Below are 576716 nucleotides of genomic sequence, written 5' to 3' on the forward strand. Positions count from 1 at the left end.
AAGCTCACCGTAAGCTTACCGTACGCGTACCCCGCGATTTTTTTTTAAATTAATAAATGTTTTTTTTGTACTTTTCTGTCCTTCTTTGACCCCCTTTCAAATGTTAGGGGGTCTGGAACTCTCCTCCTTGCCCCCTTTTCTAGTTATCACCCTTTTTTTTCTGTGTGAAACACACAAAATGGCGGCCGCCGCTTCCTGGTTTCGACCGATTCGAATGTTTACTAAGATCTGACAGCCAATCAGAATCGCGCTCGCGCACGTCACCGTACGCGTACGGTAAGCTTACCGTAAGCGCACGGTAAGCGCACCGTAAGCTGCCACAGATATATATATTGATTTAAATGCTATTTTCTCAGGAACTACTGAACAGATTTACACCAGACCTACAAAAGGCACTTCCTTGACCTGAGAACTACCTCTCTGCCAAATTTCAAGTAACTCTGTTCAGCCGTTCGGGCTGTAGCTGTGTCTAAAGGTCCTATGGAAAAATGCATGGGAAAAATGCGTTTTGGGACCCCCTTTTATCTCAGCCCCCGCTTGACGAATCCCCCCGAGACTTTCAGGGTAGGAGCGGAGCGTAGCGCCCCACCTATTTTGAAAAATTTGCGAGGATTCGTCAACCGGCGCCAAAGTTATTCAAAATAGAATGTTGCGGTTTTCCTATGGAAACAGGGTCCTAACTATAACTACCTACTGGCGACCGCCAGTAGGTAATATATATATATATATATATATATATATATATATATATATATATATATATATATATATATATATATATATATATATATATATATATCTCAGCCGCTATATGTGCAGGTAGCAGGGTGGAGCGGTGGGGCAAGGTAAGGGAGGATTACGAGGGGTAATGCCGGGGGGAAATTAATTAATTATTGAATTTTCCCTTGACATGGCCCCTCGAAATCCCTCCTTACGCATATCACTGAAAAAACCATAGGTTTTACAGAAAGTTATAGTTAGCAAGACATTTCACTCATACAAAACTGGTGAAATTCCCCCGTTATAGTTAATTCAGCTAACTATAACTAGTGCCCCCACAATGCACTGCTGATGATGTCACATATTACATCACTCATGACATAGTCAGTGACATCACTGATGACATCACTGATGACATCTCAAATGACATCACTGATGACATCATCCATGTGATAAATTGATACAACTTCTCACACCCTAATATAACCTTTGATACACCCACTCTAAATTACAGACATTCTCAAACCCATAAGCACTCCAACAGCAATAACTACATACACACTCACTGATTCTTAGGTTTACACACACATCCACTCACTCACCCGTAGAGTCACTCATACTTATGGTCACTCAGTACAGGACTATCATATGTACTCATACACCTATATAAACACTCACACACCACCACTTACCATAGAGGTACTCACACACCTAGTCAGTCATGCAAATAATTAATCACACTGCCATTTACTCACCTATACAGTTATACACACACCAGCTAAATCACTCATACAAATACTAGCACATTCTTACGCTCTTATACAATCACTGATACAAGCACACAGTCATCCATATATCCACTCTCAGAATCACACACTCTCACTTATAGCCATTTATATACTCCAACACACATATATACTGCCTTTCACATATGTAGTTACTCACACATGTACCACTGAGATATACATTCACTAACTAACACACCCATACACACACTCACCCAACCAGACAGTCATCACAGATGCACTCTTGAAACCATGCACCCAGTGAATCACCCACTCACACATCTATGCACAGAGTCACACACACACCCCACCCACATAAACACTCAGGCACCCATACAGATACTCAGACAACCAATCAATAACACATATAGACACTCTTGTAGCTATTCACAAACCCATATAGCCGGTTACACACCAACAGACAGACGGATACAGACATTCACTGTTTGTATGCGTTGAAGACAGCATATGTGCAGGACTGTATGGGTGGATTAGTGTGTGTATGGGTGTGATAATGAGTGAATGACTGTCTCAATAGTGTCTTTATGAGTAACTACACATGTTTTAAACTAGTATATGTGACTATTGGTGTATATAAGTGAGTATATGTGAGAGTGAGTAATTGGAAGAGTTACTGTATGAATAAGTATGTGTTTCTATAAGTGATTGTTTAAAAGACTAAGTATGTGTAAGTTTCTGTAGGCGTAAGTGTGGTGGTGTGTGTATAACTGTATATGCAAGTAAATGGATGTTTGATTCTTTATTAGCATAAGTGACTATGTTTGTGAGTAACTCCATGGATGAGTGGTGGTGTGTAACAGGATGTATAAGTGTATGAGTACTTATGATGAGTGAGTACATGTATGAGTGACTGTATAGGACAGTTGATGAATGAGTGGATGTGTATGTGGATTTTAGAATTACTGAATAGGTTGTTGTAACTGGTATTGGTATGTCCATTGTTTTGAAAATTTTAGTTTCAATTTTTGAATGTGTGTATCAAAGGTTATATTAGGGTGAGAGGAGGTCTTCTACTCTATCACAATGATTATGTCATCAGTGATGTCATGAGTGATGTCATTTGAGATGTCATCAGTGATGTCATGAGTGATGTCACTGACAATGTCATGAGTGATGTAATATGTGACGTCATCAGCAGTGCATTGCAGGCGCGCAAGTTATAGTTAACTGAACTAACTATAACGGGGGAATTTCAATGGTTTTGTACGAGTGAAATGTCCAGCTAACTATAACGCCCCTGAAACCTATGGTTTTTTCAGTGAATTTCTAAGGTTTTTTAAATGCTAAATCCTAACTATAACGTACCTGAAACCTATGGTTTTTTCAGTGAATTTCAAAGGTCTTTTAAATGCTAATTTCTAACTATGCCTACAGAGATAGGACATGTGAAGAAAGAAGAAAAAACGCACAGAAAGAAAAAAAAAATGCAGAAAGAAGCAACAGAAGTCCTCAAAGAAGAAGAAAAGTGCAGGAAGAAGAAAAACATGCAGAAAGAACAAACAGAAGAGCAGAAAGAAGCCTTGTTGCAAAATCATCCTGTACCCTCAACTTTTTCAGACGGATACTGGTGGTAACTGAGTCTGACTAACCAGTCCTAGAGACAGTGCTATGTTAAAAGACACTTAGAATACAGTGAAAACACCTACATACACTAGGGAACACTATGCATCGGGGTCCCCCCTGTGATTAGCATGACCTCCTCTGTAAGCCCCTAGTATATAATAGGGCTGGGGAATTAAAACTACCTCTTAAAAAGCGCCACAGGGCATGTTTGCACACATCACCTCAGGCCCCATCCCCTCGCTTCACCACTGTGCAAACATGCTCTGTGGCCGTTTTAAGTTGGGAGATTAAGTCCCCTTGAATCCTGAGGGTCCCTAGGGTCCAACTAGCCCACTAGGTACCTCCAGTAAGCGCCACATAGCTGTGTTGCAGAGAAGTGTAAAAAGGGGCACGACCTAGTCCGCCTCTCTGCAATGCAGCGCAGTGGCGCTTACTGGAAGCGCCTGGTGGGCTAGTAGGCCTACAGGGACCCTCAGGACTGAAGGTGAATTATTTCCCCAACTTAAAACATGCCACAGGGCGTGTTTGCACACGTCACCTCAGGCCCCGTCCCCCTCCTTCACCACTGTAAACGCACCCTGTGGCCGTTCTAAGTTGAGAATTAAGTCCCGTTGAATCCTAAGGGTCCCTAGGGTCAAACTAGCCCACTAGGTACCTCCAGTAAGTGCCACAGAGCTGCGTTGCAGAGAGGTGTAAAAAGGGGTGTGGCCTCAGAACACCTGTCTGCAACACAGCTCCCTGGCGCATACTGGAGATACCTGTTGGGCTAGTTGTCCCTCAGGACCCTCAGTATTGAAGGCAAATTAATACCCCAACTTACAACTCGCCAGGGGGTGTGTTTGCACAATGGTGAAGGAAGGGGGTGTGGCCTGAGGTGACATGTCTGCAAACACGCCCTGTGGCACGTTTTAAGTTGGAGAATTCATTCCTCCTCAATCCTGAGGCACCAGAGAGCTGCGTTGCAGAGTGGTGTTCAGAGGCCATACCCCTTTTTACAACACTCTGAAACGCAGCTCCGTGGCGCTTACTGGTCTTACCTGGTGGGCTAGTTGGCCCCCAGGGACCCTCAGGATTGAAGAGGAATTAATTCCTCAACTTAAAACGCGCCACAAGGCGTGTTTGCACACACGTCACCTCAGGCAACGCCCCTCCCTTCACCACTGTGCAAATGCGCCCGTGGCACGTTTTAAGTTGGGGGGTTAACTCCCCTTGAATCCGGAGGGTCCCTGAGGTGCAACTAGCCCACCAGCTACCTCCATTAAGCGCCACAGAGCTGTGTTGCAGAGAGGTGTAAAAAGGGGTGTGGCCTCAGAACACCTCTCTGCAACGCAGCCCCCTGGCACATACTGGAGGTTCCTGGTGGGCTAGTTGGCCCCCAGGGACCCTCAGTATTCAAGGGGAATTCATTCCCCATCTGCAAACACACCAGGTAATTTATTAGCCCTGGAGACCCCATCCCCCAGGGCCTGCCCCCTAATTAAAAAAAAAAAATACCCTGGGGCATGGCCTTTTTTTTATTCTTTAGGAGGGGGATGCGTTGCACCCCTCCTCAGGCCACTTATGGCCCGGGGACCCCAACCCCGGGGCCGGCCTTTGTTATTTATTTATTTTTTTAAATACAATTTTGGGGAGGGGGCACCCCGGGCCACTGCAGGAGCCGGCCCTGGGGGGTGGCGGTCCCCAGGGCCATGACAAGGCTCCAGGAGGGGGGCCGCATGGCCCCCCTCTGACAATTTACAAAGCCCCAGGGGGTGGTGGTCCCCGGGGCTGGGGGGTCCATCACAGACCCCCACATTTTAATATTTAGAGCCCCGGGGAGGTGGCTTGAGCCTCCCACACAGGTTATTGTTTTTTTTTTTAAAAGAGCTGGTCCCCGGAGCTGTGGGGGGCAGTGTGCCCCTCCACAATAACAATTAAGTAGAGCCCCAGGGGGTAGCGGTCCCAGGGGCTTGGGGGGGCCTTAGAGGCCCCCCAACATTAAACTAAGATGCCCCGGGAGTGGCGGTCCCCGGGGCTGCGGGGGGCAGTGTGCCCCCCCTCAATCACAATTAAGCAGAGCCCTGGGGGTGGTGGTCCCCAGGGCCTGGGGGCCCCTCTGGGCTTCCAATTACATAAAAATATTGCCCCTGGACTTAGCCCCCCGGGGGCTAAATAGTATCGAAGCTCTGGAGCACGCAATTCATTTTTTTTTTTTCGCGGCTGGATCCGTGGATCCTCCGCGGATGTTACCATTTTATTAAAAAAATAATAATAATTTTTGGGCCTGGGGGTCCTTGTGGGACTCCCTAAGCAGGCCTAGGGGGTCAGGGTGTTTCTACCCAGCGCCCTTTTTGCGTTTTGCGCACTTGTATGACTGATTTCTTGTGCCTCGGTTCTACTGAGGCACAAGATGGCTGCCAACACTTCCTGGTTTGGAGTGTTGACAGCCAATTAGCATACAGCTCGTGATCGGGAGGGTGCGCGGATCCTCCGCGGCCATAGATATATATGTGTTTTTATTTTTTATTTTCTCAGCAACTACTGAACGGATTTACACCATTTAACATAAAGGGTTCTTTCTGAACCAAGAACTACCTCTTTGCCAAATTTGGTGTAAATCCGTTCAGCAGTTTGGTCTGTAGCCTTGTCTAAAGTTTGCTATGGAAAATTGCATGGGGAAAACACGTTTTGGGACACCCTTTTTTCTCCCCTGCTTGCCGAATCACCCCGAAACTTTCAGGATAGGAGCGGATCAGAGCGCCCCTCGAGTGTTTAAAATTTCGCGAAGATTCATAAACCGGCACCAAAGTTATTGGAAATAGAATGTTGTGAATTTCCTACGGAAAATAGGTCCTAACTATAACTATCTACTGGTGACCGCCAGTAGATTTTATATATATATATGTATATATATATATAGGGGCTAAAACATTATAAATTGCAGCATTGTAATTGTGGTGTGTCGATACCTAGGCTACACCTTCGAAAAAGGTCAAAGTGTGGCCGAAACGCGTCAGGATTGCCTGGAGACATATTATCAAATAAAAGAATTTACTTTCACCACTGGAGTGCGGCTCGTTTCTTTCCGTAAGGAGAGAGTTGGAGGATGTTTTTGCAGCTTGGTTCTGCCGCGAGCGACGCACCACCAGCAAGTGCGCCATGGCTGCCCGAAACTGAACCGGTTGTTCTGCTCGTGAGAACGAATAGGGTTCAGCAGTGCGCCGCCGAGGACTGGCCTCGGCATGGTACTCCAGCAACCTCGAGAATAGGATTGCAAGAGAGCAGTGGTGAGTGAAAATGGGATATTTGAATATGGACACAATAAACAAAGAAGAAACAAAGAATGTACGTGCATCACCCACTGGAGGGTTTGAAAAAACGTTGTCACACACTACAAGTCCCAGCATGCTGTTCAAATGCTCCATTGGGGCGGTCACTAGGGGCTAAAACATTATAAATTGCAGCATTGTAATTGTGGTGTGTCGATGCCAAGGCTACACCTTCGAAAAAGGTCAAAGTGTGACCGAAACGCGTCAGGATTGCCTGGAGACATATTATCAAATAAAAGAATTTACTTTCACCACTGGAGTGCGGCTCGTTTCTTTCCATAAGGAGAGAGTTGGCGGATATATATATATATATATATATATATATATATATATATATATATATATTCACTGAAAAAACCATAGGTTTCACACATGTTATAGTTAGCTGGACATTTCACTCATAAAAAACCAATGAAATTCCCCCGTTATAGTTAGTTCAGCTAACTATATCTCGCGCGCCCGCAATCCACTGCTGATGACATCACATATTACATCACTCATGACATGGTCAGTGACATCACTCATGACATCACTCATGACATCTCAAATGACATCACTCATGACATCACTGATGACATCATCCATTGAGTATGTGTTTCTGAACAATTTTAATAAGTTTAATATATAGAGGGAAAGGCCTGTTGAAGAATGAGTGGGTGTACAAGTGTGTAAATGGATGATTTTCTGTGGTGCGTAACTAACTCTATAAGTGAGTCATTAAATGTATCTTACTGCAGACTAGTGACTAAACTGTGTAAATGTCTGTATGTTTCTGTATGTTGGTGTATAAGTGGCTATATGGTTTTGTGAATACCTATATGAGTGTCTATATGAGTTATTGATTGCTTGTCTCAGTATCTGTATGGGTTCCTGAGTGTTTGTGTGGGTAGGGTGTGTGTGACTCTATGCATAGATGTGTGAGTGGGTGATTCTATGGGTGCATGGTTTTAAGAGTGCATCTGTGATGGACTGTATGGTTGAGTGAGTGTATGTATGGGTGTGTTAGGGATTGAATGGTTATCTCAGTGGTACATTTGTGACTAACTACATATGTGAAAGGCAGTATATCTGCGTGTAAGAGTATATAAGTGGGTAGATGTGAGAGTGTGTGATTGTGAGAGTGACTGTACTGATGAGTGTGTGCTTGTATCAATGATTCTATAAGAGCGTAAGATGTGGTACTATTTTTATGATTAAGTGAACTTGAGTGTGTATAACCGCATAGGTGAGTAAATGGGAGTGTAATTATTTGCATGACTGACTAGGTGTGAGAGTATCTCTATGGATGATTGGTGGTGTGTGAGTGTCTATATAGGTGTATAAATGCATATGATAGTCTTGTATGGAGTGACTGTAAGTATGAGTGACTGTACAGGTGAATGAGTGGAGGTGTATGTAGACCTAACAGTTAATAAGTGGGTCTGTAGTTATTGGTATTGGAGTATGTATGGTTTTGAGAATGGAACTCTGAAATTTTGAGTCGGTGTATCAAAGGTTATATTAGGGTGTGTGAAGATGTGGTAATTTATCACATGGATGACGTCATCAGTGATGTCATGAGTGATGTCATTTGAGATGTCATCAGTGATGTCATGAGTGATGTCACTGACCATGTCATGAGTGATGTAATATGTGACGTCATCAGCAGGGGATTGCAGGCGCACGAGTTATAGTTAGCTGAACGGGGGAATTTCATTGGTTTTTTACGAGTGAAATGTCCAGCTAACTATAACATGTGTGAAACCTATGGTTTTTTCAGTGAATTTGCAAGGTTTTTTAAATGCTAATTCCTACCTATAACGTGTGTGAAACCTATGGTTTTTTCAGTGAATTTGCAAGGTTTTTTAAATGCTAATTCCTAACTCTAACGTGTGTGAAACCTATAGTTTTTCAGTGAATTTGCAAGGTTTTTTAAATGCTAATTCCTAACTATAACGTGTGTGAAACCTATAGTTTTTTTAGTGAATTTCAAATGTTTTTTAAATGCTAATTCCTAACTATAACGTGTGTGAAACCTATGGTTTTTTAAGTGAATTTGCAAGGTTTTTTACATGTTAATTTATGAATGTATTATTATATTTTTAAAATATTTATTTTACAATAAGCTACCTATATATATAGTCATAGATTAACTTTATCCTGTAATATGGAATGGCTCAGTTTTTTTTTTAATTTGGATAGAGTTGAACAGCATAGTTAATATCTTCTATAAACTTATAAACACTTTGAAAAAATTATTATTTTTTCTTTAAGGGTTTTCGACCGTGCGCGCACGGTGCACGCACGGTGAACGCATGCGTACGTGCTCCGTGTGCGCATGCGTACATGCTCCACGTGCGCATGCGTACATCGTGCGTGCTCCGTACGCGCGTGCTCCGTACGCGCATGCGTGCGTGCTCCGTGTGCATACGCGCATGCACGCGTGCTCTGTACGCGCATGCGTCTGTGCTCCGTGCGCGTACGCGCATGCGCACGTGCTCCGTACGCGCATGCGTGCGTGCTCTGTGCGCGTACGCGCATGCGTGCGTGCTCCGTGCGCGCACGGTGCTCGCACGGCAAGTCATGTGATTTAGAAACAACACTTTTCATTGGTTTATAGAAGTTTCAGGTCATGTGATTAAGAAACAACACTTTTCATTGGTTTATAGTAGTTTCAGTTCCAGAAACTTCCAACACCACACCCACTCCCCTCATTATTACTTCTGATTCCCTGGGAGAAGGAGCTGAGCAGCTTTTCCAGTACTCCAGTACTTGAGAATGGCAGAGCAGCAGTCATCTTCTGGGAGTGAGCAGGAGACCCTTATGAGACAGAGACAGAGAAAACAGAAAGACTCTTTTATATGGCAATTTTTTACATTTCCACAGGGGCAGAAGAAGGTGAATGCTCCAAAAGTCACCTGCACTCTTTGTGATAGTGTCTTATCAAGAGGAGATCCTAAAAAGAAATACTCTTTTAGTATCTTCACTATGATCAGGCACGTTAGAGATGTACATCCTGTGGCTTATGCTCGAGCTGCTAGAGAAAACTCTCCAGCAGCTCAGCTGAGCACATCTGCAGCAGCTCAGCCGAGCACATCATCGGCAGCTCAGCCGAGCACTTCATCTGCGGCGGCAGCTTCACCTGCTTCTGTTCCTCTGGATATACACCCTCTGTTTAAGAGGGTGCATATACGGTGCAATGCGTGCAATGCTCTTCTCTCTTATGGGGATACCAGCATTCCCCTAATAGAGAGCAAGATACAGCAGCACACGTGCGACACCCTATAATTTTTGCCATTTTTCTGTTTCTCTGTCCCTCTATTAACACAACGGCTCTTTTTAGAGCCACCTAACATCTAAACACTTAAATTTGATTTTAAATTCTATTTTTTTTATTTTTTTTCTGCCGTGCGCGCACCGGGCGTGCTCCTCGCGATTTTTTAAAAAAAATTAAATGTTTTTTTCACACTTCATGGTCCTTCAGGGACCCCCTGACAAAAGCTAGGGGTCAGGAACTCTGTACTCTCCCCCCTTTTCATGTTCTCCACCTTTCTTTTTCACTGTCACACACAAAATGGCGGACAACACTTCCTGATTTCGACCGATTCGAATGTTGACTGACATGTAACCACCAATCAGATTTACGCTCGCGCACGGCACGGTGCGCGCACGGTGCGCGGCTATAGATATTTATGTACTTTTAACTGCAATTTTCTCAGGGACTACTGAACAGATTGACACCATATATGCAAAAGGCACATGCCTGACCTGAGGACTACCTCTTTGCCAAATTTCAAGTAATTCTGTTCAGCCGTTCGGGCTGTACCTTCGACTAAAGGTCCTATGGGAAAATGCATGGGGAAAACGTGTTTTGGGACCCCCCTTTTTTCTCAGCCCCCACTTGACGAATCACCCCGAGACTTCCAGGGTAGGAGTTGAGCGGAGCGCCCCATTAGTTTTGAAAATTTTGCGAGGATCCCTCAACCGGCGCCAGAGTTATGGTCTGGTGTAAATCTGTTCAGTATTTCCTGAGAAAATAGCATTTAAAAGCATATATATATCTATAAGCGCGCACCATGCGCGTACGATAAAACTTACCGTACGCGCACGCTGCCGTGCGCGAGTGCGATTCTGATTGGTTGTTAGATCTTAGTAAACATTCGAATCGGTCGAAACCAGGAAGTGTCGGCTGCCATTTTGTCTCTCGCAGTCTGAAGGGGTGAAAAACAAAGGTGGAGAACGTGAAAAGGGGGCAGGGCGGACAGTTCCTGACCCCCTAGCCTTTGTCAGGGGGTCCCAGAAGGACTCCCAAGGGCCAAAATTTCCTTTAATTTTTTTGCGAAAAATCGCGGAGTACGCGTAGCGTGCGCGTATGGTAGAAACGGAAACATTCCGCGAACTGCGTAACGTGGGCGCGCGGTGCGCGAAGCGGTACGCGAAGCGCGCCCGCAACGCGCGCACAATGCGCGAAGCGCACCGTGCGCGTATGGTACGCGAAGTGCACCGTGCGCGTACGGTACGCGCACGGTGAAAAACCTTAAAAAAAAAAATTACAAAATACATAACTTAGCATTTAAAAAACCGTACAAATTCACTGAAAAAAGCATAGGTTTCACACACGTTATAGTTAGGAATTAGCATTTTAAAAACCTTGCAAATTCACTTAAAAAACCATAGGTTTCACACATGTTATAGTTAGCTGGACATTTCACTCGTGAAAAACCATTGAAATTCCCCCGTTATAGTTAGTGCAGGCAAATATAACTCACGCGACCGCAATCATCTGCTGATGACGTCAGATATTACATCACTGATGACATATGTGTCTTTCTGAAAAAAAAATATTTGTAATATATGTATAGCTAAAGATTAATGGAAGAAGACATGGGTAAATAAGTGTCTAAATACAGTGATGTAATATCTGACGTCATCAGCAGAGGATAGCGGTCGTGTGAGTTATAGTTGCCTGCACTAACTATAACGGGGGAATTTCAATGGTTTTTCACGAGTGAAATGTCCAGCTAACTATAACATGTGTGAAACCTATGGTTTTTTAAGTGAATATATATATATATATATATCCCAAAGCAAAGCACATTCGCCTTACCCGACCCTTCAGCGATAGCGTTTCACGGCAGGGTGGCGAACCCATAATTATTCATCCCACTGCTGTTTTCTCCGTTGCCATGAACACAAATCGTTTGAAAAGCGGTTGTTTATTTTCCTCTCAGCAGCTATATATATATATTTACACACACATATATATATTTTTTTTCATATTCCCTCCCCTGCCTGTGGGTGCTGGGCTGGGCCGGGCTCTGCAGCCCTGATTCTCACCTCATTAACTCCGGCTGTGCTGCTTGAATGAGGCGAGGCAGCACACCAGGAGAGTTTAAACAAATGAACTTCTGTCCGGGCTTCTAAGGGGGGGGGGGGGGGGTTGAAATGTGAACATGCACAACACTGTGATTAATGTGCAGGTTCATCCGACCCTCCCTTAAAAACCGGGACATTTTGTGTTTTAAGGGAAAATGTCAGGACGCCGGGACAGTCCGGTCAAATCCGGGACGCCTGGTCACCCTATTTATTGCTAGCACATTAAAAGGGAAAGCAAAGGCACGCTAGAGCGCGGAAGTCCTATCGGTTTCATTTCCACGGCTGAAGACATACGGGGTACTTACTGGGAGGTACCGCTGCAGCAAGGACCTACTCATCTCCTATTCAAGACGTCGCAGCGAGCTGCAAATGTGAGGAGTGCGTGACCCCTACTAGACCACCGACCTACCACAGGAAACCTCAAACTCCGGTGAGCCTATATGTCTTTTTATCTTCTCTGTGAGCATAGTATGCTCGTATGTATGTTGAGTTTCACACAGTTTCTGTTGAGGTTAACAGTAGAGGGATTAAATATTCGCGTTTTTGCGCAAATCACTCTCTTCGCCTCCTCTTGAGATTTTTTAAAAGGACACTAGCTTCTCTGCCGCCTGCGCACTTTCGCAGCATTGTCGCGATATACCCCTGGTCTTTGCGCGTCCAGGAACTGAAAACCTGAGAACCGAGAAACAGTGTTGTGTAATATATGGAATCCATCCAGAACCGTGCATCCACGATCCTAAGGGAATTCGGTTAAAATTAAGCACTCGAGATACCAGATCTTACACATCACCGACAAAGAGTATTTTATAAGTAGGTGACATGCAGCCCTTAAGACTAGAAAACAAGTGTCAGTTTCAGGAGTTTACAGGATAACGTAGGGATACGGCGTATCTCACTTTAAAGTTGTTGATGGTTGAATTTGCTTGACTGCTGGTCCAACTTATGTTATACTTCTTAATCATAATGTGGATTGCTATGCAGTATTAAGTTACTAAATAACATGTGGGTTTATTTACAAGCCCCCTTGCACTGCCGGGAAAAAGTGACATACCGGCGGCGCAAGGGGCTTGTAAATAAGCACAGTGGTTGCATAAACTAGCTATGAGACTGCAGGTCCGGTGGTTTCTACGTCTCATTAGTAACTTGAAATGGCTTTGAACGTTTGTAATTCACAAGAACATGGCACTTGTTAAAGTCTTAGGGGCAGATTTTCTAACATTTCACACTTCGCAGTGCAGCAAGGGAACTTGCTGCGCTGCACAACAAGTAGACATCAGAAATATACAATGGCACGAGGAGATCGAGGGAAATTGGGGAGATATTTACTAAGATATCACACAGCGCAGCAAGCTGACTTGCTGCGCTGCACTGAGTGATAGGGAAAGGGCAGAATTTAACAATATACAGCACAATCCTGTCTTTTCCCAGCGCTGCAGCACAACGTGCTGCCTAGCACCAAGGCAAGGTGCAAGGGTCCCTGTGTTATAAATAGGATTGCTTTTGTGCAGGAAATGATACTTTCCTGTACAAAACTATCCTGAGAGGCATTTTCCTCTTTCTAGGAGTGCTGCAGAAAGCAGCACTCATAGAAAGAGGAAATGACAAGTAGAAATACAGCTATTTCTCCAAATTACGCCTACCCTGGGAAGGCGCAGCTTTCTGATGCATTTCCAGGACTTCCAGTATTGGTTAATCTGGGAATGCTTCAGAATCTGTGGGTGGATGCGCGGGAACACCCACGTTCCACCAATGGAATGGGTTCCAAGGGCAGAGTAACGCAACGCAGCGATTTGCGCTGCGTTGTGTTACTCCAAATTTATCAAGCCACTCAGGGCCATGAAAGGTGGCCTTGTATGGCTTAATAAATCCCACTTAGGTTTTGTGTTGCCCTTGCATCCCCTTGCATGGCGCAAGGGCATCACAAAACCTACATAATTGTGCCCCAAAGTGCACACCATACGCCCTCGAAAAGGTAACACATCTAAACCCAATATACACGGGGCACGAAAGGCAAATACGGAAGACATTTGTATTCCGTATTTAGCATCCCTAGGTTGAAAGACCAGATCCAGTTTTTCTGGATGTGGAAGGTGCTTGCAGGAAAAGTGGGAGCTGATAGTTCCTTCACAATAGTAAAGATTGCCCTTATAATATTAGATGCTCCATCAAACCTATTGTACTATTATGCATTAGAGTTTGCCCAGAGTTCTTTGTAGCACTTTAAAATATTTGTCATGCTGCTCATGTAATGTCGGGTCAGACCTGGCATGCCAGAAACATTCTAACAAATGTAAGTGCTGCTCGATTCAACCAACAGGTCAGTCTCAGTGGAACACGTGCTTAAATATAAAACTTTATCTAGTGAAGGTGTGATCAAGTAACAGACATGATCTTGTCTCCCAGAGGAACACTTGTGAGGTAGGGACCTAACTAGGTTTCCTAAATCAGTTTTGGTTCAGTTCACTAACAGAACCTTTTTGAGATGGGTCTCAGTTCCACTCTGGAAGGTACAGTGATTGACTCGGTAATGATGACAGAGTCAGTGCTGATTAGCCGATAGACAGTGATTGAATTGATAATATCCTGGAGAGTGAATACCAGGTCAAACATGCAGCCTGCCCGCTGAGTGTCCTGGGGACCAATGGCAGTCGTCAAAGGATTTCAAAACGACTAAGCAAGTTGAGAGCTGTGGTTCCAGGGGGGTCATTGGCCCCAAAAATTAAATCCCCAGCAATAATGCCTATACTTGAAGAGAGAGGAGTGGAGCAAAGATCTCAAATGGGGTTACAAAACTAATGTTTTACTCAATGGAATAGTAAACCATCAACAAAGTAGGAGCCTGATGTTTCAAAGGGTTTTACATATGCTGAGTCTAGGGGGATATATATAACTACATAAGAGCTTTAAGAATAGTAGTGGGTGATATACTTTGTTTATCAAAATTTTCACTTAAAGTTCTCTGAGAATAAGGGAAATTTGGCATTGAATCCATATCACTAGCAAGTACTTGAATACCTAGCTATTTTCATGATGTGTTTTTTTGGAAGCTCTGATAGTCCAGAGGGAAAACATTACAATAGAAGGAGCCAAATGCTTCCTTAGACATGTGCCAGTAATCCTGAGGATATCTAAGCCTTCCCCCAGTAATGAGTAATAGACTCCACATGCATGTGTAGCTAAGGAGAATGTGTTGACCAGCAAGACTTCACAGCATTGGGTGGATTCACTTTGGATGGATGAATGCTGGAGGCAGAACTGGGAGACAATATTGCATCACAAGAGTGGCGGAGAAGCTGAGTCAAACAGACAGCATTCAGTTAGGTTCACAGAGCCCAGACAGGCTGTAGATACGCAGCGGTGGCCATCGCCTAGTCAAAAAAGGAGAATGAACAGGAGTGAGGAATCAACTGGATGGATGGAAGATCCAGCTATTCAAGGTAACAGGAAGAAACGGAAGCCCCTGAAGAGAATAGGATGGGAGAAAATGAACAAAGAAAATAGAATGCCAAAGATCCAATGTAAACAAAGTCAAGGTAAAATAAAAAGACTAAAAGGTGGGAGAGGTGAGAAGATCCTAGGAGAGAGAGTTTGTAGTAAGAGAACCAGCAGTAAGAAAATGCACAGTGATCAGAAGGAAGGTACTGTGAGACGCCCTTGGGTGTCAGAAAGTATAGTGTATGTCATCCTCTAAAGCAAGCAGAACTTTGTTAAAGAAAGAACAAGACAATCATCTACAGCTGCTCTTTGGCTCCTTCTTCAATATATACATGAGGCCGAAGGACTCTTCATGGACGGCACTCCTTGTTCAACCTTCATTTTCCAAACTGACATTGAAAGGATTAGCCTTCTGAAGTTAGCTTTATTATTTTTGTAACCCCCTTCCTTAAATCCTTCAGAATACAAATTCTTTCTATAAGATGTTTATGATATCTTTGTCCCTATTCTAGGATGAAATCACTATCCAGGCCTGGCATTATTTTATACCTGCTGTCTTCCTATTACCTACTTGGTCACCAAAGTATACTTGATGCCTGGTTTTGTGCTTCCATTTGTTGTCACAAGATCAGTGTGTCCTATGTGTAGCCAGCATGAAACCAGCCCATTCCATGTGTCTTCTCCAATCTCTGCCATTCTCCCTATCTTGCCCCTTTCTTCTGTTGTACCTGCCATCCCTGCAGTAAGTACCTAATGTCTCCCATGTTCCTTGACAATGACTGCTGTGCTCCCCATTGACCTTGTTGCCATGATATTCCTGGCCAACAGAACGTATCCTGGCAGCTGGGGACTTCTAGTCCCAGGATTCTCGGGGCAGGCAGAGGCCCTCCATTTTCACCACACCTGCTGCACATTTGATTGGTGCTATATAGCACAAGTGACTCTTCTCGCCACGTGGACCGCGTCCGGGCAAAGGCTAGGCCAAGGGTGGGCTTGTCCTGCGCCCACCATCGCCTGGAGTAGGCTGAGCTGGGCTACCCCTCTTTGGTCTTCTATAAAATAGGGGTGGATTCCTTCTTTCTGAAACCTGTTTCCGGCTTTTTATTGTGGCATTTATTTTGATTCCATAAATGGGGAAGCGAAAGGTGACTGAGGCTCCAATTAAGCCTGCTAATTCCACTGCCAGAAATACATTAGATGGCTTCTTACAGAGAGCAGTTGATGTTATCAACATGGAGATTGAGTTGGCTGAACGCCGTAAATCGCTTTCTTCACCGCCCTTAGTCCCGTCCACCAACCTGGGGTCTACAAATGATGTTTCTGCTATTGATTTGAGCCCCGACGCGACTATTCAACCTGGAGAAGCAGGGACAAAAGACTCCTCACTTAAAGCCCTGGAACATGCCCAGAATGAGCTGTTGCAAGAAGGGAAACCTCAAGACCATCAACGAGGAGTAAACTCTAGGCGTAAAGCGGGCAAAAGAAAGAGATCTGAAGGTCGGGAAAACTTAAAGAGGCCGTGTCTATCAATCTCTTCCATTTTGGTAGGGGAAGGAACTGAAGACAGAGATAAATATTTGGGTATAGAGGATGCCATATGCATTAAAGTCCTATAGCTATTAATCAACAACCTCGACCCCTTATTGGTCCGTCTGGGGAAGATTGAGCATGAAATATCTAAAATGATCTCACTCTGCACAGCTGCCAGTAGCAGTACCAGCTGTGATCTCACCTGTAGAGGCTGTGAAGGCTAACTCTCAGGCCCCCTCTTCAGTGCACCCAGCCCACCGAGTTTGGCAGAAGCAACCATTGAGAAAAGTCTCAAGACCATAGGATAGACCACAGGAAAATGCAGTAGAGGGAGTGGGAGAGAGAAACGTTTGGATATTGAACAGAGGTCTTGCATTTATAGAAAACTCTTTGTCCCAGCTTCCACTGGAGTGAACTCCCTATGTGGTGGTTTTGAAGAATGTACCACTTTTAAGCCTTTGACAAAATATGACCACTTTGCTCTGAATAATAAAGTAATCTATTGGCTATGGAAAAGCACTTGGTGATTGATTGATTTTTCAAGTGAATATCTAATGGTCTGAAGATCTACCTGGGTAGGCCCTGGAACAAAGGAAGTAAGCGGGGACTAAGTAATTGTTAATTTTAATTCACCCAACAAAGTCAGCTCCCCTGTTAAATTTATTCTATAATTGGCACTAAGCGCCTGGTGCTATTCAGGTATCACCATTAGGATATTTTTATAGGTGCTTTTTTGAAGATCTGGCAAAGGCAAGGAGTTCCACCTGAAGGCAATGAATTCATTATACAGCATGGAGGTTCACCACTCTTTTGAAGCCCTCACATCATTAAAGGATTTGGATTGACTTTCTAACACTGGAGCCAAGAAGTACAGGGCCCTGGTAATATGGTCCCCATGGGGAGGATTAGCCATTTTGTTCTCAGTAAAATTAATTGGCCTATCTACCAGAATAATCTATTTTAGGCCTAATTTCCTGCTGCTTTGATTGCAGATTCCTTATTGTTTTGATGTAGTCTTGGTTAATCTGAATCCTTCTGAAGCCCTCACATCATTAGAGGATTTGGATTGACTTTCTACTAATTGGAGCCAAGAAGTACAGGCCCCTGGTAGTATGGTCCCAATGGGGCAGGACGGACAGGTTGGGCCCTCAGAGAGTTCAGAGTGGAAAGGGTCAGGCAGAGAGGGCGAGAATTTTGTCTTGAAACATTGCTGGTGTTCATTCCAAACTTTTAAATCCAGATTGGCTCGCCGTAATGAACAATGCAGATATTGTACTAATGCAAGAGACTAGGGCGCTTGAGAACTTTAGAATAAATGGTTTCTATACTTTGTGCAGAGCTGCCACTCCCTCTTGTGTGGGTAGAGCCAAGGGAGGATTAGCTATTTTGTTCTCAGTAAAATTAATTGGCCTATCTACCAGAATTATCTATTTTAGGCCTAATTTCCCGCTGCTATGATTGCAGATTCCTTATTGTTTTGATGTTGTCCTGGCTAATCTGTACAACAACATTTTTGACTCAAAAGTGACCACTTTAATTGATGTCTTGGAGAGTGACTTAGTGAGTTTTCTAAATAGCTATAATAAGAAGACACTAATAGTATGGGTGGGGGATTCCAACAAGATGCTGTGCGGGAAAAGGGATCCCTCTTCCTGTGGTATGGAAATAATGGATGGGGAGGAGCTTACACATTTCCAGCACACCCCTCTGAAGAGGTCCTGAAAAGATTGATGATTATTGGATCCCTGGTATTCGCTAAAGAATACAAGGCACCGGGTGCCCCGTTACACCCCACACATAATGGTGAACTAAAGGGCAGTGAGATTGATTTTCCTATGGTGTCCCAGAATTGAACTAAACTAATATCAGATTACAGTGTATCTGCTTCCTGTATTAGTGACCGCAACCCTCATACTGTATAGTTGGATCTTCACTTGTTAGGGGTCGAGGGGCAGCAGGAGAGTCTGACTCCCTTTCATATGCGCAATAAGAGCGTTAGGACAAAATGGGAGAGGATAGGAAGGTCTTTCTGTGCAAGCTTGTGGGTGAGAACAGATAAACTATATCAGTGCTTACCCTAGAGGAGGAGCCACCTAAGAACATCTCCAATGCTTTCAAGATTATATGTACCACTGTGGACAAGGGGGCCTAAGGCAGAACAAATCCCCTAAAAATCTGTCACCTATAGGCTAGTATAATCGTGCCTGTACTTCAGCCCATAAGAAGTTGAAAATAACCCTTTCCACCAAACTGAGCTCCAAAGGTGATGTACTGAGTTAGAAGAAATTATAAATCCACCTTGGAGGCTAGGAGATCAGATATAAGGGTTGAAGTATGGGAGGAGTTGGAAAGAGCCTCCATCTCAAAGGACTCTGCGCGGTTCTGGAAGGTCGTTAATCAGCCTTTTTTCTCGGGGTATGAGAAGCCCTCACTGTACACTGTTATTCCAGTGGATGTATGGGTGGATCACTATAATCGTATTTTTAATCCAGGTATTACGGAAAATATTTTAGATGGGTAGCTTACGGTAACTTGGAGCTGCACTCTAACCTCAGTGATTCCATTTTAGTTAAGTACGTAATTGCTGCCCTTAACCAGAGACTCTTGGGGAAAGCTCCTGGACCCGATGGAGTCCCTTTAGATCTTTTTAAGGATAACATTGCACTTTAGGCACCGATTTTAGGTAATGTTTTTAAAGCTTTTATTAGAGAGGAGCTTATTTGGTCATGGAAGGAGGCTGTAGTTGTCCTTATTTTTAAGAAAGGGGATTGACACTCACCGTTCTGTTACTACTTACTTTCCATTCTTGAAATCTCCTTTAAAATACTAGGTAGAAATATAGCAGCTAAACTGGAGAGGCTGGTTGGAGGAAATCCAGGCTCTGTCTAATGTCCAGTTTGCCCTGCGTGGGCACAGTTGAGCAATGCCTGAACCTCCAGTTGGTCAAAGGCAAGTATGTCAATTCGAGGAGAGGTTCCATTCATCTATCGTTTATGGGCATCTCCTCTGCCTTTGACATGTCAACAGATCCAAGCTTTGGGGCATTTTGGCAAAGATGGGAATAGATCAGGCTATACTTGGTTTGCTGCAGAGAATGCACTGGGATTGTTTGATTTGGGTAAGGTATGGAACTGAGGGCGAACTCTCAGCTGCAATTAGCTCTCCTTTGGTGGTCAGGCAGGGGTGCGTGATGGCTCCTTTACTGTTTCTCATATACATTAATAATTTAGAGGTGTGTTTGAGTAAAGCAGGGAAAGATATGCCCAAGGTGAAGTCCAGAGCCCTCCGGATTTAATTGTATGCTGATGATGCGGTCTTTATCTCCAGAACCGCAAATGGATTACAATGCTCTTTAGATGCTTTTTATAGTTTTATTTGTTATGGGAGGGGGAGAGGGGCTTGATCTTAAATCTAATCACAGCAAATCTTTTGCTATGAGCGTTGGACCAAACAATATTAAAACCACAACATTTTATTTGGGAGGGTCAGAAATTTGTATGGGCAAAACTTTTAACTACCTAGGCATTTCTCTGGATCGTAATGTAAACTGGCAAAGCCTTTTTAATAGCAGAGCAACTCAATGCCATAGAGCTGTAGTGTAGGTCTTTACTTTTGCATGTCAGCTAGGGCTCAAGCCGGTGAGTGAAATGATCAGTATCTACAAAAGTAAGTGTACCGCTGTAGCAAACTATGGTGCAGGTGTTTGGGGGCACAAGGTGGCAGGTCCACTGCAGAGGGTGGAGAATACATGTTTACGAAGGCTTCTGGCAGTCCCTTAATCTACTCTCATTTATGTGTCATTCTGAGGTGGTTTTGTCCTCCATGGAGGACAAGATTAAGCTGGACTCCCTGCTACTTTGGATTAGAATCTGGGGTAAATTGGGAGTTTGAGTTTGAGTTTGAGTTTAAAATTACTTGTAGAGCGCACGTCTACCAGCGGTTTCTTGGCGCTATAGTTAACAAGGTCCTGGGCTAGAAGACTGGGGAAGCTGCTGGCGTATTATTCAAAGGACTTCATGAACAGGAAGGTCTTGAGGTGTTTACGGAATTGCGGGTACAGGGTGATAGAGTGAAGTTCAAGGGGAAAGGAGTTCCAGAGGGTCGGGGCAAGGGTGGCAAATTTTGAACCTCCCCACTTCTTTCTCCGGTAGCGTGGGATGGAGAGGAGGGACTGGGAGGACGAGCGTAGTTCCCTGGTGGGAACGTATGGAATGATCTCGGAAGAGATGAACGCCGGTGTCAGGCCAAGTCGGGCCAAGAAGGTGATGGAAGCGAGCTTGAATTGGACCCTAGCTCGCACCGGGAGCCAATGTAAAGATTTCAGAAGAGGGGTAGAGTGGTGAAATTTAGGGAGTTTGAAGGCCAGGCGGGCCGCCTGGTTTTGTATCTGCTGTAGGCGTCGCAGGCTATATGCGGGGATGCCGGCATATAGGGCGTTGCCGTAATCCAGGCGGGACACCACCATGGCCAGGATGATGAGCTTAAGGGCGGGGAAAGTGAAGAAACGGGACACCCTGCGTATAGTGCGCAGTGAAAGGAAAGAAGAAGATACCACAGAGCTAACCTGGGAGTGAAGGGTGAGTTGAGAATTGATTTTTATGCCTAGTGTTTTGACAGAGGAAGAGGGTACAGGAAAGGGGCCAAGGGAGGGGGGCCAGAAAAGAGGAGACCAGGGGCTGGATGAACCACCCGTCAATACCAGCTCGGTCTTGTCGGGATTGAGTTTGAGGTGATTGTGGTTCATCCAGTCCCTGATATGGAGCATGACAGATTGAAAGTTTAGAACAGAAGAGGGGGAAGAGGATAGATTGAAAACAAGCTGGAGGTCATCCGCATAATTGAATACGGCGACCTCCATCTGTTGGAGGGAAAAGATAAGAGGGGCGACATACAGATTGAACAAAAGGGGGGAAAGGGAAGAGCCTTGGGGAACCCCGCACTGAACTTTCCGGACGTCCGCTGTGAAGTCACCCAGGCGGACAGCCTGGGTGCGGTCCCTCAGGAAGGAGGAGAGCCAGACCAGAGCGGTCCCCCCGATCCCAGCCGCCTTGACACGGGATAGCAAGATGGTGTGATCCACCGTATCAAAGGCGGCTGAGAGATCGAGGAGCACTAGGGCCTGGCGCTGATTGGTATCCATACCCTCCCTGAGGTTGTCCAGGACCGAGTTGACAACGGACTCCGTGGAGTGTGCGGGGCGGAAGCCAGCCTGGCGGGGGGCAAGAGCTCCATGCATCTCCACAAAGGAGCTCAGAGCGCAGGTGACATGGCGCTCGAGCACCTTAGCCAAAAATGGCAAGAGGGAGATGGGGCGGAAATTGGCAGGGACAGAAGGGTCTGCCCCGGTTTTTTTCAGAATAGGCACAATAACCGCGGACTTCAAGGGGTTTGGAACTACACCTTGAGCAAGAGAGCTGTTGAGGAGATGAAGGGGGGGGTCTGGGCAGGTAACAAATATATGGCGGAGAATGTGGGCAGGACAGGGGTCAAGCGGAGAACCAGATTTGACCAGGGGAACTAGGGAGGTCAGAGATTCCCTAGTGATGGGGGGAAGGGTGGTGAGTTCACCCTTGGGAGGGGGACATTGGGGGTCAACAAAGGAGGGAGAAGGGGGAGGGATGTTGGCCTTAATGGTAGCGATTTTATGAATAAAGTAGTTATTGAGGGAGTGGCAGAGTTCTTCGGACGGGGCAGGCTTAAGAGTGGTTCTGTCCGAGAACGCCAGGTTGTGGACGATCGTGAATATCTCCTTAGACTGGTTTTCCGCGGCTAGGATTTTGGAGGAGAAATATGATGTTTTGGCCTCCAAGATGTCTTTTTAGGTCTCGCCTGAGACAGCGCTTTAGCGCTGCTCTGGCGAGACTTATAGTAAGCCAGTTTTGGAAGTGCAAACAGTGGCTTTTCAGGCCTCCAAATACAGTGCATGTGCCCCAGGCGCGCGCACCATTTGGCAGCCTGAAAAGCACTGCCTGATCACTTGCTTTGATGTCCTCAGTAAGCCTTGCAGACACTGAGGACATCAAAGTGCACACCATTTGCCACCCCCTTGTTTTTTCCTTTGATCCCTATCTTTCCCTTCCTCAATCTCACCCTCTCCCTGCCTTTTACAACTGCGGCCCGCCCCCACTCCCCCCTCCCACTCCCTCCTCGTTTAATGTCACTGTCATTGTCATTGTATTTTGGAGTGAATTCACAGTTTGAGTCCGCTCACACTACGGTGGTCCAGCACATTAGATAGAGGCGAGCAGTTCTGGGCTGCCGGTAAATTGCTTTTGGCTCTAACTAACCAAAACCTTTAAAGTAAACATTTTGTTCCTGACTAGATTTCACATGCTTTACTTAATCTTGCATTACCTATGTGTTTGTTTTTTCAAGGATTTTGTTACTTATTTTTCACGCACCTATCACTCTTGTCTCCCCTCCCTTATAACCTATTTCCAGGTTCTCCAGCGCCACAACGTCATATAAATGGCAATAGCGCTATGCAAATATAATCACTCCTATGCAAATGAACAGACTAAAGTAAAAAAACATTAGATTTCAATGCTAAAAACTCTAACTTTCACAAATGCGAGACTGCTGCACGCTGCACACTGCTGCACGCCGCACACTGCTGCACGCCGCACACTGCTGCACGCCGCGCGCTGCTGCACGCCACACACTGCTGCACGCCACACACTGCTGCATGCCGCACACTGCTGCATGCCGCTGCACGCCGCACGCCGCTGCACACCACACACCGCTGCACGCCACACACTGCTGCACGCCACACACTGCTGCACGCCTCACACTGCTGCACGCCGCACACTGCTGCACGCCGCACACTGCTGCATGCCGCTGCACGCTGCACCACTGCTGCATGCCGCACACTGCTGCACGCCACACACTGCTGCACGCCACACACTGCTGCATGCCGCTGCACGCCGCACACTGCTGCACGCCGCACACTGCTGCACGCCACACACTGCTGCACATCACACACTGCTGCACGCCACACACTGCTGAACGGCGCACACTGCTGCACGCCACACACTGCTGCACGCCACACACTGCTGCATGCCGCACACTGCTGCACGCCGCTGCACGCCACACACTGCTGCACGCCACACACTGCTGCACGCCACACACTGCTGCACACCTCACACTGCTGCACGCCTCACACTGCTGCACGCCGCACACTGTTGCACGCCGCACACTGCTGCATGCCGCTGCACGCCGCACACTGCTGCACGCCGTACACTGCTGCACGCCGCACACTGCTGCACGCCACACACTGCTTCATGCCACACACTGCTGCACGCCGCACACTGCTGCACGCCACACACTACTGCACGCCACACACTGCTGCATGCCACACACTGCTGCACGCTGCTGCACGCCACACACTGCTGCACACCACACACTGCTGCACGCCACACACTGCTGCACGCCTCACACTGCTGCACGCCGCACACTGCTGCACGCCGCACACTGCTGCATGCCGCTGCACGCCGCACACTGCTGCACGCCGCACACTGCTGCATGCCGCACACTGCTGCACGCCACACACTGCTGCACACCACACACTGCTGCATGCTGCTGCACGCCGCACACTGCTGCACGCCGCACACTGCTGCACGCCACACACTGCTGCACACCACACACTGCTGCACGCCACACACTGCTGCACGCCTCACACTGCTGCACGCCGCACACTGCTGCACGCCGCACACTGCTGCATGCCGCTGCACGCCGCACACTGCTGCACGCCGCACACTGCTGCATGCCGCACACTGCTGCACGCCACACACTGCTGCACACCACACACTGCTGCATGCTGCTGCACGCCGCACACTGCTGCACGCCGCACACTGCTGCACGCCACACACTGCTGCACACCACACACTGCTGCACGCCACACACTGCTGAACGGCGCACAATGCTACATGAAACACTGCTGCACGCCACACACTGCTGCACTCCACACACTGCTGCACGCTGCACACTGCTGCACGCCGCACACTACCGCACGCCGCACAATGCTGCGCACACTGCTGCATTACACACTGCTGCACGCCGCACACTGCTGCATGCCGCACACTGCTACACGAAACACTGCTGCACGCCGCACACTGCTGCACGCCGCACACTGCTGCACGCCACACACTGCTGCATGCCGCTGCACACCACACACTGCTGCACGCCACACACTGCTGCACGCCACACACTGCTGCACGCCACACACTGCTGCATGCCGCACACTGCTGCACGCCACACACTGCTGCATGCCTCACACTGCTACACGAAACACTGCTGCATGCCACACACTGCTGCACGCCGCACACTGCTGCACGCCACACACTGCTGCATGCCGCTGCACGCCGCACACTGCTGCACACCGCACACTGCTGCACACCGCACACTGCTGCACACCGCACACTGCTGCACTCTGCACAATGCTGCACGCCGCACAATGCTGCACACCGCACAATGCTGCACGCCGCACAATGCTGCACGCCACACAATGCCGCACACTGCTGCACGCCACACACTGCTGCACACTGCTGCATTACTCACTGCTGCATGCTGCACGACACTGCTGCACGCAGCACACTGCTGCATGCCGTACACTGCTGCATGCCGCACACCGCTGCAAGCCGCTGCACGCCACACGCTGCTGCACTCCACACGCTGCTGCACGTCACACGCTGCTGCACGCCACACGCTGCTGCACGCCGCACACTGCTGCACGCCGCACACTGCTGCACTCCACACACTGCTTTTATGCGAGTTTATGCTACTGACATTGTAAATGACAATGCCTTTTATTTGTTTTAAAACCAAAGCATAAATAAAAGGCATTGTAATTTTACAATGCCAATAGCTCAAACTCTTATAAATGCGAGACCTATTGCATTGCAAATGCTTGTTTATACTGGGTAAGGATGGTGGTATACTCCAGTTTTAGAGTGGGGCAATAGTTTCTCCTCCATGCCCGCTCCGCACGGCGTACTTTTAGTTTGGTGGCCTTAAGCTCTTCATTGAACCACCGATTGGCGTCCTTCTCACGCTTGGAGGAGATGCGCTTGAGCGGGGCGACGGAATCGCGGCCAAAGGAGAGCCACTGGTCTATGGCCTTAACCTGGGAGAGAGTGGAAAGGCTCTGCAGGGAAGGGAGGGAGGAGGTAAGAAGGGAGGAGAGATTTTCCGGATTGACTCGGCCCCATGATCGGACCCAGGTGTTTTTAGGGCGGGGGGGCTTAGCTGGGGGGTGAATAGGAAGGGAGAATGAAATCAGGTGGTGGTCAGACCAGGAGCAGGGCGAGATGGAGAGAGATTCCACAGGGCAGTTCAGGGACCAGATCTGGTCAAGCGTATGACCTTTGATGTGGGTGGGGGAGTGAACATAGGATGTGAAGTTGAGGGATTGGAGGGTATCGGAAAATTCCTTAGAGGATGGACATTCAGCAGGGTCAGAGGGCCAGAAATTGAAGTCGCCAAGAAGCAGAATGGAGGAATTGTTGACTGTAATAGTGGCCAAAACATCCAAGAAGTCAGGGAGAAACTGTAGAGGGGTTTGAGGAGGACGGTAAGTGAGAAAACAGGTCAGAGGGGGAGAGGTGGAAGTGGTGCGAATCACCAGAAATTCGGTGGTCGCGATATCAGGCAGGGATAGAATTTGAAAGGGAAGATCGGCACGTGCGATGACCGCTACACCACCCCCTGCTCTGCCAGTAGGGCGGTCAGCCCTAAGGGCATAGTAAGTGGCCGGTAAGGTGGATAATAGGGCGGGGAGGGAGTCATCGCAGAACCAGGTCTCCGTTAGGAAAAGAAGATCCGGGGCATGAAGATCCAGCAGGACCGAAAGTTCATGCGCATGGGCGACTGCAGACCGGGTGTTGAGATAAAACACCGTGAGGGCTTTAGGGGTTGCAGGAGGAACAATGCTACAAGGCGAGAGAGAGGGGCCGACTGTAGGAAGGGGGATGTGAGGGGGAGCGGCGGGGGAGAGACCAAGGGAGGAAATGCGAGAACAAGTAGAGACTGTGATAGGCCAGGGTCCCTGGAGACTGCGAAGTTGGTCCGGGGTATAGGTGGTAAGCGGGGCAGAGTGGCGTGCCCCTCGCCCCGGACAGTCGCGGACGGGCGCAGACGGGCTTGCCTTAGGCCCGCCTTTGGCGCGCAAACGGCGCGCCCGCTGCGCACGTCCGCTGCGCGTTCTGGGGATGCACATTTAAATAGTAGACCGTTGGGGCGGGAAGGGGGCGTGGCCAAGAAGTGGGCGTGGCCAGCGGCGATGGGAGCCGGTAGAGGGTGTCACGTGACAGCGCTAGGTCCGCTGCACGTCGCCCTAAAGTGCTAGAGTGCAAAAGTTTGAAATACACAGTTTTAAAACACAAGTTTAAAAGCAAATGCAGCAACTCCCGGCTTTTCGCCTCAGGAGACAGGAACCAGGTGAGCGCTCGTGGTTCAGCGCTATAAGTAGGGCGGGAAGGGGGCGTGGCCAAGAAGTGGGCATGGCCAGCGGCGATGGGAGCCGGTAGAGGGTGTCACGTGACAGCGCTAGGTCCGCTGCACGTCGCGCTAAAGTGCTAGAGTGCAAAAGTTTGAAATACACAGTTTTAAAACACAAGTTTAAAAGCAAATGCAGCAACTCCCGGCTTTTCGCCTCAGGAGACAGGAACCAGGTGAGCGCTCGTGGTTCAGCGCTATAAGTAGGGCGGGAAGGGGGCGTGGCCAAGAAGTGGGCGTGGCCAGCGGCGATGGGAGCCGGTAGAGGGTGTCACGTGACAGCGCTAGGTCCGCTGCACGTCGCCCTAAAGTGCTAGAGTGCAAAAGATTGAAATACACAGTTTTAAAACACAAGTTTAAAAGCAAATGCAGCAACTCCCGGCTTTTCGCCTCAGGAGACAGGAACCAGGTGAGCGCTCGTGGTTCAGCACTATAAGTAGGGCGGGAAGGGGGCGTGGGCAAGAAGTGGGCGTGGCCAGCGGCGATGGGAGCCGGTAGAGGGTGTCACGTGACAGCGCTAGGTCCGCTGCACGTCGCCCAAAGTGCTAGAGTGCAAAAGTTTGAAATACACAGTTTTAAAACACAGGTTTAAAAGCAAATGCAGCAACTCCCGGCTTTCCGCCTCAGGAGACAGGAACCAGGTGAGCGCTCGTGGTTCAGCGCTATAAGTAGGGCGGGAAGGGGGCGTGGCTAAGAAGTGGGCGTGGCCAGCGGCGATGGGAGCCGGTAGAGGGTGTCACGTGACAGCGCTAGGTCCGCTGCACTTCGCCCTAAAGTGCTAGAGTGCAAAAGTTTGAAATACACAGTTTTAAAACACAAGTTTAAAAGCAAATGCAGCAACTCCCGGCTTTTCGCCTCAGGAGACAGGAACCAGGTGAGCGCTCGTGGTTCAGCGCTATAAGTAGGGCGGGAAGGGGGCGTGACCAAGAAGTGGGCGTGGCCAGCGGCGATGGGGGCCGGTAGAGGGTGTCACGTGACAGCGCTAGGTCCGCTGCACGTCGCCCAAAGTGCTAGAGTGCAAAAGTTTGAAATACACAGTTTTAAAACACAGGTTTAAAAGCAAATGCAGCAACTCCCGGCTTTCTGCCTCAGGAGACAGGAACCAGGAGCCTCACATTTAAAAGATTTAATTAAAGATTGTTTTTCCCAGGATTATGCTTTGGCGATCCCGTGGATCAAGTATATTAAAGAGGGCTTTTGAGAATTAGGTCTCCCAGAGCTATTTTTTTAATCTGTCAATTATTAAGTGAAATGTAATGGCTCAGGTGAAAGAGGTATTCAGAGAAAGGAAGGGTACCCTTCATCAGGCAAATTTTGACAGACTTGGTAATAGTACCAATTACAATCTGATGAAAACATCGCTGGGATGTGAATGCCAGCTAAAATAAATTTTTAGGTTTTATTTTAATTTTTATTTGAACTTATCACACTTACTTGTGTCCTTTCCCAGGAATGTCGATTGGAACACAATATTCACAAAGGTAAACTTAGACCAAAAGTTTAAGTTTAGACTTGAAGTCTAACTTTAGACCTAAAGTCTAACTTTACTACTAGTGAAGTTAGACTTTTGGTCTAAGTTTAGACCAAAAGTCTAACATAGACTAAAAGTCTAACTTTACTACTACTAAAGTTAGACTTTTGGTCTAAATTAGACTTTTGGTCCAAACTTTGACCAAAAGTCTAACTTTACTAGTAGTAAAATTAGACTTTAGGTCTAAACTTAAACTTCAGGTCTAAATTAAGACTTTTGGTCTAAGTTTACCTTTGTGAATCAGGCCTTAAATTCCCATCCCTGGAAGTGCTGTTTGACTGCAATATTATGTTTGTCCAAGAATAGATCCCACCAGGAGGCGTTTATTTTATTGCAAAAACTGTGTAATTTGGAATATTATATTGCAGTCATTAACTTTGTTTGTTGTGTGATGAGGATTAGAAATAGATGTGGGACATTGTAATTAATAATGTCCAACAAATTCGGCTTCTTTTGTATTGGGCTGTGACTCATTTTAAGGCTTTGTTTTTAATCTGTTTTTAAGCTTGTTATTCTCAATTGTGAACTATTTTAATCTGTGCTTTAATGGCTTTCACTAGCCGAATAAAGGTTATTTGACCATGGCCCTGCCAGCTCTCTTCGACTCCCCCTTTTCCAGTATTGTTCCTGTATATCCCCAGTGATCTATGTACTCTGTACAGTAATTTTGTTTTTGCATTCCCTATCCTGCTTCGGACCAGTGTACCCCACTCAAGATACCCTAGCCTATTACACGGTTCACACACCTGTGAACATGACTTGTTTCCTCCAGCCCCTCGTCTGCTCTTAACCCATTTCCTAATCCGAGTCATTGTCTTTCTATCATACACCAGTGCTCTCCGTCCTACACCTAGCGAGTCTTGCGTATCAGCTCTTTACACCGCCCTTCCATGATAATTGTGCTGATCATGTAGTATTAACTTTGATGAAGTGATGCAAAATTTAAGCGAGATTTATCAAGCCATGCTAGCCCATCCTGTGTGGCTCTGCATAGCTTGATAAATCTAGAGTGACACAAAGCAGTGCAAATCACTGCCTTGCGTTACTCTGTCCCAGGAAGGCGTTCCATGGATGGAGCGTGGTTTTCCCACACATACACCTATGGATTTTGGCGCATTCCCAGATTTACCATCAGTGGTAGACCTGGGAATGCATCAAAATGTTACGCCTCCCTAAGTGAGGCATAACGAGGAGAAATATCTTTATTTCTCCTTGTTTTTCCCTCTTTCTACGTGTGCTGCATTCTTTAGGATTCATAAAAAGAGGAAAATGCCTCTCAGGATTTTTTAGTGCTGGAAGGTGTCCCTTCTTGCACAAACAAAATCCTGTCTAAAATGCAGGCATCTTTGCACTATTACGCAAGGATGCCTGCATTTACTCTAGGCAGCCAGAAGTGCACCAGTGCTAGGAAAGAACAAGAATATGCAGTTTTATGGTAAATACAGCGCATTCCTCTCCTTTACCGTTCACGCAGCGCAGCACTCCAAGGTGGTTTGCTGCTTTGCGCTGTGTGAAAGTGTGATGAATCTGGGCAGAGGTTTATTCATAGAATCAAGATCTGCTGAAATTAACACCTGCAGGTTGAATTTCGTGCTGTAGAAGATACGCGGGTACAGTGGATTTACAACAGGGCTAAGTTTAGGGATGATGCCAGAAAGGGGTGTATCAGGAGTAGTCAAGCAAAATGCATGAATCACCTACCAGGTTGTAGGTTTGTTATTCACAAACAGCTTATTTGGCTTTCTCATGCCCGAAATACAGGTGTAAAGCTGCTCCTGAAATAGGCTGGGCAAGAAAAGAGAGTGGGGGAGAGCCTTATCAACAAAGCTTTCCTAATAAGAATAAAAGGCAAATGCATATTGCCTTTAAATATACTCATTACAATTAACCCTTAGAACAATGCTCAGAAGTAAAATTTGATGCAGGAAAAGTTACTTTTTTAAAAATAGATTTCCATATGTACCTTTGGGGGTTTTGGGAATCTATTATGTGTGCATGAATCATGCACTAAGTAAACATGGATAACACTGGAGACCACCATGCATGGCCACTGTGTTGTTATTAGACAGGACAAGGGTACATTGGTGAATGTGCTATGACTGCAGTGCAGCTTGGAGGGTTAGTGTCCCTCATGTGCAGCACACTGTGGTGTCTTGGTGTCTCTAACGTGCTTGTTGTATGAATGTTATGCTATTAATGAAAGCAGCGTCACTTTTTATATCGAATTACAGAACATCTCACTCTTTTGCAAGAGTTTGCTTCCGTATTGAATATCCCTCGTACATGCTTTATGCTTTATGAGCTAAAACCCAATCAGCCAGGCTTAAGAAATGCCCCCAAGCAGTCACAAAAGTCGAGTGAGTGGCATACCTTTGCCCCTTTCTTGGTTTGCTGAATGGCTGCACTTTTAACCTCGTTCACTCAGGCGGACAACTCTTATCATTGATTGTATGTACTGTAAGCTTACTGTGGGGATTTCCAGCTGGTTTATCGTTTCGAACAGATGCTGGTAAACAGGAAATGTATTTCTGAACTCTGAGGCCAGCCACACATAATCATGTGCTTCGACTGTTTGTTTATCTCCTAGTTCACCAGCGTTCATGCGTGTGAGTACATGATTTAAAAACAAAAATGTATTAGTTATATAAGACACATGCAATTAATTGTTACAAATGTTAAATTACAGTTTGAGAATGAAATTATTGTGCTAATTAAAAGTGTGTATCTGATATTATTACACGATTTGAATTGAATGTATTTTTTTGTAAGTTTTATTTTTTTAGATAATTTTATTTTACTTTTTTACTTTAAGTGATACATTTCTGATATGTTTATTATCTTATAGTTTGTATTCATTTAAATATACTTTTTCATTTTTTCCCCTTTAATTTTGATTCGATTTTGAATAGTAAATGTGATCCCCCAAGGCCAATATTTTCTATAATGTTATTTATTTGGGGATAGGAATACTTCATTGCTCCTCCCCCCAAGTATAAAATATTTTACCCAATATTGATTAGTTTGGAGTGGGAATAAATAATCTACCCCCTTCCCTCAGAGCCCAACACTGTGCCCAATGTTGTTTAGTTTGAAGTAGGAATAGTAAATATAACTGACTCAGTCAGAGTTTAGCACTTTCCCTAAAGTTTTTTATTTCTAGTGGGAATAGTAAATCTGACCGCGCAGATTTCAACACTTTCCCTATGCTGTTTCTTTGGGAGTGGAAATATTAAATCTGACCCCCGCAGAGTCCAACGCTTTTCCACGGTGTTGTATGGTTTGAAGTGGGGATAGTAAATCAGACCCCTCCAGAGTCCAGCTCCCTGTTGTTGCTTAGTTTGGAGTATGAGCAATAGTACATTTTACCCATTCAGAATCAAATGTGTTCCCCAGTGTTTCTTAGCTTGGGGTGGGAATAGTAACAAGCATTTACAATGCAATGGTCTCGGCAATATTATAGGTAGAGCTATTGGTATTGCTCATTATTTTTTTTATCATTTTTGTCTCCCTAAATAAATGGCATTGTCATTTCTATTGGCATTAGTTTTTTTTTGCATATGTCATACCTCTGCACTATCCGCAAAGCCTATTGGAGAAGGGCTGGAAATAGCTATACAGATTAACAGCACAATATACCCCAGGCGAAACCTTAATTCAACGAATTCCAACCCGATGGAACATCGGTCATTCAAGCCATGAAATACAGAAGCAGATCACTGTGAGTACAAGGCATGGGGCTGTAGAAGATGATCAGCCCCTCCCTGAGCTCTGAACCCCATCTCTTGGCCTTTCAGAAACGCCTTTAAAAACTGACCATTTCGGCCGCTTTCTATACTGGCCTGTCAGATTAAGAGCGGCTGAGACTGCAGAACATCTGCTACAGCAACCTACCTTACTTATTAGACGTTCTTCCACACTAGCAGGCTTTTTCAAACTGAACATGGCTCCTTTTTCCCTTACTCTCCGAATTAACCGAAAGGTTACACATATAACACATTTCTAAGCTCTAAAATAAATACATTAGATAAATATATTAATGCAGGCGCGCAACACCCATTGGACTCAAAGGGCTTCAGCCCCCCCCGTGTGCGGCAGCCCGGGATGAGACACCTTCCCGGGCAAAAAAGCAGACGCACCCGAGCACTTCACAGGTCTTTAAAAGACCATTTGCATGTTATTGAGGCCTTGCTGTTGTTTCACCCCTTCTAAGAGCCCCTGCAGCTCCACTCTGCCAATTGCTTAAAGTTTACCCCCCCCCCCGAAATTTTTGCTCAGCCCCCCCCGAAATTTGGCTCTAGTTGCGCCTCTGTATTAATGGATACATAAATAAATCAGAGATGCTCTTTCATTGGGGTTCATACCCCATTCATTTCACACCAGAATTTCTCAAATGCGCAAATCTAGGATTTGAACTTTAGTGCAGGATAATCTCCCAATGTTAGGAAATGAGATAATATGGTCATTTTCCAAGTTCCAATTGTACTAAGTCATGCTGGGTCTTGTCTCAGTTTTTAGTAAAAAGCGCAACAACGTCATCTGCTCCGGGACAAGTCACTCAGAATGTGGCGCAAAAAGCTTCAGATTTCGCGCTGCACTGTTAAGTGGACTGGATAGATCAGAGCGCGCCAAGGCCTAACATGCTGAACACATGTACATGAATTTCATTTTAATGCCCTTCTTATGTGAGATAGCCAGGCTTTATCTCGCGCTCTCCTCGGTGCGCAGAGACCGCCATACATCCAGGGAGGCTCCGGCTGCCGTGTCAGAGGGCTTCCACTCGCAGCTCTCCCTCGTGATGAACGAGGCTGTTCATCTAAACAAATGAGCACTTCAGAGGGCTCCCCCCTTACAGAGCTGTTAATCCCGGGAGCCTGTGTTATCGCCGCAGTGCTCGAGGGCTGAGCCTGAGCAGCTTCTCTGCACCGCCTGGTGCTTACCCGCCGCTCTGGCGCGAGCTGAACATAACAACCGCGTCACATCTCACAGAACCATTTCCTTATTTCTTTTGCTCATTTTGTTGCGCGGTGTGACATGCCGCAAGGGTTACACACGACTAGGGGTTGCCATCTTTCGCGGGTGACGGTGCCCACATTTGGATTTTGGGCAAAGGTGTGTGTATATGCAACCCCTTTGAAAATAACGCCATGTATTGTTTCCCGCACACCCAAGTTATTCTATTACTCTCACATAATTTCAGGGCTTTGCTTCCATAAAATCTGCAAAGCTACTTTTAAAACTTTGAAATCTTTCTGAAGTGTCAAAGTTTAACAAGATATGTGCCGAACACGGGAGCCGAGAGCAGGGGGAGACGACGCCATTAAAACCACTGCCTTTCTCCGAGGCGAAGCAGAAATGCCTCGGAGAAACGCAGTGGCGTTTTCAGATTCGGGGGCGTGTTTCTTTTTCTCTCCTCTTGCCATTGGCTGGAGGAGAGAAAAACACGCCTAAAAAGGGCGTTGCTAAAAAGTAGAAAGAACAGCAAGAACACGCCTCCGAATCTGAAAAAGACGGAGCCTATTTAGAGGGCCGGCTCTCTCCTCCAACGGCTGGCCTCCGTTTAGGAAGCCAGCCAATGGAGGAGAAGCTAAAAGAGAGGCGGGCTAAATAGCCACTCTAGAAAACATTAAATCTCCGACTTCCGGTTCTGCCTTCGGCAGACCGGTAGTCCTCGACCTAAAAATGGCCTGCCAGTATCCACTGCTTTCCCCAATGTTGCTTAGTTTTTAGTGGGAATAATAAATTTGACTCCACCATGCCCTGTGTCCAACTCTTTCACCAATGTTGTTTAGTCTGGAGTGGGAATAGTAAATGTGACCCCTTACCTTTACCCAATATTGCTTAGTTTAGAGAAGGAATATAAAATATGAGCCACACAGAGTCCAGCGCTTTCCCAGGTGTTGCTTAGTTTGGAGTGGGGAATATGAAATCTGTCCCCCTCCGAGTGCAACTCTTTTCCCTGGGCTGCTTCGTTTGGGGGTGGAATAGTATAACTGATCCCTCCAGAGTCCAACTTTACCACTGTTACTTAGTTTGATGATGATGATAAAAACTTATATAGCACTCGATTGCCCGGAGGCGTTTTTTCACTGTATTTGAAAAAGGATGAGAACCAAATTAAAAGCTGAAACAAACAAAGATACGGTTGAGCAGAACCAAGCTAGGTGTTAAAGAACCACTTTTTAGCATTTTTCTAAATGCTAATAATGAAATAACAGATTTTAGTTTCACTGAAGAGCCTCCTCAGGAGACGCAATTAAAAGGCGGGACGATCAAATTGTTGGCAGAGCTGGAATGAAGAGCTCTGTTGGAAGAATGGCACTTGAAATTTTCCTGCAAACAGGCAGGGCCGGATCCTTGCAGGGCCTTGAATGCAATGCATAGTGCCTTAAAGGTGATGCGTTACTTAACAGGAAGCCTAGAGTAATTTATTAAGAGCCAAAGCAGCAGATTGAAATCTAGGAATATCAAACAGCATCTGAGTTACCTAATTTTGCAGTTTATTCAACAAGATTTTTTGCAGATTCTGATAGAGGCCATTGCAGTAATCTAATCTGGCCAAGACCAGCACGGTGACAAGTGTTTTCAGTAAGTCGGAAGGCACAAGATGATCAAACTTCTTTATGCTCTGGGGCATATGAAAGGAAGAGGAAATTATTGCGTTCAGTTGACTTTTAAAGGTAAGTTCTCATCCATTATGACACCAAGATTTTTTACCTTCTTTGCGGGAGTGAGCAGAGCTCCAAGATCTTGTGGCCACCAGGAGGGGGACCAGAAAGAAACATTTTTCCATAATAGAAGAACTTCTGTCTTTGAGGAGTTCAACTTCAATGAGTTGTCATTTATCCAGTTGCTGACTGCAGACATGCAGTTCAGGAAAACCTCACCGTGTTGTGATTGTTGTGATTGTTGTTAGAAAGTGAAACAACAATCTGGGTGTCATCGGTGTAAGACACCAACAAAAACCCAGACTGTGTCTGTTGAAGAGAGCTTAGTACAGTGGCTAACACACGCTAGCTCACCTAGCAGGATTGATTCCGATTCAAAACCTTAGTGGTTTGATTATGTTGATCAGCGCTTCTACAATCCCAGCCAACCCCAGGCAATCTCAGTCCTGATCAGACCCTCTTATCCTTTCAAGTGTTAAAACGTCTTTGACACACTAATTAGAGAGACAGAGCTTTTCATAAACTGTGATACAATGATTGATTCCCTGTATCCTAAAATGTACTGAATAGAAAATGCTGTCTCTTTAATGAATCAACCAATACACCATAAATATGTATATCTTACTTCACCTTTTCCTTTTTTATTTCGGTTTTGGTTTGATTTCAAGGAAGATGGGAGATGGGCCAATAGTAATTAGGATCTGTAGAATTAAGATACACTTTTTAAGTAAAGGGAGAATTGAAGCTGATTTCCAGGGTTTAGAGAAAGAGCCTGAGCTAAACATAAGATTAAAGATTGTGGTCATGAAAATGGTGACCGTGGCTGGTGCCATTTGAACAACTGCTGGTGGGCAGGAATCGAGAGGAGAATCTGATTTGGTGGTAAGAATGTCCTTCTTTACCTGATCTATAGTGAGATGAGCAAATTCCTCCAAGGGCGGTTTCATCTGAACCATGGGTGTAGTGCTTTTACGAAGAAGACTTGTGGAATTACTTGTGGAGAACTTGTTAAATAAGTCCTCAACTTTCTTAAGAAAGAAGTTAGCGAGAGAGTTACAGAAAAACTGACTACATCCTGCCGACTTACTAGTGGGTGTAGAACCGAGCTTAGTAACAGTCTGAAAAAGTTATTTCGTGAAGTTTTTGGGCGATTCAATTTGCTTGGTGTAATAAATTGATTTTTCTTTCAAGGACTGGTTCTTATACTCTGCGATACTACATTTCTTTTTCTAGGAATTTGTTGTCCTTTCTCCATATCCATTCATGCCTGCGACAGCCTTGTTTAAGGGGTCTAAGGTTCTCATCAAACCAGGGTGTTGATGGTTCACTTCTATTACAGGTCCTAGTTTTAGGGGGGGCAAGAATATTGACTGCGGATTTTAGCCACGCAGAGTAATTCAAAGACAGCTGATCTAAGTCACTGGTAATAGCTGGCAGTGAAGCTTTTAGTAGAGAATTAAATTCAGAGTCCTGAATTTTGTGCCATGAATGAGAAATATATGTGTTACAAGAGGATTTAGTGGTGGAAGGGGTCTTTGGAAAGAATCATAATTTTGTAAATTACGGACCTGTGATCCGTCCATTTTAATGGAAGGGTGGACGAACTAGTGATACAGCGATTGTTGGTGAAAATCCCGTTAAGGATGTGCCCGGCAAGATGTGTAGTATAACCCTCTATCTGAGAGAGGCCAAGACATGACAATGTATCTACTAAAGATTCTGTGTCTTTATCTAGAAGATTCTCTAAATGAAACTTGAAATCTTGAAGCACTGTGGATCAGTTTTAAGGAAGACTAATTCCAGAAGAGAAGTGATCGCTAGGGTAAAGGGACCTCTGGGTCCAGGTTGGCGGCAGACTAGAAACCCATTGAAGGGCTAGGTTTTAGTTAGTTCTATGTTAAAAATGAGTGCCTTGCATTTATTAGATTAATCTGGTGAGAGAATAGCGGACATAGTCTCTCCATATATGATGGCTAGTCCTCCACCATTTTTGCGTACTCTATCTAATCTATAGATGGCATATCCAGAAGGTACAGCCACCACCATGCCCGGGCCGGTTGCGGTGTCTTTCCAGGTTTCTGTGATGAAGGCTAAGTCGAACTGAAGTGAATCTAGGAAATCTGAAAACTCAAAATGATATTTGACCAAGGACCCAGAGATGTTTTAAGGCATGGGCAAAGTTGGCACTGGCCCAGGGCCTCAGCCTTTCAGGGGGCCCCCTGATAGATCTGGCTCTCATCTCCACGCAGTGTGGCACTGATGACCTTAAATAATTTGCGAACATACATCATTTTAAATACCATTTTCCTTTCATTTGTTTTTAATACAAGTAACGTGTGGGAGTCTATTACAGACATTTTTAGGTCTCGCCTAGCGACGCAGCGCATGCGTTGCTCGCTTGCGAGATCTATTGCCGTCAATTTCTCTTCCGAAGCGGAGGTGGAAGCTCCACCTATGCTTCTAATTGGCGCAGGTCAAAAATGTGTCATTTTCATTGAGAGGGAGGCATGTTTTGTTGCCTCCCTGTCTCCTGCTTGCCGTGCCTGCCCAGACAGGCGATATGCACGCGTGGGGCTTGCGCCGTTTCAGCACAGCGCACGCATGGAGCGTTTTTGCTTTCCCTCCCTCCCCCCGTTGGCTCCAGATCATCTCTGAAGCTCCCGGGGACCCTGCACGGCGTCAGCAGTCTCGGAGTCGGCTCACCGTTCTTTGATTCTGGGCAAGTCACTAATCCCCATCTCTTCCACCTTGTTTATCCTTTTCCCACAGTTGCGCTCTTCATTTTTTATGGGCTTCCCAAGGCGGAGGGCAAAGTTATCCGCGCCGTTACTTTATTTGGAGCTTATGCTGCCGCGCCTTTTATTTCTCTGGTGTGGCTTGTTTCGGACTGTGAAACTAGGCAATGTCACAATCACTGTGTCGCTATTCCTCAACCTCATGCCTCGCTGTACAAACACCACTCAGTGCTATGACCCTGCTAAAGTAACATTGTTCAGTTACTGGCCATTTAAAGGACTGGGCCAGGAAGTAGCTGGGGATAACATAAGAGGGATACTACCAACACTGTAGCAGGCTCAGACTCCTTTTGCTACCCTCAACAGATAAAGAAGAAAGCTATAAATTCTAATCAAACCCGAAGCCTTCAACCGTCCATCTACCAGTCCAGCCTCACTAGGCGTCTTGCCTGTAGGAATGTTAGCGACCCTAAAGTGTCCAGAGGAGAAGAAGCAAGTCTATGAGCTGCCCCCGCCCGCTACCACGTCCTCAGGAGCTCGTGGTATTGGGTTACGTCCTCCTTTATTATCGGCTCCCATTGGAAGAGAGGGTTTATCTGTCTGCAGAGCTCATACAGCGGATTGGCTCGTTTCTGCAGCCTTGGCGATGGGCAGTGTAAAAAACACTGTACCCTGAAAGCAAAATGCGCATTGAGGCGGCTGTAGCTTTTTTTCAGTATAGCTAGATCTATCTTTGTCGACTGCAAAAAGATACTTAGCTAAAGGTGACTTACGATAGATCGCTGATTATGTTATCCATATTTAAACACAGTCGCTTAACTAACAACATTACTAACGGATAGTTTCTTATGAACTGACTTGCTCTGCTCATAGTTGTTTATGGTAGCCGAGTCAACTGAGGCCTACATTGTAAGATGGCCGCTACGTTAACCACGGTTGAGTCGTGAACGCCCCTAAGCTAGTCCGTCTTTTATATCATTAGGGCCTTCAACCACTAGTCAACTTCAACTTTCGTGTACGTCAGACACACGCTGTAAGGTTGGGCTGTCGCTTGGTAATGCGTGTAAACGGAAGGTACAGAAATCCAAATGGGAACGAAAGGCAGGTGAGGGTGCGCATTCTTTGGTGGAAGAAGGAAGAGTGATTTGTGTCACTAGATGATATGAAATTGATGATATCTACAAGGGCACTGTGACAACAATGTTAGCTTCGGTGTCCGGTGACAGGTTTTCAAATGACAGACAGGATTTGCATCTTGTAGAGCTATTAAGATATACTCTCTCTACTAATATCATGGCGCCTGGTCTTGCCTTTCATTAGAAGCAATCCAGACTAAAGTTTTTTAGTCTTAATGGTACACCTACAATAGCGACCCTGTAGTTCTGTTTGCTTCGACAAAGGTCTGATCAAGAACCATGGTCTTCACTCCTGGCCCCCAAACTCTGGAGTAGGAGAGTAGCCATCATTAAACAACAGAGTCCTCTCATCCTAAGCTCTTAGCTGAAAGTAGGGGGTCAACAAAAAACAGAGTATGAAACAAAAATAATAAATCTCTACTGAAGCTGACTTTCCAACGTGGAATTGGAGGAGTTATTTTGCCTGCTCTGCACCTCTACTCACCTGTAAGAAAATGTTCCAAAAATGTGGTTCACATTATGTGTTCTACAACACAATCTTCAAAAGTGTTGGCCACTAACCATAGGCTCCACAGGCAGTTCTTAAAGGGCGTACCTTAAATATTCCAATACTTCTTCTGTGGAGGGCTAGTGAAGTCTGACGAGTATGGAGGCCACCCCTAAAACTGGTTAAAACAAGCATTTGCAATGCAATAGGTTTCGCATTTACTCGAGTTTAAGCTATTGGCATTGTAAATGAATGCCTTTTGTTGGACTTGGCCCTTCTGGCAAGTTCGCCCCTAGAACTTTTTGCAGTATCCTAGCCCTTTTCCTGTGTGGTACTAGTGGTTTTAGGCCTCTAGGCGCTTTCACACTGTGTCCCAGTGGAAAGCGCGTGCACTCTGGGTTACATTGAGTGAGACTGACCTGTCCTCCCATAGGAATGCATGGGGGAATGTATGTGTCCCTGGTAGTTCCTGATGCGTGGGGAGTGCAGGTGCGAGTTTGGTATGTACGTGTGATAAAATGCTGCGCGATGATGTGTGCGGCGTGCATGTATCTAGTGTGGAAGTGCCACTTCTAGAAGTGGGCACTTCTGTGTGCAGTGTGAAATGAGTGCCTTGTCTGGCGATTGGCTGCCTGAGGTCATGTGACGGGCTAGGGAATCCCCAGAGTCAGGAGGAGTCACCCAGCAGTGAATGGGGAGATCAGCAGCTAGATGGGTGGGAGGAGTACACCTAGGACCTGAATAGGGCTGGGCTTTCCCCACACAATGCTGGCTCCGCCCCCTGTGGTGCGACTGATGACCCTGGCCTATTCTATGAATAGGGAGAGGGGCTGAGCAAAACAAAGTGCTCAGGAACCAGTTGTATCTGGTTCGCCCCTTCCCTGCACCTTTGAGAACAAAGGATTATGTGTATAAAAAGGGGCTGTGTCCCCTTACAAAATGTTCTGCTTTTGGATCCTGACAGGAAGGGGCTTGCTGCTGGTGGGGCCCAGGAGGGACCGCCATGGGGGCTGCCTCCCTGCTGGAGGGCCCTGTGAGCTGGCCCCTGGGCCCTGCATTGCCCCTGGATACTTCATGACTATTGGGACTCCTTTGTGCTTTTCTGGCTAAAGGCCAGGACTTTGCCAACGCTTCTTGCACCTTAGGAGCGCCACATTCGAATCATGGCCCCAGAAGAGAGCGAGGAGCTGACAGCGTGCAGCGCGCCGCTGCCGGGAACCGAGGGAATTCCGATGTGGGGATTCCCCCCGTGGTGCCTGCATTTATCGTTGTTACGCGGGTGCCCACCCTGCCTATTTCGCTAGTTGTGGGCGGGGCCGCGGGACGGAAGCGGAAGTGCCGCCATCTCCAGTGGAGGAATTCCCGGAGCCTCGCAGGCTCCATCTACCAAGTCCCGGTCCCGAGATGGGGGACCGGGTGAAGCGTGGTGGCGAGGCGTCATTCAAGGAAGGCGGGAGCCCACCCCGCCGCCGTAGAGACTGGAGGTAAAGTCCCAGGTCCCAGGAGGGGGCCCGGGTGAAGACTGCAGCGCGGGGCTCCCAGGAGTGAGGGAAACCCCGCGCCGCGAGAGGGGTACCGTCCGACCTTCGCCCCAGCCGGTGAGTGACAAGGGCTGGGGGGAAGAGGGGACCTAGGCACCCGTACCGGTGCCTACTGCCTGAGCGGCCCCACATGGCAGTGGGCCGCTCCAACGGTTGGGGCAGTATTTGTTTCTAGAGCGCTACTGCGCTCCAGCTTCGGGGGCATTTCCTTGGTGTTCGGTGCGAGGCACCGAGTCAGAGCGGCCCCGTGTGTGCAGTGGGCCGCTCCAACGCTTGGGCTCGATTGTTTCTGAGCCTGCGTGGCTCCAACGAAGGGCACATATTTGTTTAGAGCCCAGTGAGGCTCCAACGAGGCGGGCATCCTTTATTTAGAGTCCAGAGGGGACTCACGCCGGCCAATATTGTTATTTCAGAGCCCTGAGTGGCTCCAGCACGTGTGCCAGTTTGTTCTCTGAGCCTAGATGGCTCCAACGGTTGGCGCATATAACTTTCAGGAGCCAGTGTGCTCCAGGGGACATGGTGGGTGTAGAGCCTAGGTGGCTCCAACATTCTTGGATACTATTAGCCTTCCACAGCTGCGCAGCACTTAGTGCCAGCTGCAGCGTTTAGGCCCTGTTCTTGTCCCCAGCTGCCCAGCAAGTAGTGGGCAGCTGCTACGTTTAGGTGCGACCTGGACTCTAATGTGACTTCGGTGCTAGGAAATGTACTGTGTGTAGTATGTTTTGCGCACCCTGTGTTACTGCTTATGGTGTTAGGAAATGTACTGGGTATAGTATGTTTTGCGCACCCTGTGTTATACCTCCAGATGTGGTCTTATGATTAGGAGGTTGTTCTACCTGTTTAGGTTGATGTTAGGGAGATTGTACTTCCCTGTGCGATATACGCCCCTAGTATAGTTATACTTAGGTGGGTAGGTCTAATGCGTTAGACCAATGAGAAACTGCATAATGGTTTTATGCCCCTGTGATGGATGCAGGATAGGTTTTATACCTGATGCTAGTGTGATGACGCTGAGGTCATTATTGCGCCAGTAGTTACTGGTTGTGTTCTACAGTGCTAATTTGTGTTATGTTCTACATGTACACTCGGTGATTTGTGCTAATTCTGACAGTGGCCCATGTGGCCCTGTCCCGTGTAAATAGTCCCTTGTAAAATTCTGCCCAGTGTCAGTTGGCACAGTGTAAATTGTGTGATTATTATCTAATGTGTTTTGGTATAATACAAAGGCTATTTTTATATAATACCTTGTGTGGAGTTTCTTTTGTGGTGGGCCTTGGGCGTTGTTGCTGGGTGCGCGCGCAAACGCTTTACACATTGCCTCCGGGATAAGCCTGACTGCTCGTGCCAAGCTACCAAGGGGGTGAGCAGGGGTTATCTTTAGCGTGTAACTCCCCAGCCCTGACTAGAGTGGTGGTGCCTGACTTTGGCGCTAGCCTCAGCCAACCAGAAATCCCATTTCTAACACCTTTTATTTATGTTGTTAAGACAAAAAGTAAAATACATTGTTATTTGTAATGTCAATGGCTGAAACTCGCGTAAATGTGTGACCTATTGCATTGCAAATGCTTGTTTAGAGAAATGTTGCGTTTATGTTTTTCAACACCATGCAACATCTATAAAAAAAAAGTTCCTTTTAGATCAAAACAGGACCTAACATATGTTAAATGGCAGTGGATCGTAGAGATTATGTGAAATAATATTAGTGAGCTGCTTCTATATCACAATAATAAAAACACACACCACTATCCCTGAATATTAGATGGAAACTCATTTAGAATTTGGACCAGTCCGCCTGTCTAGTGTCAGAAACCTTGTAAAAGAGGTTATGAGAAAGCTGAAATTGGACCATAAATGTAAAGCTGTTCTGAACAGGGGCCCCCAAAATGTGTTTGGCCCAGGGCCCCCCAAATCCTTAAAATGTCCATGCAAGGACCTAGCGTTATTCAGGACGGTGGAGATGTTTAAGCCTTTGGGAGACATGACATTACCCAAAGTGTTCTTAGTTTGAAATATGAATAGTAAATCTGACCCCCACACTTTTCCTAATGTTGTTCGGTTTGAAGCAGGAATTGCAAATCTTACCCCTCTAGATTACAGCATTTCCCATTGTTGCTTTTGGGCAGTTTACAATGATTTTGGGTCTGGCAATGAGAGTACAGGGGGTATTTTGATCCAGAACTAATATTCAAAATGATTATAACTAATTTTTGTTGCTCCAGAGAATGGGAAACCCCTTACCCATTGAATTACATTGAAAAACAACGATTTCTCAAGTAGCCTTTCCATGAATGCAACATGAATTTGAACAAGACATAGAGATATCAAACTGTGTCTGGAAACTCATATGTTTGTGAAAAGAAAAATCGATATATATTGGAATTGAATCAATCTACTCATTATTCTGCCTGTTGCTTGGGAATCTTTCAAAAATGATTTTGGGTCTGGTTTGCATCACTTTTGTTGTGCAGCATCATTTTTGGTAGTTACTAAACCATACAAAGCCGCTTTGCGTATTTTTTTTTTCAGTTTAAAGAGGATTTTATTGAAGAACGAAAAAGTTGCAGTACAGTAATAATATACATTTGTGGGAAAAAATACATTGTAAAACATTTCAGAAAAATAAAAAGGAGTAGAAAGAAAAAGAGAGAGAAGAAAAGAAGGAAAGAGAAAGGGGTATCATCATAAACATATTACAACAATATAGTAAATAACTGGCAGAATAAAGAAAAAATATGACTTCATAATACAAGAATTAATACTCAAAAGGAGATAGAACAAATTGGCAAACTTCATACATTAATACTATCAGAATTATTAATAATAATAACAAGAAGATCAAGGAGGTTTAGGCACTTCCTCCCTGCAAGGATTATGTAAGGGAAGGGGTTGGGCAGACAAATTCAGAAAGGAGATAATGGGTAACCATAATAAGTCCCTTTTAATCGCAAGGGAAATAGGCTGGACATAAGCTCTATCTAGTCTATGGTTATAGCAAATCCCATACCACCATGCTTGATAAGAAATAAGGGAGGTATCCTTCCAAGCTTTCGTGATTTGTTGAAATGCCACAGCAAGAAGGAGATCAACAATAGAGGTATCAGCATTGGAGGAGGACCACATTTGTGAAAGACTACCAAGAAAAATATGAGAAAGAGAAAAGGGGAAACTGGTGGAAAAAATGGAATTAATTTGTTGCCATACTTTGCTCCAAAAAAGGTGAACAGCAGGACAAGTAAACAACATGTGTTTAAGATCAGCCACTAAAGCCGAACAGGACCAACAGATAGACGGGATAGAAGAATCAATGTGGTGTAGTTTGTATGGGGTGATTAGAAGTCTATTGTATATAAAAAATAGAGTTTGAGTTGTATTTGCCGCTCTAGACGATTTCCTTATTTTGATCCAAATGTTATCCCAGGTAGTAAGCGAAAAACAGTCATCTAAATCTGATTCCCAAGCACATTCCACAGCAGATTTCACTCGATGAGCAGACGAATCTCGCAATTTGTTGTAAATTTGAGAAGCAGATGGAGAGGAATGCAAAAATGGTAAGGAAATGAGAGAAGAATTATATTGAATGGAAGTACCCGTAAGAGCATCAAAAGTAGCTTGAGCCGCCGTTCTTAATAGAATATATTTGGGATAAGAAGAGAGGGGAAGAGAGAAACGATCTTGAAGAACAGAAAAGGGGATAAAAGAACCATCATGAAAGAGTTGATGAGTCCATTTAAGACCTAGAGATAACCAGTCATTCCAAAAAATAGATCTATTTTTAATTTTGATAAAAGAGTTATACCAAATAGGAGATTGTAAAAAACGAGCACGGTCATCCAGGTTGTGCAAAATAATAGGTTGAAAGGTCTTACGAACATGTTGAAGAATGGGAAGAGAAAATTTCTTTGGAGCTTGCGACAATGAAACAAACTCTTCAAACGCAAAGGGATGAAAAAAGGAAGTTTCAACCTCTACCCACAAAGGACAAGAAGAGGGGTCAGGAGTATGATCAGAAAGAAAGAGGCAGAATGAGTGAGAAAGAAGGAAGTATGATATGAGGAAAAGTCAGGAAAATTAACACCACCTAAATGTTTAGGAGATTTAAGTCTAGAAAAAGACATTCTGGCAGTTTTGTTTTGCCATAAAAATTTAGATAATAAATATTCTTGTAATAAAATTTAGGAATGTGAACTGGAAAATTCGACAAGAGAAATAAGACTAACGGTACCAACATCATCTTGATAGAATCTAATCTACCCCACCAAGATAAGAATAAGGGATGCCATTGTTTCGTAGAGGCAGTAAGAGCTAATAGTAAATTTTTAAGGTTCAAAGCCACAGTATCCTTAATAGAAGGTGTAAACCAAAGACCAAGATATTTGATTTTGTTTGGGCTCCAGTTGAAGGAAGAAGTTAAGAAATCGTCATGAAAACAGAATTTATTGAGAGGAAGGATTTCACACTTGTCTACATTAAGCTTATAGCCAGACACTGATGCATAGTTCGAAACCTCTAATAAAAATGCTGGGAGAGACGTATGAGGATTCGAGAGAAATAACAAAATATCATCTGCGTATGCAGAGATCTTTAACTGTGTAGAACCATAAGGGAAACCAGAAATATCAGCGTTCATACGAATCTTAGTTAAGAAGGGTTCTAATGCTAATATAAATAGGAGCGGAGAAAGCGGACAACCCTGCCGAACACCACAAAGAAGAGGAAAGGAGGAAGAGACAAGGCCATTGGCCAAAATAAAGGACCTAGGAGAAGAATAGAGCATTGAGACATATGAAAGAAACTTAGGGCCAAAACCAAACCAAGAAAGGGAAGAAAAAATAAATTGCCAGTTGACTCTATCAAAAGCTTTCTCAGCGTCCAGTGCAATAGCTGCCAATGACGTCTTATGAGAATGAGATTTACTTAAGACATTAAAGAAAAGACGGGTATTGTCAGATAGGTGACGTCCTTTGATAAAACCACACTGTTCTTTGGCGATTAATTGTGGAAGAATTTTTTCTAAACGAAGTGCAAGGATCTTAGCAAAAATTTTGTAATCTAAATTAATTAAAGAAATGGGCCTATAGTTCTTACAGAAGGTGTGATCTTTACCATCCTTGGGGAGAAGACAAATAAGGGCCTCCTGAAAGGTACCTTCAGATTTTTGAGATGTTATAAAGGATGAGAATAATTGATGAATTCTTGGAAGAAGTAAAGAGGAGAAATGGGAATAAAATTCTATAGTAAACCCATCGGGGCCAGGGGCCTTACCCCTCTTTAGAACTTGGATAGCCTCCAGAATATCTTTATGCGTGATATCAGCCTCTAAAGGGGAGAAATCAACCTCTGAAGAGGAAGGTGGAGCAATGGAGGATAAATATCGAGTAATTTCAGACAAGACAGGAGAGGATTCAGGAGTATATAAACGTTGATAAAAATCCGTAAATTCAGCTAAAATATCCTCGTCTTTATGAACCACAACATTAGAGGAGGTAACAATGGATTCAATTTTAGTACGCTCCTTCTTAACTTTGAGGTATCTAGCTAAAAGATTACCGGCTTTATTTTGTGCGGTGTAATATTTAGCACTAGACTTAAGTAAAAATAAATTGGCAGAGTCAGTAGAAATTTTATTAAAGGAAAGCTTAGCCTTAATAAGATCATCTAGGTCAGATTGTTTCTTAGAGAGGTAAAAGGAGTGTTCTAATTTTTTAATTTGTGCGTTAAGCAAATGAGTAGATTGAGAGGCTTTACGACGCTTACGGGTAACAAATGTAATAATGAAGTCTCTAGAAGCGGCTTTAAATGTATCCCAAATAAGGGAAGGGGTTAGCTGAGGCGAGTCATTGTCTTCAAAAAATGAAGAGGCAAAATCCATAAAAGCTGGTGTAAACTGTGGGTCCAATAAAAGAGAGTTATTAAACCTCCATCTCCTAGTGCCTTTCACGGGGGGGAGTAAATCCAGACTTAAAGAGACTGGAGCGTGATCAGAAATTAAGATAGAACCTATGTCTGAGTGAGTAATAAGTTGAGTGAGGGCTTTGGAAATGAAAATATAATCTAATCGGGACTGGGAAGAGTGAGGAGGTGAGTAAAAAGTGTATTCTCTAAGGGTAGGGTGGCAAAGCCTCCAAGAATCAACAAGGGCTCTTTGGGAAATAGTGGAGGTAAACAAAGAGTGCATGTGAGAGGGGAAGAACCTAGAATCAGATCTTCTGTCCAAAAAGGGGTCTATAACCATATTACAATCACCCCCCAAAATCAGATAATCATCAGTGACTTGCATGAGCAGGGAAAGAATATGGAGCCAAAAGACTTTATCCGGAACAGTGGGAGCATAAATATTAATAATAGTCAGAGGAATTTTATTAATCAACAGAGAAACTGCTACCCACCTACCATCTGCATCATTATCCTGATTGACAAGATGAACATCTAACCTCTTATGGCATAAAATAGCAACACCATTGCGCTTCCCAGACCCAGGAGAGGCAAAAACATGACCAACCCAATTACGACGTAACTTAGGAATTTCAGTATCTTTAACATGAATTTCTTGTAATAAAACAATATCCCCTTTTAAATTTGCTACATGAGACAAAACTCTTTGGCGTTTAATAGGTGAACCAAGACCTTTAACATTCCAAGATAAAATATTCAAAGACATTTACAGATAAGGAAGAAAATGCAAATAAAAGGAAAACAGAAAAGCATAAGTAGAGAAAAACTGGATAGTAATCCTTACATTAGTAAGAGAAGGAGAAACAGAGCATTGCAGGGAGAAGAAATCATACCAAGTACAAGAAAGAAAAGAAGATACATAATTTAGTAAATACAACCGAAGAACCGCCATAAACACATTGCATTGAAAAGGCAAGAAAATCAAAGAATACAAAGAGAAAACGAGATTGAAACACGGGAAGAAAATAGGAATAAACAGGTGAAAAAGAGAGGTGAAAAATAGATTGAAGTAAATGGTTAAAAAGAAAGAGATAAAGAAAAAGAAAAGAACAGGAAGTAAGAGTAAAAAGAAAAAGAGTGAAACAACGGTAGCAAAAGAAGATATAAGAAGCAAAAGAAGAAAATAGAATAAAGAGAAGAGAACAACAAAGCAAAATCAACCAATTCCATAATCATAAGAACACAATGGCAAAAGACATACCACAAGAAAACAAGAAAGGATGAGGGTGTTGGAACCACATCAGGGAAATGGAACGCCGAACGGGAAACCGCAGGGCAATAACGACAGGGAGGACGTCATCCAGGAAAACTGAAGAGGATAACATACAGGGGCCCAAATATCCAAAACTAAAGGGAAAAAGACAAAATACAAATGTTAACAATGTAGAACATTAGAACCAAATACAGTAAAACAGCAAACATTCTACATGAGGAAAACAAAACAGTTACAATCTGGAAACATCCATAGAATCATGACGACAAGTATTCAAAAATTGTTGGAGAACAGCCGGGTCTTCATAAGATATAGTCTTGTTGTTATATGTCACTTTAAAAAGGCATGGATGAAAAAGGCCATATCTAGCATTAAGACTTCGAAGAGCAGGTCTCATTTCCAGGAACCTTTTCCGACGATCTGCAGTCACTTTGGCATAGTCCTGAGTAAAAAATAGGTTGGAGCCATGCCAAGAAATCTTTCCTTTTTGTTTGGCAGCTTGGAGTACCTTGAGCAGGTCAGTATATTCCAGAAAATATAAGATAGTACCTCTAGGTCTCGCTGAGGAGGAGGAAGAAGCAGACATCCGGCCCAAACGATGAGCGCGTTGAATGTTCAAAGGAGGAGATTCAGGAAGACCAAGAAGAAAAGGTAAGAATGACTGGAAAAATGAGATTGGATTAGAACCTTCAAGACCTTCAACCAAACCATAAATACGCAGGTTATTGCGCCTGTTGCGGTTTTCCAATTGTTCGACTTGTTGCTTAAGACGATCAATTTCTGTATGCAAAATGGGGACTTGATGTATGGTATCCTCAGACGCGTCAACTCTTTGTTCAAGGGCCACAACTCTCTGGACGGTGTGAGACCAGTTGTCTTCAAGGCTTTGTAAGCGCAAATTAGTTTCCTCCATATAAGGCTTCAGAGCACGAATTTCATCAAGGAGAAGCTCCAAAGAGACTGAAGAGGGTGTATTAGTAGGAGAAGGAGGATTAATTTTTACCCGTTTGCCAGAAGGCGAAGCTGCTGGTAGTTTGGAGAGTTGTTTGGGACGAGTATCCACCGAGGAGGAGGCCTTAGGGTCAGAGGATTCCGGGGGAGCTTCATCCATATTATCTCGTAGGACATTAAAAGGGTTGTTATCAGCCAGTGGCGGGGAGATAACTTGGTGAGCCCCACTACGAGCACCACTACGAGCACCACACGGCATTGCCATGAAGAGAAAGAAGACAAAGTCCCTTTTGGTGATGGTAGAGAAGGTCACAAGGAAAGACGGTTCGGAAAGCAATACTTGTCAAAGTTAGAGGAATTCCGCAAAAAAGCGTTGATGAAAAGAAAAAATAAAAATGAAGAAAAAAGAGTCTGCAGGAGGTACTCCAATAACTGTCACAAAGAAGACCAGGAAATTACAACGCAAATGAGGAAAAACCTTTGTTCATGTGTTATAGTAGAAATCCTGTAGCGAATGGCACTGATAAAAAGGCAACGAATGCATCAGAAAAATATCGTCACAGAAAACAAAATGGCGGCCGCTGTTCTGACTGACCGCATTTTCCGATATAAAATCACCTTAACGGCATGGAAACTCTCCGCTAATCCTCACAGCGATAGCTGAGGTATTCCGACGAAAGAAATGCCGGTTTCCGCGGTCCAATACAGGGGAAAAGAAGCCTGGAGACTCCCCGCTGCCTACGTTGCCGCGGAGCTCCCGAAAGCAGCGGCCATCACCAACGGCTCCGAAGCCACGCCCCCCGCTTTGCGTATTTTAATAAATACAAAGTAACGTATGGAAGCACATTGCCTTACTTTGCGTTGGGTAGTCATTGCATGGGTGGAGCTTGGGCGTTCCCATGCATCCAGCAATGTATTTTGTGAACCTGGGTTTGTACAAAAATAGAGCGCCTACCAAACAGAGGCGTAACAAGGAGAAATAACATTATTTCTCCTCGTTACTTCCTCTTTACATGTGTGTTGCATTCTGCAGCACACAAAGTAAGAGGAATATGCCTCTAAGGATTGTTTTTTTGCAGGACGGTGTCCCTTTCTGCATCACGACAATCCTAACCACAATGCAGGCACTTTTGTACCAAGGTGCAAGGGTGCCTGCATTGGTTTAGGCAGCCTCAAGTGCGCCAGCACAGGGATAGAGCTGAAAAGCGCCAGAGATATGGAACTTTTCAGCTCTTTCCCATTCACATAACGCAGCGTAACAACTGCATGAATTCTAAGTAAATCTCCCCCTTTGTTTAGACTGAAAATAGTAAATCGGACAGATCCAGAACCCAATTCTTTCCCCATTGGTACCTAGTTTGGAATGAGAATAGTAAATGTGACCCCCATCAATGCGAGTCCACCACTTTCCCAATATTGTTTAGATTCAAGTGGCCATAGCAAATTTGTCGCCCCACTCCCTCAGAGTCCAACACATTCCCCAATGTTGTTCAGTGGGAATAGTAAATCTAACCGCCCCAAATATATGTTAATTTCTTGCAAAGTTATATTTATGTTTGTCATTTTTGTAGATATGTATATCAATATTTTATATTTTTAGAAATTAAAAAATAAGTGTATATATAAAGATATTTTATTTGGATTTTTAGATAAAAAGGTGTTTCAAAAACAATTACTTTTTTTATAAATTGATCTATGTTTTGTAAATTAAATATGTTCAATATAAACAGTTCTTTTCTTTTTTGATTATTTTGTATTTAAAATAGGTATTTTTTAAAGAATTTTCACAAAAAGAGCTCATTTTAATTATATAAGGATATAGGATGATATTTTGGGATCAATATTTTTCTTATTTTAATTATAAATATAGGTTTACTTTTAGTAGTCAATATTTTGACTTTGATTTTGTGAAGATGATATTTGCAGGAATCATCAGGGTCAAATCTCAATTTATGACTACCACTATGTAAAGCAAACATCATTCTATTTTAGGACTGGTCCGGCAAAGTTAGTTTTTGGAGATATCTGAGTGTCAAAGCTCTTGAAATCAATGCGTCATAAAGAATAATACCCAGAGAAGGGCGTAAAGTCAGCCTACTTAGGCCTTTGCGTGCTTGAATTTTTAGTTCTGGTCAGCCCACAGGCCAGCATACAGAGAGTAGGGGATAGGTCATCTTCCTTCAACCATATGCCTTCTCAAAAATGTCATTCACATTTTGGATCAAACCATAGGGTAACCATTCCATCTTTTAAGTGTCAGGCTTTTTTGAGTGGCAGCATTTTGCCTTTATTGCATGCACATACAGATGGGGTGTGCATTGAGAGACAAAGGAGTCTCCAGGGAGCATGGTGTTTATGTCTGGTGCACCAGTTATATGGCCGCAGAGCACATCAGGGCCCCTGCAAATAGAAACAATGGGCCTGATTAACAAAGGTAAACTTAGACATCTATGCAAGTTTGCACTTTTTCAGTATTCACAAAACTGCATTTTAATAGTAAGTTTACGAGTGCGGAGGCCTACCTTTTTATGTGCGGAGTTCTCCACCCCAACTGCAGAGTCTCTCCACTCATAAACTTACTATAAAAAGCAGTTTTGTGAATACTGAAAAGGCACAAGCTTACACAAATGTGTAAATTTGCCTTTGTAAATCAGGCCCATAAAGAACTGTGGCTATAGCAGAATGAGTTTGGATGAAGCGCACCTAGTACCATGGCTTATTACATGCACTCCTCATACATAGGGCCCCAAATTCAATCCATGGTTATTCTAAGACCCTCATTACAGGTGGAAAGATAATTTCCAATATGAGCAGTAGCTTCGGTTGCAGCACATATGAATGACTTTCAAAATGTATTTAATCGAAATTGTGGTGTGGTAAGCACCATAATTCGCATGGTATGCCTTATTTCATGGGTAGAACTTATGAAAGATCTTGTCGTAGTTTATTGATAAGATAATTATTGACTCTAAAACTGGGCCACATGAGGGCTTATATGTTTCCCTAAAATAAGTTCGTGTTTGTTTAGTCATGGTTATAAATTCAGCAATTTGTTAATTTTGAACAGAAAACTTCACAGGATAAACGTTTCATTTTTTTAATGTTGTGGGGCATTTCTCACTGTCAAGCATGAGGTGTTAAGTGGTTTCCAAGTTGGAACTTTATACATTGTCGTTTCAAGCAGGATGACTGTGCATTTGTATATTTTTCCAATCTTCGTGCACACAAAAATCCCAAAAGGCAATTTCCTCTTATTACTTGTGATGTGGGATTCATCACTCATAGAAAGAGGAAGTAATGTGGAGAAATAAAAATATTTATAGTCGTTATAACATCCTCAGGAGGTGCACCATTTTTTGGCAATCCCAGGTTTGCTGATTTTAGGGCCCCATGCATCAAACTGAAAACTGGTCGCAAACAGGCAGATTCTCAGAATCTGCCCCTTTGCGACCGGTATTTTTGCATTTGGGATGCATCATCCCAAATACAAAAATCGCAAATTGCAATTGCATTTAAGGACTCGCAAATTGCGATTCCTTAAATGCAATGCTAGAAGCAATTTTAAATAGCGATTTCGTTATTAAGGGTTACATGTTACACACACAGTGTGCAACATGGGTGCACATTACAATTTCAGGGGTGCAACAGGGTGTCCTTTTGACACCCTTGCACCCTTCAAATTGCATGCGCAAATTGCGAGTACCTAATGGGTACTCACAAATTACGCATGCAATTCCCATTCATTCCTATGGGTCTGTAGGCCCATAGAAATGAATGAAAAGCCATTCCTTAATTGCGACTTGCAGTTTGCGAGTCGCAATTAAGGAATTTGTAGGAATCACTTTCTTTAAGCGATTCCTACATGCATATGTTTTTGCAATTCCTTATTAGCGAATCCATATTGTTCGCTGATAAGGAATTGCAAATGTCATTTTTGATGCATGTGCCTGTAAGTAAATATGGGATTGCTTCATATTCTATGGGTGGATGCATGGGAAAGCCCATGCTCCATCCATGGGACTCCTACCATTACAAAATGTAATGCAATGCAGTGCAAACCATTTAATTAAATTTCTTACCAAAGTTGCGCATGGCGAATTAAATTGCCCCATGCGTGGCTTAGTAAATATCACTTAAGGGCTTGTGTGTAATGTTGTTTACATTTGACATTTTGTGAATCTATGCCTGATAGTTTGTTGGAAAGCTTACAAAAATACAGTAAGTGTATTAGGAAATCTAGAGAAAGACTCCAGAGAGTATTGAATCAGGCATCTGGAATATGTCTTCAGTCTTAGAAACTGTGACCATATGAAACCAGCCTTAAAATCACTAACCCAGGCTGAACTGGCCTTACCGAGTATCAGGCGTTTCTCCATGAGGCTGGAAAGAGGGGGGGGGGCTGTTTTTTTTGCTGGAGGTCGTTCTTTTTACTGGGGACTGGGTTTGCAGCAGTGCTGCAAGTTTGGCCCACAGTAACAAAATAAGAAGGCCTGCCTAATTCACTCAGCACTCGGATTTCGTATACAGCCTGCCTGCATTTTTAAATATGTTATAGATTTAAAACCACCCACTGCACAGTTCCTTGGATATCTGCAGTTTTCAGGCAGCAATAAAAGTGTCAAGATATCTCTGGTGATTAATCTTCCTGCTGGAGAGTGATCAGAGTTTTGTCTAGTGGCAGTTTTGGCTCATCTAAGGTAGCACAGAAGGTTAATATGCTTGCTGCAAAGAATGTGTACCACACAGATCACAGAAATGTAATTTATGTGCATAGCTCAGTTGGTTACTGCTTTTGTCACAAAGATTCTTTTGTTACTGTGCAGTTTATAAGTTGCAGTAGTAATCTACCAGACTGAACTGTTAGCTGCCATAAAAGAGCTGCATGCAAACTGCATGCTACCGGTCACAAAGTTGAATTTTTTCTCACTCTTTCATCATCCTAATGTTGCTAAAACAGGATTTATTTGGGTAGAAATAAATTCTTATTAGTAAAGCCAATCCTAACCACTGTGTTAAGCTTTGAATCTTGACTTTCTTCTTCTCCAGACCAAACACTACCAGTATGGATGGCATGTGAATCCAACAACTCATAGTCCCCTTTGTCTTATGTAACATTTTCTGCACACTGATATATACACACGTATTATTCATTGTCTCCATGTGTGTGTGATGTAAAGTGCTCCGATACCCTACACTGGTATGAGGGGCACAATAAAAAAAATGAAATGCATGGGATCGAGGAGTTCTAAAGAGATGAGGGGCACTGTCGGAGGGATATTGTGAGAGAATTATTGAAGAGCCCCAACAAAGATTGTTGTATCCTGGTGCACTGTAAGGTCACCATTTACTATGCTGTAAAAGCTAATACAATTAAATATATAATGAACAATGTGTAGTAGAATGCACTAGTTTTGCCATTTCTTCCCAAATTTTCTTTTGGGGGAGAATCCCACAAAAACCCCTTGTAGCAGTCAGGCTTGCTTACTGCGCTCACTATGGAATGTACAGGGGCTGGTCTGACAAAATTTGCCAGGGCTGCTTTGGGTTTCCAGGCAGACCCTGCTACTGACTCCCGGTGGAGTTACAAATTATGTTCAAAATCCCATGTACTACATACAAGGCAGACTAGTCAAACGCCAGGGGTACTTACAAAAACTGTGACTCCCATTGCAACCCCGTTGGAGATCTTTAATCAGCCTACCATTTGTAGCCTGGCTCTTGCAGTTGACTGCAAATTCGACCATACCTGCTTTTCACAGGGCAAAATCATCCTTTCAAATACTAATACGTCACTACTATTTAGGCCTTTTGCCTGTTAGGCAGTTTGCATGGTATTTAAAAGTAAGACATGTGAAAGTGTAATGTTATAGATCTCACTACACAAGAAGGACAAAACCCTGTTCCTAAGCTATGGAACATTCTAGGGGTGAATAGGGAAGAAAAGAGAAGGAAAGAAAAATACCTACTGGAAAATCCAAAAGATTTTTTTGAATGCCCTCAACTTTTGAGTAGTGGCATGCTTCATCATATGGCCGCTGACACACCCTGGAGCAGAACAACACTCAGGGTAGAGCGCTTTTCTTTTTTTTTTAATAACACATTTTATTGATTTTATTTTAAGACTTTACAATAGGCCAATGTGACATGAAGCAATATAGCTTACCGAAGAATTATCAAGGTACATATATTGTTAATTTAACTTCAAAACACACACCCTTGCAGGTCCAATAACAAAGAAAACATTATCGATGTCCAATACTAACATTGGAGGAGTGTGGCTCAATGGTTAGAGTTTCAGACCCTGAAGCAGAGTTCTGGCCAGGGACTAGGGTTCGATTCCCGCCTCGGCGGGGCTCGGGCTCAATTTCCTCGGACCTGTCTATTCTCGCCTCGGTGCCTATTCTAATCACGGGCCCCACGCTGCAACTCTGGGCAATAGCTTGCTTACCCGCCCCCCCCCCCCGGCCCCAACAGCGCTAAGGATGCCTGCCTTCACCCTGGGGGTGCCCAGGAGTGGACACTTCACAGGGAAAGCCAGGAGGGGTTCCACAGCGGTATGAGTATCAGTGCCAGGAAACCGTAAAAAGGCGACACTGCAAGGTGGACATCTGGTGACAGTGCGCTCTATAAGTACCTTGACATTTACATTTATATTTAACTGAGCATGAGGAGTAATTACATGCAATGCAGTTGTATCTATAGCGGAAATTACATAGCTACCATTACTACTTGAAAGTTTTGATCTCGGCATCTAATAGACTCATGGAACCTTCATGTATTTGCAGGGGAATGTTCATATAAGAGGCCCACCTAGCCCATATTTTAGTATGTTTCTGTGGACATCCACGGGCGATAAAAACTTGGAGCTCCAACTCCACAATGAAGTCCAATCCTGTCTTCCAGTGTGAGATCCAGGGGGGGGGGGTGTTCAGCCCTCCACAGCCTGGCTATATCTCCCTTAGCGACTGTTAGACCTAGGAACAGTAAGTGTCATTTGTATTGGTTACCCCGATCCCTTCTGTACTATGTAAGAGTGTTAATTTTGGTGACCTCAGTATATCCCAGGCCAGTAGCTCTGCCAAGCAAGCGAGAACCCCTCTCCAGAACCGGTCTAGGACCAAGTAGGACCAGGTTGTATGTAAAAATTTGCCTTCGTCTGACTGACATCGGAGACATACTGGGGAGGCAATCAACCCCGCAGTCCACAGTCTGTTTCGGGTGTAGTACGCTCAGTGGAGGTATTTAAATTGAATGAGGCGAAGTTAAGAGGATATCGCGGCCTCACATGGTGAGCGTAGGGCGTTGGCCCAGTTGTCCTCTTCCAGAAGTCCAATATCGGTGTCCCATGCAACCCTGAGAGCATCTAAGGTAGTTGGGCTATTGGTGACTAGGGTTTGATATATCTTGGATATCTTATGTTCCTCGAGATCCCCCATGAAGAGTTTGCCTTTGAAGGGCTGAATTCTGGGAGTGTAGTCAAGTTTTTAATGTATGTATGGAGAGCGTGTCGCAGCTGCAGGCACTGATAGAATTGGGTATGGGGCATATGAAATTCTTTTTGGAGGTCTCCAAATGATTTAAAGACCGTGCCTTTCATCACATCCCATAATGTTGAGACACCAATGCGATCCCAGCCACCTTAGCCCTGCAGATCAGCTACTTGCAGAAGTAGGCGATTCTGTCATCAAGGGGTCCCTTGTGTTAGACGTCCCCACCATCTGATTCTACGCAGGGTTTGTCACCATATTAGGATTACCACGCGTGTCACTGGGGGAAGATCTTTGGGGTGAGTCTTGTTGTATAGGAGCCACAGGGTCGTTTCTGGAGCCGTACCACCAGTCATTCAGCACCTGTAAGTGTGCTGCGGCCTGATAAGCTTGTATGTCAGCAGCAGCAATGCTCCCACAGTAAGTTGACTATGTACATGTACACAGGGCTACTCTCGCAGCATTCCCACCCCCAGAGGGAGTGTCCCAATAGTGCGTAATTTGGCAAAACCATACCCTAGGGACGGGATATGGATGGGATTGTAAGTGCTACAATTATTTGGGTAGGGAGACCATCTTAAATATAGCCGAGGGTCCATATAGGGATAAGGGGAGTATAGACCGATTTTTAATCTCATCTTGAACCTTTTCTATTGTTTCTTCTAAGTTGCGTTTCCAGGATAGGCTTTGGATGTCCGAAACATAGACTTCCAGATATGTGAGCCCCTGAGATGCTAAAGTGAGTCCCTCGGCCTAGCGACCTTTCCACAATGACCCCCACAGCGGCCAAAGCAGCGAATTAGAGGGGTTTATATATAGACCGGAGGTCTCACCAAAGTTTCGCATCATCTGTAGTATTCTGAGGCTTGATCTATGGGGGTGTGCCTGCATTGAACACAATACAATCAGAAATTCTGGGTCAATTCAAACCCTGGGTATAGAGCATCTATACGTACCCAGGCCGCAAGGGGTTATATGGCAAGGGCGAAGAGAATGAAGGAGCGGGGGCATGCTTGTCTGGTACCCCGTTGTATGGGAAAATGTGGAGATGTGGCCCCGGCCACCCGGACTGAGGCAGTTTGAGCGATGTACAATAGTTGAATCATAGAAATAAATTGGGGCCCAGGTTCAGGTTTTTTAGTAGTATAAACGTAGGTCCAACTGACTGAATCAAAATCCGTGTCCATATCAACGAGTAGAAGGGCTGCTGGCCTGTCCAATCTCTCCACTGACTCTATGGCATTATGCGCTCTGCGTATATTATGTTGGGTCGCACAGTGGAGCATAAAGCCTGCCTGGTCAGGGTGAATCAGGGCTTGGAGATGAGAAAGTAATTTGTTTACCAGTATCTTGGCAAGAATCTTAGCTTCAATGTTAAGGAGAGCTATTGGCCGGTACGATGTGCATAATTCGTGTGGGCGCCCTGGTTTGAGAAAGACCACAATCTCAGCGTGTCACCAATTGGGGGGGGGGGGGGTAGCCACTTATTTTCGAGGGCCTCTTTGAGGGTTGCAAGGTACTGGGGTCGCAATGTTGTTGTGTGCAGTTTAAAGAATTCGCCTGGGAACCCATTGGGGTCACACGATTTGCCAGGTGCTATACCTGAGACAGCAGAAAAGAGCTCCTCGAGACCGGAGCCCCAAGCGAGTTGTGTGCAGTGGTAGTGAGGGTCTTAGGTAGCAGATCACAGAAAAGTTATCAATCTGCGCTTCAGATATGGTTTTGTGATTGGTATAAAGTGTTTGGTAGTAGTCGGCGAAGAACCGGGCAACCTACTCTGGGGTAATGATCAATTCCCCTGTATGTGACTTAAGGGTCGGGCGGTGTATCAGTTTGAGAAAGTATTGGCAAAGTCAATGTAACAATTTCCCTGATTTGTCCCCCCATTGGTAGATCCTGCTTTGCGTAGCCCGCCAGATGTGTTTGGCTTCGTCAAGTTGAATGCTGTGATATCTCTTCTGCAGTGTGGCTCACTGACGGCGAGCCCCATGTCATCTCTATTGAGTGCTTGTAATTCTGTTTGTATTATCAGTGCTTCTAACTGTATCAGTTCCTGCTTTTTTCCCGTTTAGCAGCAGAACAATAACTGATGTGAAAGCCACGGATAGTGGGTTTCATAGCTTCCCACAAGGTGGTGGCAGATTCTACCGTGCCCTTGTTCATAATGAAGTAGTCTGTTGGGGCTTTGTGTATATGAGAACGGTAGGCCGCATTGCGTAAATGCCAAGCCATCATTCACCAATGAAACTGCATCTGCTAGGGGGCCCAGTGTCAATCGCAGCTGGACTGGGGAGTGGTCCAAGAGACCTCTGAGTAGATTATCTGCCTTGATCAGGCGCTATGAAGATATAATCAAGTCTCGAAAAAGACCCATGTACTGTTGAAAAGTACGTGTAGCTCGCCTCTGTGGGGTGGAGCCTCCTTCAAGTGTTGGGCCATCCCAACACCTCAACCAGTGACCCCACGTGGGACTCTCTATGTGTAAGCAGTGTAGTAGTTGGGTGGCATCTATCAAGTCTGAATTTTATGACGTCGCTCCAATCCCCCCCCGTCAGTGCTAAGCCATCTGGAAAGGACCCCCAATTATCAATTTTGCATTCAGTAAATGTCCAGCTGAGCGGGGGAGGGGCATATACACTACCCAGCACTATGGGATCCCCCCAACTGTGCTGTGGATGTAAATATATCTACTCTGCGTATCAGCCCAAGTGTGGATGTGTGTGAATGGTAGTCTATGGTGTATTAGGATGGCTACCCCTCTAGATCCCCTCGTAAAGCCCGTGTGGTATATGTGGATGAATCCAAAGCGAGCCAGGCATGGGGTTTTAGTCCCCAGCAAATGTGTTTCTTGAAGTAACAGAATGTCAGTCCATAGCTGTTTTCCATATCTGAAGACTGCTCCCTACTTCACCTTATCGAGTAGGCCAGATAACTACAGATATTTCCCCAGCTGTGGAAATTTTAGGTGGATGTGTATTCATGTTATGCCGAGACATGGGTTACACTATGTGTATAGAAAGAACTAGCTGCAATGTTTCATAGAGGGGACCTTGGGACAACTAGAACTATTAACATTAATAACCAAACACCCCCACCCACCCCAATACCCCTAGGAACACAGAAGTATCTGTCGCGGAATGTGAACAGTCTTCACCCCAACGGGGGGTACAGGCTGAAACAGACCAATGAATCCCCGTAGATCCCATCACTACGGAATGTCTCTGGGATCTATAATGTCAGGTTCTGTAGAGTAGCCCAATCCTGTACCGATGTGCAGTATTATGCTGTTGAGGTGTTTCTTCAGCCCACCTACAAGTAGGCCCTGGAGTCCAGAGGGTTCTGCCACTTAAAGCGCAGCATTATTTATCTTGTTTGTTGACCTGTTTGTCGCACCGTGCTCCATAGCGCCAAGAGGAGTGATGACGTCTTTATTCAGGGGGGATATTGTATTTGTTTTCGCGTGAGTCGCTGGTTGAAGAGTCTATCTCGTGGTGTAGACGTATGTGGTTAACCGGATGTCGTTCCTTGATCCATTGAAAGGCATCTTCGGGCATGTCAAAGAAAAGGGTGCTGTTTTTATAGCTGACACGAAGTCGGGAAGAGCAACATGTATGAAATCTGTAGCTCCCTGAGACGAGTCTTCGCAGCCATGAAGGATTGCCTCTGCTGCTGCACCATTCTAATGTAATCAGGAAATATCATTATTGGTTGGGAGTCGTAAGTGAGGGATTTTTAGGCTCTAGCCTGTCTCAAATTGGCATCCCGTCGTGATAGTTCAGGGTCCGTGTGATCACGGGTCTGGGACGGGCCCTCATAGGGGGCCTCATCGCAAGTGCATGATAGACACACTCCAGTATGAAACAGGGTTACAGACATCCAGGATCTGAGCCATTGTTCAAGGAAGGCGCACATGTCCGGGCCCTCGCATCCGTCAGGGAATCCCACAGAGCGTAGATTATTACGTCTGGCTCTCTCTTCAGCTTCTTCCACCCGAGTGGCCAAGCCCTTGGAGAGAGATTCGAGGGTGGCTATCTTTCCTTTCAAGATGGTGATGTCGTCTTCTACTTCCGAAACTCTGGTCTCGGCCTGCGTAATGTGTTCAACAGCGTTCCGCAAATCCTGGCGTAACAACATTACGTCCGCCCCGACTGCTCCGGTTTTAGCAGCCAGCATGTCGCACGATTGGGCATTCGCAGCTAGAATCGTGGCGGTGTCCGTCGCTGCCACGGCTGTGTCGTCCGGAGCAGTGGGGCTAGTGCCGCTGCACGTAAATTTGTCTATGGTGTTTTGTTTTGCTGAAGCGTAAGTTGGATGGCCCTTGGACATAGCAAAGTCAATAGGGCTGTAGACTGAGGCCCTGAGAAGTATTTAAGTAATCCAGTACTGGATGGCGTACGGGTACTCAGAGCCCTTCAGGATGGGTAAGTAACTGTACACCGGCACCCAAGAGTTCTGGCACAGCAGAGGATCACACACACCATCAAGCCACACCAGGACCGAGCCTGGCCACTTCTGCTGATGCATCAATCCCCCAACCACTAAAGGGCACGACCCCCGTCCACCTCGTATGGCTGGGTCACACCGAAGGGCAAGCAGGCATACGTTGAAGGAAAGCTCAGTGACGTAGGTACACTTTGGTGGCAGTTCTCTGTGGAGCACTGCGCCTCCGTGGTCTAGGGCCGCTGGCCAATCACTCGGTGCATGTCGGAGTAGGTAAGGTGGCGGCCCATTCTATGATGTCACCCTGGGCCATCCAGATCTGTGGCAGGAACCTTAACATAGCTCAGGCCACTGTTCGTAGCAAGCCCGCCCTGGCCTCCCGGGCTCCCCCAGGGCCAATCTCTAGGCAATGCAGACAGCAAACTCGTGACAGCCAGCTGGCAGCGGGGACACTGCCGGCCAAAGGCCCTTCAAGGACAGGTCAGCTGTAGGCCTGTTGGCGTCCACGCTCCGGCTGATGCTGCATGTAGACAATATCCCGGTGTAAGTAATGTGACAGCTCGGAGCACACCCAGCACGGATCACTCCCAGGCATTCCCCAGTCCGTTCCCAGGGTAATGCAGGCCGTGGCTGACCCCTGGGTTTGTCAAGGTTACGTTCGGGGCCGGAATCGATGAGCACAGGCACCCCTCCTCACCTCGTGGCCGTTGGCCAGTCCATAGCCCCACTCCTGCTGGCCCCGCAGGCAAGTATCCTCCAGGGGGGGTCCCACAGGTCACTTCCGATCTCCCACCGACGCCAGACGCTTGGAGGCCCGCCAGATGAAGCGCACCTCCTCAGGGACACACTTGAGCGTCCCAGGCTGCCCGCAGCTCCAAACGCATAGCCGGCACCGGCAGTACCCCCACAGCAAATTCAGAGCCTCGGTGGTCGGGTCATCAACCAGCTCAGAGCCACCAGGCACGGATCCAGCGCGGCTCCCACGAGGCACCGCAATGACAGGATTAGCTGCCGAGTGGTCCTTCCGAGGCTGGGCAGGCCTCGGGCCGCAGCTCGGTCGTATATCGCAGGCCCCTTCCACTTCAATTCGGCAAACCATGGACGAAAACGCTCCCAATCAACCCTTGTGATGCACCCCCGGGGGTTTCAGCAGCTCAGGTGTTGATCAGCTGGGCAAATTGGTATCGCAAATCGACAGGATGATGCAGGATAATGTAGGGCTACGGGAGCCAGGCAAATGCGCGTCCGCCATGTTGGACCACTTCACGCTTGTTTTTTTAATATAAGAAAGAAAAGAGTGTTTTCATATGAGCGATCCGTATTGCAGAAAGATTAGTGATTACAACTGTCTAAGTGAGTGCCTATATATTTATTTATTGTTGGCCCCCCTTGACCGGGTACAAATTAGAAGGCGGGTATATAGGAGGAGTTACATCTCGATTACCCCATCTGCCTGTACCGACATGTTTCAGCCACCTACTAACGCCCTACTGAGTCACTTGCCTTCCTCAAGATACTGCTCCCTTGTTATAATCCTAATCGCGCTGGGTTTAGTTTCACAAATGACAAGGATAGATATATGGTTTTAATACAAAGAAACAAAAAACATATTAATTTCTTCCCTTGTTTTCTTTGCTTATACTTCCCTCAATAACAATAATGCCCTTCATCATTTACGTCTATATACATATTCATAGTGAGAGAGCTCTAATCTATTAAAATCTCACACCCAACACCCTGTGGAAAGTGAGACACTTATTAAAATTGAACCATCTGCATTCGCCCTCTACAAGTAAGATAACTTTTCTTACCCGAGTCTCATTATAGCTTCTACAAACATAGGACCAGAGTGGGAACACTGCCCAATAATCACACTCTGTATACGAAAGCAATGCAAACAGAGCAACTGTTTGTGTTATTATTGTACATTTATAGCAAAATATTTCTTTGTTACATTATTTACTAAACGTGTTTGGTCACGACTAAGACCCAATTGCTCCATGAATGCAAGCATTAGAAGCAAAGGGAAAGCATGAAGCCTTGCATGTGAATGGAAAAAGAAATGAAAAGATATTGGATGAAAGAAAAGGAATACAATTGTTGAAAATGGATTACTTATGAACAATGCTGTGCGACTGGTAAAGGGGCACAAATGCGCTCCTCACCTAATAGATTTACATTTTCGTGCTATTGGGGTAGGGCACGTGCCAAGTCTACACTTGTGTGTTAAAAAATGATTTGCGCGTAGAGCAACAATGAAACAAATGAAGTACAATGGAGTGCATTCTATCAGCTACTTGGATACAGCCCTGTGTGTCATGCCAACCATACACTGCATAAGATATAGGTAGGTCACTCCTACTGCAGGCCTTTAGCCCTAAGGCAGGGTACACCATATCATATGTGTGGGCGTATCAGAATGAGTAGATATGCCCTTACAATGTCCCGTCCATTCTGTGATGTTGTGAAGTGAACAGGGAAGCCATAAAGAGTATATGGGCTGGATAGTTGTCAACATGAGTTTCCCAGCTCCATAATGGCTTCACTGATTTCTAAGGTGTTTTGTACCAACAATCTTGTCTTAATAAACCCTCACTGATGCCAGTGTTGGATTTAATAATACATTTCACATAGCAGACCCTTTTAGAGGGCCCTCTGAATCCTAACCGAACACTAGTGGGGCCTTGGGATGGTTTTCACCAGCCTGCCACCACCAGACCTGTTTCTGACCTCATGGGGTGAGAGCCAGCGCTCTCAGACGAAAGAAACAATACCTGCTCTGGGTGGGGGTGTCTCACACTTCCTCCAGGACAGGATGGCCTTCCCGGACGGGAAGCTTCAAAGGCAATGCCGTCTTTAAAATCCTACCCAGGAACCCCCAGATAGTGGGGGAAGCCAAGCCCTTTTTCCTTCCCCACTTTTGGTAGGAGGAAAGTAGGGAAAATTAGTTCAATGAGGAGGATGATCCCCTCTCAGCCTGCACCACCCCTAGGGTTGGACAGGCGAGGTGAACCCCTCTCCTGATTTTTGCCATCTTGAGATGGTGGGAAAACCTCCAAGCAGGGCTAGGGTAGTGCCGCTTCTCACATGAAGTGGTCACTAGAGGGTGTAGACACCCTAAAGGTAGATAGCCCATTGGCTTTTACCTTACTTGTCTCCCCTTGTACCGCCCCTAAATTCATTATTTAGATGGCTCCCCAAGACCTGAACCTCAGATTCATTGGACCAAAGAAGACCAGGACAAAAGAAGTCCTGCTACGTGAGAACAGAAGTCCTGCTGCAGAAAGAAAAGGCTCCAAACCATGCCAGCTGCAAGAAAGTCTCAACAATCACTGCTGCTGTGTCGCCCTGAAATGTGCAAGGGCACCAAGAACCCCGGAGCACCTCCAGCCTTTGAGAAATCACAGTGAAGCATCCTTGTTGTGAAGGTATCACACCTCTGCACACCACAGGCACTGATCCCTTGAAGCCCAGTTTGTCGACTTGCTGCTCTCCTACAACCTCGACACAGAACCAAAGCAAGAAGAAGTACAGCAGCTCCACATGGTCAGAACTGCCTCTCCACCAAGTTTGGAGGCACCAGGACCTACCCAAGCCGCAGCGTATCAATACCCGGGGTACTGGAACCCAATGGCAAAAACCAAGAAGTTGAGTCCACATCAGACTCCCAAAGCAACAGAAGCAAGCACCGGTCGAGGGAAGTCTAGACACCTGGCACCTACTTCCTGAGTGGCCCAAGTGGGCAGAGATTGCCTCTCCAAGTTGCCTGCTCCTGACCATGAGGACACCAAAGACGCCTGGCTGACCTGCTCGCTCTGCACCCAGCCCCACCGGCCCCAGCACCGACCAATCAGCTCTACTCCCATAGTCCCCAGGCCCTTGTGACCTGCTCCCTCCAAAAAGACCCACCGGACTTATATTTTTTTTTTACATTCTTTTTTATTGAGTTTTATATAACATACAAATAAATCAAAGAGCAGCATACAGAGACTTTAGTATGGCATTTCTTGATACAGCATGTTAATGTTGGGGGCCCCAAGCAACCACGTCAGGAAAGTAAGTTAAACAAGGGCAACCTGCACATTTAACCATTTCAATTTGACTAGGCATAGAGTGTGGAACCTCAACTCCTCCCCACAGTCTTGCTATATTTCACTTAGCCATTACAAGGCCCAATGAGAGCCCCATTCTGGCATATTTCGGTGGTGGCTTCTCTCCCCAAATATGTAAAATGCATTTCTTTGCGGTGGTCGGGGTTCTCCAGTCAAAGCTCCTAGTATTTTCTGCAGGTCACTCCAGAAAGTCTGAATTTTTGGGCATGACCATAGCATGTGACAAAAGGTTCCCTCAATTCCGCAGCCCCTCAGACTTCAGCTAGGATTCTGTCCTCAAGTGGGGAGTATTCTGGCAAGGGGGTTCTCCCCAGGGATATGTGCTCTGAGGACATGTCGTAGCTGGAGGTATCTGAAAGCCTTGGTGTCAGCCAGTTCATATTGGACCTGCAACTCTTTCCAAGTGAGTATATTACCATCCCTCCAAACAACTACCAGTGCAGAAATTCCTATTAAGTCCCATGTTTTAAACCCTCGCAGGTCACATAATTGTGACAGTGCGTCACTATGCCATAGTGGGGTCATGTCAGTCAGCTTCCCCTTCCGTCACAGAAAGGACGTGGCGGTGTACCATATCTGGGCTATTGTATATGTTTGGGGAAGTAGGTTTTTGCCTTTTGGTGAACTGTAGAGGATGAATTGAAATCCCCCGAGTGCCATCGAAAGCCGCTCCAACCTATAGCTCTGGTCGTCCCAGCGGGTAAACACCCAATCATTCACTATCGCTAGATGCGCCGCCCAGTAATGCTTTCTTATATCTGGAAGGCCAATGCCTCCATCATATACCCTGCATACTAACTTGGTTAGAGCAATTCTCGGCGGGCCGCGTTCCATAGCAGAGAGCGTATAAGGGAGTCGATTGACTGTAAGAAACTATTCGGCACTAGATGGGGGGTATTCTGCAAAGTCTAGAGCATTCGGGGTAATGTCATCATTTTAAACATTGCCGCTCGCCCCACCGTACTTATCTTCAAGTCCATCTGTGCAGTGCATTTTCAAGAGGCCTCCTTTGCCTTTGCGCGCCACTTTCCAAGACGCTCAGCACTCTGCTTCCCCGATCCGGGACTCTCCTGCACTTTTCCTGCTGGAACTTTGGACCTGCTCCTGACATCGACCTACAACTAGAAGGTGAACTTTGTGAAAGCATTGCCTGATTTCATATGCAATTTTCTATTTCTTCTCATTGATTCCAATGGTGCATAATTGCGCACATATGTGATACATTTTCCGAACTCTTTAAAAATCGTAACTCAAAAAGTACTTACCTTAGAACTGTGTTTTTGGTCTCAATTTATAAAAATTGGTCTCAGATTTATTCTTGAATGTGTGTCTAATTTATTGCCTCTGTCTGTGACAACAAGTGCCTAGCACTACCCTCTGATAAGCCTAAATGCTTGCCCTCACCACCACAAAAAGAGCATTAGAATTATCTACTTTTACCTCTGCACACCTATTGGGTAATCACTGGACTCTCTGCACAGGGTACTTCATTTTAGTACACTATATAGAGTGCGAGTTAATGATAAGTTGACATACAACCCCGTCTTTATGAAACAGCAGAGAACAGAGAAGTCCTCATTCATGCCCTTGAAGTGATCAGGGCTGGACTGGCCGTAGCGGGCACTGGGCAATCCCCAGTGCGCCACATAGGTGGGGGCCGGTTTTGGGCCCCTGGGGGCCGTTTTTGTTACATAGCTGCAAAATCAGCCCTGTAACAAAATCGTCCGAATACCGGCCCTGGCAAAGAGCTCGGCGGCACCCCCAACCCCCCGGGGGGAGCGGCCAAGCACTTTGCCAGGGCCGGTTGTGTTTCCCAGTCCGGCCCTGGAAGTGATCCTTCATGAAATCTTTAGTTATCCTATTACTCTTCTTGTATTCCTGCATCCTCAGGTGAGTCCACAACCAGGTTCTCTCCTTTCTTCTTTTTCATCTTAGTGGCCTCCTTCTTTTGACTAATCTGATATATCTACTTCTAGCATAGCCACAGGATTTGGCAGAAGCCGAAGAACACAAGGTCTCCCAAAGCAGAATGCCATTCGCTCAGAGTTTTATTCTCCAGGCACCAAAAGGATAAACCTTCAGCCACCCACTCTGGCTAGAAACACCTTTTCCATTCAGACAACTGTGTGATTGCCTCAGCACACACATGGCCTGTAACACAATAGTGCTTTTTTGTCTCAATTGCTGCTGGTCGCAAATGCTTAGAAGGACCGACAGCTCATGAAGTCTCACAACAGGATGAAGTGGACTCTCATCTCCCTTCTTCCCAGTGACAGTACTTAAGGTGGAGTCCTGGCCACATGGTCACTCGCCCCTTGACCTTAGCACTTACCTTCTCTTACCTCATGGATGTAGTATTTGGTCCACAAGTGAAATATCTCTATAGTTTCTACATTTATGCCACATTTATTGTGCACATAATAGCTTCATTTTCTTGCCTTTTCAAATATCTTTTCCTTTCCTCTTTTTCTTTCACTCTCCCTTTGTATTCAAAACTCTAAAAGGGTAAAGGTGTGTAGTAACGTACTGAATAACACCCCTGAAGGTATCAGATTAGTTGACAGCTCTTTAGCGGATTCTTCAATAAAAACCCCTCATCCAGCTGTCCCAGTTGGTTTCAGTTCACCTCCAGACTGAGGGTCTGATTTAGATCTTGGCGGTTGGGTTGATCCATCAGAAACGTGATGGATAGCCCGTCCGCCATATTGCAAGTTCCACAGGATATAATGCACCTGTAATACGGCGGATGGAAACTCCGTCACGTTTGTGACGGAGTATCCCACTCTGAATGATTCACCTGCAGCATTACTACCTCATCAGTCTCCCTCACCACTTTAATTACATGAGGAGCTTTAGAAACCCCACAGAATCCTCCAAGCAGTTTTTACATTCTAGACATTCCCATCCCTCACCAATATTGCCAACTTCCGCTTCCTACACATTGACCTAGAAAAGGAAGTCAAACCCACCCCAATTCCTACTTTTTGGGTTCTGCAGTGCTGACTCTACAAGCAAGTCAACACGTAAGTGAGGTGAGGCCATGCGATAGCAAACCCATTAGAGCTTCTGCGTATTTGTCATGTACAATTCAGTCTCTTCTTAAGGACTATCAGGGTCTGCCGGAGCTGATGGAATAGGGGGCAGATATTACTCCAATGTTTGCAATCATGGAAAAACAGATCAGGATGTTACCTGATATCTCTTATGATACCTTAAATGCAGCAGCAGCGGTGCTTGCGTTCCAAGCCAGAAGGCACGTCTGGTTAAGGAACTGGAAGGGGAATGCAGCACAAAAAGCACTGTTGATGACGATCCCCGTCTTAGGCGAGATATTGTTTGGTGCTCCCTTGGGAGAGATGGTTAAAAAGTCAGCGGAAGACAATAAGCTTTTAGACACAGCAAGACCATCCAGGGGTAGGATTTTTGTGGGGAAAGAGCTTTTGAGCAGTCAGTACCTGCAAGGAGCAACCATCTCTTTCTAGGAGGGGACATGGCCAGGGTGTTCCTTACAAAGACAAATCCCAGCTTCACCAGTCAGATGGAGGTGCACAACAGCAAGCTAAGTCCTGACTACCTTTGCAACACCGACAGGCAGATTCCTGTTGGAGGGGCACTTGACAATGTTTCTGAAAAAATGGAAGTTTTCAGTATCAGACCAGTGGGTATTGAGAGTTATGGAGGAGGGATACACCATTACGTTCAACTCTATACCCCTAGACTATTTTAGAGTAATATACAGGAAGCATGCAGGATTTTGCAGATTCATAGGTTCTTTATCAAGCAGGCAGTCCAGTGTAGTTCCCACCTAGGACCTGGTGTTCATTGGGGGTCACTTCGACATGATCAAGGGACAGGTCTTCTTAACCATGGAAAGGAGAAGACTGTCAAGAAAAAGATCTGGAATTTCCTGGGACAGGAAGCTCGGACAATTTCCCTAAGGTTGAGATTGCAGGGTTTAATGGCAGCAATTATCAATGTTCTCCCTTGGGCATAATTGCACATGTATCCTCTGATCAACCATCTTTTGCAAATTGGTCTCCATGTTCTCAGAAATACAGTCTCTCTTCAGGTGTCAACTCAGATCAGGGGTTCCTTGGAATGGTGGTTGATTGACTACATTCTCTCCAGGAGGATGCCCTTTCATGTGGCTCTGACTCGAGTAGCTATCATGGATGCCAGCAAATGGGGCGGGGGCAGCCTTGAATACTTAGTCTATCCAGGGGAAATGGGAGCATCTTCAGGCAGGTTGTTCCTCGAATTACATGGAGCTCAGAGTGGTACATATAGCTTTCCAGGAGTTAGCTCCCTTCCTCACGCATCATCATGTCCAAGTCCAAACAGACAACAAGATGGTAATGGGGTATTTGACCCATAAAGGGGATTGCAGGGTTCAGTCCCTGTGGCTCCTGACTAAGAAGATTGTTGCATGTGCAGAAACCAATCTGAATCCCTGAAGGCAGTTTATCTCCTGGGGAGAGAGATATGGTCTGTCAACATTCTGAGCAGACTTTTTCCTCTGATAAGTGCTATCTCATTGAGGAGGGAAATATTCCAGCAGTTGTAGAGGAGGTCTGAGTGTCCGACAGTGGATCTGTTTGCCTTCTTCCACGTTTCTACATTATTCCTTGCGTGGAGGATGGGTGCAATGTCGATCAGGTTGCCAAGGGATCTTCTCTATTAGTTTCCTGCAATTTCTTTGATTTCCAGGGTTCCAGACAAGATCAGGGATGACAAGGCATGGGTGCTCTTGAAAGTGCCAGGCAGGGTAAGATGCCCATGGTATTCTCTTTTGATGAATTTTGCAGTTCAATCACATTAGGAGATCCCAGTGCCCACCTATCCGCTGGTAGGGCCACCAATCCATTCAGGGATGTTGCAAAGGGTTCACCTTCAGGCCTGGCTTTTCTGTAGGCTAGGGGTTGTTCGGAGGGAGTAGTCGAGTTAATCCAGGAATCTCAGCAACCTGCAACCCTGAGATCTTATTCTAGACATTGCAATTCTTTCTCACGCTGAGGTAGGGAGAAAGGGCCAGACTGGATCAGTTGAACCATTAAGGATGTTGAATTTTTTATCGCATCGTTTCACATTGGGTTTGGCTCCCTCTACTTTAAGTTCACACATGAATCATTTAGATCACTTAATTTCCAGATGAAGAGTTTTGTCCTTCAGAGGCCTAGAGTGGTATGTCCGGCCCGTGCTTGGGACATTCCTTTAGTGTTGCATACTCTACAAGCTCCTTCTTTTGAGCCGTTAGCTGAGGTGGAACTTAAGTTCCTAACTTTGAAAGTATTTTTTCTAGTGGCTATGGTGTCAGCATGAAGGATAAGGGTGTTGGGTACTTGGCTCAGGACCCTACTTTTTCTGAAGGTATTACCAGACAAGATTATTTAGAGATCTGATCCTAAGTTTTTACCTAGGGTCTCATCCTTAGCAAACAGATCTAGTGAAGTGGCGCTTATGGCGTTCTACTTAGATCCTCAGACAGAGGAGGAAAAATCTTTACATTTTTTGGATGTCAAGTGAGCTGTGTTGTATTTGGAGAGGACAGAACAGTTTCAAATGGCAGACAGTTTGTTTGTGGCATTCGGGTCAGTAAGAGGTGGCCTTAAACCTTTCAACTCCATTTTGAGTAGATGGGTTAAGCAGGCTATTCTTCTTGCTTATGCTTCTCAAGGAGCAGAAGCGGAAAATGTGATCCAGGGTAGGTTGACGAGGAATATTCTGACTCCTGGGCATCCTCAAAGGGGTATCTATTCAGGGCATCTGTAATGCAGCTACACTGGCCTCCCCACACGTTTATGGATCATTATAGAATGGTGTTAGGGGGTACGGCATGAACAGATTTTGCTTCAGCCATTTTGGATGCAAGCACTAGTTGTTAATATGTGATTCCAACATATTGTTTGTGATTTTGTCACATTGTATTTTAATTACACATTTGTGTGGAATGTGCATGTTGGACTTGGCCCTTTTTCCCTGAATTTTTTCGTTTTTTTATGCATGTTAGATCAAATAACCAGTGTTTAGGTGCAGGTGTTCCCTTCTCCCAAGATGGCTGCCACAGGCCCCTGCTACTGCGGAGTGGTCTTCATTAGTAGCACCCTAGCTGCCAGGAGCTGGCTGGGACCCCACAACAATGTTGCGACACCAGCCCGCCTTTTTGTCCCATAGGTAGAATGCGGAAGCTCCTGGAATGTGCTGGAACCTTCTAGAACCTTCTAGAAGGGAGGTGTGGTTTTTACTTTTGCCGCCTTGGTTAGAGGTCACCTGACCTAGGGATACTTAACAGAGGGAGGGAACTTTTTCTAGTCAGTTGGCCAGTGGGGTAAAGCAGAGCTGGAGAATCCACGCAGGAGTTTTAGGCGGTAGGGCCTAGCCAGGGACTTATGCCTCTGAGAGTGACAGGATTTAGGTGCTGCCTCTTAAGTGAGTGAGGGGTCCTGTAAAGCCCACTGATCTTGCCCAGCAGTAGGAGGACCCAGGGAACCTCTGCCCAGCCTGACTAGGAAGGACCTAGTCGCCAACTCAATCCCTACCCCCCAGGAACAGAACCCCTCAAGGGCGCCGGAAATATCTGCGCCATCAGGACTTCAGGTCACCCCTGAATGCTGAAACTGAATGCTGAGACCTTGTGTCACGACTGCATGCTGAACCTGAATGCTGACACTAAATTCTGAAACCTCATGTCACGACTGCATGCTGAACCTGAATGCGGAGACTTCATGTCAAATCTGAACACTGAAACTTTACGCTAAAGCTGATTGCGGAACGGCTGGGGATCAACCAGGTACCAGCGCTGAGACCCCTGCGCTCCCTGACCTGGCCTGGGATCCCCTGCATCCATCCCCGTTGAGCGCGGAGCTCTCCCGCTTAATTTGCCCCCTCCTTGGTGTGCGGGGACCAGAGCGCGCTCACCGCTGCGGCCCGGAAGCCTGAAGTGTGCATCATCACCCCAGCGTGGCCTGCGGAGAAGCCCGGGGCCCTGTCGCTGCCGTGGCAGTTGCGTGCAGAGGTGTGTAAGGCCGTGGCCTGCCCCGTCGCGGAAGGATCCACTGCGGAGTCCGGAGCTGGGTCGGACGCCTCCAGACGTCGAGATCAAGGTAAGCCGGGAGGCTTGGGACGGACCCGGTGCGCCCCCTACAGGCCTGGAGCGGCACCGCACCCTGACACCCGGATTCCCCCTCCGAGGGAGTTCCCCCGTTCATTACGAGTAATGCTATGTTCGCAGGCTTTGCTCCGAAGTGTTCAATGCTTAATTATTACGAGTAACGCTGTGTTGGTAGGCTTTGCTCTGAAGTGTTCAATGCTCAATTATTACGAGTAACGCTGTGTTGGTAGGCTTTGCTCTGAAGTGTTCGATGCTCAATTATTACGAGTAACGCTACGTTCGCAGGCTCTGCTCACAAGGATTCACGGTGCAATTATTGCGAGTAGCGCGGTAACCGCCCACTGAGGCGCTAAGGGTACCAGAGGGGCGGGGAGCCCACGAAGTCGGCCCTGAGCCCCCCACTAGACCCCAGGTGTGGCGCTACGATTCCCAGTCCGTACAACGGATGTTAAGCTATACGAGTGTGGCCTAGGGCCTCGGAGGGTATTGCTGGTGAATAAAGCACTGAGGTCATCAGGTACTGCCTACAGCACCGTGATGTATGATTGGTGCAACAGTTACTAACCGATGTAGTGAACTGCATTTACCTCTAGTGAATTGCCTTTACATGTAATGAACTGCATTTACATCTAATGAATTGCCTTTACATGTAATGAACTGCATTTACATCTAATGAATTGCATTTACGTATAATGAACTGTCTTTATGCCCATCTGCTTAGATAAACTTGAGTTGTTTGCATAAACCCTACAGTGTGGCGTCCCTTATTGTGTGCGTTCCCTGCTTCAGAGGATGTGTGTGTTGTATGGTCGCTTTACACAAAAGCCTTTGGGTGCCCAGCCGCTCGAGTCACGTTACCCCCTTAGGGCTTGGTGACCCCAGGTCTTACAGTGCAGAACAAATTCTGGTGTGCATTCGCTGTCTCATGAAGCCCATAGCGGCTTTGGTATCAGCTCATCGTGTAATTATGGTGGTGAGGAAGTCTGGAGAGGAGGTAATGCCCTGGTTACTTACCGGTAATCTTCACAACTCTGAGTCCAAGTCTTACTTGCCACAGTTAATTTCCCATCCTCTCTTTCCTTTTCCTATGTCAGCTTCATGTCTTTTTGAGGCTTGGGTAGGCACAGGAAGTGGGGTGGATTCAACCTCCTTTTGTAGGTCAATGCATAGGAAGAGGAAGCCGTCCAAATTGGGGAAGGATGGGAATGTTTAGAATGTGAAATTGGCTTGTAGGGTTCTGTGGGGGAGCTGAGGCTCTTCGTGTGATTAACTGTGGCAAGGAAGACTTTGACTTGGAGTAATGAAAATTACCGGTAAGTAACCAGGGTATTCCAAGCCACAGGTCTAGCATTCTGAAACAGTTGTTCCATTCTGATTCCATACTTATGTATCTTGCCATGAGAGAACACTGTCTGCCAAATTGATGGCCCATCTGCTCAGTAGCACAGGTGCTGTGTCACGGGCCCTTGTGCAAGGAAGTAAATGGGCGCCCTGGCAGCTGTTTGAATTATAAAATCCAGCATAAATGAGTGTTCTGTGGGCCATTCCATTCTGGCCACTGGTCCCCAGTGCCACTGCACCTGCTGCACCAGTGGAAGCTATGCCTCTGCACCCACTCTATAGTCGGGCAAATCATCATGTTACAAACAGCAGTGCCCTGCTGGGGAAACCTTTCCACGACAGCCCAGCAGAGTTGGGTCCCTCGGTGTAGGCGCAACTGATCCCCACCCTATTTAGAGCGGACAGTCTGATCTTTTGTTTTTTTAGGTTGGGATTGCCAAGGAAACTCTGGCAGTCTCTAACACCAAAAAAATAATAAAAATGTCCCCCACTCTCTGGGAGTACACAAAACCCCTGTCTATGGAACAGTATATTTGAAAATAAAAACAAAAAAGTTTGCTCAGCGGATGCCTGAAACATGGTGGCCACTAGGCAAACCGTCATTGCCTTCAGGGAAGCCACAGAGGAGGCTGTTCCTCCGATGGCTCAGAGATCTCCGCAGGGCCGGAGCTATTCTCTAGATATGACGGGCAATAGTTCAGCCAGGATGGTGGAGGTCAGGGCTTTAAGTGGGCCGGGTCCTGCAGTTTTTAGGTCTCGCCTGACCCAACGCATGCGCTGGTCTGGCGAGACTTATTGAGAGGGCTCCAAAAAGTGCTACCAGGCCAGCCTAGAGCTACAGTGCATGTGCATGGGCTTGCGCATCGCGCTTTACCGCAATTACTTTCACTTTAGCGGCCGCTTTGATGTTTGATCGTGATCGCAATCACTTTCACTTTCGCGGCCGCTTGGCAAGGCCAATAGGTCTCACTTTTGGGACCTTATAAGTATTTAGTTATGCAACTGTTGCATAGCTAAACACTTATAAGGTCCCAAAGGCGAGACCTATTGGCTATGCCAATGCTTGTTAAAAGCAGGTGCCGAGACGGGCCCTTACCGGGCTCTCCATTTTTACCTTCAGGGTGGGGGGGGGGAACAACTTAACTCTGCAATAGTACAAAGCGTCATTGCTTTTGCTCTAACTTCAAAGAGACTCATTTTTATACAGCGCAAACATGAACACCAGTTGAATTACACAAGGACATATTCATGTCATGAATCACAGGATGTTTAGCCGACGTGACTCTCGAACCTGCTTTCTCAACTCGAAAGTCGGCGGCTGTACCCTTAGGCGACAACCTCGCCCACAAGAATGGAAGCATTTTCAATATTATATACAACAAAGTCATAGTTGTTGCTCATTTATCTTAAGCAATGGACAACCATTGACAAAGCCAATAGTTCTGGCTTGTTGTAGGTGTAATGTTACTTGTTGTGTTATATATCTGGATGCAATGACAGAAGCGACACAATACCAGGGGTGCAGCACACTATGCTAAACACAGATTTTTAGCTTAAGCTTTCTTAAGCCTCGCCCTTAATTACATCGGCCACGACCCTATGGGAGACCCCCCAGTAGTTTTTCACCCCCCTTTAAAGCCCTGTTGGAGGTACTTACCTCTACCACACTGACAGGCACAGACCGGCAGCCATAGGCTAAATTAGGCCATTATTCTCCATTGAAGCAGTTTGAAGTTTACCCCAAGGGTACGGGAGCTTTTACTTTTGCACTTTGAGTGCCCGCGTGGCTCAGGATTTCAGTCTCCCTTATTTCAATGAAGATATAACAGGAGCAACAGAGATGAGCGCCTTGGTATGGCAAGGCTGCCAAAGTCATTAGAGCAAAGAGAGCCAACCGCCTCCCGGCTAAGAGTAGAAGAACCCCGCAATCACTCCGGTGACACTGCACCTGATGCACTATGGATAATTACGCCCGTGGGCGATCTGGGAATACATGGTTGGAGGCTGGGATGTATGTTGCCTATTTTAGAGCCGCCACGGGTTCCAAAAAGGTTCAAGGAGAACGCTGATGAGATATATTCATGTTAAAGGAAACTGCACACCGTTAACTTGTCAAACGTCGGTGCGTTGTTTTTTTTCTGCTGACATCCTGTCCTTTACTATAAATATTTGACGCTGCTGTTTTTGCGTTGCTTCTCTGGCTGAAGGTTCTCTCTCACAAGCTTGTCTTTATTCTGGCGAGGCCGCATATATACTTTCCTATTTCGCTTTCACTTTCGACTCCTCTGAAGTTTGTGGAACGCTGCGTCTGCTGCTCCGTGGTGTCGGACTCTGAGGTAGTTTATAGGTCAGTTTTATATTGTTATCGGGATATGATGAGTGCGAGGAAGTGTCCTACATGTGGGGATAGATTTGTTTCAGTCAACATTACGGTGCCCCTTCGCTCTGACCCGTGTCCGTAAAATCACTCTGACGTAAGCAGCTCTGTCTCCTTCACGATCTATTTTCTTCTTTTCATGTTCTTACACAGTCATAGCGCTTGCGGCTGTTTACATTTCCTTTCTCCTAAAGCACCGCCCTCCATGAATTGCGATCAATGATATCCAGCAGCATTTAGTTTCACTTTCGTTTACTAAAAAGAATGTCGCAATACAGCAAAAAAATCAACCAAGCTTGATTTTCTCGGCAAGGAGCCCTGTTTGACGTTCTCGGGCTGAGTTCACCATTCCTGGTACGTCTACATAATGAATTTATGTTATATATTTGTGTTTTTTTTTTCTACAGAAATACTTTGGATTGTTTAGAGGTGACGCATTTAGGCGTAATTATGAACACGAAACCGAAGTGGTCATAGTGCAACTTTACAGTTTTATAAAGCAATGCGACTTAATCACAAACGACACTTCCACGTTCTAGACACTGGTTAACTCACGGGATCTCTGCCTTTTCACGGCTGCCTGCCAAATAGTAAAGATTCCCTTCTGTTTAATTGACTGCCAGTCAAACTGGTGTCTGTGTTATTTTCTCCTCTCGTACATAACTATAAATAAATAGATTAGAAACTTTATTCATTACGCGGCGGCCAGATAGATAGCCACCACCCCAAGTAAAAGTGATATTTTTCTATTTGACTCCCAACTGCTGTTTGACTGGCTGCCAATGGACTAGTGAAATATGTTTGATTTTTTACAGTCTGCTGGCCAAATACATTTTCAGCTCTGCTATTTACACTGCAGTCAATTAATAGAACAGAAATTTTACCCTAGGTCCAGCTAAATGAGTCATATCTATATATATATACAGTAAACTTGTTACACTTAGTTACAGACATTTCAATGTAAAAATATGAGTGCAGGTACTCACCAAAGGAGCAGTGGACAGGGGTGGAGTTTAGGGCCGGCAAAGGGCAGGGCAAGCTGCGCGGTTCTGTTTTTTACCTAAGCCATGTATGCAAAAATATGCATCCATTGTAAGAAGGTTTATACTATCTCTTCATAAGTTATTACACTAATAACCATTTACATAGTATTTACTAATACATGCTTGATATTAACCAAGGTAACCCCTCTTTTGCAATCATGGAATAATAAAATGTTGAGTAAAAAACTGCGTTTCTAAACGTTTGCCTTGTAGTTTACATGCATTTCCTTGATGCAGGATCATAAGTCACTAAGCAATATAACAGGGATTTTAACTTGTGACCGGCAGGTAACACAATGATCTCTGCAACAAAAACAGTAACCAACTGAGCTATCTGAATAAAAAACAAATCTGTGAACTGCATGTTTCAAGCTGGGCTTTACAGCAGGCACATTGACCCTCTATGCACTTTTATGTTGAGTCTAACCTTTGATTAGAATACACACAGATATTTCCAGCAAGTGCATTAACCACCAGAGTTATTAGAGGAACTTACTGGATACACAAAGATCTCTGTACTAGGTGATATTTTGAAATGTAGCCTGTTGTGATCAGTTAAGCAAGGCAGAATAAAGTTATTATCACATTTGTCTTGTTGTCGATTTCTTTGGGTCAGAGTTTAAAAAAATAAATAAGTTCCGACTTTGCTTTTTGAGAATGCGCCCACTTTCTGCTGCCAACCCTTGGCCCTTGCTGGATTAACACAACTAGTGTTGGCCTCGTGAGTAGCCATTGTGAAAATACATTTATCTAGAAGTGGGCGAGCCTCTTAAAGGTCTGGCTCAGCTCTGGCTCACCTCAAAGTTCTCTTGGAACCTCGAGCCCAAAATGAGCCGAGCATTCACGTGACTCCTGCCTGCTACGCTCACTGTACACTTACGCACAAAGTTAAAAACAAAGGATTCATATTTGACCCAAAATGGAGAGACAAATAGATACCTATTTAGTGTCTAATATGTACAAAGTGAAACATAAAATCTTGAGATTAATCCCGGATTCCCCATTTCACCAAGCTCTGTGATGTTAGCCAAACATTTTGGTTGACCAATCCCTCTTTTTAGGTCTCGCCTGGCGTAGGCTGCGCGCATGCGTAGTCTTGCTGGCAAGATTTAATGATATGGGGATTTTTTAGTAAAGGGCAGTAAGCCCCGCCCCTCTTTTCCATTGGCTTGCGTCACCGTTTATGCTAAACGGTGGCCAGCCATTGGAAAGAACACTGTGTGATGTACTCTTTTGTCTCTTTCTGCCGTCCCACTTGGACTGACTGCCCTGACTTACTGCTGGCGTAAAAGGTTTCTTATCTGAACTCAAGCCGTAGTGGCATGTGAGAGTTGCAAATACAGCTGGGCAGGCCTCTGTTGCAATAAAAAATAAAGCGCTGCGCCCGTTTAAGAAATGTGCACACACGCTTTTTCTGCACTTACAAAGTCCAAGCGAGTACATCAGTGCCATGGTGGGTGGAGAGGGGAGATCACTGGGAGTGGAGGAGGGCGGTGGTCATTGTGAAAGTGAAGGCACAGGATGGATCACATGATGTTTTAGTGGCAGGAGTTGGGGGGCGTTTGAAGTGTGGAGAGGTGCCCATATGAGCATGCAAGCCACAAATGCAAATCCTAACCATAGTAATATTGTTGGCCCTGCGTTTAAAAATCAGGAGGGAGGAGGCAGCTGCAACCGAAGAGAAGGAGAGAACGGGGAGGAGGAGGAGGAGTTAGCTGCAGCCCGGGAGAGGGAGCAAGCGTGGCTGCTTTCAGTTCCTAAGCGTAAAGAAGCAAAAAGGAGAAACAAGCATTGGCATAGCCAATAGGTCTCGCTTTTGGGACCTTATAAGTATTTAGTTATGCAGCACAATCTTGGTGCAACAACAACTGTTGCATGGCAAAACACTTATAAGGTCCCAAAGGCGAGACCTATTGGCTATGCCAATGCTTGTTCTTCATTACCTCTCAATAAATCTATAATGTGACTTATTAATGTCAAACCTATCGCATTTTAAATAAATATGCTTTTTTTCAATTTGGAATAGACTTTAACCTATTTTGCGTGTTGTTTTTATATGATTTATATTGCAGATGTTTACAGGGTCCGGTTCGTGCAAGGGCTCTTATAGCCAAGCCAGAGCCTTGGCTCTGCTCTCCCTGTTAATTTGTTGGCGGCCCCACCTCTACATTTGTCTTCTGTATGGTAAAGCAGCTGCATCATTTGTTCACAAAGCTGGCATTTTGCTAAAGAAATTCACAAAATTATCACAGAACAGCGCAAACTTTCTCTAGGAAAGAGTTGTGGCGCAGCGGCCAGGGCAACTGACTCCGGAACCTGGCGGCAGATCAGCCCAGCACCATCTGACTCTGGGCAATAGCTTGCTTAATCTTCCCGACGGCCCCCAGTGCCTTGACACCTTCGGGTAATTGTTCGCACTTTACAAATACTAGACATTTTACATTTACAAAGAGATAGTGATGGACTGTTAACACCCACATTCCCTACAAGCTGGAAAAGGAAAGTCTAAATACATTTTACCTCTTTCACACACACTCACCCTAGCACACTTTAAACACCCATTTCATACTCTCTGAATCACAGTTAGTTTCACACAAACACACAAGTACCACTTTTCATTCTCACAGTCACACCCACACTTGCAAACTCTCACACTGATTGCTTTTACTTTCTAGTTCTGACACGTTCTCTTATAAACACACTGCTGGACAGTGGAGGCTCTCAAGAAATTATAACAGGTACAGCACTAAGTGCCTGATTTAGATCGTGGCGGATGGGTTACTCTGTCACAACAGTGACGGATATTCCCTCCCCTGTAATATAAATCCTATTATGTCCCATGGGATTTATATTTCGATGGATGGGATATCCGTCACCGTTGTGACAGAGTAATGCATCCGCCAAGCTCTAGATCAGGCCCTAAGTCTAGGGTCATATTTTGTGCGATGTGCGCATTCACATTTCAAAACATTCTCAGAGACTGCCACAGGTGTGTTTCATTGGATCAGAGATACTTAGGAGGTGATTTGGCTGCTGCAAATCACCTAAAAAGTTCATTGTTCTATAACAAATGTTTATCAATAAATGGCATGCTAAGGAATTAATAGTAGGGCTCCAGTTTTTAAAAATCTGGAGCGCATTGATTTAAGTCTAGATTCCTGCATAATATTTTCACTTCATGCATCAGCAGGGCCTCTAGTGGGGAGGAGGCATGCTCTCCCAGCGTTGATCTTATCCCTTATCTAAACAGATGCGAGAGATAGAAGAATTTAGTGACAGCCTAGATAAATGCATTGAGCCTACACCAAAAGCAGTGCCCTGAAAGGATTCCATATTCAACATCAAAATGCCAAAAAATGTTTATCGTTGATATTTGTTTTATGCATGATGTGTGTGGACTCCCACAAAATATATGAGTAGGGGCTTGATAGTTGCAAGTGTCACCATGCTATGTGACAGTTTCTGTCTGTTCCTGATTGTTACAATACATTCTTTGCTTGCTGGATTTTTTAAAATCTCTTACTTAAAATACGAAAAAGAAACTACAACTCACAAAATGCAAAGGTTTCCCAGCTAAAATCCAGAACTGTATAAAAGTGTCACACCTTCCATTAAGCGTCCTGTCACAATTGGTTTAGGTCTGGTTTTCCATCTGAAGCAAGAAGGTGCCACTTGTAAAACGTAAAAAAAAAACCCATTTATTTTGCCTTTTATGTTGTTTTTTGTTTGAGTTTAATCAGAGAAATTGGTGGACAGGCCAGAGATTTTCTTTCACGAAAATACCTTTAATTGAAATTGCTGATGAGCGAAGATGTTCAGGCATTTAAAAACAATGGGCATGCTAAAAAGCTGTATTGTCCTGAACAATGCGTCCCACACCTGTGCCCATTAGGTTTTATGATCACCTTTCTGCCCCCTGTAAAAGATAAAGGAAACACTCTGCAGCCATGCTCCTCCCCTCATGACTTCTAGAGGGGCACAGATAGATCACTGTGTTCTAACGTAGATGAACTGCTGTTCTGGCGCTTTTGTTCAGCTCAGCCCAGTTTGAAAGGCACTCTTAGGGGCCTATTAGGATGGCGGTCGGACAATCTCCCCGACCGCCATGGTAGCGGGAAAAGACCGCCCGCAAGGACCGCGGCATTACCGCTGGTCCAATTAGGATGCTACGCAGTCGAAATCTGACCACGGCGGTCGGATTCTGGCGATTAACATTGCGGTGGTTGCTGCTGCCAGCAGCACCGCCGCGGCGTGAAAAGGAGCATGTCATGCATGTCACTGCACTGCCTGCCACCTGGTACAGGGACATGTAAGGGGGTACCATGGATACCCCGAGTGCACCCACACACACCCCCAGCACATTGGGGGCCAGCAATGGGCCCCCGGAGACATTCTCCGCATGCCTTTCCATGGCGGTTCCACCACCGAGGAAAGGCTGGCTACCGCCGGCATCATAATCATGCCGGCGGAGCCTGTCCCTGCACCGGCATCATTGTAGCGGTCCAGTTCTGCCCGCTAGGCATGCGTGCAGACTGGTACCGGCGGAAAAGTGGCGGGCAGAAATTCTCACCGCCGCGGTCGTCACCGCCATGCTAATGAGACCGGCGGTTTTCAGGGTTGCGATCGTGGGCGGATGTCCTAATAGACCCCTTAGCCTTTAACCCGTGCAGGACGCGTGACAGGTGCTGCCAAGGAAGGAGTTCACAAGCGCAGCACAAATTGCGTCAAACCCAGGCACCTATGAGTACCGATACTCTGCTTGTCTGGGGAGAAGCATTGGTACTCAAGGGGAGAAAAAAAAGTGCTTGTACTAAGTACCGGTGAGATCTGGCCCATTTAAAGCACTGGTTACAGAGTCTTTGGGCTTCATTTAGAGATTGCTGGGTGGCCAGCTGTCCGTCTTGGGGACCAAGGTTATAACCTGTGCCACCCTGGGTAATTACCCCCCACCTACTTAGACATCTCCACCAGATTGGTGGAGATCGCTACCTCAGCTTGCGCTTCCGCCAAGACAGTTACTCTGAAGGCAATGTAAGTTTGGTGAGCAACCTCCATTTTTCATATGGCGGCTCAACATACTTTTATTTTTCAAAACAAACTCCCATTCCTTTTTAGAGAACAAAAACTAATGGCCCTGATACCCTGAGAGTTTTTTCCCAGTGTGTCAGGGTCATTTTTCCTATTTTTCTGTTCAGGACTGCCAGACGTTTCACTGTGTTCCAGAATAGAAAAAAAAGTTGCTCAGGACATCCACCCTAAACAGGGCAGATAGCCTAATGTACTAATACTGATGGCCCCAAGTCTGTTGGGTCGTCGGTGTAAGGCCAGCTAGGGCACCACAGTGGAGCCAGGGAATGCACCACAGGCAGAATCATGACAGTTCACTTGACCTTAAACAGAGTGGGCACACCGTCAGTTTAGTGGATAGGGCACTCCTGCCTGCCAAACTCTAAAGGAGTCCCCTTTGTGTGAGGGCAGGAGAGGTAAGAGAAAACCTGCCTTCATGATTCTCCCCATAAATAATCTCAGTGGAAGATGAGATATGTCTTTGTATTGTTCACATCCTGACAAGATGATTTGTTTGTCGCAAATGCCTGCAAAACTTTTTGTGTGTTTGTGTGCATATGTGTATGTATATATGTGTGATTGTGCGGTCAGATTAGCTTGTAGTTTGTTTGTATCAGGAACCCCATATTGGGACATTGATTGTTACTCACTCCCCACACGTGATCGTCACAAGTGGTATAAGTGAACTGAGGATTACGGATGACACAACTACTTTGGATGAGGTTGATTGTAATTGGGGATACACATCTTATATGCAGGTCACAGCATGACAGGTGATGTAAGGAGGTGTTTTGCTTGGGATTGATGGAGCACTATTTTTGTAAATAAAATCTGCTCAAAGAAATCCACCATGTGTGCGTATTATACTAATGTGTGAGAAAAACGAAAATACTAAACGTGCAATTATTAGAAAGTACGACAGGAGAATGTGCAAAATGTGCACACCCTTGACGGCTGAAATAATACAAGTAGCGAAACTAATATAAATAAAAATGATCGATAATTGATGATGAGAGAGAATTTTTGTCCTGTCTGTCAAATTAAAATGTTTTTGTGTTTCCTGTACTGCAGGAACAACTTCAAACATGAAAGAGAGTTTTATTCTTTGTGAAAGTTATGTAGGCCTTAGAAATGATTTTTCTCTCCTTTTTGCTAAAATAATGTAGGCTTCAGCAAATGTTTGTTAGGGGGTGTGCTACTGTGCTCCTCTCCTTGTAAAATGTTTCAAGTACTTCCTTAGAGTGCAGAAACACTGTATAATTCTTCCTGTCTAGCAAGGGTTATAGGAGACTCTGAATGAAACTGTTGCAAGATTTCTGTACAAATCAAACTGTAGATTTTCCTCTTCCTCTCTAGGAAGTTATACAATTTTGAGACAAAAGATGTTTAGAGAAATTTGTAAGGTCACTGTCAGGAGATTTGTCTCCCTCTAGTCACCATCCAATAGTGAGGCTTGCAGAGGTTTAGAAGAGAAACATTATAGCAGAAACAAAGTAACAACACTACTATAAAATGAACGTTGAGAAAATGTTCGGGGGGGCTCGTTCACAAGATTGGTGACCTGTCCTCCTAAATTCGTGGTATGCTGTATGCTGTGCTGATTTACTGTTCACTCTGGCTGTTGAAACCTGAAACCTTCCCAAAAAGACTTTGCACATCATCTGCTGGTGATGTTGCCTATGCTACACTCTAAGGGCCATGGAGTTAGCTTTTCTTTCTGATTGCATGCTGCGCATTAGTATTTTCCTTTTCGGGATTTTCATATCTGAACTGTGATATCACCGATGTTATCTCCCTCTCCTGCCTTTATAACTGAGTTGTTTGACAGGTTCGAATAGTTAATTTTGTAATGTTTGTGGTGATTTAATCTGTAAAACATGGAACTAAATGATGATTTACAGTTTGTACTTGTGATTGACCATTCATAATACTGGAAATAACAAAGAGAACATTTTAATAAGAATAGTGTCTGTCTTTATTTCAGGAGTTCTGATTTATTTTGGTTGGATATAGATGATTAGCTGTTTCTTCATTACAGGTCCTCATGAGGGAATAGCTCTCCAGTTTTCATTACTTAGGGCCACATGCATCAAAGTCAGGATTTGCGAATCCTAAATAGTGAATTTTAAGAAATCGCTATTTAGGACACGCAAATCCCTATGCATTTAGGAATTGCAAAAAAATTGCAATTCCTACATATTCTTAATTGTGACTCGCAAATTGCGAATTGCAATTAAGGAATAGCTACCCATTCATTCCTATGGGCCTATAGGCCCATAGGAATGAATGGGAATTGCATGTGCACTTTGCGAGTACCAAATTGGTACTCGTAAATGGCGCATGCAATTTCAAGGGTGCCAAAAGGACACCCTGTTGCACCCCTGAAATTGCCATGTTACCACATGTTGCGTACATACATGCCCCAAAGGCATGTGTGTGTCTGTAACATGAAACTTTGAAAAATGCACTTTAGTGCTTTTTTCAAAGTTTTTGCAAATTACCATCAAGTTCAAATTGATGGTAATTTGCGATCCCTAATCGCTAATTCACAATGTGAAATTGCATCATGCATTGCATTTAGGAAATTGCAATTTGCGATTCCCTTAATGCATTCGCAATTTAAGTAATCGCTAATTTTGCGATTACTTAAATTGCAATTTTGCATTTGGGTTGATGCATCCCAAATGCAAAAATACCGGTCGCAAAGGGGAAGATTCTGTGAATCTGCCCGTTTGCGATCGGTATTTTTGTTGATGCATGTGCCCCTTAGTCCATTTTAGCTCTCCCAAAGATCCATCTGGGGACCTTTGATATTGTTATGAAGAGAAATAATGACTTATGGGCCCGTCATTAGAGTTACGTTTCCACTAGTGTTGTTAAGGTTGGTGTAGGACATATGATAGTAATAAACCCCATAGTTTTCCACAATATCTTCCAGTACTTTGGAACTTGCATCCTTTGTAGTTAATGGAGTATTATGGACATAGGGTGAGTAGAAAATTAACTTCAACTTAGTATGGAAGGCAACTTAAAGCTGTAGCAGGTACATGGACTAAGTTGTTCTCCTTCCTTGATACAAGTGCATTAGGTAGATGACAATTGCTCTAAGGAGACTATTAACGGGTCAAAACATCGACAATGCTCCCTCTGGATGTTATTTTTAATGAGACATATGGAAAGAGATTGTTTAGGTTTGCATACTTTTCTCCAGGACAGTGAATAATTGAACAACTGGAGTCTTTTACAGTGTCCTGTGTTTGTTTGTGTGTGTGTGTGTATATATATATATATATATATATATATTTATTTTTTTTGTTTTTGTTTTTTTGTCACTATTGAGCACTGCATCATTGCCACTATTATCACATTGTATCCTATTTTCATATAAAGGCAAAAGCGAGATTGGCGAAAAAAGTATGCCTTGTCCTTCTTTGCTAAAATTAATTTATTCTTTGGTCTAAACATTTTGGGCCATTTGTAGGTAGCAACACATTTACCGATTCATAAATACCGAATTTTACAGATTCGGTATTTATGAATCGGTAAATGTGATGTAGGTAATGATTCGGTAAATTTTACCGAATCGGAAAAATTCGGTAAATATGAATCGGTATTTACCGATTCGGTAATGGGGCATACCTTCCCATTGATTCCTATGGGCCTGGAGGCCCATAGGAATCAATGGGAAGCCAGTCACCATTACCGATTCGGTAAATACCGATTCGGTAATGGGGGGAGCATATACAAGGGTGGCAGGGTGTCACATTGACACCCTGTTGCACCCCTGATTCTTGCATGTGTGCACATGTGGCGCACATACATGCCCTAAGGGCATGTATGTCTGCCACATGGCACTCTTACATCTGCAAAATATTGCGTTTTGCAAGGTATTCGTTATTTATCACCAACCTGTATTTGGTGGTAAATAACGAATTCTTAATTCTAATTTGCACTCTTTAGAGTGCTCCCTACATTCAGGATTCGGTATTTACCGATTCGGTATTTTACCGATTCGGTATTTTACCGATTCGGTAATTTACCAAATCCTGAATTATGCCTCCTACATCCCAAATAGCTAAATACCGGTCGGTAACGGGATATTTACCGAATTTCGGCCGTTACCGACCGGTATTTAGCTACCTACATGAGGCCCTTTGACTTTTCACTTAATGTTGAGTGTATGAACAAGGTATGGATAATATCTCAGAATCACACACAGATATCCCACAGGACTTCTGTTACATTATACTAGGCCCATTAGCAGTATTTAATTTACCGACCCCAGTATATGGTATACCACATTACGAGGGACATATAAGTAAAAGAAATATGTCAATCAGGTGCAATGCAATTTTACCTTGTTTTAGGTTTGATCACAAGCACTTTAGCTCTGGTTAGCAGTGGGAAAGTGTGCAGAGTCCTAAGGCCAACAAAAGCAAATTAAGCAAAACAGAAGGGGAGAAGGCAGCATGCTTGAGGGAAAATTACCCTAAGGCTAACAGGTCCAACACACCACACCTCTATTTCTAACTTACCTCTCTCTACCTCACCCCTTGATGTACCTCATCTCTTTCTCTATATTACCTTCTCCCCATTTCTAGCTCTCTCTACCTCACACTAAAACCATATGTAACACTTTTTGTCTACCTACCTCTTCCTCTTTCAGTCTGCATATCTCTTTCTTTTTTTGGTGACCTCATCTTTCTCTTTTTTTTTACTCTTTCTTCACCTCACCTATCTGTCAACTTCAGCTCTTTGGTTTCCCTCTACTTCACCTCCCCCGCTATATTGTTCCACTTACCTCTAAGGCCTTTCACTATCTCTCGTGTTTCTCTCTTACACAGCAGATCAGGCGGTTACTGTCTAGCAAGAGAAGTGAAAAAATGGGAATACAATTGGAGTAGCAAGGCGGGGCAAGAGGTATAAGGAGAAAATTATCAAATTTCACCCAGTGGGATAGTGAAAATCCTCACATCAGTGCTTTTATTTTCACTTTTGCAGCAAGAATTAAAGTTGTGAAGAGGAATTTATTTGTGATAGTTCATTTCCAGCAATCAAAGGCTCAATTCCAAGTGCTATGCACCTGTGTCTTATTTTCATGTTATGTAATAGTATACTAAATATGCACCAAGCCATCCCTATTGTGTCTTTCCTATTATGGGAGGGACAGGCTGGTTGGTGTGGTACCGTGTCATTTTCAGGACATCATATGACATAAATATTTTGCCCGTTGAAGCTAATAGAAAATACACACCCAAAGCAATGGATGATATTGTATTCGGGAGATATATGCATCTCAGATGATATTTCTGTATATGATATCCTGACATACATCCAACTGGTTAGTCAATAATATTTCACTAAAAGTGTATGGTAGTGTATATTTTTGTGGTCCCCCATTCTGTATATGATATGTCAATTTGAAACTTTGTTTTTGTATTATATATGAAACATATGTTTTGTTAATGTTTTTAATTCATGTTTTATTCTGAAATGTTTTTAGTATACAAAAAATAAATTAGATATATATTTTTCACTAAAAGTGTTTTTGTAGCAAGACAAAAAAGTAATCTATATCCATGTACAAAATGAAATAGTTTCTACAATACTTCATCAAGCTTTCTTTTGATACTGTTTGGCTAACAGACTCTAGGCAGGCGCTGCTTTCTGTACTTTTTTCTGCTCCCTTTTCTGAAAATTTGATATATAATTCAATATTGTGTGGCATCATGGCGACTTGAATTAGTTGTTTCAAACTAGGGGTCCTGAGATATGTCTTGCTGGGCCCCAAACGTCGGTAAGATGACACTGTTTTCAAGTTTGCACTTGGATAACTTTTATAGAAATCCTGTAAAAATTCTTATTCATTAGACTACATTCACAGGCACAACCAAGAAAACAAACTAAGGAAGGCATACAGCAAGCTCACATTTGTATGCATGCATATGATGCCAATGTATATTTTGTGTTTGTGACTACTATTAACTGATCATAATCTGGTTCTTTTAGAGCAAAACACAAAAGGCCTAGGTCCCGTAGAATTTAACTCTACATTCACTGGTAGAGGTTCTAACTCCATTATCGATTATGTTTTTTTTGCTGCTTATTTTAGGTATCATTTCTATGCAGCATCATTTATAAGATATGTTGATGCATGCTAGTATTTCCCAAAAATATTAAAAATGGAAAATCGGCGTGACCAGTTTCAACAAGATTATGCAAAATATGTACATAAACAAGCTTTGGCAAAGTCAGTGGATCTGAAATTGGTGCTTAGCCGTTTGGTTTTGTCAATACGTGTCTTGTTTTGGCATGGTTTTTGTAAAACCTTATTGGCATGGGAGCTGCTGGGCCCTCACCGTTATAGCAAGCATTGGCAAAAAGCAAAAAATATTTTTGGTCTCAAAAAGCACACGTTGCCACATTTGTTCCTGGCACTGAACACAACTACTTTATGTGCCAATATGCTCCTTTTGAAAGAGCAGTATGCTGTCACTCATAGTGAAGCCAGCCAATAGATATAGAGAGAGAGAATTTTACAAAACACAAAAGGTCTTGATTAAAACCGGACCTAATTTGGGACTCGATTATTAAAGAAATCTCAAAAGTGCACCCATGGTATATGTCCTTGCCTTAGTGCAGATTTACGGTTTCGTAAACTCACAAGAATTTTCAGAAGTAGGTCAAGAAATCGTAGTCCTAGAAAATATATGTGAACTGCATTTCAACACGAGCAAACATGCATGTGTAGATTTGCTCAGGCAAAATCTGTTCAGCGTTTGCAAGTTTACTTTCCCTCCAGCCACTTTTTTCCAAACCCTGGAAGAAGCTTTACGTGTGCCATTGTCGGGAGTAAATTTCCAGCCTTTCTCACTATGGTAAAAAATTAGAGAACTGGGGAAAACATCTAAAAATATGCAAGTTAGTAGGTTTGCCCCCGACTCAAAAGGGCTTTCCAATCCTGGAACTATTGCGTATCACTACCTTCAGCCCCAATATGAGGATCTGTAGAAAAGTGACAAAATAAGTAAATTGCTAGTTTCAAACCCTTCTATGGTATAAGCGCTGGCATAATCAGAGAGACTATGTCAGAGCTCTTCAAAAATGAGATTGCTGCCATAATCTGTCACTACTATCTACATGGCATGAAATGAACTAGTGGATTTTGTTACAGGGCAAGTAGATTTTTTAAGCAACCTGCCCCATGTACAAGTAGATATTTTAATAATTTCCACATCCCTGAAAGTAGGTCCCAAGGCTCAAGATAACAAGCCCGAAGATCAGGGATGCAGATTGAAATGGAAGATTGTTCCAGAGACCCTCCAAGACAATCTTTATACTGTATTTGGTCAGGACATTCACAACTGTGTAGAGGATGGATACTGCCCAACCCAAGGTATTAATATCTGCCTTTAATAGGGTTTGCCACAAGTTAATTTGTATGGGAGGTAAAACCAAGGTGCCTACTAACAGTTGGTTTGAGCATAATTGTTCTTTGACTCATCAAAGCTTACTTTTAGCTCTAAAGAAATAGCTTTGAAGTTACTGTGTGTAGGAAGAACTATAAGACGGCAATAACTAACCAGAAAAACATCATAATAAGGGAAACCTGGAATCAACTTCTCTGGGTTAATATTTTAAAATGCAGCGCCAGATTCTGGGAGATAGGAAATTGCCCTTAATTTACAGGAGTTGCTAATAGAGCATTGGAGTGCCACGTACCCCTTGATGCCTAGGTGCTGCTTTTTGGGGGAATTTATGGCCTAGTTACTGCTGAAGTTCTGACGCTTGACATGGATGATTCTTATGGTAAATTTAACATAGAATTCTTTGAGGATGAGCTAAGTAAGCCTATTGTTTACATGTAAAAAAAATAAGGCCCATATGGTGTACCTGTCGATTTTTACCAAGCAGACCCTATGAAATGGGCAAAAATCTTAACTAGTGTGTTGAATGCAATAAGTAAAGTGGATATCCCTCTGTCATGGTCCAGGTCGATAATAATTTTTGTGTTTAAACAAGCATTGAAAATGCAATAGGTCTCGCCTTTTATTAAGTTAAAGCCATTTGCTTTGCTATACAATACCATTAGCAAAGCAAATGGTTTTAACTTAATCAAAGGCGAGACCTATTACATTTTCAATGCTTGTTTTCCAATGAGATATTTAAACAGCAGAGGCATGGTCAGCAGATTAAAGTTTCTATCAAACTTTGAGCAAGTAAACAATTGTGCGTGTTCAAGGAGCGAGGACCAGATTTAACGCTGGAAGACCGGGCGAGGATTGGAGGACTGGAGTAGGTGTCTTATTGTTTATGTGGCTGTAATGTGGCAGCAGCCTGGGGCCGGATAGATAGATCAAGTGTCTGTCTGTCTCTGCACTTTCGTGTCAATGCACCGTATTCTGTTGGAGTAATTCGTGATAGACGCATTCTAGGAGTATTTTTTTCTTTTTTTAACAGTACCGTTTGTGGTATATGTGTTTCTGATTTCTAGCAGGGGGCATTGATATTATGTGGATTTGCCGCATAAATCCAGTCGCCATTGTTGCAAGAAAAGGCACATTATATAGCATAAGGCGGCACATTGTGTCACTATAATCTCGCGTTGTTGTCTTTGTAACAACCAGTAGTATTGTCTGGGCAGAAGTTTCAGCTCATTGCTATACATTTGGCTCATAATTTTTCCAATCGGCTACTAAAAGGTGACCAGTTAACCTTTGAAGTGGCATCTTGAGTTTCAGTAACTTTTAAATTGATTGAGCTAGAAATTATGTCTGTCGAAATTGATAATTGTACGGCAGAATGTGGCAAATCTATAATTATGCAGAAAACGCCACATTTTCATTACCGCATAATCACTACAACCCTGATAATTGCTGCTAGTAGCAAATGGAGTAGGTTTTGCTATGCAGCAAAGTTGTGCCTGTTTTCCTAAACGGTTAAATGCCCCGTCTCCTTTTAGTAAATGTGCAATTAATGTGTAGCGCCCAATGTCGGCATTTTGCAATATATAAGCGCTAAGGGCCCGATTCACAGAATGAACTTAAGACTAAATCCTAAACTTACTACTTTGTGGTATTCACAGAATGCACTTACTACTTTTGGTATTCACAGACTGCACTTACTACTTTTGGTATTCACAGAATGGATTTAGGACTACTAACTTTATGTCCGCACTCGGGCCGGAAATTCCGGTCCGGAGGCGGAGCTTCTGGCCCGGAGGTGGAGATTTCGGCCATGGCTAAATCTCCGCCACCGGCCGGAATCCCCACCTCCGGGCCGGAAACTCCCCCTCCGGCCCGGAAGCCCCGCCTCCGGGACGGAAGCCCCGCCTCCGGGACGGAATTTCCGGCCCGAGTGCGGACGTAAAGTTAGTAGTCGTAAATCCATTCTGTGAATACCAAAAGTAGTAAGTGAAGTCTGTGAATACCAAAAGTAGTAAGTGCATTCTGTAAATACCACAAAGTAGTAAGTTTAGGATTTAGTCTTAAATTCATTCTGTGAATCGGGCCCTAACAGTTTTGCCAGATAAAGGAACTAGGTGCATAAAATAAATTGATTTGCCCAGGATTATATAATATATTCTGTGGGGGGAGGTGGGGATTATGACGGTGCTCTTTCAGTCCCATCTAATATGTTAATATTGTTTGTATTTATATTTTTTTTATGTGCGACTTTACCTGTCTGGGTTTCGGGATGCTGATTCTGTGTAGTGCTCAATTGATTTGCCGCTTCTAAGCACTGTGGTTAACAGGTGTTATTACTACCCAGTGTCTTAATACTCAGTATGCCGACCTTTGAAGACTGAAAGGGTTTGACCCCGAGAGCTGTAACACCAGCTGTCACCAGTGAACCCTTAAGAGGCGGTAACAGATGGGAAGCTTCACCGCAAAGGGCATCCGCTTTTAAGTAATTTAGCCGTCAGATCACACGCTTGGGAACTAGCAGTCCTTTGGGGGGCAGCACTTTTACTTTCTTTTGGTCTCTTGGGGCACTGCACATCAATCTAATGTGAACCCACGACAGGCTGAAAAATAGGACCTGAAACGGTGACACACTGTATTTGAGCACACCTTTTTGTTGCACTTCACAGCGGCCGGGGCTAGTGAATGGGCAAATGGCAGATGTATGAGGAGACGGGGAGGAGGGGGGATGGGGAGCAGCAAGGGGCGAGGGCAGATTGTGGTACTAGGCCCGAAGAAAGAACAAGGAGAGTAGCCTAACGAGATGGTGAGGGCATGGCACCAACGAAGCTCTGAAGTAGATACATATTTAATTTAAGGGACAGAGGAGGTACATTTTTGGTGTCCCCAAAATCGATTCTGCAGGCCACCCATGTCATTCAGCATCTCGCCCCCGCCACAAAAAAACATATTTTCCTCCGCACTCTGACGCCGCATACAGTGCTAATGAAAGAAATTTAATAATGAAACAGGATCCAAAGGGAGATAAAATCTCGCTGTACAAGCGTTCCGTTAAAATAGTCCCGTCAACGGGAAAGGCTATATTCGGGGTTTATTTCTCGTGTAACGTTGCAAAAAACCATTTAGGCTCCAAACCCACCTCAGCTTAGAAGAGCTAGCGACAGACACATTGTTGGCAAGAAAAAACAAGCTGCCGGCGTTGGGAAAAATATAGTGCAGAGCAGATAATGAGTGTGTAACGCCGCAGTGAGAGATCCAATCCTGGTGGGCGGGGCTTAAAGGAGACAAGGCGGCAACAAGGAGGGACTAAGAAGCCTCCTTTTCAATCGTGAGCCTGCGTTTTGCATGCAGGTATAGGCCAGCGAATGAGGAAGATGGGCGGGGCATCAACTCCACCTCCGAGAGCTTTGGAATCTGTATTGAGTCCAAGAAGCTCTCGTGTAACGAGAGCAGCGCATGCGTGCTGCTTTCGCCAGCCGAGACCTAAAAAGAAGCAGACCCTCACAGAGGCTCAGCCAACTAAATTAAGCCCCTCAGAGAGGGCAACCCCAGACCGGCCACTTGAGAAAGAAGAAATGCTAATAGCTAGATCTAAGTTGCGATCCTCCAGGGTGCCGGGTCCCGATGGCCTTACACCAGCTTTCTATAAATGCTTCGGTCCCACCTTGTTGCCGCTCCTCCTCAGGGTATATACTGAGATTCTCAAGTATGGTAGGGTCACGCCTTCCATGAAAGACTCCATTATTGCTCAGATTCTTAAACCCAATATAAATCCCATGGACTGCAGGTCCTATCAACCCATTTCCCTTCTTAATACTGATGCCAACATCCTCATTAAGATTGCTTCCTTGAGGCTACAGCCCCTGCTGAAAAATCTGGTACACCTGAATCAATCAGATTTCATTCCCTCACACCAAGCAAGTGATAATACCAAAAAGGCCCTCGACCTCTTTGATATTGGCTCCACGGGTACTAAACATTTGGTCATGGTTACATTGGATGCTGAGAAAGCATTCGACCACGTTGACTGGGCCTTTGTGGCTGACGTATTGAGTGCATTGGGGGAGGGGGTTGTCCTGCATTCATGTCCTGGCTCCTAGAGGGTTATCAGGCCCCCGTGTTAGAATCTGCATCAATGGTTCTTTCTCCAACTGGGTGCACATTAAATGAGGCACACATCAGGGCTGCCCCCTCTCCTTTTTGCCTTCACTTTGGAACTATTGGTGCAAGATATTCAAAGTAAACTCCAGATTAAAAGAATCCAGTTCGGCCAACAGGACCTTAAAATGACTATGTTTGCTGACAATGTCTTTCTTTCTATGACTGTTCCTGTGTCCTCTATCGCCTGGGTGATGCAAGAACTACAACATTATCAAGAAGCCTCAGGGTTCAAGATTAATGTTTCCAAATCTGAGATTCTGAATATATCAACCCCTCAGTCAGTAGTACAGCTGGCACAGGCACTTACCTCCCTCCAATGGATGACAACCCATATTGAGTACTTGGGCTTGGCGTTGGCACCTACTTTGGCTACAACTAGAGCCCTAAACCTATAACATCTTAAACAGAGAATCCGCTGCAAACTTAATAGGTGGAAGCATAGATCTCTCTCTCTTCTTGGAAAGATTGCTGCATGCTGCTGACTGGACCCCGATATGGTTGACAATGATTCCTAAGAAGTCCCCTTCACAGTTGAAATGGTGTGGACATCTCTCGCATGGACCTGGGGGAAGGGGGTAGGGTAGAAGGATTGCGGGTTGGAGGGGAGTGTTTTTAGGGCTTTTCTTGGTGTTCATACTTGTGATTGTTAAGTCTACTGATGATGCTTGACTGATGTTTGAACACAATGTTGAAAGGTAATACAAATGTATTAAAACTCAGAGAAATGACCCGTGATGCTATAGGCCCATTTCACTTATTGAGTTCGTGGTCTAGGTTATGGGGCATGTCTTCCTCACTAGGTTAACCAATTGGCTGGATGAAAATAATGTTTTGTCTAATCTCCAGTATGGGTTTAGGGCTGGAAGAAGTCCCTTAGACCAGTGTCTGAACTTGCAGATGAACATAGGGAAATACACAACAGCTAAAGGAGGCTTGTTACACCTAGCCTTCATAGATCTCACGTCAGTCTTTGACAGAGTCAATAGGAGCAAACTATGGTCAATCCTCCTAAATGTGGGTTTTGACAAAGATACAGTGTATTTTCTGCATGAATTACATAAGGATTTGTCTGCAGTTATTAGATACAAACAGTCAGGAAGCTCCAACTGGCCTTTCAATGTCCAACAGGGTGTAAGACAGGGATGTACATTGGTCCCACTTTTGTTTACGTTATATATGAATAATTTGGGATCAACATTATCCACTGCCTGTACAGACAGCTGACGAGCAGGATCGCATCTTGTTCCCACTTTATTATACGCTGACGATGCCGTGTTATAACAAGATTTGCTGTTGGATTACAGCATCTTCTAAAGTCTTTTGTCAACTTCTTGAAAGGTCTGGCTTTGAGCATTAACTATAATAAATCCCACACAATGGTTATGGGTTCAGGAGACAAGAGAGTAAATATATTTTGGAGAGAGGTGAGATCACCAAAGTAAAGGCCTTTCCGTACCTCGTAGTCTTGTTCGATGAAAAGGGCTCATGGGCCCCTTTGCTGAGAGCAAAACGCAATGCAATGGCTAGAGTGGCTACCTCGTTGTTTGAGTTTGCTGCTCATTTAGGAGCGCAGCCCATTAAGACTATGATTAAAATGTACCAATCCATATGCATCACTCTGGCTACTTATGGTAGTGATATCTAGGGCTATAAAGAGCCCTCAAATTACAAGTAGTCAAAAACAAGTTCCTGAGGGGTTTATTATCAGTACCCCAATCCACTGGCTCTTTTATACTCCATGATGAATTAGGGATGGGATGTATCTCAGATCTCCTAACATTACAAATTTTACTTAGATCGATTTCAATATGATTAAAACCAGAGCTTGTTTTGAGCAAGGCCATGCTGAAGGATTGTATGGAACTTGCGAGAGCTGGCAGCATTTCTTGGTTCAGTTATATTAAATTGGCATTCACGGAACTGGGACATCCTGGTTTATATTGGGCTCCTGAAAGGATTGTCTGTGAGGACCTTGAGTGGGTCAAGAAACATTTCATATCTGTAGCCCAAGAGAGAGGAGCCTTATCATGCACTGGTCGCAAACCCTCAGCATTGCTTCCTTTTAACAGGATTTAGATTTAACCTATTGCATGGTTTCTTGGCAGAGGCATTGGGCAGAAATAAAGTTGAAGATTTAGGCCATGTAGCTGTGCTTCCTTTTCAGACCAAGATACCATGCATTTTGTAATGTTTTGTGACTATTTCAGCTCTCTCTATCATCTGTATAGTTTTTCCTTAACTGACAGGGAGACAATTTACACAAGTCAGACCTGCTTTCTTTTTTTTCCAGATTTTGCATAATGTACTTGTATGTTTCAATGTGGCAAATTGTTTATTAGGGTCAGTGAGACTTAGAAAGAAACAAGGATTACATTGACTTTGATATGAGGGATCATGTACTGCCTTAGATGCTAGTTTTATGTTCTGTAAAAGGGAAGAATTTTTTAATTATTATCTGATTATGTTTAAGAGTGGGGTGTACTTATTATGCATTTATGTAGGTTTTATTTCGCCTCAACCTGATCCTACTAATGGCCAAGTATACCAAGGTAAAGCAGGAGAAATTGTACCTGGCTTTCATGGACTTTTCAGCAGCATTTGACTGTGTAGCCCACTACCACCTCTGGGAAATAATGGCAGAAATGGGTTTTGACGATGCTATAACCACCTTTATTAGGCAGCTTTATTCTTCTGCATCAGCATTTGTGCGCTATGGAAATCAGGGTGAGTGCTCCAGGTCATTCCCAATCTTGAGGGCAGTGTGCCAGGGGTGTGTTCTTGCCCCATTCCTTTTTTCCATCTATACGAATGGGGTAGAAACACCCCTGTTGAGCTCCACCCCAGACGTCCCATTGATTAGGAACATGTGCACCCTAATTCTGTTATACGTAGACGATGCTGTCCTGATTGCCCGTACTGGCCGAGCCCTACAATAACTATTGTGTACATATGTAAACTATATGAACAGTTTAGGCTTAAAAACAAATGAGATGAAGTCTCCTGTCTTAATAACTGGACGTGGCGAGAGGAGGGTCTCACATTTCTACATGGAAGGTCGTGAACTAGCCCACACAGAAACTTTCTCGTATCGCTAGATAACCTTTGAGAGACAACTTTCTAGGTCCAATATGATCAAAGCCAGGGGACTAGCACTAGAGAAAACTATAATAGCACTCAATTCCTTTACAAAGAACTTGGTGCGAAGCCCCTTGAGATGATCAAAAAGGTTTACTCTGCCAAGTCAATATCAGTGGCAACCTACGGAGCAGGAATCTGGGGATATACTGACACCCATTCTCTCCAGACTATTGAAAATTCCTTCTGGAAGAGACTCATTGGCCTCCCAGTTAGCTGTGCCAATTTTCTATGTCATGTTGAGTTAGATGTACCGTACATAGACGACACAATTAGGCTGCCATCCATATTGTTGAACTTCAGTAAACCTTACACAGAGACTAATAGAAGATTGTCTCATGCTGGAACATGCCCTAAGAAACCCATGGTTATTATACATTAAAAACAGTCTTACCTCCCTTGGTTTGGGTTGATTATTTACATCTCCTTTAAATAGTACTACAGTACCAAAAAAAGAAATGCATTTTTTTTTCAACCAAAGGGCTTTGGAGCGCTCTAAACTAAATTCTTCAAAGGCATCTGTAGAATTTTTTATCTAGAGTGCCCTATCAAACAAGATGGCGCCCCGAGATATCAGTCCCTTATAACTAATTGGCACCATCGATTTATTTTGGTACGATTTCATCTTAACCTTATTCCTTCTATGTTTTCCTATCCGGCTGGCATTTGTTCCTTAGTTGACCTGCCGCCTTGTCCATGTGATGGCTCTTCCCCCAAATCAAATCTACATATTATATTCTTTTGTAAATTTTATAAAGCGCACCGCAAAAGATTTATCTGGCCGCTAATGCGTAAATATTATTTTACTCAATGTCGTCCAGCTTTGTATTTTTTACAATCACTACCCAATAAATTAGTATGTTATACTGTGGCTTTATATCTACTTCTCTCATGGAAGACTAGGCGGCCGGACTACTCTGTTTCATGAATTACAAAATATATATTTTAATCCTGTTTTTAAATTCAATGTCTGTCATCAAATTACTGTTACTATTTCTTATTATGAAAGCTGTATTATTCTCTTTTTAACTGTATATTGTGCATTTTTGTACTTTTATGATCTTAAAAACTTTTAAAGTATCGAATAAAGTGATTTGATTGATTGATTGATTGATTGACTTTGATATGAGGGATCATGTACTGCCTGAGATGCTAGTTTTATGTTCTGTAAAAGGGAAGAGTTTTTAAATTATTATCTATTCGATCCGATTATGTTCAAGAGTGGAGTGTTCTTATTATGCTTTTATGTAGGTTTTATCTATGCCAGTTTGATAATAAAATATTGCTATGGTTGTTTTAAAATGTTTATTGAGTGCATCTTTTATGGTTTTAATTAACCAAATAAAGATTATTTGATGATGATGATGATGTTTGTGACTTTGTTTCAGATTCTGCTTTGAGAATGTCTCTACTCATTTTCATGATTGTAATGGGTAACTTATTCCATCCACAGACAGGTAAGGCAATGCTATTATATGCCTATCAGTCTTTGAAACTGGACGTGTGCTATGTAGATAGAGTTTGAAAGTAAATCACAGTATATTAAGAACCAGCAGGATTACTGTCATCCAGCTTGTTTTGCCACCTTTGAATGCATCATAGATAATATTGAGAAATATCAACACACAATTCTTTTATTTGATGGTGTGACTATAGAAAACACACATCAGAAGGGTTCTGCAACTGTCACAAAATATTGTCTTTAATCCACACAGAGATCTTCATTGGAAAAGCAGGGCCCTCACCCACATTCGGTGGTGGGAACACCTTGGTAATTACCAGCAGGGTCAGACATTTGGAGTAAGTGTGATAACAGAGCACGGCTCAGCAATTTCCCCTTTTTACCTGGAGCATTGATCTCCAGAGTTCAGTGATGTAATAGTAAGTATCATACATATTTTATGAAGTTTGTTTGTTTCACAATAATTTGTGGGCTAATGGACAATCACCAACGGTCACATAGAGGACAGAAGACTCAATGGCTTTTTACCTCCTTGTGTGTGGTTTTGGCATTTGAGTAACCAGCAACTGTAGGTTCTGAATAGGCCGCTGACCTTGTTAGGAATATTTAGGATGGCCAAAACATGTTGACCATATAAGGGATGACAGGGGCACTAATTTCCCCAATTTCATCCCCCTATTTAAAAATTAATACATTAGGATAGGAAGTTTTAACCTTTTTTCTTCACATCTTTGACATGGAGCATGTACTCCACTCTTAAAACACTTCTGAAAAACAAAAAACCCTCGATCCCACACTTTCTGTGGTAGAGCCCGCCTTGAACTCATTTGGGTCTAGGGTATGGGAAACCCGAGGAAGAAGAATGCCACATCTTGATGTGGGTGAGGGCTCTATTATTTCTAGAGAGATCTCGGTGTGAATCAACAAAAATATTTTGAGACAGTTGCGGAACCCTTTTGATGTGTGTTTACCTATGATGATAGAATAAGGGTTTAGCATTCATTATCCCTCGCTCTTTTTTTGTAAGATAGTGAATATAGAAAAAAACATTCAATGTTTAGATGTTCAATATTAGAAATATTATGTGCAAGTCCATGGCATATGTACAAACACAGTATTAGCTTAACCTAAACCAGGGATGTTCACTGTAGGGGCTGCTGGACCAGATTATAAGCACAACCACAGGCTATGCAAATGAGTTCCATTCAGATTCATTTTATGTAAATTTTTCATATGTGGATATCTAAAATAGTTGTATGTAATTTCATATAAAAACGATTTCATGGAATACCATTATTGAGAAACCATTTCATCTACACTATTTAATGGAAATATTCAGAATGAATGGCATTTACCTTTTCATGAGATTACTGTTTTACTGACAGACTAAGTTATACCTAACTGGTTGAAGCTATTTACTGAAATTCTGAGAGGTACCTCCCCTTTACCAGATTCATGGAGCGAGGCTGTCATTTCACTAATCTTGAAGCCCGGGAAGGATCCAACTCAGTGCCATTCTTATCGGCCCATATCATTATTGAACTGGGACTACAAGATCTTCGCTGGGGTACTAAATGCGTGACTTTGTAAGATCGTGGGGCCGATAATTCACAAAGACCAAAAGGGTTTCCTTCCGGGAAGGCAGATGAAGAAACTGGTTTATACTTTAATTGGCTCAATAGACCTGGCAACGGCGCATGGTGCTCCACTCTCAATCATCACCTTAGACACAGCAAAAGCCTTCAACCGAGTTAACGGGCACTATCTGAATAGAGTATTGAAGGCTTTTGGTTTCGATGAGACCTTCAGAGAGGTCGTTAATAACATCTAAAAAGCCCCTCTGGGCCCATATTCTGGTTAATGGCAACCTCACAGCACCTGTATTAATAGAACGTGGCACAAGACAAGGGTGCCCTCTGTCACCTATTCTCTTTGATTTATACATTGAGATTTTGGCCCAATGTTTAAGGCAGAGTAAAAAGATCTATCCTTTTGTTGTCAATGACTTTACAAAGAAGCTAGCTCTGTATGCCGACAATTTGATTATATTATCATCCAACGTCAATCAAACCTTACCAGAATTATTCACTGAAGTACAGGACTTTAGGAAACTGTTTGGGTATGAGGTTAATAAATGACAAGACTGAAGTTATGGCTTGAAACATGACAGTTCAGGGGGTAAAGATATCTAAGGAGATAAGATATCTTGGTGTAACCATAACTCAGGAGCTTAGAGAATCCCTAAAACAAACCTGGTTAGAGTCTCTAAGGAGGTGGATGAATTACTGAAAAGATTGCAGAATCTCCCCTTACGCACTTAGGGCGGATTAATCTGATTAAAATGTGCGTCCTCCCCAAGTATGCATGCCTATTTAATTTTATTCCGTTGGCATTTGATAAAGGCCTTTTATTTAAAATCCAGGGAAGGATTTCTGCTTTTATATGGGCGGGCAAGGGGATCAGGCTGTCCTGGAAGAAACTGAGACATAAACTTTCACACAGCGGCCTGGGCCTACCTGATCCCCAGTTGTACTGTTGGGCATACCAATTAAAGAACTGCAGGATGTTACTTCTAAGGCCAGACAGCACTCTGATTGACAGCATGTTTAAGGCTATGTTGATGGACAGCTCCGAGGAGGTTTTTATGTACAAATTTGGCATCCCCAAATACTTTTAAAAAGTCCGGCTGAAGGTCTTATATGCGGCAGCCAAGCTTTGCTTTGACTGCAGTTCTTGCTTGGGTTTATCCTACTACAGTGAAAAGGCCCCTGTGTGGGACTCCCTGGGAACACCAGAGTGCTTCTTGGATGCTTTAGTTCAGCCATTAAAAGATGCAGGTGTTGCACGCTGGATGGATATAGTAGACGGAGATAAATGTTTATCATGGGATACCTGGCAAAATGTAATCAGTGGTGCATTATCCAGATTCAAATATTATCAAATTTCAATGTGGTGCAAGAACCAACAGTGGCACCCCCCAGAGGACAACTTAATGGAGGACGATTTGCAAGATCAAAATCCGAAAAAGAAGAAGTAGCACTTTGGTACAGTTATCTCCTTGCTGCAGCAGACAGAAAGTTGGAACATCCTTCCTTGGTCTGGGAGAAATACTTGCCGAATGAGGAGCTGAAAAACTTATGGCAAGTATCTTTAGACATGCTTTACCCGTTGATCAAATCTGCTGCACTAAGGAGAAATCACTTTTTCACACTCCACAGGATATACTGGTCCCCACTTAAACTCTCCAAAATAAGGGGCGGTGGAGAAGCAAAATGTGCAAAATGTGGTGCCCAGAAGGATGACATCCACATGTTCACCACATGTTCACCATCTGTCCCCTGTTAAAGGAGTTCTGGGGCAAAGTGGGTAAGACCTTGTCAGACGTCCTGGGTAAAGGCGTGGAGGTAAGCCCCTCTGTAATTTTATTTGGTATTGTCTTGTTGCCTGATGGGGTGGAAGGCCTTTCGAGGTTGCAGAATAAACTAGTGTTTTATTTGAACCTCTTGGCAAGAAGGGAGATCTGTACGAACTGGCGCCAGGCGACACCTCCTATATGGAGAGGTTGGTGGAATTCAGTAAGATATTTCAGGGATTCAGATCAAAAGGTTAATGTCTATAGGGAAATAACTGAGCTTGGGCTATTCTGGAAGCTCTTGTATCCTGAATAGTGAGGACTGGTTGGAATAATGCGTCCAATGTTTATACCTCTCGGTCAGCTCATGATGTGTTGTGCGGGTTGGCTCTCGTAAGAACATCAGCTGAGACTGGACCTTCAAGTTAGGAGCAGTAGGGACGGACTAGACTGAGAGGTTGCTTAGTCTATGGAGGTTATATGAGGACTATAATAAAAAAAAAAAGACGTTCAATATTAGAACTATTATGTGCAAGTTCATAGCATAGGTACAAACACAGTATTAGCTTAACCTAAGCCAGGGATGTTTACTGTAGGTGCTGCAGGACCATATTATAAGAACAACCACAGGCTATGCAAATTAGTTCCATTTAGATTTATTTTAGGTAAATTTGTCATATGTGGATATCTAGAATGGTTGTATGTAATTTCATAGAAAAATGATTTCATGGAATACCATTGTTGAGAAACCATTTAATCTACACTATTTAATGGAAATATTCAGAATGAATGGCATTTACCTTTTCATGGAAACCAATTCATAAAATTCTTTTCGGTCAAAATTTTCTTTTGAATGCTTATTTTTTTAAGTGTAAATGGTTTTAGGTCTTACTTTCAGAAATAGTTTTGTCAGTGAATTAATTTCAGTGCTTTCCTTCAGTAGACTTAATTTCAAATTTATATCTTTTACGTTTTTAAATATTTACTTTGGATGCTTCTAATTCACTGAGCACTCACTACCCGTAAATTCTATCCATCGCAGTCCCCCTCATATCACCTAAACACCATCAATCCATGCCTCCAATACCTCCCACCACACCTAAACTACACACACCCCGGAAGCGTAAAAACCTTTTTTACCTCAAACCGCCACTGTCCCTGAACCATAAAATCCCTCACTACCCCTAACTCCACCCATTCCTGAACCCTAAAAATCTTTTTCTAAGCCTAAACCCCACCCATCTCATACCCCTTAAAACATCTCAGCACACCCTATACTACCCATCTTCGAACCCTAAAACCCTTTCTACATCTAAACTCCACCCATTTCTGAAAGTTTACAAACCCTCACCACCCTAAATTCCACCCCATTGTGAACCCTAAAAACACTTTACCACCACAGTTGCTACTCATAATTGAACCTTATAAATCCTCACCAGCCATAAGCTCTACTCATCCATGAACTCTAAAACCCATCTACACCCTCACTGAAGCCTAAAGACACCTCACACACCTAAACCACCATGCATCTGTGAACCCTAAAAACCCCTCACCACCCCTACACTCCACCCATCTCTGTGTCCTAAAAAAACCTTTCAGTCCCGGAACTCCAATTATTCCTGACCCCTAGACCACCCCCTCTCACCCTTAACATTACCCATTGCTGAACCCACAGTAGTCCTAAACCCCACCCAAGTTTCATGTAATTTTGGATTTCCTTCAGTAGACTTAATTTCAAATTTATATCTTTTACGTTTTTAAATATTTACTTTGGATGCTTCTAATTCACTGAGCACTCACTACCCGTAAATTCTATCCATCGCAGTCCCCCTCATATCACCTAAACACCATCAATCCATGCCTCCAATACCTCCCACCACACCTAAACTACACACAACCCGGAAGCGTAAAAACCTTTTTTACCTCAAACCGCCACTGTCCCTGAACCATAAAATCCCTCACTACCCCTAACTCCACCCATTCCTGAACCCTAAAAATCTTTTTCTAAGCCTAAACCCCACCCATCTCATACCCCTTAAAACATCTCAGCACACCCTATACTACCCATCTTCGAACCCTAAAACCCTTTCTACATCTAAACTCCACCCATTTCTGAAAGTTTACAAACCCTCACCACCCTAAATTCCACCCCATTGTGAACCCTAAAAACACTTTACCACCACAGTTGCTACTCATAATTGAACCTTATAAATCCTCACCAGCCATAAGCTCTACTCATCCATGAACTCTAAAACCCATCTACACCCTCACTGAAGCCTAAAGACACCTCACACACCTAAACCACCATGCATCTGTGAACCCTAAAAACCCCTCACCACCCCTACACTCCACCCATCTCTGTGTCCTAAAAAAACCTTTCAGTCCCGGAACTGCAATTATTCCTGACGCCTAGACCACCCCCTCTCACCCTTAACATTACCCATTGCTGAACCCACAGTAGTCCTAAACCCCACCCAAGTTTCATGTAATTTTGGATTTGTCCTTAAAATTACCTTTACTTTAAAATGTTTACTTAAATTGTCGATTTTTTTGTATTTGCTTAAAATTGTCTTTCCTTAAAATTGGTGTCCATGATGTGGTTTCCTCCAATGGAGTTTCTCAGTTTTTGTTCTCCATTAATTCACACACATTAGTCTAGAAACTCTAGCATGGATCCTCCAACCTAAATCGTTGTTAGCTACCCCTTTATAAACCCTTCAGACTCTCAGTATTTATGGCGTTAGTGTTGATGATGCTAAATTGTACCCCTGACTTCCTCCTAATAAGGAGGGGGAAAAACATTTCATACCACGATGACAATAGTATACCAGAAAATACCAGGGACTCCAACTTTAGGTTAGTCAGTTTATTATAAGGCCAAAAATAATGAGATGTTCACACTTCGTAAGATTAACGTATAAAGATATAAGAAAATCAATACAGAGCCGATTCTATGAATATAAGTAATTTGGCATAACAAAAAGAAAATGGTGAATTCAAGGATCAGGATGCAACTCAAAACTGACACAGAGTCTAGGTCCGTTTTCATCAGAAATAAAAACAAATCTGTCCCTAAACTGTACTAAGAAGAGATATCATATAGTACCCTTCCATCTATTCCCAAAGGTGTCAGCACATGTTGACTTCCTAAGAAGTACTCACGTCGAATGGGTTAGGGTGCTTAAGGCTAGGAGCGAGTTCTAAGATGCTCCTTTCTCTCCGAAAGCTAGCAGAAGTCTGGGGTCTCTGTCCCTGCACATCATATAATAAAGAATTTGATTCTTAGTTTCATCCTGGTAATATTTTCCATTGCAACTTTTTCTAAATGGGGAGGTTCACGCCTTTTAATTAAGACGGCTTTGTTCGGTGCGGACCTTGCTTCCCAGAACAGCCAGACACGAAAGATACCCTCCCTTCTCGCTTCCAACTGTCTTCAAAGCATTCCTTGTATCTTCTCCAATCTGAAAATAACGAGTTGGCATTCCGATACCTGCATTAGGATGAAAACACTGCTATTTCTTGAAAACAACATGCATTTCATTATTTAATTCTCGAGAGGCCAAAGAGGTGCAAACAAGTACAGTCTTGGGCCTAGGAAATCGGGCAATTTAAACAAAAAAACGAATACATTATATGGTTATAAGTTGTCATGCTTTTTGTATACGCAGGCATGATGATACATACATGATCATATTATAACATGGTACTACAGTAAATGTGTAAATGAGTCTATTGAATACATGTTCATGATCACAAAACACTGCAAACTATATATGAATATCTAGGTGCGTGACAATTACGACTATAATGTACCTTTACAAAATAGAGTGCTAAAAAGCGCTCTATCAGTTCCCCCCTATTATGACTAGTGTCATAATACCATACTATATTCTTTCAGAATGTCCTCCTTGTAGAAAAGAACGACCTAAACAGAAGATGTGGCTTGCTGTCCGTGTCTAAATCTCTCTAACCCTTTAAGATGCTGGTAATGACTGTCCTGCAGTCTTTCCATTTGCTTTTCTCGTTTCTTCAAGACACTTTCTTGATGTCTGGCTCTTTTCCATTTGCATGCTTTGATGACTCCCAACAATATAAATATGTAAATGACAGTTATGATAATGGGTTTCAAGATATAACCCATAATTCCCTGTCCCAAACTACCAAACCAACTGCCAATTTGTCCGACACCCTTGCCAATGTGATCCCAGAGTCCCTCAGCAGCTAAATTACACAATTCTTTGTGGATATCTGAAATATTAGCAGTATATTTTCTTATATCCCGACTATTGTCTGGAATATAAGTGCAGCACTGTTGGACTCTCAAAAGTCTACAGACTCCTACAGCCTTTGCTAGTAGGATGTCTAAAGCAAGACGATTTTGAAGAACCATAGCCCTAATCGAGACCATCTCACCATCTACCAATAACAGAATTTGTGCCGTATTCATGGAGAGTTTATCTACTATCATTGCCAGCTTTCTAATTTTGACATCATTCAAAACCACACCTAAACTAGGTATCATGGCTCCAAACACATCACCAATGATTTCTCCAGAACTAACCCCACGTTTTCTCCTATGAGAGATTTTTCCTTCCAAGGGCCACAAATCATCCACCTGAAATATCTTGGGAAATACGATGGCTAAGTAACATGTCCCGTACCAATTCTTGGGCAGTTTCACATAAGCATTCTTACCACACACAAAATAAACATTAGGCACTATGGTCAATTTAGCTAATAGTGCTTTTCTTATGGACTCTTCAATCAGAAAAATGTGTTCACAATCACTTTCACCCACGAATATCTTGTCGTAATATGTGAACGGATGTCTAATGCACAGCTTTCCCTTTTGCTGAAAGTCTAAAGCCTTTGCCTTGTAATTCTTCCTTGGTCCATGGCAATACCTTATGCTTCGGATCTGGACAAAACAAAGTTTGCCTATGTTGATCTTCTATCTGATCTACAAATTTCTTTTCAATGTCAGTTAGCATGCAGGTTAAATTGTGTCTGTGTGCATAGGACGTATCTAGAGTGATGGTAGGCACGAAGTACTTAGACATACGCTCTACTTCCTTGTAATAATCATAATTGTTCATATATTTTAAGACTGACACTTCAGAGAGTACCACATCATAATTCGAGAAATAATATTCAAAATGGGCTTTGCTGTAAAACATACTTAATAATACACTACATGTAATGCCATAAGTCACAGGTAAGTGATGGTATCGTATGCCTTCCTCTACTGAAGCTGGTAATTGCATGCATACATAGCAGTCTTTCGCTTCCATCGTGTCCACGTACTCGTACAACAAACGTGCATATGCATTCAGCGTGAAATCGCCCTTTGACCGATTTACATGCAATCTACGACTAGTTTCCTTGATCATTTCCTTATCTTTCATAGATAGACCATCTTCTATATCAACATTTGAACCAGGTGGGGTAAGGGTAGGTTGTTCCCCATTCTTTTCATCATTGGGAGATCCACTCAAAGATGTGACAATCACCACAATTATGACAAGTAGTACTGCTGTTATTAGAGTTCCAATAATACATTTTTGTTTTCGATTAGATGTTACGGATGTCATGTTCCACTTTCGTCTTGAACACACCAAAGAAACGTTGAGTGTCTCTGTTTTCTTTTTTTTTTTTACTTTTAATTTCATATTACAATGCCCTTATTGATTTCTCACTTGATTTTTGCCAAAATGTAGTTCATCAATACTAAGCCTATTGTAGAGAAGCAGTCAGCCCTAATCCTGAATTCCTCTCTCTATGAAAAGGACCCTAATTTTAAATCTTCTTTCACTGGGGGCTAGGTTATCTTCTTTCTAATGCCTAATGAGTTCTTTGATCAGATTACAGTTCAGGCTTCATCTCTAATGAGGTTAGAGCCAAGTATTTGGAGAACCATTTGCAGGATTTCAGCACAAATTTCTCCCAATTCCAAGGCAGTAATGTGGAAATATGGATTTTTCTGATCAGTTATGTCCCCTATCTTGGACCCCAACGGTTTCATGTATGAATCACAAGTACATGTATGTTCCCTCCAGTTCCAGTTATGAAGACGCAAACACATGTGCGTCCACCGTCAACATGTCCTCTGTCAGATCCGCCATGAATAGGCCGGATATTCCATTCCTAAGTATGAAAGGCCACCGGCTTTATATGGTTCACTTATGCCATTTTACAGTCCAGGCAAGTAGGCCCTGATTCTGTCATCAAACTCTTCTTGCCTTCTGCCTCTGAAAGCTCCAGTCTGAGCCTGCATCTGTGACCATGAACTTTGTCTCATTCTCTGCGCGGCTCACGAAGCCTGACATCAGCCTATTCTCTGCCAAGAACTGTATTTCACCTTCGAATTATCTGCTTCCCCCTCAGCCGATGCATTCCTGCCTAGTAGTTTAAGTAAACATTCTTCCAGTTACCAAGCAAAAGGCCCGGCTTCTCTGTCCTCATGCAAGTAATTCATAGTCCTGTTACCATGGAATATTTCTACCCCCTCGCATTTAGTGTAGACACTTAGACGCTTGTACACGCACACACAGGCAGTATAGAATAGATTCTGTCCGAGAGTCCTTCTTTTGTGGATAACATAGTTCTTTAAACATAGGATATTAGATATGATTTGGGATTAGGTTGACATAACCCCAGACTTTTGTCTCCACATGTAGAGCTAAATGTCAAGTCCCTTTCTCCCTCTAGTTGCACGTCTATCACACGTCATGCGACTGCGCACGCATCTCTGCCAAATATTTCTGCTGACATTGCAGGATTCTCCAGGTATCCACCCACACATGACAAATTACCCATTATCATCAAGTGGACGCCCACATGGACGCCCACCTTCACGCCTACTTACACGCCCACATGCTCTTATCTCATTCTCTCTTGCTCTTTTGCTTACGTACAATTGAGAAATGTATATATACTGTACTCTGTGAATAATGTTTTGAGAATATTGAGAATACTTTTGAGCCCCTTTCCAGATCCAATTTTGGTGATGGAAATATTCTCCCTTTGACTCGAGTTATTGGAATAAATCCCTTTATGAATCTGATACCACAGACTCAGCTTCTTGCTTTATGCATGATCTTATTTATATACTTAAAAGTCTGAGAGCGTAATATTTTATTTACCACATAATGGCGCCCGAACAGTTTAATCTCTTTCCCCACACGCTGGAGATGAAGGTCCAGTTTTGCCCCCTTCCATAGCCGTGATGGACTTCAAGCGCGCACGTCGCGGGTCTTCCCGCCAACTCCCTCAGGCCAACGAAGGGGACAGACTGCGACCAGGCATCCATACGAGGCGGTGAGGAACGCAGATTGTCCTACCCAGAGCCCACCTGCGAGAGAGCTGTGTCCGAGGTATACAGAGGCCCACCAGATTCCGAAGTCCCAAGTCCCGAAGTTTCAAGTCGAGTCCGAAGCTTCAAGTCGAGTCCAGTCCGGTAGTCCGGTCCAGTTCAAGTTCAAGTTCCGTTCCGAGGCCTTCTGTTCCGAGCTACCCGGTGAGTACCATTACCGGGGAGGCGTTTCTGACGTGCACATAGGTTGTGCCGGTCAAGACGGGTTTGGGTACACAAATCCGGTCTGCACTGTTTCAGCAGTGTATCTGTACTGTTTAGCAGTATATCTAGTATGTCAAGTATGCCAAGTAACTAGTTTCCTAATGGCCATCATTATTGTTCGTTGTTTGTTAAAATGTTAAATGTTAAATGTTAAATGTTTTAAATACGTCCTGCATATTGTGGTGTGAATGAATGTTCATTATCGTGTTTATTGTATTAAGTTTGTTCAAGATCAAGTATCAGATCAGTTCTCAATATGCCGCTCTTTTCGAAATTAAGACAGATCACAACTAGAAAAGGGGTACTCGAAGAAGCTGTTCCCATTCCACCTAGGGACACTCCAGGGTACTTTATGTATCATAAGCATGGCCTAGATGCCGTATTATTTCTTGATTTATGGGTGAACTACACCAGGGATTTACCAGAAAGTCAGAGGTGGCCCGCTGTTGGGACATGGGATGCAGATTGCATCATGAGAGTGGAAGAAGAATTATGGAAAAAGATAGCCAGACAGTAACAGACAGATGCCATTGAATTATGGCGAAAAGAATCGTATAGACGTACGGAAAAAGCACGTAGACAGGAAGAGAAGAGTAAGGAGAATTCAAATAAAGTTCGAGAAAATGTGTTAGTTGAGGAAGGTATCCGAGTAAAAGCAGAACAAGTAGATGGACAACGAAACACTCTTATGAAAGAGAAAATGTAGACCAGCTTGGAAGGATGCCATTGAGTTTTGGCGCAAGGAGTCACGTAGTAGGTCAGAGTAAGTGTTTCACGAAGCAGAGAGGAGTAGACTGGAGTCTGGAAAAGCCAAGGAACAGATGTTACAGGAGTAATTGGAGTAGGTATAGTAGCCCGAAGGTTCTTGAACCACCCACCAATTGAACAGCGCATAGCTGGTGTTTACATGGTCCAACATTTGACTACGTTGTCAATAGGAAATTGAGAGGGGTGTAGCTAGAGAAGGAGCAACACCTGTGATTTGATGACACCCCTAATGTACAAAGTGCTAACGAAAAAGTAATTTTTGAAAAGTTTAGCTTGAAAAAAAAAAAAAAAAAGAATTGTGGGTATTTCGAATTTGCAAATTGTTCAAGAATACAGGTTTGTGTTCTTGGTGGTCCAGTGAGCCAATGTGCTGGGTCAAGTCGGTGAGATTATGACCCCCTGAGTGCAAATTGTATGTAAAAATAATTTTTCAATTGAGCGAATTATTGCAGTTTTTATGGAATTGAGTAGTCTTTTTGTCTTTGACAGCTTCAGAGTGAGGAGAAGGTGGGGGCTGTGTAGAGCAGTATGTGATACAGAAATCGGAGACAGATTCTGACCTTGTAGCCAGTGTAGGTGGGGGCCGGTGAGAGGAGCAGAACAGAGGCACTGCTTAGACAGCTTCTCTGACATCGCATCTGTGTAATGCCTGCAGCCGGAACAACGAAAAAAAGTTGGCTGGCAGCCCAGGCTCAGGCCGCGCTGAGGGGCTATTTTTAACTTCTCTGATACGACAGGGCAGCTGAGAAATGTAAGTCGAGAAAGATTCCCTTGGTCTATTCTGTGCTAAACAAGTGCCCCGAGGAAATGTCTATGGAGAAGATTTGTTTTATTTTTTAGCAAATGTTATATTGCTTCTGGCCAGAAAGTAAAATGTTGCTCTTGCTTGGAATTTTAAGGGCTATGTGCCTATATAAAAACGATTTTCAAATTCAGACATTTTTGAATTGTGGCCACAAGCTGCCACCAGTTGCATTGGATAAATGATCCAGTGGTTAAAAGTCTGTGAGGAGAGATGAGAGGTGCGTCTTCGTCTGGGACATTAGGGTACATTGTGTTGACGAAGATGCATAGCTCATTTTTATAAAAGATAACAAACAAGTTCGTGTGTTCTTCGTTTTTGATTATTATTGCTGATTCTGTTTTTATAAAAGAAAACAAACAGGTTCGTGTGTTCTTCGTTTTTGATTATTCTTGCTGATTCTGTGTGTCAGACTTGACACGGTGATTTCAGATGGGGGTGTATAGGGCAGGTAAATGAATTATTGATTATAAGCCTGACAAATTAAGCAGGCCAGAATGTTCGCCTCTGAGCTGTAGGTACTGTAATTGCGCATCGCTGCTCATTTATATATGTTAGTGCAACTGTCTATGCTTTCTGTGCTTGGTATACTGATGGCTTGGCATATGTATTTTATATATGTTTTGTTTTTGTGTTGTATTGGCCAGTCTGTTTAGCGTTTAATACCAAGTTCTCCTGTGCAAGTACAGAGATAGTCGTGACGACGGCGATCTTTGCACAGCGCTTGGCTGGAACTTGTTCACAATTACTAAATTTCACAGACGTGATATTACCTTTATCATGCTGTCAAAATAGCAGACAACACGTTATCAGTGTATGTCTAATTGGTGTTGGAGATGAATGAAATAAAAGGAAAAATTATGCAAGACTAAAATATTTTTCACATGACTGCCTTTCTCTTATAGACAGGCAGCCTCGGTCATATGTTTCCAGATTGGACATTGAGGAACAATTATGATCTGTACACTCGCATCTTAACTCTTGAAAGGCCTATTTTAAATAAGGACTGCCACCACAGAGTGACAAATGAGGCTCGGTATTTAGGGTAATGAGAAAATATCTGACAGGATTTCCTTTTTAAAGTTTGCTTTAGTAAGCTCATTCTTGTAAGTGGTGGCCCCAAAAGTTGACTTGTTTTTAAATTAGGCTATTTATTGTATAGGTGGAAATTATTGCAAAATGACTGATTTCTTTAGCAGATAAATTATTAATTATCAACATTAACAACTGTTCTTAAACTTGGTTTTCCGAATATTTAGGTAATTTAGCATTCCTATTAGGGCCTACTAGCATTAATATTGACTTCAGGTTGGTGTAGGTTCATGTAATAGGGACATTTGCATATGAGATGTCATTTGGCCAGCTTATGAGCTAACACAATGAGGTTTGTACATTAATTTGAAGGATTTCTCGCCGTTTCAAATACGCTGTGTATCTCCTATAATTTTGCTTACGCCCAGTAGCTACACACAGGGATTAATAGTGTTGACAAGACACAGGGTTTGATAGTGTTTGACAGCAGTGAAATCTGTTTCAGATTTCCTCCTGTCAAAAAGGGGGGGAAGGAGGAGAATATTGGCTTTCTGCTGGCCCCTGAGGAGGTTCGCTTCCCGCTAGCCCCTTAAGAAATTAAGCCCCTTAGAAATTAGCCCCCTTAGAAATTAAGCCAAGGAAATAGATATGGTGTTTTCCCCTTTTTCTCATGTTTTATTGTGATCTTTCAGGGGAATTAGTCCAAGCCCCTAATACAGCTTCTACTAAAGTCCTCCCTTGGACACAAGAACACACTGTGGCATTTGAAGAATTAAAGAGAGCTTTATGTCAAGCACCAGTTTTAGCAAACCCTGATTACAACAAATCGTTTATGTTTTTGTGACAGAGCGGGATGGAACAGCACTATCTGTCCTAACACAAGATCATGCAGGAAAACACGAGCCCTGTGCTTATTTTTCTAGTACATTAGACCCAGTAGCACAGGCATTGCCTGCGTGCCTAAAATCAGTTGCAGCAACGGCCTTAGCCATAAGACAAAGTGACTTGATAGTGCTGGGCCACCCTCTGACAGTACAAGTACCACACGCAGTAGAGGTTCTCTTGAACCGGACACAAACACAACACCTGACTGTAGCTAGACTGACAGGCTATGAGCCAACGTTATTTCAACCACACATAGAGATCAGACGATGCAACATACTGAATCCTGCTACCCTTTTGCCCTCCAGTACAGAAAGCGTTTCACCACACGACTGTGTTGAAGTAATACATACCGTGACTAAACCAAGACAAGACTTGACAGACGTTGCACTCCCAGACCCCGACCTAACACTATAAGTTGACGGCTCATGCATGAGGACAGGGGCGGGAGAATTAGTGGCAGCATATGCAGTGACTACTGATACTGTAATAATAGAGACTAAAAGAATAGACATATTGTCAGCACAAGCAGCAGAGCTCATCGCCCTGACACAAGCGTGCATAAGAGCTAAGCACCTGAGAGTAAACATTTACACCGATTCTCTGGCGAGAAAGAGGTTTCTTGACCTCTCATGGGGCCAAGATACAGCATGGCCCCCATATTCAAGCCCTACTGGAAGCAATACATTTACCAACAGCCATAGCTATCCTAAAATGTAAAGCACATACTAGAGCCACAGATACCATTTCCCAAGGCAATGATCTGGCAGACCGAACAGCTAAACAGACAGCTCAGACCCCACTAGACATGACAAAGTTACAGGTTCAATAAGTGTCCAAAGCCATGACAGTTAGGGATCCTTCCAAGGATGTACAAGACATACAGACACATGCTACTGTAGACGAATTAAAGAAATGGTCGGAACAAGGAGGGGTACTGACTGATCAGGGTTGGATGAATAAGGGCAAATCCACATGGTTTCTTCCTGATACCATGGTACAAGTGATTATAAATACCGCACATAGTCCCACACACTTAGGAGAGAAAGCAATGATAGATAGCTTACAGAATATATGGTTCAACAAGCACCTGCGTGCAGCAGCGAAACAAAAGGTCAGAACATGTATGATCTGTTGCCAATTCAATGCAGGTAAAGGCATTCCGATGGAACAAGGTGGATTCCATCCACCTGACCACCCTTTTGAAGTGCTCCAAATGGATTATATCCAAATAAACAGATGTAGAGGTTACAAATATGTCCTGGTACTAATGAAGCAGGTGTCCCTTCTGTTAGGGTATACCTGGAAATTCCATTGTGTGCGACATCCTGAAGCAGCAGGCCTTGTAGAAAGACATAATCAGACATTAAAAATTTGCGCAGACAAAGGTATAGACTGGATGGTAGCCCTGCCGGTTGCCCTCTTTTACATGCGAATTGTAGCTCATTCTAGAACAGGCTTATCTCCCTATGAAGTGGTCTTTGGTAGACCACCAAATATGTGGGGCACTCCAATGCCTAAAAGATAATAACATGCTGACAGATTACCTGGCTTCCTTGATGTCTGCACTACTCTCTTGTTGTTCGCAGGTTGCTGCCGCCTTCCCTGACAACACCCAGGTCAAAGAATACTCCATCGCTCCTGGATGGAAGGCGCCAAAGTCAGTGCTCTGGACCACGGGGACGGCCGTTAAAGTCAAAGTGCACCTTCACCACTCTTTTACAAAGGAAAAAGACTTTGAACTTGAATTTTGGATTTTGAACACCATTTTCTAGAGGAGACTCCCCAGCAGTTTCCACAAAGCTAAACTTAGATCTAAAAAAAGTCAGAACCCGTTTGATCAATTAAGTCCACTAGGTGGTGAAGCGGTTGAACATGTATTCTGGCTTGCATAAGATCTTGGACTATAATATTAAAAACAAAGAGCAAGATGTGCATCACGATAATATGTATCAGCTTAATACTACATGCTATTTTTCCTCCTATTGCCTCACTCTTATACTCCTCCACTAATGATACCATAAAGCACACATTTAGTGATCTGCCATCCTATGAGCTATCATATCGACTTGCCTTACGCAACAATACCTCTATTCAGATGCTGCACCATTCACATCAGACTAGCAATACTACAGACTGCTGGGTCTGTGGCCGACTCCCCCCCTATCAGAACTATAAGGGAGTTTTGCCCCTCTTTCTCTATCCGTTCACACACAATGGCTCCTGTGGAGCATGGTTTAGTTTGATTAATTCCCTAGATTCGAATTCCGCAGTTTATCAAGACAACTGGGTATGGGGAAACCTGAACTTAGTTTTGCTTAAAGTCTGCTACCCTAACAAGGAGGGACTTCCCAAAAGAACAGGACCTGATCTAGAACATGAAGTATATGGATTAGGTAATTTTACACTTAACCTCATGATCCTGAACGTTGAATCTGAAGCTACACCAATCTTGCCCAACATGTCCGTATTCCCAGTAAAAGGGGAATTATGTATAAGAAAGAATGGCTCCATACACATGGGCCATAGTAAATGCACCACTGTAATAAAATTCAGTGATCAAGGCAAGTCTACATTTAGAGCTTCTCGTCATTCCTACTTTATATGTGGCCAGACCGCATATATACGCCTACCTCTAGATTGGGATGGTACCTGTTACATAGCATTCCTCCTACCACCTGTTTTCCTAGCTCCTCCTGATTATCATAGAAATACTGATTTAGTACACAATAGACAGCAGAGAGATCTCCCAATTGTCGATTACACTGAAACAGCATGGGAAAAATACACAGATTTCAATAAAGGTTTCTTTCCCTATATAGGTACAGTTACCAATAGTAAGCTGATACGTAGATTAACCAGAGCCCTTGAAGCAGTAGTGAACGAAATTATTTCCGCCTTAGGCAATTTAACAGAAGAGCAGTCTGCTATGCGGATTGTTGTGCTTCAAAATAGTCTTGTCCTTGACGTTATCCTGGCCGATAGGGGCGGAGCTTGTAGGGTCATCAAATCAAGCTGTTGCATTTTTCATACCAGAAAATTCGCCATCTGTATATAAAGCCATAACTCGCCTTCATAAGATTGTAAGCCAGATACACCAGAATCCAGGCACCTGGACTTGGTCCGGTTGGTTTTGGAGTGTATTATCTACCTTTGGATGGAAGGTCCTATCTTTCCTAGGTATTGGCCTTCTCATACTATTCAGTTGCTGTCTATGTCTACAATGTGGACCAGCGATCTGTGGTCTGTGTGCCACATCGTGTATTCCACCACCAAGATTTCATTCGTCACGGAAGAAGAAAGAAGAACAAATGATGTTATATGAACAGATCAATGGATTGATGAAGATTGATATCTCTTAACGGGCAAGTAGGGGACAAGGAGGGAATGTGGAAATATGGATTTTTCTGATCAGTTATGTCCCCTATCTTGGACCCCAACGGTTTCATGTATGAATCACAAGTACATGTATGTTCCCTCCAGTTCCAGTTATGAAGACGCAAACACATGTGCGTCCACCGTCAACATGTCCTCTGTCAGATCCGCCATGAATAGGCCGGATATTCCATTCCTAAGTATGAAAGGCCACCGGCTTTATATGGTTCACTTATGCCATTTTACAGTCCAGGCAAGTAGGCCCTGATTCTGTCATCAAACTCTTCTTGCCTTCTGCCTCTGAAAGCTCCAGTCTGAGCCTGCATCTGTGACCATGAACTTTGTCTCATTCTCTGCGCGGCTCACGAAGCCTGACATCAGCCTATTCTCTGCCAAGAACTGTATTTCACCTTCGAATTATCTGATTCCCCCTCAGCCGATGCATTCCTGCCTAGTAGTTTAAGTAAACATTCTTCCAGTTACCAAGCAAAAGGCCCGGCTTCTCTGTCCTCATGCAAGTAATTCATAGTCCTGTTACCATGGAATATTTCTACCCCCTCGCATTTAGTGTAGACACTTAGACGCTTGTACACGCACACACAGGCAGTATAGAATAGATTCTGTCCGAGAGTCCTTCTTTTGTGGATAACATAGTTCTTTAAACATAGGATATTAGATATGATTTGGGATTAGGTTGACATAACCCCAGACTTTTGTCTCCACATGTAGAGCTAAATGTCAAGTCCCTTTCTCCCTCTAGTTGCACGTCTATCACACGTCATGCGACTGCGCACGCATCTCTGCCAAATATTTCTGCTGACATTGCAGGATTCTCCAGGTATCCACCCACACATGACAAATTACCCATTATCATCAAGTGGACGCCCACATGGACGCCCACCTTCACGCCTACTTACACGCCCACATGCTCTTATCTCATTCTCTCTTGCTCTTTTGCTTACGTACAATTGAGAAATGTATATATACTGTACTCTGTGAATAATGTTTTGAGAATATTGAGAATACTTTTGAGCCCCTTTCCAGATCCAATTTTGGTGATGGAAATATTCTCCCTTTGACTCGAGTTATTGGAATAAATCCCTTTATGAATCTGATACCACAGACTCAGCCTCTTGCTTTATGCATGATCTTATTTATATACTTAAAAGTCTGAGAGCGTAATATTTTATTTACCACAGTAAGCTGTCGACCAAAAGAAGGGAAAACAACTTGATTAAGGATCAAGAACCGCAGTCCACTCAACCTGGGTGGATTCGGAACTTGCAGTGTCAGGGTTCCAAATGCTTTAACTCCCGGGTCTAATAGCTGAATATCAATCGAGAGGGTGTCCCCCCCGTAGCTCACTGTTCCAGTTCCCAGTGTCCCGGAATTCCTCGGTCTCTGCATCTGCAACCAGGAGACGTGTATTTCTGAGACGGTGTTCTTTTTCTTCTTGAGCGTCTTAGATCATCCGGATTATCTTCTTGTTCACTTTGTTCGGATTCAGACGTTTCAGGAATTGGAGCAAGATTTTTCTCAGATGCAAGTCTTATGTTCAGCCTTTCTTTTCTTGCTGGCCACTTTTCTGATCTGGCACTTGCTCTCTGCTCTTCCTCTTTGTCTGTTCCTTCTACGCCAGGCCGTATACTCTGGTCTGGTTCACAGGATACTTCCACAATGTCATCAATCTTAGACTCTGTATTCTGCTCCTCTGCAGGCAGTTCTCTTTCTTCCTGCTCTGGTTCTTCTTGTACGTCTTCAGATTCAGTAGTTCTTTGGACCACTTGGGAAATGGGTGATTCTTCTACAGGCTCCGGAACTTTGCGGGTATGAGAAGCATGTATCCAATGTGGCAGTCCTCCGCACTTCACCGCTGTATTCATGACCAATATCACCTGCTATGGTCCTCTCCAGCGGGCATCCAGACAGCTCTTACGCAGGTGCTAGCGTACAAGAACCCAGTCTCCGGGTTTCAAATCATGCAGCAGGTCTCTCGAGGTGGATGCAGTTGCAGCCTCAACCGGGGGGGACACAGAATTAACCACATCAGCCAGTCCTCTACAATAGTCCAACACCATATCATGAGTGATATTTATCAAGGCTATGGCTAGACCAGATGCTTCCGGTCTGTAGCTGCAATGCAATCTCTGGTCTATATTTAAAGCAGCACACAACAGTTTAATGAGTTCACTATGGAAGTGAGTTCCTCTATCTGTTTCCACTGAGGTTGGAAATCCGTATCTCAGAATAAGCTCTCGCAACAGCAGCTTTGCCACAGTGAGACTATCACATCGTCGATTTGGATATGCCTCAACCCAACATGAAAAGATACACACCACCACCAATACGTATCTCAACCTAAGGCATCTTGGCATCTCAATAACATCCAATTGTATTCTGTTAAAGGGACCTCCTGATCACCCAATGTGACTCATTGTAACCACAGTTCTTTTTCCTGCATTCATTTGCTGACATGTAACACATCTATGACACACTTCTTCAGCAATCACATGAAAGCGTGGATTAAACCATGTCTGCCTGAACAATCGCACCATAGCATCTCGTCCCAGATTAACTGCTCCATGAATCTGCCTTGCCATTGGGCTCAACAAACAATTCGGAAGTATTGCTTTATTATCAGTTGACACCCAAATGCCATCATCTCTCTTTTCACAGCCTGCTCTGACTCATGAAGCAGCCTCTTCCTCTGAGACTTCATCTTGTAACCGTTTTACCTCATCCCATGTATCAGGTACAGCTAACATCATGCTGAGCTCGGTCTCTTCTGTGCTTTCTCCTGTATATTGCCCATTAAAAACACATGCATGTATAGCACAAAAATGAGCTACTTCATCAGCATAGTTATTGCCCTTCATAACAAAATCTTCTCCCCTTCCGTGAGCAGCACATTTTACAACTGCTATGGCCTTGGGCTTTTGCAAAGTGTCCAATAGTTGGCGCACATATTCACCATTTCTTATCAGAGACCCTGAGAATGTCAAAAATCCCCTTTGAGACCACAGCTGTCCAAACTCATGAACTACACCAAACCCGTATTGGCTGTCCGTATAGATCGTCACTCGGACTCCATGTGAAAAAGTACAGGCACGTATCAATGCAATGATTTCTGCTACCTGGGCAAAGGATACTTTATTGAAACAGGCAGCTTCTACTACTCCGGTGATGGTACATACAGCAAACGCTGCTCTTAGGTACCCTTCATTGTCTCTTAAACATGAAGCATCAACAAAAAGGATCAAATCAGAGTCAGGTAACGGTTCATCGACAATGTCAGGTCTGGGTTTGGTAGATAGTTCAGTGACATCCAGACAGTCATGTTCTTCACAATTGTCATCTCCATCTTCTTGGGGAACAGGCAACAATGTGGCGGGGTTTAAAGTAGTGCAACGTCTCAAAATAAGATTTCCAGATGCTAAAATAACTTGCTCATAACTTAGTTAACCTGTTGTTCGTGAGGTGTTGCGTTTTCGTTCTAGTCACCAACAATTCAACAGAATGGGGTACATACACGATTAGTGGATGACCCATTACGATGCTCTCGCATCTTTCAATGCTGACACCAGTTGCAGCAACGGATTTCAGACATCCGGGCAACGCAGAAGCTCCTGGATCTAATGTAGCTGAAAAATAGGCCACTGGTATACGGACACCCCCATGTGTCTGTACAAGGACTGCTAATGCACATCCCTCCTTCTCACAGCAGAAAAGCGAAAACACTTTATTATAGTCTGGCATTCCAAGAGCTGGAGCATGACATATGCTTTCTCGCAACTCATGGAAGGCTCTCAAGCACTCTTCATCCCCTGGTACCGGATCACTGATGTCTTGACATGTCAATCTTAACAGAGGCTTTGCTTGTAAGGAAAAGTTTGGGATCCACTGTCGACAATAGCCGACCATACCCAAAAACATACGGACTTCTTTTTGTGTTTTCGGAGTTCCCATTTGCAAGATCGCCTCTATGCGATCTGGGGACACTCTTCGCTTTCCTTTCTCAATGCGATGTCCCAAATAATGAACTTCAGGTAGACAGTATTGTAATTTGTTTGGGGACACCTTGTGTCCATTCTCTGCCAAATGGTTTAACAAAGCCACTGTATCAATCCTGCATGCATCCTCATTTTCTGAGGCGACCAAAAGGTCGTCTATATATTGAACCAGAACTGAATTCTGGGGCATCACCAGTCCTTCAAGATTCTTTTTCAGGCACTGGCTAAAGATGGAGGGGCTTTCTGTATACCCTTGTGGGATTCTACACCATGTTAAGACATGGTCGCCCATCCGAAATGCAAATAAATACAGGCTATCCTCGTGTAACGGTATAGAAAAGAATGCCTGACACAAATCTATGACAGTAAACCATTCCGCTTCACATGGTATTTGAAAGAGAATCACGGCTGGATTCAGTACCACAGGACACCAGGGAATCACAATTTCATTAATCCTGCGCACATCTTGACCTATCCTATACTTGCTGCTAGGCTTTTGTAATCCCATAATCAGTGAATTACAGGGGCTTCCTCGTATCTCCTTCAGAATGCCTTGTGCAATCATTGATTCAATTGCAGGAGTTATCCCAGCTACTGTCTCTGCAGACAGTTTGTATTGCGAGGTTCTTGGAAAGTCAGCATTCGGTCGCACCTGTATTTTCACAGGTTCTACACCTCGGATTAACCCTATCTCTTCACCTGTGAAATCCCATGCCTGCGGGTCAACTGAGTCTCTCAAATCATGTGGCAATTCGGCCTTTGTAGGAACCACAAACAGTTCTGCCCACATGCTCATATTAGCCATTTTGAAATCAGCATCATCATCATAGGTCTGCAACTCCACACCTCTCGGAGTGCATGAGATATTACAATTTAATTGCACAACAAATCACGGCCCAAGATACAGACCGGACTTGTATTGCATATCACAAACATGTGCTTATCCTTGAACGGCCCTATCCTGACAGGTAATGCATTCGTCAATGGGTTGGTAATTCTCTGATTGCTGACGCCTACTACTTGTATCGATTGTCCAGAATGTGATAGATTGGGGACCACATCTGTTCTGACTGTGGAACACGCAGCTCCAGTATCTAATAAAAAGGTAACAGGAAATCCGTTCACATCTGCATCTACAAACGGCCCACTCTGATCTACCTCCAATATTGTATCGAGAGGGCATTCTTCCTGCACCCCCCTCTGATACTCTAGAGGGCCCTGCGATTGATCGTATCTATCTTGTATTTCAAAATACGGCATCTGTTGATATGTCTGATTGTACGTGGGTAGTCTGGGAGGCTGTGGCACCTGTACTTGTGGCTCGCAACCTCCGTACATGGACCTAGGTCTAGTCACTGTCTGTAGAGCCTCGCTCATGTGTCCCTCTCCCTCATATGGAATCTAATTAGCAGGATTCAAGCGACACTCGCGCTTCCAATGTCCCGTCTTGTGACAATAATGGCAGGCAGTCACCTTTTTCTGTTGTGCCAACCACTCACTTGTACTCATTTCTGTACCTTTTCCTCGTACCTGACCTGGTTGGGTTGGCATTTGCTGACCCATACCTCGGCCACTTCCTCTGCTTCGACCTATACCTCCTCCAACCCTCTGCATATAGTCAGCACTTCTTAACTGTGCCAACATCATCTGGTCTTTCAATTTCTTTTGTGCTGATTCTACTTGATCACTACAATATTTGGCATACCGCAGTGTTTCGTCCATCGACTTATTCTGCCAACATATCAGGTGGTGCTGTATCATCAGACTAATATCGGATTTCAAACCCAACACACACTTAGAGACAAACTGTCCCATATCCTTCTGATCAATAGTATCCAATCCACTATGCTGTTTGAAAGCCAATAACAATCGTTCATAATAATCATGCACTGATTCCTTAGGCTCTTGAGTCGTACGATCGATTTTAAGCCAATCCACAATCTGCGGCGCTACCTTAGACTGCAACCAAGTGATTACTTGCTCATATTTCCTCATGATGTCAGGCGAAGGACCATGCGTTACAGAGTCTCTAGGTGGTTCTGCTGTTGGCCACTCAGTAGCAATTTTGCATGCAGCCCACAAATCTGCTGGGACCACTATATCAAATAGAGTGTTCAAATCGATCCACAACACCTTCGAAATCTTGGCAAACCGGTCTATCTACTTATACCATTCTGCAGGCTTTTCTCTCAGCCGAGGAAAATCATTCGTAATAGCAGCCAAATTACCTCTACTCCATGACACGTGTACATATCCTTCATTCTGCACTTCTCTCAAGGGGAAATTTCCAGTAGCTTCTGTCCCTGCCCCTGAGGTGAGAAGGTACCTATTCTGGTCTTAGCGCTTTTCTTTATGGCCCACCTCTCTTCCCATCTCTCTAATGCTTTCCAAGCACGCATGCCTATTACTAGTTCTCTAATCTGAGCTTTCAACCCAACAGCTCGCTTTTCCTCCAACTCCTTATCTGTGTAACTTAATCTGCAAGAACCCTGCATCATCTTGGTCTTTGTCAAATCAACATCATACTTTCGTGCTAACTGCCATAGGGCATCACAAGCCCTTTTCTTGTAATATCCTTGGCTACAAACAACAATTAATTCGGGTCATATGTCTCAATTCGTTCCAACGGCAAATTCCCTTCTACCACTTCATCTATTTCCACCTTCAATCGAACTACATCCAACATTGGCACTTTTATTGCACTCTGCAACATTTTCTATATTCTTTCCTTTCTACATCTTCTCTGTCACAACTCTGTGTTCTCCTCGATATGGGTCCTTCTACCCTCTTTGCTGCTCAACGATCTTCTCTATCCCAGCTCCTACTCCTCCAATGATTACCAGCACACTCACCTTGGGACCCACACAGTATCCTGGAAGGCTCTGCTGTCATTCTTTCCTCTCTTGGCAACATTTACTCTCTCACTGGTTGTACCTACATTTGGAGGTCTGACCTAGAATTTGCCAAGATTCCTGTTGGTCTCCTCTCTGACCCACACTCCATTTGTGATGGATCTGCAGTAGCAGGTAATGGAGTACTATAAGCCACTGGTACCTGTCCTAAGCCTGCTCCCGTTTGTGTAAGACTTCCCCCAGATATTGTCTCTTCCCTGTCACCAGTGTATTGCTGACTGCCATTCTGTCTCTCATCAAGAGTATATATGGGGACTACTGGTCCAATGGTAACTGGCACTGACAAGGCATCTGGTAACTGTGTATTCCCTGCAGATTGGTCTAGTTTGTAATTGGGTATCTCATTCCCCCCGATCCTCCAGGGATCCGTACCATGGCTATTTGTCTCTTAACTCCAGTTGGCTGTTCTTCCAATCCCACCTGCCCTGCTCCCATTGTCCCCTCTAATGGTTGCGACCTCTCTGTCTCTGTCTTGGAGTCACAAGGTGGAGTTCGTTCTGCCAAGAGCCTATCCAGGAAACTATCATCTGTATCACCATCCTCATCTTTCTTACTTTGTCCCTCTGATTCTCCTGCTAACATTCGAAAGGGATACAAGCACTCTCCTTCTATTGTGTCTACTCTCCATCGTTTCAGCTGTGCATCCCATCTGGCATCTTGGTATGCCTTCATTGCTCCCTCATTTGTCCCTGTGATATTTCTTGTTTCTTTGCTAATGCAGCTCTCATCCAAGCACCTAAAGCCTCAAATTGTGTGGGTCGAGGTGGAGGTTTAAGGGCAGCCATCACTCCCCTCAACTGGTACAAAACCTCCATACGAAATGACCCATAACGAGGGAAATCTAATTCCCCTTCCTTCTCTGTGATTTTAAGCCAATTCTGAAGCCAAACAATTGTTTGCAAACCCACATTTGTTGCCATATAATGTGCAGGGGTATCCTCCAGTGGAGCTTCCTCTCCAACTTGAGTCACCACCCCTCTGTCACCTCTGCACAAACCTCTCACCACCCGAAAACAACGCATTATGACAATCAATCGATTTGCAACTCACAATCCAATAGTCGATTACAAACGCAAAGCAACCAATCCCAGCGCGGCGTTACACCAACCGACCAATCTCAGCGCGGTGCACCCTGACGTCACTACTCACTCCTTGCAGGGGCTCACCCGCCTGTACAATTTAGCTTCGTACATTCGCTCACACATTCACTTCTACAAGTAACTGTATAACCCAAAGTTATTAACCAAGTGACCGGTCCTACCAAAGTCACAATAACTTACAGTTACAATAACAAGTAATTGTCTGTCCGCTAAAAGATCAATAGAACAATCACACAAGAACACGCATCTGCTATGACCTCCGGCCTGCGTTGGTCACTTACTCATTGCGATCCACCCCCGTACCTGAGGTGTCTCACAACAAGTGATTCCTGCACTCAGACAAAGTTCCCCAACACGAGTGAGCAGTCGACAGCGCTTCACGACTCCCAAAATTTACGCAGAAAATTACATTACAATACTATCCTGGCATCTTGGACTTTTCATAAGCCCGTTCACCAAATTCTCTGATCCGCAGGTGTTCGAACCAGTGCTAATAACCACAATCACTCTACATGCATCCCAACTCCGCAAAACATCAGGCAAATAAAACACACTGCAATCTAACACTCTTCACAAAACCTTCCATACTCACGCCGCCCTTCCAGTTTCCCCGCACCGTCAACGTCCGCCAGGTTCCGCCACTCTTCGCAGATGTTCAGTCTGCTGCATCCAGACCTCGATTCCTCCTACACTGCCCTATATTTCTCCCTTCCCCTCACTATTTAGGGGTAAACCATCGTCTGCTACTATTTGATGGCCCTTAATTGCACCCCTGACTTTTTTATTCTCCATTAATTCACACACATTAGTCTAGAAACTCTAGCATGGATCCTCCCACCTGAATCGTTGTTAGCTACCCCTTTATAAACCCTTCAGACTCTCAGTATTTATGGCGTTAGTGTTGATGATGCTAAATTGCACCCCTGACTTCCTCCTAACAATTAGCGTTCTGGATCTTTCTTTACCTACAAAACAGTGGTGGAGGGGAAAACATTTCATACCACGATGACAATAGTATACCTGAAAATACCACGGACTCCAACTTTAGGTTTGTCAGTTTATTATAAGGCCAAAAATAATAAGATGTACACACATCGTAAGATTAACATATAAAGATATAAGAAAATCAATACAGAGCCGATTCTACGAATATAAGTAATTCGGCATAACAAAAAGAAAATGGTGAATTCAAGGATCAGCATGCAACTCAAAACTGACACAGAGTCTAGGTCCCTTTTCATCAGAAATAAAACAAACCTGTCCCTACACTGTACTAAGAAGAGATATCCTCTAGTACCCTTCGATCTATTCCCAAAGGTGTCAGCACGTGTTGACTTCTTAGGACGTACTCACTTCAAATGGGTTAGGGTGCTTAAGGCTAGGAGCGAGTTCTAAGATGCTCCTTTCTCTCCGAAAGCTAGTAGAAGTCTGGGGTCCCTGTCCCTGCACATCATATTATAAAGAATTCGATTCTTATTTTCATCCTGGTAAAATTTTCCATTGCAACTTTTTCTAAATGGGGAGGTTCACGCCTTTTAATTAAGACGGCTTTGTTCGGTGCGGTGACCTTGTTTGTTTGTTTGAAAGTTTTATATAGTGCGGACAAGACTCTTGCGAGTATCAGAGCGCTTTACAAGCAGGAAGGAGGCAAAGTACAATATACATAGACAACAGACAGTTAGACAAAATCACAATGAATAGATATAGAGTTCAAGTGAATTTAGCCATGAGGATAGCTTTCACTTCTGTTTTGAAGGAAGAGGTGGAGGGGTTCATTCTTGTTTCACTGGGCAAAGCGTTCCATATCTTCGGAGCCATACCTGAGAAGGTACGGTTATAGGTTTTTTTCATGGCAAAACGTTGAGGTTGAAGGAGAAGAGTTTTGGCACTCCTAGAGGCTCTGTTACCCGCAGAGAGAACTAGTTTATGTGCAAGGTATTGTGGAGTTTTGTGGTTGAGGGCCTTGTGTGTCATGCAGGCAATTTTTAGGTGAATTCTGGCTTCAAATGGAAGCCAGTCGATGGCTCTCAAGTCAGGTGAGATGTGAGCGTTTCTTTTAGAGCCTGTGATGAGTCTCGCAGCTGCATTGATCGTGGCTCTTAATGGTGCTGTTGAGGATCTTGGAAGGCCGCATAGCGTAACTGCTCCATACTCTACTCAGGGGGTTTCTAGGGCTTGAACTGCTTGTTTGAAATCATGTGCAGGCAGAAAGGGTTTCAGTTTTCTCAGGGTCTTTAGTTGGAAGTTCGCTCCCTTAGTTGCGGAGCTAATGTGTTTCTGCATCTTTAAGCTGCTGTCTAGCGTTATTCCCAGAGATTTCGCTGAGTCGACTATGTGCGTGTGTCCATTTAGGGCTGTTAGGTGTTTCATCCAGTCCCGGATAGTGTGGGTTTTATTGGGGGGGGGGCGATTAACAGGAATTCCGTTTTGAGAGAGTTAAGTTTCAGATGGTTTTCTGCCAGCCATGTTTGGGTTTTTTGAAGTGTGGTGTTGAGCGATTTGATGTCCTCTAGTGAGTGTATCTTGATGTATATTTGTGTGTCGTCTGCGTACATGTGGAAGTGAATCTTGGTGAGGCGTAGAAGATCTGTGAGAGGTTCCATGAAGAGGTTGAATAAGGTGGGTGAGAGAGAGGAGCCTTGAGGTACTCCTAATGTGACTGGCATAGGATTGGATAGGGATTGGTTGATGCTGAATCTTTGGGATCTGTTTTGGAGGAAGGATGTGAACCAGTTCAGAACCTTTCCAGAGATACCCATTCTGTGTTTTAAGAGGTCAAGTAGGTTGTCGTGTTTGACAGTATCAAAAGCTGATGACAGGTCGAGTAGGATTAGAAGACAGGCTTCATTCTGGTCTAGGATTTTAATCGCGTCGTCTACAACATGAGCCATGGCTGATTCGGTGCTGTGACCTGCTCTGAAGCCAGATTGAAATTGGTTCAGCAAGTTGTATCGATCGATGTGACTGTTAAGTTGTACGTTAACACATTTTTACAGGAGTTTGGCTAACATAGGTATATTAGATATGGGACGGTAGTTGTTGGGGTCCGAGGGGTCCGCCGTGGTTTTCTTAAGGATAGGTGAGACCTGACCGATTTTCAGGATGTCAGGGATGGAGCCTTGAAGGAGGGAAGTGTTAATGATCTTAGTCCAACTGGGTAGTAGGAGAGGGATGAAGTCTTTAAGGTAGTTCGCAGGGAGCGGGTCCGTGAAGTGATTGGAGGGCTTCAGAGTGTTGAGTGTTTTTAATATGGAGTCTTCAGAGTAAGTGTCAAAATGGAGCCAGTTTGCATTGTTTTTGAGTTTAAATAATGGGCGGATATTAGTTAAATCACCATCCAGGGGGGTTGAGGGGCTCTTAGTCAGGTCCGATAAGGATTTCAGATCCTTGAGTAAGTCTGATTTGATGGATTCTGTCTTGGCTGTGAAGAAGGAGGCAAACTCCTCACAATTGGGTGGGGAGAGTGGGCTGGTGTTGAGGGCATTAGGTAGGCTTTTAGTTTGTGATTTGATAAGGTCGAATAGCTTTTTGGGGCGGTTCTTGGCCAGGTCTAATTGAGATCTGAAGAAATCGGTTTTTGATTTTTTGATCTTTCTAAAATAGGCGTTTCTGGCTGTTCTCAGAGTTTGGAGGAGGTCCGTTGAGGGATTATCTCTCCATCGGCGTTCAATTAATCTGAGCGAGCGTCTGTCGTCATTTAGCCTCCCATCGTACCATGGTTTGGAATCTTTAGACGATGTTCTTTTCAATTGTAATGGGGCCATTTTGTCAAGCAGGGTGTTCATGGAGTGAAAGTAGTGATTTGTCAGTCCTTGGACATCATTCATGTCTTCCGGGGGACGGAGGGGGTTTGCGTTATCTAAGGATGAGAGGTCAGATCCGATGTTTTTCAAGTTTCTTTTCCAAATCTTAGTTCTTAGTGGTTGTGTCGAGAGTCGTTTAAAAGATTCAAGGATTTGGAAAGTAATGATATGATGGTCAGACCAGTCGCATGGGAGTATCGAGTCTAGCTGAGTGGAATCAGCTTTGGAGATAATTAGGTCGAGCATTGCTCCTTTGTCGTGTGTAGGGCTGTTGCAGATTTGAGTGAGATTGAGGTCTGTGAGGAAGGCTTTGAGACTGTTAACCGCAGGGTCGTTCTGGTCGTCCCAATGAAGGTTAAAGTCCCCTAAGAAAATTTGTTTAACCGGTTGACTGTCATTAGAGGCTAAGATGTCCATGAAGTGTTCTATGAAATTGAGGTTATCTCCCGGAGGATGCGGAGGATGGTAGAAGGTGTGGAGAAAACAGATTTGTTTGTTGTTGTTGGCGATGTTTAAGCATAGGTATTCACAGGATGGTGTAGCCGGGGCAAAGGAGTTGGTCACAGTTAGGTTGGTCTGGTGCAGGGGTCTCCAACCTTTTGTGTAGTGAGAGCTACTTCTGTCCAGTGAAAATCGTCGTGAGCTACTAAACCCCAAGCAACTCGCGCATTTTTCTGAGAGACCTCCCACGCCCAGTTTTATTGACATTAAGCCTAATTTCTTCAGAGCCCATACTGTCGTTTGAACATAATACTTTAGAATTCCCTCTCAGAGGATTGTTTTTGTGCAAGAAGGTGCCCCTTCCTGCGCAAAAACAATTCCATCTGCAACGCAGGCACCCTTGCACCACAGCACGCGGTGCCTGTGTTGGCACTAGGCAGCAGTTTGTGTGCCAGTGCAGGGAAAGGAATGCGTCATATAATGTTAAATACAGCGCATTCCTGCCCTTTACCTTAGCGCAGCAAGGTGGCTTGCTGCCCTATGTGAAAGTTTGCTAAATATGATCCCCAGAATAAGGTACAATAGCGCTAAACAGCATCATGAGAACTGTCACAGGACTCATGACGATATGCATGCAGGATCTCGCCATTCACTCTTTAGTGTTGTGTTTCCAGGCCACAATGTACATACAAGCATCAGTCTCCTCCCACACATGCACAGCCAGCATAAACTGTCCACTCTCCCCAGGACTGGACTGGACTGGACATAGCTTGTCTTAAAAAGAATCACCATATAGACTACTACTACTACATCCACTCCTGCTGGGCAACTGCATAAAAACACGTTTGAATAAAACAAAGGATTTTGTGGATATTTCTGTGCTGCACTTTGGTTTGTTCACTGTAAGTCAAACACCCAGCAGAATATAAAACGGACATTTGTGGGTTACAACTGTTGATCTCAGTAAGGCATGGAGCTAATAATGATACCTGGTTGTGTGAACTAGTCTTCAGGGCAGTGATACTATTGTTATGGAATTCTTTCCCAATGGGCTGTGTGGACAAAAGGAACAAAATCTTCCCAAACTGGGGAGCCCCACCTGAGAATTCGACCCCCCCTACTCACCCCTCCCACCTAAGAGTGCACTGACTGCCCGAGGCTGTCCTGATGGCTTAGCTTAGCAAGCCTTAGTGGCCTGGTCAAGTACTCACACATAGCAACACCCCCTCTGCGCTGTAATTGGCAGGCCTTGTTTGTTACATGGATGCTGTCTGAAGATGGCAGAGACACATTTCCATTTTAAATATTAACTTTACTATCTCATCTGCACAGAAAATAGGAATTGTAATTAAGACTAGCTGCACATTTGCTTGCGGCACATTCTGTCAATGAACCTGCCACATTTAAATGTAAAAACTTAAATGTGAATGCCTGTTTCTTAGCTTTTCACTTCTTTTCCTTTCTGTTTTTGTTACCAGCATGTTTCAGTACTCGATTTCACCATTTATGTTTGCACCCAACTCATCGATACTTTACTGTTCTCAAAAGATGTCACGCCGAGTTGGCCATACCATCCTTCAAACCAGTAACTAAAAGACAAGCCCTTCCTGACAATTCTCGTCCTCTGATGTTCCCAATCGGTAGGTAGCCCATTTGTTGCAAAGAGAGCCGAGCTGACCCAGCCACCACCTCCCTGTCAGTGTGTGGTCCATGTCACTCCCGAGCCGCGCTCCTTTATGAGCTCTCAATTCAAACACTTGACTTGATGGACCTCTCTGCTCTGCACTAATCTGAATTCACCCCGCATCTGAGAGGAAAGGGCAGGCAAACTGTGTTAGTCGATCCGTCCCTAAATAGAGTTTGTACTTCAGAGTTCCCAAAGCTGACTGTGAGGTGTCACCCCTACCCCCTACCCACACACGCTCCCTCACCGATAACTTGTAATTCACTTAAATTTTTTGGGGTGTTAATTGTAACCCAGCACTAAATTTTACTCCAAGTCGGTATATATTATTAGCCGTTTTATCGAACCTAGCAACACCATTTATATCTCCTGGCCTAACATGTCAGTTTGAAAGCAATCACTTCTACAATATGCATTCTAAATCAGGCCTTTACAGGTTCAAGCCGAGTAAAGTTTATTAGCTTGACGCATTTCTACCAATGCCGTCTTTGTCAAAAGATATAACCATGATTGGAGTAAGGGTGACTTAATAAGCCCCACATCATCATAAGAGAAAATATACTACATACGTTTACTAAATGCATGGTGTACTTCAGGCAAAATACCGTACTTTCTTTATGAGCACAATACTAGTATATAAACATGGTGAAATAAAAAGAAAATTAAACCTACCGAAAGGTTACAATTAGATGTGGGTGAACAACGGACTTAACACCCAGCATGAGAGATACCGAAGGAAGTACTTCATTACGGCACCCAGCCACAAAGTCACACCCAATCGGATAATAGCGCATGCTTCATTTCATTAGGCCGTTGACTAAATCACACAAAGTGGCAGATAGCCATCTCATCACAAAAACCACCATTAGGTGCAGTCTGCTATAACATACCAAGTGGAAATCGGTAATGTGCACATCATTAGCCAGTGCTTCTGACTACTTGGCACCAGCATGCTCGCAGAATAAACACGTATCATTTCAATATACATTATGGGAAGTACCATCGCCCAGTGGCAATGAAGTGAAGTGCGAGAATAATATGTACCTACAGTTGACAAGTGGCACAGAAAAACAAACATATAGTGACATAAATTCACCTTTAGCTGTTAAAGGTGCACCACAGGTTTTTTTTTCTTTCATCCTGTTGCAAGTTTACAGCCAGGCTCACGAGATAACGATAACCGGAATAGTGGGCTAAATAACTACTGTCCCCAGGGCGATAGAGGGTAGGGGAAGCCGGAGGAAGTGGCAGTATGAGAAGTGGAAAGCGTGGAGAATGGGGCCATCACAGATTAACCGCTTTTTGTGAAAAAATGGCAGCAGCTGCAAATTCGAACGTGTTGTGCTTTTTTGCGTGCAGTCGACTGTAATTATAATTAAAGACTTCAGAATTGTTCTGGGTGTGCTCCCACGCCTGCTTACCTGCTGCTCTGGTGAAGGTAAGGTTGCAGGCTGTAGTGCTGAAAAGGGCAGATGGCGCGGGTCCCGGCAGTTCATTACGGCTTGCGCGACCGGCAAACAGCTGCTCTGCCCTGCCTCGCCTAATGCAGCTCCGCACTAGCACCCTCGGCACTCGTGACTCTCACAATGAGCGCGGTGCCCATGAGGAAAAGGCAGGGGGCGCATAGACGCCTGGTCACGAGGTACAAGAAGGTGCTGATCTGTTTAGAAAGGAGAGGCACGTCATCCTCTTCGGCCCGGCCTGCCCCGCCCCAGCTAAGCTTAAAGCCAATCTGAGCAGCTGGTTTGGGTGAGGGCAGGCAACAGAGCTTGCAAGCAGTCTAAAAAGCCCAAATAACACTAACGGGCTACTAAATTCAGCCGCAAGCATCACGAGCTACTCAAGGGGTCTCTTCGAGCTACCGGTAGCTCGCGATCGACCGGTTGGAGACCCCTGGTCTGGTGTATGCAGGCTATCCCACCGCCTGGCCTCTCAGTTCTGTCGAGTCTGGAGATATCATAGTTAGGAGGTAACAATATGTCCAGTATAGGAGTAGAAGTATCCTTTAGCCATGTTTCTATTAAGATCAAAATGTCAGGTTCGTTCGTGATGAGTAAGTCGGCAATATCAGCTGCGTGTCTGGAGGCGGACCTGCAGTTGAGGAGTATGCATCTTAGATGTGGCTGGATGCTTACAGTGGTAGGTTCAACTGTGATGGGGATTCTAGTGAGGTTATTTTCAGCAATGCCTCTGTAGTTGAGTCTCGGGGCTCTGTGTGTGTTGATCGGGATGGCATGAATTCGGGAGTCGGATTGCGGGCTCACTGGAGGTCCCCTGTCGGGAGAGGGGTGAGCTGTATCGTAGGATTGGAGGAGGGCCATTATGTCTAAGTCAGATAGGGGGTTTAACCCTCTGACCGGGCGGGATGAGGCGTTAGGGAGTGGGATTGTGCTCCAGCGTGGAGATCCATGTGTTAGGGAGTTTGCATGGGGATGTTGGTTGTGGTAGAGGGTCTTAGGGTGTGGGGACGGGCTGTATTTTTGTTTAGTACAAGTGGATTTAGGTTGGTGAAGGATAAGGTTTTGAAGGGCTCCTAAGTCTGATTTGATTTGCTGAAGGGTTGATAGTATCAGGTCAAGTCTCGTATCAGGCAGGATGGAATCGTTAATGGATGGGTGGACCAAGGGAGTGACTTGTGGGGTAGTTTCATTAGATATGGTTGTGTCAGGAACCGTGGGGGTAAGTGAATTGTTTGTGAGTCTCGGGGAGGAGCTGTAAGAGGAAGTAGAGCAGGGGGGGTGAGATAAGGAGGGCTCGGTGATAGGTTCAGGTGGTGAAGGGGGTGAGGGGGGGAGGTCATCCTAGGGTTTAAGTGGGTGGTAATGGGGCTGGTAAGTTGTTGAGAGGCGCCGGGAGAGGAGGGGAGGGGGGTGGGTGCAATAAGGGGGGTGGTGGGAGAGGGTAGTGAGGTGTCAGTGCTGGGGTCCGAAAGGGTAGTGTTGGGGTTGTTGCAATGAGGGGAGGTGTTGGGGGTAGTGGAGAGGGGGCAGGGGGGGTGTGAAGGTGCAGGGTGAGGTGGGATGGGGAGTGAATTGGCGATGTTAAGAAGTGGTGTGGCGGTGAGGTGGTAAGTGTCGTTAGGTGGGTTGTCTTCGGGGTCTGATGATGAAGTTGTGGAGGGAAGGGTCATCTGGGAGTACTGATTAATATCATACGAAGGATGAGAGTTGTCTGGGACCAGGTGAGTTGCGGGGGGGGGGGAGGGCCAGAGTGACTCTGTCCTTAATGAGCGGAAATATATGATCGATCAGATTAAGGTTGTGGTTGGAGGATTGGATCAGGATGATACCATTATGATATATAGTGACTGTGGCAGCAGCGTTAAAGAATGAAGAGGGAAGGATAGAGAGGGTGATGCCGTGAGCTGTTTTCTTAGAGTTAGATACCTTAAAAAGGGCGCTAAAGGCTTTCCTCCATTGAGCTCTCCTTTTCGTGTAGAATATGATATCGTTCTTAATGAGCCCTGTGTTCATACAGTAATCGGGGTCAGAGATGGGGATTTCAGGGTGGGATTTTAATAGGTTGTGTTTTAAGCCTTTGGCTGCTTTTTTTGAGAGGTTAGGAGGGTAGGTGATGGAGTGGGTGCATTTCCCGGTGCGTTCCATCGTGAGTGTCCTAAAGGGGGAATATTCGGGGGCTAGACGTGTGATAGATCTAATGGTGTCCCTAGGTGAGGGAAGTTGTCTTAACGTATGGCGGTACCGGGGCTGAGAGAGAGCAGCGCTAAGCGCGATGAAGGAATAGGGGTTAGTGTAGAAGAGGAATGGATGAGAGGTTAGAGCGGAGAGGTTATGATGGGCCGAGGCTAGTGAGGAACTAGAGATGTAGTCCTTTGTTATAGATCAGGCTAATGATTCTCATGGTGGCGGATCTTATTTAGTGTTGAATTAGTGAAGTCCAAGATGACAAAGTGGTTAGCTGTCTAGAGCAGAGCAAGAGATGAAGTCCTTTTTCTATTGCACCTCATTAGTCTCTGGGAGAAGTCCTTTATCTGTTTTGGTTATGTGGTCCATTATCTGTTTCCATTGTCAGTGGGAGCATCCGAGTAGTCCTATTTCGCTGTCCAAAAGATTGTAGGGGATCTATGGGAAAGCCTGAGTAGACCAGTTTCTCTGACCATTGTCTGTTTCCATTACCAGTGGGAGAATCCGTGAAGTCCGTGAAGTCCTATTTCACTGTCCATAAGATTATAGGGGATCTATGGGGAAACCTTAGTAGTCCTGTTTCTCTGTCCGTGGGCCTGAAATGGCAAGATAGTCCTTTTTCAGTGGTGACTGATTGAGGGCAGAGGAGGAGTGAGTAAACAGAAAAAGGAAGTGACCGGTGTTTGGAGTAAGTCCATTGACCGACTGATTTATGATCTCGGCCATTTCAGAAAGAAGAAGCCCTAGTCGTAGCCATCTTAAAAAGTAAAAAGATGAACATGAAAATGCATCGCAAAAGATAAAGAAAAAAAGATAAATGTCACATAGGTATCTTTACCTTGGCACGATGTCTCCGCTGAGGTCGTTAAATTCGTTTTGGCTTAGTCAGATTAATCTGCTGGCTTCATCCAGGTCGCGTTTGTAGGAGGATGTGTTGTGGTCGCGATGAATAATAAACCAGATCTTTACCGTTGAGTCTTCCGATAACCATCGGAGCAAACCCGGAACACTGCACACTATCGGCATTGTTTTGGGCTGTTTTGTGAAGCTCCTGAGGGGGAGGGGCTGATACTCGGATTCTCCCTGAAGCCTTTAGGACTCCTAAATGCCTTCTGTGAATACCGAAAGCCTTAAAATTAGGATTTTTCTCAGTTTAGGAGTCCTAAGGTTAGGACTCCTAACTTTACAACTACTAAACTGAGAAAAATCCTAATTTTAAGGCTTTCGGTATTCACAGAAGGCATTTAGGAGTCCTAAAGTTAGCAGTCCTAAATTTAGGACTACTAAATTGAGAAAAATCCTAATTTTAAGACTTTCGGTATTCACAGAAGGCATTTAGGAGTCCTAAAGTTAGGAGTCCTAACTATACTACTACTAAACTGAGAAAAATCCTAATTTTAAGACTTTCGGTATTCACAGAAGGCATTTAGGAGTCCTAAAGTTAGGACTCCTAACTTCTGTGAATACCGAAATGAGTAAGTGCCTTCTGTGAATACCAAAATGAGTAAATGCCTTCTGTGAATACCAAAATGGTAGTAAGTTTAGGATTTTGTCTTAAGTTAGTTCTGTGAATCGGGCCCGTAATTACTGTGCAATGGTTGGAAAAAGTAAGTTGTCTACTCAGCCCATTTTCTGGCAATTTAGAGTGTCACAAAAAAAGTCGGTATGTACCATTAATAGATTAATGGATCTCTGATGAAGTTATTGATTGCAGTGTCCAGTATAATTGTTGAGTTCTGAAAGTATGGCTAGTTTTTCAGTTTGTAAAGTGTTCTGGTATCAATTCCTAATATGTCTGTGGTATAGAAAAAACACCAAGGTATTCTGCAGATTTCATCATGTTAGGGGAACACTAGACAATTCTTCCTACCAGGTTAACATGGATTAATACTGCATATCACATATGTTTCCAGGATAACCACAACTGAAGGGTTTATATGAAAATATCAAGTTAAAAAATGTCAACATTGACAGAGAGTTTTGAAAGGAGAGCAGTCTCTCCTTACACCCTAATATGTGCACCCATTAATCAAAAGAAGGGTCTCAGTGAAGAGGTGAGTCCCTCCCACATACTAATATTTCCCTACAATTATGTTGCGATCCAGCGACTCTCGAGGGAGCAGCATGCAAGCTTCAGAGAGTGAAGCGTGCCACATGAGGGTTGTGCTATCCCGTAAGCGTCTCGCGAGAAGTAGAAAAAAAGGGGCAGGTTATATTAAGGTCAACCAGTAGTTAGCATTGTCATTACATGGTTGAAGAAATGCTGTGATGTGATTAGGTGCACAAACATAGATAGCTCAGATTATGCTTGGTAGTTTGGAGGTGAAGAAAGTGTCTTTCACGTGTGCTCAGCAGATATGATTTCATTTGGAACTGAAAGAGACTGGTGTCTTCAGCTGCATTTAATAAACAGCTCCAAGTTCAGGTAAATAATAATATATTTATGAACTTTCTTGAGAAGTGTCAGTAAGTGCCTTACCATTGACAGATGTATTCTACTCCATGTTTAATGAGTGAAAAGTTGTTTGTAGAGGTGTAGATTTCTCATATAGTATTTTATAAGTATACATTAGAATGTAGAGATATGTAGAGATATGTTAGCAGGGATTGAATGTTGTGTACACATATGGAGTGTTCACTGTATATAGTTGTAAGTAAAGAACGCACGTTGTAAGTAAAGCACGCACTGTTTTCCCAATTGTAAACCAAATATCTGTAGTGTGTTAATAGAAGATGTGGTGCTTTCCTAAACTCTACTACACTTATCTTTTACTCTTACCAGAGGATTCAGTGGACAGATTGCTGTTTCTAAAGTGAAACACCCTGCTAACTGTTAGCAAAAGTGTGTTAAGAGAACTATATTACTCTGTAAATCTTTATGGAATCAGCTTTTACCTTGTATAGAGGTGTTAATAGTTCAACTTTATGTTATGCATTCAACTGCTTTGTTAGTTTGAACTGTGTCTAATATGTTTTCCATGATCTTGATGAGTTCTTCTGGCCACATATTTTAACCATAGCAGGTATGAATTATAAAACTCCTGGTAAACGTGCTGTATTGAGTTTGCAAATATTTGTAGGTAGCTCAATCATAGTTTTGATGGCATGCCTTAATTTATGTGTGAAAAAAACACACACAACACACAATTTAAAGTAATGAATAGCAAATTAGTGGTACACATGATAAAAATAAGTGATTGTGGGTGTAAAATGTAAAATGTTTAGAGAATATAGTGATGAATCACTGTTCTCATTTATTGACCAATATGTAACTTTTAATGTTTTGGGTATGTTGTCTTTTTGTAGGAGGAATACAGAAAACAGATACTGTGAATTAGAGAACTACCATGTGCCAAAATATATGGAGGAGAAAAACAAAACTGGTTAACTTTTGAGAAAACAGGAAATAACTCTGTGGAGAGTCAGGGTCAAGACCGATTTGCATATGGCTGGGTTCAAACTGGATTGGCATGGGAAGCAAAAAAACGATGGATTTAGGCCCAAATCTCAGTACTGGGTTGAATGTTAGACATTGTTTAACATTCTGTCCATCAATTGTTCTCTTTGCATTTGTCCCCCTGAATGGGACGGGTATGCCCAGACAACGGTCCCGCGCTCTCCATGCCACTAGAATCAAGCTTGCCTAGCTGATGAGGGGCGAAACCCCAAAACCGGTCCCAGGTAGCTTGTTTCCGGCCCAGGGAGGAACTGACCCAGCAGTTTAGAGGGGGGGGGACTGATTTGCATATGGCTGCGTTTAAAATGGGATGGCATGGGAAGCAAAAAAATGATGGATGTAGGCCCAGATCTCTGTACTGGGGTGAATGTTTGACATTGTTCAACATTTTGTCCATCAATTGGGGAGAGGATGTAGCCTAATGGCTAGGGCAGTCGATCTCTAATCTGGGGAACTGGGTTCGAGTCTCTGCAGGGTCGCTCAACATACTGTGATTCTGGGAAAATCACTTAATCTCTCTGCGCCTACAAAAAATGAATGTGACCTTGTGTTACACAACTGGTGCTCATGTAAAGCGCTCTCATACCTGATACCCTCTGGTTAAGTTCGCGCTATATAAAACTAAGAAAAGGATAATAATTATTCGTTTCGTATTTGTAAGTACCTGACCAGGCATAGTGTGTCCAGGTTGAAAGATGTGGAAGCACCTGAAGAGCTCTCCAATTCAGCTGCATGCGGTAACTCTGCTAAAGCTAGCCTTTGTGGATGCATAGACCTTAAGGGGCATGTTTTTGGGAATGGTGACGCAGGGCAGTGCAGCAAGTTACCTTGCTGTGCTGCACTGCACCACAGTGAACGGGTAGGAATGCCCTGTATCTATCCAATACAGTGCATCCCTGTCCTTTCCCCCTGCGCTGTAGATGTTTCTGCAGCCTGGCGCTAACCCTGGCACCCTTGCACCATGGTTGCCTGTGTTGTCGGCAGGATTGTTTTTGTGCAGGAAGGGGCATCTTCTGCACAAAAACAATCCATAGAGTCATTTTTCTATTTGCATGTGTGCCACAGAAGGCAGCACACATAGAGAAATACACATATTTCTCTTTGTTACACCTCCCCTGGGGAGGTGTAGGATTTTGACGCATTCCCAGGTTTACAAGTCATTGTTAATAAGGGAAGGTGTCAAAAACCATGGGAGTTGCACACCCACGGCACTACCCATAGAATGACTTGCGCAGAGTAAAGCAAAGCAGTAAGTTACAGTGCGCTGCATTACTCTAAATTTGTGAAGCCATTCAAAGCCACCAAAGTCACTTTGCGTTGCTTCATAAATATGGCTTGGGGCTTTGCGTCATACATGTAACACTTTGCATGGAGCAAACATTATGCTAGGCCCTCGTAAATATGCCCCTTTGTGCCTCCACATGCCTGTAGTACTCATTCTTTACTGTTTGTGTCTACTCCCCCAGCTGAAGTCCTTCTTGCAACGTTTGCATGTCACAAACTTTTCTGAGACTTTTTTTTCCACCTGGCCTCTTATCAAAAAGCTGCCGTATAAAAGATTGTTTGAAAGGCTGAGGTTACTGGGGTGCTGCAACTGTGTCTGCCTGTTCATAGCAATCTGATGAGGACATTTTTCTATGGCAAAACAAAAAACATTTGCTAAAGGGATAGAGAGCAAGCCAAGAAGGTCTACCCACACCAAAGACCAATAAAGAAATGAAGCAAAAAGGATGGAGCCTTCCTGTTGCTGACTCTGAAGAAAACATTATAAATGAGTGAAGTTGTATTTTTTGTTTGTTTTACATTTGTTGATCTAGTTTGTTAATATAGTTTTGTAATGTAGTTAATTATTGTATTGTAATAAAAAAGTTTAAAGTTACTACTGTTTTTTGTGCTTAAAACTTATTATAGATTTGAATACTATTACGGTATTGCTATGTAGACTAAAACTTGCAGTTCCATCTGCATGTATATACAGTACTATGGACATGTTTTATGCTACCGTGACTTGTTAACGAAGAAGCCAATCACTTGAATACCGAACTAAGGTGATTTTTCATGAAAGAGTGAGGTCTCATTAGCTAGATCAGTCCTTGACCACTCTGTAGTGAAGAGACCTCTCATAAAAGACAGAGGTTATGGCACAGAGGCCAGTGCATCCTCATACTCTATTACACACTGTTATCAGCTGGTGGAGATGTGATAATGGAGAGTGCAGTGATTTTGCACATGTTCCTATATATAGATGCTTGTGGCTATGGAGACAATTTTCAGAGGAGAAGTCTGTCCCTGTGCACACCTTACCACGCCTACCTGTTCCTATGGGGAAAGGTCTGAGGGAGAGGTAAGTGTGTCCCCACATTCAACTATCCACACAAGTCAAACAGGACACAGTTCTCAGCAGATATGTTTTTTATTTCAATGTGACATTCTATGGTCCTGAGAATATTGATTAAGTGGCGCAATATCTCTGTGACTTTACTTGCTAGGCGATATCTCTGGATGTCTTCACTGGGTGGGAGGAACCAATGTCAGAGCTTGAGATTAAGTTGACAATTAAAATATTTAACAGCAACAAGCCCACCTGGGCCATATAGATTCCTTGTGTCATTTTGTAAAGCCTTTCAGGATCTTTTAGCTGAACCTTGGGTGCTTACATTTGTATTTGATTTGAATCAGTATTTATACAGAGCAAAACGGCTACTTTCTCAGAAGTATCCCAGTGCTTGAGGGATCAAAAATCCTTCAATATGTACAAGCCAGGTACCATCTGACTTGAAAAAATAAACTGAATATCCGCTAATAGGAGAAAAGATCGGTCTTTAATTGTTTCCTGAACATCAGCAAATTCAGCTGCAGCCCAATAAATAAAAGGAGAGTAGCAATCAGGCCGTCATATTTGGATCTTAGGGACCGATTACGATGGCGGGCGGACTTGAGTCCGCTCGTCATCGTAGCAGAAATTGGGACCGGCTGCCTCTAAGGCGGTGGTCCCGCACCCCTTATTACAATGTGACCGACACCATGGCGGTTGCATCCAGCAACTAAACATTGCGGCGGGTGCTTCTGGTTGCAGCACCCACCGCACTGCTAAATGGCCATGTTGTGCATTTCCCTGCACAACGTGGCAGGCACCACGCGGTGCCTGCCAACTTGTGCATGGAAATGTCGGGGGGTACCATGGGTACCCCCCAGTGAACAACTACCTCCCCCAACCCAAGGGGGGCCAGCAACGGGCCCCTGAAACCAATCCCCGCCAGCCTTTCCATTGTGGTTCCACCCCCATGGAAAGGCTGGCTGAAGCCCACATTGTGATTTGGCGGACGGTGCCTGCTAGGCACTGCCACCATTTTACACAATGTCGACCGTCCGCCAGGCAATCGGGTTGATTGCCTGTGGTGGAAGAGTGGCGGGCGGTCTTCCCACAGTCGCTGGCTGATTTCCCCTGCCATCCTGATTTGGCGGGGGGAAATCGGCGTCTGATGGCGGTGGGCCCGCCAGCGCACGGCTGGCGGTGGCGGGACTTCCACCATCATAATCGGCCCCTTAATTCTCTGGCTGGAGTATAGAGAGAGAAGTTGGCCATCATAGATGGATATAGACCAAAAGCAAAGATAGTTTAGTAGCACAAACAAAGCACTTTAAATACACATCTCATTTTTTGTGTATAGGAAGCCAGTGCAGTCCGTCGAAATGCATGGAAATTAGAGTATTTCTCCTTAGGCCTAAAATCAGCTGGACAGCCGCAACCTGAGGAAGTTGTAGACTTCCATTGAAAAATGGATGTCTGTAAATATCCCTGCACCGTGTGGCGGGCACCATGCAGAGCCTGCCACATGGTGCAGGGAAGTTTAGGACCCCATAGCGGAGAGCCAGGGTGGAAGGGGGCTCCACTAGGGTCCCCAAAGTCTCTTTCCAATGGCGTTTCCATGTCTGAAAGGCCGACATGGAAAGGCTTTGGGAAAGTGCCATCATAATCCCGACATTGGAGCCGAGGCTGGCTGCGCTGTCATAATGGGCTTATGATGCCTTCCGACGCTCCGACAGGCTTAAAGAATCCCTCCGCGAGTTTCCCTCTGACCGCCAGCATCATAATACGGCGGCTGGTGGGAAACCATCGATGTGGGGAGTAAAGCCTCGGACAAGCTGTCAGATGGCTTTCCGTCTGACATAGAAATTGGGCCCATAGCTGTTTAAAATATCGTTCTTTCATTATTGTTATGTATTTTAGTATGTATTTTAAATATGTATGATGTAATTTTTTAGTTTAATTATTGTTCATGTTTTTTAGCGGTTGTGGGTTTATAGAGGTATAGGGTGGTGAGAAATTTAATTATAATAAATAATGTGTTTTTTATTTCAATCTTATTTATTTAAATGATATTTGATTATGTTAATTGTGCTATTAATTTTTTGAATGTACATGTTATGTGCATGTTGTTTGGTTGTAAGGTTAAAGTGTGGGAAGTAATTTATTTTTAATTAAGTAATAATTAGCTCTTTAAAATTAAATAATCAATTGATAATTATGTTAATTGTGTAATTATTTTTTTTAGTTGTGTGTTGTGAGTTTTATATGAGTAACGGGTTGCAAGCAATTTATTTTTAATTAATTAATAATTAGTTGTTAATTAACATGAATTAATTAATTGGTAATTATGTTAATTGTTCAATTTTGTTTAGGTGTGTGTTGTGGCGTTTATAGGGGTAGAAGGTGGGTATTAAATATATTTTAATTAATTAATTATTAGTTGTTAAATATTATCAATTATTTAATTGACAATTAATAATTTTAAATGTGTAAATAATTTTTTTTTTAATTTTAATTTTAGATGCATTTTGAGGGGCTTATAGGGGTAAAGGGTGAGAAGTTAATTATTTTTAATGAATTAATATTAAGGGCCTGATTTGGATGTCGGTCAGAAGGCCTCCGACTGACATCTAAGGTTTAAAGGCCTACCCACCTGGTTAATCCGACTGGGTTCCGACAGGCTCAAGGAGCCTGTCGGCCAGTCGGAAGGGCCTCATAATCCCTAATGGATGGCGTTTCCGCCGTCGGGATTATGATGGCATTTTCCGACAGCAGTTCCCATGTCGGCCTTTCTGACATGGAACTGCTGTCCGAAAGTGCCTTTGGTGGGGGCCCTTCCCCCCTGGCCCTCTGGTTGTGGTCCTGGGGGGCACCTAGGGCCCCCCTTCTCATCCCTGCACCGTGAGGCAAGCACCTCAATGGGAGCTTGTGCTACAGGCGGTTTCGGCATGCTGCGCAAGCTCCCATTGAAAAATGAAAGTTTTGACTGCACTATGGGCCCGATTACAATGACGATGGGACCTCCACTTTCTGGCCTTCGGTGGTGGTCCAACTGCCATGCGACCCTGAAGGTCCGCCTGCTGCATTACGATGGCAGGTGGGCTGTCCGAGAGACTGACCGCCACTGATCCGACGGGCTCAAGGAGCCTGTCGACCGTTGGATACAGCCCTAAAACAATTAATCAGATCTGATTGTCTTTAGGCTCTATCCAAGATCCAGATGAGTCCACCACCTTCATTGGCTGTCTATATGATTTTTCACCAGTCCTGAAGAAGACCCTCTGTGTTGGTTTTACAATAACACATACATCCCGGGTCAAAACATCGATGCGCTGCCACTTCACGTCTTGAGTCACTCCCCCTATCTAAACCATTGTGAAACCAATATAGGGTGGTAGTTGAACTACACTGAATCTAAAAGGATGGAATAACATGAATTCTGTTTGGTTTTTCATCTTGTTGTGAAATGTGAATTGTGTTGCATATGTCTGTCATTATTTATTTCGCATGTTTTGTTTGACAAAAAAAGTTTCTTCAATATTTTTTGTTGTGAACTTGATTGCATAATAGCCATATGTAAGATAATATATATTTATATAATATATAAATGTTGTATTAAGTATACCGTGTGGTGTTCATTTGACATTGGTCAGGAACTGGAACCGAACGACCTCTTGTCATCGGGGTTCAGTCGCAATTCTATACTTAACAATGAAAGCATGCATTCTGAACGGAATGCATACCTGCATCGTTAAGTACAGAGGTGCAGTTCATCCCTGCTCCCCGTAGCAGGCACCCCAAGGTGCCTGCTACCGGGTGCAGGGATCAACAGGGGGGACCATCGGTGCCCCCTAGGCCGCCATCCGACGGCCTTGCACCCATGGGGTACCTGCTGGGGGCTCCCAAAGATAGTTTCCACTGCCTATGTGTGTCGGAAAGGCCAACAAGAAAAGGCAGTAGGAAATATTGAACTCCCGCGGCCGGTAAGAGCTGGCTGGGGGAGTACTGGAGGGTTTCTGGATGGCGTAGGAAGACATCTGGAAAACCGAGCCGGATTTCTTTCCGACCGAGCCCATCGGAATGGCTCGGTCGGGAAGGAATCCGAACGGGCAGGTCCGATGTAGTTAGGAGGGCTCCGACTGAGGGTCGGAGCCATTCCTAACCGCATCGGAATCGGGCCCTAAATATTAATTATTATCATTATAAGTAAGCAATTGTGAAACCCAACAGAACCTACTATATCCATTACATATCCCTGCACCATGTGTCTGCCACATAGTGCAGGGATATGTGCAATGTGTTTATTTTGGACTGCGGCGTGTGCCACAGCCCGCAGCACAAGCCGCAATACAAAATATACAGATTGCGACCGCCTTGAAGGCCCTAGCATCCTAATTCTGATGGTGGGACCGCCGACAGCTAGTTGGGCTGTCCCGTTCTCAACAGGATGCCGGTCGGCCGCTCGTCCGACCGCCATCATAAGCAAGTCTTCTCAACATTGTAATGAGGGCCTTAGTTTTTAATAATTAATATTTGTTTAATTGATAACTAATTATGTTAATTGTGCAATTACATCCTTTTTCATTTTAGTTGTCGGTTGTGGGTTTTGTAGTGGGATGAAGTTTGAAGTCAATCAACTTTAAGTAATTAATATTTTTTTTGATTAATAATAATTAATAATTTGACAATTAATTATGTTAATTGTGTAAATAATTTGCTGTTGAATTATATGATTGTGTTGTGTGTTTTGTGGGTGTATATTGTGGGAAGTACATTAACTATAATTCATTAATAATTAATGATAATTATTTTGTTGATACATATTTAATTAATAGTGTATATAATTGTTTTTAAAGTTAAGTTTTAGGTGCCGGTTGTGAGTTTTATGGGGTTATACGGTGGGAAGAAACTAAATAAAATGTATGTAATAAATATGTTTTTGTTAATAATTTCTAAATAAAAATGTTTATTTGTAAGTAAATTATTTTTGTATTTTATTTATAATAACATTTGTTGGTATTTGTGATATGTATTTAACATGGTAATATTTTTATTATTTTTAATATTAAATAGATCTGTATTTTTTATTCAACATATTTATATTTTTCTTTATTTACTTTTAGTTTTTTAAATAATTATATTTTCTTCAAGAAATTTTGTTTTCTTTTTAATGTTGCACTGACTGTAGTGAGAGTAGTAAATGTTACCTCTCCGCAATCCAACACTTTCCCTAATGTTGTACTGATTGTAGTGGGAATAGTACATTTTATCCCTCCGCTATCCAACACTTTCCCTGCTGTTGTACTAACAGGAGTGGGAATAGTAAATTTTACCCCTCTGCTATCCAACACTTCCCCTATTGTTATACTGACTGGAGTGGGAATAGTACATTTTACTCCTCTGCATTCCATCAGTTTCCCTACTGTTTTACTGGCTGGAATGGTTATAGTAAATATTAACTATCCTTAATCAAACACTTTCATTACTGTTGAACTTACTGGAGGGAGATTTGTACATTTTACCCAGTTTTATTATTTTTGCAATGTGTGAAGTGGCAGAAGAAAGATTTGAATATTTTTATTATAATAGTTTGCATAGTTTTGTATAAATTGTAGCGGGAATAGTATGTGTATTACATTTTATATTTTATCATTTATTTTATATTGTTATAATCTATATTATTATGTTTTTGTTTATTTAAAATGTGTTAGATTTTTAATTATGACTGTTTTAATGTGTAAAATATTTTTTCAAAATTTTAAGAATCCATCCAATACCTACATTGTTTTCAAAAATAAACACTCCAGGAAAACCAAAAATCAAGGAAAGAGTAAAAAATAACTTTGGATAAAAACATAGTTTAGAACCCATCCAGGTTAAAAATAAAGTGAAGCGTCCCAAAATAAAAACCTGCAAAAGAAAAGCAATGTAAACACACCCAAATCAAACACTTACAATGCTAGTACAAATCAAAGCACATAAAAAACAATCTCAAACACATAGAACACAGATGTAAAATACAATTACACATTACATTTCACTAAAAGGCCTTCTGCAATACTGCAAACTAATTGACATATACTACACTAAAATAAAAATACACTAACATACTTTCCAATTACAAAGAATAGTCTAACTAAGTCTAAACACCTCTCCACACCATTAAACCATTAGAAAACATTTTTTAAATAGTCTGAAAGGAACTGGAGACTAGAAACAGAAAATCATTAAAAAGGAAACTAGAAATTTATACTATACATGACACTAGCTTTTTTATTCTTAAAATTTATCGATATCACATTCATTTATTATTCCCAATTTAAAAAAATTGGGGAAAATGTTATGATTTGCTGAAAGTCAAATGTACTACTCCCACTGCAAACTTAACCACAATTAGGAATGTGTTGCACTTCAGTCTGGTCAGATATACTATTTCCACTCTGGGGAAAGTACTGGACTTTGGAGGCGGGTGGGGTAAATTTGCAATTCCCTCTACAAACTTAACTACATTGGGCTAAGTATTGGACTTTGAGAGCGTCTTATTTACTATTCCCACACCGACATTGGAGAAAGTGTTGCCCTTTGTGGGGATAAGATTTACAGTTCCCCGTCCACAGTTAACGACATTGAGGAAATGTTTACTTTTGGGGGGGTTCTTATTTACTTCTCTTACTGCCAGCTTATTACATTGGGGAAAATGTTGGTCTTTGAGTGGTTTAAATTTGCTAATCCAACTCCAAACGTAACTACATTGAAGAAAGTGTGGACTGTAAGGGGTTCAATTTTACTATTCCTACACAAAATGTAACCACGTTGAGGAAAGTATTGCACTGTGTGGGGTTTAGATTTACTGTTTCCCCTCCAAGATTAACCACAACGAGGAAAGTGATGGACTTAGAGGGTGGAGAGGTGTGTTACATAGATGGTACTATTTCCATTCCAAACTTAACCACATTGGGGAAAGTGTTGAACTCTGTGTGTTTCAGATTCACTATTCCCACTCCAAACATAACCAGACTAGGGAAAGGGTTGGAGAGGGAATGTCAAATGTTCTATTTATAATGTACGCTACACTAAAAAGAATACATTACAGAAATCACACAACTCTGTGTCGGTGGCAGTCTCACATCATCATAATCAGGCCCTAAATCTAAAAAAAAGAAGAATGAAATCAAATAAAGGATAATTAATTATAAAAATGTTGAAAAAGCAAAAAGATCTGAAACCTAACAAGCCTAAAAAAAATAACAAATTAAATTATTTTAAAAACAAATACAATATATCAAAACAAAAAATATACAAAATACACTTTGAAAAATGATGTCATATAACTTCATAGCACACAATTATATATTTAACAACATTTAAAATATTTAAAAAACTGTAAACTAAGCTGAGATATTCTGACCCATCATATTTTTGACATCACGATATTTAATATTTATTACAGGAAACAGTGGTCCCTGAAACCAAACGATAGAGCAAAAAGTGAATATAGTCAAAATTGAAACTATATTTTAGCCAGTGTCCAGCCGGGCATGGCAACTTTAATAAGTAGAAATTCTTGATAGTGAACAGGGAAATGTAAGTAGAATTCGGTGGGACACAAGCCTGTATCCTCTGACTTACATACCGAGTAAACAGAAAATGACAAAACACATTCAGGCAATTACAGTGAGGCATTCCTAATAAGGGCAATTTAACTAATTTAGTCCTGATGATGATCCTGTATCTTTCCCATAAGGATCGAAACGCCGTCGACTCTGTTGCCCACCCTACACCATAAATATTGCTGTATGTAATATAGTGTGAAGGTGGCAGTCTGAATATCAGATGTTTCGCTATTCATTATCTGTCACAGAAACATCACTGTAATTGCCTGAATGTGTTTTGTCATTTTCTGTTTACTCGGTATGTAAGTCAGAGGATACAGGCTTGTGTCCCACCGAATTCTACTTACATTTCCCTGTTCACTATCAAGAATTTCTACTTATTAAAGTTGCCATGCCCGGCTGGACACTGGCTAAAATATAGTTTCAATTTTGACTATATTCACTTTTTGCTCTATCGTTTGGTTTCAGGGACCACTGTTTCCTGTAATACGTATCTACCCAAGGTCCCTGTCTATTTCCTTTGGGTGCCCTTGTTCCTCCTTTGAGATATCACGATATTTAAGACACAATATTTGTGCCTCATAATATTTTTTCCGTAATATTTTTTGGGTACACCGTTTTCCCACATAGTATATATACATATATGTTGATAAGAAATATGCTATCATTATGAAAGACGGCTATACGTTTTACAGCCCACAGTAAAAGTGTGTGCAACATATTTTAGAAACACAGAGGGCCTCTGTACAACTATTGTTATGGGCCGAATCAGGACTACAGGATTCAAGGTAACCCTGTCTTTACAACTCCTGATATGGCCAAATCAAGATTACAGGATCTGTAGTAACTCTCCATATCAGGAGGATTTTACCTCAAGAATTCAGTTTTTGAAAGCATTCGAGATCGTTGGATCAAATATCAGGTAAAACATGTAATCAGTGTGGGAACACTGATTTACACATTAGTCCACGAAATCCAAAAAGCTGGAGTATTTCCACCCTTACCCACTGATACCGAGTCAAGTTTTGGCCACCTTAAAATGGAGCCCATGGAAGTTATCTTAGCATTTTATACGTTTAAGTGCATATCATTTGACTTCCTCTACACCTGCCAAGGCTATTCATGGTATGCTTGATTTGATCTTTGCTCTGTTTTAGTATGCAGGATGCTGTATTCCCATCCAGCGTGTTCCTAATGTGATTTAATGTAACGATTTTCTGCTCATTTGAACTACATCTATCTTCCATGACAGTGCTTCTCCAACACGAGGACCTTCTTGTAGTCTGATATATGATATACTGGAAAGCTCGGCCTTTGCTCTCTTGATGTAGACATACTCTTGTCCCACACATTCTTGAAGCTTCTAATATTTCAGAGCTAAGCCATAGTTTGTGGTTTAATTAGCAGCGTACTTGTGAAAGCTCAACCAAACTTGAACATTCTAAATACAATCAGGGCATTTTGTTAGCTGAACACCCAGGTAGAATAAATTTGAATTGGATGAGCTGGTAGTTGTTTCAGTATTTTCCAAATGAAGTACCTGATTTTCACGATCAGAACCTCCTTGTATTCAGTACCTTTGCTGCTCTAACTATCCTTGGATTTGAAAAGTAAAAAGTGAGTCGATATGTGGGAATAGAGGAACATCTCAAATACCCTTATTATGAAGGGGTTGGTGTTTACTTCACCTGGTAAGTGCCATTATCCTGGAGTGAAATATATACCAAGTGTGGTAATTAACTCTTATTATGAGTTTTCAGCTTGAAAATGAGGCATAGCATGCATTATTCTTATTTTACCATATAGAGTTCCTTGTTGTTCCATTTTTCCAAGCAGTTTGACCTGATAAATATTGTCAGGTTTTACCTGCCAAAGTTTGTCGGGGGTTATTGTGATGTTGCCATGTTTAATTATGACCCCTGAGAAAACTTTAGTTTGTACAGAGATCGAAATTCTTCTTCAAACTCAGAATCAGAGCAAAAGTGGTTGTATTTACCATCACGTCATGGTTTTGAAAGTTTTGCGTTTTTAATTGTTAACATTGTTAGATAGTAATGCCGTCATTCCATTTACTTTTTTGTGTCTTAAAATGTAGCAAAATACTTGAGTACTAAAAACCAGCTATTAGTAGAATTCAATATTTCACATCTTCTTTTCAGCATTGTTCTCTGTGGAAGTGCCCCAGTCGTCGTTCATTGTTCGAGTTGGAGGTGAGGTGGCTTTGAAATGTCACTTCCCGTTTAATGGCACTTTGAGGGTTGAAGAATTAATGATCATCTGGCTTCATAGTGCACCCTCACAGACAGACCAAAGGGAAGTGATTGCTTTTCACAGAGGGAAGATAGATCTTTCCATTCAAGATGGCCGCTACAGGGGAAGAGCTACATTGCTAAATGAGACACTGTACAAAGGTCAGGCTGTACTTCGGATCACTGATGTAAAGCTCTCTGACAGTGGCATTTACAGGTGCATCATCGGTTATGGAGGAGCTGATTACAAGCACATTCAGCTCACAGTAGGAGGTAAGTGGCATGGACAGAAAATATTAACTTATGCAATGCAGACTTTCTTAGAATGTGAACTCATTTATTTCATTCCTCAAATGATTCGACCTTTGAAACTTTTTTCCCCAACTGTTACGGCCTAACCGTGAGAAGAGAGAAGAATGCATATTGCATTAAATTTCATTTGTTTAAGGCACCAAGGAAATCTAGCCACCCTAGAGCTTGAGGACATTCAAAAATCTTGCAGGTATAACATCAAACCTGCAGCTAAGTTGATCAGTGTGATGAGAACTTGGAGACACACAAAAGATTTTTTTCCAGACAGATATACACATTTTACCATAAATCTACCAGCAGTTTTTTGCTATAGCCAAGAGCACTGCTGCACATTTAAAATACATCATAGGAAGAACTCAACAGATCAGACGGATGACCTATGATGTAAAAGTCACACAAGAACTTGTAACAAAGCAGTTGGGCAAGCAAAGAAAATAATTTACCAGGCGACTAAATCAACCTAATAAACTGTTCGAGATCTGCCACAAAGTGACCAATCGCAACATAATCAAGAATATTACAAATACCCTTAGCTGTTATCACGTTGGATGCCGCCAAGGCCTTCGACAGGGTGAATTGGACATTCCTGTCGGGGGTCTTGGCGAAGTTCAATATTGGCGAGGGTTTCCGTGGAGCGGTCGGTTTGCTGTATCGGAATCCAACAGCTTCTGTATTAGTCAATGGTGAATTGTCAGATCCCTTTAATATCACTCGGGGTACCAGGCAGGGCTGCCCACTCTCCCCTCTCCTATTTGATTTTTACATCGAGCCCTTTGCCCAACGATTGAGGGATGATGTTAATATCAAGCCCTTTATCTATGGGGGATGGGAGAGGAAGGTAGCCCTGTATGCGGATGACATTCTCATTTTTTCTTCTGACTTGAGTACAGCATTACCTGCGATCATTGCACAGGCCAATGATTATGGTGAGATGTCAGGATACCAGATTAATGCATCCAAAACAGAGATGATGATATGGAACGAGGCTGAGCCAGTGGTAGGGGTCCAGCCCAATTGTTCCATGCGGTATCTCGGACTTACCATCGTTAGAGATATAGACAAAATTGTACCGCTGAATCTAGACATAGTGACAAGAGATTGTAGAAAGCTTATGAGGTCGTGGTCTTCGCTCTCCCTTTCCATCTTGGGTAGAGCTAATTTGGTAAAGATGTTTATTTTACCTAAAATTTCTTTTCTGTTCAACAGTATTCCATTGTATTTTGAACCTTCTATTTTACAAAAACTGCAAGGTTATATTAGTTCGTTTATCTGGAACGAGCATACACCTCGGATAGCTTGGAAAAAGATTAGACGCCGCAGAGAAAAGGGGGGATTAGCAGCACCTGATTTACAGTTATATGCTTGGGCTTTCCAACTTTCCCATGCCAGGATGCTGCTTAAGATGCCAACAAATGTGGGTATAGGAAGCATGTTTGCTGCATTATTGAGAGGAGGGGGAGTAGACCAGAATGGTTTTTGTTTAAATTTGGGGATCCCAAGTTTTTTAAAAAGATTAAGTTGAAGATTTTGTTAGGTTTCATAAGAACATGGGTCAAAATAAGAGGTGCAATAAAGGTGGGTTATTTCTCAGGCAGGTCACCATTATGGAACTCTCCCGGTTCCCCGGTGTGGCTTCTTGACAGCTTGGCAGTACCTCTGAGAGAGGCGGGTCTGGAAATTTGGGGAGATCTTTTCTTTGATGGAGTTTTGCTATCTTGGGACCACATACTAGCTAGAGTGGGGTTAGGTCTCTCTAAATTTAAATATCTACAGATAGCAAGTTGGGCCCGTATGCAGAGCTCTGTCAGAGGTAGGTTCGAAATAGGTGGTGAGAGTAGTATGGTGACCTTGTTGATGGATAGACCCCCTGCACCTAAAGAGATTTCGTTTTGGTACAACTTGTTACTAGATGAAGTCGACGGGGAGTTTGCCTTACCTGAGACATTATGGAGTTCCTCTTTCCCAGGGGAAGACCTTGAGAACATCTGGTATTCCTCTTGTAAAATCTTATGGGATACGGTGAAGCCAGCATGGTTATGTAGGAACCACCTTTTTACTTTACACAGGGCTTATTATTCTCCACAGCGGCTATCTAAATTTTCTAATGAATCCACTGTGGCATGCCCTAAATGCGGATTGTTAGCAGCCTCGGATCTACATATGTTTTATGAATGCCCACTGGTGTTACCTTTTTGGGATGCTATTAGCACACTGTTGACAACATCTGTGGGACATCAAATTTCAATTAATGCACTGTTCGTAATTTTTGGAACATCACTGGAAGTTCAAGGTTCGGTTAAAAAGCTTTTGTTTTATTGTATCCTACTTGCCAGAAGAGAGATATGTAGGAAATGGAAGGATCCACTGCCCCCCACCTTGCTGGACTGGCGCTTATCAGTATTACGTACATCAAAAATAGATCTAGTAAGATCGGGTAACCCCGAAAAACGAGACTTTTGGCACCTCCTGAATTGGGCCTAAGTATGTGCTTGGGGTTTTTTTTTTTTTTTTTTTTTTTTTTTTTCCCCCCACATTGTCCGATGATTAACGCTGCTTGGTCGGCTCTCCCTCCTATACATGGATATACCCAGATATGGCTACTTAATAGCAGCAACATTGCCCCTATATGGATTAACATTTCGCGGTGTTTACTCTGGAGAGTTTATGAACAACACTGAGTGCTATCCTAGTATGTGAGAGCACTACCAGTTTATCTGTGACAGTGTATCGTATCTTTTTTTCTCTCCTAGAGTTTCTATGCGACTCTCCAAGGGCAAAATGAGGACAAAAAAAAAAAAAGAAAAAAAAAAAAAAAAAGAATATTACAAATACCAAGCCTAAATATGTAGCAACCTTCTAACTTTTTTTTTAGAGCTTGGCTGGGAAAATACAGCTGGGCCTAATCGCTGATAGGAATTATTCAATTTCATCCTGGTAACAACACCTGTAATGAAAGTGATATAACTGGTTTCCTGCCAAAACCATAATTAAAAGAAGAAGCCAAACAATTGGACATAATTCCCAAATACGGAGAGTGACATCACTGCTTTTTACAGCATATATCCTGAGCCAGGGGTGTGCAAAATTATTACACAAAATGCCTGCAAAATTACACTTGCAGGGCAAATTGTGGTTTACTATTATGTTATATGATTTTTTTAAAGCAAGCACACACCTCTCATAAAAAACGTCTTGCAAGAAACAGGCAAGAGAATGTTTGGGATGATATTTCAGCATACATGTTCTGTGCAAACAAGTTTTGTGCCATCAATGAATTACCACCAAAACAATTTTTAATGGAAGAATCCGTAAAAGTAGACCTCATTACCCAGCATTCATTTCTATAGAAAGTGACATCACTTGAGTTCCCTGCATCCATATCTACAGGAAATGAGATCTCTGGTTCCCATCTGAAAATTAGTTCCTCCTCCCCTACTCCAGTCAAATAGTCAGGGTGTACCACTTTCTAGACATCTGTATCTAAGGGCAGACACTGACCTTATCATCAATTGTTTGGGTCTGTTAGCGCAAGAAGAGCTTTGGGACAAAACCCTTCCTGCACTGCAACCTCAGGAAGCACCTATAAGGTAAGATGTGCCTAGCCCAGCACCCTTCACTGCAAATCCTCACAATCACACCCAGATCATACTGTCATTCACCATATCCTCAGAGTACATAGACCCAACTTCATACACATCCCACTAAGCACTGCCCACCCTCAAAATACCAACTCATGCTCTTAACTCACACTCTGCATTGTGCTCCACACAAAACAGACCTCATAACGTATCACAACCTTGATGCACACTTCATCAGAGAAATATGGCTCATCCTAACACCCTCTGACATCCTGGACAATCATTGCTCCCCTGAGTTTACAACATGCATCTTGAAGACCACATACATAATTAGGGCAAAACAGAGCCGTCGTCCATAAATTCTGGTCCAACACTTAAGTGTATGGAGCTCATCACATGCCACTTCCCACTCTCTGCAACTCAGTCTACCACCTTAACAGATCTCCCAAGGAGAACAATGACTTTAAATATGAATTCTCAGCCCACTTCACCACCTTATCCATCCAACAAACGCAGAGCACATTCCACTATCATTACAACCTCGAGACAGCTCATGTATGAAAAACCACTAGAGAAACCTTTACCAATCTCGTACGCATACGCAACACGGTACATCATGCCACTCATTCAGCACATTTCAAATGCCAAATTCTCAATCTTGTTTACTCAACCATTCAAGGCAAAAATCCCAAACGTCTGGGTTTGACAGATCACTGTGCCATGTCTATCACCCAACTCAGCGTCCAGTCAGCACTGTGATGTTAACCCAAAAGAGAGCAACACACCTTCAGATTCATCAAAGACTTCTCCTTTGACAACTTAAAGGTTGAACTCCTCTCGCTTCCTGAACCTCCAGGCTTCTACAACCTAATATCGCCAACAAATATATTGTAATACTAAATATTTTGTCAAAAGAATATCGGGGACACAAGTATTAACTTCACATATTTTCTATGTAGAGTACAAAAATATTGACTACAGAAATATAAAAGACCAACATATTTTCATTGAGTAGATATTGTTGGACCTGGCCATCTTCACAGGGTCACCCATAAACCTTTTTCCTTCACCCCTCCTGTTTTCTGAATGGGTTTTTGTTGTCATTAAGGCTGTGTGAACTTTACCACTTCTAACCAGTACTAAAGTGCCATGTGCTTTCTCTCTGAAACATGGTGCAATTGGTCTACACCTGATTGGCAAATTTGGGTGCCGATTCCGATCCTGGAAAAATTTTCCCCGTACGACTCGTATCCGGTCTTTTTACCGTACGAATCGTACAAGTGCCGTACAAACTGCCAAGTACGATTCGCATGGGAAAAACTCCATACGAATCACATTGGGAATAATTCCCCACACGTCCTCGGGTCGGAAAATGTGTCCGACACGTCCCCGGACGATTTACCGTACAAATGTGAAAAGTGAAGTCTGACCGCGCAAGTACGATCCATCCCGTGCGTCCGATGTTACAACTGTATGGAAAAAACACCATCCGCACCGAACTCCCATAGCAACCATGGAGACATGCGCCCACATACGTGCCGAACACCCCCCCACCCCCCGTATGTACGCGCCGAACCACCCCCCAGCCCCCGTATGTATGCGCCGAACCCCCACCCGTGCATGTACACCCCCGTACGTACGGACCGTACACCCACCCGTGTATATACACCCGTGTACATACGGCCCGTACCCCCACCCGTGTATGTATGGAGCGTACCCCCACCCCAACAGTGCATGTACGGACCGTACCCTCACCCGCGTATGTACACCAGTGTATGTACGGACCGTACCCCCACCCACGTATGTATGGAGCATACCCCCACCCCACCAGTGTATGTACGGACCGTACCCCCACCCGTGTATGTACACCAGTGTATGTACGGACCGTACCCCCACCCGCGTATGTATGGAGCGTACCCCCACCCCAACAGTGTATGTACGGACCGTACCCTCACCCGCGTATGTATGGAGCGTACCCCCACCCCACCAGTGTATGTACGGACCGTACCCCCACCCGTGTATGTACACCAGTGTATGTACGGACCGTACCCCCACCCGCGTATGTATGGAGCGTACCCCCACCCCACCAGTGTATGTACGGACCGTACCCCCACCCGTGTATGTACACCAGTGTATGTACGGACCGTACCCCCACCCGCGTATGTATGGAGCGTACCCCCACCCCAACAGTGTATGTACGGACCGTACCCTCACCCGCGTATGTATGGAGCGTACCCCCACCCCAACAGTGTATGTACGGACCGTACCCCCACCCGTGTATGTACACCAGTGTATGTACGGACCGTACCCCCACCTGCGTATGTATGGAGCGTACCCCCACCCCAACAGTGTATGTACGGACCGTACCCCCACCCGTGTATGTACACCAGTGTATGTACGGACCGTACCCCCACCCGCGTATGTATGGAGCGTACCCCCACCCCAACAGTGTATGTACGGACCGTACACCCACCCGTGTATTTACGGAGCGAACACACACCCCACCAGTCTAAGTACAGAGTGCACCCCAGGCCCCAACACCAGCACCCTCACCCAACATCGCGCATGTACAAGTCGTACCAAGCCAGAGACAAGGACAGCACTGTACAACAAAATGGCTGATGTACGCACCGTACAGACGCTAAAAACACACGTACACAACCAGGACAAAGCAAAACAACACAAGAAGACTCCATTCGAATCGCACAAAGCCACAAAACATGTCCAACAAGCACAAATACAACCTATTCACTGACCTGCAACTGCCAAACTCCCAAACAGAGGCCCAAAACACAACCACTCCTTATAACACACCCACCCAAAGTTCAAACACAGCCGCACCCACCAATGGACCAATAAAAAGGCCCAACACACACAAACCATGATCCTTTGCAACAGACCCACTGCTGCCAGACCACACAGAGAACCAACTGCACCATACTACAACCTCCACTACACCTTACACCTGCACACCTTCACACAACCACCTTCACAAACACCCCCTCATCACATTCACACACACACCTGCACAACCACACCCACACACCCACAACCATCCACACCCACAACCATCCACATCCCTCACCATGCCCACTAACAAGAATCCAAAGTTCACTAGCCGAGAGTTGGAGGTCCTTGTCGACGAAATCATCAGAGTCGAGCCACACCTCTTTGGAACATTGGTCAGACAGACCAGCATTTCCGCAAAAACAGCCATGTGGCAGACGATTGTCGGTGCTGTGAATGCTGTTGCGTCCACCAGAAGGACAAGGCATGAATGCCAAGCCAGGTGGTACGATCTGCGGAGGACGGTCCGCCGCAAAATGACTGACGACCACAACTAGGCCAACATCACTGGAGGAGGGCCGCCCCGCAGACCGGTACACTACCATCCCTGGGAGGAGAAGGTGATGGCCATGCTGCCGCTGGTGGGAGTGGAGGGAGTAGAAGGACTCCGAGAGCCTGGTGAGTACACAAACAACTCAACTCACATGGGGGGAACGTCATCCACAACCAAACTCACAATCATGCACGCAACCACCCCAAAGCTATCGCATGACTCAACCCCACTCCATAAACACGCACATGCCACTAGCGCCACCATGCCCCATGCCCCCAGCTAGACAATGCCAAGTCACAGGCCACAAAAAACACCAACACAAGACACGGTAACCCGGATGGCGGGAGTGTGGGCCTCAAAAATCACATAGTGCAACTCAGAAGCAGACAACAATGCCCTCAGCCCATATGGTCTAGGTCACAGCCAGACAAACAGTGTGTCCCCACACAAGAAAGACTTGCCTGCAAATGGCGGACGCCTTGCATGAAGACATGGGGGTGAAGGCACTTTTTGCACATGACTGCAGCTAATGAACAGCCAACACTGTGAAAGAGTGGCAGCACACACCACCACAGCAGAAGTGCAGACACAGACTCTACACCCAATGGGTGCCTGGAGATCAGAAACAAACTCACATGAACAAGCCAAGGGCCATTCAAAGATCTGCAAACAGTGTGTGCCTAGGAAGCTGGGCTGAGGTGACAGAGGGTGACACACAGAGGGAGGGAGAGGGGGAGAGAGAGGGAGGGAGACACAGGGAGACGGACAGAGGGAGGAGGCTGACACAGGGAGGGAGGGAGAGGGGGACAGAGAGGGAGTGAGAAAGGGAGACACAGGGAGATCAATTAAGCCTTGGGTGGTGTGGGAATGTCTGCTCGTCAGCAGGTGGACTGCGTGCATGTAGACAAGGGTGGCCAGTGCTTGAATCCCCCTCTCTTCTCCATGGCAAAACACTGGGCCATGTGTCAACCTGTGCACGAGCACAACGCCAGCTACCTGCATTATATAAGTGTGTGGAACAACTCCATTTGCCCACGTACAGTGCAACACGGAAGGCGCCAATGCATGGCTCGCCACACCTGCACACTCCACTGCTGACTGCAGTCACAATTGACGCAGCAAGTAAGACTGTGTCACACATAGGTAAAGTCTCAAAAGCTGTGGCCAAGGGACATACCCATGCACAAGTGAACAAAAATAACATTGTCTCTCTCACACACAGGTCAACGTCGTGGATCACCCCCCAACACTGGGGGGGAAGACTCACAGGACCTGTCTCTGCGGGATGACGATCCCACCGGCAGCGACGACTCTCACCACTCTGTGGACAACCCCGATCAACCTGGCCCCTCTGGTGTCCAACCACCTGCAGCACCTGCGTCAGGTACAACTGGGCCAACCACCACCCCCACTCCTGGTACATCCCAGGAGACACCCAGGATCCCTGCCCCACCACCACAACGCAGCCAGGCTGACCAGGAGGGACACGGTGTACCGGGCACCCAGGAGGAGGCAGGCGACAACGCAAATGCCACCCCTCAGGGGTCCCGGAGACCCGATGTGCCCACAAGGGCAGGCCAGGCGCAAGTGGGCAGGGGTGGTGGGAGTGGAGGACGGCGGAGGCGCGAGCCTGACCAGTTGGCTGCGGAACCGGTATATTCCCATGTAAGAAACATCCTGGACACATACCGGCAGGACACCACGGGCATGAGCCAGGTTGTGTCCACCCTCAACGAGATGAAGGGGACCCTCGAGGAGATCAAGACCCAGCAGGCCCAGCAATATGCGGAGCAACATGCCTGTCAACAGCGACACCAAGGGCGGATGGAGGACAGACAGGCTGAGCTCGTGACGGTGCTCACGGAAATTAACCGTTCACTCCGTCGGATAGCCGTCAACATGGGCAACCCTCCCTGTGCCACCAGGCGAAGAACATCACCACCCACAGGGAGGGATCAGGAGGAGCAGGATACATCCGACGGAGCATCCCAAGCATCGTCACGGCCTGCTTCTGAGGGTTCCCGCAGGAGGGCGGGTCGTCCACGGAAAAGACCGTGATGGTCGGCGCAACAGCACCATCTCCCAGGACACCTGGCCTGGCACCTGGCCCACTGGCCCAACAGCAGCACATCAGCAAATGACATTCTCTGCCACATGGACTTGCTGGTCACTGTCTGACCAATGTTGACAAAGACTGTGGCATGGACTCTGATGATTTCCAATGGCAAGGATACCAACTCCCCCAGTGAACTTTGGATTCCACACACCCGGAAAGCCCCTCTTGTCATCCCCCCCCAACACGTACCCCAACACAAATAAAAACTTACACAATCAAGAGATGATGCCTACATTTTGCATTATTACGTTACATGTGTCTTGTAAAGTCTAACCATGCCTGAGTTCTCATGTGACTTCAACCATCCATGCCCTGGGGCCTGAGTCTGGCACAGGACACACATGGGTCACAATGTATTAGGCAAGACAGACATGGAGCACCATACACACCCGTGATGGGCCCAACCAGCTGAGGGGGTGGCCGCACAACCGTGCCGACAGACATATTGAGTACAGCTACAGTCATGCGCAGAGGTCAGGGATCATGTGGAGTGTCCTGGGGGACACCCAGGTATGTGTAGACAGGTGGCAGAACCATGTCCTGCAAGCTTGAGTCAGGTGGATGCAGAGAATGGTGGTCTGGCCAACGTTGGATGCATGGGGATGGCACATGTCACAATACCCACACAGTCATGGACATCATGCACAATACAGAGTCTAATCCCAGACAAACAGCTTGCATCTTGCTACTCTACATATAGACACATAGCCACTATCACTGAGAACCATGCCAGACATGCCGTATGCACCGTGGCAACACACCAGCATTGACTGAGAAGAGGCACCTTGGAGGCATAGGGACACCTTTATTAGTCATGTATTCCGGAATGCAGAGGCAACTCGGAGTACACATACACAGGTCATGTGGAGTAACATGTGGGTCCAACACTGGCACCCCCCTTCTGCACCACAAATGCTTGATATCCATGGAACTGGCACACAAGTGTCGGGTAACAGCTAAACACCCCCTGCTGCTCACGGAGAGGCTGCCATACACCATTGATCCTCTGATGTGGAAGTCCCTCACCATGTCAAGCCAATGCAAACCGTATGTGTCTGAGGGCAGTGTTACGCACATTCCACTATCCCATCACAGATGACTGTCAACAAGTCTGACCATCTATTCAGGTGAATCCAGCTACATGTCATGTGTCATGGTGATGTGACATGTCTGCAGAGGACCAAACATCGACAGGGGCAGTGTGCACACATCGTAAACAACTGCCACACCCAACACACCCCTGATGCATCCCTTACCCTAAGGAGACTTCCAAACTTGTCCGTGCGTGTAACGCTGAGTCAGCACACGATGACGTGTCCTTGAGGAATAGCAGTGCCACAACAATGCAACCAGCAGACGGCATGTGCAAGTACCTGGGGATGAGAGACACACAAGAAGTCAGCCACAAAAAGCTCATCCACTTGCATGTGCATGTACTCGACACATATAAGGATGACAACATGCTAGGTCACAATTATGACTGTGGAAATACACTCATCACTGGCACCATCACTCGAGTGACACATCCACACACACCTCTGACTCACGTGGCATACATGCAGATGGACACACACATTGCAACACATGCCACACAAGGACCAATGCGTGCACACTCAGACACTGGTACTCACCACTAAGCAAAGAACTCGCGTATCAGCCGACCCGGATGTCCTCTTGCGGCTCCACATCATCCACATCACTAGCCCCATTGCCAAGCCCTTCGTCCTTCACGGGTGGATGGTCCTGATCATCTTGATCCAGGATGAGTGGCACAGCTTTCTCAACTGCCGTGTTGTGCAGCATGCAGCAGACCATGAAGATTTTGCAGACCTTCAACGGGGCATATGGGAGGGCGCCGCCGGTCTTGTGTAGGCACCTGAATCGGCTCTTCAGGAGGCCAAATGTCCTCTCTATCACTCGCCTTGTCCGGCCATGGGCGGTGTTGTAGCGGAGCTGGGCCGGCGTGCTGGGGTTGCGGAGAGGTGTGATCAGCCATGGCATGTTGGGATAGCCAGCGTCCCCTACATGGAAACCACATGGACATAAGTAGGACAGGAGAAGCAGTCCGGCAGGAAGTCTACGCAAAATACTGGACAGACAGAGTGTACCCACCAACAACACATTCTCGTTCGTTGCGCAGCTGCGTCATCATTTCAGGCACCCTGCTACGCCTCATGATGTAGGCATCGTGTGCTGATCCTGGAAAGCGAGCACAGACATGTGAAATCACCATGTTGGACAGACACACCACAAGGGCATTGATGGAGTGGTAGTGCTTGCGATTCCTGTACGCTACCTCCTGTGCCTGTGGTGGTACCAAAGCCACATGTGTCCCATCTATGGACCCAATGACATGGGGCATCCCTCCCAGGGCATAGAATCCACGCTTGACACCTGTCAACTGTTCAGGAGTTGGGAAATGGATGAACTCATCCAGGTGAAGCAACATGGCCTCTAAAAAATCATGCAGCACACGGCTGAACATGGTCTGGGACATGCCACCAGCATGAGCTATGGTATATTGAAAGGTACCCGTGGCAAAAAAATGTAGGGCTGCCATTACCTTCAGCTTGGGTGTCAGTGCCGTAGGATACCTGTGCAGCGGTTGCAGGTGTGGTGCCAGCCTTGCCGTCAACTCCTCAATCAACGGTTGGGGGAAGCGGTAGCATTCTCCTGCATGTCAGCCAAGTCCGGAATTGGTCGGGGAAGAGGCGGCGCTCTGCAGTAATTTGGAAGTGACAAGGAAGAGTGAGTGCACTACAACAACAATTCATATGTACTGAGCACATGTTAATCTGTCAATACACATATGCTACATACGGAGTCAGGTATGTGCTACATGCCCTGGACACGTATGGCTGCCAGGTGACACTCCTACCAAGACCCAGCTACACACGGGGATTGTGAACCTCCACATCCCATGGCATGGGACTAGCCGTGTCCCAGTGTAAGTGAACAGCCAGACGCAATACAGAAGTCACATACATCAACATATCAGCAGATGTAGGATGTTGATTGCAGAGACAGGTAGCGGAACACTAGAGCCACAGGTCACATGACATAACACTAGGACAGCCCACACACCTTGCCATGAAGGTGTACATGTCATGACTGATCACACATACATTGAGAGTATGCAGACAGGTCCTTGTTACACTACTCCATGTCCCATGCATACATACACACCTTACATCCGATAGCACATGTGGCCTGGTGTGCATAACAGTGTGCCATGGCCATCTACACACAGACACATGTTGGTTGCAGCAACTGCAGATGCATTTGAGGGAACACCAACATCAAGCTAATGGGAACACACCACACATACATGACATAGTCACATCGTGCAACGTGGGTAGTCACATGTCAGGTGTGGTAACCACTGTAGCGGGCATCAGGGGACACTTGCGTGTGTTGTTGACTGTGCCATGCCAGTGATGCTCATCTCAAGTGTTCTGTACGAAATGCACATATGTCAAAGGAGTGAAGGGCATGTCTGGCACATAGTGCACCATCACACATAACATCTGTACACATCTCACCATACATCTATTGCCTTCACAACTCAGGAGTAATGTGCCACATCACAGCCTTTCACACCTGTGCCCCACACATGTAGTACTGCACAGACAATGCCTTGATGTCCATACATGGACAAGTATGTCAGCTCTATTCCTTTCTGTGTGCTGCCTGTCACCACTGTTATGTGTGAAAGGCACCGTACATTCGCTCTGAGCGTACAGGCGTGTGTACGGTCCGTATCACGATGGGTACGCATACGTGAGCACACCCATAGTGATAGTGAGCGTACAGGCATGTGAACGGTCCGTATCACGATGGGTACGCATACGCGAGCACACCCATAGTGATAGTGAGCGTACAGGCGTGTGTACGGTCCGTATCACGATGGGTACGCATACGCGAGCACACCCATAGTGATAGTGAGCGTACAGGCGTGTGTACGGTCCGTATCACGATGGGTACGCATACGCGAGCACACCCATAGTGATAGTGAGCGTACAGGCATGTGTACGGTCCGTATCACTATGGGTACGCATACGCGAGCACACCCATAGTGATAGTGAGCGTACAGGCGTGTGTACGGTCCGTATCACGATGGGTACGCATACGCGAGCACACCCATAGTGATAGTGAGCGTACAGGCGTGTGTACCGTCCATATCACTATGGGTACGCATACGCGAGCACACCCATAGTGATAGTGAGCGTACAGGCGTGTGTACGGTCCGTATCACTATGGGTACGCATACGCGAGCACACCCATAGTGATAGTGAGCGTACAGGCGTGTGTACGGTCCGTATCACTATGGGTTTGCTTGCGTATGCGTACCCATAGTGATACGAACCGTACACACGCCTGTACGGACCGTAGCTATGCATTTGGGGTGCCCAAGTCCCCGGAACGCACCGTACCTGTGTGTGAATCTCCAAATTACATAGGGGACACATGAGGGACAAGTATGAAGCCAGAGATGCATGCTGGTTGCCATGGAGACCGAGTTTAAACTTTGAATTTGCTGAATGAGGTGGCCTGCAAAAGTCGGTTTGGAATAATCTACTTTGTTGCAAAGTTGTTGTTGAAATTACATCATGCTGAATTCTAAAAAAATCTAACCCCCTCACAGGGGTAGGTTTAAATGGATTGGAGGAAACATAGGATGCAAATGTGAGTGACCAATCACTCTGTACTTCTGTGCATGAAACAGGCCAGCAAGGCAGATATAAGGCAGCCAGGTCCCATGAGAGAGCACTTGCCTGCACATCTTTTGATTCTACAACACTGCTGCTGCTCGTGATTCCCTGGCACCATGTCAAGGTCTGTGGAGAGGGCCCAGCCTTTCACCCTGGAGGAGAATCTGGCATTGCTGGATGTGATTCTCCCACAGTACCCCATGCTGTATGGGCGACCAGGGTTTCAGGTGAGTGCAGAGTCCACTAGCACAGACTGTGTCCCTTTTTTGTGACTGGGACTTCTGGCATTGTGTCCAGGTGTGACACACATGCATTGTACTGTAGAGTGGGTCCCAGGGGGGGAATGCCTGATGTCTCTCAGCCAGAGCATGCTGTGGTGCATGTCTGCCGTCCTCACTTGCATTGTGTTTACTGTGACAATCACTGCATGGTGCATGCCACATTCTGCCTGTCTAATCCTCCTGGGAATGTTGCTTCTACAGTCCTCATGTGATTCTGTGGTCACCCCAGTGTGACAGGTGACTGTACCCACAGATGTGTGTTAGTTCAGTGTACCTGTGCTGAGAGTGTCCACATGATGTGTTCGTACCCTGGACATCGGTGTGTGTGTAAGTCCCCTGTCATGTGGGTGGGTGCATATGTGGAGTGTAGCACCCCAGCTGCATGAGGGATGGATATACCCTGCTCATCTGATGCGAGCAGGGAGCAGTGCTGTGTGTCTGACGTGCAGAGCCAGCCCCACACCTGTGAGCCCCCCCAGTCTAGTGGCACATGTGCAGAGTGAGGTTTGTAGCTGCATTTGGCAATGGCAGGTGAATGTCCTGTGCCTGCGTGTGTCTGTGTACTCTGCTGAGGTAGCGTCAGTGGCCTGTGGCATGTGACTGCTTTGAGGTGCTGCACATAATCCTGGTGTACCTTCTGATGCACAGTGTGAGTCTGTATCATTTATTGTGTCGTACCCCTCATGCCACCTGTGTACTTTGCTCGGACTTCTGTGGGCTTCTGTGGGCGAGTTGAACTGGAGAAGTTGACTTGGTGTGTAACGAAAGTATAGAAACACCGATGTAAGCGGCTGCTCCTTATGTTTCTATGAAATACGAGACAGGAGAACGAGACTTAGAGTTAGAATAAGGAAATACATGGTGCAACTTTTGTCCTGATGATGGTCTCGAGGAATTATCTGATGGATAAGGAGACCGAAACGTCGACGCTCTGACACTGTTTTGATATAAGGAAAAGCCATTGAATGTTTATACACATCATTATCTAAACAAATGGTTTGTGTTATATGACCAACTGTGGATGGTACATATCTCAGAAGAAAAGTGTCAATAACTACTGCTGAGGTTCTTCATTTAGACAGTAGTTTGTGTTGCCATTGTTCAAATTTGTTTTGTAGATTGCGCACGCTTGTGCATGAAATCAAAGATATGCTCTAGAAAAGATTAATTTCAGATAAAAAATAATACAAAAGAATAAACTATGTCTTCTTTGTATTTTGTTGTACATATCTGAGTTTTTTGATAAATCAAGTTCACCACGGTGACTGTTTAAATAATTAATAGCATTAAAAAATCCTCAAGGATTATTATTGTGTTTACACGTTATACCCAATTCCTTGGGGTTGAATGGGTTGCCCTATTGTGTAGTATTGCTTTGAGGTGCTGCACATAATCCTGGTGTACCTTCTGATGCTCAGTGTGAGTCTGGATCATTTATTGTGTCGTACCCCTCATGCCACCTGTGTACTTTCAATGGCACGTGGTGCATTTGCCCTTACACAGAGAAAAATGTCCCTATGACAAAGGTGCAATGCTTTGGCTGCATACTATGCCTTGTTGAAACCAGCAAAATTGTTCTAATGTGTGTCTCTGTGACATGTGGCAGGTGTATTGATGTAGTCTCACTTTTTCAACCCCACAGGTAGGCGCCTCTGCCAAGGAGCAGATCTGGAGGGACGCCGTCAGTGCCGTGAGGAGGACGGAGGGTCGCAAGCGGTGCCTGGCCCAGGTGAGAAAACGCTAGCAGGATATCCGGTGCTGGACACGGAGGATCGCACGGGTCCTGCTGGGGGACTCACCTGTGGGCCCTAAGAACCATGGGTGTCGCCGTCTGACCCACATCCACAAGCGTGTGCTGGCGGTGGTCTTTCCAGACATGGACAGGCGCTTACAGGAGAAGCAGCAGCAGGAAGGGGGTAGGTACATGTGTGTTTGTTGTGTGTCACCAGCATTTGTAAGTGCGCAGTTGCATGGATACACTGCAAGTATTTAAATGTGCGGTGCATGTCATGTCACCCACAGTATAGCGGTGCTGTCCTTCCTCCCTTCCCCTCCTTGCCATGTGTTCCCTGGTCTGTGTAGTCACTCTTTCACAAGGTCATCTGGGCTGGCAGTTTATCCACGTGACCAATGCTTGCAGCATCATGTGTGGGGGTGGTGTGTAACAGGTTTTGGGACCTTGCCTGTGCCCTGTCCAGTTCAATACTTGTGGGGTCCATGTCAATTGGCACTGATGCTGAGTCCAGACATAGGAGTATGTCTCTGAAGTGTAATGCCTCACAGCAAGCATGTCCTACGTTGTGGCCTGTGACATGATGTGCATGAGCGTGCGATACGCAGAGTGCAGGGATGGTGGCCTGTGTTGCAGTCATTACCATTCAGGACCATGGAATATTGTGGCCACTACTGTCCCCTGGGGCATATTTTGCTAGGTATCATGTGTGTCATCACAATATGTGGACACTCTCAGTGTCTACAGCATAGGATGTGCTCTGTGCCATTGTCCCCTGGCACCATGTATATTTACGTAACGTGTTCTACCAGTGTCCACTGTACAGCCTGACCTAATTTTCCTCGTTCATACTCACGGTGGCCAGTGCCTGTGTGTCTTGTTACAATTATCTGATGATGGCCATTTGTAAATGAGATTGTTGTACAGGCGCACATGGGGTATTTTGGGTCCAATATGGGTTTCTGGCAGCCCATGTGTATTTCTCCCAGACTAAGAGATGCAAGTGCTTCCTGTGTCTCATCAAATTGTCTCATGTAGGGGGTGGTTGGTGCGGGCAAGGCCTACATGTCGACTCCTGAAATCTCATTGCTCGGTCTGGCCAGTGTGTGATGTTTGTCTGGACATACACTCAAGGTGCAGTGTCCCAATCATGTTGGGCATGTCTTTAAGTATTACCTTTGCAGCATGTGCCTCAAGTTCATGGAGATTGTCCCTGCACATCCCTAGTTACGGCAACGCTGTGTGGTGCAGATGCAGTGCTGGATTGTCCCCAGAGCCTGGCTCCTCTGTCCAAATCCATATCATGTCATTTGCAAATGTGTCATGCTCTCCATAGTTTCTTAGTGGCATGGTGGGTGAACCAACTGTGTGTTGCAGGGCCTATATATGTACCTTGTATTGTAGATGTTACTCATCTTTCATTTCAGGCTATGCACTGTAACCTATGTAGATTTGACTCATGTGACATATGTATACAGGTGTCTGATTAATTCCTGTTTATTCACCTTGCCCACAGCATCGTCGGGACACACGGATGGAGACACCGGCACGGACCGTGCGGAGGGACCGGGCACCAGTGCCAGCAGTGACATCTTAGCTGGCACATCGAGTGGAACTGAGGCCGAGGGGAGTGAGCCGGAGGACCTGTCCACTGCCACCACAGAATATGAAGCTGACGGATCCGAGGCTGAGCTCTCCGATGGGGCGGAGGCTGCTCCAACAGCTGACAGCAGCACAACATCTCTCCCCGCCCCCTCCATTGCCATCACTGGCCTCCCACTTGCTCGTGTCCCTTCCTGGCGTGCTAGGTCACCACGTGTCTCCTTCCTGCCAGGCACCGCACCCCCTGCCCCTGCCTCCACTGCTGCCGCCAATGCCGAGTCTGTGGACATCCTGCGGCAGTTGCAGGTTGGTCAGGCTGCGATGCTTAATGTCCTCCATGGCCACAGCCAAGTGCTCAACAACATGGAGGCATACTTTGAGGGCATTTCAGCATCGCAGGCTGACCAACGCAACTTGCTGCGGTCTATTGACTCGACATTGACTGCAGCAGTGGGTCTCCTGCAGCACTTCATCCCACCCCCTACCCATGCCCCATCCACACTTCCCACTCCCATGCCTGTCCCACGTACACCCAGACGTCAGCATGCACACACCCCACCAGACACAGGCACCACACCAGCAGGGAAGGCAAAGCGCACACCTCCTGGCACGCACACACAGGGTGAAGTGGGCACACCCACTGGGTCGGGGGGGAAACGGAAGACACGCATCCAGAGTGGGAGTCCACATTCCTCACGACCACCACCCTCCAAATCCACTCCCCTCAGCTCTCCTGGCCAAGAGTCGGACACAGGGTCAGTCCTGCCCAGTCTGTCCATCAGCCCCAGTGTGGCACCACCCCGCAAGCGGTGGAGGCAGGACACCGGCAGGGGAGTTGAGTCCCCCCCCTGTCCACACCCCCCCCAGAAGCTCTGCGACCCATCCCTCCAACCCCCCCCCCTCCTTGGGGCCTGTGGTTCCTTCGGGTGCAGGGGAGATGCTGGGCGACCTGGCAGTAGTGTGCAGCGCCGTGCTCGAATCCACTTTTGGCGCTGCCCCACCCCCTGTGTTGGAGTCGTCCGCCCCTGCACCCACAACACCTCCCCTTGCCCCTCCTGTCCCTGCGGTGCCTGGTCCTTCTCCCCAACATGATGCCCCCCCCTGTGGAAGACAAAGGAGTCTGACTTTGCAGGCAAGCTAGGGGACACACGTACCACTGTGTCCCCCATCCAGATTGGAGTCATGGACTGCCCTATGGGCCTTGTATATATTGACATTTATGATGATTATTACTTACATCCTGCTGAATAAAGCAATTTGTTTTTTTCTTGGAACACTGCTGTTTATCTGGTATTGCTGTTGGTGGACCTGCTCCATGATTTTGGGTGGTGATAATGTGTTGGGTGTGTGGGAAATGTAGTCTTGTGCTGGTCATAGGGTGAACCCTGGTATCTGTGTGCCATCACAAGCTGTTGGCTAAATTACTTTGTTCATGTAAGCAGTTACTGCATGGTGACATCGTCCCAAGGTGTGTTCCTTCCTCTGTGTAACCTGACATCTTCCCTGCAGGGTGTTTCCACTATGTGGTGCTGAGCTGTGTCTACATCAGCTGGGGGTGTGACGGTCTCCTTCAATTTTGCACATGCATGCTGAGCGATGTCTCCACCTGCATCATTCGTGGCATCCTTGGTGGTCACTGTACTTGTGTATGTAGACTGTTGACATGACTTCATGTGGACATGTTCTCTTTTAGGCGCTATGCATGTGTGTACTCCCAGCCTCGCACACATGTGGTACATGTACTGCAGGATCTTTGTGCATTTGTGGGCATTGTATCTGTGGCTACTCCATCCTTTGCGTTCCATGGGCACTGCTGGGAGGACTCTGCACCCACCCCTCCTGTGTCTGGGCACTGCTGGGAGGACTCTGCACCCACCCCTCCTGTGTCTGGGCACTGCTGGGAGGACTCTGCACACACCCCTCCTGTGTCTGGGCACTGCTGGGAGGACTCTACACCCACCCCTCCTGCGTCTGGGCACTGCTTGGAGGACTCTGCACCCACCCCTCCTGTGTCTGGGCACTGCTGGGAGGACTCTGCACCCACCCTTCCTGTGTCTGGGCACTGCTGGGAGTGATAGGCACCCACCCCTCCTGTGTCTGGGCACTGCTGGGAGGACTCTGCACCCACCCCTCCTGTGTCTGGGCACTGCTGGGAGAACTCTGCACCCACCCCTCCTGTGTCTAGGCACTGCTGGGAGTGATAGGCACCCACCCCTCCTGTGTCTGGGCACTGCTGGGAGGACTCTACACCCACCCCTCCTGTGTCTGGGCACTGCTGGGAGGACTCTGCACCCACCCCTCCTGTGTCTGGGCACTGCTGGGAGGACTCTGCACCCACCCCTCCTGTGTCTGGGCACTGCTGGGAGGACTCTGCACCCACCCCTCCTGCGTCTGGGCACTGCTGGGAGTGATAGGCACCCACCTCTCCTGTGTCTGGGCACTGCTGGGAGGACTCTACACCCACCCCTCCTGCGTCTGGGCACTGCTGGGAGGACTCTACACCCACCCCTCCTGTGTCTGGGCACTGCTGGGAGGACTCTGCACCCACCCCTCCTGTGTCTGGGCACTGCTGGGAGGACTCTGCACACACCCCACCTGTGTCTGGGCACTGCTGGGAGGACTCTACACCCACCCCTCCTGCGTCTGGGCACTGCTGGGAGGACTCTGCACCCACCCCTCCTGTGTCTGGGCACTGCTGGGAGGACTCTGCACCCACCCCTCCTGTGTCTGGGCACTGCTGGGAGTGATAAGCACCCACTCCTCCTGTGTCTGGGCACTGCTGGGAGGACTCTGCACCCACCCCTCCCATGTCTGGGCACTGCTGGGAGGACTCTGCACCCACCCCTCCTGTGTCTGGGCACTGCTGGGAGTGATAGGCACCCACCCCTCCTGTGTCTGGGCACTGCTGGGAGGACTCTGCACCCACCCCTCCTGTGTCTGGGCACTGCTGGGAGGACTCTACACCCACCCCTCCTGTGTCTGGGCACTGCTGGGAGGACTCTGCACCCACCCCTCCTGTGTCTGGGCACTGCTGGGAGGACTCTGCACCCACCCCTCCTGCGTCTGGGCACTGCTGGGAGTGATAGGCACCCACCCCTCCTGTGTCTGGGCACTGCTGGGAGGACTCTACACCCACCCCTCCTGCGTCTGGGCACTGCTGGGAGGACTCTGCACCCACCCCTCCTGTGTCTGGGCACTGCTGGTTGGACTCTGCACACACCCCTCCTGCGTCTGGGCACTGCTGGGAGTGATAGGCACCCACCCCTCCTGTGTCTGGGCACTGCTGGGAGGACTCTGCACCCACCCCTCCTGCGTCTGAGCACTGCTGGGAGTGATAGGCACCCACCCCTCCTGTGTCTGGGCACTGCTGGGAGGACTCTACACCCACCCCTCCTGCGTCTGGGCACTGCTGGGAGGACTCTACACCCACCCCTCCTGTGTCTGGGCACTGCTGGGAGGACTTTGCACCCACCCCTCCTGTGTCTGGGCACTGCTGGGAGGACTCTGCACCCACCCCTCCTGTGTCTGGGCACTGCTGGGAGGACTCTGCACCCACCCCTCCTGTGTCTGGGCACTGCTGGGAGGACTCTACACCCACCCCTCCTGCGTCTGGGCACTGCTGGGAGGACTCTGCACCCACCCCTCCTGTGTCTGGGCACTGCTGGGAGTGATAGGCACCCACCCCTCCTGTGTCTGGGCACTGCTGGGAGGACTCTGCACCCACCCCTCCTGCGTCTGGGCATGTACGCTCCATACATACACTGTTGGGGTAGGGGTACGCTCCATACATACGCGGGTGGGGGTACGGTCCGTACATACACTGTTGGGGTGGGGGTACGCTCCATAGTTACGCGGGTGGGGGTATGCTCCATACATACGCGGGTGGGGGTACGGTCCATACATACACTGTTGGGGTGGGGGTACGCTCCATACATACGTGGGTGGGGGTACACTCCATACATACGCGGGTGTGGGTATGGTCCGTACATACACTGTTGGGGTGGGGGTACGCTCCATAGATACGCGGGTGGGGGTACGCTCCATACATACGCGGGTGGGGGTACGGTCCGTACATACGCTGTTGGGGTGGGGGTACGCTCCATACATACGCGGGTGGGGGTTCGCTCCATACATACGCGGGTGGGGGTACGGTCCATACACACACTGTTGGGGTGGGGGTACGCTCCATACATACGCGGGTGGGGGTACGCTCCATACATACGCGGGTGGGGGTACGGTCCGTACATACACTTTTGGGGTGGGGGTATGCTCCATACATACGCAGGTGGGGGTACGGTCCGTACATACACTGTTGGGGTGGGGGTACGCTCCATACATACGCGGGTGGGGGTACGGTCCGTACATACACTGTTGGGGTGGGGATACGCTCCATACATACGCGGGTGAGGGTACGGCCCGTACATACACTGTTGGGGTGGGGGTACGCTCAATACATACGCGGGTGAGGGTACGGTCCGTACATACACTTTTGGGGTGGGGGTACGCTCCATACATACGCGGGTGAGGGTACGGTCCGTACATACACTGTTGGGGTGGGGGTACGCTCCATTCATATGCGGGTGAGGGTACGGTCCGTACATACACTGTTGGGGTGGGGGTACGCTCCATACATACGCGGGTGAGGGTACGGTCCGTACATTCACTGTTGGGGTGGGGGTACACTCCATACATACGCGGGTGGGGGTACGGTCCATACATACACTGTTAGGATGGGGGTACGCTCCATACATACGCGGGTGGGGGTACGGTCCATACATACACTGTTGGGGTGGGGGTACGCTCCATACATACGCGGGTGGGGGTACGGTCCATACATACACTGTTGGGGTGGGGGTACGCTCCATACATATGCGGGTGGGGTACGCTCCATACATACGCGGGTGGGGGTACGGTCCGTACATACACTTGGGGTGGGGGTACGCTCCATACATACGCGGGTGGGGGTACGCTCCATACATATGTGGGTGTGGGTACGGTCCGTACATACACTGTTGGGGTGGGGGTACGCTCTGTACATACGCGGGTGGGGGTACGCTCCATACATACACGGGTGGGGGTACGGTCCGTACATACACTGTTGGGGTGGGGGTACGCTCCATACATACGCGGTTGGGGGTACGCTCCATACATACGCGGGTGGGGGTACGGTCCATACATACACTGTTGGGGTGGGGGTATGCTCCATACATACGCGGGTGGGGGTACGCTCCATACATACGCGGGTGGGGGTACGGTCCGTACATACGCTGTTGGGGTGGGGGTACGCTCCATACATACGCGGGTGGGGGTTCGCTCCATACATACGCGGGTGGGGGTACGGTCCATACACACACTGTTGGGGTGGGGGTACGCTCCATACATACGCGGGTGGGGGTACGCTCCATACATACGCGGGTGGGGGTACGGTCCGTACATACACTTTTGGGGTGGGGGTATGCTCCATACATACGCAGGTGGGGGTACGGTCCGTACATACACTGTTGGGGTGGGGGTACGCTCCATACATACGCGGGTGGGGGTACGGTCCGTACATACACTGTTGGGGTGGGGATACGCTCCATACATACGCGGGTGAGGGTACGGCCCGTACATACACTGTTGGGGTGGGGGTATGCTCCATACATACGCGGGTGAGGGTACGGTCCGTACATACACTTTTGGGGTGGGGGTACGCTCCATACATACGCGGGTGAGGGTACGGTCCGTACATACACTGTTGGGGTGGGGGTACGCTCCATTCATACGCGGGTGAGGGTACGGTCCGTACATACACTGTTGGGGTGGGGGTACGCTCCATACATACGCGGGTGAGGGTACGGTCCGTACATTCACTGTTGGGGTGGGGGTACGCTCCATACATACGCGGGTGGGGGTACGGTCCATACATACACTGTTAGGATGGGGGTACGCTCCATACATACGCGGGTGGGGGTACGGTCCATACATACACTGTTGGGGTGGGGGTACGCTCCATACATATGCGGGTGGGGTACGCTCCATACATACGCGGGTGGGGGTACGGTCCGTACATACACTTGGGGTGGGGGTACGCTCCATACATACGCGGGTGGGGGTACGCTCCATACATATGTGGGTGTGGGTACGGTCCGTACATACACTGTTGGGGTGGGGGTACGCTCTGTACATACGCGGGTGGGGGTACGCTCCATACATACACGGGTGGGGGTACGGTCCGTACATACACTGTTGGGGTGGGGGTACGCTCCATACATACGCGGTTGGGGGTACGCTCCATACATACGCGGGTGGGGGTACGGTCCATACATACACTGTTGGGGTGGGGGTATGCTCCATACATACGCGGGTGGGGGTACGCTCCATACATACGCGGGTGCGGTACGGTCCGTACATACACTGTTGGGGTGGGGGTACGCTCCATACATACGCGGGTGGGGGTACAGTCCGTACATAAACTGTTGGGGTGGGGGTACGCTCCATACATACGCGGGTGGGGGTACGGTCCGTACATACACTGTTGGGGTGGGGGTACGCTCCATACATACGTGGTTGGGGGTACGCTCCATACATACGCGGGTGGGGGTACGGTCCATACATACACTGTTGGGGTGGGGGTACGCTCCATACATACGCGGGTGGGGGTACGCTCCCTACATACGCGGGTGGGGTACGGTCCGTACATACACTGTTGGGGTGGGGGTACGCTCCATACATACGCGGGTGGGGGTACGGTCCGTACATAAACTGTTGGGGTGGGGGTACGCTCCATACATACGCGGGTGGGGGTACGGTCCGTACATACACTGTTGGGGTGGGGGTACGCTCCATACATACGCGGGTGAGGGTACGGCCCATACATACACTGTTGGGGTGGGGGTACGCTCCATACATACGCGGGTGAGGGTACGGTCCGTACATACACTGTTGGGGTGGGGGTACGCTCCATACATACGCGGGTGAGGGTACAGTCCGTACATACACTGTTGGGGTGGGGGTACGCTCCATACATACACGGGTGAGGGTACGGTCCGTACATACACTGTTGGGGTGGGGGTACGCTCCATACATACGCGGGTGAGGGTACGGTCCGTACATTCACTGTTGGGGTGGGGGTACGCTCCATACATACGCGGGTGGGGGTACGGTCCGTACATACACTGTTGGGGTGGGGGTACGCTCCATACATACGCGGGTGGGGGTACGGTCCATACATACACTGTTGGGGTGGGGGTATGCTCCATACATACGTGGGTGGGGGTACGCTCCATACATACGCGGGTGGGGGTACGGTCCGTACATACACTGTTGGGGTGGGGGTACGCTCCATACATACGCGGGTGGGGGTACGCTCCATACATACGCGGGTGGGGCTACGGTCCGTACATACACTGTTGGGGTGGGGGTACGCTCCATACATACGCGGGTGGGGGTACGCTCCATACATACGCGGGTGGGGGTACGGTCCGGACATACACTGTTGGGGTGGGGGTACGCTCCATACGTACGCGGGTGAGGGTACGGTCCATACGTACCCGTGCCCACGCTGTGGAATGCTTGTGCGGCCCGTACCCAGGCCTTAGGCACATGGGTACAGGCCGTACCGCCATTGTTGGGGTGACGTGGGTGTGGGCGTGGTATGACTCGTACCCACGCTCTTAAGGCGTGGGTACGGTACGTACCTGTATTGTTGAGTTGCCGGTTCGCCTCGTCGCCCACTTCCGTTGTGGCGGACGCTGGCGTTGCTGGACACGCCCCCACCCCCTCGAAGTGACCAGGGCCTGGAGGTCAGGTATGTCCAGGGCATGTGTGCTGTGTGACTTGGGTGGGGGTTTTGTGTCCTGCCCCTGCCCCCCCCACCCCCCTTTGCCCCTGGGTGTTGTTCTGACCTTCTGCGGCGTCTGCGTCGGTACCTGTAGAGGAGGTCGACTGCTATGAGGGCCGGGATGACATGTAGGTTCGGGTCCATGTCTGTCCGTCGCGTACAGGTGCTCCTTGTGCGCGTCGTCCTGATTTCCCGGCAGTTTTTGGCTGCTGGAAAATATTCTCCGCGCGGGATGACGTCGGTGCGAATCGTACTTCCTGGTTCGTGGAACGCAGGCTGCATACGTCCCGACGTCACGTCGGCGCTTTTCCGGATCTCATTTGTAGGTTTATTTTCCTCGGTTGGTGTTTTGTACGAATCGTACGGAAATAGTGTTTCCGTGCGAATCGTTCTAGCATTTTTGTAAAGTTTTGCAACCGGGTACGAGTCGGACGGAGAAAACCCTCCGTCCGACGGTTCGTACCCGGTTTCTCCAGGATCAGAATCGGCACCTTGATGTACTTGTAAGTCCCTAATATATGGTATTGCATGCACCTAGGGCCTGTAAATTAAATGCTACTAGTGACCCACTGAATTGATTGTGCCAACCACTAAAGTAGCACTTTAAATCTTGTGTCAGTCCTGCCATTGCAGCATGTAGTGTAGTTTTAAACTGCAATTTTGATCAGGCTAAATAAACCTTTCGCCACAGCTAAAATGTGCTTTTTAATACATATAGGGCATCCCGTGGTAGTCTGTAAGAGTCTATAGGGCAGGGTGCATTGTACTTAGGTTACCTTATTACATTTAGTAAGTGCTTTCTTTTGATTGGGAGCAGGTAAAAATATGTTTGACTCAAATGAATTGCAATTTAACATCCTCTTCGATGGTAAAGTCAGATTTTAAGTCACAGTTCTGAACTTGGCACTTTTGAGAATGTTTCTTTTCTTGCTCTAACCATTTTGTACTTGCTGCCAGTGTTCTAAGTGGAATGATTGTAATGGGTTTGTGTATTCCGGCCAGACAGTGATACAAAGGTGACTGGGTGTAGGCAGGATGGGTCATCTTGCCAGGATTGCTGGGGGCTGAGCGTTTCCTTGCCCCACTTACATTTCAAAGTGGCTCGCCTCCAGCACTCAGAGGGGAATCTGACCCTAGTCTTTTCTCACTGCAGACTTCTCAGAGCCTTTAAAGGTAAAGGGAAGAATTTCCAGTAATATATATGGAATCCCCCTACTTGAAAGGTTTGCAAAAGGTATAAATAATGGACACTCAGAAGACCTCTTCAGTACACTCCTGGACTTTCCTGCACTTGTCCCATACTGGAGTGAGTCCTAACCCCCCCCCCCCCAAGTGATGCTCCCCCCAGGTCCTGGACCCTTGGTTGTGGTGTTGGTGGTACTTCTCTGCAGCAACAAATTCTGTTTAGCTGGACCTCTTGGCGAAGGTATCCGGTCTCGTGGGGCCCTCATCAGCTACAGCCTGCAGCGTCGTCCCTCTGGAGATTTTTGGCTTCCAAAAAAAAGTGTATTAAGTCTTGAGGTAGAAATCTTCACCGCTACTTTGTCTAGCGGCTCCCGCTGACAATGCCTCCTCCTCAGCCACCGCCTGCTTCCTCACCCCAGTAAACTCTACTTTCTCAGGAACTTCTCTTAAAAATGTCTTCTAAGTTAGAAAGTAACCAAAGACTGGTCCCAAACCACCCTTCGTATCTGACCTGCGCTCCATTGTGGTTGGCCTTAAATTCTGTCTTTAATCCCGTCTTGTGCGACCATATACCTGCGGTTGGTGATTTGATCTTTTAGGCCCTATTTTGCTCTAGACATTTTAACAATTCATAACTCCGGTTCTACTGATTGGACCTAATTTGATTTGGTGTCATTAGGATTTTTCCTGTGTTGTGTTTTCAGTCTAATACATAATGCTTCTAAGTTAAGCCTGACTGGTTAATTTAGTGACTTTTTTGGTTCACCCAGACAAGGATTGTGGGTGTTGCGTGAGTGGAGCTCCCCCTCACCAAACCTAAAGCCCAATTTCTTACATTGGTGTTTAGTGGTGGGATCCAGTATATAAAATATTTTTTCTTCTACATTCTCCTTAGTTTTTGATTTGGCTATTATCTTTCTTTCCTTTTCCCAAATATACGTTGTGCCTTTTTTTTTCTAAATTCAAGTTTCTCCTCATCCTTTTTGCTACAATAGAGTTGGATTTGAGCATGGTTGAAAGCCACAACAAGATGGAGCTGCAGAGGCCCTTGCTCAAGGGGCCGCTCCCCCCTCCCTGGTGTCTAGTGGGTGGATCCCTGCTTGGGGATTCTCCCCTTTCCAACGAACCCTCTCCCGTCTTTCTACGTGCTCAGGGGGCTGAGATAGCCCCCTGAGCACGTCCAAAGTGAAACCTGAAATGAGCCTCTTGGCTCATTTCAGTTTCACTTTCACTGTAATGACATCGGCGCGACGTGCTCGCCTATCGTCATTACAGTGAAAGGGGGGGGGGGGGGGGGGCTCGGGTACTGGGGAAGCTCTTCCCCAGCTCCCGAGGCTATTTTTGCAGAAAGAGAATCCCTCTGGTTCCCGCACCAGAGGGATTCCCTAGGGTATGCCTCATGATGAGCTGGACTCGTCATGGGCACAGCGCGACTGTGCTCCATGACGAGTCCAGCTTCCTTTTTTCAGGACAAACTTTTACATAAATACAATATACAAAATCTCAATCAGCTTTCTATCCACAGACACCATACTCTCACTTCATCATCTATTTTCACATCCAATCATCTGCATGCAAACCCATTTATAACCCATACTACATTCCAACCATCCAACACTGACCCTTACTGGTTGACCAACCCTATTTAATGTTTTTGAAAACCAGAGGAAACTGCCAAACAACCGCATAAATTCTACACCAGTCTTTCTAGTGCACTAAAGTACAACATTTACAAGAATTACAAAGTGACACAATATTTACAGTGCACAAAAGCCAAATTATTACTAAAGGTTTGTTTAGCAAACAACCCAAGGTCGACGCGTTTCGAACCGTTTTCTTTTGAGGGTTCACTTCAGGACCAAAATGGCTGAAAAACAAACAGAGATACCATCTCTTACTTTCTGATCCAAAAACCGAACTGTACTTTTTGTTATTACATGATTGCAACCCAGCGTATATCAGCTTACCTTTACTTATTATAGAACGGCCTACTGTTCTCAGTATCTTTAAGGGCAAGTGGTCTATAAAAAAAATTAAACCAAAATGTCAACAGATGTCCCAACCGAAATAGAACAGTGTGGCTGTTGTCAGTCAAATGTCAGAATGAACTTACAAGCAATATGGTGTCCAAATCTTATAGCTGTATGTAATCTATGTCTTTGGCACGCAGGAGCTGCTGAGCGATAAAAACCAAACATCAAATTTACACCAAACTTTTATCTCTCCGTGAGTTTCATCGTTATTTTAGAACTACATACCTATTAATGTTCCAACAAGGTGGCGTTGCCTGCTTTTCAATGGTGGCTGGCTCCTCTCTAATGATTCTTTTTTTCTGTTAGAAATAAAAACTACGCGTGAGTGTTGGGCCAAGTTTTAATCCAAAAGGGATGTCTTATCTAATTTATTGGAATGTACCTTAGGGCCAAGGCAACAAGGTTTTATTGATTCATTTTTATGGTTTGTCTAAATAATAACTAATTGAGTATCCGTATTGGCATAGTTTGTTGGTTTGGTGATAAGGGCTCAGCGTTACTGATTGGAGCCTAAAGACCAACTGTTGTTTTTTTGCACATCTTAAGACGGCGGTCAGACTGCAGCAGCAGATGCCGGTCAGACTGCACCTGACGCCTGTTGGTTGCGATCCGACCTACATCCTAATGAGGCCCTGTATGTTCAACTTTTTTTTAAGCATACAATAAAATGTAAAAAGAAATATGATCAATAATATTGCTAAATAAATATACAATAACATACATTTGAAACTAAAATAACTTTTAACATTAAATCAAAAAGTATATGTTTAAATATAAAAAAAATACAATAATAAATAGTTGGAGGATTCAAATCCACAATTCATACTGTAACTAAGCAACAGTAGAAAATGTGTTGAACTTTGAAGTTATAAGGTTTATTATTCCCACTCCAATCTGAGATACAGTAGAGAAAGTGTTGAATTTTGGAGAGGTCATCTACTATTCCCGCTCAGACATAAGTAACAGTAGGAAATGCGTTGACGTTGGCGGGGTCAGATTTACTATTCCCACTTCAACCCAAGCAACTCTAGAGAAACTGTTGAAGTTTGGAGAGGTCAGGTTTATTATTCCCACAGCAACGTATGCAACAGTAGGGAAAGTGTTAAACTTTGCAAGGCTGTGATTTACTATTCACACTCCTAAGTTAAAACACAAAACTTAATATAAAAGATAAACTATATTTCAACAAATATATTAACGACATATATTACGTTTAAGATATCATTAGATAAATAATAAAACATTGAATTACAATATAAAAAATTACGCTTATAAATAAATAAAATAATATTAAGAAGTATAAAAATAACATTCCCCACCCTGCTGCCCTAAAAACCCAACACCCACTAAAACAAATAAAACGAATGCTAGAAAAATGAATAGTGCACATCAATTAAAAAAAAAAAAAAATTCTCTAAAATAATTTTATAGAACTACTAAAACATAGGGCAATTAATGAATATGACAGGTATTTAAGACAAGTACATATATTACATAATCAATAATCTAATAAATTAATATTTACAACAACAAATTACCATTTTGTAAATCATGTAACTATTTATACATAAAATAATAACTAAAGTCAAATTTATAAATTAGGTTGATAAAATAAGCTATTTTTGAACAGTTATGAAATATATATATTTTAAAAGTTAATCCCTACTCCCCTACATATTTCCAAAGAAAAAATAAGATAAACTATACTAAATATAAAATAATTTTCCTTAATAGTAACCCATAACACAAAAGGTAATAAAGCATAACAAATATTTAAAGAACAATATTATAAAGAACTATTTAAAGAATAATATCAAACAGTTAAAAACAATATTCTTATCTAACATATTCTGTCCCTCAATATTCCTGACGTCACAATATTTTTGGCACAATATTTGTATCCAGTATTATTAAGGTTGTGCAACAACCTCTACATCTGTCATCAACACATGTCAGTTTTATTTTTGTGAGGGCCATGCTGAGTTCCCCAGGGTTACATCATGTCCCATCATGTTCTATCTCTAGCTGAAGCTCTTTGGGACTCTACTCAAAGATAGCAGGATCAAAAATCACCAGTATGCCGACAACACACAAATCTACCTTAAAGTCTCCTCCACTCCCGACATCAAGACCTCAAACAATACTTGCGCCTTACCCACATCCAGTTGTTCAACGCATGCCTGAAACAAACAGCAATTATCAGCGCAGTTTCACCCAGGGCACTATGAGACCTGCTCCTATTTAGAAAAGAGCCTAAAGATGAATATCTTTATAGACAATTACACCTGGATGTAGTAACGGTCCACTTTGACTCTAGGAAAAACAGCCACCTGTCAATTCACATACTGACTCTAGCTTTGCCGTTGACCCTAAACAATGCTCCTCTGCCTTTCTGGTAGGTTTGTACTACATAAATACCACAAACATATTGATATGCTCTCATAACGTTTTTCTTAACAGTACGCACAGATCAAGTCATTTACATATTGAAACAGATAAAATCATCCAACAACCCTGTTCGTCATCCATTTCCTCTCAACTTACCAGTCACGTTTGGTGGCGCTTGGGACTTTTCTGAATAGTATTTAAATATTGACTAGTATTTCAGGAGAAAAGATATACAGTTGTTAAGATCCATCCTGCCATACCACACCTAGCAGGTCATATTGGGTTCTTTACTAGATCATCCAAACCAGTTTCCATGGAGAATCCCATTCATCATCACTGCCACTGCACGCTTCAATGTTTGCATTCAAACTTTAACTGAACTAATTTTGCGATATCAACCGCATTTCCAAATGTCTGTGTATGATACAAGTTAAACAACATGATATGTTGTCTGTCTCTTTACATGTCCAAAATCAAGATCTTAATCCGTCAGGAGGCAACCAACAAAATAATCTTGGTGTCTTGGCCTTAGGAATTCTGACAAGTGACCTCAGTTCAAGAGCGTGGAAAAACTGAGATTTGGTTCATTTCTTTTGATCAGCATTTCCCAGCTGTTACAGAAAAGACCATCTTCTAACTCATGATGTTGAGAAGTGTCCTGCCTCTTTGTCAGATAATTACACATATAGACTGGGGTTACCCAATAGCTCAAGGGAATGAGGTAGATAATAACAAGAATGAGTGGCCTTAGGGCCAGGTTCGATCAAAAATATCTCAGGGGAGCATAACCGATTTAGTAATGCTTATTATCTTGTAACATGGTCTATACAGTCATAAAAGGCAGGCACCAAAGCGCTCACCTGCCTCTGATCTAACATACACCAATATTTATCAAAACAAATATGCAAGACCAAACAAAGAACAAACTACAACAGGCCTTAACAGTGTTCCTCATAGTACAGCCCAGAGAGGAACAAAGGTTGTTGCCTTTCATAAAACTGCCCCTTCATGAAAAAGGTTGACGTTTCGGTCTTAATATGACAGTTCTCCAGAATCATCATCAGGACAAAACATGGCGTAGCTCCCAATAAACTGTGAAAAGTGCTGCTTTCAAACATGTAGATGCATTCCGAAATTTATCAAGCAATGGTAGGGGCCATAAACCTTGAAAGTGCATCTACTTCAAACCACTGCTGCTCATCACAGGGCAATATCGTAGTATACAGTTTCAGAACAAATCTCTTCCAAACAGTGTTGACAATCTTCTCTATAACTCACAGTTACTCTTTTAGGTGTGCAAAAACAGATCACAATTCGATTCACCCCACTATCCTCAGGATAAGTTCATAGTGGATACTTAACAGAGGAAACTCGGCCAGAAATTTTTTTCAACCTCTTCTATTCTTCACAAATATATTTTTAGATGCAGTCTGATTCACATTAAAGTATGCATCCAAAAAGAATTAAATCTGTTGCAAACTAAATCCTATGGATCAAAAAAGTGTGATAAATTGAAATAATTCAGCCCCACATCTTCTAGAGAAACACCTGATGAATGCTCAGGTCGATGAATACACAATACACACCCATGAATCAGCAGCATGAGAGACACTTTCTTTTTCTTTGTGTTCTTCGTCAAGTAAACCATCAGATTTAGCTTACCAGAGCTCTCTGTATGGGTTGAACCTAGTGCAGTTAATAGGATTACCGACTAGTGGTATCTAGGAACTTTGAAAAATCTATAATAAAGCAGTGTGACTTTGCTGGATCTTTAGTTAGCACCTATATTACCGCAGCCCTAAAAGAGCTTCACTGTCTTCCAGTGAAACAAATAATTAATATGTACATGCATTGGCTGTAATGGTGCAGAAAAACTACATAAGCTTATTACCCATTACATCCCTGGATAGGTTCCTAGATCGGGCAGTGCTAAGCAAGTGGTATATATCAAACTTTAACCACAAGCAAGAAGGAAATGTGCATGGAACATGGCCAGGCATTTGGAGGAAACGTGGATTAGGACAGGGTAAATCTTGGCCAAGACTGGAAACATAATGAAAGTAACTGGGGTGGAGATGCCAATTACAGTTGGTATCACCAGTCCCAGTACCTCCACCTCCAGTTACTGTGTAATTTGTAATGTCATTTTGAGACATAACATTTCATTTTTTGTTTTGCCAATTTATGAAGAACCCCAGCTACAGGAAAAGAGTATAAGGTAAAGGCAGATGATCCTCTGAACTAACTGATTTTTAATAACAATACTGAGGTAAATATTCGCACACTCGTTTGAGCCCTTAAAGCGAAAATAGATTACTTCAGCAGGTTTGTTAATCCAGAAGGAGCAAAGAGAAACCAAAGAAGAGGAAGATAAAATTGCTGTAACTTGTCATCCTAAAGAAATTGACGGTTTGTCTGGTAGGATTAATAGATTGGTACTGTGACATAAACATTCTGTCCAATTATCCAGAAGAAGAATGCCCCCAAGAGATCACTGAAGTTCATCTTGAGATAACAATATGTTTTTTCCTATTCTGCTCAAGAAAGATTGTTGCCAGTAAAATGAATGTTGTTTTGCATTGCTGAGGGAAAATATCATAACTTTCTGTGTGAAAAAGTATTTTATGTTTTTCTTTGAATTGTAAACGATTTCTGTACAGAACTCGCAAACTGTGTTGAGAACTAGGGGTGGGTGGAATTTGAGTAGTCGCGCTATGCAAAGCTCAGCGAAACGGTAAAAAAGCTCAGCGAGCACACAAAAAATCCGCTAACACGCGGAATTGCTTGTTACGCCCGTTCGCAATGCTTTTTTCCTGTTCGCGAACGCTGTGTACGTGCTCGGAGAGAAATATCTCGCGAACACGCATTTTGAAAGTGCGAACAAGCAAAAAATTCCACAAAGCCGCGGATCGCGGAATTTTGGGCAATTCCGCATGCTGTGCAGAACGCAAAATTTCCCAGATTCCACAAATTTCGCGAGAGGTACAGAATTTACCACCCAGGTCTATTGAGAACCCATGTATAGCACGTCAAACTCCCCCATTTGTGAATGAACAATGTAATGTTCCGATTGTTAGTGAGGAAAAGTAGATCACTTTTCCTGGTACTTTTACCACCCTCACCATGACGTACTTATTCCCTGGCCCATGAAGTGAAATAAGTATAAGTATTTTGTTTTATTATTTCTGGACTGGAAAATATTATTGCTGGACTGTTGGAGCAGATATAGCCCACTTTGTGGCCTTAGCAAAAATTGTCACTGGGGACACTTTTCTTAGGATTATTGGGTTTTGCCAATGAATGTGAAATCTGTCACATGCTTTCCAACCTCTTTAATGTAGTGATCCACAAACAAAATCTTTAGGAGCAAGAATCACTTCTGGAGTAGTCAATTACCCTAACTATGGGCTACTCCTAAATGGCAGAAACTCGTGCTGATCAAGTAAAAGAGCTACATTTGCATTATGCAAGAAGAAAAATTCTGACCATTCCATTTGTCAAAACTGCTGTATCATGAGAAAAAAGGTTTTTGCTAAGGGACCAACCACATCAAGAGGAATGCCTAGGGTGATTAATAAATATTTATGAAAGCAATTACCAATTTGGAACTGGAGCTAGGGTCAATACTGTCTCTCGAGCATGAGGTGTAAAAGGTCTGCAGATTAGAGTTTGTATTAAACCTGTTTGTTCAGAGGACTGTACATATGTTTACTATACTCCCAACATATTTAGCAAGGGCTACGAATCCCCCAGAATGAGGGTATTACTCAGTAGACAGCTCAAATAAGGGTAGAAAGTCCCCATCCATTACTTCAGCACCTGTAAATACATACCTGGTCGACTGTATTTGTTGATTGTTTTTGCCTACAACGAGGGTTTGCCCTGCTCTGGCTAGTGCTTGTGCTGTGGAGGAACCAATGTGTTTTACAATACTTTTCAGACACAATGAAACCACCTTGGATAGTGAACAAGATGCCGAAATGTCTAGTAACAATTTTTCCACACACTTACCTTGACTTGACTGTTCTTGGTTGAGAGGCCTTTAGGCCCCCCTTAGTTTCCTTATGCCACACTTTTAATGGCGGGCTCACCGTCATGAAAAATGTGGTGTTGTGGAAACTTGTAATATCCTTGGCGGTGCCACATCTGCACCGCCAGCATGGGTGTACAGAATCTGAGAACTTAACCCATGGCTTGTGCCCAGATGGCATGTGTATGATGCTGTGGTGCTCATTCTGCTAGCTTAATGCCTTTTCTCTCACAAGATCGTAGGCCTGGGATTGGCAGTATCATCTATATGCACAAGGGGCAAGGAAGATCATGAGTTGTTGACCAATAAAGTTATTCAATGGAAACGCTACATAGGGAAAAGCCCGTCAGTTAGTCGCCAGGACATTGTTGTGGTGAAATGTTGTACTCTAACAGAGGGTGATCTAGACTATGTTAAGATAAGGCTGGTCTCCCATGAATCAGCAGATAATATAGCTTTGGAGGTGAGCTTTACATGTCCCTTGACAAAAAAGATCTGTCTAAAGCTCAATAGATCCCAGATTGCGAGTGGAGCTGACCAGAGTAATCTTTAGTACAAGGGCCTAGGACCAACCGAGGTTAGACTGTCACCATCCACTGCTAATCCATCTATCATGCCTACTCCTTCTAGGATGCAATCCGAAGTGTGGAATTTAGTTTCAGTGAACATTGGTGGCTTAAAATCCAAAATGGCTGATCCGGACTGGGGGGGTTTTCATTGACTAATTTTCTATTTGATACCTGGTGTACAGAGCCTATATACAGATCAGGGTTCACAACCCTCTATTGTCCAGCTACATCACAGAGCAGATGTTGGCCTGCTGGAGGGCTAATTACTTGGGTAAAGAATATGTTAGCCTGCACAATTAGGAGGCTTAAGTTAAATACCTTGGACATCTTGGGGTTGTCCCTTGATAGAGGAGGGTCCTCTCTTCATATCTATAATGTATATAATAGGACAAGTGGGCTGAATAGACCATCCAGTACTCTTACCATCCTTGAGGAGGCTATTGATGCTTCGTCACCTGGTGACCCGGTGGTCTCTGCAGGTGATTTTAATTTAATCTTTGAACTGTTTGCCCCCTCGTTACTCAATATAACAGAAGAGGAAGATGTAGCTTGGAACATTCCCCAGCTATATCTGAAAACAGTTAAAAGGTGGTCAACGGTAGCCAGTGAGTTGCTGAGTTTATCCTTGCGCTTGGGATTAAGAGCATGTAATGGCAGGTGCATGTTGGACCTCAGTGGTGCCCACACTTTCAAGAGGCTCAGTCAAATGAGCAGTATTGATTACATATTCTTACCCCTACAAATGTGGTCCACCCTGGTGGACATGATGCTTGTCGATCTTCACAATAGTCACCATAATGCACTTAAGCTAACTAATAATAGACCCAGGACCAAGGATCATTTCCAAGCTATTTCTAAGCTTCTGGAAAACTAGGCCTTTCACACAAAAGGCAGGCACTAAAGTGGGCACTTGTCTCAAAGGGATATAAATGCATTGCCAAAGATTTATGGGCTGATCGCTAATACTCTAGATGTGGTGAAACCCAGTGGGGCCTCAGATCTAGATCCTGTGTCTGTGCTTAGTTTTCATGAAGAATTGTTCAATAGACGTCAGATATTTATTGATGATGGTAACAAGGCAAGTAAATCAACCCTACAGTGCTCATGGTTTAGCGGCTATTCCAGACTGGCTAGGGCTAATCAAATTAGGTTGATTAAAGTTAGAAATAAAATTGAATTATCCTGGGCCAGAAAGAATTATAAAAACATTGTGGGGTATTGGATAATCTGGTGGAAGCAGCCTGGGTAGGTGACAACAAGCCGTTCTGCGGTATAGTGGCTCAAGATAGTCGACATGCTGTCTCTCGTATCTACTAACGCTTGCAACCAGAGCTGTGGGTAGAACATTTGAAGAGGGTATATGCAGCTGAGTGTGCTACAGCACCCAAATCTATAACATTAGGGTTTGCATCACCCAATATAATAGATATTCTGATGGCTTTTTCGCTTGAGATATTCTTGAGGCATTCAAGGCGATACTTCCACATAAAGCATCTGGCCCTGATTGTGTCCCTAGAGACTTGTGTGCATCAGAACCCCTTGCTAGGGGGCCCTACTTTTACCTATTATTCCGATCAGTTTTGAAAGTTGGTCCATTACCCATATCTTGTCGGGAAGCCGAGACTGCCCCGATATTTAAAAAGCGCAGTATAGATGATCATAGTAACTTTAGACCAGTCACCTTAATTGATGCTTCACAGAAATTATTTTGCTGTTTCATATTGGGGAATCTGACTGAGTGGGCTCATGTGAACTGTATACTGTCAGATCTACAGGCGCGCATTAGGAAAAACATAATTACAGTAGACCAAATACTCTGTTTTTGTATTATTTATATGAAAACAGTAATGCTGGATCTCGCCACTTTTATGTGGCTTTTGTTGATTTGAGATCAGCATTCGACTGAATTCCCAGGGAAAAACTCTCTGAAGTATTGAAGCAGATGAGGGTCCCTGATAATCTCCTGGCAGTTTTAGTAGTATTACATGGCTCTAATTGCACACATGTAAGATATAGAAATTAAGGTGAGCTAGCTGACCCGTTTAGGATCGAGACAGGCGCCTGTCCGTAGTGAGGTCTTGTCACCGACCCTGTTCATGCTGTATAATAATGACTTAGTAAAAGCATTAGGTTTCCCTGGCAATGATGCCCCAAAATTGGTCTCTTTTAAAATTTCTAAAACTCTTGAGTGGTCTGCAGGCCATAGCAGACATTTTTGTTGCGACAGGGGATTGAAACTAAACTGTAATAAGACTAAGTATATGGTTTTCATCCCCTATAAAGTGGTGACGGCGAACATTTTGGTGCAGGCGCTCCTCTGGAACAGGTTCAGGAGTTTGTATGCTTGGGGGTCCGTTTGACGAATAAACTCAATTGGACAGCGCAAATTAGTACGAGTACCTTGAAGCTCCAGCAGGAGGCTGGTGCTGTGATTAAAATGCAAAAGAAAACGCAGGCTAGTCCATTAGCACCTGCATTCTAGATTTAGAAAGTAAAAGTTAAAAGTGCAGCTATGTATGGGTCAATGATATAGGGTCATGTGAAGGCTGATGAACTGGCCACAGTAGCTTATTAAATCTCCCACAGAGCGCTCCTCGTCTCCCTCAATTACTAGACATTGGTATCCATCCAATCAATTATAGTTTCATGCTCAGACCTATGTTGTATTAGCACAGGATGTGGTCCATAGAGGAGCTGGAATCGTATATACTTCCCCTAAAGGCACTTCTCAGGTCCAATGGTCATGAGAGAATTTCTTGGCTTGCCTTTATCAAAGCTATGTCTGATGAGATTGACTTGCCGTGTCTTTGAGAAACTCCAGATAAAGATAATTTAGTTCCACGTTCATTAGTCAAAGAGCGCTTTAAGGAATTTCTTTGTGTGCGGGAACTGAAGAGAGTCAAGTCAGGCAGTCTGACAGACACCTTTCTAGATTACAAAATATTCCCTAATTTTGAATCGATTCTTGATGTAATCCCTGGGTGCCTAACAAAGGAACTTTACCTAAAATGGAGGTATAATAGATGGAGGTTTTAATAGCTTTTGAATAAAATGGGGTGAGAAGAACAGTAGTTCTTGCAAGTGCTCTTCGTGTAAACTAGAAAAGGAAACTGCACCATATTGCATTTTTTTTTTGCAACGCCTATGCACACCAATGTGGAAAAAGGGCAAAAACCAGGGTGCAGGCTTATTGGCTTTAGCCAATATTCAATTGAGAGTAAAGTTTTATGCTCGCACACTAGAGAAGTGGTTGTTGCTGCGTTGGCTAATGCAGCATGGCTCATTCGCAACTGCGGGAGACACCTACTCAATGAGCGCAGGGCTCTTGCTATCATGTCATGATTGTGTTCTTGACTACTCTAGCATTGCAATCCTGCAACCCGAAAGAATTAAAATCCAATGTAAACGGGGCAGGTGGCCAGAGGTGCCTTGGGGTTTAGATACCTTTTTGTTGTACTTTTCTGTCTTGGAAATGTTATTTTCAATAATGATCGTTTTTATTACTAGGTCTACTGTGCATTTGCACTTAATAATGTTCAAGTATTGATATCATAGTGTAAATTGTCTTATTGTATTTTTAATCACTATGTAATATTTTAGCTATGGCTGGTAATTGTATGGATTCTTTTTATTGTGGCTTTATGTATTTATATCCGAAACAAACTAATTGATTGCAAAATAAAAAAAATTGAATTGAACAACTTATTTCTAACAATATTGCATTTATTAACAAATTCAAATTCTTCATCTCTGTTCAATCAACCAGTTCTGCTGTGTTTGTCACAAACTAATTCCATGCATTTACCTCTTTTTTTAACTTTTCCAAACATACACCACCTTCTCTCTATATGTGACCTTTGAGGCTTCTCATCGAGTACCATGCGTGGTGTCTACACTTTTAATGCTGTTGAAAGAAATACTGCATTGAATTAACACATTCCCCTGGGCTTGTATTATTTTGCAACACTTATATTGGCTTAAATGTTCAAACCAATTAGGGTCTTTATCCAATGCACACTACACTTGCAAATAAAAAGCAAAATGAACTTTATTATATTGGAAAAGTTCAAGACTTCTCTTCCCCCGATCCCCAAAACTGCTAAAGAGATTAGTCTACAAAATATCTCAAGGAATTCATTCCCACAACTGATAGTGCATGCCTCATCGAGGTCCAGCTCCCTCCCACTTCATGCATACCAAAAAACACATCTACTGTCATGCACACTTACCACACTTTACTCTCTAAGCCCAGTCTTTCTTTTTGACAGTTTTTAGTCTATTGCTTTTTTTCTCTCTGATCCTGTGTGATCTTGAATAGGACCTCTTTTTCCACCTTCAATTACAGGTTCTTCCCTCTATTTTCTGACAAGCACAACTTAACAGCCTATCATTTAACATTAATGGGTAGTGGGGAGTGAGGATTAAAAAAGCTGGAAAACAGCTACCGCCAACCTACGTTACTCCTAATATGAATTTTAACACACTCGTCCTACTTCTCCAAAGTGAAATATTGGTATACTGATTTGTTTAGCCTTCTCTTCTCTTTTGTAGTCGGAAGATTTGTATTTCAGGTTCAAATTGCTTACTGCAAAATATATGTGTTTCTATTGGATCTCCAAATGTTCACAATAGATTTTCCAAGTATGACACTTGGATTGCGCATGCAATGTCTATTTCATGTGAATCCCAGTCATGTTTGCAGCCTTTTAGATCTAAGTTTAACCAATACATTGGTCATAGTCATAGAGGACACAATTGTGGACCAGTGCTTGAACTCCAATAAAAACATGCAAAATGGTACACTTTGGGGTGGTGCAATGATTCCAAACATAGTGGGGTCTTGGGTGGGCATGGACCCACTGGCACCTCTGGCGTGACATGGACTTTCTCAAACTTGGCAGATGTGGTGAGGGCTCCCTAAACAAGAGGCAAACACTTGGTGCTGGACACACCTTGGAAGAGATGTGTACCCAAGGAACTAATTGTGAACTGAGCGTTAAGAGTCATCTTTTACTAGAAGAGGAGTGATCAGCTGTCTAAATGTCAGTATCATTTTTTTAAGCAAAGTATTTATCCTTCTGGTGAGCCCACCTTCAGAAAGTGATTTTGAACCCTCAGAAATCTAGGCACCATTAATAAATAAACATCAAATATTATGAGTAAGGAACACCACAAAAAGTCCATGAACTCTAGTCTTCTGTCTTCTAAATTTCTTTATTTATCACAAACATGGTTTCTTCAATTGATGATGATTTAACAATTCTCAAAATATTGGTCTTCCAAATACATTTCACAAAGCTTTATCAACCTCTTAGCCCTTGTTCAGCCAACGCGTTTCGTCCTACCCTTAGGACTTCCTCAGGGCTGTAAAGAGTACAAAAGAAACAGAAAAACAAGTTTTTACAAAATAATATGAACAATACAAAAACCAAAAAAGATTTTTCTTTTTCAAATACATGAATTCACTCTATTCTCACTTGATTTTACTATATCACAACAATGTTTGTTGAACCCATAATTTATATTGCCTTAGGCAACACCTATTGACTATACATCTTCTACTTCCTAATTCACTTGAAGCTTTTCAACCTCAAACTATTTTTAATATCAAACCTCAGATTTACTGATTCAGAGTTCAAGAGGATGCACATATGCCAATTTTACAGACAATTCTTAGTCCCTATGAGTCCAGAAATTATTACCCCCAGCTTTTTCTTGTTGCATCCACGTTTCTTCAACTATTGGATCCATCTTCCCACCAGTGTTATCTATATACAAGTTAGACAGCAAAATGTGTATGTTGAACTTCTCTCTCTCCATGACTTCCCCATGCAACCATAGCCTTAGGTGATCTATACTCACCAAAAACTATCATGGATATCGATACGATATGTGAAAAACAGTCCTTGTCTCAGAAATTATAACCAATCTATAGAAAACAAAAATATCAATCATTCTCCACCTATTTTTAACTTTTTAAATATATATATATATATTTTTTTTTTTTAAAAACAGAAGATAGTCATCATGAATTAAGAAAAACGTACCTTTCTCAACGTAAGTTAAATGCCTCTAATAAAAGGCAAAATTCATCCAAAATGCCAACAACTTCCGAATATAATCGTGGCTAAAATAATAAAAAAACGCCACATATTAGGCTTTCATATAATGCCATATAATATCCTCTAACGTCTGCCCAATATCTCTTATGACAACAATAACGTCCTTTCACGCAACTCACCAAGAGCGTTATATCTCAAAGACCTTCTCTTCTGCCCGGGGCTCAATAAATCCCGAAGTACTGTCTTAAAAAGCCTCCATTAACCAATCAACGCTAGTGTTGGAAAACGATTTTTAACCAATGGAATTACTCCATTCTAAACCCTGGTTATCATAAATCAGTTCCCTTTCTTGTCCGTTCACCACCATTGACCAAACAACGCTAGTGTTGAAAAGCGATTTTTAACCAATGGAATCACTCCATTCTAAACCCTAATTAGCATACATCAGTTCCCCCTCTGGTCTGTCAACCGAATACTGCATAACATTGCATATCCCTGAATAAAAAGCTAATATGCTAGATCGCTCCAATCCAATTAGAAAAATTCTAACTCTAATGTTTATTCTTTGCTGATTGTTCTAATCAGAACTATTACCCTTTTTCCAATCAAGTTCGGTTGAGCCCTCCTCAAGGATCGAACTCACCACCCTGCCAATTCATTATATCATCATCCTTTATATTACGCTATAAAGGATCCTCTCTTAAAACCCAAGCAAACGTGTCAAAGAATCCTCAACCAAAATCCTTGCCTATACAAAATACAATTCTACAACTTTTCGAAAAATCTTATTTAATCTCCGAAAAGTCCTCCGAAAAAAGGAGGGGTTTTTTATGGTTCTTAATTATTAAACCAGTTTTCCTGGATGATTCCAGATTAAAAATTCTATTCTGCGTCCTCAAGACTTAAACTCACTACCTTCACCCTAGATCTTGTTTCTGTTCTCACTGTTCCTATTTAGCTATCAACTTTCCTAGATCAATCCACAAATATAAGCATCTCATTTACTATCCTATGCGCAATTCAACCATGCCACCTTCTTCCAACCAAAATTCCAGCAATTCAACTTTTACTCATAAAAACGGGTTTTTACTCCCTCAAATTAAAAAATAATGTAGCTCATGATCACTATTCAAACCCGAGCTTACTGCTCTGCACCGGCTGATCCATCTCACCACCTTCTGTCATAAATATAGCTCTATGTCGCCTCCCCTTGAACTCTGTGTGATTCTTTGCAACCCATGAAACCTGAAAGACAACTTTTCATTATGCTCTAAAAACATGTGTTGATAAATCGGGGATTTCATGTCCTTGTTTACAATCAACCTCCTATGTTCCTGTATACGTAATTTAAGTACACGCTTAGTGCTCCCAATGTATATCTTTGAGCAGTTGCATACTATAACATACACAACCGCTATACTATAGCAATTAATAAACTCATTTATACGCCATGATCTCACTGTATTGTACAGAGAGGGAACTGATTTATGCTAATTAGGGTTTAGAATGGAGTGATTCCATTGGTTAAAAATCGCTTTTCAACACTAGCGTTGTTTGGTCAATGGTGGTGAACGGACCAGAGAGGGAACTGATTTATGATAACCAGGGTTTAGAATGGAGTGATTCCATTGGTTAAAAATCGTTTTCCAACACCAGCGTTGATTGGTTAATGGATGCTTTTTAAGACAGTACTTCGGGCATAAACTGCAACAACGGGATTTATTGAGCCCCGGGCAGAAGAGAAGGTCTTTGAGATATAACGCTCTTGGTGAGTTGCGTGAAAGGACGTTATTGTTGTCATAAGAGATATTGGGCAGACGTTAGAGGATATTATATGGCATTATATGAAAGCCTAATATGTGGCGTTTTTTTATTATTTTAGCCACGATTATATTCGGAAGTTGTTGGCATTTTGGATGAATTTTGCCTTTTATTAGAGGAATTTAACTTACGTTGAGAAAGGTACGTTGTTCTTAATTCATGATGACTGTCCTGTGTTTAAAAAATTTTTTTTTACAAATTTAAAAAGTTACAAATAGGTGGAGAATGATTGATATTTTTGTTTTCTATAGATTGGTTATAATTTCTGAGACAAGGACTGTTTTTCACATATCGTATCGATATCCATGATAGTTTTTGGTGAGTATAGATCACCTAGGGCTATGGTTGCATGGGGAAGTCGTGAAGAGAGAGAAGTTCAACATACAACGTTTGCTGTCTAACTTGTATATAGATAACACTGGTGGGAAGATGGATCCAATAGTTGAAGAAACGTGGATGCAACAAGAAAAAGCTGGGGGTAATAATTTCTAGACTCATAGGGACTAAGAATTGTCTGTAAAATTGGCATATGTGCGTCCTCTTGAACTCTGAATCAGTATATCTGAGGTTTGATATTAAAAATTGTTTGAGGTTGAAAAGCTTCAAGTGAATTAGGAAGTAGAAGATGTATAGTCAATAGGTGTTGCCTAGTGCAATATAAATTATGGGTTCAACAAACGTTGTTGTGATATAGTAAAATCAAGTGAGAATAGAGTGAATTCATGTATTTGAAAAAGAAAAATCTTTTTTGGTTTTTTTATTGTACATATTATTTTGTAAAAACGTGTTTTTCTGTTTCTTTTGTACTCTTTACTACCCTGAGGAAGTCCTAAGGGTAGGACGAAACGCGTTGGCTGAACAAGGGCTAAGAGGTTGATAAAGCTTTGTGAAATATATTTGGAAGACCAATATTTTGTGAATTATTGAATCATCATCAATTGAAGAAACTACGTTTGTGATAAATAAAGAAATTTAGAAGACAGAAGACTAGAGTTCATGGACTTTTTGTGGTGTTCCTTCCTCACAATATTTGATGTTTATGGACTTCATGGTTGTATGACAGTGAACCATTGGAAGTCGAGCAGCTAAGAAATTTTTGTTGGGGAATTCACGACTCAGTGCGCACTGCAGAAACCCTTCACTGTCATTGGTTATAGATTACCATTAATAAATAGCTTTTGTGTATACACTGATTCCTTTTCCCAAATAAAAGGTAAGCACCAAGCGCTTGAGCAGCAGTGCCAATAATTTGAAAGTGGTTCATTCTGAACCCAGATGCTAATGCAAGAATTTACAGCAGCAATAGAGTTGTATTTTCCCAGACCCAAAAACTGATAGAGTGCTTTATTAGAGGAGTAGCCTGTTTGACAGACAGTGTAGTAAAGTTCAGACTAACTGCCACACATAATAGGACAATAGTGCAGACATCATGTTACATTAGGTATATTAAAAGAAACATGTGAGCATCTCAGAAGAGTCAATGGTGTTGGGTTGCATAAATATTGAATAACGCAGGGGTAAAGTGTAGAAGTGCAATTGGCCTAGTAGAGATGGATATCAGAAAAGTTGTTTCCTCAAGCTCTGCAGCACAAAAAGAGCAGAAAGAGCAGAAATGATTAACAGCCAGAGAAAATATGGAACTTTTGTCGAATATCTAGGCCTAAACTAGTAGAGGAAATGGGGATACTAGATATGGGTGCTAATCTATTTGGCTATTACTTTTCATGTATATAGCCAAGATCAGGCTCTCAGGCTGTACTATTTATTAAAAAGTTTCACATATTAGTTGCAAATTGCTATACAGTTCTAATGATCAAGCAAGCTGTTATTATGGCGCCTGGATCCATAACTATCTGCTCTGCACCCATACACAGAAAAAGCAGGAAGACTTCACAACCTGAAAAATTGAGAGAGCAGCTACATATATTCATTTTTGTGCACTTTGAGGGGATATTAGAAGTGTCCACTCAAATGCAAAAAGTAGTGAGACGTAAGATCTCACTCCCACAGTAGTACATCCCACCTTAATAGGTAGGGTGCTACTCTCCACTGCCAGATGCTGTAAGGGGCCTGCGGTTTCCAAAGGGAAGAAAACAAGAGTATTTAAATGAAGGGGGAAGGACTTAAATAATATCATGGGGGAGTTCTAAATGTGATATCGGCCGTTGGGAAGAAACCACATCCATTTTGCACAAAGTAACCCATCCCCATGGTAAAACGAAAGTTGCTTTTGGGTCTCTCATCAAAGTATCTCTGCTGAAGCACTATAAGCCCCCAGTATGGGTCCAGAAAGAATAATAAAGAGGGTTAAAGGATACATGCTTAATTCTCGTAGAATACTAGAGAAAAGAAACCTTTGATTAACCAAATCACGTTTACTAGCAGCACCTACTCTATCCTCAAACCCAAGACTGAGGGCCAGCCACAAGACTTTCATTCAGCTTATCAGGGATAATGTCCCCTGATTTCTTAGGTATCACCGGCTTTGTGGTCCAAGGAATTTAGAAAGGCCATGGCACTTCCACTTGCGGAAACCAGCATGTTTTGTCTTCCATCATCATCTTTAGATTAGCCAAAAACAGACACTTGTCTGAGACTCCCTGTTTTACCACTTCCGTCCTGAATTTTTGCATCCATTATCTTCTCGATGCATAAGAGGAGCTAATGCCAGGAATAGTCAATGTAAGATGTCTCTGGTGATACAAACTCTTTTTTAGGACTGCTACACTTAACAGAGTTATCCTTGGATCTGTGTCACCAAAGATTATGCCTGCCTTCCATGCTCCCCTCTTTGCATTCATTGTAGGATTCCTGCCCACCTTCCCATCTGTCAGTTGAGTGAGACCTAATTTTACTGAAATGTTTTTATCTCCATCGCCATATCACCTTCCTCTTCCTCAGGTGGCCACCCCAAGACCCTACTTGTATTAGAGAAATACAGATTTTCTAGTCACTCTGTCTCGTTCTCCATGAGGGAGATAGAGGCCTGAACACAGACTGGAATGTAGTAGTTTTCATTGTATCTCCTTGCCACAACTTGATTGCCAATTCCGGCTTCTGCTTCAGATGAGACCACTTTCTACTATGCATCTCGCAGGTGGGCCTCAATCTTGTTGACTTTAAACCAGTGTGTCTTCATTCTTCTATATGTTATGTTCAACTTCTCGTGAATTTCCCTATGGACATATTTAGGAGTTTATCTCATTTGAATTGCTCTGACTGATCCTCCTCTTCTAAGACAACTCACCCAGACACTGAAGTGGAATTACGTCTAAAGAAGCGTTGCAGGAGTGGTATTAGTTATCATTTTAGAGACTGTCCTTTTAGGGCCAGTTTGTGAGTCTTGTTCGCTTATCCTCATAAAGTGCAGGGACAGTCTCTGCATGTGGATGTCACGTATCAATGTGCAGACGCCCTGGGATCTGCTGCTGAGTCACCACATACTGTAAAATGAAGGCTGTTGCTCAAATGTGAATTAACCTTGATAAAACAAAGACAAGAGGCTATTGGCAAAACAGGAACAGTGGTTCAATCATACACTTCGGCCGAGAGAACAGTTTTTGAGTCTGACTGTCTCAAAGTACAATAGATCTGAGCGCCATTATTTACATTTCTTGGAGCACCATAAAACAACTCCTAGATCCTTTTTAGGAAGATGAAAGTGGGCCTAGTCATGGATGATAATAAATGCAGGTGGGTCTTGACCTTGCATGGACACAATGAGGGCCAGTCGGTAACATCTCAGGATGTCTGACATGGGGAGCGTGTGATCACTGCATATGCTGTGTGTGCCGTGTCCTGATTGGCTGAGTATTCCTAACTTCATGTGGCATCTACTTGTTTCCGGGCACCAGCAGAGGCCGGTGCACCATCTAGTCTCTCTAGAGAAAGGAGAGGGGAACAGGCACATAGATTCCAAGTTTTCAGACTGCTCATGTGTGACATTTCCATGACTTCAGTGTGTGTATGAGTGACATTCCATAGCCAAATGTGTAACATGTCAAGTGACAAATTAACCCAAATAAATCTTCTAAAACAGACAAACATCATACATCTGATAGAGACTTCTAGCCGCAGATTCCTTACATTAGAATTATCCCCAGGCGTCAGACTAAACCCAAAAATTTGTCATGAAAAATACCCCTGCGTGCTGGTAGGTGGCGTCATTCGCCTTAATGTGGCAGCGTCCGTGTTGGAAATTATGTTCACGGTGGCTATATAGGTGCCACTCAGATATGCTGTCATCAGTTTTTTTCTTTCCGCGTTAGCCAGTGCAGATCTGGGAAGAGTACCCCATAGTCACTTTTTGACTAGATTTTTTCAATGTTTTGTCAAAGTAGTTTTTGAGGTTTAACTCTTGGTGTGGCAGAGATGTCTTCAAAGAAGGCCAGCTTCAAGTCCTCCTGTGTGTTTCACCGACAGATGTCGGTGGCAGACCCGCACCTGGTATGCCTCTGGTGCCTCGAGCTGAACTATGACCCGAAGGTCTGCCCGACTGCCTTGCCATGCACCTAAAGGTTTTGAGGGAGCCATACCTCAAGCTTATGGTGGCTTGACCTGCGATGCCACAACGATCGAGGTCCCGGTCAAGAGGAAGGTCCCGGGAGAGTTCGCAGAGCCTGAGGTCGTTGTCACGCTTCATGTCGTTGAGCCATTCAGGTAAGTCGAAGTCCCACAAGAAGGAAAAGAATTCGAAGAGTGCTTCGACATCAGCTCAGCAGATGAGACAAGTGAGCATCACCACTCAAGACCTGGCTCTGCGGTTTAGCTAGCACCTGAGTCAGCCCGCGCCTTACTTTCCGGGAGTCGTAGAGACCCCCGCCCATTTGAAAGAATTTTTATGAGGCCATGCACCTCATATTTGGGTGGCCCATTCCCTTAGCACCCTGCGGGTTTGGGAGGGGCCCCTCTGGTGCAGGTCGAGCCTCAGGGATCCACAAATGGATCTGGATCAGCACCGGTCATGCCACTTCAACCTTCCTGATGCCGAGGCCGATGCTCCCTGCCCACTTTCGGCTCCATCCCCATCCTCATCCCTGACTCCGACAACGAGCCAGAGAGGCATCGTCCGACGCTGGCTCCAACGCAGACTAGATCCCTGGCTTCCAGACCCTATTCTTATCAGCTAGCACTCGAGGAGAAATGGGAGGGGTCACTGGACCCTGAGAAATACCAGCCTTGTGAAGAGCAAATGGACTGGTGTGAGGATCTGGGTAAAGCCAGTTTACTGGATACTTCTCCAGATACTGGCATGTTCTCTCCTCCTACCATGGCTACAGATGAGGGAGCTTCCTTCGCAAGGGTGGTGCGGAGGGCAGCTGATGTCCTGGACCTTAGCTTGCCCCCATTGGCATTCAAAACTAATGTCTTGACTGAAGTGCTTCAGCTGAGAGTGTCCCTATCAGAACCGCTTTTTCTTTTCAGTGAGACACTTACTGACATCCTGCTTGGGACTTGGTCCAAGCGCTACACAGGGGCTCCTGTGGAAAGGAAGATCACCCGCCACACCGGCACTCTCCAGGGCACTCAAATTTCCTCACCCATCATCCTACCCCTGAGAGCTTGGTGGTCCAACCCTCAACATTCAATGTAAATCCTGACGCATTCCCTAACCCACTCCCGAACTGGAGACTGGATGGTGGTGTTGGACTTGCAGGACTCATACTTCCACATTCCCCTCCTGCCTGCCCACAGGCATTACCTGCAGTTCACAGTGGGCAACAAGAATTTTCAGTTCGCTGTGCTCCCGTTTGGCCTCACCTTCGCCCCTTGAGTGTTCACCAAGGCGATGGCGATTGTTGCAGCTCTTCTGCGAAGATCAGGGGTGCCAGTCTTCCCCTATCTTAACGACTGGCTGTTGAAGGTAGGCTCACCCCAGGCTGTTGTCTCCCACCTCCAGACTACGGTGGACCTCCTGCATTCGCTGGGGTTCACTATCAATGTGCCGAAGTCACACCTGACTCCCTCTCAGCTGCTCCCTTTCATCGTAGCTGTTCTAGACACAGTGCAGTTTCGGGTCTATCCTCCAATATATTTGGGCTATGATACCATTGTTTCAGCCTCTATCCTGGATTTTGGTGAGACTGACTCTGAGGCTGCTGGGCCTCATGGCCTCCTGCATTCTACTTGTGACATATGCCAGTTGGCATTTGCGGGCTTTACAGTGGGACCTGAAGTTCAGTGGGTGCAGCATCAGAGGAATCTACAACATGGTGCAGATCTTGAAGGAAACTGCAAAGAACATGCAGTGGTGGCTTACGAACCATGAATGGGTCAGCTGCAGACCACTTTCCCTTCCCCAACCAGATCTGTCAGTAGTAACAGATGCATTACTCCTGGAATGAGGCAGCCATCTGGGACAGGTGGAGATCAGAGGACTCTGGTCTCCAAGCAAGCCGATTGGCATTGAAAGCCTCTTTACCCTCCTTCCAGGGAAGGCTAGTGCAAGTGTTCACAGACAACACCACTGCCATGTGGTACTGCAACAAGCAGGGCGGAGTGGTGTTGTGGACCCTTTGTCTAGAGGCCCTGTGTCTCTGAACAGGGCTGGAACGACAGGGCATATCCCTGGTGGTTCACCATCTGGCAGGATCTCTGAATGCCCGGCAGAAGAACTCAGACGAAAATGCCTAGTGGATCACAAATGGCGTCTCCATCTGGAGGTTGTGCAAAGTCTCTTTCAGCAGTGGGGAGAGCCTTCGTTAGATCTTTTTGCCACTGATGAGATTTCTGCATGCTGGTGTTTCCAAGGCGGCTCTTGCTCGGAGATGCTTTTTGTCTCGAGTGGAACTCAGGTCTCCTGTATGCCTTTCCACCCATACCACTCCTGCCCAGAGTTCTCAAGAAGATCAGGAATGACTGAGCCCAAGTCATCCTTGTGGCTCCAGATTAGGCATGGAGAGTCTGGTATCATGAGCTGTTGAGCCTGGACATGGGTCCTCCAATCAGGCTGCCCCTTCAGGAGGATCTTCTGTCACAGCAGCAGGGGAGGGTACTCCACCCAAACCTGTCAACACTCCACCTTCTTGCATAGAGATTCAGTGGCAAACGTTGACAGCTTTCGACCTTGCGCCCGAAGTCTGTAACATTATTTTGGCAGCCAAGTGTCCCTCTGCCAAGACGGTTTATGCCTGCCATGTGGCAACATTTGATTTGTGGCATGATGTACAGAAAGAAACATTGATCCCCCTTCTGCCCCCCTTTCTCAGGTTCTTCTGTTCATTTTTTCCCTTGCCAAGCAATCTCTGCTTTTCTTCGGTTGCCTGACTAACCTTCCCTTTTCCAATCCCCTATTGTGCATAGGTTTTTGAAAGGTTTGCAACATATGTTTCCTCCCACTTCTTTCGTTATGCCCCAGTGGGACCTCAATCACATCCTCCCTTTGAGGCTCTGCACATTTGTCCACTCAGTATCCTTACCATCGAGACGGCCTTTCTTGTGGTAATAAAATCTACCTGGAGGGTCAGTGGGCTTCAGACCTTGTCATCCAAGCCTCCTTATCTTAACATCTACATAAACTAGTGCTTCGTATGAGAGCTTCCTTTCTTCCAAAAGTGATCACTCCATTTCATGTCGGTAAACCATCACTCTGCCTACTTTTTACGCTTCACTGCATCCCTCCAAGGAAGAGGAGCGACTTCATCGTCTGAACTCAAAAAGTACGTTGTTGCTCTGCCTTGACTGTGCACAAGAGTTCCGGGTGGATGACCAACTCTTCGTGGGGTATGTCAGAGTGAAGAAAGGACAGGTGGTGCAGGAGAGGACCATCTCACGATGGATCACTCTCTGCATCAAAATCTGTGACGTATTGGCTAAGAAGCATCCTCTCGGGTTTGGTTGCTCATTCCACCAGAGTTAAAGCTGCATCCACTGTGTTAGCTTGTGGAGTCCATGTCCTGGACATCTTTCTGGCAGCAACGTGGGTTTCCCTGCACACGTTCATTAAACACTACTGTCTGGACAGTCAGGTCCTTAAGGATGTGTGATTTGCCCGTTCAGTCCTGCAGGCTACAAGACTCCTTCAAATGAATAAGTTACTTACCTTCAGTAAAACCTTATCTAGTAGAGTCTCTATCTAGTCTCAGATTCCTTACCAACCCACCAATCCTCCCTGCTCTGCGAACAGATTTCTAGGGTAGGACTTTCTCCTTTAAGGGTCCTTGTTCAGTGTACTTTGTGGCTCCGCTCCTCTGGCGTTGAAAATTGCAAATATAATAAGACGTCAACGCACCTGGGTGGCGCCATTTATGCACACCATACTTCATTTCCGGCACCGATGATGCCACGTCGAGCTGAATGACACCACCACCTACCAGTGCACAGGGCTGCTGCTCATGAAAAATGTCCAGATCCAGTCTGGCGCCTGGGGATAATTTTAAGGTAAGGAATCTGCGGCTAGAAACAGTGTCTACCAGATAAGGCATTACAGAATGTAAGTGATATAGGCTGTACAAAAAATATTCTCATGTTTTATTTAATTGAATATAATTTTGCTCAATCTATAAAAAAAATCTAGGCCACTTACAGAGTGCATGAGAAGTCTTCTTCCCACATATTAGACTTTTATGACTGCTAGAGGACGAATTTGACAAAGGATCTTAGGCTTGTAGCAGCCAGCCAGGCGGCAGAGCACAAGTTTCTCATATGCATAAAGGCAAAAGGAGTCAGAAATGTTTATAGCTTTCCTGCAGGCAGCGTAGTGTAGCAATAAAGTGAGGAGGGAGAAGCTGTGCCAAAATCCCAACCCAGAATTAACGTGTCATGACAACGTGTCAGTATATCCATGACACCCTCTCCTTTCCTCAACCTGGGAGGCTCTGCTGTGTACCCAGCAGCTGCAGGATTGTAGCTGACATGGGACTTACACCTTAGTGCTGAGAAAGCCTCAAGCAATTCCAAGTGGCAGAGAGGAGCTGTAAATGCGTGACCAATGCATTTTAATACAGTGATATGGCAACCAGACTTGAAATGAGTTAGTGTCACTTGTGATGCGTGGCACTTGGCAGGGCTGGGCAAGGGAAACTATGACAAATCTTTGCAGACTCTCCATCTCGTGTCTGCTCGTCATTTCCCTGAGACCACTGCTAGCCCAGCAGTGGGAATCTGTTGCACTGCAACATCCCCACCCCTGCTCACCCCTGGAACATTTCACTCTCCCAGTGAGTGTACCGATCGCTGCCGTTTCTCCCAGTGGCAGGTGCCATCTTGAATGTGCAGGAGTGTTACAGGGTCATGGATCTCTGGCCTGATTCTTGAAGCTCCATGCTACAATGTGCATTAGTGTGAGTTCGCTCATGTTCTAGGTGTTTGTGTACTTTCATAAGTAAGCAGCACTCCAAATTCCATCCCAGGCGTGGGTAATTCTTTTAAAGCATTAGCAATGTATTCATTGTCCAATAAAAACATGGAGAATGCATGTACTCAAATGTTTTCACAAATATCAATTCATATTGTCTGTACACGTCTTCAGATTTTCATTTCAAGAATATTTTTTTTTTCTTTATTGACTTCTTAATTATATCCTGGCTGCCCCAAAGCTAAATTCATTTTGGGATTTACAAAGCCACACAAATCCCGATGTGCTTGGCTTTGTATTAAAAAATAAAGGAAAACAACGCACCACATAGTGATACCTTGGGGGTGATTACGATGTCGGGTGGATCGCCACCGCCTGCATCGCGGTGGCGATCCGCCCTACATTTCCCTCTGCCTGCAACCCACTTCCCTCCGCCATATTAGTATGTCGGGGGGGACCCCAACAGACGGAAAGACAGATGGAAAGACCGTCCGCCGGTCGACCAGTCGACCGGGCGGAAAAGGGGCTGCATATGGTGGCGGTGTCTGCTAGACACCGCCATCCAAATTAGCATGGGCAGCGGTGCAGGGCTTTCCATGGTGGTGAAAGCCAGGCGGGTTTTGCTGTCGGGGGCCAGGGTATTGGGGGGGTGCACATGGGGGTACCTATGGTACCCCCCTACATTGTCATGGACAAGGTGGCAGGTACCGCGCGGTGCCTGTCACCTTGTGCATGAAAATGCACAACATGCATTCCCAGCATTGTGGCAATACTGGGAATAGAGAATGCCACCGGCATGCGGTGGCATCCTAATTGCTGGTGCGGGACCGCCACACCACTGGCGGCCGGTCCCAGCACCACTAGGGTGGCGGGCGGACGGAAGTCCACCCACCATCATAATCGGCCCCCTTGTGTTAATTTTCTTCAGGTAGATGTTACTTAGGTGGTGCAAGGGCATTTCCATGTATACACCCATGTAGTTTGAGGCTAACTCATATTTGTACACTTGCAAACATGGGTTTGCGACAAAATGGTACGCTCAGGAGAGAGCGGAGCTAACTGATGCTGTTCTGCTCTCTCTCTTTCACAAAATGCAGAGCAGCATCTTCGCTTGCTGCTCTGCTTTGTGTGAAATGTTAGTAAATATGCCTCCACTATACATTGTACAAAATAGTTGCTAGCCATGCGGTGTTGGTCTGCCTTCAAAATGTCACTAGTTATACTTTGATCAACAGTCTTGATTACATTTTGAATTAAATTATACAAGTGTTTTTTTCTTCATGTTTCCTAACTTGTATCTATAGCATCTTACGAAAGAATACACACACAGGCTGAGGTGGCCACTGGAGGGAAAGAACTGATTCTGACATGCAGTGCTGAAGGGTTTCCTCTTCCGGGTGTGTTTTGGCAGTGCAACAAGCTTAACATCAGTTTGCCATCAAACACAAGCAACACCTTGACTGCAGATGGCCTTTACAATGTAACAAGCACTATCAGATCAGACCTGAGCCTGGGAAAAGACTGCATCTGCCTCTTCTGGAATGGTGACCTGCAGGAAATCACCTCTGCCAAAATCTTCACTCAAGGTAAATGCAACACCTTTCTCCAGGTCTTTAAATGTCGTGTGGTTGACTTTGGTTTTGTTAAAGTGAATCTTAACACTAGCATTCAAAATAAGTTTGAGCAATGGAAAGAGTGAGTAAGAGAGTGAGGATGCTTGTTTAGAGCATCATTGCTAAACCCATCACGTAGAGGTAATTCCCTGCTCAAGAAGTATCAGGATAGTTGGCTGTGCAATTTCCTTTGGAAGACCAGGTGAGTGCTTGTGGTATATGTGCATGATCATATTGTGAAACGAAAAGTCCATATTCATGTTTACCTCTGTGCTGTCTAGCCCTGGTCTCGGCAAAGAGTTCAGGTAAATTTGCATGTAGTGGGGGGTGACTTTAACGACATAATGTTCCCGGGGCTAGATATATCGAAGACCTCCACACACTTTTTAAGACAAATTCCACTGGCTAGCTTCACACACACGCTCGGGCTTGTGGACCTCTGGCGGAAATGCCACCCAGATTGTCGCAAATACTCTTATTTCTCTGGCGTCCATAAAGTCTTCTCTAGGCTATATTACATTTTCACCCCAGCAGGAGTGGTACCCATGGTAACAAGCGCTGAATGCCAAGCTAGGGGGACTTCTGATCACTCGCCACTCTGGGTCACCTCAGGGCTGCACTCCTGTGTACCTGGAACAGAATAGTGGTTAAATGCCTAGGAATTGTGAGATCCTCAAGTGTCAAAAGAATTGAGTGTTGACAAACAGCTATATTTTGGGGAAAACAAGGAATCTTTTCAACTCAGCTGTTGTACTGTGGGAAGCGTACAAAGCGGCCCTCAAAGATACACCACAAAATATTATAGCTCATAAACGTAAGAAAAAGACACAGGACATGAAAAAAATTGAGGGCTGCCTACTGGCTCTTGAGGAGCAGATGGGGTTAGACTAGTACCCTCAGACACTCCGCAGTATTGTAATTTCTCTGGGAAGAATAACGTTTTGTGACCAAGAAGGAGGTAAGAACCCAGATCCTGGTTAGGCCCCATAGATTGTATGATGTGGGGGACAAGGCCGGTAGGCTACTGGCATGGCTGGGCCATTGAGAAATAGAGGCACGGTGGGTGCACACCATTATAGACGAAGAGAGCAATGAATACTATACCGACAAGGAGGTTGCCCAGCTATTTGCCCAGTACTATGAGATTTTCTATGAGGGAGGGCCTCTAGCTACCACTTCACAGACAGAAGCCTGTCTCGCAGAGATTCAGATGCCCACCCTCCCGCTGGAAGATGGCAATGATCTGGAAGAGGACATTACCCACGCTGAAGTGAAAGAGGCCATATTCCAACTTAAATCCTTCAATGTCTCCAGGCTCAACGGGATACCGGCCTAGTACTTTAAAAGAAACAATGGTATCCTTGAACCGCACCTTCTGTAGCATTATCAAGAGGCCCAAAAAAAAGCAATGCTATCGCGAGATTTGTGGAAAGCAAGGATGCGCATATTTTCTAGATTCAGAGAAAGCATTTGATGAAGTCCACTAGCCCTTTTTAATGCAGGCCCTATGCAAATTTGGTTTCGGTCCCAAATTCCAGTTAAGGGTCAACCTGCTCTACAAAGACCCTATAGCAGCAGTACAGGTAAACTGCGTCACGGAAAACTAATTCCCTATAGGACGAGGTACCAGTCAGGGATGCCCCTTGTCTCCCCTCCTGCTGGCCCTGGAACTTTAGGATGCTTAATTCGGACGCACTTCGACATTGGAGGATTTCAGACAGAGGATGAATTGAGTGAGGAAGAGAGAATCATGCTATACGCGTATGACATCCTTCTTCACATAACTCGCCTAAGTGAAACAATCCCAGTAATATTATGACGACTATGGTAAACATTCCATCGGAATACTCTATCAACTGGGATAAGTCAGGCCTCTATCATACAGGCCCGCTGCCAGGCCTTGGCACTCTGCCTCAGTGACGACATGTAGAAAGGGAGAGCTTCAGATATCTAGGCGGGTTTGTAACCGTAGGTAGAAAGTGAGACCTGAACCGCAACCTCCAAAGAATTATTCTGGAGTTCCAGGCTGATGTTGACCGGTGGAGGAGACTGCCTTTGACACTGCTCGGCCGAGCAGCAATGTTCAATATGATCACCCTGTCCAAATTTTTATATGTACTCCAAATAATGATTACCCAATTCCAGATGAATACTTCGTTAAGATAAATGGGGAGATCCGCAAATTGCTGTGGGATGGAGGCCACCCCAGGATTGCACTACCAACCCTGCAGAGAAGTCAATATGTTGGTGGGATTTCCCTCCCTGATGTCTTGGCATGTTACTGGGCTGGGCACTTGGTAGTCATAAGTGACTGGGGACATATACCGGGTAACCATCCCAATTATTCTCTTGAACGCACCCATTTCGATTCCAAATCATACCTGCACTATTTGTACGTGGGTTGTGGTGTCAGAAAACTCCTACCGGCGATCCAGGTTTCTATTGATACCTGGAATAAGACCCAGAGATGCTTGGGGTGGGGGACACGACATACTGGAGAGATCCCGCTGTGGTTGGGCAGGAGATTCAAAGACATAGGAAAGTTGAAAGGCTTTGGATCCTGGGACACTATTGGAATTTTACATTGGGTGACCTGCTAGAAAGAGGAGAGTTGATTCCATTTAGTACTCTCCAATGGGATTACTGCCTTGCTACCACACAATATTATAAGTACATACAGCTGTAACATGCATGGCGATCTGAGGGGCTAGATGCAATGGATATTTCTGAATATGCCATCTGGAAGGGATGTTACTCATGAGTGAAATAACGGAGAAGGTGGTCTCCTGTACCTATAGGACCATCAATAATAACATGCCCAACACTTTACAGAAACTTATAGAGAAATGGGAAAGAGACTTGGACAAACTATATGGTAAGGATTGGGAAGAGGCTAAAATGCACGCAAGAGTAGTGGCGATTAAATCGCAGCTGCAGTTAATAAAGTACAAAATACTCCATAGGGTCAATTACGACTGGGATCTGCTCTATAAATTCGGACTGACTGAGTTGCCAACTTGCCTGAGATGTGGAGAACAGGTTGGCACATTCTTCCACACAATCTGGGAATGCCCCTTTATTAGTGTCTACTGGAGTACCGTAATAAAAGAGCTGTAAAAATCCTCTCAGCGCCCCTCCAAGTGGATCCTAAGTATGTCCTCTTTGGCATTCCCACTGAAGTAGTTCTCCAGAGAGCCCGACTCCTTTTCTGTGACTTAAGTTTAGTTGTGACAAAGAGTGATCTAGCCAAGTGATGGGGTCACCCAAGCCGCCCACTATGGAGGAATGGAGAGTAGGGTTGGATCTCTATATGGCTGCAGAAAAAGTTACTTATAAGTCAAGAGGATGCCCAAAAATGTTTGCCAAGATCTGGGAAACTGGCAAAAATTTTATGTAATAGATTTGGTGAATGGTGATGATAGGCCCAACAAGAATGATTCTTGTCTTGCCACTGTAAACTCTGTACATGATTCCGCACTATGCCCACACAAGAATGATTATTGTTTCGCCAATATACTTCTGTGCATGATTATGTGTAACTCGCTACTTGTCTGGGATATATACTAGCTATACCGTACTATCTAATGTATCTCTGCTTTATTGCTGACTTGCTCTGACATCCTGTTTTGGTTTTAAAAACACAATCCACATATTATGTTTTTAAACTTAAAGAAAAAAAGAGTTCAGGTAATTTAACTTGTCATTTGTGGACATATGCATTTTAGATACGAGAGGGCCTCTGCAACTACATCTGGTAATCTGTAGTGCTGAACAGATATAGATATGTGCTGCAGTTACGGGTAACAAACGCCTTACAAATCACTTTCAATCAAAACAGTTTTTTTATGTGAAATATTTTTGTTTACTTTGTATAAACATAATTTGAAAATTAATTTCTAATAATTTTCATTGACAATTAATTGTGAATAGATAGATTATTGTAGCCTCTTGCAATAGAGGGTTAACACGCTACAGGTCTGTATCCGCTCCAATAGTGTTCACGAGGTTCTTTTCCAGTTGTAGCTCTACTGCATGTAGGGGATATTCAAATATTTTCATACTTGAATGACTGGCTAATAAATTGCCCTTCTTTTTCTAAGGCACAGGTCAATTTGGAAAGAGTCTGCAGCTGACTAGAGAGCCTCAGACTTGGGTTTAATCTTGACAAAAACAAATCTACTCCAAGCTCAGGAAAGATTGTTTATTACAACTCTGTTCAACACAGAGAATGTTCTTGTCTTCTTACCATAACCCAGAACAATTACTTAGCAAGAGAATTTTCATCTTTTGTTTCTTCAAAAAGCTCCAGCAAGACTTTGGCTCGGAGTTCAGAGTGTGATGGCAGAAACAACGACGGTAGCCCCCTGAGCACATCATTACCAGAAGCCTCTCCCCCATCAGCTGTTAGCCCATTGGTCTCCAGAATCTCTAAAAAAACAAGGGCCGAGATTTATCAAGGGGTTGCATTGCCCTTGCATCATGCAAGGTGGCACAAGGCAAAACAAGCCCTCAAGTTAGACACCTTGCGTGACTCTTCATGGCATAGTAAATCTGCAGTAACACAAGGCAGCTCAAGTCGCTGCATTGTGTCACTCTGCATAGGGAAGGCGTCAAATGGGTGGAGTGTGAGTATTTCCAACACATTCACAGATGGTCTTTTGGCACATTCCAAGATTTACTAAGACAGGTAAACCTGGGAATGCATTAAGATACTATGCCTTCCTAGGTGAGGCGTAATACTAAGAAAAATCTTTATTTCTCCTCGTTATTTCCTCTTTATATGTGTACTGCATTCTGCACCACACGTAGAAAGCGGAAAATGCCTTTTGGGATTGTTTTTGTGCAGGAAGGTGGCCCTTCCTGCACAAAAACAATCCTGGCTGTAACATAGGTACCCATGCACCATGGCACAAGGGTGCCTGCATTGGCGTTAGGCAGCACATAATGCACCAGTGTACAGAGAGAGCAGCAATATACATCATGTTAGTAAATATGATGCATTCCTGCTCTCTCCATTTGATGCCGCACAGCAAGTTGTCTTTCTGCATTGAGTTGGGCCAAAGATTGATAAATCTGGCCCAAGACATTAAATCTAGTCTTCACTCCATAGTTTGAGACCTCAGCTGGTGGTTTACCCTGGATAATCTCTAGAAAAGCGTTTCTGTACTTCTTCTAATTCCCATAGTCTAAACAATTGATGCAGGTCAGTGCAGTTGAAAGGTCCCTCTAGAGGGGCTTGAGACGAAGAGGAGGTTGTCCCGCTGGAATTCCCTCCAGTCCTCATACTAGAAAGAACTATCAGCAGTTCTGAGAGCCCTTCCGAGTTTTTCTCCCCATTTAGAATGGAAGGCAGTGGTACTTCGGATTGACAATCAAGTAAACGAGAGCTACATATACCTACAAGGGGGGAACCAGAGTAACGTCTCTAATGAATCTAGCAAAGTTAATTTGCTTTGATGTAAACTCTGAACTGATCTCCCTAAAAACTGTGTACATTCTGGGAAAGGACAACTGCAGGCACTTTGATCAGAGATTTCCCACCTTTGGTGAATCTTCAATAGTGGAAGGAGACGCTCCAACAGATTATAGAGATTTTTGGTCACCATTGGCTAAATCTGCCTACCTAGCCATTAAGTGCTCCCCTTCTTCAATTCTACTCTGGAGACGTGGAGTAAACAAGCATTGATACCATTTCAATTCCAAGACTGACAAGCCTTCTGTTTTCATTTCCTCCCTTTCCCCTCCTTTCCAGGATGCTACTGAAGATTTGGAAGAAGAACGTTACTGTGATTTTGGTTCCCCCGTATTGGCCCCAAAGGACTTGGGTCCCAACTATAATCCAGCTGTCAATATATCACTGTCTCCATCTTCCTCTCTGTCGATCTCCTCTTTATCATTCCCAGTTATCTCAGACAGCTTTAGAACGTTTATACTTCTAAGTGTGGATATTGAGAAGGCTGGGTTTCAAATCTTAGGTTTTTCGTGTAGCCATTTCTATACAACAATCCAGCATACCTTCTACCCTGTCATATATATTCAAAAGATTGGAAGAATTTTAACAGTTGATTTAAAGATACAAATTTGCTTCAACCTCTAGTGAGCCTTTTAAAATTGTGGATTTTTTGAAGGGGGGTTCAAGATGCCCATTCTTCTTCAACCGTATCACCTCAGTGGGCAGCCATTAGAGGTTTCAGAGAGCCTTGCGGTGATGTTTTCAAAGTTGACCACTTGGTGATAAGGTTACTTGAAGGTTTTAGGCGGAAGAAACCAATCCTGCAGTACTACCATTGTGGGACTTACCTATGGTCTTGAAGGGTCTTCAAAGTCTTCCTTTTGAGTGTATAAAGCCTTCAGATCGCCAATGGTTAACAATTAAAGTATTGTTTCTGGTGGTAATTACATGAGCTAGAAGGCTGGGAAAAAAGGAGCTTTACTTGCTACTTTTCCATCTATCCGTTTTTTTTCCAACTGGGTGGTTTTAAGAATGAATCCCAGGTTCAAACTCAAAGTGCAACCACAATTTAACCCGGGACAAGAGTTGTGCTTCCAGTTTTTTATGAATCAGATTGATGTTTGCCTTTGTCTTTAGATGTAATGAGAGCTTTGCTAATATATTTGGAAAGGACAAAAGTTGTAGATTTTCATAATTTCTTTTTATTTTCTAGGCGCCAGCTAACAAAGGAAAAAAAGTCCTTAACTTCAACCCTTAGTAGATGTGTGCAGCAGGCACTTTTACAAGCATATTTACCAACCAGGATAGATCTACCAGAGAGTGGCAACATTATGGACTGAAGTAAATAGTGTTTGTCTTCTGGAGATTTACAAGGCTGCTACATAGTCAAATTCTAACACCTTTGTAAGACATGTTTATTTACAATCAGGAAATGATTTGTCAATTTCAGTTTTGTTAAAGTGTATTTACTGTTAACTTGCAAACAGTGGAAGAATTTGATATATAGCTTCATATAGTAGGAACTGTGATGAGGAGGATGGGTGAAAGGATAATTAACCCATTACTTACTAGTAACCTTCATTATCCTGATCCATAGTCCTCACTGTTACAATCCTAATTCCTTACCTTCATTCCTCTCTCAATGTTTCCTTTCTCACTCAGTATGAATTGTTTATTTAGCTGGTGGCAGAAGAGGGGGAGTGGTCGTTTATGGGCGAAGGAGGAGTATTTCTATAAAAGTACAAAAGTTACTCTATGCAGAGCTTGTGAAAGAACCTGCCTCAAAGGGGTGGGGCATCCTTATATAGTAAGTAAGGACTGTGACGTTGAGAACTATGGATCGGGGTAATGGAGATTGCCGATAAGTAATAGGCTTACAACTTTCTACTCAACTCTGTATCCCCTCAACCTATCCTGCCATTATGGACAACAGTGGATAGATTGACTTCCTTTTATCATCTGGCCACACACTAGGGGCCAGATCCGAAAAGATAACTTACAGTTTTGAGTAAGATTACGATTTTGAGTATTCATAAACTGCACTTTTGAAGTAACTTACACTTTTGTAGCACCACTGGAACTACAACACTCTTTGATTAAAATTAAAGGAGGTATGGAATAACTACAAAAGTTTAAGTTACCACAAAAGTGTAAATTACAATAAAAGTTCCGTTTTTGAATACTGAAAAGTAGTGAACTTAATCTCAGGTGGAAGTTACTGCAAAAGTGTAGTTTGTGAATAGCACTTTGTTGTAAGTTGAATAGCACTTTGTTGTAAGTTGTATAGTGCTACTTTAGTACTAGAAAATGTACCACAAACTGCAGTTAGTGAATCGAGACCCAGGATTGGAATGCTTCAAATGAAGTTATTGGTATGCATTTAAACTCCTGCCAATATCCGGGATTATGTTTCATAATGTTATTCACATTGTATTCATCAAGTATAAAAGAAAGTAAGGATGCCTGTTCTCATCCACCCTGGCTTAATTCAAGAATCCGTGGTTAGCTGAAAATATATATTTTTCATGCTATTTTGTCCTTAAAATATGTATTCTAGATCTTTGGATTCTCACTGCTCATACTATCTTTCCCTTTCACCAATGAACAGTTTTAAATAATATCGAATCCATATTACAGGTTTTGCAATATGCACTTGTTTTAATTCAATAACCAAATAATCAATATAGAACGTAAATTTATTTAGTGCTGCAGAAGTAAATGTGCGCTTCAAAACGTTCAACAGTTAAATTCAGTGTGGCTTAAGTTCAAATGCCGAAACAATTGAATAGAAATTGCGTTTGAAATACATGGTCCATGTTTCCTGAAGGAAAACTTAGAAGTTACCTAACTGAGTTGAGTTGATGTTTTGAACGTAACTTTTATTTGAGGATGCTTGATGCAGGAATTGTTGGCTGATCCTGCTTGCATCAGCTTAGCACTGCAGTTGGGCTTAAAAAGCAACAACAGACTTCTACCTGAAGAGACAAAGAATCAATTATTATGAAATAGGAAAAAGCAATAAATGCCTGAAAAACTACTGAAGCAACAGGTCAGAAAACAAGCATTGGCAAAGCCAATAGCTCTGACGTTCGCCATTCACCTTTGGCTTTCTCAATGCTTGTTTTTTTGTCATTGTTTTTGGGAAACATTGTTTAGGAAACTGCTAGGCCCACATCAATCTATAATTTAAATATATTTATATATGTTAGCTGAAAACAATGTGAGGTTTCCAAACGCACACATTGTCATAGTAATCCCTTGCACTTAAGAGAAGTACTTTGGGGCCGATTACGATAGAGGGCGGACAAAGTCCGCAGGCCACCGCAACGGTTAAAGGGACCGCCCGCCATAGGTGTGGCGGTCCCGCAGTTGGCATTGGGATACGCCCGCCACACTGGTGGGTGCATCCCGCATCCTTTACATTGCGGCGGGCAGTGCTGCAAGCAGCACCCGCCTCAAGTTAAAAAATGGTGTTGTGCATTTGAATGCACAACGTGACAGGCACTGCGCGGTGCCTGCCACCTTGTGCAAGCAAATGCTGGGGGGTACCATAGGTACCCCCCATGTGCACCCCCCAACACCCTGGGGGCCCGCTACAGGTGCCCAACAGCAAAGACCGCTCGCCATTCCATGGCCGCAATGCCACCATGGAAAGGCGATTCACCGCCTAATATTGACGGCGGTGTCTTGCAGACACCCCCTCAATGTTATGGGCTTTTTCCACCCGGTCAACGAGTCGACCGGCGGAAAACCGTCGGACGGTCTTTCCTTCCGCCGCGGTCCCCCTCGCCATCGTAATGTGGTGGGGGGCGAATAGGAGGCGGGCAGTGTATTCTGGCGGGCGGATCACCACCGCCATGCGGGCGGTGGCGATCCACCTGCTATTATAATTGACCCCTAAGTGTCTGGATTTGTTTCTTGTGAAAGAACTTTGGGGCTCATTACGATGGCGTAACGATTGCCACCACCGAGCCAGCGGTGTCGATCGTTACACCATCGTAACGTGAAATAGCCCTGCCATATCACGATGGCGGTGGGTATTGCGGCGGACAGAAAGTCCATCTGTCGCTTTTCCACTGGCAGGCAATCATAACAATTGCTGGCTGGGCGGAGCAGGGCCCCAATATGGTGGCGGTGCCTAGCAGGCACCGCCAACCATATTAGGATGTGGCGTTTTGAAGGCTTTTCCATTGCCGGCCCCCGAATGGATGGGCGGTGCACTTGGGGGGTACATGTCACTGCACCAAGTGGCAGGCCCCGTGTGGTGCAGTGACATGCCAGGCATGCGATTTTGACATTGCGGCGGGTGCTGCTGTAAGCAGCACCCTCCGTAATGTCAAAATGCGGAATGCGACCGCCAGGGTGGCGGTTGCATCCTAATTTATGGTGCAGGACTGCCGCATGTCTGGTGGCCGATCCCAACACCGCCAGAATGGTGGGTGGACTCAGGTCCGCCCGCCATCCTAATAGGCCCCATAATGCTGTCACTTACAGTGAAGTTAGCCAATCACTAAACTGAGCTGACCAATTGTCCCAAGCTGATGCTGTAGTAGACGGTAAATATCGTTTACCATGCATGTGATACAACGCATGCCATTACAACTCTGTCATTACAATGACAGTGTTGTTACATCGTATACCCTTACAATGCAGGTTGTACAATGACTTGCTGTAGGGGGCAGAAGGTGTTAGATTTAAAATCCAACACCTTCCCTACTGTTGGACAGATTGGAGTTGGAATAGTAAATTACAATATTCCAAAATCCAGCGCCCCCCCACAGCAAGTCGTTGTAATGACATGCGATGTAACAACGCGGTTGTTGTAATGATTGCATTGTAATGGCATGTATTGTAAACGCATGCGATAAAACCTGGCCTATTCGTAGTAGACGGAAGGAAATGTGAATGACACAATAACAAATCAAAATATGTAGGCTGACGGAAAGCCCTTTAAAGTAAGTTATAGTGTACATATACTTTTAGTAAGATCAAAAGGTCTTGGCTTTTGTCAGACCTAATAAAAAACATGAAAGTTTCAGGTGCTAAGAAAGCTTTGGCAGAGGGCCAAGCAAGATTTGCACACCTGTCGGGATTAAGGCGAAGGAAAGAACCCTTCATACTACAATGTAGCACAGAAATGAGGCAATACTTAGAACAAAGTGCAGGGAGGAGGAAAACCTCACCCTGCGTTTGCATTGACTTCCAGACCTAAGAATATGTCTATCAAACTTACAGAAGGTAAGCAGCATGAGAGTGCTATTCACTCCAACCTCCCACTGCCCACCACATCCAACGCAGCGGTCAGGGGTGTCATCCTGCAGCTCGTCTATGAAAAATCTTCCCACTGCTGCAAACCAACCATTGGAAAGGACTGATGAGAGCCTGAAGGATATCATGCCTGGATTATTGCAACAAAATTGCATGTGGCAGGTGAAGAAGCTCAATGACAGGGTGCTTGAAGGCTACCAAAGCAGGTGGCCAGATTGTGCGTGACTCTTTGACGGGCTCACAAACTACCTGTCCAATTTGCACTATACTGGATTCCAGTTCATAGAAAGATCCTAGATCCTGGTCCACACAAATATAAATATAGTTTATGCATCCTGTATATTAATATCCAGTCTTTGTGTTCAAATTAAGGGCTCTCAAAATGTTGGACTGTTGGCAAATGGCAGATTAGTCTAACCTAACGTTATTAATCTGATTTAATCTGCTAAATGACTGCACCGCTGCTATGTAATGGCTATTTTCAGTGGCTGTCCGAGTTGACACACACTAGGTGGTGCAATTATGGAGGGTTTTTCAGAGCTTATATTACTCATGCAAATTAAACAAAAAGAAAATATAATGTTCTATAGGCCCACAAGCTATTGGATGCACAGTGCAAAAGTAACCCAGAAGCTACTTCTTGTACACCAACTGTAATATCACTCATTCTGCAGTTTAAGATTGAAGCAGATTCCAAAGCTGAAAAGAAAATTCCAACAGGTAACCTCACCTGTTACTTTCACAGGACTAGGTGAGGCACCTATAATAGGGCTGTGGATAAAGCCAGGGATCAATGCATTTGAACTTTTGGTACGTGAAAAACTTTATTGAGTTCAAAATGCCTACTACCACTGGGGATACCAGTGGGTCATTTCCATAACTCTGCATGGTAAAAACAAGTAGGCTAGCACCAGGATTAGAAAAAATGGCAATTTTATGCAGAGTCCTAAAAGTCCATAATGAAGTATTTCTCGAAGGATGTCCCCCCAGCCCTCAACACCTCCATTAGTACTTGCCCCGTGATGGCCCTCCCAGTACTCAGCCTAATAGTGCACTGTGATCTGGAAAGTGCCAGACAAAGACTTCTGGTAAGTCCCAAGTGTTCATGACACCTATAATCTTCAACTGGATACCTGAAGGGAAACTCCTACTCTCCTGCTGGATATCTCTGGAAAACTAATTTCATGAGCTCTCAGATCAGGCTTGCTTTTAGCCCTGTGGGTCCACTCCAGAGTTGAATACCTTTTATTTAGCACTCTTCAGGTCTGATTTAGATCTTAGTGGTATAACCATTGTCCTGCTCCTGCGGCAGTCTCAAGTACCTCATCGAGCTGAAGGCAGTCGGCCTGCCAAATTTAGATGTGGCATCAACAGACTGCGGTCTGCCGCATCAGCGGTCTTCTTAGTTGCCTAACAGTGCTCCGTCAGGCCGGGGGTTTGCGCCAATCCAATTTTGATGTTCCCGTTGTTCTGGCGGTGGGTACCTGACGGAGTGAGGCTATGGTGGTGTGGAGATAGGTAAGTACTACTCATCATTATCGCACTACACATATATGTTGTGAATCTGTCAATATGTCAGTGTTGGTAATGTGTAATGGCCTTTTTTTAATACATATAACATTGCACACGAACAACATACAAACACTGATGAATGTACATCCACAGATTCCAGCGACAACAGGGTGGCTTAGTGTAGTGGTCGAGTAGTAGCAGTACAGTAAGGACCTGGACGATTGGGTTCAAGATGGATTCGGAAATGGGATTCCGAAAAAGGTATGTTTTCACCTCTTTTTCTTGGTAAGTAGTCTAAACATTGAGTTTTAAATATCGATATACAGAAATATCGCGTTTAATATATCGATTGTATTAAATATCGATGTTCTGTATATCGATGTTAAAAATATAGTTTTTAAGTATTGTAAAAAATATCGAAGTATGTTATATCGATTGTAAATATATCATTTATGTAAAAATATCATTAAAGTATTATATTTGTGTTTTTTTAGAGTTTGTTTGTAGTAGTATATTATTTAAATAAAGTTTTTAAAAAATTGTATCACATTTTTTAGAAGCGGGATGTTGGGTTTATAGGGAATAAAGGTGGGGAGAGTATTAAAATAATGTTTAAGAATATAATATAATTTTGTAACATAATATTTTTAATTTAATAATAAAAATTCTAATTAAGAAAGAAATTTTTAGGAGTGGAATGTTGGGTTTGTAGGGGATAAGGGTGGGGGGTGTATTAAAACAATGTTTAGAAATATAATATAAATTGATAAATTATAAATTTTAATTTGAAATTAAAATTCCAAATTTAGAAATATATATTTTAGGAGCGGGATGTGGATTTGTAGGGGATAAGGGTGGGTAGTGTTTTAAAATAATGTTGAAAAATATAATATAAATTGATAAATTAAAAATTTTAATTTGAAATTTAAAATTCAAATTTATATACATATTTTTAGGAGTGGGATATTGGGTTTATAGGGGATAAGGGTGGGGAGTCTTTTAAAATAATGTTGAAAAATATACTATACATTTTAAAACTTATACATTTTAATTTCAAATTTAAATTTCGAATTTAGAAATATATTTTTAGGAATGGGATGTTGGGTTTATAGGGGATAATGGTGGGGAGTGTTTTAAAATAATGTTGAGAGATATAATATAAATTCATAAATTATTTTTTTTTATTTGAAATATAAAATCGAATTTATAAATATATTTTTAGAAGTGCTAAGTTGGGTTTTATAGGGGATAAAGGTGGGTTGTGTTTTAAACTAATGTAAGAAAATATAATATACAGTTAAAAAAAAAATTACTTTAATATAAAATTTACAATTTTAGAAATGTATTTTTAGGAGTGGGATGTTGGGTTAATAGGAAATAAGAGTGGGGGGTGTTTAAAAAAAATATTTTTATTTTTGTAAAAATGTAAAATATTTAAAAAAATGTATTTCTAAATTTAAATTTAATTTCAAATTTTCAATAAATGTTATTTTGAGAGTATTTTTGTGTTTATAGGGGGTAATAGTGGGGAGTGTTTAAAAATAATGTAAGTTATATTTAAAAACAATATAAATTGGCAAAAAAATATTGAAAATATAAGAAATATTTTTTATAAAATATTAGTTAGGATTGGGATGTACATTTTCTAGTTGTTGAATAAGGTGAGTGTTTTTAAAATAAATATTATCATCCAACATATGTTTACTCTCCAGCATCTTTCCTAATTTAATGGTGTTTGGAGTGGGAATAGTAAATTAATTAGGTTTAGTATCCAGCACCTACTCTAATTTAATATTGACTGGAGTGGGAATAGTAAATTAATTTAGTTTAGTGTCCAGCACCTACGCCAATTGAATGCTGACTGTAGTTGGAATATTAAATTATTTAAGTTTAGTGTCCAGCACCTACCTTAAATTAATACATACTGGAGTGGGAATAGTAAATTAATTAAGTTCAGGGTCCAGCACCTATTCCAATTTAATATTGACTGGAGTGGGATTAGTAAATTAATTAAGTTTAGTTTCCAGCACCTACCCTAATTTAATACTGACAGGAGTGGGAATAGTATTGTATTTTAAGTTTAGTGTTCAGCACCTACCCTAATTTAATATTGGTTGGAGTGGGAATAGTAAATTAATTAAGTTTAGTATCCAGCAACTACCCCAATTTAATATTGATTGAAGTGGGAATAGTAAATTAATTACGTTTAGTGTCCAGCAACTACCCCAATTTAATACTGACTGGAGTGGGAATAGTGAATTATTTAAATTTAGTGTCCAGCACCTGCTCTAATTTAATACTCACTGGAGTGGGAATAGTAAATTAATTAAGTTTAGTGTCCAACACCTACCTTAAATTAATACATATTGGAGTGGGAATAGTAAATTAATTAAGTTTAGTGTCCAGCACCTATTCAAATTTAATATTGACGGGAGTGGGAATAGTAAATTAATTAACTTTAGTGTCCAGCACCTACTCTAATTTAATACTGACTGGAGTGGGAATAGTAATTTTTTTTAAGTTGTGTCCAGCACATACTCTAATTTAATACTGACTGGAGTGGGAATAGTAAATTATTAAAGTTTTGTGTCCAGCACCTACCTCAATTTAATATTGACTGGAGTGGGAATAGTAAATTAATTAAGTTTAGTGTCCAGCAACTACCCCAATTTAATACTGACTGGTGTGTGAATAATGAAATATTTAAGTTTAGTGTCCAGCACCTACTCTAAATTAATACTGACTGGAGTGGGAATAGTAAATTAATTAACTTTAGTGTCCAGCACCTACTCTAACTAAATATTGACTGGAGTGGGAATAGTATTTTTTTTTAAGTTTAGTGTCCAGCACCTACCCTAATTTAATACTGACTGAAGTGGGAATAGTAAACTAATAAAGTCTGGCTTATGTTTTAACGCCTCAAAATATGTGGCCTATTCCTTTTATGACACTTTTAAGAGGCCCAGTCTGCTGTCCATAAAGAATAATCCATAGAAATTAAGGAATCATAATTCAATCAAGAAAGTCGCTGTTAATGCAAGATGTATGGTGTTTCTCTTCTTTATTATTCAATTCGTAAAAAACCATCAGCCAACGCGTTTCATTCTTTTTACGTAGGACTTCTTCAGGGCCCCGCCAATATGAGACAACAACCAATCCTCAGGGTTGTGTCCTGGTTACAGGAATTATCCTTGACGGAAATCATAGCATGGCGTCTGTTCAAAGCTTCCGACTAATAATCCAAGTCAAGCTTGTACAAATACTTTGGTGCAATCCAATGGCCAATTATATGAGGGTTAGATGAGGATGTGGTATGATAGCCATATACCAATAATAGACGAGTAAGTGCAGAAGGGGCGACCGCTTGGAAGGATGAATCACGTGCGGCTGCTCTCTGTTTGAAGTGCGCTAGTTAGGGTGGATAGTATCCATCACTATGCACTAGCCCCTTCTGAACTTACTCGTCTATTATTGTTCTTACTGTATGTTCCCCTTGGGACACCATAGAGGCCTGTCTTTTGGGTCTCTTCCCTCTTCCAAAGAAGGCTACTCTGCTGTGCCGTTCGCGGGACTGGCCCTGATTCTTGCTAAGAGACTAATCACACAACTCTGGAAATCCCGCAGGGCTCCATGTGAGGATAGATGGAACGAGGAGGTACTTAAATGGGCTACAGCTGAAAGGGAGGCACTACAGCTTGAGTAATACAGAGGAATGAGGAGAAAGCCAATCTTCCTAGACTGGGCTCATCTGATAGAACAGTTTAGATCTGAGATGGATGGGAAGGTCGACGATTGTTTGGATACACCACATGATTCTACATGAAGTGCTAGATTCCTAACTATACCAAGGAGCACATCTGTGTGCCTATTCCCCTTCCCCTCTTTTCCTTTTCCTTCCCCCCTCTCTCCCCCCCCTTTCTTTGTCGAGACTCCTGCCCTGGCTGGACACATTGTGGAAAAGGACAGATTAGTTCATAGCGGCCAAGTTAAGGGAATGTTTTGGGGCGGGGGCTAATGTGGGAGGGAGTTAGAAGGGTGGAACCAAAAGTTTCTTTAAAAATGTAGTGTTGACAACTGATTGGACAGAAGATCGTTTGTAAGTAAGAGTTGCCATTATCTGTTTGAAAATGTATATTTTAGCGAATGATTACTAACTGATTATGCTACTGTACTGTAACAATTACCCGACATATAAACATGATAAAAAATTGATGTGTAATAAAATACCTGCTTGCAAATTCTGATGCCTAATAAAACTTTGTGAAAAACAAAACAGTAGTCGAGGGCATGTTTGTTGTAGCATTTGGTCAGTCCGCAACCACCTTACATTCTGCCCACAAATCCTTGGGAACAACAGTGTCAAGAAAAGTATTAAAGTCTTCTCAATGCACTTTAAAAATCTTCACAATCCTGTCCACATCAGTGTACCATCCGTCAGGATTCTCCCACAACTCTGGAAATTGATTTGTGAAGGAAAAAGAATCACCACAGCTCTAGGCCACATGAACATACCCACCTCCATGCACCTATTTCGGTGGGTATTCTCCAACCTCTGATTTACTCACAGTAGCTTCCACATCTGCCTCTCCTGTATCCTCTTTTTTTTTTTGACTTCCCGCTGTGCCTACCGATCGTTATACTTCTGTTTCCTCACACTCTCTAATACAGTCCCCCAATTCTCAAACATGCATATTCATGCTTGATGATCTAATTTTCTTCAATGCATCCTCAGTCATGAATGTCCTAAAACTCTTCTTTTTTCAGATTTTTATTCATATCGACTCCAAACTCTCGCCAGCTCTTTCAGTCTTTTATGTGGTGTATGGGCATACATTGCAGACTCTCTGCTTAGTAACCTAAGCTCAGTCTCATTGTACATGTTTATGAAGTTTGTCTCAAAGTCTTACAAGGTCCTTGAATTTTGCTTTTAATCAGGGGAGTCCCTTCTGCCTGAGATTGTGATCCTGACACTGCATTGGCGGTTGCAGCGGTTGTATTTCAGGGGGAACCTCTTCTGTACAGGGTTATGGTTGTGCTCCTGAATATTGTCGTAGCTAGGGCAGATATACCAAGGTGCCGATTACGATCCGGTAAAAAAATGGCCCGTACGACTCGTATCGGGTCTTTTTACTGTACGAATCGTACAAGTGCCGTACAAACTGCCAATTACGATTCGCATGGGAAAAGGACCATACGAATCGCATTGGGAATCATTCCCCACACGTCCTCGGGTCGGAAAATGTGTCCGACACGTCCCCGGACGATTTACCGTACAAATGTGAAAAGTGAAGTCCGACCGCGGAATCACGATCCATCCCGTGCGTCCGATGTTACAACCGTATGGAAAAAACACCGTCCGCACCGAACTCCCATAGCAACCATGGAGACAAGTGTCCACATACGCGCCCAACACCCCCCCAGCCCCCGTACGTTCGAGTCGTACCCCCCCGTGTATGTACACCCGTGTCCGAGTCGTACCCCCACCCGTGCATGCACACCCGTGTACATGTCGTACCCCGTGTATGTACACCCGTGTACGTTCGAGTCATACCCCCCGTGTATGTACACCCGTGTACGTGTCGTACCCCCACCCGTGCATGTACACCCGTGTACGTGTCGTACCCCCCGTGTATGTACACCCATGTACGTTCGAGTCGTACCCCCACCCGTGTATGTACACCCGTGTACGTGTCGTACCCCCCCGTGCATGTACACCCGTGTACGTGTCATACCCCCGTGTATGTACACCTGTGTACGTGTTGTGCCCCCGTGTATGTACACCCGTGTACGAGTCGTACCCCCACCCGTGTATGTACACCCGTGTACGAGTCGTACCCCCACCCGTGCATGTACACCAGTGTATGAGTCGTACCCCCACCCGTGCATGTACACCCGTGTACGTGTCGTACCCCCCGTGTATGTACACCCGTGTACGAGTCGTACCCCCCGTGCATGTACACCCGTGTACGTTCGAGTCATGCCCCCACCCGTGTATGTACACCCGTGTACGAGTCGTACCCCCACCCGTGCATGTACACCCGTGTACGTGTCGTACCCCACGTGTATGTACACCCGTGTACGAGTCGTACCCCCTGTGCATGTACACCCATGTACGTTCGAGTCATACCCCCACCCATGTATGTACACCCGTGTACGTTCGTGTCGTACCCCCCGTGTATGTACACCCGTGTACGAGTCGTACCCCCACCCGCGTATGTACACCCGTGTACGAGTCGTACCCCCACCCGTGCATGTACACCTGTGTACGTTCGAGTCGTACCCCGACCCGTGTATGTACGACCCGTACCCTCATCCACGGACGTATGGAGCGTATCCCAGGCCCCAACACCAGCACCTTCACACAACATCGCGCATGTACGAGTCGTACCAAGCCAGACACAAGGACAGCACTGTACAACAAAATGCCCGTAGTACACACTGTACACACTCTAAAAACGCACGTACACAACCAGGACAAAGCAAAACAACACATAAATACACCATTCGAATGGCACAAAGCCACTAAACATGTCCAACAAGCTCAAAAACAACACAATCACTGACCTGCAACTGCCAAAATCCCAAACAGAGGCCAAAAACACAACCACTCCTTATAACACACCCACCCAAAGTTCAAACACAGCCACACCCCCCAATGGACCAATAAAAAGGGCCCACACACACAAACCATGAGCCTTTGCAACAGACTCACTGCTGCCAGACCCCACAGACAACCTACAGCACCATACTAGAACCTTTACCACACCTTACACTTGCACACCTTCACACACACACCTTCACAAACACCCCCACATCACATTCACACACACACCTGCACAACCACACCCACACACCCACAACCATCCACACACACCCCCCCACCATCCACACCCACACCCCTCACCATGCCCACTAACAAGAATCCAAAGTTCACTAGCCGAGAGTTGGAGGTCCTTGTCGATGAAATCCTCAGAGTTGAGCCACACCTCTTTGGAACATTGGTCAGACAGACCAGCATTTCAGAAAAAACATCCATGTGGCAGACCATCGTCGATGCTGTGAATGCTGTTGCGGACACCAGAAGGACCAGGCATGAATGCCAAGCCAGGTGGTACGATCTGCAGAGGAGGGTCCGAGCCAAAATGACGGACGAACACAACCAGGCCAACGTCACTGGAGGAGGGCCGCCCCGCAGACGCGTAGAATACCATCCCTGGGAGGAGAGGGTGATGGCCATACTGCCGGTGGTGGCAGTCGACGGATTAGAAGGACTCCGAGACCCAGGTGAGTACACAAACAACCCACCTCACATGGGGGGAACGTCATCCACAACCAAACTCACAAACAGGCACGCAACCACCCCAAGCTATCGCATGACTCAACCACACTCCATGAACACGCACATGCCACTAGCGCCACCATGCCCCATGCACCCAGCTGGACAATGTCAAGTCACAGGCCACAGAAAACACCAACACAAGACACAGTAACCCGGATGGCGGGAGTGTGGGCCCCAAAAATCACATAGTGCAACTCAGAAGCAGACAACAATGCCCTCTGCCCATATGGCCTAGGTCACAGCCAGACAAACAGTGTGTCCCCACACAGGAAAGACTCGCCAGCAAATGGCGGACGCCTTGCATCAACACATGGGGGTGACGGCACGTTCTTGCACATGATAGCAGCTAATGAACAGCCAACACTGTGAAAGAGTGGCAGCACACACCACCACAGCAGCAGTGCAGACACACACACTACACCCAATGGGTGCCTGGAGATCAGAAACAAACTCACATCAACAATCCAAGGGCCATTCAAAGATCTGCTAACAGTGTGTGCCCAGGAAGCTGGGCTGAGGTGACAGAGGGTGACACACAGAGGGAGGGAGAGGGGGACAGAGAGGGAGGGAGACACAGGGAGACGGACAGAGGGAGGAGGCTGACACACAGAGGGAGGGAGAGGGGGACAGAGAGGGAGGGAGACACAGGGAGACGGACAGAGGGAGAAGGCTGACACACGGAGGGAGGGAGAGGGGGACAGAGAGGGAGGGAGACACAGGGAGTCGGACAGAGGGAGGAGGCTGACACACGGAGGGAGGGAGAGGGGGACAGAGAGGGAGGGAGACACAGGGAGACGGACAGAGGGAGGAGGCTGACACACGGAGGGAGGGAGAGGGGGACAGAGAGGGAGGGAGACACAGGGAGTCGGACAGAGGGAGGAGGCTGACACACGGAGGGAGGGAGAGGGGGACAGAGAGGGAGGTAGACACAGGGAGTCGGACAGAGGGAGGAGGCTGACACACGGAGGGAGGGAGAGGGGGACAGAGAGGGAGGGAGACACAGGGAGTCGGACAGAGGGAGGAGGCTGACACACAGAGGGAGGGAGAGGGGGACAGAGAGGGAGCGAGAAAGGGACACACGGAGAGCAAATCAGCCTTGTGGGGTGTGGGGATGTCTGCTCCTCAGCAGGTGGACTGCGTGCATGTAGACAAGGGTGACCAGTGCCAGAACCCCCCCTCTTCTCCATGGCAACACACAGGGCCATGTCACAACCTGTGCACGAGCACAACAACAGCTACCTGCATTATATAAGTGTGTGGAACCACTCCATGTGCACACGTACAGTGCTACACGGAAGGCGCCAATGCATGGCTCGCCACACCTGCCCACTCCACTGCTGACTGCTGTCACAATTGACGCAGCAAGTAAGACTGTGCCACACATAGGTAAAGTCTCAAAAGCTGTGGCCAAGGGACATACCCATGCACAAGTGCACTGTCAGTGGAATGCAAGACATATCCAAATTCCCAGAGGAAACGTGCCAACTTTGAAAACAATGAAACATGGATGTTGCATGGAACAAAATTAACATTGTCTCTCTCACACACAGGTCAACGTTGTGGATCACACCCCAACACTGGGGGGGAAGACTCACAGGACCCGGCTCGACGGGATGACGGAGCCACCGGCAACGACGACTCTCACCACTCTGTGGACGAACCCAACCCCGACCAACCTGGCCCCTCTGGTGTCCAATGACCTGCAGCACCTGCGTCAGGTACAACTGGGCCAACCACCACCCCCACTCCTGCCACATCCCAGGAGACACCCAGGATCCCTGCCCCACCACCACAATGCAGCCAGGCTGGCCAGGAGGGACACGGTGTCCCGGGCACCCAGGAGGAGGCAGGCGACAACGCAAATGCCACCCCTCAGGGGTCCCGGAGACCCGATGTGCCCACAAGGGCAGGCCAGGTGCAAGTGGGCAGGGGTGGTGGGAGTGGAGGACGGCGGAGGCGCCAGCCTGACCAGTTGGCTGGGGAACCGGTATATTCCCATGTCCGAAACATCCTGGACACATACCGGCTGGACACCACGGGCATGGCCCAGGTTGTGTCCATCCTCGAGGGGATCAAGCCCCAGCAGGCCCAGCAACATGCGGAGCAACATGCCTGTCTACTGCAACACCAACGGAGGATGGAGGACAGACAGGCTGAGCTCGTGACGGTGTTCACGGCAATTCACAGTACACTCCGTCGGATGGCCGACAACATGGGCAACCCTCCCTGTGCCAGCAGGCGTAGAACATCACCACCCACAGGGAGGGAGGAGGAGGAGGAGGAGACATCCGACGGAGCATCCCAAACATCGTCACGGCCTGCTTCTGAGGGTCCCCGCAGGAGGGCTGGTCGTCCACGGAAAAGACCGTGAGGGTCGGCGCAACAGCACCATCTCCCAGGACACCTGGCCTGGCACCTGGCCCACTGGAGCAACAGCAGCACAGCAGCAAAAGACATTCTCTGCCACATGGACTTGCTGGTCACTGTCTGACCAATGTTGACAAAGACTGTGGCATGGACTCTGAGGATTTCAAATGGCAAGGACACCAACTCCCCTAGTGAACTTTGGATTCCACACACCCGGAAAGCCCCTCATGTCAACCCCCCCCCCACCCCAACCCAAATAAAAAGTCACACCATAAAGAGAAGATGCCTACATTTTGCATTATTACCTTACATGTGTCTTGTAAAGTCTAACTATGCCTGAGTTCTCATTTGACTTCAACCATCCACACCCTGGGGCCTGAGTCTGGCACAGGACACACATGGGTCACATTGTAGTAGGCAAGATAGACATGGAGCACCATACACACCCGTGATGGGCCCAACCAGCTGAGGGGGTGGCCGCACAACCGTGCCGACAGACAGATTGAGTACAGCGACAGCCATGCGCAGAGGTCAGGGATCATGTGGAGTGTCCTGGGGGGCACCCAGGTATGTGTGGACAGGTGGCAGAACCATGTCCTGCAAGCTTGAGTCAGGTGGATGCAGTGAATGGTGGCCTGGCCAACGTTGGATGCATGGGGATGGCACATGTCACAATACCCACACAGTCATGGACATCATGCACAATACAGAGACTAATGCCACACAAACAGCTTGCATCTTGCTACTCTACACATAGACACATAGCCACTATCACGGAAAACCATGCCAGACATGCCGGATGCACCGTGGCAACACACCAGCATTGACTGAGAAGAGGCACCTTGGAGGCATAGGGACACCTTTATTAGTCATGTATTCGGGATTGCTGAGGCAACTCGGAGTACACATGAACGGGTCATGTGGAGTAACATGTGGGTCCAACACTGGCACCCCCCTTCTGCAGCCCAAATGCGTGATAGCCATGGAACTGGCACACAAGTGTCGGCTAACAGCTAAACACCCCCTGCTGCTCACGGAGAGACTGCCATACACCATTGATCCGCTGATGTGGAAGTCCCACACCATGTCAAGCCAAGGCAAACCGTATGTGTCCGAGGGCAGTGTAACACACATTGATGCCATCATCACATTCCACAATCCCATCACTGATGACTGTCAACAAGTCTGACCATCTATTCAGGTGTACCCAGCTGCATGTAATGTGTACCATGGTGATGCGACATGTCTGCAGAGGAACCAAACATCGACAGGGGCAGTGTGCATACATCGTGAACAACTGCCACACCCAATACACCCCTGAAGCATCCCTTACCCTAAGGAGACTTCCAAACTTGTCCGTGCGTGTAACGCTGAGTCAGCACATGATGACGTGTCCATGAGGAATAGCAGTGCCACAACAATGCAACCAGCAGACGGCATTTCAAGTACCTGGGGATGAGAGACACACAAGAAGTCAGCCACAAAAAGCACAGCCACTTGCATGTGCATGTACTCGACACATGTAAGGTTGACAACATGCCAGGTCACAATTATGACTGGGGAAATACACATCACTGCCACCATCACTCCAGTGACACATCCACACACACCTCTGACTCACGTGGCATACATGCAGATGGACACACACATCGCAACACATGCCACACGGGGACCAATGCGTGCACACACAGACACTGGTACTCACCACTAAGCAAAGAAGTCCCGTATGAGCCGACTCCGGATGTCCTCTTGCGGAACCACGTCCTCCACATCACTAGCCCCATTGCCAAGCCCTTCGTCCTCCACGGGTGGATGGTCCTGATCATCTTGATCCAGGATGAGTGGCACAGCTTTCTCAACTGCCATGTTGTGCAGCATGCAGCAGACCATGAAGATTTTGCAGACCTTCGCCGGGGCATATGGGAGCACGCCACCGGTCTTGTGGAGGCACCGGAATCGGCTCTTCAGGAGGCCAAATGTCCTCTCAATCACTCCCCTTGTCCGGCCATGGGTGGTGTTGTAGCGGAGCTGGGCCGGCGTGATGGGGTTGCGGAGAGGTGTGATCAGCCATGGCATGTTGGGATAGCCAGCGTCCCCTACATGGAAAGCACATGGACATAAGTAGGACAGGAGAAGCGGTCGTGCAGGAAGTCTACGCAAAATACAGGACAGACAGACTGTACCCACCAACAACACATGCTCGTTCGTTGCGCAGCTGCGTCATCATTTCAGGCATCCTGCTATGCCTCATGATGTAGGCATCGTGTGCTGATCCTGGAAAACGAGCACAGACATGTGAAATCACCATGTTGGACAGACACACCACAAGGGCATTGATGGAGTGGTAGTGCTTGCGATTCCTGTACGCTACCTCCTGTGCCTGTGGTGGTACCAAAGCCACATGTGTCCCATCTATGGACCCAATGACATGGGGCATCCCTCCCAGGGCATAGAATCCACGCTTGACCCCAGTCAACATTTCAGGGGTTGGGAAATGGATGAAGTCATCCAGGTGAAGCAACATGGCCTCTAAGAAATCATGCAGCACACGGCAGAACATGCTCTGGGACATGCCACCAACATGAGCTATGGTATTTTGAAAGGTACCCGTGGCAAGAAAATGTAGGGCTGCCATTACCTTCAGCTTGGGTGTCAGTGCCGTAGGATACCTGTGCAGCGGTTGCAGGTGTGGTGCCAGTCTCGCCGTCAACTCCAGAATCAACGGTTGGGGGAAGCGGTAGCACCGGCTACAGTCATTCTACCGCATGGCAGCCAAGTCCGGAATTGGTCGGGGAAGAGGCGGCGCTCTGCAGTAATTTGGAAGTGAGAAGGAAGAGTGAGTGCACCACAACAACTATTGATTTGTACTGAGCACATGTTAATCTGTCAATACACATATGCTACATACGGAGTCAGGTATGTGCCACATGCCCTGGACATGTATGGCTGCCAGGTGACACTCCTACCAAGACCCAGCTACACACGGAGATTGTGAACCTCCACATGCCATGGCATGGGATTAGCTGTGTCCCAGTGTAAGTGACCAGCCAGACGCAACACAGGAGTGACATACATCCACACATCAGCAGAAGTAGGATGTCGATTGCAGAGACTGGTAGCGGAACACTAGAGCCACAGGTCACATGACAGTACACTAGGACAGCCCACACACCTTGCCATGAAGGTGTACATGTCATGACTCACCACACATTCATAGAGAGGATGCAGACATGTCCTTGTTACGCTACTCTGTGTCCCATGCATACATACGCACCTCACATCCGATACCACATGTGGCATGGTGTGCGGAACAGTGTGCCATGTCAATCTACACACAGACACATGTTGGTTGCTGCAACAGCTGATGCTTTTGAGGGAGCTCCAACATCAACCTAATGGGAACCCCCCACACATACATGACATAGTCACATCATGCACCGTGGGTAGTGACATGTCTGGTGTGGTAACCACTGTACCGGGCCTCAGGGGACACTTGCGTGTGTTGTTGACCGTGCCATGCCAGTGACGCTCATCCCAAGTGTGCAGTACGACATGCACACATGTCAAAGGAGTCAAGGGCATACCAGGCACACATTGCACCGTCACACATTACATGTGTACACATCTCAGCATACATCTGGTGCCTTCTCGACTCAGGAGTAATGTGCCACATCACAGCCTTTCACACCTGTGCCCCCCACATGTAGTACTGCCCAGACAATGCCTTGATGTCCATCCATGGACAAGTATGTCAGCCCTATTCCTTCCTGTGTGCTGCCTGTCACACTGTGATGTGTGAAAAGCACCGTACTTTCGCAAAGAGGGCCTGTGTACGTTCCCTATCACTATGGGAGTGCTGCCGTATGTGTACCCATAGTGATAGTGAGCGTACAGGCGTGTGTATGGTCCGTACCACTATGGGTGTTCTCGCGTATGCGTTCTCATGGTGGTATGGACCGTACACACGCCTGTACGCTCACTATCACTATGAGTACGCATACGCGAGAACACCCATAGTGAGACGGGCCGTACACGCGTGCGTACGCTCACTATCACTATGGGTGTTTTCGCGTATGCGTACTCATAGTGATAGTGAGCGTACAGGCGTGTGTACGGTCCGTACCACCATGAGTATGCATACGCGAGAACACCCATAGTGGTACGGACCGTACACACGCCTGTACGCTCACTATCACTATGAGTACGCATACGCGAGAACACCCATAGTGAGACGGACCGTACACACGCCTGTAAGCTCACTATCACTATGAGTACGCATACGCGAGAACACCCATAGTGAGATGGACCGTACACACGCCTGTACGCTCACTATCACTATGAGTACGCATACGAGAGAACACCCATAGTGAGACGGGCCGTACACGCGTGCATACGCTCACTATCACTATGGGTGTTCTCGCGTATGCGTACTCATAGTGATAGTGAGCGTACAGGCGTGTGTACGGTCCATACCACCATGAGTACGCATACGCGAGAACACCCATAGTGGTACGGACCGTACACACACCTGTACGCTCACTATCACTATGAGTACGCATACGCGAGAACACCCATAGTGAGATGGGCCAAACACGCGTGCGTACGCTCACTATCACTATGGGTGTTCTCGTGTATGCGTACTCATAGTGATAGTGAGCGTACAGGCGTGTGTACGGTCCGTACCACCATGAGTACGCATACGCGAGAACACCCTTAGTGGTACGGACCGTACACACACCTGTACGGGCCGTTGCTATGCATTTGGGGTGCCCTAGGGCCCCGGAACGCACCGTACCTGTGTGTGAAGCTCCAAATTACATAGGGGACACATGAGGGACAAGGATAAAGGCCTACATGCATGCTGGTTGTCATGGAGACCAAGTTTAAAGTTTGAATTTGTTCCGGAAGGTGCACAGCAGAAGTCAGTTGGAATGAATCTACTTTGTTGCAATGTGTTTGTGGAGTTGACATCATGCTGAAGAAAAAACACAATAAGAACCCACTGACTGTGCTAGGTTTGACGGGATTGGAGGAAACATAGGATGCAAATGTGAGTGACCAATCACTCTGTACTCCTGTGCATGAAACAGGCCAGCAAGGCAGATATAAGGCAGCCAGGTCCCATGAGGGAGCACTTGCCTGCACATCTTTGTATTCCACGACCCAGCTGCTGCTACTGATTCCCTGGAACCATGTCAAGGTCTGTGGAGCGGTCACAGCCTTTCACCCTGGAGGAGAACCTGGCTTTGCTGGATGTGATCCTCCCACAGTACCCCCTGCTGTATGGGCGACCAGGGTATCAGGTGAGTGCAGAGTCCACTGGCACAGACTGTGTCCCTTTTTTGTGACTGTGACTTCTGGCATTGTGTCCAGGTGTGGCACACATGCTATGTACTGTAGGGGGGGTCCCGGGGGGGGGAATGCCTGATGTCTCCCAGCCAGTGCATGCTGTGGTGCATGTCTGCCGTCCTCACTTGCATTGTGTTTACTGTGACAATCACTGCATGGTGCATGCCACATTCTGCCTGTCTTACCCTCCTGGGAATGTAGCCTCTACAGTCCTCATTTGATTATGTGGTCAGCCCAGTGTGACAGGTGACTGTACCCACAGATGTGTGTTAGTTCTGTGTACCTGTGCTGAGAGTGTCCACATGATGTGTTCGTACCCTGGACATCGGTGTGTGTGTAAGTCCCCTGTCATGTGGGTGGGTGCATATGTGGGGTGTGGAACCCGGGCTGCATGAGGGATGGATATACCCTGCCCATGTGATGTGAGCAGGGAGCAGTGCTGTGTGTCTGACGTGCAGAGCCAGCCCCACCCAGCTGGTGGCACATGTGCAGAGTGAGGTTTGTCGCAGCATTTGGCAATGGCAGGTGAATGTCCTGTGCCTGTGTGTGTCTGTGTACTCTGCTGCGGTAGCGTCAGTGGCCTGTGACATGTGACTGCTTAGAGGTGCTGCACATTATCCTGGTGTACCTTGTGATGCACAGTGTGAGCCTGGATCATTGATTGTGTCGTTGCCCTCATTCCACCTGTGTACTTTCAATGGCACGTACTGCTTTAGCCCTTCCCCAGAGGATCATGTCCCTATGACAAAGGTGCAATGCGTTGGATGCATACTATGCCTTGTTGTACACAGCACATTTGTTCTAATATGTCTCTCTGTGACATGTGCCTGGTGTATTGATGTAGTCTCACTTGTTCATCCTCACAGGTGGGCGCCTCTGCCAAGAAGCAGATATGGCTGACCGCCGTCAGTGCCGTGAGGAGTGCGGATGGTCAGAAGCGGCGCCTGTCCCAGGTGAGGAAACGCTGGCAGGATATCCGGTGCTGGACGCGGAGGATCGCACGGGTCCTGCTGGGGGACTCACCTGAGACCCATAAGAACCGGGGGCGCCGCCGTCTGACCCACATCCACAAGCGTGTGCTGGCGGTGGTATTTCCAGACTTGGAGAGGCTCTTACAGGAGAAGCAGCAGCAGGAAGGGGGTAGGTACATGTGTGTTTGTTGTGTGTCACCAGCATTTGTAAGTGCACAGTTGCATGGATTCACTGCCAGGGTTTAAAGGTGCTGTGCATATCCAGTTACCCACAGTATAGCTGTGCTCTCCTGCCTCCCTTCCCCTCCTTGCAATGTGTTCCCTGGTCTGTGTGTAGTCACTCATTCACAAGGTTATCTAGGCTGGCACTTTCTCCACGTGAACTATGCCTGTAGCATCATGTGTGGGGGTGGTGTGTAACAGGTTTTGGGACCTTGCCTGTGCCCTGTCCAGTTCAGTACATGTGGGTTCCATGTCAGTTGGCACTGATGCCGAGTCCAGACATGGGAGTTAGTCTCTCAAGTGTTATGCCTTACAGCGCGCATGTCCTATGTTGTGGCCTGTGACATGATGTGCATGAGTGTGCGATACGCATAGTGCAGGGATGGTGGCGTGTGTTGCAGTCATTCCCATTCAGGACCATGGAATTGTGTGGCCACTACTGTCCCCTGGGGCATATTTTCCTAGGTGTCATGTGTGTCATCACAAAACGTGGACACTCTCAGTGTCTACAGCATAGGTTGTGCTCTGTGCCATTGTCCCTGGCACCATGTATATTGACGTGAAATGTAGTACAAGTATCCACTGTACAGCCTGACCTGATTTCCCTTGTTCATAGTCACAGTGGCCAGTGCCTGTGTGTCTTGTTACAATCATCTGATGATGGCCATTTGTACATGATTCTTTGGACAGGCGCACCTTGGGAATTTGGCGTCCAATCTTGCATTTATGCAGCCCCTGTGTATTTCACCCAGACTAAGAGATGTAAGTGCTTCCTGTGTCTCAACAAATTGTCTCATGTAGGGGGTGGTTGGTGCGGGCAAAGCCTACATGTCAAAACCTGAAATATCCTTGCTAGGTCTGGCCAGTGTGTGATGTTTGTCTGGACATACACTCAAGGTGCAGTGAGACAGTCATGTTGGGCATGTTTTCAGTATTGCCTATGCAGCATGCGCCTCAAGTTCATGGATATGGTCCCTGCTCATCCCTATTTTCGGCAACGCTGTGTGGTGCAGATGCAGTGCTGGATTGTCCCCAGGGACTGGCTCCTATGTCAAACTCCATTTCATGTCATTTGCAATTGTGTCATGCTCTCCATGAATTTTCAGTGGCATGGTGGCTCTACCAACTGTGTGTTGCATGCCCTACATCTGTACCTTGTTTTGTAGATGTTACTGATCTTTCTTTGCAGGCTATGCACTGTAACCTATGTAGATTGGACTCATGTGACATATTTATACAGGTGTGTGATTAATTGCTGTCTCTTCACCTTGCCCACAGCATCGTCGGGGGACACGGAGGGAGACATGAGCACGGACAGAGCGGAGGGACCGAGCACCAGTGCCAGCGTTGACATCGTGGCTGGCACATTGAGTGGTACGGAGGCGGAGGAGAGTGAGGCCGAGGACCTGTCCACTGGCACGACTGAATATGAAGCTGACGGGTCCGAGGATGATCTCTACGAGTGGGCGGAGGCTGCACCACCAGCTGACAGCGGCACAACATCGCACCCCGCCCCCTCCATTGCCATCAGCCGCCTCCCACTTGCTCGTGTCCCTTCCCAGCGTGCCCGGTCACCACATGTCTCCTTCCTGCCAGGCACCGCACCCCCTGCCCCTGTCTCCACTGCTGCCGCCAATGCCGAGTCTGTGGACATCCAGCGGCAGTTGCAGATTGGTCAGGCTGCGATCCTTAATGTCCTCCATGGCCACAGCCAAGTGCTGCACAACATGGAGGCATACTTGGAGGGCATTTTTTCATCGCAGGCTGACCAACGCCAGTTGCTGAGGTCCATAGACTCGACACTGACTGCAGCAGTGGGTCTCCTGCAGCGCTACGTCCCACCCACTACCCCTGCCCCATCCACACTTCCCACTCCCATGCCTGTCCCACGTACACCCAGACGTCAGCATGCACCCACCACAACAGACACAGGCACCACACCAGCAGGGAAGGACAAGCGCACACCTCCTGGCACGCACACACAGGGTGAAGTAGGCACACCCACTGGGTCGGGGGGCAAACGTAAGTCATGCAGCCAGAGTGGGAGTCCGCATTCCACCCAATCCACTCCCTCCAAATCCCCTCCCCTCAGCTCTCCTGGCCACATATCCAGCAAGGAATCCTTCATGGCCGCTCTGTCCCTGAGCCCCACTGTGACACCACCCCGCAAGCGGTCAAGGGAGTCCCCGGTCAGGGTGGTTGAGTCCCCCCCCCTGTCCACACCCTCCCTCTGTGGCGCTGCGACCCATCCATCCGCCCCCCCCCTCCTTGGGGCCTGTGGTTCCTTCGGGTGCAGGGGAGACGCTGGAGGACCTTGCAAAGGTGTGCAGCGCCATCCTGGCCTCCACCTTTGGCCCAGACCCACCCCCTGTGGTGGAGTCCTCCATCCCTGCACCCACGACGCCTACCCTTCGCCCTCATGTCCCTGCGGTGCCTGGTCCTTCCCCCCCACATGATGCCCTCCCCGCTCTGGAAGACGATGGAGTCTGACTGTGCAGGCAAGCTAGGGGACACGCGTCCCACTGTGTCCCCCACCTGGATTGGAACTTTGGTTAGCCCTATGGGCATAGTACTTTTTGAACTTTGAAGTGAAAAACATATGTTTTGGATGCTGATTAAAGCAATTTATTTTTCCTTTGTACACTACTGTCTGTCTGGTATTGCTGTTGGTCGACCTGCCCCATTATTTTGGGTGGTGATTATGTGTTGGGTGTGTGGGAATTGTCATCTTGTGCTGGTCATAGTGTGGATCCTGGTATCTGTGTGCCATCACAAGCTGTTGGCTACATAACTTTGTTCATGTAAGCAGTTACTGCATGGTGACATCGTCCCAAGGTGTGTTCCTTCCTCTGTGTAACCTGACTTCTTCCCTGCAGGGTCTTTCCAATATGTGGGGCTGAGCTGTGTCTACATTGGCTGGGTGTGTGATGGACTCGTTAGACTTGGCCCATGCATGCTGAGCGATGTCTCCACCTGCATCATTCGTGGCGTCCTTGGTGGTCACTGTACTTGTGTATGTAGACTGTTGCCATGACTTCATGTGTACATGTATTCTTGTAGGCGCTATGCATATGTATACTTCCAGCCTCGCACACATGTGGTACATGTACTGCAGGATCTTTGTGCACCTGACTGACATTTGTGGGCATTGGATCTGTGGGTACTCCACCCTTTTCTTTGCAGGGACACTGCTGGGAGTGTTAGGCACCCACCCCTCCTGTGTCTGGGCACTGCTGGGAGGACTCTGCACACACATGTCCTGTCTCTGGGCACTGCTGGGAGGACTCTGCACCCACCCCTCCTGTCTCTGGGCACGGCTGGGAGGACTCTGCACACACCCCTCCTGTGTCTGGGCACTGCTGGGAGGACTCTGCACACACCCCTCCTGTGTCTGGGCACTGCTGGGAGGACTCTGCACCCACCCCTCCTGTCTCTGGGCACTGCTGGGAGGACTCTGCACACACCCCTCCTGTCTCTGGGCACTGCTGGGAGGACTCTGCACCCACCCCTCCTGTCTCTGGGCACTGCAGTGAGTGTTAGGCACCCACCCCTCCTGTGTCTGGGCACTGCTGGGGGACTCTGCACCCACCCCTCCTGTCTCTGGGCACTGCTGGGAGTGTTAGGCACCCACCCCTCCTGCATCTGGGCACTGCTGGGAGGACTCTGCACACACCCCTCCTATTTCAGGATATGTACGCTTAGAACGTTCGCTCCATGCATACGCGGGTGAGGGTACGGGTCGTACTTACACTGTTGTGGTGGGGGGTACACTCCATGCATACGCGGGTGGGGTTACGGTCCGTACGTACACTGTTGGCATGGGGGGTACGCTCCATACGTCCGCGGGTGAGGGTACGGGTCGTACTTACACTGCTGGGGTGGGGGGTACACTCCATACGTATGCGGGTGGGGTACGGGTCGTACTTACACTGTTGGGGTGGGGGTACGCTCCATACGTACGCGGGCGAGGGTACGGGTCGTACTTACACTGTTGGGGTGGGGGGTACACTCCATACGTACGCGGGTGAGGGTACGGGTCTTACTTACACTGTTGGGGTGGGGGGTACGCTCCATGCGTACGCGGGTGAGGGTACGGGTCGTACTTACACTGTTGGGGTGGGGGGTACGCTCCATACGTACGCGGGTAGGGGTCGTACTTACACTGTTGGGGTGGGGGGTACGCTCCATATGTAGGCCGGTGAGGGTACGGGTCATACTTACACTGTTGGGGTGGGGGGTACGCTCCATACGTACGCGGGTAGGGGTCGTACTTACACTGTTGGGGTGGGGGGTACGCTCCATACGTATGCCGGTGAGGGTACGGGTCGTACTTACACTGTTGGGGTGGGGGTACGCTCCATACGTACGCGGGTGAGGGTACGGGTCGTACTTACACTGTTGGGGTGGGGGTTACGCTCCATACGTACGCGGGTGAGGGTACGGGTCGTACTTACACTGTTGGGGTGGGGGGTACGCTCCATACGTACGCGGGTGAGGGTACGGGTCGTACTTACACTGTTGGGGTGGGGGGTACGCTCCATACGTACTCGGGTGAGGGTACGGGTCGTACTTACACTGTTGGGGTGGGGGGTACACTCCATACGTACGTGGGTAGGGGCCGTACTTACACTGTTGGGGTGGGGGGTACGCTCCATACGTACGCCGGTGAGGGTACGGGTCGTACTTACACTGTTGGGGTGGGGGTACGCTCCATACGTACGCCGGTGAGGGTACGGGTCGCACTTACACTGTTGGGGTGGGGGGTACGCTCCATACGTACGCGTGTTAGGGTACGGGTCGTACTTACACTGTTGGGGTGGGGGTACGCTCCATACGTACGCGGGTGAGGGTACGGGTCGTACTTACACTGTTGGGGTGGGGGGTACGCTCCATACGTACGCGGGTGAGGGTACGGGTCGTACTTACACTGTTGGGGTGGGGGGTACGCTCCATACGTACGCGGGTGAGGGTACGGGTCGTACTTACACTGTTGGCATGGGGGGTACGCTCCATACGTACGCGGGTGGGGGTACGGGTCGTACTTACACTGTTGGGGTGGGGGGTACGCTCCATACGTACGCGGGTGAGGGTACGGGTCGTACTTACACTGTTGGGGTGGGGGGTATGCTCCATACGTACGCGGGTGAGGGTACGGGTCGTACTTACACTGTTGGGGTGGGGGGTACGCTCCATACGTACGCGGGTGAGGGTACGGGTCGTACTTACACTGTTGGCATGGGGGGTACGCTCCATACGTACGTGGGTGGGGGTACGGGTCGTACTGACACTGTTGGGGTGGGGGTACGCTCCATGCATACGGGGGTGGGGGTACGGTCTGTACATATCCATACCCACGCTGTGGAATGCTTGTGCGGGCCGTACCCAGGCCTTTGCCACGTGGGTACAGCCGTCCCGCCATTGTTGGGATGACGTAGGTGTGGGCGGGGTACGACTCGTACCCACGCTCTTAAGGCGTGGGTACGGGACGTACCTGTATTGTTGTGTTGCCGGTTCGCGTTGTCAAGCACTTCCGTTGTGGCGGACGCTGGCTTTGCTGGACACGCCCCCACCCCCTCGTAGTGACCATGGCCTGAGGGTCAGGTATGTCCAGGGCATGTGTGCTGTGTGACTTTGGTGGGGGTTTTGTGGCCTGCCCCTGGTCCTGCCACCCCACCCCCCCTTTCCCCCTCCCTTTGTTGTTCTGACCTTCTGCGGCGTCTGCGTCCAAACCTGTAGAGGAGGTCGACTGCTATGAGGGCCGGGATGACACGTAGGTTCGGGTCCATGTCTGTCCGTCGCGTACAGGTACTCCTTGTTCGCGTCGTCCTGATTTCCCGGCAGTTTTTGGCAGCCGGAAAATATTCACCGTGCGGGATGACGTCGGTGCGAATCGTGATTCCTGGTTCGTGAATGGCAGGCTGCGTGCGTCCCGACGTCACGTCGGCGCTTTCCCGGATCGCATTTGTACGTTTATTTTCGTCGGTCGGGGATTTGTACGATTCGTACGGAAATGGTGTTTCCGTGCGAATCGTAATTCCATGTTTGTATATTTTGACGACCGGGTACGCGTCGGACGGAGAATATGCTCCGTCCGACGGTTCGTACCCGGATTTTACCGGATCGTGATCGGCACCCAAGTGTTATCACAACAGCAGACGCACTAGGGGCAGTAATGACGACAGATGTACTAACAATATCTAATCATGGATCTGAAGTGACTAAAGGCAAACCTCCCTCTGATGAACTCTGCTCAGCAGGAACACTCAAACCAACTCCAAGGTCTGCTCTTTCTCCTGTGACTACTTGGGTTAGAGGATGCACTACAGGCAGGGAGACAACATTATGTGAAGGTGGTTGAGAATTTAGCATATCATCCAAAAACTCATCACCCGAATCACTGCCAAACTCTGGCTCTCTTTTGTCATCTCCACCTCTCTCTCATGACTTCTTCACTTCTATCCCTCCTTTTACTGTCAGAGGGTACATATATGTATGCCCTCAATCACTTAGCCACCCTTCCTGTTTCGCGTTCCATTCTGACTTTATCCAACTATGGACTTTATTTCTCATTTGGGTTTTATTTTTCTCCTTCTGATGCGCAGCATTTTCTCATTTGTTCAGTGCTTCAAACTGTACATCACTCGTCTCGAATTCTCAATTTTTCTCACATTGAATGTGTCATGTGAAGGAAATTGCAGCTGCTCATCTTTCTCTGTAATCTTCTTACATTGTGTGATCCAGACACAAGGGTGTAATTCTACCTTAGTGGCCATATCATATGCAGGTGTGCCCTCCGAAGGAGCCTGCTCACCCTCACAGAAAAGTACACTCACATCATTACTCAACATAGCTCTTATTCTCTTGAAGAATTTCATCTTCATTACTTATGCAAAATGGCACAGAAGTTGTAAATCTCAAAGTGAAATGCTGATCTGTGTACAGTAAATCCCAATGTAGTACTCAGTAAGACAAAGGCCCTTAGCAGCACGACTCCACAGAACTAACCATTCATAGTGTGGCACCAGATGGTGCAACAACCAATCCCAGCATGGCACACATTCTGAACAAGCAATGTCAGCAGAATAGATAATGACATAGCTCGCAGCACCACAGAGCGACTGTCACTTGCCTCTGATCAGCTTTGCATAAGCAAAAATAAAAATAAAACAACTCTTGTCCTATTACCTAAAGATAAATAGAATCAGCAATCACTCTAGGGGAAACAAGAAATGGTGCCCTCCTGGCTCTACCAAACGCACAAGCCAGTTCTTGGCCTGCTGGAACCCACTCTGACTAGAGCGGTCTACTCTTGTGCATGAAGGATCAACCAGACACCAATCTAAGTTAGCACAGTCTCACAACAAATGTCCCTATTTTGGTGCAGCCATGGCCCCTCACAGTCCAACATCTCAACCTCAACTGATAAGTCAAATACCACTTAAATATTTCTCTTTACCGGGATCTTGGATTGCAATGATTACAATGACCAAACTTCAGCTCTGAGCAATAAGCAAGTTAATCTCAATAAGCGCACTTCAATATTCAAATTCAACACAACATTTTGTCACCACAACTCAAAGGATGACAAATCATCAAAAACCACAATACTTTGACTCTCAACAACTCACAATCAAAACTACATAACCCTACTTATATTCACGCTCCTTGGATACTGCAGCCGCTTTCAGTTTTGCCTGAATGACGTCAATACTCCAAAGGGGACCATGGAAGATCAGAAATGTAGATTGAAATGCGGTCAGATGTTGGATACTAGATTGAATTTAAATTATCCAAGCCTCATTGGAAACCATCCTGTGCTACCAGATTTGTGTTAGTGTGTGTCTTGTGAAAGTTTCAGGGTTCATAAGAGATATCAGAAGAATCAAAGGTCACAACTGAGGTTGGTCAGCAAATGAATACATTCAATGAATGTTAATCACATTAGGCTCCACAAGGAAGACAAAGAATGATTAAGTCATCACACCATAAAGGTTTATTAAAGCTTAAAGGTTTACAGAAAACAAAAATCAAATTAGTGTACATCAATAATCAATATATGAATGCATCAATTAATATGAAGTTCAAATCCATTAAGTCATAGAAGTAAGAGGGCAACCTAGCATGGAGTCGCCTCAAAGGGAAGGGTTAAGAAAAGTCAGTTCTCTCACAGAGAGAGCACTCTAAATCTCCTACTCTGCTCTTTTCCAAGCTGCATTGAGAAACAGACTAACTCATAATCAACTCTCCGCTAACTTAAATCACACCATTATAAAATGTTCTACACCTATACACAGTTCTCATGAAACAATCCAACCAGGTTAAAGCAAGGTGAAACAATTGCATACTTATTAGCTTCTCAGGATTGTCACAATATAGCTTCCCTCAGCATCCTTTGAACTTGCATTATCTGTAACAAGATGAGATGAGGGAGCAGCCTGCACTCTGTAGGTGTCTCCATGAATATGTTACTCATTATAACATTCCATGATTATCTCAGTGATAAGAAAACATGTATTCTCCTGGGAAATAAAGCAAAGAACATTGCATTTGATAATTAGGACTTCGGTTTCACCTAGAAATAAAGGTTTTACGAGTTTCAAAGCAAGGTGAGACCAATGTTAGCCATTTTAAAATACAGTTCTTCATTAGCTGTGGTCAATCTAAATGGGAATAAAGAATAATTATTAACATTTGTGTGTTTAGACGCTAATGTTGATTTAATACAAAAACACTTAGGGGCCGATTCCGATCCTGTATATTTTTTTTCCCGTACGGCTTGTATCCGTATTTTTTTACGTACGAATCGTGCAAGTACCGTACAAACGGTGAAGTACGATTCGTATGGGAAAAATACATACGAATCGCCTCGGGAAAAGTCTACGAGACGTCCCCGGACAGTTTTACGTACGAGTCGTAAAACTGAAGTCCGAGCGCACAAGTCCGATCCGTACCGGCGTTCCGAATGCATAAGCGTATGGAAAACGTCCCATACGGAGCGAACTGTGTACGACCCCTACCCCGGGTACACTTGTGCCCGGGGTACGAGTCGTACGCCCCCCCCCACCCTAGCCCCGTATGTACGCGCCGTACCCCCAGCTCCGTATGTATGCACCGTACCCCCACCCGAGCCCCGTTTGTACGTGCCGTACCCCCAGCCCCGTATGTACGTGCTGTACCCCCACCCCAGCCCCGTATGTACGTGCCGCAACCCCACACCAGCCCCGTATGTACGCGCCGTATCCCCAGCGCTAGGCGCTGGGCGTACGGCGCGTACATACGGGGCTGGGGTGGGGGTACGGTGCGTACATACGCAGGTGGGGTACGCCTGGGGTACGGTGCGTACGTACGTGGGTGGGGTGGGGGGTACGGTCCGTGCATACGGGGGGTGGGGGGTACGGTCCGTACATATGCAATGTTGGGGTACGCACTGTACATGATGACACGTACGATGTGGGTGATGGCATGTACGTCGCGTAGCGGGCCCCCTTTTCCTCGTGCATCGCGGCGTACTTAGCTTTTCCGGCACTTCTTGGCTCCTGTAAAAATATAGCCGTGCGGAGTGCTGTGGGTACGAATCGCACTTGCTGATCTGTAAAACGCTGCCTGACTCCGTGCGGACGTCGCGTACGCGCTGTCCAGGATCAGAATTGTATGTATTTTTTAGCCGTACGGTGTTTTTTACGATTCGTACGGAAATGGTATTTCTGTACGAATCGTACTTGCTGGTTTGTACGGTGGAATTCCCGGGTACGAGTAGTACGGAGAAAACGCTCCGTACGACAATTTGTACCCGGGTTTTACATCGGAATCGGCACCTTAATATAAAATAAACTATTTCAGATAGGATGTGATTACATATGGTGGCCAGGTATACTGGGGCAAGCCAAAATGTGAAAATGGTCCTTCGTCTAAAGCACCAGAAATACTTGCACCGGTGTTGGATGTTAGCTTTGCCCTGCTAGCCATGTTCACATGGTAAATTCCCTTTACAGATGGGTAAAATGGCACATTCTCAAGTGGTATAGTTTCTAAAGGCTCCAAACAAGGCTATAAAAGTATTATGACTTTATCTTTGATAAGAGTTAAAAAGGAAGTAAAAATGCAAAAAATGAGCAATGTACTCTTTTTTATAATTATCCTAGCTTTTTGTATAGTCTTTAAACTTCTTCCCAATTATTACTGTTTTGTTGGCAAATTTTCAATACCTTTTAATAGGCCAGACATGGAATTGAACATTCGTCCTGCCGGAAATATGTACATCATGAAATTGAAATCCAACTTTCAATCTGTTGCAATTTTGCATCAAAAATTTCACCCATTTTCAATTTTTGAAAGTAGTGTCCAGCTAGATCAGCATTAGGATCAAGAGTGAAGAGGGCATAAGACTGTGCACACTTCTACATAAACCCTGTAAAGTCTACACCAGGCATAGTTGAGTAGCTGTACACTGGCACCATGTCAAGTGCCATATATGTTAAATATTAAAGTACATGTTTTATGTTGGCACAGCCACAAATTGTAACTTGAATATTTTAACAAGTTACAAGTTCAATATTTTTACATTCTCCTCTCATTCCTTTTCTTCAGCAAAACAGGACCCATTGGTGACAGGAAACCACCTTTTAGTCGCTGTTTTTCCAGTTTGTGTGCTCGTTATTTGTGTTGCATGTGCTGTGATCCTTACACGAAGGAAATTCAAGTCAAGGCTCTATCAAAGGTAAGCTTACATTTTTGGGAGTTTTTGGCTTTATCAGGGTAGTAAGATGACTCAGTGAGTTTATGCTTTCAGCTGACATTTGCTTTGATCTGCAAGTCATGATTTTCAATTCTAGAAAAGCTGACACACCCTTCCATTCTTCTGAGATCAGTAAATTGAGTATCACCATATTGGGTAATAGTAACATCTATTATTTACACTACATAGAAACCGCATAAGATGTAAAAACAGGGGTTATTATATTGTTATAATAATAAAAATGATGAAATCCTTTCTGATAATGGGATTTGCAGTCAAGCTTCTTACTTCGCCACTAGGTACGGCAGTTTTTTTTGTAAATATGATCCTGAATTGATGACCTATTGCAAGCAGCTAAAAAGTTAAGTAATCTGCTACATTTGGAGTTTTTGTTCCATACTGTGTTCCTTTCTGGACCCGTTCAGTTCATGTTACCCCACTTGTACAAATTAGTGCTAACAGAGCTATGGAGTTGTTGGCTTTTTAATCTTCAGCCATGGTACTATCTGCTCGGTACCTTAGTTCAATCTTTTGTTTTTGCTTCATTCGTTGTAGCATAAGCCATTAGTGCTTATGTGTGTGTGTGTGTGTGTGTGTGTGTGCTGTTTCTGTGGGTCCTTCGAAGTGCAGTTGAGCACAAAACCAAGATAAGGCAATGCAAACAGTATCTGTAGTGGAAGCAAAGGTAATCTGATGATGGGGCCATGGATTTGGAGCAATGGCTAGGGGACATGTCTCTGGATCATCGAAGTGCCCATGATAATGGGCATGCTCCATATATAAATCTAGAGGTAGGGGCCTCCACCCAGATCAGGGGGGAAGATGTTACATAAAGTTGAGAGCCCACAAATAGTACAAAGGCAATAGATGAGGACAACCAGGCAGGTTATCACTCCAAAGTAGATACGTTCACCATAAGAAAACACATTGGTGTACTGACAGGAAGGAATCTCTTCAGCTAAAACAAATGTAGTAGTAGTAACAGAGCCTGACACACTTAAAGCTGGGAAATAGATGAGACAATCACTATTTGCTTGAATAGAACAGACAGGCTCTGAATTGATGCTAATTTGAAGGAGAGGAGAGTATCCAATTTAGGAGAGGCTATGAAAGTGTGACACTGCTCCAAAGAAAAGTCATGGACTTCCTACAAACAACACAGCCACAGAAGTATGAGGTGGAAGCGCAGAAGGAAGGTTGACTAGTACTCAGCAAAATCAGAGACCTTTTATAATATTTGTCTAAAGAAACAAATGGGCCTTGAATTTATAGAGGCTGATAAGGGGAAATAAAATGAACTTAACTATGGAGGCAACCACTGGAATGCTTTAGGTGGCTCCACAAATAAAGATTGGTAAGGGACAAACTTAGACCCATTGACTTGGAATGCCATTCGTGTTAAACAAACATGTTCCTCACTGTGTTGGAAATAGGATACAAACTGTTCCATAAATGGTTCTTAACAAAGGTCATAAAATAGAAAATGCTCCTAGAAATCCTCAACCCGTGTTGGAAAGACTATGAAATGAGCATGCATCATCTACATATTTAGTGAACTTAAAATAAAAGGAAAACATCATATATTGTGAGGTAACAGGTGGTGTCTCTGTGTGAAATGACCCTGTATGTATGATTCTGGGTGCTTCAGAACATAAATTTAGTCTGCTGCAGTCAGCTGTTCCTAGCAGCTACCTTTTAAAAACTTTAATTGAAGGATAAGCATGCAATTAAAACTCATGTAATGAATGTATTAGAAATTTTAAATACCCATGCAAAGTAATATTTTTGCGGGGATGTGCAGTTTGTAACACTCACAAATCCCAGTTCTTGAAGATTATTATTCTCAAAGCTAGCAATGTAGTGTACAGTCAGTCTTCTTGCGGGGTGAAGCAACAACGCACCCAATGCATGGACCGCCATGGGGCAGCATATGCACTTCCCACAAGACAGATGAGTACTAGGTAGACTCACAGTAGTGGGACAGCAGACGCTAAACAGTAAGAGGAGACCCCAGTTAGGGTCTGGAGTAGAAGAAATAATATCATCTAGGCAAGCTCAAACTGCTCAGTCCCCCGGAAGCTGAGCAATGAGATTTCTAAATTTAACAACAAAAAAGACCCAAAAAGGAACCAGTAGCCATTCTCACAGTTTCAAGGACACTAGGGAGACTGTAGAGCTTTATTGATGCTTGCAAGGTGGGGGCTCTGTTTTGAGGTGACCAGACACTCAAGGTCTGAGAGACCAGAGCAGGCTGTGAATTTCTCATGGCTTTAGTGTCCATCTGGGTTGCTATTATGTCCTCCTGGGAAAGATCATAGTCAGAGCACGATATGTCTGTTTCTCATAACAAGGCTCAACAGAACAGGAAAATGTCCTGGCTGTTAGGGATGCTCATAGTACAAATACACTGATGAGGAGTAGGGTCGAGTCTCAAGGTAGCATCTAACAATGGCATCCATCTGCCTTTAAAAGATGCCAAACTAAATAAAACGCGCATCATAATTTGACTTCTGATATTTGTATGTGTTGATCAGTCTTGCCTATTTATATATGTGTGAGAAGGTGGCCTGATATATGCTGTCCACTAGTTCTAGTGGGCACCCTGTATCAGTCCAAACAACCCCTTATGGTGAATGGTTAAAGACAACTTTATATGAAAGCTATCCTAGTGGTAGCTATGGGGAGCAGCCTTCAGGCTAAGTCTTGAAGGATTGTAAAGCAGCTTGTTTTACCAGTCTATAATCTCTTGAATGATCAAATGAAAGGACAACCACACCAGGTATATATTTAAAATATATGTATTTAGGTTAACACACACCCCTCTAGTCTCTTTATGAGACTGGAGTTCGAAGTACTTTAGTTACAAGTGATCAAGCATCAGTAAAAGCACCAATACACGTTTGGGCCCTAGGGGCGTACTAAACCATATACCTAAAAAGTGGTATAAGAACCACGACTGGAATAGGCACTAGACCTATTGCCTCTAGAATCGCTGGGACCCCAAGGAACCACCCAATATAGTGACACAGGGGACCAATGGGAGCCGTATGTAGTGTGAAAAGACAACCGCGGGTTCCTATTATCTTCTTTGTGGAATGTCGCGGTTGGAAATGTAAAGATTAGGGACACTTCTACTCGAGTCTGGACCAAACCCTTTTGGACTTAAGAAGTTGTAGCACCCACGAGAGCACCGGAGTACTCGAATTACCTCACCCAGGGAAGCCGGGTGCAATGGTGTCTTTTAGTGTCGGGTCGCGTCGTCGATTCCAATGGAAACCTGCAAAGAACTGCTGCTGCCGTGAAGAGGAGAAGTGTCCAAAGAGATCCAAGCCTGGATCTAGGATGTAAGAAAACTGAAAGCAGAGGAGACAAAGTCTGGGTCTCTTGCCAGTGACCTAGGGGAGGATGGACCAATGCCCACAGATGTCGAGTGCTTCAGGTGAGTTGATGGGTGTCTCGACTCTTGTTAGACCCGGCCCTCGTAACATAGACAGACCTGACCCCTGCACCTCACACCAGCCCCGAGCCCACGGCCTAGCCGATCCTTCCCACCAGAACACACACACCCGACCCGGACTTCCCCCGTCCGTGGCCTTCCTCCTTCGGTCACCCCGGGCTCGCGTGCCCACTTCATGCACCAAGATGGCCGCCCGGCCCCAGCGCGACCCTAACCTATAGGCGCCACTCCGGCTGGAGGACATCGCGCTCCCCTTGGGATGAGAAAGGGAGGAGCAGTTTCCCTCACACCTCTGCGCTTCCCTGGGAAGGTGGGTTTCGATCGACCCGCTGGCCTCCCCGAGGGCTGGCTCCACGCCTGCTGGGTGTCTGGGGCTCCTCCCGACCCGGCCCTGAAAGGATCAAAGGACAATGGCAGGAAACCCCAACAAGCGACCCCCAGGTGACAAGACCCCTGCCTGCACAGACTCCGGACATCAAAGAGGAGTCGCCCTATAACAAGGGGTGCTCTGGGACTATCCGGCATTTTTGCCTTGGAAACACCTGAGCCCTGCTGAGTGACTCGCGGCTCCCTGAAGATTGTCAGACCTCCGAACGTGTACCTGAGCGCTGCTGAGTGACTCGCGGCTCCCTGAAGATCGTAAGACCTCCGAACTCGTGCTTGAGCCCTGCTGAGTGACTCGCGGCTCCCGGAAGATCGTAAGACCTCCGAACTTGTGCTCGAGCCCTGCTGAGTATCTCGCAGCGCCCACAGACTCTCTTGGTCCCGCCGGACCCCACGACGACAAGCGTATCCCCCAGCTCGAGGATTGTGAGCTGTGCGCCGGGTACGCTCCTGCATTTGATCCATATCCCCAAAGACTGTCCCGCTACCTCCTAACCCCTCTCCAAGACTTTGCGAGCCCGCGCTCTACTTGTATATATTTTGCCTTGCTGATCATAAAGATCCTACCACTCCGATCTGATAAAGATTTGCTCTTAAGAACTCCTTGTGTGGTGTCTCTCTGTCGTGTGGTGCCGAGTGTGCGATCCTAGATACGAGGTTCCTCCCTTGAGGAGTCTCCCGCCAGTGCCCGGCTACGATACCTCGAGGGTGGGTCTCAGGGCAGTCAGGGCCCCCTCCGGGCCCCTCTGAGGTCGCCTTCTAACATTGGTGGCAAGCGACGGGATTCGGGCCCATAATCTAGAGATCATACCGTGAACGGCTGACGCACTACTGACAAAGATGGCAGAAGGAAACGCTGTGGTTCTCATAGAAAACGACGCCAGTACCGTGTTCCAGGTGGAACAGCTGGAAGAGTACACTCATAAAGAACTAAAGCAATTCTGTAAGGAACTCAGAATCGCTACCACTGGTCTCAACACCAAAGAAGATATGCATAAGGCACTAAAAACTTGGGTGGACTCTGGAGCCTCCCGCCCAGAAGGAGAGGGGGAGCCCCACGACGAAGCTGGACCCTCCCAAGGAGAACGCAGCAACAACCAGGTGCGAGGCTTCGGACCAGACGGGGGCCTATCCCCGGAGGAACTCGCAGACAGAGAAAAAAGTCGCCATCACGAGCTCGAATTAGCCAAACTCAAAATTGAGGGCGAGTTGAAATTAGCCGAGAAAAAACTAGCAGTAGAACAGTTGCGAGTACAAGGAGAACTAGAAGAGAAGAAACTCCAACGAGAACACGAGGGAAGGAGACTTCAACTGGAACATGAACGTAGCCTGAAGGAAATAGAACTGAAAGCAAGAAGCGAAGGAACGCGGCCCTCGGGGAACCGGGAGGCGGCCGCCCCGACGGAGCAGAAGGTCCACATCCCCAAGGATGTGGTCAAAGAATATTACAAAAATGATGACATTCAGCAGTGGTTCCGGGCCTACGAGGTCGCCATGACCTCCCATCGGGTCCCGCAGAAGGATTGGGGGGCTGGGTTATGGGGACGATTCCTGAGCGAAGGGAGAGACACCCTGCTCGACCTACCCACCTCCATGCAGACCTCCTATGAACACATGAAAGCGGCCCTCCTCACAAGGTACGGCCTCACCCCGGAGATGTACCGCCAGCGGTTCCGGGACTGCAGGAAGATCCCGGGTACCACCTGGATGGAATATGTGAATTTCTTCAGCCGCGCCTTCGATGGGTGGATCAAGGGGAGCAAGGTAACCACCCTGGAAGAACTAACCGACCTTATGTTGTGGGAACACCTGGCTGCCAACTGCTTTGTGGAACTACGCCAGCATCTGCTCGACAGCAAGCTCACGGACCCAAGAAAGCTGGCTGTCGAGGCGGATCGCTGGGCCAACACCCGGGTCTCCCGGGGCCCTGTAGGAGAGTACCCCCGAGCCAGTCAGGGACCACCCCGCCAGAGAGGGGGGGAAACCAGGGAGGGCAGAGAGAGTCCCAGGCTAGTCCCCCGAAGTCCCAACCTCCACCTTTCCCGGCACCCCCACCAGCTGTATCCGGCCCCCCCCTGAGACGGGGGCACCGGGTAACCATCACTTGTTTCCGTTGCCAGAAGCCCGGGCATTACGCCAACGACCCTGAATGCCCCATGGCCCCACGCACCACCCAGACAGCACCCCCTGCTAGACAGATAGCCAATGTAGCCCTGGGGGAGGAGGTTGAGGAGGCCGAGGAGTGGGAACCCGCCGCTATGGCCCTGGTATCCTTAGGAGATAGAGAGATGGTCCCTGGGAGCCTCCTACCCTCTAACACAAAGAAATCTGGGCAGCTCGTAACGATCAATGGCCACCAAGTAGAAGCCCTCCGTGACACCGGGGCCAGCATCACCGGTGTCCTCAGCCATTTAGTCCACGAAGACCAGGTCCTTCCCAACGTATTTTGCCCTGTCATTTCAGCCGACAACACAGAAAGCCTATGTAAGGTAGCCCTGGTGCCCTTTGAGTGGGGAGGGGTGGTCGGTAAACTGAAGGTCGCAGTGAGAACCTCCCAGCCCGTCGACTGTCTCCTGGGGAACGACCTGGAAAGTTCCCCCTGGGGACAAGTTGAGCGCGAGACCCACCTAGGGATGATGGGCCTCCCTGAGTGGGTGTGCGCCACCACTCGATCCATGGCGGCTCGACTGACCCCCCTGAGGGAAGTCGACGACGCCCCGACCCCTGAAGATAGGATGGTCCCGGCCGAGGGTCCCCACATTCCCCCACCAGAAGAGTCGATCGCCAGTAACGAACCCCCGCCTTCCGACTCCACCCCAGTCACCGAGTTAGGCGATCTGCCCGAATTAGCCCAGTGGCGCCACGAGGGGGGCCCCTCCCGAGAGGAGTTCTGCCGGGAGCAGGCTACCTGTCCCTCCCTGGTCGGGCCCCAGCAACAGGCAGAGGCCCAGGCCGCAGGCGACCAGACAGGGACGGACCGGGTGTATTGGGAGAATGACCTTTTGTACAGCGAACAGAAGTCGGTGGAGCTAGGGTCCGGCCGGGTGCTGGTGGTACCCCTACGCTTCCGAAACCTCCTCCTGGGCTTGGCCCACGACGTTCCCCTCACAGGCCACTTGGGTCAGGACAAAACATACAGTCGCCTCGTGACTCACTTCTACTGGCCCAGAATGAAAGCGGATGTGGAAGCCCACTGCAAGTCCTGTCCCACTTGCCAGGCCAGTGGGAAGAGTGGAGGGAAGCGCAAGGCTCCCCTCCAACCCTTCCCTGTCATCAGTACCCCTTTTGAGCGGGTCGGGATCGACATTGTAGGTCCTCTGGATCCCCCAACTTCCCAAGGGCACCGGTTCATCCTCGTCTTGGTGGACCATGCCACCCGTTACCCCGAGGCCATCCCCCTGCGCACCGTCACGGCCCCCGTGGTAGGCCGAGCGTTGATAGGGATCTTCTCCCGCATGGGTTTTCCTCGCGAGGTCGTGAGCGATCGCGGTACCAACTTTATCTCCCGATACATGAGGTCCCTATGGCAACAGTGCGGGGTGTCCTATAAGTTCACCACCCCGTACCACCCCCAAGGAAACGGCCTGGTAGAGCGGTTTAACCGGACTCTGAAGGGGATGATCGCGGGCCTGGAAGAGCCCCTCCGGCGTAAGTGGGACATCCTGCTCCCCTGCCTCCTATTCGCATACCGAGAAGTTCCCCAGAAATCCTTGGGTTTCAGCCCTTTTGAGTTACTCTACGGGCACCCCGTCAGGGGGCCCCTCAGCCTGGTCAAGGAAGAATGGGAGGCGGCGCCCCGAGGCCCCCCCCGAGATGTGTTCCGTTACGTCCTGACCCTCCGAAACCAGACTAGGAGATTCCGGGAGATGGCAGAGGCCAACCTGGAGGCGAGTCAGGGGGAGATGAAGCGCTGGTACGACCAGAACGCCGCGCTGGTCGAGTTTCAGCCGGGCCAGCTGGTATGGGTCATGGCCCCCGTGAAACCCTGCGCTCTCCAGGATAAATGGACCGGGCCCTTCAAAGTAGTTGAGCGGAAGAGCCCGGTCACGTACTTGGTAGACGTCCAGTCACCCCGGGACCCCCTCCGGGTCCTCCACGTGAACCGCCTCAAGCCCCACTTTGTGCGGACGGAGCTGAGCCTCCTACTGGCCACTGATGACGGGTCCGAAGAAGAGTCAGATCCTCTCCCTGATCTTCTGTGCACCAAGGAGAAGGACGGCTCCGTAGAGGGAGTGAACCTCTCCCCGTCTCTCACTCCCCAGCAACGTGAGGATTGCCGCCAGCTCCTAGGGCAGTTTCCGGACCTTTTCTCCCTGGTCTCCAAGGTCACCGACTGGTGTCTCCATGATGTGGATACCGGGGACAGCCCGCCAGTGAGACACCGAGCCTACCGAGTCCCTGATCGGGTCCGGTCCTGTATCCAAGCCGAAGTCTCGAAAATGTTGACCCTAGGCGTGATCGAACCCCCAGACAGCCCCTGGGCCAGCCCCGTGGTCCTGGTCCCAAAAGCAGCTGCCCCCGGTGTCGCTCCAGAACTCCTCTTCTGCGTGGACTACCGGGGACTCAATGAAGTCACCCGAGCCGATGCCCACCCCATTCCCCGAGCCGACGAGCTCATTGACCGGCTCGGGGCTGCTCGGTTCCTCAGCACCTTCGATCTCACCTGTGGCTACTGGCAAATTGCGCTCACAGAGGGAGCCAAGGAGCGGTCCGCCTTCTCCACCCCGGATGGGCACTATCGCTTTCGAGTGATGCCCTTCGGGATGAAAAATGCCCCGGCCACCTTCCAGCGACTGGTAAATAGAGTCCTGGCCGGGCTGGAAAAATTCAGCGCTGCATATCTCGACGATATTGCAGTTTTTAGTTCCGAATGGAGTGAGCACCTCCAGCACCTCCGGAGGGTGCTAACCGCCCTACGCCAGGCGGGCCTCACCGTGAAAGCCAGCAAATGCCAGATTGGGCAAGGTTCGGTAACCTACCTGGGGCACCAGGTCGGAAGCGGGCAGGTCACCCCCCTACAGCCCAAAATCGACGCCATCCTAGCCTGGGAACTCCCCACTACCCAAACAGAGGTCCGAGCCTTTCTGGGCCTCACGGGCTACTACCGAAGATTCATCCGGAATTACGGCAGCCTGGTCGGTCCCCTCACGGGGCTCACGTCCAAGAAGCAGCCTAAGAAGGTGCAGTGGTCCCCTGCCTGCCAAGAGGCGTTCCAAGCCCTGAAAACGGCCATGTGTACGGCCCCCATCCTCCAGGCCCCCGATTACTCCAAAGAGTTTGTGGTACAAACTGATGCCTCCAAGCATGGCATCGGGGCAGTCCTCTCCCAGGTAAATGACCAGGGTCTAGACCAACCCGTGGCCTTCCTCAGCCGAAGGCTGTTGCCCCGGGAACAGAGATGGAGTACCATCGGGCGCGAGGCGTTCGCCGTAGTCTGGGCCCTCAAGAAACTACGCCCTTACCTGTTCGGCACCCACTTCAGGGTCCAAACCGACCATCGCCCCTTGCGATGGCTCATGCAGATGCGAGGAGAAAACCCCAAGCTTCTGCGGTGGTCAATCTCCCTCCAGGGGATGGATTTCACCGTGGAACATCGCCCTGGTACGGACCACGCCAACGCCGATGGCCTCTCCCGGTTCTTCCACCTCAGCGAAGAGAACCCCCAAGAAGATGGGTAGTTCTCTCCGGCTTTCAGCTGGGGGGGACGCGTGTTAGACCCGGCCCTCGTAACATAGACAGACCTGACCCCTGCACCTCACACCAGCCCCGAGCCCAAGGCCTAGCCGATCCTTCCCACCAGAACACACACACCCGACCCGGACTTCCCCCGTCCGTGGCCTTCCTCCTTCGGCCACCCCGGGCTCGCGTGCCCACTTCATGCACCAAGATGGCCGCCCGGCCCCAGCGCGACCCTAACCTATGGCGCCACTCCGGCTGGAGGACATCGCTCTCCCCTTGGGATGAGAAAGGGAGGAGCAGTTTCCCTCACACCTCTGCGCTTCCCTGGGAAGGTGGGTTTCGATCGACCCGCCGGCCTCCCCGAGGGCTGGCTCCACGCCTGCTGGGTGTCTGGGGCTCCTCCCGACCCGGCCCTGAAAGGATCAAAGGACAATGGCAGGAAACCCCCAACAAGCGACCCCCAGGTGACAAGACCCCTGCCTGCACAGACTCCGGACATCAAAGAGGAGTCGCACTATAACAAGGGGTGCTCTGGGACTATCCGGCAGATTCGCCTTGGAAACACCTGAGCCCTGCTGAGTGACTCGCGGCTCCCTGAAGATCGTCAGACCTCCGAACGTGTACCTGAGCCCTGCTGAGTGACTCGCGGCTCCCTGAAGATCGTAAGACCCCCGACTTTGTGCTTGAGCCCTGCTGAGTGACTCGCGGCTCCCTGAAGATCGTAAGACCTCCGAACTCGTGCTTGAGCCCTGCTGAGTGACTCGCGGCTCCCGGAAGATCGTCAGACCTCCGAACTTGTGCTCGAGCCCTGCTGAGTATCTCGCAGCGCCCACAGACTCTCTTGGTCCTGCCGGACCCCACGACGACAAGCGTATCCCCCAGCTCGAGGATTGTGAGCTGTGCGCCGGGTACGCTCCTGCATTTGATCCATATCCCCAAAGACTGTCCCGCTACCTCCTAACCCCTCTCCAAGACTTTGCGAGCCCGCGCTCTACTTGTATATATTTTGCCTTGCTGATCATAAAGATCCTACCACTCCGATCTGATAAAGATTTGCTTTTAAGAACTCCTCGTGTGGTGTCTCTCTGTCGTGTGGTGCCGAGTGTGCGATCCTAGATACGAGGTTCCTCCCCTGAGGAGTCTCCCGCCAGTGCCCGGCTACGATACCTCGAGGGTGGGTCTCAGGGCAGTCAGGGCCCCCTCCGGGCCCCTCTGAGGTCGCCTTCTAACAACTCTTCAGCCACGAGGTCCAGGAGGCGTCGACGAAGTCCATGAGCCGCATTCGAGCTGTCCCACGAAGTCTGACCAGTGCTGCAGTGTCGGCGACCAGGATGGACCCAACAAGCCTTGGCAACGGCAAGTCACAGGAATTCAGAGAAAGGACTGCGGTGCAGACCAGCAAGGTCTGAGGGACTCACCCAGCGAGGTTAAGTCGGGGCATATCTGGAGCACCAGGTAAGCCCAATCAGAAAAGGAGTCACCTTTGTGGGGACCTGCTAGCCAACGGGCTAGTGATCGCGAAGGAGCCTCGAGCGATCACACTTGGAGCTGGCCCACGGGTCACTCGTAGAGTGGAGGCCAACAACCTTCGGTGCAGGAGGTGCTCAAGGCTGGGGCTACTCAGAGCCCAAAGCACAACTTCGAGGAGGACCAGGAAGATAGTGTTGCTGCAAAAGTTCACGGTGTCCAGGGGTCACCGTTCCACGTCACCCACGATAGCCATGGGCCTCAGCTTTGCTGTGGACTCAGGGTAGCCTCGGGGAAGTCTGGAAATCCACCTCTGGGGATGCAGAGACTTCAGAGTCTGGCGGGAGCTTCAGAATTGCAGACCGGTCAGTTGCTTCTTTGAAGCCTGCCAAGCAGGGGAGTCACTTCTTGACCCCAAGGGAGATCTCTTCAGTCTTCTAGTCAGGATAGAACGTCGAAGGTCCAGGATGTACATTGCAGTTTCGTCCAGGGTAATCTAAAGTCCTAGGGACTGGATTCCTATACTTATACTAAGTTTAGGGGATGGACTAACTCTAAGGCCCCACCTATGGGTGGGCCAGGAAAGAGGGGTGGTAACACCCATTTCCTTTGTCCAGTTTCGCACCAGAGCAGGGGCAGGTAGCCCCTGCAACCGGTTTGAACTGGAGTATGCACAGAGACACCAAGTGTGCCCCCAGTGCAGGACTTCAAAGCACAAGAGAGTGCTCCCGCCCAGCCCCAATACACATCAGCCTGTCTGGGGAGGTGGGGACACCTCCCCTCGAAAGGAAACCTATTGTCCAGGCCTCCCCTGCCGGAGTTTTGGTCAGCAGCAGAAGGCCAGACCCGTGTCTGTGGCAGAGGCATCCATTTTGTGATGCCAGGGCTCAAGAAAGTCCTACCGGGTTTAGCCAGTGGGAACATGTCTCTCCCTCTAGAAGGGTGGAATGCTACCCCCGCCGCCAGGACTGGTGGGGGGGTTAGTGTTCCAAAGCGTTTGACACCAAACACGAAATGTTTTGATGCAGCCATTCCAAAGTTAGCATTTACCACGAGGATATAATGCACTTAAGAGTATATGGTATGGCTGTATCACAGAACAGCCATAAGGAAGTATTTCCGAAAGCTGCAGAGGGGCTCAGCTCATGCTTGGGCTCCCTCTCACATAAAACCAAGCACTCTGCCTTCAGGATTGTCAAGGCCTGCCATGGGAGTGGCTTATAGGTTTATATGTGTCTGTATAAGGTAGTGATATAGGTAGCCTATACCACGGTAAGGGGTGCAAGCACACCCTTACCCAGGCTGCAGTAGCAGACCTGTGGTGTCATTTTGGAGTGCTTCCCAATGGTGGCATAATATATGCTGCTGCCCATTGACCATTCTCTATCTGGAGATATGGTTATGGTCACATTTTTCTTATGTGATGCATACTTCAGAAAGTCTTTTGTAATGATCCTCGATATTAAGCAATTTTGTATTAGTTGCACTGAGCTAAATCAACAAGATTATCTCCTGCAGTACACCCATGTATGATACCCTATAGATGTTTACAGTACTACAGCTACAACATGTTGTATTAACATAATCATTATTGTGCCATACTTTGACAAGTGCAGTGGATATACCCAATCTTCAAGTCAACCATTTGAAGAATTTCAAGACCTTTAAACAACTAGGTAAAATTGCTGATCAGAAAGCACATTTCTGATAGGAACTTCTAGCTTCAGATTCCTTACCTGTTGAATGTTCCTTTGGTGTCAGACTTGATCCAGAAACGTGTCATTAGTGCCTCTGAGTGCAGGTAGTTGGTGCCATCATTATAGTATCCAGAACTCTTGGTATTGACCATCTGTCCTCTGATCGGGCTGCCCCTCTGGGACGATCTGCGGTTGCAGCAGCGAAGCAGGGTTCTGCACCCTGGCCTTCGCAGTCTACACCTTCATGCTTGGAGATTGAGGTGACAGCTGAATACCTTCGACCTTCCTCACAGAGGTGGTTGATGTTGTCCTTACAGCCAAGTGTCCCTCGACAAAAACTGTATATGCCCGCTGTGTGGACACATTTGTGGCATGGTGCAGTGCTCAGTAGGTTGACCCCTATCAGGCAAAGTTATCTGATTTGTTATTTTGGCCCTAGCCCTGCAAGGCTTTGCTCTGGGCACAGTTAAAGGGTACCTTCTGGTTCTTTCGTCCTTGCTGCTGCAGGAAAAAGCCTTAATATTTAAGTCTACAGTTGTACTTTTGAAAAGTGTACAACATTTGGGTTCTCCATGTCCCTTTGCAATGCCTCAGTGGGACCTTAACTTGGTCCTCACATTTATGACGTGTACTCCTTTTGAGACACTTCACAGTTGGCCATTATGGCTTCTCACCCTCAATACAGTGTTCCTCAGCTTCATAACATAATCATAGCATGAGAGTGAGCTTCAGGCTCTGTGTCAACCTACCGTACACCACCTTCTCCCCAAACAAACAGGTTTTGCAGACATTGCCATCCTTCGTACCTAAAGTTGTGATGCCATTCCATATCAGGCAAAACATCACCGTGCTGGCATTCTATGTTTGGCCTCCCCCTCTGAAGAGAAGGAGAGGTTCCATCATTTTGGACCCCAAGAGAGTTCTAATCTTTAATGTTGATCATACCAATTTAAACTGAGTGGACAATCAGTTTTTTGTGTGGTTCTCTGGAGTGAAAAAAAGCAAAGCTGTGCAGAAGAGAACCATATTCTGTTCTATTGCGCATTACATTAAGATATGCTATGTATTGAATAAAAAGCAGCCTCCTGAAGGCCTTCAAGCTCATTCTACCAGGGCCAATGTTGCTACAACTACATAGGCTGATGGAGGTCCTGTCCTGGACATTTCCCGGGTGGCTATGTGGTCGTCCCTCCATATATTCACAAATCACTATTGTCTGGACAGTCAGATTTGCTGAGAGGGACAGTTTGGCCACTCGGTCCTGCAGGACTTTGTGGTTTGAGTTCATCCTCTGTTCGACCTTCAAACAGGTACTGCTGTGATTCCTGTTCAAAAGGTGAGGAATGTGTGGGTAGAAATCTCTATCAGAAGAACAAGTACTTACCTTTGGTATTGCTCTATCTGGTAGAGACTCTATCCTGAGATTCCTCACCAACCCTTCCATCCTCCCCGTTCTGTGGTTGGATCTATCCATTAATAAGATCCCACATCTAGGAATCTGCAAAGTGGTCACATTAATTTGCTTCTTGGGGCACTGCATCTGGAGGCGCAGACACTCTCCTAACTGAAGCCAGTCTAACGTCTGCAGAATATTCAAAATGTGAGGAATCTCTGGCTAGATAGAGTCAGAAAGAGAGTAACCTGAAATAGGTATTTGTTCTTTTTATCTATGGCTCAACAGACTTTGCAAAGATTTCTGACGGACAGTCCTTGATTATAACCCATCCATTTTGCAAGTTCCAGATAAAAGGAAGCTCAAGTTGCAGCTTTTGATCTATGAAATAAGGCACAGACTCACTCACACTCTCTTCCTAGTTAGTCTCTTCTTAGTGAAAATGTCACAGAAATAGGCAATAAAGTGCCATAACACTAATATGAAATTGAAAGAATCAGTTTTTCTGGTTGGCACGGGTATGCACCCTGTCCAAGCAGGAACCACAATCCTAGTCAGGGTAAGTCAAAATAACACTTTAAATCAACCAGTGCTCGCCCTCTTGTAGCTTGGTACAGAGCAGTCGGGCTTAACTTAAGAGGCAACATGTAAAGTATTTGTACAACTCTTCAAACAGTAAAACAGTTAAAACATCACAAAAAGACTCCACACCAGTTTTAAAAAACTGCTTCTATTTTTATCAACCAAACAAGACCAATAACGACAAACATCTAATAAGTAGAAGTCAAGAGCTGATTTTTTAAAGAAAAAGTTTCTCCAGTGCTTAGAAATAGATCGCTCCAACCGGGGCTATCTGGTCATTCTTGACCGGGGCAAATCCAAAAGTTTAGGCCAACCACGATGGAGCCCGGGTCAGGTTACAGGGACCAGCCTTGGCCCGCTGAACAGTACTTTGGATGCGTTTCTGTTGTTCCCACTAATATAAGCACAAAGTCAAAGATGCTATGAGAGTCAAGATGCGATGATTATCAGGGCGATGCGTCGTCATTGAACCGCTGGGCTGTAAGCGATGCAAGCAGCACAAAGCCATAGATTGGTTCCGAGCCGCGCAAAGTCGGAGATGTGTCGGAAACAGGGGACTATGAATCACGCAGTTGGCAATGCAGTGTCTATGGTTTATGTAGCAGCAGCGATGTGGCGGTATCGAGAGAAATACACGGGTTCCGAACGGCGCAACTCCGTTGATGTGTGGATTTTATTAGTTGCAGCAACTACAATTTCCTGAATATGCCCATGTCTTCTATTTTCCTCAAGCAAGTTTCACTAAGATCTATTTTGTATTGAAAAGTAATTTTAAAGTAACACAAAGTAGCACCACGGGCTACTTTGCTCTTCTTTGCATCAAGGGATTGTACCTTGGATAGTACATGGACATTCCCATGCAACCACACATAGTTTTTGAAGCAAAACCCAGTCAACTAAAAATGGTAGGTAGGACTTTGCACCAGAAATGCATGACTCCTCAAGACAAAGATAATGTTGGAGAAACATTTTCTCAAAACATTTGCTTTTGTGCTGTACTGTACAGCACACACACAAACTTGGAAACGTTTTAAACTATGTGTAGGAAAATGTTTCAGACTGAAAGGGTAACTTTCTAGCTCAAAGGCTTTGCTAGACATCATGAAAACACCCACTGTGGTGCAAGAGTGTGTATGTGGTGCAAGGCAGCCTAAAGCACCCCAGCAGAGAGGGGGAGAACTACAATGCATTAAACATGTATAATTTGGGCCTGTGGAGTGCAAAATCTCTGGTATCTTTATCCTTCTTACTCTGAAATTGGCACTTGCTTCCCCAATGGCGTCTTCCTACTCGCTTTAATGCTGATTTTCTACATGAACTTCCTGCCGTCACAAGTCTGTATCCAGAAGAGACAGTAAAAGTTACAGATAGGACTTCAAAGATACATAAGAGAATAGGAGGACTTGCAGAGGTGGAGTCTGCAAATATATTGACTGTAACCAGTAGATTGAACCTTAAATTGTGAATACATCTTGATGGAGGTGACTAAGAAGCATAAAGCGAACAATAGAAAAAAATAGAACTTTCAATGAGAAAACGGTGAAAGATATCAAGTTGAATAACAATTGTTCAAATAACTAGACATCAACAAAGATATAGGTAGTAATAAAATGTACGAGGAATGGTAACTGTTAAGTAAGATAGGTAAAAAATTATCAAAATTATGGTTGCAGTTGGCAAAGGGAAAAGAGTGGTTAAACATATAACCAAATGCAATTGGGGTGCAAATCAGCCTTCTGCATCAAAGGGAACACATTAATCTTAAACAAAAGGAAACAGAAAACCAGTACTCACCTCAATCACTCTATATGATAAATGATCTTAAACCTTACAAAATATTGTCTTTTTTCAAAATAATTCAAACATATGCTAAAATAGGTAATTACAAGTGCAGCTATGATCATCACAAGAAACAAACCTAATAGTGAAATACAATTTGCCAGTTTTCATGGATCGCTAGCCACAATCAATATGGCAGACTTTACAAGATGAAAGAGATGTGGTTGAGTGATGTCATGTTGGAGAAGAGGAAAGTTAACCCCCCACCCTGTGCACAGCCATATTTTTTATGTTAGGGGGTACCTTGCATTTAACCCATCAGATTTTTTTTTCTAGAAAATCTATCCACACCAAATGTGCATCCTTCTTTCCAACATCCTAGGGATTCTAAAATTATAAAGGGTTTGTAGATTCCACTGGAGGGTGAACAGAGAAAATATCCAAAATGTATTAATTTTTTAGTTTTGGGGGGAAAAGTGCTGTGCAAGAAAGCATATGTTTTTCCCTAAAAATGGCATCAACAAAAGGTTTACGATGCTAGGATCATCAATTGCCCAGATTTCAGGAAAAATCACAGTTCTATCAAAAATACATTTTTCTACCACAGTTTTTGCATTTTTCTAAGAGGTAGTTCATTTTTCCTAATTTTTGTGGTGTCAACCTGCTTACAGTTTGTGGTGGAAAGAGGGTGAAACCTATGGGTTATCTAGGCAAGCTATACATTTCTTAATAGTAGACAGAATTCTGAATTCAGCAAGGGGTCATTTGTGGACACCTCTCAAGGTTTTTCCAAAGAAATTGAAAATAAAATAAAGAAATAATGAATATCAGTGGGAGAAAACAGCCATTTGTGACAAAATTAAATTTGTACCTTCTGTCCCGATGGCCGATTTACAAAAGCAATAATAATTATTACGGCTAACAGACTGTTCAGGTCGTGGAAATATATAGGGTGCAAAAGCAGTTTTAATGTTTTTCCCAATGGAAAATGGAGTACACATGCAAAGAGAAATTAAAATATTTTTCCTTGTTGCCCCTGCTGTGGGGAGGCTTAGGGTTTTGTCAAAAATCCCTGTCTATAGTTCTTTGTAGATAAGGATATGCATCAAAACCCCTCGGTGATTACATGGGAACACCCATGTACCACCCATGGAACAACCTGTGATGCAAGTAATCCAAGGCAACGCATTACACAACGGTGCATTACTTTGAGATCTGCGTTCAATAGTAAATCCCAACTCAACACTTTGGGCCCGATTCACAGAACTAACTTAAGACAAAATCCTAGACTTGCTTCCATTTGCTCATTTTGGTATTCACAGAAGGCACTTACTCATTGATGAGTAAGTGACTTCTGTGAATACCAAAATGAGTACGTGCTTTCTGTGAATACCAAAATAAGTAAGTGCCTTCTGTGAATATCAAAATGGTATTAAGTTTAATATTTTGTCTTTTAAGTTAGTTCTGTGATTCAGGCCCTTTGTATCAGGTTTACCTTCTAAAAATAATGCAACCCATGCGCAAAGTATTGGGCCTACACCAAAATCACGCACAGTGTTTTGCTAAGAACCCTTATGCTGCAAACAAGTATTCAGATACATTTGCAAACGCCGTTGAAAACTGTATGTTCTCTAGAGCATTTTTATATATGTTTCCCATTTTCCACAAAGCCTTTAGTTGCCTCTCTAGCCCAATCACCTCTGTCTCTCACTCACCCCTACCCAACTATTGGGGAAAATTGCGTTTTTAAGGTTATTGGGTGGGTAAGTGTAGAGCGTAGTAAGGGCATTTCTTGGCATTAGGGTGGGTAATGGTATTGGGTGATAAAGGTGTTTTAGGGTTTAGTAGTGGGTAAGCGTATAATCTGGTAAGGTTATTTTTAGGGTGTAGGGGTGGGTAAAGATATTAGGTGGTAAGGGTGTTTTTAGGGGTTAGAGGTGGATATGGGGATTGGATGGTAGTGATGTTTTTAGGTGTGGGTAAGAGTAATGGGTGGTAAGGGTGTTTTTAAGATTTAGGAATGGGTAAGGGGGTGGAAGGGTGTTTTAGGGCTATGGGGTGGGTATGGGTATTGGGTGGTAAGGAAGTTTTTAGGGGTGGATAAAAGTAATGGGTGGTAAGGGTGTTTTTAGAGTTTAGAGGTGGGTAAGGGTAAATGGGTGGTAAGGGTGTTTTTAGGGTATAGGGGTTAGTAAGGGTATTGAATTGTAAGGGTGTTTTTCTAGTTTAGGGGTGGGAAGGGGTATTGGGTGGTAAGGGTATATTTTGAGTTTGGGGTGGTTGAGTTTAGGGGCTATGGGTCGATAAGGGATATATATGTGTGTATATATATATATATATATATATATATATATATATATATATATATATATATATATATATATATATATAAAATACCCTTTCAGGCATAGAGTGCTGAATAAATTATGCAAAAAAGAAGTAGAGAACTCTGGGTAGTTCTCAAGTTTAGGTGGAAAGCAGCTCCTGTATAGAGCACTCTCAACACCAGCGACACTCTAGATCTGCTCACCTCAATTGTCTGCTTTCTATCAAAGTCTTTAAGCATTGGATTAGCACAGTGCTATCCACGCCGAGATAGAAATGGACAAAGTCTTCTGCTATTTCTACAGCAAAGTCTTTAAGCATAGGACTAGCAAAGTGCTGACCTTGCCGAGCTGTAAAATGACAAATGCCATTTACCACTCCAGGCACAGTATTACAGCTTTGAATTGGGAAAATACCAACCAAGCCAACCTGAAATGAGTAAAAGCAACCCCTGACACAGTGTTTCGCTGGAGTGGTAAATGGCTTTTGTCATTTTACAGCTCGGCAAGGTCAGCACTTCTCTAGTCCTATGCTTAAAGACTTTGCTGTAGAAATGGCAAAAGACTTTGTCCATTTCTATCTCGGCGTGGATAGCACTGTGCTAATCCTATGCTTAAAGACTTTGATAGAAAGCAGACATTTGTGTACATAATATGAATATGTATGCATATATGTATATGTATATGTATGCATGCATTTATATTTGTATTTATATAGATATGCAGATTATATATATGTTTATATATGTATGTATATATAGATATACACATACATATATATAAATGCATATGCATATATATGCATATATGTATGTGCATATGTGTGCGTGTAGAGAGAGGTAGAGAGAGGTAGAGGTGTAGAGGTAGAGGTGTAGAGGTAGAGAGGTAGAGGTAGAAAGGTAGAGGTAGAGAGGTAGATGTGTAGAGAGGTAGAGGTGTAGAGAGGTAGAGAGTAGTAGAGAGAGAGGTAGAGAGAGGTAGAGAGTAGAGAGTGAGTAGTAGAGAGCTGTAGAGAGTAGTAGCGAGTAGTAGAGTGAGTAGTAGAGAGTGAGTAGTAGAGAGTGAGTAGTAGAGAGCGAGTAGTAGAGAGTGAGTAGTAGAGAGTGAGTAGTAGAGAGTGGAGAGTGAGTAGTAGAGAGTGAGTAGTAGAGTGAATAGTAGAGAGTGAGTAGTAGAGAGAGAGTATTAGAGGGTAGTAGAAGGTGAGTAGTAGAGTAGTAGAGAGTGAGTAGTAGAGAGTAATGGAGAGTAGTAGAGAGCGAGTAGTAGAGAGAGTAGTAGAGAGTAGTGGCGTAGTAGAGAGTGAGTAGTAGAGAGAGAGTGGTAGAGAGTAGTAGAGAGTGAGTAGTAGAGAGTGAGTAGTAGAAAGAAAGTAGTAGAGTAGTAGAGAGTCAGTAGTAGAGAGTTGTAGAGAGTGAGTTGTAGAGAGTGAGTAGTAGAGAGTGAGTAGTACAGAGTAGTAGAGAGTGAGTAGTAGAGAGTAGTAGAGAGTGAGTAGTAGAGAGTGAGTAGTAGAGAGAGAGTAGTAAAGTAGTAGAGTAGTAGAGAGTGAGTAGTAGAGAGTTGTAGAGAGTGAGTTGTAGAGAGTGAGTTGTAGAGAGTGAGTAGTAGAGAGTGAGTAGTAGAGAGTGAGTAGTAGAGAGTGAGTGGTAGAGAGTAAGTGGTAGAGAGTAGTAGTAGAGAGTAGTAGAGAGTAGTAGAGAGTGAGTAGTAGAGAGTGAGTAGTAGAGAGAGAGAAGTAGAGAGTGAATAGTAGAGAGTAGTAGAGAGTGAGCAGTAGAGAGTAGTAGAGAGTAGGAGCGAGTGAGTTGTAGAGAGTAGTAGAGTAGTAGAGAGTGAGTAGTGGAGAGCAGTAGAGAGTGAGAAGTAGAGAGTGAGTAGTAGAGAGTAGTCAGTCAGTGTCAGTCAGTGTCAGTCAGTCAGTCAGTGCCAGCCAGTCAGTCAGTGTCAGTCAGTCAGTGTCAGTCAGTCAGTCAGTGTCAGTCAATCAGTGTCAGTCAGTGTCAGGTAGTCAGTGTCAGTCAGTGTCAGTCAATCAGTGTCAGTCAGTGTCAGTCAGTGTCAGTCAGTCAGTGCCAGTCAATCAGTGTCAGTCAGTGTCAGTCAGTGTCAGTGTCAGTCAATCAGTGTCAGTCAGTGCCAATCAGTCAGTGTCAGTCAGTCAGTGTCAGTCAGTCAGTGTCAGCTAGAGCAGCTCTGCTGACCTGGTTCTCTGGCTCTAAAGCAGCTCTGCTGACCTGGTTCCCTCCCTCTAAAGCAGCTCTGCTGACCTGGTTTCTCTGGCTCTACAGCAGGTCTGCTGATGACCTGGTTCTCTGGCTCTAGAGCTGCTCTGCTGACCTAGTTCTTAGGCTACAGAGCAGCTCTGCTGATCTGGTTCTCTGGCTCTACAACAGCTCTGCTGACCTGGTTCTCTGGCTCTAAAGCAGCTCTGCTGACCCAGTTCTATGGCTCTAAAGCAGTTCTGCTGACATGGTTCTCTGGCTCTAGAGCAGCTCTGCTGACCTGGTTCTCTCCCTCTAGAGCAGCTCTGCTGACCTGGTTCTCTCCCTCTAAAGTAGCTCTACTGACCAAGTTTCTCTGGCTCTACAGCAGCTCTGCTGACCTGGTTCTCTGGCTCTAGAGCAGCTCTGCTGGCCTGGTTCTCTGACTCTAGAGCAGCTCTGCTGACCTGGTTCTCTGGCTCTAAAGCAGCTCTGCTGACCTCGTTTTATGGCTCTAAAGCAGCTCTGCTGATCTGGTTCTCTGGCTCTAAAGCAGCTCTGCTGACCTGTTTCTCTCCTTATAAAGAGCTCTGCTGACCTGGTTCTCTGGCTCTAAAGAAGCTCTGCTGGCCTGGTTCTCTGCCACTAGAGCAGCTCTGCTGACCTGGTTCTCTGGCTCTAGAGCAGCTCTGCTGACCTGGTTCTCTGGCTCTAAAGCAGTTCTGCTGACCTGGTTTTCTCCCTCTAAAGCAGCTCTGCTGACCTGGTTCTCTGGCTCTAAAGCAGCTCTGCTGACTTGGTTCTCTCCCTCTAAAGAGCTCTGCTGACCTGGTTCTCTGGCTCTAAAGCAGCTCTGCTGGCCTGGTTCTCTGCCACTAGAGCAGCTCTGCTGACCTGGTTCTCTGGCTCTAGAGCAGCTCTGCTGACCTGGTTCTCTGGCTCTAAAGCAGTTCTGCTGACCTGGTTTTCTCCCTCTAAACCAGCTATACTGACCTGTTTTTCTGGCTCTACAGCAGCTCTGCTGACCTGGTTCTCGATCTCTAGAGCAGCTCTGCTGACCTGGGTCTCTGGGTCTAGAGCAGCTCTGCTGACCTGCTTCTTAGGCTCTAGAGCAGCTCTGCTGACCTGGTTCTCTGGCTCTACAACGGCTCTGCTGACCTGGGTTCTCTGGCTCTACAGCAGCTCTGCTGACCTGCTTCTCTGCGCTCACGATGCACGCACCCGACTTCGCAAAAATATATTTAAAAATAATACACGTTTATTATAAGTACAAATATATTATTTTTATGAATATCTTAGATAATCTCTTGCCCTAATATGTATATTAAAGACATACATATAATTTTGGAACAGAATTTTTTTTTGCGTGAGTCCCGCACCCAGTGCGCCCCAGCATGTATATGACGTCATGCGGGACCCGCCACCGTGCAAGCATCTCATACCGTAATGCGCTTGTGTTGCAAATGCACGGGAGCAGGAGTCGCAGATTGGTCGCATACCAATCGCGCATATTACGTAATATTAAATGTATATAATGTAACTGAAAAACACGCAGCCGTCGCACACCGTACGCGGATCCTTCACAACTTTTCTAAAATGGTGGCTAGAATCCGCGCACCCACTGTGATGTGTACACTTTGAGTGCGCGACTAATATATTAAATATATTAAAATAAAAAATGAAAACAAAAAAATGTATCAATATTTCAGTTTGAATGTTTTAAATACATTTTTTTTTGCAATTTGCAGAAAAATATATAATGTTATTTAATGAATAAAATATTTATAAATAAACAGTTAAAAAAAACTATAGAAAATCAGTATAAAAAATAGGTATAACTACTATCACACTTAAAAATTAGCATTTAAAAAACCTTTGAAATTTACTGATGAAAACCATAGGTTTCAGAGACGTTATAGTTAAAGATTAGCATTTAAAAAAGCTTTGAAATGCACTGAAAAAACCATAGGTTTCAGAGATGTTATAGTTAGAAATTAACTTTTAAAAAACCTAAGAAATTCACAGAAAAAAACATAGGTTTAAGGGGTGTTATAATTAGCTGGCCATTTCACTCATACAAAGCCATAGAAATAACTCCGTTAAAGTTAGTTCTGCTAACTATAACTCGCGCGCCTGCAATGCACTGCTGATGATGTCACATATTGCATCATTCATGACATGGTCAGTGACATCACTGATGACATCTGAAATGACATCACTGATGACATCACTGATGACATTTTCCACGTGACAATCTTATACACCTCATCTTACACTAGTATAACCTTTCATCACTCACTGTAAAATACAGAGTACCATATTTGAAACCATTGACACCCCAATACCAGTTACTACATACCCACTCACTGATTCCTAAGTCTACCCACACAACTCCCCATTCAACAACAGAATAATTTATACATGTAGTCACTAATTAATAGAACACTATCAAATGCACTTATTCACATATATAGACATTGACACATAAGCTGTCATCTTAGTTGGTTATGCAGTCATCCTACTCACTCATGAAAAAAATTAATCACACTTACATTTACTCACTTACACAATTATCCAGCAACACCTCATTTATTCAAACACATAGTAACTCATAGTTAATATGTTAAAAAATTACCATTACAATTATACACTCATTCATATAGTTACTCTCACAATCACTGACTCTTACACATACTTATTTTTATACACCAACTCTCACATACAATGCCTTTTATTTTTTTACTTTGTTGAAGGTGTACAACTAAAACATATATTCGCTCACCAACACACAAATAAATACACTCAGTCACCCAAACAACTGTTTCCACATGCACTCTTAAACCTATACACCTAGTCAATCAACCATTCACACATCTATGCATAGAGTTACACACACCCTATCCAACCACACACAAACTCAGTGTCCCATACAAATACTAACCCAACTAATCAATAACTAATATACACACTCGTGTAGTTAGTGACCAACTGATGCAGCATGTTATACAGAGACAGTGATGCACACATTCACATGGTTTAGTTACTAATCCATGTATTAAGTGAGACACTTTTAATTACTCACTTAAACAGACAGTCAGACAGCTACTAAATCCTCCATCCAGACAGTTATATATCCTCTCAATCTTCAATACAGATTGGTTTATATATAATACATATTTAAATTTCAAACTAAACCACATTCACTGGATGATGTCATCAGTGATGTCGTCAGTGATGTCATTTGAGATGTCATCAGTGATGTCATCAGTGATGTCACTGACCATGTCATGAATGATGCAATATGTGACATCATCAGCAGTGCATTGCGGGGGCGCGCGAGTTATAGTTAGCAGAACTAACTATAATGGAGGAATTTCTATGGTTTTGTACGAGTGAAATGGCCAGCTAACTATAACACCCCTGAAACCTATGTTTTTTTCTGTGAATTTCTAAGGTTTTTTAAATGCTAATTTCTAACTATAACGTCTCTGAAATATATATTCAGTGAATATATATATATGTTCGAGGCATGTGGGCTGCTGAATTCATATCTGTGCATAGATCGCCGCCTAGTGTTGGGTCCGGATGATTGCACGTTGTTGTCCTGGAAGAGTCTTCGAAGTATCCTGGGATAGGTGACTCCTCCCCTGGACTACAGTGCGCATGGGCATCCTCTCCATCCTCAGATTGTTTTTTTCCGCCATTGGGTTCGGATGTGCTTATCTTGACTCAAGTTAGGAAAAACTTTTTCTAGGCCAAAAGGCCTTTAGTTCGCGTCGGTACTGTTCCCGATCGGTATCGATAGTATCTTGTTAGTTTACTAACTTCCAGAACCAACTTTTTCGCTTCCTACCCGACCATCGACCAGTCATCGACGATGGAATCGAGGACACCATTCAAGCGGTGTCCGGTATGTAATGCGAAATATCCCCACATCGACGTCCATCCGGTGTGCAACAAATGCCTTTTACCGGATCACGACGAATCTACATGTATGGCCTGTGCCCGATTCCGATCCAAGAAGACTCTCCGGAATCGACGAGCAGCGAGACTCGAAGCGCAGCAAGCGGCACCGGCCCCGGCCGACATCTTCAGCGCTGAGACCGACGATGTCGAAGACGTGGAGAACCTACCCTCCAGCCCCGTTTCCGAACACGACTCCGGCTCGGAAGACGTTGAAGAAAGCCTCTTTCGCAGAGACGAAGACGACACCGAGGTAGGAGACTACAATGAGGCCTTAGGGGCCGAAGAGAGTAGCTCCGATGACGAGCAAGGCCTACCCGTACAGACTGAGGACATCCCAGTGCGCCAGTCTATGGCTCCGGTCGAGGGATCGCCTTCGGGCCTTACCCAAGACCTATCCCGCAGTTCTTCGGCCCCGCCCTCTGGCCCGGCCTCGGACATTCAGCGGCAGCCATTAATACCCAAACCGGCTGGTTTCCCTTCTTCGAAACCGAAACCGAAAGCTGTATTGGTTCAACCGAAACCGAAAGTAACGCTGGTCGGATCGAGGCCCACCACACCTTCGACGCCAGCAAAACCCATCGGCACCGAGTGCACCAAACGAGACTTCGGTGCCGAGCTTGCAACGGCCGACGTCGGCGTCGACATACGGAAGAAGACCTTCGGTGCCACCAAACCTACTCGGCTCCCGGCACCGACGCAATCGACTCCGACCCCAAAGGTCAAACTGCCTGCTGCGTCTCACACCGCTTCGACAGCACAACCAAAGGCACACTCATCGAAGACGTCGACGGCCATTACCGCCCCTCGACTCGATGACTCACCGGCGCCGAAAAAGTCCACGCCCGCTTCTACGGAACCGGTCGGCGCAAAGAAATCGATGGCGCTCCAGGTGCGGCCCGTTGCTGCGCACGGCACCAAACACAAAACAGTCCTCCAGGACACATCGGGCTCCGAGCCAATAAAAGCTCCAACAGCCTCTTCGGCACCGGCCAACATTACTTTTGGCCTGCCGCCATCCACGGCCCCGAAAATGTTCCAAATCAGGACACGGGTCACCCACACCACGATCACGCCTGCCGAATGTTCTCCTGCGGAGACGTCTCCGTCACATATCATCGACGCCGACACCGGCAGTATGCTGCTCCACAAAAGGAGAATAACTTCAGAGCCAGCTTTGGACTCCTTCCGGATCCCACTTAAAAGAAAGCTGCCAGTGGTTTCGGAACCGGTTCTTTACGAACCTCTCCATTCCCCCTACCAGGATCCACTGTCCTTCTCTCCCACACACTCCGACACAGATGTTTTGGAGGATTACATGGGTGACCACGTCCCCTACCCCGGAGAAATGGACCCTCAAGGCCAACAGGACCCTGATCAAGCTTGGGATGACCCTGTCGACTCCGGTGCACCTATAGATGCACAGGACCCGCAACTCTATGGAGCAAAAACATCTCCCACAGAGGACACTGCCGCGTTCAACGCCTTAGTTGAACGTGCTGCGGCCAATCATGGGGTGCAACTTCACTCTGGCACCGTAGAGGACGACTTTCTCATGGACACTTTCGCATCCTCAGAAAGGAACATTAAAACTCTACCTATGTTGAAGGGTGTCCTCAAACCAGCAAAGGACATCTTCAAGGAACCCACCAGGGCAAGAGTAATAAACCCCAGGATCGACAAAAAATACAGATCGGCGCCTGGGGACCCCACCTACATTAGAGGCCAGTTACCTTTGGATTCAATTGTAGTTGCGAATGCTCGCAAGAGGGCACACTCGCAAACAACAGGTGATGCTCCTCCCCCGGACAAAGAGTCCAAGGTGCTAGAGACCTCCGGCAAACGGGTTGCCGCACAGGCGGCTAACATATGGCGTATTGCCAATACTCAGGCGCTCCTCGCTCGCTACGATCGAGCACACTACGACACATTAGAACAACTACTCCAACATCTCCCTGACCAATACAAAGAAGGTGCAGAGATCCTCATCAGGGAGGGACAGCTCCTCACAAATGCATCCATTAAGTGTGCACTGGATGCCGCGGATACAGCTGCCAGAGCCATAAACACTAGCGTCATGTTGCGACGACATGCCTGGTTGCGAATCTCCGGATTCAAACCTGAGGTACAAAATAACATCCTCAACCAACCTGTCAACCCCGACTACTTATTCGGGCTGGAGGTTGACACCACCCTAGAGAAAATAAAAAAGACACGGACACTGCAAAGTCCATGGGGGCTCTACAAACGCAGTCCTTTCGGAGCGGCTCCTTTCGTCGCCCCGGAAATAGAGGAGCAGGTAGAGGACAGGGGTCACAGCAAACATACAACAAAGGCAACACACAGAGCACCTACGACAAAAACACCCGGGGTGGATATCGTGGCTCCAGCACAAAGGGCAGAGGACGCGGCTACGGCAACACCAGGTCCTCCCCCAAGAACAAGCAGTGACGCCCTCTCCCTTCCTCCCGACCACATAACACGGGGGAAGGCTACAAAGGTTCCTGTCCACGTGGAACTCCATCACCACGGACAGGTGGGTCAAAGATATTGTCAAATACGGTTACTGCCTAGAATTAACCTCAACTCCGCCCACAATACCTCCAAAAAACCGTCCTATGTCCTCAGAGCACTTAACGCTCTTACAGCAGGAGGTGCAAAGTATGCTACTAAAAGGTGCAATAGAGGTCGTACCCGTCCACGAGCAAGGTACGGGGGTGTACTCCCTGTACTTCTTAATACCAAAAAAGGACGGGTCGCTCAGACCTATATTAGACCTGAGACCCCTAAACCAGTACATTCTCTCTGAGCATTTTCACATGCTCACTTTACAGCAAGTCCTCCCGCTGCTCAAGCAGGGAGACTTCCTGGCCACACTGGACCTCAAAGATGCGTATTTCCACATACCCATTCACCCCTCACACAAAAAATACCTCAGGTTCACTGTTCAGGGGCAGCACTACCAGTTCAAAGTCCTTCCCTTCGGCGTGACAACAGCACCCAGGGTTTTCACAAAGTGCCTAGCTACTGTAGCGGCACATCTGCGGAGGCAGCACATACACGTCTACCCTTACCTGGACGACTGGCTCATTCAAGCAAAGTCAGCCCAACAATGTGCCAGCCACATATCCCGCACCATTCACCTCCTTCACAGTTTGGGGTTCTCACTAAATTACCCAAAGTCCCATCTCCAGCCCGCACACGTACAACAGTACCTAGGTGCGACCATAGACACTCTGGCGGCCACAGCTGAGCCAAATTTGGTGAGAATCAACAGCATACAGATGCTGATTTCCAAGTTCAAACCACAACACTCCCTGCCCGCGCGAGTGTTCATGCAGTTGATAGGCATGATGGCCTCCTGCATTTTCATAGTCCCGCACGCGAGACTACATATGCGCCCGCTCCAGGAGTGCTTAGCACGTCAGTGGAATCAGGCTCAAGGACAGTTGAAAGACCTAGTGTTGGTGAGCGGTCGGGCATACAACTCTCTGCATTGGTGGAATCCACAAAACCTTTGCAAGGGCCGACCGTTCCAAGAGCCTGTTCCACAAATAATACTGACAGCGGACACGTCTCTCCAGGGATGGGGAGCTCATGTACTCAGTTACACAGTGCAGGGACTATGGACAATACAACAAAAGAAGATGCACATCAACCTTCTAGAACTGATGGCAATCTTCCTAGCAATGAAAGCATTCAAAGTACACTTGTGCAACAAAGTCGTGTTGATCCGGACGGACAACATGACCGCCATGTACTACATACAAAAGCAGGGAGGAACACACTCTCCACAGTTGTCTCATCTGGCTCAGAGCATGTGGAAGTGGGCCATTCAGAGGAACATGTTCCTCATGGCAGAACACCTCCCCGGCAAGGACAACCAGATGGCGGATCTGCTCAGCAGACACAGCCACCAGATGCACGAGTGGGAGTTACACCCATCAGTACTCCAACCGTACTTCCAGCAGTGGGGTCATCCAGAGATAGACCTATTCGCCACAAGCGAAAACGCAAAATGCCAAAGCTTTGCCGCCAGGTTCCCACATCCGCAGTCACAGGGCAATGCGATATGGATGAACTGGTCCGGCAGATTTGCGTACGCTTTTCCCCCAGCACCACTAATACCGCAAGTGGCACGCAAACTCAGACAACACTCTCTGACACTCATCCTGGTTGCTCCAACGTGGGCACGCCAGCCGTGGTACACCACCTTTCTCAAACTCTCCGTGGTGCCGCATCAACGGCTGCGGGTCAAACCCGAGCATTTGACGCAGAACCATGGAGAGGTTCAGCACCCAGATCCGCAACAGCTGAACCTGGCAATCTGGCTCCTGAAGTCCTAGAGTTTGGCTACCTCAACCTGCCACCTGACTGTATGGACATCATTAAGGAGGCCAGGAGACCCACTACCAGAGCTTGCTATGCAGCCAAATGGAAGAGGTTCGTCATTTATTGCAATAATAATGACATCAACCCGCTAGACGCATCCATCCAAAACATTATTTGTTACCTATTACACCTCTACCGATGCAATCTGGCGTACACCTCTATACGTGTCCATTTGACCGCAATATCCGCCTATCTACAGACCAGGCAGCACCTCTCTCTATTCAGAGTGCCTGCCATCAAAGCATTCTTGGAAGGACTCAAACGAGTCATTCCTCCTAGCCACCCACCAGCCCCAATGTGGAACCTCAACTTGGTCCTCACATGCCTGATGGGTCCACCCTTTGAACCTCTACACTCATGCGAGATTCAATTCCTTACCTGGAAAGTAGCTTTCCTAGTAGCGATAACTTCTTTACGAAGAGTTAGTGAACTCCAGGCACTAACCGTCCAAGAGCCATTTATACAAGTTCACGCCAACAGGGTCGTACTACGTACCAACCCCAAGTTCATGCCCAAGGTGGTATCGCAGTTCCACATGAATCAGACTATTGAACTGCCGGTTTTCTTTCAAAACCCACAGACTGTCGCTGAAAGGGCACTCCATACCCTAGATGTAAAGAGGGCCCTCATGTATTATATCGACAGGACCAAACCCTTTAGGAAAACACAACAACTTTTCGTTGCCTTTGCCCCACACCACAAAGGTAACGCTATCTCCAAAGCAGGTATAGCCAGATGGATCGTTAAATGTATTCAAATTTGCTATCAAAAGGCTAAACGCACTTTAACGATTCCCCCACGAGCCCACTCAACACGTAAGTTAGGGGCCTCCATGGCTTTCCTAGGAAACATTCCTTTGCATGATATATGTAGAGCAGCCACCTGGTCCACTACACATACATTTACCAAACACTATTGTGTAGATGTACAATCGAAACAGCAGGCAGCTGTAGGACAGGCTGTTCTCAAAACTCTTTTTCAGACCGCTGCAGCTGGCACTGGTAGCCGCCGCTAATAGAGGGCACTGCTATGTATTCTATGCGCAGATATGAATTCAGCAGCCCACATGCCTCGAACTGAATATGCTACTTACCAGTATGCATCTGTTCTTGGCATGTAGGGCTGCTGACATTCATATCGCCCTCCCTCCTCCCCGGCGCCTGTAGCAGCTGCAGCTCTCAGAATTACTGTAAAGCATGGTCATCACTTTCTGTATCTACTCCATCACTGCCACAATGGCGAAAAACAATCTGAGGATGGAGAGGATGCCCATGCGCACTGTAGTCCAGGGGAGGAGTCACCTATCCCAGGATACTTCGAAGACTCTTCCAGGACAACAACGTGCAATCATCCGGACCCAACACTAGGCGGCGATCTATGCACAGATATGAATGTCAGCAGCCCTACATGCCAAGAACAGATGCATACTGGTAAGTAGCATATTCAATATATTCACTTAAAAAACCATAGGTTTCACACATGTTATAGTTAGCTGGGCATTTCACTCATGAAAAACCAATGAAATTCCCCCGTTATAGTTAGTGCAGGCAAGTATAACTCACGCGACCGCAATCCTCTGCTGATGACGTCAGATATTACATCACTGTATTTAGACACTTATTTACCCATGTCGTCTTCCATTAATTTTTAGCTATACATATATTACAAATATTTTTTTTTCAGAAAAACACATATGTCATCAGTGATGTAATATCTGACGTCATCAGCAGAGGATTGCGGTCGCGTGAGTTATAGTTGCCTGCACTAACTATAACGGGGGAATTTCATTGGTTTTTCACGAGTGAAATGCCCAGCTAACTATAACATGTGTGAAACCTATGGTTTTTTAAGTGAATTTGCAAGGTTTTTTAAATGCTAATTCCTAACTATAACGTGTGTGAAACCTATGGTTTTTTCAGTGAATTTGTACGGTTTTTTAAATGCTAAGTTATGTATTTATTTGTTTATTTTTTTTTTTAAGGTTTTTCACCGTGCGCATACCGTTCCCCACAAACGTGCAATTTGCTGTTTGCATTAAAGAAGAGAAAAATTACAAGTCTCTGATAATTTCCTGGCTGTCTGGTGCTGTCTTTCGGTGTCTGCCCTCTCGTATTGTGGAGGTGATCGAGGAGGGAAAGAGCAAGATCTGTGTATCTGAAAGAGACTGTTAGTTATAGATTCCTTACCTTAGAATTACCCCCAGGCGTCAGACTGGATCGAGGACTTTTTCTTAGCAGTAACCCTGCGCATCCGTCGTCGGCGTCTTGTTCGCCGGGATGACGCTGCAGTGTCTTTTTAGATGCCGCATCTGCATGCTGACGTCAGTTCTTTCTTTGTCGCTACCAGCCTAGTGCAGATCCGGAGAGTGCTACCCCTTTAGTCACTCTTTGACTAAGCTTTTTTTTTCCTTTTGTCGACTTATTTTTTGAGTCTTTGACTCCTGGTGCATGAGGGAAGTCCCATCGTCAGACCAGTTTCAAGCCCTGCGACGCCTGTGACAGACTGATGACTGTGATGAACCTGGACCTCATGTGCCTCTGGTGCCTGGAGCGTGCCCACGATCCGAAGTTTATGCTCCGACTGCCGGGCCATGAATCCAAAGTCTTTGCTGGAGCGGTCCTGAAAGCTCTTGGAGGTCCCGCAGTCAACTCCCCATCGCACTCCAAGTCCTCCAAGTCTTCGGGTAAGTCGAAGCACAAGAAGAAGGTGAAGAAGCACCAGCGGTCTTCGCCTTCTCCCTGTTGGTCAGCTGATGCAACGCGGGACCCGGAGCGTCGTCGTTCAAAGGCTCCATGTTAAGTGCCTACTTCTGGGACGATTCTGTGCCTCCCTCTGTTTCGGGGAGCCCAAGCGTCTTCTGCCCAGCTTTGTGCATTTTACGAAGCCCTCCACTCCACCTTTGGGCAGCCCGACTACGCCGGAGTGCCTTTGGGCCCAGGGGAGTCGGTTGGGGGTCCTAGGCCTTCGTTGCTGGCGGCTCCGCAGGACCCCCGAGGATCAAGGCCTGGATCCGGATCGACGGCGGTCGACCTTACTCGACCTTCCCCTGTGCCAATTCCGGCGGCAACACCCTCGTGATGGAACGGAGCTGAGATCGACATCAAATCCGACGTCAGAGGGTACTTTTGTTCCCCTTTTCATCCCTGGTGTTCCTTATGGGCCAGAAGGTGGTGATGAGGATTGAGAGGGGTAACCTGACCCTTTAACAGACCTGCTTGAAGAGCCGGACTGGAAAGAGGACCTGGGTGACGTCAGTGGTCTGGACACTTTCCCAGACCTTGGCATGCTTTCTCCCCCTACCGTGGTTTTGGAGGAGGGAGCATCTTAAGCTGTGTTGGTGCAAAGGGAGGCTGAGGCCCTGGGCCTGGAGCTCCCTTCAGTGGCGGTCAGGACTATCCTCATGACAGAGGTGCTTCAACCGGCGGCAACTTCCTCCGAATGCCTTTTGCCATTCAACGAAGCCCTCACTGACATCCTTCAGGGCACCTGGTCTAAGCCCAGCACAGGGGTTCCTGTGGAACAGACGATTGCCCGCCACCAGGGCCCAGCTCCAGGTGACCCAGTTTTCCTCACCCAACACCCTTCCCCCGAGAGCTTGGTCATCCAAACCTCATCCTCCAAGGGCGCATTCCCTGCTGCTCCCGCAGACAGGGAATCCAAAAAGCTGGATTATCTTGGCCTCTTGAGCTTATACTCCCATATTATCTGGGATACGGTTGCGCAGGTGCTGCCTCAGTGCCTGGAGGAGACCCGGGCCGTTGTCTCCCAGGCAGTGGTGGATGGGAAAGACGCAGCCAAATTCATGATAAAATGTGGACTGGATACCACCGACTCACTAGGCAGAACAATTGCCTTCGGCGCTATGCCAGGTTGAGGACGTGAGGCTTTACGGGGAATGTCCAGTCAACTTTGCAGGACATGCTCTTTGGAGAGCAAGGGACTCACGTCTGAGCATACCCTTCCCACTCGGGGTGACAAATGCAAAAACAACAATTGATGGACAGAATGCAGAACAATGTCATACATTCACCCCAGTTTGTTGTAACGCTTTTCGCCCTAAGTGGGATGGGTATTCCCAGACATGGGACCCATGCTCACTACGCCACTGGAGTCAAGCTATCCTGGCTGATGATGGCTGATAGCCAGAAACCGGTCTAGGATGCTTGATTCCGGTCCAGGGAAGACATGGCTTGGCAGTTCGGGCTGGACTGCTCCCATGAGGCACAGGGTCAAGACTGATTTGCATATGGCCATGTGTGAACTGTGGTGGCGTAGTGGGCAAAAGAACGATGGATTTAACCCAGATCTCTTGACTGGGGGAGAATGTCTGCATTGTCAGCATTCCGTCCATCATTTGTTTGTTGTAACGCTTTTCGCCCTAAGTGGGATGGGTATTCCCAGACGTGGGACCCATGCTCACTACGCCACTGGAGTCAAGCTATCCTGGCTGATGACGGCTGATAGCCAGAAACCGGTCTAGGATGCTTGATTCCGGTCCAGGGAAGACATGGCTTGGCAGTTCGGGCTGGACTGCTCCCATGAGGCACAGGGTCAAGACTGATTTGCATATGGCCATGGCTGAACTGGGGTGGCGTAGTGGGCAAAAGAACGATGGATTTAACCCAGATCTCTTGACTGGGGTAGAATGTCTGCATTGTCAGCATTCCGTCCATCATTTGTTTGTTGTAACGCTTTTCGCCCTAAGTGGGATGGGTATTCCCAGACGTGGGACCCATGCTCACTACGCCACTGGAGTCAAGCTATCCTGGCTGATGACGGCTGATAGCCAGAAACCGGTCTAGGATGCTTGATTCCGGTCCAGGGAAGACATGGCTTGGCAGTTCGGGCTGGACTGCTCCCATGAGGCACAGGGTCAAGACTGATTTGCATATGGCCATGTCTGAACTGGGGTGGCGTAGTGGGCAAAAGAACGATGGATTTAACCCAGATCTCTTGACTGGGGGAGAATGTCTGCATTGTCAGCATTCCGTCCATCATTTGTTTGTTGTAACGCTTTTTGCCCTAAGTGGGATGGGTATTCCCAGACGTGGGACCCATGCTCACTACGCCACTGGAGTCAAGCTATCCTGGCTGATGACGGCTGATAGCCAGAAACCGGTCTAGGATGCTTGATTCCGGTCCAGGGAAGACATGGCTTGGCAGTTCGGGCTGGACTGCTCCCATGAGGCACAGGGTCAAGACTGATTTGAATATGGCCATGTCTGAACTGGGGTGGCGTAGTGGGCAAAAGAACGATGGATTTAACCCAGATCTCTTGACTGGGGGAGAATGTCTGCATTGTCAGCATTCCGTCCATCATTTGTTTGTTGTAACGCTTTTCGCCCTAAGTGGGATGGGTATTCCCAGACGTGGGACCCATGCTCACTACGCCACTGGAGTCAAGCTATCCTGGCTGATGACGGCTGATAGCCAGAAACCGGTCTAGGATGCTTGATTCCGGTCCAGGGAAGACATGGCTTGGCAGTTCGGGCTGGACTGCTCCCATGAGGCACAGGGTCAAGACTGATTTGCATATGGCCATGTCTGAACTGGGGTGGCGTAGTGGGCAAAAGAACGATGGATTTAACCCAGATCTCTTGACTGGGGGAGAATGTCTGCATTGTCAGCATTCCGTCCATCATTTGTTTGTTGTAACGCTTTTTGCCCTAAGTGGGATGGGTATTCCCAGACGTGGGACCCATGCTCACTACGCCACTGGAGTCAAGCTATCCTGGCTGATGACGGCTGATAGCCAGAAACCGGTCTAGGATGCTTGATTCCGGTCCAGTGAAGACATGGCTTGGCAGTTCGGGCTGGACTGCTCCCATGAGGCACAGGGTTAAGACTGATTTGCATATGGCCATGTCTGAACTGGGGTGGCGTAGTGGGCAAAAGAACGATGGATTTAACCCAGATCTCTTGACTGGGGGAGAATGTCTGCATTGTCAGCATTCCGTCCATCATCTGTTTGTTGTAACGCTTTTCGCCCTAAGTGGGATGGGTATTCCCAGACGTGGGACCCATGCTCACTACGCCACTGGAGTCAAGCTATCCTGGCTGATGACGGCTGATAGCCAGAAACCGGTCTAGGATGCTTGATTCCGGTCCAGGGAAGACATGGCTTGGCAGTTCGGGCTTGACTGTTCCCATGAGGCACAGGGTCAAGACTGATTTGCATATGGCCATGTCTGAACTGGGGTGCCGTAGTGGGCAAAAGAACGATGGATTTAACCCAGATCTCTTGACTGGGGGAGAATGTCTGCATTGTCAGCATTCCGTCCATCATTTGTTTGTTGTAACGCTTTTCGCCCTAAGTGGGATGGGTATTCCCAGACGTGGGACCCATGCTCACTACGCCACTGGAGTCAAGCTATCCTGGCTGATGACGGCTGATAGCCAGAAACCGGTCTAGGATGCTTGATTCCGGTCCAGGGAAGACATGGCTTGGCAGTTCGGGCTGGACTGCTCCCATGAGGCACAGGGTCAAGACTGATTTGCATATGGCCATGTCTGAACTGGGGTGGCGTAGTGGGCAAAAGAACGATGGATTTAACCCAGATCTCTTGACTGGGGGAGAATGTCTGCATTGTCAGCATTCCGTCCATCATTTGTTTGTTGTAACGTCACCTTTTTGGCGACATAGCATACTCGGCACTGGAGAGCTTTAAGGATTCTCGAGCTACTGCCAGATCCTTGGGCCTCACTGCGTTGTCCCGTCCACCTCAGTCTCCTTTTCGCCCCTCTCGTGGCTATGGAAGGGGCACCCCACCACATCTGGCCCAGTCCAGCCACTGTTTCATGCAAGCTGCCCAGCCTCTGCGGGGCTGCGGACATGGGACCCAGCGATGCAGGTCTGGGAGCCAGAGGGCGGGCCAGTCCACCCTTCCCCCCTGCAGCGGCCTCCAAACCTTCCTAGTCTGACCTTTCAGGGCCACCAGAGGCCAGTGGGCTGCAGGATTCGCCATCACTTCCCCCACTGGCAAACATAACGTCGGACAGGGGGGTTTTGCAGATAATCTGAAGGGGCTACTCCCTTCTTTTCGAGACTACACTTCCCTCCATGCCACCTTCTTTCGATCGCATGTGAGAGGATTATTTGGCACTTCTCCGCCAGGAAGTCTCAGCTCTCTTGGCCAAGGCAGCTATCGAGAGGGTTCCTCGCCAGAAGTAGGTCGTGGTTGCTACTCCTGCTACTTTCTGGTGCCCGAGAAGGACAAAGGCCTAAGTCCTATCCTAGATCTCAGAGCCCTCAACCGCTTCCTCTGGAAGGAGAAGTTGAAAATGCTAACCTTGGCTCAGGTCCTGTCAACCCTCGACCCTGGAGACTGAATGGTGGCACTGGATTTGTAGAATGCCTATTTTCACATCCCTGTCCTGCCAGCCCACAGACGCTACCTGCGGTTCATGGTAGGCCACGAGCATTTTCAGTTGACTGTGCTCCCCTTTGGCCTTACCAGTGCCCTTTGGGTATTCACGAAAGTGATGGCGGTGGTCACAGCCCATCTGCCCAGGTTAGCGGTTCCAATCTTCCCCTATCTCAATTACTGGCTGTTGAAGTTGGGCTCACCCAGGCTGTCGTCTCCCACCTCCAGACTCTATGGAGGACATCCTGCATTCGCTGAGGTTCACTATCAATGTGCCGAAGTCACAACTGACTCCCTATCAGGTGCTCCCTTTCATCAGAGCTGTTCTGGACACAGTGCCGTTTCAGGCCAATCCTCCTGAGCAGCGAGTCTGGGATATTCTGGCTATGACACCGAAGTTTCAGCCTCTATCCCGGTTTTCGGTGAGAATGACCCTGAGGCTGCTGGGCCTCATGGCCTCCTGCATCCTGCTGGTAGATCATGCCTGTGAGAAGTTGGCCTGGCATATGCTGGTCACTAGTTATAGTGGCCACCTTGCACCAGTCCAATTCGACTCTTATGGTAGACAGGTTTAAGACAACCTTTTAAAGAAAGCTATCCTAGTGGTAGCTGTGGAGAGCAGCCTTCAGGCTAAGTCTCTGAGGAATGTAAAGCAGCTTGTTTTACCTTATAATCTCTTGAATTACCAAATGAAAAGGACACCACACAGGTATATATATCAAATATATATGTATTTATTTCTAGATACACTCTACTAATCTCTTTATGAGATTAGAACCCAGATACACATTCAAATGTCAACAGTTCTCAATAAATTAAGCACAAATATTGCTGTAGCCCTAGGGGCGTACCAGACCATATACTAAGAAAATGGTTTAACAAAGTCGACTTGCAAAATGACAAAGCCTAGGTCCTTGGGAATCGCTGGGGCTTCACTACTGCAGTGTTAGCAGGTAAGTAACAAGCCCACGGGAGACGTGTGCAGTGTCTAAACACAGCCGCGGGTTTCCTATAGGTTACAAATGAGCAAGTCGCGGTTTGTATTTTAAAGTTTTAGGGCACTTCGAAGTAGTCAACAAGCAAGCCACTTACAGGGTAAGTATTTCGAGGGCCAACACACACTTGGGCACTGGAGTGCACGAGTTACCTTACCCAGGGAAGCCGGGTGCATAGGTGTCTTTTGGTGTCGGGTCGCAATGCTGTTTTCAATGGAGACCAATGAAGACTTGCTGCTTGAGACGACTGAAGAGGTGTCCGCTGGAATCCGAAGGTGGATTGAAGATGAAGAGGACCTGAAAATTGAGGGGACAGTGTTCAAAGTCACTTGCCAGTGACCGGTGGCCAGCAGGATGGATGACCACAGATGTCGCGTCGTTTCAGGTCATCGATGGTGATTTGTCTCTTCGCTCACTAGGTCCAGGAGGGATCTATGATGACCAGCAGCTGGATTCGGAGTGTCCCACAACGTCTGCAGCGGATGACGGTGTCGGCAACTGGATTGGAGCCAACAAGCCTTGGCAACTGCAAGTCTTGTGTGGACTGAAGATAGTCGGTGATGCAGACCAGCAAGGTCTGATGGACTTACCCAGCAAGGGTAAGTGAGGGCAGGCCCGGAACAACCAGGAGAGCCCTTGAAGTTGGTTAGAAAGTCTTTGGGTGAGTCACTAGCTAACGGGCAAGTAACCGCAAAGATGCCTTCACAGGAAAAGTTTCACAGGAGCCCACGGTCACTCGGGATGGGGTAAGCCGCTGATTTTTGGAACAAGACCTACTAGGGACTTGGACTACAAATGGTCCAAAGCACAAGTTCGTAGAACGTTGTTTAGGGTTTGCACTCGAAATCAGTGCACGGTTCCCTGGTATTGCTGTTCCTCGTCACTCGTGGGGTCCAGATGCCACAGCTTCACTGGGGACTCAAAATGGCCGTCGAGATGTCAGGAAATCCACTTCAGGGGACGCAGGGACTTCGGACTCCGGCGGGAGCAGTGAAGTTTGCAACCATTGATTGAAGTTATAGGTGCCTGCCAAGCAGGGGAGTCACTCCTTGACTCCAAGGGACATTCTTCAGTCTTCCAGAGATAGTGGAACATCGAAGGGCCAGGATTCTTCTTTGTAGAGCGTCATCCGGGGTAATCTGAATTGCATTGGCAATGCTTGCTATCTTATAGTGAAGACAGGGGAGGGATTAGCTCTATGACCACTCCTCTAGGAGGGTCAGGGTAGTGGGTGGTTACACCCACTTCCCTTTGTCCAGTTTCACGCCAGAGCAGGGGCAGGTAGCCTCTGAACCGGTTTGAGCTGGCATATGCACAGAGGAGCCTACTGCTCCCCCAGTGCAGGACTTCCAAGCACTCTAAGAGTGCACCCATCCAGCTCCAATGCACTAAATCCTGTCTGGGAGGTGGTGACACCTCCCTGTGACAGGATACCTTTTGTTGGGCTTCCTCCACTGCGAGTTTTGGTCAGCAGCAGGAGGGCAGCCCGGTGTCTGTGCTGGTGGCATCCATTTTGTGATGCCAGGGCTCTAGAAGATTTCTACAGTTTAGTACAGTGGGTACATGTCATCCCCTCCGGAAGGGTGGGATCATACTCCCACACCAGTTACTGGTGTGGGGGTATGGTTCCAAGTTGTTTGACACCAAACACAACATGTTTTGATGCAGTCATTCCAAAGTTAGCATTTACCGCAAGGTTATAATGCACTTAAGTGTATATGGTTTAACCGCATCCACAAACAGCAGCAGAAAATAGACTCTGCCAGCTGCAGAGGGGTCCTGGTCATGCAGAAGCACCCCCTCACATAGTAAACCAAGCACCCTGCCCTCAGGTTTGTTAGGGCCTGCAATAGGGGTGGCTGATAGGTTTATATATGTGTGTATGGTGAGATATTGGAACCTATACCTCAGTGAGGAGTGCTAACACTACCTCACACAGGCTGCAGTAGCAGACCTGTGGTGTCAGATTGTGAATGCTTCCCAGGGGTGGCATAATACATGCTGCAGCCCCTGGTAGGCCTGTGAAGTACCAATGCCCTAGGTACCTAAGGTACCATATACTAGGGGCTCATAAGGTACCACAGAATCCAATCACTAGTGCATCTAATATGCACACCAATCATTTAAGGGAGTAAGCAGATATGCAGGGGTCCTGGATGGCAGGATCCCAGCCAGACTAGTCAAAAACCATTCAAACACCAGGAAAAAAAGTGGGGGCAACCATATAGTCAGATTCCACCTTCCTACAATGTCATATGGCATATGCGGGCTCTGGAGTGGGACCTGAAGTTCCAGTGGGCGCAGCATCAGGGGAATCTTTCCGACTATGTCCAGATCTCAGAGAGAACTGCTCAACAACTGCAGTGGTGGCTAACAAACCAAGCTTGGGTCAGAGGCAGATCCCTCTCCCTTCTCCAACCAGATGTCACAGTGGTGAGTAGTGACGTACTCCTGGGATGGGGCAGCCATCTGGAAAAGGTGGAGATCAGAGGTGTCTGGTCTCCGGCGTAGTCTGGAGCTCTGGATGATCAGCCTGGCACTGAAGGCATTCCTTCCTTCTCTAAAGGGGAAGGTGGTGCAGGGGTTCATGGACAACACCACCACCATGTGGTACTGCAACAAACAGGGCGGGGTGGGGTCGTGAACCTTATGTCAAGAGGCTCTTCATCTCTGGACATGGCTGGAACATCAGGGCATGACCCTGGTGGTTCAACACCTGGCAGGTTCTCTGAATGCCAGGGTGGATGAACTCAGCTGCCAGTGCCTGGTAGATCACGAATGGCGACTTCACTCGGAGGTGGTGCAAGTTCTCTTTCGGCGGTGGATCTGTTCACCACCGAAGAGAACATGCAATGTCAGAAATTCTGCACATTGGAGTTTCCAAGGCGGCACTTGCTCGGCGACGCTTTTCTTTGCAAGTGGAACTGCGGCCTCCTGTATGCCTTTCCACCTGTACCACTTCTGCCCAGAGTGATGAAAAAGATCAAGCGCGACCGGGTCCAAGTTATCCTTGTGACTCCGGACTGGGCACGAAGAGTCTGGTACCCAGAGCTCCTGAATATTGCCATCGATCCTCCACCGAGACTGCCTTTTTGGGTGGATCTTCTGTTGCAGCAGCAGGGGAGGGTTCTTCACCCGAACCTGTCCAGCCTCTTCCGCCTTGCGTGGAGCTTGAGCGGCGACAGTTGACAGCTTTTGACCTTCCACCCGAAGTCTGTAATGTCATCTTGCCATCCAGGCGTCCCTCCCCTAAAACGGTATACAGCTGTCGAGGGAATACATTTGTGGCATGGTGCACAGCAAAGGCTGTGGATCCCCTTTCTGCCTGTTTTCTGGAGGTTCTTTTGTATATACTTACTTTGAACCAGCAGGGCTCTGCTTTGGGCACTCTTAAAGGCTATCTTGCGGCTATCTGTGCTTTCCTTCGGCTACCAGATGAGTCATCTTTGTTCAAGTCCCCTATTGTAAATAAATTCTTTGAGGGCATTACTCATCACTTTTCTCCATCTCCTTTCGTAATGCCCCAGTGGGACTTGAACCTTGTCTTAACTTATTTTATGTGCACTCCCTTTGAGGCCCTTCACAACTGTCCTTTCAGGCTCCTCACTCTGAAGACAGCTTTCCTTGTTGCCGTCACCTCTGCTCGCAGGGTGAGTGAGCTTCAAGCTCTTTCTTCTAATCCCCCTTTCTCCTCTGTACATCTGGACAAAGTGGTGCTTAGGACGAGACCATTGCTCCTTCCAAAAGTGGTTACGCCTTTTCACATTGGAGAGACCATTACTTTGCCCACCTTTTTCTCACCTCCACACCCTTCGAAGGAGGAGGAGAGACTCCACCAGCTGTTCTTCTACCTTGACCACACAAAAGATTTCAACTCTTCGATGGCTATGTAGGTGCTAGAAAAGGTTGGGCTGTTCAAAAGCGTAGCATCTCTAGATGGGTTGTCCTTTGTATTTAAATCTGTTACGTCTTGGCGAAAGAGGAACCTCCAGTGGGGCCCCAAGCTCATTCCACCAGAGCTACGGCTGCCACCACTGCTCTTGCACGTGGAGATCCTCTCCTTGACATCTGTCAGGCTGCCACATTGGCATCCTTGTACACGTTCACCAGACATTACTGCATGGACAGCCAAGTCCGGAGGGACGGCTATTATGCCCGATTTGTCCTCCACGACTTTCTGGTGTGAACTCGGTTCACAAATCCTCCTCCAGGGTTGGTATTGCAGGGGTATCTATTCTAAGGTAAAGAATCTATAACTAACTGTCTCTTTCAGATGAACAATTTCCTTACCTTCGGTAACAATGTAACTGTAAGAGACATAGGTTAGTTATAGATTCCTTGTCGCCCCACCCATCCTCCCCGCTCTGCGAACTGATTCTAGGGAAGACGTCTAGGGAATGGGACTCCCTTGCAGGGCCCTAGTGTTAGCACACCCGTGGCCAGTGTTGTGCATGGCTCTGCGCTTTTGACGTGAAAAGTCGTATATAACAATGTCTTCAGGGAATTGCAGTTCCTACAGCACTGCAATTAGTAATTGGTCATGTGATCTGGGGCAGGTCGCACTCCGATGAATAGGAGTGGAGCAGGCACTACATAGGAGTGGAGCAGTATCCTGATGTTAAGAGGCATCTGACGAAGGCTACACAAGCTGAAATGCATCTGCTGTTTCAGCGCTTGTTATCTCCGAGGTATCAGAATCCTCCGGCCCGCCCCTAGTGCTCGCTAAGCCAGCGGCTGCTGCCAGGTGCAGCTCGTGATTACACTTGGAGCCATCTTCATTGTATTGTGGTTCACAGCCCGGCGGACACTTGCAAAAGGGGTTTGGACGTTAAAGGGGGCCTAAGGAAGCCTTTTGGACTATAATCTATTTCCGGCGCTTTTTAAATTGGCCACTCTGCACCTTTGTGATTTGCCTGCTTCCTCCCACGCAGTACTCACCTGGAAACAATGTCTTCTGGGAATTGCAGTTCCTACAGCACTACAGCACTGCAATTAGTAATAGTCCGAGCTACAGCCCGAACGGCTGAACAGAATTACTTGAAATTTGGCAGAGAGGTAGCCGTCAGCTCAGGGATGTGCCTTTTGAAGGTCTCGTGTAAATCTGTTCAGTATTTCCTGAGAAAATAGCATTTAAATCAATATATATATCTATAGGCGCGCTCCGAGCGCGTACCGTAAGCTTACCGTACGCGCACGCCGCCGTGCGCGAGCGCGATTCTGATTGGCTGTTAGTTCTTAGTAAACATTCGAATCGGTCGAAACCAGGAAGTGTCGGCCGCCATTTTGTCTCTCGCAGTCTGAGGGGGTGAAAAACAAAGGTGGAGAACGTGAAAAGGGGGCAGGGTGGACAGTTCCTGACCCCCTAGCCTTTGTCAGGGGGTCCCAGAAGGACCCCCAAGGGCAAAAATTAATTGTAATTTTTTTTCGAAAAATCGCCGAATGCGCGTAGCGTACGCGCACGGCGTAAACGGAGAAATTCCGCAAGATAAATTCCGGGAACTTCGCGTAACTATTACGCGTACCGTACGCGCACGGCACAAAACATTTTTCAAAAAGGAAAGCTTAAGAAAAAATAAAAAAAATTGTGAGGTAAGGTTGGCTCTTCAAAGAGCCGTTGGGTTAATACAGGGATAGAGGAAAGAAAGAATGGGAATATTATGAGCGTCTACAAACGTGCTGGTCTATCTTATTGTTAATAAGGGAAACACTGGTCTCCCCAAAAACAATAAGACCACAACACGTTGTACACCTCATTGAAACCCTCCGAAATCGAGGGTTAATGTCCAGAGGAGCAGAAGAAGGTGATGCTCCCACCTCAGTGGAAGGGCTCAGCTGAGCTGCCGATGATGTACTCGGCTGAGCTTCTGAGGTTGGGCTCCGGTGACTTACTGAAGAGTTTTCTTCAGTATATCGAGCAAAGGTCCTGGGATGTTTATCCCTAAGGTGTCTCATCATAGAGTGATTTCCAAGGGAATACTTCTTCCTTGGATCTCCTCTAGATAAAACACGGTCACAAAGTGTGTAAGTGACCAATGGAGCATTGACCTTTTTCTGCCCCTCTGGAAAAGTAAAATACTCCCACACAAAAGAACCCTTTTGTTTCCTCCTTCTCTGTCTGATGATGGTGCTGCTAGGCTCACTCTCAGAAGAGGTCTGCTGCTCTGCCATTGTATCTCAATGTCAATTCAGCTCCTTCTCCTAGGGGATCTCAAGCAGTAATGAGGGGAATGGGTGTGGTGTGGGAAGTTTCTGGAACTGAAAGTAGTTTCAACCAATGAAAAGTGTTCTTTGTGGATCACATGACCTACCGTGCGCGCTCCGTAAGCTTACGGTACGCGCTCGTAAACAAGTACGCATGCGCAAACGTGACGCTTACGGAGCACTTACGGAGCGCGTACGTAAGACGCACTCGCGCATGCGCATTACACGCCCCTGCGTAACTGCGACGTTGCTTCCGCGCAACGCGCATGCGTGTACGCGTACGTCATGTACGTATCACGTAAGCGCACTGTACTTATGACGTACGGAGCGCGTAGCGTCAGCTTACCGTACGCGCACGGCAAAAAATGCATAAAAAAATAATACAAGTTTCAAGAGTTGTAGAAGATAATAACTGTGATGTACAACTGTATGTAAACATTAATTTTTTAAAAATTAACCATTCCATAATGCAGGATATAGTACATATATTATTTTATACATAGGTTGGATATTATTTTTTACCAAAAATCTCCCAAAAAAATTTGCATTTAAAAAAACGTACAAATTCACTGAAAAAAACATAGGTTTCACACACGTTATAGTTAGGAATTAGCTTTAAAAAACCTTGCAAATTCACTGAAAAAACCATAGGTTTCAGACATGTTATAGTTAGCTGGACATTTCACTCGTAAAAAACCAATGAAATTCCCCCGTTATAGTTAGTGCAGGCAACTATAACTCACGCGACCGCAATCCTCTGCTGATGATGTCAAATATTACATCACTGATGACATATGTGTCTTTATGAAAAATAAATATTTGTAATATATGTATAGCTAAAGATTAATGGAAGAAGAAGACATGGGTAAATAAGTGTCTAAATACAGTGATGTAATATTTGACATCATCAGCAGAAATTGCGGTCGCGTGAGTTATAGTTGCCTGCACTAACTATAACGGAGGAATTTCATTGGTTTTTTACGAGTGAAATGTCCAGCTAACTATAACATGTGTGAAACCTATGGTTTTTTCAGTGAATATATATATATCTATATATATTACCTACTGGCGGTCGCCAGTAGGTAGTTATAGTTAGGACCACGTTTCCATAGGAAATCCGCAACATTCTATTTTGAATAACTTTGGCGCCGGTCGACGAATCCTCGCGAATTTTTCAAAATAGGTGGGGCGCTACGCTCCGCTCCTACCCTGAAAGTCTCGGGGGGATTCGTCAAGCGGGGGCTGAGATAAAAGGGGGGTCCCAAAACGCGTTTTTCCCATTCATTTTTCCATAGGACCTTTAGACAGGGCTACAGCCCGAACGGCTGAACAGAATTTAATGAAATTTGGCAGAGAGGTAGTCCCCAGGTCAAGGAAGTGCCTTTTGTAGGTTTGGTGTAAATCTGTTCAGTAGATTCTGAGAAAATAGCCTTTAAATCAATATATATATCTGTGGCAGCTTACGGTGCGCTTACCGTGCGCTTACCGTAAGCTTACCGTACGCGTACGGTGGCGTGCGCAAGCGCGATTCTGATTGGCTCTTAGATCTTAGTAAACATTCGAATCGGTCGAAACCAGGAAGCGGCGGCCGCCAATTTCTCTCTCGCTTCCTGAGTTGGGCAGCAAAAACGAACCCAAAAAATGTGTAAAGAGGCAGTTTCATGAGATCCTAACCACCCAGCATTGATACAGGGGTCCCCAAACCACCCCCAAGCCCAAAAAAAAAAATTTTTTTTTTTTCGGAAAATCGCCGATTACGCTTACCGTACGCGTACGGTAAAAATTAAAAAAAAAAAAAAAATTATCCACATTCTCCCCACCCCGTGTGCAAATGGTGCCCGAAGGGCACCATTTGCGCATGGCATAAAACAATTAAGAAGTTAACAAAGAATACATTTCACAAAGATGCGCAAAATATGTCCCCCATGTGCGCACGGTGCGCGAAGCGCATCGTGCGTACATGGCCCATCCCGCTTAACGTGGGCACGCGGTGCGCGCAGCGCACCACGTGACCACTGTGCGTGCACGGCACTAACTGCGTAAAGTGGGCGCGCGGTGCGCGAAGCGCACCGCGTGCTCACTGTGCGCGCACGGTGCGCGAAGCACGGAACGAACTGCGTTAACTGGGCGCGCACGCCACGAATGGCGTAAAGTAACTTAGCATTTAAAAAACCTTGCAAATTCACTGAAAAAACCATAGGTTTCACACATGTTATAGTTAGCTGGACATTTTACTGATAAAAAACCAATGAAATTCCCCCGTTATAGTTACTGCAGGCAACTATAACTCACGCAACCGCAATCTTCTGCTGATGACATATGTGTCTTTATGAAAAAAAAATATTTGTAATATATGTAAAGCTAAAATTTAATGGAAGAAGACATGGGCAAATAAGTGTCTAAATACAGTATTAGCATCAGCAGAGGATTGCGGTCGCGTGAGTTATAGTTGCCTGCAGTAACTATAACGGGGGAATTTCATTGGTTTTTTATCAGTAAAATGTCCAGCTAACTATAACATGTGTGAAACCTATGGTTTTTTCAGTGAATATATATATATATATATATATATATATATATATATATCCAAACCAAAGCTTCCTCCCATTGAAGAAAAAGCGCGATACAGCTCCGGGGTAAAATGACAAAGGCTTTATTTTCAAAGGCGCGTAATGCTCATAGTCCCTGAAACTCTCAGGCAGACGCGTTTCAAGCCTCCAATGGCTCTCTTCAGTGCCGGTTTCACGAACTCTGTGCTCTGTAAGGGGGTCCAACAAGATGCAGCTGTGAAATAGACCGCTCCCTCTGTGATGTCGTCACTCCTCCTCCAATAGAAGGTGTGCTAGCCCCTTGAGCTTTCACCTTGCTGAGCAGATGCATGCTGGTAAGTATAGTTCACATGGAGTGTCTGTGTAGTAACAGCGTTTCTCCTAGCAACAAGTGATGCCCCAACGAAATTGGTTGTGTTCCACACGTCAGCTTCAGATGCCCAGCGGTATGAGACAAAGTCTATTGCCAGCCCCTTATCAGGCGAAACGTTTCGCCTACTCTCTCCCCTTGCCGCTTGTCAAACCATGTGGCCATCTGGGCAGCTGGGGGGGCGCCGTGTTGATGCAGTCCATGCAAAATATCCACAACGTGCTGGTCTCTTCACGGTGCTCCAGAACGAGAGGGTGTATCGCTAGTCAGCGACCTGCTTGCTGACTCTAACATCCAAACCAAAGCTTCCTCCCATTGAAGAAAAAGCGCGATATAGCTCCGGGGTAAAATGACAAAGGATATAGATATATATATATATATATATATATATATATATATATATATATATATATATATATATATATATATATATATATATATATATATATATATATATATAAAAATATTCTACTGGCGGCCGCCAGTAGGTAGTAAGGGTTAGAACCTAGTTTTCCATAGGAAAAGCGTTTTTAATTTGCCAATAACTTTGTCGCCGTTTGACGAATCTTTGCGAAATTTTCAAAAGTAATGGGGCGCTCCAGTCAGCTCCCATCTTGAAAGTTTCGGGGTGATTCATCAAGTGGGGCCAAGAAAAAAGGGCCATGTTAATTTCCACAGGATCTTTAGACACGGCTATAGCCCGAACTGCTGGACGGAATTACACCAAATTTGGCAAAAAGGTAGCTTTTGGTCTAGAAAGCACTTTTTTGTTTAAATGGTGTAAATCCATTCAGTAGTTGCTGAGATATTCAAAAAAGAAAAATATTCATATCTGAGCACCAAGGAGGGTTCGCAAACCCTCCCGGGCACGAGCTTCACTCTGATTGGCTGCCAACACTCCAAACCAGGAAGTGTTGGCAGCCATCTTGTGACTCGGTAACAAGTCACAAGAAAACAGTTAAAAAAAGCATAAAAAACAAAAAAAGGGGACAGGGTAGAAACACCCTGACCCTTAGGCCTGCTCAGGGGGTCCCATATGGACCCCCAGGACCCAAAAAAGCATTAAATAAAAAATCGGCAGAATTTGCGCTGGGTGCACGAATCCTGCTTAGAAATCTTTAAAAAAAAGAAGTTCGGACTCACATGCTTCATTTTATTGAGCCCCCGGGTGGGCCAAAATTAAATAGTGGAGGCCCGCGCGGGCCCGCGCAGCCCCAGTGACTGCCACCTCCCCAGGGTTCTTTAATTCTTTAAATTCCACCACACGACAAGGACAGCCCCCTCACTCCCCTCTTTTCCTACGATATATTAAGGACAGGCATGTTTCACGAGCAGCGCCTTCCACCTCTGGAAGGCTCAGAAACTGGATATCAGAGGTGGCGGGCACTGCCAGGCACTTTATGAACTGTTGGAACTAAAGGACTCGGCACTGCAGGGACGGTTGAATGGGGTAGATCCTGGCACTGCCACCCGGCTAAGGGGCGGAACCACCTGCTACTCCAGGAATGCAGCTTTTCTTTGTAGCGTGTTCATTATCATTGCGAACATCTGTCCTGGCCTGCACCTACGCCACGGCGGCTTGACTTTGCCAGCCTCAGCGTGGAGTGCTACATGCCCATCTGCACCCCTTCAAGACCAAGAGCATCATGTCGCGCAGCCGCACCAAGAAGCTGATTACGGTGATCTGGTTGGCTTCTCTGCTGCTGGCGCTGCCCATGGTCTTCAACATGGGGCAGGTCTACCACTCCGAGAACGAGGACCCGGACTGCCTCATCTGCACCCAGATAGTGGAGGTCTCCAACTTCAAGATCGTCCTCCAGGTGAGAGTGTGACATCACCCCGCAGGAGATGACATCAGAGGAGAGGCGCCATGTTGGGTCAAAGTCAGGTCTAGCTGGAGGGTCTGGGGTCACAGGGATACCCTCCAGCCAAGGCAAAGGTTGAGGACTGAGGGCAGAGGGGAGCCAGGCCTGCTGGGGCAAGGTCAGGTGCAGAGAGCTATTGCCAACCCCGGTTTGGGCTCAAAAGAGTCAGCCAATCACAGGGAGTCAGGGTCAGAGGGAAAGACCTGGGAATGCCAGGGTGAGGGTTTCAGGGCCTGGGTTGCAATGCCCGATAAGGGAGTCAGTGTGACGTCCAGAACACAGGATCGGAGTCTGTCGACATGTCAGTGTCTGGAATGCCAAGGTTTGGGTGGGGGCGGTTAGTGCAGCGTCAGGAATGTCCCAGGATGAGAGGGTGTAGGAGAGTAGGATCTGCTTCACATGGGTACCCCCACTTTTTGCTGGTGTTTCACTGTTTTTCGACCTTAGTCTGGCTGTGGCCCTGCTAATCAGGACTCCAGCCTAGCTGCTTCCTCTCTAAAATGGTTTCCATGTACATTAGGTACATCTCTAATTGGATTCTGGAGTGCCTTATCAGTCCCTACTATATGGTATACTATATACCCAGGGCATAGGTACCTCAGAGTTCTACCAGGGACTGAGGCATGTATTATGCCACCCCTGGGAAGCACTCCAAAATGACACCACAGGTCTGCTACTCCAGCCTGGGTAAGGTGGTGCATGCACCCCTTACTGTGGTATTGGCTACCTATATCACTATCATTGCACACAAATATAAAACCGATAAGTCACTCCTATGGCAAGCCTTGACAATCCTGAAGGCAGAGTGCTTGGTTTTTATGTGAGAGGGTGCCCCTGCCGGAGCAGAGCCCCTCTGCAGCATTTCGAATACCTCCTCTGATGCTGTTTGTAGTGCAGCCTGACCATATACTCTTAAGTGCATTATAACCTCGCGGTAAATGCTAACTTTGGACTGGCTGCACGGAAACATGTCGTGTTTGGTGTCAAACACTTTGGAATACTACACCCCCGCCAGTTCTGGCGGCGGGGGTAGCATTCCACCCTTCTAGAGGGAGAGACATGTACACACTGGTCTAACCGGTAAAGACTTTCTAGAGCCCTGGCATCACAAAATGGATGCCACTGCCACAGACACGGGTCTGGCCTCCTGCTGTTGACCAAAACTCTGGCAGGGGAGGGCTGGACAATAGGTTTCCTGTCCCAGGGAGGTGTAACCACCTCCCCAGACAGGCAGATGTGTATTGGGGCTGGGTGGGAGCACTCTCTGGTGCTTTGAAGTCCCGCGCTGGGGCACACTTGGTTTCCCTGTACATAGTCCAGTTCAACCCGGTTGCAGAGGCTACCTGCCCCTGCTCTGGTGCAAAACTGGACAAAGGAAATGGGTGTAACCACCCCTCTTTCCAAACCCTCCCATAGGTGGGTCCCTAGAGTATGTCCAACCCCCAATCTTAGTATAAGTATGGGAACCCAGTCCTTGAGACTTTGGATTACCTTGGACGAAACTCTGCAACATATATCCTGGACCTTCGACTTTCTATTTCGACTAGAAGACTGAAAAAATCTCCCTTGGGGTCCAGGAGTGACTCCCCTGCTTGGCAGGCACCAAAGAAGCAACTGTCCGGTCTGCAACTCTGAAGCTCCCGTAGGACGCCGAAGTCTTTGCATCACCAGAGGTGGATTTCCAGACTTCTCCGAGGCTACCCTGAGTCCACAGCAAAGCTGAGGCCTGTGGCTATTTTGGGTGATGTGGAACCGTGACCCCTGGACACCGTGATCTTTTGCCGGTACATCATCTTCCTGGTCTTCCTCGAAGTTGTGCTTTGGTCTCTGAGTAGCCCAAGCCTTGGGCACTTACTGCACTGAAGATCTCTGGCCTCCACTCTACGAGTGACCCGTGGGCCAGTTTCCAGTGCGACCACTCGAGGCTCCTTCGTGATTGCTAGCCCATTGGCTAGTGGGTCCCCACAAAGGCAACTCCTTTTCTGCTTGGGATTTCCTGGTTGCTCCAGACATGCCCTGACTTACCCTTGCTGGGTGAGTCCCCCAGACCTTGCTGGTCTGCACCCACGTCTTTCTTCTATTTCCACTTGACTTGCAATTGCCAAGGCTTGTTGGGTCCATTCTGGTCGCGGACACTGCAGCACTCGACAGACTTCGTGGGGCAGCTTGAATCCAGCTCCTGGTTGTCATCGACACCTCCTGGACCTCGTGGCTGAAGAGTCAAGACACCCATCAACTCACCTGAAGCACCCGACATCTGTGGGCATTGGACTATCGTGCCCCTGGTCACTGGTAAGTGACCCAGACTCTGCCCCCTCTGCTTTCAGGTTCCTTCCATTCTCGATCCAGGCTTGGATCTCTCCGGACACTTCTCCTCTTCACGGCAGCAGCACTTCTTTGCCAGCTTCCTTTGAAAACGACGCCGCGATCCGACACCATTTGACACCTATGCACCCGGCTTCCCTGGGTGAGGTAACTCGAGTACACCGGTGCTCCCATGGGTGTTGGCCCTAGACACCTCTAAGTCCAAAAGGGTTTGCTTGTAGTCATCCTCTAAGTGTCCTTAGCTTGTAATTTTCCAACCGCGACATTCCCCATAGAAGTTAACGGCGATTCGCGCCTGTGTTTTAACATTGCACGCGTCCCCCGTGGGTCCCTTAGGTCACTACTTTGGGTGGTTCCTTGGGACCCAAGCACTTCTAAAGGCTCTAGGCCTTGTGTCTAGCTCAGTCGTGGTTCTTATACCACTTTATTGGTATATGGTTTGGTACGCCCCTAGGGCCCAAACGTGTATTTGTGCTTTTACTGTTGAATACTGACTTGTAACTTAAGTACTTTGATCTCTAGCCTCATAAAGAGACTAGAGGGGTGTGTTTTATCTTAAATACATATATTTTAAATATATACCTGGTGTGGTTGCCCTTTCATTTGGTCATTAAAGAGATTATAGACTGGCAAAACAAGCTGCTTTACATTCCTTCAAGACTTAGCCTGAAGGCTGCTCTCCGTAGCTACCTCTAGGATAGCTTTCAATAAAGGTTGTCTTTAACCTATCACCATAAGGGGTTGTTTGGACTGGTACAAGGTGCCCACTTTAACTAGTGGACAGCATATACCAGGCGAACTTCTCACATTTGTGTGCAGCGTGTGGGATTCCAGCTTGCTATTGTTTTACCAGATAATCTCAATTGAATTGATCAACTGAAAACTACTAAGGGTACCTTAGGTACATATAATATCAAGCTTAGTATACAGTAAGTTCTACTGTACTTAGAGTTGTGTGTCAAGGGCTTAGCACACCCTTTCCTCAACTCAAGAGAGTTTAGTAGGCCACACTAGTGTAGGTAGTGCAATACACCACACCACACTAGTAATGTCTAATCAGCCAGGAACCAGTGGGTCTCTGCCAGAATCCAGTGGGCTTCTCCCCTATAAGTATGAGGATCTCGCCTTTTCTCAGCTTAGGGCCTTATATTGTATTAGGAAGCTGAAGACAGGCAAAAGCCCAACCACCCAGCATCACTAGGAGATACTCAGGCTTGATGATCTCTCAGGCCTAGTGGGCCTGAAGAGGTAGGCAGAGTGGGTGGGGCAGCAGTTGAGGGTGGACCTAGGGGCAGAACTCCCCTTGGCCCAACCTCTGCTGCTGACCAGACTGATGACAATGATAAGGATCTGGGAAACCTAGCTCCCTTGGATGAGGATGATGAGGAAGAGCACAATGCTCCCCTCTTTGTCCCACCAGGGAGAGTTGACAGTAGGGTTATTAGGGATAGATCTCTCTCAAGAGAGTCTGTCCAGTCTACCTCATCTGTAGGGACCTCTATTTCTTCTCACAGAGGGAGGGAAACATCCCAGGAGAGGAGAGAGAGACTGCTGAAGTATGAGCAAGCTCAGTTTAACCTCAGAAAGCAGCAGATGGCCCTAGATAAGGAAGCCCCAGAGCTCTACAGAGCTAGAAAAAAGGAGGGACTCTAGTCCCTTGGTGGCAGCAACTTCCCTAGAGATAGGGAGAGGTCTTATGACCATAGAAACCTAAGTAAGATTATCCCTCCCTACCAGAGTGGGGATGACATCCACAAATGGATAACTGCCTTGGAGAGGGCCTGTAAAGTACAGAGGGTCCCCCAAGGTCAGTGTGCAGCAATCTTATGGCTCTCCTTTGCAGACAAAGGTAGAGATAAGCTCCTCACTGTAAGAGAAGAGGATGCTGATGATTACCAGGTCTTGAAAAGTGCACTGATCGATGGGTTTGGCGTAACCACTGAACAATACAGGTTAAAGTTCAGGGATACCCAAAAGGCACAACATCAAGACTGGGTGGACTTTGTTGACTGTTCTGCTAAGACTCTGGAAGGTTGGTTATTGGGCAGTAAGGTGTGTGACTTCACAGGATTGTACAATCTGATAATGAGGGAGCAGATTCTTAATAATTGTCAAAATCAGCTGTTGCACCAGTACCTGGTAGACTCTGATCTGACCTCTCCCCAAGAATTAGGAAAGAAGGCAGACAAATGGGTCAGAACCAGGGTGAGGCAGAAGGTACAGAACCAAGGTGGTGACCCTAAGAAGCAAGATTCTAAGAACTCTGACAAGGGTGGGGAGAAGGGTAAAGACCAGAAGTCTTCACAAGGGCCCCAAAAATCTTCTTCAGGTGTGGATTCACAGTCTAACAAAGGGAAAGGCCAAAGGAAACCATGGTGCAAAGTCTGTAAGCAAAAGACACACTGGACCAGTGATTGCACCAAGTCCAAAGAGAATACTCCAGCCCCCACCAATTCCCCTAAGGCACCTGCTCCCCCTAGTGCAGTTACAATTGGTGGTGGGAGTACACAAGCCAAGGGTTTAGTAGGGTTGACCCTGGGTACTGAGTTGGGCTCTGGCCTAGTCAGAGAAACCACTCAGGCTCTTCTTGTCTGTGATGGGGGCATGGATATGACCCCATCTGTGAGTCCCAGTAACTTGGGAAAGTACAGGCAACAGCCTTTAATCAATGGAGTACAGGATTTGGCATTCAGGGACACAGGAGCAAGTGTCACTATGGTGACAAAAGATCTTGTGGATCCTGGGCAGAATATACTCGGTGAAATGTACCAAGTGACCAATGCTAGCAACGTCAGAACAGACCATTCCCTGGCAGTTGTTAACTTCTCCTGGGGAGGGGTAACTGGCCTTAAGAAGGTTGTGGTGAGTGTAAACCTAACAGTCGAATGCTTGCTTGGCAATGATCTAGAGACTTCAGCTTGGGCAGAAGTAGAGCTCAGGACTCATGCAGAAATGCTGGGCATCCCTGCAGATGTGTTTGCTGTGACCAGGTCACAGGCCAAAATGTCTGAAACTGAACAGACCTTGGATTCTGGAATAATGGACCAAGAGGAGGAGCAGAAGCGTTAAGGCAGAGCCTTCCCCCCTGACTCAGAAGGAAGATCAGTCTCTTGAGGGAGATGATCACAGTCCTGAAGAAGGAACTGTCCCAGAGGAGCTTGAGCCTGAGCAGGTTGAGTTCTTGGGGACAGGGGGCCCTTCCAGGGCAGATCTGAGCCAGGAGCAGCAGAGCTGCATTTCTCGTGAACCCCTCAGACAGCAAGCTGCTGCTGAGGCTGCTGGGAATGCTAGTGGTCCCCATAAGGTGTATTGGGATGTTGGACTCCTGTATTCAGAGTGTAGAGACCCCAAGCCTGGTGCCACAAGGAGGTTGGTTATACCTCTGAAGTTCAGGGGCTTCCTACTGACCCGAGCCCATGATATCCCTTTAGCAGGTCACCTGGGTCAGAACAAGACTTGGAACAGACTGGTCGCTCACTTTCACTGGCCCCACATGTCTGAGGACACCAAGGAGTTGTCTCACTCCTATGTAACCTACCAAGCCAGTGCCAAAGCAGGTGGCACTACAAAGGCCCCCCTGATACCACTACCTGTGGTGGGGGTGCCCTTTGAAAGGGTGGAGATTGACATTGGTGGTCCCATGGATCCCCAAACAGCATCTGGGAACAGATTTATCCTGGTGTTAGTGGATCATGCTACCAGGTACCCAGAGCTATTCCCCTTAGGACCACTGCAGCACCTGTGGTGGCAAGAGCCCTGTTGGGAATTTTCTCAAGAGTGGGTTTTCCTAAGGAGGTAGTATCAGACAGAAGTACAAACTTCATGTCTGGTTACTTAAGAGCAATGTGGAAGGAGTGTGGGATAACTTACAAATTCTCCACACCCTATCACCCACAATGCAATGGTTTGGTTGAAAGGTTCAACAAAACCTGAAAGGGCATGATTAAAGAGCTCCCAGAAAAGTTCAGGCGAAGATGGGACATTCTCTTGCCCTGCCTTTTGTTTGCATACAGGGAGGTACTACAAAAGGGGGTTGGCTGCAGCCCCTTTGAACTTTTGTTTGGTCACCCTGTCAGGGGTCCATTGTGTTTGGTGAAGGAAGGTTGGGAGTTACCTCTCAAGCCCCCAAAGCAAGACATGGTGGACTATGTACTTGGTCACCGCTCCAGGATGGCTGAATACATGAAAAAGGCAACTAAAACCTTGAGACTAGCCAGGAACTGCAAAAAGCCTGACATGACCAAAAGGCTGTACTGACTGTTTACCAGCCAGGACAGAAAGTGTGGGTGTTGGAGCCTGTGGCCCCAGCAGCTCTCCAAGACAAATGGAGTGGACCCCACACTATTGTTGAACAGAAGAGAGAGGTTACTTACTTAGTAGACCTAGGAACTCCCAGGAGTCCCCACAGGGTTCTCCATGTCAACAGGCTAAAGCCATATGTAGACAGGGCTGACATGGGCTTGCTCATGGCTCCTGATGAGGGACAGGAGGAAGAGAGTGACCCGCTCCCTGACCTCCTCTCACAGAACCCTGATGATGGGTCAGTTGATGGTGTGGCCTTGGCAGGCAGCCTCATTGCCCAGCAGCAAACTGATTGCAGACAGGTGCTCAATCAGTTCAGAAACATGTTTTCACTGACTCCAAGTCAGACTACCTGGTACACTCATGAAGTGGACACTGGGGACAGTCTGCCTATTAAAAATAAGATTTATAGGCAACCTGACCATGTCAGGGACTGCATCAGGACAGAAGTCCAGAAAATGTTGGATTTGGGAGTTATTGAACCCTCAGATAGCCATTGGGCTAGTCCAGTGTCCTTGTACCAAAACCTCACACCAGTGGTGGGAAAAGAGAGATGAGGTTTTGTGTGGACTACAGGGGTCTCAATGCAGTTACTAGGACTGATGCCCATCCAATTCCAAGGGCAGATGAGCTCATAGATACTTTGGCCTCAGTCAAGTACCTTAGCACAATTGACTTGACAGCTGGCTACTGGCAGATCAGACTAGCTGATGATGCAAAACCAAAAACAGCATTTTCGACCCCCAGTGGGCGCTACCAATTTGTGCTGATGCCCTTTGGTTTGAAGAATGCACCTGCCACTTTCCAAAGGTTGGTGAATACAGTTCTCACAGGTCTGGAAGTCTACAGTGCAGCTTAACTAGATGATATTGCTGTCTTTGGCTCCACCTGGGAGGATTACCTGGTCCACCTAAGGAATGTTTTGGAGGCCCTGCAAAAGACAGGCCTCACTATCAAGGCCACCAAGTGCCAGATAGGGCAGAGTTAGGTTGTGTACCTGGGCCACCTTGTAGGTGGAGGCCAGGTTCAACCACTGCAGAGCAAAATCCAGACCATCATGGACTGGGTTGCTACAGCCACCCAGACTCAGGTGAGAACCTTTTTAGGCCTGACTGGGTACTATAGGAGATTTGTCAAGAGGTATGGATCAATAGTGACACCCCTGAATGACTTAACTTCTAAGAAAATGCCCAAAAAGGGTCAGTGGACAGCTAGCTGTCAAAAGGCATTTGATGACCTGAAGCAGGCCATGTGCACTGCTCCCATTCTACAGAGTCCTGATTACTCCAAGAAGTTCATTGTCCAAACAGATGCATCCGAATTGGGGGTAGGGGCTGTACTGTCACAATTGAATGGTGAAGGTCAGGATCAGCCAGTAGCTTTCATAAGCAGAAGGCTGACCCCTAGAGAGAAATGTTGGTCAGTCATTGAGAGGGAAGCCTTTGCTGTGGTTTGGGCTCTGAAGAAGTTGAGGCCATACTTGTTTGGTACTCACTTCCTTGTCCAGACAGACCATAAGCCCCTCTTATGGCTAAAACAAATGAAGGGTGAAAACCCCAAACTGCTTAGGTGGTCCATTTCCCTACAGGGGATGTACTTTACAGTGGAAGATAGACCTGGGAGTAACCATGCCAATGCAGATGGACTCTCTAGGTATTTCCACTTAGAACATGAAGACTCAACTGGTCAAGGTTAGTTTAATGTCCCTGCGTTTGGGGGGGGGGGGGGGGGGGTTGTGTAGGAGAGTAGGATCTGCTTCATATGGGTACCCCCACTTTTTGCTGGTGTTTCACTGTTTTTCGACCTTAGTCTGGCTGTGGACCTGCTAATCAGGACCCCAGCCTAGCTGCTTCCTCTCTAAAATGGTTTCCATGTACATTAGGTACATCTCTAATTGCATTCTGGTGTGCCTTATCAGTCCCTAGTATATGGTATACTATATACCCAGGGCATAGGGACCTCAGAGGCCTACCAGGAGCTGAAGTATGTATTATGCCACCCCTGGGAAGCACTCCAAAATGACACCACAGGTCTGCTACTGCAGCCTGGGTAAGGTGGTGCATGCACCCCTTACTGTGGTATAGGCTACCTATATCACTATCATTGCACACACATATAAAAAATATAAGTCACTCTTATGGCAGGCCTTGACAATCCTGAAGGCAGAGTGCTTGGTTTTTATGTGAGAGGGTGCCCCTGCCTGAGCAGAGCCCCTCTGCAGCGTTCAGAATACCTCCTCTGATGCTGTTTGCGGTGCAGCCTGACTATATACTCTTAAGTGCATCATAACCTCACGGTAAATTATAACTTTGGACTGGCTGCACGGAAACATGTTGTGTTTGGTGTCAAACACTTTGGAATACTACCCCCCCCCCCCGCCAGTTCTGGCAGCGGGGGTAGCATTCTAGGAGGAGAGACAAGTACACATTGGTCTAACCGGTAAAGACTTTCTAGAGCCCCGGCATCACAAAATGGATGCCACTGCCACAGACACAGGTCTGGCCTCCTGCTGCTGACCAAAACTCCGGCAGGGGAGTCCTGGGCAATAGGTTTCCTTTCCCAGGGAGGTGTAACCACGTCCCCAGACAGGCAGATGTGTATAGGGGCTGGGTGGGAGCACTCTCTGGTGCTTTGAAGTCCTGCGCTAGGGGCACACTTGGTGTCCCTGTGCATAGTCCAGTTCAAACCGGTTGCAGGGGCTACCTGCCCCTGCTCTGGCACGAAACTGGACAAAGGAAATGGGTGTAACCACCCCTCTTTCCAAACCCTCCCATAGGTGGGTCTCTAGAGTATGTCCAACCCCCAAACTTAGTATAAGTATGGGAACCCAGTCCTTGAGACTTTGGATTACCCTGGACGAAACTCTTCAACATATATCCTGGACCTTCGACTTTCTATTTTGACTAGAAGACTGAAGAAATCTCCCTTGGGGTCAAGGAGTGACTCCCCCGCTTGGCAGGCACCAAAGAAGCAACTGTCCGGTCTTTGCATCACCAGAGGTGGATTTCCAGACTTTCCTGAGGCTACCCTGAGACCACAGCAAAGCTGAGGCCCGTGGCTATCGTGGGTGACGTGGAACTGTGACCCCTGGACACCGTGATCTTTTGCCGGTACATCATCTCCCTGGCCTTCCTCAAAGTAATTCTTTGGGCACATAGTAGCCCCAGCCTTGGGCACTTATTGCACCGAAGATCTCTGGCCTCCACTCCACGAGTGACCCTTGGGCCAGTTTCCAGTGCGACCGCTCGAGGCTCCTTCGTGATCGCTAGCCCGTTGGCTAGTGGGTCCCCACGAAGGCAACTCATTTTCTGCTTGGGCTTTCCTGGTTGCTCCAGACATGCCCTGACTTACGCTCACTGGGTGAGTCCCCCAGACCTTGCTGGTCTGTACCGACGCCTTTCTTCTATTTCCACTTGACTTGCCGATGCCAAGGCTTGTTGGTGCCATTCTGGTCGCCGACACTGTAGCACTCGACAGACTTCGTGGGACAGCTCCTGGTCATCATCGACGCCTCCTGGTCCTCGTGGCTGAAGAGTCATGACACCCGTCATCTCACCTGAAGCACCCGACATCTGAGGGCATTGGACTATCGTGCCCCTGGTCACTGGTAAGTGACCCAGACTCTGTCCCCTCTGCTTTCAGGTTCCTTCCATCCTCGATCCAGGCTCGGATCTCTCTGGACACTTCTCCTCTTCACGGCAGCAGCACTTCTTTGCCAGCTTCCATTGAAAATGACGCTGCGACCCGACACCATTTGACACCTATGCACCCGGCTTCCCTGGGTGAGGTAACTCGAGTACTCTGGTGCTCCTGTGGGTGTTGGCCCTAGACACCTCTAAGTCTAAAAGGGTTTGCTTGTAGTCGTCCTCTAAGTGTCCTTAACTTGTAATTTTCCAACCGCGACATTCCCCATAGAAGTTAACGGCGATTTGCGCCTGTATTTTAACACTGCACGCGTCCCCCGTGGGTCCCCTATGCCACTACCTTTGGTGGTTCCTTGGGACCAAAGCACTTCTAAAGGCTCTAGGCCTTGTGTCTAGCTCAGTCGTGGTTCTTATACCACTTTTTTGGTATATGGTTTTGTACGCCCCTAGGGCCCAAACGTGTATTTGTGCTTTTACTGTTGAATACTGACTTGTAACTTAAGTACTTTGAACTCTAGCCTCATAAAGAGACTAGAGGGGTGTGTTTCATCTTAAATACATATATTTTAAATATATACCTGGTGTGGCTGTCCTTTCATTTGGTCATTCAAGAGATTATAGACTGGTAAAACAAGCTGCTTTACATTCCTTCAAGACTTTGCCTGGAGGCTGCTCGTCATAGCTACCACTAGGATAGCTTTCAATAAAGGTTGTCTTTAACCTATCACCATAAGGGGTTGTTTGGACTGGTACAAGGTGCCCACTTTAACTAGTGGACAGCATATACTAGGCCAACTTCTCACAGATGGCAGTGTAGGTGAAATGCCAGGATGGGGATCCGGTCGGTGTAGAATCTGATATGCCATAATCTGGGGTCAATGCAGTGCACTGAATGCCAGAAATGGGGGCATAAGTATGGTCTGGACCACACAAAGTCAGTCCTGTGTCTTTGATACCAGGGCCGGTGGGATAGCGATCTTCAATGTTCAGATCTGAGGGCGTGGTGTGGATCTGAGCTCATGGGTTCTAAAAAGATCATATTTTGGAGGTGGAAAGTATGCTCTGGGGAAATTGCTTCCGCAGCACTTGCGCAAACTTCTCTGGGGTGTTCAAGGTGAATGCGCGTTTTATTTAAAATGTGTTAACATGCATGCCATTCTCGGCCTGTGAGTGACAAACAGAAAGAAAGACAGGGAAAGAAGTCTTGATGTGTAGTCACGTGGGCAACGTTATTCTAAGTCACAGAAGCACGTACACTTACTGTCCTGAATTTGCACTCATGCCAGTTGGTCACCCTACGTGATAAGTCAGTCCATAGATGTATTATTCTATGGTATGTTACGTTTTATAGTGCTGTATTTATGTGAGTATGAGCTTCCGACGTACGGCTATATTTTGAGGCATTTTAAAGATAAATTCCAACTTGAACCTCCTGAAAAGTTTACGGGTGTTTTTGTTTCCACTGATCTATTTGAGTATTGTTTCACAGAAGGGGCCTATATTCATAGTCAATTGTCTTTTTTCTGAATTTCGTGAATTCAAATGTAATTGCAATTTCACTCCAAGTAATATTCATGAGTTATCCAATAGTTCGTTCATTCATCCACCTGTTTTGATAATGTATTCACTATTATAATGGGCACATAGCTTAATTTGTAGGATGTATAACTTCGCCAGCTAACAACATCTGTGATCTTGGGCGTGCAAGCTTTTCTTCGTGAAACCACATCATGCGCACCTACTCTCTCCCTGGTTCGGTGACCCGTCATGGAGCGCGCAGGTTGTTTTCATTTGCTAAGAGGCGACCATTAGCGAAAAAAACACACTTTGCTTGCCTTCAGCTTCCGTGAAGGCATTTGTAGCATGGGGCTGTGGGGACTCTCTGGCATCACGAATGAGCCCATGCCGGCAAGATTTACAGAAGGCTGTGCAATTATGTCCCATCTGCTGCCTGCTCCTTCTGTGAGCGGCAGATGCCAGGATGTCTTTCACCCGCAGGGAGCTAGGATGCAAGAGGGGCAAGTGGGTGTGTTAACACAGAGTCCATCTGACACTGCATGTAGCCAGCCTCACGAAGACCCCGAAGTAGGGGTACCTGGAAACTTCTGCGCTCAGCCAGAGACGCGTTCCAGAGCAGGGACACCAGGGAATATCCGTGTTCAGCCAAAGAAACGCATTCCAGGGCAGAGACACCTGGGGACGTCTGTGCTCAGTCAAAGAGACATGTCTCAGAGCAGAGACACCTGGGGACGTCTGTGCTCAGTCAAAGAGACGTGTCTCAGAGCACAGACATCCCTCTGTGTTCAGCCAGAGACTGTTCACCAGACCCATGCTGCAGGCAAGGGGGCGCTCTGCTGCGCAAGTCGCGCCTGCCGGGTTCATTAGAGCCACATATACTGACGTCAAGCACCTCGCATTCAATAACATGCGCTGCTCTATGCATCGCTATATAGCACCATGAGGAGGATTCGATGGAAGAGCTGAGCTATCCATGCAATGCATCTATCCGCCCAGTCGTCACTCATGATCTGGGTACAGAGAAAGTGCTGCAGGGAGCCCTATCGTGATCATAGAGGGTCGCACAAGGGGCGTGCGCTACACTTCTGACATAGTGTACCCTCACTTAGGAAGCCCGTGAGTTCGTGCATGAGCTGCAGGGTTGTTCCTCGTTTTCCCATTGAGAGGTGTGTGCAGAGCTCTGCAGGTGAACCCTGGGTGCATTCATGTTGCAGAAGTGGCTACGGTTTGCCAGGGTCTGCAAAGGCACACATCTTCCTGCATGCGGATAAAGTGTGCCGTGCTCCCCGGGTGCACACACCTCTCTGCTCCCACGTCCCCCTGCCTCCAGCGTGGGATGTTTGCAGTGCTTCCTGACAGAACACACTATTCTGCTCCTGCGTCTGCATGGCAGCAGTGAATGGATGTTTGCAGTGACCCTTCAGTGCACGACCCTTCAATGCACGCACCTCACTGCACCTGTTTCCCTGTGTCTGCAGTGGGTGGTGCTTGCAGTGCCCCTTGAGTGAACACTCCACTCTGCTCCTGCATCCCCGTGTCTGTGGTGGGTAATGTTTGAAGTGCTCCTAGAGTGCACGCACCTCTCTGTTCCTTGATCCATGTCTGCAGCGGGTAGTGTTGGCAGTGCCCCTTATGTGCACACGCCACTCTGCTCCTTGATCCGTGTCTGCAGCGGGTGGTGTTGGCAGTGCATTTGAGTGCACACACCTCTTTGCTCCTTGATCCGTGTGTAGAGCGGGTGGTGTTTGCAGTGGCCCTTTGAGTGCACACACCTCTCTACTCCTTGATTTGTGTCTGCAGCAGGTAGTGTTTGCAGCGCCCCTTGAGTGCACACACCTCTCTGCTCCTTGATCCATGTCAGCAGCGGGTGGTGTTTGCAGTGCCCCTTGAGTGCACACATCTCTCTGCTCCTTGATCCGTGTCTGCAGCAGGTGGTGTTTGCAGTGCCCCTTGAGTGTACACACGTCTCTTCTCCTTGATCCGTGTCTGCAGTGGGTGATGGTTGCAGTGATGCTTGAGGGCACGCACCTCTCTGCTCCAGGGTCCCACTGTCTGCAGTGGGTGATGTTTGCAGTGTCCCTTGAGTACACGCACCTCTCTTTTCCAGGATCCCTGTGTGCCTCTTTCTCAGTGGGTGATGTTTGCTGTGCTCCTTGAATGCACGCAACTCTCTACTTCTGCATCCCTTTGTCTGCAGTGGGTGATGTTTGTAGTGCCCCTTGAGTGCACGCACCTCTCTGCTCCTGCATCCCTGTGTCTGCAGTGGGTGATGGTTGCAATGCCCCCTGAGTGCACGCACTAATCTGCTCCTGCGTCCCTGTGCTTACTAGTTAAAGAAGTGTTTGCAATTTAAGAGGTTTCGCATTTGCGAGCGTTAGAGCTATTGGCGTTGTAAATGTTAAAGTTTTTTACTAATGTTTTTTGGAGTGGAGTGGATGTACATTGTGTGTAGTGGAGTTATGTGGTATGTTGTGCAGTGAAAGTATGTGGATAGAAAGTATGTGGTATTTAGTATAAAGGAATTATATATAGTGGGATTTTGTGTTATGGAGACTAATTATGTGGTATGGTAGTCTGTGTTGTGGAGTGGTAGCCTCAGGTTTAGTCTTCCTCGTTTCCATAGAAGCTAAACTATGAACTCAATGAGACACAAAAAAGAAGGAATCACTGAGGAGCACTTCTGGACCTAGTCAGAGGTATGAGCAGGGTCACTGTAATTATGCGACTGTTTGGCTGCACCAACTTTTGCACAATTATACATTTTCCGCATTGGCCACATAATTCATCATCTGCTGCCTATTCTGCAGATTTGACCAAAAAAGCCTTGTTTCTAGCTCAAACGGATCGAACGTTACTAAAAATGCAGCGACAAGTGTTACAGCATGGTGGAAGGTCCTTTGTAAACCTAGAATGGTCACCTGTTACTTATTGCTAAATGTGTGTGTTAAATTGGTACTAATGGTGTGCAAGCCACTCTTGCTTCTTTGTGCACCTCTCTTGCCTTTCTGCATTTCTGTTTCTTCTTTCTGCACCTTTCTTTCTTTTTCTGTACTTCTCATGCCTCTTTCTGTACCTCTCTTCTACTTTCTGCACCCCACTTGCCTCTTTCTCCACCCCTCCCCCTTTCTGCATGTCTGTTGCTTCTTTCTGCACTTCGCTTGCCTCTGTCTCCATCCCTCTTCCCTCTTTCTGCATCTCTGTTGCTTTTTTCTGCACTTACCTTGTGTCTTTCTGTACCTCTCTTGTTTCTTTCTGCACCCCTTGTGTCTCTTTCTGCATCCCTCTTCTCTTTCTGCACTCCTCTTACCTCTTTCTGCACCTCTATTCCTTCTTTCTGCACTTCTTTCGTTACTTTCTGTACCTCTCTTGCTTCTTTCTGCACTCCTTTTGCCTCTTTCTCCATCCATCTTCCCTCTTTCTGTACATCTGTTGCGTCTTTCTCACCTCTCTTGTTTGTTTATTCACCCCTCTTCGCTCATTTTGCACCTGTGATGCTATTTTCTGCACCTCTCTTGCATCTTTCTGCACCACTCGTTCCTCTTTCTGCACCCCTCTTCCCTCTTTTTGCACCCCTCTTGCCTCTTTCTACACACCTGTTCCTTCTTTCTGCACCCATGCTGCCTCTTTCTGCACCTCTGTTTCTGCACCTCTCTTGTTTCTTTCTGTACACCTCTTGCCTCTTTCTCCACCACACTTCCCTCTTTCTGCATCTCTGTTGCTTCTTTGTGCACTTCTCTTACTTCTTTCTGCACATTTCTTGCTTCTTTTTGCACCCCTTGTGCCTCTTTCTGCACCCCTCTTCCCTCTTTCTGCACTCCTCTTGCCTATTTCAGCACCTCAGTTGCTTCTTTATGTACTTCTCTTGCTTTTTTCTGTACCCCTCTTTCGTCTTTCTGTATCCCTTTTGCCTCTTCCTGCACCTCTCTTGCTTTTACTGCAGTTCTCTTGCCTCTTTGTGCACCTCTTTTTCTTCTTTCTGCACTTTTCTTGTATCTTTCTTTACCCCTCTTGCCTCTTTCTGCACTTCTGTTGCTTCTTACTACACTTCTGTTGCTTCTTTCTGCACTTCTCCTGCTTCTTGCTGCACCTCTGTTGTCTCTTTCTGTACCTCACTTGCTTCTTTGTGTACCCCTCTTGCATCTTTTTGCACCACTCTTCCCTCTTTCTGCACCTTTCCTGTCTATTTCTGCACCTCTGTTGCTTCTTTCTGCACTTTTCTTGCCTCTTTCTGCACCCTTTTGAGCCTCTTTCAGCACCTCTGTTGCTTTTTTCTGTACTTCTCTTCCTTTTTTTGACACCCTTCCTGCCTCTTTCTGTACCTCTCTTGCCTCTTTCCATACCTCACTTGCTTCTTTCTGCACCCCTCTTTTCTTTCTGCACCTCTCTTGCCTCTTTCTGCACCCCGTTCTCTCGTTTTGCACCTTCCCTGCCTGTTTCTGCACCTCTCTTGCCTCTTTCTGTACCTCTGTTGCTTCTTTCTACACTTCTCTTCTTTCTTTCTGCACCCCTCCTGCCCCTTTCTGTACCTCTCTTGCCACTTTGTGCACCTCTCTTACCTTTTTCTGCACCCCTCTTGCCTCTTTTTGCACCTCTGTTGTTTCTTTCTGCACTGCTCTTGCTTCTTTCTGCACTTCACTTGCCTCTTTTTATACTTCTCTTGCTTCTTTCTATACCCATGTTGCTTCTTTCAGCAATTCTCTTGCCTCTTTCTGCACTTCTCTTCCTTCTTTCTGCACCCCTCCTGCCTCTTTCTGTACCTCTCTTGCCTCATTGTGTACCTCTCCTACCACTTTCTGTACCCCTCTTGCCTCTTTTTGCACATCTGTTGGTTGTTTCTGCATTGCTCTTGCTTCTTTCTGCACTTTTCTTGCCGCTTTCTGCACCCTTTGAGCCTCTTTCAGCACCTCTGTTGCTTTTTTCTGTACTTCTCTTCCTTTTTTGACACCCTTCCTGCCTCTTTCTGTACCTCTCTTGCCTCTTTCCGAACCTCACTTGCTTCTTTCTGCACCCCTCTTTTCTTTCTGCACCTCTCTTGCCTCTTTCTGCACCCCTGTTCTCTCGTTTTGCACCTTCCCTGCCTGTTTCTGCACCTCTTGCCTCTTTCTGTACCTCTGTTGCTTCTTTCTACACTTCTCTTCTTTCTTTCTGCACCCCTCCTGCCCCTTTCTGTACCTCTCTTGCCACTTTGTGCACCTCTCCTACCTTTTTCTGCACCCCTCTTGCCTCTTTTTGCACCTCTGTTTTTTCTTTCTGCACTGCTCTTGCTTCTTTCTGCACCTCACTTGCCTCTTTCTATACTTCTCTTGCTTCTTTCTATACCCATGTTGCTTCTTTCAGCAATTCTCTTGCCTCTTTCTGCACTTCTCTTCCTTCTTTCTGCACCCCTCCTGCCTCTTTCTGTACCTCTCTTGCCTCATTGTGTACCTCTCCTACTACTTTCTGTACCCCTCTTGCCTCTTTTTGCACATCTGTTGGTTGCTTCTGCATTGCTCTTGCTTCTTTCTGCACCTCACTTGCCTCTTTCTGCACTTCTCTTGCTTCTTTCTACACATCTGTTGGTTCTTTCAGCAATTCTCTTGCCTCTTTCTGTACTTCTCTTGCTTGTTCCTGCACCTCTCTTGCATCTTTCTGCACCTCTCTTGATTCTTTCAGCACCTCACTTGCTTCTTTCTGCACTCCTCTTGCCTCTTTATGCCCCCTCTTCCCTCTTTCTGCACCTCTCATGCCTCTTTTTGTACCCCTGTTCCCTCTTCCTGTACATTTCTTGTCTCTTTCTGCACCCTTCGAGCCTCTTTCAGCACCTCTGTTGCTTCTTTCTGTACTTCTTCTTCCTTTTTTGCACCCCTCCTGCCTCTTGCTGTACCTCTCTTGCCTCTTAGTGCATCTCTCATACCTCTTTCTGCACTCCTCTTGCCTCTTTCTGCACCCCTTTTGCAAATTTCTGTATCCCTCTTGCCTCTTTCTACACCCTCATCCCTATTTTTCCACCTCTCTTGATTCTTTCTGCACTTGTCTTGCTTCTTTCTACACTGCTTTTGCTTCTTTCTGTACCTCTCTTGCAAATTTCTGTATCTTTTGGCACCTCTGTTGATTGTTTCTGCACCTCTGACTTAGAGGTAGTTTTAATCCCCCTGCCCTATTATGTACTCGGGCCTTATAGGGGAGGTCATGCCAATCACAGGGGTACCCCAACCCATAGTGTACCCTAGTGTATGCAGGTGTTTTCACTGTATTCTAAGTGTCTTTCAGCACAGCACTGTCTCCAGGCCTGGGTAGTCAGGGTCAGTTACCACCAGTACCAGTCAGCAAAATGTTGGGGTCACAGGATGACTTTGCAATAAGGTCTCTTTCTGCCCCTCTGTTGATTCTTTCTGCATATCTCTTGCTTCTTTCTGCACCTTTCTTCGTCTTTCTGGACTTCCGTTGCCTCTTTCTGCATTTCTCTTGCTTTTTTCTATGCTTTTCTTCCTCTTTCTGCACATGTTCTATCTCTGTAGGCATAGTTAGAAATTAGCATTTAAAAAACCTTTGAAATTCACTGACTACAACATAGGTTTTAGGGACATTATAGTTAGAAATTAGCATTTAAAAAACCTTAAAATTCACAGAAAAAACCTTAGGTTTCAGGTGACGTTATAGTTAGAAATTAGCATTTAAAAAACCTTAGAAATTCACTGAAAAAACCTTAGGTTTTAGGTGCGTTATAGTTAGAAATTAGCATTTTAAAAACCTTAGAAATTCACAAAAAAAACCATAGGTTTCAGGAACATTATAGTTAGAAATTAGCATTTAAAAAACCTTAGAAATTCACAGAAAAACCACAGGTTTCAGGGACGTTATAGTTAGTTGGACATTTCACTCGTACAAACCCAAAGAAATTCGTCTGTTATAGTTAGTTGAGCTAACTATAACTCGTGCCCCAGCAATGCACTGCTGATGACGTCACATATTACATCATTAATGACATGGTCAGTGACATCACTGATCACATCACTGATGATATAGCAAATGACATCACGGATGACATCATTCACGTGATAATCTGATGTACCTCCTCACACCCTAATATAACCTTTGATACACCCACTCTAAAATACAGACTACCATTTTTGAAACCATAGACACACCAATACCAGTTACTACATACCCACTCACTGATTCCTAGGTCTACACACACATCCACTCATTCACCCATACAGTCACTCATACATGCAGTCACCCATCAATACAGCACTATCATATGCACTCATACACCTATACAGACACTCACACACTGCCACTCATCCATAGAGTTACTCACACACCTAGTCAGTCATGCAAAGAATCAATCATACTCCCATTTACTCACCTACACAGTTATACACACACCACCTTACTTATTCATACAGATACTAACACATACTTAGTCTCTTATACAATCAATGAGACAGGCTCACACTCATCTATACAGCCACTTTCACAATCACTCACTCTCACATATAGTCATTTATATACTCCAACACTCACAAATACTGCCTTTCACAAATGTTGTTACTCACACATATACCACTGAGACATCCATTCACTCACCAACACACCCATACAGATACTCACCCACCCATACAGCCCTTTACAAATGCACTCTTGAACCCATACACCCAGTGAATCACCCACTCATACATCTATGCACAGAGTCACACCCCCACCCACCCACCCATACAGACACTCAGGCACCCATACAGATACTCAGACAAACAATCAATAACCCATGTAGACACTCATGTAGCTACTCACCAACCCATGCAGCCACGCACACACCAACTGACAGACTGATACAGACATTCACACAGTTTAATCACTAACCCATGCATTCAGTATATGTTTAATCACTCACTTATACAGTCAGTCACGCACCTACTAAATCATCCATTCAGACACTCATACACCCACTCATTCTTTAATACACCTTGGCATTTATATATATAAAACATATTTCAACTTTACAGAAACACACAGGGCCCGATTCACAGAACTAACTTAAGACAAAATCCTAAACTTACTACCATTTTGGTATTCACAGAAGGCACTTACTCATTTTAGTATTCACAGAAGGCACTTACTCATTTCGGTATTCACAGAAGTTAGGAGTCCTAACTTTAGGACTCCTAAATGCCTTCTGTGAATACCGAAAGTCTTAAAATTAGGATTTTTCTCAGTTTAGTAGTAGTATAGTTAGGACTCCTAACTTTAGGACTCCTAAATGCCTTCTGTGAATACCGAAAGTCTTAAAATTAGGATTTTTCTCAATTTAGTAGTCCTAAGTTTAGGACTCCTAAGTTTAGGACTCCTAAATGCCTTCTGTGAATACCGAAAGCCTTAAAATTAGGATTTTTCTCAGTTTAGTAGTTGTAAAGTTAGGAGTCCTAACCTTAGGACTCCTAAACTGAGAAAAATCCTAATTTTAAGACTTTCGGTATTCACAGAAGACATTTAGGAGTCCTAAAGTTAGGACTCCTAAGTTCTGTGAATACCGAAGTGAGTAAGTGTCTTCTGTGAATACCAAAATGAGTAAGTGCCTTCTGTGAATACCAAAATGGTAGTAAGATTAGGATTTTGTCTTAAGTTAGTTCTGTGAATCGGGCCCACAGTCACTAGATGATGTCATCAGTGATGTAATTTGATATAGCATCAGTGACGTCACTGACCATGTCATGAATTATGTAATATGTGATGTCATGAGCAGTGCATTGCGGGGGCGCGAGTTATAGTTAGCTCAACTAACTATAATGGCTGAATTTCTCAGGTTTTGTACGAGTGAAATGTCTAACTAACTGTAACATCCCTGAAACCTGTGTTTTTTTCAGTGAATATATATGTTTGCAGCGTATGAGCTGCAGATCACACACTAGCATAGATCACCATCTGGTGTTGGGCTCGGATACATGCACGTTTTTGTTGTCTTGGTAGAAGTCTTTGTAGTCACGAGACAGGTGACTACAGCTTCACATTTTTTAACTTTTCTCAACACGTGCACAAGTTAAACAGTTAAAACGTGAGCACGTGTAAACTATAAAACGTGACATCTAAATAGGCGGAGCCGCATCTTCCTTCCATAGACTACTCAATAACCACAAAGTATATAAACCACACCCGTTGTTCGATTAGTTTAGTTTTCACGACTTTTTTATCCGTGTCCATTCTGTGATGCAGGTTCACTTTTCTACCGTCGGATTCTTGTTTGGCAGCAACAAAACATATTTTGGAGTTGTAAGTTGTTTAATTATGGCATAGTAGATATTTAGAATACATAGCTATTTGTCAATATTTAAACATTTATATCTAGAAAAAAGTTTGGGCCCCTGCTATTTTTTTTTAAAGAAATGCCCCCGGGATATAGATCACTCCCTACCACATATTAATACATTTCCTGTAACAAAGTGACTCTATCCGTGATAACAGTGAACACTGCATAATAAGTAAACTTTATTCTGCATTATATTAAAGGAAGGCCGCAATACGGCGCATTGTTGTTTTCCCAATATAATTTCCACAGCCTAAAATTTCCACAGCCTACTGAACCCCCCTCCCAACATAAGTGAAGCCCCGGGACTGCAGGGGCCCCAGCAAGCCCCCGCTTTTTATATTTTTAAGAAATACCCCCGGGACCTAGCCCACCCAGGGGCCTCATTAAAATAAAACGCGAGAACCCGCGACCCCAGCGTGAATTGCGCCGATTTGTTTTTTAAATAAAAATGTTTTTTTGAGCCCTGGGGGTCCTTCTGGGACTCCCTGGGCAGGCCTAGGGGTCAGAGTGTTTCTACCCTGCCCCCTTCTCTTGGATCTACCGAGCCACAAGATGGCTGCCAACACTTCCTGGTTTGGAGTGTTGGCAGCCAATCACAGTCAAGCTTGTGCACGGGACTTAGGCTCCGCCCAGATATCGAAATTTTTATTTTTCTAATTTCTCAGCAACTACTGAACGGATTTACACCATTTAAAAAAAGGTCGCTTTCTGACCCACGCACTACCTTTGTGCCAAATTTGGGGTAATTCCGTTCAGTAGTTTCGGCTCTAGCCTTGCACAAAGTTTCCTAGGGGAAATTGATTTTTTGACTCATATTCTTTGAATTTCTCAAAAACTACTGAACGGATTTACACCATTTAAAAAAAAGGTCGCTTTTTGAACCAAGCTCGTCGCAAAATTTCAAGATAGGAGCTAACCTAAAAATGTCATAAAGATTCGTCAAACGACGCCAAAGTTATTAGCAAATAAAAAAATGCTTTTCCTATGGAAACTAGGTTGTAACTATAACTACCTACTGGAGACCGCCAGTAGGTAATATCCATCCATCCATCCATCCATCCATCCATCCATCCATCCATCCATCCATCCATCCATCCATCCATCCATCCATCCATCCATCCATCCATCCATCCATCCATCCCTCTCTCTCTCTCTCTCTCTCTCTCTCTCTCTCTCTCTCTCTCTCTCTCTCTCTCTCTCTCTCTCTATATATATATATATATATATATGTATATATAGGGTTATCCTTACCTGATATATATTTACATTTTCTTTTAAAGGCATATGCGCGGTAAAGACGAGTGGTCAAGGCAATGCGTGGTAAAGGCATTGCATGGTAAAGGCATGTGTGATAAAGGCTTGTATTGAAAAGTCAAATATAGAACCAATTATAGAGTCAACCTGCCAGAGTTCACCTTGGGTCAGATGAACTGTGCACTTTAGCGGTTGCAAGCGCTCCTATTTGGCATTTGTGGCCTTTACAATGCTTTTTCTCTTCTATTAATCCAATTTTAAGGGTTAGAAAAGTTTTTCCAACTCCGAAAGTTGAATTCCGAATGGCTATAGGCATCCTTTCCAATTACTAAATCGGTATCTTATGTATCATTGGGCCTAATGAAGAAAGGGTTTTTGCTTTCGCAAACCATCTGATTTAATAAATCAGAGGGTTTGTGGACGCTAAATGTACAGTGCCCATTGAACAATTTGGAAAAGGTTTTCCGAATCGTTAACTGGGTTTAGGAAACCATAAAGAATCAGTATTTGGAAGGGAATTGTTAAGATCACTCCCTTGAAATACCGATTCCTTATGGAAAGTATTAATGTTTTATGACTGGAATCCAGATGCAAAACATCAATATTTTCCGACCACCTCAAAGGAGGTGGTAGCCCACATGCAAATGGGAAGGGGTCTCCTAGAGAACCCTGCTCCTTTGTGAATGTGGACAAAAGCATTTTTAGGAGCAGACGGTGCATGGGAAATGTTTGTAAAAGTTTTCAATTCCTTTATTTGAAAGTATTCACATACATGGGGGATATGTACAATAGAAGTGGCGGAGTGAGGGGTTAGCCGTCATGGCTTAATGCCTCACTCCACCACTTCTGAAACGCAAGGCTGCACCATATTTACAACAATATGCTGCAGTCTTCTGTTTCCCCCTGTGATGGCGCTACACTTAGCAGTGTAGCGCCAGTGCAAGGGTGTCTGCGTGCAGGGGACAATTGTTTATGTGTAGGAAGGTGTCCCTTCCGGCACATAAACAATCCTGAAATGCCATGCAGCACACATGAAAGTCACAAAATGTCATTTTTCTTTAAAGATGGTTGCTGTACAGGAAGGGGGATCTTCCTGTACATAAACAATGCATGGCATTTTGCTTTAAATGAGGAAAAATAATGCATTTCCCCTCGTTTTGCCAACTTAAGACCAGGACAAAGACCTGGTCTTAAGACCTTCCCAGCAGACTGTAAAACAAGATCTCAATCAGCCAGAAAAACAGTCTACACACATACCTGTTAGACCAGCCCACAGGCAGTGCCTGATTGCCCTACAGGCTGGTCTGACCTTGGTCATGTGACACATTTGGGTCGAACCAAGGTGAGCATGAAAGAATCAATTGCCAGGAGAAGACCTTGGTTTGTGATACTCCTCTCACAGTTCTCCATCTGAACTGCGAGAATACATATAATGTGCTTCTTAAAGTCATGAATCTGAGAACAGTTCTACACACATAGTTTTGAAGTGATGCCATCATTCATGCCAGTCATTGCCCATCCTGAAAGTTAAACTTTTTTTTTTTAGCATAGTTTTATATAGCGCGAACTTGACCCGAATCCAATCAGATATCAGAGCGCTTTACATAGCACCAGTTACGTTACATGAGGACACACATTCATTTTACATAGCACCAGTTACGTTACATGAGGACACACATTCATTTTTTTTTTTTTTTTTAGGCACAGGGAGATTAAGTGATTTGCCCAGAATCACGGGAGGTGTAGCGTTGTTACCAGACTCGAACCCAGTTCCCCCAGGTCCGAGGTCGAGCGCCCTAACCGTTAGGCCAACTCCTCTGGCCACCTCCTTTGGACCATTTACCCATTCTGATTTAAAGCGGTCAATGATATACCATAAATATACCATTTTAGCCCTTGTATTTACCTACTTAATTCAGACAAAACCTTTCATTCCTCCTGGGGTAGTTTCCTGACTGAGCAAACTAGGCAAGAACAGAAGAAAAGATTTATAGCCCTGGGATGGTCTTAGATCAAGGTGTATGCAACATGCTTCCGTGGCATCAAAATGCTTCTACTGGTAAATATGTCTTCTGTAAGCTCTCTGAAGTGGCTTCTATTAAACGAGTCTGAAATCAATGTTAGAAATATGCAAGGCTCCCTGGTATTAGATTTCTAGTGTTAGTCTGCCAGGCTGATTTGCTACATCTTGAAACAGATCCATATCAAACAGTTACATTGAAAGTGCATCTGGTCACAGCAATTAGTAACTATCTATTTTCTGTCTCTACTCCACAGGACAAAATCTCTACTGAGTTTTATTTTTTGAATATTCCTATCTGAATATTGCTTACCCCAAGATATGAGAGAGAACTAGAAACACAACCTCTGATTATGCTGAGATTACAGTCACAGTTATTGTTGAAATTGAGTACTTAGGGCCTTATTACGAGTACGGTGGTCCACAGGACTGCCAAACTTGTGGTAGCGGTCCGACCACCGCCACACTGTGGGCCCGCCCGCAGTATTATGAGTGTGGCGGTCGGACAGCCACGAGACCGTCGGCTCTGCCTGACTCAAGGATCCCACTGTGCTAATGGTCTGGAAATGGGCAGTAATATGCTGGCAGTGCGCAGCTTTACCGCCGTGTATATTAGGAGTTGCCTGTCCACCGCCCATTTCATGGCAGTGAGCCCACCATGAAAAGGTTGGCAGAGAGGCAACTAGGGCCCCCTGCCGCTCCTGGGCCTGGCGGTGCATGCAGGGGTGCTCATGTTGTGCCCTCCTGTAATTACACCCCCATTCCTGCATGGTGTGGTTTGCACGCCACACCGTGCAGGAACGTGCTGCAGTAGCTGTCACAAGAGAGGCTGCATGTTAGGCTCTCCTATGAGTTTACCAGCCCACCACCATGAGACTGCCGCAGCATCACCCACCACCGTGGATTCAACGCTGAATTGGGCGGGTGCACCACGGCCTTGGAGGCCCTCCTGTGGTCAGAGCAGTGGTGGTGCCATAGGAGGATGGCCAAAGTCGTAATAAGGCCCCATGGGTACTTGCTTCGCCCCAGCTATGCGAATTTGCATATGGGCTGGTGGGAGGAGCAAGTACTCATGACGGGACAAAAAACGGCAATGACTGAAAATGTGGACATTTATGTCCGCTACATAGATGATATATTCATCCTATGGCATGGAACTTTGGAGAGTGCCGAAACATTTGCCGAAGAACTTAACAATAACAATCTCAATTTGTCATTCAATAGTCACACCAGTAAAACCAGTATTCAGTTTCTAGATATAGAAATGTATATAGAAAATAGTTGTGCACAGACCAGAACATACAGAAAAGACACAGCAGGAAACGCAATACTACATGCTGACAGTTTCCACCATAACAGTGTCAAGGAAGGCATTCCATACGCAGAGTGTCTCAGAATGAGACGCAATTGCAGTACAGAAGAAGGTCTCAGGAAATCTACTAAAGAGCTTTTTGGCAGACTACAGAGAAGAGGGTACAAAACCGAAACCCTAGACAAAGCTAAAAACAGAAGCGAGTTGAAAACAAGGGAAGACCTATTGTTCAAGAACAAAGAACAAATTAAAAGTAATTTAGCTGGTACACCTAGATTGATTACAGGGTTTAATGTATACCACACTACGCTTAGAAAAATACTCTACAGGCATTGGAACACAGTCCGTAGTGACCCGGTTTTGGGACTCACCTGCCCTAAAACCCCAGCTATCAGTTTCAGAAGAGCAAAATCAATGCGCCAGGAATTGGTATGCAACTCACCCTTAGTAGCTAAAAGCCAGAATTGGCTACAATCACCGAAAGGCTTTACTAAGTGCAGTAGAAGTAAGGCCTGTAGACACGGTACTAACATGAAGTCTGTCATCATGCCCTTCAGACATACACCATACCTTATCCGTGGCAGTTTCAACTGCGAAACAGATTTTGCTGTATACGTCTTGCACTGTACATGCCCTAATATCTATGTAGGCAGTACTATTCATCAGGTTCACGTTCGCATCCTACAACATCTCAGGGCTATTGCGAATGATGACCAAACATACCCTGTGGCACGTCACATTATTTCGTGCCATGGTGGTAAGTCTCAGGACCTCTCCTACTTTGTCATTGACAATGTCCCTAAAAATCCTAGGGGAGGAAACCGACAACTGGCATTGCGGAGATTAGAATCGAGATATATAATTCTTTTCAACTCCAAAATCCCACAAGGGATGAATGCCGATGAAGCGCTGAATGTTCACCTATGATCCCTTAATTAGGGATGCATGCCTCTCCTCTATTATCCATTCCTCGTAGCGTAAGAGTTCTCACACTTTTATTATAGATTTTCACTGCACCATTATCTTGAATATCGCTCACCGTTAGTTTCCTTTATACCATTTTGAACGTTACACAAACTGGTTTTTGTAACTCTATGACAAACACCCTAACCCGGAGGGTTCAGAACAGATAGAGACTGACTAATTTTCCTACCATAGATCTCGAAATTTTATTACAAGCCCACATGGGCAGGATACTACGTGTGGAACGACAGTGCCCTCCCCCTCATCCTCACAGTTTAATCAAATAGGCGCACTTCCCATAGCATCGGGAACGTCATGCAAGGAATATTATACTCATATATTCTTTTAAGAAACTCCTGATGCAGCATCAGCTATTCTATGGGTCTCCAAATATGGGTGCAGCAGACATGTATAATGGTTCATTAATTTTGTGACTAGAGGAAGGTACATTACACACGCACGACCCATATCACGTTTATGTCTATGCTCCGTATCAGACCTACCCCCCATACGATGTCACGTTCATCTTGGCAACTAGGAAATACTAGTGCAGACACATGTCTGTTTTCTTTCTTTTCTATTCCTTTTTTATAAGTTGAGTGATTAGCTTAACTCATAATATTACAGCAGGGGATCACAAATGTCAGCTGTATATGATTTGTGTATGCATATACCTTTCCCTTGCTGTATTTAATTTTATTTAATTTTATGCACTATAATCACGGTGAAACTTCTATGTCTATGAAAATGTTTGGTCACCATGGTAACCAAGGGTAAATGGTGGCGGTACTTTTAAGGTTGACACTGACAGAACTGATTATACAGTGAACAAGGCGGTTTGCCGCCGAAACGCGTCTGACCAAGTTTGTAATAAATCGTCTTCTATGTCAAAATTACTCACGGAGTTGGTGCCTGTTTGTCTGTTTGTTGAAGAGACTATCAGGATGTTTATATATATAGGCCAGTAGGTGATAAATATATATATATATATATATATATATATATATATATATATATATATATATATATATATATATATATATATATATATATATATATATATATATATATATATATGTGTGTGTGTGTGTATATATATATATATATATATATATATTGTATTTCAAAGTGCTCTCAGCATTGAAAGAGCACTCAACCATGTCCCCGCCATCTGGCATTAATCGCCTCGCTGCAGCTTGCCTCTTACATGCCAAGTTTTCTTCATGTCCGACGCGTTTCGAGGCTAACGCCTCTTCTTCATGGGCTCGAAGAACACACATTGACAACCAGCTCATTTCCGGTATTTATTACATTTGCCTGATTGGCTTTTGCTTCGTGCATCATAACTCTTGCATTATGGATGTTGCCTGTAGAGAAACGCGTCGGACATGAAGAAAACTTGGCATGTAAGAGGCAAGCTGCAGCGAGGCGATTAATGCCAGATGGCGGGGACATGGTCGAGTACTCTTTCAATGCTGAGAGCACTTTGAATTACTATATATATATATATATATATATATATATATATATATATATATATATATACATATATATATATATATATATACATATATATATATATATATATATATATATATATATATATATATATATATATATATATATATATATATTTATCACCTACTGGCAGTCACCAGTAGGTAGTTATAGTTAGGACCTAGTTTCCATAGGGAAAGCGTTTTTTGATTTGCCAATATCATTGGCGCCGTTTGACGAATCTTTGCAAAATTTTGTAAACTGATGTGGTGCTCCGGTCAGCTCCTGTCTTTAACGTTTTGGGATGATTCGTCAAGCAGAGATTGAGAAAATGGGGGTCCCAAAACAAGTTTTCTCCATGTTATTTTCCATAGGAAACTTAGACAAAGCTACAGCCCGAACTGCCAAACGGAATTACACCAAATTTAGCAAAAAGATAGGTCTTGGTCCGGAAAGCGACCTTTTTTTTAAATGGTGTAAATCCGTTCAGTAGTTCCTGAGAGATTAAAAAAAGAAAACCTTCAATATCTGAGCTCTGAGGAGGGTTCGCGAACCCTCCTGGGCACGAGCTTCACTCTGATTGGCTGCCAACAATCCAAACCAGGAAGTGTTGGCAGCCATCATGTGACTCGGTAACCGAGTCACAAGAAAAGAGTAAAAAAAAGGTAAGAAACAAGAAACGAGGGCAGGGTACAAACCCCCTGACCCCCTAAGCCTGCTCAGGGGGTCCCACAAGGACCCCCAGGGCCAGAGAAAGCATTAAAAAAAGAAATCGTCCGAATTCACGCTGGGTGCGCGAATCCGGCTGACAAAATAAAAAAAAACAAAGCGCGGATCTTCCGCGCTCCATTGTATTTAAGCCCCTGGGTGGGCCAGGTCCTGTGGGCATGCCAAATTATGTTTTTAATCACATATTGTGCCACATTCCACAGCTGTCATTTCATTTACTATAGTATTCATTAATCATTGCTTCATAACTATTGATCTCATTATAGGTAGGGGTGTTATCATGATCATGGTTTTTGCTTGTGTCCACGCACCATGTTGTCGGCTCCATGTCAGGAAGATGTTTGACTGAGTTGAATGTTCCTCGTTTTCTTGCATACCGTGTTTTGGAAGCGTTGCGTAAGGGTTCCAGTTTGCAGACGGGGTCCTGGCCCAAGCATGTACACGGACAGATCCAGGTCTGCTCCCGGCACGCACTGCTCTGAACACTAGTGACCCCAGAGCAGGCGCAGACCTATGTGTGCCGGTAAGGGCATCCCATGTGCCACGTATGCTGCGCAAACTGCCGGAAGGGCCTTTCTTTTGATGCCTTCTTTCCCTTTCATTGGAACCGTGACTGCTCCACAGCTCCTCCCACCGCCAGTCCTGAGTAGGGTCCCTGCAGGGCGGCTACTCCTCCCTGAGGCCGATCCTGAGTGTATAAACCCTGCATTGAACCCGAAGCCTGCAGGTGCCCAGAGGGCCTCGGCCTGACTCCAGGCACAGTGGAGCTCTAGGTGATTCTGATAGACTGGCACGAGCTTAGATACAACCCAGTATCACTCATCTCCAGCACAGCCCATCTCAACCAGCCAGGAGAGCCCTGAGGCTCCTGTTTACAGCCAGGAGGAGGCATCTCTGTCAGACCACCCTCACCACCCCAAGCCAGCCTGTCTCTATTCCTCAGCAGAGCAGGCATGGGACCCCCCATGTCCTACAACGTCCACCCAGAAACAGAGAGCTCACCTTCTCACCTGTGATTCAGGACCCCCCTCCGCCACTGTCCGGTTTTGCAACCTCAGCATAGCAGGGGAGGAGATACTTGACCCTCCCACACATACCAGCCCCTCCACCCACTCTCCCCATCCCACAACCACAGAAAAACTAGTAGGGGTAGTAAGCGCTATCTAAATGCAATTCCCGTAGAATGCAGAGCAGATAGAGAAAAACAGACCCCCTTTCACCTGCTCGCACCGCCTCACAGTGGGGCAGTGAGGATGATACACCCCTCTTCATCCCGCACCACCCTCTCACAACCTCAGCCAGAAGGAGATTCCGGGATACACGGCCCTCCTCCAAAAAGCTCACCCCCGCCTCACAACAGGACCATAGCATCTCCATCACACCTCAGAAGAGGAGGGAGAGGACCACAAGCCCCCTCCTCCCACCCATCTCACAACTTCCAGCAGAGCAGGGAGGGCCCCGCCTCACCAGCTAGGCAGAGCAGTAATAGAAATGCACAACTGCCGCCCCTATCTCACAACCTCATCCACGACTGGGCGAGTAGAGTGGTGAAGGAGCTGGTGGAACTAACCCCGTCCCCGCAACCGCCCGCCCCACACGGACAGGACAGAGGTGGCTGTCCGCACCAGCTCTCAGGTCAGTCAGTCATCCCTCATGGAACCATATTTTTGACTCTAGCTGCCTGGGACAGACAGCTGGAGCTGCTGTTTTGTGGTATTTATGCCACAGTGAAAGCACACCCCGCGACTGATGTAGCATCGAGGGGAGAAGTATAGAGTAAGGTTCTGTGCACCTCCCCCACCCACCATCCGTTCCTGGGGTACTGCCAGGCTACAGAGTTTGGGTACTGCCCCCGGGCTCACAGAAAGCCCACTCTGCTGTCTATCTAGGAGCACTTCAGTCCACCCAGCACAGGAGCCATTTTAACTTCTAAGGTTGCACATGTTTTATTTATTCATTCTGGGAGAGGGGTTTCCTGGCCTATGAAGTCTCAGCAGGCGCCGGTATTCGCGGATGACCACAAATCGTCTTGCACTGCTTTCGTAACGTTTATATGCTAAACACAGACTGACATACACTGATTAATGGCCCCCCAAGCCCGCTTTTCCAAAATCAATCAACCTACCTACCTACCTACCTACCTACCTACCTATCTTCATTTTCTTTTATACCGAATTTCCGTTAAACATATTTCAAAAGCAGAAACACCTCTTTACGGATCCCTCTATTCTCACTGCAAGCTTCGGGTTTGCTTTATTTGGATTCGTGCAAACACTATTTTTGTGGATGGTTTTAGCTTGAAATAAAATAGCGTGAGAAAATCGATCGAAAACTAAATTAAAATACCGAGGCACAGACTCCTGCTATGTATCTTTAAATTTGTTTATTGCGTGATCGTCTTATGCACAGGTTTGTTTCCATTCTGCCCTCTGTTTAACTTGGATACAGCAGGAGATGGACAGGTGGTGATGAGGCACGCGCCTCAGCCACTGTGCACGTGAGCGGGCTGTCCTGGCAGTTCACACCGAGCACACTCATACCCCGGCCAGGCCTCGTGCACTTAGCTCTACCCGCAGCTCTCAATTTGCCCAACTGTGTCAAAGGCGGAGAGCCTGCGCCTTCTGACCCACTGCAGGCCACGGGATGCCTATGGACGAAGCACTAGAACCAGTTTGTACACTGCACAGCCCCTCCCCCTTTCTTCCGCCTCTTTCTCTCCTCTCCCACACCCTGTCTCTCTCTTCCTGCTCTCGCCCTCATGCTCTCTATGACTCTCTGACATGCTCCTTATATATCTATTAAACGCTTCAAACACAAACACCAGTAAGGGTGGACAGTAACATGGCCCGTGGACCTTTGTCTGTGGCAAAAAGCACCCGATCCACCCCTTTCTGGCAATGCTGTAGTTCATAGCACCTCGGACGAGACCAGCACCTGTATTTAACTGGACTCATATATGGGCGGGGGCATTTGTTGGCACTTAAGCTCACATAAGAATGATACCCCATCCCCACACTCATGCTGTGCACCCCCCATTATCTCTTGTTTGGCCAACGTCTGGGAAGAGGCGGGCTGAGAGACCATGTGGTGTAAATGGAAGCCACGTAGGTGGGCTGGGGGACTCCTCGGCTATGGGAGGAACGGAAGGTCCAGCAGGAGTGCCTACAGGAGGGGAGAGAGTCGTGGAGCACCCTCACACAATGTGCATTGGCACACTGTAATGGCATACTATAGACACATGCTTTATACATCTAACTGTGCAATAGCATGAGCCAAGCATGTGTGAGGATGCGTGTGCATAGGCAGTGCCAGTAAAAAAAAAACAGGAAAAAAAAAGCTGCATCTCTCTGGAGGCTCTGCCCCCTCCCTGCACCACCCTACAAACGCACCCCCGGGTGCATTCTAAGTTGGGAAATTAAGTCCCCTTATATACTGAGGATTCCTGGGGGCCAGCTAGCCCACCAGGTACCTCCAGTAAGTACCACACAGCTGGATTGCAGAGAGGTGGTCCAAGGCCATGCCCCTTTTTACACCACTCTGCAAACACACCTCTTGGCGCACTGTTAGGAGTTAGGAAAGTTAGTGTAGTTAGTCTTTCAGCACCTCTGTTGCTTCTTTCTGCATTCCTATTCCTTCTTTCTGCACTCCTCTTCCTTCTTTCTGCACCCCTCTTGCCTCCTTCTGCAACTCTGTTGCCTCTTTCAGCACTTCTGTTGGTTCTTTCTGCACTGCTCTTGCTTCTTTCTGCACCTCACTTGCCTCTTTCTACACTTCTCTAGCTTCTTTCCACACATCTGTTGCTTCTTTCTGCACTTCTCTTCCTTCTTTTTGTACCCCTTCTCCCTCTTTCTATGTCCCTCTTGCCTCTTTTTGCACCTCTGTTGGTTCTTTCTGCACTGCTCTTGCTTCTTTCTGCACCTCACTTGCCTCTTTCTGCACTTATCCTGCTTCTTTTTAAACCTCTGTTGCTTCTTTCAGCATTTCTCTTGTCTCTTTCTGCACTTCTCTTCTTCTTTCTGCACCCCTCCTGCCTCTTTCTTTAGCTCTCTTTCCTGTTTGATCACCCCTCCTAACTTTTTCTGCACCCCCTTGCCTCTTTTTTCACCTCAGTTGATTCTTTCTCCACTGCTCTTACTTCTTTCTGTACCTCACTCGCCTCTTTCTGCACCCCTGTTCCATGTTTCTGCACCTTTCCTGCCTGTTTATGCACTTCTCTTGCATCTTTTTGCACCTCTGAGTTAGAGGTAGTTTTAATCTCCCTGCTATATTATGTACTAGGGCCTCATAGGGGAGGTCATGCCAATCACAGGGGTACCCCAACCCATAGTGTGCCCTAGTGTATGTAGATGTTCTCACTGTATTCTAAGTGTCTTTCAGCATAGCACTTACTCCAGGCCTGGTTACTCAGAGTCAGTTTCCACCAGTAACAGTCAGTAAAAAGTTAAGGACACAGGATGACTTTGCTACAAGGCCTTCTTCTGCACCTCTGTTGGTTCTTTCTGCATATCTCTTGCTTCTTCCTGCACTTGTCTTCGTCTTTCTGGACTTCTGTTGCCTCTTTCTGTATTTCTCTTGCTTCTTTCTGTGCCTTTCTTCCTCTTTCTTCACATGTCCTACCTCTGAAAACATACTTTGAAATTATCATTTAAAAAACCTTAGAAAGTCACTGAAAAAAACCATAGGTTTCAGGGATGTTATAGTTAGAAATTAGCATTTAAGAAACCATAGAAATTCACTGAGAAAAACATAGATTTCATCAATGTTATAGTTAGAAATTAGCATTTACAAAAACTTTGAAATTCACTGAAAAAATCATAGGTTCAGAGACGTTATAGTTAGAAATTAGCATTTAAAAAACATGGAAATTCACTAAAAAAAATAGGTTTTAGGGACGTTATAGTTAGTTGGACATTTCACTCATACAAAACCTGAGAAATTCGGCCGTTATATTTAGTTGAGCTAACTATAACTCGCGCTCCCGCAATGCACTGCTGATGATGTCACATATTACATTATTCATGACATGGTCAGTGACATACTGATGACATCATTGATGACATCTCAAATGACATCACTGATGACATCTCTGATGACATCATCCACGTGATAATCTGATGTACCTCCTCACACCCTAATATAACCTTTGATACATCCACTCTAAAATGCAGACTACCATTTTCAAAACCATAGACTCACCAATACCAGTTGCTACATACCCACTCACTGATTTCTAGATCTACACACACGTCTACTCATTCACCCATACAGTCATTCATACATGCAGTCACTTTTCAATACAGCACTATCATTTGCACTCATATACCTATCCAGACACTCACATATCGCCATTCATCCATAGGGTTACTCACACACCTAGTCAATCATGCAAAGAATCATTCACACTCCCATTTACTCACCTATACAGTTATACACACACCACCTCACGTATTCATACAGATACTAACACTTACTTATTCTCTTTTACAATCACTTGATATAAGCACACACTCATCCATACAGCCACTCTCACAATCACTCACTCTCACATATACTCATTTATATACTCCCACCATTCACATATACTTCCTTTCACATATCTAGTTGTTCACACACGTACCACTGAGACAGCCATTCACTCACCAACATACCCATACACACACTCATACACCTATACAGCCCCTCACAGATGCACTCTTGAACCCATACACCCGGTGAATCACCCACTCACACATCCATGCAGTGAGTCACACACACCCCACCCACCCACACAGACACTCAGGCACCCATACAGATACTCAGACAACAATCAATAACCCATATACACACTCATGTAGCTACTCACCAACCCATGGAACCGCTTACACACCAACAGACAGACTGATACAGATATTCACATAGTTTAGTCAATAACCCATGCATTCAGTAAGACACGTTTAATCACTCACACAGTCAGTCACACACCTACTAAATAATCCATTCAGACACTCATACACCCACTCATTCTTCAATACACCTTGGCGTATTATCTACTGGCGGTCGCCAGTAGATAGTTATAGTTAGGACCGTGTTTCCATAGGAAATCTCAAAATTCTCAAAAACCATTAAAAAAAAAATGTTAATACGTAGTTTATTGTAAAATAAATATATATAAAAAAATAATAATACATACATGACTTAGCATTTAAAAAACCGTACAAATTCACTTAAAAAAACATAGGTTTCACACACGTTATAGTTAGGAATTAGCATTTTAAAAACCTTGCAAATTCACTTAAAAAACCATAGGTTTCACACATGTTATAGTTAGGTGGATATTTCCCCCGTTATAGTTAGTTCAGATCACTATAACTCGCGCGACCGCCACTCTATCACAAGGATGATGTCATCAGTGATGTCATGAGTGATGCCACTGACCATGTCACGAGTGATGTAATATGTGACGTCATGAGCAGGATTGCGGGCGTGCGAGTTATAGTTATCTGAACTAACTATAACGGGGGAATTTCATTGGTTTTTTACGAGTGAAATATCCACCTAACTATAACATGTGTGAAACCTATGGTTTTTTAAGTGAAAATATATATATATATATATATATATATATATATATATATATATATATATATATATATTACCTACTGGCGGTCGCCAGTAGGTAGTTATAGTTAGGACCACGTTTCCATAGGAAATCCGCAACATTCTATTTTGAATAACTTTGGCGCCGGTCGACGAATCCTCGCGAATTTTTCAAAATAGGTGGGGCGCTACGCTCCGCTCCTACCCTGAAAGTCCCGGGGGGATTCGTCAAGCGGGGGCTGAGATAAAAGGGGGGTCCCAAAACGCGTTTTTCCCATGCATTTTTCCATAGGACCTTTAGACAGGGCTACAGCCTGAACGGCTGAACAGAATTACTAGAAATTTGGCAGAGAGGTAGTCCTCAGGTCAAGGAAGTGCCTTTTGTAGGTTTGGTGTAAATCTGTTCAGTAGATTCTGAGAAAATAGCCTTTAAATCAATATATATATCTGAGCCAGCTTACGGTGCGCTTACGGTACGCTTACCGTACGCGTACGGTGGCGTGCGCGAGTGCGATTCTGATTGGCTCTTAGATCTTAGTAAACATTCGAATCGGCCAAACCAGGAAGCGGCGGCCGCCATTTTCTCTCTCGCACTGAGAGTGATTTATAAAATATAAAGCCCAAAAACATGTAAAGGGGCTGTTTAGACAGCTCCCACACACATAGCCATGTTGAGGGAGTCCCCAAAGATCCCCCAAGGCCAAAAACAAAATTTTTATTTTTTCGGTAATTTCGCCGATTACGCTTACCGTACGTGTACGGTAAAAAATTAAAAAAAAAAAAAAATTATCCACACTCTCTCCACCCCGTGTGCAATTGGTGCCCGCAGGGCACCAATTGTGCATGGCTTATTAGAATTGAGATAAACTAAAATATTTAAAAAAATAATAATAAAAAAAAAAATTATCCACACTCTCTCCACCCCGTGTGCAAATGGTGCCCGAAGGGCACCATTTGTGCATGGCTTATAAAATATACGAAAAATTAAAATATTACCTTTCAAAACGAAGTGCATCATATGTCCTCCATGTGCGCACGGTGCGCGAAGCGCATCGTGCGTACATGGCCCATCTAACGTAACGTGGGCACGCGGTGCGCGTAGCGCACCGCGTGCCCACCGTGCGTGCACGGCACTAACTGCGTAAAGTGGGCGCGCGGTGCGCGAAGCGCACCGCGTGCTCACTGTGTGCGCACGGTGCGCGAAGCGCACCGTGCGCGCACGGAACGAACTGCGTTAAGTGGGCGCGCACGCCACGAATGGCGTAAAGTAACTTAGCATTTAAAAAACCGTACAAATTCACTGAAAAAACCATAGGTTTCACACACGTTATAGTTAGGAATTAGCATTTAAAAAACCTTGCAAATTCACTGAAAAAACCATAGGTTTCACACATGTTATAGTTAGCGGAAATTTTACTGATAAAAAACCAATGAAATTCCCCCGTTATAGTTAGTGCAGGCAACTATAACTCACGCGACCGCAATCTTCTGCTGATGACATATGTGTCTTTATGAAAAAAAAATATTTGTAATATATGTATAGCTAAAAATGTATGGAAGAAGACATGGGCAAATAAGTGTCTAAATACAGTATTAGCATCAGCAGAGGATTGCGGTCGCGTGAGTTATAGTTGCCTGCACTAACTATAACGGGGGAATTTCATTGGTTTTTTATCAGTAAAATTTCCGCTAACTATAACATGTGTGAAACCTATGCTTTTTTCAGTGAATATATATATATACATATATATATATTTTGTTTTTTTTTAGAGGGATCATCGAAAGGGAATATATATATAAATATATACATTGTTTCCAAGAGTTCGCTGTGAAATATATATATATATATATATATATATATATATATATATATATATATATATATATAATTATCTACTGGCGGTCACCAGTAGATAGTTATAGTTAGGACCTATTAGGAAATCCGCAATATTCTATTGGGAATTTCTTTGGCGCCAATTGACGAATCTTCGCGAAATTCTCCAAACTTTTGGCCAGCTCCGCTCCGCTCTTACCCTGAAAGTCTCGTGGTGATTCGTCAAGCGGGGGCCAAGAAAAAAGGGGGGTCCCAAAACACATTTTCCCCATGCAATTTCCCATAGGATCTGTTGTCGCAGCTACAGCCCGAACCGCTGCACGGAATGACACCAAATTTGGCAAAGAGGTAGTCCTCAGTTTGGACTCATGCCTTTTGCATATTTGGTGTGAATCTGTTCAGTAGTTCCTGACAAAATTAGGGTAAAAAAGTTAGTGATATCTATGGCCGCGGAGGATCCGCGGACCCTACCCGCACTGTACGCGAACCCTCCCCGAGCGGAGCGCGCACCCTCCCGATCGCGCGCTGAATGCTAATTGGCTGTCGAGCATCCCTCTACAATCGAAACCAGGAACTGTTGGCAGCCATTTTCTGCCTCGGTAGAAGCGAGGCTGAAGAAGCAAGGGGAATAAGTGCGTAAAACATATAAAGGGGGCAGAGTGGAAATACTCTGACCCTCTAGAGGTGCTTAGGGGGTCCCAGAAGGACCCCCTGGGGCCCCCCTTTTTTTTAAAAAAAAAGCGGCAAAATGCGCGCACGGTGCACGCATCCTATCGCGTTGGATGCATGGATTCTCTCGCGGTGGGTGCGCGGATCCACGGCAATGTTTTTTGAAAAACAACAAGAAATCATTGGTTGTATAACAACTTTCTACACTGAAAGGTAGGGTGTATATTTTTGTTTTTTAAATGTATGACTGGTATTGGTTAACAAAAACAGATTGTAAGGAACATTATATATGATAAGCTGATGTGTTGAAAAGTCAAGCACACTTCATGTCTTGTGTAGGAACATTGTGTGCTGAACTTGTGACCTGTGAGCTCAGTGCAGTGTTCCATGACCTGTTTCTATGGTAACAGGCAGAAGGCAGATTGGGGGAAGGGTTGAAATGTATTTCAGTTGGAAAGGGTTGAAATGTTTAACCAATAGAAATGTGTGTTTGCTTTTGAGTTTATGTGCGAAGGATTGTGATTTGATGTTTACATGTATATGTGTGGAAAATGAAAGGGAAACTTTTTCATTCTTTGCTTTTGCTGAGAGGTGCACAGTGCAGAGATTCTGTACAAGAAAATATGGTGAGTGAGTGATTGATATACTCCTTAATCTACAAAAGAACTTGAAAGATGAGTTATTTAATTGTGAGGGGATGTAGGTAGACTATTTTAATCAGACTAATGTATTTTTCCTGCTAAAGTGTAGGGAGTACTTTTTTCTCTACAATGTGTGTGCATGTAGAAACCATTCTGTGATAGGCATTTGTGTTTTTCATGTGTTTGTAGACAGATAACTGTGCAGTTTTTATATTTTGGTAGAATTAGAAACCAGTCATTGTTTATGAATTTGTGAAATGAGTTATGTTATATTTCTATACTAAAATGTAGTACTACTTCTAGATGAAGAAATGTGTTTTGATATAGTGCAAGGGATAGTGTTGTTTGTCTAGAATCACACAGTGAGTCTGTGTGCATTTGGGAATCACTGTGAGAGAAGCATTTGGTAACATCGTGTATTTGCTGACAGATAACTGTTTTAAAACATGTTATGTTGTCAAGTTTTAGTAGCATTAGAAGACAGTTATGGCTTATGCTTTCATTAAATGAGTCAGGCTTTGACATAAAAGTGCAGTCCTGAAATATGTAGATTGTGTGCAGTTCCCTTACCACTTGCACTGTAGTGGATGAGTTTTGGTAAACTGATAGGGATAGTGGTGCTTGTCTAGAATCACACTGTGAGTTAGTGTGTATTTGGGATCAGTGTGAGAGAATCATTTGGTAACATCATGTATTTGCTGACAGATAACTGTTTTAAAATCTGTCATGTTGTGAAGTTTTAGTAGCATTAGAATCCAGTCTTTGCTTATATGTTGATTAAATGAGTCATGCTTTGACACTGATGTGCTGTACTTAAATATGTAGATTGTGTGCAGTGTCCTTACCCCTTCCACGGTAGTGAATGAGTTTTGGTAAATTCCTAGGATAGTGTTGATTGTCTAAAATCACACTGTGAGTCTGCGTGCATTTGGGTAAGTATTGTGAGAGAAGCATTTGGTAACATCGTGTATTTACTGACAGATAACTGTTTTAAAACCTGTCATGTTGTCAAGTTTTACTAGCATTAGAAGCCAGTCTTTGCTTATACGTTGATTAAATTAGTCAGGCATTGACATTAAAGTGTAGTCGTGAAATATGTAGATTGTGTGCAGTTCCTTTACCACTTCCACTGTGGTGAATGCGTTTTGGTAAACTCCTAGGGATAGTGTTGTTTGTCTAGAATCACACTGTGAGTCTGTGTGCATTTGGGAACCACTGTGAGAGAAGTGTTTGGTAAGATCGTGTATTTGCTGACAGATAAGTGTTATAAAACATGTCATGTTGTGAAGTTTTAGTAGGATTAGAATCCAGTCTTTGCTTATGCGTTGATTAAATGAGTCATACTTTGACACTGATGTGATGTACTTAAATATGTAGATTGTGTGCAGTACCATTAACTCTTCCAGAGTAGTGAATGAGTTTTGGTAAACTCCTAGGATAGTGTTGCTTGTCTAAAATCACACTGTGAGTCTGTGTGCATTTGGGTAAGGATTGTGAGAGAGGCATTGGGTAACATCATGTATTTGTTGACAGATAACTGTTTTAAAATCTGTCATGTTGTGAAGTTTTAGTAGCATTAGAGTCCACTCTTTGCTTATATGTTGATTAAATGAGTCATGCCTTGACACTGATGTGCTGTACTTAAATATGTAGATTGTGTGCAGTCCCCTTACTCCTTCCACAGTAGTGAATGAGTTTTGGTAAAGTGCTAGGATAGTGTTGCTTGTCTAAAATAACACTGTGAGTCTGTGTGCATTTGGGTAAGGATTGTGAGAGAAGCATTTGGTAACATCGTGTATTTGCTGACAGATAACTGTTTTAAAACCTGTATTGGTGTGAAGTTTTAGTAGCATTAGAAGCCAGTCTTTGCTTATGTGTTGATTAAATTAGTCAGGCATAGACATTAAAGTGTAGTCGTGAAATATGTAGATTGTATGCAGTTCCATTACCACTTCCACTGTAGTGAATGAGTTTTGGTAAACTCCTAGGGATAGTGTTGTTTGTCTAGAATCACACTGTGAGTCTGTGTGCATTTGGGAACCACTGTGAGAGAAGTGTTTGGTAACATTGTGTATTTGCTGACATATAAGTGTTGTAAAACATGTTATGTTGTCAAGTTTTAGTAGCATTAGAAGACAGTTATGGCTTATGCTTTCATTATATGAGTCAGGCATTGACAGTAAATTGCAATTGTGAAATATGTAGATTTTTTGCAGTTTCCTTACCACTTGCACTGTAGTGAATGAGTTTTGGTAAACTCATAGGGATAGTGGTGCTTGTCTAGAATCACACTGTGAGTTAGTGTGTATTTGGGATCACTGTGAGAGAAGCATTTGGTAACATCATGTATTTGCTGACAGATAACTGTTTTAAAACCTGTCATGTTGTGAAGTTTTAATAGGATTAGAATCCAGTCTTTGCTTATGCGTTGATTAAATGAGTCATGCTTTGACACTGATATGGTGTACTTAAATATGTATATTGTGTGCAGTACCATTAACTCTTCCAGAGTAGTGAATACGTTTTGGTAAACTCCTAGGATAGTGTTGCTTGTCTAAAATCACACTGTGAGTCTGTGTGCATTTGGGTAAGGATTGTGAGAGAAGCATTTGGTAACATCGTGTATTTGCTGACATATACCTGTTTTAAAACCGGTCATGTTGTGAAGTTTTAGTAGAATTAGAAGCCAGTCTTTGCTTATGCTTTGATTATATGAGTCAGGCTTTGACATAAAAGTGCAGTCCTCAAATATGAAGATTGTGTGCAGTTCGCTTACCACTTCCACAGTAGTGAATGATTTTTGGTAAACTTCTAGGTATAGTGGTTGTTGTGTAGAATCACACTGTGAGTCTGTGTGCATTTGAGAACCACTGTGAGAGAGGCATTTGGTAACATCGTGTATTTGCTGACAGATAACCAATTTAAAACCTGTTATGTTGTCAAGTTTTAGTATCATTAGAAGCTAGTCTTTGCTTATGCATTGATAAAATGAGTCAGGGTTTGACACTAAGGTGTAGTACCATGTACTATTCTGTTCACTGTGGCAGAACTGAAAATGTAAAAGTTTTACCTAAGCACTGTCCTAGAAGTAGTCTTATTATTTAGTCAGAATCTAAGTACCAAATAGACTGCTTCAAATGTCTATGCAGTATGCATGTAGTGTTCTAACATACTATACACTTGTCTTTTACACCTTCAATTCCCTAGTCAGTATCTATACACTTCCAGGAAACATCCTGTCACTTCCTTTGCAGTCCTCTAGAGACCCATTCAACAGCATGTACAAATCCATTCACTGTGCCAAAACCCAAACACTTATAAATTCACCCAGACACTCTCTTTCCAGTACTCTAATGATTCAGTCACTGCCTAAGTATTCATGCACAGAGCCAGGTCTTTGCATATGGACTTCTTCAAACCCCTATCCACTATGCATGCAGTCCTCTAAGCACCTACACACTTGTCTTTCACTCCTTCAATTCCCCAGTCAGTACCCGCTCACTTCCAGCAAACACCCTGTCACTCCATTTGCACTCCTCTAGTGACCCATTCAGCATAATGTACTAATCCATTCACTGCGCCAAACCCTAATAAATTCACCCAGGCACTCTCCTTGCAGTACTCTAATCATTCAGTCAGTACCCAAGTACTCATTCAGTGACCCAGGCCTTAGTATATGGACTGCTTCAAACCGTTATCCACTATACATGCAGTCCTCTAACCACCTACACAATTGTCTTTCTCACCTTCAATTCCCTAGTCAGTATCCATACACTTTCAGGAAATACCCTGTCACTCCCTTTGCAGTCCCCTACTGACCCATTCAGCATCATGTACTAATCCATTCACTGTGCTAAAACCCAAACACTTATAAATTCACCAAGATACTATCTTTGCAGTACTCTAATCATTCAGTCAGTGCCTAAGTATTCATACACTGAGCCAGACCTTAGCACATGGACTGCTTCAAACCCCTATGCACTATGCATGCAGTCTTCTATCCACCTAGATACTTGTCTTTCACACTTTCAATTTCCTAGTCAGTATCCATACAGTCCAACACTTGTGACTGCCTTTGCACTTCTCTAGTGAGTCATTCAGTACCAAGTACTAATCCATTCCCTGTGCGAAAAGCCTAGCACTAATAAATTCACCTAGGCACTCTCTTTGTTGTAGTCTAATCATTCAGTCAGTACCCAAATAGTCATGCAGTGAGTCAGGCCTTAGCACATGGACTGCTTTAAATGCCTATGCAGTATTGATGCAGTCCTCTAATCACCTACACAGTTGTGTTTCACACCTTGAATTCCCTAGTTAGTATTCATACTCTTCTAGCAAACACCCTGTCACTCACCCAGTGTGTCTCCTTATAGTACTGTAATCATTTAGTCAGTTAGCATGTAGTCTTTTAGGGCCATATGTAGGTAGCCTAATACTGGTCGGTAACGGCCGATTTTCGGTAAATATCCCGTTACCGACCGGTATTTAGGCTTGTGCTATGTAGGGGGAACATTTCGGGATTCGGTAATTTACCGAATCTGTAAAATTACCGAATCGGTAATTTTACCGATTCGGTAAATACCGAATCCTGAAATGAGATGTAGGTGACACTCAAATGAGTGATGTGTAGGGAAAAGAATTCGGTATTTAGCACCAAATATATGTTGGTGCTAAATACCGAATTCATTGCAAAAAGCAATATTTTGCTGGACTAACAGTGCCATGTGGCAGACATACATGCCCTTAGGGCATGTATGTGCGCCACATGTGCACACATGCAGGAATCAGGGGTGCAACAGGGTGTCAATGTTACACCCTGCCACCCTTGAATGTGCTCCCCCATTACCGAATCGGTATTTACCGATTCGGTAATGAGGCATACCTTCCCATTGATTCCTATGGGCCTCCAGGCCCATAGGAATCAATGGGAAGGTATGCCTCATTACCGAATCGGTAAATACCGATTCGGTAATTACGGAATTTCTCCGATTCGGTAATATTTACCGAATGATTACCTACATACGAGTTACCACTTCTTAAATACCGAATCGGTAAAGTTCGGTATTTAAGAAGTGGTAACTTGTATGCTACCTACATATGGCCCTAAGTGAGGTAGGCTTTAGGGCATGAACTGCTTCAAAGAGGTATGCACTATGCATGTAGTGTTTTAACGATCGTCACACTTGTGGTTCAGGGCTATAGTTTCTTAGTCAGTTGTTATATAAAATGTGTTTGTACAGTAATGGAATAGTATACATTTGAAAGTTATTAATATACATTTATTTGTGATTCTTTTTTACAGATACAGAATAGGAGTGTTTCTCATCCGTTTGCACTCTTCTCGTGCAAGATTGTTTGGATGAAGGGTCCTTCGTTGTTTCATCATACTTGCCGTGCCGTACGAGTGTTTCTTGTTAGGATTCCCTCGCAACAGAACTCTTTTGCAAATCTTGCACGTGACCAAGGTGGCATTGATCTTTGTTTGCCCCTTGGGAAAAGTAAAACATTTCCTCACCACTGAAGGAAAACGTAGTGGGCGTGGTGCCTTCTGCAAAAAAAATTCCTCAGATTCGGTAAATATTTTAAAGCGGCAACAATTACAGTTTTTGTAAGTTAAACTTATAAAATTTTGTTAGCTGTATACATTTTATATATCTGTGATTTGTTTCTTGTGGTATTTTGTTGAGAATACCATGTTGGGTTTTTTTAAACAATCTTTTTGATTTTGCAGGTCTGTCATCAACATCCGTGGTTCCCACAGGAGTGTTCCGCTTTGTTGTTTTGTATTATGGTTGTTACATTTTGTTTATTAGTGTATTGTTTATATTTATGTTAATATAAATATAAAGTTTGAAAATAGTTTAACGTTTATATATTTATTATTATAAAAAATAAAGTTTGAAAAAACATTTCATAATGTTTTTGGTTTTTCTCTTAAGTGCTGTGTGACTCTTTCTTGTTCTTATTACTGTTATTTGATGGAGTCCACCATGGTGTTAAATTTTGGGGCACTTATCGCTGGAATATATCTGCAGTTTGCACCAACTTCTGAATAGTGTGTTAGATTTTTCTGAACTTTACTTCCGTTAAAGTGCTGTTAATGAAATAGAGAGTAGCCGTTCCCATGCAAAAAGACATGAGGTGCACGTTTGCGATTTATTCTAAATACTAAAATCCTGTATTGTATTACACTGAGGTATTGGCTGCACTTATAGTGTACACACGAAATCTATTAAGAAATCTCATTGTATTTATATTGATTGGGAATAGTGCGTCAGGTGCTGGATCTTGACGAGATACACTGCTCAGTTCGTATATTGTTCTGCACACGAAAAAAATAACATTACAACTTTCACAGCAATTGCAATGCGAAACAAATTCCGGCGATACGACATGTTCGCACCAGGGATTTTACACCTGCTTTCTGCTGGTGTTAAGCAAGACAACTACCTGCACCATGAAAGGGAACACAGCCAAGAGCCACACCAGAACACCCACAGGTGCCATAGAGTCAATGAGCATGATACAGGGATACCCATGAGGGCCAGAAGACTCATTGCAACAACTCCAGGACCACCAATGCCCACCAAACCCATATCTTAGTAAGTGTGTCCCTGTGGTCATTGTCTTAGCATGATAGGCACGAGCCCTGCAACATCACAGTGTGCTGTCACCTCAGCGTTGGCAGTGAGCCTGGATGTGTAGCTACGTACGCATCCTCCTGCATGCACAACTGGCGTGTGCTGGTCTGGGGTTCACAGGTCAGTGCAGGGGTGTGCCTATCCGGCAAGGGGAACGGGGTGTCTGGGACATGTCCGTGTACAGGAAGTGCGGTAAGTGTGTCTCTGTGTTCTGGTGTGGCCTGTTGCAAGAGCTGCTGCAGTCGATGTTGTAAAGTGGCATGCACCACCTCCAAAAAGCACTGTGATGTTGTAGTTGGAATGTAGCAGGACATGCGCAAATAGGCATTACAATGGCGTGCCGTACGAGTGCACGAGATACAACAGCTCACCGTACAAAAGTGTGGGGGCTCGTGGGAGGGAGGAGCAGCGGTTTGGCAACATACAGTGAACTCGACCATGTGCCACATGCTGGGCATCTCATCCATGATGCCCACGGTCGTAGACATCCCACAACACCAACGACTGGCCTTTGTACTCATCCTGTATGAATGCAGCGTGGTTTTCACTTCTATGCTCGTTCAGTGGTGTGATGTTGGCGGGTTGGGTGACTTGTGCTCCTTGTTGGTGTGTTTCATTTTGGACATTGTTAGTCTATATGTGTGTTGTACTTAATTGTGCATGTGTGCCATTCTGCCCATCTCCCCCCTCCCCCCACTCCCTGCTTCTTCCTCTTCCTAGTGCTGTTATGCCTATAATTTTGTTGCTGCACACATAAAAATATGTAAACAATAAATTAGAATAGTTCCTTGATTCTTTTAGGGTTGAAAACTTCATTATTGGTTTCTCTTTAATTTTCCATATGAACCGTTTTTTTAATATTCAACAACACATAGAAGTCAGAAGTGCAACGTATTCTATCAACACACTTTCTAGAACATTCTACAACACGTGCAGGTTAAAAGTTCATCAATTGTTTCAAACTTAACGATATTTTTTTGTAACATTTTCTTGAATATTTAACGACACGTGCAGGTTAAAAGTTGATGAATGTTTTAAGTTCCAACAGTGCCTTCCAAATGCAAGTAGCAGGTGTGGTTGATCTGAGCAAATTTTATCCTATGATATGTACTCCACGTTGAAACTGCTTATTCTTAACCAATCACAAAGATGCTTTTCCACAAAACTAATGTGCACCCTACTTTTAAAAAAGAATGCTTTTCATGATATCTTTAGAGATAAGTTATAGATTGGAATTAGCATTTAAAAAACCTTTGAAATTCACTGAAAAAACCATAAGTTTCAGGGGCGTTATAGTAAGGAATTGGCATTTAAAAAACCTTTGAAATTCACTGAAAAAACCATAGGTTTCAGGGGCGTTATAGTTAGGAATTGGCATTTAAAAAACCTTAGAAATTCACTGAAAAAACCATAGGTTTCAGGGGCGTTATAGTTAGCTGGACATTTCCCTCGTCCAAAACCCTAGAAATTCCCCTGTTATAGTTAGTTCAGCTAACTATAACTCGCGCCCCCACAATGCACTGCTGATGACGTCACATATTACATCACTCATGACATGGTCAGTGACATCACAGATGATATAACTGATGACATCTCAAATGACATCACTGATGACATCACTGATGATGTCATCCATGTGATAAATTACCGCATCTTCTCACACCCTAATATAACCTTTGATACACCGACTCAAAATTTCAGACTTCCATTCTCAAAACCATAGATACTCAAAAACCAATGTAGCTGTGGCACACAATCCACACTGTAAGCATCTTGTAAGGAGGTCTGGATGCACTCAGATGGTCTCTGTAAAGTAAATGGCAGTTTGGAAAGTAAGATGTTTCTAAAATGGTGGCTAAGATGCAATTTTGAAAAAAGACAAGAAATCATTGGTTGTTTAACAACCTTCTACACTGAAAGGTAGGGTGCATATTTCTGTTTTTTAAACGCATGATTCTTATTGGTTCACAAAAACTGATTGTAAGGAACATTATATATGATTAGCTGATATGTTGAGAAGTCAAGCACACTTGCTGTTTTGATTAGCAACATTGTGTGTGCTGAACTTGTGATCTGTGTGCTCAGTACAGTGTTCCATGACCTGTTTCGATGGTAACGGGCAGAAGGCAGATTGGGGGAAGGGTTGAAGTTTATGTCATTTGGAAAGGGTTGAAATGTTTAACCAATAGAAATGTGTGTTTGCTTTTGAATTTATGTGGGAAGGAATGTGATTTGATGTTTACATGTATATGTGTGGAAAATGAGAGGGGAACTTTGCCATTCTTTGGTTCTGCTGACAGATGCACAGTGCAGAGATTCTGTATAAGAAAATCTGGTGTGTGACTGATATCTGGTGTGTGACTGATATACTTCTTAATCTACAAAATATCTTGAAAGGTGAGTTATTTAATTGTGAGGGGATGTATGTAGACTATTTTTATTTTAATCAAACTAATGTATTTCTTCTGCTAAACTGTAGGGAGTACTTTTTTTCTCTACAATCTTATTGACAGTGTGTGTGCATGTGGAAACCATTTTGTGATAAGGATTTGGTTTTTTTCATGTGTTTGTAGACAGATAACTGTGCAGTTTTTATATTTTGGTAGAATTAGAAACCAGTCATTGCTTATGAATTTGTGAAATGAGTTATGTTTCTGCAGTAAAATGTAGTACTCCTTGTAGATGAAGAAATGTGTTTTGGTATAGTGCAAGGGATAGTGTTTGTCTAGAATCACACAGAGAGCCTGTGTGCATTTGGGAACCACTGTGAGAGAAGCATTTAGTAATATCTTGTATTTGCTGACAGATAACTCTTTTAAAAACCTGTCATGTTGTCAAGTTTTAGTAGCATTAGAAGCCAGTCTTTGCTTATGCGTTGATTAAATGAGTCAGGCAATGATACAAAAGTGCACTTTTGAAATATGCACATTGTGTGCAGTTCTCTTACCACTTCCATAGTAGTAAATAGGGTTTGGTAAACTCGTAGGGATAGTGGTTGTTGTCTAGAATCACACTGTGAGTCTGTGTGCATTTGGGAACCAATGTGAGAGAAGCATATGGTAACATTAAGATAAGGGTACCCAAGCACACGTTAAATCAAAGTTAATACGGTCAGTATATACATAAACAAATAACACAACATAGATCTTCGTTTCTTTCTTTTGGGTTTCTTCGGTTTATTGTTCTTTTCTCAAAGTGTATTTCATAGTCTTCAAAACGTTCCCAAGCCAACACGTGTTTCGTCGCCTTTAGTAGTTTTCATACATGCGACTTGTTCACGGCTAGGTACAAATTGATACGGTAATTACATTAATTAACATGTTATTACAAGATGCAAACATTTGTTAACAGCGTAAACAAATGTGCTCCCAGGGTAGGTGTGAAACTATGGGTAAATTTATCCATAGATGGTATCATCAGGCTATAGTGTGCTATCAAACACCGTGAGGTGTGGTGAACACTAGCCATATCATATCAGTTGGTGATTGCCAGATCTCCTACAGACTAACGTGTGAGTGGTATATGTGAAACAATCCTATGTGTACCGGAACTTAAATCCAGTCCGAATTTAATCCAAAGACGCATGCGGTATGAACAGTCCCTTAAGGTAGAAAGTAAAAAAATAGTAAAATAAGGGGTAAAAAAGTGTACAGACTCTTATTTTAAAGATTCTTAGTGAGTAGAACTGTAAAGTGTGCCAAATGTAAAAAAGGGGGGGTGACGCAAATGAGACAACTGACCTGAATACGGTTTAGTATGCAAAGTCTGTAAAAGTATAATCAAGCAAAAAGAAGTGTCAAAATGGTAACTATATAAACACTTTGTCAACCGTTTAAAAATTGAGAAGTTTATGTCTCAAATCATATACATACGTCTAGTATGACGATAATTCCAGGTCATACAATCCGACGACGAGGGAGGGGGTATTTGGTCAGTTATATCCGAATGGATTGTTATCCCATGTCCGCATGTGCCCCAAATCTGAGCACCACGTCTGTAATAGAAAGGTGGAATATCTAAGTACAGTGGACAGCCTCACATAAATGGTCCGTTTATCCGAAATTATATTACTATGGCAATGTCGAGATAAGCTATGTGTAGATTTGTGAGGTCGGTTGTTAATTTCTATCCAAAAAAGCAATCCTAGTTGTGGACCAGTGGAGATCCTTATATTCCCACTATCTGGCTCGTAATCTCTCCGCTTATTTATTTTAGTGAATGGTAAAGGGCTAGGATAGGGCGACACGGCGTGCTCCGTGATTCGTTCTCCTTACGGCATAAAAACCAAGTATATCACATTAATCGGTACCCTCTTACCTCTCGTTCTGTAAAATGACCTTATATACTTGACGGCTGTACACATACTGGCAACTCGAATTTGGAGCCAGACGCGGTTGTGGGGGGAGATACGATTTTACAGAACGAGAGGTAAGAGGGTACCGATTAATGTGATATACTTGGTTTTTATGCCGTAAGGAGAACGAATCACGGAGCACGCCGTGTCGCCCTATCCTAGCCCTTTACTATTCACTAAAATAAATAAGCGGAGAGATTACGAGCCAGATAGTGGGAATATAAGGATCTCCACTGGTCCACAACTAGGATTGCTTTTTTGGATAGAAATTAACAACCGACCTCACAAATCTACACATAGCTTATCTCGACATTGCCATAGTAATATAATTTCGGATAAACGGACCATTTATGTGAGGCTGTCCACTGTACTTAGATATTCCACCTTTCTATTACAGACGTGGTGCTCAGATTTGGGGCACATGCGGACATGGGATAACAATCCATTCGGATATAACTGACCAAATACCCCCTCCCTCGTCGTCGGATTGTATGACCTGGAATTATCGTCATACTAGACGTATGTATATGATTTGAGACATAAACTTCTCAATTTTTAAACGGTTGACAAAGTGTTTATATAGTTACCATTTTGACACTTCTTTTTGCTTGATTATACTTTTACAGACTTTGCATACTAAACCGTATTCAGGTCAGTTGTCTCATTTGCGTCACCCCCCCTTTTTTACATTTGGCACACTTTACAGTTCTACTCACTAAGAATCTTTAAAATAAGAGTCTGTACACTTTTTTACCCCTTATTTTACTATTTTTTTACTTTCTACCTTAAGGGACTGTTCATACCGCATGCGTCTTTGGATTAAATTCGGACTGGATTTAAGTTCCGGTACACATAGGATTGTTTCACATATACCACTCACACGTTAGTCTGTAGGAGATCTGGCAATCACCAACTGATATGATATGGCTAGTGTTCACCACACCTCACGGTGTTTGATAGCACACTATAGCCTGATGATACCATCTATGGATAAATTTACCCATAGTTTCACACCTACCCTGGGAGCACATTTGTTTACGCTGTTAACAAATGTTTGCATCTTGTAATAACATATTAATTAATGTAATTACCGTATCAATTTGTACCTAGCCGTGAACAAGTCGCATGTAAAAAACTACTAAAGGCGACGAAACGCGTGTTGGCTTGGGAACGTTTTGAAGACTATGAAATACACTTTGAGAAAAGAACAATAAACCGAAGAAACCCAAAAGAAAGAAACGAAGATCTATGTTGTGTTATTTGTTTATGTATATACTGACCGTATTAACTTTGATTTAACGTGTGCTTGGGTACCCTTATCTTGATTATATGTGGTCTGACCGCAGTTTTTAGGGAGGCTAGTGGTTCTCCCCTACCCTCGAGCACCGTCACTGATCTATTAAGTCTATATATATCAGGTGTACTCACCATAAGCGCCTACCATCTATTATAAATACCACTGTGCAAAACGTTAACTACCATATGGTAACATTGTTTATTTGCTGACAGATAACTATTTTAAATCCTGTCATGTTGTCAAGTTTTAGTAGCATTAGAAGCCAGTCATTGCTTATGCGTTGATTAAATGAGTCAGGCATTGACACTAAAGGGCAGTCGTGAAATATGTAGATTGTGTGCAGTTCCCTTACCACTTGCACTGTAGTGAATGAGTTTTGGTAAACTCCTAGGGATAGTGGTGCTTGTGTAGAATCGCACTGTGAGTCTGTGTGCATTTGGGAACCACTGTGAGAGAAGCGTTTGGTAACATCGTGTATTTGCTGACAGATAACTGTTTTAAAACCTGTTATGTTGTCAAGTTTTAGCAGCATTAGAAGCCAGTCATTGCTTATGCGTTGATTAAATGAGTCAGGCATTGACACTAAAGTGCAGTCGTGAAATATGTAGATTGTGTGCAGTTCCCTTACCACTTGCACTGTAGTGAATGAGTTTTGGTAAACTCCTAGGGATAGTGGTGCTTGTGTAGAATCACACTGTGAGTCTGTGTGCATTTGGGAACCACTGTGAGAGAAGCGTTTGGTAACATCGTGTATTTGCTGACAGATAACCGTTTTCAAACCTGTCATGTTGTCAACTTTTAGTAGCATTAGAAGCCAGTCTTTGCTTATGTGTTGGTTAAATGAGTCAGGCATTGATACTAAAGTGCAGTCGTGAAATATGTAGATTGTGTGCAGTTCCTTTATCTCTTCCACTGTAGTGAATGAGTTTTGGTAAACTCCTAGGGATAGGGGTGCTTGTCTAGAATCACACTGTGAGTCTGTGTACATTTGGGAACCACTGTGAGAGAAGCGTTTGGTAACATCGTGTATTTGCTGACAGATAACTTGTTGGACCCGGCCTCGTGGCATGGTCCTTACCCCCGTGGAGTGTGCCCGTTCCCCGCCCCGGCCTTCACGGGCCACCCGTCTGAACTGCACCGAGGCCCTTCATCCTGAGCTGCACGAGGTCGCATACCCCTCGTGGCTCCGCCATCTTGTTGGCACCCACATGACTCTGTGCGCCAGCCAGCGCGACCCCGCTCAACCCGGCCTCGACCCCAGCGAAGCCCCGACATCGAGGCACCACGAACTGGCCAGGGGGTGCCGCAGGAACCATTCATCGCCCCCGGCGGAGGACAGTATCGATGGGACCCCCAACTGTCCTCCCCTCTCAAGGTGTGATCGCCCTGCAACTCCCCTGGGCCTGGCGCCTCTCCTGCTGGGCGTCTGGCCACCTCCACCCAGCCTCTCCGCCCCCACCGGGCGCCTGGGTCCGGACATCAAAGGGCGCCAGACCTATATCTGGGGTGACCCCGCCACAGATCGGCAGTTGTATCCCGGAGTCGAGAGCCCTGCTGATTGAATCGCGGCTGATCCTACGGAGAAGAACTCTTGTCGGAACCATCACGAGCCCTGCTGACTGCGTCGCGGCTCCTTCTTGTGAACACTTTGAAGCCACCTGGAACATCGGAGCCCTGCTGACGCTGTCGCGGCCCAACCTCGCTGAAACCTCCCTCGGAGCCCTGCTGACGACGTCGCGGCTCGAGCTGAGCAGAAACCATCTTGAGAGCCCTGCTGATTGGATCGCGGCTCTCCACGAACTGTACGCCAGAGCCCTGCTGACGCCGTCGCGGCTCGACCCCTCCGAGATCCGGAGGTCCTCCAGCTTGAGGATAAGAACTGGGCCCCAGGTACCCTCGTACCGCACTCCTACCAAAGACTGTCCCGCTACCCCTACCCTTCCAAAGAGACACTAAGGCTTTTGGTGGATCCCTCGATCCCTTCGTGTAAATATTGACCTCGTAACCTTTTTATTGCTGATAAAGAATTGCTTGTCTTGAGACAACCTCCTTGAGTCCTGTGTGGTGGTGTTACTGGGCTAGTACGTGATAGGAGAAGGATCTCTCAGGAGACTTCTCGGCAGCGCTCGGCTACTTCGTACAGTGTGAGGGCCCCCCTTGGTGGTCTCGCCGACTCCTCGAGGTCCGCCTTCCAACATTTGGTGGCCAGCGACGGGATCCGAGCCGAACGCAGTACGTACCAGCCAGTACCCACTAGCTACCCATCCAAACGGACAGTAATCATGAGCAGCCAGGAAAACACCGCGACAATGGAGTTCCAGCCCGAACGGCTGGAAGAATATACGCACAAAGAGTTAAAACAGTTCTGCAAAGACAAGGGCATTGCAACCACCGGCCTAAGTACCAAAGAGGACATGCAGAAAGCTCTGAGGACATGGCTGGAGGCCGGGGCAGGCCCCTCCCAGGAAGAAGGTCCCTTGCCCCTGACTGAGACCATATCAACCGCACTGACTCCGGCAACCGGAGGAAGAAAGAGCCTAGAAACCGGCCTCTCCGAAGAAGAAATACGAGAGCGGGAGAAGGTCCGGAACCACGAGCTAGAGCTCGCACGACTGCGGCTGGACGGCGAACTCCAGCTGGCGGAAAAGAAACTGGCCCTAGAGCAGCTACGGCTTCAAGAGGAGATAGAGGAGAAGAGGCGACACCGGGAGTTGGAGGAAAAGAAACTGACCCTTGAGCATGAGCGCAGCCTCAAAGAGCTCGAAATCAAGGCCAAGAACGGAGGGACCAACGCCCCCAGTACTAGAGACACTCTACCGCCTGCCGAGACCAAGGTACATATCCCGAAAGAGGTCGTCAAGGAGTACTACAAGAATGACGACATCCAACAATGGTTCAAGGCCTACGAGGTGGCCATGACCTCTCATCGGGTGCCCCGAAAAGACTGGGGCGCGGGCCTGTGGGGGCGGTTCCTGAGTGAGGGTCGAGACACACTGCTCCAGCTGCCGGAGGAGGTGATGACCTCCTACGATCACATGAAGGAGGCTCTGCTCACCCGCTACGGGCTAACCGCAGAAATGTACCGCCAGGGGTTCAGGGACTGCAAGAAAATCCCGGGCACCACCTGGGTGGAATATGTGGACTTTTTCAGTCGGGCCCTAGAAGGGTGGATCAGAGGTAGCAAAGTCACCACCTACGGGCAGCTGGTCGACCTCATCGTGTGGGAACATCTCTCCAACAATTGCTTCGTGGAACTGAGACAGCACCTCCTCGACAGCAAAATGACCGACCCGCGAAAACTCGCCGTCGAGGCAGATCGATGGGTCAACTCCCGGGTCCCCCGGAACTCAATGGGGGAGTACCAGAGGAACCCCACCGGACCCCCCCGCCAACGCGGTGGAGGGGGAGGGCCGAAGAGGAACCGAGACCCTCCCGCCGGGGCCCCCAGGAGCCCCCCTCGAGGGCCACCGCAGCAACAACTCTCCCCGAGCCTAGCCCGAAGGGGGGCGCCCCCGGCCAGACCCGGACCACGGCCACCAGTAACGTGCTACGGCTGCCAACAAACCGGACACTATGCCAGCGATCCGGTCTGCCCCCTGAACCGAAGAAACGGGGCCGGCGGGCCCCCGCCCCGACAGCTGGCGGCCGCCGCCCTGGGAGAAGGAGAAGAGGAAGAGGAGACCCTCGACCGAGGGGCCACTGAATGGGAGCCGGCAGCCATGTCCCTGGTCTGCCTGGGTAGCCGAGAAATGGTACCCTGCACCCCCATCCCAAGCAACACCCAGAAGTACCGGCAGCAGGTCACGGTCAATGGACAACGGGCCGAAGCCCTTCGTGACACCGGCGCTAGTGTCACTGCTGTCCGCTGCCACCTGGTGACCCCCGAACAGATCCTACCGAATGTGCTGTGTCCCGTCCGGACGGCCGACAACAGCGAAAGCCTGTGCCAGATGGCCCTGGTCCCCTTCGAGTGGGGAGGGGTGACGGGCCTGCTGAAGGTGACGGTACGCGACGACGCCCCCGTCGACTGCCTCCTGGGGAACGACTTGGAGAGTTCCCCCTGGGCTCAAGTAGAGCGACGAGAGCACCTCCGAATGCTGGGACTATCTGACTGGGCCTGCGCCATCACCCGGTCCATGACCACCCGGGCCCCCCGCTCATCCTCAGCCTCCGGGGCCGCCCAGCCCGAGGGGCTCGCACCACCTCCCGCCAGCAGCGAGGGGGAGGTGGACACCGACCCTGGACCTAGTGAATCCTCCCCCGAAGAGATGGCTTCCCCGTGCGCCCTACCAGAGCTGACACAATGGCGACACGAAGGGGGCCCCACCCGGGAGCAGTTCCAACAAGAGCAGCAGTCCTGCCCCACTCTCGAAGGGGTCCGCCAACAAGCTTCCGCCCAAACCAACGGGGACCAGACCGGCACCCACTGGGTCTACTGGGCCGAGGGCCTGCTATACAGTGAGCAGAAAGTGGCAGAACTCGGGGCCAGCCGAGTGTTGGTGGTCCCCCTCCGCTTTCAGGAGTTCCTGCTCAACCTGGCACATGATGTGCCCCTCGCCGGACACTTGGGGCAAGACAAAACGTACAGCCGTCTGGTGACCCACTTCTACTGGCCCCGGATGCGGAGAGACGTGGACAACCACTGCCGGTCCTGCCAGACCTGCCAAGCCAGAGGGAAGACGGGGGGTCGGGTCAAGGCCCCCCTCCAACCCTTTCCAGCCGTCAGCACCCCGTTCGAACGGGTCGGAATAGATATCGTGGGGCCCCTGGACCTCAGACCGCCCTGGGCCACCGCTTCATCCTGGTCCTCGTGGACCACGCCACCAGGTACCCGGAGGCGGTCCCGCTAAGAACTATAACGGCCCCCGTGGTAGGCCGGGCCTTAATGGGGATCTTCTCCCGAGTGGGATTTCCCCGCGAAGTGGTGAGCGACAGAGGCACGAACTTTATTTCCAGATACATGCGTTCCCTGTGGCAGCAGTGCGGGGTTACATACAAGTTCACGACCCCCTATCACCCTCAGGGGAACGGACTGGTTGAGCGGTTCAACAGAACATTAAAGGGAATGATCCAGGGCCTAGAAGAGCCCCTCAGGCGGAGATGGGATGTCCTGCTGCCGTGCCTCCTGTTTGCCTATCGGGAGGTCCCGCAGAAGTCCCTGGGGTTCAGCCCGTTTGAACTATTGTACGGACACCCGGTCCGCGGACCGCTCAGCCTGGTCAAAGAGAGCTGGGAGACGAAGCCCCAAGGCGCCCCTCCTGACGTCTACCGATACCTCCTGACCCTCCGAAACCAGACCCGCAAGTTCCGAGCTATGGCCGAAGCCAACCTCGAGGCCAGCCAAGAGGACCTGAAGCGGTGGTACGATCGGAACTCCTCTATCATAGAATTCGAGCCAGGTCAGAAGGTATGGGTCATGGCCCCGGTTGAACCCGGCGCCCTCCAGGACAAGTGGACCGGGCCCTTCAAGGTAGTGGAGAAGAAAAGTCCCGTCACCTACCTGGTCGACCTGGAGTCCCCCCGGAACCCCCTCCGGGTCCTACATGCTAACAGGCTAAAACCCCACTTTGCCCGGACCGAACTGAGCCTGCTACTGGCGACCGACGAGGGGGGCGAGGACGACTCCGAGCCCCTGCCCGACCTCTTGCAGTCCAACGTCCATGATGGAACAATCGAGGGTGTCCAACTCGCCTCTTCCCTGACTCCGGAACAGCGCAACGACTGCCAGCAACTGCTGCAGGACTACGCAGCCCTCTTCTCCCTCACCCCGGGGGTGACCCACTGGTGCGTCCACGACGTCGACACCGGGGAGAGCCCCCCCGTGCGACACAGAGCCTACCGGGTACCCGACCGGGTGCGGGCATGCATCCAGGCCGAAGTAACGAAGATGCTGGCCCTGGGGGTCATCGAACCCTCCGACAGCCCGTGGGCCAGTCCTGTCGTCCTGGTGCCAAAGGCCGCAGCTCCCGGCCACCCCCCGGAGTTGCGATTCTGCATGGACTACCGAGCCCTGAATGCTGTGACCAAGACGGACGCGCACCCTATACCCAGGGCCGACGAACTCATCGACCGCTTAGGGGCCGCCCGCTACTTGAGCACGCTGGACCTCACCGCCGGGTACTGGCAGATCCAGCTCACCCCCGGCGCCCAAGAAAGATCCGCCTTTTTGACCCCGGATGGGCATTACCACTTTCGGGTGATGCCCTTCGGAATGAAGAACGCCCCGGCCACTTTTCAAAGACTGGTGAACAAGGTTTTGGCCGGGCTTGAGGCCTTCAGCGCGGCCTACCTAGATGACATTGCCGTGTACAGCAACCACTGGGCAGAGCACCTCCTTCACATTAAAGCCGTCCTGGCCGCCCTCCAGCGGGCCGGGCTCACAATCAAGGCCAGCAAATGCCAGATCGGCCACGGATCCGTGACCTACCTGGGCCATCAAGTGGGGAGCGGGCAGGTGGCCCCTCTCCAACCAAAAATAGATGCCATCCAGGCCTGGGAACCCCCCACTACCCAGACCGCTGTCCGGGCCTTCCTGGGTCTCACTGGATACTACCGGCGGTTTATCCGGGACTATGGGAGCATTGTTGGCCCCCTCACAGAGCTAACGTCCAAAAAGCAGCCCCAGAAGGTGCACTGGACACCCCGCTGCCAAGCAGCCTTCGACACCCTAAAGACCGCAATGTGTACTGCCCCGGTGCTACAGGCCCCTGACTACAATAAGGAGTTCGTGGTGCAGACGGACGCCTCCGAGTATGGGATCGGGGCCGTCCTGTCCCAGGCCGATGAAAAGGGGCTCGACCGACCAGTGGCCTTCATCAGCCGACGGCTACTGCCCCGGGAGCAACGATGGAGCACCATCGAGCGTGAGGCCTTCGCTGTGGTGTGGGCCCTTAAGAAACTCCGGCCCTACCTCTTCGGTACCCACTTCCGGGTCCAGACCGACCACCGGCCCCTGCGGTGGTTAATGCAAATGCGGGGCGAGAACCCCAAGCTGCTGCGGTGGTCCATCTCACTACAAGGGATGGACTTTGACGTTGAACACCGGCCCGGCAATGACCATGCCAACGCCGACGGCCTGTCCCGCTTCTTCCGCCTTGACGAGGAGAATCCCCAAGGAGATGGGTGACTCTCCATGCCTTCGGCTGGGGGGGACGCCTGTTGGACCCGGCCTCGTGGCATGGTCCTTACCCCCGTGGAGTGTGCCCGTTCCCCGCCCCGGCCTTCACGGGCCACCCTTCTGAACTGCACCGAGGCCCTTCATCCTGAGCTGCACGAGGTCGCATACCCCTCGTGGCTCCGCCATCTTGTTGGCACCCACGTGACTCTGTGCGCCAGCCAGCGCGACCCCGCTCAACCCGGCCTTGACCCCAGCGAAGCCCCGACATCGAGGCACCACGAACTGGCTAGGGGGTGCCGCAGGAACCATTCATCGCCCCCGGCGGAGGACAGTATCGATGGGACCCCCAACTGTCCTCCCCTCTCAAGGTGTGATCGCCCTGCAACTCCCCTGGGCCTGGCGCCTCTCCTGCTGGGCGTCTGGCCACCTCCACCCGGCCTCTCCGCCCCCACCGGGCGCCTGGGTCCGGACATCAAAGGGCGCCAGACCTATATCTGGGGCGACCCCGCCACGGATCGGCAGTTGTATCCCGGAGTCGAGAGCCCTGCTGATTGAATCGCGGCTGGCCCTACGGAGAAGAACTCTTGTCGGAACGATCACGAGCCCTGCTGACTGCGTCGCGGCTCCTTCTTGTGAACACTTTGAAGCCACCTGGAACATCGGAGCCCTGCTGACGCTGTCGCGGCCCAACCTCGCTGAAACCTCCCTCGGAGCCCTGCTGACGACGTCGCGGCTCGAGCTGAGCAGAAACCATCTTGAGAGCCTTGCTGATTGGATCGCGGCTCTCCACGAACTGTACGCCAGAGCCCTGCTGACGCCGTCGCGGCTCGACCCCTCCGAGATCCGGAGGTCCTCCAGCTTGAGGATAAGAACTGGGCCCCAGGTACCCTCGAACCGCACTCCTACCAAAGACTGTCCCGCTACTCCTACCCTTCCAAAGAGACACTAAGGCTTTTGGTGGATCCCTTCGTGTAAATATTGACCTCGTAACCTTTTTATTGCTGATAAAGAATTGCTTGTCTTGAGACAACCTCCTTGAGTCCTGTGTGGTGGTGTTACTGGGCTAGTACGTGATAGGAGAAGGATCTCTCAGGAGACTTCTCGGCAGCGCTCGGCTACTTCGTACAGTGTGAGGGCCCCCCTTGGTGGTCTCGCCGACTCCTCGGGGTCCGCCTTCCAACATAACTGTTTTAAAACATGTCATGTTGTGAAGTTTTAGTAGCATTAGAAGACAGTTATGGCTTATGCTTCCATTAAATGAGTTAGGTATTGACAGTAAAGTGTAGTTGTGAAATATGTAGATTGTGTGCAGTTCCCTTACCACTTCCAGTGTAGTGAATGAGTTTTGGTAAACTCCTAGGGATAGTGGTGCTTGTCTAGAATCACACTGTGAGTCTGTGTGCATTTGGGAACCACTGTGAGAGAAGCGTTTGGTAACATCGTGTATTTGCTGACAGATAACTGTTATAAAACCTGTCATGTTGTCAAGTTTTAGTAGCATTAGAAGCCAGTGTTTGCTTATGCATTGATAAAATGAGTCATGCTTTGACACTAAGTGCAGTACCATGTAGTATTGTCTTCACTGCACCAGAACTGAAAATTTAAACTTTTTACCCAGGCACTGTCCTAGAAGTAGTCTGATGATTTAGTCAGTTGCTAAGTACTTATTTTGTGAACCATTCATTACCAAATAGACTGCTTCAAATTTCTATGCAGTATGCATGTAGTTCTCTAACCACCTACACAGTTGTTTTCACACCTTCAATTCCCTAGTCAGTATCCATGCACTTCTAGGAAACACCCTGTCAGTCCCTTTGCAGTCTTCTAGTGACCCATTCAGCACCATGTAGTAATCCATTCACTGTGCCAAAACCCAAACACTTATAAATTCACTAAGACACGCTCTTTACAGTACTCTAATGATTCAGTCACTGTCTAAGTATTCATGCACTGAGCCAGGCCTTAGCACATGGACTGCTTCAAACTCCTATGCACTATGCATGCAGTCTTCTAACCACCTACAGACTTGTCTTTTACACTTTCAATTCCCTAGTCAGTATCCGTATAGTCCAGCAAACATCCTGTCACTCCCTTTGCACTCTTCTAGTGATCCATTCAGTACCAAGTACTAATCCATTCCCTGTGCGAAAAACCTACCACTTATACATTCATCCAGGCAGTCTCCTTGCTGTAGTCTAATCATTCAGTCAGTACCCAAGTACTCATGCAGTGAGCCGGGCCTTAGCACATGGACTGCTTTAAATGCCTATCCAGTATGCATTCAGTTCTCTAATCAGCTACACAGTTGTCTTTTGCACCTTCAATTTCCCAGTAAGTATTCATATACTTTTAGCAAACACCCTGTTACTCACCCAGTGTGTCTCCTTTTAGTAATGTAATCATTCAGTCAGTTAGCACGTAGCCTTTTAGTGAGGTAGGCTTTAGGGCATGAACTGCTTCAAAGTAGTATGCACTATGTATGTAGTGTTTTAATCATCGTCACACTTGTGGTTCAGGGCTATAGTTTCTTAGTCTGTTTTTATATAAAATGTGTTTGTACACTAATGGAATACTGTAAATTTGAAAGTTATTAATATACATTTATTTGTGATTCTTTTTTGCAGATACTGTTTTTCAACGTTAAAATCGAGAAATTATGCCAGAAAAATAAAGAAAAAGAAAAGAAGAGAGACAGGAGGATTATTTGCCGAAACATCAACCACAAGTATTGAATGAACAAGATAATGTGGCTAAAAAAAAAAAAATTCTGGTAAGATCACAAAGCAATTTATTAAAAATGTTTGTAGGAGCAAACAGAATGTAGAGAATGCTGCAACTTCAGAAACTTTTTTAAGTAAGAAAAAAATCAAGATAAGAGGAAAAGTAAAAAAAACAAATGTTCAGTCAAAGGAGATAAAGTATGGTAAAAGACGACAAAATCAGTATAAGGAATTAGGCAAAAAATTTTTACAAGAGAGTAGTGCATAATTTGCTGAAAGATGTGAAGAAATATAAAAAGAGAGCTTTATTTTATAAAAAGAAGAAGCATATTGAAAGCATTGTGGAAAAGGCTTTTGAAGTAAAAAGGAAACTGTTTATTTTACTGTTAAACAGAATTCGATCACTAGATAAACCAATATATGTAATGAAGGCCAAAAGTAGGAGGAAAAGAGTTATTAATAAAAAAAAATGTTGTGATGTTTTTTTGGGAGAATGGAAACGCAGTTCTAGTTCAGAGCCTTTTTTTTTAATGAAGAGAGTTATTCACTAATTGAAAAACTATTGTATGCAGTTGACACCAGTGGTAGAGGTTATGAGGTTAGTGATGGTTGTCCAATGGAGAAAGAGAAAATGGTTGAAAGAAATGCAGAAGAAGTGATAGCTGATGAAGTTTTAGTGCTAAAAACCCGGTGTACACTTGGGATTGCAGTAGTGTTTGTAGTGTACGACAGGAATCTATTGAAAAATTATGTAGTTTTTTACGAGTCTATACTAAAAAAAAGTGTAAAACAAAAGATTAAGCTGTTGCAAGGACTAGACCCTTGCAGATTGAGAAAACATACTGGATTGCAAGGTCATTCTCTGGCTTGTCTTTCTAGGAGAGTTTGTGAAAGTGTTTTTCACCATTTCAGAATGCTGGCAGTACATCATACTCAAATGCGGAAGTTAGTGAGAAGGTTGTATTATGCAAAAAGTCCAGCACTAAAGTTAAGTGAGTTGAGCAGTGCTCTTTTACGTGGGTCAATTTCAGATGTGAAGCAGGTCTGTGAGGATATTGAGTTTTGTTGCTTTGGGCCTCAGCAAGAGAGTGAAGAAACTGACACATTAGTAGAACAAAATGTTGAAGACAATGTAGAACCTGTAATTACAGAAAAATTTGAGAATGAAATCGCAAAGTTTAAGGTAATTTCAGGTGAAAGACCAAATGTTTCTTGTATTTGTTGTCGGCGAAGTCACTATAAAAATCAGACTAGGGGTGTCAATCTGTATTTAAAAAGTGAAATAGAAGATAATGATAAGTGGATGGAATTTGCAACTTTATTGGTAGAGGATTGTTTTGATTTGGGATGTGAGCAGCGTATTTGCAAATATTGTTATAATAAATTAGATGAGAATAAAATGCCTGCTAGAGCTGTTCATAATAATCTAGAGTTGGTTGCTATTCCTCCAGAGCTCATAGATTTAAATACGTACGAGTCTATTCTGATACAATTTGTTCACCCGTTTCAGGCTATTGTTCGTATGGAGCCCAAAACAAGTAAATTACCTCTATCAGAGTTGCAAAGAGGATTGAAAGGAAGAGTTGTGTATTTACCATTAGATTTAATGAAAAATGTTGAAACTATTGGTGAAGATCATGCAGAAAATGAGCCACTAGTCATTCTAGTTAATGGTGTTCCTACTAAGAATAAGAAAATCTGGCAAGAGTTAGTGGATGTTAGAAAAGTGCAAAAGGCATCATTGTATCTGTTAAAAAATAATGAGTACTATAGAAATGTGTTTGTTGGAGAAGAAGAAATAGATTTAGCAGAAAATAGTGAAACATTAAGTGGACAAATTGAAAAAGTGGACATGTCCAGATGTGAAGAGATCTATGAACATTACAGTGTACATCCACTTCATTCCAAAGAGGTGATGGGGAATACAATTGAGTTGTTTCAAATAAAAAAAGCAACAGGAAGTCCCATGAGTGTATGGGAAGAGAGCTTGGAAGCTCGTTGTTTCCCGCAGTTGTTTCCAACAGGAAAAGGTGGACGATATGAATCTGAATATCGGACAACAAGATTATATGCAGGAGATCCAAGATTTTGACAATGTATGCCTTATATGTTTCATCTTCTGTTTGAAAGTGACTTGTCTGGACTTTCATATGCAGTAAATCACATTTTAAAAACTGGAATGCATCTTCAAAATGTAACTGCAAAGGATTTTATGGATAAAGTGCATCAGAGAGATGGTCATTTAGAAACTCAGTTGATTAATCTGATGGCATGTCAGCGTGGGACTAATGAATATTGGTACCGTTGACATGGAGAACTGAAATGCATGCTACGGAACTTGGGAACTCCTACATGGTTTGTTACACTAAGCTGTGCTGAGTATGCTTGGGATGATTTACTTGAATTTCTTCGAGAGGCAAATTCCAATATAAAAAATATTGAATACAAGACACCTGGAGAATTGTGCTCTTTGGATCCTGTCAATGTATGAAGATATTTCAATCATAGATTTGACGCTATGATGTCTTTCATCTGCAATAAAAAGAATCCTCCTCTTGGAGAAGTTGTGGATTTCTTTTGGAGAAAGGAGTATCAAGCAAGTGGTGCTCCTCACATACATATGTTGTTATGGGTCAAGGACGCCCCAAATTTGGAACAGATTTAGATGAAACTGTTTTGTCTTTCATTGAAGATTATGTTACATGTGCTCTTCCAAATAGCAGAGAAGAGAAAAACTTCAAACAACAAGTCTTACGATTTCAAAGCCATAGGTGTGGAAAATACTGTAGACGAAAGTACAAGTCAAAGGATAAGTTCTATACCAAATGTCGTTTTGGATTTCCACGTCCTGTATTAGCCAAAGGAAGAGTGAACAGTTTTATGTCAGCTGTACGACATACCATCACAAGAAAGTCTCCGAAAAACACCTACAACTTAAGAAGCGAAGAATCAAAATACATAAATGACTACAATCCAGCTATTTTATCCATGTGGAACGCTAACATGGATATTCAGTATGTTGCGGACAATTCCATTGCTGTTGCTCGATATGTAACGTCTTACATTACTAAATCAGAAAAGACTGAATTGAAAGAAATGTGGGAAGAGATTTCTCACGAGAAGACTCTAAGTAAGAAATTATACAGTTTCAGTTTGAAGATGTTATCGCATCATGAAATTGGAGCATATGAATGTTCAGATCGGTTATCATCTGCAAGTCTATATTCCAAAAGTAGAAGAATCATTTGGGTGAGTCTAGGTCTTGCAGGAATGCGAAATCGGGTACTGAAATCTGTTCAAGAAATTGAATATTTAGCAGAAAATGACCCTGAAAGTACAGATATTTTGAAAACCAATATGTTGGACACATACTATCCAAAGAGAAGTCATCATCTTGAGAACATGTGTCTCTATGAAGTGCTGCAAATCTACACTTTTAAACGGAATATTACAGAGAACATCAACAATGGAAAATATGGAGTGATTGGTTCTGAAGGATGTCTGGTGAAACAAAGGAAAGGAAATGTAATTAATCACAGAAAACTGAGTTGCGACACTGCTGACAAAAGGGAATTTTACTATTTAGCCCTTTTGCAAATGTTCAAACCATGGCGTTCTGAACTGGAATTACTTGGAGATTTTCCCAGCTATGAAGATTCATTTAATGCTTGTAAAGATAGCATACAATGCAGTGCTTTCGCAAATTATGTGAAAATGTTGAATGATGAAATTGATCAAGAAGCTACAATTGCAGCTGAGATTGCTAGAGACAGTTCTCAAGACAGTCAAAGTTCTGCTGCACTGAGTCAAGATCCACTAGGAAAACCAATTGTTGAAAATGAAGCAGCGATTGCAATGAATGAGGTGGAAACAGCAATGTATCAAGCACAAGAAGATGCAATACAGTTAGGAAACTTGGAAGAGCAACTAAATGTTGAACAGAAACAAATATATCAGCAAGTGGAAGAGCAGATTGACCATGGATTACTTCATGAAAAGAGAGTGTGCTCATGTACATCATTTCAACCTATCCGAATGTATGTGAGTGGTCAAGCTGGAACAGGAAAGAGTTTCTTAATTCAAGTAATTACAAGTTATCTGCAAAAAACAACTGAGTCGCATTTGTCTTGTGTTGTCACTGCTCCAACTGGGTTGGCAGCACATAACATTAAAGGAAATACTTTACATCGTTTACTAATGCTGCCAGTAGAGCATGAGAACAAATTGGAATACCACAAGCTATCTGGAGAAGCTTGTTGTGAAGTTTCAAGAGTCCTGAAGAAAATGAAACTTCTCATTATTGATGAGGTGAGCATGGTTTCAAACTTGATGCTTGCCTTTGTGCATTTAAGAATGCAGCAAATTCTTAAAACAGAGTATGACGTGTTATTTGGAGGAAAACACGTCATAGTTTTTGGAGATCTACTGCAACTGACACCGGTAAAAGGACAACCGGTATTTAAAACACTTGCCCATGAAGATACCAGAAAGTCTCTTGGCAGTGTTGGTAATGTGAACATTTGGAGTAATTTTGAATACAAAGAACTGACAACAAATATGCGACAGGCAAATGATGCTGAATATGGAAGTATTCTTCAAGATATAAGAATTGGAATTCTTTCAAAAAAAGGGAAAGAAGCTTTGGAGAGTCGATTACTTTGCAATGTCTTTCCAAATGAAAATGCAGTTGCTGCTAAAGTGTACATGGAAATTGCTAAAAATAAGTCAGTGATTTGCTTAATGCCGACACTGCGAGAGTGTTCAATATTCAACGAAGAATTATTAAAATTGGAAAATGAAGAAATTGTAAAAATGGAAGCCATCGATAAAATACTACATGAAGGAATCACTATTATTTTGACGGGTAAGTTGAGATCAAAACTAGATTGTTTAGAAAAAAAAATATCTAAAACTGCTGGTTTGGAAAAGACACTGTATGTGTGTGTAAACTGTCGGGTAATTTTAAGGCGTAATTTGGATGTAGAGAAAGGTTAAGTTAATGGTGCAATGGGTAAAGTGGTGGATTTTGTGAATTATCAGAAAAAAGAAGGAATTGAATTTTTAAAAATTAAATTTGATCAGATTGATGAAGTTAAAGAAATTGGTCGTTGTTCAGTTCGTTTTTTGCTTGTTAAAGATTTATATGTCCGTAGGAAACAATTTCCATTTTCTCTGGCATATGCAGTGACTATTCATAAATCTCAAGGATTAGGTGTAGACAGTGCATTGGTGAACATTGGATCTACTGTATTTAAAGAGGGTATGGCATATGTTGCTTTGTCGCGAGACAGATCATTATCTGTTTTTTTTGATTGATTTTGATGAGACAAAGGTTACTGCAGATGCAAACTGTGTAAAAGAGTATAATAGGTTAAGAAGGGTGTATGCTCCAAATTTAGGTCAATATCCTGTATGTGGTTGGTCGAAAAAGAAGGTTAGAGAATATCTGTACTGAAGATGTCAAGAAGGGAAAAGAACAAGATAATGTTGTGATTGCAGGTAAAAAGAAATTGGACACTGTTGAAGAGATTGTTGGTTATCAGTTTGAAAATAGTTCTGGTGTCAACTGCTATGCTAATGTAGTGGTCAATGTTGTTTTTTATCTGGAAGGTTTGCAAGCACAAATTATGCAGAATCGGAAAAAAAGATTTTGTTCTCTGTTGCATTCTGTTTATGAAAAATTGACAACAGATAGAAGTAAAATACAATCTGTTTCAGATGTTCGTAATATTTTGGATGTGTGTTCTGGTTCTACACAATTTACACAAAATATCCAACAAGCTGCTCCGGAATTTTTATTGTATATGCTTACAATTTTTGAAATTGAAGCTGTAGAAATAGAAAATATTTTTGGCCTTTCTTACAAATGGGAACATTATTGTGAAAATTGCATGTATACATGTAGCACCAATGTAGACACTGAGAGATTTCTGTATTTAACATTACCAGACTGTAAATCTGTGTCTTATAATAAATTAGTGAAAGGTGCAATTCAAAACATGGAGTGTAGCCAATGTAAATCAGAAATGTTATCCACATTATTCTGAACAAAATATGGAAAATACATAATTTTAATGATGCAACGTTGTACAGCTGACGGAAGAAAATTGGATACTTTAATAAAACAATTTGTAGCAGCTCAACTGTCAATATCAGGAAGGACTTTTGTAGCAATTGCAATAATTTTCCATGATGGTCCTTCCACCACATCTGGACATTACACAGCCTATCTAAAATGTGACAAAGGCTGGACACTTTGTAATGATGCCCACTTGGTTTTCAAACAACGTTTTCCTAGGGAATAACAAAATTCCTACCTAATATTTTTAAAGCCAAAGTTTTAGGAAGATAATTCACTCTCTGAGGAATTTATTATTATAATTTAATAGGACTACCATTGGACAATTTACATAAAGAAGAAGTGCAAAAATACCATTTGGCCTCAAGGAAAGGTATTTTTGAATTATGGACTTTTTGGTGGTCATTTATTCGGTGATTATTTTAATGCGGCAACATTTACAGTTTTTATAAGTTTAAGTTATAAAATTGTGTAATCTGTAAGCATTTCATATATGTATGATTTGTATTTTCTGGTATTTTACTGAGAATAGTATGTTGTTTTTTTTTAACAATCTTTCTGATTGATGAGTACCATTGAAATCACTATTTCGAGTGAAATTCAATATATTCTGAGAACAGCAAAAAAGGCAAACAAATTACTTTGTGGAAATTATGTTGTGTTGTAAAAAATGTATTATTATGGTGCCGATTCCGATCAGGGAAAAAAAAATTACCGAACGACTCGTATCCGTATTTATTTACGTACGAGTCACACAAGTACCGTACAAACTGCCAAGTACGATTGGGACTTGAAAAATAACTACGAATAGTGTTGGGAAAAGTCTACGAGCGCGCGTCGGGAAGTGTCTACATCCGAATATCGTCGGGAAAAATGTACGAAAGTGATCCGGACAGTTTCACTTACAAATCGTAAAACACAAGTCCGAGCGCGCAAGTACGATCCCGACCGCCCGTCCGAATGCACAATCGCAAGTAAAAAGGCCCGTACGGAGCCAACGCAGTAGCACACATGTACACGGGTAAACTCATGCCCTTGTACGAGCCGTACAGCCCCCCCCAACCCCAAATATGCCAGCACCGTACACCACCCTGTCCGCACTGTACCCCAGCCCCGCAACTGTACGCGCTGTACCGCCCCCATATACGCGCCGTACCCCCCCATGTATGCGCCGTACCACCGCATGTACGCACCGAAGCCCTGCACCGCATGTATGCACTGTACCCCCAGCCCCCACCGCATGTACGCACCCAAGCCCTGCACCACATGTACGCACTGTACCCCCAGCCCCCCACCGCATGGACGCACCCAAGCCCTACACCGCATGTACGCACTGTACCCCCAGCCCCCCCACCGCATGTAGGCACCCAAGCCCTGCACCGCATGTACGCGCCGCACACCAACACCGTACCCCAGCCCCTTCACCCAGCATCGCGTATGTACGGATCGTACCTACGCGAAAGATACTCTCACAGAACCAGGACACCTGAAAACAGCACAAGGAGGGCCAATCCGACTCGCACAACAACACAAAACACGTCGACATGACAAAATACATCTCAAAGACTGACCTGGCATATCCAAACAGGCAAACAGAGGCCCAAAATCCCAACCACCACTTATAACACACCCACCAAAATTCAAACACAGCCACACCCAAAAATGGACCAATAAAAAGGACCCACACACACACCCCATGAGCCTTTGCAACAGACCCACTGCTGCCAGACCCCACGGACAAACAACCCCACACAACTGCAACCTTCACTACACCGTCATTCACACACCTTCACACAACCACCTCGACACAACCACCTCCACAAACATCCCCCTCTTCACATTCACACACACACACACACACACACACACACACACACAACCATCCACACCCACACCCACACCCCACACCATGCCCACAGACAAGAATTCAAAGTTCACCACGGTGGAGCTGGAGCTCCTTGTCAACGAAGTCATCAGAGTTGAGCCACAGCTGTTTGGAACATTGGTCAGACAGACCAGCATAGCTGCAAAATCTGCCATGTGGCAGAGGATTGTCGACAAGGTGAATGCTTTTGCGCCCGTCCGAAGGACCAGGCATGAATGCCAAGCCAGGTGGTACGATCTGCGCAGGGCGGTCAAGAGGAAGATGAATGAAGAACATGCCCAGACCAACATCACTGGAGGTGGGCCGCCCCGCAGACCCGTACACTACAATCCCTGGGAGGAGAAGGTGATGGCCATGCTACCGCCGGTGGGACTACACGGAGTGGACGGAGTCGCAGAGCCTGGTGAGTACACAAACAACTCATGTAACTTGGGGGGAATGGCATCCACACCCCAACCACCCGAGGTGCAACTAGAGCAAAATTTCGGGGGCGGCCAAGAAAAAATTACGCGGGGGGATGAATCTTGTAAGCCATAGGCAGAGTGGAGCTGCAGGGGCTGTTAAAGGGATGAAACAACAGCGAGGCCTCATTTACACACAAATGGCCTGTTAAAGACCTGTGAAGTGCTCGTGTGCGGTTGTGAGTGCGCCGGGAAGCTGTCTCATCCCGGGCTGCCACACACGACGGGGGGGGGGCTGAAGCCCTGTGAGTCCAATGGGTGTTGCGCGCCTGCCAACCACAACAAATGCACGCACCTACCCCCAAGCACTCACTGCACACAACCACACCCAGAAACCACGCCCATGCCACGAACGTCACCATTCACCCATCACAAATCAAGGCAAGGCCATGTCCAAGGCTACAGCAACCAATAACACAAGACTGGATGTCCGGGAGGCTGGGAGGGTGGGCCACACACAACACATTGTCAAAATGAGACGCAGACAACAATGTCATCAGCCCATATGGCATAGGTATGCACAATGCACAGGGACTGGCAAAGTACTGACAAGGTAGATGACACTGGGCCCTGCTGTATGCAGCACAAGGCCCTCCTGGGACCACTGTTCACCCAAACACCAACTCCACAAGCACAGGTATCTAGCACAGGAACTCACACTCACTGTCATGCCAGCATGCACCATGAGGGGACACACACATCACTTGGGAGACCCAATGACAACTCACACTACACACAACACCAGGCCCGGTCACAACCCCCCCCCCCTAACACAAGCACACACCCCCGTGGCAGGCAACGGATTTACACACTCCCACAATGGACATGTGACACAACAAGACCAATCCAGAGCCAAATAAGCATCAGAGCCAACAATCTACAGGTCAAACACTCAGGAGAACATCCCAATCTGTCCCCCGCAACATACCCATCCCCAAGTGGACATTGAGAGGAATGCTAGGCACATCCAACTGCCTGGAGGAACTGTGTCAAATAGAATATGTATGAAACATGGATGTGGCATGAAACAGCATTAACATTGTCTCTCTCTCACACACAGGGCAACGTTGACGATCTCCTCCAACACTGGGGGGGAAGAATCACAGTCCCAGGCACTGCGTGAAGATGATCCCACCGGCAGCAACGACTCTCACCACTCTGTGGATGACCCCGACCAACTTGGCCCCTCTGGTGTACAAGCCCCTGCAGCACCTGCGTCAGGTACATCTGTGCCAACCACCACCCCCATTCCTGCCACATCCCAGGAGACACCCAGGAGCCCTGCTCGCACTGAACAACACAGCCAGTCTGACCATGAGGGACAAGGTCCTCCGGGCACCCAGGAGGAGGCAGGCAACCCTGCAAATGCCATCCCTCAGGGGTCCCGGAGACCCGATGTACCCACAACGGCAGGCCAGGCTCGTGTGGGCAGGGGTGGTGGGAGTGGAGGCAGGCGGAGGCGCGAACCTGACCAGCCAGCTCAGGACCACGGTCTGACACACATACGCAACATCCTGGACTCATACCGGCGTGACACCAGAGGCATGGACCAGGTTGTGGCCAGACTTTCCGGGATGCAGGGGACCCTCGATGAGATCAAGAACCTGCAGGTCGAGCATCATGCCAGTCATCAACAACACCAAGGACGGATGGAGGCAAGACTGGCTGAGCTCCTGGCGGTGCACAGGGACGTGGGACAATCACTCCGTCAGATCGCCCAAAGCCTGGCAAACCCTCCCTGTACCACCAGGCGTCGACCAGCACCAGACACAGGGAGGGACGAGGAGGAGGAGGATTCGTCTGACGGAGCGTCCCTGACATCGTCAAGGCCTGCATCTGAGGGTCCCCGGAGGAAGGTGGGTCATCCACGTAAGAGACCGTGAGAGTTACCGGACCATCACCGTCTCCCAGGTCACCTGGCCTGGCACCTGGCCCTCTGGCGCAACAGCAGCACCTCACCCAATGACATTCTCTGCCACATGGACTTGCTGGTCACAGTCTGACCAATGATGACCAACACTGTGGTCTGGACTCTGATGACTCCGACTGACAAGGATGCCATCTCCCCCTGTGAACTTTGGATTATATTCCCCCGGTAGAGCACCTTGGCACATCTACCACAAGACTCACCCCACCAAAAATAAATTCACATTGTTCTGCACATGAGATGTTGCTGTCATTTTGCATTATTCAACGACATATGTGTGTGGAAATGTCTAATTATGCCTGAGTGTTGAACTAACTCCAGTCATCCATACGCTGGGATCAGAGTCTGGTACAGGACACACATGGGTGACAAGGTATCATTCAATGTAGGCATGGAGCACAACACTCACCTGTGATGGCCTCTGGCTGCTGAGGGGGGCTTGCTAAACTGTGCGGACAGACCTAATTGGGAGATCATCATCAAGGCGTAGAGGTCATGGCCCATGTGGAGGTACCCGGGGAGGGAGTCCCAGGTATGTGTTGCCAGGTGTGAGAACAATGTCCTGTATGCTGGAGTACGGTGGATGTTAAGAACGGTGGCCAGGGCAAAGTTGGATGCATGGAGATGGCCCAACGGGATCTAGGATGACAGACGCACAAGGTAGGTTTGGGGTCGGGGTTGTGGACTGCCTCCTGAGTGTGGGTGGGGAGTGTGGAGGTCATCCTGCAGCAGACAGGGATCCATTGCAGCTATCTATGGTGGATGGTGAGGTGACTGGGGCGCAGGGTGTAGAAGCTGAGGTGTGCAGATGCACCCTGGAAGGGGACCAGGTTCCTGGGAGTGCGGATGTACTTGCACCATAGAGGGCAGGCCAGTATATGAGACGGATGTTGTCATGGACCTGGGGGATGGTCTTTCGTAACTTGGAGTGGATCTATCTGTGGATCATGTGCATGATGCAGAGGGCGTTGCAGCATGAGGCACAGATGCTGTGGACTGGCATGGCATATGCGAGCGAGCCAAACATGATGCACACCATCTCGTGTGTGTGGCCACTGGGTGCATGTGCAGGGCCCGCAGCAGCAGGCGCCACCTCCCTGGAAAATGCCCCATTTTGCACACAAAGACTAGGATGTCAGAAGGACAACTGCAACAGGCGTGTGTGTAAAGTAAGGAGTGTCCAGTGTCACATGGCACACCCAGAGACAATGCATGCACAATCACCAAAGAGCCACTACACCGGATCAGGAAACTGAAGGGCGACCTGCGCACAGGAGACACACCCTCAGCAGCTGGTGATGGCCCATTGTGTGGTCGACCTTGCTAAAAAACATACACGACCATGTACTACGTGCCCAATAGAGAGCCTAATCCATGAGCAACTGCATGCATGTCGCTAGACTACACATGGACTCTATGCATTATCGACAGCAAGTATGCCAGAGATGCCACATGCCAAGTGGCAAGAAACCTGCATTGACAGAGACGATGCACCTTGGAGTGTGACGAACACCCTTATTACTCAGCCTCACACAAATGGAATTGCATCCATTGGAACAGTATCACAGGTCATTCGGCTGACCATGTGTGACCCACACTGGACACCCCCTGCAACACACAGATGTGGTACATCCTACTTAGCTGGGACACAAGTGAAGGGTTTGAGCCTAACACCCCATGCTGCGCACGGAGAGTCTACAATTCCCCATTGAGCCTCATATGGGGATGTCCCACTCTGTGTCCACCATTAGAATCCCGTATGTTCCTGAGGGACGTTATACACACATTGATGCCTTCCTCAGAATCCACAAACCATTACAGTTGACTGTCAGGAAGGGTGACTATCAATTCATGGGAGCCATGCAACACGTCATATGGCCCATGGTGAGTCGACATGTATGCATGGTAACACAACATGCACAGGATCAGTCCGCACATATCACAAACACGTACCACCCACAAAATGCCTTGCTGCACTCTTTACCCCAAATGACTTTTCACCATGTCTGTGCATGTAACTCTGCTCCAGCCCACGTTGCGATACTCATGAGGAATAGCAGGAGTGCAATGATGACATGAGCAGACGACAGCCGCAGGAAGCTGGGGAGGACAGACACACAACAAGTCAGTGAAGAGCTAGTAATCCGCAGACATGTACATGCACTCTACAGGATTTATGTTGTCACCATGCTAATTATGAGATATGTGTACCCGCAGAAATTTGGGGAATGACATCATGACTTGAATGACACATCAGAACACACCTCCGAGTCACTTAGCACACAGTCAGCTCGACACACACATTGCAACACATGCCACGCAAGGCCCGAAGCGTGCACACTCAGACACAGGGACTCACCATCATGAGAAGAAGTTGCGGATGAGCTGACTCCGGATGTCCTCATCCTCATCCTCATCCTCACTTGCTCCGTGCCCGAGCCCCTCATCCTCCACGGGTGGATTATCCTGCTCATCCGGATCCAGGATGAGTGGCACGGCCTTCTCCACTGCCATGTTGTGCAGCATGCAGCACACAAGGAAGATTTTGCAAACCTTCACCGGGGCATATGGGAGTGTGCCGCCGGTCTTGTGGAGGCACCGGAATCTGCTCTTCAGGAGTCCAAACGTCCTCTCAATCACGCGCCTCGTCTGCCCATGGGTGTCGTTGTACCGGTGTTCTGCGGCTGTTCTGGGGTTGCAGAGCGGCGTCATCAGCCATGGCATGTTGGGATAGCCAGCGTCCCCGACATGGAAACATCATGGACAGAAGTGGGTCAGGAGAAGCAGTAAGATATGAAGATACCGCTGAATACAGGACTAACAGAGTATACCCACCAACAAGACATGCACATTCGTTGCGCAGCTGCAGCATCATTTCAGGCACCCTGCTACGCCTCATGATGTAGGCATCGTGTGCTGATCCTGGAAAACGGGCACAGACAAGGGATATCATCATGTTAGCAAGACATACCACAAGGGCATTGATGGAGTGGTAATGTTTGCGGTTACGGAAGGCTACCTCCTGTGCCTGTGGTGGTACCAAAGCCACATGTGTCCCATCAATGGCCCCAATGACGCGGGGCATCCCTCCCAGGGCATAGAACTCACCCTTGACACCTGTCAACTGCTCACGAGTCGGGAAATGTATGAATTCATCCAGGTGTACCAACATGGCCTCTAACACATCATGCAGGACACGGCTGAACATGGTTTGGGACATGCCACCTACATCAGCTATGGTCAATTGAAACGTACCCGTGGCAAAGAAATATAGGGCTGCCATCATCTTCATCTTGGCTGTCAGTGCAGTAGGATACCTGTGCAGCGGTTGGAGGTGTGGTTCCAGCCCTGTGGTCAAGTCGTCAATCAACGGTTGGGAGAAGCGGTAGCGGCTATACAGTCACGTTCCCTCATGGCAGCCAAGTCTGGCATTGGTCGGGGGAGAGGCGGTGCCCTGCAGAATTTTGGAAGGAATGACGAAGATTGAGTATAGCACTACACCACCGTCAATGTAATGAGCACATGTTCAACAGCTAATACACATATGCTACATACAGAGTCTGTACTGTGCAATGCATCCAGGACACGTATGCCAGCCAGGTGACACCCCTGCCAACAGTCAGCTACACACGTGGGTGCTCAATTTCAACATGACATGCCATGGAACTAGCTGTGGGCCAGTGTAAGTGAACAGGCAGACGCATTACAGGAGTGACAGACAACCACATATGTGCATGAGAAGGATGTCTCATCATACAGACTGGTTGCGGAACACCAGATGCACAGGTCACATGTCCTTGAAATAGGACAGTCCACACACCTTGCCATGAAGGGGTACATGTCAGGAATGATCACACATACATTGAGACTACGCAGATATGTCCTTGTCTCGCAAGGCCATGTGCGATGCATGCATACAGCCGTCATGTCTGATCCCACATGTGGCCTGGTGTGCGTAATAGTGTGCCATGCCCATCGACACGCACACACATGTTGAATGCAGCAACTGCAGATGCATGTCACGGAACAACTACAACAAGCTCATGGGAACACTTGACACACACACATGACATAGTCACATCGTGCAACGCCGGTAGTCACATGTCAGGTGTCATTATCCATATACCTGGCATCAGGGGACAGTTGCGGGTGTAGGTGACTGTGCCATGCCAGTGATGCAGTGCCCGACTGTCCACAGAGGGTAGCTCCTCTGTATCAATTGATATCAAGTAAATTTGCTCTTGTGTCATGCTCCCCATTGTTTCACAGTGGCATGGTGGCTAAACCAACTGTGTGGTGCAGGGCCTACATATGTTTGTGGTATTGTAGATGACACTCATGTTGCTGTTCATGCAATGCGCTGTGTCCTATGTAGTTTGAACTCATGTGTCATATGTCTACAGGTGTCTGATCATTTCCTGTCTCTTCACCTTGACCACAGCATCGTCGGGGGACACCGAGGGAGACACTGGCACGGACGTGGGGGAGGGATCCAGCACCGGGGCCACCAGTGCTGGGGAGTCTGGCGCAGCAGGTGGCACGGAGGCCGAGGGGAGTCAGGCGGAGGACCTGTCCAGTCCCATCACCACCCTCCCACTTGTTCGGGTCCCTTGTGTCCGTGCTAGGCGACAACAGGTGCGTGAGAGGCGGCAAGGAGGTGTATTTAAAAGGTGAAGGGTGCACTTAGACTCCGGATCATTCTGTGGTGTGTAGGCAGATTCAATTGATTGGTGCATGTCATATGCACGCTCATGTTTTAGCTTGTATTCTGAAGTGGATTCGTGTGCCAGTCATGACCCCGTCTTGTGCGCTGCTTGATAATGGTAATTATGTGCTGTTCAATGAAGAAGCTGCTGTGGGATGCTTCCGGGAATTGCTCACATCGTGACGGTATCACTACGAGTGGTTTTCTGTCATTACGTCCTTTTCCCACCCCCGCATGGCCGGCTGGATGTATCCTTCTGGCCTTCCATTCCAACCTTGAAAGCAGAGTTCAACAAGATGTGCAGAATAAGGGCTCTATTGTCTCAAAAACAAGTCATGTTGACTTCATACCGAGAAACATTTGTCCTTCACGTAGCTCACACGTGCACAGAGGTGCAAGCGCTTTTGGACACTGCTCTCCCACTACATATTTGGGACTCGGATTCAGACTATCTTTCATGCCTCATCAACAGGTGGCCTGGATTTTTTTTCAGAATTGTGTGCTCTGGCCTCGTGACCTCCTTCCATACTCTGTTTGGTGTGATCCCCGCATTTCATCATTCGATTTGTTCGAGCGTCTTCGGAGGTCTCCCTTTGCTTCTCGCACTCGTGGCTTGGGTGCTATTGTTGATCTGCGTACTACGATGTGGCGTCCCAACTTGCGTTAGAAGACAGCATGCACCGGCTGCTCCATTTTCGGAAACAGATGTTTGAATTCTACGGCACTCTGCCGCTGGCGACCTTAAGCAGTGCCTATGGATTGTCCTTCGGGTTTCCCTTCTTTACCTGCGTGCAACCTGTCTTTCATTGCCTAGATTGTCCATTCGAATAGGCTCTGGATTTGTGCCTGTGTAACTCGGTGTCTCCTGACCCGGATTATGATCGACTGATGAGCCCCTTAGTGGCTCATGAGTTGGACTGCTCTAGCGTCGGGATTATGGCCTGTGCTGCAGCACATGGAGTCCTTGGGAATTGGGACATCGGAACCGCTGCAACTGAATTCTTATCCAGAAGTTATCTTGATGTCCCCACCTGTTGTCCACAAATGGTGATGGATGCCCCGATTGTTGGGGAACACGTCTGTTCTTTCCCCCTGCTGAACTGGATGGCAGAGAATTTTGCGGAACGTTCGAATGATTTCCTCTTGGAAGCTGTTGCGACTTATTGTGCCTACACCTTGCTGGACTGACTTTAGCCCTGCTCATTTCATGGTGCATCCATCGATGTTATGTTTTTCCCCTTTTACATGGTTCATTTCCCTGCAACATCGTTCATCATTGACATTTCTTTCCTGACTTTTACGCTTCCCTTCTATGGACTTCCAGTTCATGCCCTTGGTTCCGTTGTATCAGACTTGAACTCTGCGTTCTCGATTTGGCGCCCCTAGTGGTTAGTGGTACGAACAAGGGGGGGGTGTAGTCATGATTCCTATCTCCCTATGTACAATGCTAAGTTGGCACCACCGCGTTAGATGTTAGTGAGCCATCTTGCCAATTTTGCGGCTTTTGCACGCGACACTGTAGTTGCGTGTGATCCTTTTAAAAATGCCTACTCGAGTTAGCTTCACATGAGGACTGTCAGTTGTCTGACATCCTTCACAGTGAGCAGCGAGCTTGTACTGTACATTGTGTACACAAACATTCTGGGTGACTAGACGGTGCATGTTGGCGTGTGCAGGTTGATCGCACCACTATTTGGCCATGACATGCACGCAGCTGCAGATACCTGATAGACGAATGCTTGCCATATTGTAGTGCAGCACGTTTGAGTTTCATTGTGATGGGGAACTTTCGCAGGGGAAGAGACTAGATGATCCTGTGATGTGATACCACTGGGCCGATCTGTAGGGTGGGGGTCCCCCGTTCAAGCCTGGAGACCTTCTATTAGTCGATTGATACTACTATTGTTTTACTGGCGACAGTAAGATTGCTGGTTCCACTGTCACTTACTCATGATTGCTCCTTTCATTGTCTATGATATTGCAACTTTGATGATGCTTCTGAACTTAACCATTTGTCTGCTTATGTTAGCCACATGTACTGCATCTTTGGACGCGAGGTTCATTGAATGAACTCTTTCAACTTTACCGTGTCTGTGTATATTCTGTTGTGGACTGACCAGAGAATAATGACGTACAGGTATGTCTGATTCCCAGCATTCGTGAGAATATTGTAATGCGCTTGTTCTGGGTTGTCTATACATTGGGACCGCCGAGCTCAACCTCGGCTAACGAATGGGACACTAAGCTAGTCGGATGAGGGGTTCTGGGTTCTGAGGGGAGTTTGTGGTACACCAGACATGTCTCCTTCGTGCCAGGCTCTGCACCCCCTGCCCCTGTCTCCCCTGCTGCCGTCCATGCAGAGTCTGTGAACATTCAGCGCCAGTTGCAGGTTGGTCAGACATGGCTCCTGCGTGTCCTCCATGGCCACACCAGACTGCTGACATGGATGGTGTCGTACATGGAGGGCATGTCGTCAGCGATGTCTGACCAACGGATGTTGCTGAGGTCCATAGACTCGTCACTGACGGCAGCAGTGTCTCTCCTGCAGCGCTCTGTCCCCCCCCCTACCCCGGCACCATCCGCACTTCCCACTCCCATGCCTGTCCCATACACACCCAGACGTCCCCATGCTCGCACCACACCAGACACAGGCAGCACACCACCAGGGGAGGCCAAGCGCACACCTCCTGTCACGCACACACAGGGGGGACAAGGCACAGGCACTGGGTCGGGGGGATTACAGCAGCCACGCTGTCACAGTAGGAGTCCGCAGTCCTCACGAGCCACTACCTCCGAACCCACTCCCCTTGGCTCACCTGCCCACCAGTCGGACAGGGAGTCCTTCATGGCCAGTCCGTCCCCTGCCTCAGTGTGACACCACCACGCAAGCTTTTGAGGGATTCCCCAGGCAGGGTAGTTGATTCCCCCCCCTGTCCACACCCTCCCACAGTTGCGCTGTGACCCATCACTCCGACCCCCCCCTCCTTGGGGCCTGTGGTTCCTTCGGGTGCAGGGGAGACACTGGATGAGCTTGCTGCCGTGTGCTGCGCCATACTGACCTCCTCCTTTGGCGCTGCCCCACTCCCTGTGGTGGAGTCATCCGTCCCTGCACCCACGACACCTACCCGTGCCCCTCCTTTCCCTGCGGTGCCTGGTTCTTCCCCCCCACATGATGCCCCCCACTCTGTGGATGATATGGTACAGTGCACTGTGCAGGCAAGCTAGGGGAGACGCGTCCCGACGTGTCCCCCCCAGGACTTCGCATCTGGCGTGGCCCATGGGCTTGGTGAAGAGTGTACTGTAGCTACTTTACTTCGACATGCTGATTATGGTTTATATTTTTTTCCTTTGCAAACGTATGTTTTTCTGGTATTGCTGTTGGTGCTGCTGCTCCCTGAGTTTGGGTGATGATGATGTGTTGTGTGTCTGGGAAATGTTGTGGTGTGCTGCTCATGGGGTGGACCCTGGTATCTGCATGCTGTCACAAGGTGACTGCATGTATTCTTAGGTGATGTTGGCTCTTACTGCATGGTGACATTGTCCAAAGGTGTGTTCCTTACTCTGTGGCACCTGCCATCTTCCCTGCAGGTTGTTTCACAATTGTTGTGCTGAGCTGTGTCAACATTTCCTGGGTGTGTGACACGTCCCTTCGACTTTCGCCATGCATGCTCTGCTATGTCTCCACCTGCATCGTTTGTGGCATCCTTGTTGGACACTGTACTTGTGTAGGGAATGTATTGACATGACTTCATGTGGACATTTTCCCTTTTCCGCACTATGCATGTGTGTACTCCCTGCCTCACACACATGTGTTACGTGTTCTGCAGGGTATTTGGGCACGTGACTGACAATTGTGGGCATTGTATCTGTGTGTCCTCCACCCTTTTCCTTCCATGGGAGGCTACAACTTGTTGGCTGCCCTGGCACCTGTGCATTTCTATCATTCCTGGTATGTGGGTGACAGTGTGTGTTCCCTTAGGCTCTCTTACTTTAGTGGTGTTTGACATGAGGATACTGTCTTGTTGCATGATCTCAGTGTGTGTATTGTGCTGCCTCCGCCAGGGGTGGGTATGCATGTGTAATTTGTCATCACACCCAAATGTGGTGTGTAATGCAGTGGGGGAAGGACCTCCATCCTCATGGGAGTGGGACACTGCAGTCAGTGATGTGTTGTCATGGCACTCTCAACATTGTCGCACATTGTGTATGCCTTCATGCACCCATGCAGTTTGGCTCATCGCAGGGTGATGTACACACCCCCATGACTCTGTCCACTGCTGGGGGTCCTCTGCACCCACCCCTCATATGTCTGGGCACTGCTGGGAGGACTCTGCACCCACCCCTCCTGTGTCTGGGCACTGCTGGGAGTGATAGGCACCCACCCCTCCTATGTCTCGGCACTGCTGGGAGGACTCTGCACCCACCCCTCCTGTGTCTGGGCACTGCTGGGAGTAATTGGCACCCACCCCTCATATGTCTGGGCACTGCTGGGAGTGATAGGCACACACCCCTCATATGTCTGGGCACTGCTGGGACTAATAGGCACACACCCCTCATATGTCTGGGCACTGCTGGGAGTGATGGGCACCCACCCCTCTGTATGTGTCCATTGTCATGGTACGAGCCGTACCCACGTGCTGATGTCCTGGGTACGACCCGTACCTCTGCGGCACCCCAACTTTGGGGGTGTGGCCTGTACCCATGCCTTTGGGATGTGGGTACTGGCCGTGCCGCCATTGTTGGTGTGACGTAGGGGTGGGCGTGGTATGTGCCGTACCCACGCGCTGATGCCCTGGGTACGGCCCGTACCCCTACGGCACCCCAACTTTGGGGGTGCGGCCCGTTCCCATGCCTTTGGGACGTGGGTACCGGCCGTGCCGCCATTGTTGGTGTGACGTAGGGGTAGGTGTGGTACGGTCCGTACCCACGCTCTGGGGGGCGTGGGGACGTCCCGTACCACCATTGTGGTGGTGACGGGTACGCGTCCACGTCCACTTCCATTGTGGCGGGACGTGGGATTGGTGGACACGCCCCCCGTTGTGGCCCGACCATGGAGGTAATTATTGTGCAGGTTGAATATGTATTTTGTGGGGTGTGGGTTATGTTTCTTGCCGCTTGCACCCCACCCCCCCCTTTGCCCCTGGGGGTTGTTCTGACCTTCTGCGGCGTCTGCGTCGGTTTCTGTACACGAGGGGGTAGGCTATGAGGGCCGGGATGACGCGTAGGTTGGGGTCCATGGCTGTCCGTCGCCTACAGGTACTCCTTGTTCGCGTCGTCCACAATTTCCCAGCAGTTTTTGGCTCCCATAAAAACTGCTGCGTGCGGAGTGACGTCGGCACGAATCGTACTTGCTGGTCCGTAGAACGCTGCCTGACTCCGTCCGGACGTCGCGTATGCGCCGTCCAGATTCAGATTTGTATGTATTTTTTTGCCGGTCGGTGTTTTTTACGACTCGTACAGAAATGGTGTTTCTGTGCGAATCGTACTTGCGAGTTCGTAAGGTGTTTTTCCCGGTTACGAGTCGGACGGAGAAAACGCTCCGTCCGACCATTCGTACCCGGGTTTTACCGGATCGGAATCGACACCTATATGTTATAATTTTTTTTTCTTTTCTTTCACAGATCCAAATTTTTAAATAAGCAATTTTTAAGAATTCATATTTGAATGAAAAACAGCAAAAAATTAATACCATTTTTTATTCCTATTACTGTGAAGGTAAGTTTAACTAAGTCTCAATATGCAGAATGAAGAGGCCTGCAAGAAGCTACAAAGTTGAAACACGTTTCTAAGAACACTCTGTTTATCTAGTTTTGAAATCTGACCATAATCAGATATCATGTGACCTGCAAAAAAAGAGATTTGAGGGGTTCATAATATTTCACCTTTTTAGCTGTTGAAGCACCGCAATCATTCTTCTTTGAACATCTTTGCAGACAAAACTCTGTGCTTACCTTCTATCATTCGCAAGGAAATTTAAAAACGGAAATATGTCACTTTTTGTAACATAGTTATTGTGCAAGATACTCTTTTATATTTACAAAGGGAGGAAAAGCCACTCTGTGCACTTTTTATACTCCATGTAAATACAACCTCATCATTTAGACCACTTTGTGTTGAAAGGGTGTTCTATAAGTGTTGTTGTGCATGATTGCACTTAATACTCATAGAACAAGACACATGTCTAGATTTATCAGAAATCATAAATCTCGATATGTGCGTGAATCGTGCACCATTCTACAATTGGTGTAGAAAAGCACAACAAAGAGAATTGTTTAAATTTCTCCACATTTTTATATCTTCAATGCATGCTGAAATGTTCAGCATACATTGAAGCAGAAAAATGCATTTTCTCATTGTTTTTGTGCAGGAAGGTGTGTCTTCCTGTAGAAAAACAAACAGCACATGACACAGATATCCTTGCACTATGGTACAAGGGTGCCTGTGTCACCACATGGCTGCAGTTTAAGCAGCCGTGCAGACAGAAGCATAGATTTGCAACATATTTATGTACATATGTTGCATCCCTGTGCTTCGGAAGTACTACAGCACACTGCAGTTAAAGAGGTTACTGTGTGAAGCTGCAGCACTTCCTTATAGTTCTGCACTTATACATTCACCATACGCTGCTAATGCATGCATTCAGTCAATTACGTACTACACATACATTCATCTAAACCTTCACACACTAACAAAGAAACTTAGCTCTTTTTTTAAACCAGGAAAGTTAGTTCTTGCAGGAGCAGGAGTGTTTCTCATCCGTCGGCACTCTTCTTTTGCAAGATTGTATAAGCAGTGCATTGCAGGGTGCTAGTTATAGTTAGGTCACTAACTGTAAGCTGAATTTCTCTAGTTTTGTATGAGTGAAAAGTCAGCCTAACTATAATGTCCTTGTAACCTTTGTTTTTTTTCAGTGAATTTCTAAGGTTTTTTAAATGCTAATTCCTAACTATAATGTCCCTGTAACCTTTGGTTTCTTCAGTGAATTTCTATGGTTTTCATGTAGGACTTGCATTTACCGAGTAGTGGAGAAAGTGAGCAGGGCCTCTAACTAGCTGTCAGAACCTACAGGAGGTACCAGATGGGCTTCTTGGCTCACAAGGTTCCTCAGGAGTAAAGTGAACTTTATCCCCCAACCAGTATTGCATCCTTGGGGGACAGCTACCCCTCCTTTTACCTCCAGTAAGTCTCACACAGCGGGATTGCTAAGAGGTGACAGGAGGGTAGGTGGCCCCCAAGGAAATCCTTGGAGTCCAGCTACCCCTCCTGTTACCGCCAGCAAGACCCACACAACGGGATTTCTGAGATTTCATAGGAGGCCCTGCCTCCTTTCTCCACTGCTCTGCAAACGTGCCTCCTGGCTCGCTACTAGTAGGGGGATGAAGTCCCCTTGGCTGTTGAGGGTCCTTCGATGGTCTCGCCCCTTTCTTCACCACTCTGTAAACACACCTCCTGGTGCACCTTCTAGTTGGGGGATGAAGTCACCTTGGCTCTTGAGGGTGATGGGGCCAACTTGATCTCCTGTTACCTCCAGTAACACCGACACAGTTGGATTGCTGTGAGGTCATTAGAGGCCAGTAGGTTCTATATATATAATATCTTATTGAGCACACGGGTATCATATATAGGATATACAATGATTAAAAACTGCTCATTGATGGTGGCACGTAGGCCAAAGAAGTGGTGGAGGACGAGCAGTCATCTGTTATTGACAACTAATTCTCCCATTAATGGGAGTGGTTCAAGATGCTTTAAAACCAGTTGCTTGAAATGTGTTATTGTAAAACAGCATTGAGAAAGGCACAGTTCACCAAAACGTGTCTGTTGGAATAATAAATTGTTTGAAGAAACCGGAGAGTGCTCCTGTTCCTTGCGGGACGTTAGTGATGGATTTACTGATGTGCAGCCACTTGCACATTATGAGGCCCCGGTGATGAAAAGTGTTTGGCGGTCTAAAGGTGGCGTTGGTACACACACACACACACATATATATTACCTACTGACAGTCGTCAGTAGGTAGTTATAGTTAGAACCTTGTTTTCTTACAAAAAGCATTTTTTCTTTTGCCAATATCTTTAGCGCCGTTTGACGAATGTTCACGAAATTTTCAAAACTAATGGCCCGCTCAGGTCAGCTCTTGTCTTGAAAGTTTCGGGGTGATTCATGTAGCGGGGGCCGAGAAAAAAGGGGGGTCCCAAAACGTGTTTTCTCTATGTTAATTCAATAGGAAACTTTAGACACGGCTACAGCCTTAACTGCTGAATGGAATTACACCAAATTTAGCAAAAAGGTAGCTTCTGGTCCAGAAAGCCTGCTTCTCATTAAATTGTGTAAATCCGTTCAGTAGTTTTTGAGAAATTTAAACATTTATAGATATTTGAGAATTGTGAGATCTGATTGGCTGAACCCTCCTGATCACGAGCTTGTTTCTGATTGGCTGCTAACACTTCAAACCAGGAAGTATTGGCAACCATCTTGTGACTCGGTAACCAGTTACAAGAAAAAAGGTGAGAAAAACATAAATAAATTAGAAAAAAGGGAAGAGTAAAAACACAGGGCCAAAAAAAGCTTTTTTTTAAAAAAAATTCGTCTGGAGTCGGGTGAGTGCAAACCCGACTGAAAAAAAAAACAAAGCCCGGTCTCCTGCGCTTAGTTTTTTTAAAGCCCCCAGGTGGGCCAGGTCCCAGGTGCAATGCTTTATTATGGTGCGGTGCCCCCCGCAGCCCTGGGGACCACCATCTCCACAGGGCTTTTCTGATAATGCACGGGGGCACGCTGCCCCCCACAGCCCCAGAGACCGTCACCTCCCCAGGGCTTGTTAAAAAAAAATTGGGGGGCTCCTCCCACCACATGCTACTTAGGGGAACGCCACCTCCTGGGGGCTTCTCTCTATTTAGGGCGGGGGGCCTCACGGTTCCCCCAAGCCCTGGGTACTACCACCTCCCCAGGGCTATGTTCACATTGGGATGGGGGTCACCCTGCCCCCTTCCTGGAGCACTCCATGGGCCTAGGGATCGCAACCCCTCAGGGCCGGCTCCAGCATGTCCTGGGTGCCTACCTCCGAGAAATTGCAGTTTGTAGTGGCAGTGCAGGAGCACTGCTCCCGCCCTGCCATTGCAAACTCCTGCTGTGCTTCATAAAAGTGAGAGCAGGAAACCTGCTCTCGCTTTCATGAAGCCCTTGTCCAAAAGCAATGCCGGCTCCTGCAGGAGGCCGGGAGCCAGCTGGGACTGTGGGGGCATTGGGGCTCCCCTGTGGTCCCCAACGTGAGACCAGCCTCAGAGGATGGGGTCCCTGGGGCCAAAAATGGCCCAGGAAAGGGGGGCCACCCAGTCCCCCTCCCGTTAATAAAACAATTAATATAAAAAAAAGGCAAAGCCCCAGGAGATGGGGCACCCGTTGCCGAAATTGGCCTCTTTCCCGTTTTTTTTAAATTAATTTAAAAAATGGCTCAGGCCCAGGGGGATAAGATCCCCAGTGCCCAGAAAATACAAACAGAAGGGGGGCCACACAGCCCCCCTTATATAAAAAAAGAAAAAAAAGAAGCCGGCATCTCGCAGGAGGCCACGCCCTCTCCCTGCACCACTCTGCAAACACGCCTCCTGGCACCGAAGATACCTTCCGCACGATGAACTCCATCCACTCCGGATCTCCGACCGACCCCTGCTATCTCCACGTCTTCAACAAGGCCGACGTTGTCATAGCACCCCACCTGCGGGACATCATCAACACCTCCTTCGACACTGCCACCTTCCCGGAGAGCTGGAAGCACGCCGAACTCAGCGCTCTACTAAAGAAGCCATCAGCCGACCCCACCGACCTCAAGAACTACCGCCCCATCTCGCTGCTTCCGTTCCCTGCAAAAGTCATCGAGAAGACCGTCAACAAGCAGCTGGCCGCCTTCCTCGAGACGAACGGATCCCTCGACCTCTCGCAGTCTGGCTTCCGAGCCAACCACAGCACCGAGACCGCCCTGATCGCAGCCACCGATGACATCCGAGCACTGCTTGACAACGGAGAAACAGCGGCCCTCATCCTCCTAGACCTCTCCGTGGCCTTCGACACTGTCTGCCACCGTACTCTAGTGCAGCGACTCAACAACGTCGGAATCCAGGAGAAGGCACTGGAATGGATCATCTCCTTCCTCGCCGGAAGGACACAGAGAGTCCGCCTCCCCCCGTTCAGATCTGATGCCACCGAAGTCATCTGCGGCGTTCCTCAAGGGTCCTCGCTCAGTCCAACCCTCTTCAATGTCTACATGAGCACCCTCGCAGACATCGCACGCCAGCACAACCTCAACATCATCTCCTACGCCGACGACACCCAGCTGATCCTCTCCCTCACCAACGACCCCGCCACTGCCAGAGCCAACCTTCACGAAGGGATGAACGAGGTAGCCGAATGGATGAAGAACAGTCGCCTGAAACTGAACTCGGACAAGACGGAAGTCCTCATCCTGGGATCCTCACTCTCCGCCTGGGACGACTCCTGGTGGCCCCCCGCCCTAGGCAGCGCACCCCAACCAACAGACCACGCACGCAACCTGGGCTTCATCCTGGACTCCTCCCTCTCCATGACCAGACAAGTCAACACCGTCTCCTCGTCGTGCTTCAACATCCTGCGTATGCTACGTAAGATCTTCCGGTGGATCCCCACCGAGACCAGGAAGACGGTTACCCAGGCCCTCGTCACCAGCCGGCTGGACTACGGCAACTCCCTCTACGCCGGAACCACCGCCAAACTCCAGAAGAGACTCCAGCGGATCCAGAACGCCACAGCACGACTCATCCTCGACATCCCCCGTCGCAGCCACATCTCCGGACACCTGAGAGACCTGCACTGGCTCCCGGTCAACAAGAGAATCACCTTCCATCTCCTCACCCACGCACACAAAGCCCTACACAACCAAGGCCCAGGATACCTCAACAACCGCCTCAACTTCTACGCTCCCAAACGCCAGCTTCGATTGACCGGCCACGCCCTCGCCACCATCCCCCGCATCCGAAGAGCCACCACAGGAGGACGGTCCTTCTCCTACCTCGCCGCCAAGACATGGAACTCCCTCCCGACCCACCTCCGCCAGACCCAGGACCACCTCGCCTTCAGGAAACAACTCAAGACCTGGCTGTTCGAGCAGTAGCGGACCCCCCTCCCCTAGCGCCTTGAGACCCTCTGGGTGAGTAGTGCGCTATACAAATGCATTGATTGATTGATTGATTGATTGATTCTGGGTTGGGGGATTAAGCCCCCTTGAATCCTAAGGATCCTTAGGGGCCAACCAGCCCATCAGTTACCTCCAGTAAGCCCCGCACAGTGGGATTGCTGAGAGGTGTTCCGAGGCCATGACCATTTTTACACTACTCTGCAAACATGCCTCTTGGCGCACAGCTGATGGGGCGATGAGGTCCTCTTGTGTCCTGAGGACCTCAGGACTAAAGTCAACTTCATTCCCCAAGCAGCAGTGCGCCAGGAGGTGTGTTTGCATAGTGGTGTAAAAAGGGGGCCTGGTCTCAGATCACTCTCAGCAATCCAGCTGTGTGGGACTTACTAGAGATAATAGGAGGGCTAGTTGGCCCCCAGGGACCCTCAGAAGGCAAGGGGACTTCATCCCCCAACCAAGAGTGCGCCAGAAGGCGCGTTTGCATAGTGGTGGAGAAAGGGGGCATGGCCTGTTTCCACCTCTCAGCAATCCCACTATTTGGGGCATACTGGAGGTATCTGGTAGGCTAGTTCACCCCTAAGGACCCCCAACAGCGAAGGACACTTTAATCCCCATCAAACAGCATGCCAGGGAGATCGTTTGCAGAGTGGTGGGCAAAGGGGGCGTCGCCTGCTATGATAACTTACCAATCCTGCTGTGTGGAACTTACTGGAGGTAATAGGAAGGGTAGTTGGCCCCTAAGGTTGTCATTGGGGGCCAACTACCCCTCCTGTTATCTCCAGTAAGTCGCACCAGTGAAATTGCAAAGAGATCTTTGTAGGCCAAGCTCACCTTTCTCCACCACTCTGCAAACACGCCTCTTGGCATAGTACTGGTTGGGGGATGAAGTCCACTTTACTCCTGAGGGACTTTGGGGGCCAGCCTTTATTTTTTTAAAGTGAATTTCTATGGTTTTTAACTAGTAGTCATGTTTGCAGAGTGGTGGAGAAAAGAGGAGATCCTCCAACCACCTCTCTGCAATCCTGCTGCGTGCGGCCCCCCTCCATGGGCCAATTTTGGCTCCGGGTACCCCATCCCCGGACTTTTATTTTATAAATTATTTTTTGGGGCGGGAGACTGTGCAGCCCCTCTCCACAGGCCAACTTTGGCCCTGGAGACCCCATTCCCCGGGAGCCGGCCATGTCTCCTGGGTCCTCCACAGGGAACCTAGTCTCCACTGGGACCGCAGGGGACCCTGAATGCCCCAGCAGTCCCTGCCTGCTCCTTGCCTCCTGCGGGAGCCAGCATTGCTTTCAGAAACAGGGAGCAGCTAAACATGTAGCTCCCTGTGTCTGAAAGCAATTCTGCTCCACTTCCAGCTAGCAAGAGCATGTTGGTAGCACTCGCTTTCCAGAAGCGAAGCGTTTCTGTGACTTGGCGGTAGAGATAAACCTCCCGCCAAGACACAGCAAACAGCTATGTCCCAGGGTTGGACACTCTTGGGCCATAGTAGGAGCAAGCCCTGGGATTTGACCGTCCACAGGGCTATCTATGGCTCCAGGAGGGAGGTCCACATGGTTCCCCTCCTTTCTTGTTGTAGGGCCTGCCTCGGGGAGGTTGCAGTTCCCGGGGCCGAGATTGGCCTGGGAAAAGGGCCATGCAGCCCCCTCCCATTCTTTAAAAAAAATAGTTGCCCCGGGGAGTTGGTGGTTCCCAGGGTAATGGGGTGTCCATTAGGCCTCCCAATTTATATTTTGAATCTGGCCCTGGGGAGGTTGTGGTTCCGGGGCCTGGATGGTCATAGAGGCCCCCCCTTTAAAAACTGATAAGCCGAGGCAGGTGGTGGTCCCCGGGGCATTTATTAGCCCCAAGAGGAGGGTCCATACGGCCTCCTCCTTTAAGTGCATCATGCCCCTGAGACCTGGCCCACCCGGGGGCCTATTAATGAAGAGCCTGAGCTTCTTTTTTAAATTATTTTTTGGCAGGAGTCACGGATCCAGTGCGCTCCTGCCATTTAAAAAAACATTTTACGTTACTTTGCCCTGGCGGAGTCGCTCAGGGACCGCCCCCCCAAGAGACTTAGGGGTCAGGGTATTCCCACCATTCCCCCTTGTCATTTTTTTAACGTTTTTTTATGGGACTCAGCTGAAGCCGAGTCCCAAGATGGCTGCTAACACTTCCTGATTTGAAGTGTTGGCAGCCAATCAAATTTGAGTACGAGACTGTCGGATCCTCAGAGGATCCGCGTCCCTATGTATACAAATTGGGGTTTTTCTTAAACTTTCTAAAACTACTGAACAGATCTACGCCAATTTACAAAATGGTTGCTTCTCGGACCAACAGCTTCCTTTCTGTCAAATTTGGTGTAATTTCGTTTAGCAGGTCGGGCTGTAGCCGTGTCTAAATTCTTTATGGGAATTAAAATGGGTAAAACGTGTTTTGGGACCCCCCTTTTTCTTGGCCCCCTCTTGATGGATCACCACTAAACTCTGAAGACAGCAGCTGGAGTGAGCATCATACTAGTTTTGCGAATTTCGCTTGGATTCCAAAGTTATTGGCAAATGAAAAAACACTCTTCCTATATATTCAAAATTAGTTATTTAACAGAGCATATTTATCATTTATCTTAAGGGAGAGAAAGAAAGAAATACAGAGAGAGAGAGAAGTGGACTGAGATGCAAGTCACATATAGAGGTTTACCCTTCAGAAAAACTGCTACCTATGTTGTATACTCCTTCGAACGAGGTCAAAAGGGTTTGGAACAACCCGTTAGGAATGCATTGCCTCTATCAAGGTTTATTGTTTGAACAATTTGGCAGAAGTCAGAATCAAGGAGGGAGGGCTTCATTTGGTGTAGTTGGTACTTCTGCAGTTCTGAAAATATGGGTCTGTTTATTCAGCTTGTCATCTATAGTATATCCCAGAGAATTAGCTGATAATACTAGAATTGGTGTGATACCTACTGGTTTCCAATACACTATCTGAAGTATAGATCTGAAAGGAGTAGAGAAGTAGGACCTCCCTTTTGCTTGGTTTTGTTTCTCAGAGAATTCCGACATCCAACTCTCCACTTTAGAAAGGAAGATTTTCTGCCTCTCAATGTCTTTTGGAACACAGTTGATTAGGTGTAGATATGTGCCACTTGCATATTTATGCAGGGTCACTTAATTCTTTCTTCATCGCTGTTGGACCTGGCCCTTTCTGCCGGGGTCATCCCTAAACCTTTTGCCTTCCTCCTCCCCTTTCTGATGAATTAGTTTTTTTGGCTTTAGGACTCTGGGCACTGTACCACTGCTAACCAGTGCTAAAATGCATATGCTCCTTACTCTAAACATGGTAACATTGGCTTATCCACAACTGGCATATTTTTTGTACTAATAGTCCATAGTAAAGGGCACAACCTGGGGCTAGGGCCTGTAAACAAGATGCTATTAATGAGCCTGCTAAACTGCGTGTGCCACACACTTCAGAAGCCCTTTACACATGTCACAGGCTTGTCATTGCAGAGCCTTTGTGTGCAGTTTTAAACTGCCATGGGACCTGGCAAATTAACCTACTTGCCAGGCCCAAACTTTCCTTTTTATTACATATATCACCCCAAAGGTAGGCCCTATGCAGCCGTATGGGCATGGGGCTGTGTATTTAAAAGGTAGGACATGTATTTTAGAGTTTTACATATTCTGGCAGTTAAAAAATGTAATTTGTCTTTCACTACTGCAAGGCCTATCTGTCCCATAGATTAATATCGGGATTACTGTAATATATTTTATAAGTGTACTTTCCAATTGGGGAAAGATGCAAATTTGGGATTTGGTGTCTCTGGACTCGCAATTCAAAATCCTATCTTATTGTAAAGTTGGATGTTAAGTTCCAAGTCTGAAAATGTCACTTTTAGAAAGTTGACATTTTCTTACTTTAACCATTCTGTGCCTCTGCCTGTCTCTGAGTACATGTCTGTGGTGGGTGACAGCTGGGCTTTGTGCATTCCCTCTAGACAGCCACACAGAAAGCGTAGGTGTGCATGATGGGCCATTGACATCTTGATGACCCATCAAAGGTTGATGGACCTTCCTGAGTTAGATGGGAAGGAGGAACAGACACGTGCACCTGAATCGGACTGTGCCTGTCCCCACACAAAGAGCTGCATACCCCTCTGTAGTGAGTCTGGAGCCAGGGCCAAAAGGGTAGTGGCCTTGGGGACTTCAAAGTTCTCTATTTGAAGCCTCCCCCACTTCAAAGGCACAACTTGGTATAAGTACTGGACCCCTGACACCACCAACTCAGTACACTTCTGGATCTGAAGACATTGTGCCAGGAAGACAGACTGCTATGCTGCCAGAAGGGACTGTCACTCTGCTGAACTCCTTTGCTTTGCTGGCGTGCTGCCTCTTGCCTGGGAGTGAGAAGGACTGGATCTGCATCTCTACATCCTCCAAAAACGTAAGTGACTCCAAAGGCTTGCTGGCTTGCCTCCTGTTTTAAAGACTCAGGGCCATCAAAGACTTCCTTCAACTCTGCTTCAGTTGCTGGATTCTGTCAGGTATGAGTCCTGCCCTACCAAGAGATCTCAATCCAGTCATGGGCTTTGAAAGGGGGCTCTGCAGCTGTTTTCTTGAAAAACCCATGCATCGCTTGTTTTACGGCAGTCAGAACCATTGCATTTGCAGTTAACGCATCGCCACTTCGAGGATATCCCTGTGCGGCTCGATGACTACCCGGGACCCCATTGCAAGGCTCGATGATGACGCATCACCTTCATCACAAAAGAGTTCGACAACGATGCGGGACCCATCTGCGAGGCCCGACGACACATCTACCCGACTGTGTGACCTTGAACCGACGCATCAGGCTCTCGCCGTCGACGCATCCTCCGGAAGGGTACTGTTTTCAGCGAGAACTGTATGGCCCCGGTATCCAACCCACGCTCCATCGTGGTCGACCTGAAATTTTGGATTTACCCTAGTCAATCGCGACTAGGGTGGGAAGTAATTTTATTGTAATAAAGTAATTCATATTTTTTATTTATTGGTATTGATAATTAATTTATTGTTAATTAATTATTAGTTGGTAATTCATTTTTATTAATTGATTAATTGATAATTATATTCATTGTGTTATTTTTTTTAGGAGCGGGTTGTGGGGTAATACAGTGGGAAGTAGTTTAATTATAACAAAGTAATTATTCATTTTTATTTACTATTATTTATAAATAATTTATTATCAATTAATTATTCATTGGTTATTTAATGTAAAAAAAATATTTAATTGATAAGTATGTTAATTTTACCCCTTCACTATCCAACACTTTCCCTACCGTTGCACTCTCTGAAGTGGGAATAGTCATTTTTACCCCTACACTATCCAACACTTTCCTCACAGTTGCACTCACTGGAGTGGGAATAGCAATTTTTACCCCTTCGCTATCCAATACTTTCCCTACTGTTGCACTCTCTGGAGTGGGAATAGTAATTTTTACCCCTACGCTATCCCACACTTTCCCTACTGTTGCACTCTCTGGAGTAGTAATAGTAATTTTTACCCCTATGCTATCCAACACTTTCCCTACTGTTGCACTCACAGGAGTGGGAATAGTAATGTATACCCCTATGCTCTCCCACACTTTCCCTACTGTTGCACTCACTGGAGTGGGAATAGTAATTGTATCCCCTCCACTATCCAATATTTTCTCTACTGTTTTTGTTCATGTAGTGTATAATCTATTTTAAAAAGATTCAAAATAATCTAAGTTTTTTAATTTGTTATATATATTGTTTTATTTATTTATTTATATTATTGGTGTATCTGTATATATATATATATGTATTTATAATTTTAATATGTTTTTATCAATTTATGTTATTAAAATAATTATTTATAAATAACATTAAGTATATATATATAGTATATATATATATATTATATTGTATACATATATGTTTAATTTATTTTTACATTATATGTATTAGTTATAATTCTAAAGATTTTAAAATAATTTTGTCTCTGTTTCTCTTAACTATATGTATTATTTAATTTATTTTACATTATTTTTTAAACTTAAAAAAAAAAAACGATATTTTTAACAACTTTGGGCCCGATTCACAGAACAAACTTAAGACTAAATCCTAAACTTAGTACCATTCTGGTATTCACAGAATGCACCTAGTACTTCTGGTATTCACAGAATGAACTTACTACTTTTGCTATTCACAGAATGAACTCAGTACTTTTAGTATTCACAGAATGGATTTACGACTCCTAAACTTACGTCCGCACTCGGGCCGGAAATTCCGGCCTGGAGGCGGAGCTTCCGGCCCGGAGGCGGGGCTTCCGGGCCGGAGGCGGAGCTTCCGGCCCGGAGGTGGAGATTTTGGCCATAGCTAAATCGGCCGGAATCCCCACCTCCGGCCCGGAAGCTCCGCCTCCGGCCCGGAAGCTCCGCCTCCGCGCCGGAATTTCCGGCCCGAGTGTGGACGTAAGTTTAGTAGTCGTAAATCCATTCTGTGAATAGCAAAAGTACTAAGTTCATTCTGTGAATAGCAAAAGTAGTAAGTTCATTCTGTGAATAGCAGAAGTACTAGGTGCATTCTGTGAATACCAGAATGGTACTAAGTTTAGGATTTAGTCTTAAGTTTGTTCTGTGAATCGGGCCCTTTATTTTTGACAACGATATATTTTTTTCGATATTTTTGTACTTACCATTATGTAGATCGGACTTCGATATTCTGGACATCGATATTTTTGTGTCAATATTTTTGTACCTCGATATTCTGACTGTTGCTATTCTGTTAGTGATCCAGTTTAATATTTTCAAAATCTTATCTCAAGTTCTACTTATTGGATTTTTGGTCACTTTGGTTTTGTTTACTTATAAAAATGCTTTTCATTTTTATATACTGGTTTGGAGTATTTTTGTTGTGTTTTCACTGTGTTACTGTAACTTAAGTGTTGCACAAATACTTTGCACATAGCTTCTTAAGTTAAGCCTCAAAGCTCTGTGCCAAGCTACCAGAGGGTGAGCTCAGGATAATTTAGGATACGTATCTGACTTACCCTAACTAGGATTGTGGTCCCTACTAGGACAGGGTGCTTACCTCTGCCAACTACAGACCCAATTTTTAACATTGATGATCAGCGTTGGGCTAGGACTTGTGTTTGTGCAGTGCCTTACAGTAAAGTTGGTCTACACTAAAATCCATATCTAAAACCAATTAAACTCAATAGTCTTTGATCCCAATTGGCATTTTTTCCTACACTCTTTAGTTGGCATTTGTAATTGTTCTATTCACTCTGATTGGCATTTTTGCTTTTTCCTAAAATCATGTCTCTGATTGGAGGTCCCATAGTTGCACCTGCCCCTGCAACCATGGATTTTGATCTGGCTAAGCTGGAGAAGTATACTGGGACCCAGCTCACTGGTTTTTGCAAGGGGTTCAAGGTTTCTACCAAAGGCTTTACCAAGAAGATAGAGCTGCAAAAGGCGATGAGGGTCTGGATAGAGGCTAGGGATTGAACACATGAGACCATTGAGAAGGAGAAGGATGAGGAAATAGAGGATGATGAGGAGCTGAAGAACAGGCAGGAGGAGAGGAAACATGTTGCAACTTGCCAAACTGAAGCTAAAGGCAGAGCAAAAGAAACATGCCTTTAGAGGAGAAAAGTCTGGCCATGGAGGAGGAGGAGAAACAAAAGAAATTAGCCATGGAGGAGAAAAGATTGGCTGTGGAGGAAAAAAGTAATGTTGGCTCAGAAACGGAGCATCTTTCAGTGTTAACCAGTTCTTACTATTCTGACGTAGATTTGGTTCTTTTTTTCCATGCATTCACTAAGTTGACAGACTGTGTTACCCTGTATGAGCCTTTCTAATCTGGGATAATCACCCAGGAAAGTTTAGCTTAAATCTTATCTAGGCTGAAGTTATTGAGTTATCAAGTGGATCATTAATAGAGAAAGTATAAGCCAGTGAAAGAAAAATATCAGCTATGCAACAGTTTTACATTAAGGATATATATTCTTCAAAATGTATCATACCAAACAGCTGTTTCAATACGTTTATCCTTGATTAGGTCTCTTTTTGGTTATCTTATCATTGTAATTGACCACGTAGGGAAATTCTTTCCAAAATGTCAAGTATTCTTTTTGAAACGAAGTCATAAAGTTCATACAAGTAAACAATGCTTTTAATGTATTTTCAAAAGTCACCTTTTAATGAACTATTTTCTGGGCTGAATAAACATGGAGCTTAATAAACAGGTTAAGTAAATTGTCCAGCTGCGAGGCCTAGGCACATTTTGGAGAAAAGCCTTTATTTACCTGAAAGCTCATTAACCTTTTTTTTAGAAAGGCAGAGAATGTTTAGTTATGATCTCCAATTAAAGCACACAAAAAGCTCACAGTTATTACATTTAATTTATCTAAATTTCCAGCGCCATAGGTTCTACAAAAATATGTGATCCTTAGTTGGTTATATTTGAAGCCCATCTGAAAAACGTACTCGGCATATCTTCTGAAATTGAAATATCATCTATCCTGGGTCTGCTTGCAAGCCTTATCGGATCAATTCACCATTTGTGATGCATTGGTAGTGCTAGAAGGATATTTTATTAAGTTTACCATAGCTTGTCAGGATCCCGGTAGAAATCGAAGAGAAACTTTCCAACCTTCAAGAGCAGATCATATAGTTTGTTCAAACAAAAGAGAAAGGGTACTGCCAGGATCTAAAAGGATCAGAAATGTAAAAAAGTGCAAAATAGTGCATTCATAAGCACATTATGCCAGTAGCAGTTGGCACTCTTTGGTAGGGTTCAAAGAGCACTTAAAGACGCTCCCTTCCCATGTTCTCCTTTACATCTTTCACGTTGCCCCTCAATATCCCACTTCCTATCTTTCCAGCATACTTCCTTACCTATCCCTACCCTGCTCTTGCTTATTTTCTTTGTGTCTGTCCCTCTCTCTCTTCCTTCTCTTTCTCCAACGTCCTCTTCCTCACTCTCTGTGACACCCTTATAACAATGCCTTTGACTTTAATTTAAAATCACCGTTTTGCACTAAATATCTGTTGCATTTTGATCCAAATTATTGCACGAGGCAGACTCACGAAAATATCCTTTAACTTCGTCTTTCAAATCTTTTCATTTGTTTGGCATTGGAGGAGATTCCCAAACTCTCCTGCAAGGTGGCACTTTAATACCATCAAGGAAAGACCCCTGTAAATGGCCTTGCAATGCTTGTTAAGAAAATCACACTCCCTCTATAAATCTCCCTCACTAATGTGCCTGGTTCGTTGATACACCAGCACGGACTGTATGCACTTTACCTTGGCAGTGTGCTTTGTATAGAGTGAAATGTACGAGGGACAGGCTGTGTTTTTTCTATAGTGTTCATTATGTGCCAGAGTTGCTATGCACCTGCAAGTGTGTTTTGTAAATTTCTAATTTGTGCATATTGTGTAAAATCCACTTCCACACGTATGAAACATGTTTGTTCTAGCTCAAATGTTGTGTGCAACTACCCCATATAATTTACCAGGTAAACAAAGTGCAGTCATGTAGGCGAAATTTGAGTTTTACTCCAATCTAATATTGCACAATTCTGCTAATAGTATGTGTGCGTAAATTGGTTTCCGAATGTACATTCAACTTTAATTAACACAAAATATGAATTTTTGGAGCTTGGCGAATAAACATGGAGCCAGAGGAGATGAGACATATGCCCTCCTGACGCATTAAATCAGAAACTTGGAGGCACTTGGAGTACACGTGAACATTGGCAACTGTCGCAGATTTCAAGGCGCATCTGGAAACGTGTGTGAACTCCAGAAAGTCTTAGACATCTTCCCACGCAAGTAAGGAGACCTGCGGGAGAAAATGTGAAACTTTCTTTACAAACTGGGCACAAGGAGTCCATAATTCTGTACAGGGCATGGGGTCTACTTTCTAAAAGTTCCCATGTTCTAGGACATTAAGCTCCACCAGCGTGAGCCTATTACATGTCTGTTCTATGTAGCGCTGTGTGCCACAGACCAGCTTCAGAGCACTAGGAAGAGCTGCGGGAGAAGGAAGAAATACATTAAGGGAAGTTGGGTTTGAAACAATGGTCATACCTTGAGCCCTGTTTTAGGAAGGCAGTCTGCTCTCCTTTGCACACCATTTACAGATATCCTAAAATGGCTCAGGCAAGCACTTGTTTATGCAATCATGTGCATTAAAAACAGACAGTTGCTTAGCATAAGTCTTTCTAAAAATGATGCAAAATTCCATATTCTTACTAATCTAACTACTCAACTATCTCACTGTAGCTCACTTCTAAGTGGACGTCTCTGTAAAACCTATAAGTCACCAATATAAATCCAAGTAAGACACTTCTTCCCCTCAGTCTTGTGCTCGATAGAGCTGAGTAATCGTTGCACTTGTTGGTAAGAATCTGTTGATTGCAGCACTTTAAGACGTTGGTGAGTTTCCACTGTACAAACTCAGGGTCATATTTATGAGAGGCTTGCATCATGTTTGCACCACGCAAGATGGTACATGCGTGATGCAAGCCTCTAAGTCAGATTTATGAAGCCAAGCAAAGCCACATTGCATGGCTTTGAATGGCTTCATAAGCCTGGAGTACGGCAGCGCAGCACAAATAACTACATTGCCTTACTCTGCGCAAGGGAGGCATTCCATGGGCATTGTGGTGGGTGTTCCCACGTAACTTCCATGGTTTTTGGTGCATTCCCAGATTTACCAGGACTTGTAAATCTGGGAATGTGTCAAAATCTTGCACCTCCCCAGGGGAGGCAAAATGAGGAAAAATATATTTATTTCTCCTAGTTTTTTCCTCTTTCTACGTGTGCTGCATTCTGCAGCACACATAGAAAGAGGAAAATGCCTCTATGGATTGTTTTTGTGCAGGAAGGTGCAATTGTGCAAGGATGCCTGTGTTAGCGTTGGGTTGCCATAACGGCGCATGTGCAGGGGGAGTGGACAGGAATGCACCATATTGGATAAATGCAGCACATTCCTGCCCTTTCCATGTGGCGCAGGGCAGCAAGGTAACTTGCTGCGTTGTGCTGCCCAGCACCACTATTCCCGTAAATATGCCCCTCAGTAATTAGAGATAAATTAAAATGTGTTCACTTCATATTCGACCGACAAATAATCACTTGGATGTGTTTAGCCATTTAATTTGCTTCTTTTGTACAGTTTCCCCAAACTTCACAATCCATTAAATTATTTATAAACATTTTAAAATTCACTGTAAATGCCTCACATACAGTTTGCATCCTATGTAATTTATTGCACACATACATTCAAGATACACTTCTCAATAGCTCTTAAACACCTTCCCCATACTTAAAAATCAATTTCCAGCATACTTTATCACATCCAACGTAAAAGACGAAAGTTTGCCTGTATAAACACCCTCCTGTTTGGAGATCCACGCACCCTTTCCAGTTAGGTCATTAAAGCATTAGCTAATTTGTCTATTTATACATTTTGAGGTTTACCTGCTAACCTACCTCTTCTAAACTATACTAGGAAGGATCTTAGGAATATCTGCAGCCTCACCTCCCTGCCAGCTCAGGGTAGATTTCCAGTGCGTTGAAACCTATAGGATCATCGCCCCGCATGTTGTCTTCAGTGAATAGAGTTGTAAGTGGTCATCCCCAGTGGAGCTCATCCATGTGCTCTTGCCAAAATGGGATCTTCAAATAGCCAGGATGAATTGCATGGCGTATAAATATCCTCTCCCCGCCAGTGCCCCCCCCCCAAATCAATAACTTAAAATCCTCACCCTCTCCAGCACATGTGTCTCTTAGAGATGCGGGTGCAAAGATGCTCTTGTCTGAGAACTGTGTGTTTTTACTTGGCATTGCATCTTTAAACCAGGCAAATAGACACTTGGGCCCAGATTCACTACGATTATGCCTCTAAGGATTGTTTTTGTGCAGAAAGGTGTATCTTTCTGCACAAAACAATCTTACAAGTAACACAGGCACGCTTGCACCATAGTGCATGTGTATGTGGGTTGCAGGGCAGCCTCAAGTGCTCCAGCGCAAGGAGAGAGCTGAGAGTGCCATATCTTAGTAGATTGTAGAGATGGGACTAGGGCCTTTGGGAAAGTGCAGGTCGGGCTTTAGTTCTGTATTGAAAAGGATCCACCACACACAAGGATTAGTTACTTACCTGTAATCCTAGTTCTCTTCCAGGGGTATCCTCATCAAAGTCATAAGCATTAGAATATTCCCGCCAATGTGCGGGATCCCGGAAACAGTATATTATATGTGCCCCACATATATATATCCATACATATATACCTATATGTATACACAAGCAATTGCAGCCCATAAACCCTAGAGCTGAACCATGCTGTAAGGAATTTCCACTATACATAAGAAAATAGCATTATAAACACGAGAAACAACATTATAACTTGTTTAGAAACTGTTTTAATGCTTAGAAAACAGCAGAAATTCTTAGAAAACACTGACAGCATAGGAAGCTCCCAGGCTGCATTGCAAATACCCAGTCTAAAAAGACTGAAAAGCTAACTAATAGCTGCATAGCAAAAAACTGACACCGTGCCTTTAAGGCACACCTGACCCCCACCTTCCCATCATGCCTCAGGGGTGGCAGTTAGGTCAGTTGTTCTTTGCGGAGACTGAAAAGTCATGGCACAAAGAAATAATAACCTCTGAAAACGATCACACCTTTGCCCGGGGAGGCGGGAGGGTTGCTTATGACTTTGATGAGGATACCCCTGGAAGAGAACTAGGATTACAGGTAAGTAACTAATCCTTCTCTGTGAAGTAAGAGATTTTCCCTTTGGACCGTCTCACATAGATAATAGAGGCACTGCTAAGGTGTCCTGTCAAGGATAGATATCACTTGTGAGAGTGTCTACCAAGCCCAAATAGGTGGCCATATGGGGTTCAAAGTGTACAAAATAAGAACCAAGTCATGAAAATCAATCCTTCCAATAGAGTGTCATAAGGGTGATCCAATACACAGCAATATAATAAACAAAATGCATACGTAGAGTACATTTAATTAATCAATACATGCTTTATTAAAACAAATTTTAAAAGGAGAGACTCAACATAGATACAATTTTTTTTTTAAATTAACTCGTTACACAAAGAGTTCCTTTTATAAAAAACAATTTTTTCATAAAAAAATATATATGCACAGATTAAAACCAACCTATCTCACGAGTCAAAATCACACAAATCATAAAGAAGGACACATTTTGCAATGAAAGCACCACAGTTGTGCTTCAAAGGTGTTGGTTTGTGTTCACCATGGACCAATACCACTAAACTCGCTATGCCCAAATATTTGGTAATTGGTCCCAGGACAAATACAACTCGGGTTTCAAGCGTCGACGCGTTTCGGTGGGCAAATTAATAGGGCCACCTTCTTCAGGACGGGTAATAATGATCCTTCCTTCTGTGAATCATACTTCTAACAATACCTCAAAGTTGAAAGTTAAGGGGATGCCTGTAGTCTGTAACTTGCAGTATCCTCAAACGGATTCGGCTTATTCACGGGTAAACCGCGAAGAACGAGGTGACGGTACGGAGGCCGGATTATGTAGAGCTATACAGCCTACTAGCTTTAAACAGACGAGACTCTACGCTGGTGGATTGACAAACAAGTGGATATAGACTATCAACCACCAACTTTTATCTTCCTCCACTACCGCTGATTAATTAACGTGGTGCAGATAGATTGCAAAGCAGACAGTATTTTCACCTTAGCCATTCAACACGAGGATAAAAAAGCACCAATTTTTCACGAAGAGAGTTTATGTGTATTAAAATATATCTACACCAACTTTTTTATCTTCCGTGAATAAACCGAATCCGTTTGAGGATACTGCAAGTTACAGACTACAGGCATCCCCTTAACTTTCAACTTTGAGGTATTGTTAGAAGTATGATTCACAGAAGGAAGGATCATTATTACCCGTCCTGAAGATGGTGGCCCTATTAATTTGCCCACCGAAACGTGTCGACGCTTGAAACCCGAGTTGTATTTGTCCTGGGACCAATTACCAAATATTTGGGCATAGCGAGTTTAGTGGTATTGGTCCATGGTGAACACAAACCAACACCTTTGAAGCACAACTGTGGTGCTTTCATTGCAAAATGTGTCCTTCTTTATGATTTGTGTGATTTTGACTCGTGAGATAGGTTGGTTTTAATCTGTGCATATATATTTTTTTATGAAAAAATTGTTTTTTATAAAAGGAACTCTTTGTGTAACGAGTTAATTTAAAAAAAAAATTTGTATCTATGTTGCGTCTCTCCGTTTAAAATTTGTTTTAATAAAGCATGTATTGATTAATTAAATGTACTCTACGTATGCATTTTGTTTATTATATTGCTGTGTATTGGATCACCCTTATGACACTCTATTGGAAGGATTGATTTTCATGACTTGGTTCTTATTTTGTACACTTTGAACCCCATATGGCCACCTATTTGGGCTTGGTAGACACTCTCACAAGTGATATCTATCCTTGACAGGACACCTTAGCAGTGCCTCTATTATCTATGTGAGACGGTCCAAAGGGAAAATCTCTTACTTCACAGTATATTTTGGTGCTCTGTTCCTTTGGACGTTATTGAGCCCCTCTCCTTGTGTTTACAAGACTAATCCTTCTCTTCCAGGGGATCCTCATCAATAGTCATAAGCATTAGAATAGAATAGCGAGCCTCACCTCATCCCCCTGCGGGCAAAGGAAAGAAACAGAGAAGGAACAGTATGCTTAGATAGACCCAGCTACCCAAACAGGTTCCTCAAGGAGGCTTGGCCTACTTGGGCATCCGCCCTGGAATTGGATTCGAGGCAGTAGTGCCTGGTAAAGGTGTGAACCGATTTCCAAGTGGCCGCCTTGCAGATCTCTGCCATTGGAACGTCATGCAAGAAAGCTACTGTGGCCGCTTTCCCCCTAGTAGAATGAGCCTTAGGGGCCAAAGGTAAGGGCCTTTTCGCCAGCTGGTAGGCTAGGGTAATGCAGGAAACAATCCATCTGGAAATGGATCGCTTAGCTGCTGGGAAGCCTGTTCTCATGGCGCCATAGTTGACAAACAGTTGATCCGTCTTCCTAATGCCTTTGGTACTTTCCAGGTAGAATTTAAGTACCCTCTTGAGGTCTAAGGAGTGGAGCGACCGCTCAGCCGGTGTCGCTGGATTCGGGAAGAAGGATGGCAGGGAAATGGACTGATTAATATGAAAATCAGACACTACCTTAGGGAGAAAACATGGATGTGCCCTTAAGACCACTTTGTGCTGGTGGAAAACTGTGTACGGCTCTTTAGTACAGAGAGCCTGGATTTCGCTTACTCTGCATGCCGATGTAATGGCTACCAGAAAAGCGGCCTTCCACGACAGATGCTGTAAGGAAGCTCTGTGGATCGGCTCAAAAGGTGGGCCCATCAACTTGGACAACACTAAGTTCAACTCCCACGGAGGAGAAGGGTTTCGAACAGGGGGGTAAACTTTCTTCAACCCCTGCAAGAAGTCCTTGACCACCTGCATCTGGAAAAAGGAAGGTTGACTGGGAGACCTCCTGTAAGCTGTAATGGCAGACAAATGGACCCTGATGGATGCATACTTCAAGCCTGATCTAGCTAAGTGCAGAAGGTAAGGAAGGAAGACGTCCTCCTGTCCCTTTGTAGGATCAAGGTGATTCTCCCTACACCAAATGAAGAACCTCTTCCACTTAAACGCATGAGACGCTCTCGTGGAGGGTCGCTTCGCTTCTTTTAGAATATGCATGCAGTCAGGTGGTAGACCTAAATGTCCGTATTGCAGGACCTCAGGAGCCATGCTGTTAAGTTCAGTGAGGGAAGGTTGGGATGCAGAATCCTCCCGCCCATCTTGGACAGCAGGTCCGGCCTGCAAGGCAGTCGCCTGTGAGGCCACACTGAGAGATGGAGAAGGTCTGGGTACCACCACTGGCGCGGCCAGTCCGGACCTATGAGAATCATCTTCATGTCGGATCTGAGCAGCTTGGATACCACCTTCGGAATCAGAGGCAGGGGCGGAAAGGCGTAGGCAAATGTCCCTGACCAGTCCATCAAAAGAGCATTCCCCCTGGTCCCTGGACGGTGGAATCTGGACGCGAAGGCGTGGCATTTTGAATTTTCGTCGTCTGCAAACAGATCGATTTCTGGACGACCCCAACAATGGAACAGGTCTGCCACCACTTCGTCGTGCAGCACCCAGTCTGGCTGATCTTCGAAGTGCCTGCTGAGTGCGTCTGCCTTGATATTCAACTCCCCCGGAAGGTGCACTGCCACTACCGAGAGGTTCCGGGTGAGCAGCCAGTGCCAGATCACCTGTGCCTCCAGGGAGAGGGGGCGTGACCGAGTCCCGCCCTGTTTGTTCAGGTAAAACATGGTCGTGGTGTTGTCGGTCTGCACCAGGACTGAGTCGGCCTTGATTGCTGGGAGGAACGCTTTTAGAGCAAGGTGTACTGCCCGAAGCTCTAGCATATTTATGTGGTAGCCCTGTTCTTTTGTAGACCACCGACCCTGTATTTGGAGGCACCCCATGTGGGCCCCCCAACCTTGCAGCGATGCATCTGTCACCACCGATTGCACCGGAAGTGGGTGGTGAAACGGGACTCCCACCATCAGATTGTCCTGACGAGTCCACCATGCAAGGGAAGATTTCGCCACCTGGGAGAGAGAAATTCGATCTCCCCAACGGCCTGTGGACTGATCCCATTGGTCCTCTAGAGCTTGCTGCAAAGGTCTCATTCGCAGTCTGGCGTTGGGAATGAGAAAAATGCAGGACGCCATGGATCCCAGCAGAGATGCCACTTGCCGGGCTGACGGCCTCTGCACCTGCTGCATAAGCCTGCATTTCCTCTTCATTGAAGACAGTCTCTCCCCCGAAGGATACGCTTTTCCCACGCTTGTGTCCAGAACGGAGCCAAGGTAGTGGATGGACTGAGTGGGCTGCTGCACGGACTTTGCCATGTTGACGTGAAGGCCGAGAGTGTGCAACTGTCTCAGACAGGTCTGGAAGTCTTTCTTCACCTGCTGCTGGGATGGAGCCTTCAGCAACCAGTCGTCTAAGTAAGGGTAGACGAATAGACCCTGCTTGTGTAGGCAGGCCGCCACCACTGCCATACATTTGGTGAAGACTCGCGGAGCCGACTTGAGTCCGAATGGAAGGACTTTGTACTGATAATGCTTGCTTCCAACCACAAACCGCAGGTACCTGCGGTGATGCTTTGCGACTGCAATGTGAAAGTACGCATCTTGGAGGTCCACCGAACACATCCAATCCCCGACTTGCAGATGTGGACATATTTGGTGAAGCTCCAACATACGGAACTTCTCCTTGACGATGACTTTGTTTAGGAGACGAAGGTCCAGAATCGGCCGAAACTTGTGCTCTTGATCTTTTTTGGGCACAAGGAAGTACCGGGAGTACACTCCTTTTCCGACCTGCGAAGGAGGAACTTTTTCTATGGCCTGTTTTTGCAGAAGTGTCCTCACCTCCTTTTGGAGCAGTTTTAAGTGGTGAGGACGGGACCTTTTTGGCGGGATGTCTTTCGGATGCGCTCGAAAACGTAGCGCATATCCATTTTGCAGTATATTCAGCACCCAGCGATCTTTTGTGATGCTGTCCCAGTCTGCTAGATGTTGTGACGCACTTCCTCCCACTGGAGTGGGCAACGGCCGTAGAGGAAGCCACAGCTCATGACTTTCCTCCTCTTGTGGTAGTGGAGGACTGCTGTTGGTGTCCACCTCTGCCCCTGCTGGATTTTCCGCCTCGAAACTGCGATTTTCCTTGGGGCTTACTCTGAGACCACTGAGGGGTTTGAACCCTCTGTTGAGGCCCCTTGCGTTGGGTGGGTCGAAAACGGCGCTTGAATTACTTTTTCTTCTCCAAGCCCACAGCTTTGAGGGTGTCCAGCTCAGTTTTCATGCGCCCCATCTCCTCATCCGTGTGAGTGCCGAAGAGGGAGTTGCCAGAGAACGGGAGGTTTAAAATCCGTTGCTGCGCATCTGGCTTGAGCCCTGTCAGCCGCAACCAGGACGACCTCCTGGCGCACACGCCGTGTGTGTAAGAATGGGCTGAGAGCAGCGCACCATCCGCCGCCGTGCTAATCGACTGATTAGCCACCAGAGCCCCTTCAGTGACAATCTCTTCGAAGTCCTTTTGGTCCTCCTTGGGGAGCTTGGACTTGAATCGCTCCATCGAGTCCCAGAGAGCCCTATCGTATCTGCCCAACAGCGCCGCCGCGCTGGAGATTTTGAGGGAGGCCGCCGTGGAAGAGCAGGCCCTGCGTCCCCAGGAGTCCTGTGTTCTGCTCTCCTTATCTGGAGGAACGGAAGAGGAGGCCGACGCCGTCTGACCCTTTCTTGCAGCCGCCACTATTACGGAGTCCGCAGGCGGGTCCATCTTCACAAAGACAGGATCAGAGGTAGCTGGCTTGTATTTCTTGAGGATACGAGCCGGAACCGCTTTGACGGTCGCCGGGGTGAGGAAGGTGTCCATGACGGGTTCCATGATTCCTGGGACCAAAGGCAGCAGTGGACGAGAGGCAGACTTCTGGTGAAGTGTTTCAAAAATCACCGACGTGGTGACTTGGGGGACTGACATCTCAATCCCCAATTTCTGCGCTCCCCGCTGCAGCACCTCCTGGTAGGTGTTGATGTCGTCTATGGGCGAGACCCTGGACACTGGGCTGCCCGATAGCGTGGGTGAATAGTCCCTGATGGAGGACCTGGTGGACGAGGAAGAGGACGATGATGGTGACCTCCACTCCCGGCGATGATCACGAGCCCGTGATCCGGATGAACGCCCCTCCCGCCTGGGGGAGCGCGATCTGCGTCGCCGGCTGTCAGGCGACTTCTGACGTGCTGGCCTGGGAGGACTAGCTCTGTTCACAGCCTCCACCAGCCGTGTCAGCGGAGAGTCATGCACTTGACTATTCACGCAGCCTCCTTGTAGCCCCTGAGTCCTGCCAATGATGTGCTGGCAGCAGCCATCTGGGCGAAAGAGAAATGGTCCCTTGAGTCTGAGGGGAAGACCTACGGGGTTGGCTGGCAGGCTCTCGTGGAATTGCCGGTCGTGGAGATGCCCCTGAGTGGGAGGAGGAATGGCGCGAAGCCGACTCTGTCACCAGGACCACCGACCTGTCCGAGGCCTGTCTTGACGTCGATCCGTGGCGTCGCCTTCTTTCTCGCCGGGACTCTTCTCTCGACGTCAAACGACGCCTCGATGTGGACCGGCGGCCATGTTCAGTGGGCGAAGAATGCCGCCTCGACGTCGAACGGCGATGTGAAGCCGACGACGGAGGCCCTCTCTCCCTCGACGCCGAAAGCCGTGGGGACGTCGGCGGAGATACTGCCACTCTCGATGTCGACGCGGATGGCAACCTCGACGCCGAACGCCGTCTGGATGACGACGGTGGAGGATTCTGCTCTCTCGACGTCGAACGCTGATGGTGCCGCGATGACGGCGGGGATCGTGCCCTCGACGACGGAGGGGTGACACTCCTCGACGCCGGTCGTCGCCTGGTTGACGACGGCGGAGGGTCCATGCTCCTCGACGCCGATCGTCGTCTAGATGACGATGGCGGAGGTTCCCTGCTCCTTGACGCCGATCGCCGCTGGGTGGGCGACGGCGGAGGCTCTCTGCTCCTCGACGCCGATCGTCGCCTGGTTGACAACGGCGGAGGTTCCCTGCTCCTCGACGCCGATCGTCGCCGGGTTGACGACGGCAGAGGGGTGGTGTCTCTCGACGCCGATCGTCACCGGGTTGACGCCGGCGGAGAGGCTCTAGATCTCGATGCTGATCGTCGCCGAGTTGACGATGGCGGTCTGGACTTCGACGTCGACGACGTACCTGCTCTCGACGGCGAGCCCGCTGTCGAAAGTCTCTTCTTGGAAACACGACCTACCGGAACATCTTTCCTCAGCGCCGATCCCGACGCTGAGGCGTAAGGACGAGAGGACTTGCTTCTAGATGTATCTCTAGGCCTCTTGGAGCCCTTCCTCACCGGAGATCGCCCTCTGGATGGTTGTGCCAGGCCATAAATGCGAATTCGCTCTCTGTCCTTCAAAGTTCTCTTGGACAGGCTCTGGCAGTGAGTACATGTCTTGGAATCATGATCCTCCGGTAGACACAGGATACAGACCCTATGAGAGTCAGTCCTGGCCTTCTTCTTGCCACAAGCAGGGCAAGGATCGAAAAGAGATGGCATTTTAAGTTGGAAAAAATGCCCAAAACTGCCTAAAAAAGACAGCCTCTTACTTACTTAGATGTAAAACGTCGAAGTAAGGGAAAAAACAGTTGAAAAACAGACAATATTTTCTGACAAACTCAGAAAAAAGTGGAGCTCTGTTGCCAGGATCCTTCCAGAAGGAGCCGGAAAGAACAACTGACCTAACTGCCACCCCTGAGGCATGATGGGAAGGTGGGGGTCAGGTGTGCCTTAAAGGCACGGTGTCAGTTTTTTGCTATGCAGCTATTAGTTAGCTTTTCAGTCTTTTTAGACTGGGTATTTGCAATGCAGCCTGGGAGCTTCCTATGCTTTCAGTGTTTTCTAAGAATTTCTGCTGTTTTCTAAGCATTAAAACAGTTTCTAAACAAGTTATAATGTTGTTTCTCGTGTTTATAATGCTATTTTCTTATGTATAGTGGAAATTCCTTACAGCATGGTTCAGCTCTAGGGTTTATGGGCTGCAATTGCTTGTGTATACATATAGGTATATATGTATGGATATATATATGTGGGGCACATATAATATACTGTTTCCGGGATCCCGCACATGGGCGGGAATATTCTAATGCTTATGACTATTGATGAGGATCCCCTGGAAGAGAACTGAAGCTTACACACATTCTCATGCAGTCCTCTGGTGGACAGTTTTCTATGAGTGGGCTTCTTCCTTCTCTGTCCCCTTAGGCCACGCCCTGTTCCCCTTAAGGAGTAGAGAGTGTACCGAAGGTCAAAATGCCTCCTGCTCTTTCCCAAGGGACTTTGCCCACAACATCCCAGTGATGCCACCAAGCTACTCAGATAGCACCTGGGGCTCAAATAGTGCTTTTCCTTAAATGCCAGGAGAGTCATTGTGACTTGTATGTGTGACGTTACTGACAACACTTATCATAAAGAAAGCAAATACACAATAACGTGCCCTGAATCAGGTGGAGAGCAGTGGTCTGCACTTGGAGTTTCCATTGGGTTCAACAGGAAGATCTGCATAGAAGGCTCAGGCTCCATGAATCTCAGGTGATAACTATGCCCTGCTATTCAGCACAACACTGCATACCATAATTATTTTGGGAAATTCATCTCCCAATTGCTATTCATAGCCATTTTGTCCTTAACCAAAGGATAAACATTTCACGTTAGTGTTGCATGTAAGATCTCATGTTGCTTCCGGGTACATTGACGCGTACAGTGACCAAGGCAATCATCTCACTGACTGACCTTAGAATTCAACTGTTGTAACTTTCTTATAGCAACTCTTAAGTTAAGTAATCTTTCTGTTATTTTACTGGTAAGTGGCTATAAATGTAAAGTTTCTCTGAGCTAATGTGAAATGTTTATACTTTTTTTTTGCAGGACTTCCGAATTCACAAATTCAGATATTGGTCCAAATATCTAAACACATTGGGTTTAGAGAAAGGAATGCATGCAGAAACTGCCGCTGTGGTGGATCACAGAAAGGATGCCTTCAACACACTTTTCAAAATCTCTCAAGAGCATTGCACTTTATCTTAGAACTTTCTTATAATTATAGGAACAATGCAAGAACTACGTAATGTCTACCTCTCATCGCACTTTTCCTCTACGCCACTATTCGATACTTCAGCCTTTAGCGGTGTATGGATATGGGGGCATAACATTGAATGAACACTAATCTTGAAGAAAGTGATCACAAACAAGAAGAGTTTTGCCACATACAAGCCCCTCATTCCCACACAGACAACTGTGAATCGCCTTTGACAGTTCTATGTCCATATTAGAAAGCAACAAACCTATATGTGGTCAAAGTCATGAGCTCTACCCCAGGAAGGATTCCTCAGGCCCCCCATACATCCCATACTTACACATGCCCTTTTAAGGAGAAATGATAATAGATTGCACATTATGTTGTCACCAGCTTACCTGTACTGTTGTCGTCCCTCCCGGCAGGGCTTGAGACACCACAGTACTCTGTGTTTTCCTCAACAAACATCAGCCAGACACGGAGATAAAAAGAGCTATTTGGCGTTGCTGTAAAGAATGGTAGGCAACATGGGTCGCCACCATAAGAGCCTTGCCGCATGACACACGTGTCCAACATACAAGGGTAGACACTGTGGTATGGGTCTGCTTACGCAGGAAGGACGCCGGCTGCCACAGGGAATATTGGCAGCTCATCCCATATACCTGCCACTAAAACTTATCAGGAGGAAGCTTGGCAACCCACTCTCCTTTATCTTCCCTGTCTCAAGTTCAACCTGCAAGGAGTTCCTGGTCAGGCAAAGAGATCCTCCTAAAGGGGCAGAGTTAAGGCTGGCGCGGGAAACATAAACAGTCCAAAATGTTCTCCAGGGTCAAAGGACAAGAGGGATGGAGTCATTGATAATACACTTCTCTCTTTTCCCTATATATCCACGAGGATAGCAAGTTACACGTAGAGATTTTCAGAGTCTTTTAGCCCTAGAAAGACCCTGAAGTATGCCGCCTCTCTTCGCTAGGAGGGAAACTTCACCCTAGACCCGAATGAGGGACTGGAAGTCTACCTTAAGTAGTTCTGTACCGACATAAGAAGAGCTCTCCGTAGAAAGCTGAATGACTGCACGCCCAGGGCTATGAAGGAATAGCCCGGAGGATCCAAGTACTGTGTTGAGTTCTTCAGAAATTCCACTTCATCCACTTTCTTTTCATCTCTAGGCAGTCCTTAAAATATTACACATCGCAAATTGAGGGTTCTATAGATCAGAGTCTCTTGTGCACTCAAAAATATTTTGACCACCCAACTGAAAACATATTCAACATATTCATTAAGATTAGTAATCCTGACTAAACCATGAGTGTCAAGGGAAGAAATGTCTCCAGTACCATGAAATGTATTCTAGCGTCAGTGTTTCCAACTGGAGAATCAGCAGAACGCATTTCCATAGTGTACTAAGATGCAGAAAAGTCTGCTGAATGACTGCTTGGGTATTGTCCATCTTTATGGTAAAATCTTTTCATGTGTTTGCCGGAAACTTTATCTTAGTCAAACAGCACACTATCTGCTTCTCTTTCATTGACAGAGTATATGAAACATTAGCCTGTCAATGACATTCAGGTAATCTGCACACCTGCGCCAATCAGCTCATTTGTAAAGGCCGAGCAGAAAGTGTGGGGCCATTTTTGAATGATGCAGGTATAAAGTAGGAGACAGAGAGGGGTCATACCAGAAAGAGGTTTGAAGTTCATTTCCCAGCATACTCCTAATTTCTGACGTTGTCAATCTCCTCCATACATCAATCACACCAGAAGCAGTCCCTATGTTATAGAACATGTTATGTTTCCATCTGCCTCTCTCCCGTGAAGCCAGCCAACCATTCAAGCTGTGCTACTCCAACTTATGGCCTCACCTGATACCAGAGCTGCACCCCCTTGTCTACCATTGGGCGTTTTCCTCCCATTCCAAAATGGCGGCAATACCAGACTTACCCTGAAGTCTTTACTGCAGCTCACAAGAAGAGAAGCAAAGGCAAGAAGAGGGGCTAGAGCAGAAATTCATTCCTCTGGACATCTAAGGAGACTAGTCTTTGTGAGGGAGGATACACGTCTCTACTGCCATGAAATCTGCAATTGAGGTGAATGCTTCATGCATGTGAAGTCCACCAACAACCGAGGCTTCTAAGATGGATATGAGAGTGAGAAGGAAAGAAGAGGGCGGTGTTAAGAGGACTAGAAGGAAACTGGAAAGTAGAGATAGATAAGCACAGCGTGAGGGGAGGGGATTCACCCTGAGGAAAAACAGGACAGCGAGGAAGGGAAGGGAAGAGGCGAGGAGGGGAGAAGACAGGAGAGGAGAGGCAGGAGGGAGTGGAAAAAGAGGGCCGCAAAGAGGAGCAGAGTGAAGAGCTGAGACTTAAGGGAGAGGATAAGTGCCCAGCAGGAGGAGCAGAGTGGAGAGCTGGCAGACAGGAGAGCAGGGTGCAGAGGTGGCACGGGGCCGCAACGAAAGGGCTCCCAGTGGTGAGCAAAGGTACAGGGGGAAGAGAGATTAGAGGGGAAAGGGGAGTAGAAGAGGAGTGCAAGAGGGGAAAGGAAAGCAAGCTCGATAGAAAAGGACAGAGAGCTGGAGATGAGAATAGGGAGCAACGAGTGGATAACGGGGAGCAGGGGCAGAGGGAAGACTTAAGAGAGGAGAAGGGAGAGAGTGGAGTGGAGTGCAGGAGAGAGCAGGCCTTTGACGTCCTTCTACGGGTTCTGCACTTGACTTTCAACATGGATAACAATAAGAATGTATCCACACAGTCCCCGGATTGCCAACTTTGTTTCCAGATGATTCAATATTCTGTTCCGTAAAAGGGAGTTAAGCCTCTTCTGCATGCTCTGACTTTTCTCCAGTTTTATGATATAGACAATATTTCTGCTGCGTCCAGGCTGATAAATGGAACTGATGAACGTCTGCACATCATTCCCCTTCACGGGAGGCTGTTTGTTTCGAGAGGCTTATTCGATTCCTCCGTCGAAGAGAAAGCCTACCCTGCGCCCATCGCTGGGGACCAGATGAAATGCTCCTCATGGCTGCCAGTCCCACAGTGGACCCCAGCACCCCCGCCTCCCCACCCCCACCCAAGCCAGGCAGAGAAGGAATCCAGGGGGCAAAAGGCAGAGACACCTACCTACACTCCCAATATCATTGTCTCAGTGGAAACAGGAGCATGCTGGGAATGCCGGACTGGATATGGCGTCCAGTGAATTGGTGGGCGGGACTTGCATTTTCAGCACTAATTGTGTTTCTCGTTATTGCACCAATAGAGAAAATAAAAAATGTGTGCTATTTCAAAAAGTATCACAATGTAGCGTATGCATATATTAATTAAATAAGATCATCACAGTTGCATGAACTTCAGCAATCGTTTAGGCTGTAACTCCCAAAAGTTGAAATTCCCTCATGAATGATCAGTTCACCAGTTGGATCAAATAAATGACTTTTTCAGGTTTCTCGAAGAATTGCATATTTCCTCGAGTCTTGAAATGCATAAATACTTCTGAATGTGGAACTGTCACAGCTAAACAAATCTTATGGGGCGTATTTACAATTTACAATCGCCACAGGACCGTCACTTTTTGTGAAGTGCCACACAGGACTGTCACCTTTTTTGTGACGTTCCTGTGGTAATAAACCTTTGACCTTATTTTCAAGGCTGCGTTAAGCCACTTAACGTGGCTTAATGCCGCCTTTGTAAATCAAGCCCCCTTTCACGCTAGACTTAGCATGAAAGGGGGGTGCAATGGGTGTTGCGGTGGGTGTTCCGCCGCAACACCTATTGATTTTGATGCTGCTCCCTATTTACAAGGGTGGCGTAAATATGGAGCAGCGCCAAAATTAAGACCAAAAATAACCTTTTCTTAGCATGGCAAAACGAGGAAAAATGATTCATTTCTCCTTGTTTTTGCTGTTTCTACTGTGCTGCATTGTGCAGCACACATTGACTCAGCAAACCGCCATGAATGATTTTTTTTATGTGCAGGAAGGTCACCCTTCATGCACATAAACAATCACTCAAAAAATGACGATTTTCAACTTCGCAGCACACATAGGAGTTACAAATCACCATTTGTGATTGTTTATGTGCAGGAAGGGACACCTTCCTGAACATAAACAATTATTCCCTCAACGCAGGCACCCTTGCACTATGGTGCAAGGGTGCCTGCGTTGGCACTAGGCAGCTTAATTTAGCGCCAGCGCTAGGGAAAACACAGGGGTGCAGCGTATCATTGTAAATACGGTGCATCCCTGTGTTTTCAGAGTGACGGAGCGCGGTGTTAGCAATTTTAGCTTAACGCCTTGCTCCGCCGTTCTATTATAAATAAGTCCCTTTGTGCGATTCCAGGATGGGAAAACTAACTCCAAAACAGTGTTTTACACCCACAAACATAATAGGGCATTTACTAGGTTCTGCAGATGGAGCCAACCAAAAATGCCCACCAACCCTGGATTTGTGAAAGTGTGAATTCCACCATACGGAGCAAATTTCTGTATTGATAAATCCTGAAATACAAGTTAATTCATGGAGGACGAGAATTTTGAGTTCAAATGCATAGCGTTCTGTTATTATTTCTAAAATAAATGTATTAGCAACTGGAGTCAAGTTTTCTCGCTTTCAAGAATTTCTATTTTTATTGACAGTACTGAAATGTCTATTCTTTTGACACTTTGAGAGAATGCAAATCCATACGTTCTAACATGTGCTCAGTGTTATTTGTGAGCGCGAAGAGATTTTCTCTCGTATCTACAATTACCATGCACTCTGCGCCATCTAGCGGTAATTTGGGGTTTTATTTGAATAAAATGTTCTTTTTAGTACTGGCTAGACTGCAAGCGCACATGCTGGTACAGCGGGGAGTTTCAGCAGGCCCACTTCAGTCATAGTTACTGGCTTTTAGATACGTTTCTACACCAGCTTGAAGAGAACTTCTTATTGCTGTGGATGGACGATGAAAGAAGTACACATGCCCCGCAAAACTTGAACATTTGAGCTCCTAAAAGTGATGCCACCATCCTATTGGTGACGCACAACAGTGATTTGCCACATCCCATTATTTGTGCTCTTGAAACTGCTTCCACACTCCAGCTGATGATGCACCAATGGTGATTTTGTATCTACATGTGGTTTTGCTTCTAAAGGTGATACAGACCTAAAAGTGATTTTGCACCTAAAATCGATTTTACACCAAAATGCTTCTAAATTTTTTCCACACTAACTAGTTAATGTTTTCCACACTTAACGTGAATTTGTACCACACTCTGCTGTCAATCAAGTGTGATGTCATATTGATGCACGCATTGTACACCAAACGTTACATCTTACAACCACCTTTTCTTTCTGAGATCTTGAATTTGATAGCGCACTCCTGGGGGCTTATTTACAAGCCCATTGCGACGCTGGTGCGTCACTTTTTTTGATGCACCAGTGGCACAATGGTCTTGCTCATATTTTCTAGGCCACGCAGTCACCCTGCGTGACTTTTCATGGCCTTGTAAATATATGCCCCTTTCACGCATTACTGAGTGAAATGGGCTTTCCATGGGCGCTGCTCTGGGTGTTCCCACGTAGCATCCATGGAACTTGTCGCATTCCCAGATATACAACATTTTGTAAAACTGGGATTGCGTCAGAATCCTACGCCTCCCCAGGAGAGGCATAGGAATGGCGCAACAATGAGAAATACTTTTGAAAAATACTGTTAATGATTGTTTATGTGCAAGAAGGTGTCCCTTCCTGCACAAAAACAATCAACCCCGCATTGCAGGCACCCTTGCAAAATGATGCAGGGGTGCCTGCACCGGTACATGGCAGCCAATTGTGCACCAGCACAGGGGAAAGCACAGGGATGTGTTGTATTGTTGTTAATACAATGCATTCCTGTACTTTGAAAATGACGCAGCGCGGTGCAGCTAAGTGGCAGGCAGCACCACGCTGCATCATTTTCTTGTAGACGAGGCCCCTGATTTCTTCCTAAAATTGTGGTGCCCCTTATGTGATTTCTTCTCGGAGTTGTGGTTTGCATCTCCCTTCCATACATGTTGCACTAATGGTAATTTTGCACTTAAATTTGCTTTTGAACTTTAGCACAAAGATGCCCCTTAAGGCGTATGCTGGGCTCTGCAAATTATGACTCAATTTGTTTCCGCACTGTTGTCAGTGCTGTGCCTAAATGTGATATTGCACATAAAAGTGATTTCACACCCAAATGAAATTTTGTACCTAAATGTGATTTTTTGCTTCTACGTGTCTTTCTATGCTTCTGTTGGTGTTGCACTTAAATGTGTTTTTGAGTGAGTCACCTTCAACCATTGATTGTTTATGTCGCCTCTCATCATTCATTGCTTGAAGCATGCGTCATTCCCACTGTGGATCAGGCCAGTGGAGTATTGCAGTCTCATTGTTAGCTATTGGCATTAGGTTTGTTGGACCACCTTCCTAAACCAGGCCTCCCATTACTGTACACAGACGGTGAAACAAAGTATTCATGCACTGCGAAGGAGGCACATCTGTTCTTCGATCAGTCTTTCCACACTCTTGTTTATGTGACACCCAGGTGAATTTTACAGCTCAATGTACTGTCAACTGAATTTGAGGTCACACTCATGCACACCTTTTACAGCTGATGTGACATCTAACTACTGCGTTTTCTCTCTGTAATGAGTGATAATCTGTGGGCGCAAAGTTAATCTGCTGCTCAATTCAATAGCCTACACTTTTTCTTATAGGGCCTTGTTATGGCCACCAAAGCTAAAACAAACATTTGCAATGCAATCGGTCGCGCCTTTGGGACCTTATATGTATTTAGCTATGCAACACATTAGCCTGGCTGCTGAAACATCTACTGTTCTTTAACATGGAGGGAAAGTAAGCATCAAACTGCGTGACACGCCAGGTATGGGAACACATGGAGACAAATATTGCCTTTCAGCTGGAAATGGTATAGTCCAAAGCTCTGTTTTAATATAAAAGTAGGGCCTTCGGTGGTCATATCACTGAAAATACAAGATTTAAAAAAAAAAATATTATTGTCTACAGGTGCTCGTGGAAGACAGTTTCTATGGACTGGAATCTAGAGAATGCTAACGCGATTCTGGTATTTTACTGACCTCTGCTGGTCGTTTTCTATCAAGAAAGTTAAATAGAGGCAGTTGCCAGAAACATTTAAAAGAGAAAGTCCCTCAGCAGAAACCAATTCTGGGATTTTACTGACCTCTGCTGGTCGTTTTCTAATAAGACATTTCAAAAGAGGCAGTTGAACAGAAAACAAAGTCCCTAAGCAGAAGCAGACACGTCCTAGGGCTGATCTCCAGAGCCCATAAAGTACATACACATATAAGTATATAGTAAAGTATTTACTAAAGTATAAATACTAAAGTATATACAAGAGGTCTCGAATGCTCGACCTAAAAAAGAGCTTCATTAAGAACGTCCCGCAGAGTCTAATTCCTCTACATTATCCAAAATGACCTTCAAATGCCACAAGTCCCGGACCTTATTTATGAGAAGTGTTGCATCGCTGTGACAAAGCAGCAATGCAACACTTCTCAGTGAGCACCCCTTGCGACACCATAGATGCGCTGTATTTACAGTAAGGCGCATCATGTTGCAAGGAGTTACAGATACATCAGTATTACTGACGTATCTGTAGATGCAAAAGTGCTGCATTGCTAGGGTGTATCTGAAAACAGACGCAACTCCAGCAAAATGTCCTTTCACATGGTGCAAGGCTAATGTGAAAGGGCCTGCATCACCCTTACGCCTTCTATGAGGCAGATGTAATGTTTTGATGCAATGGCGTCCTAGAAGTGGCGCACCGAAATTTTATAGATTTCAATGCACCACTTCTACGAGGCTTTGATGCGGGGGAACGCCCACCCTGCATACATTATACCTGACACAGGTATAATGTAGCGCAGAGTTTTATGAAGTGACGCATCTGCCTAGATGCGTCACTTCATAAATATGGAGCAACATGCCGCATTATTTACACCACCTAAGCGTCACAAAAAGTGATACAACGGCGGCGTATATGTGACGCAAGGCCTCATAAATAAGGCCCAGAGAATTCTGCCAACCAACCTGGAATATGTAATTAATGGAAAAAATTAGGGGCCGGCCTGCACTATGGAACTTAATCAGAGTATCTTACTGTGGAAATCAAGATATTCCTGGTGAATCTGAAAGGCAGGCCGCTTTTCTCATCAGACAAACATTAGTTAATTTGCCAGCAGCTCGGGGGGGCCTCTTAGTTTGACGGAACTCACTCAGATTACAGCTGCACAAGATGATACTAATTGAAAATTGAGAGAATATGTTAGTTGCTGGGCTATTTTTATCACAGAGTGAAATATTCTTTCAATGTTAGCTGTTTGTGTTTTAGCTATGTTTTATTTTTACTTTATGTCATATTGGTTAACTTGTATGTGTGTCTAGTCATGATCTTCGAACGTTAAATCCAAATGGTCGCACACTGCTGACCTACCAGCGTGTTACCCCAAAGAACTGTGGTCCCTGTAGTCAGCGTCGGCGGATACACCTATGCTCTTGTCGTGAGTGCAAGTGTGAATAGCGTTAGCCATCCCTGGACACGTGTTTCGAGGTAGTTGCCTCTCGTCAGCAGGGAGTAGGAAAGAGTGTAGGGTTGCTGTGTAAGCTGCTAAAATCATTATCAGGTAAAGTACCTCTCGTAGCAACGCAGGTGCGTAACCTGAGTCCGTCGACTCCCCGGCTCGAAGAGCCACTAAATAATTAAATCCAAATGGTCGCACACTGCTGACCTACCAGCGTGTTACCCCAAAGAACTGTGGTCCCTGTAGTCAGCGTCGGCGGATACACCTATGCTCGTGTCGTGAGTGCAAGTGTGAATAGCGTTAGCCATCCCTGGACACGTGTTTCGAGGTAGTTGCCTCTCGTCAGCAGGGAGTAGGAAAGAGTGTAGGGTTGCTGTGTAAGCTGCTAAAATCATTATCAGGTAAAGTACCTCTCGTAGCAACGCAGGTGCGTAGCCTGAGTCCGTCGACTCCCCGGCTCGAAGAGCCACTAAATAATTAAATCCAAATGGTCGCACACTGCTGACCTACCAGCGTGTTACCCCAAAGAACTGTGGTCCCTGTAGTCAGCGTCGGCGGATACACCTATGCTCGTGTCGTGAGTGCAAGTGTGAATAGCGTTAGCCATCCCTGGACACGTGTTTCGAGGTAGTTGCCTCTCGTCAGCAGGGAGTAGGAAAGAGTGTAGGGTTGCTGTGTAAGCTGCGAAAATCATTATCAGGTAAAGTACCTCTCGTAGCAACGCAGGTGCGTAACCTGAGTCCGTCGACTCCCCGGCTCGGAGAGCCACTAAATAATTAAATCCAAATGGTCGCACACTGCTGACCTACCAGCGTGTTACCCCAAAGAACTGTGGTCCCTGTAGTCAGCGTCGGCGGATACACCTATGCTCGTGTCGTGAGTGCAAGTGTGAATAGCGTTAGCCATCCCTGGACACGTGTTTCGAGGTAGTTGCCTCTCGTCAGCAGGGAGTAGGAAAGAGTGTAGGGTTGCTGTGTAAGCTGCTAAAATCATTATCAGGTAAAGTACCTCTCGTAGCAACGCAGGTGCGTAACCTGAGTCCGTCGACTCCCCGGCTCAAAGAGCCACTAAATAATTAAATCCAAATGGTCGCACACTGCTGACCTACCAGCGTGATACCCCAAATAACTGTGGTCCCTGTAGTCAGCGTCGGCGGATACACCTATGCTCGTGTCGTGAGTGCAAGTGTGAATAGCGCTAGCCATCCCTGGACACGTGTTTCGAGGTAGTTGCCTCTTGTCAGCAGGGAGTAGGAAAGAGTGTAGGGTTGCTGTGTAAGCTGCTAAAATCATTATCAGGTAAAGTACCTCTCGTAGCAACGCAGGTGCGTAACCTGAGTCCGTCGACTCTCCGGCTCGAAGAGCCACTAAATAATTAAATCCAAATGGTCGCACACTGCTGACCTACCAGCGTGTTACCCCAAAGAACTGTGGTCCCTGTAGCCAGCGTCGGCGGATACACCTATGCTTGTGTCGTGAGTGCAAGTGTGAATAGCGTTAGCCATCCCTGGACACGTGTTTCGAGATAGTTGCCTCTCGTCAGCAGGGAGTGGGAAAGAGTGTAGGGTTGCTGTGTAAGCTGCTAAAATCATTATCAGGTAAAATACCTCTCGTAGCAACGCAGGTGCGTAACCTGAGTCCGTCGACTCCCCGGCTCGAAGAGCCACTAAATAATTAAATCCAAATGGTCGCACACTGCTGACCTACCAGCGTGTTACCCCAAAGAACTGTGGTCCCTGTAGTCAGCGTCGGCGGATACACCTATGCTCGTGTCGTGAGTGCAAGTGTGAATAGCGTTAGCCATCCTTGGACATGTGTTTCGAGGTAGTTGCCTCTCGTCAGCAGGGAGTAGGAAAGAGTGTAGGGTTGCTGTGTGTTCAGGGATGGCTAACGCTACTCATACTTGCATGCATTACACGGGCATAGGCGTACTCGCCGACGCTGACCTCAGGGACCATTTTTCATTGGGGTAACACGCTTGGTAGGTGGAGCAGTGTGCGACCAATTCGAAGTAACTTTATTTCAGGCTCCCTTGAGCCGTTGGAGCCGACGGGCTCATGGTTACGCACCTGCGCGCTACGAGAGGTACTTGACCTGATAACGGTTTTAGCAGCTTACACAGCAACCCTACACACTTTCCTACTCCCTGCTGACGAGAGGCAACTACCTTGAAACACGTGTCCAGGGATGGCTAACGCTACTCATACTTGCATGCATTACACGGGCATAGGCGTACTCGCCGACGCTGACCTCAGGGACCATTTTTCATTGGGGTAACACGCTTGGTAGGTGGAGCAGTGTGCGACCAATTAGACGTAACTTTATTTCAGGCTCCCTTGAGCCGTTGGAGCCGACGGGCTCATGGTTACGCACCTGCGCGCTACGAGAGGTACTTGACCTGATAACGATTTTAGCAGCTTACACAGCAACCCTACACACTTTCCTACTCCCTGCTGACGAGAGGCAACTACCTCGAAACACGTGTCCAGGGATGGCTAACGCTACTCATACTTGCATGCATTACACGGGCATAGGCGTACTCGCCGACGCTGACCTCAGGGACCATTTTTCATTGGGGTAACACGCTTGGTAGGTGGAGCAGTGTGCGACCAATTAGACTTAACTTTATTTCAGGCTCCCTTGAGCCGTTGGAGCCGACGGGCTCATGGTTACGCACCTGCGCGCTATGAGAGGTACTTGACCTGATAACGATTTTAGCAGCTTACACAGCAACCCTACACACTTTCCTACTCCCTGCTGACGAGAGGCAACTACCTCGAAACACGTGTCCAGGGATGGCTAACGCTACTCATACTTGCATGCATTACACGGGCATAGGCGTACTCGCCGACGCTGACCTCAGGGACCATTTTTCATTGGGGTAACACGCTTGGTAGGTGGAGCAGTGTGCGACCAATTAGACTTAACTTTATTTCAGGCTCCCTTGAGCCGTTGGAGCCGACGGGCTCATGGTTACGCACCTGCGCGCTACGAGAGGTACTTGACCTGATAACGATTTTAGCAGCTTACACAGCAACCCTACACACTTTCCTACTCCCTGCTGACGAGAGGCAACTACCTCGAAACACGTGTCCAGGGATGGCTAACGCTACTCATACTTGCATGCATTACACGGGCATAGGCGTACTCGCCGACGCTGACCTCAGGGACCATTTTTCATTGGGGTAACACACTTGGTAGGTGGAGCAGTGTGCGACCAATTAGACTTAACATGATCTTGGAACGTGTTTTTATTACCATTTACTGTGATCCTTTTATGTGCTGTGCTTTTTTAGAGTTCCACTAATGTCTGTTAGAAGTATGAAGACCCTTACCCCAAAGAGTTTGCGAAAAGCTCTGAAGAAGTTGTCAGAGATTAACTCAACATGAAAAACGTTATTTTTCCATTTTAAAGAACCTATTAGGAATACACTCAGCATTTTATGGAGAATGGCTTTTCCAGGCACATGTGCAGCTTGGAGTCGGGTGGATGTTGCAATGGTGACTTGTGGATGCCCTGAAGGGTATTATCTCAGTGCTAGCCAACATAAACACGAGGGGATATTGAGCACAGTGTCTTTGTACAGCATCGGGGAAAAACGGTTTGCTATTATGCATACTATACTTTGTAGCCCTCCCCTGCTAAGTCCTTTGTAGCCCAACCGACAGGGTGCTTAATATCAAAAGGACATACATGTTCCTTTTATGTTTAACACGCCCTGACAGTGAAAACTCAAAATTGTTGTTTTCACTCTGGCAAGGCCTGTGGTCACTTTGGATCACAAGGAGTTTCGATAGCCATGACACTAAGGGGCAAATTCCGATTGTAAAACGTACCGACCGACACGGACCGGGAATGGAGACCGACCGACAAGTACCGGTTCCTTACGACCCGTGCAGTACGATGCAACACGTGTGAATTAGAACCTACTTGTACGGAACACAAGCCGCATGACCGAACCGTACAGAAATCAGTGATTCGCCCGTAAACTGACCCAGAATCGTACTGACCAACACGCATCAGGAATGGACCCGACCGACACGTACCCGCACTGTACGACCCGCGTAGTACGATGCAATACGTGTGAAACGAGACCGACTCGCACGGAGCACAATCCGGAAGACCGAGACTTTCAGAAAACTGTGACTAGCAAACAATAGACTCCTCTGCGACCAACGTGTACGCCAATATAGAAACACAGCAGAATGTCAGTGTGACAGACTCGGGTTACCCCGCAAGAGCCACTGGCAGCGTCCGTCCCCGTCAAACGAACGTCTCCATCATGCCCAACAAAACCAAAGGAAAAAAGATTAAAAAGTACCAAAAATGCAAAGACAAAGACAATAAATAAAAGAAATAAAAAAAGGAACAAAGACACACCCACAACTCCACCTACATAAAGGCCAGAAATCCCTACCATGATCCTTTGCAAACTACAGACATAGGATAGCAGACAACACCACCACACTGCAGAGACACACCACAACTCGCACACCACACAACATCTACACCAGTTGCACCTCTCAAAAAATAAATCACACATTCACAGATAAACTCACACCCACCACACTCACTTACACCCTCACACACACATCAATCCCCACAACCACCCAGCACCATGCTCCTCAAGAAGAATCCAAAGTTCACAGATATTGAGTTGGAAGTCATCATTGATGAAATCCTCAGAGTAGAGCCACATTTGTTTGGCACATTGGTCCAACAGACCCCCATGTCACAGAAAACAAAGATGTGGGAGAGGATTGTCATCAAGGTCAACGCACAAGCACCTTGTCTGCACACAAAGGACTATAGTCAGAACAGGTACTATGAGGAGCGGCGGAGGGTCAAGAAGCTCATCGACAGGGAGCACACATTGAGCAAGCAGACTGGTGGTGGCCCTCCTGTCAAACCAACACACTTCAGGTCCTGGGAGGAGAAGGTGCGGGCCGTCCTGCCACCGGAGAGCATCCATGGATTAACAGGAATACCAGAGCCTGGTGAGTACACAACCAATATACTCAATATTGTGCGGCAATACACATATATCACTGTCAAGGGGATAGTGAAACCAAGTACTATCAGCAAAGCCATAGCAACAGAAAGGCAAGTATCCTGTGACGTGTATGCCAGTTACACAAACACAATACCTGCCATCTCATAGTAATATGGAACTATGTCATAAAATCTACAAACCTAACAACAAATAATGCAAGGCATTTGCATAGATCACCAACAAACACTGTCATCCATTTTGCCACCATTGTCACACTACCTCACAGGGAAACTGATTCAAAAGGAAGGAAGGTTGGGTCTGCTGGGAATGTGCTTGTAGCAGAAAGCACAATGGCAGTTGCAGTCACAGCCAACAGCCACCCTCACACATGGTCCCACAAGCTCCACCCCAAACCCTGCACATCTCGCAGGGAGTTGAAAAAAACTGACAAGATGGCTGATAATGGGCTCTGCTGTGGGGATCACAAGACCCTGGTGAGACTTGTACCCAAACAAACAACAGGACACCACAGCCTCACATCCTGAGTGTTAACTTCGACTGGGATGGAAGGGAGAGAGGTGGAAGAGAGATTTGTCTCTATATAGTGCCCTCACACACCTAGCAAGGTGTCATGCTTCATCATAGGGCTGTGCTCCTCGTCGGGCCGGCGCTGCAATGCCCGACGGGCTCCCGCGAAGGGGCTCTTTCTCGGAGATCTTTTTAGAGACAGCCGTATGGGTGCGTGGGGGTAAGTGTAACAGGTGTAGTGAGAAAAAGTGAGGTGGGTTAAAATAGGTCTGGTATTGCCAAACGAGGAACAATTTTATTCTGGTAGTATACCAGCCTAATTAAAAAAGGTGACTCCCATGGGGATTATGATGCTCCCCCGGGCAGTAAGAAGGTCGACATGTTTCTTGCCATATGCCCAGAACGGGTCGGTGGCAATTCTTCAGGACCAAGTGAGAACGGTGCTCGAACAATTGATTAATCTCTACTACATGGTGGGTGATAGTAAAATTAGTACTTCACCGGGTGCGTCCATTGGTTCCCACGGGGGGGGGGGGATGGACCCACTGTTGTGCCACCTAAAAAGGGAAGAAAAAGTACAACACATAGGAACAATAAGAACAATATCAGCATACGAATTTTAGTGCTGATTGGTATCCGTGAGTGCCCGTGCAGCAGTGAGGTTAAAAGTAAAATTTGCTACGAGAGATTTTCGTAGTGGTCGATTACTAAAGTGTAGATCGTAGTATCGACTAACATGCTATAACGTAACGCTAAGTGCCAAGTGATGTGGACTATTTCAAGGCGGACTGATAATGTTGTTACGTAACGATAAGTGCCAAATATTGTGGACTATTTCATAACGGACTGGCAGTGCTAAAAAGAAACGTTAAGTGCCAAGTATTGTGGACTATTTCATGGCAGACTGTATAGCAAAATGCCGCGATAAGTGATCGGGCGGAAAAAAGGACCGGGTGAAGTGGCGGGTAGTCGTTCCCAAGACTAAGTCGCTAGGTGTCAAAACTTATAGACACTAGTACAGAGGACTCTATCGTATAGAGCCGCAATAGAGTGTCAGGGTGGCCAAGTGCTAGGGCAGGTTGTCGTTTACCGACCTCTTGAATAAATGGGCTCACTACCATGCAATTGGCGGATCATGAGCAGTAGTAAACATGGTGCGAGAGGTAAACACGGAAAAAGAGCAAAATCCACGAGGGAAGACTCACCCCCTGAGGGACAGCAATTAGCTGTACGGGTTCGCCTCAAAGCCAGTAAAACGGGGCTCGCCCTGAAAATAAAGATGCGTATAAATATCAAGCATGTGCCGTTACGGGAGTATCGGCATAAGTTGCATCGTACTCACAATTTTGGGAGTGCTCGCAACCGTGATCCTATCGTGGCTTGGGCTTCCGTGACTGAGACGCGGAAGAGAGTTCAAATTAAAGGAAGTTGTCACACGCTGCTAGACCGGCAGCTAGACCGCAGATTGGCGCGGCCATCTTGGAAGTGTGGCAAAACTTTATTGAACGGGCGGTGCGGGAACAATTGCAATAATATGAAGTCTATCCCTAAATGGAAACCTATCAGTTTAGCGTGAAAGAGGGATCAGGGTGGTGATTTGCCAGGGGAAATTAATTTCTCAAAGGGGTAGACCGAAAAGTAGGCCAGATTGGACATACAGGCGGTGGAGTGCCACTGCGATAATCAATGTGGATTACGGCCCCGGGGAGGAGAAAATAATTTATTTGATTAATTAAATTGTGGGATACATCATGAGTTGTGATGGTTGGCCTTATGAGTGTGAGAAGGCATATGTCAAAGTGTGTTGTAGTTCTTAGTGTCCCATCAACTGATGAAGTAAGGTCATAGCTTTTGAGCGGACCAGAAGGAAATGTTTTCACTGAAAGTTCACCCCGTAAGCATGACGTGGGTTAGGTATTATTGAGAGTGGCCCATGGTATATCGTCGTTAAGGCCAAGTGTGTGACTGGAGATTCTGAAAATCCACTGTTGTTCCTTTCAGAACAGGGCCTCCTTATTAATTGCAGGAAAGGTCTGTAAAACTGTCCACGTAAGGTCGTTGGCCGTGTGGTTGTTTTCCAAAAAATGGGTGCACATTTTGGTGTTTGCTTTTTTACACCTCATATTGCTCCGGTGTTCGGAAATTCTGATCTTGACTGATCGTGTCGTCATCCCCACGTACATCAAATCGCATGGGCACTGAATCAAATAGATGCAGTTGCGTGTGTTGCAATTAGTATGGGTTTTTTGTTGCCAAGTTAGGGACTCTGAAAGTTTGATGCTCCTACTTACTTTTGTCAGAGCACATGCCGTACATTGTCCACATGGATGATGGCCCGTGACAGGTGGTAAGCCCCACAGTCGCTGGCTAGACGGTGGTGGTGGTCTAGGTCTGGTGCTGATAAGTAGGTTTTTTATATTATCAGTCCTTTTGAAAGCAAATCGGGGCTTGGGGATTTGCCAGTCTCCTACCGACAATAAATTCCAATGTTTTTTGATAATCTTTTGGATGGAGTTAGATTCAGGTGTGAAGGTAGTTACACATGTGATTTGATCAGTTTTAATTTTTTCTGTGGAGGTCAGCAATGCTTCCCTGTTGGTGTTACGTGCTCTTTTGTAAGCATTTTGCGTGATGGCCCTCGGATATTCTCGTCTCGTTAGATGGCCTGTTAGGTCGTGTGCCTGTATTCTGAAATCCTCCAATGTACTGCAATTGCGCCGGAGTCTGAGATATTGTCCATATGGCAAGTTGTTGCGTAAAGCCTTGGGATGGAAGCTACTGAAAAGTAGTGGGCTGTGGCTATCAGTGGGTTTTTTATAGGTTTTTGTATTCAGACCTGTCGGGGTTTTGGAAATGAGTAGGTCCAGAAAGGGGAGTTCATAAACTGATTAGTTGGCCGTGAAACGTAGATAAGGGTTAAGACTGTTAACCCAAGCTACGAACAGAGGGATGGAGTCCAAATCTCCTTTCCAGAAAATGAGAATATCATCAATGTACCGTCGCCAAAGGGTGACGTTCTCCTTGTAGATGTTAGTCTCTGTCAAGATGTGGTTGGCTTCAAAATGGGCCATATAGAGGCATGCCAGGCTAGGAGCGAAGGTGCTCCCCATTGATGTGCCCTGGACTTGCTGGTACATGAGATCTTCGTATTGAAAGTAATTTTTTGTTAGGGCAATCTCTGCACATTCCATGATGAAAGATATTGGTGTGGGAGAGACCCATGTTTGTGCTCGAAGTACTTCTTCCACAACATCCAAGGTGGCCCTCTGTGGGATGTTGGTGTAGAGGGCCTCTACGTCCAAGGTGATGAGGGCGTCTACACTGGTACCTGTTTCATTGGACTGCTTGATGATGTTAAGGACGTCCCTTGTATCAAGCAGAAAAGTGGGGGTCTTCTGCACCAGAGGGCGTAAAAAATGATCACAGAACCGTGAGAGAGGTTCCAAGACCGAATTGATTCCTGACACAATAGGTCTACCAGGAGGGGGTAGGACACCTTTGTGGATTTTTGGGTGTGTAAAAGTACGCTATGCGGGGATCATTATTCATTAGAAATTCCGATTCATTTTTCGATATCCAGCCTTGTATAACTGCACTGGTGACTAGAGTTCTTATCGTAATGATCAGTTTTTTCGTAGGATCCTCTTTGATTTGGGTGTAATACCGTGTGTCACTGAGTTGTCTCAGACATTCTGTTCTATAGTCAGTGGTGGACATAATGACTATAGCTCCCCCCTTGTCTGCTTCTTTGATAGTGATCGATGTGTCATTACTGAGATTGGTTATTGCCAGATTTTCCGAATTGGAATTGTTGTGGAAGGTTTTTTTCTCTGTCAAGGCACTGATGTCCTTGATAACTGCTTTCTCAAACGCCAGAATTTCTGGTAGCACCATTGCAGAGGAGGGCGTGAAGGTGGAAGGTTTTCGCATCCCCGAGTCAGGTGTGTGAGGGCACTATATAGAGACAAATCTCTCTTCCACCTTCCTCCCTTCCCTCCCTGCCTAGAGGAACTGTACCCCTGGTTTTGTGTATTATACGTCTGGAGCACAGTGCAGGACCTCATATATAAAAAGCTCTTGGTTCCTCCCCCCTTTTTTGTAGTGTTAACTTCGACTCCCTGCAATGGAAGCATGCTGCATGGTGGGATATCTGGCCTGGGAGGAAGGAGTACTGCCAGCCCTGACTACATCTACCAGCAGGTTCTTGCACACACACACCCCTTAACACAAACTCTACACAACTCACCTGGGGTAATGCATTCCCTCAGACTCAATTAAAATATCTCACAAAGATTTACCACACTGGTTTCTGCTGTGTGAAGCACATGGGCTTGTTGGGACTTGTGTTCAAACAAACACCAGGACACCGCTGTCTGCCATCTTGTCAGCACAGGCACACCACCACATGGAAATGAATCACAGGAAGGAAGGTTAGGTATTGTGGGGAGGTGGGTGTAGACAAAAGCATGATGGGAGTTGCAGTCACAGCCAACAGTCCCCCACCTACATGTCCTAGCAAGCTCACACTGAACCATGCTCACATCACAGGGAGTCCAAAAGTACTGACAAGATGGCTGACACTAGGCCCTGATGTGGTGAGCACAAGGCCCTGCTGGGACCTGTACTCAAACAAACAACACAACACCAATGCCTGACAGCCTGAAAGGTAACTTGCACTCCCTGCAATGGAGGCATGGCTCATGGTGGGATATCTGGCCTGGGGATAAGGAGGACCGCCAGCTCTGACTACATCTACCAGCAGGTTCTTGCGCACACACACCCCTCCCACCAACCCCAAAATACACACCTGGGATTATGCTCCACATGAGAGTGAGTGAAAAGTCACTTCCAAGATCTCTGACAATGGGCTCTGCTGTGGGGAGCAAACGACCTTGCTGGGAATTGTGTTCAAACAAACAAGAGGACACCGCTGTCAGTCAACTTGCCATTATTGTCTCACTCACAGGGAAGCAGAGTCAAAAGGAAGGTAGGTTGGGTATGCTTGGAAGGGGGTGTAGTCAAAAGCAGTCAAAGCCAACAGACCCCCACCCACATGTCCCAGCAAGCTCACACTGAACTATGCTCACCTCACAGGGAGTGGCGGACATTTAACTAGAGTCAGCTGTGTGCCTGAGATGCTGTCATGCTCTTTCCCTACTTGCTAACAATCAGTTGTATTGTGTGTCTTGTGGGCTCATTGTGAGAAGTTGGCCTGGCATATGCTGGTCACTAGTTATAGTGGCCACCTTGCACCAGTCCAATTCGACTCTTATGGTAGATAGGTTTAAGACAACCATTTAAAGAAAGCTATCCTAGTGGTAGCTGTGGAGAGCAGCCTTCAGGCTAAGTCTCTGAGGAATGTAAAGCAGCTTGTTTTACCTTATAATCTCTTGAATTACCAAATGAAAAGGACACCACACAGGTATATATATCAAATATATATGTATTTATTCTTAGATACACTCTACTAATCTCTGTATGAGATTAGAACCCAGATACACATTCAAATGTCAACACTTCTCAATAAATTAAGCACAAATATGGCTGGAGCCCTAGGGGCGTACTAGACCATATACTAAGAAAATGGTTTAACAAACTCAACTTGCAAAATGAAAAGGCCTAGGGCCTTGGGAATCGCTGGGGCTTCACTTCTGCAGTGTTAGCAGGTAAGTAATCAGTACGCGGGAGACGCGTGCAGTGTCTAAACACAGCCGCGGGTTTCCTATTGGTTTCAATGGCACAAGTCGCGGTTTGTAATTTAAAGTTTTAGGGCACTTCGAAGAAGTCAGCAAGCAAGCCACTTACAGGGTAAGTATTTCGAGGGCCAACACACACTTGGGCACCGGAGTGCACGAGTTACCTCACCCACGGAAGCCGTGTGCATAGGTGTCTTTTGGTGTCGGGTCGCGATGCTGTTTTCAATGGAGATCACTGAAGACTTGCTGCTTGTGACGACTGGAGAGGTGTCCGCTGGAATCCGAAGATGGATTGGAGTTGAAGAGGACCTGAAAATTGAGGGGACAGTGTTCAAAGTCACTTGCCAGTGACCGGTGGCCAGCAGGATGGATGACCACTGATGTTGCGTTGTTTCAGGTCGTCGATGGTGATTTGTCTCTTCGCTCACGAGGTCCAGGAGAGATCGACGATGACCAGCAGCTGGATTCTGAGGGTCCCACGATGTCTGCAGCTGATGACGGTGTCGGCAACCGGATTGGAGCCAACAAACCTTGGCAACTGCAAGTCTTGTGTGGACTGAAGATTGAAGATGATGCAGACCAGCAAGGTCTGATGGACTTACCCAGCGAAGGTAAGTGAGGGCAGACCCGGAGCAACCAGAAAAGCCCTTGAAGTCGATGAGAAAGTCTTCGGGTGAGTCACTAGCCAACGGGCAAGCAACCGCAAAGACGCCTTTGCAGGAAAATTCCACGGGAGCCCACGTTCACTCGGGACGGGGTAGGCCGCTGATTTTTGGTACCAAACCTGCTAGGGACTTGTACTACAGATGGTCCAAAGAACAAGTTCGTAAAACGTTGTTTAGGGTTTGCACTCGAAATCAGTGCACGGTTCCCTGGTATTTCTGTTCCTCATCACTCATGGCGTCCAGATGCCACAGCTTCGCTGGGGACTCAAAATGGCCATCGAGAGGTCAGGAAATCTGCTTCAGGGGATGCAGGAACTTTGGACTCCGGCGGGAGCGGTGAAGTTTGCAACCATTGATCAAAGTTACTGGTGCCTGCCAAGCAGGGGAGTCACTCCTTGACTCCAAGGGAGATTCTTCAGTCTTCCAGAGATAGTGGAACATCGAAGGGCCAGGATTCTTCTTTGTAGAGCGTCGTCCAGGGATAATCTGAATTGCATTGGCAATGCTTGGTATCTTATAGTGAAGATAGGGGAGGGACTAGCTCTATGACCACTCCTCTAGGAGGGTCAGGGTAGTGGGTGGTTACACCCACTTCCCTTTGTCCAGTTTTGCGCCAGAGCAGGGGCAGGTAGCCCCTGAACCGGTTTGAGCTGGCATATGCACAGAGGAGCCTACTGCTCCCCCAGTGCAGGACTTCAAAGCACTCTAAGAGTGCACCCACCCAGCTCCAACCAATACACTAAATCCTGTCTGGGAGGTAGTGACACCTCCCTGTGACAGGATACCCTTTGTTGGGCTTCCTCCACTGCGAGTTTCGGTCAGCAGCAGGAGGGCAGCCCAGTGTCTGTGCTGGTGGCATCCATTTTGTGATGCCAGGGCTCTAGAAGATTTATACCGTTTAGCACAGTGGGTACATGTCGTCCCCTCTAGAAGGGTGGGATCATACTCCCACACCAGTTACTGGTGTGGGGGTATGATTCCAAGTTGTTTGACACCAAACACGACATGTTTTGATGCAGTCATTCCAAAGTTAGCATTTACCGCGAGGTTATAATGCACTTAAGAGTATATGGTTTAACCGCTTCCAAAAACAGCAGCAGAGAATAGACTCTGCCAGCTGCAGAGGGATCCTGCTCAGGCAGAAGCACCCCCTCACATAGTAAACCAAGCACCCTGCCCTCAGGATTGTTAGGGCCTGCAAGAGGGGTGACTGATAGGTTTATATGTGTGTGTATGGTGAGATATAGGAACCTATACCTCAGTGAGGAGTGCTAACACTACCTCACACAGGCTGCAGTAGCAGGCCTGTGGTGTCAGATTGTGAATGCTTCCCAGGGGTGGTATAATACATGCTGCAGCCCCTGGTAGGCCTGTGAAGTACCAATGCCCTAGGTACCTAAGGTACCATATACTAGGGGCTCATAAGGTACCACAGTATCCAATCACTAGTGCATCTAATATGCACACCAAGTTGTTTAAGGGAGTAAGCAGATAGGCTGGGGTCCTGGATAGCAGGATCCCAGCCAGACTAGTCAAAAACCATTCAAACACCAGGAAAAAAGTGGGGGCAACCATATAGTCAGATTCCACCTTCCTACATAACCCCCCCCCCCCCAAACGAAAGGAGATAAGGCTAACCTTGCCCAGTTAAGCCTTTATTTCCTGAGTGGCCATATAAGGAAGAACCATGCACTAGCATCGTTGCTCCCTGCCTCATGTTCCACATGGGAAATCCTACCCCAAGGGATTTTGGAGTTTCTCCAAAGTCTAGGGAAATTACCTGTATTGTTTTCTGGTACAGAAGTAGGCTGGTGGGGTGTCTGAGTCTGGAAGTGAGGCCCTATTTGGGGTGGCCTCAACTTCCTCAGCACACTGGTCACCATGGAAGCCTTTCTGTCCATGACTGTGTCATATCTGGCCCTAAGGGTCAACCTCTGGCTGCCTACAGCTGGGGGTTGGGTCCCTCTGGTTTGAATAGTGGAGGGCATTGGAATGTTTGGGGCAACTATGCCCCCAGGTTTCCCTGTGCCCAACAAAGTCCATCTGGGGGGTACCTGTACCTAGGGGTAAGGGGGATCCCTCAGTGTGTGGAGGAATATTCACTTGGCTAGAACTACTCTGCTGGGTGTCCCTAATCTGCTGATGAGGGGGTTCCTCTGGACAGGGGCCCACTAAGGGTTTACTGACCTCCCTGACCTCTGCAGCCCTGGGCTGACTGAGGCAGGGTAGAGAGGGGCAGGATACCTGCTCCAGACTGGGTGCCACCTTGGAAGGATCCCCTGCCATCAGAGTTGTGGCCAGGACAGGCCTGACCACTTCTGGGGCAGTTACTTCACAAGGGGCAGGGGCAGTTCCCTTAGAAAGCTGACCCTTACCTTTAGTCTGGTGGAGGGAGGATTGTTCCTCACCCCCTATGCTCTCTGTTTGTGTGGAGTGATCCATAGTTTCAGGCTTCACTCCCCTTAATTTCTCCTGGGGTGGAGGTGAGACCCTCAGGGTCTCATCCACTCTCTCAGGGATGCCTAACATTCTTAAATGGGCATTGTGGTCTACCTCAGCCCAGGCTGAGATTTCCAGATCATTCCCCAGTAGACAATCCACAGGCAAGGTTGGGGACACTGCCACTCTCTTTGGGCCAGTGACCCCTCCCCAGCTGAGATTTACCACTGCCATGGGATGGTCTGTCCTAATTCCATCAATATTGGTCACCTGGTAGCTAAACTCAGGTAAAAGCTGGTCTAGGGGCACTAGTCTCTTTGTCACCATGGTGACACTAGCCCCTGTGTCCCTGTAGGCCACAGCCTTCTGACCATTGATCATGGGCTCTTGTCTGTACCTGCCCAAGATATTGGGACTCATGGTAAAGTTGGCAAACCCCATGCCACCATCACAGACTAGAGTTGCTTGTGTAGGGGACCTGGTTAGGCCAGAGTCCCCCTGAGTTCCCCAAGAAAACCCAACTAAGTTTTTGGGTGCACTCCCACCACCTGGGGGATTACTACTGGTAGTAACAGGAGGCGTTGGAGCTACAGTGGGAGGAACATTTTCTTTATTGCCATTCTTGGGACAGCTGGAGTCAGTTTTCCAGTGTCCAGGTTGCTTGCACAAATGGCAATATGGTTTCTTATTGGAAGAGGAAGGATTTTGGGACCCACCCCCAGAACTGGGTTTTTGGGGCCCTTTAGAGGACCTTTCTGTTTTATTGTCCCCACCTTTCTCTTTGGGCTTAGTGGTATTTTTTGTCTGGTCACCACCTTGGTTCTTGGGCCTAACCCTGGTTCTGACCCATTTGTCTGCCTTCTTTCCCAATGCTTGGGGAGAGGTCAGATCAGAGTCCGCCAGGTACTGGTGTAAGAGTTGGTTTTGATAATTATTAAGGATCTGCTCTCTCATAATCAAATTATACAATCCTTTAAAGTCAGTGACTCTACTGCCAACTATCCAACCCTCCAGAGCCTTGGTAGCACAATCTACAAAGTCCACCCAATCCTGAGTCTGTGCTTTCTGGGTGTCTCTGAACTTCAACCTGTACTGTTCAGTGGTTAAGCCAAACCCATCTATTAATGCACTCTTCAGGGATTCATTGTCATTAGCATCCTCTCTAACAGTGAGGAGCTTGTCTCTATTTTATCTGAAAAGGAGAGCCACAAGATTGCTGCCCACTGTGTCTGGGGGACCTGTTGAACTTTACAGGCCCTCTCCATAGCAGTTATCCATTTGTGGATATCATCCCCATTCTGGTAGGGAGGAACAACCTTGGACAGGTTCCTATGGTCTGGAATGTAATCTCTGCCTCTAGGGAAACTGTTGCTGCCACCAGGGGTATCTAACCCCTCCTTCTTAGAAGCTCTTTGTAGCTCGAAGGCTTCCCTATCTAAGGCCAACTGCTTGGTTCTGAGGGCAAGCCTAGCTTCCTCTTACTGGAGCATCTTGAACTTTCTGTCAGAGGAGGTCTCCCTGGGAAAGGTGGAGTTCCTCTGGTGAACGGATTCTCTTCCAGAGTGGTATGAATGGTCAGAGTCCCTTGAAGGGGACCTGGTCCTATCTCCCACTTTGTCAGCTCTCTTAAGGAGAATTCCTCTGTTCTGTTCAGACCTTTCTGGGTCTGGCCCTTCAATCACAGACTCCAGGTCATCTTGATTTTCATCAGCAGACCCAGAGACTATGGTTGACCCACTCCCTGATGCAGACCCACTAGCTCCTAGAGCTTGTTTCAGGTCACCTGCTACTAACAGATCTATCAGGTGTTGTGATGGGGGACTCCTGCCCACCCTCAGTTGTCTTTCAAAGCATAAGGCCTTCAGTTCAGTGTAGGCTATATCTTTGTACTGAGATGGGGTGGACCCACTGGCTGCACCTTGGTGAGACATACTAGTGTTGTGCAGTGTTGTACTACCTACACTAGTTGAGGCCTACTGAACCTAGCTTGAGCTGTAGCAAGGGTGTGCTTATCCCTTCACAAACAGCTCTAAGTTCAGTAGAACTTATTGATACTAGCTTGACTTTATATGTACCTTGAGTACCTTTAATGGTTTTCAGTTAGTGATTCAAATAGAGATTTTCTGGTAAAACAATGGCATGCTGGAATCCCACACGCTGCCCACCAATGTTAGAAGTTGGCCTGGCATATGCTGGTCACTAGTTATAGTGGCCACCTTGCACCAGTCCAAATCGATTCTTATGGTAGATAGGTTTAAGACAACCTTTTAAAGAAAGCTATCCTAGTGGTAGCTGTGGAACGCAGCCTTCAGGCTAAGTCTCTGAGGAATGGAAAGCAGCTTGTTTTACCTTATAATCTCTTGAATTACCAAATGAAAAGGACACCACACAGGTATATATATCAAATATATATGTATTTATTCTTAGATACACTCTACTAATCTCTTTATGAGATTAGAACCCAGATACACATTCAAATGTCAACACTTCTCAATACATTAAGCACAAATATGGCTGGAGCCCTAGGGGCGTACCAGACCATATACTAAGAAAATGGTTTAACAAACTCGACTTGCAAAATGAAAAGGCCTAGGGCCTTGGGAATCGCTGGGGCTTCACTTCTGCAGTGTTAGCAGGTAAGTAATCAGCCCACGGGAGACGCGTGCAGTGTCTAAACACAGCCTTGGGTTTCCTATTGGTTTCAATGGCACAAGTCGCGGTTTGTAATTAAAAGATTTAGGGCACTTCGAAGAAGTCAACAAGCAAGCCACTTACAGGTCAAGTGTTTCGAGGGCCAACACACACTTGGGCACCGGAGTGCATGAGTTACCTCACCCACGGAAGCCGGGTGCATAGGTGTCTTTTGGTGTCGGGCCGCGATGCTGTTTTCAATGGAGATCACTGAAGACTTGCTGCTTGTGACAACTGGAGAGGTGTCCGCTGGAATCCGAAGATGGATTGGAGATGAAGAGGACCTGAAAATTGAGGGGACAGTGTTCAAAGTCACTTGCCAGTGACCGGTGGCCAGCAGGATGGATGACCACTGATGTCGCGTCATTTCAGGTCGTCGATGGTGATTTGTCTCTTCGCTCACGATGTCCAGGAGAGATCGATGATGACCAGCAGCTGGATTCGGAGGGTCCCACAATGTCTGCAGCTGATGACGGTATTGGCAACCGGATTGGAGCCAACAAACCTTGGCAACTGCAAGTCTTGTGCGGAGTGAAGATTGAAGGTGATGCAGACCAGCAAGGTCTGATGGACTTACCCAGCAAGGGTAAGTGAGGGCGGGCTCGGAGCAATCAGGAGAGCCCTTGAAGTCAATGAGAAAGTCTTCGGGTGAGTCACTAGCCAACGTGCAAGCAACCGCAAAGATGCCTTTGCAGGAAAAGTTCCACGGGAGCCCACGGTCACTCGGGACGGGGTAGGCTGCTGATTTTCGGTACCAGACCTGCTAGGGACTTGGACTACAGATGGTCTAAAGCACAAGTTCATAGAACGTTGTTTAGGGTTTGCACTCAAAATCAGTGCACGGTTCCCTGGTATTGCTGTTCCTTGTCACTCGTGGGGTCCAGATGCCACAGCTTCGCTGGGGACTCAAAATGGCCATCGAGAGGTCAGGAAATCCACTTCAGGGGATGCAGGGACTTCGGACTCCAGCGGGAGTGGTGAAGTTTGCAACCGTTGATCAAAGTTACTGGTGCCTGCCAAGCAGGGGAGTCACTCCTTGACTCCAAGGGAGATTCTTGCTTCTTCCAGAGATAGTGGAACATCGAAGGGCCAGGATTCTTCTTTGTAGAGCGTCGTCCAGGGATAATCTGAATTGCATTGGCAGTGCTTGGTATCTTATAGTGAAGATCGGGGAGGGACTAGCTCTATGACCACTCCTCTAGGAGGGTCAGGGTAGTGGGTGGTTACACCCACTTCCCCTTGTCCAGTTTCACGCCAGAGCAGGGGCAGGTAGCCCCTGAACTGGTTTGAGCTGCCATATGCACAGAGGAGCCTACTGCTCCCCCAGTGCAGGACTTCAAAGCAATCTAAGAGTGCACCCACCCAGCTCCAATACACTAAATCCTGTCTGGGAGGTGGTGACACCTCCCTGTGACAGGATACCCTTTGTTGGGCTTCCTCCACTGCGAGTTTCGGTCAGCAGCAGGAGGGCAGCCCAGTGTCTGTGCTGGTGGCATCCATTTTGTGATGCCAGGGCTCTAGAAGATTTCTACCGTTTAGTACAGTGGGTACATGTCGTCCCCTCTAGAAGGGTGGGATCATACTCCCACACCAGTTACTGGTGTGGGGGTATGATTCCAAGTTGTTTGACACCAAACACGACCTGTTTTGATGCAGTCATTCCAAAGTTAGCATTTACCGCGAGGTTATAATGCACTTAAGAGTATATGGTTTAACCGCATCCACAAACAGCAGCAGAGAATAGACTCTGCCAGCTGCAGAGGGATCCTGCTCAGGCAGAAGCACCCCCTCACATAGTAAACCAAGCACCCTGCCCTCAGGATTGTTAGGGCCTGCAAGAGGGGTGACTGATAGGTTTATATGTGTGTGTATGGTGAGATATAGGAACCTATACCTCAGTGAGGAGTGCTAACACTACCTCACACAGGCTGCATTAGCAGGTCTGTGGTGTCAGATTGTGAATGCTTCCCAGGGGTGGCATAATACATGCTGCAGCCCCTGGTATGCCTGTGAAGTACCAATGCCCTAGGTACCTAAGGTACCATATACTAGGGGCTCATAAGGTACCACAGTATCCAATCACTAGTGCATCTAATATGCACACCAAGTTGTTTAAGGGAGTAAGCAGATAGGCTGGGGTCCTGGATAGCAGGATCCCAGCCAGACTAGTAAAAAACCATTCAAACACCAGGAAAAATGTGGGGGCAACCATATAGTCAGATTCCACCTTCCTACACTCATATTGAACTAGTGTAACTTGGGTGTGTGTGAATCTAGCGTTTCACCATTTCACTACTGTTACATTTTTATGCTGTTTCACCTGTTTTTAATGTGCCTCACATGTTTTTAACTTGCTCCTCTGAACCGGCGCTCCTCGGTCCACCGCAGCTGTTGTGCTGATTGTGTGGAAGGGGCTAGTCCGGTCTGTGGGTACATCTTGCAATTCCCCTCACTTCCTGCATTCCATTTTCTATCGCCATCTTAGTCGGGTCATGCTCTAGTCTCTCATTACTTTTCAACGAGCTTGCCTATTTCTGGGGCTGATGGCGTCTGCGCCCGTCCGCGCCTGGATGACACCAGATGCCAGAGATGCTGCCGGTGGTGTTGATGATGTGCGCGTATATTCGAGGAAGAAGCTATGGGCTGTTAACACTGGGGTAAGCCCTTGCCGTCAGCTGTTAACCTCTTTGGAAGGACCTTTCTGTTGCATTTGCTGTGGTTTTAATTTTTTTTACCAAATTGTCTCCCTGACCCTCTGCACCGTCACCCAGGAATTCCCTTGAAATTCTGAGTCTCAACTGCTGGTCTCTGGCCAAACACTATTTGAATGTACATGACCTACTACAGGATGAATTGCGTGATGTTTTCTTTTTGACAGAAACCTGGCTCTCCGATGCTATGGTTATGGAGCCAGGCTTAACACTCCCACCTGGTTATAGTATTGTGATGGATGTCAAGAGGCGGGGGTATCGCGGCCATTTTTATATCTTGCTACGGCTGCACGTTTGTTAAAGAGCTGTGAATGCGCACGCTTTGCGATTAGCTTTAGTGCTAATTACACTATATCAGGGCTGCTGGTTTATCGCCCTCCTGGACCTTCCAAGGAGTTTAAATCTGCACTTATTGAGGTCATCAGTGCTATGGCAATGAGATCTGCTAACTTCACTATTTGTGGGGACCTGAATTTACATTTTGATGGTCCTACAGAGATAGAAATCAGCAGCTTCCTCGCAGACCTTGCAACATGTCAATTAAATCAACTAGTCTCCGGTCCCACCCATGCTGCAGGCCACTTACTAGACCCCGTTTTTTCTAACATTCCATCCCTTATTGTTAGTCCACCTAGTCCGGTCTGTCGGTCCGACCACTTTCTGATTTCGGTGTCCCTCTCGGCTCTAGTACCCCGAATAAAGGGGCGCAGAAATCCTCATTTATGGTGTCGTAAATTGAACCTCGAGCAATTTCACGCTCTTCTTGCTCTAGAATTGCCCAAGTTACCTACGGATCCAGATGCGGCATATAAAATCCTTTGCGACTGGATTCTCCAAGTACTGGACTCTCTTATTCCGGCCAATTTGTCAGAAAACCAAGGGTTGGCATGGGAGGTACGGCACTTAGACAGACTGGCTGCTATGCGTAAAGCATGTAAAAAACTGGAGCGGGCGATGAGAAGGGATTATGATCTGCCTGCTAAGAGATGCTAACAGACTGCCATCAAAAGGTATCATCGGGCCATACAGGCTGAGCGTGCTACTTACTTTGCTAAGGAAATTCAGTCTAGTAGCAGTCCAACCAAGTGCATTTTTAAAACACTTAATGATTTTAAACTCACGAAAACCCCTACGGCTTCTGTGATCACATCTAAGCAGCACTGTGAGGACCTTGCTACCTTTTTTGTAAAGAAGGTGGAAACTATATACAAGTCCTTTCCTCTGGCCCCTGTCTGTCTCAGCCCTGTATCTAAGCCCCCTACCGTTCACACACTTACGGCTTTTCCTTATGTTGATCAGGGTGAGCTCCGTCTGCTCTGCAGCAAAATCAAATCTGGCTCCCCTGCAGACCCTCTCAGGCCAGACCAGTTTGTAAAATCTCTGTCTGTGGTCTCGGCGCCTCTGTGCCAGTTGATTAATACTTCTTTCTCCACAGCAACGGTTCCAAGGCAATGGAAGCAGGCAATGGTAGTTCCCCTTCTCAAAAAGCCATCACTGGATCCAGCAAAATTAGAACATTTCCACCCAATCTCTTTTTTACCTTGGGCAGATAAAATCACTGAGGCACACATCAACACCATCCTTACAGCATTTTTTAAATACCAACGGCATCCTGGATTCCACGCAGAACGGTTTCTGCCCAGGGCACAGTATGGAGACAGCGCTCCTTGCTGTGACCGAACATCTGTGGACCATTCTAGATGCGGGTAACACCGCAACACTGATCCTGTTAGATCTCAGTGCCGAGTTCGACACTGTATCCCACCAGATCCTTTTAAATCGTCTGGAGGAGGCAGGAATAGGTGGTTCTGCCTTGGAATGGTTTAGATCTTTCCTCTCTGAAAGCACTTTTCAGGTGTCTGCTCCACCCATCCTTTCACGTGTCCAGTCTATTTGACAAGGTGTGCCACAGGGCTCTGCCCTGAGTCCCGTACTTTTTAATCTGTACGTACAACCTTTGGCAGTGATAGCCAGGGACAGGGGTCTCTCCATTGTCTCTTATGCCGATGACACGCAGTTGGTGGTGGTTCTCTCCGACGATTCTACGCAGGATGCCCCTAAATTTAGGAGCGGGCTGGCGGCGGTCATAGAGTGGATGACCGCCAACTGCCTCCAGCTCAATGGTAATAAATCGGAGGTGTTGTTGGTGGGTAAAAACATCAAGCTTTGGAGTGAGAACTGGTGGCCTAACACCCTAGGGAGCGCACCCACCCCTAAGTCGGTGGTGAAAAACCTAGGGGTATGGATGGATTCAACCCTCAGTTTTCAGGACCACACCAAGAAAAGTGCATGCACGTGTTTCGGTCTTCTACGGGGATTGAAACCCCTTCTGGGTTATTTTGACCCATCCACAAGACAACTGATTGTCCAGGCGGCCATACTGTCAAGGCTTGACTATGCTAATTCGCTTTTTTGGGGGGCGAATAAAGCTGAGGTCATGCGCTTACAAAGGGTCCAAAATGCGGCTGCCAGAGCTCTTTTAGGACTCCAGAGAAGGCGCCTCATTTTGGGTGTAATCCGTCGATTACACTGGCTGCCTGTGGCCAAGCTCATAGAATTTAAAGCTCTCTGCATGGCCTTCAAAATCTTGAAACTCTCTTCCCCTTGTATTCTGACCGATTTACTGGTACCATACACACCCACGCGCCACCTGCGCTCTATGGGGTCATGCCTGACTATTGTCCTGCGGGTAAAACGTTTACGTGCCGGGTGACGATCTTTCCGCTGTCTAACGGCCAAGCTTTGGAATTTCCTCACCCTTCACATTCGCAGTCTGGAGAACTACCTGACGTTTAGGAAGGCAATAAAAACTCATCTATTCCCCTCATATTAGGCTCTAGTTTTTGCAGTCTGCCTGTAGTAAGCGCCCGGACGCCTCTTTGCTGAGGCAGCTGTTGCGCTATACAAGTTGGACTGACATAACATAACATAACAGTACAAAAGTAGCTGACACTAGGCCGTGCTGTGGTGAGCACAAAGCCCTGCAGGGACCTGTGCTCAAACAAACAACAGGACACCAATGCCTGACAGCCTGAAAGTAACTTTAACTCCCTGCAATGGAAGCATGGCTCATGGTGGGATATCTGGCCTAGTGGGAAGGAGTACTGCCAGCTCTGACTACATCTACCAGCAGTTTCTTGCACTCACACACCCTTAACACAAACTCCACACAACTCACCTGGGATAATGCATTCCCTCAGACTCAATTAAAATATCTCACAAAGATTTACCACACTGGGTTCTGCTGTGTGAAGCACATGGGCTTGTTGGGACTTGTGTTCAAACACCAGGACACCACTGTCTTACCATCTTGTCAGCACAGGCACACCACCACACAGGAAAATGAATCACAGGAAGGAAGGTTAGATATTGTGGAAAGGATTATGGGAGTTGCAGTCACAGCCAACAGTCCCCCACCCACATGTCCCAGAAAGCTCACACTGAACCATGCTCACCTCACAGGTAGTGCAAAAGTACTGACAAGATGGCTGACACTAGGCCCTGCTGGGGGGAGCACAAGGCCCTGCTGGGACTTGGGCTCAAACAAACAACAGGACACCAATGCCTGACAGCCTGAGTGTTAACTTCCACTCCCTGCAATAAAAGCATTCTGGATGGTGGGATATCTGGCCTGGGGGTGAGGAGGACCGCCAGCTCTGACTACATCTACCAGCAGCCCCTGTCACATGCACCCCTCCCACCAAAATATACACCTGGGATTATGCTCCACAATAGAGTGAGTGAAAAGTCACTTCCAAGATCTCTGACAATGGGCTCTGCTGTGGGGAGCACAAGGCCCTGCTGGGACTTGGGCTCAAACAAACAAGAGGACACTACTGCCTGACATCCTGAATGTAAATTGTGACTCCCTGCAATGGAAGCATTCCACATGGGGGATTACCTGGTCCCTTATGGTGAAGGAGGTCCTGCAATTACTCCCAATGCTATGAAGGTCGGCTCAAAACACACCTTCTCAGCCAGAACAAATAGCCCCCTTGGGACCAGTCACTCCTAAGGTAAATGCCTTGGCAAGATGATTGACACATGGTCCTGATGTATGAATTGGCTGCAAGTCACACCTACGCACTGGCCAAATCAAACACATTTACACTCACAGCCATTGGAACTGTAGGTATCCTCTCACTGTCTGGGGATGCAGTGTCCCTGGGGTGTCCCCTGACCTGGCTGTGAAGGTGTGTCTCGTAGATGACAATTGGGGAGATGCAGACAAAGTACATAGCACCAATCACACACAATGTCACCTATACATTATTGACAGGGGACACCTGGCAGTGACTAGAATTGATACACCCATATAGCTGACAATGTAGCATGGTGTCAGTCCCAAAAGGTGCAGTTGTGAGCTGCATTTTAATCCCCCATCGTTCTGCGCTGAATGCATCATTCACACAACACATCACTCACTGTCATAGACACTCAAAACACAATGACTAACCTGGACTGCATTGGAGGAGGCATGCAGCTCACAGCAGTAGAACTGCAACACACACACCTCTGGCCATCACTGTCATGAGCATGGAAAAGAAAGAGAGCTGCTGTGCTCAATTCCTCTCACCATGGCGGAAATTGACAAGATAAATGACGTTAGCGCGGACAAAACTCAGCACCAACATAATAAGCTACGGTAAAACCTATTAAATGAGATGTGAACTAGGAATACAGACAACCAAATGGTATCTCCCATTAGGTCTCAGGCATGCCATGTTGCTCAGACACACCAAAGTGATGCACAGAGAGAAGCAAAAACTGCCACCACACATGCCCCAAGCTTGCAACACACCCTAAGTGGAATTGTATGTATGTCATCGTTAAAGCACAAATGTGGACAGGGATGATACAGCTGTGTCAGGCATGTGATGGCACTAGAGTAGCAATGGCCATGTACAGACAAGTGATCAATACATGAGCTGGTCATGCACACAGCTTGACGTGCACATTGAAATGCTTCAGGTTGCCATGACAAAGTGCTTCAACAATTCCAACCTTTGCCTGTCACAACTTAGGACAATGCAATGTACAGACGCTCATAATGATGTCCAGTGGCAACTGTCATATGTGTGAAACATTGATGTCGGTAGAACCATAACATACATTGTGTGTCTCTTCCAACCACAGGGGATGCTGGGGACACAGCAGGAACTGAAGAAGAGTCCCAGTCCCAGACTCTGGCAGACCATGAGCCCCCCGGTGTGGATCAGTCGCTGTCCTCTTCGGACGACCACCACGAACGACCTGGCACCTCTGGTGTGAGTCATCATGCAGCACCAGCAGTAGGAATATCAGCCCCCCCTGCCACATCTGACAATAGACAGAGAACCACTGCCAACACGGACAGACCAAGGCCACAGACCAACAATGGAACAGGTGCACAGGGCACCCTGGAAGCGACGGACAACACCACCAGCACGAACACCCAAGGGGCCCAGTGTCGCCTGTGACTGCCACGGCAGGTCCTGCCTTTGTGGGTAGGGGCAGTGGGAGGGGGGCAAGCAGAGGACATGGCCTGCAGAGGGGGCTGGACTACATGATGAGCCACACCTGAACGCATCATACCTGAGGTTTTGGCCAGGTAGTGGGGATCCTCAAGGACCTCAAACAACAGCAGGCTGCCCATCATGCCCGCTTGGACTCCCACATGTCCCGGGTGGAGACACACATGTCCTGCATGGAATCCAAGTGGGACAAATTGGATGATCTAACAGTGGTGCATAGGGACATACTGACATGCCTCCGCCAGATCAGCACCAACATGACCACACCTCCCTGTGCGCCCACAACATCTGTTGCCACAACATCCGCAACTGCCCCAGGGAGGGAGGAGGACTCTGGCGGACAGTCCTCGTCACCGCAGCAGCCTGCACTTGAGGGTCCCCCGAGAAAGAAGAGGGGTTGTCCTAAGAAGGGCAAGTGAGACGCTGATGGCCATGCACATCCCCCAGGAACTCAACACCTGTTCTTGATATCGTCCTTTGTGTGCAAACCATTTAACCTTGTTGACTGACACCCAACTCACCCACTTGACATGGAGGGTCTAAGTTGTGACAATGCATCAAATTACTGTGGACTTTACTCTGGACATGTCATCTTCCAACACTACCAACTCACCTGTGAACTTTGGATTACCATCACACTGTACAGCACTTCCATTTCCATTCACTATCCTCACACATGTTTGTAAATAAAATCACAATCACACAATACTTACCTATGTTGTGATTTAAGCTTGGTTTGTGTCATGGAGATGATGATCTGCTAAAGAACACTGTGCATGCAAACTATTACAGCAATGTGAACACCGTTATGTGAGTCATGGTAATGTGACACATATGAGGGAGACACACCACTAGGGCAACACAACATAAACTCACCATGGCCATCTAACTCAGCGCCTACACTGATGTTGACAGGAAATACAGTGAATGCACATACACCACATCCATCCTGAGTCAGTGGCAATTAGCCCACTGGTACAGAATGCAAATGACTGTCGAATGTGTGGATACAGATGGAGCACATCCCAAAGTGAAGCACAGGTTTATTAAAGATTCACAACCTGAGAATTCCACAACTGATGCAAGGTAACCTCACGTGACAGTGAACAAAAAGTAACCAAGTGGTAAACAATGAAAGTCCAGGGGTGTGTGGCACATCATTAGTTGGGACAAAGACTACTTGCAAAGTACCCTGTGAAGGACAGACAGAATACACAATCAAAAACACAGATTTACAGCATACAACCACAATATACATGCCCAAAACAAATCCCAAGCTGTGTACACAGAACCTAGTAATCCGGTAAACACTGTTTGGGAGTACAGACTACCTGAAAGGACACATCACAGCAAGCATCCTTTCAAGTAGCACAACGCCACACTCAAGCAGCACCAGTGCATCACCAACATATATCAGGCAAACACAATACTTTGACAACACATCACTGTATACTGACATTCATGTGAAGAAGTTGTGGATCAGCTGGGTCCGAACATCACAATCACCCTCATCATCACTGGCATCATGCCCCAGGGCAGGATCCTCCATGACTGGCAGATGTTGGTCATCGTCATCTTGGATGAGAGGCAACTTCTTCCTCACTGCAAGGTTGTGTAGCATGCAGCACAATATGAAGATTTTGCACACCTTAGCAGGTGCATATGGGAGGGCCCCTCCTGTCTTGTCCAGGCAGGGGAATCTGCTTTTCAGAAGACCAAATGTCCGCTCGATCACTCTCCTGGTCTGACCATGTACCTCATTGTAGCCATGTCCGCCGGTGTCACAGGGTTCCTGAGGGGTGTCAGCAACCACGGCATGTTGGGGTATCCGGATTCACCTACATATAGACAATTGCATATTAGATGAGTCTGAAAACAGGGTGTAAAACAACTTTACCAAACACATACAATGGTAAACAGTACACACCGACAAGCCAGGCACGCTGGTACTACATCTGTGACATCATCGTCGGGATGCGACTACTCCTCATGATGTAAGCGTCTTGCGCTGAACCTGGAAAACGTGCACACACATGTGAAATGGTCATGTCCGCCAGACATGCCACCAGAGCATTGATTGAGTGGAAATGTTTCCTGTTTCAGTATGTCTGCTCATGTGCCTGTGGTGGTACCAAAGCCACATGTGTCCCATCAATGGAGCCAATGACATGTGGCATCCTTCCCAGTGCATAGAATACACTCTTGATGTCAGTGAGTTGTTGTGGTGTTGGGAAATGGATGTAGTGGTTGAGGAAATGCAACATCGCCTCCAACACATCTCGAAGCACACGTCTGAACATGGTCTGTGACATCCCACCAGCAGAAGCCACAGTGTATTGGAAGGTACCGGTGGCAAAGAAGTGTAGGGTTGCCATCACCTTCACCTTGGGGCTCAGTGCTGTAGGGTATGGCCAGCCAGGTTGCAGGTGTGAGGCCAACTGCTCTGCCAAATCATCAATCAGTGGCCTAGTGAAGCGGTACCGTCGGATGCAGTCACGTTCAACCATGGTTGCGAGATCAGGGAACGGTCTGTGAACAGCTGGTCTCCTGCAGTACATAGATGAGCAAAGAAAGGTTGTAAGCTCCCCTATCTATGTGCCAGTGTCCATGCTAAATAGCACATAAAACATCATAACAGGACACAAGTACATGATGTGTGTGCTGTTGGGTATGGACACATATGTCAAAGACATGCCCATCATCTGACATCTCAGCTCTACAAGTCTATACAACAAGGTCCATGTTGTGCTGTGACAAATCTATGGGCTCTGTCACAGTACATCAGTATGAGTGTCACATACCAAACACACACCACAGTAGCTAGTGAGGACAGATGTCTTCCCCCCATCACAGGTCTTTGACAGACAGACACACACAGGGACCTTGTAATGCCATAAGGACACTATCATGATGTAGCGTCTCATGTGCACACCACAACGCACACATGACACCCACATGAAGTGCCACCTGATTTGTTTGCAGCTCATACATGGATGTCTGTGACACACAGATGCAACATCAACTCACATTGACAAAACACATGGGGCCCGATTCACAGAACAAACTTAAGACTAAATCCTAAACTTAGTACCATTCTGGTATTCACAGAATGCACTTAGTACTTCTGGTATTCACAGAATGAACTTACTACTTTTGCTATTCACAGAATGAACTTAGTACTTTTGCTATTCACAGAATGGATTTACGACTCCTAAACTTACGTCCGCACTCGGGCCGGAGCTTCCGGGCCGGAGGCGGAGCTTCCGGCCCGGAGGTGGGGATTCCAGCCGATTTAGCTATGGCTGAAATCTCCGCCTCCGGCCCGGAAGCTCCGCCTCCGGCCCGGAAGCTCCGCCTCCGGCCCTGAAGCCCCGCCTCCGGGCCGGAAGCTCCGCCTCCGGGCCAGAAGCTCCGCCTCCGGGCCGGAATTTCCGGCCCGAGTGCGGACGTAAGTTTAGGAGTCGTAAATCCATTCTGTGAATAGCAAAAGTACTAAGTTCATTCTGTGAATAGCAAAAGTAGTAAGTTCATTCTGTGAATACCAGAAGTACTAGGTGCATTCTGTGAATACCAGAATGGTACTAAGTTTAGGATTTAGTCCTAAGTTTGTTCTGTGAATCGGGCCCATGGTTGTGGTGACCGTTTGACATTGAGCACATGAAATCAGAGTCATCTGCGTTGAAAAATGCCCACATACTGTGGATAAACATCACATTTGTGGCACTGGGACACCCTGTGACACACATACCATTCCACCTAAGAGTCAGGATGTATGTCGCATGTCATACACAATGTACCCCTGGAACTGTGTTCATGCCTCGTGCTCTTAACTGTACAGTTGTCAATCACAGTGGTTATGTGTACAACACACAAAGGTATCTGTCCCCATGACACCTTGCCCAGCCTAGGAGTGGGTGTCACTAAGTGCCACATACTAAATCACGTGTTGACCCACATACACACACAGGTAATGCAGCCTGACATGACTTTTTATATACTGTGTCACAGGCTGTATTGTTGGTGTGCACATGGGTCCCTGGCAAGCTATGGTGGGTGGCATCCTTTTGTCCATTGACTGCAATGGTGACAGACGCGGGTGACTTTTTCAAAAGACGCGTCGTACACCTAGGGACCGATCCGTGCACACGCCTTGCACATTGACTGCAATGGTGACAGATGTGGGTGACATTTTCAAAAGACGCGTCGTACACCTAGGGTCCGATCCGTGCGCACGCCTTGCACATTGACTGCAATGGTGACAGACGCGGGTGACATTTTCAAAAGACGCGTCGTATCCCTTGGGACCGATCCGTGCACACGAATTGGCTATTGACTATCATGGAGACGGACGCGGATTTGATACTTGTATGATTCGTGTGCTGAAAAATCCGTTGGCTCCCTACAACAATGTATCAAACTCTTTGGTGTCATGAAGTTGACATTTTTGAACGATGCGGAAGGCGTGCACGAGGCGTGCATTGCAATGGATTGGCCATATTCATAGGATGCAAACGTGTTGGACCTATCACTTTGGACACATGGGACAGAATCTGCCTCTGCAGCACAGATATAAGGCTGTCTATTCCCCTGAGAGCGCACGTGCCTGCACTACATGCTCCAGATTGACATCTCTGCTACCACTGCTGCTGTCTCTGCATCCTCTGGCTCCAAGAATGGCATGTACTGTGGAGAGGGCCCCAGCCTTCACAGAGGAGGAGAACCAGGCCCTGCTGGACAGCCTCCTTCCACAGTACAGCAAGCTGTATGGGAAACCAGGGGAGCAGGTGAGTGTGCAGTCCACATCCTTTCTCATTGTGCATGTTGTCTGATTAGCACTAATGGCATTGTGTACACCAGTGGCTAGCATGCTCACTGAGTAGTTGTAACCTCCAAAGTTTGTAGGTACCTGTAGTGAACAGGTACTGTGTTGGAAAAGTGTATTTTTACACAGTTATAATACCCAGGCAATGTTTCCATGTTGTTAATGCAGGACAACTGTCAATCACCATAGTTGAACTACCTGTGTACATCATATGCCCTTGTGATAACGACATGTATATCCAACGGTGTGATGCACAAACATGTTGCATGTGTAGTACTGGTCTTTTATCTTTGGCGTCCTCACAGGTTGATGCCCACCAGAAACAGGAGATCTGGCTGACCAATGCGGGGGCAGTTCGATCTGTGGGGTCCACAGGCACCGCATCCGCAACTGACAGAAGAGGTGGCAGGACCTTCGTGGCTGGACCCGGAGGATTGCAAGAGTCCAGCTGAAGCTGTTGCCTCCTCGCAGAAGGGGCGGACGACAGACACTGACCCCCCACATGCTCCGGATTCTGACGGTGGTCTTCCCTGATCTGGATGGGCAGTTAAAGGCCAGACAGCAGCAAGGAGGGGGTAAGTGCTTGCCTTTTCTGTGAACTATGTCTCACATGCTATTTGCACTCCTTCAGCCTGGTTACAGTCCCACAGATCGTCTGTCTGCTTGAACAAGAGTCATGTGCCTAAATTAGGTTATGGCCCATCCTCATCTGATACACAGGTGTGGGACTTTCAGTCTGTGACTTGTGTCACTTGGGTTGTGTGTCCCTGCTGTTGTCCAAGGTTAAGGTTGGAAACAGCATCTGATACCGGCACATTGTTTTGGGCTTCATGAGTGAGGCAATTGATTGACATGTGTCTGTACATTGCCAGAAATCTGACATGTACTCTCTGTGGGCCATTAATATGTCTTCTAATTGCTGCTCTGGCTCACCATATGTGTCTGGGGTATTTACCATACACCCATGCAGCAGGTGAGACAATGTTGGGGCCTCAGAAGAATGTACATCATGTGTGTCACACATGCATAGACACATGCCTTGTGTTCAGGGTAATCCCATGTTGCACATGGACCAGGACAGGTATGCCTACTCCGGACATGAGGTACACTCTGTTCTCCTACTCCTGTGTGTCAGCCTACATTTAGTACATTGTGAAATGTGCAATCAGGTGTCTGCCTCTGTGTCATTGTGGAGTAGCCTAGCCTTTTAGACTCCTGGGGTGTTAAACAGTTTGGGGTGGGCAGCCAGCTGAGATGTGGCTATTGGATCAGCACAATGGGGTAAAACATAGGTGTGTAATCACTTGACTGTGCCTAATGGTGTATTCTACATTAAAGTGCAGGCAGCTTTAATTAGTTCTCATCAGACTGTGATGTGATCATGTTTACAGATTTATGCTTGCAGTCACTCAACTGCAGCATTTGTATTACGTGGGATCATCAGATGCTTTAAGATGTGGGTAGCAGTGGGGGAACATGTGCACTTGACAGCTGCAGGGCTTACATTCCCCACAAAAACATGATTGTGACACTGTGCAGACTGTTTGTTTTTGGATGCACTGCCCCTGTGACTGGAGCCGGTAATGACTGATTAGCCAGACTGGCCTATAGCATGGTATACCACTTGGAAATGTGCATCCTGCAGTAATGTCAGTTGTCTTGCATGCACTCAATTGTGGCATTGACCATCAATACATGAACATATCATGGTGTCTAGTGAAGGAAGCATATCCATTTTTACTGACAATGACTTTGGCCATCCCTTATCCTGACACATGTACTGAGTCAGTGGCAGGAGATGGTATATGTGTGTACTGACACATTTCAATCACAATTCCTGCAGTTCAGAAACATGTCTATGTGGTGCATGTGTGCACATATGAGTAGTGGCATACTACATGCACCAGACAGATGGCTCCATGGAGGGGAAGGATATGAGGGGCATGGTTGACTGGCAGACTGACAAGTGTCTTTTGCAAATATGTGTCAGCACCTTTTGCAATATTTTGCAAATGATGCAAAGGCGTGCTCTGTAATGTGCTGTACTGACTGTGATGTGTCAGGTCAATACAGGTGACTGATGTAGATCTGTTTATCCTGATTGTTTGCAGATACATCTACGGCTACTGGAGGAGACAGCTCCATGGATCAAGAGGAGCCGCAGAGCCAGACTGGGTCCGCGCAGAGGAGTCGGAGGTACCCAGTGGCACAGAGGGTGAGGGGAGCCACACTGAGGAGACCTCAGCTACAACCACCTCGGCTGAGGAACACAGCATCTTGAGTGATGACTCCCTTGTGGAGGCGGGTGTCAGCAGACCCCAGACAACACCTAGCGAGTCTGTCCCTGCCACCACCACCATCTCCACCCTCCCATCTGCTCCCATCCCAGATGTCCGTGGAGGCCCCCATGTAAGGGAGCATGTCTCCTTCATGCCAGGCACCGCACCTCCTGCCCCTGTCTCCCCTGCTGCCCTGAGTGTGGAATCTGTGGACTTACTTAAGCAGATCCATGTAGGGCAGACCGCAATGCTGAGTGTCCTCCATTCTCACACCACTCTGTTGACACAACTGGTGTCCTTCATGGAGGGCATCTCGTCAAACATGTCTGCCCTACAGCGGACCATTCAGGCCATGGCCCCCACACAGATGGCAGCAGTGTCCCTCCTCCAACATTCCCTCAACCCTCCTACCTCTGCCACATCCACAATCCCCACTACCCTACCAGTCGAATGCACACACACACACCGGCACAGGTACGCACCACAACAGACACAAGCAACACACAGCCACGCTAGACAAAATCCTGACCCACAAGCATGCACACTCCAAGGACTGATAGCACACACACAGGGGATGGGTCACAGACACACAAACAGGCATCCGCGAGCACTCCGCAGTCCTCAGATGCATCTCCCTTCAAAACCCCTTCCCTTGCCTCACCTGCAGCCCCCCCCTTCCCAGCAAGTCTTCCTCTGTGACCTTGGCCTCTTCCCCACTGATCCATCTGCTCCAACTTACAAGGGGAAGATGAAGTCACCTCTCACAGAGGGGAGTTCCCGTGCCACACAGACACCCTCCCCCAGGCGCATGGACACTGAGGCCCACATCCACAAATCCCCCCGGACCAGGAAGGGCAAGACGCCACCACAATACCCTACTTCCACCACACAGTCTCTGTCCTGCAGCCCCCAGGCCACCACTCCACAGGTCCCCCACCACACCCTGCCCCAGGTTCCCCCACACACCGATACCACATCCCCAAAATGCTTAGGCCCTCCCCTACCACATGCACTTCCACCCCCACCTCACACGCTCAGCCTGTTCCTGCCAATGGTGTGGAGAGCGTGTCCCCCCTCTGTCCTGCCCACCTCACCTGAACCCCATTACACTCCTTTGGAGATTGGCACTGCAGTAGAGAGCACATCCACCCAATCTGACTTGGGCACTGCAGTGGAGACCCCGTCCACACCATCTGACCTGCCCACTGCAGCGGTGCCGGCAACCACCCCATCTGACTTGAGCCCTGCAGTGGTGATAGCGCCCACTGTGTCAGACACCTCCACTGTAGTTGCCAGTGACACTCCTGCACCCACCACTCCTCCCCTGCCCCATTCTGCTGTCCCCTGATCCTGTCCCTGCGGTGCCTGGCCTGCCCCTATGTATGCCCCTCCAAGGGAAGATGTCCCCTGGTTGTAGCAGTGCAGGCCAGCAATGGGTGACAACTTGTCACATGTCAACCTGGTAGGACTCTTGCAATGGACTGGCCATTGGCCTTTTGACATTGTGTACTTAACAGTTACAAAGATGTATGTGCTGAATAAAGCCAATTGTTGTTACCCGGTGGTGTTGCATCTAATGTACATGATGTTGATGAGAAGTATCATGAACTTGCTGTTGTAATGGTGTTTTAAAGGCATAAGAAACTGATTTGTTGATGTGATGGACTACATGTGGTCCATGGGATATGTGTACTATTCTGCTATGTATCCATGACATTCTTTGCTGCAATTTCAGGGTGTAATGATATCAAAATTTTGGGTCCAGGATTTTCTCCTTTTGTTTGCTACTTCATGTCTTTGGCATACACTGTTGCACATATGTTGGGCTTACATTTGTGCACATTGTAAGATTCCCTGACTGGGCCCATCTCCATTGGACAGGCAGGTTTGTGCATCAATGGTACACAAGTCATCTGTGTCATCAGTGCAACTTGCTATACATGTGTATTGCGTATGTGCAGATGACTGTAGGGACACTCCCGTACACAGGCTGATGTGACCAGATCTTTCATTGTGTTGTAATTGTTGGCTCACTGAGCAAGTGTTATGCTGACATGACAGAGCCCTGCACAAACAACGTTTTGCACAGCTGACCTCCCCCTGGAGGGGAGTCCCCTCATGGCAGTGTTTCATTCCTTGACATTGCCTGAGCCCATGGTGTGTTGTGTGAGCATGTCTGTGTGTGTTCCCTTCCCTTTTTTCTACACAGCCTATGTTCCCTACAGATGTTCCTGTTTGGGGCGCTTGCTGAGTTGTCCTGTATTCATCCAACATCTTTGCCCTGGGTTTTCTGGGATGTAGGTGCATGGCAAACTACTGGTCATTAGGGTGTCATCCCTGGGTGTTTTAATTGTAAGGTACGGGGATGTTGTCAAACGCACGTGGGACACATTCAGGATTCCCCTTGGCACTTCTGTGTTACCAGCATCATGTTGTTTTCCCTATGTGGGATCTGTCAGTGAGTGGGTCACTTGTATGTGTGTGTGACTACTCCCACTCATCAGGGTCAGAGCTGCAATGTTGGAAGGTGTCGACATGTGTTCTTTGTGGCTCTCCTTTGGTTCCTCATTGGTGTGGGGGTGTGGCAGGGATCCCAATGATTCTGGTAGATTTCACGTCATGCCCATGTACCGCATACTGTGCAGTGTGGCAGACATTCACAAGGGTTGTTGACTGGCCATGTGTGAGGATTTTTGGGTCCCTTAGATCCCCCCACCACCCCTGGGATTGTCATGGGTGCATGAGCAATGTCACCAGTCCATGTGTGCTTAGCTGATGCACATTGGTGCAGATCAAGGTGTGTGGTGTTGAGAGTGGCCAAATGTGAGTTGTCTCATGGCTAGACCCCTAGCTACATTTTGCCCATTGATTACAGGCCAAGACCAGTGATTTGTGTTTGTGTAGGTGTGATGGCAGTTTGTTGGTCAGGACACATGACCCAGTGTGCACAGCTGCCGGTGCTCCACATTATGGGCAACATCTACCTTTGTCATCACAGTGGGATTATCGTACAGGCTATTGTCATCCCAATGTAGGGTCCCTGAGGGTAGTGCTGTAGTGGGTCTGTCTCTTGCTGTGTTGGTTACTGTTCCGCCCAGCTTGTGCACATGACTCCTTTGGGATCCCACTTATCTGACAATGCCTCCTTGCCCACAAAGGGGTGCACAGTTCATTAGCTACTTTGGTATGGCACTGTGTACACATCTGTGTCATTGGAGTTCAGCCCACCGTCATGTGTTGTGTACTAGCTTGGGGACTCTGAGACACATACACACGTGTTGTGTATGATATGCAGTGTGGGGCTGCCTGGCTGTGTTTGTGCATCTGCACCACTACATTGGTATGGCTTTTGCGGTCCATTGTCTGGATGTTATTTCGAGGTTTCCCTAGTGTCCCTGCGTCTCCTAGCTCACCAGCCTGCACATTCATCATGAATGGTATGTCCCATTGCAGCCATGGTATGGGACTTGGTCACCTAACATCTGCAGTCTCCACAGGATTCCTTAGTTTGTGGGTCTGTTCTTAGAGATATGTGTGTATGTATCATGATGCTCACTTTTCACATAGTCTAATTGGAAACTGGAGGCATTGTCAGGGATCATGGCCAATGCTTGTCTGCACATGGCAGAGGGTGTTCTTGTACTAAACAGCAATCTTTGCCTCCCAAATCTATGTTTGTATGTGACAGAACCACCATATTACCACAACATTGGTTGTGGTGTTGGGACCAGGAATCATACATGCTGTTTTGAAGATGCTGCTATTTTTATGTCCACACTCACCTTCTGGTCACTGTAGTGATGTGGGATTTAGACACCATTACCACAATGTTCCTGATATGCTGGTGTTTTGAACCCCACAATCACCTTTTGGGCAGACATGTGATGGGTGTCACATTGTATGTTCACGGTCAGAATCTATGTTGTGAGCATTTTACACACAAAAACATACAATCTTGCCAAGATGGTAGGGGTGGGGTTTGCTTAGTCACCTATGTGTGTGAATGCTGGTACTGCTAGGCATCCAGACCCCTATGAGTAGGGGGTACTAGTAGTGCTGGGCATCCAGCCCCCTATGTGTAGGGGATACTGGTAGTGCTGGGCATCCAGCCCCCTATGAGTGGGGATGGTAGTAATGATGGGCATCCAGCCCCCTATGTGTAGGGGATACTGGTAGTGTGGGGGCATCCTGCCCCCTATGAAAGGGGATGATAATAGTGATGGGCACCCAGCACCCTATGTGTAGGGGATACTGGTAGTGTGGGGCATCCTGCCCCCTATGAGTGGGGATGATAGTAGTGATGGGCATCCAGCACCCTATGTGTAGGGGATACTGATGGGCATCCAGCCACCTATGAGTGGGGGTGGTAGTAGTGCTGGACATCCAACCCCTATGTGTAGGGTATACTGGTGGTGATGGGCATCCAGCCCCCTATGAGAGGGGATGGTAGTAGTGATGGGCATCCAGCCCCCTGTGTGTAGGGGGTACTGGGGGTGATGGGCATCCAGACCCCTATGAGTGGGGATGGTAGTAGTGCTGGGCATCCAGCCCCCTATGTGTAGGGGATGCTGGTAGTGCTAGGCATCCAGCCCCCTATGAGTGGGGATGGTAGTAGTGCTGGGCATCCATCCCCCTATGTGGAGGGGGTACTGGGGGGTGATGGGCATCCAGACCCCTATGAGTGGGGATGGTAGTAGTGCTGGGCATCCAGCCCCTAATGTGTAGGGGATACTGGTGGTGATGGGCATCCAGCCCCCTATGAGTGGGGATGGTAGTAGTGATGGGCATCCAGCCCCCTATGTGTAGGGGATACTGGTAGTGCTGGTCATCCAGCCCCCCATGAGTGGGGATGGTAGCAGTGATGGGTATCCAGCCCCCTATGTGTAGGGGATACTGGTAGTGCTGGGCATCCAGCCCCCTATGAGTGGGGGTGGTAGTATTGACGGGCATCCAGCCCCCTATGTGTAGGGGATACTAGTGGTGATGGGCATCCAGCCCCCTATGTGTAGGGGATACTGGTAGTGCTGGGCATCCAGCCCCCTATGAGTGGGGATGGTAGTAGTGATGGGCATCCAGCCCCCTATGTGTAGGGGGTACTGGTGGTGATGGGCATCTAGCCCCCTATGAGTGGGGATGGTAGTAGCGATGGGCATCCAGCCCCCTATGTGTAGGGGATACTGGTAGTGATGGGCATCCAGCCCCCTATGTGTAGGGGGTACTGGGGGTGATGGGCATTCAGCCCCCTATGTGTAGGGGATACTAGTAGTGCTGGGCATCCAGCCCCCTATGAGTGGGGATGGTAGTGGTGATGGGCATCCAGCCCCCTATGTGTAGGGGGTACTGGTGGTGATGGGCATCTAGCCCCCTATGAGTGGGGATGGTAGAATGGGCATCCAGCCCCCTATGTGTAGGGGATACTGGTAGTGTGGGGCATCCTGCCCCCTATGAGTGGGGATGATAATAGTGATGGGCACCCAGCACCCTATGTGTAGGGGATACTGGTAGTGTGGGGCATCCTGCCCCCTATGAGTGGGGATGATAGTAGTGATGGGCACCCAGCACCCTATGTGTAGGGGATACTGATGGTGATGGGCATCCAGCCCCCTATGAGTGGGGATGGTAGTAGTGCTGGACATCCAGCCCCCTATGTGTAGGGTATACTGGTGGTGATGGGCATCCAGTCCCCTATGAGTGGGGATGGTAGTAGTGATGGGCATCCAGCCCCCTGTGTGTAGGGGGTACTGGGGGTTATGGGCATCCAGACCCCTATGAGTGGGGATGGTAGTAGTGCTGGGCATCCAGCCCCCTATGTGTAGGGGATGCTGGTAGTGCTGGGCATCCAGCCCCCTATGTGTAGGGGATGGTAGTAGTGCTGGGCATCCAGCCCCCTATGTGTAGGGGGTACTGGGGGTGATGCGCATCCAGACCCCTATGAGTGGGGATGGTAGTAGTGCTGGGCATCCAGCCCCCAATGTGTAGGGGATACTGGTGGTGATGGGCATCCAGCCCCCTATGAGTGGGGATGGTAGTAGTGATTGGCATCCAGCCCCCTATGTGTAGGGGATACTGGTAGTGCTGGGCATCCAGCCCCCTATGAGTGGGGATGGTAGTAGTGATGGGCATCCAGCCCCCTATGTGTAGGGGGTACTGGTGGTGATGGGCATCTAGCCCCCTATGAGTGGGGATGGTAGTAGCGATGGGCATCCAGCCCCCTATGTGTAGGGGATACTGGTAGTGATGGGCATCCAGCCTCCTATGTGTAGGGGATACTGGTAGTGCTGGGCATCCAGCCCCCTATGAGTGGGGATGGTAGTAGTGATGGGCATCCAGCCCCCTATGTGTAGGGGGTACTGGTGGTGATGGGCATCTAGCCCCCTATGAGTGGGGATGGTAGTAGCGATGGGCATCCAGCCCCCTATGTGTAGGGGATACTGGTAGTGATGGGCATCCAGCCCCCTATGTGTAGGGGGTACTGGGGGTGATGGGTATCCAGCCCCTATGAGTGGGGATGGTAGTGGTGATGCGCATCCAGCCCCCTATGTGTAGGGGATACTGGTAGTGCTGGGCATCCAGCACCCTATGAGTGGGGATGGTAGTAGTGATGGGCATCCAGCCCCCTATGTGTAGGGGGTACTGGGGGTGATCGTCATCCAGCCCCCTACACGTGGGGATGGTAGTAGTGCTGGGCACCCAGTCCCCTATGTGTAGGGGATACTGGTAGTGCTGGGCATCGAGCCCCCTATGAGTGGGGATGGTAATAATGATGGGCATCCAGCCCCCTATGTGTAGGGCATACTGGTAGTGATGGGCATCCAGCCCCCTATGTGCAGGGGGTACTGGTGGTAATGGGCATCCAGCCCCCTATGAGAGGGGATGGTAGTAGTGCTGGGCATCCAGCTCCCTATGTGTAGGGGATACTGGTAGTGCTGGGCATCTAGCCCCCTATGAGTGGGATTTGTAATATTGATGAGCACCCCCCTATGTGTGGGGACTGCTGGTAGTGAGGACCATACAACCCCTATGGTTTAGCTGTTGCTGTTGGAAGGGATATCCATCCCCTATGTGTGTGTAGTATTTCACGGGTTTGTGACGTTTGTTTGTGTGGTGGGTGTCTGACTTACCGTCTGCGATGTATGCATCTGTTCATGATCCGGTCATAGATATACAGAACTGGGATGACCTGCGCAATGGGATTCATCATTGGTTCGTCTCATACTTGCTGATTGTTGCTCCGTCTCATACATGTTGACAGTTGGTCCGTCTCGTAGCCGTGGATCGTGTTGTGGCACGTATCGGACCTGCTACACAGCTCTCCCGGATGCTGTGACGTGCTGCAAGTGGCGACCCGTTCGGCGCGTAGGAAGTACGCATTGTACTTGTCTGGCTGGAAACTGCTGTGAAACTGCTTCTGGGCTACTCAAATAGACCTTTAGTGATCCGACTCATACGGGAAATGTTGCTGGAATCGAAGCCTATGTGCTGGTCGGGATTTTGACACATTTGTGCATCGTACTTCATCGCACGGAGGGACCGGCTCCCGGTACGAGTCAGTCGCAAGGTAAGGCTACGGACAGCTCTCGGAAGGCTGTCCGAGAGAGATCGGAATCGGCCCCAAAGTCTTAACTTCCGATTGGGACCACCAAAAATATTTCTCCAGGGTATCAAATTAATTTTTACATTAAACCTAAATTATTGCTGAGATCGGATTTAACATAACATTTGACAGAAAGGTGACAAAGTCACAGGTTTGTTGCCCAAACTTCCAAAAGCCTTTTCTGATCTGCAGCAGTTGCCACCCAAAACATGCAGCCCCCTCCCCTCCAATCCACCAAAACGGTAGAGTGAAGTGCTCCCACGAACATGGAACAAAAAAAAAGCTTTGTGACCTCCTCCAGCAGGATGACTACCCGGCAGAAGCAAATGGTGATCACACCTTCGAAGGCTCGCTCCTTTGTGCTCGGCAGACAGGCTGGCATCTCCTCCAGAGGTGGAAAACTTGTTCCAGAACTGTTTTTTTCGGAAGAGTGGCTTTATGCTGGGTAAAACCAGGGATGTGCCTAGGGCTCCTCACAGGAAAAAGGCTTGAGCCATCTTGGATTTGGATAGCGAGGTGTCTCCTTGGATTGTTTTGTGGCCAAAGCCCCACGAAGAGATGTAAAGTGGGAAGGGATGTTTCATGTGAACTATTGCCCCATTACATATACAAAAACACCAAGGAGCGGCTGACCATGAGTTCAGCACATCAATCTCAATTTGTATAGATTCAGAGTTCTGTGCAATACACCTCTGGAGCTTGCCGCAATGAAACTCCACTGGCATCCAGAGAGAAAGATATATCTGTTGTGGAGGGTGCACCAGAGAAGAAGTCAAAATCACTAGAGTAAGTCCATAAAGTTTATTTTATTCTTCAAAGTAGTAAAAGTTTGTACATCAGCCAACGCATTTCGTTCAATGAGACCTTCGTGAGGGCTATAGATAACAATGAAAAAGTGGTATTCCAAAACGACTCCAAGTGTAAGTAAATATGAATATAAATAAAGACAGAAGGAAACTTCACTATCCTGGGTCATATCAGTCACATCCAGCCGTAATACTCTGGATGCATTCCTTCGCCTTAATACAGGTCCAATATTCCTCAATGCCCAATTGGCTATTGCCCCTTTGGCTAAGAACTTCACTGGTGCCAGGTTGGAAGAAGAGGCACTAAGGGCTAGCCCCCCCATTCTGTCATGAACAACCCCTCCCCCCCACCTTGGGAGATCGATACCTGAGCCCACAGATGACCCCTGGCGTTTGTGGATATCACAGTGGTTCCAGGAACACTCACTGCACTTCTGCAGTATCAGAACCACTTCTTGGCTGGACCACAGTAAAAAGATAAAAGTGTACAGAGGACTCTGAGACTGCTTAGTCTCTAGCAACTGTCCTCCTGGATCTGAGTGGTTCCTTAACTGGCCCTCAACCATTGTGGTTAGTCCAAGAGTTTTAACAGACATTTTAACCAGTTGGCTACCAACCCCTTACAACAGTTTATCGCATCTAAAGTAATCTCATTGTAAGTTCATATAACTGGTTCCCCTCAGATTAGTGTAATGCGAAACAAATATAAATAAGTACATCTTTCATCATAACTATTTATCTACAATTGCTTCACTATTGAATCACACACTATATATATATATATATATATATATATATATATATATATATATATATATATAAATATATATATATAAAAAAAAATTCCCACGGAAAAAAACATGGGTTTCAGGGGCGTTATAGTTAGCTGGACTTTTCACTCGTACAAAACCATTGAAATTCCCCCGTTATAGTTAGTTCAGCTAACTATAACTCGCGCGCCCGCAATGCACTGCTGATGACATCATATATTACATCACTCATGACATGGTCAGTGACATCACTCATGACATCAATGATGACATCTCAAATGACATCACTGACATCATCCAGTGAATGTGTGTTTTTCTGAAAATTACATATGTTTTATATATGTATATCTCAAGGTCGATGGAAGAATAAATGGGTATATAAGTGTCTAAATGGATGATTTGTTTTTGAAAAATAGATTGTATAACTGACTGATTAAGTGTATCTTAGTGAATACATGGCTTAGTGAGTAATGTTTAAATATGTAAATATCTGTATCAGTCTCTCACCTTGTGTATAAGTGGCTGCATGGGTTGGTGTGTAGCTACATGAGTGTCTATATAGGTTATTAGTTGTTTTTTTGAGTATCAGTATGAGTGTCTGAGTGTCTCTATGGTTCGGTGGGGGTATTACGTAGTGCATAGGTGCATGAATGAGTGACTCACTGTTTGTATGTGTTGAAGACAGCATGTGTACAGGACTGTATGGGTGGATGAGTGTGTGCATGGGTGTGTTAGTGAGTGAATGACTGTCTCAATAGTGTCTTTATGAGTAACTACATATGTTTTAAACTAGTATATGTTACTATTGGTGTATATAAGTGAGTATATGTGAGAGTGAGAGATTGGAAGAGTTCCTGTATGAAGAAGTATGTGTTTCTATAAGTGATTGTTTAAAAGACTAAGTATGTGTAAGTTTCTGTAGAAGTAAGTGTGGTGGTGTGTGTATAACTGTATATGCAAGTAAATGGATGTTTGATTCTTTATTAGCATGAGTGACTATGTGTGTGAGTAACTCTATGGATGAGTGGTGTTGTGTAACAGGATGTATAGGTGTATGAGTACATATGATGAGTGAGTACATGTATGAGTGACTGTATAGGACTGTTGGTGAATGAGTGGATGTGTATGTGGATCTTAGAATTACTGAATAGGTTGTTGTAACTGGTATTGGTATGTCCATTGTTTTGAAAATTTTAGTTTCTATTTTTGAATGTGTGTATCAAAGGTTATATTAGGGGGAGATGAGGTCTGCCACTCTATCACAAGGATGATGTCATCAGTGATGTCATTTGAGAGGTCATCAGTGATGTCATGAGTGATGTCACTGACCATGTCATGAGTGATGTAATATGTGACGTCATCAGCAGTGCATTGCGGGCGCGTGAGTTATAGTTAGCTGAACTAACTATAACGGGGGAATTTCAATGGTTTGTACAAGTAAAAAGCCCAGCTAACTATAACGCCCCTGAAACCTATGGTTTTTTCCGTGAATTTTTAAGGTTTTTTAAATGCTAATTCCTGACTATAACGTGCCTGAAACCTATGGTTTTGTCAGTGAAGTTCAAAGGTTTTTAAATGCTAATTTCTAACTATGCCTACAGAGATAGGACATGTGAAGAAAGAAGAAAAAACGCACAGAAAGAAAAAAAAGAAATGCAGAAAGAAGCAACAGAAGTCCTCAAAGACGAAGAAAAGTGCAGGAAGAAGGATAACGTGCAGAAAGAACAAACAGAAGAGCAGAAAGAAGCCTTGTTGCAAAATCATCCTGTACCCTCAACCTTTTCAGATGGATACTGGTGGTAACTGAGTCTGACTTACCAGTCCTAGAGCCAGTGCTATGTTAAAAGACACTCAGAATACAGTGAAAACACCTACATACACTAGGGAACACTATGCGTTGGGGTCCCCCTGTGATTAGCATGACCTCCTCTGTAAGCCCCTTGTATATAATAGGGCAGGGGATTAAAACTACCTCTTAAAACGCGAAACAGGGTGTGTTTGCACACGTCACCTCAGGCCCCGTCCCCTCCCTTCCCCACTGTGTAAACACACCCTGTGGCCGTTTTAAGTTGGGAGATTAAGTCCCCTTGAATCCTGAGGGTCCCTAGGGTCCAACTAGACCACTAGGTACCTCCAGTAAGCGCCACGGAGCTGCTTTGCAGAGAGGTGTAAAAAGTGGCACGGCCTGGACCACCTCTCTGCAAAGCAGCTCAGTGGCGCTTCCTGGAAGCACCTGGTGGACTAGTTAGCCCCCAGGGGCCCTCAGGATTGAAGGGGAATTATTTCCCCAACTGAAAACGCGCCATAGGGCGTGTTTGCACCTCAGGCCCCATCCCCTCCCTTCCCCACTGTGTAAACACGCCCTGTGGCCGTTTTGAGTTGGGAGATTAAGTCCCCTTGTGTTGGACAGGCCACACGAAGGGCTTGCTCCCTCCCCGCACGACAGGGCCCGAGCTCCGGCCCACCAGGCATAACCCACGAAAAGCACCTGTACCCCGTCTCCCGACGGATCTTCTGCCCTCGGACCTCTACTCATCACGGGGCCCAGCCCCACCGGCTCCCCCGGCCGGTTCAAGCCGCCATCTTGGGCCCTGCCCCACGAGGCCGCGTGGCCTCGCCCCGACCCTAACCCCGGGCCTGACCGGCCCCGACATCCCGGCACCACCATCCACCCGGGAGGTGAGCGGACCACTTGGCAGGTCAATGGGAGGACGAAGTGTCAAGAGCTCTTCCCCCGCCAGGTGCCGATCGCCTCCAGCTCCCCCAGGCGCTGGCTCCACCCCCTGCTGGGTGTCTGGACACCTTCATCCCGGGCCCTCCGACCTCCAAGTGCGAGGGTCCGGACATCAAAGAGCGCCTGCCCTATAACTGGGGCAACTCCGGAGCAGGAAGGCAGTTGTATCCTGGAGTCGAGAGACACCGAGAGAACTCAGCCTTGACGGACTACTGGCGCTGCCGTAGCCCGCTCTTGTGAACCATCGTCCTGCCTGCTGGCGCTGCCGCGGCCTTCTACAACATCCATCCTCGTCGGGACCTGCTGGCGCTGCCGCGGCCCGTTGTAACGACCATCCTCACCGGGACCTGCTGGTGCTGCCGCGGACCGTACATCGACCATCTTTCCGGGACCTGCTGGCGCTGCCGCGGCCCGTTGTAACGACCATCCTCACCGGGACCTGCTGGCGCTGCCGCGGACCGTACATCGACCATCTTTCCGGGACCTGCTGGCGCTGCCGCGGCCCGCACCAACTAAGCTCGAGGATTGTGAGCTAATCATCATCTCATCCAAACTACCTGACTGGTAGACAGACTGTCCCGCTACCCCTTACCCTGCTTTGAGAGACTTGAATCGAGGGGACCCCTGAGTCCAGACCTCCTTGTACCATTCAACCGTACCTTAAGAAGTGCTTATAAAGAACACTGAACCTTATCCGTGTGTGGTATCTGTCTGTGGGGGGGAAGTTACTTGTCTGTACGATCGCTGGAGACGGCTCTCCCCGGAGACCTCTCCTCCTGACCCCGGCCGACCCTCCCGGTCCGTCTATCCTTTCTAACATTGGTGGCCAGCGGCGCGATCCGAATCAACGCGTAATCGTACAGAGAGTAGCTCACCCCACGACAACAACACGATGTCAGCCAAAGATAGCAACTCCACCGAGAAATTCCAAATGGATAAATTAGAAGAATACAACCACCGCGAACTGAGACAATTCTGCATAGAACTTGGCATTGCTACCACCGGCCTGAGTACCAAAGATGATCTAAAGCACGCCCTAGAGTCGTGGACAGAAACTGGGGTCGCCGGACCCTCCGACCAAAGCAGCATCACACCAGAGGGGAACGCCACGGCTCCCGAGGAGCGGGGAACGGGCCTCTCGCAGGAGGAGATCCGAGAAAGAGAAAGAACCAGATTGCACGAGTTGGAAATGGCACGACTCAAGATGGATGGGGAACTCAAGTTAGCTGAACAGAAACTCAACCTCGAGCACATGCGGCTCCGAGATGAACGAGAAGAGAAGCAGAGACAGAGAGAGCTGGAGGAGAAAAAAATAACGCTCGAGCACGAGCGCAAACTGGCGGAAATAGAACTTCGGAAACAGAATAAAGAACTGGGGGTGCCTGAGCGACCACACACCCCGGGGCCAATCGAGAAAAAAGTCCACATCCCCAAGGATGTTGTCCGCGAGTATGTCCGAGAAGACGACATACAACAGTGGTTTAAAGCCTACGAGATCGCCATGACCTCCCACCGGATCGACCGGAGTGATTGGGGAGCCGGACTCTGGGGGAGGTTTATCAACGAGGGGCGCGATGCCCTACTGCAGCTCCCAGATCACCAAATGTCGTCCTACGACCACATGAAGGCTGCCCTCCTCACCCGCTACGGCCTCACACCCGAGATGTACCGCCAGAGGTTCAGAGATTGCACCCGGATCCCAGGTACAACTTGGGTAGAATACGTGAACTATTTCAGCCGTGCCTTCGAGGGTTGGATAAAGGGGAGCCAGGTCACCACCTACGAACAACTCTTTAACCTGATGGTATGGGAGCACCTGTCGAACAACTGCTTCATCGAGCTCAGGCAGCACCTCCTCGACAGTAAGCTGACTGACCCCTGGCAGCTCGCCGCCGAAGCTGACCGATGGGAAAGCACCCGAGTGGGCCGGAGGGGGCCACACGAACAGAACAGAAACAACCAAGGCCAGCACCGTCCTCGGGGAGGAGGAGGGGGCCAGGGGCGAGGGAGAGACGCCTTGCCCGCAACACCTGTGGCCAGCACCCCGGCTCCGGCCGGTCGGGGCAACCCCCCGTGGCGTCCTGGGGTCCGAGCCAACGTCACGTGCCACCGATGCCAGCGAGTCGGCCACTACGCCAATGACCCGAGCTGCCCGCAGAACCAAACACCCAAGCCCCGCCAGGTAGCTGCCGCCGCCCTGGGGGAAGAGCGATCATTGGAGGAACCAGAGGAGTATGAGCCGGCCCAGCAAGAGTGGGAACCGGCCGCCATGGTCCTGGCGTGCTTAGGGGGAAGAGACATGGTCCCGCGGGCTCCCCTACCCGCTAACACCAGGAAATACGGTCAGTGGGTGACCATTAATGGACAGCGAGCCGAGGCCTTGCGTGACACAGGCGCCAGTGTGACGGCCGTCCGCTGTCACCTGGTGAAGCCCGAGCAGATCCTGCCGAACATTCTCTGCCCCGTCCGCTCGGCAGACAACTCTGAAAGTATGTGTCAAATGGCCTGCGTTCCATTCGAATGGGGAGGGGTCTCCGGCCTGTTGAAGGTGACGGTCCGGGACGATGCCCCCGTGGACTGCCTCCTGGGGAATGACCTCGAGAGTTCCCCGTGGGCCACCGTTGAGAGAAGAGAGCACCTGGGGATGCTGGGCCTCCCGGACTGGGCCTGCATAACCACCCGGTCCATGGCCGCCCGTGCCGTCCCTCGATCAGAAGAACCAGAATGGCCAGCCCCTCCGCCCCCAGTCGCCCCAGTAGAAGACAACGACGAGGCCAGCCTCCCAGACCCGGCGGCCGAAGGGGACGCGCAACCCCAGGACCTTCCTGACCTGGCTCAGTGGCGTCAAGAGGGGGGGCCCACCCAAGCACAGTTCCGCCAGGAACAAAAGACCTGTCCCTCCCTCGAGGGACTCCGCCAACAAGCCAGCGCCCAGAACGCAGGGGACTCCACCGGAACTCACTGGGTCTACTGGGATAACGACCTGCTATACAGCGAGCAAAGAATCGCCGAGCTGGGGGCCGGTCGAGTACTGGTGGTACCTCTCCGCTTCAGAGACTTTCTGCTCAACCTGGCCCACGATGTCCCCCTGGCTGGACACCTGGGCCAAGATAAAACGTACAGCCGCCTAGTGACCCACTTTTTCTGGCCGAAGATGAGGAACGACGTCCTGAACCACTGCCGATCTTGCCCCACATGCCAAGCCAGCGGGAAGAGTGGTCTGAAGCTGAAAGCCCCTCTGCAACCCTTCCCTGTGGTCACCACCCCGTTCGAGAGGGTGGGGATAGACATCGTGGGGCCTCTGGACCCCCGCACGGCACAAGGACACAGGTTCATCTTAGTACTGGTGGACCATGCCACCCGCTACCCCGAGGCGGTGCCCCTACGGACCGTGACAGCTCCGGTGGTTGGCCGGGCCCTAATGGGGATCTTCTCCCGGGTAGGCTTCCCCCGAGAAGTCGTCAGCGACCGAGGCACGAACTTTATATCCAAATACATGAAGTCCCTCTGGCAACAATGCGGGGTCACCTACAGATTCACGACCCCCTATCACCCCCAAGGGAACGGACTAGTGGAGCGTTTTAACCGCACCCTCAAGGGGATGATTGGGGGATTGGAAGAGCCCCTCCGTCGCCAGTGGGATGTACTACTCCCGTGCCTCCTCTTCGCCTACCGCGAAGTTCCCCAGAAGTCCCTCGGTTTTAGCCCTTTCGAACTCCTGTACGGGCACCCTGTGCGAGGGCCCCTCAGCCTAGTAAAAGAAGGTTGGGAGATGGCCCCCCTAAAGACCCCTCCAGACGTCTTCAAATACCTCCTGGCCCTACGCAATCAGACCCGGCGCTTCAGAGAGATGGCCAAGGCGAACCTCGAGGCCAGCCAGGAGGACATGAAGAAGTGGTATGATCACAATGCCTCCTCCGTTGAGTTCGAGCCTGGACAACAAGTATGGGTGATGTCCCCCACCGAACCATGTGCCTTGCAAGATAAGTGGACGGGGCCCTTCAAAGTGGTCGAGCGCAAAAGCCCCGTCACTTACCTCATCGGACTGGGGACCTCCCGGAACCCCCTTCGGGTCCTCCACACCAACCGACTCAAACCACACTTTGTGCGCTCAGAACTCAGCCTCCTGATGGCTACGGACAGTGGGGCAGAGGAAGACTCCGAACCCCTCCCGGATCTTCTGAAGACTCAGGAGAATGACGGCTCCGTGGACGGGGTCCGGCTCTCTGACGCCCTCACTTCGGAGCAACGCCAGGGCTGCCGGAACCTCCTGCTGCAGTTCGCTACCCTGTTCTCCCTCACCCCCGGGGTCACCCCTTGGTGTTTGCACGACGTGGACACCAGGGACAGTCCCCCTGTCCGACACCGGGCCTACCGCGTACCAGATCGGGTACGGGCCTGCATACAGGAGGAGGTGGCCAAGATGCTCACAATCGGGGTCATCGAGCCCTCGGACAGTCCCTGGGCCAGTCCGGTTGTATTGGTCCCCAAAGCCGCTGCCCCCGGCACCGCACCTGAACTGAGATTCTGCGTCGACTACCGGGGCTTGAACGCTGTCACCCGGACCGACGCTCATCCGATCCCCCGAGCAGACGAGCTGATCGACCGGCTGGGGGCCGCCCGCTACCTCAGTATCTTCGACCTAACAGCGGGCTACTGGCAGATCGGCCTCACACCCAGGGCTCAGGAACGGTCAGCCTTCTCTACCCCCGATGGCCACTACCAATTCAAGGTCATGCCCTTCGGCATGAAGAATGCCCCCGCCACGTTTCAACGCCTCGTGAACCAGGTCTTGGCGGGGCTCGAAGAGTTCAGCGCTGCCTACCTGGACGATATCGCTGTATACAGCCACCACTGGCCCGACCACCTCCGTCACCTCCAAGAGGTCCTACAGGCCCTCCAGCGGGCCGGCCTCACAATTAAGGCCGGCAAGTGCCAAATTGGCCAAGGGTCTGTGACCTACCTTGGGCACCAAGTGGGAAGCGGGCTGGTGGCCCCGCTACAACTTAAGATTGCTGCCATCCAGTCCTGGCAGCCCCCCGTCACCCAGACCGAGGTCCGAGCCTTCTTGGGGCTCACCGGCTACTACCGGCGGTTCGTGAAGGACTACGGCAGCATCGTGGGGCCCCTCACGGGTCTCACGTCCAAGAACCAGCCGAAGCGGATTAACTGGACCCCCGATTGTCAAGCGGCCTTCGAGAAGCTGAAGGCCGCTCTATACACCGCCCCTGTGCTCCAGGCCCCCGATTACAGTCGGGAATTCATGGTACAGACCGACGCCTCCGACCACGGCATCGGAGCCGTCCTTTCTCAGTTAAACCCCGAAGGTCATGACCAGCCGGTGGCCTTCATCAGTCGACGTCTCCTGGCCCGAGAACAGCGCTGGAGCACCATCGAGAGGGAGGCCTTCGCAGTGGTGTGGGCCCTCAAAAAGCTCCGGCCCTATCTCTTCGGTACCCACTTCCGGGTACAAACCGACCATCGACCCCTGCAGTGGCTGATGCAGATGCGGGGGGAGAACCCAAAACTCTTGCGCTGGTCCATTTCCCTGCAGGGAATGGACTTCACTGTGGAGCACCGACCAGGCCAAGACCACGCCAACGCGGATGGCCTGTCCCGCTTTTTCCGCCTCGACGAAGAGAGTCCCCAAGGAGATGGGTGACTCTCCCCGCCTTCAGCTGGGGGGGACGCATGTTGGACAGGCCACACGAAGGGCTTGCTCCCTCCCCGCACGACAGGGCCCGAGCTCCGGCCCACCAGGCATAACCCACGAAAAGCACCTGTACCCCGTCTCCCGACGGATCTTCTGCCCTCGGACCTCTACTCATCACGGGGCCCAGCCCCACCGGCTCCCCCGGCCGGTTCAAGCCGCCATCTTGGGCCCTGCCCCACGAGGCCGCGTGGCCTCGCCCCGACCCTAACCCCGGGCCTGACCGGCCCCGACATCCCGGCACCACCATCCACCCGGGAGGTGAGCGGACCACTTGGCAGGTCAATGGGAGGACGAAGTGTCAAGAGCTCTTCCCCCGCCAGGTGCCGATCGCCTCCAGCTCCCCCAGGCGCTGGCTCCACCCCCTGCTGGGTGTCTGGACACCTTCATCCCGGGCCCTCCGACCTCCAAGTGCGAGGGTCCGGACATCAAAGAGCGCCTGCCCTATAACTGGGGCAACTCCGGAGCAGGAAGGCAGTTGTATCCTGGAGTCGAGAGACACCGAGAGAACTCAGCCTTGACGGACTACTGGCGCTGCCGTAGCCCGCTCTTGTGAACCATCGTCCTGCCTGCTGGCGCTGCCGCGGCCTTCTACAACATCCATCCTCGTCGGGACCTGCTGGCGCTGCCGCGGCCCGTTGTAACGACCATCCTCACCGGGACCTGCTGCCGCGGACCGTACATCGACCATCTTTCCGGGACCTGCTGGCGCTTCCGCGGCCCGTTGTAATGACCATCCTCACCGGGACCTGCTGGCGCTGCCGCGGACCGTACATCGACCATCTTTCCGGGACCTGCTGGCGCTGCCGCGGCCCGCACCAACTAAGCTCGAGGATTGTGAGCTAATCATCATCTCATCCAAACTACCTGACTGGTAGACAGACTGTCCCGCTACCCCTTACCCTGCTTTGAGAGACTTGAATCGAGGGGACCCCTGAGTCCAGACCTCCTTGTACCATTCAACCGTACCTTAAGAAGTGCTTATAAAGAACACTGAACCTTATCCGTGTGTGGTATCTGTCTGTGGGGGGGAAGTTACTTGTCTGTACGATCGCTGGAGACGGCTCTCCCCGGAGACCTCTCCTCCTGACCCCGGCCGACCCTCCCGGTCCGTCTATCCTTTCTAACACCTTGAATCCTGAGGGTCCCTAGGGGCAAAATAGCCCACTAGGTAAGTCCAGTAAGCGACAATGCAGAGAGGGGTAAAAAGGGGCACGGCCTGCACAACCTCTCTGCAACGCAGAGCAGTGGCGCTTACTGGAAGCACCTGGTGGGCTAGTTGGCCCCCAGGGTCCCTCAGGATTGAAAGGGAATTATTTCCCCAACTTAAAATGTGCCACAGGGCGTGTTTACACACGTCACCTCAGGCCCTGTCCCCTCCCTTCACCACTGTGTAAACACGCCCGGTGGCCATTCTAAGTTGAGAGATTAAGTCCCCTTGAATCCTAAGGGTCCCTAGGGTCAAACTAGCCCACTAGGTACCTCCAGTAAGCGCCACAGAGCTGCGTTACATAGAGGTGTAAAAAGGGGCGTGGCCTCAGAACACCTGTCTGCAACGCAGTTCCCTGGCACATACTGGAGATACCTTTTGGGCTAGTTGGCCCTCAGGGACCCTCAGTATTGAAGGGGAATTAATTCCCCAACATACAACTGGCCAGGGGGCGCATTTGCAGAGTACTGCAAGGAGTGGGCGTGGCCTCCGGTGCGATGCTGGTCTTTTATTTATTTAATTTTTTTAAGAAGGAGGGCTGTGTGGCCCCCCTTCTTTTTCTAATTTATTGGCCCTGGGGACCCCATCCCCCAGGGCCTGGACCCTCATTTTTTTTGTTGAAAAAAATTAATTTGGAAGGGGGCCACGGGCCCCCCTCCCAAGGCCTTAATCGGCCCCAGGGACCCCAACCCCCAGGTCATGGCCTTTTTAAAAAAAATTCTTTAGGAGGGGGGGGGGCTGCGTTGCCCCCCTCCTCAGGCCACTTATGGCCCCGGGGACCCCATCCCCTGGGGCCAGCCTTTGTTTTTTATTATTTAAAAAATATATATATTTATAGAAACACCTAGGACATGCTGGACAAACCGTATGTACCTATCACCATGACGATTTACGTGATACTCATTAAAAGGCGACTATGCATACAATGAATCCACGTGGAATGTATTTACACCGCTAGTGAAGCTCTGACGTGTCTGACGCCCTACCGTGCCTAATTCCAGCGCCCCCGCCGGTGGGTACTCTCCAAGTAGACACCCTTGTTGTTTATTTATACAAACATGGGTAGCTATTGACGGGCACATTTAATACACACGCACACCAAGCCATTCAAAGGGGATTCGACAAAAATTCGACCAAACTATGCAAGAAACCCCCCTCATGGTTAATAAAACACACATCCACCGCCGGATGTGTAATACTTTTTATTTTACTCTCTGGAAAGGAGACAAACCTCACTTGAGAGTCACAGCGTGCTCCTGGCTGAGCCCAATGCTGTGTTACACCCACCAGTGCCCGCCGAGTGCCACACACACCTCTGTGTTGTATTCCACCAGCTAGTACGTATGCTATGACACTCTCTAGCCCATGTGCACTGTAACACCACCCGTGAATATGTCATGCCACACTTGCCTTCGCACGGGTTATATTGCCCCATCTAACGTGCCTTCCTCGATGCCTGATAACGCACAGCGCTATGCCATACATATTACAATCTGGGATCCATATCTTTGTCACAGTGCATATGCAACGTTGCACTCCCCAGCACATATTTTATATTACAACTTTAGAGACTAATTAGGTTACACAACACTGCCCTGTGCATATTACACTCCAAGGCGCATATCGCATAGCACGCGCTAGTGCCTGTGCTATCTCGCACTCTCCAATGAATCTGTCATTGCGCACAATGTATTGCATATTATATTTCACGCCCCGGTTCATCTTATATCACACTTTTTGGTGCATAGTTTATAGCATATACTATATCTAGTTTTCATTTTCAATCGTGCTCTCAGGACTATGTTCTATATAACACTGTGTCCACCTACCCTTTTCACGGGCATTACATTTTGCGTTGGGGGTGGAGGGTCAGGGGGTGTTTCTGCCAAGTGAGCCCGGAGTCACAGTCACAAACGTCCTCTTCTTCCTGAATAAAAGTGAGATAATGCTGCATACTTGTTCATATTTTAAGTAGTTCGCACAGACACACATTTTAAAAACAATAAAGTTCCTAATACCCACCTTCTCTGAACAGTTAGCTTGCTGCCCCATCCACCTCCTCCCTATCCTCTGTTGTCTGAATCCATGGACTAGCCTCCTCCCTCCTCCCATGCATGGTCTGATGTGCTGCCACTGCCCTTCATTTAGCATGATGTACCAGTCCACTCCTCCTGCCCTCCATTGCCCAATTCTATGTCCCATCATTGACCTCCTGCTTAGCCTTTGTGCTTAGCTTGCTGCCCCTATTTTCCTTCCCCCCTGCTCTCCGATGTCTTTGTGCATGCCCCTGCTCCATCCTTTTTACCCACCATGTTCCATGGACCTGCCACTCCTATCTACTCTGAGTGTTCTGTTGAGCTGCCACTCCCCTCCCACCTGCCTAGCATTGTCAGATGACTGTAACCTGTCCCTGCCACCTCCACCCTGCCTGTCCACATGCCATGCCCCTATCCCCTTCCTCCTGTCCTCCATCGTCCATTTTACTGCCACACCCTTCTGCCCTCCCTGGTCTGTTGTGCTGCAACTGCTCCTCCTGCCTGCCCCGCGCGGTCTGTTGTGAGGCCCCTTCCCCTTAACTCTCTTGTCTGTGCCCAGGTCATGACACTCCCTTCTATCCTCCATGGTCATTTGTGCATGCCCTTGCACCCTCCTTCTTGCCCATCATAGCCATTGTGCTGCCACTAACCCTCCCGCTTGCCATGCATAGTCTTCTGTGCTGCCATGGCCCCTTCCACCTTCCCTGTGTGGTCAGCTCGCTGCTCCTGACCCCCTCCCACCTTCCCTCCATGGTCTGTGTGTATGCCATCATAGTCTCACTGTTGCTCTCCATGGTGTGTCTTGTTTCTAGTGCCCATCCTGCCTGACCTCCATGGTCATCTTGCTGCTCCTGCCCTGCCCCCTTGCCCCCAGTCCTCTGTTTCCATGTGCAGACCCCTATTCCCTCCCTCCTGGCTTGTCTGTTCCATTGTAATTCCCCTGATCCGTCCCTCCTGCCCTTTATGGTCTGTTATGCTGCAGCTTTCTCTCCTGTCTGTCCATTATGGTCAGCTAGCTACCATTGCCTCTTTCCCCTCTGTTCTCTGTTGTCCATGTGCATGGTCCTGTCCCCTCCCTATTGCTTTCTATGGATTGTTGTGCTGCACTCCCGTCCAGCATGCCCTGTGTGGTGTATTGTGCTGCTGCAAACCCTAATGCCTGCCCTGTAGTTTGGTGCACCTCTCCATGTCCCTCCTGTCCTCTGTTATACAAGTCCATGTTCCTACCCCAATTCCTCCTGCCTACCATGATCCAATGTACCATACTTGCGAACATTTTGAACTTGGTAAGAGGGAGATTTTGAAAAAAAACTGGGATATTGATTTTCCCCTTTGAGTTACATTGAAAAAGAGGAGATTGTAGGCAGGAGACAGATCAAATAAAGCCCATTTGAGCTTAAAAACATTGATGTTTCCTGGCTGAAACGGGTCTGTTGGCATGTATGGTTGTACTACCACTGCCTCTTCCTTCTGCCCACAATGGTCTATTATATTGCTACAGCCTCTCTTGCCAGTCCTGTATTGTTGGTTTGTCGCCCCTGCCCCCCTTTCCACTGCCCTCCATAGTCTGTTGTGCTGCCACTGTCCTTCCTGCCTGCCCAGAGTGTTGCCTCTGCACTCTCCTACCTGCCTTCAATTTTCAGAGTCCGTGCCCCTGGCCTCTGCCTCTCAACAGTATCCCAATGAACAACTAGATTGCTAACATTCTATATTTATTACAAAAGTGTGGAACGCCGGACGTCATCTTGATGTAATCAAAACTGTAATACCTAGAGCATTTCCTTTAGAAATTACATATATGAGAGGGTCTTATCTGCATCAAAATTATGGTTAGTGCTCTAAAAAACTAAAATGAGGACATATTTTCTGAGTTTTCAAATAGCGACAAAGAACTTTTAAGTTATTTGTAATCTTTATGTTTTTTTATCCAGTTGACCACTTGAATAAATGTTGCATTTAGGGGAGAGGATGTGGTGTTACTTCCAGAGCTGCAGACTTTACAACTGGGGAACCAGGTTGGAGTTTCTGCTTCAGCTCAACAATCTGTGATTCTGGTCAAATCACTTAATCTCCCCATGTCTACAACCAAAATGAATTTGACCTTGTGTGATGTAACCAATGCTCATGTAAAGCACTCCAATACCTGACAAGTCTCCACTATATAAAACTGCAAATACACAAAAAATAAGTGTTTTGCACACTTCTATCATTGGGCTACACGTGGGCTACATCTGGGTGATATTTGTGATGCATTTGGGCTCTTTTGTCTCTGGTGGCCATCTTGGGAGATTTATTTGTTATGAAGTTTCCTAATTTCCTCATTTACTGCAGTCTCCTCAGTAGGAAATGCTTTCAGTTTTTTACTTTGATTCCATCAAGAAGGTATTCAGATATGTCACACATTTGCCATAAATTCTGAATGTTAGCACTCTAGTTGCTCATTAGATCACTGTAGTAAAGCTACTGCTCACCACGGAAGTCTGCTGCTGGTATTCAAAGTGCACGTTCCAGTCTGCATGTCAGACGTTTTTTATGAAATAGAAGAGGATTTGAGAAGTCAAAATGTGCCCTAATTTTTCTTTCTGCAGCACTAATCATAATTTATATGGCAAAATGAACCCCCTCATTTTGTTCCTTTGTAAATTAAATGTTTTAAGTGTTACCACTTTATTCCAATCAAGATGGCTTCAGGTGTGCCATACTTTGTCATAAGTAAGACTGTTAGCACTTAAGTTGTTCGTTAGAACACTCTGGGACATTCTGTCATTGGGCTATACTTGGGCTACATCTGGGTGATATGTGGGCTACATTTGGGCTCTTTTGTCTCTGGTGGCCATTTTCGGAGACTTATTTGTTATGAAGTTTCCTAATTTCCTCATTTACTACAGTCCCCTCAGTAGGAAATACTTTCAGTTTTTTACTTTGATTCCATCAAGAAGGCATTCAGAATCAGATGTGTCACACATTTGCCATAAATTCAGAATGTTAGCACTCTAGTTGCTTATGAGATCACTGTAGTAAAGCTACTGCTCACCAGGGAAGTCTGCTGCTGGTAATGAAAGTGCATGTTTCAGTCTGCATGTCAGAATTTTTTTATGAAATAGAAGAGGATTTGAGAAGTCACTCAAAATGTGCCCTAATTTTTCTTTCTTGCAGCACTAATCATACTTTCTATGGCAAAATGAACCCCCTAATTGTGTTCCTTTTTAAATTAAATGTTTTAAGAGTTACCACTTTATTCCAATCAAGATGGCTTCAGGTGTGCAATACGTTTGTCATAAGTAGGACTGTTAGCGCTCTAGTTATTCTTTAGAACACTCTGGGAAGCTGCAGTAGAACACAAAGGAATCAACTGACAGTCTCTGTCCTTGTTGGATGTACATGTTTTACTGAGAATGTCAGACTTCATTCTCACATTACTGAGAAAGATAATGTGAATTTACAGAAAATATGCTCTCAGTTTAGCTTATAGATCACCTTCCAAACCTCTGTGGGAAAAGCATGAGAAAATAGTTTTCTCTCAAACATGATTCATGATATCACAGCAGAAGGCTTTTTCACATGGTAAAATCACCTTAGAACACACAATTCCTAAAATGAGTATGGTACCATCAACAAATGATTTATAATGTAACTAAAGTCTTAAAACCTTCTATTAACTGCAATGCTTTTTAATGAGGTGCTATCATGTATGTTGGTCCCAAGATGGCTGCCAACACTTCTTGGATGAAGTACTGACAGCCAATCAGATCTCACGATGAGATGTGTGGTTAGGCTCCGCTCAGATATATCTATCTTTTTAACTCTAAGTTTCTCAGGAACTACTGAACAGATTTACACCATTTAAGCAAAAGGCACGAGTCTGAACTGAGGACTACCTCTTTGCCAAATTTGGTGTAATTCCGTTCAGCAGTTCGGGCTGTAGCTGCGTCAACAGGTCCTATAGGAAAATGCATGGGGAAAATGCGTTTTGGAACCCCCCTTTTTTCTCGGCCCCTGCTTGACGAATCACCGTGAAATTTTCAGGATAGGAGCGGACCGGAGCTGGCCAAAAGTTTGGAAAGTTTCGCGAAGATTCATCAATCTGCGCTAATGTTATTCCAAATAGAATTTTGCGGATTTCCTATGGAAAAAAGGTCCGAACTATAACTACCTACTGGCAACTGCCAGTAGGTTGGTTATATATAGATATATATATATATCAGGGACGTTATAGTTACAAATTAGCATTTAAAAAAACCTTTGAAATTCACTGAAAAAACCATTGGTTTCAGGCACGTCATAGTTAGTTGCACATTTCACTCGTACAAAACCATAGAAATCGGCCGTTATAGTTAGTTGAGCTATCTATAACTCACGCCCCCGCAATGCACTGCTGATGACATCACATATTACATCATTCATGACATGGTCATTGAAATCACTGATGACATCACTGATGACATCCCAAATGACATCACTGTTGACATCACTGATGGCATCATCCAGTGACTGTGTGTTTCTGTAAAGTTTAAATATGTTTTATAAATATATTGGCCAAGGTATATTGAAGAATGAGTGGGTGTATAAGTGTGTGGATGGGGGATTTAGTAGGTGCGTGACTGACTGTATAAGTGAGTGATTAAATGTGTCTTACTGAATTCATGGGTTAATGACTAAACTGTGTGAATGTCTGTATCAGTCTGCTTATTGCTGTGTAAGCTGCTGCATTGGTTGATGAGTAGCTACATGAGTGTCTATATGGGTTATTGATTGGTTGTCTGAGTATTTGTATGGGTACCTGAGTGTGTGTGTGTGTGGGTGGCTGGGAGGTGTGTGACTTTGTGCATAGATGTGTGAGTTCTTTATTCACTGGGAGTATGGATTCAAGACTGCATGTGGAAATAGCTGTATGGGTGGGTGAGTGTGTGTATGGGTGTGTTGGTGAGTGAATGGATATCTCAGTGCTACATGTCCAAGTAACTACATTTGTAAAACGCAGTGCATGAGAGAGTTGGAGTATATAAATGACTATATACGTGAGAGTCAGTGATTGTGAGAGTGCTGTATGGATGAGTGTGTACTTGTATCAGTGATTGTATAAGAGAGTAAGTATATGTTAGTTTCACTATGAATGAGTGAGGTTGTGTATGTATAACTGTATAGCTGAGTAAATAGAAGTGTGATTGATTCTTTGCATGAGTGACTAGATGTGTGAGTAACTCTGGATGAGTGGCGGTGTGTTAGTGTTTGTATAGGTGTATGAGTGCCTATAATAGTGTTGTATTGATGAGTCACTGCATGTATGAGTGACTGTATGGGTGAATGAGTGGATGTGTGTGTGTAGACCTAGGAATCAGTGTGTGCGTACGTAGTAACTGGTATTGGTGTCGCTATTGTTTCGAAAATGGTAGTCTGTATTATAGAGTGGGTGTATCAAAGGTGACATCATCAGCAGTGCATTGCGGGGACGTGAGTTATAGTTAGCTCAACTAACTATAACAGCCGGATTTCTATGGTGTTGTACGAGTGAAATGTGCAACTAACTATAACGTGCCTGAAACCGGTCCCAGGATGCTTGTTTCCGCTCCAGGGAAGACATGGCTTGGCAGTTCGGGCTGGACTGTTCCCATGAGGCACAGGGTCAGACTGATTTGCATATGGCCATTTCTAAACTGGGGTGGCTGAGTGAGCTAGAGAATGATGATGGATTAAACCCAGATCAGTTGACTGGGGGTGAGTGCTTGCAATGTTCAACACTCCGTCCATCAACCCCTTTGGTTTAGCTTTGTTCGCCCTAAGTTGGCAGGGTATGCCCAGACGTAGGTCCCTTGCTCACTTTGCCACTGGATTCAAGCAAGCCTGGCTGATGACAGCTGATTAGCCAGAAACCGGTCCCAGGATGTTTGTTTCCGGTCCAGGGAAGACATGGCTTGGCAGTTCGGGCCGGACTGCTCCCATGAAGCACAGGGTCAGATTGATTTGCATATGGCCATGTCTGAACTGGGGTGGCGGAGTGAGCTAAAGAATGATGATGGATTAAACCCAGATCAGTTGACTGGGGGTGAGTGCTTGCAATGTTCAACACTCCGTCCTTCATCCCCTTTGGTTTAGGTTTGTTCGCCCTAAGTTGGCAGTGTATGCCCAGACGTGGGTCCCTTGCTCACTTTGCCACTGGATTCAAGCTAGCCCTGCTGATGACGGCTGATTAGCCAGAAACCATTCCCAGGATGCTTGTTTCCGGTCCAGGGAAGACATGGCTTGGCAGTTCGGGCCGGACTGCTCCCATGAAGCACAGGGTCAGATTGATTTGCATATGGCCATGTCTGAACTGGGGTGGCGGAGTGAGCTAAAGAATGATGATGGATTAAACCCAGATGAGTTGACTGGGGGTGAGTGCTTGCAATGTTCAACACTCCGTTCATCATCCCCTTTGGTTTAGCTAAGATTCTTATTTGTCCAACCTCACAAGCATCTTCTTATTAATAAGTAAAAAACATTACCCAATTTTTTACATTCCCGATTCCCTAATGTGACTGTCACATTTGTTTGTGGGGGGGTGGGGGTGAGGGGGGATGGCGGACAAGGAGCTCCTGCTGGGGGATGTCGGAGCAGTGTTGGGTGTCCGACCTGCATGATCGTTGCCTCCATTGCATCTGTTCTCAGAGACTTACGAGCCGGCGGGCTGGCTCATAGATGAAGAGCTGGGAGCTAACTGGCAGGCTCATTGAGGCAGAACCGCGGCCCGCCAGTTCACAGAGGGAGAGCTGCGTGCCAGCTCGCAGAGGAACACCTGCGGGCCGACTGGTATAGGGAAAGGTGCGGGCCATCGGCTTCCAAAGGGGTATGTGCAGGACAGTGATGTGGGGAGAGGGACCGTGAAAAGCGTATCTCGCAGAGACCTGCGATATATTTCCAGTCTTGGCTTCACAGATACAACTGCGGGCCCGAGAACTCGCACCCGAAGAGCTGTGAGCCGACAAGTGATTCGCAGAGGGAGACTTGCGGGCCCAAGAATGTTGTTGGAGGTATGCTGTTCATGAGGGAAAAGGGTGCGTTACCTGCTGATGTAGGGAGAAGCAGCTTGAAAGGGGTATCTCGCACAGACAGAGCTCCGGTATACTAAATTGCCCCCGGGACCTTTCTTTTATATTTTCACTCGAAGCGAGGCACAAGATGGCTGCTAACACTTCCTGGTTTGAAGTGTTAGCAGCCAATCAGAGAACACTTCCTGGTTTGAAGTGTTAACAGCCAATCAGAGGCAAGCTAGTGCTCGGGAGTTAGGCACCGTCCAGATATATATATCTTTTTTTCCTTTAATATCTCAAAACTACTGCACGGATTTACACCATTTCAACAAAAGCGTGCTTTCTGGACCAAGACCTTTCTCCCTGCCAAATTTAGCGTAATTCCGTTCAGCAGTTTGACCTGTAGGCTTGTCTAAAGTTTCCTATGGAAAATGCATTGAGAAAATACTTTTTCGGACCCCCCTTTTTTCTCAGCCCCCCCCCTTGACCAATCACCCGGTGATCTGTTTTGCAGCTGGATGGCTCCTGTCATGGGTGCAAATATTTAGCAATAAGCTTGCTTTCAATCAACAACCAACCTTGTACGTCCTCAATACACCCCTAAACTTTCAAGATAGGAGCAGATCAAAAAAGAGAAACTGTTTGGAAATTTTTTGTCAAACAACGCCAAAGTTATAAGCACATGGAGGACTCCAGGAGGGGGGCCACCAACCCCCCTCCCAACATGATTGAAGCCCCGGGTCTGCGGGGGCCCCGGAGCCCCAGCGAGCCCCTGCTATTATTTTTTAAGAAATGCCCCCGGGACCTAGCCCACCCCGGGGTCTCATTAAAATCAAACGCGGGAACCCGCGCCCCCAGCGCGAATTGGGCTGATTTATACATTTTTTGTAATGCTTTCTTTGGGCCTGAGGGTCCTTCTGGGACCTCCTGAGCAGGTCTAGGGGGTCAGGGTGTTTCTACCCTGCCCCCGTCTCTTGTTTTATACCGTTGTTTCTCTGTTTTCTGGTGACTCGCTTCTACCGAGTCACAGGATGGCTACCAACACTTCCTGGTTTGGAGTGTTGACAGCCAATCACAGTGAAGCTCGTGCACAGGACTTAGGCTCCGCCCAGATATCGAAACTTTTATTTTTTTAATTTCTCAGCAACTACGGAACGGATTTACACCATTTAAAAAAAAGGTCGCTTTCTGATCCAAGCACTACCTTTTTGCCAAATTTGGGGTAATTGCATTCAGTAGTTTCGGCTCCAGCCATGCACAAAGTTTCCTATGGGAAATTGATTTTTTGACTTATTCTTTTAATTTCTCAAAAACTACTTAACGGATTTACACCATTTAAAAAAACAGGTCGCTTTCTGAACAAAGCTCTACCTTTCTGCCAAATTTGGGGTAATTCCGTTCAGCAGTTCAGGCTGTAGCTCGTCGCAAAATTTCCTATGGAAATTAACATGGGGAAAACGTGTTTTGGGACCCCCCTTTTTTCTCAACCCCCTCTTGACGAATCACCCCCAAAAATTCAGGATAGGAACTCACCTGGATAGACTTTTTTTGGGGAGAATTTTGCAAAGATTCGTCAAACGACGCCAAAGTTATTAGCAAATCAAAAAATGCTTTTCTTATGGAAACTAGGTTGTAACTATAACTACCTACTGGCAACCGCCAGTAGGTAATATATATATATATATAAAAAGACTGCAGAGCCCAACTTCGGCTTATTGTCAAATGGACGTTTATTTGTCTTCAGCGCGGCAGCATTTAAACACTCCGGGCCCGATTCACAGAACTAACTTAAAACAAAATCCTAAATTTACTACCATTTTGGTATTCACAGAAGGCACTTACTCATTTTGGTATTCACAGAAGGCACTTACTCATTTCGGTATTCACAGAAGTAAGGAGTCTTAACTTTAGGACTCCTAAATGCCTACTGTGAATACCGAAAGTCTTAAAATTAGGATTTTTCTCAGTTTAGTAGTAGTATAGTTAGGACTCCTAATTTTAGGACTCCTAAATGCCTTCTGTGAATGCCGAAAGTCTTAAAATTAGGATTTTTCTCAATTTAGTAGTAGTAAAGTTAGGACTCCTAACTTTAGGACTCCTAAATGCCTTCTGTGAAGACCGAAAGACTTAAAATTAGGATTTTTCTCAGTTTAGTAGTAGTAAAGTTAGGAGTCCTAACTTTAGGACTCCTAAACTGAGAAAAATCCTAATTTTAAGACTTTCGGTATTCACAGAAGGCATTTAGGAGTCCTAAAGTTAGGACTCCTAACTTCTGTGAATACCAAAATGAGTAAGTGCCTTCTGTGAATACGAAAATGGTAGTAAGTTTAGGATTTTGTCTTAAGTTAGTTCTGTGAATCGGGCCCTCCTTTCTTCCCCTACGCGTTTCGGCGTCCTCGCCTTGTTCACAGGTGAGTGATTTATTTTAAGTCCCAGTGGTCACATGGCCCATTATTGAACTGTAAGCCCCAGGATGCACCATTAATTCACTTTTTCACTTTTGCAGCGTGATTTGGCACTTAATTCAATTTTACTCAACAGCGTTATTTGTTTGGCCAATGTTCCCTTCATTTGCTCACATACTTCATAGTGCACATTGTTAAAATTAATGTGCAAAGTGTTAGAAATGGGGGTCTCTAGTTGGCAATGGCTGGCCACTGTCCAAGTAGGGACACTTCTTCCTAAGTCAGAGTAAGCGGGCTACACCTTTTGATAACCCCTGCTCAACCCTGTGGTAACGTAGCACGAGCAGTTAGGCTTATCTCAGAGGCAGTGTGTGAAGCATTTATGACCATACACAGTAACACAGTTAAGAACACTACAAAGGGACACCACACAAGTAGTTATACAAAATAAGTATCTTTATATATAGACTTAACACAAGACCAATAACAGTAAAAAGCCACAGTACTAGAAAATAGGGTTACTCTTAAAATGCTGCAAAAATAGTTCAAAGTGTGCAAAGAGGAGTTCAGTTCAAGGCAGTGGTCTCTGCGACCCTTTTACTCACAAACTACCTGGATTCTGTAGCAAAGCAACCAAAATGTCACTAAGAAGTTGTAGCGATGATTTTCCTCACGCGTGACCAGCGATGCGTTGAATCCTTGCCGCAAGGTAGGATGATGCGCTGATCTGTGTGCAGGACAAAGCGACAAACTTCTCCATGCAAAGCCGGCGATGTGTTGAAATCCTTGCCGCGATGGGAGAATGATGAGCCAAGCCTGTTGTGTGTGCGATCTTGTTGCGATGAAAACAAATGGCGCCCCAGCGAGGGAGCGACGATCCTGATGCGATGCGATGAAAATGGTGAACGCTCAGGGTCCGCGCTGCGATGTCGTGAAGCGATGAACTCGATGCGATGATCTTTGGTTAGCGAGCACTTGGAGGCCCGCAAACGTGTGATGCGATGATCTCCGGTAGCGAGCACTCAGCGACAGCAGCGCAATGATTTTCCTTACTCTCTTCAGCTGCGGTGGCTCGCTAACGGGCGTTAGCGACGATTTTCAGCACTCTCTTCTCCACAGTAGAACTAGAGGCCCTGGAACTCACAGGAGCCTCACCTGCAGATAGAAATCCTCGCTGGGAGGAAACAGGAGGCTGGTGGTGGAGTCTGATGTGCCTGAGACTCCAGCAGGAGGCTAGCTCTCTTCTAGCCCTTGGGTGATTGCTGTAGCAAAAATAAAAGTTCCTTCAAAGTCCTTTTCCTCTTTTTCCAAGTCCAGTAGTAACCACTGCAGGCCAGTCCAAAAAACAGCACACAAGGACAGTCCTCCTCTGCAGCTTCCTTCAGTTACACGGACAGAGGTTCTTCTTGTTGTCCAGGAGCAATACACATTGTAGGGGTTTCAGCACAGATATTTATACCCCAAAAGTCTTTGTTCTCAGAAGCTACAAGTCACTGAATCCAGCCAGAACCAGTTCTGCCCAGCCCTGGAGCACTTTGTTTACCTGGCTGCATCCTTCCTTTCAGAAAGAGGGGGTCTGCCATCAGACGCACAGTGGGAGGTGGAGCCAGCATTCACCTTGCCAGGCACAGCCCCATTCAGGCCCATATTCCAATGCAGATCTCTCTATTCAACCCAGTTCTGACTCAGCCTGCCCTGTCCCTCCAAAACCAGACAGCCAATACACATAACAGCAGAGCACACTGGAAGGCTTAGGCAAGAAAACACCTACTTTCTAAAAGTGGTATTTCCAAAGACAGAATATAAAAATAAACTTCACTAAAATATGTATTTTAATATTCTGAGCTAAGGCATACTAAATTCGTTTTTCTACCATGTTCTTTGGGTCAGTTAGGACTATAGAATGTAATAGCCAAACGTCCCATTCTGGCCTATGGAGAATAGGTAGCCTTACAGTTGTAAAAAACGAAATTGGGTGTAATTCACTACCAGGACATGCTACACACATCAGAGCATGTCCTACCTTACACATACAATGCACCCTACCATAGGGGTGGCTTACATGATGCCAAGTTAAGGTTCAGGGGCTGGGAAGTGGGTGCACTTCACAGCCAAGATGGCAGTTCTAGACTGCACACAGACACTGCAGTGGCAGGTCTGAGACACACTTTGCAAGCTGCTACTGTGGGTGGCGCAAGCTAGCACTGCAGGCCCACCAGCAGCATTTGGTTTACCAGCCCTGGGCACACACAGACCACACTACTAAGAACTAACAGGTAAACCAAATAAGACAATCATGGATATACCAATTCACATGTCATCTTTACACTGGGAGCATTCGCGCTGTGGCACTGAATGGCAGTGGCACAGTGCTCAGAGCATCTATTACCAGCAAAAACAGAGGAGATGACAGCAAAAAATGGAAGGGAGACCCACGCCAATGGTGCCAGGTCTAACATGCGTCCCCTCCAGCTGAAATCTGGGGAGAACTACCCATCCCATTGGAATTTCTCATCACTAAGGCGGAAAAATCTGGACAGACCATCAGCATTGGCGTATTCTGTACCAGGGCGATGTTCCACCGCCAAGTCCATACCCTGTAGGGAAATGGACCACCTCAACAACTTGGGATTCTCACCCCTCATCTGCATCAACCATCTGAGGGGCCTGTGGTCTGTCTGAACCCGGAAGTGAGTCCCAAACAGATATGGTCTCAGCTTCTTCAGTGCCCAGACCACTGCAAATGCCTCACGCTCAATTGCACTCCACCTCTGTTCCTGTGGAAGTAACCTCCTACTGATGAAGGCTACAGGTTGGTCTAGTCCCTCCTCATTCATCTGTGACAGAACAGCCCCCACCCCATGCTCTGAAGCGTGTGTCTGGACAACAAATTCCTTAGCAAAATTGGGTGCCTTGAGTGCGGGTGCTGTACACATGGCAGCCTTGAGGGCATCAAAAGCTTTCTGACAGATGTCAGTCCAGTTCGCAATCTTTGGCCGCTTCTTAGAAGTCAGCTCAGTCAAGAATGCAACAATGTTGCCAATGTTGACAAACCTCCTGTAGTAACCGGGGAGTCCTAAGAAGGCCCTCACCTGGGTATGGGTCCTTGGAGGCTCCCAAGCCAGGATGGTTTCAATTTTGGGCTGTAGGGGTGCCACCTGGCCACTCACCACCTGGTTTCCCAAGTACACCACAGAACCCTGCCCAATCTGGCACTTACTGGCCTTGATTGTGAGGCCTGCTCTGCGCAGCGCCATCAACACTTCCCAGAGGTGGTGCAAGTGGTCCTCCCAGGAGGAACTAAACACTGCAATGTCATCCAGGTAGGCGGCACTGAAATCCTCCAGCCCAGCAAACACCCAGTTGACCAACCTCTGAAAGGTGGCAGGGGCATTCTTCATCCCAAAGGGCATCACACAGAACTGGTAGTGCCCATCTGGTGTGGAGAATAGTGACCTCTCCTTTGCCCCATCAGTTAAGGCGATCTACCAGTACCCAGACGTTAGATCAAACGTGCTGAGGTACGGGGCAGCCCCTAATCGATCTATGAGCTCATCAGCTCTGGGGATGGGGTGCACGTCGGTCCTTGTGACTGCATTGAGACCTCGGTTGTCCACACAGAACCTAAGTTCAGGAGTGTCACCAGGCGCTGCAGCTTTTGGTACCAAGACCACGGGGCTGGACCAAGGGCTTCTAGAGGATTCAATCACCCCTAGGGCAAACATTTTGGAGACCTCCTCCTTAATGTAGGCCCCGACCCTGTCAGTCACTCTGTAAGCCTTGTGCTTGACAGGAGGACTGTCCCCGGTGTCTACCTCATGGACGCACCAATCAGTGACACCAGGCACCAGGGAAAAGAAATCAGGAAATTGCCCCAACAGCTGGTGACAATCTTTCTGCTGCTCAGGGCTCAGTGTGGTGGAGAGGACCACACCCTCCACTGACCCATCCTTCTCTCCCGCACACAGGAGGTCAGGAAGAGGCTCACTCTCCTCCTCCATCCCAGCATCTGTGGCAAGAAGCATGCCCACTTCAGACCTCTCAAAGTGGGGCTTCAGGCGGTTCACATGCAGGACCCGCTGGGGGTTCCTGGGAGACTTAAAGTCCACCAGGTAGGTAACTGGACTTTTGCGCTCCACCATCTCAAATGGACCGGTCCACTTATCTTGGAGCTTTGTAAGGATGGTCGAGGGCAGACTAGTGGTATGGAAGAAACCAGTCAGTTTATTCTTGCATATGTGGTACTGTTTATTCGCCACAGTAATAGGCAAGAAGTCTATGTTACCAAAAGTGCTTTCAAAGGTAAATAATAACAGCCTCCAAGAAGTCAGGCTTCTGAGTTCTGGTTGTTGCGAAGAGTAACTGTCCCGCTACCACTCTCTACTCCTGGTTGTCCTGGTCCTCCCTCTTCTGGGGTCTTGTTATTCTCTCCAGGGGTTCCTCACCAGGGCAGCAAAAGAAAATAAAGAACAGAAATACTCCGGTTAGGATTTGTCCTGTTCTAGTCTTGGTTGTGCCACCTCCACCATAACGACGTGAGGGAAGGGTATGGGGTTATCAGGATGGGAACCTTTTTAAAGGGTTGTGAGGGAGTAAAGGGTTCCGGTAGTGTGTAATTCCTAATGAATGTCCCAGCTACCCCACCAAAAAGACCCTCTGAGTGGCACTTGCCTGAGGCCACGACCCGTGTACCGGGCCGTGGCAGTCGGACCCGGGGAGTCCTCTCCTTCTCGTGAGCCGCCGGGCTTGAACGCAGTGTATTCCTCCTCTGGGGTTGCTGCGGCCTCTGGGACTCCCGTGCCTGGGTCTCCGACCTCCGCCTGTTCTCCGCCAGCGCCTTCGGTCCTCCTCTCCAGTGTCTCTATGGCCTCCGCTCCTGATACTCGTTCCTCCGTTGTCCGTTCTCCTCCGCTACACCCGTTCTCCATCCTGCTCCTCTCGCTCTCGTTCCGGGTTCTGCCCCTCTTGTCCGCTGCAGGCGTCCTGACGTCACACGTTCCCAGTGTGACTAGAACGCGTCCAGTTTCCGGCGTTTCCCGCACGGCTCCGTCCGGATATTCAGACTTCCGCTGTGCAGAGTCGTCCTCCCTCCTACAGTCGTCCCCCCTTAGGAATGGACGTTGGGGCCATTCACCACACGGATGTCTGGACAGATAATCCGCACTCAGTTGCTTCATCCCCGGCATGTGGAGGGTCTGAAATGTGAAGGGTTGCAAAGCGAGAAACCATCGGAGTATGCGGGAATTGGTGTCTTTATTCCGCGCGAGCCACGTCAAGGGTGCGTGATCGGTAAGGACCAAGAAGTGTCTGCCTAACAGATAGTATTGTAATGATTCTATAGCCCACTTAATAGCCAAACATTCCTTTTCTACTGTTGAGTAGTTCTTCTCGCGGGGAAACAGTTTTCTGCTGAGGTACAACAGGGGCCTCAGTTCTTCACTTGAATCTGGTTGCGATAAGACTGCCCCTAACCCACAGTCCGAGTTTGAAGGACAAAGGTACGACCAAAGTTGGGGCAGCGTAAGACTGGGGCGGTGCAAATAGCGTGTTTAAGGGCCTCAAAGCTGGCTTCTTGTGCTGCATGCCATGTCTGAATGCGTGTGGGATGTGTTTTGGACAGTAACTCGGTGAGTGGGCTGGCTATGGATGAAAAATGGGGAATAAACCGCCTGTAATAACCTATAAATCCCAAGAAGGAACGAATGTCCTTCTTGGTTGCTGGTCTGGGAATGGTGCGAATGGCTTCAATCTTATCAACTTGGGGCCTGATGTGTCCTTCTTGTATGGAATATCCCAAATACTGTATTTGATTAGTCCCTAAGAGGGATTTCTTTGGGTTGATTGTAAGGCCGGCGTCCTGTAAGGCTAAAAATATGGAATTGAGGAGTACTAGGTGTTCCTCCCAGGTGTGGCTGAAAACTACAATATCATCAAGATATGCGGCTGCATACTTTTGGTGTGTTTTTAGTACCCTGTCCATTAGCCTCTGAAATGTGGCTGGGGCCCCATGCAACCCAAACGGGAGTACCTTGTAGTGGTATAGGCCTGATGGTGTGGAGAACGCAGTTATTTCCTTGGAGGCATGCTCCAACGGGATCTGCCAATACCCTTTTGTTAGGTCAAGGGTTGACATGTACCTAGCAGGTCCCAGGCGTTCTACCATCTCGTCTATTCGGGGCATTGGATATGTGTCAAACTTTGTGATCGCATTCACCTGTCTAAAATCAATACAAAAGCGCAGACTGCCGTCTGGCTTTGGTACGAGAACAATTGGAGAACACCAATTGCTCTGGGACGGATGTATGATGTTACAACGCATGCTTTTACAACGCATGCTGTTACAACGAAATTTTTACAACGCAAATGCAGTGACAACGCAAGTCTTTACATCGACTTGCACTAGATGGCGTGCTAACATTAAAAAAGTGTAATTTATTATTCTAACTCCAGTCCACGTAACAGTAGGGAAGGTGTTTGGATAGTAAACTACACTATTTTTAATGTTAGCACGCCATCTAGTGCAAGTCGATGTAAAGACTTGCGTTGTAATGGCATGCGTTGTCAATGCATTTGCGTTGTAACAGTTTCGTTGTAATGGTAGTGCGTTGTAAAAGTTGCATTGTAAAGGTTGTTCCCCCTCTGGGACGGTTCTATGATCCCTGCCTGGAGCATGTCCACTACTTCTTTTTCCACTGCCTCCCTGCGGGCTTCTGGAATACGGTACGGTTTCTGCTTTATGACTGTTGGGTTCAGCGGTACTATTTTATGGTGGACCAGGGATGTTAAACCGGGGTTGGTGGAAAACAAGTGTCGGAAGGTGTGTGTCAAGGCGCCTAGCTCCGCTTTCTGTTCAGTGTTTAATACTTCTCCGAAGGGAACGGAGGGACTCGAGGGGTTGTGCACCGACAGTAGAGGTATATCTAACTGCGGAGAGCTGCAGGCCATCAAGGCGGGGTTCGGCCGTCCAGGTGGCTGGGGATCCTCCCACTTTTTTAGGTGGTTTATGTGGTATATTTGTTTACCCCATGTTCTATGCGGCAGTAGTATACTGTAGGTGACAGGGGTGATACGTTTGTCCACCACATACGGCCCTTGCCACTTCATTAACAACTTATCTTCTGTGGTCGGGAGTAGTAAAAGGACCTTATCCCCGGATTGAAATACCCTGAGTCGACTGTTACGGTCGTAATACCTCTTTTGTGTCCCCTGTGCTTCCTGCAGATTTTCATGTACGAGTCCCCATATGTGGTTTAATGATGTCTTTAGGTCAGTAACATATTTCAGTAGGGGCTTCCCTTCCTCTTCTTCCCCCTCCCACTGTTCACTGGCCATGTCCAATAAGGTTCGGGGCTGTCTCCCAAACAGCAGTTCAAACGGGAAAAACCCTGTGGATCGTTGCTCGTGCGTCCGTAAGGCAAAGAGAACCAGGGGAAGCTTAAGGTCCCAGTCTCTCCCAGTGTCAGAGACGACCTTGCAGAGCAGGTTTTTGATAGTTTTGTTGTACCGCTCCACAAGGCCGTCTGTTTGGGGGTGATACACTGAAGTTCTTATTTTCTTGATTCCGAGTAGGCTACAAATCTGGCTCATCATTCGTGACACAAATGGGGTGCCCTGGTCGGTCAGGATCTCAGAGGGAAAACCGACTCGGGAAAACAATGTGATCATGGCTTGTGCCACAGCAGGGGTAGTCATACGTGACAAAGGGAAGGCCTCGGGGTATCGACTGGCATAATCGACAATAACGATTATGTACCTGTGGCCCCGGGATGAGGGAGTTAAAGGTCCGACTAAGTCCATTCCCACCCGTTTAAAGGGGATGTCTATGATGGGGAGTGGTTGTAGGGGTGCCTTAGTAACGGGCCCAGAGCTCGTGTATTGGCATCGCACGCAGGCAGCGCAGTGTCTAGCAACGTCCCTGTAGACCCCTGGCCAGTAGAACTTTTCTAACAGATACTTCAGGGTATTCTCCTTGCCGTAGTGCCCACCCCCCATTTTGTTATGGGCTAATTGGAGCACGTGTTCCCGAAAGGATAGGGGAACAAGCATTTGTGTCTTCTCGCCTGTGTCCTTTTTCTCAGCTCTGTATAACAATCCCCTTTTTACGAGAAAATAGGGTCCTACCTGGTCTGGAGGCTCTTCCTGGACCTGCTCCCAGGCATGTACAAGAGTTGGGTCATCCCGTTGGGCTGCCCGGTAACTATAAGGAGGTGTCCCATCGGTATCTGCAAGGGAAAGGGGAAAGGCACTCCTTGATATTTGCGAACAATAAAACTGTTTTTTCTCATTACGCTTTTGCCTTTTGCTTTTCTTTTCTCGGGTTTCTAGGGCTTTTATCTCTGCAGTATGAAAAGGAGCTTCGTCTAGCCATGTGTGGGTATTTCTCTTCGTTCCTTTTATATAGATCTCAAACTTTGGGTGGTCGGTCCCTATGATAACGGGTTCTGGCAGAGAGGGGATCACCCCCACTCTTTTAAGATGTGGGTCGTTATCTACTTCCAAGACGACTTCCGCCATGGGGTATGACTTTGTATCCCCATGGACGCAAGTCACCTTTACTTGCTCAGTGGTCTGCAACTGGTGTTCCCCAACCAGGGATCCGTCAACTACTGTAACGTGACACCCTGTGTCTAACAGGGCCTGTCTTTTCTTTCCATTTAAATAAACTTCTGTTCTGTAGCGTTGAGAGCCCCCCTTTGCTAACAGAATCCTGCCCCTGGTGTACCCTACGTCCATGGGCTCAGCGGGTGATACCCGGTGGGGGCATAGTCTGGCTATATGGCCCCATTCACCGCAGCTGAAACATTGAGGGCCTTGTCCACTGGTACCCGTAGAAGTAGGGGAGGGCTTTGGACTAACGCGCAGGGGTGAAAATGGCTTTAGCTCGGGTTTTAGGGAAGGTCTAGTGGAGGTCTGTAACTGGGGTCGTGAGATACGAAATGGAGACTGTGGTCATGTGGTGCCTGCTCTAAAATCAGGGGCCCTATGGAATGCACACGCTATTTCCACTGCTGACCTTGCAGTGAGGTGTGGGTGTTGTTTCACCCATGACTTCGTGGTGGGTGGTAGGGCATCCAGAAACTGTTCTAGGAACACTTTTTTGACTTCTTCCATGCTGGATATGTGCGGGGTCAGCCACCGGTTCCCTAGGTCTCTTATTCGGTAATACAAAGCCCGAGGATTATCCCCCATAGTCCATTTCTCTTTCCTGAACTTGTTCCGATAATGATCTTGATCGAACCCTAGTCTCTCTAAGATCGCCTTCTTTACGTCAACGTAGGCAGTAGTCCCATCGGGATTAGCGGCTTGATAGGCGGCTTGTAACTCTCCAGAGAGAAGCGGGGCGATGTATTGGCCCCACCTCTCTTGTGGCCAGGCTGCTGTGGACGCCACTCGTTCGAAATTCAGGAAGAAGTAGTCAGGGTCTTCACCTTCCTTATACTTCTGTAGGACCGTGCTTGGTACAGTGGGGTGGACCCGGGTATCGTAGGATTGCCGTGTCCTGTACTTGTTGGTTCGAGGCAACCACCGTTGCCTGTTCCTTCAGAGCTCCCTGTAACGCCTCTCTCTCAATTCTAGCAGCCTGTAGCTGTTGTTCAACCACCAACTGTAGGTGCCTTTGTCCTTCGGCCAATTGAGTCAGCACATCCTCAATAGGCACGGGTTGTGTCATGGCGTCGACACACCGGGACGGGGACTAACAATCCCACTTCTGACACCACTTTGTAAGGATGGTCGAGGGCAGACTAGTGGTATGGAAGAAACCAGTCAGTTTATTCTTGCATATGGGGTACTGTTGATTCGCTACAGTAATAGGCAAGAAGTCTATGTTACCAAAAGTGCTTTCAAAGGTAAATAATAACAGCCTCCAAGAAGTCAGGCTTCTGAGTTCTGGTTGTTGCGAAGAGTAACTGTCCCGCTACCACTCTCTACTCCTGGTTGTCCTGGTCCTCCCTCTTCTGGGGTCTTGTTATTCTCTCCAGGGGTTCCTCACCAGGGCAGCAAAAGAAAATAAAGAACAGAAATACTCCGGTTAGGATTTGTCCTGTTCTAGTCTTGGTTGTGCCACCTCCACCATAACGACGTGAGGGAAGGGTATGGGGTTATCAGGATGGGAACCTTTTTAAAGGCTTGTGAGGGAGTAAAGGGTTCCGGTAGTGTGTAATTCCTAATGAATGTCCCAGCTACCCCACCAAAAAGACCCTCTGAGTGGCACTTGCCTGAGGCCACGACCCGTGTACCGGGCCGTGGCAGTCGGACCCGGGGCGTCCTCTCCTTCTCGTGAGCCGCCGGGCTTGAACGCAGTGTATTCCTCCTCTGGGCTTGCTGCGGCCTCTGGGACTCCCGGGCCTGGGTCTCCGACCTCCGCCTGTTCTCCGCCAGCGCCTTCGGTCCTCCTCTCCGGTGTCTCTATGGCCTCCGCTCCTGATACTCGTTCCTCCGTTGTCCGTTCTCCTCCGCTACACCCGTTCTCCGTCCTGCTCCTCTCGCTCTCATTCCGGGTTCCGCCCCTCTTGTCCGCTGCAGGCATCCTGACGTCACACGTTCCCAGTGTGACTAGAACGCGTCCAGTTTCCGGCGTTTCCCGCACGGCTCCGTCCGGATCTTCAGACTTCCGCTGTGCAGAGTCGTCCTCCCTCCTACAAGCGCACAAGGCTCCACTGGGGCCAGTACCCAAACCTTCTGACCAGGTTGAAACTCGACCAGAGTGGCATTCTGGTCGTGCCAACGTTTCATCTCCTCCTGGCTGGCTTCCAGATTTGCCTCAGCAATATTTCTGAAACGCCGAGTCTGGTTCCTGAAGGCCAACATGTAGCTAAATACATCTTGGGGAGGTTTCCTGGGAGATTGCTCCCAGTCTTCCTTGAGCAGACTCAGAGGCCCTCTTACCGGATGGCCATAGAGCAGTTCAAAGGGACTGAACCCTAAGGACATCTGTGGCACCTCACGGTATGCAAACAACAGGCATGGCACGAGGACGTCCCACTTATGCCTCAGGGGCTCTTCTAGGCCCATGACCATGCCCTTCAAGGTCCGGTTGAACCTTTCAACCAGACCATTACCTTGGGGGTGGTAAGGAGTGGTTAACTTATAAGTTACCCCACACTACTTCCACAGAGACTTCATATAGTGGGAGATTAAGTTGGTTCCCCTGTCAGACACCACCTCTCTGGCGAACCCCACGTGGGAGAAGATCCCCATCAATGCACGTCACACCACGGGGGCCATCACTGTCCTGAGCAGGATGGCTTCAGTGTACCGGGTGGCATGGTCCACCAAGACCAGGATGTGCCTGTTGCCCATGGCTGTCTTGGGGACCAGAGGCCTCACAATGTCAATGCCCACTCACTCGAATGGGGTACTAACAACTGGAAAGGGCTGGAGTTGGGCCTTGATCTTCCCCCCACTCTTCCCACTTGCCTGGCAAGTCTCACAGGTTTTGCAATAAGTATCTGAGCTCTTGCACATCTGGGGCCAATAAAAGTGGGTTGCCAGCCTCTCAAAGGTCTTGGTCTGCCCCAGATGTCCTGCCAATGGAATGTCATGAGCCAACCCCAGTAGGAAGGCTCTAAAGCACTCAGGTACCACCAGCACACGGGCTGACCCCGGCTCAGCAGCCTTAGGCTGGCTATACAGGAGACTGTTCTCCCAATAAATCAGATGTGAACCAGACATGTCACCTGCTGCCTGGGCTGCAGCCTGTCGCCGCGTACCCTCAAGAGAAGGGCAAACTCATTGCTGCTCACAGAACTCCTCCCTGGTGGGCCCTCCTTCCTGCTGCCAATGGGTCAGCTCAGGCAGGTCCCCCAGGTTGGCACTCTGCTCCCCGGTAGGCTCCAGGGCATCCCCTTCAGGGTCTGCTACCTCCTGGGCCATGGGAACCAAGGGGGCCAGCTTCCCGCGCCCCCTGCCCCTTCTCTCTAAGGCAGGGACCTGGGCCATACTCTCAGGCTCCAGGTCTTTCTCAACACCCTCTTTGGCTGCCATGGACCGAGTGGTAGCACACGCCCACTCAGGCAGACCCATCATTTCCAAGTGAGATTTCCTCTCTACCGTCTACAGGCATGGTGGGCCTCACAGCCACCTGAAGAGTTCCTGAAACCCTTCCCCACTCAAAGGAAACCTGAGCCACCTCACATTGTCTCTCTGAGTTGTCTGCGGACACTACTGGGTAGAATGCATGGGGAACAACCTGCTCTTTGGACACCAACCGGGAGCTGACAACAGCTACAATGGCTCCTGTGTCCCTTAGAGCCTCTACTCTATGGCCATTGATGGTCACCCACTGCCGGTACTTTTTAGTGTTATCAGGTAGTGCAGGCTTAGGGACCATCTCAAAGTCTCCTAGTGAGACAAGGGTTAATTCTATGGGATCCCACCCACCTTGGGCACCCATCTCCTCTCCTCCCAGGGCTAAACTGGCAGGGTGGTGCACGGGGTGGTCCAGGAGCATCCCTTTGGGGACACCTTGGATCAAAGTATCTGTGGCCCACTTGACCACACTTAAAACAAGTAAGGGGCCCCCTCTGAACAGGCCTACCTGTCGGGGGCACTGGCTTCTTATCCTGGGGAGGCTGAGACACCACTGCTTGGTTCCCTTGGGAATTACTTTGGGGCCCTCTGTGGAACTCCCTTTGTTTACCCCTGTCCCCCCCACTTCTCTGCTGGGGACCCTGCCCACCTTTGGCGAAGTCTCCCACTGGACCCTTGCGAACCCGGGTGCTCACCCAGCAGTCCTCCTCCTCAGGAAGCTTCCTAGGGTTAGTTAGCTTGCAATCAATCAGGTGCTGGCGTAGCTCAGGAAAACAATTATTAGATAAATGATCCCATGCAATCAAATCATAAAGTTGCTCAAAAGTTTATACTTTGCTACCTTTTACCCAGCGCTCCATTGCTCTGCAAAAAAAAGACACATATTCAACCCACGTGGTACCCTCTAGCTTCTTGCAGGTCCTAAATCTCTGCCTATACATCTCAAGGGTCAAACCATAGCGGGTAATCAAAGCATCTTTCATGTGGGCATAAACCATCCTACTTTCTGGGGGCAGGTCCAGCAAGGTATCCCTCCCCTCACTCACAAAGCGTCCCCACAACCCTGCTCCCCAATCCTTCTCAGGGACCCGGTGGGACACCATAGCTAATTCATAAGCGGCAAACCATTGCCCAATGTCTTCACTTTTATGGAAATCCTTAATAACCTTCTTAGGTATATACACTCTAATCTCAGTATGCACTACTGGTATGCTGCCATCAGAGGGGGACATCTCTATACTTTTTGCTTTAATCTCCAACTCCCTCAATATTCTCTCATGCTCAAGTTTCACTTTCATCATTTCAATTTCTAACTTCTTATTCTCTAGGTCCCTCTGACCATCCATTTTAAGCTTAGCCATCTCCATATTATGCCGCCTATCTCTCTCCCTGTCCTCCATCTCTTCTGGAGTCAGACCCCTTGAGGACTCACTAGTGTCCAGACTGGAAACTGCTTTATCCCCTAACAAATATTCCACTTCATCCTGCTGCTCTCCTGCATTCTCTCCCCCCTCCACAGGCTATCCATATTCCTAGGGGCATCCCTGGCTTCTAACCAGACCTTCAGCGCCTTGTAATACTCTTACCTTCTAGTGAGACCTGTGATAGGGACTGTGAAGCGTTTGCAAAAATATTTGAGCTGCTTGGCATTGTAGGTTTCTAATTGCTCTTCTTCCCAGGAGAGATCCTCAGAGGCAATGGATCTGGGCTTGCCCATTGTAGCAATAACTGGCAATAACAATAAAAAATCGAGTCGAAAAACCTCAAAAACATACGTGGTTATGTTATGGTCTGCACTCACTAACAGTGTACACTATAATTGCTGTATGCGATCATAAATGCAAGTCCAGATCCTCACCGCTGACCACCAATGTTAGAAATGGGGGTCTCTAGTTGGCAATGGCTGGCCACTGTCCAAGTAGGGACCCTTCTTCCTAAGTCAGAGTAAGCGGGCTACACCCTTTGATAACCCCTGCTCAACCCTGTGGTAACGTAGCACGAGCAGTTAGGCTTATCTCAGAGGCAGTGTGTGAAGCATTTATGACCATACACAGTAACACAGTGAAGAACACTACAAAGGGACACCACACAAGTAGTTATAAACAATAAGTATCTTTATATATATAGACTTAACACAAGACCAATACCAGTAAAAAGCCACAGTACTAAAAAACAGGGTTACTCTTAAAATGCTGCAAAAATAGTTCAAAGTGTGCAAAAAGGAGTTCCGTTCAAGGCAGTGGTCTCTGTGACCCTTTTACTCACAAACTACCTGGATTCTGTAGCAAAGCAACCAAAATGTCGCTAAGGAGTTGTAGCGATGATTTTCCTCACACGTGACCAGCGATGCGTTGAATCCTTGCCACAAGGGAGGATGATGCACTGATCTGTGTGCAGGACAATGCGACAAACTTATCCACTCAAAGCCGGCGATGCGTTGAAATCCTTGTTTCGATGGGAGAATGATGAGCCGAGTCTGTTGCGTGTGCGATCTTGTTGCGATGAAAATAAATGGCGCCCCGCGAGGGAGCGACGATCCTGATGCGATGCGATGAAAATGGTGAACGCTCGGCGTCTGCGCTGCGATGTCATGAAGCAATGAACTCGATGCGATGATCTTTGGTTAGCGAGCACTTGGAGACCCGCAAACATGCAATGCGATAATCTTCAGGTTAGCGAGCATTTGGCAGCCCGCAAACGTGTGATGCGATGATCTCCGGTAGCGAGCACTCAGCAACAGCAGCGCAATGATTTTCCTTACTCTCTTCAGCTGCGGCGGCTCGCTAATGGGCGTTAGCGGCGATTTTCAGCACTCTCTTCTCCACAGTAGAACTAGAGGCCCTGGAACTCACAGGAGCCTCACCTGCAGATAGAAATCCTCGCTGGGAGGAAACAGGAGGCTGGTGGTGGAGTCTGATGTGCCTGAGACTCCAGCAGGAGGCTAGCTCTCTTCTAGCCCTTGAGTGATTGCTGTAGCAAAAATAAAAGTTCCTTCAAAGTCCTTTTCCTCTCCTTCCAAGTCCAGTAGTGAAGAGACCGGAGATTATAGGCATGCCAGTGTGTCCCATGAAGAGACCTCGGATTATAGGCATGCCAGTGTGTCCCATGAAGAGACCTCGGATTTTAGGCATGCCTGTGTGTCCCAAGAAGAGACCTCGGATTATAAGCATGCCTGTGTGTCCCATGAAGAGACCGGAGATTATCGGCATGCCTGTGTGTCCCATGAAGAGACCGGAGATTATCGGCATGCCTGTGTGTCCCATGAAGAGACCGGAGATTATAGGCATGCCTGTGTGTCCCATGAAGAGACCGGAGATTATCAGCATGCCTGTGTGTCCCATGAAGAGACCGGAGATTATAGGCATGCCAGTGTGTCCCATGAAGAGACCTCGGATTATAGGCATGCCAGTGTGTCCCAGGAAGAGACCTCGGATTATAAGCATGCCTGTGTGTCCCATGAAGAGACCAGAGATTATAGGCATGCCTGTGTGTCCCATGAAGGGACCGGAGATTATCAGCACGCCTGTGTGTCCCATGAAGAGACCGGAGATTATAGGCATGCCTGTGTGTCCCATGAAGAGACCGGAGAGTAGAGGCATGCCTGTGTGTCCCATGAAGAGACTGGAGATTATCGGCATGCCTGTGTGTCCCATGAAGAGACTGGAGATTATAGGCATGCCTGTGTGTCCCATGAAGAGACCGGTGATTATATGTATGCCTGTGTGTCCCATGAAGAGACCGCGGATTATAGGCATGCCTGTGTGTCCCATGAAGAGATCGGAGATTATAGGCATGCCTGTGTGTCCCATGAAGAGATCGGAGATTATAGGCATGCCTGTGTGTCCCATGAAGAGACCGGAGATTATAGGCATGACTGTGTGTCCCATGAAGAGACTGGAGATTATAGGCATGCCTGTGTGTCCCATGAAGAGACCGGAGATTATTGGCATGCCTGTGTGTCCCATGAAGAGACCGGAGATTATAGGCATGCCTGTGTGTCCCAGGAAGAGACCAGAGATTATAGGCATGCCAGTGTGTCCCAGGAAGAGACCTCGGATTATAAGCATGCCTGCGTGTCCCATGAAGAGACCTCGGATTATAGGCATGCCTGTGTGTTCCATGAAGGGACCGGAGATTATCAGCACGCCTGTGTGTCCCATGAAGAGACCAGAGATTATAGGCATGCCTGTGTGTCCCATGAAGAGACCGGAGATTAGAGGCATGCCTGCGTGTCCCATGAAGAGCCCGGAGATTATCGGCATGCCTGTGTGTCCCATGAAGAGACCGGTGATTATAGGTATGCCTGTGTGTCCCATGAAGAGACCGCAGATTATAGGCATGCCTGTGTGTCCCATGAAGAGACCAGAGATTATAGGCATGCCTGTGTGTCCCATGAAGAGACCAGAGATTATAGGCATGCCTGTGTGTCCCATGAAGAGACTGGAGATTATAGGCATGCCTGTGTGTCCCATGAAGAGACCGGAGATTATTGGCATGCCTGTGTGTCCCATGAAGAGACCGGAGATTATAGGCATGCCTGTGTGTCCCATGAAGAGACCAGAGATTATAGGCATGCCTGTGTGTCCCATTTAGAGACCGGAGATTATCAGCACGCCTGTGTGTCCCATGAAGGGACCGGAGATTATAGGCATGCCTGTGTGTCCCATTTAGAGACCGGAGATTATTGGCATGCCTGTGTGTCCCATGAAGAGACCGGAGATTATAGGCATGCCTGTGTGTCCAATGAAGAGACCGGAGATTATAGGCATGCCTGTGTGTCCCATGAAGAGACTGGAGATTATAGGCATGCCTGTGTGTCCCATGAAGAGACCGGAGATTGTAGGCACGCCTGTGTGTCCGGTGTAGAGACCGGAGATTATAGGCATGCCTGTGTGTCCCATAAAGAGACCTCAGATTATAGGCATGCCTGTGCGTCCCATGAAGAGACCAGAGATTATAGGCATGCCTGTGCGTCCCATAAAGGGACCGGAGATTATAGGCATGCCAGTGTGTCTCATGAATAGACCGGAGATTATAGGCATGCCTGTGTGTCCCATGAAGAGACCGGAGATTATCGGCATGCCAGTGTGTCCCATGAAGAGACCTCGGATTATAGGCATGCCAGTGTGTCCCATGAAGAGACCTCGGATTATAGGCATGCCTGTGTGTCCCATGAAGAGACAAGAGATTATAGGCATGCCTGTGTGTCCCATGAAGAGACCGGAGATTATAGGCATGACTGTGTCCCATGAAGAGACCGGAGATTATAGGCATGACTGTGTCCCATGAAGAGACCGGAGATTATAGGCATGACTGTGTCCCATGAAGAGACCGGAGATTATAGGCATGACTGTGTCCCATGAAGAGACCAGAGATTATAGGCATGCCTGTGTGTCCCATGAAGAGACCGGAGATTATAGGCATGCCTGTGTGTCCCATGAAAAGACCGGAGATTATAGGCATGCCTGTGTGTCCTATGAAGAGACTGGAGATTATAGGCATGCCTGTGTGTCCCATGAAGAGACCGGAGATTATAGGCATGCCTGTGTGTCCCATGAAGAGACCGGAGATTATAGGCATGCCTGTGTGTCCCATGAAGAGACCGGAGATTATAGGCACGCCTGTGTGTCCCATGTAGAGACCGGAGATTATAGGCATGCCTGTGTGTCCCATGAAGAGACCTCGGATTATAGGCATGCCTGTGTGTCCCATGAAAAGACCAGAGATTATAGGCATGCCTGTGTGTCCAATGAAGAGACCGGAGATTATCGGCATGCCTGTGTGTCCCATGAAGAGACCAGAGGTTATAGGCATGCCAGTGTGTCCCATGAAGAGACCTCGGATTATAGGCATGCCAGTGTGTCCCATGAAGAGACCTCGGATTATAGGCATGCCAGTGTGTCCCATGAAGAGACCTCGGATTTTAGGCATGCCTGTGTGTCCCAAGAAGAGACCTCGGATTATAAGCATGCCTGTGTGTCCCATGAAGAGACCGGAGATAATCGGCATGCCTGTGTGTCCCATGAAGAGACCGGAGATTATCGGCATGCCTGTGTGTCCCATGAAGAGACCTCGGATTATAGGCATGCCAGTGTGTCCCATGAAGAGACCTTGGATTTTAGGCATGCCTGTGTGTCCCAAGAAGAGACCTCGGATTATAAGCATGCCTGTGTGTCCCATGAAGAGACCGGAGATTATCGGCATGCCTGTGTGTCCCATGAAGAGACTGGAGATTATCGGCATGCCTGTGTGTCCCATGAAGAGACCGGAGATTATAGGCATGCCAGTGTGTCCCATGAAGAGACCTCGGATTATAGGCATGCCAGTGTGTCCCATGAAGAAACCTCGGATTTTAGGCATGCCTGTGTGTCCCAAGAAGAGACCTCGGATTATAAGCATGCCTGTGTGTCCCTTGAAGAGAACGGAGATTATCGGCATGCCTGTGTGTCCCATGAAGAGACTGGAGATTATAGGCATGCCAGTGTGTCCCATGAAGAGACCTCGGATTATAGGCTTGCCTGTGTGTCCCATGAAGAGACCGGAGATTATAGGCATGTCTGTGTGTCCCATGGAGAGACCGGAGATTATAGGCATGCCTGTGTGTCCCATGAAGAGACCGGAGATTATAGGCATGCCAGTGTGTCCCATGAAGAGACCTCGGATTTTAGGCATGCCTGTGTGTCCCAAGAAGAGACCTCGGATTATAAGCATGCCTGTGTGTCCCATGAAGAGACCGGAGATTATAGGCATGCCTGTGTGTCCCATTTAGAGACCTGAGATTATCGGCATGCTTGTGTCTCCCATGAAGAGACCGGAGATTATCAGCATGCCTGTGTGTCCCATGAAGAGACCAGAGATTATAGGCATGCCTGTGTGTCCCCTGAAGAGACCTCGGATTTTAGGCATGCCTGTGTGTCCCAAGAAGAGACCTCGGATTATAAGCATGCCTGTGTGTCCCATGAAGAGACCGGAGATTATAGGCATGCCTGTGTGTTCCATGAAGAGACCTCGGATTTTAGGCATGCCTGTGTGTCCCAAGAAGAGACCTCGGATTATAAGCATGCCTGTGTGTCCCATGAAGAGACCGGAGATTATGGGCATGCCTGTGTCCCATGAAGAGCCAGGAGATTATAGGCATGTCTGTGTGTCCCATGAAGAGACCGGAGATTATGGGCATGCCAGTGTGTCCCATGAAGAGACCGGAGATTATAGGCATGCCAGTTTGTCCCATGAAGAGACCGTAGATTATCAGCATGCCTGTGTGTCCCATGAAGAGACTGGAGATTATAGGCATACCTTTGTGTCCCATGAAGAGACCGGAGATTGTAGGCACGCCTGTGTGTCCCGTGTAGAGACCGGAGATTATTGGCATGCCTGTGTGTCCCATGAAGAGACCGGAGATTATCGGCATGCCTGTGTCTCCCATGAAGAGACCGGAGATTATAGGCATGCCTGTGTGTCCCATGAAGAGACCGGAGATTATAGGCATGCCTGTGTGTCCCATGAAGAGACCGGAGATTATCGGCATGCCTGTGTGTCCCATGAAGAGACCGGAGATTATCAGCATGCCTGTGTGTCCCATGAAGAGACCGGAGATTATAGGCATGCCTGTGTGTCCCGTGTAGAGACCGGAGATTATTGGCATGCCTGTGTGTCCCATGAAGAGACCGGAGATTATCGGCATGCCTGTGTCTCCCATGAAGAGACCGGAGATTATAGGCATGCCTGTGTGTCCCATGAAGAGACCGGAGATTATAGGCATGCCTGTGTGTCCCATGAAGAGACCGGAGATTATAGGCATGCCTGTGTGATCCATGAAGAGACCGGAGTTATAGGCATGCCTGTGTGTCCCATGAAGAGACCGGAGATTATAGGCATGCCAGTGTGTCCCATGAAGAGACCGGAGATTATAGGCATGCCTGTGTGTCCCATGAAGAGACCGGAGATTATAGGCATGCCTGTGTGTCCCATTTAGAGACCGGAGATTATCGGCATGCCTGTGTGTCCCATGAAGAGACCGGAGATTATCGGCATGCCTGTGTGTCCCATGAAGAGACCAGAGATTATAGGCATGCCTGTGTGTCCCATGAAGAGACCGGAGATTATAAGCATGCCTGTGTGTCCCATGAAGAGACTGGAGATTATCAGCATGCCTGTGTGTCCCATGAAGAGACCGGAGATTATAGGCATGCCAGTGTGTCCCATGAAGAGACCAGAGATTATAGGCATGCCTGTGTGTCCCATGAAGAGACCGGAGATTATAGGCATGCCTGTCTGATCCATGAAGAGACCGGAGTTATAGGCATGCCTGTGTGTCCCATGAAGAGACCGGAGATTGTAGGCACGCCTGTGTGTCCCGTGTAGAGACCGGAGATTATAGGCATGCCTGTGTGTCCCATGAAGAGACCTCAGATTATAGGCATGCCTGTGTGTCCCATGAAGAGACCGGAGATTATAGGCATGCCTGTGTGTTCCATTTAGAGACCGGAGATTATAGGCATGCCTGTGTGTCCCATGAAAAGACCTCTGATTATAGGCATGCCTGTGTGTCCCATTTAGAGACCGGAGATTATAGGCATGCCTGTGTGTCCCATGAAGAAACCGGAGATTATCGGCATGCCTGTGTGTCCCATGAAGAGACCGGAGATTATAGGCATGCCTGTGTGTCCCATGAAGAGACCGGAGATTATAGGCATGACTGTGTCCCATGAAGAGACCAGAGATTATAGGCATGCCTGTGTGTCCCATGAAGAGACCGGAGATTATAGGCATGCCTGTGTGTCCCATGAAAAGACCGAAGATTATAGGCATGCCTGTGTGTCCTATGAAGAGACTGGAGATTATAGGCATGCCTGTGTGTCCCATGAAGAGACCGGAGATTATAGGCATGCCTGTGTGTCCCATGAAGAGACCGGAGATTATAGGCATGCCTGTGTGTCCCATGAAGAGACCGGAGATTATAGGCACGCCTGTGTGTCCCATGTAGAGACCGGAGATTATAGGCATGCCTGTGTGTCCCATGAAGAGACCTCGGATTATAGGCATGCCTGTGTGTCCCATGAAAGACCAGAGATTATAGGCATGCCTGTGTGTCCAATGAAGAGACCGGAGATTATCGGCATGCCTGTGTGTCCCATGAAGAGACCAGAGGTTATAGGCATGCCAGTGTATCCCATGAAGAGACCTCGGATTATAGGCATGCCAGTGTGTCCCATGAAGAGACCTCGGATTATAGGCATGCCAGTGTGTCCCATGAAGAGACCTCGGATTTTAGGCATGCCAGTGTGTCCCATGAAGAGACCTTGGATTTTAGGCATGCCTGTGTGTCCCAAGAAGAGACCTCGGATTATAAGCATGCCTGTGTGTCCCTTGAAGAGAACGGAGATTATCGGCATGCCTGTGTGTCCCATGAAGAGACTGGAGACTATAGGCATGCCAGTGTGTCCCATGAAGAGACCTCGGATTATAGGCTTGCCTGTGTGTCCCATGAAGAGACCGGAGATTATAGGCATGTCTGTGTGTCCCATGAAGAGACCAGAGATTATAGGCATGCCTGTGTGTCCCATGAAGAGACCTCGGATTTTAGGCATGCCTGTGTGTCCCAAGAAGAGACCTCGGATTATAAGCATGCCTCTGAGTCCCATGAAGAGACCGGAGATTATAGGCATGCCTGTGTGTCCCATTTAGAGACCTGAGATTATCGGCATGCTTGTGTCTCCCATGAAGAGACCGGAGATTATCAGCATGCCTGTGTGTCCCATGAAGAGACCGGAGATTATAGGCATGCCTGTGTGTCCCCTGAAGAGACAGTAGATTATTGGCATGCCTGTGTGTCCCATGAAGAGACCGGAGATTATAGGCATGCCTGTGTGTTCCATGAAGAGACCTCGGATTTTAGGCATGCCTGTGTGTCCCAAGAAGAGACCTCGGATTATAAGCATGCCTGTGTGTCCCATGAAGAGACCGGAGATTATGGGCATGCCTGTGTCCCATGAAAAGCCAGGAGATTATAGGCATGTCTGTGTGTCCCATGAAGAGACCGGAGATTATAGGCATGCCAGTGTGTCCCATGAAGAGACCGGAGATTATAGGCATGCCAGTTTGTCCCATGAAGAGACCGTAGATTATCAGCATGCCTGTGTGTCCCATGAAGAGACTGGAGATTATAGGCATACCTTTGTGTCCCATGAAGAGACCGGAGATTGTAGGCACGCCTGTGTGTCCCGTGTAGAGACCGGAGATTATTGGCATGCCTGTGTGTCCCATGAAGAGACCGGAGATTATCGGCATGCCTGTGTCTCCCATGAAGAGACCGGAGATTATAGGCATGCCTGTGTGTCCCATGAAGAGACCGGAGATTATAGGCATGCCTGTGTGTCCCATGAAGAGACCGGAGATTATAGGCATGCCTGTGTGTCCCATGAAGAGACCGGAGATTATCGGCATGCCTGTGTGTCCCATGAAGAGACCGGAGATTATAGGCATGCCTGTGTGATCCATGAAGAGACCGGAGTTATAGGCATGCCTGTGTGTCCCATGAAGAGACCGGAGATTATAGGCATGCCAGTGTGTCCCATGAAGAGACTGGAGATTATAGGCATGCCTGTGTGTCCCATGAAGAGACCGGAGATTATAGGCATGCCTGTGTGTCCCATTTAGAGACCGGAGATTATCGGCATGCCTGTGTGTCCCATGAAGAGACCGGAGATTATCGGCATGCCTGTGTGTCCCATGAAGAGACCAGAGATTATAGGCATGCCTGTGTGTCCCATGAAGAGACCGTAGATTATCAGCATGCCTGTGTGTCCCATGAAGAGACTGGAGATTATAGGCATACCTTTGTGTCCCATGAAGAGACCGGAGATTGTAGGCACGCCTGTGTGTCCCGTGTAGAGACCGGAGATTATTGGCATGCCTGTGTGTCCCATGAAGAGACCGGAGATTATCGGCATGCCTGTGTCTCCCATGAAGAGACCGGAGATTATAGGCATGCCTGTGTGTCCCATGAAGAGACCGGAGATTATAGGCATGCCTGTGTGTCCCATGAAGAGACCGGAGATTATAGGCATGCCTGTGTGTCCCATGAAGAGACCGGAGATTATCAGCATGCCTGTGTGTCCCATGAAGAGACCGGAGATTATAGGCATGCCTGTGTGATCCATGAAGAGACCGGAGTTATAGGCATGCCTGTGTGTCCCATGAAGAGACCGGAGATTATAGGCATGCCAGTGTGTCCCATGAAGAGACTGGAGATTATAGGCATGCCTGTGTGTCCCATGAAGAGACCGGAGATTATAGGCATGCCTGTGTGTCCCATTTAGAGACCGGAGATTATCGGCATGCCTGTGTGTCCCATGAAGAGACCGGAGATTATCGGCATGCCTGTGTGTCCCATGAAGAGACCAGAGATTATAGGCATGCCTGTGTGTCCCATGAAGAGACCGGAGATTATAAGCATGCCTGTGTGTCCCATGAAGAGACTGGAGATTATCAGCATGCCTGTGTGTCCCATGAAGAGACCGGAGATTATAGGCATGCCAGTGTGTCCCATGAAGAGACCAGAGATTATAGGCATGCCGGTGTGTCCCATGAAGAGACCGGAGATTATCGGCATGCCTGTGTGTCCCATTAAGAGACCAGAGATTATAAGCATGCCTTTGTGTCCCATGAAGAGACCTTGGATTATAGGCATGCCTGTGTGTCCCATGAAGAGACCGGAGATTATAGGCATGCCTGTGTGTCCCATTTAGAGACCGGAGATTATCGGCATGCCTGTGTGTCCCATGAAGAGACCTCTGATTATAGGCATGCCTGTGTGTCCCATAAAGAGACCTCGGATTATCGGCATGCCTGTGTGTCCCATGAAGAGACCTCAGATTATCGGCATGACTGTGTGTCCCACGAAGAGACCTCAGATTATAGGCATGCCTGTGTGTCCCATGAAGAGACCGGAGATTTTAGGCATGCCTGTGTGTCCCATGAAGAGACCGGAGATTGTAGGCACGCCTGTGTGTCCCGTGTAGAGACCGGAGATTGAAGGCACGCCTGTGTGTCCCGTGTAGAGACCGGAGATTATAGGCATGCCTGTGTGTCCCATGAAGAGACCGGAGATTATCGGCATGCCTGTGTGTCCCATGAAGAGATCGGAGATTATAGGCATGCCTGTGTGTCCCATGAAGAGACCGGAGATTATAAGCATGCCTGTGTGTCCCATGAAGAGACCGGAGAATATAGGCATGCCTGTGTGTCCCATGAAGAGACCGGAGATTGTAGGCATGCCTGTGTGTCCCATGAAGAGACCAGAGATTATAGGCACGCCTGTGTGTCCCATGAAGGGACCAGAGTTATAGGCATGCCTGTGTGTCCCATTTAGAGACCGGAGATTATCGGCATGCCTGTGTGTCCCATGAAGAGACCTCGGATTATTGGCATGCCTGTGTGTCCCATGAAGAGACCTCGGATTATTGGCATGCCTGTGTGTCCCATGAAGAGACCGGAGATTGTAGGCACGCCTGTGTGTCCCATGAAGAGACCGGAGTTTATCGGCATGCCTGTGTGTCCCATGAAGAGACCGGAGATTATCGGCATGCCTGTGTTTCCCATGAAGAGACCGGAGATTATCGGCATGCCTGTGTTTCCCATGAAGAGACCGGAGATTATCGGCATGCCTGTGTGTCCCATGAAGAGACCGGAGATTATAGGAATGCCTGTGTGACCCATGAAGAGACTGGAGATTATAGGCATGCCTGTGTATCCCATGAAGAGACTGGAGATTATTGCATGCCTGTGTGTCCCATGAAGAGACCGGAGATTATAGGCATGCTTGTGTGTCCCATGAAGAGACCGGAGATTATAGGCATGCCTGTGTGTCCCATAAAGAGACCGGAGATTGTAGGCACGCCTGTGTGTCCCATGTAGAGACCGGAGATTATAGGCATGCCTGTGTATCCCATGAAGAGACCTCAGATTATAGGCATGCCTGTGTGTCCCATGAAGAGACCAGAGATTATAGGCATGCCTGTGTGTCCCATTTAGAGACCGGAGATTATAGGCATGCCTGTGTGTCCCATGAAGAGACCGGAGATTATAGGCATGCCTGTGTGTCCCATGAAGAGACCAGAGATTATAGGCATGCCTGTGTGTCCCATGAAGAGACCGGAGATTGTAGGCACGCCTGTGTGTCCCGTATAGAGACCGGAGATTATAGGCATGCCTGTGTGTCCCATTAAGAGACCTCAGATTATAGGCATCCCTGTGTGTCCCATGAAGAGACCGGAGATTATAGGCATGCCTGTGTGTCCCATTTAGAGACCGGAGATTATAGGCATGCCTGTGTGTCCCATGAAGAGACCTCTGATTATAGGCATGCCTGTGTGTCCCATGAAGAGACCGGAGATTATAGGCATGCCTGTGTGTCCCATTTAGAGACCGGAGATTATAGGCATGCCTGTGTGTCCCATGAAGAGACCGGAGATTATCGGCATGCCTGTGTGTCCCATGAAGAGACCGGAGATTATAGGCATGCCTGTGTGTCCCATGAAGAGACCGGAGATTATAGGCATGCCTGTGTGTCCCATGAAGAGACCAGAGATTATAGGCATGCCTGTGTGTCCCATGAAGAGACCGGAGATTATAGGCATGCCTGTGTGTCCCATGAAGATACCAGAGATTATCACTATGCCTGTGTGTCCCATGAAGAGACCGGAGATTATAGGCATGCCTGTGTCCCCCATGAAGAGACCGGAGTTACAGGCATGCCTGTGTGTCCCATGAAGAGACCGGAGTTACAGGCATGCCTGTGTGCCCCATGAAGAGACCAGAGATTATCGGCATGCCTGTGTGTCCCATGAAGAGATCGGAGATTATCGGCATGCCTGTGTGTCCCATGAAGAGACCAGGGATTATCGGCATGCCTGTGTCCCATGAAGAGACCGGAGATTATAGGCATGCCTGTGTGATCCATGAAGAGACCGGAGTTATAGGCATGCCTGTGTGTCCCATGAAGAGACTGGAGATTATAGGCATGCCAGTGTGTCCCATGAAGAGACTGGAGATTATAGGCATGCCTGTGTGTCCCATGAAGAGACCGGAGATTATAGGCATGCCTGTGTGTCCCATTTAGAGACCGGAGATTATCGGCATGCCTGTGTGTCCCATGAAGAGACCGGAGATTATCGGCATGCCTGTGTGTCCCATGAAGAGACCAGAGATTATAGGCATGCCTGTGTGTCCCATGAAGAGACCGGAGATTATAAGCATGCCTGTGTGTCCCATGAAGAGACTGGAGATTATCAGCATGCCTGTGTGTCCCATGAAGAGACCGGAGATTATAGGCATGCCTGTGTGTCCCATGAAGAGACCGGAGATTATAGGCATGCCTGTGTGTCCCATGAAGAGACCAGAGATTATAGGCATGCCTGTGTGTCCCATGAAGAGACCGGAGATTGTAGGCACGCCTGTGTGTCCCGTGTAGAGACCGGAGATTATAGGCATGCCTGTGTGTCCCATTAAGAGACCTCAGATTATAGGCATGCCTGTGTGTCCCATGAAGAGACCGGAGATTATAGGCATGCCTGTGTGTCCCATTTAGAGACCGGAGATTATAGGCATGCCTGTGTGTCCCATGAAGAGACCTCTGATTATAGGCATGCCTGTGTGTCCCATGAAGAGACCGGAGATTATAGGCATGCCTGTGTGTCCCATTTAGAGACCGGAGATTATAGGCATGCCTGTGTTTCCCATGAAGAGACCGGAGATTATCGGCATGCCTGTGTGTCCCATGAAGAGACCGGAGATTATAGGCATGCCTGTCTGATCCATGAAGAGACCGGCGTTAAAGGCATGCCTGTGTGTCCCATGAAGAGACCGGAGATTGTAGGCACGCCTGTGTGTCCCGTGTAGAGACCGGAGATTATAGGCATGCCTGTGTGTCCCATGAAGAGACCTCAGATTATAGGCATGCCTGTGTGTCCCATGAAGAGACCGGAGATTATAGGCATGCCTGTGTGTTCCATTTAGAGACCGGAGATTATAGGCATGCCTGTGTGTCCCATGAAAAGACCTCTGATTATAGGCATGCCTGTGTGTCCCATGAAGAGACCGGAGATTATAGGCATGCCTGTGTGTCCCATTTAGAGACCGGAGATTATAGGCATGCCTGTGTGTCCCATGAAGAAACCGGAGATTATCGGCATGCCTGTGTGTCCCATGAAGAGACCGGAGATTATAGGCATGCCTGTGTGTCCCATGAAGAGACCGGAGATTATAGGCATGACTGTGTCCCATGAAGAGACCAGAGATTATAGGCATGCCTGTGTGTCACATGAAGAGACCGGAGATTATAGGCATGCCTGTGTGTCCCATGAAAAGACCGAAGATTATAGGCATGCCTGTGTGTCCTATGAAGAGACTGGAGATTATAGGCATGCCTGTGTGTCCCATGAAGAGACCGGAGATTATAGGCATGCCTGTGTGTCCCATGAAGAGACCGGAGATTATAGGCATGCCTGTGTGTCCCATGAAGAGACCGGAGATTATAGGCACGCCTGTGTGTCCCATGTAGAGACCGGAGATTATAGGCATGCCTGTGTGTCCCATGAAGAGACCTCGGATTATAGGCATGCCTGTGTGTCCCATGAAAGACCAGAGATTATAGGCATGCCTGTGTGTCCAATGAAGAGACCGGAGATTATCGGCATGCCTGTGTGTCCCATGAAGAGACCAGAGGTTATAGGCATGCCAGTGTATCCCATGAAGAGACCTCGGATTATAGGCATGCCAGTGTGTCCCATGAAGAGACCTCGGATTATAGGCATGCCAGTGTGTCCCATGAAGAGACCTCGGATTTTAGGCATGCCAGTGTGTCCCATGAAGAGACCTTGGATTTTAGGCACGCCTGTGTGTCCCAAGAAGAGACCTCGGATTATAAGCATGCCTGTGTGTCCCTTGAAGAGAACGGAGATTATCGGCATGCCTGTGTGTCCCATGAAGAGACTGGAGACTATAGGCATGCCAGTGTGTCCCATGAAGAGACCTCGGATTATAGGCTTGCCTGTGTGTCCCATGAAGAGACCGGAGATTATAGGCATGTCTGTGTGTCCCATGAAGAGACCAGAGATTATAGGCATGCCTGTGTGTCCCATGAAGAGACCTCGGATTTTAGGCATGCCTGTGTGTCCCAAGAAGAGACCTCGGATTATAAGCATGCCTCTGAGTCCCATGAAGAGACCGGAGATTATAGGCATGCCTGTGTGTCCCATTTAGAGACCTGAGATTATCGGCATGCTTGTGTCTCCCATGAAGAGACCGGAGATTATCAGCATGCCTGTGTGTCCCATGAAGAGACCGGAGATTATAGGCATGCCTGTGTGTCCCCTGAAGAGACCGTAGATTATTGGCATGCCTGTGTGTCCCATGAAGAGACCGGAGATTATAGGCATGCCTGTGTGTTCCATGAAGAGACCTCGGATTTTAGGCATGCCTGTGTGTCCCAAGAAGAGACCTCGGATTATAAGCATGCCTGTGTGTCCCATGAAGAGACCGGAGATTATGGGCATGCCTGTGTCCCATGAAAAGCCAGGAGATTATAGGCATGTCTGTGTGTCCCATGAAGAGACCGGAGATTATAGGCATGCCAGTGTGTCCCATGAAGAGACCGGAGATTATAGGCATGCCAGTTTGTCCCATGAAGAGACCGTAGATTATCAGCATGCCTGTGTGTCCCATGAAGAGACTGGAGATTATAGGCATACCTTTGTGTCCCATGAAGAGACCGGAGATTGTAGGCACGCCTGTGTGTCCCGTGTAGAGACCGGAGATTATTGGCATGCCTGTGTGTCCCATGAAGAGACCGGAGATTATCGGCATGCCTGTGTCTCCCATGAAGAGACCGGAGATTATAGGCATGCCTGTGTGTCCCATGAAGAGACCGGAGATTATAGGCATGCCTGTGTGTCCCATGAAGAGACCGGAGATTATAGGCATGCCTGTGTGTCCCATGAAGAGACCGGAGATTATCAGCATGCCTGTGTGTCCCATGAAGAGACCGGAGATTATAGGCATGCCTGTGTGATCCATGAAGAGACCGGAGTTATAGGCATGCCTGTGTGTCCCATGAAGAGACCGGAGATTATAGGCATGCCAGTGTGTCCCATGAAGAGACTGGAGATTATAGGCATGCCTGTGTGTCCCATGAAGAGACCGGAGATTATAGGCATGCCTGTGTGTCCCATTTAGAGACCGGAGATTATCGGCATGCCTGTGTGTCCCATGAAGAGACTGGAGATTATCGGCATGCCTGTGTGTCCCATGAAGAGACCAGAGATTATAGGCATGCCTGTGTGTCCCATGAAGAGACCGGAGATTATAAGCATGCCTGTGTGTCCCATGAAGAGACTGGAGATTATCAGCATGCCTGTGTGTCCCATGAAGAGACCGGAGATTATAGGCATGCCAGTGTGTCCCATGAAGAGACCAGAGATTATAGGCATGCCGGTGTGTCCCATGAAGAGACCGGAGATTATCGGCATGCCTGTGTGTCCCATTAAGAGACCAGAGATTATAAGCATGCCTTTGTGTCCCATGAAGAGACCTTGGATTATAGGCATGCCTGTGTGTCCCATGAAGAGACCGGAGATTATAGGCATGCCTGTGTGTCCCATTTAGAGACCGGAGATTATCGGCATGCCTGTGTGTCCCATGAAGAGACCTCTGATTATAGGCATGCCTGTGTGTCCCATAAAGAGACCTCGGATTATCGGCATGCCTGTGTGTCCCATGAAGAGACCTCAGATTATCGGCATGACTGTGTGTCCCACGAAGAGACCTCAGATTATAGGCATGCCTGTGTGTCCCATGAAGAGACCGGAGATTTTAGGCATGTTTTGCCATTGTGCAACATTCCGTCCATCATCTTGTGTGTTTTGCTGTTCACCCTATGTGGGAAGGGTATGCCCAGACGTGGGTCCCGTGCTCACTACACCACTGGAGTCAAGCTATCCTGGCTGATGACGGCTGATAGCCAGAAACCGGTCCTAGGATGCTTGATTCCGGTCCAGGGAAGACATGGCTTGGCAGTTCGGGCTGGACTGTTCCCATGAGGCACAGGGTCAAGACTGATTTGCATATGGCCATGTCTGAACTGGGGTGGTGTGGTGAGCAAAATAACGATGGATTAAACCCAGATCTGTGACTGGGGGTGAATGTTTTGCCATTGTGCAACATTCCGTCCATCATCTTGTGTGTTTTGCTGTTCACCCTATGTGGGAAGGGTATGCCCAGACGTGGGTCCCGTGCTCACTACACCACTGGAGTCAAGCTATCCTGGCTGATGACGGCTGATAGCCAGAAACCGGTCCTAGGATGCTTGATTCCGGTCCAGGGAAGACATGGCTTGGCAGTTCGGGCTGGACTGTTCCCATGAGGCACAGGGTCAAGACTGATTTGCATATGGCCATGTCTGAACTGGGGTGGTGTGGTGAGCAAAATAACGATGGATTAAACCCAGATCTGTGACTGGGGGTGAATGTTTTGCCATTGTGCAACATTCCGTCCATCATCTTGTGTGTTTTGCTGTTCACCCTATGTGGGAAGGGTATGCCCAGACGTGGGTCCCGTGCTCACTACACCACTGGAGTCAAGCTATCCTGGCTGATGACGGCTGATAGCCAGAAACCGGTCCTAGGATGCTTGATTCCGGTCCAGGGAAGACATGGCTTGGCAGTTCGGGCTGGACTGTTCCCATGAGGCACAGGGTCAAGACTGATTTGCATATGGCCATGTCTGAACTGGGGTGGTGTGGTGAGCAAAATAACGATGGATTAAACCCAGATCTGTGACTGGGGGTGAATGTTTTGCCATTGTGCAACATTCCGTCCATCATCTTGTGTGTTTTGCTGTTCACCCTATGTGGGAAGGGTATGCCCAGACGTGGGTCCCGTGCTCACTACACCACTGGAGTCAAGCTATCCTGGCTGATGACGGCTGATAGCCAGAAACCGGTCCTAGGATGCTTGATTCCGGTCCAGGGAAGACATGGCTTGGCAGTTCGGGCTGGACTGTTCCCATGAGGCACAGGGTCAAGACTGATTTGCATATGGCCATGTCTGAACTGGGGTGGTGTGGTGAGCAAAATAACGATGGATTAAACCCAGATCTGTGACTGGGGGTGAATGTTTTGCCATTGTGCAACATTCCGTCCATCATCTTGTGTGTTTTGCTGTTCACCCTATGTGGGAAGGGTATGCCCAGACGTGGGTCCCGTGCTCACTACACCACTGGAGTCAAGCTATCCTGGCTGATGACGGCTGATAGCCAGAAACCGGTCCTAGGATGCTTGATTCCGGTCCAGGGAAGACATGGCTTGGCAGTTCGGGCTGGACTGTTCCCATGAGGCACAGGGTCAAGACTGATTTGCATATGGCCATGTCTGAACTGGGGTGGTGTGGTGAGCAAAATAACGATGGATTAAACCCAGATCTGTGACTGGGGGTGAATGTTTTGCCATTGTGCAACATTCCGTCCATCATCTTGTGTGTTTTGCTGTTCACCCTATGTGGGAAGGGTATGCCCAGACGTGGGTCCCGTGCTCACTACACCACTGGAGTCAAGTTATCCTGGCTGATGACGGCTGATAGCCAGAAACCGGTCCTAGGATGCTTGATTCCGGTCCAGGGAAGACATGGCTTGGCAGTTCGGGCTGGACTGTTCCCATGAGGCACAGGGTCAAGACTGATTTGCATATGGCCATGTCTGAACTGGGGTGGTGTGGTGAGCAAAATAACGATGGATTAAACCCAGATCTGTGACTGGGGGTGAATGTTTTGCCATTGTGCAACATTCCGTCCATCATCTTGTGTGTTTTGCTGTTCACCCTATGTGGGAAGGGTATGCCCAGACGTGGGTCCCGTGCTCACTACACCACTGGAGTCAAGCTATCCTGGCTGATGACGGCTGATAGCCAGAAACCGGTCCTAGGATGCTTGATTCCGGTCCAGGGAAGACATGGCTTGGCAGTTCGGGCTGGACTGTTCCCATGAGGCACAGGGTCAAGACTGATTTGCATATGGCCATGTCTGAACTGGGGTGGTGTGGTGAGCAAAATAACGATGGATTAAACCCAGATCTGTGACTGGGGGTGAATGTTTTGCCATTGTGCAACATTCCGTCCATCATCTTGTGTGTTTTGCTGTTCACCCTATGTGGGAAGGGTATGCCCAGACGTGGGTCCCGTGCTCACTACACCACTGGAGTCAAGCTATCCTGGCTGATGACGGCTGATAGCCAGAAACCGGTCCTAGGATGCTTGATTCCGGTCCAGGGAAGACATGGCTTGGCAGTTCGGGCTGGACTGTTCCCATGAGGCACAGGGTCAAGACTGATTTGCATATGGCCATGTCTGAACTGGGGTGGTGTGGTGAGCAAAATAACGATGGATTAAACCCAGATCTGTGACTGGGGGTGAATGTTTTGCCATTGTGCAACATTCCGTCCATCATCTTGTGTGTTTTGCTGTTCACCCTATGTGGGAAGGGTATGCCCAGACGTGGGTCCCGTGCTCACTACACCACTGGAGTCAAGCTATCCTGGCTGATGACGGCTGATAGCCAGAAACCGGTCCTAGGATGCTTGATTCCGGTCCAGGGAAGACATGGCTTGGCAGTTCGGGCTGGACTGTTCCCATGAGGCACAGGGTCAAGACTGATTTGCATATGGCCATGTCTGAACTGGGGTGGTGTGGTGAGCAAAATAACGATGGATTAAACCCAGATCTGTGACTGGGGGTGAATGTTTTGCCATTGTGCAACATTCCGTCCATCATCTTGTGTGTTTTGCTGTTCACCCTATGTGGGAAGGGTATGCCCAGACGTGGGTCCCGTGCTCACTACACCACTGGAGTCAAGCTATCCTGGCTGATGACGGCTGATAGCCAGAAACCGGTCCTAGGATGCTTGATTCCGGTCCAGGGAAGACATGGCTTGGCAGTTCGGGCTGGACTGTTCCCATGAGGCACAGGGTCAAGACTGATTTGCATATGGCCATGTCTGAACTGGGGTGGTGTGGTGAGCAAAATAACGATGGATTAAAATCAGATCTGTGACTGGGGGTGAATGTTTTGCCATTGTGCAACATTCCGTCCATCATCTTGTGTGTTTTGCTGTTCACCCTATGTGGGAAGGGTATGCCCAGACGTGGGTCCCGTGCTCACTACACCACTGGAGTCAAGCTATCCTGGCTGATGACGGCTGATAGCCAGAAACCGGTCCTAGGATGCTTGATTCCGGTCCAGGGAAGACATGGCTTGGCAGTTCGGGCTGGACTGTTCCCATGAGGCACAGGGTCAAGACTGATTTGCATATGGCCATGTCTGAACTGGGGTGGTGTGGTGAGCAAAATAACGATGGATTAAACCCAGATCTGTGACTGGGGGTGAATGTTTTGCCATTGTGCAACATTCCGTCCATCATCTTGTGTGTTTTGCTGTTCACCCTATGTGGGAAGGGTATGCCCAGACGTGGGTCCCGTGCTCACTACACCACTGGAGTCAAGCTATCCTGGCTGATGACGGCTGATAGCCAGAAACCGGTCCTAGGATGCTTGATTCCGGTCCAGGGAAGACATGGCTTGGCAGTTCGGGCTGGACTGTTCCCATGAGGCACAGGGTCAAGACTGATTTGCATATGGCCATGTCTGAACTGGGGTGGTGTGGTGAGCAAAATAACGATGGATTAAACCCAGATCTGTGACTGGGGGTGAATGTTTTGCCATTGTGCAACATTCCGTCCATCATCTTGTGTGTTTTGCTGTTCACCCTATGTGGGAAGGGTATGCCCAGACGTGGGTCCCGTGCTCACTACACCACTGGAGTCAAGCTATCCTGGCTGATGACGGCTGATAGCCAGAAACCGGTCCTAGGATGCTTGATTCCGGTCCAGGGAAGACATGGCTTGGCAGTTCGGGCTGGACTGTTCCCATGAGGCACAGGGTCAAGACTGATTTGCATATGGCCATGTCTGAACTGGGGTGGTGTGGTGAGCAAAATAACGATGGATTAAACCCAGATCTGTGACTGGGGGTGAATGTTTTGCCATTGTGCAACATTCCGTCCATCATCTTGTGTGTTTTGCTGTTCACCCTATGTGGGAAGGGTATGCCCAGACGTGGGTCCCGTGCTCACTACACCACTGGAGTCAAGCTATCCTGGCTGATGACGGCTGATAGCCAGAAACCGGTCCTAGGATGCTTGATTCCGGTCCAGGGAAGACATGGCTTGGCAGTTCGGGCTGGACTGTTCCCATGAGGCACAGGGTCAAGACTGATTTGCATATGGCCATGTCTGAACTGGGGTGGTGTGGTGAGCAAAATAACGATGGATTAAACCCAGATCTGTGACTGGGGGTGAATGTTTTGCCATTGTGCAACATTCCGTCCATCATCTTGTGTGTTTTGCTGTTCACCCTATGTGGGAAGGGTATGCCCAGACGTGGGTCCCGTGCTCACTACACCACTGGAGTCAAGCTATCCTGGCTGATGACGGCTGATAGCCAGAAACCGGTCCTAGGATGCTTGATTCCGGTCCAGGGAAGACATGGCTTGGCAGTTCGGGCTGGACTGTTCCCATGAGGCACAGGGTCAAGACTGATTTGCATATGGCCATGTCTGAACTGGGGTGGTGTGGTGAGCAAAATAACGATGGATTAAACCCAGATCTGTGACTGGGGGTGAATGTTTTGCCATTGTGCAACATTCCGTCCATCATCTTGTGTGTTTTGCTGTTCACCCTATGTGGGAAGGGTATGCCCAGACGTGGGTCCCGTGCTCACTACACCACTGGAGTCAAGCTATCCTGGCTGATGACGGCTGATAGCCAGAAACCGGTCCTAGGATGCTTGATTCCGGTCCAGGGAAGACATGGCTTGGCAGTTCGGGCTGGACTGTTCCCATGAGGCACAGGGTCAAGACTGATTTGCATATGGCCATGTCTGAACTGGGGTGGTGTGGTGAGCAAAATAACGATGGATTAAACCCAGATCTGTGACTGGGGGTGAATGTTTTGCCATTGTGCAACATTCCGTCCATCATCTTGTGTGTTTTGCTGTTCACCCTATGTGGGAAGGGTATGCCCAGACGTGGGTCCCGTGCTCACTACACCACTGGAGTCAAGCTATCCTGGCTGATGACGGCTGATAGCCAGAAACCGGTCCTAGGATGCTTGATTCCGGTCCAGGGAAGACATGGCTTGACAGTTCGGGCTGGACTGTTCCCATGAGGCACAGGGTCAAGACTGATTTGCATATGGCCATGTCTGAACTGGGGTGGTGTGGTGAGCAAAATAACGATGGATTAAACCCAGATCTGTGACTGGGGGTGAATGTTTTGCCATTGTGCAACATTCCGTCCATCATCTTGTGTGTTATGCCTGTGTGTCCCATGAAGAGACCGGAGATTGTAGGCACGCCTGTGTGTCCCGTGTAGAGACCGGAGATTGTAGGCACGCCTGTGTGTCCCGTGTAGAGACCGGAGATTATAGGCATGCCTGTGTGTCCCATGAAGAGACCGGAGATTATCGGCATGCCTGTGTGTCCCATGAAGAGATCGGAGATTATAGGCATGCCTGTGTGTCCCATGAAGAGACCGGAGATTATAAGCATGCCTGTGTGTCCCATGAAGAGACCGGAGATTATAGGCATGCCTGTGTGTCCCATGAAGAGACCGGAGATTGTAGGCATGCCTGTGTGTCCCATGAAGAGACCAGAGATTATAGGCACGCCTGTGTGTCCCATGAAGGGACCAGAGTTATAGGCATGCCTGTGTGTCCCATTTAGAGACCGGAGATTATCGGCATGCCTGTGTGTCCCATGAAGAGACCTCGGATTATTGGCATGCCTGTGTGTCCCATGAAGAGACCTCGGATTATTGGCATGCCTGTGTGTCCCATGAAGAGACCAGAGATTGTAGGCACGCCTGTGTGTCCCATGAAGAGACCGGAGTTTATCGGCATGCCTGTGTGTCCCATGAAGAGACCGGAGATTATCGGCATGCCTGTGTTTCCCATGAAGAGACCGGAGATTATCGGCATGCCTGTGTTTCCCATGAAGAGACCGGAGATTATCGGCATGCCTGTGTGTCCCATGAAGAGACCGGAGATTATAGGAATGCCTGTGTGACCCATGAAGAGACTGGAGATTATAGGCATGCCTGTGTATCCCATGAAGAGACTGGAGATTATTGCATGCCTGTGTGTCCCATGAAGAGACCGGAGATTATAGGCATGCTTGTGTGTCCCATGAAGAGACCGGAGATTATAGGCATGCCTGTGTGTCCCATGAAGAGACCGGAGATTGTAGGCACGCCTGTGTGTCCCATGTAGAGACCGGAGATTATAGGCATGCCTGTGTATCCCATGAAGAGACCTCAGATTATAGGCATGCCTGTGTGTCCCATGAAGAGACCAGAGATTATAGGCATGCCTGTGTGTCCCATTTAGAGACCGGAGATTATAGGCATGCCTGTGTGTCCCATGAAGAGACCGGAGATTATAGGCATGCCTGTGTGTCCCATGAAGAGACCAGAGATTATAGGCATGCCTGTGTGTCCCATGAAGAGACCGGAGATTGTAGGCACGCCTGTGTGTCCCGTGTAGAGACCGGAGATTATAGGCATGCCTGTGTGTCCCATTAAGAGACCTCAGATTATAGGCATGCCTGTGTGTCCCATGAAGAGACCGGAGATTATAGGCATGCCTGTGTGTCCCATTTAGAGACCGGAGATTATAGGCATGCCTGTGTGTCCCATGAAGAGACCTCTGATTATAGGCATGCCTGTGTGTCCCATGAAGAGACCGGAGATTATAGGCATGCCTGTGTGTCCCATTTAGAGACCGGAGATTATAGGCATGCCTGTGTGTCCCATGAAGAGACCGGAGATTATCGGCATGCCTGTGTGTCCCATGAAGAGACCGGAGATTATAGGCATGCCTGTGTGTCCCATGAAGAGACCGGAGATTATAGGCATGCCTGTGTGTCCCATGAAGAGACCAGAGATTATAGGCATGCCTGTGTGTCCCATGAAGAGACCGGAGATTATAGGCATGCCTGTGTGTCCCATGAAGATACCAGAGATTATCACTATGCCTGTGTGTCCCATGAAGAGACCGGAGATTATAGGCATGCCTGTGTCCCCCATGAAGAGACCGGAGTTACAGGCATGCCTGTGTGTCCCATGAAGAGACCGGAGTTACAGGCATGCCTGTGTGCCCCATGAAGAGACCAGAGATTATCGGCATGCCTGTGTGTCCCATGAAGAGATCGGAGATTATCGGCATGCCTGTGTGTCCCATGAAGAGACCAGGGATTATCGGCATGCCTGTGTCCCATGAAGAGACCGGAGATTATAGGCATGTCTGTGTGTCCCATGAAGAGACCGGAGAATATAGGCATGCCAGTGTGTCCCATGAAGAGACCGGAGATTATAGGCATGCCAGTGTGTCCCATGAAGAGACCGGAGATTATCAGCATGCCTGTGTGTCCCATGAAGAGACTGGAGATTATAGGCATACCTTTGTGTCCCATGAAGAGACCGGAGATTGTAGGCACGCCTGTGTGTCCCATGTAGAGACCGGAGATTATCGGCATGCTTGTGTGTCCCATGAAGAGACCGGAGATTATCGGCATGCCTGTGTCTCCCATGAAGAGACCGGAGATTATAGGCATGCCTGTGTGTCCCATGAAGAGACCGGAGATTATAGGCATGCCTGTGTGTCCCATGAAGAGACCGGAGATTATCGGCATGCCTGTGTGTCCCATGAAGAGACCGGAGATTATCAGCATGCCTGTGTGTCCCATGAAGAGACCGGAGTTATAGGCATGCCTGTGTGTCCCATGAAGAGACCGGAGATTATAGGCATGCCTGTGTGTCCCATGAAGAGACCTCGGATTATAGGCATGCCTGTGTGTCCCATGAAAAGACCAGAGATTATAGGCATGCCTGTGTGTCCAATGAAGAGACCGGAGATTATCGGCATGCCTGTGTGTCCCATGAAGAGACCAGAGGTTATAGGCATGCCAGTGTATCCCATGAAGAGACCTCGGATTATAGGCATGCCAGTGTGTCCCATGAAGAGACCTCGGATTATAGGCATGCCAGTGTGTCCCATGAAGAGACCTCGGATTTTAGGCATGCCTGTGTGTCCCAAGAAGAGACCTCGGATTATAAGCATGCCTGTGTGTCCCATGAAGAGACCGGAGATTATCGGCATGCCTGTGTGTCCCATGAAGAGACCGGAGATTATCGGCATGCCTGTGTGTCCCATGAAGAGACCTCGGATTATAGGCATGCCAGTGTGTCCCATGAAGAGACCTTGGATTTTAGGCATGCCTGTGTGTCCCAAGAAGAGACCTCGGATTATAAGCATGCCTGTGTGTCCCTTGAAGAGAACGGAGATTATCGGCATGCCTGTGTGTCCCATGAAGAGACTGGAGATTATAGGCATGCCAGTGTGTCCCATGAAGAGACCTCGGATTATAGGCTTGCCTGTGTGTCCCATGAAGAGACCGGAGATTATAGGCATGCCTGTGTGTCCGATGAAGAGACCGGAGATTATCGGCATGCCTGTGTCTCCCATGAAGAGACCGGAGATTATAGGCATGCCTGTGTGTCCTATGAAGAGACCGGAGATTATAGGCATGCCTGTGTGTCCCATGAAGAGACCGGAGATTATCGGCATGCCTGTGTGTCCCATGAAGAGACCGGAGATTATCAGCATGCCTGTGTGTCCCATGAAGAGACCGGAGATTATAGGCATGCCTGTGTGATCCATAAGGAGACCGGAGTTATAGGCATGCCTGTGTGTCCCATGAAGAGACCGGAGATTATAGGCATGCCTGTGTGTCCCATGAAGAGACCTCGGATTATAGGCATGCCTGTGTGTCCCATGAAAAGACCAGAGATTATAGGCATGCCTGTGTGTCCAATGAAGAGACCGGAGATTATCGGCATGCCTGTGTGTCCCATGAAGAGACCAGAGGTTATAGGCATGCCAGTGTATCCCATGAAGAGACCTCGGATTATAGGCATGCCAGTGTGTCCCATGAAGAGACCTCGGATTATAGGCATGCCAGTGTGTCCCATGAAGAGACCTCGGATTTTAGGCATGCCTGTGTGTCCCAAGAAGAGACCTCGGATTATAAGCATGCCTGTGTGTCCCATGAAGAGACCGGAGATTATCGGCATGCCTGTGTGTCCCATGAAGAGACCGGAGATTATCTGCATGCCTGTGTGTCCCATGAAGAGACCTCGGATTATAGGCATGCCAGTGTGTCCCATGAAGAGACCTTGGATTTTAGGCATGCCTGTGTGTCCCAAGAAGAGACCTCGGATTATAAGCATGCCTGTGTGTCCCTTGAAGAGAACGGAGATTATCGGCATGCCTGTGTGTCCCATGAAGAGACTGGAGATTATAGGCATGCCAGTGTGTCCCATGAAGAGACCTCGGATTATAGGCTTGCCTGTGTGTCCCATGAAGAGACCGGAGATTATAGGCATGTCTGTGTGTCCCATGAAGAGACCGGAGATTATAGGCATGCCTGTGTGTCCCATGAAGAGACCTCGGATTTTAGGCATGCCTGTGTGTCCCAAGAAGAGACCTCGGATTATAAGCATGCCTGTGTGTCCCATGAAGAGACCGGAGATTATAGGCATGCCTGTGTGTCCCATTTAGAGACCTGAGATTATCGGCATGCTTGTGTCTCCCATGAAGAGACCGGAGATTATCAGCATGCCTGTGTGTCCCATGAAGAGACCGGAGATTATAGGCATGCCTGTGTGTCCCCTGAAGAGACCGTAGATTATTGGCATGCCTGTGTGTCCCATGAAGAGACCGGAGATTATAGGCATGCCTGTGTGTTCCATGAAGACACCTCGGATTTTAGGCATGCCTGTGTGTCCCAAGAAGAGACCTCGGATTATAAGCATGCCTGTGTGTCCCATTAAGAGACCGGAGATTATGGGCATGCCTGTGTCCCATGAAGAGCCAGGAGATTATAGGCATGTCTGTGTGTCCCATGAAGAGATCGGAGATTATAGGCATGCCAGTGTGTCCCATGAAGAGACCGGAGATTATAGGCATGCCAGTTTGTCCCATGAAGAGACCGTAGATTATCAGCATGCCTGTGTGTCCCATGAAGAGACTGGAGATTATAGGCATACCTTTGTGTCCCATGAAGAGACCGGAGATTGTAGGCACGCCTGTGTGTCCCGTGTAGAGACCGGAGATTATTGGCATGCCTGTGTGTCCCATGAAGAGACCGGAGATTATCGGCATGCCTGTGTCTCCCATGAAGAGACCGGAGATTATAGGCATGCCTGTGTGTCCCATGAAGAGACCGGAGATTATGGGCATGCCTGTGTGTCCCATGAAGAGACCGGAGATTATCGGCATGCCTGTGTGTCCCATGAAGAGACCGGAGATTATCAGCATGCCTGTGTGTCCCATGAAGAGACCGGAGATTATAGGCATGCCTGTGTGATCCATGAAGAGACCGGAGATTATAGGCATGCCTGTGTGATCCATAAGGAGACCGGAGTTATAGGCATGCCTGTGTGTCCCATGAAGAGACCGGAGATTATAGGCATGCCTGTGTGTCCCATGAAGAGACCTCGGATTATAGGCATGCCTGTGTGTCCCATGAAAAGACCAGAGATTATAGGCATGCCTGTGTGTCCAATGAAGAGACCGGAGATTATCGGCATGCCTGTGTGTCCCATGAAGAGACCAGAGGTTATAGGCATGCCAGTGTATCCCATGAAGAGACCTCGGATTATAGGCATGCCAGTGTGTCCCATGAAGAGACCTCGGATTATAGGCATGCCAGTGTGTCCCATGAAGAGACCTCGGATTTTAGGCATGCCTGTGTGTCCCAAGAAGAGACCGCGGATTATAAGCATGCCTGTGTGTCCCATGAAGAGACCGGAGATTATCGGCATGCCTGTGTGTCCCATGAAGAGACCGGAGATTATCGGCATGCCTGTGTGTCCCATGAAGAGACCTCGGATTATAGGCATGCCAGTGTGTCCCATGAAGAGACCTTGGATTTTAGGCATGCCTGTGTGTCCCAAGAAGAGACCTCGGATTATAAGCATGCCTGTGTGTCCCTTGAAGAGAACGGAGATTATCGGCATGCCTGTGTGTCCCATGAAGAGACTGGAGATTATAGGCATGCCAGTGTGTCCCATGAAGAGACCTCGGATTATAGGCTTGCCTGTGTGTCCCATGAAGAGACCGGAGATTATAGGCATGTCTGTGTGTCCCATGAAGAGACCGGAGATTATAGGCATGCCTGTGTGTCCCATGAAGAGACCTCGGATTTTAGGCATGCCTGTGTGTCGCAAGAAGAGACCTCGGATTATAAGCATGCCTGTGTGTCCCATGAAGAGACCGGAGATTATAGGCATGCCTGTGTGTCCCATTTAGAGACCTGAGATTATCGGCATGCTTGTGTCTCCCATGAAGAGACCGGAGATTATCAGCATGCCTGTGTGTCCCATGAAGAGACCGGAGATTATAGGCATGCCTGTGTGTCCCCTGAAGAGACCGTAGATTATTGGCATGCCTGTGTGTCCCATGAAGAGACCGGAGATTATAGGCATGCCTGTGTGTTCCATGAAGACACCTCGGATTTTAGGCATGCCTGTGTGTCCCAAGAAGAGACCTCGGTCTATAAGCATGCCTGTGTGTCCCATTAAGAGACCGGAGATTATGGGCATGCCTGTGTCCCATGAAGAGCCAGGAGATTATAGGCATGTCTGTGTGTCCCATGAAGAGATCGGAGATTATAGGCATGCCAGTGTGTCCCATGAAGAGACCGGAGATTATAGGCATGCCAGTTTGTCCCATGAAGAGACCGTAGATTATCAGCATGCCTGTGTGTCCCATGAAGAGACTGGAGATTATAGGCATACCTTTGTGTCCCATGAAGAGACCGGAGATTGTAGGCACACCTGTGTATCCCGTGTAGAGACCGGAGATTATTGGCATGCCTGTGTGTCCCATGAAGAGACCGGAGATTATCGGCATGCCTGTGTCTCACATGAAGAGACAAGAGATTATAGGCATGCCTGTGTGTCCCATGAAGAGACCGGAGATTATCGGCATGCCTGTGTGTCCCATGAAGAGACCGGAGATTATCAGCATGCCTGTGTGTCCCATGAAGAGACCGGAGATTATAGGCATGCCTGTGTGATCCATGAAGAGACCGGAGTTATAGGCATGCCTGTGTGTCCCATGAAGAGACCGGAGATTATAGGCATGCCTGTGTCCCCCATGAAGAGACCGGAGTTACAGGCATGCCTGTGTGTCCCATGAAGAGACCGGAGTTACAGGCATGCCTGTGTGCCCCATGAAGAGACCAGAGATTATCGGCATGCCTGTGTGTCCCATGAAGAGATCGGAGATTATCGGCATGCCTGTGTGTCCCATGAAGAGACCAGAGATTATCGGCATGCCTGTGTCCCATGAAGAGACCGGAGATTATAGGCATGTCTGTGTGTCCCATGAAGAGACCGGAGAATATAGGCATGCCTGTGTGTCCCATTTAGAGACCGGAGATTATCGGCATGCCTGTGTGTCCCATGAAGAGACCTCGGATTATAGGCATGCCTGTGTGTCCCATGAAGAGACCGGAGATTATAGGCATGCCTGTGTGTCCCATTTAGAGACCGGAGATTATCGGCATGCCTGTGTGTCCCATGAAGAGACCTCGGATTATAGGCATGCCTGTGTGTCCCATGAAGAGACCTCGGATTATCGGCATGCCTGTGTGTCCCATGAAGAGACCTCAGATTATCGGCATGACTGTGTGTCCCATGAAGAGACCTCAGATTATAGGCATGCCTGTGTGTCCCATGAAGAGACCGGAGATTATAGGCATGCCTGTGTGTCCCATGAAGAGACCGGAGATTGTAGGCACGCCTGTGTGTCCCGTGTAGAGACCGGAGATTGTAGGCACGCCTGTGTGTCCCGTGTAGAGACCGGAGATTATAGGCATGCCTGTGTGTCCCATGAAGAGACCGGAGATTATCGGCATGCCTGTGTGTCCCATGAAGAGACCGGAGATTATCGGCATGCCTGTGTGTCCCATGAAGAGATCGGAGATTATAGGCATGCCTGTGTGTCCCATGAAGAGACTGGAGATTATAAGCATGCCTGTGTGTCCCATGAAGAGACCGGAGATTATAGGCATGCCTGTGTGTCCCATGAAGAGACCGGAGATTGTAGGCATGCCTGTGTGTCCCATGAAGAGACCAGAGATTATAGGCACGCCTGTGTGTCCCATGAAGGGACCAGAGTTATAGGCATGCCTGTGTGTCCCATTTAGAGACCGGAGATTATCGGCATGCTTGTGTGTCCCATGAAGAGACCTCGGATTATTGGCATGCCTGTGTGTCCCATGAAGAGACCTCGGATTATTGGCATGCCTGTGTGTCCCATGAAGAGACCGGAGATTGTAGGCACGCCTGTGTGTCCCATGAAGAGACCGGAGTTTATCGGCATGCCTGTGTGTCCCATGAAGAGACCGGAGATTATCGGCATGCCTGTGTTTCTCATGAAGAGACCGGAGATTATCGGCATGCCTGTGTTTCCCATGAAGAGACCGGAGATTATCGGCATGCCTGTGTGTCCCATGAAGAGACCGGAGATTATAGGAATGCCTGTGTGACCCATGAAGAGACCTCAGATTATCGGCATGACTGTGTGTCCCATGAAGAGACCTCAGATTATAGGCATGCCTGTGTGTCCCATGAAGAGACCGGAGATTATAGGCATGCCTGTGTGTCCCATGAAGAGACCGGAGATTGTAGGCACGCCTGTGTGTCCCGTGTAGAGACCGGAGATTATAGGCATGCCAGTGTGTCCCTTGAAGAGAACGGAGATTATCGGCATGCCTGTGTGTCCCATGAAGAGACTGGAGATTATAGGCATGCCAGTGTGTCCCATGAAGAGACCTCGGATTATAGGCTTGCCTGTGTGTCCCATGAAGAGACCGGAGATTATAGGCATGTCTGTGTGTCCCATGAAGAGACCGGAGATTATAGGCATGCCTGTGTGTCCCATGAAGAGACCTCGGATTTTAGGCATGCCTGTGTGTCCCAAGAAGAGACCTCGGATTATAAGCATGCCTGTGTGTCCCATGAAGAGACCGGAGATTATAGGCATGCCTGTGTGTCCCATTTAGAGACCTGAGATTATCGGCATGCTTGTGTCTCCCATGAAGAGACCGGAGATTATCAGCATGCCTGTGTGTCCCATGAAGAGACCGGAGATTATAGGCATGCCTGTGTGTCCCCTGAAGAGACCGTAGATTATTGGCATGCCTGTGTGTCCCATGAAGAGACCGGAGATTATAGGCATGCCTGTGTGTTCCATGAAGACACCTCGGATTTTAGGCATGTCTGTGTGTCCCAAGAAGAGACCTCGGATTATAAGCATGCCTGTGTGTCCCATTAAGAGACCGGAGATTATGGGCATGCCTGTGTCCCATGAAGAGCCAGGAGATTATAGGCATGTCTGTGTGTCCCATGAAGAGATCGGAGATTATAGGCATGCCAGTGTGTCCCATGAAGAGACCGGAGATTATAGGCATGCCAGTTTGTCCCATGAAGAGACCGTAGATTATCAGCATGCCTGTGTGTCCCATGAAGAGACTGGAGATTATAGGCATACCTTTGTGTCCCATGAAGAGACCAGAGATTGTAGGCACGCCTGTGTGTCCCGTGTAGAGACCGGAGATTATTGGCATGCCTGTGTGTCCCATGAAGAGACCGGAGATTATCGGCATGCCTGTGTCTCCCATGAAGAGACCGGAGATTATAGGCATGCCTGTGTGTCCCATGAAGAGACCGGAGATTATGGGCATGCCTGTGTGTCCCATGAAGAGACCGGAGATTATCGGCATGCCTGTGTGTCCCATGAAGAGACCGGAGATTATCAGCATGCCTGTGTGTCCCATGAAGAGACCGGAGATTATAGGCATGCCTGTGTGAGCCATGAAGAGACCGGAGATTATAGGCATGCCTGTGTGATCCATAAGGAGACCGGAGTTATAGGCATGCCTGTGTGTCCCATGAAGAGACCGGAGATTATAGGCATGCCTGTGTGTCCCATGAAGAGACCTTGGATTATAGGCATGCCTGTGTGTCCCATGAAAAGACCGGAGATTATAGGCATGCCTGTGTGTCCAATGAAGAGACCGGAGATTATCGGCATGCCTGTGTGTCCCATGAAGAGACCAGAGGTTATAGGCATGCCAGTGTATCCCATGAAGAGACCTCGGATTATAGGCATGCCAGTGTGTCCCATGAAGAGACCTCGGATTATAGGCATGCCAGTGTGTCCCATGAAGAGACCTCGGATTTTAGGCATGCCTGTGTGTCCCAAGAAGAGACCTCGGATTATAAGCATGCCTGTGTGTCCCATGAAGAGACCGGAGATTATCGGCATGCCTGTGTGTCCCATGAAGAGACCGGAGATTATCGGCATGCCTGTGTGTCCCATGAAGAGACCTCGGATTATAGGCATGCCAGTGTGTCCCATGAAGAGACCTTGGATTTTAGGCATGCCTGTGTGTCCCAAGAAGAGACCTCGGATTATAAGCATGCCTGTGTGTCCCTTGAAGAGAACGGAGATTATCGGCATGCCTGTGTGTCCCATGAAGAGACTAGAGATTATAGGCATGCCAGTGTGTCCCATGAAGAGACCTCGGATTATAGGCTTGCCTGTGTGTCCCATGAAGAGACCGGAGATTATAGGCATGTCTGTGTGTCCCATGAAGAGACCGGAGATTATAGGCATGCCTGTGTGTCCCATGAAGAGACCTCGGATTTTAGGCATGCCTGTGTGTCCCAAGAAGAGACCTCGGATTATAAGCATGCCTGTGTGTCCCATGAAGAGACCGGAGATTATAGGCATGCCTGTGTGTCCCATTTAGAGACCTGAGATTATCGGCATGCTTGTGTCTCCCATGAAGAGACCGGAGATTATCAGCATGCCTGTGTGTCCCATGAAGAGACTGGAGATTATAGGCATGCCTGTGTGTCCCCTGAAGAGACCGTAGATTATTGGCATGCCTGTGTGTCCCATGAAGAGACCGGAGATTATAGGCATGCCTGTGTGTTCCATGAAGACACCTCGGATTTTAGGCATGCCTGTGTGTCCCAAGAAGAGACCTCGGTCTATAAGCATGCCTGTGTGTCCCATTAAGAGACCGGAGATTATGGGCATGCCTGTGTCCCATGAAGAGCCAGGAGATTATAGGCATGTCTGTGTGTCCCATGAAGAGATCGGAGATTATAGGCATGCCAGTGTGTCCCATGAAGAGACCGGAGATTATAGGCATGCCAGTTTGTCCCATGAAGAGACCGTAGATTATCAGCATGCCTGTGTGTCCCATGAAGAGACTGGAGATTATAGGCATACCTTTGTGTCCCATGAAGAGACCGGAGATTGTAGGCACGCCTGTGTGTCCCATGTAGAGACCGGAGATTATAGGCATGCCTGTGTATCCCATGAAGAGACCTCAGATTATAGGCATGCCTGTGTGTCCCATGAAGAGACCAGAGATTATAGGCATGCCTGTGTGTCCCATTTAGAGACCGGAGATTATAGGCATGCCTGTGTGTCCCATGAAGAGACCGGAGATTATAGGCATGCCTGTGTGTCCCATGAAGAGACCAGAGATTATAGGCATGCCTGTGTGTCCCATGAAGAGACCGGAGATTGTAGGCACGCCTGTGTGTCCCGTGTAGAGACCGGAGAATATAGGCATGCCTGTGTGTCCCATGAAGAGACCTCAGATTATAGGCATGCCTGTGTGTCCCATGAAGAGACCGGAGATTATAGGCATGCCTGTGTGTCCCATTTAGAGACCGGAGATTATAGGCATGCCTGTGTGTCCCATGAAGAGACCTCTGATTATAGGCATGCCTGTGTGTCCCATGAAGAGACCGGAGATTATAGGCATGCCTGTGTGTCCCATTTAGAGACCGGAGATTATAGGCATGCCTGTGTGTCACATGAAGAGACCGGAGATTATCGGCATGCCTGTGTGTCCCATGAAGAGACCGGAGATTATAGGCATGCCTGTGTGTCCCATGAAGACACCGGAGATTATAGGCATGCCTGTGTGTCCCATGAAGAGACCAGAGATTATAGGCATGCCTGTGTGTCCCATGAAGAGACCGGAGATTATAGGCATGCCTGTGTGTCCTATGAAGATACCAGAGATTATCACTATGCCTGTGTGTCCCATGAAGAGACCGGAGATTATAGGCATGCCTGTGTCCCCCATGAAGAGACTGGAGTTACAGGCATGCCTGTGTGTCCCATGAAGAGACCGGAGTTACAGGCATGCCTGTGTGCCCCATGAAGAGACCAGAGATTATCGGCATGCCTGTGTGTCCCATGAAGAGATCGGAGATTATCGGCATGCCTGTGTGTCCCATGAAGAGACCAGGGATTATCGGCATGCCTGTGTCCCATGAAGAGACCGGAGATTATAGGCATGTCTGTGTGTCCCATGAAGAGACCGGAGAATATAGGCATGCCAGTGTGTCCCATGAAGAGACCGGAGATTATAGGCATGCCAGTGTGTCCCATGAAGAGACCGGAGATTATCAGCATGCCTGTGTGTCCCATGAAGAGACTGGAGATTATAGGCATACCTTTGTGTCCCATGAAGAGACCGGAGATTGTAGGCACGCCTGTGTGTCCCATGTAGAGACCGGAGATTATCGGCATGCTTGTGTGTCCCATGAAGAGACCGGAGATTATCGGCATGCCTGTGTCTCCCATGAAGAGACCGGAGATTATAGGCATGCCTGTGTGTCCCATGAAGAGACCGGAGATTATAGGCATGCCTGTGTGTCCCATGAAGAGACCGGAGATTATCGGCATGCCTGTGTGTCCCATGAAGAGACCGGAGATTATCAGCATGCCTGTGTGTCCCATAAAGAGACCGGAGAATATAGGCATGCCTGTGTGATCCATAAGGAGACCGGAGTTATAGGCATGCCTGTGTGTCCCATGAAGAGACCGGAGATTATAGGCATGCCTGTGTGTCCCATGAAGAGACCTCGGATTATAGGCATGCCTGTGTGTCCCATGAAAAGACCAGAGATTATAGGCATGCCTGTGTGTCCAATGAAGAGACCGGAGATTATCGGCATGCCTGTGTGTCCCATGAAGAGACCAGAGGTTATAGGCATGCCAGTGTATCCCATGAAGAGACCTCGGATTATAGGCATGCCAGTGTGTCCCATGAAGAGACCTCGGATTATAGGCATGCCAGTGTGTCCCATGAAGAGACCTCGGATTTTAGGCATGCCTGTGTGTCCCAAGAAGAGACCTCGGATTATAAGCATGCCTGTGTGTCCCATGAAGAGACCGGAGATTATCGGCATGCCTGTGTGTCCCATGAAGAGACCGGAGATTATCGGCATGCCTGTGTGTCCCATGAAGAGACCTCGGATTATAGGCATGCCAGTGTGTCCCATGAAGAGACCTTGGATTTTAGGCATGCCTGTGTGTCCCAAGAAGAGACCTCGGATTATAAGCATGCCTGTGTGTCCCTTGAAGAGAACGGAGATTATCGGCATGCCTGTGTGTCCCATGAAGAGACTGGAGATTATAGGCATGCCAGTGTGTCCCATGAAGAGACCTCGGAGTATAGGCTTGCCTGTGTGTCCCATGAAGAGACCGGAGATTATAGGCATGTCTGTGTGTCCCATGAAGAGACCGGAGATTATAGGCATGCCTGTGTGTCCCATGAAGAGACCTCGGATTTTAGGCATTCCTGTGTGTCCCAAGAAGAGACCTCGGATTATAAGCATGCCTGTGTGTCCCATGAAGAGACCGGAGATTATAGGCATGCCTGTGTGTCCCATTTAGAGACCTGAGATTATCGGCATGCTTGTGTCTCCCATGAAGAGACCGGAGATTATCAGCATGCCTGTGTGTCCCATGAAGAGACCGGAGATTATAGGCATGCCTGTGTGTCCCCTGAAGAGACCGTAGATTATTGGCATGCCTGTGTGTCCCATGAAGAGACCGGAGATTATAGGCATGCCTGTGTGTTCCATGAAGACACCTCGGATTTTAGGCATGCCTGTGTGTCCCAAGAAGAGACCTCGGATTATAAGCATGCCTGTGTGTCCCATTAAGAGACCGGAGATTATGGGCATGCCTGTGTCCCATGAAGAGCCAGGAGATTATAGGCATGTCTGTGTGTCCCATGAAGAGATCGGAGATTATAGGCATGCCAGTGTGTCCCATGAAGAGACCGGAGATTATAGGCATGCCAGTTTGTCCCATGAAGAGACCGTAGATTATCAGCATGCCTGTGTGTCCCATGAAGAGACTGGAGATTATAGGCATACCTTTGTGTCCCATGAAGAGCCCGGAGATTGTAGGCACGCCTGTGTGTCCCGTGTAGAGACCGGAGATTATTGGCATGCCTGTGTGTCCCATGAAGAGACCGGAGATTATCGGCATGCCTGTGTCTCCCATGAAGAGACCGGAGATTATAGGCATGCGTGTGTCCCATGAAGAGACCGGAGATTATGGGCATGCCTGTGTGTCCCATGAAGAGACCGGAGATTATCGGCATGCCTGTGTGTCCCATGAAGAGACCGGAGATTATCAGCATGCCTGTGTGTCCCATGAAGAGACCGGAGATTATAGGCATGCCTGTGTGATCCATGAAGAGACCGGAGATTATAGGCATGCCTGTGTGATCCATAAGGAGACCGGAGTTATAGGCATGCCTGTGTGTCCCATGAAGAGACCGGAGATTATAGGCATGCCTGTGTGTCCCATGAAGAGACCTCGGATTATAGGCATGCCTGTGTGTCCCATGAAAAGACCAGAGATTATAGGCATGCCTGTGTGTCCAATGAAGAGACCGGAGATTATCAGCATGCCTGTGTGTCCCATGAAGAGACCAGAGGTTATAGGCATGCCAGTGTATCCCATGAAGAGACCTCGGATTATAGGCATGCCAGTGTGTCCCATGAAGAGACCTCGGATTATAGGCATGCCAGTGTGTCCCATGAAGAGACCTCGGATTTTAGGCATGCCTGTGTGTCCCAAGAAGAGACCTCGGATTATAAGCATGCCTGTGTGTCCCATGAAGAGACCTCGGATTATAGGCATGCCAATGTGTCCCATGAAGAGACCTCGGATTTTAGGCATGCCTGTGTGTCCCAAGAAGAGACCTCGGATTATAAGCATGCCTGTGTGTCCCATGAAGAGACCGGAGATTATCGGCATGCCTGTGTGTCCCATGAAGAGACCGGAGATTATCGGCATGCCTGTGTGTCCCATGAAGAGACCTCGGATTATAGGCATGCCAGTGTGTCCCATGAAGAGACCTTGGATTTTAGGCATGCCTGTGTGTCCCAAGAAGAGACCTCGGATTATAAGCATGCCTGTGTGTCCCTTGAAGAGAACGGAGATTATCGGCATGCCTGTGTGTCCCATGAAGAGACTGGAGATTATAGGCATGCCAGTGTGTCCCATGAAGAGACCTCGGATTATAGGCTTGCCTGTGTGTCCCATGAAGAGACCGGAGATTATAGGCATGTCTGTGTGTCCCATGAAGAGACCGGAGATTATAGGCATGCCTGTGTGTCCCATGAAGAGACCTCGGATTTTAGGCATGCCTGTGTGTCCCAAGAAGAGACCTCGGATTATAAGCATGCCTGTGTGTCCCATGAAGAGACCGGAGATTATAGGCATGCCTGTGTGTCCCATTTAGAGACCTGAGATTATCGGCATGCTTGTGTCTCCCATGAAGAGACCGGAGATTATCAGCATGCCTGTGTGTCCCATGAAGAGACCGGAGATTATAGGCATGCCTGTGTGTCCCCTGAAGAGACCGTAGATTATTGGCATGCCTGTGTGTCCCATGAAGAGACCGGAGATTATAGGCATGCCTGTGTGTTCCATGAAGACACCTCGGATTTTAGGCATGCCTGTGTGTCCCAAGAAGAGACCTCGGTCTATAAGCATGCCTGTGTGTCCCATTAAGAGACCGGAGATTATGGGCATGCCTGTGTGTTCCATGAAGACACCTCGGATTTTAGGCATGCCTGTGTGTCCCAAGAAGAGACCTCGGTCTATAAGCATGCCTGTGTGTCCCATTAAGAGACCGGAGATTATGGGCATGCCTGTGTCCCATGAAGAGCCAGGAGATTATAGGCATGTCTGTGTGTCCCATGAAGAGATCGGAGATTATAGGCATGCCAGTGTGTCCCATGAAGAGACCGGAGATTATAGGCATGCCAGTTTGTCCCATGAAGAGACCGTAGATCATCAGCATGCCTGTGTGTCCCATGAAGAGACTGGAGATTATAGGCATACCTTTGTGTCCCATGAAGAGACCGGAGATTGTAGGCATGCCTGTGTATCCCGTGTAGAGACCGGAGATTATTGGCATGCCTGTGTGTCCCATGAAGAGACCGGAGATTATCGGCATGCCTGTGTCTCCCATGAAGAGACCGGAGATTATAGGCATGCCTGTGTGTCCCATGAAGAGACCGGAGATTATAGGCATGCCTGTGTGTCCCATGAAGAGACCGGAGATTATCGGCATGCCTGTGTGTCCCATGAAGAGACCGGAGATTATCAGCATGCCTGTGTGTCCCATGAAGAGACCGGAGATTATAGGCATGCCTGTGTGATCCATGAAGAGACCGGAGTTATAGGCATGCCTGTGTGTCCCATGAAGAGACCGGAGATTATAGGCATGCCTGTGTCCCCCATGAAGAGACCGGAGTTACAGGCATGCCTGTGTGTCCCATGAAGAGACCGGAGTTACAGGCATGCCTGTGTGCCCCATGAAGAGACCAGAGATTATCGGCATGCCTGTGTGTCCCATGAAGAGATCGGAGATTATCGGCATGCCTGTGTGTCCCATGAAGAGACCAGAGATTATCGGCATGCCTGTGTCCCATGAAGAGACCGGAGATTATAGGCATGTCTGTGTGTCCCATGAAGAGACCGGAGAATATAGGCATGCCTGTGTGTCCCATTTAGAGACCGGAGATTATCGGCATGCCTGTGTGTCCCATGAAGAGACCTCGGATTATAGGCATGCCTGTGTGTCCCATGAAGAGACCGGAGATTATAGGCATGCCTGTGTGTCCCATTTAGAGACCGGAGATTATAGGCATGCCTGTGTGTCCCATTTAGAGACCGGAGATTATCGGCATGCCTGTGTGTCCCATGAAGAGACCTCGGATTATAGGCATGCCTGTGTGTCCCATGAAGAGACCTCGGATTATCGGCATGCCTGTGTGTCCCATGAAGAGACCTCAGATTATCGGCATGACTGTGTGTCCCATGAAGAGACCTCAGATTATAGGCATGCCTGTGTGTCCCATGAAGAGACCGGAGATTATAGGCATACCTGTGTGTCCCATGAAGAGACCGGAGATTGTAGGCACGCCTGTGTGTCCCGTGTAGAGACCGGAGATTGTAGGCACGCCTGTGTGTCCCGTGTAGAGACCGGAGATTATAGGCATGCCTGTGTGTCCCATGAAGAGACCGGAGATTATCGGCATGCCTGTGTGTCCCATGAAGAGATCGGAGATTATAGGCATGCCCGTGTGTCCCATGAAGAGACTGGAGATTATAAGCATGCCTGTGTGTCCCATGAAGAGACCGGAGATTATAGGCATGCCTGTGTGTCCCATGAAGAGACCGGAGATTGTAGGCATGCCTGTGTGTCCCATGAAGAGACCGGAGATTATAGGCATGCCTGTGTGTCCCATTTAGAGACCGGAGATTATAGGCATGCCTGTGTGTCCCATGAAGAGACCTCTGATTATAGGCATGCCTGTGTGTCCCATGAAGAGACCGGAGATTATAGGCATGCCTGTGTGTCCCATTTAGAGACCGGAGATTATAGGCATGCCTGTGTGTCCCATGAAGAGACCGGAGATTATCGGCATGCCTGTGTGTCCCATGAAGAGACCGGAGATTATAGGCATGCCTGTGTGTCCCATGAAGACACCGGAGATTATAGGCATGCCTGTGTGTCCCATGAAGAGACCAGAGATTATAGGCATGCCTGTGTGTCCCATGAAGAGACCGGAGATTATAGGCATGCCTGTGTGTCCCATTTAGAGACCGGAGATTATCGGCATGCCTGTGTGTCCCATGAAGAGACCTCGGATTATAGGCATGCCTGTGTGTCCCATGAAGAGACCTCGGATTATCGGCATGCCTGTGTGTCCCATGAAGAGACCTCAGATTATCGGCATGACTGTGTGTCCCATGAAGAGACCTCAGATTATAGGCATGCCTGTGTGTCCCATGAAGAGACCGGAGATTATAGGCATACCTGTGTGTCCCATGAAGAGACCGGAGATTGTAGGCACGCCTGTGTGTCCCGTGTAGAGACCGGAGATTGTAGGCACGCCTGTGTGTCCCGTGTAGAGACCGGAGATTATAGGCATGCCTGTGTGTCCCATGAAGAGACCGGAGATTATCGGCATGCCTGTGTGTCCCATGAAGAGATCGGAGATTATAGGCATGCCCGTGTGTCCCATGAAGAGACTGGAGATTATAAGCATGCCTGTGTGTCCCATGAAGAGACCGGAGATTATAGGCATGCCTGTGTGTCCCATGAAGAGACCGGAGATTGTAGGCATGCCTGTGTGTCCCATGAAGAGACCGGAGATTATAGGCATGCCTGTGTGTCCCATTTAGAGACCGGAGATTATAGGCATGCCTGTGTGTCCCATGAAGAGACCTCTGATTATAGGCATGCCTGTGTGTCCCATGAAGAGACCGGAGATTATAGGCATGCCTGTGTGTCCCATTTAGAGACCGGAGATTATAGGCATGCCTGTGTGTCCCATGAAGAGACCGGAGATTATCGGCATGCCTGTGTGTCCCATGAAGAGACCGGAGATTATAGGCATGCCTGTGTGTCCCATGAAGACACCGGAGATTATAGGCATGCCTGTGTGTCCCATGAAGAGACCAGAGATTATAGGCATGCCTGTGTGTCCCATGAAGAGACCGGAGATTATAGGCATGCCTGTGTGTCCCATGAAGATACCAGAGATTATCACTATGCCTGTGTGTCCCATGAAGAGACCGGAGATTATAGGCATGCCTGTGTCCCCCATGAAGAGACTGGAGTTACAGGCATGCCTGTGTGTCCCATGAAGAGACCGGAGTTACAGGCATGCCTGTGTGCCCCATGAAGAGACCAGAGATTATCGGCATGCCTGTGTGTCCCATGAAGAGATCGGAGATTATCGGCATGCCTGTGTGTCCCATGAAGAGACCAGGGATTATCGGCATGCCTGTGTCCCATGAAGAGACCGGAGATTATAGGCATGTCTGTGTGTCCCATGAAGAGACCGGAGAATATAGGCATGCCAGTGTGTCCCATGAAGAGACCGGAGATTATAGGCATGCCAGTGTGTCCCATGAAGAGACCGGAGATTATCAGCATGCCTGTGTGTCCCATGAAGAGACTGGAGATTATAGGCATACCTTTGTGTCCCATGAAGAGACCGGAGATTGTAGGCACGCCTGTGTGTCCCATGTAGAGACCGGAGATTATCGGCATGCTTGTGTGTCCCATGAAGAGACCGGAGATTATCGGCATGCCTGTGTCTCCCATGAAGAGACCGGAGATTATAGGCATGCCTGTGTGTCCCATGAAGAGACCGGAGATTATAGGCATGCCTGTGTGTCCCATGAAGAGACCGGAGATTATCGGCATGCCTGTGTGTCCCATGAAGAGACCGGAGATTATCAGCATGCCTGTGTGTCCCATGAAGAGACCGGAGATTATAGGCATGCCTGTGTGATCCATTAGGAGACCGGAGTTGTAGGCATGCCTGTGTGTCCCATGAAGAGACCGGAGATTATAGGCATGCCTGTGTGTCCCATGAAGAGACCTCGGATTATAGGCATGCCTGTGTGTCCCATGAAAAGACCAGAGATTATAGGCATGCCTGTGTGTCCAATGAAGAGACCGGAGATTATCGGCATGCCTGTGTGTCCCATGAAGAGACCAGAGGTTATAGGCATGCCAGTGTATCCCATGAAGAGACCTCGGATTATAGGCATGCCAGTGTGTCCCATGAAGAGACCTCGGATTATAGGCATGCCAGTGTGTCCCATGAAGAGACCTCGGATTTTAGGCATGCCTGTGTGTCCCAAGAAGAGACCTCGGATTATAAGCATGCCTGTGTGTCCCATGAAGAGACCGGAGATTATCGGCATGCCTGTGTGTCCCATGAAGAGACCGGAGATTATCGGCATGCCTGTGTGTCCCATGAAGAGACCTCGGATTATAGGCATGCCAGTGTGTCCCATGAAGAGACCTTGGATTTTAGGCATGCCTGTGTGTCCCAAGAAGAGACCTCGGATTATAAGCATGCCTGTGTGTCCCTTGAAGAGAACGGAGATTATCGGCATGCCTGTGTGTCCCATGAAGAGACTGGAGATTATAGGCATGCCAGTGTGTCCCATGAAGAGACCTCGGATTATAGGCTTGCCTGTGTGTCCCATGAAGAGACCGGAGATTATAGGCATGTCTGTGTGTCCCATGAAGAGACCGGAGATTATAGGCATGCCTGTGTGTCCCATGAAGAGACCTCGGATTTTAGGCATGCCTGTGTGTCCCAAGAAGAGACCTCGGATTATAAGCATGCCTGTGTGTCCCATGAAGAGACCGGAGATTATAGGCATGCCTGTGTGTCCCATTTAGAGACCTGAGATTATCGGCATGCTTGTGTCTCCCAAGAAGAGACCGGAGATTATCAGCATGCCTGTGTGTCCCATGAAGAGACCTGAGATTATAGGCATGCCTGTGTGTCCCCTGAAGAGACCGTAGATTATTGGCATGCCTGTGTGTCCCATGAAGAGACCGGAGATTATAGGCATGCCTGTGTGTTCCATGAAGACACCTCGGATTTTAGGCATGCCTGTGTGTCCCAAGAAGAGACCTCGGATTATAAGCATGCCTGTGTGTCCCATTAAGAGACCGGAGATTATGGGCATGCCTGTGTCCCATGAAGAGCCAGGAGATTATAGGCATGTCTGTGTGTCCCATGAAGAGATCGGAGATTATAGGCATGCCAGTGTGTCCCATGAAGAGACCGGAGATTATAGGCATGCCAGTTTGTCCCATGAAGAGACCGTAGATTATCAGCATGCCTGTGTGTCCCATGAAGAGACTGGAGATTATAGGCATACCTTTGTGTCCCATGAAGAGCCCGGAGATTGTAGGCACGCCTGTGTGTCCCGTGTAGAGACCGGAGATTATTGGCATGCCTGTGTGTCCCATGAAGAGACCGGAGATTATCGGCATGCCTGTGTCTCCCATGAAGAGACCGGAGATTATAGGCATGCGTGTGTCCCATGAAGAGACCGGAGATTATGGGCATGCCTGTGTGTCCCATGAAGAGACCGGAGATTATCGGCATGCCTGTGTGTCCCATGAAGAGACCGGAGATTATCAGCATGCCTGTGTGTCCCATGAAGAGACCGGAGATTATAGGCATGCCTGTGTGATCCATGAAGAGACCGGAGATTATAGGCATGCCTGTGTGATCCATAAGGAGACCGGAGTTATAGGCATGCCTGTGTGTCCCATGAAGAGACCGGAGATTATAGGCATGCCTGTGTGTCCCATGAAGAGACCTCGGATTATAGGCATGCCTGTGTGTCCCATGAAAAGACCAGAGATTATAGGCATGCCTGTGTGTCCAATGAAGAGACCGGAGATTATCGGCATGCCTGTGTGTCCCATGAAGAGACCAGAGGTTATAGGCATGCCAGTGTATCCCATGAAGAGACCTCGGATTATAGGCATGCCAGTGTGTCCCATGAAGAGACCTCGGATTATAGGCATGCCAGTGTGTCCCATGAAGAGACCTCGGATTTTAGGCATGCCTGTGTGTCCCAAGAAGAGACCTCGGATTATAAGCATGCCTGTGTGTCCCATGAAGAGACCTCGGATTATAGGCATGCCAGTGTGTCCCATGAAGAGACCTCGGATTTTAGGCATGCCTGTGTGTCCCAAGAAGAGACCTCGGATTATAAGCATGCCTGTGTGTCCCATGAAGAGACCGGAGATTATCGGCATGCCTGTGTGTCCCATGAAGAGACCGGAGATTATCGGCATGCCTGTGTGTCCCATGAAGAGACCTCGGATTATAGGCATGCCAGTGTGTCCCATGAAGAGACCTTGGATTTTAGGCATGCCTGTGTGTCCCAAGAAGAGACCTCGGATTATAAGCATGCCTGTGTGTCCCTTGAAGAGAACGGAGATTATCGGCATGCCTGTGTGTCCCATGAAGAGACTGGAGATTATAGGCATGCCAGTGTGTCCCATGAAGAGACCTCGGATTATAGGCTTGCCTGTGTGTCCCATGAAGAGACCGGAGATTATAGGCATGTCTGTGTGTCCCATGAAGAGACCGGAGATTATAGGCATGCCTGTGTGTCCCATGAAGAGACCTCGGATTTTAGGCATGCCTGTGTGTCCCAAGAAGAGACCTCGGATTATAAGCATGCCTGTGTGTCCCATGAAGAGACCGGAGATTATAGGCATGCCTGTGTGTCCCATTTAGAGACCTGAGATTATCGGCATGCTTGTGTCTCCCATGAAGAGACCGGAGATTATCAGCATGCCTGTGTGTCCCATGAAGAGACCGGAGATTATAGGCATGCCTGTGTGTCCCCTGAAGAGACCGTAGATTATTGGCATGCCTGTGTGTCCCATGAAGAGACCGGAGATTATAGGCATGCCTGTGTGTTCCATGAAGACACCTCGGATTTTAGGCATGCCTGTGTGTCCCAAGAAGAGACCTCGGTCTATAAGCATGCCTGTGTGTCCCATTAAGAGACCGGAGATTATGGGCATGCCTGTGTGTTCCATGAAGACACCTCGGATTTTAGGCATGCCTGTGTGTCCCAAGAAGAGACCTCGGTCTATAAGCATGCCTGTGTGTCCCATTAAGAGACCGGAGATTATGGGCATGCCTGTGTCCCATGAAGAGCCAGGAGATTATAGGCATGTCTGTGTGTCCCATGAAGAGATCGGAGATTATAGGCATGCCAGTGTGTCCCATGAAGAGACCGGAGATTATAGGCATGCCAGTTTGTCCCATGAAGAGACCGTAGATTATCAGCATGCCTGTGTGTCCCATGAAGAGACTGGAGATTATAGGCATACCTTTGTGTCCCATGAAGAGACCGGAGATTGTAGGCATGCCTGTGTATCCCGTGTAGAGACCGGAGATTATTGGCATGCCTGTGTGTCCCATGAAGAGACCGGAGATTATCGGCATGCCTGTGTCTCCCATGAAGAGACCGGAGATTATAGGCATGCCTGTGTGTCCCATGAAGAGACCGGAGATTATAGGCATGCCTGTGTGTCCCATGAAGAGACCGGAGATTATCGGCATGCCTGTGTGTCCCATGAAGAGACCGGAGATTATCAGCATGCCTGTGTGTCCCATGAAGAGACCGGAGATTATAGGCATGCCTGTGTGATCCATGAAGAGACCGGAGTTATAGGCATGCCTGTGTGTCCCATGAAGAGACCGGAGATTATAGGCATGCCTGTGTCCCCCATGAAGAGACCGGAGTTACAGGCATGCCTGTGTGTCCCATGAAGAGACCGGAGTTACAGGCATGCCTGTGTGCCCCATGAAGAGACCAGAGATTATCGGCATGCCTGTGTGTCCCATGAAGAGATCGGAGATTATCGGCATGCCTGTGTGTCCCATGAAGAGACCAGAGATTATCGGCATGCCTGTGTCCCATGAAGAGACCGGAGATTATAGGCATGTCTGTGTGTCCCATGAAGAGACCGGAGAATATAGGCATGCCTGTGTGTCCCATTTAGAGACCGGAGATTATCGGCATGCCTGTGTGTCCCATGAAGAGACCTCGGATTATAGGCATGCCTGTGTGTCCCATGAAGAGACCGGAGATTATAGGCATGCCTGTGTGTCCCATTTAGAGACCGGAGATTATAGGCATGCCTGTGTGTCCCATTTAGAGACCGGAGATTATCGGCATGCCTGTGTGTCCCATGAAGAGACCTCGGATTATAGGCATGCCTGTGTGTCCCATGAAGAGACCTCGGATTATCGGCATGCCTGTGTGTCCCATGAAGAGACCTCAGATTATCGGCATGACTGTGTGTCCCATGAAGAGACCTCAGATTATAGGCATGCCTGTGTGTCCCATGAAGAGACCGGAGATTATAGGCATGCCTGTGTGTCCCATGAAGAGACCGGAGATTGTAGGCACGCCTGTGTGTCCCGTGTAGAGACCGGAGATTGTAGGCACGCCTGTGTGTCCCGTGTAGAGACCGGAGATTATAGGCATGCCTGTGTGTCCCATGAAGAGACCGGAGATTATCGGCATGCCTGTGTGTCCCATGAAGAGACCGGAGATTATCGGCATGCCTGTGTGTCCCATGAAGAGATCGGAGATTATAGGCATGCCTGTGTGTCCCATGAAGAGAAACAAGGGGGGGGAGTAGAGAGGTTCCACTCAACGAGTGGTGGAGGTGGATACTTCCTCCCAACAAAGCGTACTTAAACAAAGGGATCCACCCGCATGTATAACATATCAAGAGATTCCCATTCATACCATGTGTGTCCCACGGTCGTGGAGAATACACATCTGTTGTTAAAATACCCCTCACACACCAAAAGGGCCCTTGGTGTCATGCTTCATCATAGGGGTCTTCCCGCCCCTCTACGGGACGGGGCGTGCTACGACCAGCGTGTACGTGGGAGCACTGTTCTTGGTAGGACTACTATGTGTAGTGCAGGGGTGTGCAAGGAAGGGTCAGGAGTGAGTGGAGAGTGATGTTAAAAAATACCTGGCTTACTGGACTAGGAAAAAATTTTTATTCTGCCATCTAAGCTGGTATTAATAAAAATGTGGGGATGGAGGGTGTATGCCTCAATGAGCTTGACCTCCTGGTGTCGACATGTTTCGAAGCTTACCCCAAGCTTCTTCGTCAGGACCTAAGAAGATCCCTTCCAACAATGCACTGTGATGTGGTGAGAAATAGTGGGTGAAAAAATAAATAAATAAACATAGGGGGTAAATAGCCTCCAAAAGTTGGTACCGCCCCACTGGGTCTTACGTGCTCCTTGTAACCTAAATGGAGAAAATGGTATGATATGAGAGATATACAGGACATTACTGTTATAAGGACAGACGCTCATTCCGTGGTGTTTAAAACAGTGATCTGAAAAGGAAGTGAGCAATGATCGTCTTCTAGCCTTATCACGTGATCTGTGATAAAAAACATAGTGTGACATACTACATTTAAAATACACAATAACAAAACAACAGAAAACACACACTCTACTCATAAAGGAAACGAAGTTCCTGTAGGGCGAAAATGTCATTTGTGGTTGTTTGCATGCCCAACAAAGCAGAGAAATGAACACATACTTGCTGCAAAAAGGATAATTTCCTCATGAGCTCATTTACCGGGTGGTTGAAGTGCCAAAATAGGCTACCTAAATAGCGAGAGAGAGGAAAATGTACTCCCATTGTCATTTTTAGAAGGTTGACCTTCCACCTGCCGGCTGTGCCGTACTTACGCCTCCTAGGATCAATGTCCTGCTGGAAAAACCACCCCGGTCGGCTCCGTCGATAAATTAAGATCGGAGTAAATGTACTTTAAATACCCCCTCCAATCAGGGAATGAGTGTCAAAAAACGCCCCGTATGGCGGACCAATAGACGGTCCCTGCTAGTAGAGTAACCTAAAGTGCGCAGGCGCTGCTGCACGAGACCCGGAGCCGGAAGGTAGAGGCAGACGGGTCATTGCAATGAGACTGTAAGGACCCCCAGGGAGGTGTCTAAGTAGGTGCCTGATGGAGCGCCTTACATAAACTCATAATTAAAAGAGTAAAAGAGGCTTTGGGGTGTGTGTAAAGGATAATCTACATAACACAAAATCGAGTGTAATGAAACCTCGCAAAATAAATGAACTATGGAAGATATCATTATTAAGAAAATAATTAGGTGTCCAAATGCTTTGCCTGTAACATACGGATTAACAGATATTGATCTGGAAGGTTGATATAAAATTAAATCTAAACATATGTAACAGGTAGGAAAAATGCCCCAACCATGCCTAGTGAAGACACACAGCTGGTGTATGGCTGCATCAAGAGGTATGTGTATGTATCGGATAGCTACTACAGGGGGGCTTCGGCTGTGGTCAGGGGGCAAATGACAAGTACATGTAAAAACGAAAAGAGATAACCCAGTGGTCCTGGAGTGGTACCATGCTGGTTCTAGGCAGATACGAGGGGCAAAAGAGAAGGAAAGAAGGCAGACTTGAAGGGGTATCTCTAGTCAGGTAGATAACCGGTAGTTGAACAGTGCTTAGTTAAGTATGATGACGGTGGTTATACTCGGAACTGATTCCATGGTATATCCTCATTTAATCCATGGATGTGTGTTTTGAGACGGAACACCCAACGTTGTTCCTTCTCTAGGAGGCTGTGTTCGTTACTCAATTGTTCTATCACTGTCCACTGTAAATCATCTATACAGTGGCTTTTGGAAATATAGTGATTGGACATCTTGGTAGTGCTCCTACCACATCTGACATTGCTGCGATGTTCGCCAATACGTACCTTGATTGGTCTGGATGTCATACCCACATACTCAAGGCCACACGGACAAGTAATTAGATACACAACATTTTTGCTGTTGCAATTCGTGAAGCTCCTCTGATCCCACTTATCGCCATTCCGGAATGTAATGTGTGTGCTTTTTCTCGTCAGATGACAAGTGCTGCAGTTCCCACAGGGATGATGCCCCTGTACTGGGGGTAGTAGACCAACAGGTCTTGGTCGAGATATGTTCTTAGGTCTTGTATGAACAAGCATGTCTCTTAAGTTGCGTCCCCGCTTGTGGGCAAACATAGGTTTCGTTATGTTTAATCCGCAGGAATTGAGTAGACGCCAGTGTTTATTCACTATCTTAGTGATCTGGTTAGAATGTGTATTGTAAGTTGTTACACATATCGGTCTCTCATCGATCTGGTTTGCCACTTTGTCTTCCAAAAGAGCCTCTCTGTTATTATTCCTTGCTCTTTTTAAGGCTTTGTCAACGATTTTCTTAGGGTAATTGCGTTTCATCAGTTTGGTACGTAGTTCAGATGCTTGTTGTTTGAAGTCACTGAGTTCAGTACAGTTTCTCCGCAGACGCAGGAACTGGCCGTACGGTAAGTTTTCCCTCAGGTGACGGGGGTGAAAACTGTCAAACAGAAGTAGACAGTTCTTAGCTGTTGCTTTAAAGTGTGTCGTGGTTTTGAGTTTCCCCTGTTCAGGGTAGATATTCAGGTCCAAGAACACCAGGTTTTCCGCTGACACACTGTGTGTAAATTTCAGAAAAGCATTCTGTTGGTTAAGCCACAGCATGAATGCCTCTGTTGATTCCATGTCGCCCTCCCACACGACCAAGACATCGTCAATGTACCTTTTCCATACTTTGATGTGAGCAAGGTATGGGTTCGTCGTGTGTAGGATCTTGTTGGTTTCCAGATGGTGTACATAGAGCCCGGCTAAACTTGGAGCAAAGGTACTCCCCATGCTGGTACCGTGACGTTGTTCATATATGTTGTCAGCATACATAAAGAAATTGCGGGTGAGAGCCAATGAAACACATTCCATCACCAGACTACAAGGTGTCTGGTACTCCCAGGGAGTAGAGAATAGAACCTCCTCAATGATTAGCAGTGTTTCGTCGTGTGGGAGACTGGTATATAGGCTCTCCACGTCTAATCCCATGAGTAAATTTTTGGTGGGGTCAAAATCAATATCCCGCAGAATTTGTAGGACGTTCTTGGTATCACGTAAGTATGTACTGGTGCTTTGAACCAACGGTCGAAGGAACGCATCTGCGAATCTAGACAGAGGTTCCAAAATGGAATTCACACCAGAGACGATGGGTCTACCAGGTGGTGAGACCAGGTTCTTATGGATTTTAGGTATGGTGTAGAAATAGGGGATCCTGGGATTGGTATTAACCAGGAATTCAGCCTCCTTCTTGGAGATCCAGTCGTTGGCTAGGGCCTCCTCTACCATTGTGACAATCCTGACCCTTATCGACTCAGTGGGATCAGTCAGCAGGATTCCATAGTTCCTGCGGTCATCCAGCAGTTTCCTACATTCAATGTCATAGTTGACAGTGGTTTGTAAAACAATGGCTCCCCCTTTATCTGCAGGTTTGATGGTGATATCCTGGTTTGTTGATAGTTCATGTATAGCCACCTTCTCCTCCCTTGATGTATTGTGAAAGGTGTTACCACAACCTGTAGTGATGTCTTGGATTTCACCCATCACCGCTTTCTCAAAAGCAAGCAACTCTACCGGTAGGGTGGAGTTAGGGGGAACAAAAGTGGATTTGTTACGGAGGCCAGTATCTTGTCTAACCCCCTCAGTGGTAGATGGATTGTTCTCAAAGAAAACCTTCAATTTCAATTTACGTATGAATTCGGTAATCTCAGTGAGGATCTTAAATTTATCCAACCGATTAGTGGGTACAAAACCCAATCCTCTCTCAAGGACCTTCTTTTGTGTTGGTGTAAGAACCACATCGGTGAGATTAACCACCAGATTTACTTCCGGCTCGTTGATGGTTGAGGAGGTATGTTGTTGGTCATACTCCTGGTTGACATCCGTGGGGTCTCGGTCTCGGGTGCAGACCAATGGACGTTGTGTCCTCCTCTGTTGCGGGCCCTCCGTGGGCCTTGGCGTGCCCCTAAAAAAGGTTGTGGGTTGTAATTGTATTCGTACTCTTGGGGAGGAGGTATCCATTGTGGAAAAGGTCCCATCATAGGTGGACCATAAGCGTATGGGGGATACATCGGGGGGCCTTGATAACCATCCCATCTCCCTCCCCTCTGGTACGGAGGGCGCTGGTTGTAGTTGCCTCTCCCTCTATAGAAACGTTTACCACTGCCCCTGCTGGAGTTAGAGTTATCTGAACCAGTGTCAGAGGAGTCACCATCCTCACTCTGTTCCTGGTTCTTGGAGGCTATTTACCCCCTATGTTTATTTATTTATTTTTTCACCCACTATTTCTCACCACATCACAGTGCATTGTTGGAAGGGATCTTCTTAGGTCCTGACGAAGAAGCTTGGGGTAAGCTTCGAAACATGTCGACACCAGGAGGTCAAGCTCATTGAGGCATACACCCTCCATCCCCACATTTTTATTAATACCAGCTTAGATGGCAGAATAAAAATTTTTTCCTAGTCCAGTAAGCCAGGTATTTTTTAACATCACTCTCCACTCACTCCTGACCCTTCCTTGCACACCCCTGCACTACACATAGTAGTCCTACCAAGAACAGTGCTCCCACGTACACGCTGGTCGTAGCACGCCCCGTCCCGTAGAGGGGCGGGAAGACCCCTATGATGAAGCATGACACCAAGGGCCCTTTTGGTGTGTGAGGGGTATTTTAACAACAGATGTGTATTCTCCACGACCGTGGGACACACATGGTATGAATGGGAATCTCTTGATATGTTATACATGCGGGTGGATCCCTTTGTTTAAGTACGCTTTGTTGGGAGGAAGTATCCACCTCCACCACTCGTTGAGTGGAACCTCTCTACTCCCCCCCCTTGTTTCTCTTTCCATGATAGACAGCGTACAGCTGTGGGAGTTTTTTGTTTTCACCCAAATTCTGGGTACTGTGATATCAGTGCTATTAATATTAGCACTATATATCCCATTTTCATCTAAGAGCAAAGGCTATTTACCTCTGCTACACATACTTTTTTGTAGACTACCATACTACTAACCTCCTTCACATAACTTTTCCCAGTCGACACACACACTCTATCAAGTATCACTATACTTACACCTCCGGTTCACCAAGATGGCAGACAACATGGGTCTAACCTTCGCTGACGACGAAGTAGAAAGGATCCTGGCAGCTATCAACCCTTTTGAAGGACTGAGCAATACCGATCCAGGTCCCAATCATGCTGATTGGGATGAGCTAGCTAACTTAAGGAGAAACCAGATCAGAACTGCCCTGCATGGTCTATTAATGACGGAATACCTGCGGGCCAATGCAGCCCCCCAAGGTTTAATTGTCCGCAATGAGCCTTTCATTTTCCAACAGGATAAGACTTTCAAACGTGATTGGTCACTAATCTCGTGGCATTGCACCCGGGACTGGCTAGTCCTAATTATAAAAACAGCCACCAGACTCACACAAGAACTCAAAGTCGAGATTGTCAATCTAGAAGTCCGTTTGAAAGCCTATATATCCCCCAGTGTACTCAAGAAACGTTTAGAGGAACTCAATCAAGAGATGACTGAGTTCGAAATGACTTTAAAACAAAGCAAATATAACAAACTAAAGAAGGACACTTCACGGTTCAGTCACGAACGAGTATATCCCTATATACGAGATGACTATGTTCCCAAGAACCAGGAACAGAGTGAGGATGGTGACTCCTCTGACACTGGTTCAGATAACTCTAACTCCAGCAGGGGCAGTGGTAAACGTTTCTATAGAGGGAGAGGCAACTACAACCAGCGCCCTCCGTACCAGAGGGGAGGGAGATGGGATGGTTATCAAGGCCCCCCGATGTATCCCCCATACGCTTATGGTCCACCTATGATGGGACCTTTTCCACAATGGATACCTCCTCCCCAAGAGTACGAATACAATTACAACCCACAACCTTTTTTAGGGGCACGCCAAGGCCCACGGAGGGCCCGCAACAGAGGAGGACACAACGTCCATTGGTCTGCACCCGAGACCGAGACCCCACGGATGTCAACCAGGAGTATGACCAACAACATACCTCCTCAACCATCAACGAGCCGGAAGTAAATCTGGTGGTTAATCTCACCGATGTGGTTCTTACACCAACACAAAAGAAGGTCCTTGAGAGAGGATTGGGTTTTGTACCCACTAATCGGTTGGATAAATTTAAGATCCTCACTGAGATTACCGAATTCATACGTAAATTGAAATTGAAGGTTTTCTTTGAGAACAATCCATCTACCACTGAGGGGGTTAGACAAGATACTGGCCTCCGTAACAAATCCACTTTTGTTCCCCCTAACTCCACCCTACCGGTAGAGTTGCTTGCTTTTGAGAAAGCGGTGATGGGTGAAATCCAAGACATCACTACAGGTTGTGGTAACACCTTTCACAATACATCAAGGGAGGAGAAGGTGGCTATACATGAACTATCAACAAACCAGGATATCACCATCAAACCTGCAGATAAAGGGGGAGCCATTGTTTTACAAACCACTGTCAACTATGACATTGAATGTAGGAAACTGCTGGATGACCGCAGGAACTATGGAATCCTGCTGACTGATCCCACTGAGTCGATAAGGGTCAGGATTGTCACAATGGTAGAGGAGGCCCTAGCCAACGACTGGATCTCCAAGAAGGAGGCTGAATTCCTGGTTAATACCAATCCCAGGATCCCCTATTTCTACACCATACCTAAAATCCATAAGAACCTGGTCTCACCACCTGGTAGACCCATCGTCTCTGGTGTGAATTCCATTTTGGAACCTCTGTCTAGATTCGCAGATGCGTTCCTTCGACCGTTGGTTCAAAGCACCAGTACATACTTACGTGATACCAAGAACGTCCTACAAATTCTGCGGGATATTGATTTTGACCCCACCAAAAATTTACTCATGGGATTAGACGTGGAGAGCCTATATACCAGTCTCCCACACGACGAAACACTGCTAATCATTGAGGAGGTTCTATTCTCTACTCCCTGGGAGTACCAGACACCTTGTAGTCTGGTGATGGAATGTGTTTCATTGGCTCTCACCCGCAATTTCTTTATGTATGCTGACAACATATATGAACAACGTCACGGTACCAGCATGGGGAGTACCTTTGCTCCAAGTTTAGCCGGGCTCTATGTACACCATCTGGAAACCAACAAGATCCTACACACGACGAACCCATACCTTGCTCACATCAAAGTATGGAAAAGGTACATTGACGATGTCTTGGTCGTGTGGGAGGGCGACATGGAATCAACAGAGGCATTCATGCTGTGGCTTAACCAACAGAATGCTTTTCTGAAATTTACACACAGTGTGTCAGCGGAAAACCTGGTGTTCTTGGACCTGAATATCTACCCTGAACAGGGGAAACTCAAAACCACGACACACTTTAAAGCAACAGCTAAGAACTGTCTACTTCTGTTTGACAGTTTTCACCCCCGTCACCTGAGGGAAAACTTACCGTACGGCCAGTTCCTGCGTCTGCGGAGAAACTGTACTGAACTCAGTGACTTCAAACAACAAGCATCTGAACTACGTACCAAACTGATGAAACGCAATTACCCTAAGAAAATCGTTGACAAAGCCTTAAAAAGAGCAAGGAATAATAACAGAGAGGCTCTTTTGGAAGACAAAGTGGCAAACCAGATCGATGAGAGACCGATATGTGTAACAACTTACAATACACATTCTAACCAGATCACTAAGATAGTGAATAAACACTGGCGTCTACTCAATTCCTGCGGATTAAACATAACGAAACCTATGTTTGCCCACAAGCGGGGACGCAACTTAAGAGACATGCTTGTTCATACAAGACCTAAGAACATATCTCGACCAAGACCTGTTGGTCTACTACCCCCAGTACAGGGGCATCATCCCTGTGGGAACTGCAGCACTTGTCATCTGACGAGAAAAAGCACACACATTACATTCCGGAATGGCGATAAGTGGGATCAGAGGAGCTTCACGAATTGCAACAGCAAAAATGTTGTGTATCTAATTACTTGTCCGTGTGGCCTTGAGTATGTGGGTATGACATCCAGACCAATCAAGGTACGTATTGGCGAACATCGCAGCAATGTCAGATGTGGTAGGAGCACTACCAAGATGTCCAATCACTATATTTCCAAAAGCCACTGTATAGATGATTTACAGTGGACAGTGATAGAACAATTGAGTAACGAACACAGCCTCCTAGAGAAGGAACAACGTTGGGTGTTCCGTCTCAAAACACACATCCATGGATTAAATGAGGATATACCATGGAATCAGTTCCGAGTATAACCACCGTCATCATACTTAACTAAGCACTGTTCAACTACCGGTTATCTACCTGACTAGAGATACCCCTTCAAGTCTGCCTTCTTTCCTTCTCTTTTGCCCCTCGTATCTGCCTAGAACCAGCATGGTACCACTCCAGGACCACTGGGTTATCTCTTTTCGTTTTTACATGTACTTGTCATTTGCCCCCTGACCACAGCCGAAGCCCCCCTGTAGTAGCTATCCGATACATACACATACCTCTTGATGCAGCCATACACCAGCTGTGTGTCTTCACTAGGCATGGTTGGGGCATTTTTCCTACCTGTTACATATGTTTAGATTTAATTTTATATCAACCTTCCAGATCAATATCTGTTAATCCGTATGTTACAGGCAAAGCATTTGGACACCTAATTATTTTCTTAATAATGATATCTTCCATAGTTCATTTATTTTGCGAGGTTTCATTACACTCGATTTTGTGTTATGTAGATTATCCTTTACACACACCCCAAAGCCTCTTTTACTCTTTTAATTATGAGTTTATGTAAGGCGCTCCATCAGGCACCTACTTAGACACCTCCCTGGGGGTCCTTACAGTCTCATTGCAATGACCCGTCTGCCTCTACCTTCCGGCTCCGGGTCTCGTGCAGCAGCGCCTGCGCACTTTAGGTTACTCTACTAGCAGGGACCGTCTATTGGTCCGCCATACGGGGCGTTTTTTGACACTCATTCCCTGATTGGAGGGGGTATTTAAAGTACATTTACTCCGATCTTAATTTATCGACGGAGCCGACCGGGGTGGTTTTTCCAGCAGGACATTGATCCTAGGAGGCGTAAGTACGGCACAGCCGGCAGGTGGAAGGTCAACCTTCTAAAAATGACAATGGGAGTACATTTTCCTCTCTCTCGCTATTTAGGTAGCCTATTTTGGCACTTCAACCACCCGGTAAATGAGCTCATGAGGAAATTATCCTTTTTGCAGCAAGTATGTGTTCATTTCTCTGCTTTGTTGGGCATGCAAACAACCACAAATGACATTTTCGCCCTACAGGAACTTCGTTTCCTTTATGAGTAGAGTGTGTGTTTTCTGTTGTTTTGTTATTGTGTATTTTAAATGTAGTATGTCACACTATGTTTTTTATCACAGATCACGTGATAAGGCTAGAAGACGATCATTGCTCACTTCCTTTTCAGATCACTGTTTTAAACACCACGGAATGAGCGTCTGTCCTTATAACAGTAATGTCCTGTATATCTCTCATATCATACCATTTTCTCCATTTAGGTTACAAGGAGCACGTAAGACCCAGTGGGGCGGTACCAACTTTTGGAGGCTATTTACCCCCTATGTTTATTTATTTATTTTTTCACCCACTATTTCTCACCACATCACAGTGCATTGTTGGAAGGGATCTTCTTAGGTCCTGACGAAGAAGCTTGGGGTAAGCTTCGAAACATGTCGACACCAGGAGGTCAAGCTCATTGAGGCATACACCCTCCATCCCCACATTTTTATTAATACCAGCTTAGATGGCAGAATAAAAATTTTTTCCTAGTCCAGTAAGCCAGGTATTTTTTAACATCACTCTCCACTCACTCCTGACCCTTCCTTGCACACCCCTGCACTACACATAGTAGTCCTACCAAGAACAGTGCTCCCACGTACACGCTGGTCGTAGCACGCCCCGTCCCGTAGAGGGGCGGGAAGACCCCTATGATGAAGCATGACACCAAGGGCCCTTTTGGTGTGTGAGGGGTATTTTAACAACAGATGTGTATTCTCCACGACCGTGGGACACACATGGTATGAATGGGAATCTCTTGATATGTCCCATGAAGAGACTGGAGATTATAAGCATGCCTGTGTGTCCCATGAAGAGACCGGAGATTATAGGCATGCCTGTGTGTCCCATGAAGAGACCGGAGATTGTAGGCATGCCTGTGTGTCCCATGAAGAGACCAGAGATTATAGGCACGCCTGTGTGTCCCATGAAGGGACCAGAGTTATAGGCATGCCTGTGTGTCCCATTTAGAGACCGGAGATTATCGGCATGCTTGTGTGTCCCATGAAGAGACCTCGGATTATTGGCATGCCTGTGTGTCCCATGAAGAGACCTTGGATTATTGGCATGCCTGTGTGTCCCATGAAGAGACCGGAGATTGTAGGCACGCCTGTGTGTCCCATGAAGAGACCGGAGTTTATCGGCATGCCTGTGTGTCCCATGAAGAGACCGGAGATTATCGGCATGCCTGTGTTTCTCATGAAGAGACCGGAGATTATCGGCATGCCTGTGTTTCCCATGAAGAGACCGGAGATTATCGGCATGCCTGTGTGTCCCAAGAAGAGACCGGAGATTATAGGAATGCCTGTGTGACCCATGAAGAGACCTCAGATTATCGGCATGACTGTGTGTCCCATGAAGAGACCTCAGATTATAGGCATGCCTGTGTGTCCCATGAAGAGACCGGAGATTATAGGCATGCCTGTGTGTCCCATGAAGAGACCGGAGATTGTAGGCACGCCTGTGTGTCCCGTGTAGAGACCGGAGATTATAGGCATGCCAGTGTGTCCCTTGAAGAGAACGGAGATTATCGGCATGCCTGTGTGTCCCATGAAGAGACTGGAGATTATAGGCATGCCAGTGTGTCCCATGAAGAGACCTCGGATTATAGGCTTGCCTGTGTGTCCCATGAAGAGACCGGAGATTATAGGCATGTCTGTGTGTCCCATGAAGAGACCGGAGATTATAGGCATGCCTGTGTGTCCCATGAAGAGACCTCGGATTTTAGGCATGCCTGTGTGTCCCAAGAAGAGACCTCGGATTATAAGCATGCCTGTGTGTCCCATGAAGAGACCGGAGATTATAGGCATGCCTGTGTGTCCCATTTAGAGACCTGAGATTATCGGCATGCTTGTGTCTCCCATGAAGAGACCGGAGATTATCAGCATGCCTGTGTGTCCCATGAAGAGACCGGAGATTATAGGCATGCCTGTGTGTCCCCTGAAGAGACCGTAGATTATTGGCATGCCTGTGTGTCCCATGAAGAGACCGGAGATTATAGGCATGCCTGTGTGTTCCATGAAGACACCTCGGATTTTAGGCATGCCTGTGTGTCCCAAGAAGAGACCTCGGATTATAAGCATGCCTGTGTGTCCCATTAAGAGACCGGAGATTATGGGCATGCCTGTGTCCCATGAAGAGCCAGGAGATTATAGGCATGTCTGTGTGTCCCATGAAGAGATCGGAGATTATAGGCATGCCAGTGTGTCCCATGAAGAGACCGGAGATTATAGGCATGCCAGTTTGTCCCATGAAGAGACCGTAGATTATCAGCATGCCTGTGTGTCCCATGAAGAGACTGGAGATTATAGGCATACCTTTGTGTCCCATGAAGAGACCGGAGATTGTAGGCACGCCTGTGTGTCCCGTGTAGAGACCGGAGATTATTGGCATGCCTGTGTGTCCCATGAAGAGACCGGAGATTATCGGCATGCCTGTGTCTCCCATGAAGAGACCGGAGATTATAGGCATGCCTGTGTGTCCCATGAAGAGACCGGAGATTATGGGCATGCCTGTGTGTCCCATGAAGAGACCGGAGATTATCGGCATGCCTGTGTGTCCCATGAAGAGACCGGAGATTATCAGCATGCCTGTGTGTCCCATGAAGAGACCGGAGATTATAGGCATGCCTGTGTGATCCATGAAGAGACCGGAGATTATAGGCATGCCTGTGTGATCCATAAGGAGACCGGAGTTATAGGCATGCCTGTGTGTCCCATGAAGAGACCGGAGATTATAGGCATGCCTGTGTGTCCCATGAAGAGACCTCGGATTATAGGCATGCCTGTGTGTCCCATGAAAAGACCAGAGATTATAGGCATGCCTGTGTGTCCAATGAAGAGACCGGAGATTATCGGCATGCCTGTGTGTCCCATGAAGAGACCAGAGGTTATAGGCATGCCAGTGTATCCCATGAAGAGACCTCGGATTATAGGCATGCCAGTGTGTCCCATGAAGAGACCTCGGATTATAGGCATGCCAGTGTGTCCCATGAAGAGACCTCGGATTTTAGGCATGCCTGTGTGTCCCAAGAAGAGACCTCGGATTATAAGCATGCCTGTGTGTCCCATGAAGAGACCGGAGATTATCGGCATGCCTGTGTGTCCCATGAAGAGACCGGAGATTATCGGCATGCCTGTGTGTCCCATGAAGAGACCTCGGATTATAGGCATGCCAGTGTGTCCCATGAAGAGACCTTGGATTTTAGGCATGCCTGTGTGTCCCAAGAAGAGACCTCGGATTATAAGCATGCCTGTGTGTCCCTTGAAGAGAACGGAGATTATCGGCATGCCTGTGTGTCCCATGAAGAGACTGGAGATTATAGGCATGCCAGTGTGTCCCATGAAGAGACCTCGGATTATAGGCTTGCCTGTGTGTCCCATGAAGAGACCGGAGATTATAGGCATGTCTGTGTGTCCCATGAAGAGACCGGAGATTATAGGCATGCCTGTGTGTCCCATGAAGAGACCTCGGATTTTAGGCATGCCTGTGTGTCCCAAGAAGAGACCTCGGATTATAAGCATGCCTGTGTGTCCCATGAAGAGACCGGAGATTATAGGCATGCCTGTGTGTCCCATTTAGAGACCTGAGATTATCGGCATGCTTGTGTCTCCCATGAAGAGACCGGAGATTATCAGCATGCCTGTGTGTCCCATGAAGAGACCGGAGATTATAGGCATGCCTGTGTGTCCCCTGAAGAGACCGTAGATTATTGGCATGCCTGTGTGTCCCATGAAGAGACCGGAGATTATAGGCATGCCTGTGTGTTCCATGAAGACACCTCGGATTTTAGGCATGCCTGTGTGTCCCAAGAAGAGACCTCGGTCTATAAGCATGCCTGTGTGTCCCATTAAGAGACCGGAGATTATGGGCATGCCTGTGTCCCATGAAGAGCCAGGAGATTATAGGCATGTCTGTGTGTCCCATGAAGAGATCGGAGATTATAGGCATGCCAGTGTGTCCCATGAAGAGACCGGAGATTATAGGCATGCCAGTTTGTCCCATGAAGAGACCGTAGATTATCAGCATGCCTGTGTGTCCCATGAAGAGACTGGAGATTATAGGCATACCTTTGTGTCCCATGAAGAGACCGGAGATTGTAGGCACGCCTGTGTATCCCGTGTAGAGACCGGAGATTATTGGCATGCCTGTGTGTCCCATGAAGAGACCGGAGATTATCGGCATGCCTGTGTCTCCCATGAAGAGACCGGAGATTATAGGCATGCCTGTGTGTCCCATGAAGAGACCGGAGATTATAGGCATGCCTGTGTGTCCCATGAAGAGACCGGAGATTATCGGCATGCCTGTGTGTCCCATGAAGAGACCGGAGATTATCAGCATGCCTGTGTGTCCCATGAAGAGACCGGAGATTATAGGCATGCCTGTGTGATCCATTAAGAGACCGGAGTTATAGGCATGCCTGTGTGTCCCATGAAGAGACCGGAGATTATAGGCATGCCTGTGTCCCCCATGAAGAGACCGGAGTTACAGGCATGCCTGTGTGTCCCATGAAGAGACCGGAGTTACAGGCATGCCTGTGTGCCCCATGAAGAGACCAGAGATTATCGGCATGCCTGTGTGTCCCATGAAGAGATCGGAGATTATCGGCATGCCTGTGTGTCCCATGAAGAGACCAGAGATTATCGGCATGCCTGTGTCCCATGAAGAGACCGGTGATTATAGGCATGTCTGTGTGTCCCATGAAGAGACCGGAGAATATAGGCATGCCTGTGTGTCCCATTTAGAGACCGGAGATTATCGGCATGCCTGTGTGTCCCATGAAGAGACCTCGGATTATAGGCATGCCTGTGTGTCCCATGAAGAGACCGGAGATTATAGGCATGCCTGTGTGTCCCATTTAGAGACCGGAGATTATCGGCATGCCTGTGTGTCCCATGAAGAGACCTCGGATTATAGGCATGCCTGTGTGTCCCATGAAGAGACCTCGGATTATCGGCATGCCTGTGTGTCCCATGAAGAGACCTCAGATTATCGGCATGACTGTGTGTCCCATGAAGAGACCTCAGATTATAGGCATGCCTGTGTGTCCCATGAAGAGACCGGAGATTATAGGCATGCCTGTGTGTCCCATGAAGAGACCGGAGATTGTAGGCACGCCTGTGTGTCCCGTGTAGAGACCGGAGATTGTAGGCACGCCTGTGTGTCCCGTGTAGAGACCGGAGATTATAGGCATGCCTGTGTGTCCCATGAAGAGACCGGAGATTATCGGCATGCCTGTGTGTCCCATGAAGAGACCGGAGATTATCGGCATGCCTGTGTGTCCCATGAAGAGATCGGAGATTATAGGCATGCCTGTGTGTCCCATGAAGAGACTGGAGATTATAAGCATGCCTGTGTGTCCCATGAAGAGACCGGAGATTATAGGCATGCCTGTGTGTCCCATGAAGAGACCGGAGATTGTAGGCATGCCTGTGTGTCCCATGAAGAGACCAGAGATTATAGGCACGCCTGTGTGTCCCATGAAGGGACCAGAGTTATAGGCATGCCTGTGTGTCCCATTTAGAGACCGGAGATTATCGGCATGCTTGTGTGTCCCATGAAGAGACCTCGGATTATTGGCATGCCTGTGTGTCCCATGAAGAGACCTCGGATTATTGGCATGCCTGTGTGTCCCATGAAGAGACCGGAGATTGTAGGCACGCCTGTGTGTCCCATGAAGAGACCGGAGTTTATCGGCATGCCTGTGTGTCCCATGAAGAGACCGGAGATTATCGGCATGCCTGTGTTTCTCATGAAGAGACCGGAGATTATCGGCATGCCTGTGTTTCCCATGAAGAGACCGGAGATTATCGGCATGCCTGTGTGTCCCATGAAGAGACCGGAGATTATAGGAATGCCTGTGTGACCCATGAAGAGACCTCAGATTATCGGCATGACTGTGTGTCCCATGAAGAGACCTCAGATTATAGGCATGCCTGTGTGTCCCATGAAGAGACCGGAGATTATAGGCATGCCTGTGTGTCCCATGAAGAGACCGGAGATTGTAGGCACGCCTGTGTGTCCCGTGTAGAGACCGGAGATTGTAGGCATGCCTGTGTGTCCCATGAAGAGACCGGAGATTGTAGGCATGCCTGTGTGTCCCATGAAGAGACCAGAGATTATAGGCACGCCTGTGTGTCCCATGAAGGGACCAGAGTTATAGGCATGCCTGTGTGTCCCATTTAGAGACCGGAGATTATCGGCATGCCTGTGTGTCCCATGAAGAGACCTCGGATTATTGGCATGCCTGTGTGTCCCATGAAGAGACCTCGGATTATTGGCATGCCTGTGTGTCCCATGAAGAGACCGGAGATTGTAGGCACGCCTGTGTGTCCCATGAAGAGACCGGAGTTTATCAGCATGCCTGTGTGTCCCATGAAGAGACCGGAGATTATCGGCATGCCTTGTGTTTCCCATGAAGAGACCGGAGATTATCGGCATGCCTGTGTGTCCCATGAAGAGACCGGAGATTATAGGAATGCCTGTGTGACCCATGAAGAGACTGGAGATTATAGGCATGCCTGTGTATCCCATGAAGAGACTGGAGATTATTGCATGCCTGTGTGTCCCATGAAGAGACCGGAGATTATAGGCATGCTTGTGTGTCCCATGAAGAGACCGGAGATTATAGGCATACCTGTGTGTCCCATGAAGAGACCGGAGATTGTAGGCACGCCTGTGTGTCCCGTGTAGAGACCGGAGATTATAGGCATGCCTGTGTATCCCATGAAGAGACCTCAGATTATAGGCATGCCTGTGTGTCCCATGAAGAGACCGGAGATTATAGGCATGCCTGTGTGTCCCATTTAGAGACCGGAGATTATAGGCATGCCTGTGTGTCCCATGAAGAGACCGGAGATTATAGGCATGCCTGTGTGTCCCATGAAGAGACCGGAGATTATAGGCATGCCTGTGTGTCCCATGAAGAGACCGGAGATTGTAGGCACGCCTATGTGTCCCGTGTAGAGACTGGAGATTATAGGCATGCCTGTGTGTCCCATGAAGAGACCTCAGATTATAGGCATGCCTGTGTGTCCCATGAAGAGACCTCTGATTATAGGCATGCCTGTGTGTCCCATTTAGAGACCGGAGATTATAGGCATGCCTGTGTGTCCCATGAAGAGACCTCTGATTATAGGCATGCCTGTGTGTCCCATGAAGAGACTGGAGATTATAGGCATGCCTGTGTGTCCCATTTAGAGACCGGAGATTATAGGCATGCCTGTGTGTCCCATGAAGAGACCGGAGATTATCGGCATGCCTGTGTGTCCCATGAAGAGACCGGAGATTATAGGCATGCCTGTGTGTCCCATGAAGAGACCGGAGATTATAGGCATGCCTGTGTGTCCCATGAAGAGACCAGAGATTATAGGCATGCCTGTGTGTCCCATGAAGAGACCGGAGATTATAGGCATGCCTGTGTGTCCCATGAAGATACCAGAGATTATCACTACGCCTGTGTGTCCCATGAAGAGACCGGAGATTATAGGCATGCCTGTGTCCCCCATGAAGAGACCGGAGTTACAGGCATGCCTGTGTGTCCCATGAAGAGACCGGAGTTACAGGCATGCCTGTGTGCCCCATGAAGAGACCAGAGATTATCGGCATGCCTGTGTGTCCCATGAAGAGATCGGAGATTATCGGCATGCCTGTGTGTCCCATGAAGAGACCAGAGATTATCGGCATGCCTGTGTCCCATGAAGAGACCGGAGATTATAGGCATGTCTGTGTGTCCCATGAAGAGACCGGAGAATATAGGCATGCCAGTGTGTCCCATGAAGAGACCGGAGATTATAGGCATGCCAGTGTGTCCCATGAAGAGACCGGAGATTATCAGCATGCCTGTGTGTCCCATGAAGAGACTGGAGATTATAGGCATACCTTTGTGTCCCATGAAGAGACCGGAGATTGTAGGCACGCCTGTGTGTCCCATGTAGAGACCGGAGATTATCGGCATGCTTGTGTGTCCCATGAAGAGACCGGAGATTATCGGCATGCCTGTGTCTCCCATGAAGAGACCAGAGATTAAAGGCATGCCTGTGTGTCCCATGAAGAGACCGGAGATTATAGGCATGCCTGTGTGTCCCATGAAGAGACCGGAGATTATCGGCATGCCTGTGTGTCCCATGAAGAGACCGGAGATTATCAGCATGCCTGTGTGTCCCATGAAGAGACCGGAGATTATAGGCATGCCTGTGTGATCCATAAGGAGACTGGAGTTATAGGCATGCCTGTGTGTCCCATGAAGAGACCGGAGATTATAGGCATGCCAGTGTGTCCCATGAAGAGACTGGAGATTATAGGCATGCCTGTGTGTCCCATGAAGAGACCGGAGATTATAGGCATGCCTGTGTGTCCCATTTAGAGACCGGAGATTATCGGCATGCCTGTGTGTCCCATGAAGAGACCGGAGATTATCGGCATGCCTGTGTGTCCCATGAAGAGACCAGAGATTAGAGGCATGCCTGTGTGTCCTATGAAGAGACCAGAGATTATAAGCATGCCTGTGTGTCCCATGAAGAGACTGGAGATTATCAGCATGCCTGTGTGTCCCATGAAGAGACCGGAGATTATAGGCATGCCAGTGTGTCCCATGAAGAGACCTCGGATTATAGGCATGCCAGTGTGTCCCATGAAGAGACCTCGAATTTTAGGCATGCCTGTGTGTCCCAAGAAGAGACCTCGGATTATAAGCATGCCTGTGTGTCCCATGAAGAGACCGGAGATTATCGGCATGCCTGTGTGTCCCATGAAGAGACCAGAGATTATAGGCATGCCTGTGTGTTCCATGAAGAGACCGGAGATTATAAGCATGCCTGTGTGTCCCATGAAGAGACCGGAGATTATCGGCCTGCCTGTGTGTCCCATGAAGAGACCAGAGATTATAGGCATGCCTGTGTATCCCATGAAGAGACCGGAGATTATCGGCATGCCTGTGTGTCCCATTAAGAGACCGGAGATTATAAGCATGCCTGTGTGTCCCATGAAGAGACCTCAGATTATAGGCATGCCTGTGTGTCCCATTAAGAGACCGGAGATTATGGGCATGCCTGTGTGTTCCATGAAGACACCTCGGATTTTAGGCATGCCTGTGTGTCCCAAGAAGAGACCTCGGTCTATAAGCATGCCTGTGTGTCCCATTAAGAGACCGGAGATTATGGGCATGCCTGTGTCCCATGAAGAGCCAGGAGATTATAGGCATGTCTGTGTGTCCCATGAAGAGATCGGAGATTATAGGCATGCCAGTGTGTCCCATGAAGAGACCGGAGATTATAGGCATGCCAGTTTGTCCCATGAAGAGACCGTAGATTATCAGCATGCCTGTGTGTCCCATGAAGAGACTGGAGATTATAGGCATACCTTTGTGTCCCATGAAGAGACCGGAGATTGTAGGCACGCCTGTGTATCCCGTGTAGAGACCGGAGATTATTGGCATGCCTGTGTGTCCCATGAAGAGACCGGAGATTATCGGCATGCCTGTGTCTCCCATGAAGAGACCGGAGATTATAGGCATGCCTGTGTGTCCCATGAAGAGACCGGAGATTATAGGCATGCCTGTGTGTCCCATGAAGAGACCGGAGATTATCGGCATGCCTGTGTGTCCCATGAAGAGACCGGAGATTATCAGCATGCCTGTGTGTCCCATGAAGAGACCGGAGATTATAGGCATGCCTGTGTGATCCATGAAGAGACCGGAGTTATAGGCATGCCTGTGTGTCCCATGAAGAGACCGGAGATTATAGGCATGCCTGTGTCCCCCATGAAGAGACCGGAGTTACAGGCATGCCTGTGTGTCCCATGAAGAGACCGGAGTTACAGTAGGCCTGGGCAAAAATTTCGTTCCGTTCGCGGAAATTGCGATAATTTGACATTTTTGCGTTCCGCGGAGAGCGCGAAAATGTCAAAAAGTCCGGTTTCCGCAGCTTGGCGATAATTTGTTTCTTGCTCGCGCTGTAAAATGATACATTCTCGCGCGCGCGCGATCGCCTTACCTGAATCCCTGCGTTCGCCGACAAGTTTTCTTAAACCGGTCGCGTTCTCCATGAGATGTTGTATTGTTTTTAGCCATTTGCGCTGTCTCGCGACAGTTCGCGCCCGCAGTGACGTCATGCGTCGCGCGATCACGTCTTTCTTCTCGCGATCATGCACCGCGAGAACAACTCAAAACAAGATGGCCGCGCCCGCAAGCAACCACATGGGTAAGTTGGCGACCCGCAACCATGCAGAAAATCTCGCGAACATGCCGGAAAAAAACTTCCGCATCTTCGCGATATTTCTGCTTGTTTGCGATAATTTTAAACATTCTCGCGATAATTTGCGAAGGTTAATTCCGCAAATTCCGCCCACCCCTAAGTTACAGGCATGCCTGTGTGCCCCATGAAGAGACCAGAGATTATCGGCATGCCTGTGTGTCCCATGAAGAGATCGGAGATTATCGGCATGCCTGTGTGTCCCATGAAGAGACCAGAGATTATCGGCATGCCTGTGTCCCATGAAGAGACCGGAGATTATAGGCATGTCTGTGTGTCCCATGAAGAGACCGGAGAATATAGGCATGCCTGTGTGTCCCATTTAGAGACCGGAGATTATCGGCATGCCTGTGTGTCCCATGAAGAGACCTCGGATTATAGGCATGCCTGTGTGTCCCATGAAGAGACCGGAGATTATAGGCATGCCTGTGTGTCCCATTTAGAGACCGGAGATTATAGGCATGCCTGTGTGTCCCATTTAGAGACCGGAGATTATCGGCATGCCTGTGTGTCCCATGAAGAGACCTCGGATTATAGGCATGCCTGTGTGTCCCATGAAGAGACCTCGGATTATCGGCATGCCTGTGTGTCCCATGAAGAGACCTCAGATTATCGGCATGACTGTGTGTCCCATGAAGAGACCTCAGATTATAGGCATGCCTGTGTGTCCCATGAAGAGACCGGAGATTATAGGCATGCCTGTGTGTCCCATGAAGAGACCGGAGATTGTAGGCACGCCTGTGTGTCCCGTGTAGAGACCGGAGATTGTAGGCACGCCTGTGTGTCCCGTGTAGAGACCGGAGATTATAGGCATGCCTGTGTGTCCCATGAAGAGACCGGAGATTATCGGCATGCCTGTGTGTCCCATGAAGAGACCGGAGATTATCGGCATGCCTGTGTGTCCCATGAAGAGATCGGAGATTATAGGCATGCCTGTGTGTCCCATGAAGAGACTGGAGATTATAAGCATGCCTGTGTGTCCCATGAAGAGACCGGAGATTATAGGCATGCCTGTGTGTCCCATGAAGAGACCGGACATTGTAGGCATGCCTGTGTGTCCCATGAAGAGACCAGAGATTATAGGCACGCCTGTGTGTCCCATGAAGGGACCAGAGTTATAGGCATGCCTGTGTGTCCCATTTAGAGACCGGAGATTATCGGCATGCTTGTGTGTCCCATGAAGAGACCTCGGATTATTGGCATGCCTGTGTGTCCCATGAAGAGACCTCGGATTATTGGCATGCCTGTGTGTCCCATGAAGAGACCGGAGATTGTAGGCACGCCTGTGTGTCCCATGAAGAGACCGGAGTTTATCGGCATGCCTGTGTGTCCCATGAAGAGACCGGAGATTATCGGCATGCCTGTGTTTCTCATGAAGAGACCGGAGATTATCGGCATGCCTGTGTTTCCCATGAAGAGACCGGAGATTATCGGCATGCCTGTGTGTCCCATGAAGAGACCGGAGATTATAGGAATGCCTGTGTGACCCATGAAGAGACCTCAGATTATCGGCATGACTGTGTGTCCCATGAAGAGACCTCAGATTATAGGCATGCCTGTGTGTCCCATGAAGAGACCGGAGATTATAGGCATGCCTGTGTGTCCCATGAAGAGACCGGAGATTGTAGGCACGCCTGTGTGTCCCGTGTAGAGACCGGAGATTATAGGCATGCCAGTGTGTCCCTTGAAGAGAACGGAGATTATCGGCATGCCTGTGTGTCCCATGAAGAGACTGGAGATTATAGGCATGCCAGTGTGTCCCATGAAGAGACCTCGGATTATAGGCTTGCCTGTGTGTCCCATGAAGAGACCGGAGATTATAGGCATGTCTGTGTGTCCCATGAAGAGACCGGAGATTATAGGCATGCCTGTGTGTCCCATGAAGAGACCTCGGATTTTAGGCATGCCTGTGTGTCCCAAGAAGAGACCTCGGATTATAAGAATGCCTGTGTGTCCCATGAAGAGACCGGAGATTATAGGCATGCCTGTGTGTCCCATTTAGAGACCTGAGATTATCGGCATGCTTGTGTCTCCCATGAAGAGACCGGAGATTATCAGCATGCCTGTGTGTCCCATGAAGAGACCGGAGATTATAGGCATGCCTGTGTGTCCCCTGAAGAGACCGTAGATTATTGGCATGCCTGTGTGTCCCATGAAGAGACCGGAGATTATAGGCATGCCTGTGTGTTCCATGAAGACACCTCGGATTTTAGGCATGCCTGTATGTCCCAAGAAGAGACCTCGGATTATAAGCATGCCTGTGTGTCCCATTAAGAGACCGGAGATTATGGGCATGCCTGTGTCCCATGAAGAGCCAGGAGATTATAGGCATGTCTGTGTGTCCCATGAAGAGATCGGAGATTATAGGCATGCCAGTGTGTCCCATGAAGAGACCGGAGATTATAGGCATGCCAGTTTGTCCCATGAAGAGACCGTAGATTATCAGCATGCCTGTGTGTCCCATGAAGAGACTGGAGATTATAGGCATACCTTTGTGTCCCATGAAGAGACCGGAGATTGTAGGCACGCCTGTGTGTCCCGTGTAGAGACCGGAGATTATTGGCATGCCTGTGTGTCCCATGAAGAGACCGGAGATTATCGGCATGCCTGTGTCTCCCATGAAGAGACCGGAGATTATAGGCATGCCTGTGTGTCCCATGAAGAGACCGGAGATTATGGGCATGCCTGTGTGTCCCATGAAGAGACCGGAGATTATCGGCATGCCTGTGTGTCCTATGAAGAGACCGGAGATTATCAGCATGCCTGTGTGTCCCATGAAGAGACCGGAGATTATAGGCATGCCTGTGTGATCCATGAAGAGACCGGAGATTATAGGCATGCCTGTGTGATCCATAAGGAGACCGGAGTTATAGGCATGCCTGTGTGTCCCATGAAGAGACCGGAGATTATAGGCATGCCTGTGTGTCCCATGAAGAGACCTCGGATTATAGGCATGCCTGTGTGTCCCATGAAAAGACCAGAGATTATAGGCATGCCTGTGTGTCCAATGAAGAGACCGGAGATTATCGGCATGCCTGTGTGTCCCATGAAAAGACCAGAGGTTATAGGCATGCCAGTGTATCCCATGAAGAGACCTCGGATTATAGGCATGCCAGTGTGTCCCATGAAGAGACCTCGGATTATAGGCATGCCAGTGTGTCCCATGAAGAGACCTCGGATTTTAGGCATGCCTGTGTGTCCCAAGAAGAGACCTCGGATTATAAGCATGCCTGTGTGTCCCATGAAGAGACCGGAGATTATCGGCATGCCTGTGTGTCCCATGAAGAGACCGGAGATTATCGGCATGCCTGTGTGTCCCATGAAGAGACCTCGGATTATAGGCATGCCAGTGTGTCCCATGAAGAGACCTTGGATTTTAGGCATGCCTGTGTGTCCCAAGAAGAGACCTCGGATTATAAGCATGCCTGTGTGTCCCTTGAAGAGAACGGAGATTATCGGCATGCCTGTGTGTCCCATGAAGAGACTGGAGATTATAGGCATGCCAGTGTGTCCCATGAAGAGACCTCGGATTATAGGCTTGCCTGTGTGTCCCATGAAGAGACCGGAGATTATAGGCATGTCTGTGTGTCCCATGAAGAGACCGGAGATTATAGGCATGCCTGTGTGTCCCATGAAGAGACCTCGGATTTTAGGCATGCCTGTGTGTCCCAAGAAGAGACCTCGGATTATAAGCATGCCTGTGTGTCCCATGAAGAGACCGGAGATTATAGGCATGCCTGTGTGTCCCATTTAGAGACCTGAGATTATCGGCATGCTTGTGTCTCCCATGAAGAGACCGGAGATTATCAGCATGCCTGTGTGTCCCATGAAGAGACCGGAGATTATAGGCATGCCTGTGTGTCCCCTGAAGAGACCGTAGATTATTGGCATGCCTGTGTGTCCCATGAAGAGACCGGAGATTATAGGCATGCCTGTGTGTTCCATGAAGACACCTCGGATTTTAGGCATGCCTGTGTGTCCCAAGAAGAGACCTCGGTCTATAAGCATGCCTGTGTGTCCCATTAAGAGACCGGAGATTATGGGCATGCCTGTGTCCCATGAAGAGCCAGGAGATTATAGGCATGTCTGTGTGTCCCATGAAGAGATCGGAGATTATAGGCATGCCAGTGTGTCCCATGAAGAGACCGGAGATTATAGGCATGCCAGTTTGTCCCATGAAGAGACCGTAGATTATCAGCATGCCTGTGTGTCCCATGAAGAGACTGGAGATTATAGGCATACCTTTGTGTCCCATGAAGAGACCGGAGATTGTAGGCACGCCTGTGTATCCCGTGTAGAGACCGGAGATTATTGGCATGCCTGTGTGTCCCATGAAGAGACCGGAGATTATCGGCATGCCTGTGTCTCCCATGAAGAGACCGGAGATTATAGGCATGCCTGTGTGTCCCATGAAGAGACCGGAGATTATAGGCATGCCTGTGTGTCCCATGAAGAGACCGGAGATTATCGGCATGCCTGTGTGTCCCATGAAGAGACCGGAGATTATCAGCATGCCTGTGTGTCCCATGAAGAGACCGGAGATTATAGGCATGCCTGTGTGATCCATTAAGAGACCGGAGTTATAGGCATGCCTGTGTGTCCCATGAAGAGACCGGAGATTATAGGCATGCCTGTGTCCCCCATGAAGAGACCGGAGTTACAGGCATGCCTGTGTGTCCCATGAAGAGACCGGAGTTACAGGCATGCCTGTGTGCCCCATGAAGAGACCAGAGATTATCGGCATGCCTGTGTGTCCCATGAAGAGATCGGAGATTATCGGCATGCCTGTGTGTCCCATGAAGAGACCAGAGATTATCGGCATGCCTGTGTCCCATGAAGAGACCGGTGATTATAGGCATGTCTGTGTGTCCCATGAAGAGACCGGAGAATATAGGCATGCCTGTGTGTCCCATTTAGAGACCGGAGATTATCGGCATGCCTGTGTGTCCCATGAAGAGACCTCGGATTATAGGCATGCCTGTGTGTCCCATGAAGAGACCGGAGATTATAGGCATGCCTGTGTGTCCCATTTAGAGACCGGAGATTATCGGCATGCCTGTGTGTCCCATGAAGAGACCTCGGATTATAGGCATGCCTGTGTGTCCCATGAAGAGACCTCGGATTATCGGCATGCCTGTGTGTCCCATGAAGAGACCTCGGATTATAGGCATGCCTGTGTGTCCCATGAAGAGACCTCGGATTATCGGCATGCCTGTGTGTCCCATGAAGAGACCTCAGATTATCGGCATGACTGTGTGTCCCATGAAGAGACCTCAGATTATAGGCATGCCTGTGTGTCCCATGAAGAGACCGGAGATTATAGGCATGCCTGTGTGTCCCATGAAGAGACCGGAGATTGTAGGCACGCCTGTGTGTCCCGTGTAGAGACCGGAGATTGTAGGCACGCCTGTGTGTCCCGTGTAGAGACCGGAGATTATAGGCATGCCTGTGTGTCCCATGAAGAGACCGGAGATTATCGGCATGCCTGTGTGTCCCATGAAGAGACCGGAGATTATCGGCATGCCTGTGTGTCCCATGAAGAGATCGGAGATTATAGGCATGCCTGTGTGTCCCATGAAGAGACTGGAGATTATAAGCATGCCTGTGTGTCCCATGAAGAGACCGGAGATTATAGGCATGCCTGTGTGTCCCATGAAGAGACCGGAGATTGTAGGCATGCCTGTGTGTCCCATGAAGAGACCAGAGATTATAGGCACGCCTGTGTGTCCCATGAAGGGACCAGAGTTATAGGCATGCCTGTGTGTCCCATTTAGAGACCGGAGATTATCGGCATGCTTGTGTGTCCCATGAAGAGACCTCGGATTATTGGCATGCCCGTGTGTCCCATGAAGAGACCTCGGATTATTGGCATGCCTGTGTGTCCCATGAAGAGACCGGAGATTGTAGGCACGCCTGTGTGTCCCATGAAGAGACCGGAGTTTATCGGCATGCCTGTGTGTCCCATGAAGAGACCGGAGATTATCGGCATGCCTGTGTTTCTCATGAAGAGACCGGAGATTATCGGCATGCCTGTGTTTCCCATGAAGAGACCGGAGATTATCGGCATGCCTGTGTGTCCCATGAAGAGACCGGAGATTATAGGAATGCCTGTGTGACCCATGAAGAGACCTCAGATTTTCGGCATGACTGTGTGTCCCATGAAGAGACCTCAGATTATAGGCATGCCTGTGTGTCCCATGAAGAGACCGGAGATTATAGGCATGCCTGTGTGTCCCATGAAGAGACCGGAGATTGTAGGCACGCCTGTGTGTCCCGTGTAGAGACCGGAGATTGTAGGCATGCCTGTGTGTCCCATGAAGAGACCGGAGATTGTAGGCATGCCTGTGTGTCCCATGAAGAGACCAGAGATTATAGGCACGCCTGTGTGTCCCATGAAGGGACCAGAGTTATAGGCATGCCTGTGTGTCCCATTTAGAGACCGGAGATTATCGGCATGCCTGTGTGTCCCATGAAGAGACCTCGGATTATTGGCATGCCTGTGTGTCCCATGAAGAGACCTCGGATTATTGGCATGCCTGTGTGTCCCATGAAGAGACCGGAGATTGTAGGCACGCCTGTGTGTCCCATGAAGAGACCGGAGTTTATCAGCATGCCTGTGTGTCCCATAAAGAGACCGGAGATTATCGGCATGCCTTGTGTTTCCCATGAAGAGACCGGAGATTATCGGCATGCCTGTGTGTCCCATGAAGAGACCGGAGATTATAGGAATGCCTGTGTGACCCATGAAGAGACTGGAGATTATAGGCATGCCTGTGTATCCCATGAAGAGACTGGAGATTATTGCATGCCTGTGTGTCCCATGAAGAGACCGGAGATTATAGGCATGCTTGTGTGTCCCATGAAGAGACCGGAGATTATAGGCATGCCTGTGTGTCCCATGAAGAGACCGGAGATTGTAGGCACGCCTGTGTGTCCCGTGTAGAGACCGGAGATTATAGGCATGCCTGTGTATCCCATGAAGAGACCTCAGATTATAGGCATGCCTGTGTGTCCCATGAAGAGACCGGAGATTATAGGCATGCCTGTGTGTCCCATTTAGAGACCGGAGATTATAGGCATGCCTGTGTGTCCCATGAAGAGACCGGAGATTATAGGCATGCCTGTGTGTCCCATGAAGAGACCGGAGATTATAGGCATGCCTGTGTGTCCCATGAAGAGACCAGAGATTGTAGGCACGCCTATGTGTCCCGTGTAGAGACCGGAGATTATAGGCATGCCTGTGTGTCCCATGAAGAGACTGGAGATTATAGGCATGCCTGTGTGTCCCATTTAGAGACCGGAGATTATAGGCATGCCTGTGTGTCCCATGAAGAGACCTCTGATTATAGGCATGCCTGTGTGTCCCATGAAGAGACTGGAGATTATAGGCATGTCTGTGTGTCCCATGAAGAGATCGGAGATTATAGGCATGCCAGTGTGTCCCATGAAGAGACCGGAGATTATAGGCATGCCAGTTTGTCCCATGAAGAGACCGTAGATTATCAGCATGCCTGTGTGTCCCATAAGGAGACTGGAGATTATAGGCATACCTTTGTGTCCCATGAAGAGACCGGAGATTATCGGCATGCCTGTGTCTCCCATGAAGAGACCGGAGATTATAGGCATGCCTGTGTGTCCCATGAAGAGACCGGAGATTATGGGCATGCCTGTGTGTCCCATGAAGAGACCGGAGATTATCGGCATGCCTGTGTGTCCCATGAAGAGACCGGAGATTATCAGCATGCCTGTGTGTCCCATGAAGAGACCGGAGATTATAGGCATGCCTGTGTGATCCATGAAGAGACCGGAGATTATAGGCATGCCTGTGTGATCCATAAGGAGACCGGAGTTATAGGCATGCCTGTGTGTCCCATGAAGAGACCGGAGATTATAGGCATGCCTGTGTGTCCCATGAAGAGACCTCGGATTATAGGCATGCCTGTGTGTCCCATGAAAAGACCAGAGATTATAGGCATGCCTGTGTGTCCAATGAAGAGACCGGAGATTATCGGCATGCCTGTGTGTCCCATGAAGAGACCAGAGGTTATAGGCATGCCAGTGTATCCCATGAAGAGACCTCGGATTATAGGCATGCCAGTGTGTCCCATGAAGAGACCTCGGATTATAGGCATGCCAGTGTGTCCCATGAAGAGACCTCGGATTTTAGGCATGCCTGTGTGTCCCAAGAAGAGACCGCGGATTATAAGCATGCCTGTGTGTCCCATGAAGAGACCGGAGATTATCGGCATGCCTGTGTGTCCCATGAAGAGACCGGAGATTATCGGCATGCCTGTGTGTCCCATGAAGAGACCTCGGATTATAGGCATGCCAATGTGTCCCATGAAGAGACCTTGGATTTTAGGCATGCCTGTGTGTCCCAAGAAGAGACCTCGGATTATAAGCATGCCTGTGTGTCCCTTGAAGAGAACGGAGATTATCGGCATGCCTGTGTGTCCCATGAAGAGACTGGAGATTATAGGCATGCCAGTGTGTCCCATGAAGAGACCTCGGATTATAGGCTTGCCTGTGTGTCCCATGAAGAGACCGGAGATTATAGGCATGTCTGTGTGTCCCATGAAGAGACCGGAGATTATAGGCATGCCTGTGTGTCCCATGAAGAGACCTCGGATTTTAGGCATGCCTGTGTGTCGCAAGAAGAGACCTCAGATTATAAGCATGCCTGTGTGTCCCATGAAGAGACCGGAGATTATAGGCATGCCTGTGTGTCCCATTTAGAGACCAGAGATTATCGGCATGCTTGTGTCTCCCATGAAGAGACCGGAGATTATCAGCATGCCTGTGTGTCCCATGAAGAGACCGGAGATTATAGGCATGCCTGTGTGTCCCCTGAAGAGACCGTAGATTATTGGCATGCCTGTGTGTCCCATGAAGAGACCGGAGATTATAGGCATGCCTGTGTGTTCCATGAAGACACCTCGGATTTTAGGCATGCCTGTGTGTCCCAAGAAGAGACCTCGGTCTATAAGCATGCCTGTGTGTCCCATTAAGAGACCGGAGATTATGGGCATGCCTGTGTCCCATGAAGAGCCAGGAGATTATAGGCATGTCTGTGTGTCCCATGAAGAGATCGGAGATTATAGGCATGCCAGTGTGTCCCATGAAGAGACCGGAGATTATAGGCATGCCAGTTTGTCCCATGAAGAGACCGTAGATTATCAGCATGCCTGTGTGTCCCATGAAGAGACTGGAGATTATAGGCATACCTTTGTGTCCCATGAAGAGACCGGAGATTGTAGGCACGCCTGTGTATCCCGTGTAGAGACCGGAGATTATTGGCATGCCTGTGTGTCCCATGAAGAGACCGGAGATTATCGGCATGCCTGTGTCTCCCATGAAGAGACCGGAGATTATAGGCATGCCTGTGTGTCCCATGAAGAGACCGGAGATTATAGGCATGCCTGTGTGTCCCATGAAGAGACCGGAGATTATCGGCATGCCTGTGTGTCCCATGAAGAGACCGGAGATTATCAGCATGCCTGTGTGTCCCATGAAGAGACCGGAGATTATAGGCATGCCTGTGTGATCCATGAAGAGACCGGATTTATAGGCATGCCTGTGTGTCCCATGAAGAGACCGGAGATTATAGGCATGCCTGTGTCCCCCATGAAGAGACCGGAGTTACAGGCATGCCTGTGTGTCCCATGAAGAGACCGGAGTTACAGGCATGCCTGTGTGCCCCATGAAGAGACCAGAGATTATCGGCATGCCTGTGTGTCCCATGAAGAGATCGGAGATTATCGGCATGCCTGTGTGTCCCATGAAGAGACCAGAGATTATCGGCATGCCTGTGTCCCATGAAGAGACCGGAGATTATAGGCATGTCTGTGTGTCCCATGAAGAGACCGGAGAATATAGGCATGCCTGTGTGTCCCATTTAGAGACCGGAGATTATCGGCATGCCTGTGTGTCCCATGAAGAGACCTCGGATTATAGGCATGCCTGTGTGTCCCATGAAGAGACCGGAGATTATAGGCATGCCTGTGTGTCCCATTTAGAGACCGGAGATTATCGGCATGCCTGTGTGTCCCATGAAGAGACCTCGGATTATAGGCATGCCTGTGTGTCCCATGAAGAGACCTCGGATTATCGGCATGCCTGTGTGTCCCATGAAGAGACCTCAGATTATCGGCATGACTGTGTGTCCCATGAAGAGACCTCAGATTATAGGCATGCCTGTGTGTCCCATGAAGAGACCGGAGATTATAGGCATGCCTGTGTGTCCCATGAAGAGACCGGAGATTGTAGGCACGCCTGTGTGTCCCGTGTAGAGACCGGAGATTGTAGGCACGCCTGTGTGTCCCGTGTAGAGACCGGAGATTATAGGCATGCCTGTGTGTCCCATGAAGAGACCGGAGATTATCGGCATGCCTGTGTGTCCCATGAAGAGACCGGAGATTATCGGCATGCCTGTGTGTCCCATGAAGAGATCGGAGATTATAGGCATGCCTGTGTGTCCCATGAAGAGACTGGAGATTATAAGCATGCCTGTGTGTCCCATGAAGAGACCGGAGATTATAGGCATGCCTGTGTGTCCCATGAAGAGACCGGAGATTGTAGGCATGCCTGTGTGTCCCATGAAGAGACCAGAGATTATAGGCACGCCTGTGTGTCCCATGAAGGGACCAGAGTTATAGGCATGCCTGTGTGTCCCATTTAGAGACCGGAGATTATCGGCATGCTTGTGTGTCCCATGAAGAGACCTCGGATTATTGGCATGCCTGTGTGTCCCATGAAGAGACCTCGGATTATTGGCATGCCTGTGTGTCCCATGAAGAGACCGGAGATTGTAGGCACGCCTGTGTGTCCCACGAAGAGACCGGAGTTTATCGGCATGCCTGTGTGTCCCATGAAGAGACCGGAGATTATCGGCATGCCTGTGTTTCTCATGAAGAGACCGGAGATTATCGGCATGCCTGTGTTTCCCATGAAGAGACCGGAGATTATCGGCATGCCTGTGTGTCCCATGAAGAGACCGGAGATTATAGGAATGCCTGTGTGACCCATGAAGAGACCTCAGATTATCGGCATGACTGTGTGTCCCATGAAGAGACCTCAGATTATAGGCATGCCTGTGTGTCCCATGAAGAGACCGGAGATTATAGGCATGCCTGTGTGTCCCATGAAGAGACCGGAGATTGTAGGCACGCCTGTGTGTCCCGTGTAGAGACCGGAGATTATAGGCATGCCAGTGTGTCCCTTGAAGAGAACGGAGATTATCGGCATGCCTGTGTGTCCCATGAAGAGACTGGAGATTATAGGCATGCCAGTGTGTCCCATGAAGAGACCTCGGATTATAGGCTTGCCTGTGTGTCCCATGAAGAGACCGGAGATTATAGGCATGTCTGTGTGTCCCATGAAGAGACCGGAGATTATAGGCATGCCTGTGTGTCCCATGAAGAGACCTCGGATTTTAGGCATGCCTGTGTGTCCCAAGAAGAGACCTCGGATTATAAGCATGCCTGTGTGTCCCATGAAGAGACCGGAGATTATAGGCATGCCTGTGTGTCCCATTTAGAGACCTGAGATTATCGGCATGCTTGTGTCTCCCATGAAGAGACCGGAGATTATCAGCATGCCTGTGTGTCCCATGAAGAGACCGGAGATTATAGGCATGCCTGTGTGTCCCCTGAAGAGACCGTAGATTATTGGCATGCCTGTGTGTCCCATGAAGAGACCGGAGATTATAGGCATGCCTGTGTGTTCCATGAAGACACCTCGGATTTTAGGCATGTCTGTGTGTCCCAAGAAGAGACCTCGGATTATAAGCATGCCTGTGTGTCCCATTAAGAGACCGGAGATTATGGGCATGCCTGTGTCCCATGAAGAGCCAGGAGATTATAGGCATGTCTGTGTGTCCCATGAAGAGATCGGAGATTATAGGCATGCCAGTGTGTCCCATGAAGAGACCGGAGATTATAGGCATGCCAGTTTGTCCCATGAAGAGACCGTAGATTATCAGCATGCCTGTGTGTCCCATGAAGAGACTGGAGATTATAGGCATACCTTTGTGTCCCATGAAGAGACCAGAGATTGTAGGCACGCCTGTGTGTCCCGTGTAGAGACCGGAGATTATTGGCATGCCTGTGTGTCCCATGAAGAGACCGGAGATTATCGGCATGCCTGTGTCTCCCATGAAGAGACCGGAGATTATAGGCATGCCTGTGTGTCCCATGAAGAGACCGGAGATTATGGGCATGCCTGTGTGTCCCATGAAGAGACCGGAGATTATCGGCATGCCTGTGTGTCCCATGAAGAGACCGGAGATTATCAGCATGCCTGTGTGTCCCATGAAGAGACCGGAGATTATAGGCATGCCTGTGTGATCCATGAAGAGACCGGAGATTATAGGCATGCCTGTGTGATCCATAAGGAGACCGGAGTTATAGGCATGCCTGTGTGTCCCATGAAGAGACCGGAGATTATAGGCATGCCTGTGTCCCATGAAGAGACCTCGGATTATAGGCATGCCTGTGTGTCCCATGAAAAGACCGGAGATTATAGGCATGCCTGTGTGTCCAATGAAGAGACCGGAGATTATCGGCATGCCTGTGTGTCCCATGAAGAGACCAGAGGTTATAGGCATGCCAGTGTATCCCATGAAGAGACCTCGGATTATAGGCATGCCAGTGTGTCCCATGAAGAGACCTCGGATTATAGGCATGCCAGTGTGTCCCATGAAGAGACCTCGGATTTTAGGCATGCCTGTGTGTCCCAAGAAGAGACCTCGGATTATAAGCATGCCTGTGTGTTCCATGAAGAGACCGGAGATTATCGGCATGCCTGTGTGTCCCATGAAGAGACCGGAGATTATCGGCATGCCTGTGTGTCCCATGAAGAGACCTCGGATTATAGGCATGCCAGTGTGTCCCATGAAGAGACCTTGGATTTTAGGCATGCCTGTGTGTCCCAAGAAGAGACCTCGGATTATAAGCATGCCTGTGTGTCCCTTGAAGAGAACGGAGATTATCGGCATGCCTGTGTGTCCCATGAAGAGACTAGAGATTATAGGCATGCCAGTGTGTCCCATGAAGAGACCTCGGATTATAGGCTTGCCTGTGTGTCCCATGAAGAGACCGGAGATTATAGGCATGTCTGTGTGTCCCATGAAGAGACCGGAGATTATAGGCATGCCTGTGTGTCCCATGAAGAGACCTCGGATTTTAGGCATGCCTGTGTGTCCCAAGAAGAGACCTCGGATTATAAGCATGCCTGTGTGTCCCATGAAGAGACCGGAGATTATAGGCATGCCTGTGTGTCCCATTTAGAGACCTGAGATTATCGGCATGCTTGTGTCTCCCATGAAGAGACCGGAGATTATCAGCATGCCTGTGTGTCCCATGAAGAGACTGGAGATTATAGGCATGCCTGTGTGTCCCCTGAAGAGACCGTAGATTATTGGCATGCCTGTGTGTCCCATGAAGAGACTGGAGATTATAGGCATGCCTGTGTGTTCCATGAAGACACCTCGGATTTTAGGCATGCCTGTGTGTCCCAAGAAGAGACCTCGGTCTATAAGCATGCCTGTGTGTCCCATTAAGAGACCGGAGATTATGGGCATGCCTGTGTCCCATGAAGAGCCAGGAGATTATAGGCATGTCTGTGTGTCCCATGAAGAGATCGGAGATTATAGGCATGCCAGTGTGTCCCATGAAGAGACCGGAGATTATAGGCATGCCAGTTTGTCCCATGAAGAGACCGTAGATTATCAGCATGCCTGTGTGTCCCATGAAGAGACTGGAGATTATAGGCATACCTTTGTGTCCCATGAAGAGACCGGAGATTGTAGGCACGCCTGTGTGTCCCATGTAGAGACCGAGATTATAGGCATGCCTGTGTATCCCATGAAGAGACCTCAGATTATAGGCATGCCTGTGTGTCCCATGAAGAGACCAGAGATTATAGGCATGCCTGTGTGTCCCATTTAGAGACCGGAGATTATAGGCATGCCTGTGTGTCCCATGAAGAGACCGGAGATTATAGGCATGCCTGTGTGTCCCATGAAGAGACCAGAGATTATAGGCATGCCTGTGTGTCCCATGAAGAGACCGGAGATTGTAGGCACGCCTGTGTGTCCCGTGTAGAGACCGGAGATTATAGGCATGCCTGTGTGTCCCATGAAGAGACCTCAGATTATAGGCATGCCTGTGTGTCCCATGAAGAGACCGGAGATTATAGGCATGCCTGTGTGTCCCATTTAGAGACCGGAGATTATAGGCATGCCTGTGTGTCCCATGAAGAGACCTCTGATTACAGGCATGCCTGTGTGTCCCATGAAGAGACCGGAGATTATAGGCATGCCTGTGTGTCCCATTTAGAGACCGGAGATTATAGGCATGCCTGTGTGTCCCATGAAGAGACCGGAGATTATCGGCATGCCTGTGTGTCCCATGAAGAGACCGGAGATTATAGGCATGCCTGTGTGTCCCATGAAGACACCGGAGATTATAGGCATGCCTGTGTGTCCCATGAAGAGACCAGAGATTATAGGCATGCCTGTGTGTCCCATGAAGAGACCGGAGATTATAGGCATGCCTGTGTGTCCCATGAAGATACCAGAGATTATCACTATGCCTGTGTGTCCCATGAAGAGACCGGAGATTATAGGCATGCCTGTGTCCCCCATGAAGAGACTGGAGTTACAGGCATGCCTGTGTGTCCCATGAAGAGACCGGAGTTACAGGCATGCCTGTGTGCCCCATGAAGAGACCAGAGATTATCGGCATGCCTGTGTGTCCCATGAAGAGATCGGAGATTATCGGCATGCCTGTGTGTCCCATGAAGAGACCAGGGATTATCGGCATGCCTGTGTCCCATGAAGAGACCGGAGATTATAGGCATGTCTGTGTGTCCCATGAAGAGACCGGAGAATATAGGCATGCCAGTGTGTCCCATGAAGAGACCGGAGATTATAGGCATGCCAGTGTGTCCCATGAAGAGACCGGAGATTATCAGCATGCCTGTGTGTCCCATGAAGAGACTGGAGATTATAGGCATACCTTTGTGTCCCATGAAGAGACCGGAGATTGTAGGCACGCCTGTGTGTCCCATGTAGAGACCGGAGATTATCGGCATGCTTGTGTGTCCCATGAAGAGACCGGAGATTATCGGCATGCCTGTGTCTCCCATGAAGAGACCGGAGATTATAGGCATGCCTGTGTGTCCCATGAAGAGACCGGAGATTATAGGCATGCCTGTGTGTCCCATGAAGAGACCGGAGATTATCGGCATGCCTGTGTGTCCCATGAAGAGACCGGAGATTATCAGCATGCCTGTGTGTCCCATGAAGAGACCGGAGATTATAGGCATGCCTGTGTGATCCATAAGGAGACCGGAGTTATAGGCATGCCTGTGTGTCCCATGAAGAGACCGGAGATTATAGGCATGCCTGTGTGTCCCATGAAGAGACCTCGGATTATAGGCATGCCTGTGTGTCCCATGAAAAGACCAGAGATTATAGGCATGCCTGTGTGTCCAATGAAGAGACCAGAGATTATCGGCATGCCTGTGTGTCCCATGAAGAGACCAGAGGTTATAGGCATGCCAGTGTATCCCATGAAGAGACCTCGGATTATAGGCATGCCAGTGTGTCCCATGAAGAGACCTCGGATTATAGGCATGCCAGTGTGTCCCATGAAGAGACCTCGGATTTTAGGCATGCCTGTGTGTCCCAAGAAGAGACCTCGGATTATAAGCATGCCTGTGTGTCCCATGAAGAGACCGGAGATTATCGGCATGCCTGTGTGTCCCATGAAGAGACCGGAGATTATCGGCATGCCTGTGTGTCCCATGAAGAGACCTCGGATTATAGGCATGCCAGTGTGTCCCATGAAGAGACCTTGGATTTTAGGCATGCCTGTGTGTCCCAAGAAGAGACCTCGGATTATAAGCATGCCTGTGTGTCCCTTGAAGAGAACGGAGATTATCGGCATGCCTGTGTGTCCCATGAAGAGACTGGAGATTATAGGCATGCCAGTGTGTCCCATGAAGAGACCTCGGATTATAGGCTTGCCTGTGTGTCCCATGAAGAGACCGGAGATTATAGGCATGTCTGTGTGTCCCATGAAGAGACCGGAGATTATAGGCATGCCTGTGTGTCCCATGAAGAGACCTCGGATTTTAGGCATGCCTGTGTGTCCCAAGAAGAGACCTCGGATTATAAGCATGCCTGTGTGTCCCATGAAGAGACCGGAGATTATAGGCATGCCTGTGTGTCCCATTTAGAGACCTGAGATTATCGGCATGCTTGTGTCTCCCATGAAGAGACCGGAGATTATCAGCATGCCTGTGTGTCCCATGAAGAGACCGGAGATTATAGGCATGCCTGTGTGTCCCCTGAAGAGACCGTAGATTATTGGCATGCCTGTGTGTCCCATGAAGAGACCGGAGATTATAGGCATGCCTGTGTGTTCCATGAAGACACCTCGGATTTTAGGCATGCCTGTGTGTCCCAAGAAGAGACCTCGGATTATAAGCATGCCTGTGTGTCCCATTAAGAGACCGGAGATTATGGGCATGCCTGTGTCCCATGAAGAGCCAGGAGATTATAGGCATGTCTGTGTGTCCCATGAAGAGATCGGAGATTATAGGCATGCCAGTGTGTCCCATGAAGAGACCGGAGATTATAGGCATGCCATTTTGTCCCATGAAGAGACCGTAGATTATCAGCATGCCTGTGTGTCCCATGAAGAGACTGGAGATTATAGGCATACCTTTGTGTCCCATGAAGAGCCCGGAGATTGTAGGCACGCCTGTGTGTCCCGTGTAGAGACCGGAGATTATTGGCATGCCTGTGTGTCCCATGAAGAGACCGGAGATTATCGGCATGCCTGTGTCTCCCATGAAGAGACCGGAGATTATAGGCATGCGTGTGTCCCATGAAGAGACCGGAGATTATGGGCATGCCTGTGTGTCCCATGAAGAGACCGGAGATTATCGGCATGCCTGTGTGTCCCATGAAGAGACCGGAGATTATCAGCAGGCCTGTGTGTCCCATGAAGAGACCGGAGATTATAGGCATGCCTGTGTGATCCATGAAGAGACCGGAGATTATAGGCATGCCTGTGTGATCCATAAGGAGACCGGAGTTATAGGCATGCCTGTGTGTCCCATGAAGAGACCGGAGATTATAGGCATGCCTGTGTGTCCCATGAAGAGACCTCGGATTATAGGCATGCCTGTGTGTCCCATGAAAAGACCAGAGATTATAGGCATGCCTGTGTGTCCAATGAAGAGACCGGAGATTATCGGCATGCCTGTGTGTCCCATGAAGAGACCAGAGGTTATAGGCATGCCAGTGTATCCCATGAAGAGACCTCGGATTATAGGCATGCCAGTGTGTCCCATGAAGAGACCACGGATTATAGGCATGCCAGTGTGTCCCATGAAGAGACCTCGGATTTTAGGCATGCCTGTGTGTCCCAAGAAGAGACCTCGGATTATAAGCATGCCTGTGTGTCCCATGAAGAGACCTCGGATTATAGGCATGCCAGTGTGTCCCATGAAGAGACCTCGGATTTTAGGCATGCCTGTGTGTCCCAAGAAGAGACCTCGGATTATAAGCATGCCTGTGTGTCCCATGAAGAGACCGGAGATTATCGGCATGCCTGTGTGTCCCATGAAGAGACCGGAGATTATCGGCATGCCTGTGTGTCCCATGAAGAGACCTCGGATTATAGGCATGCCAGTGTGTCCCATGAAGAGACCTTGGATTTTAGGCATGCCTGTGTGTCCCAAGAAGAGACCTCGGATTATAAGCATGCCTGTGTGTCCCTTGAAGAGAACGGAGATTATCGGCATGCCTGTGTGTCCCATGAAGAGACTGGAGATTATAGGCATGCCAGTGTGTCCCATGAAGAGACCTCGGATTATAGGCTTGCCTGTGTGTCCCATGAAGAGACCGGAGATTATAGGCATGTCTGTGTGTCCCATGAAGAGACCGGAGATTATAGGCATGCCTGTGTGTCCCATGAAGAGACCTCGGATTTTAGGCATGCCTGTGTGTCCCAAGAAGAGACCTCGGATTATAAGCATGCCTGTGTGTCCCATGAAGAGACCGGAGATTATAGGCATGCCTGTGTGTCCCATTTAGAGACCTGAGATTATCGGCATGCTTGTGTCTCCCATGAAGAGACCGGAGATTATCAGCATGCCTGTGTGTCCCATGAAGAGACCGGAGATTATAGGCATGCCTGTGTGTCCCCTGAAGAGACCGTAGATTATTGGCATGCCTGTGTGTCCCATGAAGAGACCGGAGATTATAGGCATGCCTGTGTGTTCCATGAAGACACCTCGGATTTTAGGCATGCCTGTGTGTCCCAAGAAGAGACCTCGGTCTATAAGCATGCCTGTGTGTCCCATTAAGAGACCGGAGATTATGGGCATGCCTGTGTGTTCCATGAAGACACCTCGGATTTTAGGCATGCCTGTGTGTCCCAAGAAGAGACCTCGGTCTATAAGCATGCCTGTGTGTCCCATTAAGAGACCGGAGATTATGGGCATGCCTGTGTCCCATGAAGAGCCAGGAGATTATAGGCATGTCTGTGTGTCCCATGAAGAGATCGGAGATTATAGGCATGCCAGTGTGTCCCATGAAGAGACCGGAGATTATAGGCATGCCAGTTTGTCCCATGAAGAGACCGTAGATTATCAGCATGCCTGTGTGTCCCATGAAGAGACTGGAGATTATAGGCATACCTTTGTGTCCCATGAAGAGACCGGAGATTGTAGGCATGCCTGTGTATCCCGTGTAGAGACCGGAGATTATTGGCATGCCTGTGTGTCCCATGAAGAGACCGGAGATTATCGGCATGCCTGTGTCTCCCATGAAGAGACCGGAGATTATAGGCATGCCTGTGTGTCCCATGAAGAGACCGGAGATTATAGGCATGCCTGTGTGTCCCATGAAGAGACCGGAGATTATCGGCATGCCTGTGTGTCCCATGAAGAGACCGGAGATTATCAGCATGCCTGTGTGTCCCATGAAGAGACCGGAGATTATAGGCATGCCTGTGTGATCCATGAAGAGACCGGAGTTATAGGCATGCCTGTGTGTCCCATGAAGAGACCGGAGATTATAGGCATGCCTGTGTCCCCCATGAAGAGACCGGAGTTACAGGCATGCCTGTGTGTCCCATGAAGAGACCGGAGTTACAGGCATGCCTGTGTGCCCCATGAAGAGACCAGAGATTATCGGCATGCCTGTGTGTCCCATGAAGAGATCGGAGATTATCGGCATGCCTGTGTGTCCCATGAAGAGACCAGAGATTATCGGCATGCCTGTGTCCCATGAAGAGACCGGAGATTATAGGCATGTCTGTGTGTCCCATGAAGAGACCGGAGAATATAGGCATGCCTGTGTGTCCCATTTAGAGACCGGAGATTATCGGCATGCCTGTGTGTCCCATGAAGAGACCTCGGATTATAGGCATGCCTGTGTGCCCCATGAAGAGACCAGAGATTATCGGCATGCCTGTGTGTCCCATGAAGAGATCGGAGATTATCGGCATGCCTGTGTGTCCCATGAAGAGACCAGAGATTATCGGCATGCCTGTGTCCCATGAAGAGACCGGAGATTATAGGCATGTCTGTGTGTCCCATGAAGAGACCGGAGAATATAGGCATGCCAGTGTGTCCCATGAAGAGACCGGAGATTATAGGCATGCCAGTGTGTCCCATGAAGAGACCGGAGATTATCAGCATGCCTGTGTGTCCCATGAAGAGACTGGAGATTATAGGCATACCTTTGTGTCCCATGAAGAGACCGGAGATTGTAGGCACGCCTGTGTGTCCCATGTAGAGACCGGAGATTATCGGCATGCTTGTGTGTCCCATGAAGAGACCGGAGATTATCGGCATGCCTGTGTCTCCCATGAAGAGACCGGAGATTATAGGCATGCCTGTGTGTCCCATGAAGAGACCGGAGATTATAGGCATGCCTGTGTGTCCCATGAAGAGACCGGAGATTATCGGCATGCCTGTGTGTCCCATGAAGAGACCGGAGATTATCAGCATGCCTGTGTGTCCCATGAAGAGACCGGAGATTATAGGCATGCCTGTGTGATCCATAAGGAGACCGGAGTTATAGGCATGCCTGTGTGTCCCATGAAGAGACCGGAGATTATAGGCATGCCTGTGTGTCCCATGAAGAGACCTCGGATTATAGGCATGCCTGTGTGTCCCATGAAAAGACCAGAGATTATAGGCATGCCTGTGTGTCCAATGAAGAGACCGGAGATTATCGGCATGCCTGTGTGTCCCATGAAGAGACCAGAGGTTATAGGCATGCCAGTGTATCCCATGAAGAGACCTCGGATTATAGGCATGCCAGTGTGTCCCATGAAGAGACCTCGGATTATAGGCATGCCAGTGTGTCCCATGAAGAGACCTCGGATTTTAGGCATGCCTGTGTGTCCCAAGAAGAGACCTCGGATTATAAGCATGCCTGTGTGTCCCATGAAGAGACCGGAGATTATCGGCATGCCTGTGTGTCCCATGAAGAGACCGGAGATTATCGGCATGCCTGTGTGTCCCATGAAGAGACCTCGGATTATAGGCATGCCAGTGTGTCCCATGAAGAGACCTTGGATTTTAGGCATGCCTGTGTGTCCCAAGAAGAGACCTCGGATTATAAGCATGCCTGTGTGTCCCTTGAAGAGAACGGAGATTATCGGCATGCCTGTGTGTCCCATGAAGAGACTGGAGATTATAGGCATGCCAGTGTGTCCCATGAAGAGACCTCGGATTATAGGCTTGCCTGTGTGTCCCATGAAGAGACCGGAGATTATAGGCATGTCTGTGTGTCCCATGAAGAGACCGGAGATTATAGGCATGCCTGTGTGTCCCATGAAGAGACCTCGGATTTTAGGCATGCCTGTGTGTCCCAAGAAGAGACCTCGGATTATAAGCATGCCTGTGTGTCCCATGAAGAGACCGGAGATTATAGGCATGCCTGTGTGTCCCATTTAGAGACCTGAGATTATCGGCATGCTTGTGTCTCCCATGAAGAGACCGGAGATTATCAGCATGCCTGTGTGTCCCATGAAGAGACCGGAGATTATAGGCATGCCTGTGTGTCCCCTGAAGAGACCGTAGATTATTGGCATGCCTGTGTGTCCCATGAAGAGACCGGAGATTATAGGCATGCCTGTGTGTTCCATGAAGACACCTCGGATTTTAGGCATGCCTGTGTGTCCCAAGAAGAGACCTCGGATTATAAGCATGCCTGTGTGTCCCATTAAGAGACCGGAGATTATGGGCATGCCTGTGTCCCATGAAGAGCCAGGAGATTATAGGCATGTCTGTGTGTCCCATGAAGAGATCGGAGATTATAGGCATGCCAGTGTGTCCCATGAAGAGACCGGAGATTATAGGCATGCCAGTTTGTCCCATGAAGAGACCGTAGATTATCAGCATGCCTGTGTGTCCCATGAAGAGACTGGAGATTATAGGCATACCTTTGTGTCCCATGAAGAGCCCGGAGATTGTAGGCACGCCTGTGTGTCCCGTGTAGAGACCGGAGATTATTGGCATGCCTGTGTGTCCCATGAAGAGACCGGAGATTATCGGCATGCCTGTGTCTCCCATGAAGAGACCGGAGATTATAGGCATGCGTGTGTCCCATGAAGAGACCGGAGATTATGGGCATGCCTGTGTGTCCCATGAAGAGACCGGAGATTATCGGCATGCCTGTGTGTCCCATGAAGAGACCGGAGATTATCAGCATGCCTGTGTGTCCCATGAAGAGACCGGAGATTATAGGCATGCCTGTGTGATCCATGAAGAGACCGGAGATTATAGGCATGCCTGTGTGATCCATAAGGAGACCGGAGTTATAGGCATGCCTGTGTGTCCCATGAAGAGACCGGAGATTATAGGCATGCCTGTGTGTCCCATGAAGAGACCTCGGATTATAGGCATGCCTGTGTGTCCCATGAAAAGACCAGAGATTATAGGCATGCCTGTGTGTCCAATGAAGAGACCGGAGATTATCGGCATGCCTGTGTCCCATGAAGAGACCAGAGGTTATAGGCATGCCAGTGTATCCCATGAAGAGACCTCGGATTATAGGCATGCCAGTGTGTCCCATGAAGAGACCTCGGATTATAGGCATGCCAGTGTGTCCCATGAAGAGACCTCGGATTTTAGGCATGCCTGTGTGTCCCAAGAAGAGACCTCGGATTATAAGCATGCCTGTGTGTCCCATGAAGAGACCTCGGATTATAGGCATGCCAGTGTGTCCCATGAAGAGACCTCGGATTTTAGGCATGCCTGTGTGTCCCAAGAAGAGACCTCGGGTTATAAGCATGCCTGTGTGTCCCATGAAGAGACCGGAGATTATCGGCATGCCTGTGTGTCCCATGAAGAGACCGGAGATTATCGGCATGCCTGTGTGTCCCATGAAGAGACCTCGGATTATAGGCATGCCAGTGTGTCCCATGAAGAGACCTTGGATTTTAGGCATGCCTGTGTGTCCCAAGAAGAGACCTCGGATTATAAGCATGCCTGTGTGTCCCTTGAAGAGAACGGAGATTATCGGCATGCCTGTGTGTCCCATGAAGAGACTGGAGATTATAGGCATGCCAGTGTGTCCCATGAAGAGACCTCGGATTATAGGCTTGCCTGTGTGTCCCATGAAGAGACCGGAGATTATAGGCATGTCTGTGTGTCCCATGAAGAGACCGGAGATTATAGGCATGCCTGTGTGTCCCATGAAGAGACCTCGGATTTTAGGCATGCCTGTGTGTCCCAAGAAGAGACCTCGGATTATAAGCATGCCTGTGTGTCCCATGAAGAGACCGGAGATTATAGGCATGCCTGTGTGTCCCATTTAGAGACCTGAGATTATCGGCATGCTTGTGTCTCCCATGAAGAGACCGGAGATTATCAGCATGCCTGTGTGTCCCATGAAGAGACCGGAGATTATAGGCATGCCTGTGTGTCCCCTGAAGAGACCGTAGATTATTGGCATGCCTGTGTGTCCCATGAAGAGACCGGAGATTGTAGGCACGCCTGTGTGTCCCATGTAGAGACCGGAGTTATAGGCATGCCTGTGTATCCCATGAAGAGACCTCAGATTATAGGCATGCCTGTGTGTCCCATGAAGAGACCAGAGATTATAGGCATGCCTGTGTGTCCCATTTAGAGACCGGAGATTATAGGCATGCCTGTGTGTCCCATGAAGAGACCGGAGATTATAGGCATGCCTGTGTGTCCCATGAAGAGACCAGAGATTATAGGCATGCCTGTGTGTCCCATGAAGAGACCGGAGATTGTAGGCACGCCTGTGTGTCCCGTGTAGAGACCGGAGATTATAGGCATGCCTGTGTGTCCCATGAAGAGACCTCAGATTATAGGCATGCCTGTGTGTCCCATGAAGAGACCGGAGATTATAGGCATGCCTGTGTGTCCCATTTAGAGACCGGAGATTATAGGCATGCCTGTGTGTCCCATGAAGAGACCTCTGATTACAGGCATGCCTGTGTGTCCCATGAAGAGACCGGAGATTATAGGCATGCCTGTGTGTCCCATTTAGAGACCGAAGATTATAGGCATGCCTGTGTGTCCCATGAAGAGACCAGAGATTATCGGCATGCCTGTGTGTCCCATGAAGAGACCGGAGATTATAGGCATGCCTGTGTGTCCCATGAAGACACCGGAGATTATAGGCATGCCTGTGTGTCCCATGAAGAGACCAGAGATTATAGGCATGCCTGTGTGTCCCATGAAGAGACCGGAGATTATAGGCATGCCTGTGTGTCCCATGAAGATACCAGAGATTATCACTATGCCTGTGTGTCCCATGAAGAGACCGGAGATTATAGGCATGCCTGTGTCCCCCATGAAGAGACTGGAGTTACAGGCATGCCTGTGTGTCCCATGAAGAGACCGGAGTTACAGGCATGCCTGTGTGCCCCATGAAGAGACCAGAGATTATCGGCATGCCTGTGTGTCCCATGAAGAGATCGGAGATTATCGGCATGCCTGTGTGTCCCATGAAGAGACCAGGGATTATCGGCATGCCTGTGTCCCATGAAGAGACCGGAGATTATAGGCATGTCTGTGTGTCCCATGAAGAGACCGGAGAATATAGGCATGCCAGTGTGTCCCATGAAGAGACCGGAGATTATAGGCATGCCAGTGTGTCCCATGAAGAGACCGGAGATTATCAGCATGCCTGTGTGTCCCATGAAGAGACTGGAGATTATAGGCATACCTTTGTGTCCCATGAAGAGACCGGAGATTGTAGGCACGCCTGTGTGTCCCATGTAGAGACCGGAGATTATCGGCATGCTTGTGTGTCCCATGAAGAGACCGGAGATTATCGGCATGCCTGTGTCTCCCATGAAGAGACCGGAGATTATAGGCATGCCTGTGTGTCCCATGAAGAGACCGGAGATTATAGGCATGCCTGTGTGTCCCATGAAGAGACCGGAGATTATCGGCATGCCTGTGTGTCCCATGAAGAGACCGGAGATTATCAGCATGCCTGTGTGTCCCATGAAGAGACCGGAGATTATAGGCATGCCTGTGTGATCCATAAGGAGACCGGAGTTATAGGCATGCCTGTGTGTCCCATGAAGAGACCGGAGATTATAGGCATGCCTGTGTGTCCCATGAAGAGACCTCGGATTATAGGCATGCCTGTGTGTCCCATGAAAAGACCAGAGATTATAGGCATGCCTGTGTGTCCAATGAAGAGACCGGAGATTATCGGCATGCCTGTGTGTCCCATGAAGAGACCAGAGGTTATAGGCATGCCAGTGTATCCCATGAAGAGACCTCGGATTATAGGCATGCCAGTGTGTCCCATGAAGAGACCTCGGATTATAGGCATGCCAGTGTGTCCCATGAAGAGACCTCGGATTTTAGGCATGCCTGTGTGTCCCAAGAAGAGACCTCGGATTATAAGCATGCCTGTGTGTCCCATGAAGAGACCGGAGATTATCGGCATGCCTGTGTGTCCCATGAAGAGACCGGAGATTATCGGCATGCCAGTGTGTCCCATGAAGAGACCTCGGATTATAGGCATGCCAGTGTGTCCCATGAAGAGACCTTGGATTTTAGGCATGCCTGTGTGTCCCAAGAAGAGACCTCGGATTATAAGCATGCCTGTGTGTCCCTTGAAGAGAACGGAGATTATCGGCATGCCTGTGTGTCCCATGAAGAGACTGGAGATTATAGGCATGCCAGTGTGTCCCATGAAGAGACCTCGGATTATAGGCTTGCCTGTGTGTCCCATGAAGAGACCGGAGATTATAGGCATGTCTGTGTGTCCCATGAAGAGACCGGAGATTATAGGCATGCCTGTGTGTCCCATGAAGAGACCTCGGATTTTAGGCATGCCTGTGTGTCCCAAGAAGAGACCTCGGATTATAAGCATGCCTGTGTGTCCCATGAAGAGACCGGAGATTATAGGCATGCCTGTGTGTCCCATTTAGAGACCTGAGATTATCGGCATGCTTGTGTCT

The 576716-nt window shown here is 47.1% G+C and overlaps 1 protein-coding gene across 2 annotated transcripts; it reads left to right on the forward strand.

The window, feature by feature from the left end:
* The first annotated feature begins 11738 nt into the window (after positions 1–11738).
* LOC146866260 (programmed cell death 1 ligand 2-like) lies at positions 11739–435093 on the forward strand. Of its 2 annotated transcripts, none has more exons than XM_085635137.1 (6): positions 11739–12182; positions 98503–98571; positions 149498–149860; positions 203770–204051; positions 243146–243275; positions 434009–435093. In XM_085635137.1, exons 2-6 carry the CDS (start codon positions 98517–98519, stop codon positions 434034–434036), a joined length of 858 nt encoding a protein of 285 aa, XP_085491263.1. In that variant the 5' UTR covers positions 11739–12182; positions 98503–98516; the 3' UTR covers positions 434037–435093. The 2 variants fall into 2 exon arrangements, with proteins under 2 accessions (XP_085491263.1, XP_085491256.1); XM_085635130.1 differs by lacking the exon at positions 434009–435093 and adding an exon at positions 400437–403878 and having other exon boundaries at positions 12001–12182.
* The last annotated feature ends 141623 nt before the right edge of the window (positions 435094–576716 follow it).

The sequence above is a fragment of the Triturus cristatus genome, chromosome 2_1 (assembly GCF_964204655.1).
Source record: "Triturus cristatus chromosome 2_1, aTriCri1.1, whole genome shotgun sequence".
NCBI classification, from domain to species: Eukaryota; Metazoa; Chordata; class Amphibia; order Caudata; family Salamandridae; genus Triturus; species Triturus cristatus.

Excerpts from the sequence above, each read along its gene's own strand:
- LOC146866260 (XM_085635130.1), top strand. The coding sequence starts at position 98,517 with ATGTCTCTACTCATTTTCATGATTGTAATGGGTAACTTATTCCATCCA. Across the intron at positions 149,861-203,769 it reads CATTCAGCTCACAGTAGGAG|CATCTTACGAAAGAATACAC; the intron begins GTAAGTGGCATG and ends TTGTATCTATAG. Across the intron at positions 204,052-243,145 it reads TGCCAAAATCTTCACTCAAG|CAAAACAGGACCCATTGGTG; the intron begins GTAAATGCAACA and ends CCTTTTCTTCAG.